This window comes from Mchenga conophoros, linkage group LG13 (assembly GCF_057382185.1).
Source record: "Mchenga conophoros isolate Kocher_MC1m ecotype Shallow Benthic linkage group LG13, M_conophoros_male_GT1.1, whole genome shotgun sequence".
NCBI lineage: Eukaryota > Metazoa > Chordata > Actinopteri > Cichliformes > Cichlidae > Mchenga > Mchenga conophoros.
Window position 1 is genome coordinate 12,697,981 of NC_140538.1, and position 500,414 is coordinate 13,198,394.

At 39.6% G+C, this 500,414-nt stretch overlaps 12 protein-coding genes across 39 annotated transcripts; 5 read left to right on the forward strand and 7 right to left on the reverse strand.

Moving 5' to 3' along the window:
* The first annotated feature begins 26,308 nt into the window (after nucleotides 1–26,308).
* Nucleotides 26,309–106,229, forward strand: chrm3a (cholinergic receptor, muscarinic 3a). Its single transcript, XM_085296511.1, has 3 exons — nucleotides 26,309–26,504; nucleotides 51,092–51,206; nucleotides 103,103–106,229. Exon 3 carries the CDS (start codon nucleotides 103,122–103,124, stop codon nucleotides 105,063–105,065), a length of 1,944 nt encoding a protein of 647 aa, XP_085152637.1. The 5' UTR covers nucleotides 26,309–26,504; nucleotides 51,092–51,206; nucleotides 103,103–103,121; the 3' UTR covers nucleotides 105,066–106,229.
* Nucleotides 106,230–109,206: 2,977 nt separating this feature from the next.
* On the forward strand, nucleotides 109,207–149,456 carry fmn2a (formin 2a). Its single transcript, XM_085296512.1, has 18 exons — nucleotides 109,207–109,573; nucleotides 111,350–113,602; nucleotides 115,609–115,772; nucleotides 119,003–119,155; nucleotides 120,259–121,100; nucleotides 121,617–121,758; nucleotides 126,299–126,386; nucleotides 131,178–131,239; nucleotides 135,908–135,999; nucleotides 136,091–136,220; nucleotides 136,320–136,466; nucleotides 137,068–137,127; nucleotides 137,800–137,920; nucleotides 141,135–141,227; nucleotides 145,984–146,035; nucleotides 146,971–147,120; nucleotides 148,130–148,211; nucleotides 148,454–149,456. The coding sequence occupies exons 2-18, from the start codon at nucleotides 111,382–111,384 to the stop codon at nucleotides 148,478–148,480; spliced, it is 4,626 nt and encodes a 1,541-aa protein (XP_085152638.1). The 5' UTR covers nucleotides 109,207–109,573; nucleotides 111,350–111,381; the 3' UTR covers nucleotides 148,481–149,456.
* A 63-nt stretch (nucleotides 149,457–149,519) lies between these two features.
* Nucleotides 149,520–156,293, reverse strand: grem2a (gremlin 2, DAN family BMP antagonist a). Its single transcript, XM_085296513.1, has 2 exons — nucleotides 155,944–156,293; nucleotides 149,520–150,914 (listed from the first exon to the last, which is right to left on the reverse strand). Exon 2 carries the CDS (start codon nucleotides 150,911–150,913, stop codon nucleotides 150,335–150,337), a length of 579 nt encoding a protein of 192 aa, XP_085152639.1. The 5' UTR covers nucleotide 150,914; nucleotides 155,944–156,293; the 3' UTR covers nucleotides 149,520–150,334.
* A 920-nt stretch (nucleotides 156,294–157,213) lies between these two features.
* On the reverse strand, nucleotides 157,214–212,316 carry rgs7a (regulator of G protein signaling 7a). Of its 2 annotated transcripts, none has more exons than XM_085296515.1 (18): nucleotides 212,101–212,316; nucleotides 211,080–211,198; nucleotides 186,178–186,274; nucleotides 176,546–176,596; nucleotides 169,756–169,862; nucleotides 167,931–167,982; nucleotides 166,849–166,913; nucleotides 166,444–166,520; nucleotides 166,142–166,223; nucleotides 164,334–164,408; nucleotides 164,080–164,178; nucleotides 163,792–163,853; nucleotides 163,299–163,409; nucleotides 163,072–163,197; nucleotides 159,903–160,089; nucleotides 159,504–159,593; nucleotides 158,327–158,363; nucleotides 157,214–158,078 (listed from the first exon to the last, which is right to left on the reverse strand). In XM_085296515.1, exons 2-17 carry the CDS (start codon nucleotides 211,155–211,157, stop codon nucleotides 158,343–158,345), a joined length of 1,380 nt encoding a protein of 459 aa, XP_085152641.1. In that variant the 5' UTR covers nucleotides 211,158–211,198; nucleotides 212,101–212,316; the 3' UTR covers nucleotides 157,214–158,078; nucleotides 158,327–158,342. The 2 variants fall into 2 exon arrangements, with proteins under 2 accessions (XP_085152641.1, XP_085152640.1); XM_085296514.1 differs by having other exon boundaries at nucleotides 157,214–158,083.
* On the reverse strand, nucleotides 181,558–183,586 carry LOC146560921 (uncharacterized). The gene is made up of 3 exons (XM_085243194.1): nucleotides 182,984–183,586; nucleotides 182,522–182,838; nucleotides 181,558–182,313 (listed from the first exon to the last, which is right to left on the reverse strand). The coding sequence occupies exons 1-3, from the start codon at nucleotides 183,538–183,540 to the stop codon at nucleotides 181,958–181,960; spliced, it is 1,230 nt and encodes a 409-aa protein (XP_085099320.1). The 5' UTR covers nucleotides 183,541–183,586; the 3' UTR covers nucleotides 181,558–181,957.
* A 2,801-nt stretch (nucleotides 212,317–215,117) lies between the features above and the next one.
* On the forward strand, nucleotides 215,118–221,869 carry LOC146560922 (ubiquitin-conjugating enzyme E2 D4-like). Its single transcript, XM_085296516.1, has 7 exons — nucleotides 215,118–215,296; nucleotides 215,858–215,921; nucleotides 216,039–216,070; nucleotides 216,812–216,889; nucleotides 217,113–217,218; nucleotides 220,679–220,772; nucleotides 220,852–221,869. Exons 1-7 carry the CDS (start codon nucleotides 215,273–215,275, stop codon nucleotides 220,895–220,897), a joined length of 444 nt encoding a protein of 147 aa, XP_085152642.1. The 5' UTR covers nucleotides 215,118–215,272; the 3' UTR covers nucleotides 220,898–221,869.
* A 1,349-nt stretch (nucleotides 221,870–223,218) lies between these two features.
* Nucleotides 223,219–280,192, forward strand: bicc1a (BicC family RNA binding protein 1a). Its single transcript, XM_085296517.1, has 21 exons — nucleotides 223,219–223,691; nucleotides 239,101–239,147; nucleotides 248,479–248,548; nucleotides 252,082–252,161; nucleotides 253,204–253,362; nucleotides 254,649–254,702; nucleotides 259,203–259,385; nucleotides 262,706–262,957; nucleotides 264,521–264,652; nucleotides 268,045–268,249; nucleotides 269,867–270,028; nucleotides 270,252–270,424; nucleotides 270,528–270,669; nucleotides 272,453–272,606; nucleotides 273,774–273,933; nucleotides 274,039–274,078; nucleotides 274,302–274,456; nucleotides 274,646–274,808; nucleotides 275,125–275,288; nucleotides 275,610–275,709; nucleotides 277,025–280,192. The coding sequence occupies exons 1-21, from the start codon at nucleotides 223,499–223,501 to the stop codon at nucleotides 277,150–277,152; spliced, it is 2,916 nt and encodes a 971-aa protein (XP_085152643.1). The 5' UTR covers nucleotides 223,219–223,498; the 3' UTR covers nucleotides 277,153–280,192.
* A 5,426-nt stretch (nucleotides 280,193–285,618) lies between these two features.
* On the forward strand, nucleotides 285,619–302,303 carry LOC146560924 (phytanoyl-CoA hydroxylase-interacting protein-like). The gene is made up of 5 exons (XM_085296522.1): nucleotides 285,619–286,417; nucleotides 294,150–294,346; nucleotides 295,741–295,915; nucleotides 297,885–298,002; nucleotides 299,440–302,303. Exons 1-5 carry the CDS (start codon nucleotides 286,312–286,314, stop codon nucleotides 299,981–299,983), a joined length of 1,140 nt encoding a protein of 379 aa, XP_085152648.1. The 5' UTR covers nucleotides 285,619–286,311; the 3' UTR covers nucleotides 299,984–302,303.
* LOC146560925 (protein FAM13A-like) lies at nucleotides 301,687–320,527 on the reverse strand. Of its 3 annotated transcripts, none has more exons than XM_085296519.1 (21): nucleotides 320,244–320,527; nucleotides 319,279–319,480; nucleotides 318,934–319,143; nucleotides 317,889–318,069; nucleotides 315,155–315,320; nucleotides 314,578–314,696; nucleotides 310,726–310,764; nucleotides 309,574–309,795; nucleotides 309,148–309,262; nucleotides 308,915–309,000; nucleotides 308,154–308,211; nucleotides 305,812–306,004; nucleotides 304,951–305,200; nucleotides 304,566–304,698; nucleotides 304,245–304,326; nucleotides 303,544–303,743; nucleotides 303,353–303,436; nucleotides 303,120–303,221; nucleotides 302,615–302,829; nucleotides 302,346–302,447; nucleotides 301,687–301,885 (listed from the first exon to the last, which is right to left on the reverse strand). In XM_085296519.1, exons 1-21 carry the CDS (start codon nucleotides 320,271–320,273, stop codon nucleotides 301,759–301,761), a joined length of 2,916 nt encoding a protein of 971 aa, XP_085152645.1. In that variant the 5' UTR covers nucleotides 320,274–320,527; the 3' UTR covers nucleotides 301,687–301,758. The 3 variants fall into 3 exon arrangements, with proteins under 3 accessions (XP_085152645.1, XP_085152644.1, XP_085152647.1); XM_085296518.1 differs by having other exon boundaries at nucleotides 308,154–308,226; XM_085296521.1 differs by lacking the exon at nucleotides 310,726–310,764 and having other exon boundaries at nucleotides 308,154–308,226.
* Nucleotides 320,528–320,838: 311 nt separating this feature from the next.
* LOC146560926 (monocarboxylate transporter 9-like) lies at nucleotides 320,839–327,973 on the reverse strand. Of its 2 annotated transcripts, none has more exons than XM_085296524.1 (6): nucleotides 327,712–327,973; nucleotides 326,744–326,993; nucleotides 324,841–324,984; nucleotides 323,816–323,911; nucleotides 322,489–323,367; nucleotides 320,839–322,304 (listed from the first exon to the last, which is right to left on the reverse strand). In XM_085296524.1, the coding sequence occupies exons 2-6, from the start codon at nucleotides 326,934–326,936 to the stop codon at nucleotides 322,120–322,122; spliced, it is 1,497 nt and encodes a 498-aa protein (XP_085152650.1). In that variant the 5' UTR covers nucleotides 326,937–326,993; nucleotides 327,712–327,973; the 3' UTR covers nucleotides 320,839–322,119. The 2 variants fall into 2 exon arrangements, with proteins under 2 accessions (XP_085152650.1, XP_085152649.1); XM_085296523.1 differs by lacking the exon at nucleotides 327,712–327,973 and adding an exon at nucleotides 327,114–327,699.
* Nucleotides 327,974–332,251: 4,278 nt separating this feature from the next.
* LOC146560927 (coiled-coil domain-containing protein 6-like) lies at nucleotides 332,252–350,054 on the reverse strand. Its single transcript, XM_085296525.1, has 9 exons — nucleotides 349,701–350,054; nucleotides 348,454–348,603; nucleotides 346,440–346,568; nucleotides 345,753–345,856; nucleotides 344,432–344,592; nucleotides 340,337–340,493; nucleotides 338,224–338,324; nucleotides 336,909–337,030; nucleotides 332,252–333,505 (listed from the first exon to the last, which is right to left on the reverse strand). The coding sequence occupies exons 1-9, from the start codon at nucleotides 349,953–349,955 to the stop codon at nucleotides 333,302–333,304; spliced, it is 1,383 nt and encodes a 460-aa protein (XP_085152651.1). The 5' UTR covers nucleotides 349,956–350,054; the 3' UTR covers nucleotides 332,252–333,301.
* A 2,394-nt stretch (nucleotides 350,055–352,448) lies between these two features.
* On the reverse strand, nucleotides 352,449–473,771 carry LOC146560928 (ankyrin-3-like). Of its 24 annotated transcripts, none has more exons than XM_085296529.1 (51): nucleotides 473,401–473,771; nucleotides 472,809–473,238; nucleotides 412,570–412,671; nucleotides 412,202–412,300; nucleotides 409,916–410,014; nucleotides 409,422–409,520; nucleotides 407,915–408,100; nucleotides 407,443–407,466; nucleotides 405,822–405,920; nucleotides 404,446–404,544; nucleotides 404,176–404,274; nucleotides 403,398–403,595; nucleotides 402,769–402,867; nucleotides 402,498–402,596; nucleotides 402,317–402,415; nucleotides 402,022–402,219; nucleotides 400,726–400,824; nucleotides 399,011–399,109; nucleotides 397,155–397,352; nucleotides 396,807–396,905; nucleotides 396,062–396,160; nucleotides 395,846–395,944; nucleotides 395,639–395,734; nucleotides 393,977–394,049; nucleotides 393,783–393,839; nucleotides 389,971–390,094; nucleotides 388,671–388,682; nucleotides 386,467–386,554; nucleotides 385,621–385,671; nucleotides 384,973–385,082; nucleotides 383,013–383,237; nucleotides 382,743–382,897; nucleotides 381,841–382,052; nucleotides 381,433–381,640; nucleotides 380,136–380,232; nucleotides 378,915–379,143; nucleotides 378,677–378,802; nucleotides 377,542–377,664; nucleotides 376,978–377,004; nucleotides 375,138–375,219; nucleotides 366,614–373,867; nucleotides 365,726–365,800; nucleotides 365,218–365,349; nucleotides 364,661–364,804; nucleotides 359,062–360,493; nucleotides 358,795–358,957; nucleotides 358,414–358,491; nucleotides 357,982–358,065; nucleotides 357,755–357,868; nucleotides 356,742–356,833; nucleotides 352,449–354,537 (listed from the first exon to the last, which is right to left on the reverse strand). In XM_085296529.1, exons 2-50 carry the CDS (start codon nucleotides 472,875–472,877, stop codon nucleotides 356,762–356,764), a joined length of 14,004 nt encoding a protein of 4,667 aa, XP_085152655.1. In that variant the 5' UTR covers nucleotides 472,878–473,238; nucleotides 473,401–473,771; the 3' UTR covers nucleotides 352,449–354,537; nucleotides 356,742–356,761. The 24 variants fall into 24 exon arrangements, with proteins under 24 accessions (XP_085152655.1, XP_085152678.1, XP_085152668.1 ...); XM_085296552.1 differs by lacking the exons at nucleotides 472,809–473,238; nucleotides 473,401–473,771 and adding exons at nucleotides 384,114–384,146; nucleotides 441,521–444,005 and having other exon boundaries at nucleotides 359,062–359,149; nucleotides 368,069–373,867; nucleotides 386,467–386,569; XM_085296542.1 differs by lacking the exons at nucleotides 472,809–473,238; nucleotides 473,401–473,771 and adding exons at nucleotides 384,114–384,146; nucleotides 441,521–444,000 and having other exon boundaries at nucleotides 364,724–364,804; nucleotides 368,069–373,867; nucleotides 386,467–386,569.
* Nucleotides 473,772–500,414: the final 26,643 nt, after the last annotated feature.

Sequence of the window (500,414 nt, forward strand, 5' to 3'; positions counted from 1 at the left end):
ACTGGCGATATAACATTGATATATTAAACAATGCTTACTGCTTACAAGAGTCTGTTTAAACCTGTAATTTGGTGCATCTCGATGGCGTGTTGTAATGTTTGACAAATATATGATAGAAGCAGAAGATCTGATTTTGAAGAAGAGTGAACTGTACAGGGTAAGAATTCTAATCTTGAATTTTTCAAGCAGCTGATAACGTGTTGGTATTTTAAACATAAAGAAAACGTTCTCGATTGCCAGCCCTGGAAAAAGGAAGCCCTAACACATCTGAATGTGACATGTTCATTAGCCAGGATTTCCAAAAGAACAAACCTGTTTGAATCCATGTTTGATTCAGACACATCCATGGTGTAAATGCTCATGGCATTGGCTAAGTCATCCCCGTCAAGATATGTCTTCTAGCAGCACATGCAAACACCACACTGACATTTCAACAAGGTGAGGGGGGTCTTTAAGATCGTGTCACTTCTACACTACAGGAAGACTGTACTTATTTAATCTGTTGCCACATTAGCCAAAGACCAGAGGTCGAGGAATGTGGAAAAAACCACTAATCAAAAGCTTATTTAATTTGGAAAGATACAGTCTTCTAGTGAGTATAAAAATCAATCATGCCGTCTAAACACCAAACCCACAGACATCCAACTCCTCTTTCACGCCACAGATTTGCAGGAGACATGAGGTCCAATTTCATAAGAAACCTTCCAACAGTTGATTTACTAGTACACCGTGTACTTGAAGGAGGGAGTCTGATTCCATCAAAACAACGCAAATTAAACATACTGTTTATTGTATAATTGCCACATATGCCTGATTAAAAGATATTGTGGATAAGATTGATGTTTTTTTTGGAGCTGCCAAGCTTCCCCTTCTAGTCTTTAATCTTTCCATCCTGTGGTTGAGTAATGCCAGGTCTTTCAGGTCTGGATGCAGTTTAGGTTATGGAGCATCATTTAGAGTCTACATTGAATGAACAGTAGTATACTAATCCTGTGGCATGACATGACAAAACTCAGGTACTTAACTGAGAATGAACTTGAAACTAACTTGATAAAGTTGGGTTACCCATGCAGATACAAAACTGAATTATCATTTTTGTATGAAAATGGTAATACATGGTAATAACCAGATGAACACTAGCTGAATGTCATGTCGTGAAAAAATCCAGCAAAGACCTGACATAGAGATGCATCTGACCCTTCAGTTGATCAGAAATGGTCTCAGTGGAAGGGTGGCTGTTGAGATGCCTTTCTATAGGACGGGTAATGGGGACAAAAGACTAAGGTATGTCAAATTGTACAAGAACTAGACTGAAAATTAGATGCAATAGGTTTTATGCAGTGGTGAATCTAAATTTGAAATTTCTAGTTCAGATTGTTGTCAGAATTTCTGGATGAGGCAACCAATATCCAAAGACGAGCTGTGGATTTCCTTCAATTATTCCTGTAGACTACTTAAATAAATTACAGGAAAGCTTGCCTAAGTATGCTCAGGCTGTGTTAAACGGTGGATACCAAATATTGTCTTTTGAGCTGTTTTTGCCTCATATAATGTTTTTGCATTTTAATTGGCTCCATAAGTATTTGGACAGGGACAACTTTTTTCCCCTCATATTGGTTCTGTACATTACCACAATGAATTTTAAATGAAAAAACAAACAAACCAAACAACCTTACAAATGCAAGCAATATCCAATTTAAATATTGTTACCCCCAAATGAAAGGTGATGGTCTACACATTACTTCCATATCCATTCTATAACTATAATTGGAATATATTTCAGTAAACGGTAAAGAAAAAACTTTTGTCAGTGTCCAAATATATATGGACTTAACTGTATGTTTGCACATGCCGCTGCACCTATTTCCCATTTTACTAGCAAGATATAAAGGAAATGAGGGGTAGCTTGAGACTTTTGCAAAGCATTGAATACCAGACAGTTACACACACTTTTTGAGATTCATGTCATGCACCAGGGAAAGACATTTCCTTTCCACAATAGTTTTTTTTTTTTTAATTTGAAAGTGCAAACTGAAACTTTTTGGTAACTTCATGAATTTCTGTCAGACCAAAATGTGCCGGCAGTAAAAGAGTTGTTACTTTTTTTTATTCAGAACATAACAGAGTTGAAGCAGCTTCTACCTGCAGAGGGGACAACTTGCTCAGTTATGTCTTTTCCTGCTAATATTACATTTGCATTTTTTTTAACATGTTGCTTGTAACTGTTTACATATGCTTGAGTATATACAGTAAGCTGAGCCTTAAGTGCATGAATTGTCTTCCTATGTTCAATCAACCTTTTGTTACATCTACATTTTTGCTGCATAATAAAAATTGAAAGCAGCTGTCGCTGGTGTCATACAGCACATAACAAAGCCAATGGGTCTGTCAGTGACATAGAAATAATATTAATATTAATCTGACCTCATGACATTTTTAGGAAGAATTTAGGGCATGAAATCAATGGTATGGATCTATTATTCATAGCCTTCAGGTTTGCATAATTCAAACACATTCTGGTTCAGTATGTACAGCCAACAGTAAGGAGTCTCCTGACCAGATGGTTTAAGGTTGGCATGCAACAAAAATGTATTCATAAAACATTGTAAAATGATATGATATGAATCTGAGGTACGAGGCTGGATTATTCTGAATGTTGCCTCAGATACTGGTTTGGGATGTGGTGCCTCTGCACCCAGATATATCATGGAGATGTAATCTGAGAGTTATAAATCAATAAAAGATGACAAGAGAAAAGAAAGTGGGGGAGAGAATGGAGCTGTGAATTTACTCATACCTGAGGCCAAGAACCCTGAATTAAATATGAGATGCGACTCTTTTTTTGTGTGTGTGTTACTGCCTCTGATTTCATTTTTGGAGCTCTTATCTGCAACTGTTTCACACACAGCAATGTGTGTTGCAATTCTCTTTTTTATCGTAATACACGGCAGTCCTCTTATTTTTTTTTTTTTTACATGTTTATTTAGAGTCCTAAAACTCTAAATACGTTTATGTAGAGTTTTAGGACCAAATCTGTTGTATTTGTTTAAATTGCATATTTTTGAGGTACAAACAGCCAGTTTCATCCTCTCAAATAAATCTTATGCGACGACTGTTCGATGTTTATCTGAGAGCTTTTTAGATAAACATAAGCTATTATATATTTTTTTATGCTGACATCACTAGACACTCTTCCATAGTGGCTTTCTTTGTTCAGTCCCTTTTTAGTTTGGAAATCACTTGATGCCTGGCTGCTGCTGTGCTGTGGATGAGGGCTTCTTAGGGAGAAGCAAGGGTTGAGTTTGGGCCATGCATAAACAATAATGGTAGTTTTTTTTCGTTTTTCTTTTAGGGATAGAGACTTTAGATAAGCACAGCTCTTATAGACTAACCCGGTATTATCGGATATTTTCTTCTTTACAATTTTTCCCCATGCCAGTGCTGTCACACCAATTTGTGTCTCATTATCACTAATATCTGCTATTCACAGAATCTTGACTCTATGAAATAACTTCAAATAAATATTTACAGCTATTTGAAGTCATCAAGACAACCTCTGATCTGAAAAGTGCTGCACCAGAACTCAGCCTAATGGCACATGTTGACTCACTCAGGTTTTTGTTAATTAAACCACCAGGTTGTGTAACTGTAGCCAAACAAACTTGTGCATATCCAAAAACGATCCAATGATATCTTTCAGATAAAATGGGGATTTTGAAACAACTTGTCTTTGTTAAAAAACACACACAGATGTTGCATTTGGATAGCTCTGTAAACTTGATTGTTATGAGGGAAGCCAACAATAGTGAGGATCTTACAAAACCTAACTTTGTCTGAAGTGGCATTTCTGGCACATGTAATTGAATGCAGCCTCATAAATGCCTTAAGTAAAACCACTAAGCTACAGTACTAGTGGCTGCATTAAATTCAATTCTGATGGTGGCAGATTAAGTACCTGCTACAACAATTTTGTGCATCAGGAAAATTATTTGCCCTTCTGGTCATATGCAACTCCATTAGTGCGTTTTCAGGCTTTGGAGCATTATTAAAGTGCCATTTACTCACAGAATTAGTTCTTAAATTGACCAGAAAAATAACCTACAGCAGCATAATACACTACAAAGCATGCACCTCCGTTTTTGGACTTTTTTCTTTCTTTCCAGATTTCCATCCTTAAATATACTTCTTAAGGTAAAGATTAAAAAAATGTAGACCTTGCAAGGTTGTGAAACCAGAAATAACGAAGGAAATGAGATGATTGAAGATTATGTTCTCAGATGTCTGTGCCTTTGAAAATTTTAAGGATGATCTGCTATGCATTTTCTCAACAGAGACATTTGACCTGCTGTATATGCAGGTATATATTCAAGTTGCCCTAATTGGCAGTTTATTAAACTCACTGTAATGAATGCATTAAAGCTACATAAGGTATAAATTAAACACTAGGATATTGCATGAAAATAACATGATTTGAAAGGAAATCTTTTTGTCTATGCTCATTTTTAGTCCAGTGCATAGATTTATTGCCACGCTTCACTCCATTAGTTTTGATTTAAATTTAAGGAGGACTCATTTTTATCCCAGCATCTGTTTGGAGCGAGGCAGGGAACCGTCTCGGACAGGTCGCATCCATCAGAGCTAATACAAAGAGAATGGAAATTTATACTCCTGGACGCTTTGGAGACTTCAGTAAAACTGCTTTGCACATGTTTGGAGTGTGGACTAACACCAAAAGCGCTTAAGGAAAATTCAGGTAAACGTGTAGACGGCACTGACTGCACTTCACTGATAAAATGAAAAATGAGTAGATATTTTAGTTTAGTTGGGATATCTGTCTTGGATTACAGCTGCGGTGCCTTAGGCTGTGTGTGGTTTATCACATGAAGTGCTCCAGACCAGATTGTCAGTTTTGAAATGCATTGTCTCCTGACAGAAAGACAGATCCCTGCCTTCTCATTACAACTCTAATTTTCGTATTAGCTGTCCTCCAGTAAACAAGCATTGCCACTGACAAGAGGCGGGCCTTCCAAATTACCATTTAGATTGGACAACTTCATGCCAAGAAAAAGCCAATTACTGAAAACAGTTTAGTAAGGCAAAGGGACAGAGAAGGGCTGGTGATGAGTGTATTTCATGGCGCATGAGGTTTGCGTCACTCCCCTCTGAATCCCGTATCACACCAACATCTTATTTCATTCCAGCGACTTTACTTTAAAATGTGGACGCAGCGTAGATTTTTTGTCTCTGCAGTGCCGTTCGCACAGTGATCTGAGCCACTGAAATTTGAAAAGAGACAGGTGCTGCCTTTAATAATTGAAACTGGCAAATTGGCTCACTCAAAGGTAAGCTCAGGCGGTTGGGGAAATGGCCCATTTTCCAGCCAAGTGGAATTATGTGCATTTTGAAAACTGAACTTTGAGGAGCACTTGTGTATTGGCAGGACTTACAAGGAAATTTAGATCACTTATAAATAGGAAGACTAACCTGAAGCCAATTATTAACGATTCACTTTCTAAAGACTTTAATGGAGAGTCTCAAGGCTGGCTTGGTTTGAAAGAAAGAGTTGTTAAAACTGTTTTTGTGTTCACAGCTGTCTGGACATCTGCCTGCTCAGCTGTTTTGTTAGCTTATATGCAAGTGTGTAGTGTGGGAGTGTGTCTTCCCTAATGAAAACACACTCACATGGACTCGCATCTCAATTTTTGCCTAGGAAAAAAAAGCCTAGGAAACTGTTCGTTTTAATTAGTTATTTGTAATAATGACTATAATTGCTCTGACTATATTACAAATAAGTTTCTCCCATGTATCCACTATGAATACTTTAATTGAGAAAAATCTTTTCTGTGTGATGCATGTTACAGATTGCCTGTTTGTGTTAAAGCACTGGATCACTGGGTATCTCATGTTAGCTGACCTACATCGTAACTCATTTCAAGCTGTATTTTGGGCAGTTGAAAAATAAAATATGCACGCTCATAAAATACCAGCCACACAACACATAATATGCACAGTGTCTTATAGTTTTTCCTCTTTGGTCAGCTATTATTCATTCAGTACTATATATCTGCTTGTTCTTCTTCACTGGCTTTAATTTCCTTTTACCTTTTTGCCAAAACTAATCTCATAATATTGGCTTTCCTTTTTGCAAAGCTAACACTATATTGGATTCTGGTTGAAATAGTCTTTCGGGGTTCCTTGTGGTTTGGTGATATTGTGATTTTTCTGTGATGTATTTTAAATAAGTTACAACATGACTTCTGAATGTGATTTTTTGCTAATTAATTTTTTATCAAATGACTAATAGCTTCATTTTAACTCCTTAAAACCACAGGATGAGCACATTCTGTACTGCCTATGATCAATTTTTTTTTTATCTTATTTTCTATTTTCTCTAGTGTTTTATCCACAATCCTGCATCCCAGTTCATATTCTCATACCAGATACAGTAATAAACCTGACAACAAAATGAGCCATCTGAAAAAATCCTCTTTTTTCACACTGGAAACCTCATTCATTGATTACATTGATTCATTGAACAACATATCATAAAAAGAAAAAACATAAAGACCTTCAGCACCAGTGAACCCAGGTTGGTTTAAGAAGTCTTTTAAATGTAATACATGGGCTCCTGCCTGATAACACAACATCCATGCAGAAGACAGCTCCAGGACTTCCATTTTGCTTAGAAATGTCACAACCCCTATTCAGAACATATGATTTCTCACAGCCTGGAAATAAATGATAACTGCACCAATTCTGCCCTACCTGGGCATGGCATGGTACTTGGTGGCAGATGGCTTTGGCCGCCTTTTATGGCAGCTGAATGAAGGGAAATATGAGTGTGAGAGGACTGACTGCTGGCAACTGGACATGTTTCTTGTCTCCTTAAATGAACTAAATGTTGCCAAGGGAAGCCCGCATGTGCACACAGTCATCATTAGTTTAGCAGCAAACTATACCCACATGCACAGATTTCATCCTTAAGTTTGCATGCACCAGGTACATGTCCAGTAAATGACTGATATTGATTCATGTGACATATTGTCGATGGCAATAACAAACCTTTCATAAGCCAGAATAATTAATACTAAACGTGCAAAATCCTTCTGTGAAAGTGCCGAGCAGTGTTGATATCTGCATGCCAGCATAGTTCCTCAGTTTTCTTTCATCATGTTGATGTTGGCTGCACATACCTGCCATGGTTGTTTGCCGTAAGAGAAATCAGAAAGAAAACAATCTTATAGTCTCTTGCATGCAGTCACAAAGACAAGTATGCTTCTGTGTCAATATCGCAGAGAAATCCTTTTGCATGCCAGGAGAAGTGGCTGGTGGGGGATTTTCTTGGAGATGTTATCAGTGATCCCAAACAGACGTGAATTGGTTACTGCGTGACACTAATCTTCAATGATTTCCTCAGGGGTGAGAGTTCAGACTCATTTCAATGAGATGTTGCATTTGATTTGTAGTTGTCACCTCCAGAAAATCCAGCAGGTATATAAGATTTATATTTCTCTGGTTTGTTTACTTTTACTTTGTTTCCTTCTAATCTAATTGAGCAGTATCTGTCTAAATACTGTGTAAGTTTATATTATATGATGGGTCACTAATTGCACTAATATTAGCCTAATTTCACGGTGATCAGTTACTGCATTACAGCTGAACGTTTTTACGCTGATCTCATATGAAAAGAAATCAATGCTTCATCAGCCCCTCCAAACACGTGTGACCACTTATATAACTAAACAACTAAAGTCACATTTCATAAGTTCAAATCATTGTCGTGGTTGATATCATCTGAACACTTTTGCCCCTTGATTAGGCCGTGTGTGTGTGTGTGTGGCCTGTAGAGACTCCTGGCTTTAAACTCATTGTTTTGCCTTGTGATTTGGATGGATGGATGCTACTGCTGTGTGCCCTTCCTGCTGTTATTTGCTGTTGTTATCATCTAGCTGTATTGTTTTTATACTGGGCCAAAATAATGGACATAACTGATCCTGTACAGCTTTATGTTTCACTTTTGCATTAATTTAATGACATGTTGTTTGGTCTTCCCCTCAAATCTCAGCCATACAGCCCTAGAGTAGGTCAGCAACCTACAGGCAACTTCTGGTCACTAGTGAAAAATGTGTGTTTCACAGCAGTTGGTAAGTGGTTGCTCGAGGTTGCTCAGCAAAAGCTGCTGCACAAAAATCTTGCTCTAGTAGATTGCCGTGGTTACCCATAGTTTTCTTCTTTCATTCAGCATAGTGTATCTCTTTATGATCGATTTCACCTAGCAGGTGTCACTCGATAGCTGACAAATACACAGTTGAGGGGTGGCCGACCATATGGGCCAGTGTGACTGGGACTTTATTTCACTGAGTAATGCTCAGTTAATATAAGAATGTGCCAGTTGGCATTTTTTCATTGTGGCTATGTCGTACTGTAGTATTACCAAGGATTCATAAAAATTCTTTAAAAGTAAAATGCTAAATTATAATCATCTAAGACAGCGGTCTCCAACCTTTTTTGCGCCACGGACCATTTATGTCCGACAATATTTTCACAGACCGGCCTTTAAGGTGTCGCGGATAAATACAACAAAACAAAACCAGTACCGGTACCAAAAAACGAAAATTTATTCATAACACCGGGAAAAGACCCAGGGAAACCGAATTAGTTAGTTAGTTACTTGTTAGTCAGCAAGATTCATAATGACATAAAGAAGTAAATGATCAATGTCAGGTAGGATCGATTGAAATTGGAAACTTTTATAAAGATAGCGCTCAATGTGCAGCAGCTTTGTTTTCAATACCACCACATTTAGGCCAAGATTAATATTATAAATGAGAAAATAAAATGTTAGGGTTGACCTTTGATAGCAGTATATCTGACAGGAACAGTGACTTAGACATCTTTGTATATAATATGTGGTATTTAGTGTACCAAGCATCCCTTGGTAGAATAGATATCAGCACAATGAAAAATATATCCAAAACTAGTTGCAATAGAATAATTTAGTCATTTAATTACGCAACTAAAATGTATAATTTATAATTTAGCAAGAGAGGCAGTTTATGTGAAAACATAATGGTTGCAGTAGAAATGATACAACACCTAAGAGAATGAAAAGACTAGATGTTTTATCAAAGCAGCATTTAAAATTGACTGTAATGAGCAACTTGTATGCTTGTTTATGTTCCTTTTCAGTATGCTAAGATCACAGATTGTCAGTGTAATTTTCTGACACTGGCATTTCTGTGGAACAAATTGAAATAAAATGTTCACTCTTCCTTATTAGAGCCTTGCTTTAATATAATGTAAGTGTGCAAATCACCATCTACTTCGAAGGCAGAGCGTTTCCCAAATGAAACTGACCCTTGCAAATTGCATGAACCTTGATAAATCCAGCAGAATCACCCACAATTATAGATGGTAATTTTTTGCATTTGAGTCTCACTTAAATGCATGTAGATTAAAGGGAAGAGTGCACTTGTTGTTAGCATGCAAGGCACAAGTCAGAGTGTCTGTACCGTTTGATAATAACCAAAACATTTCTGAGCATGGGATCTGTGTGATACAAAATACTAAAGCGTTTGCAAATTTGCTTCAGTAAAATGTATTTGAGCGCTTGAGACGCTACCTTCCTGTGATCCAAACTACCACATGTACTTGTAACATTGTGGACTCTCATGAGGTACAGTGACAGAAACTGTATTTCAGTGTTTCAGACCAGCAACCTCAGTGTTTAAGCAATTGCCTAAAGCTATTCCTTTTTCAATATTTGTCCTTCTAGGGGGGATTTATGGTTATGAAGAGTAAGACTCTGAAGGTCCACAATACTAATAGAGTTTGGAAAGAGGATGGTAGCAATTTCTGTTTTTTGCCCCGAGGTCCTTTTCAGGGATATTATGTGTAAAACTCCAAGAACATTGTGTGACTATAATAAAAATGTGTTGTCATCATTGGACTCACTGTATTCAGAGAGTTGTAGCTGCTAGCTTAGTCTGTCTCTTCCTGCCAGTTAGGTAGTCTGTCTGTCTCTATCCACTCCGCATGAGAAATGAGGAATGAGGTGTTGCCTACGGTCAGAGAAGGAGAGAAAGAGTGTGTCAGACAGATAGACTGAGTGGAACAGTCTGTGAATATGTCAGGTTAAAATGCTGGGACATTGCTCCCCTGTAATCCCTTTGGCTCCGTAGATTAGGAGAGACATGCTGTAGTGCCAGCTGCCAAATTTGTATTCTGGTCATCTCCCTTTCTTTCTGCAAGAGTCGACTTTTTGCCATATTTAGTCCAGGAAAATAAAATGCTAATTTCCCCCTTTGGTTTCAACTAGAAATCAAGCCAAAGAGGGACTTATCTTGCTTTTTGAACATGCAGAGCTTAGTCCTGAATTGACCTCTGGAAGTCCAGCCGCAGGCAGAGATGTATTCAGATTTAGTCTGCTTGTTTTCTTTACAAAAATCCTGTGTGGTATAACCTATTCATTCATCAAAGTCAGAAAAAGAAAACAATTCATTTTGCTGGGAGGGAAGGGAGAGAGCCACAATCATTATTGTTTGGACGATAACAATGATTAAAGTCGAAGATCTTGTTTTTTTACTTTTTCTTTTTTTTAACATTCGCTAAAACACACGCAAACACACACAAACACATGCAGCAAACAGCAAACAACACTGCAATAAAAGAACATAAGGAAACTGTGCCGTGACATTAAACAAAACTTCGGGGGGCTTATGGAGGAAAATCTCACCTCAGTATGTAATATCAGCAAACGCAGAAGCAGAGAGTAAATAGAGTACTGAAGGTACAGTATTCGAATACACACACTCAATTTCACTGTAAGGTGCTTAAGTTAAATCCTCCTAAATGTCTGGAGTCTAAAGCCATCAGTCTGGTTCAGTAAGACTGTGTTTTGTGCTTTGAGCTAAACAGGCAGCATGCTGACAATGACAGTTCAATATGTTGTTAGCAGGGAAAATGTGTACCAGGGTCACATCTTTCATATGCCAGCTGAAAGCTGTATCGCTGAAGTAGACTGTATAGAAAAGGACGTAGCATCAACTATTAGATTGTGGACTCCTGGGTTAAAGCTCAGAGCTGAGCTTTTTGTCTGTCATTATCTTGGTGTTGATGCACACTCATACAGTCACGACTAAAGCAAGCACTGCTTTATTAGCTTATCTTGAAATTCTTTCCAATACCAAAGGATGGCTCCTTTGGTATTGGAAAGAATGCTATTTGACACTGGCTTCACTCTTCAAACCCAGGCGGTGTGTATGTCTTTTATACATAGTCTATAGTCATTATATTGTTATTTATTTAATTCAATCCAATTTTATTTATGTAGCTCCAAATCACAACAACAGTCACCTCAAGGCATTTAATATTGTCAGGTAAAACCCTTCCAATAATACAGAGAAACTCCCAACAAGCAAGCACTTTGGTGACAGTGGGTCCCTTTTCAAGAGAAGAAATCTCTGGTAGCACCAGGTTTAGGGAGGGGCAGGCATCTGTCGTGACTGGTTGGGTCAGATGGCTACAAAGCACTATACAGGGAGTGCAGAATTATTAGGCAAATGAGTATTTTGTCCACATCATCCTCTTCATGCATGTTGTCTTACTCCAAGCTGTATAGGCTCGAAAGCCTACTACCAATTAAGCATATTAGATGATGTGCATCTCTGTAATGAGAAGGGGTGTGGTCTAATGACATCAACACCCTATATCAGGTGTGCATAATTATTAGGCAACGTCCTTTCCTTTGGCAAAATGGGTCAAAAGAAGGACTTGACAGGCTCAGAAAAGTCAAAAATAGTGAGATATCTTGCAGAGGGATGCAGCAGTCTCAAAATTGCAAAGCTTCTGAAGCGTGATCATCGAACAATCAAGCGTTTCATTCAAAATAGTCAACAGGGTCGCAAGAAGCGTGTGGAAAAGCCAAGGCGCAAAATAACTGCTCATGAACTGAGAAAAGTCAAGCGTGCAGCTGCCAAGATGCCACTTGCCACCAGTTTGGCCATATTTCAGAGCTGCAACATCACTGGAGTGCCCAAAAGCACAAGGTGTGCAATACTCAGAGACATGGCCAAGGTAAGAAAGGCTGAAAGACGACCACCACTGAACAAGACACACAAGCTGAAACGTCAAGACTGGGCCAAGAAATATCTCAAGACTGATTTTTCTAAGGTTTTCTGGACTGATGAAATGAGAGTGAGTCTTGATGGGCCAGATGGATGGGCCCGTGGCTGGATTGGTAAAGGGCAGAGAGCTCCAGTCCGACTCAGACACCAGCAAGGTGGAGGTGGAGTACTGGTTTGGGCTGGTATCATCAAAGATGAGCTTGTGGGGCCTTTTCGGGTTGAGGATGGAGTCAAGCTCAACTCCCAGTCCTACTGCCAGTTTCTGGAAGACACCTTCTTCAAGCAGTGGTACAGGAAGAAGTCTGCATCCTTCAAGAAAAACATGATTTCCATGCAGGACAATGCTCCATCACACGCATCCAAGTACTCCACAGCGTGGCTGGCAAGAAAGGGTATAAAAGAAGAAAAACTAATGACATGGCCTCCTTGTTCACCTGATCTGGACCCCATTGAGAACCTGTGGTCCATCATCAAATGTGAGATTTACAAGGAGGGAAAACAGTACACCTCTCTGAACAGTGTCTGGGAGGCTGTGGTTGCTGCTGCACGCAATGTTGATGGTGAACAGATCAAAACACTGACAGAATCCATGGATGGCAGGCTTTTGAGTGTCCTTGCAAAGAAAGGTGGCTATATTGGTCGCTGATTTGTTTTTGTTTTGTTTTTGAATGTCAGAAATGTATATTTGTGAATGTGGAGATGTTATATTGGTGTCACTGGTAAAAATAAGTAATTGAAATGGGTATATATTTGTTTTTTGTTAAGTTGCCTAATAATTATGCACAGTAATAGTCACCTGCACACACAGATATCCCCCTAAAATAGCTCAAACTAAAAACAAACTAAAAACTACTTCCAAAAACATTCAGCTTTGATATTAATGAGTTTTTTGGGTTCATTGAGAACATGGTTGTTGTTCAATAATAAAATTATTCCTCAAAAATACAACTTGCCTAATAATTCTGCACTCCCTGTACAGACTGCAGTTTTTTCCCGTTGGTGGTGAAAGAACCAGAGAACCACCAAGTAATAAGAGGAGGGCAAACATGCTTGTGTCTAATTTCTTTGTCAATCCATCAATCAAAGAGTAGTTCAAATCCACCACAGCAAAACGAACCCCAAGTAAGTAGGTACATAGCCCTGGCCACAATATCAGACCCTAGCTTTCTTCTAGCAAAGCATGGAAAATGTAAGCCAAAGTTTCAAAATTGTAAACATTTATTTTGCCATACAGACAAAGAGGAGCTGCATTTTCAAGAAGTGCCTGAAGATTGGTAGTCACACAGTGGTAGGTCCAGTTAGCGGTGTTGTCTTTTCTGATAGGAGTTCTTTATCTGACTGTGGCTCTTCCACACCAGCATTCAGACGTTTATTGATTCCTGTTATTATCTGTTCTAAACACTTGCTTTTCATTGTCAGCTTTCCTTTCTAATAGGATCTATTCCCTTCCGGCTCCATACCTTTATCACTTCTACAAACTCTCTTTCTTTCACCTGCACACTCCCTCATGGACATGCACAAACACACTTCACTCTGTCTCTTATCTAGGTCCTTTGTACGGCGTAAATAAGCTTCAGAGTAGGTAGACAGACACTTACTTTGTCATTGGGATTGTTCAGTTACCTTGACCTGCAGCTGCTCATCTCCAATTCAACTTTTCTGGACCCAATTGTAGTTCCCTCAACTGTGTTCCCCCCCCCTCTGCTTTTGCTCCTTTTGCTCCTCTGTCTGTGTAAGTGGATGGTGCAAGGATTCATATCACAGGGAGTGACTGAGATAAAGTTTTATTCATTTGATTTCTCTCTTTCTGAAAAAGCAAAACAAAAAACAAAGACACATATCGTCATCAACACTTGAAACTCTGAATAGAAACAAAGGGAGGAGGGGGAGGGGGGCAAACCTAGTTTCTGATTTTAGTTCTTTTAATTGTCTCCATAAATTTGGCTTAATCTGTCAACTGAAATTGCATTATGATGATTGGCACAGGAGGGTAGGGGGATTTTAACTGTTCTACGGAGCACTAATTAGTTCCTCACCTGGCCCAATTTAGAGCGAGCAGCCAACACGTCACAACCCTTCATCGTCTTTTCTAACAAGCAACACAAACATTTCATCCTGCCTGTTCATGCTGTTCTGTTTACTTAAGGCGCGCACACACACAGACTCACAGAAGGGTGCGCACACAACTATTTGAGAGTCGTTCAATTAGGTAGCTTTATAATTTGATGTTTTTGAAACTTGGCTCAGTGGTGTTTACAGTAGTGGGAAATTAATTTTAATCCCATGCATGAGCTGTTTGTTAAAGAGGGAGCAATAATAATAAGAACGGTTTTGCTCATGCAGTTCAACATTAAAGCCAACTTTTTATGTGAAGTCGACCCCAGACAAACTACAAAGCGCACCACATTTTTTTCAAGTGCAGTTCTCAACAATGACACTTGGACAATATTTGGTGACCAAAGATAACAGCTGTTTTTAAGACCAGAATTTATGGTGGCGTTTTATTGGACTGAATTATGTTTAAGCTCAAATATTTGTTGTACTATCATTCCATCATTTTATAAATGTGTTATGGATTAAAATATCCGTTTTAAGAAGTAGTTTATGACTGAAGCTCATCATATAAAATCGAATAATAGATGTTATTTGGGACTTTGGGATTTGAAGGCTGAGTATGAATCTTTAAACTTAAGAGGCTAAAGTGCCGTGAAAGGTAAACTTAATTATGTGTGTGGGAAAAGGTTTCATTAGCATGCATAAGCGGTGCGCAGCTATAAGTATTCAGAAGTGGCCATTTGAACTTAATTTAAATATCTGTGCACTGGTCTGTTTCTATTTAAAGTATTAAAGAAGAGAAATTAAATTGATTTTGAAGTGATATCACAAATACAGGACCGCTGTGAATTCATGCATGATTGTGTGGGCAACTGAACCTATTTCTGTCTCGTCCTCTGTTTGCCTTTCTTGCCGTCTCTCCTTGTGGGCACTCGTCCTCCCAGATGTTATTTGCACCTGCGCTACATGCTGTGTAAGTCTTCTCAGTGGCGGCAGCATCTTGGCAGTGCTCGATGCGGAACCAATAACACAGAGGTGTGATCATATACACATCAGGATCATGGCACAGTGGCAAAATGGTATTTAAGAACACACACCCAGACCAATGCACACACGCAACCCTTCATATGAGTACTTTTTTGGTACATTTTTAGTCATTGCTGACTTGCTGGAGTCCCCACCAAGAGATAAAAACACGCACACAGAAACACATTTAACGTCACTTTGTGATGCAGGATTTTTGTAAGAAAGGTGCAGCCAAAGGGAAAGTTTGTTTACCTGAGAGATGTGAAAAGTATCAGTACTTAATTGAAGTCCAGCTCAGAAGATGCGCGTGGAGCAAACGCCGATTGAAGGCAGATATGTCTGCTTAGAACATTTTACATCTCGTCTACTTCCTTAATTAATTTTGGTTGGAGCTTTTCAAATCTTTTTTTTTTTCAGATCTCTGTATCTTAAGTAAAGCGCGCATGAAATGCTTGATACTTATTTTCAAATATTGAAGGAGGGAGACATCTGATGGCATTTAAAATGTTCAAATGGGTCAAAACATGAAAAGTGAATATTTGAGTTTCCATACACTAGCAAGAAATAAAGTTCAAGCGTGCTAGTGTGTAGATTAAGAATAGCTTATTTTGTTTCCTCTTGTTTTCCACTCTGTTATGTTACTCTGGGGGATATGACAAATAGTCTCTATTTTAATGTCAAAAACTTACAGGTTTGTTTATGTTGCCTGTGATGCCTAAGTAAAAACAGGTATGAGATATATTTTTGTTGCATTTCATATTACTCACCCACTACTAAAAGCAAAATCGTCCAAATGTATGGATTTGTGCAAACAGTTGTCTAGTGAAATGTATGTATCCCCATGACTTTGGCAATTTGCTGAATCTTTCTTTTGTGCCACAGTTCCTGGCCTGCCAAGCTAAACTGTAATAAAATTGATGATCCCCTAACTTTTCTTCTAGGGCATGTTCATCCAAACCCAGTATGAACATGCAGTTATACAACAAGCAATAAGAATCATGGCCGTCTCCCAACATCCCCACTTCTCTGAATATGAATCTTTGCCATCAGAAAACCCAGGGTGCCAAAGTGCAAAACAAACAGCCTGAAGCCATCATTTGTCCCAGCCATTAAACTGCTGAAAACCATAATTAAAGACTAGTAGAACAGAGCAATGCATAATACTTTAACCCGTTTTAAATCCTTAGAAAATCATTTCTGGATGATTAAAAGTGATTAGATGGTCTAATGCTCTTTCTAATATATGTTTTTAGTATGTTTACAGTCCTGTGAAAAACTAAATACACCGTAACTGCTCTGTAGGAAATAAGTGGGTAAGCTGCTAATCAAATGCACTTGATTAACAGATCCTCAGCAAGTATGAGCACCTCTATAAAAGCAAAAAATTTAGCAGTTTAGTTTTGTCAGGCCATACAAAAAACCCAAGAGCTATATCTCAGACTCTACTGGCCTCTCTTAGCATGTTAAATGTTGAAGTTCATGTCAGTACAATTAGAAAAAGTCTGAGGAAGTAGGTGACTCCTAATTTAGTTGTTTTCTCTAGGTTTATTGTATTTTTGCAGCCTGATGATAACTTCCTTAAGTTGCATTGACATGCCATCTTTTGGGCCCCATATTGAAAGTTCCAGTGAACAACAACCAAATGCAAATTCAACACTTTGAATTAATTCCAGATATTTTAACTGGCCATAAAACTCCATGCCAGTCAATTGTCAAATTACTTTTGAGTCTTTGAGTGTGTAAAATGTTTGTTATTCCTAAACAGTTATTGCAATACTGCTGTTAAAGCCATTTACTGAAAACTGAATGTTTGCACAACTTATGCGTCTAACTGCATCATGTCACATTTTAGCATTATTTTTTGCCTCATATTCCTATTTCTGTGCAAATAACTGAAACTAATATAGTGATACTGTCTTGGTTGCATGTAAACTTACTATGTAAAAAGTGCTTAACGCCAACTAGCCTGGGTTAATAGCTCACTATGAAAATGTTACCATGCTGAGGGTAAAATTTAGCTCAAATAATCAATGTTTGAAAGTACAACACCCCCACAGCTGCTAGTTGAGCTGTTATTATCTCGTATATCAAAAGTGTCACATCTCACCTCTTGTAGATTTTAGTTCGAATAAATCATGTGTGCAAATATCCCCTCATGAGGTAAAGAGACATTATGAACTGGTAGAACTCTTTCTCCCAGTCAATCAAAACAGTGTGATCCAGTATTATCCTGCAAGCCTGACTGGGATGGCTCTGATTAGTCCTGCATGAGGAGCTAATATGAGTCTAACAACCAGGACCAGATGTGCTCTTTGTTCAGAAGGTTGGTGCGAATGGGGATATTTATCAGCACTTAGCCTGATTGTATAAGTGCAAAGAGATAGAAAGAGTAAATCTGGGGTGCTCAAAGGTAGACATGCAGGCAGGCATGCGCTGTATATATGGCCAGGCAGCATGCGTACTAATTCGTCATAGCATTCATCCCTTTATTCGCCTTTGCTTATCTTGATTATTTCTCCCATCCCTTAGATCTCTTTGGGATTTTTAACATCTGGACGTCTGGATGTCCAATTCAGAATAAGTAGTCAAGCCAAGAATCTGCTCGAAAGACAAAAAGGACGAGCTCAGTTACTTTGGCCTTTGAGATTCAGCTGTTATCCAGTACATATAAGGGTTCAAAAAGCAGAAATTGTGCTCCATGAAAATTCATTCATTCATTTCTTGTTTTTCTATCATTTGTTTTTTTCGTTGTTACACTCTCATTCCTTATCACGCAGACACACACGCCCCATGAGTGCTCGGATTTTGAACTGTAAAACCCCGATTGAATTTCTTTCTTTTATGAATATTGGGAGATCAGTATTTGACTAGCCAGGTGCACAGTTGGTAAATCACAGAAAATGAGAAGAGCTGGGACTTTGGGAGGACAGACAAAGCGGCATATGGTGAGCAAGTGGTTGGTCTATTGCATACTGATACAAACAAGTGATTCATGCACTTTGGCATTGTATTGTTGGATGTGGGGAAAGCCCTGTAGAGGCTCAAGGAGGAATTAGTCCAACTGGGTCTGTCGAAGCTCCGAGCCATGCTGTTAAGTTATCTCAAGCATGGAAAAGCTTCAGTCTATCCCTGGTGTGCTTGTGAGACACAGAATGGGAATAAATACGATTCAATGTAAAACTCTGCTGTGATTTTGACTTTCAGCTGCATTTTGTAGTGTGTTGACAGTATACTTACTGACGGGCTTACTGAGGAAAAAGAGAAAGGGGTCAAAAGATTAATAATTACATTCGGGTTCTTTATCTAAAGGGATGTTCCATACCAGTAATAGCGATAATTAATTAGCTTACTCCTTTGGGGTAATTAAAACCCTCGATAATCTGACTTTGTTCTGACAGAGTGGCTTCTGACTGCTGATAGATGGGACATGGAGAAACAAGGCGAAACAGGAAAGTCTAGGGTGACACAATGTGTTAACTTGCAGAGTCATTTGTTTACGCTGCGTCTCACTGATGTTTGTTGAAGCTCCTCGGTTCACTCTAGCAGTCATTTAAAATTTCATATAATAGCGTTGGAGAATATGAGGGATTTTGTGAAGGACACTGTGTAACATGCATTACAATGATACAATGCTGACAGCTTCTTCACCTTGAGCCTGACACTGACAAAACATGCAGTTGAAGCAGAAGCAATCTCACTGTTGCTTGAATTTTAAAGAGGCTTTACTAATCTTACACGTGAAGATAAATTTCTTTGTTATAGGAGGCACCACTTAGTTTATAACATATTCTGGGGTTCTGCACAAACTTTCTTTAGTCTGAAAGAAAGACTTTGATAATATGACTGCGATCCCACTAAGGTTATACTAATTTTTTGTATAAAATGTACTTATTTGTGAAGCAAAACTTGAAGTGAAAGATGGTAATCAAGCTGGATTATGTGAAGGGTCACGCAGTCAGTATGACTTGCCCTCTGCTGCTTCCATTTTCATATTCTTTTGCAAACCAAAGCTTTATAGATGTGCAATACTACATCACTAAAGCTTAGCTTTGATACGATGGGGCGGATATGTCAGTGAATGGTGTGGATATGTTTAAGAAGTGCACCTGGCTATAAATGGGAATGGAAAATAGAAGTTCTGATGTATTATGGCACGGTAAAATATTTACTTTGAAGGAAAACTGTTCTTTAATAGCAGTACTTCTCCAGGCTTTCTGAAGGTCTTTCAGAGTGTTTCTTTGGACAATGAATACTTTTGCTCTCATTTTTCAGTCCAGCCCTTGTACCCGATCATATTCACGAGGAGTGCTTTTTTATTTGTTTGTTGAGCCATTTAACACTGACATATGAATCATTCGAGAATGAAAAAGGCACTTAACTCAAGGGATGAACAAGTGTTGTGTCTACACATAACAGAAAATACACACCCAACAGAAAACATACACAGAAAGAACCGATTTTAAATGGTATCTTTGTTGCTAGCAACGTGTCCAATTTCTGTGGTTGAACCTATAAAAAAATGCCAAGCATAACTGTTTGACGGGGAAAAAATAGAATTTGTGACCAACAATGTTAAAAGAATTAGCCAGGCAGTTGCCACAACTCAACACGGTGTACAGTGTGTTATTAAAAAATTATGAGGGATCTGACAGAAAAATCTGAAGATGTGGCAGTGAAACAAACTATTTACAGTAGATGAACAGTATCTGAAAGCCATCTTCTAAGAAAAAACAAGAAATCCAGCCAAGACCTGACATTGAACCTGGTAGATGCAACTAGCCTTTCAGCGATCCAGCTTCTGTTCACTAAAGCCTCTGCAGAAATGGTCTCAGTTGAAGGGTGGCTGTCGGAGAAACAGGGAGAAAAGTCTGAGATGTGCCAAATTACACAAGACCTGGGCTAAACATCAGTGGCAAAATCTGTGGGGATCTTGTCGAAATTGTTGGAATTGTGAACACAGAAAGATTTTGATCATTCAGTACCTTCTTTAAAGTGTGTGAGCGGCAACAGCTTCATTGCCAATGCAGTAAAAGCAAACCTAGACAGAAAAACCCCCACTTTCAATTATGGATTGGCCTCCCCCAGAGCCCGGACATTAAACTTTACTGAAGCAGTGTGGGATCATCTTAACAGAGCATGGAACAACAACACAGCTAACAATAAAGGAAATAAATAGGAATAAAGGAAAGCATACCAAAGACTGAAATTCAAGCTGATTAGAATTGTGTAAACTCGGTTTTTGCCTCATGTATTGTATTTCGACTTATATTTGCATATCTTTCAATAAATCATTGCTTTTATTCCAAATGTTCCTGGCAAAATATAAAGAAACGAGGAACGACTCTTTTGCATAGTGCTCTATTTATTATTATGTATTTTCATTAGTAGTATATGTATTATTATTATGTTTCAACAAATACAATCAAAATTATAATCAGCTTTATGCTAAAGTAAAAGAGAAATTTTATTTTTTCAATGGATCCAGTGAAGATGCTACTTTATACCAAGTCAGCTGGATGAAATAAGGAACTATTTTTTTTTATCTTAAATATTAGTCAGTTTTTAAGTGGTGATTCTGGTGGTAATCACATTTTTTTCTGTGTTTTATCTCAGACAACTGTTCTGATAGTGTCTCCAACTTTGGTGCCAGGTTGAATCTAACCTAACCGACTACTAAATCAGAGCTGAGTGTAATGATGATTGACTCCAGCCTTTAGTCAGCATGTGTCACCCCTCTAGTCTGAAAGAAGCACTTTCTATCTACTAAGCTCGACTGGATTTTGATTACGCTTTGTCAGAAGATGACACAAGCTCTAACCACAGGCTGTTGACCTCTGAGTGATTACTGGCTGATTGCCCTCTCCATGGTTTCCTTTATAACGGAATCATTCAGGCTGAAATTCAAACCTTTGGATGCACAGCAATTGCTGGTTAAGTTTGGAATAAATTTCTGATCGTCTGAGATTGCACAAAGGGTTTTAAAGTACGCATAGCTTGGTAATGAGGAATATCTAGCAAGATATTTTGCCTAACCATCTTTACTTTGAAGAGCTTCTGTGGCTCCTTTATTTTGTTTACTGTTTCTCACTGCTCATCTTTTCTGTCAGTGCCCTCCTCTCACCCAAGCAGTCGGGGCAGATGGTCTCCCTCCTCTGGTTCTCCCAGAGGTTTTTGCCCTTTTAAAAGGGAGAAATTTTCTCCCTACTGTCGTCAAATCCTTGCTCAAAGGGTATGTTAGGTTTGTCTTGATTGTTAGATCTTTGGCATGGGATGGCGTGTTGTGAAATACATTCTGCAGGGAGACAGAGAGAGACTGGGCTTACTTACATATTCTGCTGACAACTTGTTAAAGGACAAGGGTGACAGCAGAGATGACAAGTCGTGGTATGATTAAGGTTACTGCTAAAATTCCAAGAAAAATACTGAATTCTTTGGGCAGAGGGAGAGGATTAGACTTTTTATTCATGTGAAGAGAGGGATGTCAAGATGCCTATAAAAGGGAAAATGCTGGACTGAATGTGTCCAAAAACCTAAACAAAAGTTGAAGTTGGAGAGGAGAGGAGAGAAAAGAGGGGGATCATTGTGAAGCTGGGATTGGTGGATAATTCAACACTTCATTTGTATTCTGATGCCAGAATCTCATTGCACATGTCATGAAAGGACATGGTTACATATACACAGAAACCACACACAGAAAAATCATCCCCGGGCTGTTAGCTTCTAATTATTTCCCCCCCCCCAAAAAACATGCATTCTAAATCAAAAAGCCCTCCAGTAAATCAAAGACTTGTGTTATTCATCACATCATCACCACCAGCGCCCAGCATCAAAATATGGGAATGCATAGTAATCAGTTTTCTTTCTGTACATGCTGCTTGTTTACATATTCAAAGAAACTGTATGGGAAAAAATGTTGAGATAATTATCTCTTAGAGGTGGTAATTTGTTTATGTGTTTTCCAGAAATATTTGCCAACATGAGGTTTTAAACCTTTATATCAGTTTGTCTGAGCTGTAATCATTAGTGGAAATTACTCATGCTGTGAAATTAGAAACGTAAGATCAGACAGGCAATATTTTGTGCCGAGTATCACCGAGAATAACTCCAAGCGTGGATCCTGAAACACTTTGTGATTTGAAGCAGTGATGCATGCTGTTTTCATGCTGTGACATTGTTCTAATTTTTATCTACGAGGCCCCGAAAGACAAATTATTAAAATGAAAGTGATTCTACCCATTCCGTCCCAAGCCCCCTTTTTTTGTCCATTTAAACGCGATCGTGGCTCAAGAGTTGGGAGTTCGCCTTGTAATCAGAAGGTTGCCAGTTCGAGCCCCGGCTTAGACAGTCTCGGTCGTTGTGTCCTTGGGCAAGACACTTCACCCGTTGCCTACTGGTGGTGGTCAGAGGACCCTGTGGCGCCAGTGTTCGGCAGCCTCGCCTCTATCAGTGCGCCCCAGGGTGGCTGTGGCTACAATGTAGCTTGCCATCACCAGTGTGTGAATGGGTGGATGACTGGATGTGTAAAGCGCTTTGGGGTCCTTAGGGACTAGTAAAAGCGCTATACAAATACAGGCCAAATACAGGCCATTTAACTGCTTTTTTTCTGTTTTTGCCGACTCAGACTATGACTATGAACACACATGAAATAATTCTTCATCTGTTTTCCATATGAAGCATAACTTTGTTTTAGCCACCCAAACTTTTAATTATGATCCAGATTTGTATTATTATCTTTGCTTTTCCCATTCTATAAAGGATTTTTGCAATTATAGAGACTGCAGTTTGTTCATTTTGATGACCGGGCCTTTGGAGTACAGCAAACTCACTGTCATGGTCAAGAAACCAAACCAGTTTGAGACGATTTGAGCTTTGTGACAGTGACAGTTATGGGTACCCTGTCTCATAAAGAGATGGTCAGGGTCAGCAAAATGAACTCAGGTAGGCTGTGGCCCTGAAAAAATGCAATCCAGTTTTATTTATATGGCGCCAAATCACAAAAACGTTCACCTCAAGGTTGCTTTATCCATCCTAAGGTAAAGCCCCTACAATAATACTACCAGCTAAGGGACCAAAAGTGTACCGAGATTCATTACACCACTAAAATCAGCCTAAACTACTGATACAAGGCAGGATGGATCCATGCTTTCTTCTCGGTTACACCACATTCTGAGCCTACCATCTGAATATTGCAGCAGAAATCTTGACTCATCAGATCAGGCAACAGTTTTTCAAATCGTATGTTGTCCACTTTTAGTGAGCCCTCCTGTTTCCTGTTCTTAGTGGCACCGTTTGTGGTCTTTTGCTGCTAGGTCTTCTACTTCAAATGTCTGTCTGAGATCCTCTTCTGCATAACTTGATTATAACAAGTGGTTATTTCAGTTAGTCCTAACTTTCTAACACAAAATAACTCCTGCTCACTGGATATTTTCTCTTTTTCATTCTTTGTAAACCTAGAGATGACGGGGTGGGAAACTAGATCAACAATTTCTGAAATACTCAGAATGTTAGACTAGCACGGGAATACTCTGACCAGAGATGTTGAAGTTTAGTATATGAGCAAAACTCTTGACCTTGACTGTTAAGGCGGCTTCTTTCACATAAAAAGACATGACTGGATAGGTCGAATGTAGAGTTACCTGAGATTTGTGAAATGGATGAATTGGTTTAGTTTTGATTGATTAGTTTTGAGCTTGAATTAACACTAACACACACTTTTCATTTAGGGGCATTGAGTGTTGAGATTACTACCCCTAAGGTCTTTCTCTTGTTGTGAGAATGGTTTCATCATTCACATTGATTTTTTTGAGTTATTTTCATACTTTAGTTATCACTCTGGGTGTAACCTTTTTTGTGCAGAAAGCTCTGAGCGTTTTCTGTCTCAGTACCCATCAATGAAGAAATTAGATTTGCTTCTAGGCAGGCAGCTATGTTTCAATATTATTTTGTTAAAGAAAATCTATGAAAATCTAAATCCAGCTTGTCATCAATTTGTGTTTGCAGACGGTTACTGAATGCGATGCATATTTATTTGCATTATTCATCCAAACAGGATTTTTTTTAACAATTTAGATTTGAATTTTATTTCTGAAAAATAAACCACAAGTATTTGTAGTAACCTCACCATATATTTTTTACAGGTTCATTGTGCAGTCACAAACAAAAACACTTTTGTTTTTTTCTGAATACACCTTGCAGTTTTTACCACTTTTTACCCTGCAGTGAACTTTGTTGGCAAACCTTTTCAGTCCGTTTTCTCCATATTTTATTCACTTCCCCTCAGACATTTTTTTGCCTAACCTTTGCATACAGAACCTTGCTTTTTCAGTAAAAGCTATAGATTTGTTCAGTTACCATGCAGGTAAAAATGTATTTCCCTATTATTTCTGAGTACTCGGGGATTTTGTTGATACCTTTGACTTGAATGAAAGAGACCATTATGAAGTGAAAACTGTGTCTGTAGACCAGTGGCCTACAGTAACTTTGTTATCAGTGTGCTCATGCAGTTCTTGAGGAATCAGACAGTGTGAAATTGCACGATGGTGAATGTTGAGGCTCAGCTTAGAGTTTGTGTTTATCAAAACTCTTATGCTAGATGTACTGGACTAGAACCACAGACTGGCATCTCTTTACTTTTATTATTATTATTATTATTATTATTATTATTATTATTATTATTATTATGTATGACTTGGAAAAAAAATTATGACACAAGACCAAATATGAATTTTACCTGGGGAGTTCTGACACTTTTTTTCTATTACATGCTTTTTACACTTTAGGTAAGTAATCTATGCAGTGATCATTGCGGTGTAGGTTATTCCCAATGTCCCAGATGTAATTTGCAACCTTCATTTGAAATGTTTGCTCCTTTGGCCTGGTGTAGACAATACTGAAATAAAATCTTTTCCATCAATATTTGTCCCTATTCTAACTTCATTATATAGCTTTTGGTTTTCTGCTTTGAATCTCTATAAATTATCCAAGATTCTTTTAATACCCACAGATTAACCAGTCTGTGAGGTCACAGGCGAGTACACGGCACATCCAACGTGAACACCACCACAGGCTTACTACATCAGCAGCTGTCTAAGCCATCCCTTGCATCTCCTTACAACAGACACAACATTATGTAAGCCGTTACACACATATACGCCAGCATCCAGATTGAAAGAATTGGTTCGGCACTCGCAGGGTGCAAACGAGGTGCTGATGGGAAAGCACACGCAGACAGTGTCATATAGCCTACAAGGCATTAGGATGATGAGAGAACTGTAACATGTTGGAGGTATCCAGCACAATATCCTATTCATCTCTCTACCCATTCTATATTTTCATAGAAATATTGCCCGCGCACTGGGAACAGGAAATGTGGGCCGAGAGTCTGCAGTGAGTCTGAGCAGGAAGCTCTGAGGTTTCATTCCACAAGTCCCTGCAGCCAGGCGTAATTGGCTTCCACATTCCTCCAAGGATTACCACTCACTTCTTATTTGTGTTTATATATAAAAAAATTAAAACATTTGCTTTGGCTCCCTTAATTACGCTCAGTGTCAAAACAGACACTGTTTCCACTTGCCTTGTTTTTTTTCTTACATTGGGTGAAATAATAAACAAGTGAGTGGACATTTCAGCTCTTATTGAACACATCCAAAGGTTTTCTATCTGTTTTTATGTGTAAGCATCGATGGAAGGCTACAATAAACAACCTGGAGATATTTTTATTTGTATATTTTATTTACAAAAATAAGACCAAAAAGAATGTATATCATTGCTCGTAATATAGGAAATATGAAATATTTTGTGTGAACTCAAAAACTTGAAGCTTTGGCCATGACACCGTCTGCAGTTGGGCAAACGTAGCTGAAGCAGTGAGAAACCTGACTGTGTGGAATCGGGTATGACTTTTACAGATTTGTCAGTCTAATCTGCCGCTGTGTGCAATGACTTCCTCCGGCTCCCCAGAGCTATTGTCTATGAATGAATATGGACTTCTTTTATTCCACGGGTGTGCCACCTGGCGGTGCGTCACGGCTCCTCTGACCAATCCCGCCGCAGTGACTCTCCGTGCGCCCTTGGAGATCCCGCGGTGCTCCTGACATCGCCGCCCAATCCACGTCTCGGTGACAGTAGAAGGTGCCGAGCCCCATTAGCTTAGTACCGTTAGCGCTTCAGATGTGATTAGATTGGACTGCCGTACTGCTGATATGCCAAACATGGACGCGTGACAAGTTTCCCTGGATTGTCTTTTCCTCATCTACTTCTGCCGCTTTTGACCGCGCACGCATCCGCAAACGATGTGAGGTAGGTGTGCATAAGACAAAAAGCGAAAGTTTGGGAAATATTTTGTCAAGAAAAGTATATTTTTACACCCCCACAAACGATTTACAGCTGCTTTATTGTGCCGCGTTTTTCGTCCCAAAACGCTTCACTTTGAAGTTCCGGAAAATCTGAATAAAATTACATGCGCTTGTTTCCAAAGCGAACACATTATATACAGGATAGCAATGCGGGTTCGATTGAGATCTGCTTTTGTTTTGATGCAAGTTTGAGAAAACAAGTGCCACTGCCGTCCGCCGGCTCAGCATCCATGCCCAACCCTTCGCGCTCTTCACGTCTGTCCTGTAAAAAGACGACGTGGCTTCTGAAGCGTTATGCTTTAGTAAAGTTGAAAATCATAAATTCCTATCATGAGCAAAATCTTGAATTACCAGAAGTTCGACAAAAATCTCCAAAAAGAAGCACATTTTCACCAAAAGAGGTCGTCCTTAATGCGCAGCGTGTTCTTCGTCTTGTGGCACATTCACATTATTTGCTTTCCTAATATAAAGAATTTGTTTCTGTATTGCTGTGGTCCGGGAAGCAAATTAATAGCATTATTATATGGCAATTGGAAGGCATTTATTAACTCGAATGACTGTTTATTTATGATGTCCATAGATGGCAATGTGAAGGAATGTTCCCTCTCAGTGAGGGAACATTTGACTTTACACTGGATAATGAGTAAGAACAGAGGCAATGGCATCTGTGCCATAGTGCAAATATTTTTCTTTTAGTCCACTGCAGCAGTTATTCATCACACAAACCAGAATGTGAGTTTGACAACACAGTAGCTGTAAAGAAATGACAGACTCCTATACACTCTGTGATTCCTTTACAGTTTTTGTAAACCTCGATAGTTTTAATACGTTGCACATATCAACACTACCAGCATGTTTTTTATATCTATATATCAACAAAACCATTGTTAGGGAACAGTGCGTCAGGTTCCGTATTGTGCTGAATGCTGGGTCGGTGACAAGTCTGTTAAAGGGTGAACAGGAATGTGTTGCGATGATTATGACTTTCCATTGCCTCCTTTGTTGAGAAATGCAGCGAGGACATTCACAAAAGAGAAAAAAGACACATGAGAGAGAAGGTGAACAGCAATAGAGCTTTCACTGTGTGATGTATTGTTTGCGGCCCGGTCAATATTGGTTGACTAATATTTTTTTCAGGCTTTCCTCTCTTGATCGATGATTTTGTTGTGGACGGTGCTACTGTTGTATTGATCATCATTATGACTTTTCCAAATAGGCTGTGGGTGGAGGACAGTACTACTGATCCTGGCGACAGGTCTAGATGGCTCTAAAGAACATGAAAATGTCTTAGCTTTTATCTTCTACTCCTGTTGTTCTGCTCATACCGTAGGTTCCAAACTTGTTGATATCTACTGATATAAAAAATAAGATGTGAGGTATTACAAGTATTTATAGGACTGATGTGAGGTGATAGTCTTCTATCGTTGGTAAGCAAAAGTCAAACTGTTTCCCTCCACTAAGTTTGATCATTAGAAGGAGTGGCTTGGATTTACTTTTTGAGAGTTTAATGATAAAATCAATGCTTCGTTTATGCCTGTTTGGCAATACCTCAAGCGTAGAATCAACACGGGAAACAGTAACCCAGGCTGCGACTTCCTGTAACAAAACTGTAAATATGCTGCACAAATCCATACAACAAAAGCGGCAGATTTCTACACAAATCCCCATCTAATCCATTTCAGTTGTTCATTAAAGTGTGCCAGATGTTTTAAGCAATGACTGGCACAGACAGTGGTGCATATGTATTAAAAAATGACAGGCTGCATGAAAAACAAGTCAAATCAAGTCAAGTCAAGTTGGCTTTATTGTCACTTCAACCATATACAATTTAACAGTACACAGTGAGGTGAAACAACGTTCCTCCAAACAAACAAACACAAGAATGCAGAATACTAGATGAAATAAATAATTTATGATTCAGACAAAGGCATCAGTACAAGAGTAAAACCCTGAGGCTGCAGTGTACTTTGACTGGCACCACCAGGCTACTTTTAGAGCAGAAAATAGGAGACAGTGATGGGTATTTTACAGGAATCAGCTGGCCAAACAGACTGGCTAACTCCCCCATTGGGTTTCATTAGAGCTCGTCTTGATGTTAAAGCCTGTTTAATCCACTTTCACAGCCACACAGACCACAACAGAGCAAAGAACAGTGTCTATCTTTAGACAGCACATGGGCAGAAACTTTTCCATCTCAGTTCAATTATTAAAACAATAACACAAATTCCTTGTAGCTGGCCTTTAAATGTCTCAGTTTGAGAGGCTCCCTGGGCAAAACTGTGTGCTTCTGGTAATCACTGAAACCGATGGGACCGGCGTTTTCAGCTTCAGATAGAAGGGTGTCAATCAGTGCATGCTCAGTTATCTTATCCATAAACAGCTTTGCACTCCTTCTTGCATCCCCCCTTGTTCCTCCTGTGGGTAGATGGGCTGCTGCAGGGTGTGATTACGGTAAAGCCTTATGAGGTGAGTGCTTTGCCTGTTTGTCTTTGTCTCTGCTCTCTCTGGGCAGCTACTGTTGTTGTCCCAGGTTCATAGCGCCTGTTTTGCTTCAGAGACTCAATGCTGGGAAGACACTGGCTTCAGATACCTAACAGGCAGCTTGACATCTTTGACATTTAAAGCAGAAATATATATATATATATATATATATATATATATATATATATATATATATATATATATATATATATATATATATATGTGTGTGTGTGTGTGTGTGTATATATATATATATATATATATATATATATATATATATATATATATATATATATATATATATATATATGTATATATATTTATTTATTTTAGGGCTGCGCTGCAGTTATATTGGCACCTAATGCAAAAAGCATATTTTTAACCTAGCGTTTATTTGACAGCTCTTTATAGTTGGTGGCAATAAAGTGCCTCACTTAAGGCCTGGCAAAAATGCTGCTGTATGTTTACCTTAGGATATTGTGCATGTTCAGCACACAACTATACACACCTAACTCAGGATAATGCAGGTGAGGAATAGTTCAAGTGTCGGGCATTAGCCAGGAAAAGAAGAGTGGTTTATAGAGCTAGAGTGCAGATAGTTTGTGTTGTCTTTAGGTTTACAGGTGAATGTGTCAGCTGTAAATATTGCTCTGAGAGTCACTTGGTAGTTGTGCGGTACAGTAGAGTGTTTTCATACTTGTTTGCAAATGTTTGCAAACGTGCTATGATGCACTCAACTTTTCTCTGAATTTTTCGTTTACTTCCTCTGTAATATGTCACTGCCTCTTTTATACCCTCTGACTCTCTTCACAAAGCAAAACCTCACTTGAGGGAATTCATATTCATGACTAATTGCTCTCTTATGTCTGCTTTCTGCCAGTTCCTGTCAGATAAGTCAATAACTAGTTATCCTCCATCATTTTCTGGGGAGGTCCTGCGGGATACATTCAAGGCAAAGGATCGCTTTACTGTACGCATAGGGAGTGAGAACAATAGATTAGGAACACGACAACAGCCAGTAATAGAGTGCCAGAGCGATGTGTACGCTGTGAGTCAAAAGCTGCAAACAACAAGTGGCCCAGTTCAAATGTTGGAGAGTTGTGACTGGTACAGAAAAGGAGAAATTCTGACAATGACGGATGTTTGAATTCACACGGACTCAAACTCTCATCACATGTCCCTTTGTTCCAATTAATGTTGTTGCCATTGAGGCCTTGTTTATTATTCTGAGTTAATATGCTTTCACATGGTATTGATTACAGTAAAAATTGCTTTGTAAATGAAACTCTAACATACAGCGGTCTTTCGTTTCCTCACTGCAGAACGGTTTTGCAGTAGCTCGTGAACATTGAAGTATACGCAGACCGAATCAACAATACGCTCCCTATGCTCATTTGAGCTGATGTGAGCCCAATGGTTAGTCATCCTATTAAAGTCTGGTTTGCCAACTAATAAAATTTTATGTGGGGATTGGTATTTCCATTTTCAAGTGTTAATAAGATGGCAATTGTCCTCTGTTTACACATTTGTTTTAGCTTCAGTTTCATAATGCTCAACAGCTAATAACTCTGAGATAAACAAATGCAAGACTCATTTAGAGAGCAGATTCGTGATACGTGTGATTTTGGGTGAAATGCTTTGATGTATGAGGAGTACGTGTCAGTTAGAAGAATGAAAGGAAAAAATGTGAAATGCTTAAACTTTGAGGAACACAACAAAACTCAGAGATAGTGTATTCAATAATCGTAAGAGACAGTGCATTTTTCTATTACACAAAAGAGTGCCTGGATGTTTTAAAGGTAGCTTTCTTTGATCGTTTCTCTTTTGTTCCCCACACCGCTGGATTTTTCAAAGACCACGCCCTCTCGCATTTTCCAGACAATGCAGCACTCATTGTCTATTTTTTATCAAAAGATCTAAAAAACCTACATATGATGGTGTAAATTGTCAAAATTACCACCTTAAATGTTCAGGCTTATCAAACATATTGTCTGACATGCCGAAGAACGCTACTTCTCATCATTAAGGCGGCACTATGTACTACACAGCTTGCTGTTATGGAGTATGATTACAAAGTGACAATGATTTCTGTCAGCAGGGTATTTTATACAATTTTTCAGACTGCGGGAATACCACTCACTGTGTCACAATCCAGTGCTTTTCCTACTTTAATTGCAATTGCTTTTATTTTGTTGTTCTTTACAGATAAAAACGGAGTTTGACTGTGCTCTCAGAGGCAAAAGACCGTAGGAAGTTGGACACTTTTATTTCCTTTCTCATAAACGTACAAATATTTGTCCTGTAGAGCCAAAAGGGTCATCTGCTAATGGACCGGGCAGTTCTAGCTTCCCGTCCCTCAGCAGTTTTTACTGCACTTATAGTACAGTAACATCAAGTTTCTCTGCACTTATCTGTCTGCTCCACCCTGCTGCACCATGCACAAACACGGCGCAAAAGACACAATCACACAGTTGTAGCACAACACATGAAAAAAAATTAGAGTAAAATTGACTTTTTGCAGACATTTTGACTTGTCACACTAGAGAAAACACAGGTGAATTGCTGCTTTACCTGTCCCATCGCTTACTGAGACAGATAATGGAACTGAGTCACCTGTGCTTTTCCTACTGTGACAAGTCCAAATGTCTGCTGTGAAAAAGTAAAACTCATGCTGGGCTGGAATGAAACAAGTGCATTTGAATGCACCAACACGACCACTTCTTCTATCATTCCCCTATCGTTACCTTAAGACCACCCCCCCACGACAATGATAAGCTACTAATGGCATGCTGGGGTTGAAGTAATGCTATTATACATAATAATAAGCGGATGATTTACACATGCTATTAAAACACTTATGTAATAAGGCTAATCTATATGATTCAGTGTGAATATTTTTTTTTTGTGAGAGATGTAAGTAAAGAGAAACATGTGGTACAACAAAAAATGCCTTATTAATTCTTCTAGTCTTATATATCACGTAATATGCTCAGGCACTCGTATTTCTGGAAATTGTAATGATGCCTTTTCATTATCAGAGATGATGTCAGAGAAAGCACAACATGTCACAACATGGATCTCCTAATTTAAAAGTAGATGGAGAGCGTTTAAAGTCTAATCATTCCAACACAAAGTTAGATGAGACCATGCTTTGTGATTTGGTTCCTGTCAAGATGAGTTTGTCAGACTTTATCAGTAAGTAAGTTCTTTTTAGGATTTCACCATGAAATGTTTTAGCACATTACAACTGAAAAAATGCCTGCTGCACTTTTTCATTTGTGTTTTATCCAGTTGTTTGTCTCTGTCAGTCTCTCTCTTGCTTTTGTAATCCAGCTCTTGAGGCTCATATTAAGTGAATCAAATTTTTTGCAAGGCACTCAGCTTGAATGCTTTTTCAGGGAAGACCTTGCATATTTCAGCAAGACAATGCTAAACTATATACTGCATCTACTACACCATGTGGCTTTGTAGTAGATGAGGTGCTGAATTGGTCTGCCTTCATTTCATATCTTTCACCAGCTGAAAACATTTGGCACATTATAAAACAAAACATAATACAAGAAAGACACAAGGCTGTTGAGCCCTTATCAGACAATTTCCAAACATCGCCAACTGGTCTCTTCAGTTCCCAGATGTTTACAGATGGATGTTAAATGAAGAAGGGATGCTACACAGTGGTAAATGTGGCCCTGTCAAAACTTTTTTTTCTTTAAGTTCAAAATGACCATTTTTCTTTCTGAAAATGGAACATTTAAAACATCTGATATGTTTTCCATGTCTATTGTGCAAAATATATGGGTTTATTGGATTTGCATATCATTGCATTATGTTTTGATTTACATTTTACACAGTGTCAGAACTTTTTTGAAATTGGGGTTGTAACTCAGATGTGTTTCATCTTCATTCATCCATCAGAATGTGTCTTAAGCTGCTTTACATCTATGATGTACCTTGGTTTTTCTCTTTCATTTAACACCTGTTGTGCAATTAAAACAAGGCGGATGATCTTCTACCAAAGTTGAACTCATAAAAACTACTCAAGGAGCAACATGTGGCATAAAAACAGACAGTGGCAAAAAAAAGTTTTAAAAAGGTCACACGGTGATCAACAGCATTTCTTAAAATCCTGCACCTGTGTTCATCTTGATGTTGTGATTTTTAAGAGTAGTGTCAATTTGAATAGACTTTCTAACTCTGGTTGATTTTTGTATAGTTTTGATTGCATAGATATGATACTATGGGCTATTAAACAATTTTCTAGAAAAAGAAGAAGAAGAATGTGTTAATAGTTTTCCTCAAACTGAGTGTTGAACTTCTGTTCTGTTTATGCAGCTTGTCATGAAATCATCTGTTCTTCTCCATCCATCAAGAATTTGAGCAGATGCTGCAGTCATGCTTTATGGATCAAATGTTGTGTTACGGTTATTACATAGTGTTACACACCAGTTTTTGTTACTCATTATTTTGCCCTTTTTTAACTGCACTTCAGCTGATGATTATGTTGCCTCTGGTGTAGCTTTACACCCGTCTCAGTATTATCATTCGCTGGAGTTTGCACCAAACGTTAAAGTTAAAAATGTTGTGCTCAAAGTCAAGTCAAATGAAACGCTCTTCATGACACTTCTTTATGTTTCCCCTAAAGCAGGTCTAAGAGTGGCAATTTATGCCATTTTTGAAAGGCGCTTGATCCAGTGCCTGTCTTTGAATCTACCTTTTTCGTCTGGTTGATTGGCATTTAAATAAGAAACAGTCAGTTGCAGAACTTGTTCGAGGGTAGGGCAAAATGTATAGCATGCCCTTGGGCTAAACTCTGTAGAGGGGAATTAATTGAAGCCAACAAGGCCCTCAGCCTTCAGGCATTTTGGCATTTGACTCCAAAGCAACAAAAGCGTATTTGTATTTGTTTCCTTAGACTTTTGCCAATTTGTTTTACTGTCAGCGAGCTGCTTAAGAAGTGTTTGGTTCGATACTTTATTATTTTGTACTCCATGGTGAGTTATTCTTATTGGACAAGTTGAAAGCTGAAGCTGGAATTAGAGAAGAGGGACACAGATGTGCAATGCTTTATGGGGATTTCACCTTCTTCTTAATGGAAAGTAGCGCACATCCTTTCCTGAAGCGAGGGAAGTCAAATAAGCCTAAAAGTTAATGCAAATGATTCCTACAAGTGCTTCCACTTTAGTTGATTACAGAGTCAGCGTTGGAACAAACTGTGCTACTGCGCCCTTTGTCTGCAATATTAGGATAATATGGCACTGAAATGAGTACTATATATTGCTTTCAGAATGGTAAAAAAAAGCATGTTTCAAAAGTAGAAAGACAGGGATTTATCCAGCAGCAAGATAATGACCTTTGGAAGAAACGACTTGTGGTGAGTTTAAATGATCAAACACCAACATAGTCTGTGGGCGTTCAACCCCATCCTGCTGGCTATGAGCTGGAAAGGACAAAAGCAAAACAGACTAAAAGTGCAATAGGGTAGGAAGTATTGGTTTAACTTTTCGGTGAGTCATTTATATTGGAGATGTTTTTTCTAAACTTTCCCCCCATTAATGACAAGTTTTGATACCTCAATATATATCTTTAAAGACATGGTTTGACTATTAGAATGGTAAAAGAAAAAAACTTCTGATGCAAACCTTGTCAGAAAAGAGCTTCAAGGGTTACTACAGGGTGACCCTAATTTTTTTAAAAAAAGGAAAAGCAATACATTTTCTTTTAGTATCATAAGACATTGCATTGCATGAATTTCAGTAGCCCCAACAGATTTTTCTTGAATGCACAGCCACTAAAGTTTAGTGAAAAAATAAAAATGTAAGCTTTACCTTTGTGTTTTTTTTTCTTCAGAAGGTAATAGAGAGCAACAGTACTGATTTAGTGTGGATCAGGGAAAGCCTACTTGCCCTTGCTGGTATTTTCACTCCTCTACCTTTTGTGGATGGTGCAGTATAACTCTTTAACATCTACCTGGGGATTACTTCCACTTAGCAAAGTGATAATAATCTCAAGGCCATTGCAGGAATGTGTGTAACTTGGCATGACATGAAAGCTTTGTTGGAGAAGTGCAATGACATGAATCACTGGACAAGGCTTTAGGAGCAGTCGTCTGTTTTTTTGGGCCTTTATCAGCTGTGGACACCCTTGGCAATAGCAAACACTGGGCACACACCTTATCAAACATTTTTGCCACAGAAGAGTTGGAACATTATTTGTGTAGCCTTGGATCTAATTTCAAGTTCCACAGATTCTAGAGGTCTTACAGAAATGAAGTGATGTGAGGGAGCGCCAGACAGCCATAGTACATTAAATTTAGTGGTGTCTTTAGGATGATGAGCAGGCCAGGAACAACAGAGGATTGATGGAACTGCAGAGCGAGTCTCCATACAAGTTTTTTGGCAGGGTAATGTTGGTATTAAAAAAGGAAACTGTTTATTGGCTTGGTACCCTCTGTGTTTCTATGAAATGTAATCATAACCTAGGGCGAACATATTTATTGCATACAGAGGCAACACAGTGGACTTGCAGGAGTTGATTATTTATCAATATTCTGTCAGCTAAAAAATAGTGTAAACATGAAAATTCAATGGTTGAATCACGGTTGATTTATACATCTGGATTCCTGGCATGAGTTCAGTTTAAATCTCTTCAAATGAAAGAGGCAACAGAGAAGACAAAGGACACTATGGGCTTGTGTAGCGGTGTAGCGGGGCTGGCAAAAGCACAAAGGAAGGCGCCATCTTTGGTTTTAGTTTGGGAATTTTGCTGCTTCAAACAAACCTGTTTGCGCTGAGCAGGATGAAGGAGCACAGCTGATGTTGTGTTCATATAGATTAGGAGGCACAGTGCAGATTTGCCGTTGCCTTTTTGGCATGACATTGCATCTCAGCCATTCTTTATTACAGCCAAATATTTGCTCTCATATAGATGAACTTTTCTCACATTCAAAACAAATCGCACATATCTTCACACGTATCATGCTGCCTCCGTCTCAACTGCGTGACTGAAGCTGGTCGAAAACACGAAGGGCAGGCAACGTTACCTTTGGATGAGTTAGCAAGCTATCAAACAGCACGTTTAAAAGTCAATCCAAAAAATGTTGGCTTACATCTTCCTTCATTTGAAGTTTGTTTCACTGGTTTCCCCCCTTCTGTTTTCTGTTTACACACTACCAGTGGAGCGGAGGAGATGCTGTCCTGCTGCTGATTGCGATCACAACACTGTGAATGTGTGTTTGTTTGTTGTGATTAACGCAAAAGATTCAGGACTTGTATGATCGTTTAATTCATATTTATATTTTGGAAGAAATGCAGCAGACTTTATTGTAGCAAGTGTTACTTTGGCAGATACAGACAACTATAGGAGTAGGAGTTGCTCTGTGCGCTTACTGAGATCTACTGACTTAAACAATTATGTTTACACTGGCACTGTTTATTTTTTCTGCAAATAAATTATTCTGCCATACAGCAATTTGTTAAATACTATTAATTAAAATATAATTGTGCACGTAGCTTTGAATAATAATAAAATAATAAACTATTGGAAGCGCGATAACAGAAGGCATTCTGCTGGTAGGGTGAGTTGTTGCAGTTCTTCTTTCGAGAGTTCACATATTTCATTAAAACGGCGACATATTGTCGATGACCCCGAGCACTCCTGAAGTTTTCTTCCAGGCGGAGCCACCTTTTTGTTCTTTCTTGCTGTTCATGTTTACTTAACAGCTCTTTTTTATCCAGATTAGTCTCACTAAAGCTCTTTAAAATAATCTCATTAAATCTCATTTTCAACTGAGCCACGAAGGGGGCAGTTAAGAGTTTGCAGTCATCTTTTTCCTAAAGCTCCTGTCGTTACATCAGTCGCATCCTGCTTAATCCTTAATCTCCAGGGGAGATGGATACCCCTGTGACCTCTTTGCTGTCTCTCTGTTTATTATTTGTACTTTGGCTATCAGGATCTGAGGTGATATAATAAGTTAACAATGATTGACCGTTCTTTGGAGCGCAAGTGAAACACAGTCTGAGTAATTTCCCTGGTTTGGTAATGACCCCGTTTATTGTGTCTCAGCTTTGGACAGGAGTTTGAGCAGAGTGCTTTGCTTTCCATATATCATAATCAGGATGTGGCAGAGGTTATTTACATTGTTCACAATCCAGTGTTTGGGCTCCTTCTTAATTCCGAGTTTCACTTCCAAGAACTATCCTGTGCTAATGTGAAGAAAGTTAATCACATTACTGCCAGACCTATGTGTTTTAATTGCTAGTGGCTGGGTACAATTGGGATTTAAACCACTTGGCCTGTGCTGTAATGCTTTGTTAGTGAACAGTAACATTAACAATGCAGGAATACTGAGAGCTTGAGACTCTGTAGACAATTGAAATTCCTCATGTGTTTTGACTCTTTCAGTCTTTGTAGCACCAGGTGTCTAAAGCAAGATTTATTTGTCTCACCGCTGAATGTGTCTAAGAGCAGCCGAAGGGTGAAATGCGAAATCTGTCAAAATGCTTAAAACAAAGTTGTGTTCTAATCAGGTTATTTATGTGAAACAGATTGTCCGGGCAGATGTTTTGGATGCTCCGGTTTACAGAATAATTATCTTAGTACAGGAAAATGTGCAGCCCTGCAACTTTTGAGAGCATGTGCTGATTCAAGCAGTATTAAACTTTAATGCATCTTGTAGAGATCTGTCACACAGTGTATCAACTTCTCGACTCTCCTGCACAAGGCTGTAGTGTGTACTTTTATTAATGCGTGTCTGCAGAGTACAGTGCAAGTGCTTGACGGGACTAAAATGGCCTAACCAAACAAATTCATTGAATCTTACTTTATTTGGGTGTAAGAGAGAGTGAGAGCTTCAAGAAGAATTCCCTTTGTGTCCTTATGGTTCAAAGAGCCATGGAAAAAATGAAATGACAATTCATGGGGCAGATGTTTGCATCCAAGGCAAGACATTCTTCCCCTGGAGCTGCAGTCACTTTTCTTTGTTTTGCAGAACAAATTTGAAAACATGACTGCTGCCAAAGCATAAACATTTTCTGTTAAGTTATGTAAGTTTGTTATCATTACTTCCCCGCCACTGGAATGGCAACAATGTAATACCTCAAAAGAAATAATTACTATGTTTCTGTCTCTGCTTTTGAGCTAACAATATGCCACGGGTGATAAAAGTAGTAAGTGTCCGGCGAGTCAGAAAAGAAAGTTTTAGTGTGTCGTAGCGTTGCTGAGTCACTGCTTTGAGAGTGTGCACTTATTAGGAAATTTTTGGGGCTGTTTTTAATAAATCTCTTGCTTAGCTCTTCGTTATTTTATTTACCTCTGTTGTGCTATCTTTAGTCTTTGGAGATCTTCGTGTCACAGTATTTTTTCATAGTTGCATAATTCAGAGGAATTTAGGGAGTGGAATAAAAACCCCTCATCTCTTAATAATCACTGAATTTATTTACTCCTAGAGTGCTACTGGGGGCATCCTTTTCCTGGCTTATTTTTCTGGTTCACAGACTTACAGCATGTACTTCTTCTTCTTATCTTTCATGCACATTTCACATTGATCCCCACTCTTCCCAGTTCCTCTGTGCAAAGGCACCATCCCTCAGCACCACTAGCAGGTCTTGCTGCTGTAATGGTATGAGCGTGTTCACACTCAATGAAAGCAACAGTGCAAGGGACAGGATGTGGCCCAACTTAACACAACACTTGTCTGAGCAGCAGGGTCATTTGATCTCTGCTTGTGCTTCATCCATCAGAATGACACATGCAAATAGCCTGGTGTACATCCATAAGACCTCTACACATCACTGGCTCCTGGTCATAAGTCTTGCCTGAATGTGGCTGTGTATTTTTAAACTTTTTGCCCCCGGAGTTGTGAAAGATTGAAAGAGCTACCGTCATGTGCCACCCTTTATATTAAGCTATTTAGAATACATAAGGAAAAAAAAGATGGTATGGTGTACTGGAGATTTACATTTTCCCATTTGATAACTCACACATGCTCTTTTTTGGATCATGGCAGAGATTGTATTGTATTGTGTTGTATCTTTATTTCAGACATATACAGAAAAAAACAATATATACACAAGTACACATACTTGCATTTATAAATACGAATATATATGTAAGTAAAAGGTACAAGGAATAGAAGATATAATATTTGTGAACTCTCCTTGAAGTAGCAACTAGAATAGATGGACTCTAATCTGCGATGCCTGGCTGAATTTCACCCTGAGGTGATCCGTGGACACAGGAGATTAAGAGTTTTGTAGTCTCATGTGTGTGAACCTAAAAAGAGCTTCTGTATTATAATCGTGTGATAGAAACAAACTGATCCCAAAACACATCAGTAAAACCAGCAGCGTGTCTCTTAATGGGATTTGCATGTACAACACGTTCTGCAATTGTGCAATTTTCTTTCTATTAATCCCAAGCTAGCAAAATATTTTTGACATGGTCTATCAAAATTTAATGACACCCTTTCCAAAACCAGCCATCCCACAGTGCCAACAGCGTCTTAACTTTTTTTTTTTTTTACTTGATCTTGCACCTCTGAACACATGGCAAGTGCAAGGTGTCATGTTGATTCAAGCGACTGCCCTGAATGAAAAGAAAGTGGAAAATTCATTTAGCTCAAGTTTGAGTGAGCAATGTATCACATTTATGATGAATGATTATGAGTGTTTGAGTTTTTCTTTAGGTTTCAGATTTCTTCAGAAGTAGCTTTCCGCATGTGCTTTGAAAAAGTCCCGCGGTTTCACAAACCAGTGCTGCTTTTAAATTCTTCTTCATGAGTGTCTGACTGTTTTGGAATACTTGAAGAGATGTCATGGTTGGCGTCGGATGTGTGCGCAAATCCATTTTGCTCCATCACTGGCTCGCCATTTGCTTACACTGAGTATAACGAACCATTAATTCGCCGCTGTCACTTGCCGCTCACAGTCGCTCAAAGCAAAATTAACTCTTGATCCAGCAGAGCGAGGAAGGAACAAACGCCGCTGTCATTCTAAACAGCAAACTGTGAATCAGTTTGTGTTGCGTTAATAAGGTTGTTACGCTGTTCTCTCTAATGCGTTTTGTTTTGATTGTATTTTGCATTTTTGTAATTTTATTGCCTCTCATTATTCCCAACATTGTATTTATCTGTGCTGCAGGTATTTTCAGACTTTGAACAACAAACGATTCTCTCTCCTGGTGGGTGATAGTGCTTCATTTTTATTTACCTATTTTTTAAACAAAGCATTCCCTAAAACACCGAACACCCTACATGTTATAGAGCAGCTACCACATAGATATTTGTATCTAAGAGATTACTTCTATTTGTGTTTGGGGGTAAGAGGGTTTTTGTGCCTCAGCGAAGTCAAAAGAAAATCAAGATTTGAATTCTATTTTTGCAACTAAGACAAAGAATGCAGAAACGTGTGAACAATTACTTAAAAAATTGAAACTATAATTCAAATAACTGAAAGTAATTGATAAATGGCTAAAATGCTTAGCTTTTGCTAAAGCAGGATAAGCAGAGGTGAAAAATTCAAAATGGTAAAAATCTGCAGCTGACTCCAAAAACAAGTCAAGACTGCGATGTAAACCATCATGTTTACAGCCTGGAACAATGTTAGTTTCTATAGCTAATTTATCCTCTTTAATAAACTGTACAGTGGGGGATATTTTTAATGACTTGCCCATTCAAATTCATTAAGGGCTCCAGTTTTTAATATTAGCATTTTAAAGCCTGAATCATGAAATAATTTAAAATCCTTTGTGCACTTTATTTAGTTTTTTTTTTTTTTTTTTTGGTGGAGGGGTGGGGAAAGAAGTCATGGTATTGGCCATATATTAACTATAATACATTTAGCTTTGAAGGGTTAGAGATGTGGTCACTTTGATTGATAGATGGATTCCAGCATGGGTGGTTGTAGCCTGCAGCTGTGCCTCGTGCTTTGCCTTAGCTAATTCAAGTCACTGAAATAGACTTCTCTGTGGTGTTGGTGCTTTCTGGAAAATTTCTAATGCAGTTATCTGGCAAATAATTGCTCCTGCCTGTCGTTAATTGTATTGTATTGCATTTGCGCAACAGCTTTTATTAGTGACATTCTAGTATTTAATTAGTATGTTACATAGCACCATTTAGTAGTTATATTTGTCCTGTGTGATGCACTCATATGGTCAGTGTGTAGTTTGTTAACCACATTAGTTGATAACTTGAGCGGGTAGAGCTCTACCCTCTCATCCATATATGGTCACTTGTAGCTCCAAAAATTCAACATTACAGAGCCAAGTTTTTATCATCCGGCCTTTAAAATCGGACTGGTAATGTCATGTTTGCTTTATACAGTCTATGGTTTAGCCAAACCAACTGCGTAAAGAATAAATCCAGATTTGTACAAACTGCACATCAAAGACAGAAATATCCAGATTAGCTGTTAATCAAATGCCACTGGATCAAAAAAAGTGTCTTTATCAAAATAATCTGATTGATATTTTTTCCTTTGAGACTGCCTGACTGGAGCACTGGAGCAAAATCATTACCTGTCCATCTATGGAGAAGTTTTGGCTGTCATAACTAGAGACGCAATGGTCAGCCGATCATGCTCACGTATGTCTCGTTATGAGCCGGTCCCTTTCAGTGGTGCAGGTGCAGCCACAAGCCAACAGCCTCAGTAGGAGCCTCGTTATGAGCAGTCAAGAAAAAGAGGACAAAGTTGTTGTTCTGTTATCTGGTGATGTCATAAACATACTAGAAAATAATGCCATGCCTTTTACTATTCAGGACTATTATAAAGTTGTGTTTTACAGTTTATTACATTTTTATTACCTTTTTTATTCCGTTTCTTATTTTATTTTAAGTCCTCTCTTTCTCCCTCTGCACAGCATTTTATTGGATCTTCACTTTAAACGCTCCGAAAATAAAGCTCAGATCTCTTTTCTGTTATAGCTCAATTTCACTATGAAGATCTTGGGGGTCCCCATTACTGTTTATGACTTACTGTTTGTGCAGCATTAAAAGGTCAAACTGGACAAATAACTTGTGAAAAAACAAACAAATGGCCTAAAGATGCTTTTTTCCCATGATTTCTAAATGCAAGGTAAACATATCATTCTCTCTGAAGTGACTTCTTGCACACACAAACACTTCTCGGCATTATACATGCTTAGTTATGGCCTAACATATTAAAAAGTCACCCAGTAAGTCTCACAGATGTATGAGAACAGAGTATATTTTTTTGTGTGTGTGCTTGTGGGAGACACTGAGTGCGCTCTGATTAAACGGATCAAGGGGGCCAGATTTAACAGTGTGTTTCTCCTGATGTTGTGGCACCGGCCTCTTAACCACATTTTTCACCTCTTTCCTTTATTTAGGTATTTATTTATTTATTTATTTCATGACACTCCACAGGAAGTATTTCATGACTATCACTGGTACAGAAAGATGAATATTAGAAATAGCCTTTGTCTGATGGATGACCATCTTCATTTGAAATCCTAGAATATCCTTTTGTTGGTACTGGCGATGGAACAATGCAGTTAAATTCCTTTGTGCATGAATAATTCTTTTTGTGCCTTTCGGGACATTGTAATATAGCCCTCTTTCTCAAACAGTTGTGAGCTAAATGGAATTGGAATGAAGCACAGTGTTTGGGAGTCAGTGTTCTCCCATTTCTGATGACCGATGGCAGAAGAGAGATGAAAAGCCTAATGTAAAAAGCCGTGCCTCTGCTTCTTTTCCTCCCCACCTCCTCTACTCTCTGCTTTCCTCCCTTCTCACCTAAGCTGCAGTGGATCTTTTCAGTGTCATAAAAGAATGCAGATGGGTCTGCCAGTCCTGTTCATATACACAGCAAATAGATGGGGAAAACATGCAGCCACATATTCCGCCTCTTCTTCTCCCTGCCATTCATTCCATCCTCATCCTTATTTCCATTCCCTCTTTTTTCCCACCTTCTTTCTAAGTTATGGTAGTGTACTTCATCAGGGAAGTACCAACAACCCACACAGTTTTGGCTGATTGAGCATGCTAAGAGCTTTGCGCTTTGGGGATTCTGAATTCTTTTATGCTTTATCTTTGTGGTATTTGTGATGATGAAGCCCTGGATGGTGGCTGGATGAATGGGTTTAAGAATTTCACTCTGTGCAGCAAGGATACCCATCATTTGTCAAGCAAGCTGCATTCCGCTATCCATCAAAGGCAATGCTATCCATTAACTTGAATGTCGGTGAAAAGTTTACTTGTACACCAGCTGGATGCTATACATTCTGAGTCAGTCATAAACAGAAAATTGGTTTGTTCTTTGGACATTTTGCTACCAAACTCTAGGATTTTCTTTTTTCCTTCTCTGTAGTTAAATTGACCAGATTTTATATTTTAAAAAAATCGACTTTTTAGGTCTGTGTTGCTCAGTTAGTGGTCCCATTTGGACTAATAGTTACATTTATTTTTTCCCTGTATCCTTCACACCTCTGTGCCTCACGCCTCCTCTTATGCTGTCAGCACACATTCACAGTATTTCTAATTGAGTTTTTGGACAGCCTGCCCGGTCTCAAACGCTCCACGAGAGATAAAAGAAATTTTGCATTACAACATCAAAGGGTCACCCCCCCCCCCTCCCCATCACATAGACACACAGCCTCATCCCATTCCACTCCGACACTCACCAAAACATGTTAAGATCAAATGAACATCTAAGGTCATAGCAGCTACTAAGGGTTAATGATGTGGAGACCGGGATTGGATTTTTTAATTCACACTCTGGGCAGATAAATACCCTCAACCCATGCGAGTCCCATCCTTCCACTGATGACTCATACACTTTGCAAACAGCCTGTTTATTTAAAGTGCTTAATATGAATACATTTGCCTGTAATTTGACTTGGCTTGGGTTAGACCTGTCATTATCTGACACTGTCTACATCGCCAGGATCAATAGGCTGTTAATAGGAGCACATCTAAATTCATGGCATAATGGCATGAATTATCCTCTAGTACAGAGGCTTAGTTCAAGTTAGAGGTAATTCACAGTGAAGTGGCACATTCCTGAAATAATTTTATTTTTTTTCTCCTTTTTATCAGTTCTAAATCTCTTAATGTAGTAGGATTTTTCTTTACTTGGTATAACTCTTACATGGGTTTTCTTCAGTATGCTGCTTTATAACTTATATAGAGAGCCAGAGGTTTTAATCCACTGACCCTGAATGATAGAATTCATCTAAATAAACACTTGAAAGTGCAGGTTTCTCTGTGTATTTGTTAGTTTCAGTTCAAAGGGATAGTCATTAATGGTTTTTTTCTGTATTAGACTTGCCATTCAGCATAGAAGCTTTATCAGCCCAGCAGGTATTTCAGGGTATTTCAAAACCTATTTACTGCATGTGAAATCAGCTATGGTTTCAGTATATGTAACTTTGCTGAAAAACCTGTCTCAAAAGCAAAGGCCAAAGAAAATTCCAAGTACCCTGTGGAGTAAACAAACATACATTGTTATTCATCAAAACGTTTGTTTGTGTATTCACTATCGCCACTGCAGAGCTGATTGTTTGTGCATTTTAAACACAAACACAATGTATGTCTCTTTTGCTTGCTACGACCACAAGCCAGTACTAAGCCTGTAAAAACAAGGAGGGGCCTGCTCGAGATCTGGTGATTTTAAAAATTAGATCGATCAGCTGATTCTTTTTCTTCTTTCAAACACACAAAACATAAACAGATTTTCCTAGCATTATTTTTGTTTTATTGTCAGTAGAGCCCAATATGTTGGCCGATATTAGCTATTAGGGCTGCACGATTTTGCATAAAATGAGAATCATGATTTTTTTGGCTTAGAATTGAGATCACGATTCTCTCACGATTTTCTTTTCCAATATAAATATTTATTGCACTTATTAACTGCACATCAACTTCGTAACAGTTGCGACAGAACATAAAAACAATAAATAAACATAACAAAACAATAAATGTCTCACATTTTGTCCTTGAAGCAAAATGTTGTACTGCTTGTAATTCCACCTCCACCGTTGCTCGACACTGCGTGTATAGAACAGGTAGTGCAACATTTGAAAAATAGTTGCGGGATGGCACTGTGTAGCGTTTGTCTAGGGCAGGGGTGCCCAATCCCGGTCCTCGAGAGCTACCGTCCTGCAGCTTTTAGATGCATCCCTACTCCAACACAGCTGAATCAAATGGTTTGATTACCTCTTCAGCATGCCATCGTGTTTGGCAAAGGCCTGATAACAAGCCATTCATTTGATTCAGCTGTGTTGGAGTAGGGATGCATCTAAAAGCTGCAGGATAGTAGCTCTCGAGGACTGGGATTGGGCAGCCCTGGTCTAGGGTGTTGACCGCAGTATCATTTTCATACATCCCTCGCTTTGCACAGTGTTGATGGGAGCCATATCTTTGGTCAGGTGATAAGTGATAGCCTCTGTAATTTCTTTGTGCCTGCGGGAGTTCGACGGGTATAGGGAAGCGCTGTTCCCGTTATTGATGTTTGGGTGGTTGACCGGGACGGATTTTCTCCTGTCACTTTCTTGGCCTTACAGCTTCGTCTCTCCGTTTTTTCCCCTGCCAGCTGGCTTCTGTATCACGTGGTATAAGGCTCCGCCCTTGTCATTTGCTGAGCAGGAAGAGTGAGCGCTTGTTTTCATGCAGATTATGTCCCGGATCAAAATGCGGTACAATCGTCATCTTTTTTTCTTTAAAAAAAAAAAAAAAATCGTTGTCATTTGGAAATGAGATCACACATAAGTATGAATTGAGATCGCGATTTTCTAACGATTAATTGTGCAGCCCTATTAGCTATGCACTGCTATATCAGTATCGGCATTTATAAAAGCCCACAAATTAAAATTTAAAAAGTAGAGACAGGAGAAACACCCTTCAACTGTGTTATGAGTGTTGATGTTGGATAATTTGTCCACTAGAGGGCACTCTCCAACTTCACTGTTGGCAATATGAGTTTGGAACGTTACAAACACAACAACCAGCTGATATATAAGCAAATAATCCGCAATATATTTCTTAAGGAAATCTGTTTGTGTTGTTTGGGACTGACAGAAACAATTATTGGCAGATATATCAAAATATCGGCATTGATAATAAAAATCCTTTATCGGTCGTAACAGTAACTCATGGCAAGTCGCAGATTACCCCTTTATGCTGGTTGTTGTGTTTATACATGTAGCATTAAATGATATGCATTATGCTGTTATTATGCTGATCCCAATGTATTGACATATAGTTAATACTGGCATAGTGGTGAAATTCGCAGTGGTTTTTTTTTTTTACTTTACTTTTTATTATTCTTAAAGCGAAAATGTGCCAGTCCAAACATCACAAATGCTTAAGTCTTGTTGTCTTTTGACATGAGAGTGTGTGGCAGCTTTCCTTTTGAGATTTCGTGGTACTGACCTTTGAGTTTATATTTGGATCACAGATTGTGCCTCTAAAGAGCTTAACTGTCTCACATTCATGCGGTTTTTTGGAAGGTCGCAAAGACCTGTTCTGCCATCACTGCTGATTAATCTGAAAACAAAAATTGAATGACTCTTAAATCAGTCTAAAAATTGGCTCTGACGGTGTAGATATTGTCTCGGTGTGGACCACTTCAGAGAGAAGAAGATTTAACAAACGTGCGAGAGTGAGAATGCCTTGGCAAATTTTCAAGGCCTTGTTCAATGTCTTGTTTCCTGGAAGCAATACACAGCAAATATCTATCATGCAGACAATTTGCAATATTTTTAACTTCACGAAGCAGATCACATGCAATGTGTTCAAAATGTGTCACTGACAGAAAAGCAAACGCCACAGTTGAAAGTTTTACTTTTTGCTCTCAGTGAATGAAGTGAAACCAATTTAGATCTCAGGTTTAAGTTCTCTGATTTCAACGTGGAATCTCTTTATTCTCTTCCAAGCTTTTAAAAGTTATGTCCCGTAGTTCATTTTATCTGCCCTTTATTTCATGCTGTTTGCTCTCAGTTCTCAGTCTCTCTGCCTCATTTTCATTTCCAACCCTCAACTCTTTCCTTCCTTTAAAGCCTCATGGGCTTTATAGTGGCTGCTTCTCTTCCATCTGTTTCCCAATCAATTTGTTCTCATTTCCTGCCAATTGGTCCACCTCCATGGGCTAAGGCTCATTTAACAGGAAGCATCGCATGTTGAGATCATCAGCTGTAGTTATGGTGATCAGCCTGTGGACCTTTTGCCGTCAGGGAAGCTTGCCTGGATTTTAGCCATTTGTTTGAAGTTTTGAATGTAGCCCTTTACAAGACCACTGTATGTGTTCGCGTGAGGACATGACAGTGTTTAAGCAGATGGTTCACAATTTCACTCATTTTAACAGTGTGAAATTTTAATGAAGAAAACATTGTGCCTGTGGTCAGGCTGCTGTCAAGGTTTCTGTGGTTTGACATAGGAACCTTTTTGCTTGTTAGCCCGATTTAACAATCTGTTATTTGTTTGATGTGTCATGGAAAGACAACTGACAGAAGACTGCCAATCATATTTATGTTCAGCGTGTGTAAAACAAAACTTCCTCACAGTGCTGTGAATTTGACTCCCTATTAGTTTATTGCAGCTTTCTTAAACGCGGATATCTATTATCACTATCATGCATTTTTTTTAAAGACTGCCACAACGGCGCCTCTCTAATCTCTTTAGGCATTAATGTCTCACCCATACAGTATTACTGTTGGGGCTGCTGCTGTCCTTCACAAAGCCAATCTGGAATTCGTGTGCTTCTCTGAGCACAGAAAACAGAAGGCTTACAAAAAAATCCTCATTGTCCTCACTGATATGTCAGAAAGATTTTCTTTTTCTTCCCCTCTCATAAATTTTAAAGCAAGCTTTAGCTCACAAAGTGGTGACTGAGTGTTGATCGGGAGAAGGCAGAGCAGCTCTGCTGGCCAGCCAGCTGCACACATATTAAACTTGTAACTATGAGTTTCAGAAGACACTGAGGAAAAGTGTGTGGAATGTGTGCAGTCTGCATAGTCCAGTTAAGGTCTTATTATTTTGGTTAAGCCGTTTTCAGCCGTCTTTGATGGCCTACAAATTAGTTTTCCAGTTCATATGCATAAACCAATTAACAGATGATCCGTGTCCACCTTTGTGGCATGACAGCTCTTTTAACTTAGGAGTATTGTCCTTGCAGTAGCTCATCTACCCCACATTTAAATCCCAGTGCATTTTAAATATTATAAAGTGGACTTTTTAGGAAGATAAACATCTATACTATGCTTATACTAGCACACACTATATACCATGTGTATGTTGTCTATCATCTTTATGGCAAGCTAAGACAACCTTAATGTGGTTTAATGACATTACCGCTGTATATAATACACAATACAGAGCTGTAGTGTCTGTCTGCTGCTCATGAAGTAGCCAGTCTTATCAGTGGGAGCAGATGGAGAGCGTCCAAGTGAGAGGCTCAGTCTGGCTCCATGTATGTCATAAGTAAGAGGATGACCTTGGCTGAATCTCAACTGCAGTTCAACCATAAGAAACAGACTGTTTCTTTCTGTCTTTCTGTGGATGTCTATGTTTCTGCCACTCTCACAGGCACATTCATACAAACTGCTTTGCTCCTACACATTCCCATATGCAGTGTTACAGCTGAAGACAATATATACTCCTCCATACATTTATAACACGCTCACTGAGGCTCTTGCAGACCCTTGCATGCAGAAACTGAGTCATTTGTAGCATTTATCGCAGTAGAGTAAACATTTTTTTTTCTTTAGTGAAGTTTGAACCCTATTTTCTATCATGCCCCAGCAAAACTTGAGGCTCTTGAATTAACCCAACACTGACTATTTGACTTAAATATAAATCCTAAAACACATTAATCAAGGGCAGTTTTACTAGGGCCTGTGCAGTTGTTCTCACTTTTCTGCTCTCATAGTTTAGGATAAACATTCAGTGAAAAGTGATATGAATGGATTTTTGGCCAATAAAATTGAAGAGGGCTGCTTGTAGATTTATATTGGACCAAAGCTGGGTGAGATAAGAGGCTCAGTTTTGGAAAAAGAGAGATATGAGACTTTGAGGGGGGGGCTGCTACTATAGGTATTAACCTAACCCAACTACTGCATGTCTTTGTACTGTGGGAGGAAGTAACTAAGTAACTGAAAAGAATGGTGGAGTTCAGCGAAATTCAGGACTTTCTTGCTGCGAGGCAACAGTGCTAAACACCACCCCAAACACTTATCTGCTGGCTAAAATCACAGCTCTGATACTGTAGCATGGACATATAGTACTGATACTATAGTACTCTAATACTTGGGAGATAAAAATGAATTGACATGTCTGGGTTTGTAATTACATTTTCTCACATAATTTTTTGGACAATATGCGGTGAACTTTTGATTGCTGACTGCTGCACATGTTTTCTTGCAACTGTTTAACGAAATGCACGTCAACTTTGTATTTTCAAGCTCATATATTTCTCGTGTTTGAATCGTGAACTAATGCTAAGTCGGTTACATTTTTTTTTTAACCAGCTGGAGCAACACAACAAGACCAGAGAGCAGAGATCAGGAAAAATGTTGTCAGGTTTTTTTATTCTATTTGGCGATTAATGCCTGCGCCTGGTGTATGAATGCTCAATCTCCAATACAACATGAGCTTCTTTTCAAAGGGCCCACAGTTGCATTTTGAACATGAACGATTCAGTTTCCTCCTTCAGAACAGTTTTAATTCAAACTATGAACTAAAACTTATATAATTACTTGACCTTTTATCTGTTACTTTAAAGCAGTGCCCTTCACATGTACCGTATAAAACATCTCTGTAACAGAGTACTAATGAGCTATTGTACGTCGACATTCTCATATCTGGATAATTACCATTTCACATTATTGTGGGAAAAGCCCCCTCATTCATTGGGTATTTCTTATAAACTGAGACTCAGATCAAGTCTTGTTACAGATTTAAAGTGGAAACTTGAAAATGGTAATTGTCTCGTTCGGTCTCACTTGAGAATGCCTCTGCAGACTCTGCTAAACTGTGAAGCAGATAGGCCAAGCACGGTCATTGGTATTAGGATGAAATACTCCATGTTGTTAAAATGTCTCATTTTAAATCCTACAAAACAGTTGTTCATTTGTATTTAAATTTGCCTGTTTTCACTTTAGTGCTCATGCAGCCACTGAAAATGTCAGTGTTACTAAAAAAAGAAGTCACTGTAGAGAGTCGTCCTTGCTTAGAAATGTCATGCAACTTCCCATTAGAAAGGAAATATTTCCTCGATTGACCTTTGAGGTGTAATTTGTATGTAACACGAAAATGAGACCGGTATGCTCATTTATTTCACAATGCTGGAGGTGTTTGTGAATTGTTTGAATATTAGTATCAAGCCCGTGCCTTGGCCTTCTTCCTCTCCGTAACCCTTTTTCATTTACTCATCCAAGCCAGCTATGACTTCCGTTTTTAATAAATGTTTTTTCAGTGTGGGAACCGCTCCATTACTTCTGATTATTTGTAATGGCAAGCTCATTCTTTTATAGTACATTCACTTGAAGACTGTTTTAATGAGCTCTCAGAAGGTCTGCTTCCTTAGCCTGTGGCTAGATCCAGTTATGTACAGCAAGCAACTCTACTAGACCAAGACTATATAAGGCATGAACACTTCCCTAGACATGAAGACATGCCATTCTTCCCTTTGACAGATATTATCCAGTGGGGAATGGTAGCCACACGATTTGAGTAGATCCTTGATTGTAACATATTGCATAAATAAAACATAAAGAAATATTTTAGCATTGCAGGGGATGTCAAGCTATTTTGGAGGGCAATATGAGCTATTTGGCTGCGTTATATGCTTAGTTACAGAATAAAGACATTTGGCTTTATTTTTAAAGCTGAAATGTTTAATTTCTGGAGACAAATACTGGTCATTTGTGACCGAACTGAAATTAATATTACAGACTATCCACCTGTTAATGATTGACCTTCAGATGAAAAGCTACAAGACGTGCTATACGTGTTTCACTTCCTAATTTGGACACGTGTGTTTTTAACACATTATCTTGTTTCCTGTCCTTATTTCTGCCCCCTGCTCCCTGTCTGCCTTCCAGACGCCATGATCCGGCTGGAGGAGGATAATCGTGCACCCCCAGTACACAGCATGGACACCAAAAGGCACTCTGCTGAAAGGTGACCTCCAGGAATTTCACCTCCACAAATTATTTGGTGAGTTAAAAGTGAGAGAATCTCCTGTTGGCCCATGACACCATCTTCCCCCCGTGTTAGCTGACCTGCTGCTTAATGCAAAAGTTTGTTTTAGATATTTAAATGAAGTCCTCTAAAACAGAAGACATAAAAAAAATTGTACAGTTTTATATTTACTACCTTTTTAGGAAAAAAGCTCAGCATGGATTTATGGGTTTTTTGTTGATTTTTTTTCTAGCACCATAAAGCGCTGATTGAATGAGCTATGCTTACAATTGTTCCTTTTGGTCTGCAAAAAAGGTTTAAGTGCAAAAAAAATGTCATTTCCCAATTAAAATTGTATATTTTTCTTTTATGACTAAATCTGTTTTTTCTTTTAGTATCATTTAGAAAAAGAGACACAATGCAGGTTGTATTAGTGTGTGTGAGCACTCCTCCTGCAGCTCTTTCCTCCCCCTGAGCGTTTTAAGTCCTTCTGAGCAAATGGGCATAGCCATATGGCTTATACTTATTCTTTTGGCAGCCCTCTACTCAACCCATTTCACCAGTGGTCTCACTTCCTGTGTGAACTTATTATACAGTTAGGTCTATAATTTGTTGAACAGAGACAGAATTTTTGTAGTTTTGCCTCTGTACACTAGTGTTTAGCCGTTAGCTTTAATTCAGGGGGTTTTACAAAAAAGACCTGCATTCACTGTTTATTCATTAGAGCCACTTTATGCATAGTCTCCTGTTTTTAGAGGCTCAAAACTAACTAACTGTCACTATGCTTTGGGTCATTATCACTATTTGCACTGTGAAATGCTGTCTGATCAGTTTTGCAACATTTGTCTGAATCTGAGGAGAGAGTATAGCCCTCTACACTCCAAGATTCATCCTGCTGCTTCTATCAATAGTAACAGCATTAATAGACACTAGTGACCCGCTTCCACTGGCAGCCATACATGCCCATGCCATAACATTGCCTCGATTATGTTTGACAGATATTGTGGTATGCTTTGGATCACAAGCAGTTTGTGTCTTCCTCGATCTCTTCCCTTCATTCTGGTACAAGTTAATCTGCCCAGAGATTTCTTTTCAGAAATGTCTTTCTTTTCCTTGAGTATAACCAGTGGTTTGCTGCTTGTTGTAAACTCTGTATTTACATTCACGAAGGTGCCTCTTTATTGCTCACTTTGACAAGGACGTTCCTACTTCCCCTGGAGTTCCCCTTCCCTTTGACTTGATTAGATGTTGTAAATTTGTTTTACTTAACCATAAAATAATTCTGTTATTTTCTACTGTGGTTGCCTTCTTTGGTTTTTTGGGCTTTTTGGTATTGCGGAGTTGGCCAGTGCGTTCATTCTTTTTAAGAATTTACCAAGTTATTGATTTGGCTATGCCTAAAATTTTTGGTATTTATCTGATTTGTTTAAATTTGTTGTCGTTTTTTTTCTTTCAGCCTAATGAAGGCCTTCCTCACTTGCACCAACATCTACTTGGGACTCATATTTAAAATTGTAGTGATAAAATATAAAAGGCAATTCTGAAAATGGGCCACTATGTACAGGGAGTGCAGAATTATTAGGCAAGTTGTATTTTTGAGGAATAATTTTATTATTGAACAACAACCATGTTCTCAATGAACCCAAAAAACTCATTAATATCAAAGCTGAATGTTTTTGGAAGTAGTTTTTAGTTTGGTTTTTAGTTTTAGCTATTTTAGGGGGATATCTGTGTGTGCAGGTGACTAATATTGTGCATAATTATTAGGCAACTTAACAAAAAACAAATATAGGTTCAAGGTTCAAGGTTCTTTATTTGTCACATGCATAGTTATACAAGTATAACACACAGTGAAATGTAGCCTGACACGCTCCTTGACATGTGCAAAAAAATTGGTGTGTGTGTATATATATATGTATATGTATTAGTGCTGTCAATAGATTAAAAAAAATTAACTAACTAATCTCACAATTTTCTGTTATTAATTGCGATTAATCTCAATTACTTTATTAATAGCCTGGCTCCAATTACATTTTTTTATTCTTTATATTTTAAGTAATTATCGTTGTTCACCGAAGTCCAGTGGTCTCCGGTGAGAGCGACATTCCTTACTTGCACAAGCTTGCTGGACTGCTGAGCCCTCTGGTCCCCATACAAAGTGTGCAGTCTCGACACAATGGTTCCTCTCGAGGGCAGATTGTAACACTCATCTCCTGATGCAGCACGAATGACTTCTCTCAGTCCATCATCTTCTACTATGCTAACTGGTCGGCAGTTTTTAGCTATCCAAACAACCAAGGAATTGGTTACCTTTTCTCTCACATTTTTTGTTATTCGTCCACAAGCACCATACTCCTGAAGCGTAGACTGGCGAGGTCCCGTAGAGGTGGATTCAGTTGGGTGTTTTGCTCTCAGGTGATACGCCAGTGATGAACTGCTTCTGTGGTACTTGAATTCAGCGTTGCAAATTGTGCATCTTACTCTCGTTTTGTCCAACAAGCCATCAGGCAACTTCTTAAAGAGAAACTTTCCACCCAAAATTCCGCCCTCGTCCATGCTTGCGTGTGTTAGCTAGTGTTAGCTAGATAGTAGCATGGTGTCACTTCTTCTTCTTCTTCTAATCATTTCTGTCAGGCCAAACGCCAGCATAGCACACTGTTGCCCCCTCCTCCAGAGGTGCTCATGAATTTAAAAGTCTTAGATTACAGGAAATTAATAAAAAAACAAAATCAGCGTTAAATTTTTTTAATGCATTAAACATTTCGCGTTGATCTTAACAATTAACGCGATAATTTTGACAGCACTAATATATATATATATATATATATATATATATATATATATATATATATATATATATATATATATATATTATATACATTGGGTGAATGTGCAGTAGTAGCAGCAAGCAGGTGAATTCTGTGAGAGGGCGGGTGTGTGTGTTTAGGGCACGGATGGCTTGGGGATAGAAGCTCCTCTTGAGTCTCTCTGTCCTTGCCTGGAAGATGCGGAACCTTCTACCAGATTGCAGAAGTTGGAACAGTTTGTTGCCAGGATGGGACGGGTCCTTCAGTATCTGCGCTGCTCTAGTCCGGCATCTCCTGGTGTAGGTGTCCTGAAGCGGGGGGAGAGCAATCCTGCAGCAGCGTTCTGCTGTACGGATCACTCTCTGGAGAGCTTTTTGGTCCTTCACACAGCTGTTCCCAAACCACGATGTCATGTTCTGTGTGAGGATGCTCTCCACAGCGCCTGTATAGAAAATCCTGAGGATCTTTGGAGAGACCCTGAACTTCCTCAGTTGTCGTAGGTGATACAGGCGCTGCCTAGCCTTATATATACCCATTTCAATTATTTATTTTTACCAGTGAAACCAATATAACATCTCCACATTCACAAATATACATTTCTGACATTCAAAAACAAAACAAAAACAAATCAGCGACCAATATAGCCACCTTTCTTTGCAAGGACACTCAAAAGCCTGCCATCCATGGATTCTGTCAGTGTTTTGATCTGTTCACCATCAACATTGCGTGCAGCAGCAACCACAGCCTCCCAGACACTGTTCAGAGAGGTGTACTGTTTTCCCTCCTTGTAAATCTCACATTTGATGATGGACCACAGGTTCTCAATGGGGTTCAGATCAGGTGAACAAGGAGGCCATGTCATTAGTTTTTCTTCTTTTATACCCTTTCTTGCCAGCCACACTGTGGAGTACTTGGACGCGTGTGATGGAGCATTGTCCTGCATGAAAATCATGTTTTTCTTGAAGGATGCAGACTTCTTCCTGTACCACTGCTTGAAGAAGGTGTCTTCCAGAAACTGGCAGTAGGACTGGGAGTTGAGCTCCAGTACTCCACCTCCACCTTGCTGGTGTCTGAGTCGGACTGGAGCTCTCTGCCCTTTACCAATCCAGCCACGGGCCCATCCATCTGGCCCATCAAGACTCACTCTCATTTCATCAGTCCATAAAACCTTAGAAAAACCAGTCTTGAGATATTTCTTGGCCCAGTCTTGACATTTCAGCTTGTGTGTCTTGTTCAGTGGTGGTCGTCTTTCAGCCTTTCTTACTTTGGCTCCAGTGATGTTGCAGCTCTGAAATATGGTCAAACTGGTGGCAAGTGGCATCTTGGCAGCTGCACGCTTGACTTTTCTCAGTTCATGGGCAGTTATTTTGCACCTTGGTTTTTCCACACGCTTCTTGCGATGCTGTTGACTATTTTGAATGAAACGCTTAATTGTTCGATGATCACGCTTCAGAAGCTTTGCAATTCTGAGACTGCTGCATCCCTCTGCAAGATATCTCACTATTTTTGACTTTTCTGAGCCTGTCAAGTCCTTCTTTTGACCCATTTTGCCAAAGGAAAGGACATTGCCTAATAATTATGCACACCTGATATAGGGTGTTGATGTCATTAGACCACACCCCTTCTCATTACAGAGATGCACATCACCTAATATGCTTAATTGGTAGTAGGCTTTCGAGCCTATACAGCTTGGAGTAAGACAACATGCATGAAGAGGATGATGTGGACAAAATACTCATTTGCCTAATAATTCTGCACTCCCTGTATAACATTTTTTCCAATTCCTAAACAGCTGCAGAAGTTTTGTAAAACATCTTGAATTAAAGCTGGAAGGTTGCACTTCAATCACATCTTAGTGGTTTGATTTAAAACCCATGTGTGGTGGTGTACAGAGGCTCATAGCTGACTATGAGAATGTTACAGTACCATGCTGATGGTAGAATTTAGCTCAAAGCATCATTTCCACAAAGTACAGCCCCCCACATCTGCTACTTGAGTTCTTATTTTCTAGTTTATCAAAAGTGTCACCTCTTGTAGATTTTAGTTAAAAGAAATCATGTGTGCAGATGACTTCTCATGAGGTAAAGGGGTATAATGAAGTGGTAGGAGAACTCTTTCTTCCAGTCAATCAAAACAGCATGATCCGGTATTATCCTGCAAGCCTGCCTGGGAAGGCTCTGATTAGTCCTGCCTGAGGAGCTACATTAATATGAGTCTAATAGCCATGGATAAAACTGACTTTAATTCCTGAACAGTTAATAAAAATGCAATTAAAACACTTTGAATAAAAGCTGAAAGTCGTCACTTCGATCACATCTGGATTGTGTGCGATTTAAAGTCAACTGTTGTGGCGTACAAAGGCGGAACTACAAAAACCGAGCCTTTCCTGGGTAAATTATTATTCATGCACTCAGCTAATTCAATCTGAAAAGACCTGTGATTGGCTGAAGTCTCCTGTCACAGCCTAGACCTTCAAAAACCTGAAAGCCGATCCCATTATCTTTCTCAGACCAACTGCATTGCAATACAATATAAGGTCATAATGAATTTTTAAATCCTAGTGACACCAAATTTTATTACCAACCAGTTACTAACAATCATGCAATTCATTAAAACATTTAAACTTACCAGCTTTGTTGCTAAATGTTTTCAGCTGCTGATTAAAACACAGTTGGTGCTTGTTAATAGGATCAATATATTTTTGGTTTTGGCATTTTTGTGGGCTATTATAACAACTATGACAAGATGATTATTCAAAACTATTTGTCCAAATTTGAAAAAATATATCTAATCGTTGAAATCTCTGTAGACTACTAAATTTAAACTACCCATCTAAAAATGATGGTGAAGTGCGCTTGATCTTAATTTAGATGCACAATCAAGACACTTTGCTTTTGTGAAGGCCCATGTAGGGTAGCAGTCCTCAGTGGCAGTTGCTCAACATCTGTAAGTTATTATCTGCAAAAACAAAATATCAGCACACACAAGACAGTAAAAAATAATCAGCTGTAATAATAATGACATTTAGCAGATGACAACAACCACAATGCAAAAACACAAATGCTGCTACCAATACTTAGATGTACAATAATAAATGTGATGCTTAATAATGTGCAATGTGAATAGGCAGCATTGCTTGGGAAAAGCAGTATGCGTGTGATTTAATTGGATCAAGATTTGCTTTTAAAAAAAGAACCCCAAAAATATTGTTAAAGGCAAAGTACAAGTGTCACAAAGAGGGCGACAGGCTGTCACTTGACAAATGAAATGAATATTTGTGTTGGATTCATAAGTGGAGAGGCTGGTATTTCGGTTGTGTGGTCTCAAGTTACATTAGTGATAATTATTTCTGTTATTTATTCTTTGCTAATAGCAAACACTTCTGCAAAAAAATGCTAAGGAAGTAGCATTTTAGGTAGGTCGCATTATAATAATAAGCTTGTTCGGTCTTCATGTTGAAGTATCAGTAGTGCGAGATATTGATCCCCAAGTTGCTCCTGGTGTGTGTGTGTGTCACAATAAAAAAGTGCTGTATAAAAGTGTAAACGGGGGTTGTAGTCGAAAGCCTATTGCTCAGAGTAAAAAAAGTGCTATATAAGTACCAGTTCCTTTATCATCAGTGTATTATTTTAACTATGTATGTGCTGCTTTAACTATTCACTGACTTCAAACTGGTGATAAAACCTTTGAATTACAGTAGCTTGTGACCTGACATTAGAAAAGATCTTGAGTAAGTCTTGTTGTTTTGTAAATAAAGACAAAAAATTAAAAAAGAATATGATAAAAAAACTATAAAAGTAATGAAGTCCAACCCCTGAGTATAAATTACATAGGGATGATAGGTTGTGATAATATTATTTATTTGGTGCATAGTGCTGCAGAACTTTTTCTGATAAAATATAACCTCATCTTCTCCTGAAAAGTTTGCATCAAATGATGTAGCCTTGGGTGAGGTTGACTCTTAATGGAAATCTGGTCTCTCACTGAAGCAATGATTGATATCAGACTTGCATTCATTTGACAGTAGATACCTCAGGCTACAATCCATGCAATCGCTATAAGTGAAATAAACACAGACAAAAAACACCCCAAAAAACATGAAAAATCAAGCAAACATTAAAAAAAGCATTAATTGGCCAAAGGCAAGGCTCATTTATCACCAATGAAATGGTGCATGCATGCAGTGTAAATGCTATGAAGAGTTCAGTGGGTTTACAGTGGGTTTGTCACCAAGCAGCACATCTGTGAGGGTGGTTCCAACAGCAAATGTGGTTAAAAGCACTCAAGCACTGGATAGGATTCAGTCAGCGTGCATTTAATTTGGGTTTGGAGTAACAGGAGGCATGGACGTGGTTATACAAGAGATATGGACAAACACATTTGTGACTGTGTAGGAAGGCACAGATAAACCATTTCTGTCACCTCATTTCTTAGAATATCATTACCTGTCTAAAGTAATGTGTTTGTCTCAGTTTGTTTCATTTCATCCATCTCAGCCATTTGTCTCTTTGTTAGATTTTATTGGACATGCACAATCTATGGTGGCAGATTGTAATCACTATGGTTTAAAGTGCTTTGAGTTTTGTTTATCCAAAACTAGTAATTTAAAAGGTCACTGGGGGATTAAAAAAAAAAAAGCTTCATTGAAATTCAAGAAAGCTTCAGATATGTACCCTATACTAACTGGTCACCTGACAAAATCAGTTTTCTAGCAAAAGAATTTACAAAAGTTGGATTGTTTCATTGTTTTTAACTTTATTCGCAGGCAATGTCCTTTGTCATAAGACCTGAGCAGTAATTATTGCTTCACCAATATATGCTCTACAAGAAATCCTTAAGATAAATGACAGAACATATTAAATAATTAATTCGTAATTATTTAATATGTAATAAATGAATTATTTGGTTATTTCTGTTTGTTGTATAGCATATCAATCAATTATCTTTACGAAAATGTACCATTGATTCCATTTTTGAAGCCACACTATATATATTTATTTCGTTTCTGGCGTAATCTATCCACCATGTGTTGTTGCATATCCTAACTTGATCTGGGGAACTGATGAAGCATTTGTGAGAACAAAAGGTGAATTATAGTTAGGGAAACCATTCCATTGGGACTTCATTAGCTAGTGGGCTCTGTACTACAATACTTCAAACATTATAAAAACCTATTTGGTATTCAGCTGCAGTTCTCAGGGGCTCGTATTTGCAATTAAATAATAATCTCTCACTAAGTTAAGAGTTAGGAAATCTCTAATAACACACACACACACACACACACACACACACACACACACACACACACACACACACACACACACACACACACACACACTGTGCTAAACTCTGTCCACACAAAGATTTGATGATACTTGGCGACAGTAGGATTAGGGCATTTTGAAACACTGTAGTGATTGTTGTTTTCACTTTGCTTGAAAACTCTTTATCTCTGGCAAATGAGGAGCCCATTTTTCCTTAACAGTGTATCTGTGTATATAAATGCAAATGATGCCATCCAAGTGGATGGAATTCAATTTAAATAATGATCCGATACATTTCAAAGTGCTGTTTTTGAAATTGGCTCTCTTGGGACCGGACAGCTTGGAAAGGACTTCTTTTTTTTGGATGCATGTGATGTTTTTTTTTTATCTCCTATTATGTTTATTGCCTAACCCTAACCCAGTAACTCATCCACTGAGGTTTTAGTCAATTATGGCACCTAGCATGGTTTCCAGCCATATTGCATAACCCTTTAGCCAAGTCCCATTCCTGCACTTTACCACTTCATTCACTGATTGCTTTGTCCAAATCCAGCTTTGGCTCCAATTACTGCCTCTTTCTGTCAATATGTTTGCCCCACAGAGATTTGTGATTTCAGTGTAGTGTTTTTTTTCTATTTCAAAAAGATCTCAAGTCTTATGCCTTCAATAATCTTGTAAACCTGTTTAGAAGCTGTTTGGCTGGTTATTATGATTTTCAGGCACTTTTTCCATTAGATAAAAAGATTTCATTATCACCTTCTTGTTACCCTAAGCCTTATATTACTTGTCTTACAGCTATACTCTCGCTCAGTACATTTGATGGAGGTACAGTAGTGTGCAAAAAGGCTCGAGCCACCTCTAATTTCTTTGCCTTCTGGCTTCCAAATAGCCAGATATTCTTGTGTTTCTCGGACGGTCTTTTGAAGTTTCTCTTTAGACATCGGGTGCTTTTTCAGTTAATTTCTATTCAGTCCTTCTACGTGACCTTTTTCAGAAGAATGCTGTTTTTAACTGTTTTTGTTGAGCCACTTATCAGTGGTCATTAAGAACACACAACACCGTCCATTCGAGTATAAAAAAAGACATAACTCAAGATATGGACCAGTGGTGAGTCTGCACGTAACATGCAGCATTTTTTACTGAGAGTATAAAATGTGTTCTAAAATTAAAAGAGCATTCTCAAAGATGAAAATGGCATATTTCAGCATGGTGTATATTGGCAAGTGAAGAACAAAAGAAGAAGGACCAGGCCTAGAAACTAGAACTTTTAGTAGCAGGTGAACAGTATTTGAAAGTTATGTCCTTCATAAAAAAAATACAAAAGACCTGCCACAGGACCTAAGAGATCCATCTGAGCCCTCTATTGATCGATCAACTGTTAGCCAAAGCCTCCACGGAAATGGTCTCAGTGCAAGGATGACTGTCAAGAACTCTTTCTTCAGAAAGGGAAACTGAGAGAAAATGCCGAGGATGGCCAAATTACACAAGAAGTGGACTGGAAATCAGTGGCAATGGATCTTATAAAGTAATGAATCCAAATTAGAAATTTTTGTTCAAACCTTTGTACAGTGGAGGTGAGGAGAGAGATACAACAGTAAGTCTCTACAGCCATCTGTAAAACACAGTGGAAGCTCTGTAATGGTTTTGGCTGAATTTCAGCCAGTGGTGTTGGGAATCATTTCAAGATACCAGGAATGATTAACACAGAAAAATACAGTCATATTTTAAACCAACGGGCAATACCATCTGGAAAGCATCTGATTGGCAACAGCTTCATTTATCAGCTTGACAATGATACTAAACACACTGTCATTGCAGTAAATCAAGACTGGATAAAAAACACACACACAATCAAACACTATTTGTCATGGACTGGCCTCCCAAGAGCCTGGACCTAAACATTATCTAGGAAATTTAAGGATAATTTTGACTGAGAAAGGAAAAAAGGGCAGCCAACATCCAAAGAAGAGCGTCCTTCAAGTATGAAGTTTAATACAAAGTGTCACAGCTGTCCTCACAGTTTTCCTTTCCAATACCCACCAGCTTTCTGTGAAAGTCTGAGCTATTTTATGTGCGTCTTTTACTTTTTGAAAAATGTTTCTTATCTCCTGTACTGACTAGACTAGAAAAGGAAACATACCAAAACGACACTTTTATCTGAACATGCCTGTGAAGGTTCTCAGTCATCCAGGTCATCGTAGTCAAAGGAGCTTGCAAAGAAAAGCGTCTGGACTTCTTTAAGTTACTTGAAGACGTTTCACCTCTCATCCGAGAAGCTTCTTCAGTTCTAAGGTCAAATGGTGGAGAGTCCCAGATATAAACCTAGTGGGAGTATCCCCCCACAGAGGGACAAAAGGACCCCCTGATGATCCTCTAATCGCCTGAGCCAAGGTGTGAAACTGGGCGTGGGTCCCAATCAGCCAGAGTTTCGGGTGTGTTCATTGTGAAACCTGGCCCCACCTTATCATGCGAATTCCTGAGATCAGATGGCCCAGGATGTGAGTGGGCGTTAAGGCGTCTGGGAAGGGATCTCAAAACTGGATTATAGATGGCAGAGAGTTGGTGTCGTAAACCACCGCCTCTGTTCAAAGATGGTCGCTCACAGTGGACATAGATGGCTTCTTTCACTCCTCTTTCAAACCATCTGTCCTCTCTGTCCAAAATGTGAACATTGGCATCCTCGAAAGAGTGTCCTTTATCCTTAAGATGCAGATGGACTGCTGAGTCTTGTCCTGTGGAGGTGGCTCTTCTATGTTGTGCCATGCGCTTGTGAAGTGGCTGTTTGGTCTCTCCAGTGTAGAGGTCTGAGCATTCCTCGCTGCACTGTACAGCATACACCACATTTATATCTGAGACTCTCCACCATTTGACCTTAGAACTGAAGAAGCTTTTCGGATGAGAGGTGAAACGTCTTCAAGTAACTTAAAGAAGTCCAGACGCTTTTCTTTGCAAGCTCCTTTGACTTTTATCTGAACAATCTTGAACTTTAGTGTGGAAGAAATGTCCCTTGCATGCTCCTAGTATTTGGTCAGCTGTAGTTATTTGTTACTGCAGCACATGTAGTTTGTAATAAAATAATGGATATAATATATTAAAAAGTCTGAGGATCAGTTTTAAGAAGGTTTTCATCAGTATTTAAATACCTTTTTGTGAGGTATATAAGTTTTGGTTAATTGACAGCAGCACAGCTGTCCTCTTTTCTTTTGTCATATCCACCCACTCTTTTTTCTGCCCATTCTGTCAAAATTAAAGGGGAAACAGTACAAGTATTATCAAACTGAATGAAACTTGAGAAATTTTTTATAAGGTGATTTCTTTTTCAGAAACTCCTTGTCCTGTTTTCCCCTTGTTCTCTTTACACAAAGCTTAAAGCCTTTATGATTCTTCCCATTTCAGTAGCCAGAGCACACAGACTCCCGTACCTACTGGAGACAGTGTCCAGATGTATCTCTCTATCATTTCTCCTGTGGCACAAGTATATTTTTATGCACACACAGCAACCATTTTAAAAGCAGTTTAAAGGGCACTTGTACTGGGTGAGAATTACTTCATTCACATTGGAAGTGGTTTTAACAGTAAAAACTACTCAGTGGACCAGGGCAATACAGTTTGTTGATGCACACTGCCGGAATGTATTTGGGAGACGAAAAAGGTGAGTTTCTGAGTTTCAATTAGATTTTCCTTCTTAATCAATTTGGATTATTTTTTCTAACCAAGTGTTTATCTTCATTAATATCAGAAGTCAAAGTGGAATCTGGCAGATAGGTGAATCCAATCCAATGTAGCAGTGCAGCGTGCAGAAAATATTAACCTTACCTAAGCTTTAAATTTCCCAGTTACCATATGTAAGTTAGCTGTCAATACCTTTGAAAATAATCTCTCATCTTCCTCTTTTGTCTTTCATATTTTTCTCTCTGTCTTTGTGAGTGAACTTGTCACACTTGTCATTGGTACAGAGGCTGCATTTCTATCTTGTAAACTGCACAGAAACCAATTGTGTTTAGTGTTAAGCTGTTTGAAACATTTGAAACATTACCTGGCAATTGCAAATTACAAATGCTACGCAGAACCCTGAACTAGATGGTCTAAAATTCCATTACCACAATTTTATTGGCATCTGTAGCATGAACACACCACTGTGATGAAAATAAAATAAAGGTTGTGTTGATGGTACCGTATAAGCCCAGCTGTGGGATGACATTATTTTCTTAGTACTGAGTAAGCTTCTCCGTGACGTCAGCTGGAAGCAACACCAGACTGCAACATAAGAGAGATTAACTCACTTGACAATATTAAGCATTACACTTTGTCCTCTGTTTCCCTAATTATAGTGATGGTCTTTACAGATGCTATGCCTGCTGGGATGTGTACAGTATGTGACCTGGTGATGTATGTTTGATCATGTCTTAGATTTCTGCTGCTAGATCAGTACAACTGCCAAGTAAGCATAAGTGTTATTACCAGCAACACAACAGCATGGAATCACACCTACTTAAACAACCTGACCTTTTGGTTGGTTATTCAACCATTTCAGTCCAGATATTTTTCATCTCCCAGCATGCTCTCATCCCAGGGTGACAAATACTGCTATTTTGTCGTATGCTGCTGGTATCAAAGAGATATGCACATCCATTTGTGTTGGTGCCTTGAAACACTGGCAATGTAAGACGCCAAGGATAATGATCATCTTCGAGCGAGCAAGTCCAAATTAGGAGGCTGTAGCAGCAGCAGTGAAGTAAGTTACAGGTTTGTCATCCAGGACACTTGTGGTTCATGTCGTGTTTTTGAGCTTTATGTTTCTCACTAGGCTGTCTAGGCAGTAAAATCTACAAATATGGGACTTCGGATCATTAAAAGTGCAAAAATGCAGCTTTTTAAATGGGATGCAAAGGAGTCTTTTGCCAAGATCTCTTTGTGATAGTTTTGGAGTGAAACTCCCTGTTGCCTTAAACCAGGCACCAGCGACTGTGATAACAACAGTGTTTGACTCAATGTGAATGGAAATGGGCTGCTGTGTGTAAGCTACGCATAAATGAAAAAAGTAGGATCCATAATTTATATTTGTGCTTGAGTTTATATTTCTTTGTAATCCACTTGTCTTCATAACTTTTTTGGCAAAAAAAGAAGGAAATAACTGAGCAGGTTTCAAACAGCAATGTTTCTTATCGGTCCAAATATGAACTTCCAGCATCTCTGAAATTACTAATTAAGGGTAAATAGAATTGTCAAAATGAGCACTTTTTTTCTTCCCTTTTCTCTTTTGAACTTGTGTCTTAGGAGTTTAGTTATTTGGTTTACACAACCCCTTAGGAATGTTTCCTCTTCTCATCAGTGATAGAAATCTAGGTATGCATTGTAGCGCCATGGTGATGAATCAGTAAACCTTACCCTGTTTCCTTCCCGGCTTTGTATCATTATGATGAGGAATTATTTCATCTTCCACATTATCTAAGCCGATAGATGGAAAAAGTTGAAACTTCTGAGCAAAATATTTTGAGTGCCAATTTGGCACCTTTTCCATTAGCACTTAACTCCTTGTCAAATGCTCAACAGACTTAAACTAATACCAGTGAAGAAGGAAGAAGGAAAGAAGCAGTGTTCATATGCCAAATTTTATTTAAAATTAAATTAAATTAAATTTTATTATGTCTCCCACACATTTTAACATGGTGTGTTACAGCCATGGTATGTCTGGAAGTTCATATTTCCCAATGTTTAAAAAAAACGTCACTTAAATAAAGAAATAATCCGATTTTAGGGGTCAGAGGTCATGGTCACTACTGCCTCACAAAAATCTGTCACTTCATAATTTTTATGAAGTGACAAGGTCAAAGGTCAACTTTATTGTGACATAATATTCTGCAGGAACATTGTCTGACCATTATTAAATGTCATAACTGAGGAACAGAAGGGGAGGTTGACTAGCTGGCAGAACATAGCACTGCGATTGTCAAAGGTTTCAAAGAGAAATCCAAACCGAACACAAGGAATGCCATCTGTTTGTCATTTAAGTCTCAGAGTCAAAGCCGATATAGCACCTTCATCATTCGAAGGTGCCATATCAGCCTGTTCATTGTTCTGTTCAGCTGTTAAGGAAATTCAGCTTTGATTTTGCTTAGTTTACTCTTGGTATTCTTGAGTTAAGCAGAGGTCTGAAAATAAAATTTATATTCTGCAAATCTAAAAACCCAGCACTGTTTTCATTTGGAACTTCCTAACTTTTTCCTTGGATTGAATTTTTCTGTTTCTGTTCCCCTTACACTCCCTTTATTTCTGTTTTGCCAGGCCATCCATTTTATGAAGGGTATCGTTAACAATCTAGTTCTGTTTTATGCATTTTGTGCGGTATAATTCCCAGTATCGGAATTGCTGCCGCACCAAATTATGACTTCTGTTTGATAATGACTGCCTATAGAACAAGGGACCTTCATTCCTGTTGAGCAGTCTTTTTCTCCACCTCTGTGCTGCTCTAAGCTGAAATTTACCATCTGTTGAAAACTCACAGGGGCAAAAGCATATTAAAAAAATGTTTAATTCCCCTTTTTCCTTGACAGGACAGAAGCTAAGAATCTTTTTATTTTATGTGATGAGGGCACATTGTCACCTTTAACTTTGAAGTTGTTATTCTCTATATTTTTATACCACTAAAACATCCAATTCCTTGTGTGCTTTTCTTTTATCCTCCATTTATTCACTTTCCGATGCTAACGTTTGATTTGTTTCCAACCTCAGCCTCACTTGGAACCAAACCTCTCTTCCATTTTTAGGGGTCAAGGTGTCTGAAGATCTGAATTGATGATTCTGGCTTTAATTAGTATAGCCTGTTTTAGTGATATCAGCAATTCTTTACAGGCTATGCTAATCTGTGCCAGAATCAGCAATGCAATTGGGACGGATGCATTTCTCCATGACGTACATTTAGGCCATTTATTGTACTGCTGTCATTCTCTTAGTTTCTCTTTTTTATTTATTGCTGGTTTTGAGTCAATGCTTTGAAATATAACAGAGCAAAAAAAAAAAAAAGCTCCTTGAGAGGGATGGATACTGGCAAATGCCTTCAGTCAAGGGGCATATCTGCTGATAAGATATAATTTGTAATAACGCGAATGAAAAAGAAAATACTGTTTGGCCTATATGTCATATGTGCTGAAATTAAGTGGCCTTTGCTGTGATCCATTGGGCAACAAGTTGATGAGTGTAAATGTCAAATATTGTGTCAGTATCTCAATCTTCTTATTGGAAAAGGAGGTTCACTGGTGTGAAAAAGTGCAGATAACTCTGACTCCAGTAGCTGCTTCGTTGTGCTGATGTTTTTTCCATTAACCTTGTATGTTAGAGGTGCCTTACCTGCGGTCACTTAATTTAACAAAATGTCTGCCCTTTAAAAAAGCCATTTTCCCTGCAGAGTCTCAATTGACCTCTATAATGATAAATGTATAATACTATATCTATTTTTGAATACATACTTGAAGAAAACACTATCTGGAAAGATTTGATAGCATTTATCTGCAATATCACTGTCTGGTTTTTTGTTTTGTTTTTTTCATTTTAAATTATTTGTACTAATCATTTCAAAGTTACAGTCATTCATTTATGTAAAGCTCTCTTAAGGTTCCACCACAACATTACAGTCTGGAGTTTGGCTGAGCTATTGTAAATCTTTCATTAGCCATTCTGCTGTGGTGTGCTTGGGATCATTGTCCTGTTGCATGACATGAAGCAGGACAATGATCAGGACTATCAAGTTCTATCCAGGTGCAAAGCAAGCCCACACCATCATCCCTCCACCACTGTGCTTGACAGTTGATGTGAGGTGAGATGATTGTGCTGTGTTTAGATTTTGACAAATGTGAGCCACATTGTGACCAAACATTTCCTCTTTGAACTTTCCTAAGGACATTGTTCTAAAAGTCTTGGGACTTCTTCAGATGTAAATTGGCAAACCTAAGTTGTGCTGCTATATTGATTTTAGATAGAAGAAGCTTTCTCCTGACAACTCTTCCAAGCAACTCATACTTATTGAGTCTTTTTCTAAGTGTACCGTTGCGAAGTGTAACGTTTGCCTTGCTAACTGAGGCCTATAGAGTTTAAAATGTAGCTTTTGGAGTTTTTGCATTTTCTCTGACCATTGCATGTTCTGACCTTGAGGTGAATTTTCTGCAATCTCCACTTGTGGGAAGGTTATGGCATTGTCTTCACATACATCCGAATGCTCCAGACCAGAAAACTGCCAAAACCTTTTGGATTTATTGAGGCTGTAACACTTGCTGAAAGACAGTTAATCAATTGCATTTGATTTGCAGGACCTGTCTACTAGTTATCCTACTAGTACCTAAGGTGTACTGGATTTTTGACTGCAAAAACTTTCTTTTTTCACATCACTGTGTAATCCTGTCTTCATATCAAGCCCATTTTCAGTACTAGTTTTGGCTTGTATCTTCTCACTTGAGCAGTATATATAAACTTAACAGTTACCGCTCTGTACTGTATTCTAGCTCATAATGTCACTGATGCATTTCGACATTTCTAAACTGTATTCAAATGCCAATCTCTTGCACAGGAAAGAGTATGTGTTTATAGTAGGTAAAATGTGGAAGACAATGATCAACAACAATGTCTATGCTCACAAGCAATGTGTCCTGTGACATATTTCAAGACCAAACAGAATAGGTGCTTATAGTATTTTTCTGTCCTTGCCTCCCTGTGGAAAAAAAAATTCCCTTCATGTCAATTTTCTGCCACAGGGGTAGAGCATATTGCACATTCCAGTAATAGTGGCATACAGGTAAACTGCCTGTAAATCAGGTCTCTGAGGAACTGCCATTCTGCAGTGGCCTTTGATTGTCAGGGGAGCAAATGGCACCAGCATCTGCAGGCACTTGGATCTCACCCTGATGAAAAATGCACACACAGACAGAGAAACGTTCGGATAAACACACGAGCACAGGCACTTGCGCACATACACACTGAGTGCAACTGGCCTCACATTAACCCTCCAGCCCTCTTTGTTTTGACTGGCTCTGAGCAGGAATATCAATCCACCTGTGTTGGCTTTACTTTGAAGCATCTGAGAAAGGAAATCTGCTCTCATTAACATAATCACCCTGAGAGATTTTCTCATGTACGACCTATTAGGCTTAATGTTTTAAGTAATTTGCCATTACTCATTATTTAGCTTTTGTGAGGGACATGATTAAGTTCCAGTTTTTCCCTCTGTCTCTCACACACACAATTTAATCTGAAATTTGCTACATGCTTGAGACTCAGGGTGATTGATCTTGGTAAATTAGTCTGCTGCCCACTGTGTCATGTTATCTACATCTATGTTGATGAATCACCTGTCTTTCTGGCTCACAGCAATTAACTTGCATGTTTAACTTTCCATCCATCTTGTCAAGCTGTGTTTAAAACCTTAATGCGACTCTTTAAAGTGACTTACAAAGCTTTGATTTTACAGAAAGACAGTCCCTTGCATGATTATGTACCTTACAAAGTTAATGCTTCCAGCTATCTATTCCCCTGCCAGGCAGTTGTCCATCATTTCTGAAGTGGATAAAATGCTCTAAATTTTCTGGGTAATTGTGTGTGCCTTTAAAAAAAAATCTATACATTTTTAACACCACACATTGATCTTTAACTTGAGAAAATCTAATTTGCATTTGTATTTTTTTTTTTTAATTGTGTCTCTTTAAACTTGTTGATAAAATCCCAGTTAAATCTTCTCCATCATCAGGGTGAGTCAAAAGAGTAAAATGCTGGGGCCCATGAGGTCACCTCTCCACAGTTTTATACACCAGAGCACCAGGCCCCTCCATTTAGTAAAGTAATTCAACTCATTACCTCTCTCTCCAAACTGTATGCATGGAAAGTGTTATGCCTGAGCTCCCATAGGCTCTTAAGCTGCCTTGGTTTATGAGGCATCCGCTAGTGTGTGGGTGCACAAGCGATTGCACACGCTGAGTGTCTCTCCCCATGTCTCCAAACATTGATAAAGCAACAGAGGGAGAATTTCTCTATTTTGCCTGAAGCCGAATAAATAAATAAACTATAATGCATGTCCAATTTTCACTTTTCATTTGCAAAGAATTTTGTAAGTAATTGGAATTCCAGTAATTTGACAGTGCGAGAGAGAAACTAAACTTGAGTTAGTGAAGATGGATGGGCTGGGTTCTGCAGTATGCAACGTATTTTATCCTGCTGTATTTGTATATGTTTTTTCCTTTTTTATTAGTATTTTGTTAAAAATGTATTAAATTAGGATCTGCAAGGATTCTCTTTGCTGATCATTAGATCATTAGATCATTAGAAAACATTAGAGCACTTGTGCAAATATGTGATGTCTTGATAAATCGAGCAGATATTTGAAGTTTACACAGCACCATTCTTAAATTCTTCAAAATATCTTAAAAGTTTATTTTGTGACCCAGAAAGAGTAATATTTCAAACTCCGCCATTCTGTGTTACTCCGCCACTGTCTCGTTTGAGCTTTGGACGAAATGGATTCTGGGATGTTGCATTTCGTCTTTCGAGCTGATTGGAGACGAAAACAGCCAATCAGATTTTTTTGCATCCAAGTCTGTGATTGGCTGGTTTTGTGGCACAAATATAACGGTGTACAGAAAGAGTTGAGCGCGCACGGGCAGAAATGTTGAGAGCGCAAGCAACACGTTGCGAGCGAGCGCAAATGCAAAAACTGAGCAAGAAGGGCTGCTATTGTGTGTGTGTGTGTGGATAATAGCAAACACTGAAATACATTTTTTGCATGCAGCAATGAGTTTTGTTCCCACAAATTTAGCTTTTCTTCGCTCGAATTAAATTTCTCCTCAAAATGCAACACTTGCACCTGCAAAAAAAAATGTAATTTTTTTTTTTTTACTTACGCTCAAATTTCTTTTACTTGTGCTCAGAATAGTGGCACAAAAATAATGCCATAGAATACCTGCCTATGGATTCCACAAACAAATCAAAGTTATCAGAGGAAAATGGAAACTTTAAAAGCGCCTGAATAGATTTGCTGTCATCGCCATCACTGCTGGGTTACTGGTATGCTTGATCTGTGGCTAGACTAGAAACTGGCTTTTTAAATGTTTAATTATTCATGAAAATCATCTACTTGGAATATTCATTTGCACAAACACACGGCTCAAGTATAGCTGTACATATTATTACATATTTCTTCCTTTTTTTATTTAGATCTATTAGTGATGTTAATGGGTTCATTACAGCTCCATACACATTTTCCAGGTCAAAAATGCCTCAATTGGCTGTTTTCATGCTAAATGTCGCCAACCCCTCTCCATGATTGTTCCATATCTATTGAAAATAGGTTGTCTGATAGGATTTATTATTTGTTACTCTTAGTTAGATTTTAGTTAGATTTTCTTTATCTTATGCCATAATAAATTTGTGGTTGGTTATAATTGAACAGTCCACATAATAATCCAGAAACTAATCAACACAGTCAGTAATAACAATAATTGCTATGATTGTTATGCCAACCACCAGTTGTGAAAACTAAGCACATCTTTCCTCCTTATTTTTGTTGGCCAATATGCTATTCAATGCTTTAACAGTGTCAGTCGCATTGTGCTGTCATCATTCTGCCTTTGTTTATGTGAACTACAGAAGGTGGGTGTGGGACAAGGGCACTCGTCAGTTTTTTGACCAGCTTTAAACAGTGTGACTTTAATTGACCTTCACTCCCTATGTACAGTCTCTTGTTCAGTTCTTAGGAACATTCAGGCACGGCTGCTCCTGTCTATCAGCTGAGATAACTGCCAGTGTGATTTGTGCGGTGCCGTAATGCTCACAGCCATTTCCCTTACGAATTATTGGAGCCAAGAATACCACCCTGTCATGGAATTAATGACACTTCGTTGATTCAACCCATTCCCCATAGGCAGTAAAAAAGAAAAAAAATCTCTCTCTTTCCTGAGGGTCCTATGTTAGTCACAGATTTCTTTAGCTTAATTCTTTTAGTTTCAAATTTTCTCTGGGGACATAGCTAACAGAGCTCCACCAATATATTAACCTTAAAAGACCTCAAATCAAAAGTCTACTCAGCATTAGAATTGTCGGCAAGTGCTTCCCCGCTTTATTTGCAAAAGCTAACGTTGTGTTAAAGTGGATTTTTATGCCCAGTCAAACACATCTGCTTTTCAGCATTTCACTTCTCACCCAGTGAGACTGAGGTCAGTTCAAGCTGGATAGGGTCTGAATATTCATGAACAGTTTAAAGTACTGTTGCGCTGAAAAAAAGAAAGGAAGAACAAAACCCTTATCCTTCCAGAATTCTGCTAATTTAATATGATTTAATTTGAAATCTAAGATGTAAACAGTAGTATGGATTACTTCTCATTCCAACCTCAAGTTATGTCCCCCAATTATCATCATGCTTCACCAGCTCTTGGTGTCACTCTCTCTCTCTAGCTGAGCTCATTACTGTTTCCTCTCTGTTTTTCTTCCTCCTTCCTGCCTATACAGAGCGTACGGCACACCCTGTTTAGTTAGAAATAACCCTACGGATGCACTTGCATCAACACTCACAAATTCACATGGCTGGCAGATGGCACAGAAAGCCTTCCATCAGCATTATAGGCCTAGGAAGTGTGCTTTTGCTCAGCATCCAATAAGGGCATGGAATCCTGCAGTTTAATGCTGATGTGGAGGCTGTTGAGAGGAAAGAGTTCTCAAATGGATGCAAGCTGATAAAGTGAAGATCCAGTGGAGACTGTTGAGTAGCATGCAGTTCATCTATAAAGTTGCTAAGTTACCAAAATCATTGGCTGGTGTATGAGAGATTTACCCTGAATGAACCCCAAATAGATTTTCTTCACCCCCGTGACCTTTATGATGAGTCCTTCTATGCATACTGTGAGAGGATATGATTGCACAAGTCTCATGGAGCTATAAAATGTAAAGGAAAAAAGATTTTGCATGTTACAGCTGATGCTATTTTCCACACTGGTGATTTGTTTTTCATAAAATTTGACTGTATTATCAGTGTAACAGTGTTCCACAACACTGAAAATATGCTACGTTATGCTTCCCCTTCAGCACATCTCTGAAAGAAATTTTAGAAAACAATGTATTTCATTTTCAGTGGTCACTTTAGAACGTGTTACATTGCTATCATAAAAACTGCATTATTAGCCTCCCCCTTGAACAGCTACAACAGTTTATGTATGACTTTCAACAAGGTCTGATTCAGTTGCTCGAAGATTGAGGAAAAATAGCTGTTATTTTATGTGTTTTTTATTATTATTATTGCTTATTTTATGTTATGTATATGTAAATAATAGTTATGAAACTTGAGTAAAAATAAATAGACAAATTGTATTTTATTTTTTAGAGACAGTTTCAGAAAAAATAGAAGCCTAGTCTGTCAAGGAAGGATGAAAATTAGATTTGTAACTGAGACTGATGAGTCACTTCTCACGGCTCAGAAACTCGCTGAAACTGCTCGTCTGCTGAGTTTTCCTGTTTTTTTTGGCCCTTTAGGAAATGAAAACCTTGTTGATAATGCGATCTTCTTTACAAAACAGGTCAGAGTTTGCCTTAATTTCCTCAAGCTTAATTTGTTGACCTTTTGCACTTTTTATCTGCAGTGATAAATAGCGTGTTGGTCTTTTCAAGTGTAAGTGAAAGTGAAAAGTCCTTCCTTGCTTGTACGTGCTTGAAAAAGAATTCGTTATAGCTCAGCAGCAAGACTTTGCCTTACAATGATATATTCACTTTAGTGAAGCCTGCAATATCAAAAGTAAATTCCCTGGCAAAATGCAATCAGTCTAACTTATTATCAGTGAAACAACCTGCACAGCTAACAGACTAATGGATTTCTGTCATGATTTCTTGGTTGCACTGGTTTGCTGTGCATTTACCCTGCTTTCCCTGCAATGTGTCACTCCACAAAATTGAACGCAATAAGACAGAAAAACTCTTTTTCAGCAAGATCTGCAGCGGTGAATAGCGCGTAGCTGATGCTGCAGCTGCACCTCCGCCGACACAAAAGCAGAGACAATGAGCTTTGATCTGATGTGAAATCTGATAGGTCTGTGTGTAGCCATTGTCACAGACACCTCCTAGTGACATGATGTTAATGACTTGACTAGGACAACAAAGGGCAGTGTCTTAGAGTGCCCACTGAACCATGCTTACAAATTTGTGCTTGGGAAAACACAGAGATAGGCATGAATGGCAAATACTTCTCAGTATTTAACACTCTGGCTGTGCTGATTTACTGAATGGTAATTCATATATACAGCATATCATATTTCTCTAATTAAACCCAGATTAATTTACAGTGATAGAAGAGTCACAAGTACTAAAAAGTTTTCCCCAGAAGTGCAAACTCACTTTTGCATTATTATCATATCAAAATATCTGAAATCAGATGCACTTATCCTAACATGCTCCCAATATAGGTACGTCTTTTGTTCTACTGTGATGGATCACACTTCAACTGTCAGCGTAACTACAGAGAAGTGCAAACATACAAAACCAAAAAGTCATTAAAAGCTGTGATATTTCACTAGTCTGTGCAGAAATGGAAGAGTAACAGGCACAGACAGAATGGGGTTGGTTGGTGGAAAAGCAGGGGGCAGATCAAGAGAGAACTGAGGATGAGAGATTGAGATTGATGACGCTAAAAGAAAGAAAGCGAAAAAGGAAGATGTATATAAAGGAAGTGTGGGTTCATTGGAAGACAGCTAAGAGGGGGGAAAATGAGAATGTGGTATTGCTGGAAGAGATGCAGCTGTCCTCTGTCCAAGTGACTGTTGCAGAGAAAGACTAATTGATAAAGTATGCATAGTTAATAAAATCTACAGCCATCTGTCTTTGAGTTTTTGTCATTTTGTGACAAAAGCACTGAGACATGGTGGGTGAACAATGACACTAAAAATGGAATTCTATTTAGCAACTGCGGTTCTGACAGAATTAATTGGACTCGAGCAGATAGTTGCAGCTCGATAGTTTGACGTGCCTGTTTCAGTGACACAGTAACAGCCTCGCTTCCTCCTCTCCCCCCTTCTTGAGGGTTGATCCTCTATGTCTTACACAGCCTGTATTACTACCAAAATTCAAATGGGATTCAAACATCAACAAATCTGACCTGTTAGCTTGTTGTTGGTTTACTTTGTGTCTTGCAAACAGCAGTGGATTGGTCTTTTGCAAATAATGCAATCCTTAATAAGCATTTTTCACAGTTTTTAGCAACATAGATTTAAATTTTTACTGTTTATTATTTTATCACTCTCACAGGAATGCAACAGAAGCCACATTTTTACTCTCTGTCTGGGTGGTCAGAGCTTGGCATAGTTCAGATATGAGTACGCCAAAGAGACATCTTTCACAGCAAACTGAGGTTTGCTACGAGCAGTAAATGGCTCTGTTGTGTGCACACGCTCTGATCCTTTACATAGCAAAGTCACTCAGTGTGCTAACACAATCACAACACCAGGACACCAGTGTAACCGATACCTGACCTAGTAGCCAAAAATAGCTTGCCATTTGTTTGTTAGCAAACTTAATACAGATCGCATGCGCTGTGTAATATCACCGAATTCAGTTCCCAAGTGGGCAAGCGGAGGAGAAGGCTATAAAATATGCCCTTATTCTCTCAGGCCGGCCGGAAATCTGACTTCCAAATGGCTCCAAGGATAATTTAAGGTTTGCAGCAATAAATGTGTCACTTGGGAGTATTTCATTAGTCGAGGTGCTTGGGTTATAAAATGCTTACTTGATTCTGTTGTCTCACCTCCCACAGCCAGAACTCTATTTCATCCCTCGTATGAAACGTTATCTAAGCCCGTCCTCGACACCTTAAATACATGTTCACCTCACACTGATTTTATTATACTAAATGTGCAAAAAGACTTACATAGCAACCACCAGCTGACAAACGGTGATAGCCTCTGATAGTCAGCATGAAAGAGTCATAATATAACCTGTATAATGGTCTTAAGTTGTAGTCTACTGACTCTCTGTAGCTCTGCCTCGCATGACTGCTGAGTTCTCAAAGGAAGTCTAGCTGTCTTAATGGATTTTCTCTTTCATAAAAGTAGCTTCTATCTAGTGCTTTAGAAAGGTCTCAGTCTGAATTTGAAGTTATAGCATGCTGTGAAGGCTGGCTCACTTTTAGGGAAGTCCTGCCTTGTTCTAGCTGAGTGACTGGGAGTGCTGAAACGTGACGCAGTATTGTGGTGTTCACTACTTAGCTGTCACTCCCAGCTAAGTAGACTAGCTGCATGCCCAAGTCTTGAAGACAGTTAAAAAGTTTTCTGTCACAGAAGTGTCTGCAGGTAGATGGTTGTATCGCTGCGCTGCTTGTAAGCGTGTCTCCTGATTAAACTGCTCCCTGTGTTCGAAAAGGATGCTCTTAGATTTATTGGCATATGCCTCCTCTGATAGATGCCTGTGGTAGCTACAGTTGGAAAGCTTCATGCCTGTCATTTTTCATTTATATTGTCTCTTCTGCCTGTTGTGCGTTATTCTCAGAGGATTACAGAACGAGGCTTGCTTGAGGCATATACTTTATGCTGTAAATTGTAACTGACAAAGCGATTTAGACAGATTATGAAGTATGCGATATACATGTACTTGTCTCATTAAATTAGAGCTTTTGCTACATTTTAAAAGGCTGTCAGCTGTCACTGTTTTAATCGGTATACTCAGTCATAACTGTCAAGATTTATAATAAGTGATTATTATTTTGAAGTGCTTGCCAAAGCCTCTGTAATGTCACGCAAATCTTCGCCATGCATTTTGATGTGGATCACTTGTCATTCACTTCAGGTGGCAGGGGTTTATAGACTACAGAAATGAACACCTCTTGCTAATGAGCCCACAAAAGACAGGGTAATTCTGGGTATCGTCCCCTGTCGTGCAATTAGGCTTAAAGTCTGAAAATAATAAGCTATTGTAATGACTAATTATTTTTCACCATATTTGTAGATGCAAATGTGTGCCACAATTTCTCACTTACTGGCTGGTTGGCTCTGTATTTTCTCAGTTCAACCTTTCTGAATCTGTTTACGAGCATAAACATGACGACAGAGCTGGTGATTTTTTTTTTGTCACTGCTGTTTTTCTTTATCCTCAGCACTTCAAAGACATCACCTTTTTACACCAATGGAGATGACTTTTCTCTCTCTTCTAATGATTTTCTTTTTCTAAAGATATTTTGAATGACTCTGAATGACAGGTTTAAAATGAGTTTCAGGGATAATGATGAAGTAAAAGTTGAAGGTAAAACTCTGTTGCTTGAAGACGTGAGACTCACAGTTCTATTATTCAGGTTCTGTCTCCTTCATTATTTTGAACGAAAAAGAAAGGAGCATTCCTTTTAATAAATCCAGAAGTCAGGGACATTCATTAAGACACATCTTAGGAGCTGTTCTGCTACATCTCAAGGATATTTTAAAGGAAACTGCTGATGTTTGACAAAGGGTCGGCTATCAGAACACGCTTATGCTCACAAAGTGATAGATAATGATTTTCATTGAAAGAAATTACCGGATCACGTTATAGCGGTGGGAGGTTTATTGAAGTGACAGCTTGCTAAGGCCAATTGCTGTACTGACAAGATATTTATTGTTAGACAGCCCCCAAGTAGTCAACAGTCTGACATCATGAAAACCCATGTAATATTGACTTAGTGTCTGGGGGCAAGGGCCAATGTTTCAGGATTTCCATTACATTTAGCAGATAATGGATAACTGACATCAGAGCTGAGATTTCCTGTTGTGCTTCCTGGTCATTGTGGGCTTAAAATGGGCTGAAAATAAATGCAACCCCCACCCCCCGGGTCTAAGCTTAAAAAAAAACATAAATAAGTCTGCCCTGCAGGAGTAGTTGATCACGGATGTATTGCAGCACAGGGTCAGTTAGTCCATCCATGATCATTTCAAGATCATTTATTCTATTATTACACACCGTTGTTCTTCTTAAAACTTGTAGATGTTTCAAAGGCTTTGAGGATAAGGACTAACCTGTATGTGTGCCAAATATAAAAATGTTTTTGGATAACTGTGTTAGCAGGAATCACTGTATTGTAAACTTTCCCAAATTGGCAGAAGAGCGGGATAGAGCTGCTACACAGAGGATGTGCTATTTTGAGCTGTAAATCCAAAGAAGGTAGTATATATATTGTTAAATAAATGACAGGAAAAGCAATGATTTTAGGGTAGCAGTTGTTGCTGCCAATCAATTTGGGAAGTCTGTCAACCTACAGTAAGAAAGATAATTCACAACTGGAAAAAGGGGAAGACGCCAATCGTTCCAGGAGTGAACTAAAGCTACAGCAATTAAAGTGACCTTCGATGTTCTATGTGTGCACCAGAGTAAAGTCAGTCCTTATTAAGACAGGAAAGGCTTGACTGACAAGACTCCTGGGACAATGTCCTTTGGACAGATGGGACAAAAGTGGAGATATTTGATCAGAATACAGACATAGCAAACAAAAACCAAACTCAGCATCTCAGCACAAAGACTTCATAGCAACTGTCAAGCACATTGATTTGGGCTTGTTTTGCAACCAAAGATTTGGGCACATTACAGTCAGTGAGTTAAATATGAACTCCTCTGTATACTAAATTATTCTTGTGTCAAATGGGAGGCTGTCTGTCTGACAGCCAAAACTGGGACTTGCAACGGGACAATAATTCCAAACACAGCAGAGGAAAAGAAACATGGTGTTGCACTGACCCAGTCAAAGCCCAGACCTTAACTCGACTGACATGCGGTCGATGCTAAAAACGCTCTGGATAAATGAAAGCCTGCAAACCTCAATGAGCTGAGCCAATTTTGTAAAGAAGAGTGGCTTATAAAGTCATACAGAAAAGGAATTCTTCAACGTGTTGAATCATGTGGTGTACTTCTGCTTCTGCCTTTTAGATTTAGGTAATTTCAGTTCAGTTTTGTTTATATAGCGCCAAATTGCAACTACAGTGGGGCAAAAAAGTATTTAGTCAGCCACCGATTGTGCAAGTTCCCCCACTTAAAATGATGACAGAGGTCAGTAATTTGCACCAGAGGTACACTTCAACTGTGAGAGACAGAATGTGAAAAAAAAATCCATGAATGCACATGGTAGGATTTGTAAAGAATTTATTCGTAAATTAGGGTGGAAAATAAGTATTTGGTCACCTCAAACAAGGAAAATCTCTGGCTCTCACAGACCTGTAACGTCTTCTGTAAGAAGCTTTTCTGTCCCCCACTCGTTACCTGTATGAATGGCACCTGTTTGAACTCATCATCTGTATAAAAGACACCTGTCCACAGCCTCAAACAGTCAGACTCCAAACTCCGCCATGGCCAAGACCAAAGAGCTTTCGAAGGACACCAGGAAAAGTATTGTAGACCTGCACCAGACTGGGAAGAGTGAATCTACAATAGGCAAGCAGCTTGGTGTGAAAAAATCAACTGTGGGAGCAATCATCAGTAAATGGAAGACATACAAGACCACTGATAATCTCCCTCGATCTGGGGCTCCACGCAAGATCTCATCCCGTGGGGTCAAAATGATCATGAGAACGGTGAGCAAAGATCCCAGAACCACACGGGGGGACCTGGTGAATGACCTGCAGAGAGCTGGGACCAAAGTAACAAAGGTCACCATCAGTAACACACTACAACGGCAGGGAATCAAATCCCGCAGTGCCAGACGTGTTCCGCTGCTGAAGCCAGTGCATGTCCAGGCCCGTCTGAAGTTTGCCAGAGAGCACATGGATGATACAGCAGAGGATTGGGAGAATGTCATGTGGTCAGATGAAACCAAAGTAGAACTTTTTGGTATAAACTCAACTCGTCGTGTTTGGAGGAAGAAGAATACTGAGTTGCATCCCAAGAACACCATACCTACTGTGAAGCATGGGGGTGGAAACATCATGCTATGGGGCTGTTTTTCTGCCAAGGCGACAGGACGACTGATCCGTGTTAAGGACAGAATGAATGGGGCCATGTATCGTGAGATTTTGAGCCAAAACCTCCTTCCATCAGTGAGAACTTTGAAGATGAAACGAGGCTGGGTCTTCCAACATGACAATGATCTAAAACACACCGCCCGGGCAACAAAGGAGTGGCTCCGTAAGAAGCATTTGAAAGTCCTGGAGTGGCCTAGCCAGTCTCCAGACCTCAACCCCATAGAAAATCTGTGGCGGGAGTTGAAAGTCCGTGTTGCTCGGCGACAGCCCCAAAACATCACTGCTCTTGAGAAGATCTGCATGGAGGAATGGGCCAAAATACCAGCTACTGTGTGTGCAAACCTGGTAAAGACCTATGGTAAACGTTTGACCTCTGTTATTGCCAACAAAGGTTATGTTACAAAGTATTGAGTTGTATTTTTGTTATTGACCAAATACTTATTTTCCACCCTGATTTACGAATAAATTCTTTACAAATCCTACCATGTGGATTCATGGATTTTTTTCTTCACATTCTGTCTCTCACAGTTGAAGTGTACCTCTGGTGCAAATTACTGAACTCTGTCATCATTTTAAGTGGGGGAACTTGCACAATCGGTGGCTGACTAAATACTTTTTTGCCCCACTGTATGTATCAAACAATACAATTTTTTTATTTATTTTATCAACTTTCCTTCTGACAATGCTGTCTGTGTTGAGCGCTCAGTGGATCTGCGTTCGACTACTCTGCCTAGGCTGCACACACACACACACACACACACACACACACACACACACATATATATATATATATATATATATATATATATATATATATATATATATATATATATATATATATATATCTTGGCTATAGCTTACCATCACTCTGCTCTGAAGAGGACAGAATGGTGTAGCCAGGTGGAACCGGCTGTAATTAGACCATAGAGAGAAATGATGGACACGCAAAGCAGTCACACACAATTTACCCCAGAAGAGATGATACATTGCCTTCCTTTTCCACCTCAACACACTATCCTGCACTTCAGCTCCCACAACTCCACCTGCCTTGTCAAATGTTACAACCACATAATCACCTCAGTCCATTATAGGTCATAACTACTTTTTATGTACTGATATTTTTCCTCTTACCTTGACCTCCCTTTTTTTGCCTCTCACATCCTAATGTCACGCCTCGTTATCTGCTTGTATTTTCACTGGCATCCTCTATTTCCTAATATTTCTGTCTTCAGCTGCTGCAACCTGTTTGCACTTTTGCTTTTTTTGTCTGTTTATCTCTTCCCTCTACGTTCGGTTAAACAGATTCTGTTTACACATAGTTTGTGTATTATATGTTTGTGTCACACACTGTGCTCTGTGATTTTGTTTGTTTTTTTCACTCTCTGTGTTATCATTGTTATCACCCTGGGCAACATAGTTTTAAATCACCTATTTCCCTGAAGATTATTTTTCATGATAATGGGCACTTTCATATGGGCAAAATGCCTTCTGGCAAACACTATGGCGCTGAATTGTCTCCTTCCAAACTGTGCCTTTTCACATTTTAACAGCATGGCTATCCATCATGGATTCTGTGTTGCATATGTCTCTAGGGTAGTGGTGATTTATTATCTGACTAGAAATTACTGTGCTGATTTTGCCATTTGGTTAAAAAGAAAACACCCTACTGTGAAACTCTGGAAAGAGAAACAGAGAATACCTATATTTTTCCCATTGCTTGTCTGCACAATCTAATGCAGTTATTTAATAAGACCTACTTAACTGAGATTCTTTTTTATGTATGACACTCTCAGCTAATGACAATCATGGATACTTTCCTCTCTGCCTTAATTTGACTCCAGTTACCCCCATGTAGTTTGCTAAAACCTCTTAGAAATTGCATCCAACTTGCATCATCTTGAAAGCATCATCAAATTAGTTTTTGCTAACTTATCCTTTAATTCTACTTCTGCTGTTCAGTTTTCACACCCACTATTAGCTTTCACTTATTATTAAAAGAGACAAGCCTTGCTGCTTTCACTCAGTAACAAGCCAGCATGCATTATCCTCAATTAAGGGATATTTGAAGTTTTCCAGGAGATTAAATGCTAATATAGAGCACTTAGCGTCTCAGCAAAGTCCACTAGAAAAAGAATTTCAAAGTCCAATTTCAGGTAGAGGAAAAAATCAACAACAATTATTCCTCCCAAACAGAAAATATTTAGTAAACAACATTTGCTCTCACCACATGAAGTCTACAGCCATCACAGTAATGTGTTTCTCCTAAAGGACAAGAACATAGCTGTCATCAAGTGGCTATTAATGGACTTTGCACCACATGTGAGGGTTAATGACTTATGCCCACATGTGATGCAAATCTCTTGAAATAAAACAGTAAATTTGCAAAATGTAACTATCCAAAAACAATAAATAAATAACGGGATTTGTTTCCAGAGTGCACATAATCTGCTAATCTTTCTAAGAAACGTGCATTAACCTGTAGTTCAGTTACCTAAAATAATACAGAAGAGGTGAACAGTGTCCTAAGTGGGAGTACTCAAACTGTTTCTTCTAGAAAAGGCACAGAATCATATGTTAGTTAGTGTATGTTTCAAAAAATGCTCATTATTTATTGAAGTCATTTTCCTTTAGTGAATAATATAAAGATTTTTTTTTATCTCATGCATAAACTGTGGTAACTGTGGAAGATTAGGATGTTTGGTCAATTTGTCTCTCAAGCTGTACCACTGGTGGTCTGAGATGAAATCTAGAATCAGTACATGCTTCAAATACCTGCTGAGCTAATGACATTCCTGTAAACCTCAGCTTTACTTTTTGTTTTGGGCCAATCAGCAAATAGTACACACTGAACTATCACAGTGGCTATAGAACACAGTTTACCTGCATCAGCATCGTGGGATGCTGACATTAGTATTTAACTATTAAATAATCTTCAAGCAGCTTTCTGTGCACGTATTGAAATGTTCTTTTACAGTTTGTAAAATGTTATGTTGCCATTTGTACCCTTTTTGATAAGCAAAGGAGATGTTAGAATTGTATGTGATGTTCTTTCCACGTCAGTCGGAAGAGCAACACTTTGACAATACTTACATATGGTGAACTGGGGCAAACACACAGACAAACATTTTCCTGTGTTTATCTAGCCGAACTCATTCGGTCGAGGTCACTGGATTACAACCTTTGGATCACCATCTGCTGAAATGAACGTGTAACATACAGTATAGAACTTGTTGTGCTTTTTTTTTTTCACAAACTGGCCTTAAAGTATCTTGATTTAGTGCTAAAGTCATTTTGAATTAGCTTCTACAAGAGAGCTGTGGAAGATCATTTTCAATATTGAAAAAAAAAACCATTATTTTGATTGTTATCCCAGAATTTTGACTTACTAACTCAAAATTTTAAGTTATTTTCTCAATTTCCTGTTAGTAAGTCGAATTAGTGAGTCAGAATTCTGAGATAATAGCCCAGAATTTTGACTTGTGCTTCCATAGAAATCTGCTTGATTAGCACTGTCTTCTCTTTCACTAAGTTATAGGTGATGAGTAGAGCTGAGGTCAGTCAAAGGTGAAGTGTGTTGAACAGCCCTGGAACTGTGGTCTACCGAGCATTTGTCTTACTTTGTTTTTATCATATAATTTTTGTCTTAAAGGAATGAATTTTGTTAAGATGATTTCATCACCGTCCCACGGAATTAGAATTAGTAGCCTTTTTTTCATTATACAGTCTATAATGAAAGTGCTGAGCAGCTAAACCTTCAGATGCAAAAACAAGGAACAAACACTGCCATTTATACAATACTGTAAATACAGGATGTGCTAGAAAGACCTCCTGCATCTCATGCCTTGGATATCTTTATGCTCTGTGATGGCAGGGAATCAAACCTGGCTCAGCTGCCTAGAAGGCAGTTCACCACTATCCCAATACCACTATATTTATTTACTGTTTATCATTCATTGCACTGGGGATTCAAACTCACAACGTCACCATCACTTACCCTGGTGAACAAATTGGTGTGGCTTTGTGGAGATATACTTTTTAAACTTCAAATGCATTAAAGTGCACATAAATGAAGTGTCATTTATGTGCACATTAATAAATGCTTAGAAATAAGATATCTATAGTACAAATATAAAAGACTTGAGGGTAAAGAATGTGTAGTTTATGGCTAACATATAATATCATTTCGAGTGCTTTGAAACTAGTTACAGCGATTAAAGTGACCTTTTTAGTTCTTTGTGTGGACTCGAGTAAAGTCAGTCTGTATCAAGACAGGAAATATCATTTGTACCAACCAAACACACAGTGTGATTGACATTTGGATACAGGGTTTGTTTTTTTTCTTGCAAACAAAAAGCACTCAATACATACTGAAATCCTGAAACAATCATTTTCGAGGTGTTGAATAGTGTTCAGTGTCTGCACAAATGGCATTTAAGATCATTCTTTTCTGACTGGGTCTCAGCTCGTAACCCAAACACTGTGCAGACGGCTTGTGATAATGGAGGAGGTGAGGGAGAGTCTTTAAGAATGTGATATGCAATATTAGACGGCTTGATGCTGCCCACAGCCAAACCACGAACCCAATCACAAGAATCCACTATAGTAGCCTGTGTCTGATCAATGAAATCTCATCCAGCCTGGTCCCTTTGTCATTTAAGCCTCCGAGTAGCCCAGTGATATCTGTGCAACAAATCCCTAAACTACTGAAGGCAACAAAGAAATGGAGTGTCAGAGTCTGAAGAGGGAGACAGGAAAAGGGTGATTGAAGGATGAGCTAGAGTAAAGCTTTAAGGGGACTGAAGAAAGTGTACAATGAATATGTGCGAGAGGTGTGCGTTTTCTACTGAGCTATGGTGTTACCAACTGGATTTCCTTTAAAAGAAGCAGAGCACAGAGGATGACTAAACTTAGAAGAAGAACTGTAAGAAAAAAAAGGAAAGAATCAAAGTCACTGGGATTATTCATTATTTGTTTTTATCATTGACGATTATTAAAGAACTTTTTCATTTTTTATTTTGCAAGCTGAGCCAACAGCTCGGTAGAAGCGTGAAAATATTGTACTATAATAACAGACAATTTTCCAGCCACAGCTTAGTAAGTCAATATGAATGTTTTATTTGACATGTTTTACTACATTTCCAGTGTGACTGACATGTTTGTTCAAGCCGTGGACTATATATACTGTGCAGCGCAGGATCTAAACAAAAGTAAAGAGGAAGTGAAAGCCTTGGAAAAAAAATAACTACTTGCCATCTTTTCATTAGTACTGGAAGATATGACAGCTTCAACACTGTTGAAGTCAATTTTCTCTAAGCACTGAACTGTTGCATGGTAACTCTCTAAGCAGGCCTGAAGGAGGATGGCAAGCGAATAGCTGATGTGCAGTACTTCAGGAATGCTGTGCTAATTAAACAATAGATCAGTTTAATTTGTTAGGAATTGTTAGTGGTCGTTATGTCAAGTAGTATGTGATTGACATAATATATTAAATCACAACTATTTGAATTTATAGTATTTATTTTTAGTTGGATAAATATTTAGTCCATTATTAAAGAAACTCTGAATACATGCAGTCTGACTCCTCCATCAAATTTTGCAGGCTTTGCTGTTCCATCGGGATAATAATTTCTGAAATATGTTTTGTTAATATTATTACAATTTCCATCAATTTTCCCCAAATGAGGTACTGCAGGATTTATCTGAGAACTCAGGGACATCAAATTGCATTTTTGCCTGCTGAAATTGGTACAGATCTTTTTTCTGACTTACTGTTAGAGAATTTGTGCTTTTAAAGGTGTTCATTTCTGACAGCCAATTAAAATTGATAGCAAAGCTGATACACAGAAGTGGAGTCATATCTCAGCAAGACTTTGATATATTCAATCTACATTTTGTCAGATTATTGGACTCTTGTCCTTGGTAGAAATCTGTGCTTTCAGAATCCATATCAACAAAGTCTTGCACTATATGTACTTGGGGAAAAGGTAAGTTTAAAAACATGAAATAATAGTATCGATTATGATCAGCTTGCTCGCTCTCAGGTAGAAAACGAGTAAGGAGATAAAAAAAATTCCCCATCGACTTTAACTTGCAGTGCAACATGTACTCAGCCAGTGTTAGTTTAAGTGTACACTGACATCAGGTTAGGTCATGCTCAACAACACGCAAAACATAATTTGAAGTTCTAGTTTAAGTTTTCTATTTTTGTGACAAGGACTATAGCAGATGACTACCTAAAGGGTGAAGTAGTTCGACCTCTAATTACATAAAATCCTACAAGTCTACTGTGGGTTCCATCAACCCCTTAGTGTGTTCATATTTCAGTGGTAACTTCACATCAGCTGTAATGCATCTTGCTCATGGGCTAATATAATGCCTGTATGATGGATGAGTCTTCATCCTCTGGGAACAAGAGAGTCTTTTATAGTACCACAATATTCTGGAAATAGTCCAAGAAAAGCTACACTACAAAATGCCTGATCTCTGCATTACAGTTCTTTGGAGCAGGCTTCTGTATGTGGAAAAAAATTATATAGCAGATTGAAGAGCAGCATCATAAATGTATCTCTCGCCATTAACGTAATGAATTTAAGTTAGATGGATCAAATGAGAAGTGATGCTTCATCTCCGAGGCCCCCCCCCAAAAAAGTTGTGAGTTAAAGCACACGTCGACACTCACACTAGAAGATTATTAATACTTCAAAGTTTGTCACATTTATCTCTAACTTTCACTGCATTGCACATCTTTCCACTGATATGTCACTAATACTGTTTACGATTCATGTGAAATGATTCGTGCATAAACTTGACAATTTTTGTTGTTTCTCCGATTGCAGTTAACGAATTTGGTGTTTAAAATGATGCGAGCACCAGGCATGGCGGCATATCTTCAGTGCATAACATGAAAGCAGTTATCACGCAGCAATTTTTAAAAAAGACATTCACAAGGAAAGTTAACTGTAAACTCGCAGACTGTGACTTGTATCCTTGCCAGTCAGTGGTGTATTTAGAGGTGACGGATTCACACATAAAACAGAGAAACACCAGAGGTGGTGGTTAATTGTCACAGGCGTTCTTGTACTAAGTGTGCCTCTCTGAAGGCAGCTTCTGAGCATTTATTACTGTATGCTCACAACATGCAGAAATACAGGGATTTTGTTTAGAAAAAAGCATTCTGATTGCTTTTGTGGTTATTTCTCAGTAAGTTAGCACATACTTGGGTCATGCTGCTGTCTGAGCATGCTTAGCACCATCTGAATAATACCCAAAAAAGGTTACTTTTGAGAAACAAATTCCCTCCTGAGTGATAATTACATATTTCAGATGTTGCATGTCAAAATTCCCAACAATTTGAACAAAAAAAAAAGGCACTTATCTTAAGTCTAATTATTATATGCATGCCTAAGTGAGGGAGAGATGTGAGAAAGTGTAAATATCGGCAGTATTGTCATTTCACACCAGCCTACGTTTCTTTTGTTGTCCACTAAGGCAAGCTGTCAGCGTTCCCCTTTTGATTCCACGCAGTCTAGGGAGCTTTTTCTACTGCATTACTGTTTGACAAATTAATTAAGAAAATGGTGCTGATACATTAAAACTTAAGGATGCCAAATGCAGATTTTGACTTCAAATACTCTCTCTCGTCCACATAAAATGAAACCACAGTAGAAGGTACATTGTGTTCCTTGCTTACTAAAATTAAAGTGTCTTTGGTCATATCTCCACACCAGCATTGTCGTTGTATTATAGTGGTATAAAGTTTAATGTTTAATCTCCAAAATGCCAGTTTTATAACTTGGCAATATAAAGCAATACAGAACACACCGTCAAATAACTACAGCAAGTCTTATTGTGCATGTAAGCCACACAAGTATCGCCTTAACTAATAGTTGGGTTGTATGTAGAGTGCTTGCATATCAGCACAGACAGTTATACTGTAAGTATGTATTTTGCAGCATCTATTAGCTGCACACATACACATGGCTTAATGATACGGTTGGGCTCAAAAAAGCCGCTACTGACTAAAAACCTCTTGGGTTCAGAATAGACTGCATGCATACAGGTGGCAAATCAGAGCTTTACTTTCAATGTGGATGCAGCATGCGTCAGCCAGCAATATTGCATTTCCGAAATACCCTCATTCTGTCCACCCACAGAGACAGAAAGGGAGAGTGCTTCTTTAAAAGTATTCATTAAATGTCCACAAAGCTGACAGACACAAGGAGCCAAATATGGTATTTTTGGTTAGGCTCTAAATTTAACTCCACCATAACAGTGAAAAGTGAATCTGCCAATTTGTTTAATGGAAAAGAAAAAACAAAAGTAAATAGCACAGTTGAAAAATAGTAGACCTTCTCATTAGTGGAAAGTCATGACACGCTATGAATCATTCTCACCGAAATAATGAATAAAGAAACGTATTCTAAAAGAAACACACTATTCTGTGGTTGAAAACTTTCGCAATTTATGCAGATATTTGTTTGGCCAAGGATAAAGTTTGTCCATGTGTAGAAGACAAGGCAAAGATAATAAAACTCATTTTTTAAAGCAAAGACTTGAATGTTGACCCTGACCTACACGTTCTCTGGCAGCTCTTACAGTGAAAGTGTGCTTGCTTTTAGGTTACAGGATGAATCTTGAAACAAATTTACTGCTCAAGTGAGTAGGAGGTCAAATGGTCAGTGATGTAAGCTGAGCACAGGCCTCATTTGGCTTTACAAAACTGTTAGATCTTAAAATCAATTTGAAATTTCAGGGGAAGCTGTTGCAGGGAAGCTTGTCTTATTTTATGTGGTATTGCCTTTGGGCTGGCAGAGCTTGAGCAGCGAAAAAAGTGAGCAGCAATAATTCGTGCATGATGAAATAAAGGCACGGATTACTGCACAACAGAGCAGAAGAGTTTGTAGGTGAGAAAAAAAGCACCATTTATTTGCGAGGTATATTGTATCATAAGTTTGAGCCGTGTTTACACAGTGTTGCCCTCGATAAACGAGGCATGAAAAGAGTAGCATTGTGTCACGTAGATAAACAAGTCAGTGGGCCAATATGCATCCATTACAATGACAGGTCCCGGATGTGGATTTAAATTGTGATTCCTGGTTTAACGTCTCTGTGTCCATAACAACCAAGCAATAAAGTGTACTGTTTTCTAACACCAAAGCTTTTATTGATGTTGCTGTACAGCAGTTCACTCACACAGCAGCATAATAGTTAATCAGCATGAAGGAACCTGTTTCAAGTTTGAACACTTTAAAATCGACCTCAATCAAACTTTATTCTACCCAAGTTATTCTCCAAAAAATCACACTTTGACCCTCCCAATTTTTTTGCGTGCGTGTGTGAACGAGATAAAAGTCTTCTTATTTGAGGTTGTTGTTAGCACGTGTAGCAGTTCACTGTGAGTTTTCAGTGTGAGTGAATGATTCTGGCCATTTTGGGACATGAAAGAAGAATAGATGAAGTAAGTCAGTGAAGCGTAGTGTTTGTTCAGGCAGGACGTGTACTCCAACTCATGTGCACCCAGCAGCTGATCGTCAGCTGATCCAATGAACAATGCTAATGACGTTCATTGGTTCAAACAAAGGTGACTGTCAGCCGCTCATTCACAAATTATTCAATCACCCCTTCATTTTTGCAATTTCTTACTTTAACTTAATTATTAATTATATTATTTATTATTATTATTTATATAATTGCTTTAAATATTATTACCTTAAATGTTTGAATATCACAGTAGTTATCTGGCGTTTCTATTTGACTAATTATTCAAAAGATTCTGACTCAAAGCCATGCAGCAAGTTTGACGTCAGTTTACTGAGAAGACTACGTATGATGGATTCATCTCAGCTCCTGTGTGTCAACAAGTTGATGTTTAATGTAGGTGTTTTGCTAGTGTTTTCCCACATTCATTCATTGACCTGCATCTTCAGCAAGCCAAGACTTTATTACAGTTTTGTGCTTTCATTTGTAGAAGAATCATAGCCATATACTAAAGTATTTAGAAATGCCTGCAGGAAATACATGTTGTAGATGACCCTTAAATCTAAAATTCATTAGATACATGTTGCTGTTTATGGATGATCACCAAGTCAGACTTTTTTTTGCAGAGTACAAACTTTTTCTTGCGCGCCTCATTCTAGAAATGGGAAACATTCATGCCCCAGATCCAACAATTCAATCATTAACACTGTATAAGGATGTGAGTTGAATGTTATAAAGTTTGACATGGTTGTCTAAGGTTGTCTATGCCCCACCTGCAGCAGCTCTGTGGCCCACTGGTGGGGCTTCCGTCACAGCTTGTGAAGCTCAACTACAAGATAACATAACAGAAAAACAGAAAGAGATATAGTGAATTATATCAGTCGAATCCAGGCCACTGTGGGATTTTCCTTCCTGCTGTATCTTTCTGAGCTCCTGCTTTTTATATGTCTAACTTCTTCTCTCTGAGCCCTTCTGTCTTTCTAGTTTTCTCCCTCTAAACACTTATAATTGAAAAGCAGGAGATAAAGTTGTTAGCCTACAGGAAGAAATTCTGTACAGAGGATTAGATAATGAGAGAGAATGTACACCAGTGGGGCTCTTCTGATTGGTATGAGTATATATATTAAAGTTTAAGGCTAAAAAAGTGGCTACAACCTTTGTATCATAGTTCTCGGAAATTACCAAGACACTGGAGTGGTTATGGTGTTTATCTTCTGCCACTAACCAGAGCACTGAGTAATATACTTGCTCTCAGCACTGTTTAAATAAGTTTAAGGGCCTCTGAGCCTCATTCTTTGGGGTTGACATCTGCAAAGATACACACAAGAGCCTAACGGTTGAGAAAAATGGTCCAGCTGATTAAAAAAGAGGAAGTTCAAAAGAGAAAACCCAGCAAACTTCATTATTGCTATTGCAGCAAGGAAGAGTTGACTTAACATTATTGTATGGCTGCACATGTACTGGGAAAAAATTTGACTTCTTTCACAGGGGTAATAAACGAATTTAACAGAAATTTAAAAACCCCATTGTTCAGCAAGGTTTTCTGCAGAACGTCAGCAGAGTTACTGATGTTTCGCTGATTTTAGTGCGTATTCTGATGAGTCCAGCAGCGGAGTATCAATAAACATTGTGATTTACACAGCAAGCACTCTGGCAAAGAGTATTTGGAATTTCACTGCAACACTGCAGGTGTAATGTCATCATGACAAATGACACTCCTCAAGTCATGCCTAATTTTTTGAAGCATACCAGAGGGTTGCTGTTCGGAAAAAGGATGATTTGTTATGTCATTGCATGCACAGTATAAGTGATTTTATACACAGTATCTAGTATCTAAGCCTTAAGATTTGGGTTTCTAGACAGTATTATAAAACACATGAAGGCACCCGAAGAAGCAAAACGAGATCAGGAAAATATCTTCTCAGATATCATTTTATTATCGCCTGAGTATGATTTTTATGGCTCAGCCACTTATATAATATTGTGTTGTGGTCTGTCTTGTGTCTCACAGTGAGGGCTCCCACTCATATTAGCTGTGTTGTAAGTGCAAAAGGAGTCAAAGAGAGTCTTTTTCCTCTCAGCATGGCTCCATACAGTACTGGAGGCTTATGAGGATCTCATCACTCTCCATCCTCATAATGTTTCTGTCAGTATGCCGGATGGGAACTATTACATCCCACAGATCATCATTCACTAGATGCAGGGCCCCCCATAAATGCTAGCAGTTTTATTGTTCAAGATATTAGTCCATATGTGCATTAGCACAGTAGCTTGCCTCATTATGCTAATTTCAGAATGTGTCTCATGTGCTACGTAGTTGGTTCTGAGAATCCGAGAAGACAAGAAGCCCTTGTTAAATTGATTATCCGACTCGAATATATTTGCTAGTCCATCACTGTTCGATCTCTGGCTTCTTTTTAAACCAACCCTATTGTTATACTTGCCACATAACACTTTTGAATACACTATTTCACGTGTCTCCCTCTTGTTGTTGGATGTTTTCTGACAGACCAATAATTGGAAGCCTCGGTGGCAAAAGCCAGCTGTCTCTGTGGCCGGTCCATCTCTTGTCTGTCACTATTAGCATTCATGGTTCATTAGCCAGCAAGCACTCAATATAAAGCATAATTGTAGGCTATAATCTTTGTTGTGACACTCGGCCAATAGCACGCAGTGAGGATGTTTCAGAGTTAAAGCTCTCAAGGTGTCTCTGTCCTCAGTATGTGAGTTTATCATATTATGGAACAACTGTAAACCTTGTATGGTGCTGTATTGTCTTTTTTGTCTTCCTTTCCCTTTTCTGACTAGAGATTGCACAGGGCCGCATACTTTTTTTTATCTAAATATAGTACAGTTTTATAACATTGACTAGTGCGTCTATAATAGATATGTGGCTTAGGACTGACGTTGCAACAGAAGCACTCTTGTTTATTTCTTTATGGTGATTTCATGTTCAGTTTTTGTTCCTTTTTTTTTTTTTTGCTTTACTGCACAGTTGCAGTCTGTGCTTATCTGGCCCATGCAGCCATCTATTACTTCTCTTGTGTCTCGTGTGACATCTTAGGCTGACTGCTTTGCAGAACTTACCAAGGACAGCTTTTTCTGCGATCATCTTCCAGGCCGCTGCTTTTAAATTTCCTTGCTTGTTTATGAATGTGTGTCTAACAGCTTCACATTTCAATTATTTATAATTTACATGGATATGCCTCTAATGCTTTTTTACACTAGCTAGAGTGAATTTGCACTTGTTTCATGTGCACCCACAACTTAAGAGGGACTTTGTATAGAATCCTCCACTGTCTAAAACTGTTTTTTTCATTTCATATACACATATACATTCATCTAACCTATTTTTTTTCTTTGACATTAAATGATGAATTTATGTAATACCTTTGTTTCTTCTTATCAGACACTCAAAAGAGCTTTAGACAACCCACCATATTCACACATTCAAGCACACGTTCATATAACCCTGTCAATGCACATTCACACAATGATGAGAAATCAGGGGCTGAAGGAGGTGATCAAACTTCTGATTGTGGAAGTGGAGGGTTAGTTACAGTATGCTGAAAAGTAAATGGACTACATTAATACTGTCTTTTCAAAAGACATACTGTGGACACAGACACATACTTTCTTAATAAGTGTATTTTGTCGTAAGTCCTTTCCTTACACATGGCTGCTATTGGGCCAACTTGAGGTTCATCATCTTGCCCACCTTGGAGATTGAATAGGGATGAACCACAGATCTTCAGATTCTCACACTCAAATGACTGCCAATTAATTTCTTTAACTGATCAAAGAATCTCTATGTGTGTGTCTGTCCTTTGCATATATCGATAAGTGTTCATCCAATGTCCTGAAAGCAAATTGTGTGGTTTTCATATTTTGGATAGAGGTTGTTTTCTCTTCCCGGTCTTTTGAGTGTTTCTCCTATTTGACTGCTGTTCTCCATTTTGTGAGTATGGGGAAGAATGACTAACAGATACAGTGAAGCAGAGAAGCAACAACAACAACAACTAAAAAAAAAAAAACACTTTTCATTTTCAGTGCTATCTTTGCGAGGGCATTTATTGACACAGTGCATTCCATCCATAGCTAAACCTTAACTATGTAAACTAAGTGCTTAACCTTAAACCTTACCTAAACCTTAATGTTAACCTTGACACCAAGCTATGGTATGTAAATACAATCTCAATGATGGATTTCTTGCATGAGACACGTTTAGGGGCATTTGTAAATTGTAGGGGGAAAAAACCCAACCAAATGTACAAAACTACCCATGATGCTTGTGTGTATTTATTTGAGAGTTTTTTGTGTTTGTTTGTTGTTTTTTTTAATCAAGTCTGTCTCTCCAGATATACACATCGGGTTTGGTTTCATCTGCAAGAGGTTAACAAAGAAATAGGCTTTTGATACTGAGAGACAGCTGAGACTACTGTGACTTCCCTAGAGAATTTAAGGAATCAAATTTAAAAGCTATTTCAGGCACCAGTGCCAGGTACAGTCATGTCACCTGGGTTGATATTATTGAATGAAATAGGATACACCCACTGTCAAGTGTGTGGAAAGAAACAGGCAGAGAGGGCGGGAAGGGGTGAGGAGGCTGGGTCTGCAATGTTTAAGTGAATGAGGCAGAGGAGCAACAGAGACATGAGATTGTGTGCGTGTGTGCCTGTATGTATGTGTGTGTGTGTGTCCACATCCCTGTGAGTGTTCATGTTTGTAATACGTTTAGTGCTTTGTTAACTGTCTGTGCAAGCCTGTCTACATCCGCCAGCAGAAGTGTTTGTACTGTATTATAACCAGTCCTGTCAGCAGCACACCTCTTTGTGCCGATACAGTACTTGGATCATTTTCAAGATATCCTTGTAATCACCTTGTTGACTCAGTGGCCCCTCAAGTGTTTGAGCATTGCCAACTGACAATGCTTGTGTTTGTATGCCTATAAGTAGTTTGGTGAAAGTGAAACACAGTGAGTGATAGAGTCAACGGTTCTTTGGGTGTGCTTCTGTCATGCACGCATGTCTGCAAAGAAAGAGTGCAGATCCGTGAGTTTTGTGTGGCGTAACAAGATGCATGCAGTGCACCCTCCTTCCAAAGGCTTTCATGTGTCTGTAACAGCACTTGCACTACTTCCTCCTTTAAGCCATATACTTAACGGACATAATTATTTAATCCCATGTTGGGTTTTTTTCAACTGAAAAAGGTGATGGGTCTCTATCATCTGACATCCAGCCACCCTGAATTGGGAGCTGTCTTTTGTTCTGCCTCTGCCGCATAATATCCCACTTCTTTCCAACTTGCACTCGCTAGGAGGTGTGACTACTTAACATCTCCTTGCACATTGCAAGGCCCTTTCACCTCCCCTTCTTGTACCCCTGCACAACCCAAAATTTCTGCCTTCAGCATTTAAAGACCCCTCTCTTCCTGCTAAAGCATGTTTACATAGAGGAGAGTGTGTGCTTTTTCTCCCTCTCTGTCTCTTTCAAGTGCCTGTTCAATAGGCAGATGGTTGCACTTCCTTTTAAGGAGTGTTCGCAATAGCCTATTAGTTACATGTGTATAGCATCTGTGTAGGGTTGCACTGAAGTGCAGGCTTGAGGTGTGAGGCAGTGGGTCAGGCTTGGTATCAGCCTTGCAAAAAAACAAAGCGAGGTACTTCATAGTTTAGATTGCGGGAATTGTTAGGAGCTAGCTGTCACTGTGGCAAATTTAATGCACAAGCAAATTTTTTTCCAGTGTCCCACTCCAAAATCTTCCATAAAACTCACCCTAATTTCAGTGACGGTATCTTTACTTTTGTTTTTAAAACACACAAAAGGTATGCTTTGGCTCTCATCCAGTTTTAGATTTATGACAACAATGAAAGAAAGGTTAACTTACAGCATTCCCCCTGCAGTCATCCTGAAGCCCTTTGGTTTGACATATTCCGGAGCTGTTCTTCTACTGTCTGTAGTTTGCCTTTCTACATTGTTCCTGCCTCTTGCTTTCACATACACACATACTACGCAAGCATGTCCAAGTGTCTAAGAGTGCCATGTCTAAAGAGTTCCAGCAGCTTGTTACAGAGGCTGTCAAAAAGCAACAGAGACCCACCGCAGAGGTGAGGATGTGTGTGAAATCCCATGAGCCTGTAGCACAGGTCAGGAGCATAACAACATCCAGCCTCTCTTTCCACGTGGAGATTTTTCTCCTCACACAGATACTCTCATACAACAGCTGAGGAATATAACAACAAAAATGACTTCCTTCATTCATTTAATGCATTCAGTAAGACTGCATATCCAAACAGTTTTGGCTTTTACAATTTTGTAACCATTAGTTTCTTAAAAGGACAAAATCGACTGTGTGGTTGCTATCTACAACAACACCTTTATTTTCAGTACTTTCTAATCCTGTCTCTGTCAAAAGGATATTTTCACTAATTAGTGTCCTCTGAAACTTACAAATCAGTAAAAGAAATCACTCCTTTTTAAACTGGCTTTAGTTAAAGTTTGGGTGGTTTGATCACACAAATGACGGGTCAGATATGGGAAATATCATAATTTCTAGTGAAGTTCGTATTGAGGCAGTTTCCTTATTATTTCTGCATATTTGCACAATATAAGATGTAAAGCATCAAGAACATACTGTATGTAGCCTGTCTTTTTTGATTGACACCACCCACAGTTTTTCACTGGTTTCACAAGGAACAAGTAGCCCACGGATCTTCTTATCAGTCAGACTTTCTAAGCCATGTTTAACACTGAGTGATTGATTTTTCAACCAGCCCCAACTGGTCACTGCTGATGGCCACACCTCTGTGAACCTGGTTTTGTCAGAGGTTTCTTTCTGTTAAAAGGGAGTTTTTCCTTTCCACTGTCGCTAAAGTGCTTGCTCATACAGCATCATCTGATTTTTAGGGGTTTCCCAGGGGTTTTTGTTGGGTCTTTACTTTAATATAGAAACCGTCTTGAGGCAGTTGTTGTTGTGATTTGACACTATATAAATAAGATTGAATTGAATATCCTGTTATAATGGCACTATGCAAAACCACTCACACAATTATTTCACTTCCTCACGTTATTATTTTATCAGGATAAGCTCCTGTCAAACTGCAATCTGTTTATGGCTTGTGGTGCCAGTGTAAGCAGAACTCAGACACTGTTGTGCAGTAATCTGGATTTCGGCAAAAAAACCCAACAACAACAAAAAAACACCTCAATAAAAGCAGATCTCCTGGCTGCCCACAGTCATAAAGGAGACTAAACAAGGTTAGGGCAGAACAATTATGCTGAGCTGCTTCCTGGTGTTAGGAAACTGACAGGATTTCTTCAGTTGTACAGACACTCCTGGTTTTCTGTTATGCAGTCAGGAGTTTACACTGATAACATTAGTATTTACATTTTTCACTTGAAGAGCAAGATTTGCACTTAATGACTAAAACGCTTAGACTTCTGCTAATGTACAAACAATTATTCAATTAAAAACTCTCTTCCTTCTATGGGCTGGGCTACATGCTGGAAAATGTGCAATATAAGTAGACTCAAGAGTGCTTTGCTCAGCTAGAACCTGATGTACTCTGGTGCTTTTTAGCTACGATCAGGAGTTTTAGGATAACAAAGCGTGGAAATGCTTGTCTGCTGCGCTGACACTTTGGTCCAGACTGAAACATATATCACCATTAAGTGGTTTGCCATTAAAGTTTCTACAAATGTCTTTGTGCAAATGGCTGCACAAAGACATTTTACAAATATTATATGATGTTTTTAAACACATAAAAATATAAAGACAATACATCCAAAGGTGAAATAATTTGATGGAAAACATTTAAAAAAAACTTGAAGCAGAGACCTGTTAACTCTTCTTTTGATAGCACAGTTGTAGTTTTAGGGCAACATGTTGCTTACTTTATCTTAGATACCTGGTTTACATGGTTTGGCATTATCTTACTGAAAAATGTGATGCTTTTCCTGCAAAATAGGTATTTGCTCCAAAACGTAAACATACACAACATCTATAAATTGAAAAAGGGTCTATACAAAATTTTACATTGTCAGACCACTTGGCAGTATTTCACCTTTTTTCGATCTATCTTAATGAGCCTGAGCTTAGAGAAAGGTTCTTTGTGTATTTCTCCTTACATGGTAGAGGTTTAACCTGCATTTATTAAACTAATGAAGTGTTTTCACAAACTGGGATTTTTAGAAGCTTCACTCAGCCCATGAATGCCCACGATATGATGTCCAGATATGTCTCCCAAAGTAAAATGTAGCACATGTAACCTAAATAACTGATACTATTGAAAGGGTCTGGTAATCCTTCAATAAACTCTACATTCATTTTCATCCTTTTTAATTTATCTTATCTCCCCTGCACATTCATAATGTTTGCTACTCGGGTGCGAGGAATCTCTCACATGTGATAAGGAATGAATAGCTTGCCGCTTATGAGAGGGATATTTCTTGTCGTAAAAGATTTACAGTATAAACAGTGTTTCTTGTCACGTGCCTCCAATAAATTACAGAAACATTTGTGAAATCGAGCGTGTCCTTATCTGACTCACAGCTCCTGAGAAAAGGCACACAGCACTGGCAGAGTGTCTGACACTCTCATAGTAAATAATGTGCATAATATTATTAAATCCAGAAACACATATTTGCTTTAAAAAACAGCTGGAGGGATCAACATGTCTGAGATACTCAAAAGATATTAGCAGCCTAGAAGCTGGGAGGCTTTGTCAGTCAGCAGTTTCATATATCTTAACAAACAAAGCACACAAGCAGTAGGAAATATTCACTGATGCTGAGGTCAATAAGAGGTAACTGCATTTTCTTTTGTCACTAAATCTAAATCCTTGTCAACAGATTTACTGAGATGTACAGATTTAAAGCACTTAAAGTAAATATATTTTTTTTGGGTGTGAGTATTGTGAGAAGTCTCCAGACTACAGCTCCAAGGTATCACAAGGTGAAGGTGGTGTGTCATGGTGAAGGAAAAACCATGCCCGATTAAAATCAGGTAGGGCAGAACCTGTGGAGGAGGACGTGTAATTTGTTGCTGAAACTGTACCTGTCCACAGGTACAGTTTCAGCAACAGTTCGAAGCTATTTAACAGATTAAAGATATGCCAGACTAAAAATCTGTGAACTTCAGAGTTGACTTGAGAGTATTGCTCATGGACTCCCAGCAAGTCTGTTTGTTGCCAAGGAAGCACTAAATGCTTCTTTTTGTCAGCAGTGAGTACCTGACAGATGGCCTTGCGCTGTTTCTCAACCCTAGCCACCATCTTCTGGCAGCAACCCCCTGCTCTCCAGCTTGTGATGGCTTTAGCTCATCCTGTGCCACCACAACATCCCTTTTCAGGAGGAACAAGGCCAGTTTCCACTGTTGTTCCATGCCAAAACACAATTATATATAAATAAAATAATACAATTATATTGTTATTTTCTATTTAGCTTAGTACAGTTACTCAATTTAACAGGAAACATGCCATTTACTATCACAAAAACATTCTGTGTGATTTATTAGTGTCTGTTATGTCTGAATGTATTAAATTAAGTTTTTTACATCAAGCCTTGGCTTAATACTTTTCATGAACAACGGTGCTATTGAGCTTTGTTTGAAATTATAATTAATAGATGACTGTCTTTCTTAAAAACTAAGAAAGTAAATGCTTCCCCTATAATGTCGTTGGAAAATTGGGTGTTTATGTCAGAGTGCCTCTGATGTTTCACCATATCTGAGGTGGTGAAGAATAACAGACTTGTGCTTTGTATACAGCGAAAGTAACTTCATGTGTGGAAAAAAATGCTTCAGGTTCACTTTTAGAGATATATGGAGCACTCGTATTTAATTGTGCTGCATGGCACAATATCCTTGCAGAGGTGAGCGTATTCCCAAGTTATCTGATTACTACTTGGGTTACCAAAAGTCAGAGTCTTTTGTGGGTTGTATGACCCATACTGTAAATGTTGTTCACAATATCTCCAAGGAAACCATTGATCTCTATAGGTATGTAAGACCATTACATGTTTCCCATATGTGGTAGTGACTGTGAGCATCTCAGTGTGACTCATCAAGCTGAGATTTGGTCTACACATGCACAGTAGAGCAAACTATAGACCATAGTAACTACAGACTGCATTGTAGAGCTAACTTTTTTTTTGTCAATGCCAAAACATTTAGAATTTTGGCATATGTTTGAGATGCTCCTTTCTTTAATTCTAATTTTAGGAAATGGAGCTGTGAATTGTTATTGTTAGGTGAAGCAATATCAAGTGTAAAATACTATATTTGTGTGACAATATTCTAGTCTTTATTCACAAGTTTACTGCACCATATACGATAGTTAAAATTCACAGAGCAGTTAGTTTTTGGACACTACTTACCATCATGTTCTCGTTATGTAATATCTCACAATCCCACTTTGTGGGACAGCACAATTTTTTTTTAATGATTTAGGAATTGTTCTCAAAATGAAACAGCCTCATGAGATTTAATTGAAGTTGTGGCTTTTAGTACATGGTTAATGTGTCTCTGCAGTGGTAGCAGTGATGTCTCACAGCAACAAGGTTTTGGGTTTGAACCTGCTGGCTTGCTGCTGCCTTTCTGTGTGGACTTTTCATGTTCTCCTTGTCCGTGTGTCAGGTCCCTGCAGGTACCCTGACTCCCAACACTCACGCACTTAGTCCAAACACATGTGTCTTAGGTTATCTTGTGATCCAAATTGTCTATAGGTTCAAATGTGTGTGTGTGTGTGTGTGGTTGTCTGTCTCTCTGTGCTTGTCCTGTGATAGACTGGCAGCCAGTCCAGACCCTTTCTCATCTCCAGTGAGAGCCCCCTACAGCCATGAATTTGGACAAGCGGTTAAGATAATTGATGAATACTGTATCTGTGTTTGAAGTTCTGAGTCGCTCTTGATGTCTGCCTTCTTCTTCACAAGGCAGAAATCTGCAAACTATATGACAATGCAGTGCTGCCCAGCCAGTGATTGTTATCACAAAACTATTGGTTACTGCTGTCGGGCTGGCTGAATATGTATGCATTTTGACTGTAGTGGCTCTGTTAAAATTGAAATGTGTGACAGCTTGAGTAATCTTGGTTTTCTTTGCCAGTGTCTCTTTTATTTTGAAGAAGAGGTTGTGTCTGGTTCTGCTTTGTTTGTCAGTATTTTATTTGCATTTTTGTGGTGTGTGTTCAAGTTATTAAAGTTAAAAATCTAGGCACTTCTGGGGCCAGAGTGACCAAAATTCAAATTACAGCAGCTTTAACCTTCATTAAAAGTGCTTGTCAGTGTGACTCATCCTTGGTGGAAATAGTTTTTGGCCATATCACTACTATGCTAAAAATAGTAAGCTGAAATGGCCGTATATTAGTCATCCAATCATTTAGATGGATTCTTGGACCCAACTTGGATTGCGCTGTCAAACCCTGCTGGGACAAATGCCTGAAAATGTCAGGGAACAAGTTGTGTTGCACCTCAGTAAACGAGTATCGATCTTCCTTTGTACCTGAAGCTATCACACCTACGTGCCCTGGAGTCAAACTTAAGACATAGAGCTTAATGTTGACTTGGAGAAAACAAGACAAATACAGTATAATGGCTTCTCTGTAATGGCAGCTGTTGGCAGAGTTTTAGCCCACCTATGTTGGAAAAGGATACTGTCGTCTGGCTCATACATTTTTCATTTGAAGAGGGGTGATTATATTTTTTGAGAGGAAAACAAACATAAAAACCACTCTCACTTATTTTGCTCCCAGCAGAATGTAGATGTAAATTTGTGGTAAATAACTAATGCAATCGGAGGCAACAACAAAACATAATTGTTCCGTTCATAATTATGTTTGTTCTGTAAGACAATTGCCTGATATCAGACAGAATTATCATCTGAACACTGGTTTATTGTTGCACAGGAAAGCTGAGTATTAATAAACACACAATACTCTCTCTCTCTGATATATATATATATATATATATATATATATATATATATATATATATATATATATATATATATATATATATACACACACTGTACACATCTATGCTGTATAATTGACTGCATATCCAATTAGATAGCCATAAATTTCTCCTATTAGTGTGATTGAAGGATTATGTACACTGTTGTGTCAGTGTGACGAGGGGCTTGCAGACCCATCAGTGCCAACACTGATTTATTGTGTAACTCTCAAAAAGAGACATGGACAGGTACAGCAATTCTGACATTTGGCCTGTTCCCATAGGATCCAGCCTTTTCTCTCTTCCTATGTCTGCATTACACCAAACAGTATACTATTTATTTATTTGAGTAATAATGCTGATTTTGTTTGAGTATTGTGTTCAGATATTGATATTTTTTAAAAAGAAAGTGAACAATGTGTATATATAATGACATAAAAATAGAAACAGAAATTTAGTCAATATATTGCTGTGATCGCCAAACAAACACATTTTGCACTGGTAAGTAAAGTTAAATGTTATTTATTTTGCATTAGTAACACATTGCATACATGCCCAGTACAATTTAATTTGTAAAATGTTAAAAGTTTGCCAACTCTAGGAAAGTTTTTTTCCCCCCTCAAAGGCATTGTTGTTTTTGTATTTGGCTGCTTTTGCTTTTCATATAGCCTGCTGTAATTTATTACATTGCTAAATTTAATGTGTGAATCTGTGCATACTGCAAATTTCTATGCAAATATGGTGCACACGATGCCTTTCGGTGAAAATGATATGCCCTGCACTGTCACGTAAAGCGTATATGAGTGAAACATGACGGCATTCTATCCATGGATGAGCATGGATGAAGTGATGCGTGTCCACAGCAAAGACAGCAGGGAGCTTTTTCATAATAGTAGTAGCGGTGTGCGGCTCTCGGTGTCACAAATGGCTATGAGACGCTGTTGGCTACTGGGGTTCTTTAACAGCTCTGTGGGAGGTCTGAGATTCTGTGTAGGCACAGGTACAGCACTCGGCTTCAAATACCTTTCCCTGTGGGATGAATACTGTGTGCACGATTGTCACTTTAAACATTATACAACTGCTATATTCGTGCTTATATATTTGTGTACATAGTGTCTATAGGCATGTGGATTTGGTGGTAAGGGGTAATATGTTTTTCCTTGTTGAAACATTGTTGTAAATGTCAGCAGAAGAAAACACTACTCCCATGGCTTTCACAATAAAAAGCAAGCGGGGGTAATGTCCGGCACTCTGTATAATCACAGCTGTGTACTGAGTATTGATTACTACACATGTCAGGCAACAAAAAGCTACAGTTTTCATATGTGCTATTTGATGTTTGTATCATCAGACACATGTGTAAACTATCTGAATCCCTAGCTGTAAGTCCAAACTGATTTGCCAGTAATTTAAAAAGCATGCATCTAAATCCATTCACCTCAGCAGTTGTGCGTTATTGCTCAGCGAAACTCGAAGAGAATAGAACATGCTGGTTTAGAAATTGGAGGTCTTCATCTCGTTATCCAATTATCAGTAACTGCTTTGACAAAAACAGCAGGATCTTTCATTTAATGTTTGCCCTTTTATTGCAAAGTCATCTTGAATTGAACTAAAAACAGTGCATATTCACATATTCTTTGTGACTACGGCGGCATTAGCTCCTCTGGTGCTCTTTTCTCCATGTTTCACCATTAGGTTTTGTCTGTTGATAGCTTTATCTATCTAGGATCTATCTTTTCTTTCTTAGAGGGCTTTTGGAAGACCAGATCAATGCTGATGTCTAATTAGCGAGCAGGAAAAAAAATCGCTGCTCAGACAGGGAAAAGGTGCCAGAATATCTCCTAAAGTTCATTCCTCCTGCTTTATTCAAACCCCTACTTGTTATAACTTTTACCAGACTTAAATATAAAATTGCCATTATCACAAAACGGTTTCCCTTTGTAGACTAGCGACATATATGAGTGTTAAATTTTGAATGTAACCACTGTGCTAACTCCATTTATGGTCTGTAAGCAGAAAACCATCAGGTACAAGGGTCTAATGTGATGTAGTGTTTAGTTTTAACACAGTCCTTATAGACTAGGCAACAACGTGAAAATGCATTACCCGTGTCTAAGTTAAATATATCTGCAATTTTATTGGGTCTCATAAGAAACAGCTCTGATTGCACTCTTACTATCATTGTTGACCATCTACCTATGTTAATTCAGCATCAAGGTATAATTTGATATGTATTGCTTGTAGCATTTAAAGTGTACACAAAGATTGTGCGCAAATAAAATTAAGGGTGACTGTTTTAAAGGAAACATCCAAACATCTTTGGCTATCCAAACACCCAGTTTTGTAGAATGGGTTTGTAGCCTCACCTAGTGGATATGAATAGGAATATCAGCTACCTTCTCAAATTTTGTTCTTTCTGCCACTCTTTTCTTTTACACTTGTCTATTTTCCCTTTTGTGCCCCTTTCCCCTCCTCTCTATGTCCCTTCCTACCTCCCTTTACTATCTTTCTCTTTAGAATATGCCAGAACATAACAATGAGCTCCAACAGCACAGATCCTGGTCTTTTCCTGACTGCCAGCACTCTACCACCATTGGCTGCAGCCTACTCACAGTCCAATGCACCCTATCAAGGAGGAACTGGAGGAACGCCCGTGGTTTATCATGCTATGGATGATAATTCCTCTTCTATCAGCAAGCTCTTAAACTCCACATTAGAACCCCAAAATGGGACTGCAACGGCAGCCCCTGATCCCTTGGGTGGCCACGCTGTGTGGCAGGTTGTCCTCATTGTCTTATTGACTGGCATGCTGTCACTGGTCACGGTCATTGGGAACATCCTGGTAGTAGTATCCTTCAAGGTTAATCGCCAACTAAAGACAGTCAACAACTATTTCCTGTTGAGCTTAGCTGTGGCTGACCTCATCATAGGGGTCATCTCCATGAACCTCTACACAGCTTATCTTGTGATGGGCTACTGGGCCATGGGCAACTGGGCATGCGACCTGTGGCTGGCTATAGACTACGTGGCAAGCAATGCATCTGTTATGAACCTACTGGTCATCAGCTTTGACCGCTACTTTTCAATTACTAGGCCTTTGACCTACCGGGCCAAACGGACCACAAGGCGAGCTGGGATCATGATAGGCTTAGCCTGGTTTGTTTCTCTTGTCCTGTGGGCTCCGGCCATCCTGCTATGGCAGTTTCTTGAGGGTAAAAGGACAGTGCCCTCAGGGGAATGCTACATTCAGTTCCTTTCACAGCCTATTATAACCTTCTGCACAGCCATGGCGGCATTCTACCTACCTGTGACAATAATGAGTGTTCTCTACTGGCGCATTTACAAGGAGACCCAGAATCGTTCAAAAGAGCTAGCTGGGTTGCAGGGCTCGGGTGGAATAGGAGCAAGAGGTGTAAACGGTGGGGGCGAAAGAGCCCGTTTTGTCCATCAGACAGGAAGTTCTAGAAGCTGCAGCAGCTATGAGTTGACCAGGCTCTCTAGGAGAAAGAGCACATGTCGGGAACTGGTAGGCCGCTTCCACTGCTGGCCCGGTGTTCGCTCTTGGAGACCTGGTAGTATGCGACAGGGAGATGGTGATCCAGATCAGAGTAGCAGTGACAGCTGGAACAACAATGATGCTGCAGTCTCTTTGGACCAGTCTGGGTCTTCAGAAGATGAGGACTGTGGAGGTAGAGATATGATTCCACAAAGTCATGCTATTTTCTCCATTGTTCTTAGCCTTCCTGGCATAAAAGCTGCTGTTAACTCCCAGCTAACCTCATGTGAGGATCTGGATGGAGCCTCAGAGGAGGATCCCCTTAGAGCAGCAGAGTATAATCGAGACAGTCTTTCATCAGTAGCTCCAAACACAATAGCCACTGTTACTCCGGAAGGGCAAAACAGTTCAGAAAATAGCTACCACCAACGCTTCTGCTCACGCAAAATTCAATCATTGTCTTCCATCCAGGCTACTTCTAACCATAGGTCTCTGGATGGTACCCCAGTAACCACTACCACTGCCTCTGACAGTACTACTACCAGCACAACCACTAAGTCCCCCTCAGGTCCAATGTCCTTCAAGGAGGCAGCTCTGGCAAAGCGTTTCGCTGCCCGAGCCCGCACTCAGATCACCAAAAGGAAGCGGATGTCCTTGGTAAAAGAGAAGAAGGCAGCTCAAACTCTCAGTGCCATCCTCTTTGCATTCATCATCACATGGACACCTTACAACATCATGGTGCTCATCAATGCTTTCTGTAAAACTTGCATCCCAGAAACTCTGTGGGCAGTAGGTTACTGGCTATGCTACGTCAACAGCACAGTCAACCCCATGTGTTACGCCCTGTGCAACAAGACTTTTCGTACAACATTTAAGATGATACTGTTGTGCCGCTGGGACCAGAAAAAAAGGAGGAAGCAGCAGTTTCAGCAAAGGCATTCTTCAGTGGTCTTTCACAGGAGAATTCCCAGGGAGTCTACGTAAAGGACGGAAAGTTAAGATTGCTTGTAACAGAAATCAAAAATGTAACACAGAAAGAAAAGAAAGAAACATACATTTAATTGTTTCTGTGGAGTTTCTTTATCTAGAGATCTTTAATGTTTTATTCTGCTATGTCAAACACAGCAACCCGATGTGGTGGTTTTGCAGTATGTGCTTGTGTTGGTGCATCCATTAAGCAAAGCCGTATATGTGTGAAGGTTTGCGTAAGGTGAGGTTCAGACATGAAGGTTGTGACTGTCCTTGAAGAACTTTTTATCATTTCATGCAAGTACAGCAGCAAGAAAGTGAAGTGAGTGGACAATACTCGAAAAGGGCTTAAAAAACAAATTGCAGGAGAAATACTGAAGTGCAATTGATGCAAATAGAGAGGATGTTGTCACAGAGTTGGGGATTACACTTTTCTGATCATTTCTCTCTGTGGGTAGTTTGCTCTGTAACATTCAGAGTGGATTTGCATTTTAAATAAAACTATATATATATATTAAAAAAAATGTTCACAGGCTTCTACATTTTATTAATTTGCCCAGCCATCTTTTTGACTGGTATGCAGTTTTATTAAAGGTTCGGCACATTGCGTTTCTACATGTGCTCCTTTGTCAGTGTCTTTAATGAAATATAAAAAGTTCTTAAATTTTGTCCATACAGTCGACAGAAAACTGTTATTTTTGTGATTTTGGTTTTTGGTTTTCTAGAGATTTTGAGCCAGTCTGAAAATGATCCTTTTGACGAACTGAGTTGTGAATATTTTGTGTGGCACCACAGTCAGTGAACTGCTGTTGTGTTCAATGTGATTGTTGTGGTTTGTATGGTGGAGATAATAAGTACAATGGTTGTATTTTATGTACTTGCAATTTTCTGTCAAGTAATGATTATACAGTAATTATATTCCGTTTGTGTACATTTGGATATTTCTGAATATGATACACAAAGATTGCACACACACAAACACACTCACACACAAATATGTCCATTTGTTTAAAAAAGTGTGTTTTGATCTTACGTTATCTTTTGAATTTCCACAAAATTTCACATCTAACAACTCTTTTGTAAAAGGATGGCAATCTTTGATATAGTGGAACAATGGCGACCTCTAGTGGTGTACAAAAAGATCTGTTGCTCAAGCTGTTAACAGTTTAACTTCCACACTGCAGTATCAAAATCTGAAATATATATATATATATATATATATATATATATATATATATATATATATATATATATATATATATATATATATATATATTAATTCAATCTAAAAAAATTTATCTAAATTTTAAATGAAAACAGGTGACAAATTCAAGAAAAGCTACACTGAGGTGTTTAGATTCACTTGTACTTTAGAGGGAAGGTTCAATGCGGAGCAGTATAAAGTTGTTCTGAGTACAAATAATCATCATAAAATAATTTTAATATGGTAAAAAGAAATGTGCTACAACAACTAGCATACAAATTAATGGCTAGATCGTATTATATTGGAAATGATGACATGACTTTGGCTTATTTGCTGTATGCAAAGAAATGTTTAAAAAAAATCCTGTACCTGCCATCGGTGAATATTTCATTCGTTTTCAGCACAATGCTATAATACAGAAAGCTACTTTTGGCTGCTCCCTTATTCACAAGGGGTCACCACAAGGGGTGGCTCTTTGTATTTGATCTGGTAGATTTTTATGCTGAATGCCCTTTCTGATGCAGCCCCTGAGGAATTTGTATCTTCTTCCAGAAACAAACTGGGGATCTTTTGCTTATTAGTGTAAACCACTACAGTGTGGAGCCACGGTACAGGGTCAGAATACATTCTTCATCGATAAATGAGGGATTTTTTGTACTGTATTGGGAATGTAAACTGCCAACATTGTGAACACAACAGTTTGTTACATTTTAAGTATGCCAATCATACTCATATTTTAAGCCAATAAAAAATAAAAAAAACCTTTTGTCTATAATTACTTTATTTGTTTTGATTTTTTGTCTTTTTGCCACTGTGTAATTTAGGGTGTTTCACCTTTGTTACATAGAATAGTTTCACTTAAAATGAATCATTTGTTGAGTGTTGCTCTGCCTCACGTTCATATTTAACACATTTTCAATAATGCAGTTTCTTAACATCCAACCAGATCAGTTTAAAGCAATATATAATGTGGGTTGCATGAATTTATCCATAATATTCTGTAATCAGAGCTAAAAAAAAAAAAAATACAGTTACAATATAATTGGTGCTATAATACTATAATCACTAGCCACTACATTAGGGACATCTGCTTGGTAATGCAAAGATCAAGTCAGCCAACTCTGTGCATTTAAAGATGTTAAAGATGACCCGCTAAAGCTCAAACTGAGCAACAGAATGGGGAAGAAAGGTAACTAAAGGGACTTCATGGTTGTTGGTGCCAGATTGGTGGGTTTGAGTATTTGATCCAGATGCAGGTTTGATCCAGGGATTTTCACACACAAGCATCTGTTGGAGTTGGAGGTGAATGGTCCAAAAAAAATGATGACATCCAGTGACCAGCAGTTCTCTAAGTGACAATAACGTATTTTTGTCAGAGGTAAGAGAAGAATGCCCAGAATACTTATAGCTGACAGGAATGCAACAGAAACTCAATTCACCTCTCATTAGAACCAAGGTATCCAGAAAAGAATATCTGAATGCACATCAAACTCAAAAGACAACTCCTCTCAACTAAGAACAGGAAACTGACGCTACAATTTGTAAGACCTCACCAAAATTAGCCAAAATAGAATATTGTAAGACTGTCACCTGGTCTGATGAACCTCGATTGCAGTTGCAACATTTGGATGACCTGGTCGGATTTTGGATTAGCCCTGCCTGTTATCAGCAGTTCAGCTGCTGACTATGTCCATCTTTTTATGGCCACTCAATTTCAGACTGGCTTCTTGAAGATGACAATAACTTCACTGTACTCAAATGCCCTGCACAGTCACAAGATGTGATTCCAAGATGTGAGCACCTTTGGGATTTGGTGGAACAGTACAGTTCATATCATAGACAAGAAATCTGCAGGAACTGTGCAATGCTGTCATGTCATGCCAACCTGGTAGTTTAAAATATCCAGTTTATTTTTTCCCTTTTAACCAACAAAATTTCCACAAGTTGTAAAGCACAGCCTTACCAATGAACAGTCATTTTGTTGTATTTTTCCCAACAAACGTTGCTACAACCTGTATGCTATCATGTCTAAGTATTTGAACATTTTGTTTTTATATGGCCACTGTCATTTGTTTAGGTTGGTTAGGTTTATTCCTTGCTATTTTAAACTTCAGATGACCTTAAATAAAATGTTTTGTAGCATTCCTCAATACTTAAAAATGTCCAGAAAACTGAATAAAACAGCTACTCTCAATGAGGAAGTGGATGGCATAACCCTCGGCTGCCTGTTTAGTGCAGGAAGGGACTTAAACGACAAGCAAGATGGAATGTGAGTACCTCCCTGGATATGTAGTCAAGCTAAAGTGGCACTGCTCAGAAAAGTTTGGTTACTAATCCCAACAAGTATGACCAAAAGTGAAAGCTCAAAGAAGCAGACAGGGTTTAGAGAGTCTGTGAAAATTCCTGGTATTACTCTTGAACACTGCAAAAAGTTTGTAGCATAGAACGAAGAAATACTGTTATATAACTTTTTTTTTTTGCTCCAACTTGTAAGTAAAACTGCATCAAATCAATAATTTCTTTTCTTTTTTAGAAGTAACATTTTGACAGCTGTACATCCCTACAGACATGGCACTGAGTTAACTTTTGTACGAACTATCTGGCACATTTTTGGCTTACTGTGGATCTGATGCAAAAGTGGAATATGCATGTTCTTTTATCTTTTGAGGCAGAATTATACGCAGTGATTTTGAGAGTTTTATTCCTCTACCAACCCTTGAAAATGTATTTATATTATTCTGTATTTAGCTCTAATCTTCCAGCTTTTTAAAACTCAATTATAATATTAATTATTTGTTATCATAGGAAACATGTTGTCTCAGTTAGGATTGAGGTCACTGACCTGTCTGGTAACAGCTTATGTAGGGAGAAAACAGCTGAAGCTCATTTGCTAAATGAGGGCATAGACTTAAAAGTGGCACCACAGTGCATCAGCCAAGACTAACAGCTACTGATCGACTCAACTGAATGTGTGTGTTTTTATTCTAATTTGCCATTAAAATGGAGTCTTGTATTGCTGTCTGAAATGAAGTTGAGATTAGCATTGAGTGTCTAACTTCAGATTTATTTTAATATAATAGTGTTATTTAACTGTTACATAGCTGTGTGTGTTCCCATCATGAGTCCTGATGAAGTTAGTAAGGAGAGTCTCCACAGAGCTAATGAGAGATGGCCACAGTGACTAGACATGTGATGAGGAAAATACAGACTTCATGTGACCCATGGCTAAGGAGCGGCTCATAGAAGAAGACAAACACCCATTTGTGTTGTTTTCTTCAGTCAGTACTAAACCACCAAGGAGAATCCACCAGTCAGGCAAGTATGACATCTTTCATATTTGAAAATCTTTATAAAAGTCATAGCATTTATCTTGTTTTTTCATTTTACACTGTTTCATTTTGCCTAAACGGAATGTTGTAAGTTGAAACCTTGTTCTAATTTTTATCTTTTATGGTTAGAAAAGGGATCTTTATAATTGGTGCTAGAAGGATAAATGTTAAATTTACTACACATAGAGGTTAATCAGTCTTCAGGCATGTGTTGATACAAGCTAATGAACAAACAAGAAGAATCCATTTGGACATAAAAATGTGGACACAATAACTTGCCTGTAACTGCACAGGCAATATTTATCACCAATCAATCATAAGCTTGTAAGTTGTGGACAAACCACCATATACCTACACTTTGACTTAATCCATAATAAGTGTCTGATTTTAATTTATTTTCTTGATCGGTAGATGTGGGATTTTTTTTTAGCCATACACTGCCAAAAAGTGACAAAAAAATCCAACACCAATGCATTCAGTTAAACAGTAAATATTTGGATTTGAGAAAGCTAAAATCATAATCTTTTCACCAGATATTCTCCAACATGTAGATAATTTCCCGTAACTCGGCAGCCACATTAAACTGACTCTTTGATTAACTACTTCCACTGGGATGCGCAGTATGACATGAGTATTTAGCTGTTTGTTATACAGTATATCTGTGTGTGGGGAAAATTGGAGATCTCGAGTGACCTGTCTGATCTACAATACTGTGCAAAAGTCTTGAGAGCCCACATTTCTCTGTGTTTTGCTAGGAAGATGATAAATTCATGCAGCAATTAAAAATTGATAAGTCAAAAACCAGAGACTGCCTAACAAGCTTGAAAATGAATATTTGGTCTGATTTTTATTCTTCAATGAAGTCTGAGCTGTCTTAGGCAAGCCTTCTTTTAATTGATCCAAGTTAGGTGTGTTTGAATGATTGATAAGTTGTTGTAAAGTGGCTTAACAGAGTAAAAACACATTCATCTTAAAACGGTCAGGTAAAATTACTGGACTGAAAACGAGTGAAAAAGCAACCAATACCCTATGAAAGACCCCCAGAAAGAACTGTTGCTCAAGAACACTTTGAAAAATTCTAAGAGAGTCTGATTCATTGAAAGCAAAATCAAAAGAAATGAGTTGTGGTTCAAGCCTGGAAAGAAAAAAAGACTAGGTTTCTTTACATTTCTTGAAGATGACAAATCTGGGACTCCACTGATTGGTCTTAGAACTGAAGAAGCTCCTCAGACGAGAGGTGAAACATCTTCAAGAAACTTAACGAATTCTAGTTGCTTTTTTTCCCCCCAAGCTCCTTAGATTATCATAGCTGTACCTTGAAATGGAAATTAGAGAAAATAATTGAGGTGATTATATACAAAATTGTCAGCATCTCATGAAAACAATAGACTTAAGTTGTATCTGTTCAACTTGGATGTTCACTGCCCTTTGATTTGTTCAGTCAAAATGACCCAGTGATGCTTCAATCATGTTGAGGTTCAGGATCTAGGGAGGTCAGTCCATGACTAGTAATAGTCCACTGTTTTGTTTTGGGTTTTTTTATGTTTACTTGTTTTGTTGTTGTTGTTTGTTTGTTTTTTAATCTAGGCAGGCCTTTACTGCATTGGTGGTGTGTTTGGCATAATTTTCATGCTGAAAAATTAAGCTGTTGCCAATCAGGCATTATGACTCATCTCAGAGCATATTGCCTCCCTTTTGCTATTTTTAAGCTAAGCGTAAATATACAGTAAATCAGTGTGAATTTGTTCTTCTCCCTTTGTAGACAGGCGTTCTCTTGGATGAAACCAAAGCGAGCAGGATGCAAACCATAAAGACGGTGGAGACCCAAGTCCCCTTTCTAAAAGAGAGTTTCTTCACTACCACGTTCAAAGGCCGGCGGAAGAGCAGTGTTACCAATATCCTCCGTAAACAGCAACACTCTCTTCTTAATCAACAGCAGTGTATTTTAGAGCATCAGCCACACAGTCCTAAGCTCTTTCATTCTCCTCCAGTTGAAAATGGACCGGGGCAGCAAACCCCCCAGCATCACCGACTTGCTCGCTCAACCAGCAGCCCGTTATGCAAGGCAGCTGAGAATGCAGAAGCAGATGGGGATAGAAAGGAGGAGCAAAAAGAGAGAAAGGCTCAGAATGTGAGAGAGGCTGAGCTGGAAAGGGGGGGAGAGGGAGCAGTGAGTGGTAGTGAGCCCGTGGCTGTCACTGCCAGTCTCCTCCTCCTTTCATCATCAGCCTCAGCAGTGCTGGGGGAGCCAGCATCATCCTCACAGCTGCCGTTAACTGTGGTGGGCAGACAGCAGGGATTAGCTGGCTCTGAAAGGGCTCTGACCAACAGAGGACCGGCGGCAGCAGAAGCTCATGAGGAAACCGAGCATGCCCAATCTCGACCCCAGCATCATGGCCTATTAGCCAAAGGTGTTCGTCTACTCAGGAACATGGGGAACCAGGAAGCAAAGCAGAAGAAAGGAGGAGCCAGCGGTGGACCAACAGGGGATGTTTCTTGTGATGGTGAGGCAGAGGAGCGAGAAGTGGACAAAAAATCCAAAAAGTCCTACAATAAAACAAATAAAGGAGCAGGAGAACATGGTGGTAAGAAGAAATCAAAGTCTGAGTCAAAGGGTTCTGTGTTTTCTGGAATGAAGATCAGGAAGAGTTTATCCAAGGTGAAAGGGTTGTCTAAGGATGATATGTTGGAAGATGGGAGATCAGCACATGTTGGCAAAGCAGGGGTCGAGTCTGGTGCAGAGAAAAGCCTGTCAGCTGATGAGATGGGCATGCTGTCAGATGTTGAGGGGGATCTAACCCATTTAACTGCAGACAGCCACGAATCTATGGGCGATGAGACTGGCCGGAAGACAAGTTCAGGGTCAGATGCTGAACTCTACAGTTTTCACTCAGCGACTGAAAGTGAAGACCTGCTCTCTGATATCCAGCAGGCCATGAGAGACCAAGGTGTTGCCAGTGAAATTGTTACCAGACACTTATCTGAAGTGTCTGGTAACAATATGTCAACTTTGGAGGGGAGCAAAGTTCCTGAGACTGGAATATCTCACCAACTATTTAATCTGGATGAAGACTGTTTCTCCCCACCTCTTGTTAGTGAAAGTGTACCTCAAGAACTGAATGATAAGTGTAAGAGACTGGAGAATGAAAGGAGTGACATATCTATATCAAGAATTTCATCTGGTCCAGGGTCTCTGAGTGAGAGTGGTCCTTCATCTTCTGCTCCAGACACAGAGAGAAGCAGTGGCAGCCTTTTTCCAAAAACTAACAGCACTTATAGCTTTCAAGACACTACAGCCACCACCACCTCATATGAAAGTGCTGAGGAGCCCCAGGATGAACTGGAGAGCCTGTTTTTGACTCCACATCAGGGTCAAGGTAGTCAGGCTGTACTTGGCAAAAACACATCATGTGACCATTTAGATTCCATAATGGTAGGGACAGGGCCAACTGGTACTCAAAAAAGTGCAAGCAGCATGGACCTGTCTGTTGAGAGGGAGGATGAAGAAAGTGGTGGGCGGGACTTTCTGTCTCTAGAAAGGAGAAAAAATAGTCTGTCTATTAGCCACCTGATAATAGACAGTCCCCCTGTTTTTCAGCCTAGACGAAGATCATCCAACTCCCCCTCCACTGTCAAATTCTACCCACCTGTCCACCCTTCCTATATTAAGACCACCACCAGGCAGCTCACCTCTCCAGTTGGCTCCCCCATTACCAGCCCTCACGTGCCTCGGAAAACAGATCCCATCAGTGGATCACTGGAATCCAACAAGGTCCAAGGGTTTAGGAGACGCAAGCAGAGGTCCTGCTCCATAGCTGGGCCGCACAGTGTGTCTGCAGACTGGTCGTCTGAGGTTGATGAGCTTAGTGTAAGACATGATGATGGGGCCAAATTTCCAGATCAGGAGACCACAGAGAAGAGTTACACAGGTGGGACTTACTGGACGCTGGGCTCTAGGAGAGCACACTATGGAAAGCAGACGTCTGCTGCTCCAGTACCCTACCTGGATGTCTTCTCTGGTGAGTGATATATTAAACAACTGAAGTGAGCAATCAAAACAGGTTTCAAAAAAAACTTTAAAAGAAGGTAAAGAGAGAATAATAACCTTCCTCCCAAAACATAGGTGCCAATTTAGTGTAGCTGTCTTCTCTTTTAAATGCCCCATAATCTATTAGCCTCACTGCACTCATTCTGAATGGCATTTCTCAGAGAGACCTGTGTGAAAGTGAGCTACAAGACAATTTGATTAATGTCAGTTTTTTTTTGTTTGCATCTACAATCTAAATCAATGCCACAAAGGGATGAACTACATGTTTTGCAATACAAAGAAAAAGTAAAGAAAAACATAGAGAAAAACACAGAATATCAATAGCTTGACTTTTTAATTCTATTCGTTTTGTGATTATTCTGCTATCACATTGGCACCAAAGTATCAGGAAGACAATAATGAAGCATTTCATTTAAATATTTTAGTTATTTCATAATTTATTCCTACTGAAGAAGTCTTAATGGATTGGATGCCACTCCTATTTGTTTGGCTCATACCCTATTGGAGATTAGGCCATTACACAACCAATGATTATAGTAATTGCCTAGTAAGTTTAATTACTTACAAATTGCACTTTATATAAGTAAGTACACTAGAAATACTAAGGTTATTATTTTAAAATACAATACTTAATGAAAACCATAATAAAACCATGGGGTGTCTTTGAGATGCGTTGTCTCACTCTAATAAAACAATGCCACTCTGTCCTCCTCACTATTGTGGAGCCTTTCAAGAGCTTAGCTGTTGTCTCCTGTCTTTGCCTGTGCTCGTAAATCAGAGGACCGAATGACAATGCTGCCACCCACCCACGGCTATGTCATCCTCTGATTCCACTGGCTTAGATAAGAAGCACACGCATATACAAACACAGTGGATGTTAAACTCATGTGACAGTTTTTCTGCAAGACAAAAATAAGTCATGATGTTAAATCAATTTCTGTTTGCGTCAGGTGAACTCGCTCCAAACAACAGAAGTACATAATGATCTGAATCCATATAAAATGAACATTTTTGTGCCTGTGTGGCACTTTTTTGTCCCGTTTATGCTCACAAATACTCAGTCTCTAACTAGTTTACCATTGCATGTGATACCAATCAGTGCAGCGAGGTTTACAGGTCACATGTACCCTTAAGAAGGAGTGGAAGCAATGAGAACAAAGATGGGAAACCACAGAAAACTCCAGCTTAATGTTTGAACAAGTGACGACAAATTCCCACTGACGGATAAAAACAAATCTACAGGAGCATGAGTCATGTCATGGCTTTTAATTGATTTGACACTGTCCCCTGTATCACATGGTTAAAAGAAATCACCCTGTTTTAGAATTGGTCTTCCTGCTGTAGCTGCGTGTTGTTTTGGGCTCAACAGTCCTCTGCTGTCACATTGTTGATATCCCCCACCACCCTTCAAACTCCACATAATTCCTGACATTAATTTCATTTTCAAGAAAATATGTCATTCCTTATGAAGTATAGAGATTTTGATACATTACTACATTTCTCACAGGTCAAACTTACTTTACAAACATGCGGACAGCCTACTTTATTTTCTGTATTTTATTCAAGAAGTAGAATTTATACATTTTGTAACCATGCTGTCGGCTTTAGCCCACCTTTTAGATTTTTTTTTTCAAGCTATTCCAAAACTTTTCTTTTTCTGCAATTTGATAGTTCTTTGCACTTCACAATCAGCACCACCTCTCTTTTCACCCACGTGTAAATGGTGTGAATAGAGTTTACAAGTGTAGGTGTTTAATTATCACATCCTAAAATGAAAAATGTCTTTTACATTCTTTGGTCAGACTGACATGAGGTGTCTAACTACACAATTTTTCTCAACTTACCAAATATATATCTAAAAATAAATTTTAAAAATGTGTCTGTTCAAATTCATCTGAGCATCCTCCTCTAGTCTTGAAAACGGAGCTCTGTATCCCTCTGTTTTGTTCTTGCAGTGTCTGTCTTTTCTTTTCTCAGGTCGCGCTCTTTTGGACAGGCTGTGTATGCATCAAGGAGATGGGTCCTCTGAAGAGGATGTGAAAGAACTGTGTCAACGAATGCTTGTCCAGGGTCTCCTGCACCCCTTCAGCAACGGGCGTGCAGAGCTCCTTGGTGACAGTACTGTGTCACCAGTTTTTAATGTAAGACCTTTCTCTTCACTTACACTTAGTACTTATTCTAAAAACTGACCACATATTCAGGGGTAGGTTCATTTTTAAACAAATATATAGTTTAGCTTTAAAACACTTTACACTTTAAAATGCTCGATCCACATTAGAATAGCTCTAAAATAATTAGACTTAGGGTTTTTGTGGGGACGGAAATAACCCCTCAAAGCTGGGCAGCTGTGTTTCATATTTCTAACTTTTCTACTTTCATAACAAACCACTGTCTAAAGATAGTATAACATGGGCTGGGATGCATATAAAAAGCATGTGTTAATGAGATAAATCACTGAGTTACTCTTATGTGCAGTAGAGAGAATGAATGCATGGTGTGTGTTTCTGTATTTATTGTCTGACTATGATTCATCTGAGAGATTTCATTACCTGAAGAGCAGTGGTGTATGTAGAGAGGGTGACTATGCGGAAGTTGATTTCATGAATCTTTTATTTTCCACTCCAGTAAAGCTTTGCTCAGACCTAATTGCACATGCCTGCAGATTTTATCACAGCTACTGCTGGAGCCATTTCTGTCATGACTCCTTGCAGCTCCTTGCATGCAAATGAAGCTGTAAAATACGTGTAACTTGATGTACAATTTAAACTGCAACATATTTATCAGCACATCAGGTCTTTGAAAATATAGGCCTGTTCAGTGTCTTTATGTTGCTACAAAATGACAATCATAAAATAAGTCATCAAGTCATCCACTGATAAACACTCTGATGACTTAAAAAGAAAAAGATTTTTTTAAACCTCGCTAACTGTGCAGCTTCATGGATATCACATTGAGTTGTTCAGCATAATGTATACAGACATTTATGCCTCAGTCTTATGTCATGGCAGGGAATGAACTCCACTGGCTTTGCTGAGCCTCTAGTGACGCCATGAGGTTGGCTCTTTCAGTGACATTTCCCAACAACCAGTGGATGGATTGCTGTTAAATTTTCTACATATATTCACCCGAGAAGATTAATTTTAATGGTGTTAATTCTCCTGACTATTGCTATCCAGATTTTTCACTTCCAGTGTAACATCTTATCATCTATGACATAGCTAGACCATTTTAATTGTAATTTTTTTTAAATTTATATAAAAAATAATTTAATTTGATTTAATAATTTTCAAAATTTATATTTTCAGCTCAAAGCACTGCTGTATGAGCACATAATAACAAAGCAAATATAGTTGATGTAAATTCTTGGTCTTTTTTTATCTGTCTAAAAACAAACAGTCAGGTCAGATTAGCTTTGGATTTTGCGCATTGGAACATCTCCTGCTGATGCACATGTGTGGACATATGTTGTATTTACTCATACGCACATAAAGGTTCAGTAGACTTCCACACAGACAAAAGCAAGATTACTCGCCTGACAGTGCAAGCTCTTAAGCTGATTTATTAACATAAATGCAAATCTCTGGAATACAAACTGTCATCTGTTTGCATGCTGCATGGTCAAAGTAGGCCACAAACAAACAGACCTTTTCTTTTTTTTTCTTTTTAATCTTCAAACAATTCACTGTTGCATCAGTATGTTAAAGACACTTGTGGACACATACAAAAGGACAGCATGAGACATCCACGCTAAGGCTTTTCCTTGCATAGCTGGATTATTATTGCCTCTGACATTCATTCAGTCCCACAAATGCACATAAATGTGCGCACACATACATTTGTGCTTGTGTAGACCATCTGCTGACCGTGTTATGTAACAACTCCACGTGCCTTGGGCTCAGGCTGCTCTTCCTGAGCAAAAAGCTCACCATGTCAGGATTGGACAGAATTGTCCCTGCTCTGCATACTTCTTCAGTCTGAGGCTTGGCCTGGAGTCATGTATTATTCAGCCTGACCATGAATAACCTTTGTTGTTGTCATTCAGAGTGCAGATTTCATTTTTTAGGGCTTTCTATCTTAAAGCTAATCTCCTTTTGAAATTAAATCATCAGTCTGTCTTTGCTGTTCTGGAACCTTTTCACTTAAGCCCCTTAATATATCAGACCATTATGCTCTTTCCCTTTTAAAGTTGCTCTTCATCTTGAAATCAGTTATTTACTGCACCGACTTTGTTTTTTTTCTTTCTACACCTCTCTTTCCTTTTACTTCATTCTTTCATCTCCTGTTTGCCCTCCACCGTTCTACCTAAATATGGCATTGCATCCAATTTGGTGGAGACAGCAAATGTATCACTTTTGTGTTTCTTGTTCAGCATATGCCCTGAATTATATACTCCAATCAGCCTCATTCATCACAAAAATGGGGCTTGATAATAATGAGTGTCTAAGAACTCTGAACATATGCTGTCCTTTGTGCTTGGCAAAACATTGCTTAGTTGATAAATTTCTGTTGTCGTTGCAAGAGTTTACATCGATCTCGCTCTGCAGGTCAGGTTACCACAGTGACCAGCTAATGCTGACATACAATATTAATATACTGCAGTATAGGGGCACTTCTGAAAAGAGTTGCCATTTATGCTCTCATAAGATTGGCAAAAAAAAAGTAGAGTGCGATCTATCTGTTCATAGCCTTGCTATTTCACTTATACTAGTATGAAAAATAGAGTTGTGGTAGGTTTTGTAATGATACATACTTGGAATGAGAAAATGGAAAGCACCTGAATGCTCTAAAATATCAAACTTTTAAAAAAAGAAAAGGAAAAAGTGGAATAATTTGTACAACTCCATGTTTGCAAGGCAGAAAGCAAGCACTTGACTCATATTTACCCTCACATTGTTGAGTACCTTTAATCTGAGCCTCTTTAAGAGTTGTTTTAGGGTAGCCATCATTGTGTTGGGTGTTGACTGAAGAGTCATTGAAATAAATACTGTTAAATAATATAAATACAAATGTATTTAATTTCAGTAGCCTCCAGCTGCTCTTTGTCTAAAGTGATTAAATATATTTATGGAGCATGCCTTGTTGTACATTTAGAGGATTAAGCATTTTCACCATGACCAGAAACCATATTTGAACAGTAAGAGAGTCAATTGTAGCTTAGCGTTTTTATTTGCCATGGAGACTGACAAACTACCGGCAGCTGTGACTAGACTGAGAGCTTTTTTGACATTTAACAGGAATATTAAGAAACATGTTTCCTAGATGTTCAACAGTAGTGCTTTTAATACTTCTGTGTTTACTGACCTTTTATCTTTTACCTTACTGACCTTGTGTCTGATATTATAAACTTTCTGCATTTATAACTTGTGTTCAGGAAGAGCAGCTGTACACCTGGGCATCTGTAGGCTTGCCAGTGTCTCCTTACCTTTGGGAACTCTATGGAGGGGCAACCACAGGCAGGGTACAGAGCTTGAGATCCTCTTTCCATCAATCATCAGCCAAAACACCAGGTGCTCCACACGTTCAGGTTGGTTAAGTCTTCTCTTTAGTGTTAAATATCTGACAACTGTTTTTCATCCTGCCTGCACAGAAAGGAAAGTGTATGCTCTGAAAACATAAACTTAACATCTTTATTAGATTAAATTCAAATGTCTCCTCTTTACAAAGTCGAAGTTTGTTTCTTGCTGACTGATATATTCACTGCATATGCGTGTGTCTGAAAGGTAACATTTACCCAATATAGCCTTTTTAAAAATTGCCATTGTAATATCATTCATGATTATAAACCAAACGCACACAAAAGACTTGAAAATGGTGCACACAGTTGAGTAAAAATCTAGAAGAGACTAAGCTTGATTATAATATTTTGCTGTTCCTTCTTGAATTTCTATTTTCTGTATTTAACACCTTTGGTACAAAAACATATATACAGGATGTGTTAAACTGCTTTAAAAATGAACAATGGAAAAATTGAATTTTAGTGTGCAAAACAGCAAAGAAATGAATACCGAGGGATAGAAACCCGTTTAGTCTGTGCAGGAGTGACAAACATGGAAAGATATAATTACTGAACTTTGTATCTGATACATATATATTTGACCTGTATTTTAAATCTGTAATATTATTACCCACATGAATTTAGCTGTGAGTTTTTCCTTGGCCACCAGAGGTCAGGCTTGTGTTGAAAGTACTGTGAAACAAACACACGAATCCTCCCCGTTTCCTAGAAAAGTAAAAAATAAATAAATAAATAGAGGACCATACTGTCTAAATATTCTCCTCGCAATTCAACAAGGCGACTACAACTGGAGAATGTGTACTAGCAGACAAAACCCTCCTCATGTGAGGCCTACTGAGACTCACTGTCTCTGGGGTCAAATCTCTGGTATCCCCTCATCCCTATTCTAACCAATGTGGAGCCAGAGGTCTGACAGAGTCTAGACATGAGGGACTTGGTTGACCCTTCTTAACCTCATAATTCTGTCACTAAGCTGCTTGAGTTGTGACACTTTTTTTTCCCTCACTGTTTATGTAATTGAATGATAATGTGCCTAAGATTTAATAATATATTAATAATATATTATATTTATGCAATTTATTTATGTATGTGTTTATTTGGTTCACTGACAGACAGAATGCAGCAAGTTGAAGTCAGGTCAGTCATCCTCTGAGGATGAAAGCAGTCTCATCCCACTGCTGGAGAGGACCATTGATGACCTGCGGATTAAGATAGCTGTGTTGCAAGGCCAGCAGGCCTCCCTGGCAAAGGGCATCAGGGATAATATGGGAGCTCTGGGCAATGGTCACCACAAGGCCTCACAGATAAAAGAAGGACGATTGGGTAAGATGAGCCAGGAGGTGTCTATCCAGACCTCGCCTGTGGAAGAGGGATTTAAGTTTGATGTGCCTTTGAATGGACGGACTAGCAGCACGCCGTCCTCCATTTCACCCTCCATCGTCAAATCTTCAGAAGGCTTTGCCTGCACTTGCCAGCAGAGGCAGCAGAGCAGCATCCAGTCAGGTCTTCCTCCCCCTACAGTCTCTGGGGTTATGTCCCAACCACCACCTCCTCCACCACCACCACCTTTACCAGGGGGTTCCACTGCTCCTCCACCGCCACCTCCACCACCACCCCCACCCTTACCCGGGCTTGGACCTTGTTTCCCACCCCCACCACCACCGCCCCTTCCATCAGGTACCGGAGCTCCACCACCTCCTCCACCCCTGCCTGGTTTCGGACCTCCACCCCCACCACCACCTCCACCACCAGGCATGGGCCCTCCCCCACCACCCCCTCCTCCAGGAATGGGCCCCCCTCCTCCACCCCCACCTCCTGGCTTTGGGCCCCCACCACCACCAGGCCCCATGCCTTCCATGATGATCCAGGAAGCTGACCCTGCCAAGGCTATGATAGAACCCCCCAAGCCAATGAAGCCACTCTACTGGACCCGCATACAGCTGCATGCTAAAAAGTAAGGATATGCTGTAGAAAGTGAAGATAGATATGGATCATTTGCACAAAGGTATTCTCTGAACAGTAGAGATTTGAGAGGAAGCTTGTCCACTTAAGATAAAGATCGACCACATGCTGTGACTGCAATAGACATGCTAGCTTTGTGGAAAATGAAAGTGATGCAAGCCAGGCATTGTGGTCAGCAGAGAAATGACTTGAACCAGGTTTTCTTTCCTTATTAAGGCTTGGAAAACTGTGGTGGAACAAACCTCTAGAAATGGAGAGCTTGCTTTATGAGCAAGTGAGGAACTCAACCCAGAATTATAAATGCCATTTGGTGGCTAATGATTTTGGCGGTAATTGATTTTGGATTTTTATTCTCCAAAAAATAACAAATTAGTACTTGTAGAACTGCAGAGGGCAAAAACATGCCTTTAAAAAACACAAATTACACTATGAAGTTCTACTTTGCTGTCAATCAAAAAAATGGCTCTCCTACTTACACTGTAAATAATTCCTCCCCCTCCATCTTTAGACATACTGTCTCACTGGTGTGGGAGAAAATTGAGGAACCAACTGTGGATTTTGAAGAATTTGTGGAGCTATTTTCCAAAAGCACTGTCAAGGAGAAGAAGAAGCCAATTTCAGACACAATCAGCAAGTCGAAGGCCAAGCAGGTATGATATGTTGTGTTATGCTCATGTGTTTGCATATATACTGATATATTTGCTTAGGCAAGTGTGTGTGTATTTGTATATTTATGCATGCATGTTTTTGCTTCTCCCCCTTGGGGTCACTACGTTTGGCTTTCTTCAGGGCTTTCCTGTTCGCACTTTTACTCCAGTGATGGCTGTTCCTTTCCATTTCTCATCACTGTTGTCTCCCATTTACTTTGAGTGACAGAAGGAAATGCAACAGCCAGACAGTTATTATGTGGTGTGAGCTCTGGCTCCCACCCGACTCCCCTTGTGACCATCCAGTGGCATCAAGCCAATGTCTCGCGTGCGGTGAGGAAACCTCACGACGGTGATGACTGCTCGGAGAGAGAGGGAGTGGGAAGGGGAGAGGGGAAAACGGGAGGGAGTGAGAAGCGTGGGAGTTGTATTTCATGATGTGGTTCCTCCCATTGTGCTTTCTGTATGACTGAGTTTAATAGTCAGACTGTTTCCCTCCCAAGTGTCCTTTATGTCACTCCATCAATCAGCAAGGCAAACATTTGATCTACAATTTAAGGCTCTTTTGGTTAAGAGTTTTATGATAATGTACTATTCAGCTAAATTATGTATCTAAAACACAAATAATGTTGCACAGGGGAAGGAAGTTTCACCCCTCTAATTGAGGCCCTGTAGAATCACCAGGCAGTTTCTGCTGAAATGATATGTTGGTCCCAAGCATAGACACTGGCGGGAAATATTCTTAAGTTATGGGAAGGGATCAATTGGAATTTGACACCAAAATCTAAAACTTTCTTCCAAAAGGTTTCTAGTTGATTGAAAGTACAACTAGAACAAATGTTGAACAGCTTTACTCTTGACAAAAAGCTTCTTCTTCTACGGTTTATATTTCCCCATCTTGGTTTTCATCATTTCAAATTTGAATCTTCAAAGTCCATAGGAAGTACTGTCTAACTGTAGAGTACTCCATAATTACACAGCTATAGATTTTATATTTACATCAAAAGTGTGTCTGTCTCACAGAAGTAGTCATGAATGTTGCTGTAGCAGAATAAATGTGAACTTTCACGCTAAAGTACTGTATGGTGTAGCTTAGATCCAGCAGAGCAACGGTCTCGCAACTGAAGAAGTCAGTTGGATGACTTCTTCGTTTCTCTCACTCAAAACGCTGTGTGCAGATGAACAGAATCGACCTTTTGGGAGCACTGATTAATGGTGAGACTTCTTTGACAGCCTTGTATGAATAGGATCTAACTTGGAAAGAGCAGTTATTACAGGTGTTGTGTGTAATGATACATCTGTAGGACACCTGTTAATATTTTTTCCTTGAATAGTTAAAATTTTAGTTATAAATAAGTCCAGCAAGTCATTGCTAGATGTACTATTACTGTTACTGTAGCATTACTACGACACTCTAATTGACACCGCTCTGGATATGTTTATTACCACATTATGAAATATCTCTTTTTTTTCCCCCTAATTGTGACGGGAAACAAACTTACTTAGGTGTGTGTCGAATTCCCCCAATCATCTCTGTGGATGATCTCCAACACAGCCATGGTGATTCAGCAACAGCAAAAACATAGAACTGTGACTGAACCAAAATTGCAGTTAACCTTCAACATATTACATCTCCTACTGGTTCAGCTATTTGCATCCCCCTGTGTGTTGTGAGTGCAACTATTTTGCTGATGAGAGGGGACAAGCATCCTCCTCAGGACTACCACTAGAGAGCAGCTTTGACGTCAGTACTCCTCTGCTGGCATAAGTATTACAGTAGATGGGAAGATTTACTGCTATTACACAGTGTCAACTGTTAACCTTTGTACCTGCAGAGAGGTTTCAGAGGGAGCAGCCTTGCTTCTGACCTTTTTATATGATGTACTAGAGATATGGAGTGAAAGTTATGAATATGAATTATAATATGTGGTTTACATCTGTTTAAGACTGAAGATGATGAACTGCATGTTTCCAATGCTCTGTTTTTCATCTTAAGAGATTTGAAGTCTAGGGTAGAGAAAATAAAAATATATATAAATTATTGATATATGACATTTATGAAAAAAGTGTTTATCTTATTAACATTTAACAACCAAAAACTATTTTGTTTTGTTAACAAGAGATCAACTCCAAGATTTTTTTTATTTAAAAAAGTTAAACGTCGTTAGAAATGAAAATGAACAATATTTAAAAAATTGAAACCTATCTTTATTTAAACATTATGATACACGCTGAGGCGTTTATGCTTCTGTAAGTTAACTTTTAGAGCAGCATTACCTTCCAAACAACTGGTATGTGACCCTACCCCGACCTCTATTTTGGTCAGTATCATAGATACTTCTATGGGCATCTTTTCTCATTTCTCACACACTAAGCTCTGGGACCCTCCGACACACACACACACACACACACACACACACACACACACACACACACACACTTCACCCTCATAAATCTCCACTGGCTCCTGGTCAAGTCACGCATTACTTATAAGATCCATCTTCTCACTTACAAATCCCTCAACTCTTTGGCCCCTCAGTACCTGTCTGGCCTGCTGCAACAATACACACGGTCTCTAATGCTACGGTCCTCAGCCACGGGTCCACTTTCTGTCCCCCACATCAACCTAGGTACATTTGGGAAAAGAGGCTTCACTTTGGCAGCCCTCATCCTCTTTAACTTTCTCCAATCTGAGCTTCACAATGCCCCATCACTGGAGTCTTTTAAGAATTTATCAAAACTCACTTCTTTTAACAAAGCCCTCCACCTTTAGCCTTTTGTCTATTTTTATACTTTTGCTTATTTGCATCCTAGGGTTTCTTGAAAGGGACTATACAAAGTTGATATTATTGTTATTATTATTATCATTTATATTTGAGAACGATGAGAAGTTTAAAAGCAACATTTTCCATTATTTCTTGGAGGAAAGAATTGGGCTGGAGTTATTTTCTCAGTGCTGATTTTTAAAAATAGATATTTATTTATTTATTTGTTTGTTTTATTTTATTTATTTATTTTTTTGTTGGTCACCAGAAAATCTTGAGCTTTGAGTATCAAGATTACTTTTTTATTTAATATAATAATTGTAAGATAGGAAATTGCCAATGGCAGAGGATGTGGCGTGGGGTTCAAGTTGTAAGATGGAGTAGGTTAGCAGAAGATCAGCGAGCAAATTAATGTCGGTCAAAACACAGGTGCAACACTAATCAGAGCCGCCACAATGCTCTTGATATCATCTACAGGTGATTGCTTCTTACATGGGTTATTAATGGTATCAGAGTCTGAGGACTCTGATTAGATGTTGAAAGCATCATATCTGATTAATATTTCAGTTTATTAAGTATACCTAATATACCAAATATACCTGAGGCTCTGTTGTATATTTCAGCATATAAGGCTTTACTGATGACTTATTCACTGCAATGACGCTGTTACCTTACACTAAAATATCACAGACTTACTGTGAAAGTCACTCAGCATCATATCTCGATCGGCATGTTTCTCAAAGCTGTGGTTGGGCTGGGGAACACAGACAGTTGGGGCTTGGTGATATAACTTCCTGTGTGTTTAAGAGGTCTGTGGTCTGTGTGATCTGGTTTAGATGGAAGCATTCTGTCTGGATCACAGTAGGCTACGGGTTTCCTGTCCTGTCCCTTCACCACTTTGCAACCCAGTGCACACTTCTGCTTACTCAGGAGAGCTGTGGCTTATAATGGTCCCCTTGGATGCAGTTTTTATGCGTAATAACAACACTGGCTTGATATTTAACTCCTGACTGTTTGTCGGAGGCAGACTATTATTAAACTGTTAACGTTTGCAGCTTTTTGAGCAGTTTTAATCTCCATGGCATTGTGCAGATAATACTTTCTAAACTTTACCTTTTAGCCCCCTTAAAAAATGTGTAATTTAAACAAAAAGTCAGTTTTCTGTTTCATCAGTTGCACTACTTGAGTCAGAATAATAAGCCTTTTGTGTTTTTACTGATCTGTAAGGTTTTGATTGTGTAACTGGATGACAGTGTATGTGGAGACTTGAAAAAAATCTGTCAACACAATGTAACTCCATAGCTATAATTTTCTCAGTGTGTGCTGATCAATAATGATGAAGTTTTCCTCCCACAGAAGGAAAATGATAGAGAACAGATTATTTCTATTAAAATATTGTCTTTGTAATTCAAAAGCCCTTTATTAGTATATAGTTTTAACAAATAATATATATTTATACAATATACATGAACTGTGCACGTCTCTCACTGTCCCTCAGGTTGACATGTTAATATTATAGACAGCAAGATTTACCTTCTAGTGTTTTTGAAAGGTCGTTAATCATCTTCAAGCCTAATTATGGCGTTTAGCTCATTTCAAATTGACCCCTATGGTTAAATTAAAATCTACATATTACATTGCAGGAGGATCTTTCTCTCCACCTCACCTGTCAAACAGAAACCACCGTTCTGTTATGTTCTGTTTGTAATGAAGTTTATGGTTAATGAGCCTGTACGATGTTAAGATTTTTTTTTTCTCTTCATGTCATTATCTTCTAGGTGGTGAAGCTCTTAAGCAACAAGCGTTCACAGGCTGTAGGTATCCTCATGTCTAGCATTCATCTTGATATGAAGGACATAGAGAATGGTAAGTCTTGTCACATGTTCATGACGAGTGCTTTAGCTGGTATAGAGGTGTAGCACTTTTGTTATCATCTGTCACAAAGTTTCTTCAGATGGCAAAACTGTGAAAGCAATTTGTGTCTCAACAATGAAGAATATGTAGCAGTTTCTGAAAAGGTGGTACTGCTAACATTTTCCAAAACATACACAGTTGCACATTCGGTGTGCCGCTGTTTTGCGCATATGAAGGCATGCTATTGATCTTTTTAATAGCCATGGTCTGTTTTACTCCAGGGATGGGAAATCTCATTCATTTGCCTGTCATTCAGTCATTTAATTCACAACTTAATTTTAGCTGACACTTTTTAAATTAGCTGGTATCTTGTGCAGGTTAATTCCATGGATTTTGGTGATGTCTTGACTTTTGCTGTAGTTCTATTTTTAACGTCTGTGATTTTGGGTGACATGGCTAAACAACTTTTATTAAATTTGATACATTCACTACACAGTAAGTACTGGGTCGGACACTCTTTTGCTTTCAGGACTGCCTTAATTCTTTGTGGCATAGATTCAACTAGGTGCTGGAAACACTCCTTAGAGATTTTGGTCCATTTTGATAAGATGGCACTACACAATGATGTGACTCTCTCGTTCCACAACATCCCAGAAGTACTCTATTGGATTCAAAGCTGGTTACTCAGGATGCTATTTAAGTACAGCGAGATCGCTTTTATGTTCAAGAAGCCATTTTTAGGTGATTTGAGCGTTAGAGCACATTATCTTGATGAAAGTAACCAGGAGAAGATGGGTACACTATGGTCATAAAGGAGTGGACATGCTTAGCAACAAAGTAGGTTGTAGCATTTAAATCATGTACACTGGGTACTAAGAGGCCCCGTGTGTCTGAAAAAAAACATCCTCCAGAGCATTACACCACCAATAACAAGCTGAATTGTTAACACAAGGCAGGATGGATCCATGTTTTCACGTTTTTTTATGACAAATTTTGACCATACTCATCACGAGACGATCTTTTTTTCCCCCAATTTTGGTGAGCCTATGCAAAATGTAGGTTCAGTTTCCTGTTCTTAGCTGAATGGTACCCAGTGTGGTTTCTGGTTCTGTAGTCCATCTGCTTCAAGGTTCAGCATGGTCAGAATGTAGAGATGCTTTTGCCTTCTGATACTAGTATCTAGCATACTAGTATCTTCTAGGTAACTGAGACTTGACACAACTTCATAATTCCCTGCAATTTTACAGATGGTTGTACGTGTAGAATCCCAGTATATCAGCAATTTCTGAAATACTAAGACCACTCCATCTGGTAACAACAATGATACCATATTAAATCACCTTTCTTCCCGATTCTGATGCGTGATTTGTACTTCAGCGAGCTATCTTGACCACGCCTACATGTATAAATGCACATGAGTTGCTGCCATGTGTTTGGCTCATTAGACAACTACATTAACGAGCAGTTGTAAAAGTTGCCAGTGAAACATTTTTGAACCTCATTCTTCTGACAACATCAAACCAGAATTATAAAACATCCACTACTTCTGATCATGACCAGATACTTTTATAACCCATCAGGTTGTGTCTTTGTGTTAATTGGCAAATGTTAGTATGGTAAGGATCTAGTCAACATGCTATTTGTCTCTGTTTTTATTATACAGCACATTTAAAAAAAAAACAAAAACAAAAAAAAACAACAGGAGCGTACCCCATGTAATTTCTAGTGAAAACAGATTAATGAATGAAAGTAAAATACTGCATAGCATATAACTTTTGTTTTTACATAAAAACTACTGTGGGGGTTAAACACCTGTTAAGAAATTGTTTAAAGAAACAAGATTAAAAAGATAAACAGACAGCACAGTCAAATAAAAGTAATAAAATCAAAGTAAAAATAATAAGAAATGTGGTAAACTTTTCACCTGCTGAACATTATTGTGTTTGTAGTGTTGTAAATACTACTTGCTGATATTGGCTTTGAGCTTAAAACACCACTGTGCCTGAGAGCAGCCAGAGATGCTTTTATTTATGTGCCACGAGGATGGTTCCTTCCTCTGTTTGAAGGTAGTACACAGTCATCCCCAGGTGTGTTGGGAAGATGCTAACTTCCAAACAAAAGTGAATTTCTATCAAAAGCGTACAAAAGCAGCATTTTGATACCATATCATCTCTAAAAAAGAAATAATTCTGCACACTGAACATAAGCAAACCCCATTGTATAGATCTTTTCTCTTTTTTAGTCTGCCGTGAAGTTAGAATGTTATTGGATTTGTTTTTACCAAAGCTATTCCAGTGTTTGGTGTTATCACAAGTTATACTGCTGAAAGGCATCTCTCTTCTCATCTGTTTCTTTTCTCTTTCATTTTGCATATTCTCTCCCCATCTAACATGCACATCGTGTTTCACAGAGACACTCTGTCGGATGAGTTGTCACCATCTTGTCTAAGCGGCTTTGTTAAAGTGAAGTCATTTTGGAGATGATGATGGCTACAGATGGTCTTCCTGTTTTAGTTACTCTCTGATTGCTCTCCAGTCTTTGCTCATCTGTGTCTAAACACTTCTCGTCATCTCCCCATCCTATTCAATCTTCTCTCAGTAAAGCATTTATGTTAGCTTCAAACCTTAACTCCTCACGAACAAGACATATGGTTAGGTTACATCAAAATAAATGTGTGCCACACAAACCAGCAATGTAGCAATAAACAGTTGCTCTCTGGGAGCGTTTTATCTGCAGCATCTTTAAAGAATCTGGTGGAACTAAATGTTGTTCTGCATTTCTGGTCTCGATGTTAGTCTTTGGTGCATCCATTTTAGGTAAGATTGGAAGGGCAAGAGAGGGCCACGCTCATCAGTACTGGTATTTATCTCCTATGTTAGGACAGTTTTGCACTACTACATAATTAGCACTGATTGGAAACTTCACTATGTCACTAGGAGATGAGAGAAAGGACATCTCAGTGATTTGGTGGACTACTTTCAAGTATTATCTACTTGTTCTGACATAACAGTGGGCCATCTTCTGTGCAGAAAGAAAATAATCCTGAATGTGTTTTTGAGCGTATATATGTGCTGTGTTATACAATGTGTTTGACTGATTTTTAGGTCTGAATAATTATAATAATTATAGCCTTAAAATACTCAATTTCCCTTAAATAACAAACCCCCAAAGTCTGTATAATAACTATGCTAATGTTTTCCCATTCCGGACATGATCTAATGTTCCCTTGTGCTATTAGAGGTTTAAGATAATTAAAGAATCAAAGGACGATTTGTTTACCAAAGAGAGATTAATTTGCCCAAACTTTGTAATTGTTCCTGTCAGTGTAATGAATTAGTTTCGTTTCCTGTTGGTTTCGTGATTTTGGTCAATGACTAGCAAAGTCTTTGTAAATCTGAGATCTCTGACATGAAGAAAAACAACTTCTGAGTCATTGATTTAGATTGTGTCAGTTTTATGACGGCGCAATTGCTCAGTGAGAAGTCTAGACATTTTTTTGTTTTTTCCTCACAGCTGTTGTTGTTTGTTTTCAGACTTGGCCCACACTCTGCATTTTTCATAGGACACTTCCGTGCACTGTCGGCGTTTTAGACCACCAGCCTCCGTCAGAGATGGCGGTTACCGGCGCCATGTTTGGGTCAAATGTGATAGTCAGGATAGACCTGGGCAGATGGGTCTGGATTTCAGTTAGAAGAGGTCCTGTGTCACCGTGACGATATGGTTTTCTCCTAAAAAAAAACAGTCTCCAGTCAAATAAGCCAGCCAGACTGGTTTGGATAGTAATGAAAACCAAATGGTTAAAAGAAACGAGTGGGAGAAATGGAAAAGGGCAGTTTCTTTGTGGCGGGTTTGGAAGAAACAGTGTGTGAAGAGGTCAGGAAGTGACAGCGAAGAACTAAAAAAAAAAAAGGAGTTGATTTGCACTTGTAGAAGAAGAGTGACGAGATTAAAAAGGCAACAGAACTGCCTACAGAGAGAAAGTGATATCAGACTATTTCCACATGCTTGACCATCCTTTAGTTTTATATTTGTTATCATTTTTCTTTGATCTTATTTTTCAGCTGTGCTGTAAAAGCCTTAAAACATCCTTCTGTATTCATTATCTAAGCAAACTCTCTGATTCAAAGTTGCTTTAGCCTCTGTGACCCTAGCCTTCACCCCTGTACCTCAGCAGCAATCAACAGATCAAAATATTGTGAGTGATTTTGGGCCCCTGCAGCATGGTGAAATACACATATAGGTGTCAAGCACTGCACTGGGTGATTGTGCGTACAGCAACACCTCAGCCTCAACACCACAGACCCCCGGGCTCTGTTTGTCTTTAAACATTTACTTTCAAAGGATTAATGCTCGAGGGCGCCAGGTCCTCGCGCCGAGACAAAAAGGCGACACCAGGAATTCAAACACAGGAGTTCAAACACAGATCTTTGTACCTTTGACAGGTTTCTAAGACCTCCATATTTATGTTTTAGTTTATGGCTCCTTGCATGCTATCGTCATGAGAACTGATAACTGTGCAGCTTAAAGCATACGACGTGTCACTTTTTGTGGGCATGAGATCATTTTTGTCCTTGTTTCATGGCACCTTCAGCCCCGGCAGGAAATGGTATTCTACCTTTGTTTGTAGTTGTTGTTTCAAAAAAAGAACCACTGTATAAACTAGAGATTATGAAATTGTCAGTCTGTTTGTGTTAGTTTGATTTCTGACTTGTTAATGGTGTTCATTCAAGGTAAAAGAATGTCATGATATGCTTTAGTGTTAACATTAACATTAACCATGTCACCCTCTCTTTCCATCCACAGCCGTTCTAAATATGGACAATACTGTTGTTGATCTGGAGACTCTGCAAGCCCTCTATGAAAATGTGAGTATAACAACAAAGACTTTGGAATCAAAGCTATTTTATATGGTCACAAAAATAATATAATAACATTTTTCTTTGCAAATGTTTTTACTTTAAAGGAAGGATGATAAAGGATCATGCGGACAGTGGTTTTCAATGAGTCAATAGACTAGTGAAAAGGCAATTTCCCAAGCTGAAATACATTTGGGAACTTTCCTGCCAATCCAGAATCGCATAAATACACAATGTTGAGCAACCAGCCCAGGAAAATTATACAAAGCAACTCCACCGACAGCTCAGGCTGATGTTGATGGCAGCATTCGCACAGGGAAAACCTTGATCTTTTTTCTTTTCCTGTGTGGTTTGCAGTAAAAGTATGAGTTTGGAACAGCTTGCTAGTGACAAATAGAATGATTTATTGTTGCACATTTCATGCCATATATCAATAACAAGCAATCATTCCATTATAGAATGAAACCCAAGAAGACTCATAAAGCAGTGATATCAACAAAATGGCAAAAAAGAAATCATCACATGTTAGTGTTGTTTTATTTTTCACTTGACTGAGGGTAAACCACAAAACACCAAATGTCATTCATCAAAATATATCTTTCCAACATTATCAAAGGCTGAACTTTTGTTTAAATTGTAGGGGTGAAAAAAAATCTGTAATTACATTATTGTGTAGCAACATTTCAGAGATGCCACTTTACTGCGAACGTATTTCTCTATCTAAGTCTTATTCCATGTTCCACTTGAAAGGGGTGAACTGAGGAAATGTGCATTAGATACTAAAACAAACAGGCAAGCCACAAACTGTACTGGTATGTGTGCTGTTTGGCGACAGCGTCAGTCATGTGTAGGTCTGTCTGCTGCCCTGGAAGGGAACCAAAGCTTTTACGTAGTAAACATGTTTTCTACACTCTGGATCTGATTGACTCAACTTTTGTAATGCCCATGTGCAAAGGAAATGATAGATGAGAAACTCCAGGATTTGTGTCAGAGCTTCGATGTGGTTTTAAAAAAGAGCCGACTACAGTGAGCTTTGCCAAGGTAAATCATATAATATTAGCAAAGAATTACAGAACTGTCATCAGTACTTCCCAATATGTCTCCATTTTGGCTGTGAAGACTTCCATTTATAGAGTAAATACATATTCATCAAGCTCGTCTGATAGGAAATCTCCCCAGCCCCAGTAGAAATGGTTCAGGGACCATTCGAAGTCGGGTCAGTAAATAATAGAACATGAAAATGAGTATGTTTTCCACATTTCAACTGTGATACATTTTTAAGATGCTGTGAAATTCCTGTGAATTACTTTTTGGCACAACTACACAGGAGAGGCCTAGACCTTTGGCTGCCAGAGGCATATTAATAATGTTGATCATGGGAATGAGACTGTGGCTTGAGACAAGCTGTAGTTATGAACCAATGTGTCATAACTCAGGATCAAAAGTCTTCTAACCTCTCCAGTCACCCCAAGACTTCAAGCCCTCTCCCTCTGCTTCTCCCCCTTATGGCCTAAGGCTATGTTATTGAGTCGCAGAGCCAAATTGTTTCTCTTTTGTATTGCGAGACTCCATCCTGTCTGTGGGTCTCCAGCCCCCTAAACCACAGTTGGCAGCACAGTCAGCCTGTCTTTAGGAATGTGAGGGGCTTCTAATGGTTACACCCTCACTCACTGTGCTAGGAGCTAGATCAGCCTTCTCTGCCTCACTCTCTGTTTCTCTCACCCACACAAACATGCTCACAAACAAACATGTTGACCCACACAAATTTGCACGTAGTGTACAGTATGAGGATAAAGACAGATGCACACAGAGTCGCTAAGTCTATGAGCTCCAGATTATAGCCACTCCTGTTCTTTGAACAAAAAGCCAGTGTCATTAAAGGGGTCACAGTGATAGCGGGACACTGCTCCCTACCCTCTAATATCAAGCCATAATCTGGCCCCAGACTAGTTGTCTCAAGTTCAGACTTCTTTCAGCTGGTAGTAGATAACAGAGAGGTCAGTGAGTCAGACTCTCCTAAACTTTTAAACAAGATATGATCACCTCAAACCCCATTTTGCATGGTATTGCTCTGAAAAAAGACTAGATATAGTTTACATATCATTACACAATGTAACTTGTCATTTGGGGTCGATTATTTGGCAGCTCAAGGTACAAAGTATCTCATAAATGTAGTTTCATTGAAAACTGAGTGACATAAATAGTGATTAAGGCCTGTCTGGCTCTGTTTAGCCCTGTACTAGAAACTTGCGTAATGAATACCATTTGGCTACCTCTAGTATTCTGGCATCACAAATATCATCCTACTGTACTTTGCATTTGATATTCCACATGGGACTGTATTTCTCATGCTAACCACCACCACAACATGCCCTAGCAATTCAAAGATCACACGCTAATGCCTACTTGTCCCCAATTACACCAAACACTGCTGGGCTCCACTGCTGCCCTTTGAAAAGGATCTGCTTTGTGTTAAATATATTTACACTTGAAAACATCTCGAGAGAAGGCGAAGGAGAGCTTGCCCTCACCGACAGAAGGCAGCGGTGTGCAGAATACTAATCTGGCCCTTCGTGCGTTTGATGCTGGTGTTTGATGTTTTCCAAGGATCCATGCCGAGGCCAAACCCCAGAGTAGGATGGAGAGAAACAGAGGATGAGGCCAGATTGCTGAGACTCAGACTTTGGGGGTCTAAGGGCTCTGGAGGGACTAAGAGAGAGTTTACATTTTCTTCCTGGAGATGGTTTTATTGTTTTGCCCCTCTGCGTCAGACACATTAAGATCTATTGTCTTTGCCTCTTGTGAAATGAAGGGGCATTTTTGGCTTGCTTTTTTTTAAACCACCTTGTATAAAACTGTGGTCCAGAGCCTGGCAGCAGGATAATAGTCAGGAATGTAGTCTGGCTGAAGGCAATACTTTTAGCATTTGTGAAACCTATACTGTATAGGCTGGCATATGGTTGAGTTTATGTACAAAACATAATTTGAGAATTCTTTTACACTTGAGATAAAGCTTCCAGACATCAAAAGGGAAGAAAATTAGGGAGGGTAGGGGGTTGTGAATGGCCTAAGACACGCAAATAAAGACCAATCCAACTGAAATGTTGCAGGGTTTGAAGTGCAAGAAAACCTCTAAACACCTTGCAACAAATTTTTGCATGGATGAGCATTCAAAAGTTTCAGTGAGCTGATATCAGAGACAAATGGGGGGGGGGGGAATGAAAAAACACCAGTACAATTATTTTTGCAAAACTACGTCTAAGAAGCATCTATTGATATTTTTGTTCAAAAATCATTCAACATTCACATGCTGTTTTGGGAACATGTCCAAGTATAACTCCTTCTAATGTGTATTTTTTCAGCTATTACAAAAAGGCTCACTATTTCCAAGGGATGGACTTTAATTTGAATGTATGTTTTCACCACTTTGGAGTGCTGGGTGTGACTCAGAGGATAAAAGTGATTCAAGTAATATCCAAACAAATTATTTTATAAAGCACTTAATACTGTTTCCTGTGCTGTCAGTGTCCCACCCATTTCTCTTACAGATGTGGTTTTTCACAGATTTTCTTCTTTAGTTTTTTTCTTTAAATTTTGGTTTCCTGACTGTGACACCGCTACCCTTGATCCTTACCAAAATAAAGGAAATACATACACAGATATGTTTCAGCAATATCCATGCATGTTCTCTTGTAATCAAGCTGTGCAAAAGTCTTGAGTCGACCCTCATTTGTTTATATTTTCCTTCCAGTGAGCCACTTTAAAAACAAACAAACAAAAAAACAACAACTAACGGCTTAGACAAAAACTAATTGTTCTCACTTCTTTAGTTGAATCTACAGTAATGCCAATGTTAACACAGTTTGAAACCAGCATTTCTAAAAATTTTCTACCAACAACTTGATTCACAAAGTAGTATTAGCTTACAAATTTAAAAGTTCAGGACACAAAAGTGGCAGGTCTAAAGAAACAGGCCTGAAAAAAAAAACTCTAGAGCAGATAAACTTCATCTGAAAGTCATCTAATTAAGAAACAGTCAAAATAAATATTCGCCAAAGACTTGACACAGGATCTGAGAAACTGATCTGGAACTTCAGTTGATGCATCTACTTTTCTGAAGCCTCATCAGAAATGGTCTCAGTCTGGTTGTCAAGAAGCCATTCTTAGGAAAGAGAAACAGGGAGAAAAGGCTGAGGTATGCAAACTGCACAAGAGCTGACAACAGGTCTCATGGAGTGACGAATCAAAATTGAAAATTTTGGTTAAAATCATCAAAATGTTTGAATAAGGTCAGGAGAGTACAACACTGAAGAAAACATGGTGCTGTCATGGTTTAGGGCTGCATTACAGCTAGCACTGTTGAAGATCTTGTCAAAATTTATGAAATTATGAACACTGATAATTACCCTCAGATTTTGATCCATCATACGATGCCATCTGGAAAGCATGTGATTGACAACAGCTTCAATTTTCAGCAATGACAATGATCCTAAAGATGGTGCCAGTGCATTTTCCTGTCACAGTATCAAGAAATGAGTGATGACTCGAGGCTTTTGTAGAGGCACTTTGTGTTTTGGCTAGCTTAGTTTAGGTTTAAGTAAAATAAAATAACCTTTTGTCAGCGTCATAACTGTAACCAATTTCTATTTCAACTTAATGTGTACTTTCTTTTGACAGAGAGCTCAAGATGATGAGATGGACAGCATTAAAAAGCACATTAAATCTGCCAAAGGCAAGGAAGATGCCAAACCACTAGACAAGCCAGAACAGTAAGAACTAAATACACCCTCTAAACTAAGTCTGTTCAATGTCTTGCTATTAAATATATGGTTTAAGTTGACTGGTCTTGTCCTTCGTCAGGTTTCTGTTCCAGCTATCACAAATCTCCAATTTCTCAGAAAGGGTGTTCTGCATCCTTTTTCAGTCAACCTTCCATGAATGTATCACTTCAATCCTCCGCAAAATTGAAATCCTTCAGAAAGTGTGCAAGGTGAGCCACTGGCCTTCTTCTCAGTTTGTTTTATTTCATGTCACTCGGTTTAGCCTTCATATCTTCATCTTGCGTGTCTGTGTGGTGTGTTCACCTCAGACTCTCCAGAGTAGTGAGGCCGTATTGCAGGTGCTCGGCCTGGTGCTGGCTTTTGGCAATTTTATGAACGGAGGAAATCGGTCTCGAGGGCAGGCTGACGGCTTCACCTTGGACATTCTGCCAAAACTGAAGGACGTTAAAAGCAGTGTGAGTACTGGAGTAAAAGCAAACATCACTTACTTTGCAACTGCAGATGTGTAATTCACAACAAACCTGGAAAGGACTGGATTAGAAGTGGGGGAGAAAAAAAATGTATAGAAGAGAGGTCTGTCTAGCTTTGTTTAATTCACATTATGCAGTAAAATATAAATAGGAAAATAATAGTTTTAAAATGGGACACAGGGTTTCAAAGGTATTCTCTCCAAGGGGTCAAGCCTTATGACCATAGCTGGGCAGATTTTGAGGAGAAGCAATCGTGTTTGCTCTGATTCAATATCACAGCAGACTCGGAGTGCCCTTGGCACTGCCATATAAGGACGCAATGGTTTGTGTTTTTGTAGTGGCGGACAGAGTAAGGTATCCATAAAGAACATCAAACTTTCCACCAACTCTTAAGTTATGACGGCCAGCCAAGCACAGTTGTTTTGTTGTAGTACTCTTCCAATGTCATGATTTATTCCTAACTTCTAAGGCTGCTGTCTCCATTCTTGTTTGCCCTGCAGAAATTAAAACGTCCTGCTCCAAAATGATTAAATTAATAAATAAAGGGATCTTGGTTTATTTATTTGGATCTTTCTCTTTCTTTCAGGATAACTCCCAGAGTCTTTTGTCCTACATTGTTGCTTACTATTTAAGGCACTTTGATGAGGTATGTTTTGGTTCCTGTTTATTCGAATCACTTTTCTGTTTTAGTCTGATTTGCTTAGAAATCCTTCCAGAGCTCTCTTTTCATCTCCTCTCTTGCCAGAGGATACCATGGCTTATCCTTTATCAAATTATTTATTTTCCCTTTCCTCATTTACGGCAGAAACAAATCTCTCTCTACCTCTCCCTCCCTCTCTTGCTTTCCCGGGCTCTCTCTTATACTTCTCTTTCTGTCTTTCACTCTTCATCTCCCGCTCCTACTCTGCTTTGGTCTGGCTTCGTTCAAACCTGCAGTCTGTTCATTGGCACAGCATCCAAAGCAGCGCTAGTGTAAATAATTAGGTTCTCCAGATGAGATGAACTCAGTAATGCAGCTTGCCAAAATCAACCTGCATGACATAGCTGTAGCACTCATTATGACCTGTCACTAATGCTGATGAGGAGAATTGACATGTGCTTTGTGACCCCGGCTTAATGGTCATTATCTGCTGTAGTTTTAGACATCTTCTCTGGCATGTCTGAACTGCTGATAAGTACATGTCGGTCCCTCAAGACATTTATTTAAATCTTGCCTTGTGTGTAAAGTATAGAGAGGCCCTCTTCCATTTGAGAAAGATTGATTTTGACATTGCAGTGTGTGTGTTTTTGCACATGTATGTGTGTTGTCTTTAACCAGGATGCTGGCAAAGAGACATGCGTCTACCCTCTGCCTGAGCCCCTGGACCTTTTCCAGGCTTCCCAGATGAAGTTTGAGGACTTTCAAAGAGATCTCCGCAAGTTGAGGAAAGACCTTAATGGTACAGTGATAAACTTACATTCCATAGTTTTCCTTCTTGTGGGCACATCCTAAACACAGTATTTACAAAATGCTTACAAGGTTGTAAACTTGGTTGTTCTGTAATTACTGCAAGTCTTATAGCATGTTTAAAATGACACTGCATTGATATTTATGCAACATGATAAAAAAAATGTATGAATTTAAGTGTTGCTTGCATAATGCAAAATAATTTTCCAGACCTGACCAGCTATGGTCATGTGTGGATTGCACAGGCCAGTCAACATTGAGATAGCATCTGTTTGTTGTACAGACAAGCTAACTGGAAGCAGATGTTACTTGTCAGATGTAGACTCATGTTGGACCTGGCGTACCTTTATTGTCGTCATGAACGAGAAAGAGAAATATAGACAGGGAAAGGTCAAGGAACTTCTACTACTGAGAGAGTCTGTTCAGGCTCTCCTCATTGTCCTGGAACTCAAAAATACAAATATGAGACTATTCAGAAGATAACTGCAGCTATTCATAATCACGTTTCCAAAAAAGTTGGACCACTGTGTAAAACATAAAATAAAAACACAATGAAATGATGTGCAAGTCATTTAAATCCTGCGTTAAACTGAAAACAATAGAAAGACAAATGTTATTTTAGGAATATGTGCTCATTTTAAATTTGTTACTCGTGACATGTTTTAAGAGATGGGGTGGTGTGGGTTGTTCGACAACTAGTTGAAGAACCCACTGTTAATTAGAGTAATAACATAGCTGGCTATATAAAAGGCATACTAGTAAGTTTTTCAGATGCAAAGACATAAAGGGATTATTACTCTGTGATACACTGCATGGATAAATAGTTAAGCCATTTAGGAATTAAATTTCTTAACTTAAAAAGAACAGTAAGACTGTTTTAGGAAGACTTAAACAAGTATTGAAAAAAAGTCAGATACTCTGGCCTCACTGGATTAAATACAGCCTCAATTCTATAGTGGAAATCAGCACACCAGCTCAAAATCACTTACAAAATATATTGTCAATAAACACAGTTAACTAAAACCACCATACAAGGAAAAAACATTTTTAAACATGATGATGAATCACTGGTGCCAACTCTTTACCCAAACATTTTAAATTGGACTCAGGCAATGTGGAAAACTGTCCTGTGACTCATAATCAACTGAAAATTATAGATGCTGGTCTTCAGGACTCAAGTGTCAGGGGACTGCCTAGCTTCGTCTCAGTGCATAGCTCAAAAGCAAGCTTTTGTGATACTGTAGGGGTGCATTAGTGAACATGGTATGGATACTTCTCTGATCTGCAAAGATTTGATTAAGGCTGATTAATATATACCGTATTAGGAGAAACATTAACCATCCAGATGACCCATTTTTCAGGAAAGAACTTACTTGTTTCAGCGACCCAACCACATTCTGCATGCATTACAATAGTAAAAGAATCTGGATGCAACTGGGGAAACTACATGTAACATGGTTAGTAATGACCTTTATTAACCATGTTTTTCACACAGGGTCAGCATTTAATCCTCAACAATAGTGTTTTGGTGACACAAATTATTATTATTATTATTATTATTATTATTATTATTAGACCTAGAAGTTGCTAAGAGTTGGAATGCTAATTTATCAGCTAAGGCTAGCTACCCTTGTTAGCAAGCTGTATTCATAAACTGCATAGGTGCAACCACATTGGCTGATTAGTGCTAAGTGAAAAAAACACCAGAATTTCACTCACCTAAGCCTTAGTGTTTAGATAATACATTAAAAATGCTCCACATGCACCAGATACACACAGTGAAGAAGTCCAGCTTAATCTCGAGCTGTTTGTGAGAGGCCTGTCAGTCAAAAAGGTCATGCCCCTGATTAAGAAGTCGAGGTGGAAGAAAAATATTCACCCTATTTCATGTTGTTATCAGTAAAACTGGTCTAGAATATGCTTTTTGGTGCAGTAAAGAGTCACGTTTTTGTTTTTTGTTTGTTTGTTTCCCCCCCCCCACTTTGCCTTGGCTTCATTTACCAGCTCTGGATCTTGTCCTTTAGTTTTGCTTTTTATATTTAAAATTTAAAAAGTCAGCACAGAATGAACTTGAATCAAGAAAAAGGGGGTTATGTGATAATTCCACAAACCATGGAGTTTGTGGAACAATAACTCTTAAGTGGGAACGCAAAAACACAAAGTAAAATAGGATAATGGAGAACTGTATTAATGTTATGTCACTACACATTAAGATCACAGGAAAAGGTTTGGATATTTGATAATGACAAGCCAAACTCACTGGCTGAGTGAAAAACATCTTAATTTATGCAGCATTTAGAAAATGCTCATTTTCATTATTCTTGCTCTAGAGGTGATTTTTTTATTTTTATTTTTTTTAAAGTGTATCTTTGAGCAAAATGATGCACGTGAGTGTGTACTTGCAGCCTGATCGACTATTCCCTAAACCTGGTCTGTTCTCTATCATGTTTTATGTGTTTTTGCTGCTAAACCAATCAGACGCCTAAAACGTATTGCCAAATATTGTTTTTTCTCTGCTGTAATGATTCTTTAGGCTGTTCATTATTTGCAATTCATAAAGATGGAGTTGCTCACAGGGGAAACTGACTTTCGACCCCAGTGGCTGTGGCACATACTGGCCATACATAAATACATCATCACATGCTATACCTGCAGACCTCTTCATTACCTAGCAGAGGTAGCTGAGTGCTCTAGCAGACATGGGCTTCGATGACAGTTCCCAGAGGGGTTTTCCGATAGGTAGGCGGCGTAGAAATGGCCTTGGCTGGCCCAAAGGACATCAGCAAGTAATGCAGTGGAGAGAGAGCTTGCTTTGCCTTTTTGGCTGAGGCACCATATGGTCGATGAATTACCACTTGCCCAGTCCCGACCTCGTTGTTCCCTTAAGCGTCTCATGGCCTCTCCACCTCTAAGGCCTTGAGCTGAGCTTGTGTATCTGTTATGCTTGCAGATCGAGCGTAACAATAAGTTTCTCCTGGGATCAGACCGCAGGCCTTCCTGGTTGCTAGGGCTAACTTATTAGTCATTATGGGTTATTATGTCTTTGCAGACACTTATTCAGCAAAAATTCAGTAGAGATTTATTAAAGCAAGCTCAGCTAGGTTAAAGAGCACTGCAGATAATTAAAGCGCCAATGGTGGATAAAATATTTCTGTTCTGGAAAGACTCCCCCACCCCCCTTATCTTCTAATCTTTTGTTATTTCAGCATGCTCTGCTGAAACGGAGAAAGTTTGCAAATTGTCCTCTGAAGAGAACCTGCAACCATTCAAGGACAAGATGGATGAATTTCTCAATCGAGGTGAGAAAACAACTGAATATGATTTTGTCTACAGTCTATTTGACTCGACTGTCAGTGAATTCCATTTAAATATTAAACTCAACAATGAACTGCAATGTTTGGCTCTTTGTATCAAAAGCTTGATGTATCTTTGTATCTGTACCATAGCCGTCTATTACTGACAATCCACACCACTGCACTAATATGTTCCTTCATTACTTTAAACTAGGGCTGAACGATATATCGTATTTGCGATAATATCGCGACATGATCAAGTGCAATTTTCTAACCGCAAAGGCTGCGATTATACTCTGCACATGTCCAAATTCATGGGCTGCATCCTCCTGAGGCCGCATTTGTAGACCGATTACGTCACAGCGACGAGCCGAAGGCTGTCCAAATTCGTAGACTCCTCCGAATGCAGCCGACAAATGAGTCCTCCTTTTCCCCGAATTTGAAGGATGGGTTGGGTGTGTCCTTCATGGCCTACCATATCCCAGAATTCATAGCGCGGCCCAGCCAAACTCCAGTTTCCAACAATGGCGGCCGCTACTAAGTTTTAAAATTACTCTTACTAATCTTTCTGGGTCACAAAATAAACTTTTAACATATTTTCAGGCGAGAAAGTAGCTGTGTAAACATCAAATATCTGCTCGGTTTATCAAGATATCGCATATTTGCAAAAGTGCTTCGACGTTTTCGGAGACGTCTGCTACCCACCAGCTCGACAGCTAGCCGGGAGCTCGAGGGTTACTGATGCGGCCGAGAACGGCACAACTCCCGGCACATCATTTTCAGATCACCGCGGAGTTTCGCTGCTCGGGTTAAACGTAATATATAAGTCACTTAGACAACCTAAAAATGTTATTGTTGGGCTTTTTTCAGTGTTTTGTTTGTTCGTGAGTAAATCGGTTTGGCTGAGATTAAAGTTATTAGATTAGATAAAATAAAACTTTATTAATCCCCCGGGTGGGTTCCTCCTTGGTTTTCACACAGCTGACTAAACGTCAAACAGAAAACTTATTAAACAGAAGTATGAGACAGTCGAGAATTTACACCAGTGTCTGGTTATATTTTAGATAGCAAGAAGCAGACGGCCGAGTTTATTAAACTCCACCGAGACAGCGGTGACGCTAATCAGAACTAGACAGTCCAATTTCACGCCTTTAAATTTTAAAGGCGTGTTTGTGTGTGTGTTTATACAATTGCTATTATGTTTGCACTTTATGTGTAATGTTACTGACTGCAGAGATCAGTAAGATGTGTGTATTTTGTATTTATTAGTTTTATTTATTTAATATTATTTTTTAATTGAATGACTGTCTAGTAGTTCACAGATGTCGAAAAACTGAGTGTGGTAAAGCCACTGATTTTTTTTATGTATATTTCTGCAATCTGCACATTGTACTGACTTTCATTTTAATGTTTACACCAGGGTTCCTTGTCAGCACTTTATGCTCAGATGTTTGTAAGCTAAAAATAAACTATTGTGTATGTTCAAATATACTGTTGTGATTGAAGAAGTTAAATAAAAATGTCAGTCATCAATTCATGCATCACCTCATGTCATCATAACAGAGGTCTGTCTTCCAGGAAAGAACAGTTTAAAATTAATGTAATATAGTATTGGCCATACTATATGATGTATTGCTTGTCTTTGTTTAATAATACAGAAGACAAAGACCTTAAAAAATAATCGCATATCGCATCGCAATCGCAATATTGGGGCAAAAAATCGCAATTAGATTATTTTCCATAATCGTTCAGCCCTACTTTAAACATAGTCACTGTAGTGTATTTGGAGTTCCATAAACACTGTTCTTCTGCTGAAAATCCTTGCCAGATCTGCAGCTGAATTTGCATGTTAAGTATCAGACCTTTCCATAGAAATAATTTACTACTTTAAGAGTGCATGCTTTAATTTAATGATTTGTGTGAGCCTATGTGACGCAGCTCATCCATCAGAATGATGCAAGTTGTCCATGCCTGCAAACACATTTAAGATCTGTTTCATACCGTTTTACAGTTGCTATACACACACAAAGACTCAGTCAGTGTAGTTTCCATAGGGACCTCTGTTTATTTCAGGGTGTATTGAATAATTCACTGATGTTGTTTCAAGTTTGCCTATCTGTTTTGAAAGATCATGACTGCACTTGGAGTCAGTTTAGGTTTTTTTTTAATCGTGATCTCTGCCTAATAAAATGAAGCACTCTTGCTCTGACTCAAAGGGGGGAAAAAAATCTAAATTTGAACTTGTCATGTAGCTTCTTGCTGTAAATTGACTGCCAAGAGGAGAACTGTATAATGTGGCGTAAAACAGACTTTGGAAAATTATCTTTTTCATTAAGTAGACTTTGAATATTACTTGGTCTTTATTTGTGCACTCAGATGTAGAGGAATTTGACTGGAATAATGATACTTTGCCCTAGAGGTATTTGGATGAAAACAACAAAGGGTTTGGCCTCTGAGTACCGTGGCTGTGATAATAAAATTTGTGAGCTGCAAATTTTCAGTCAACAGGAAAAAGCTACCGCATTTTTGTTTAAATAGCATCAAAATCTACCCAAAATATAATCGTGTTTATTTGTCATATTCACCAGATGTCATGAAGTTGAGCTTTTATCTGTAATCTAACATCTGCATGCAGCAATATTAGATTATTGCAGTCTACTTCAAATGTGTAAGACTTACTGGATTTTTTTTTTTTAAACACTTGTTTTAGAAAAACAAACCAATAGTCATTATTTATGTAGCACTGGCTTTGACCCTGGGTACATTCAGTTGACTGTGACCAATCTTCCTGAAGGACCCAACTTGCAGGCCTCTTTCCAACTGCTTTTGTATTCAAATGAGAGTCTAATACATAGCATATGTGCTTCAGCAGTAATGCTCACTGTCCATTTTAAAGGAAGTCTGCAGATGAAAGCATCTCTCCCATTTCCACCTCTCCCCATCTCCGTTCCTCTCTCTGTGCGTTTGAGAGAAATATGGGGGCTCTCTCTTTGATGCAAATGATGAGGTTTTTCCTCTGAGACCAGAATGTAAGCACTGTAACATGGACATGTGACTCACAAGGCTCCAGACGGGATTCTTGAGGTTCTTCCACTGCAGCAGTGAAAAAAGAAACAACAGCCAAATGTCTTATTTTTGTTATTTCTGTAATTTCTAAAAAGCCTGGGGTTAAACCGTTTCTGGCTCCACAGTTTAAACCGCTTTTGTTTATTTTCTGACCATGCAACTAACCACAGAATAACAGTGGGAGCGGACTTGTTGGAGCTTGGCTGTTTGGTCTAGCTCCATTTTCTCCACTCACTTCACAAATTCTCATGCATGCAGGCCTTTGATGGAGTCAATATGACTAGCAAGAGAGCACCGGCCATGTGATAATCTGTTTCTGATGAATGTAAAGATTACTAGTATGACTGATGGCATACTCTTGCTACATTTTCTACTAACTGCAACCTAAGAAATCAAAGCAAATAAGCCAAGAATGTTAAATAAACTTTTAAATATCAATGCATAGCACATTATGGAAAAAAGAAATATTGACTTTAGATAGACATGTTGATGTTGTGCAACAATGCTGATGTTTTATATCTTTAAATAACCTTTTTTTTAAGTTTTCCTCTTTTGTTTGATTCTCTCCCATAATATCACAATATCTTAACAACATCACAATAAGATTATTAGAAAAGAGCAAACTATATAGACTTGATACTAAATCATTCGGCATGATAAAGGTTATTTAACAGTCTATTATATATTATATTTTATATTAATTTTTTTAAAATGTTGTCGCATAACTTCATATTTCTCATCAATTTGTTATCATTTTTGATGGACAATCTGCAGTGACGGGCAAGATTGTAGGCTGCAGAGTGATTTAGCACTTTAGAATGATAATGCATAGAGCTCCTCTCAGCAGGTTTGTCTGAGATCTTTAGATGTGGTTCTGGCTTCAATTACACAAAGCAAGCAGATATTCAACTGGGTAAAAGCAGCACACGGGTTTGTGCCAGGAAAGATTCTCTGTTCCATCTACTGTCATCTGTCTCACAAAGCTATTTGCAGGCCATAGGTCATTTCTGATCATTTGACAGTTTAAGACAGCAGGTTACACATTACTGACCTTGAGGGAAAAGAGATGTTATCTGGGCAAGAATTTAATGCCTAGCCTTTTGACAGTTATACAGCACCATAGTGAAGATATAGACCAACAAAACACAGCTGGATCGACTCTACAACTGCTGATATATTGAAAAAAATGAGATGAAAAATCAGCCCTTGGATCTGAAATTTGATGAGTACTAACCTGCGATGCTTGTCTAACCAAGGCTGTCACATTTGACTGCTTTTCGTTCATATCATAATTTATAACGCAGTCAAAATGATCCCGATGGCACCCCAAGATAAGTGTTGTGGTCTGCTGGAACTGCTTGCTAATGTGCACCATGATGTCCAACTACTCCCTCACACCTCACACAAACGTGAACACAGTCATCTGTCTCCATTTGAAGTAATATTACACAAAGAAGCACTTGTTCTGCAATCTCCACTACTCATTTGTCAGTTGTGCAACAGCATACAATCCAACACTCAATAATGTCATGGCTCGATGTTGACCCTGAGCAGGACTTTTGAGTTAAGTAATGGTGACATCTTGAATCTCCTGGTATATACAAATCACACTATAAATGAAAGAGCTGTCTTTTAAGGGAAATGCAAAATCCGTCTATTTGCAAATGCATAATTTTTTTTTCTTACTCTTTCACAGCCAAAACTGAACTGGAAATGCAGGAGAACCAGCTAGCAGAAACTCAGAAGATGTAAGAAGAGTAGTGTGTGTGTGTGTGTGTGTGTGTGTGTGTGTGTGTGTGTGTTTAAAAACCTTTTCCTACATATCTTTGCTCAAAAAATAAATGTTACTTTGCATTTTATTTCCTGGATTTACATTTGGTCGTCTTTTAAGTTTCAAAGCAGTGATTGTAGTTGTGAATTTGAAAGTAAGGTATAATGCAATCCAACACAGTTTAAAGTGATATACTCTCGCTGCAGTGAAGAAATATAATCTTGCAGCTTTGTCAATATTTATGACTCCTGGTTCCTTCAATTACATGGAAGGTGCAGGCCGTCATGCCAGGCCTTCAGTAGACGGGAGGCCCCCTATGCAGTGTCTATGTTGTTTATCTAAGTGGAGCGAGAGTAGACAGCCATGGCTCCAGGCTTCTGTTACTGCTGGCTTGGAATGTGTTCCTATAGCACACTCCAAACAAAGAGACCCCAACCTGTCCACGATATTAATCCACTCAAAATTGCTGCCACATTTAACACCTTAGTGTATGTCATCCGCTGCTCTATGCACACTTTCTTTTTGCAAGATCTGTCTTTGGCTCCTTTGTCTTTCATCACTCATGCTTACACACCAATAGAGTATGTGCATGTATGTATACACAAACATACAAAAGAGGTTCATATGGATAAGGAAAAGGAGCGATACAGCAAAATTCATCATTTTGGTTAAGTCAGATTTTCTTGCTTTTGCAGCACTAATAGCATTTTTTTTTTTCGTTGAAATGCACGGTCATTATTGTTTTTATTCTTTACTATTAAATCTCCAAAAAGCACATTATTCCAAGATTAGCTATCATATTTTGCATATCTGCGTAGGACTGCCAAGTTTCACAATAATTGGTATAGTTTTCTGTAATCTCGTGTTGTAATGTTTTGGTCTTGAAGTAATGTTTTTCTTCTCTGTCCTCAGTTTCTTGGAGTTGAGTGTATCCTTCTCAGTCAAACCGAAGGCAGGAGAGAAAGAAGTCTCTCCCCACACATTCTTCTCCATTTGGCATGAGTTTTCCACAGATTTTAAAGACCAGTGGAAGAAGCAGAATAAGCTGATCTTACAAGAGCGGTGAGCCATATGAAGATTCCTGTTCCACACAATGTGACATTTTCCATGATACGGATAAATCCCTCTGATAGGACGCTTAAAACTTTTGACTAAAAATGGAGTATTGCTGAGATATCAGTCCATTTTTTTTCTTATTTTCTCTGATTGGGAGCCTTAAAATGTGATAACAGATGTGCCTAGTGCTCCTTCATTTTGAATTTTCCCCAAGCTTGAGTTTCCAAACCATTAATAACATGCAGTGCATCTCATGTTCACTGAAGATCCTATCAGATTCATTCAAATTCATGAAGGGAAAGAGGGCAAATGACCCAAATCTTTGTCCTTACCCCAGCAACGAAAAAAAAACACATGCATCATCCAGTTAGCTTCCAGTGGTTTGATAAATATGAAGATATAGCTGCATATGTCAACAAAAAGCAAATTGGTCCATTATTTCCAATGAAGATTGACTTGTGATAGTATTTGTAAGCGAGGTCCAATGTCATAGTCTTTGCTTGTTCAGTAGGAAAGAATAAAAACTAATTTGAAAGCATTAACTCTTTGTCCTTTGCCATATGTGGAACAGTAGATGGTAATCCTCACTTCTGCCTGTATGGGCATGCAAAGATGCAGCACTACCATGCATTGAACATGTAATGGGTAGAGACAACAGGCGAGTCTGCTAGTATAAACTGCTCTACTCACTCAATGCCAGCATGTTAATCATTTTTCTTTTTAAAGAGCAAATGAGTAGTGACATTTCTGGCCCTCTCCTTGCTATAGTAAACTAGAGTGAATCATTTCAGAGTAGAAGGTCTGGCCTCCTGTCAAACCAAAATCCTTGTGTTTAAATGCCCCATGACCACAACTTGGATGGTATAAACCTGAAATCTTTAGCACTATACTACATTTTTCTTTTTTGATGGTGTAATGGTGAATTTTAGTGACTCTGTGTAGCTCTATGCAGCTAATTAATTGCTCTTAACATCTTTATCACATGATTGGCATTTATTTCTCCTTTTTTTTTTAGGGTCAAAATGGCAGAGGAGTCTTTTAAACAGGCCAGGCAGAAGGCTTCCTACAATGTGACACCCAAACATGCAACTGGAATAGTATGCATAACATTTTACTTTTTCTTATTACTGTATGGAGTCATCTGTTTTCTATTTATTTACTGTAATTCTAGCAGTACCTGCCTTTTTCTTTCACCTAACAGACCCAATTGCTCGCAAATGCTTGTCAGTGTTTTAAGAAACAACAATCCTGGCTCTTATAGTAACATTTTAGAGCGGAGCGCCAGTGCTTCCAGCTGTAAATAACTCACACTTTTTTCTTGTCTTTTTTTTTTCCACAGAAAGCAAAGTTGGGTAAGAAGATCTGAAGCAGACAATGGAAAATTATCATCACCTAGCCTATTGCACAAGCTGTGTTTGTACAATCTGACACGAGTCATCAGTCATTTTTAGCGTTTATTTGCTCCCAGTATTTGTTTTCAATTGGTTTAGGGCTGTCGAGTGTGAGCTGGTTCAAAGTGTATCGTTTAAACTTGGGATTAAAGCTAATGTCCTTACCCACCATTTCACAAAATGAAACGAGTCTGTGTTATAAAAAGGCATCCCTAAGCTGATTACTGAATTCAAGTTGCATGAAAATTTGCTATAAATACTTGGTGTTCTTTTTCTGTTTTGTTTTTTGGTGACACTATGTTCAAGCTTTATCAGTATACATAATATGTAGCCATTTTTTATTGCCGTTTCCAACCCTCAGTTTCTAGAAAAACCATTAACACGTTGTTCACATCTCCCTTGATGGTGAAAAGCACAGGATTTTATAATATTTCTACATGGTGCCTTATTGCATAGTGGAGACTTTAAATGAGTTGAACAAAGCTTATTTTTGAGATGCATCAATTGTGATTCAATGATACCTACAAGGAAGAAAAGTCTGTTTACATGGCCTGAAAAATAACTAATTTACTCCTTTCAAGATTTTCATCTGGTGCGTTTCAACTGCGAATTCTACGTGTTTTACATACAGCACCTCATCTTTTAGTGTTTTTTATTTAAATGGTCATGTCTTTCTAAGTCATGTGATCTGATAAATCCCCACTATTGTTCTTTTCAACATTAATGTAAATATGCTTTCTTTCAAGCAAAATCCTATGCAGATAGTTTTACCTTTTGTGTTATGTGAAAGAGTGTGAATATCCATTGGCTAAATCAGCAGTAGAATCATGTGATGTGGTTTTAATGTACAATACCAGCACTGTGTTTTGACTGAATACATCTGACCATTAAAAATAATATAAATATATATTTATTGAATAAAAGACATTACCCTGATTTTTGTGATAAAAATTCTGTTATTGGTGATCAATTTCTGTTTATCATATGGCAAATTATATGCACACTACACATCACTTTGTTTTATATGAAATAGATTTAATATATTTTTACATACTTAAAACACACGTGTATATATTGTATACATTGCATTGCAACTCCATTACACATGCTGCAGTTTTTTTTTCTTTATTTTTTGTCTCCTGGCTAGTATATTTGTGGAAAATGTACAGTATACAATCAGGTTTGTATCCAAGCAGGTGGATGGTGTGAATTGTTTCATCTTTTCTTTGACATCATCATGTTAATACAAAACAAAAAGGGTAACAGAATACTTGTGAAACACGACAACAAAAAAGATACTGACAAGCTGTCTAAGATTGTAGAACCACCTATAGATACACATTTTACAAAGACTGTTTTAATTGGTTGCACTAATTATACAGTTGGACATTACTTTAATGCACTTCCTTTTGCTTGGCCATCCTCAGTGTCCATAATGTTCTGTCATTTTTAAGAGGTACTTTCTTGACTCCTTTAGGTAGATGTGATATTTTTGAAATGCTACAACTAAAAAAATGTCCATTGTTAAACACCAACAGCTTTATTATCACTGTCTCTACACAGCCACTTGATTTATTCTTTTTTTTTTTCCTTTTTAACCGCACTGGCATATGAACATGGCTGCTACTCTCTAATTAAATCATTGTTGAGCTTTTGTGTATTTCTAGTTCCATCTTTCATTTTGTTGCAAGACAAGCCATTCTTTGTACAACACGATGCAGAACAGTTCCTCTTGAAGCCAGTCCTTGTTTGGCTAAGTTTGTGAATTTCTGCCTCTGACAGCACATAAATGATGTCATTCCAAATTCGAAAGACCTTTAAGTCCCCCTTCACAGTTTCCCATGGCCGCTCACATCCACAGACATGCAGCGACACTGTTTGACTCTCTGCACCTTGCGGTGTCTGAAAGGGGGCTGCAGGTCTGGGCAGTCTAGCTGCACTGTGAGCTGTGTGATGCGATGTGGCCTACAGAAGGAGCAGGACTGAAATGGCTCCTGGGCTTTGTTGTGGTTTTTTCTTCCCGAGCCTGAGGTTTGGCCTCGACTCTGTCCCTGACTCGAGCTTGGACCCATATGCCGTGGTATGTAGAATGAGTTACACTGGCCATAGCAAAAACGGTTGACCACAGTGCGGCTGCGGCAGCCCTCCTCACTGATTGTCTGACGAAGAGGTTGGGTCTTGCACCAGTCTCTGCGGAGGTAACGGCGCTCTGTCACAACCAAGGCTTCCCGGCTAGAGGATAGCACCTCTGGTTTCTGCTGAAGCAATCGATGGTGACGGTCCGCAGACAGGTTTCCTTTGGACTTGTATGGAGATGGGATGGCTCCCTGAGGACGGGACTTTTTGGTCTCTGCAGTGATGCAGAGCACCCCAGCCAGTATGACAGGGATAGTTATTCTCCACAGCATTCTGCAAAGAGAGATACATTACTATACAATGTAGCGAATAGACGGAGAAAGACATCTGCACAAACAGAATCTGGACATTTACACTAAAGCTGGTGTAACACGTTTAGGTAGTATGAGATGAAACATGACAGTCACACAAATGCTTACATGATACTAATGTTGCCAATTATGCTTGCAACTGTGAGAATGCTCATTCCTGTTGAGCCACCTTTGCAGTTTAGCCTTCCAGGCATCATTGAGGAAATGAATCCATCACCAGGGCCCCCATTTGTCAGCATCTCTGTGTCATTACTTCTATTTGCTTTCCTCTCGGCTACGCAACTCTTCCAAAAATAAATAAAGCCCTGCCATCAAAGGATACACTTAAACACCCATAACGAGAAGGGGAAGTTGATTTTATTGGTCCCGTCGCTGGGTAAAATAATTAGGGCTTTGCTTACTTTAGTCATGAACTATGCCGCAGATATGTAAACAGGCATTAGAGAGGCCCATCTGCATGTTATTAGGGAAAGAGTCGGAGAGCCGTACAGTTCACTCATCTACTCTTTGGTGATATACGTGAAGAAAACTAAAGTGAGAGTGATTATGGGCCTATATTGTCCATAATCACCAGTGCCTTTTGTACAATGCCAGCACCATAGAGATGGTATGATCTGGAGAAATGATTCCTCTTTGAGTCAAAACGGAGTACGCGCCCGTGTGCAAGCTGTCAGTATTTGCGCCAGCACATTTTTGACCATCACTCAAGCATCTTTTCAGCAGATGTTGCTCTTGACAAGCATTGCATGACACCAACTTAGAAATTCTGACAGAGAACCAAACGGCCTCAAGGCCATTGGCTGCTACTATTCGCAGACTCTTCTTTGCTCTGCTCGTATGTTCTCTTTGTTCCTTTCCTGAACCTGCAACTCACTCTGACATGGAACAAATTACTTTATCATAATCCACTTTGTTTTTTGCCTTGTTTTTTTCTGCCCTTGACCCTGAGGTCATGGCAGCTCTGTCTGAGCAGCATGAGCACTCGAGTCTGTATATCACTGTCCCAGCAGCACTTGCCATAAGCTAGACAGCAGCTGTTAGTCCATCTACCAGATATAAAGTATGAATTTTTTTTTTTTATTAAAAAATAAATAAAGCCATACGTTGCAGTTAGTTAAGCACAGAAAATGGAGTGTACTGTTAATTTTTTTCTTGTTCAAATCTAATCTGATGAATTTTTTAAAGGGTTTTTTTTTTGTTATAGTTTGGTTTTGCTTTGCTTTTTTCTTAAGACATCTGTGTACAGTCTGCTAAGGAACTAGATCAATTATATGGCTGAAGTAACAATGTGTGTCCAGATGACACACATTTAAGCCAGTTCTTACACAGGAAATTATGATTTTGGCACCTAAATCATATCCAAATCGGGAACTGGACATCCAAATAATGTCTGTGGTTCTTCTAGAGATGTACATTTTTGCACACATACAGACCATATATATACTCCCCTACGCTCACCCACCATAAGGTTAGAATAACTAAAGTAAACAATCCCACTGTCTTTCCCCCACCTGCTCTATCAGAGAATATTGACCCCACTTCATCTTTTAGTGAACTACCTTCCACTTAAGGACAGTCTCATTTGTCTTTACCTGCTCCATCTTATTCCTGCTGACTGGGAGTTGAAGTGCACAAACCCCTGATCAGGGTCACATGCTCTGCTTTTGTGTCCAGGCTCTTGTTTTCCCATTTTCCCTCTATCAGTCTCTTATGTAGCGCCATGTGACTCCGGTGATCTACAGTCTGGATAGCTCTTGGGGCTGGGGAGGGATGACCTGACTGACTGTGTACACAGGGCATGACAAATGACCTATACAGTCAGCAACTGCGCTTCCTCTCCACCCCCAAACTCAGCTGGTGTTAGAGTAGTGGCCCTGCTGAGCTATACCCATCAATCTCTCTGCAAGACAAATTGTGGTTTTGGGGTAACGATTCAGGGGCTTTTGGGGGAGTCTGAGGTAGATGGTTAGTGGTTGGGGATAGAAGATGGGGGGGGGAAAGAGGGGGTTGCAGACTCGTTGGGGTTTCTGGACTCATGACACACCGGGAAACAAAACCAACACTACTTGGGGTTCATGAAAAATATAACTTCATCCCTCCTTGTGAGCTTTTTCTTTCTTTTTTTGTCACTCTTGTGATTTTTATTCTTGGACACACAGCACCGATCATCACACAGTCCTAGAGGCAGGAGGCGACTGTGGTTTTGAGTGTTAATGCTGGGACAGAACTGAGCACAATCTTTGTGTCTGCTAAACACTAATATTGTCCACAAACACAGCTTTATGTTTTACCAGAACCACAAATACTTTGAATATGCTTCACTGAACTGTGGCAGACCTTGGTTCCAAAATTCAAACCTCTAATGAAATTACAAATGCCAGACACAAATACCAGAGAGACTGCTGAGCTAGACACAAGCTTTTTGGAAAACAGCTATTATCATCAGTGGGAACTTGTTATGTTTTGTTTTTCAGAATGGCATGATAATACCATGGTAATGTTTTCTGTCTGGATAACAATGGGCCTTTTTTTTCAAATCTTGAAGTCAAATGAAAAACAAAATTATTCATGAAAATCGCCAGCCTGGCAGCTAAATATCTGAAGATTTCAAATATCCAGTTGTTAAATAATTGAATAAAGAAAGGAGAATCCTTTCCAAGGCTTTCAAATTTGTACACACAGATGTACTTCCACTAAACCATGCGAAACATCTTCCCAGCACGTCTTCAAAGGCAGGTTAAAACAAACAAAACCTGATGCCTCAATTATTGGTGCGTCAGAAAGTCTCATACATAGACTGGTAAGTGCAGTTAATTACAGTAGAACTGCATTTAATTCACCGTGCAGCTCAAACCTCAAACACACACGGGTAGCCACACACGCACACGCGCACGCATATGCACCCATGTGTGGCCACACATGTGTGTGTAATCACACACACAGAGACACACATACAGAGTCAAACGCACATACACAGGATGCAAAGAGAGAGAGAGAAAAAGGGAAAGAGAGGTAAATTAAATGTTTTCACTCGGAGCCAATTACACAAAGAGGAACCATGTCATTATCTGCATTTGCGGATTGCATTTTCCCAAACTACGCTTCACTGTTGGTTCATTAACAGCTGGGGGTTGGGGGGCTCTTTTTAGGGGCTTTGCTGTGTAAATGTGTCTAACGCCAACATCGCCAGGAAGCCGCTTTAGGCAGTTCGGGTAGCCATTTGTCACCACAATCCGTCTTGATAATGACTAGCAGCCCAGATATAATGCTTTCCAAGCTAAGTACTGGCAAGAATGTAAGACAACTTCTTCGCCTCAGCAACATAAAGTGCTTTAGTGGGGATGAAGGCCAATTAGAAATCCTGTGATAGTACACTAGTTGTCACTGCAGACGTTATAAGCTACAGCGATTAACACCACCTTCCATTTACACTTAAACAAAATGTTTTTCTCCTTTTGTTTCCTCTTTAATAGCTTTGTTTCACATTCTTACATTTATAATCTGTGTCAGCTTGTTTAAGGTATTTCAAGCTGGAAAACTTTATTATATTTTTATGATATATGAAATAAAAGTATTCTTTATCCAATGAGCACCACTTTAGGATCTTCACTAGGATGTAAGTTCTCTGACTTTGAGCAATGTTTGGTGAGTTACTGTGGCCTGCTACACCAGAAGGCCACTGTGTAATAGGATGGTTACTCTTGAAGACTCTCATGATTTGTTGGCATATCAAAGTTTGCTTTCAACTGAAAAATGTGCCACAACAGGCCAAAACTGCAGTTTTACTCCACAGTTTTAATTCACGTTCCTCAGCATCAGCGGGAAGTTCCTGTTTACATATAATAAGTGCAAACTTGACACGTTAACCGTGTTACTAAAGTTTGCTATCAAATGCCAGTGCTACTATCTCCAGAGACTCACAATGACGTGGTTTCTGTTGCTTAAGAAATTACAATGTGTCTGTGTGCTAAATCCTCTTTGACATCAGAGCAGATTGTACAAGGTGGTGCAGTCACCAGAGCCGTAAGCAGGATCAGAAGGCAAACTCCCCACCATTCCCCGCACGCATACTGTAGGGACACGCACACACATGCACACATATGTTCTCAAACCAACTTGGAGAGGTATCAGCGCACACAACACAAAGAGAACACGTAAGGGAATATAAACTTGTGCAACTGAACAGGGAGGAAAAGAAAAGAGTAGAGATTATTCAGCACCCACAGGCTATTGTAGTAACATAAATGGTCTTACTACACATAGTGTTCATTAAGATCATTATGTCTCAGTCTCATATTCACTGGAAAGGCTAAACTGCCTCTTAAGCTCACTAAGAAGAAAAGTACAACAGGCTGTCATCACTCACTAATTCTCTCACTCACAACACTAATTACTTGGAACCTCCAGCCACTAATTATAGTAATTTAGCAGACACTTTTATCCAGAACACCTTTCAACGCCTTGAAGGTGTATATTTTTACAATGGGTGGCCCCAGTGGGAATCAAACCATCAGTGCTGGGACATTATACTAAATAGCTGTACAACTACCGCCGTTCCAATTACATGGTTCTGCACTTAGTCACTCAGAGACGCACTGAGTCAGTCAGTCAGAAACTCACGTGGGATATGATGAACCAGCACTCAGACAGTTTCTCTTCTCTCTGGGAAATCCAAACGCTAGACTACATGGCGCGTTCACGTACACGGTCACATTTCCTCTTATGTGCTGCAAAGCTGTGCGCCTTTAAATAACGTATCATTATATTTCCGTGTAAAACGGACATTACAATGGGATACCATAGCTGCCCGTGTGTATTATCTAATATCGAAAACTTTCTTGAACTTAATGTTAATAATTTCAAATTAGTGCAAGCCATGCGTTATGAAAGATTATATGTAAAATCATCTGCTGAAGCGCTTTTTTGAGTCTTGAGGCATTCAATATGGTATAAAGTCAGTGCTATCGAAATGTAATGTATGGTTCGCATACCTTTTTATGTGTGCAGCGGGACAGTGATGTGTCGACGATGCATTCAAGGGAGATCGTCCACCTTCAGTGGTCCTTGCGTCCGCTTCCAAGTTTCGGTTTCCATGGCAACATAATCTGCGGTATCCTCAGGCTTGTTCTTGCTCCTCTTCTTCCCTTCTTAAAGTTTGGGACGTGCTCAGTTTCCCATCCTCTTGGGCAACGTCTTTCTCTCTGAGTCTAATGTTCTCTTTTTGGCTTTTAGATTAAGAAAATAAGCTCCAGACTGCAGTCACAGTAAGCCCATATCTTAGTGTCGTGGAGACTGTCTGCAGTCTGTCTTTGAGCGTGTTTGAGTCACTGTAAAGCCTGCCTTAGTTTGAATCCCCACCACCCCTTTCCCTCCTCAAGAATGGGAGGGTTTTTCCTATTGGTCCTTGCTATTGTGTGAATCAAATCAAGCTTCATTTCTTTCACTTACATCTAGGAGAGACAGGCTGTTTATTTCTGTCTGCCCTTTAATATTCTGAATATATATATATATATATATATATATATTTATATATGAATCCCTACTCATCCATAATAGGCAAATCTAAGATGACAGATTTTGCCTTATCTTATTTTTCCATCGTAAGTTTTCATTTCCTCACCTTGAATTTGACAGTTAATGGCACTTTACTTTTAAGGAAGTGGATGAGATTTGGAAAGTGGATAAGAGAAACAATGGTTGCCTAAAACCCCCTAAATTATCCTTTCTTATTGGCAAATCACCACATCAAAACGAAACCCGTAACCTCCAATCCATAAATCATCTGTGCATGCACTAACAGCATGCTTTGAAAAAAAAAATGCCACGGTTCACATTCCTTGATGCAACCGAGACAATGATGTTTGTCTCTTTTGCGGCTCTGACTATGCTGACCACTGGGCACAAAGACTGAAAACTCTGACTGTCACTTCTGCCATCAAAGAGCTGAAACATCAACAGACCGTGCAAAACCTCAGATGGGCAGAGTTTGAACAATAACCCTTTCAGCAAACCGGAGGATGATGACACTTTTGCATGACAAAACTCCATTTGTCTGCAGAGTACCGTAGCTCATTTTGCTGATCTGTGTTGAAAACTGTTTTTTTTAACCGATGGGAAATAGTTTACCCCCATCTAGTGGCAGAAAACAAAAGTGCATAAACCCGTTGGATTATATTAAAACTGATGAATATTTGAATGAATGAATATTTAATTCTAAAATTGTGTGTATACAGGAAAAGAAAAAATCAGACCTAGGCCATATTAACAGATAGAGGGCCAACTTTAATAATACAAGTAAGTAAAAGTGTCTTTAAATATGGTATAAAAATAAATGCAGGAGAGAATAACAAAGAATTATGTTCTACGCAAGACAGGAGACAGCATTTTTTTATGTAAATCTGAATGTGACTTTACAGGAGCAATGAAAATCATATGTGCTAGTTATTTGTAGTGCAATAAAATAATGCAAAGCAAAAATAAATGCACCATAAATAATAATATTAATCATAATATATATATGTATATATATATTGTATATTCATTCTGCACAACACTTCCCATAGCGTGACAAAGTATCTGTGATCTCAGATCATGTAAAGCAATGACATTGGTTAGATTTATCAGTTTAAGCTGTCATTTTATATTTTTCTACATTTTTTTCTTTTGTTTTTTGTTTTTTTTTCTCTCTGACATCATTTGTTTCAGCTGGAAGTGAGAGACAGGAGGGAGGTTCCGATCCAGCATTTATGATGGAAAGAACTGGAACACTGGGTATAACTTTCTTCAGTGTCATTTTTTTATTTTTTCATCTTGACTGTCTGTCAGTGTCCCCTCAAGTCCAGCAGTGCCTCCTTTCTGAGAATACTGGAAATATATCAGGTATTGAAAGTGGAGAGAGAAGAAGGAACATCCCCTCCATGGACATGCAACATCCTGTGGACAACAGATGAACAGAAGGCTTGGCTCATCATCCGGCTGGGCCAAGAGCAGATGACAGACAATGAGGATGAAGAGATGAAATGGTTCCCCTCTCCATGTCCCAGAGAGAGAGAGAGAGAGAGAGTTGGCATTGATTTTAGCATGATGGCACACAACTGGTCAACCTCTTGGATGCCAGTGGTTTCCCCTGCGCTGGGAGAAGAGATAAGAAGACAGAAAAGAATGAAAATAGGGAATAAGGTGGAAGAAGGGAAGAAGAAATACACAGTATTTTAACAACACACTTAGTGCAGGAATTGCACATTTTGTATTACATTCAATGGTAGAATTTAGCACAACATTTAAGTAGAGTAGCAATCACAACATGCTGACAAGAATTAAATAACAACAACCAAATGTAGTACATGAAGATGATATGGTATCATTGGACATTACCTGGGAGTAAGACCCTTCAGAATAAGTTCTTACTTTTCTGTTGAGACAAAAAAAAACACATATTTGAGGTGACTTTAGTTTGTGGATTCATAGGTCACTAAACAAATCACACATATGTAAGAATCGCTAGATCAACAAAATATGCAGGCTTCGTTTAATTTTAGCTGGCATAAAAAAGAATATTCTGCCATCATGTAAAACATACTACTTTCACATCATAGTCAATCAAAAAGAAGAACTAACACAACATACGCCCCAAAATTGATGTAGGTTTAACAGTTTTTTCTTTAAAAAAAAAAAAACATTAATACAATACTGAAATTTTATTTGCCAGATAGATGGGCTGATAAAGAGTAGGAGGTGTGAGACAGGGTAGGTTTTTAACCACGTGGATGCGCTTGTGTAATGCTGAAATATTCTGCATGGTATGACATCCCATTTTTCTGTATTCATAAGAGTTTCTACAAGCCTGACAAGAGTCCTGATCAGCTCCTCCATCAAATACACCTGAAAGAGACTCCATTAATATATTGTACAAATCCGCTTTGCCTGTTATTGTTTGCAGCGGTCCGATTTTATTTGCAACTTTTTTTGGTTTGAACTGGTTTGCACTTTGGTTTGGGAGACATAGACTTAACAACTGAATTTAACATCATTTTGTCTAAAAACAAATATGTAATTTGAAGAAGCTACTTGGAGTCTGAAATGCACCAGGCTGCTAAAGCAATAAGGCATGGGAAATCCAAATCCACTGTGATTCCTGTATTGTTCCAAATCTGTCTGCTGCTGAGTTAACTTTACTGTGATAAGTCAATAACAATATAATTGTCAATTTCTTGATTTTTGTCCCTTAGTGAACAAATAAATATCAACATTACTCCTGTAGCAGAATACACTGTATGATACTACAGGTAAGTGTAAAAGCAAGTTGCAGACTTGTTTTTATGCAAGGGGATTACTGGGAATGGGATAAAATGTAATTTAACAGACTTTGAAAAGGTGTGACTTTGGTTGCTAGAAGGGCTTATTTCAGCATCAGCAAGTCAGCAGAGTCAGTTCAAATCCAAATAGAGTGTCACGTAATGTCATCTACATGTACTTCTCTCATCTTATTTTCTCACTAACTAATTTATCAAATGTTTTTAGCCAAGCTTTATGGTTTATTTGATTTTGTTACCTTCTTCTTGGCCTGTAGTAATTCCTGGTAGGCACTGGAACGGATGAAACGGCTGTAAGAATCACTCTTCATCAACTTGTAGATGTGTTCCTGGTGAAGAAACACATAATGTGAGAATGATGAACAAAAGCACGAGTATGAAGTCAGACACAAATAACACTTGTACTAAAACCAAATCAAAAAAAATCTTTCACTGATCCCCAAGACTGTGGTTTGTAAACTGCTAAGAGTAAATATCTCATTGGTCTGTCAGGTACACTCAGCACTAGTTTGATCACTGTCCAAGTCCCAGTGACAGGCTGAATGTTCCTATTCCTCTCTACATTGTGCAACACAAACTAAACAGCCGTGGCTATTATTTAACATCTCTTCATCATTTCCTTTTGGGCAACCATTCACCTGTGCATCCTCGAAGGCGTAGCGTCCAGGATCTTTGACATTCTGGGTGGTTTTGTCGTAGCTCTTTGAATCCACATTGATGGCACTGGGTGCCCCTGGGGCCAAAAACTCTTGCCAGATCTCCTGGACTCTGGTTGGAACTTCTCTAATTGGACGCTTCTTTAGTTCCTGGACTGCTAGCCAGAATCTGCAAACCAAAGTCACAACTACTTCAAACCAATGAAGGGATAATTACTCGCAGTCCACATCAATTCCACAATGGACTAATTTTGCATGCTGTCCGTTGTGACCGCGGACAACTGAGCCTGGTCAACTAATTTTGTTTTATTGGACTATTGGCAGATATTAGCTTGTGATAGATCGGTTTGTATCAGTGTGTATTTCGTCAGATATGCAGTGACAATTTTTTACTTATTTGTTTGCTTTTTTTTAAAGTATTACTGAGTTATGAATTAAGGAATACAGGGCAAGAAATCATCCTTGGGGTAATTTAAAAATGTGTCATTGGACCGTCTCAGAAAGTCATTGTTTGCAATAGAAGCAGATGAGTATGCAACTCAGCTGACCAAATGCTCATGTGGAGTCAAATGGTATTTTAACTCAAGACCCTAATTTGGCGTAATGTGCACTAGGTTGTCAGATGATTAAAACCATGACATCTGCAGCTTTTGGTATCTAGGCATTAGTTTAAAAAAATCATCTTCAATAATAAGTTGGTAATTCCTTTGAGGGCACCCCTTTTCCAGTTTTTACCTTTTATATTAATGAATTTGCTCCATCATTCTGTCATCACACAAAAGAAAGAAAATGTAACACGTGTTAAGGAATGTGACTGGACTATAATGGATTTCTGAACTTTCCGGGGAGACTTCAACAGAGACAGATTGTAAAAGTGGAAATTATATCAGCAGGAAACTATTTTAATTTAAAAACCCCAGGTGGATAGAGGTTAAAATATTTATGAATGACAGTGCTTGCGTGCTTGCTAGTGGTGGACGTGTTAATTTCCAGGAGAGTAAAAACTGAGAGTTTAATTAAACTGACCTAATTATTAACTTTGGGCAGCAACAAATCAAGCATGTAGGGAGCAAAGGAGCCACTCTGCACACAATTACACTACATTTAGCTGCTTGTACGTGGCTCTGATATTCTGCCCACTGTGACAGTGTGCATATTTTAAGTGATGCACCCACCAGCTATCCCTGCTTTGAAAACATTACCATTACTATACACATTTTATAATTACTCTCCAAAATGCCTTGCACAGGGGAAGAAGTATTGACTCCAGTAATAGCAATCACAGTAACAACATGTTGCTGCTGATATGAAAATGCACCTATTATTATGAGTCATTTGTACACCTAGTAAAAAGCCACTCAAGTCATTATTGATCATGTCTACCATCAAAGAAAGATTCATCTCAGGATAATCATATTGACATGTACTTTGTGATTCCTGTGTTTCATATTGCTTTTAATGTATGTGCAGCTAGAGAAGGAGAGCATTCTCAACCGTCACTCATGGCAGCAAATTTATTCATATATTCCCATTGTATGGAGTGGGATCATGAGTTCAGACTAGGCCCAACCTACATGTTTTACCTTTACAGCTGGCTTAACAGTTTGTGGCACAGATTCAACACAGTGCTGACAACATATCTCAGAGATTTTGGTCTATATTGACATGATAGCATCAAAACATTCCTACAGATTTGTCGGCTGCACATTCATGACGTGAATCTCCCATTCAGTCACATCCCAAAGGTGCTCTGTTGAATTGTGACCTGGTGACTCAGGAGGCTGACTGAGTTCAAGAAACCACTTTGAGGTCATTTTAGTTTTGTCACATGGTGCGTTATCCTGCTGGCAGCAGCCATCAGAAGATGGGTGTGCTGTGGTCATAAAGGGATGGCCATGACAGTCAGGTCAGCTGTAGTTTTAAACAATGATCAATTGATACTAAGGGGGCCAAAGTGTGCCAAGAAAATACTCCCGCAACACAGCGTGCAGTGAATTCATCCTACAAGGCAGGATGAATTCACACTTTCATGTTGTTTACACCTTATTCTTATCAAACCAGAGAATATTTTTCCAATCTTCTACTGTGCAATTTTGGTCAGCCTGTTTGATATGTAATCTCAGTTTCCTGTTCTTAGCTGACAGGAAGGGCAGCCGGTGTGGTCCTCTGATGTTGCTGCCCATTTGCTGCGTAATTTGGTTATAACAAGTGAGTATTTGAGTTACTGTTCCTTTCTTTTTCTGTGGAATCAGTGTGGCCATTCTCCCCAGACCTGTGGCATCAACAAACAAATCTTAACCTTTGGCTCACTGGATTTTTTTTCTTTTTCAGGCCACTCTTCGTAAACCCTACAGATGGCTGTGCAGGAAAATCAACAGTTTGTGAAATACTCAGACCAGCCTGTCTGGTCCCAACAACCACACCACCTTCAAAGGCACTTAAATCACATATTTTTCTGAATTCCAATCAGCAGTGTGTACATACCTTAAGTTGTTGTCTTGTGAATGGCTCATCACATGTTTGAGTTTATGAGCGCTTAAGCGATTAGGTTATACCTACTAAAGTGTGTTTTTGAGGTATTATTATTTTTATACTAGGTTACACTGCAGAGTCAAAACATTTCTTTTCACAGAAGTAGTTTCTGGTTGCTTTGGAGATTTAGACTCAATATCAAGCACCGGTTCATTTTATAAATTATAACAAACTTTGATTAAATTCCAAATGATATATTTTTATCATTGTTAAAATAAAATCTATCTCAACCAGCTACACTGATCTGCTGATGCATTATTATCTTTTTGTATTTTCTTAGTACTCCTTCCACAACTGTTGATCTTTAAGTAAAGTAGCTGCCCTTGGATGACAACCATATCTAAATTTTGGATAGTTATAGACAGATGCTATAAATGTTTCACTGAATGCAGAGCAACGGTGGTAAAGCAGCTGTTTAATATTTTTTACTCATGGTTGGCTGTGATACAAAGTGCTTTAACATCCAGTCAAACATGTTAATATATTTTATATTTATATTAATATTTCAGCTAAGATGAGGACATTTCTAATGTAATATGGTAGACAGTGCAATACTGGTATAATGCATGTACTGTATATGGGCATGCTGCTCTATAGAAAGAACTTTTTCATGATGTACCTGAGATTCTCTGAGCTGAACTCAGACTCCAGGAACTTTAGGAACTGCTCTCTCCCAACAGGATCTTTGAGAACCTCGTCAATGCCAAAAGCCCACCTCTTTACCCTCTGCTGGCCTGGCTCCTTACTGGAGGAGGACACAAAAAGTACAACACGTTTTCACAGATCAATATGTGCTATAGAAACACTTGGGAATAACGTTTAGCATTTGTGGTTTTCTGTACCCACCTGGCTTCAAGCTCCCAGAGTGTGGCGTCATCTGAGATCCAAGGGTTAGATGGGTCTGGTGGCGTGAGGAAGGGGTCGTATTCAAGATACTGCTCCGTATAGCCCAACAAACTGTTTTTTAAAACAAGAATGGGTGGTTTATTTGTTAGCTTTACCTGACAGAAAGAGAAGGTAAATTCCCTTGGGAGCAAATACTATAAATGAAATGAAATGTAGAGTTTGACAAGAGGGATTGGCTCACTACTTGGACACAAGGATTTAGAAGTCTTTCCTGAACATATCTCTCTTTTTAGAAAGGAATGACAAACAGACACTTTGTACAGGATCAGGTATCTGGATCTCTGTACGCTGATGACAGCTGAAGGCATTGTCTGGGCTTAAACACTGCTCAAGGTCATCTTAGTTCTTAATTCCCAGCTGTGTTAGGCTGTTTAAAGGCTCAATAAACAGATCGATGGCTAAACTGAATAAAGACACAAAGAACATCGCTCACCTCTCTGCCACTTTGGACATTTTCAGTCGATGCCTGTCTAATTGCAATTGCCAAAAGGTGATCTGAAACCACAGCGGGGAACAATGAGTAGACAGCAGTCTCCATGAATTCATTCATTCATTTTCAGTCATACTGATATGACATTTCAAGTTATGCTTTATATTTAAAAGGTGCTCAGTGCAATTAACTGGATACAGAAATAATATGGCTGTAGTAAAATACCAAGTCCAATTGAAGCACTATCATTGACAAAATCACAAATCCTCTACTGCCACCTGTAGGTCTAACCTGTTCCTGCAGTTCTTCTTCTGTAGGCTGCTTGGCCTCTGGAGCTGGGGTGTGGGTTGGGCTGTGGGTACGGATATCATTCTGCAGCCCATACACAGACTAATAAAATAAAAACGTAAGCATCAATATAAGTAGCCTTAATGCTGCAAACAAGCAAAGCATGGCAATATGAAACTGTTTGCATTCATACTTGTAATATATACATACAAATAAGTAACATTATAATCAGGTAAGAGTAGAAAGCTCTTAAGTACCTTTCTAGTTTTGTGGGGATTTTTCATTCTTGAGGACTTCTTTATGTCAACTTCTGTTGTATTGACACATCCAGGCTGTGAAAAAAATGAAAATCAGGAAATCATGAGAAATCCAGCTTGTGATTACATTTTTAGCTGATTATACTCTTCCTTGAGCTTAGACTCTTAGAACACAGTTATGTACTCTATATCACAGTGTACTCTAGCTCGATGCCACAATTAGTAAAGGTGTCGGTACTGTGCAAAAGTTTTAGGCAGGTGTGAAACAGAGACAGAAATATAAATGATTGTTTATTGGCCCCAAATGTGTCCTGCAGCAGGACAACGACCCCAAACTACAGCCAAATATTTTCAAAAGGAAAAAGAAGTGGTGGAAGTGATGGTATGGCCCCCACAGAGCCCTGATCTCAACTTCATCAAGCGTGTCTGGGATTACATGAAGAGACAGAAGGATGTGAAGAAGCCTACATCCACAGAAAATCTGTGGTTAGTTCTCCGAAAGTTTTGGAACAACCTGCTTTCTTCTTCTGTTTTCTTTCGAAAACTGTGTGAAGAACTGTTTTGAAGGCAAAGGGTGGCCACACCAAATATTGATTTGATTTACCTTTCTCTTTTGTTCATGATGATTAAAATAAATGATTAACACTTCCATTTTTGAAAGCATTCTTTGTTTACAGCATTTTTTCTCACCTACCTAAAACTTTTGCTCAGTACTGTGTCATTTTTCAAATACGCTTAGCCAACAAATTCTCCCCAGTTCCCATTACAAATCTTTCACATCTGCAGCAAGCTTCGTTTCTTTGCCAAGGTTACATAGTCCACAATAGAGACAACACCAACAGAGGACATTTGCCTGCAGTCTCATGTCATCTAACTCAGACAGGGGCAACTTAAAATCTCACCAAGTACCCCGCACTTTGAAAATGATGCTAAAGGATACTATGTGCGTTAAAATGTGATGCCTGCGGGTCCTGACCAAGCATCAGTATGTGACAAGTTGGAAGTGAGAATGAGCTGGATTTGCTGGAAGTCTCAAGGACAATGTGTCAGATGCTGGTTAATTAAACATGGAATGTGCCAATTCTAGGAAAACATGGAAACCAGCAGGAAATTAGAATCTTAGAGTGCAAATACTGGCTGATTGAGCAAGTAGTCTAATCTAGGTTTCTTCCAGAAGAACAGAGCTTGATGGTGTCACTGTGAAATTTGAATTAATATTGATTATGTTGCTCCGAGGACGCATAAATTGAACTTGTTATTTCCCAATTAACCGTGGAGCAGTGGCTTTCAGGAATACAGCAGAGGAGACCCTTAAACCTCAAGGGGAAACTAAATGCTAATGCTAAGCAAGTGTGCAGGAACAAGGTAAAGAGCAGCGGTGAAGCTGATGTGTTGTGACAGTTATTGATGTGGCATTTCATGTGTATGGCCAAGGCAAATACACGCCGGGGTATTTGCAGAGCGTTCAGCTATTTACACTCTTTAAATGTTACAGGAACCATATAAAGCTCATATATAAATTCTGTCATCTATTAAGTGCTTAAAGCTTATAATTGCATAACATTTATGAAACAATTTATTAATCACAGTGTTATGTGATATCTATAAAAAAGACAATACATAACTCACAAAAACTAAATGTACCATTCTGGGTAATTGTTCATTTAGACTGTGGTCATTGTGAAATAATTATTTCAGCATTATTCACTTTTACGAGAACTAGTAGGATGATGCTAGTAAAGTCAGCAAAACAATGCTATTAGTAACAGCAGAGGTGATTATGACAATACCATCATAATTTTACTCACCACTGGTCTGTGCACGTCCCAGAATGCTCTTTCCTGACTGTCAAGAATTTTTCTCTCAATTTTGTCTCTTTTCTTGTCCACTCTGGGAGGGAAAAGATAGAATTCAGGGAACAGTTCTGACAGAGTGTGTAGATTAATCTAAAACATTTATGAGCCATTTACTTCATCACATGTTTAATGTGCAATCCATCTGTGAAGTTGTGCACTGGTAATTACAGGGACGTTTAATCACGACATAACGAGTCTGTAAGAGAACTCACTTATAATGGCTCAATGCGTGTGTGGTTCTTATAGAAACCTACTTTGCTTGTGCTTCTGCTTGCATAAAAATGAACTCCCATTTCCTGGCGAAAGCTCTCTGTAGCCTTGCTAAGCTCTCCTGTAAGTAAAACAAAGAAGAAGCAGGAAAACTAAGCTTTGTAGGAATCCAGGCTGATTATGTTTATCGCGCATGCTGTGTACAGTGCACAACTGGATACAATCTTTAATGACTCCTGCTCTGATATGAAAGAAAAAGACGCAGATAATGACTAAACCAGTGATTCATTTAATAGCTTTGTTGAAAGAGAGCTGCAAATTATACAATGACACATGGAAAAACAAATGTTGTTACTGTCAGTATGAACCAAAAGGTAAGAAAGCAGTGCTAATACAGGAAGAGCACAGATAGAAAGGAGTGCTGACACTAAAAGACCTTCTTCACTTACCGCTTCATAGTCTGCAAGCTCCAGACGTGCTTTATTTTGCATTGTTCTTTTGCAGAGGTAAACAGCTGAGAGAGACAAAGAGAATGGTAATAAAGGGAGAACAGGATCTCAGCTTCGTTTTAACAGCCTTAAGTGGCCCTGCGTTGATTCAGTTAATCCTCCCAACTGCACATTTAGACTGGACTGCAAATCACAAAGGTCATTTACTATGATGTGTGTGTGTGTGTGTGTGTGTGTGTGTGTGTGTGTGTGTGTGTGTGTGTGTGTGTGTGTGTGTGTGTGTGTGTGTGCCTGCAACTGCTGGTGCTTGTGTGTTTGAAGGTGTGTGCACGCCTGACTTTTGATGTCTTCCTGTACTATCATCATCCCTTCATCTCTTTGTTAACTGACCATAATGTGCAAGCTTCATTATGCCATTAGAGTGTTTTCATTAAGGGGCATCATTCAAGTGAATCAGTTGCTGCATCTGAGACACTGACTTCCTCTAACACTCCCAGGATTATTCCCACTGTGAGCATTAGCCCCTTTCCCCTTCTACAATTCAAACAACAAATGAACGACCTGCAAGGATGCAGCTATTCAGCAACCCATTTTTGGCATTATGAAAGCTTTATCTCCACTCTGCTTGGCTGTAACAATGAAAAGCTCATCCCTGTATCACCATTAAAATGCTCAGCCAACTGTGCACAACAGGTGCATGCATATCAAGGCATTCCTGTTTTCCTTCACAGTAATCAGACTGCCTCAGTCAGAGTATGACTGAGGTAGACACAATTAACTTTAGTTGGAAAACACTGAAAAAAATAAATGTGTAAAATAGAAAGCATTACCTGATTCTAACTGTTGGCCAAGCGTTAGTGTAAAAACTAAATCTGATCCTTTTTATCACATCTAACATGGAGACACTGTTGCAACACTTGCGTTTCATCTTTTTAACCTCTGTAAAAATCAGCATTAATAACATGTCAGCTACAGTTTATGCAATATACAAACAGCCTGTCTCATTAGTCTTCTCTATACACACACGAACACGCACATACACAGTGGAAGTTCAAATATGACTACAACAGAATGGCTCTCACCATAGTCTGTGTTTTCTGGTTCCCAGCAGTTTGATGGCCAAAAGTACGGAGTCTGAAGGGAAAAACGAGTCATTAAGAAACAAAACTTTAAAAAAAGACCTTGCAGCTTTGATAATGTACAACTAACCACATGGTGTTTCGAAATCAAAGTGTACTGCTATGTTACTTTGGGTGGGCATGTGGTCCCAGCCCTGCATCTGTCACAATAAAATATTTTGTTGTATAATGGGTTTGGCATAATGTCTAAAGCACATAAGCTTCTTTCAGAGAGTGCTTAGAGCAGACCAGCATGAGAGCGCGCCCTCCTTGGGCAGCATTGTATGGACTGGCACCAGATGAAAAGTGATTACATACAAAAGGCAAAGTAAAGGGTACTAACACAAACAACCTTAGGCATTGATTTACTCTTGTTAGTTGCTGTGCAGCACACTTGGGGGAACTCACTTGGTGGAAAATCAGTAAAACTGTCAGTCTGTGTATTAATGTTTGGAGTACTAGTTCATGAATGGAGCACTCCCCTCCCCATTCATGAACTAGTATGAATTGTGTTCAGGACCTCCTGGTTTACTTACTTCATATGTAATTGAACTAAGTATACTTCATACTTCATATGGGAATGAACATTTTATTTCAACTCCAATAGATGATTTGAAATATCATTTGAAACAATTTTGTCCATTTTTTCGTTCTTTTGCTGCCATCCTGCATAAATGTTATCATTTAACATGACTTTTTTATTAAAACGATCTGCGTGTAGCACTGTGCAAGCCTCTTAGCCACCCCTCATTTTTTATATTCTTCTAGGAAAACGAGTGCAGTGGTTTAGCAAAATGAGAAAACATACATGGAAATACAGTATAGCAAGAAAAAATATTTTTGTACAGTGCTAATGAGCTTAAATTCAGTATTTGGTGTGGCATTTATCCTTTAAAACAGCTTAAACTCTTATAGGCAAGCACTCTTGTAATTTATTTGAGTAGTCTTCAGGAATAGGTTTCCAGACTTCTTGAAGGATATTCAAAGCTCTTTGGATCTTGGCTTCCTTTTGTTATGTTCTCTGTGAAGATGATTCCACACTGCTTCACTAATCTTGCGGTCCGGGCTATGAAGAGGCCAATCCATGACTGATAGTGTTCCATTGTGTGTGTTTTTTATCCAGATATTCTTTTACTCTATTGGGACTGTGTAGTTAGGATCACTGTCATGCTAAATAACATAGTCAAAGTCAAAGCTTCTTTCCAGACCGATAAAATCTGAAAGTACTTTTCTGCGTTCATAATTCCATCAATTTCGACAAGATCTCCAACACCACTCTCTGAAATGCAAATATGGATTCACATGTTGCCAGTGATTTTTAGTTCTTGTGTAATTTGGCATGCATCCATCTTTTTCTCTGTCTCCTTTCCTTAAAATTGCTTCTTGACAGCCACATGCATCTCCCAGGTTCTGTGTCCAGCCTTTGTTGGATTTTTTTCCCTATTTCTTAAAGACGAACATGATGACTTTCAAATACTTTTCATCTGCAGTGAATATTTTCCACCCTGCCACTTCTTTTGTCCAGTTTCCTCATTTTTAATTAATTAATGAATTGCAACACCTTATGTTCACAGTATTTGATGGCCCTAATCAAAAAGTGGATGAAAAGAAAGAACAGAATAATCTATTGACTCTAAAAGTCCTTGACTCTAGCAAACTTAAAATGTTAAATATTTAAAAAATAGGATTAAATATTCCCTTGATTAAGCAATGCTGACAGAGTCGGACAGATGTATAATAAAAATAAAATCATTCAATATAATGAGGAATTAAACGTTAACATTCTTACCTGAAACCTATAGAAAGTGCCATCGTCTTTGAGAGTGAGGACGTGGTCAGAGATGGGGAAGAAGTAACCATGTGCAGCCATCAGAGTTCCCAGATGAAGAGCCTCCACTGGGAGAAAACACAGATAAAAAGACTATTTACATCTTGATGCGCTCCTTTTTTCCAGTTTTTTTCCCAGTAGTACCAGATACCAGCACATGTTAATGTGCTTTCATGCACATAAAACATACACACTAGTAGCAGCATGTTTTTGCCAAGAAATGCAGTAATGAGATTGTGTTTCTAAACAAAGAGCATCATAGCAAGCTTCACAACACTGTTGAGATGCCTGTTAAGATTTCTGTGAAGGAAACAAGATATAATTTTCTTTCCTTTGGGTAGACGATATGAGACAGTCACACAACAGCCAAATAGTAGCGTCAAATAAAAAAACAACAAGATCTTTTTTTTTATTGTTCAAATCATAAAAAATTCACATATACATTGTTTGCACATTTTGTCCAAAGACATAACAGACTAATACATGATAGTAAATGTACTGTGTGAGTTTTAAATACACTGCTGGTTGAGCTTAACAATGGATAAGGATGGGCTAGATGTGTCTCTATTTAGTGGGTCTCACACTAAACTAAGCTATCCAGCTGTTGGTTTTAGCCTTCCATTTAAGTTGCTAGAAAAACACATTTTTAAAAATGTCAAATGCTTGCTTTAATTTAAATTCTAATTTATTTGCTTTATTTAATTATACAGAGACATTAAAGGTAAACCTGCTTGGAGATCTTAGTTTTTCATTAAAAAGAAGATTCCCTGATTACGCTGCAATCAATACCTCCTCATCACAGATATTGGCCCAGCATGTGTTTTTCTTTTTATTTGTATCCCCAGCTAATTAACGTTATTCACCGTTCATCCCAAGGTGCAAATTCATCCTTCACAATATTGCTAAAATGAACATAAACTAGGAGCAGTTGCTTTACTACACTCTGCACTGCTATCACACAGAGATAGAAAGACCTCCATTGCATCCAAACAGCTCTGCAGGAGGTCTCACTGATTAGCCCACCTTAAGCTTGAGAAGTGTAACTCATCAGTCAAATCAATGTTGTGCTTAGCTGGAGTGAAAACCTGCTTACCTCTGGCACTCCACAGCACATGGCTGACTGTCCCTGATTTAAAGCCATCAGATAATGAAAACATGTAATCAACATCAAGTGTGTATCATCTGCTATCAGTTCCTCCCTGCTGTTCTAAACCTGAAAGTCCTTTGTGGTGTCGACATCTATCAGTCACAGTTTGTGTTTTGGGCTGATGGCTTTCTTTTGATACTGCCATATTTGGTTCATTATGAATAGTTTTTCATACAGTGTTGCCCTTGACTGTTTCTGCCAAGTAAGCTGTCCTACCACACGGATAAAGTGAGAGATGAAAAGATAGAAATGTTTAACATTGTCTAAATTGCCAGAGCTACGAACGCTACAGCAGGAGCTTACTGTATGCACCATAAAATATGCACATGTCTGCTTTCTCACTCTAACACACACACTGGGTGTTTGTGAGTGAGTGATAAATATAGATTGGCTTTTTCTTTGTCACTGAGGTGGCTGTCACCGCTTTCAGAGGTCAGGATGTTTATGTGTATGCATGTGTTTGTCTGTGACTGGGCTCCTTTTATTAATAAATTATGACTCATAAGTTATTTAAACCTGTTTACTTATAAACAAATCCCTCCCTCTGTATCGGCTATATATAAACTCTAAAGGAGATAGTGACATATTTAACATAATAGCGGTATTAACATTTACTACATGGAAAAATCAAGTTATTCCTGAATTTCTTTACTTAACCTTTATACAGAATGTTTGTTTGGGTATTTATCTAAGACAGAATGAATGTCAGATGGCAATAAGGTCAGCACAGCATGAAAAATGACCTCGTGGACATGCAATTAGAGCTTGATGTCTCTTATATTTCAGCAACTGAGTTAATTTGTTCTCATTTGAGTCTGTTGAAAAATCCACACAAAGGTGAAAATGCACACAAAATACATGTGCGGTGCAGATTTATTTCATCTAAGCATTTGCAAACAGTGTGCAGTGTTATTAGGAAAAAAGAATAAATCTGAAAATGTCAGTTCAATCAAATGAAGGTTTTTCATGCATTAAAACATAACCAATCTTATTTATTTCTAGTTTTTCTGACAGGATTCTACTGTATAAAGTTAAGTCCCGGCAGCAAGGGAGCTTCTGGCTTCCTTTTAACATAACATAAGCTTTATAGGTGACTAAACCTTGGATTAGAATTAGTCAAACTGTCAAAAAAGGCCAGGCTTACAGTCCAGAGAGAAAACACCCTTTGATTTCATCATATTACCAGTTATGTGCCAAAACCCCACTAGTTTGGAGCCCTGCCATGTGGAGTGTGGGAGTACTTTTCCACCTGAGCTTTATCTAAAGACAAACACAGAGATTTTGTATTTGTGGCTTATAACGTATGAGCTGCTGAAGTGAAACAGTGTCTCTCTTAGAAATTGTGGAAGGAAAGTAAATAATTCTCAGAAAAGGCTCTTATTTGGCTTCATTAAAATTAAAACTATTTAATATTTCATAGGAAAAACAAAGATTATAAAAGTCTAAGATCTGAATAAAGAATTTATTTTTAATCTAAGTTACTCAAATGTGCTTAAATACATAGTGTCAGGAGGCTCAGCCCCGAAAGCAGTGAACTAAAAGACTAGCACACCAAAGTGCTTTTACATAAAGTCAATTTCAATTAAAGTAAATATGTATTTTAAGTCAATTAAATACACACTTTCAATCATTCGAGGAGGAGCACTCAATGGATTCATGCACAACTGAACTAATACAAGGATTAGTAAAATAACACTGTCCCACAAACAATGGAGGTATAAACTGTATTCATGTGTATGTCAGCACAGAAGTGTGCAAATGGGTGATTTCAGTAGGCTGAAAAACTTGACTCTAGTGCTCTACTGCAGGAGTGACTCTTGAGCCTGATGAGAAGGAGGTTTGAAGAAGGTTGACAGAGAAGACCAGGATCTTTAATCAGAACCTTAGGCACCCTCTTCCCGCTGTTCTGATGAGCCACATGTCCTCCCTCAGAGGTCACTTTACTGTTCCCTGTTCCACTGAGCAGATTAGATGCTCCTTCATATGTAATTCACACCTTTAATAACACGCAGGTGCACACTCCCTGACAACTTGACTGATTTGTCTTGATGCTCTGTTGTGGTCTGGTGACTGTGATGTGTGTATTTATATGGTTAGATGATCCCCACAGTGACCTACTAAACAAGATTAATTTATACAGTGTATATTGTGATCAATTGTTTGTCATTGTATTTATACGTGTTTTTTATTTTCATTTTAATGTATTAGATAATTAATCTACAGTTTATAGACTTTATGTATATTTAAAAGCTTTATAGAGTCATATAATTCATTTCAGCTACAACACAAGTCTATTTTATTTGACCACACTCAAGGCCTGTTTAATGCCATTAATGATTCATTCATAAGCAGGTCAGAGGTCAGAAGAGCAGCAGACCACACTCACTGGAGCTGATTACATTTTTGTGACCCTTATGACCTAATCAAAAGGATAATATAGCAAAGTTAAGTCATAGCACAGAGTGTATCAATAGTACCAACAGGGAATATGTCGTTTCATAAATACTCTCCCTTGATTCTCTTCCCCCCTTTGGGATGAATTTATTTTGAGATTTTCCCAGCATGGTTCCCATTATGCTTTTGGCAATTTTGAACATAACAAACAATGTGGGGTTCATCTCCGTGAGCTGTAGGATATAACAAAACTTAATTTTTAAAACTGTGCACTTATCAGCCACAATACTGAAACCACTGACAGGTGACGTGTGTAGCATTGATCATTTCGTTCCAGTACAAAAAAACCATTGGGCCCTGGTATTTACATGTTGTCACTTTAATATGCACAATCCACGGAAGCATTGTTGCATACCCACAGCAACAAAGAGCCCAAAGTGTGCAACCACCTCCACCCTCCCTGACCAGACCCTCATCATGAACAAGTGGGATTCAAGGAGGCCCTGCCTGCCCAGGTCTGTTTCAGAGGTGTTTTGGCAGCAATATTGGATGTTTTAAATGACATTTTAGTGAATTTCACTTACACTGAATTTGCTGCAGGCTGTTTGTGTTTTCTCTTTTACCACAGATGTACAGCCAGCAAGCAAGTGGATTACTTTTGAACCTGTAATCAAAGTGGGTCAAAGCATTAAAAACCCTTTGCTATAAATTTAATATAGTGTGGAAAATCCATTGCAGTCAAGCACTGCCTCAAGTCTTTTGACCCATAGGCATCAGCAGATGCTTTGTATCCTCTCCGGGGACTATAACCATGTTTAGCTGGTGCTTTGATCTATGATCTTTCTGCCTTTAGTCTGCTTTCAGAAAATGATTGACCTACAAAATGTTAAGGTTGCTGATCATGTCAGCCAGTGGCGCCTCGTTCACATTTTTTCCCTTATACGTCCAGTCCCCTTCATGAGCAGAACTGCAGAATATGACAAACGTGGTAAGCAATTACTGCCAGCAGTTCATATGCTAAACAAATCAATAGTTTTCTAAAACTCAGCGAATGATGATGCAAAGTATAATCACTGTGCTATTGTCAGGAGCTTCTTGTGCAATACCTTATGCTGAGACATCAAAAACTTTTGTCAAGAACTTTTGAGGCAAGGATTTCTCTTATCTAATCCAATGCCAAATTGAATCAAAATAAGACTGGAGACTATAGACACGGCCAAATAGGATGATAATGAGTTCTTCTGGGCTGCAGCAGTATATTATCTGTGGCGTTCATTTAGCAAAAGAGCTCTACAGCCTCAGTCAACTTTGATACAAGCTCTTTTACATAATAAACTTGCTGCTATCATGCTGTGAGCCAAATTAATTGCATTTCACTTTGCTGTTTGTCAGCCCCACAAGGAGTTGCTCTGTGCTAAAGTCATTTAGTTATACACAACACTGTGTTTACCACAGGGCAAATAACAGCACCTGTGCTGCAAAAAGCAAAATGGGCAGATTAAAAAAAGTTGTCCTAGATGACAAAAACATCTGTCGACACATGTTTTTAGACTCTTCCTTGTTAAAAATAAATAAATAAATAAAAACCCAGTTTTGGATAAATTTCATCAAAATGAATCTCACAACAAAGTATTTTGAGTATTGTAGATGTAATGACATAAAAACTATTGCCAGATTTTTGTCACAATCCAACAGAGTGGATATTTGTTCCAATGCATCGCATTAAGCATTCTTAAGCATATTACAGATGCCTTAGATGCAATGCAGAAATAATAACGCAGTCGTAATCTTTTTTGAGCCAATATAAAAACTCAGAGACTGGTATTTTCCTCGGCATAATTAAAACGAAAATGGAAATGAAAAAAAAAAAATCACACAAGGACAAACTGTCCACTTGTCTCAAAACTCTTTCATTATGCACATGAAATCATAAATATGCTGCATCAACCGTCGCCCCACCACCCACACACCAGTTTAAATACATGCATAACAACCTTTATGATATCAACATGCACAGCTCATAAAACAGGTAGATCCTTACATACACACAGAGGAACTGTGAGTTGATGAGTCACAATTACTGTATGAACTGATTGTACAATACTGAGGCAACCACTAGAGTAGACTGAAATGTACACCCACGCACATAACCAGTCCAATATCCAAGTAGAAACACCTACATTGCACAGACACGATCAGATACACAAGAAACTCTCAAAAGACACTTGGTTTTAACTTCCCATATTTGTCACAGTTCATCCTGCCCACTTTTGAGTCATATTATGTGCAATGAGAGGCTCGACTAATCATTCGGCAGCTCTTTCAAGGCAGTCCAGTTCTACATTTTTATACTGCGCTAAAATCAAACCAGCTGAAGGACACAAAAAGACTAGATTAAAAAAGAAAACAAACTGACTTTTACCTACTGTAATATGATATGGTACATAGGTTTCAAAATGGCAAGTAAGTGAAGTGTTACTCCTTATTTTAGAGCTAAGTGACAACACATCTGGATTCAAGTTATTCAGCATCTAACCAGCACTTGTCCTCTCATTTACGCCACCATCAAACACGAGGAATGGTATAAACAGTTGTAATGATGCCATCCTGAAATTTCGTATTTTTAGTATTAATTGGGCCATTTGAGAAAACTGATGTTTGGGAAATGAAAATGGAAGTGCATTAGTGGCTGTATTTATTTAGATTTTAGCAAAGTGGCTCCAGTAAAAATATGCCACAATTTTGTTAGTAACAATATTTTAATCTTGTTCTTTTAATTCAGTGCATTTGCAAAACCTCTCAGTTAATCCAGTGTCCTTTCAGTCCTTTCTTTCTTCCTTTAAGCTTGCTTTCTTCTGATTGGCTCTGCTTTACAAAGAAAATATATGAACAGCACGTCTGTGTGTGTTCACATTAGGGATATCATACAGAGCAAAGAGCAGAAACAGCTTTGCGAAACTGAGCGCTGGATTATTGGGGTTACTTGAGGTTACATACACTCAATGTTTTCCAATAATACAATGTTACAGTGTCTATATATAAAGCACAATAGGTCAACTTTAATATTGGCACAAATTGTGGAAAACATGTGATAAATTGCTTTCACAAGCTGTCCACTACTGCCGATCTATTTGCTGACCCTGATGTCAAAAGGGCAACTTCGGTGTTATACATACACCAGTAATAAGCATTTCAGTGTTTGGCTTTTACCTTGATCTTCAATGTCCAGATTCTTCATCATCCACTGTACAATATCAGAACCTAAAATAGAAAAAAGCATATACATATGACTCACTTACATATCTAATATGCTCACGCTGTGCTGGAGCACATTTTGCAGGAGATGCAAATGAAAGGGAAAACAATGAAACTCTTAACCCTAGTCAACCCTCCTCATCATCACAGTGCATACCAATTCCTCTCACCTTAAGATAAGATAAGATAAGATAGAACTTTATTAATCCCTCGGGTGGGTTCCTCTGGGAAATTCGACAACCTTGCACCATGTAGGTGGGTAAAAGGTGATCCATTACCATTTTTTTTTCTGTGTACCTCTCCAAGCTGGCTCTTTTTGTGTGACGTCCATAAATATAAATGACCAGAGAGAGATACAATTGGATAATGACGCCTATATTTTGTAGTATATTAAAATAATCTATCTGACTTGAAGCGTCTTATACAGATTGTGACATGCGTGGCAGGATCTAAAATGAGAACAGATCAGAATATTGTCTAAACAGTGAAAGAGGGTTTAAACGAGAGCACAAAAGCAAAAACCTGAGAAGAATTAGGAGGAAGATGCTGTGGCCCTATTTTAAACAAACTATCATCAACAACTGAAACATCTGAGTAATGCTTGTGGTTTGCAGATGATTTGTGTATTCCTTTTGCCATTTTTCTGGAATGGAGAAACATTTTACATGATGGATGCTATTTAGCCTCTTCTCCACCTGAAAATGAATCACATTCAAATCTTAGAACAGCATCCTCCGTCCCCAGGCATTTTCACACCACTGCGCACCATGTGACTTTGGCACTTTGGTTAAATATATATTTTGCAAGCTATTATTACTGTCTGTCATACTGACAGGTGAAGGTGTGTGTGTGCAGACGAAAGCCACAGACGGCAGGGAAAAAAAGGTGTGAAATGGAGACATGAGGGAATTCATGCAGGGAGACATTCGAGCCCCGTGGCTGTATCTCTGTCCATCGAGCTCCCTCTCAGTCTGTCTTCATTTTGTCTTGCACCCCTTTGCGTTTTGGAGCCCCATAACCAGATGAGATTTTCCATGGATTAACATCATTAATACAACCTCATTTTCACACTACCAACTCTGACCCACTTTCAAAGAGAGAGCTTAAATGAGATGTGTAAGATAATCCTCTGACAAGGCTGTTCTCTGAATTAATTAACATCATGACCATAGATTGGTCTGTACTCTTCTGTGTGTGTGTGTGTGTGTGTGTGTGTGTGTGTGTGTGTGTGTGTGTGTGTGTGTGTGTGTGTGGGTACAAATGCATGCATGCCTCAGAATAAGTCAATAACATGAAAAACCAGCAAAAGCTGAAGTTGTCTATTGTCAATCACCATGTTATTCTTAAAATAAATTATATATGAAGTATTGTTTAAATACTACAGCACACAGTTGCATTAACAGCTGACCATTAATGCTTATACATAATAGAAAGAAAATCTATCTTAATTTCATATACAGTATGAAACTGTACTATTGTATTGTGTTATTATTATTATTATTATTATTATTATTATTATTATTATTAAAAGCTGTAAAAATAATTTTACACTGTAATGTAAAGGAAAATATCTTCTACACAAAATAAAATCATAAAATCAACATAAAGCTGATACTTAAATAAAGAATAAACAATAATAATAACAATAATATTAATAATAATAACAATTAAGGATAAATAAAGGACAAAATTATACTCAGGCTTTTGAATGAACTGTAAATGGTTCATGCCATAACATCGCTTTGAAAAAAAAAACAGAAATATGAAGTGTTTATTGACCTCTGTGATATGACATTTCTGAGCATCTATAGAAATATTTTCACCAGCAGCCAGACATTTTGTAAGCCATGGCTCTGTTGCTCACTTAAAAATATAAATGCAATACAGCAAAAACACACTGAAAACACACACACACACACACACACACACACACACAGACCTCTTGTATCACAGACATATCAAGCATCTTGGTATGAAATAGTGGCACAATCTATTGGAGTAGGTATCATGCACAACACAGAAAAATGGGGGGAAATGCCAGTAAAAACAGAAAACATTGATTTTTAGGTCCTGAAAACTTTCTTTATGTATCATTGTTGTGTAAGTGTTTGATAGAAAAAGTCCTGTGTGGATGTATACATCAAGGGGTGAATTTTTGGCTTGCGGTATAAAAGACTTTGAATTGTCTGTGATGCTATAAAAATGCAATCGATTTACCTTTTCACCCTTCTATGAAAGCCTGCATGGGCAAATAGTTCAACAATACAAGGACTGCATTTTTCAACATAAAGAAACACTTTGAGGATTTCATTTTATTATCCAATCACAAGAATCAGAAAATCCACAGACATCCCTGTAAGGGACAAGGTCAAAAAACAGTAGTGAATTGCTTTGATCTTCTGGTCCTCAGGCATCAATGCATTAAAAACTCAAGCAGTAACTATAAAAACTACAGTCTGGAGTCTTCAGTGGAGACACTTGCAGGATATGGATAAAAGAATCAGGGGATACGGTGATAAATATGCCCCTGTTCAGCATTAAAACTGAACATACAAATGTTTTAGCTTCAATATTCAAAATGTTATTATCGTATTATTTTTGTTGCCATATCACTGACAAAATAATATTATTTTGTTTTATTGACTTAGAAATAATTTAATCCTGTTTTTGTTTACATTTTACACATTGTGCTGGGGTGTGGTTTGTAGCTCATCTGCAGGAGAGCAGTGATGGCGATGCATCGAGAGCAGGCAGCGGTGCATCACCGTCGATTGGAACAGCTGTGGGACCAGTCTGGACACCAGACAAAAGTGTTGCAGAGAGTTGCCTGAGCTGGTTCCTCACCAGCACCGGCCACAGTGACGTCCTTTCACAGCATGGGGGAGGGAGATGACCCCTTCGACAAGGTCTTTCAGGCCACAGCGGAGGCATGTTTCTGGCTAAAGGAGGAGTGGGTGATGAGGTTGCTCCAGGTGCTTTCTTGCAAAACCCCGGCAGCAGTTCTCAGCTTGACTGCAGCAGCGAGGAACAGCTTCAAAGATGTCTGCCAGGTGGTAGTCAACCACTGGGATTCCCACCTGGGAATTATAAGGACCAACCTTTCACCTATGCCATCGTTCATGTCTCGCACACTAAAAGAGCCATATGAATTACTGGACATTAAACCTGTTTGGACCAGCACCTACCACCCTCAGACTGAAGGGCTGGTGGAGTGACTGAATAAGACTTAATAAGACTGAATAAGACCTGATTAAAGAAAACTGGCATGAATGTCCATGCCCAGCTAAGATTCAATACGCTCTAGACCTAAGAGCTGAGCTATACACACTGGGGAGGTTATCACAAGAGAATATGCCCCAAGCCCAAGAAACCACTTCTCTGGTGAGCCTGGTTAAATACAGAGATGAGGATTGAGGGGCCAAATTCCACCATTCCTGCCTACCCGATTATGATAACCATTTCACACAGGCCCAGAGAGCAGATGTTGCTGCATTGCAACAGTGATTTGAAGATGTGTTCTCTCCCCTGCCCAGTCATACCCTTCTCACAGAGCACCATTTTGAAATGCACTCTGGCATGACGGTGCATTCACAGCCCTGCAGGTTACCTGCACATAAGAGGCAAATTGTTCAGGGGGAATTTGCTGAAATGGTATAACTGGGAGTATGAGAAGACAGAGTGCGTGGAGTAGCCCCATAGTTCTTGTGGTGAAGAAAGGTGGTTCTATACAGTTCTCTGTTGATACCGCAAGGTGAATGAAGTGTTTGATACCTACCCAATCCCACAGGTTGCTCCTGGACCGGTTAGACAATGCTCATTTTTTTCACAACACTGGATTTAACCAGGGGTACTGGCAGATTCCCTTGTCTGCAGAGTCCAAGGAAAAAAAACGCCCTTCTCCACTCCATATGGTTTGTACCAATATGAGACACTTCTGCTCAATTTGTTCTGAGCCCCACCCACCTTCCAGTGCCTCATGGACCGGGTGCTGCTCCTACTTGGATGATGTCATCATCCACAGTGACACCTAGGCGGAGCATGTGCAGCGTGTGGCCACGGTACTGGAGTCCGTGAGGCAGGCGGGGTTCACGGCAAACCAGAAGGAGTGTATGGTTGGACAGAGGGAGGTACAGTATCTGGGGTACCATTTGGGAGGCGGGCAGGTGTGTCAACATATGGGTAAAACGACTCCTATCGCATCCTGCCTGCATCTCAAGACCAAAAAACAGGTGAGGCGGTTCTTGGGGCTGGTTTATCCACTTTACCACGCCCAGTTTTGTGTCCAGCTTCACAGACCTGACCAGCCCCTTGACTGATCTCACCCAAAAGGGTGTTCCAGATTTGGAGCAGTGCCAGGCAGCATTCTTGCAGGTAAAGAATTCTTGCTCTACACTCCTAACTTTTCCCTCCCTGGGCTGGGGCTGGGGGCAGCTTTGTCCCAGGAGATAAGGGGGGATTGACCGCCCTGCTCTATACATCAGCACGATTTGTCAGAGCAGGAGGCCAGGTACAGTACAGTAGAAAAAGAGTGAGCTGTTGACTCTCTTCGCTATTACCTCCTGGACTGCCATTTCAGCCTCTGTTCGGATCACGCCCGGCTACAGTGGCTCCATCGCATGAAGGATGCCAACGTCTAGATCACCCGGTGGTATCTGGCTCTCCAGCCTTTTGTTCAAGGTGGTCCGTAGTCATGGCTGACTTCCTCTCTCACTTGCAAGGTGTGGATTCAGAGGAGGCTGACCAGAACAGCTGATGACCATTGTCTAATCATGCTTTCCCTATTTGAGTAGGACGCCAGGACCTGACGGGGGAGCTGTGTGTGGTTTGCAGAGCACAGGGACGCAGCTGGAAAGCTGCACAGAGATGTGGGATACACTGTAAATAAATACCTTACAACATGCAACACTGTGTGCGTGGGTCCTTTATCCTGTCACCAGAGGTGGAAAGAGTACTCAAAATTTGTACTCAAGTACAAGTACTGTTACACTGGTTAAATTGTACTCAATTACAAGTAAAAGTACTGGTGTTAAAAAAATACTTGAGTAAAAGTACAAAGTACTGTTCTCAAAAACTACTCAGAGTATTAATTACTTTTTAACAGACTGATGTTTTATTCTGTTGTCAATAGCAGGCATTCAACTCGATTCACCAGTATAAATATTTATGTTCAAAGCACATTTTTCAGATGAACAAGGTATAGAAAGGTAACTTGTTTTGTAAATAAATGTAGATATAAAAGGAGGAATTTTGTTTGTTAAAACAATGACAAAAATGTTTCTGAACATGCGTAGAACCATTTAAACTTTTCCCCATACACTGAACAACAGGCAGGTAAGTGTCTTAAAGTCTTAGCATTTCTTTCACACTTTACTTTCTGAACCTTTTGTTCAGTTTCAGCAAGAGCTGGTTTTCTAAATTAACAGAGGCAATCCGACTTCGTTTGGCAGTGAAGAGTAGACCAGCACAGCTAAAAAGTCGTTCACACGCAGCAGAAGCAGGCAGAGCTGTGTTCAGTTTAAGAGAGAGGTTTTTGATGGCTGAGAAGGAGTGCAGCAGCTCCATGGTGTCTGTGGCACAAGCAAGATAACCATCAAGCTCAACTGCACTTTGCAGCCTTCTGGAGATTGGTCTGGAGAAGAATTCATCTTCATCAGATGACTCTCTTTGCTGATCCTCACTCTCATGCTCTGTCGTTTCAAGATGTTGTTTGATGTATGTCAAGGCTGTAATTGCAAGTAGATAACACAATTTTGTTATTTAAATTTCAGTGATTATTCCTGAACACAAATTTAAAATCGGCAAATTCTCAAAAAGGATTGTTTAGTATTCGGGACAGACCATCAATAACTTACAATGTATTAGGTGAAATACTCACTTAAGCATGTGTTCAAATGTAAAAATACACAAAAATGGGATCACATGAATCCTTACCAGCCTCTGTTACATCTGCTCTGTCAGTCCAGGAAGTCTTGAACTTGGGTAAGAGGACTGCAGCTGCAGCCAACTCTGGATCCTCCATCATCGCTCCAAAACGCTTTTGAAGGCCATTTTGCAGGGCTCTGATGAGTGGCACGCATGTCTTGCTTGATGTCTCCAGCCTGCTAAGTTTGGACAGTAGTTGTTGGATTACTGGCAGGAGCCATCCCATAAAGGAAGTGGACTCAGACTGAAGGATGTTTGAAGCTTTCACCAGTGGCTTCATGGTGGTACAGTACTCCCTTAGGAATGCAACTTCTGCAGGACTCAACCTGTAAGACACAACAACAAAACCCACCATGACTATAATAGGGATCTTCTGATTTAATATTAAGAGTCTGCTCACGTTTTTAACCATCCATTAAGGAAAATTCACAAAATTTGAAACCATATTGGTAGGTGTCCAATTTTACTCACATTTTCACCTTGAACTCCTCACAAATGCTCCTGATGGCATCTTCCCCCTTCTCATCAATGATGCGTATTATCCTTTCAATGGCAAGGTAGGTTGAATTCCATCGTGTTGCATTGGGACGAATGATCTGTAGCTCACACTTGTCCTCTACCACTTCATTAGCCAAATGAGATCGGCCAGTTTTGTTCCAAATGGCCTGGCATTTTGCAAAGGTTGCACGGGAGAGCCTCTTGTAGGTTTCATTCATGCTCTCTGCTAGGGCAGCATCAGTTGTTGCCACAAGGTTTAGCAGGTGACATGCACATCGCTGATGAGGCGGAAGTTGATACTCCAAACCAGAGTCTTCATCAAGAATTGCACTTGCCTCATGGTAGTCCCTATGGTCAGTCAGGTCAATAGTTTCTGGGTCTGCTTCATCTTCATCTTCATCTGCATCATTTTGTGCCCCAAACATGTGGAAGGCCTTGACAAAGTTGGATCCACTATCAGTTGTGGTTCTTACAACTTTGCCTCTAATCTTGTATTGGCAATGGATATCATCAAGCGCACCAGCAAGCATGTCAAATGTGTGAGACCCTCTCAATCTTTTGCATGCTAGTGCTGCAGATCTTCTTTCCAGGGATGCTTCCTCTATCCAATGGCATGTGACTCCAAGGTAACTTTTCTGATGAGCTGACCAACAATCAGTAGTGGTAGCAACAAATTTGACTTTATCCAATTCTGCAACCAAAGTCATCTTCATGTGATCAGCAGCTTCACAGATTCTGGCACGGACAGTGGGTCTGGAGATGACTTTGGCTTGAGGTTGTAATGTGGTAACCAATTCTTTGAAAGATGGCTGTTCTACCACTGCAAATGGCTGTAGACCCTCACATATGAAATTGATGACAAGCTTGTCAACAGTTGCTTGTGGAACATGTTTGTTTGCAGCTCTCAACATCAGGTCTGGTAACTTGGCTTGTGTATTTGCTGAGAGCTTGTTTGGTGTGGCTGTGGTCTTTCGCTGTCGAGATGTTGATGCCACAGTGATATTGTACTGCTCAGTCTTCGATGGATGTTTCCTCTGTAGAGATAAATATTATCATACGTCAGGTTCATACATTACTTCATAACATCACTGTGATTAACACTAAAAGAAAACACATTTTTAAAACATTATTCAACTAGACTTGAGCTAATCTTTGATTGTTGAGCATAGTATAAAAGAGTGGTGAATTGGTCAAATCTTGCAGATATATTGCTGTATTTATTCACAAGTGTAAACCAATTTTGAACGATCATTGCAAAAAACATGAATTTCTGTATACATTCTAAGTTCTGTAATATGTATACTATCTGTAAAAAGAGTATCGACCAATGTATCAGTATCTAAATTTTTAAGTCCTTTTTATCAGTATCACCCTAAAGTTTTCAGTATTAGTCAGGTCCTAAAAATACTAAGAGAGCAAAATATGTGTATCTAGCAAATCTAATTTAAGAAAAGGGATCACATACACAAAAATGCTGCCCATACAGCTAACAAATAAAACCAATCCACATTATGTTCTTTAAAAAAAGATATCATATTGGGAAACATATAACCCTACTGATTAAGAGCCATGTCACTATGATAGACCTATATCAGGCCAATGATCCTGATCAACTGATCCATCAATCGGGCTCTGGTACATGTCAGCTGAGAGCTGGAAGATTAATTTGAGATGCAGCTCAGCACTGTGTTCAAGTTTGTTTGTTTTTTTGTTTGTTTGTTTTTTTAAATAGGCCAGCTGATTGTAGGCCTGTGAGTTTTAAATGACTACAAGTTTAATTTATTGTAATGACGGTGGTTATCCAAATAATAAGCTAAAACATTCCTACGAATTGTAGCTCAGTTATGCATGCACACACGCACATTAGCTAGCTCCGTCTTATTTTAATATCAGGCTAACCAATGACGGTGACAATATCTTAGCCAAACTAGTAACCTTAACACACATGAAAAATAAGAAAGCAATATCATACACGTATAGTTGTAAAACCTCTTACCTCAATGTGTTTTTTTAGATTAGATGCTGAAGTCTTGTAAGCTGAAATGACTGTAGAGGTCAAACAAAGTTTGCACTGCATCTGGACGCTGTCTCCTTTTCTTCCTCTGTACACGAAAAATTCCTCCAGGTATGGCCACGGGCACGCGTCCTCCGTCTTTTCTACGTCGTTTTCATGGTTGACAGTGTTGTCCTCTGTCTCCATTTTGGCTTCTTTGTCTCCAAATCTTTCGTCTATAAAGTAGTTTATACGCCACCATTTAGCACCTCCAGACACCTGTGCCTGCTGCTGCAGCGGAGTTTATTCTTTGCTTACGTCTTAAATTGGCGCGGTTGCGATTGCACGGCCTTATTGGCTGCAAAAATGCAGACGAAAGGTTTGAATATTAATTCAAATTGTGGGCGTACTCAGTAGTGACTTTTGATTTTATAAGTAGCGAAGTAGATTACATGGTGTAAGTTGTACTCAAGTATGAGTAAAATTACACACTTGAAAAATTACTCGTAAAAGTACAAGTACCCAAAAAATGTACTTAATTACAGTAACGTGAGTATTTGTAATTCGTTACTTCCACCCCTGCCTGTCACACACATTATCCCACATTTATTGAAAATCAGGTTGTATGCAATCATGCAGAGCAACAGAACTTGTCACCATATGTTGCAGTTCTGTTCCATTCCTGCAGATGTAACTGGTAAAGCTGCTTGCTAGCTGTGCTGTTTGCATATTTTATACAGAATTATGCAATTATATAGGCCAGATCTAAAATTAATCAATACAGCTGCATGCTCTGTATGGAAGACTTGTCATGTGATGACTGCTAGTTCCTTTTTTCAAGCCCGAAATATCCATTGATATTTCAGGTGTTTCTTGCTTAAGTTAGCGATTTAAATTTATGTGCTTGTGTTCATTTATTTCTGCCCACTGTTAAAACATTTTTTAGATCTCTTCACATGTCACTGTTGGTTGTATGCACAAAACCTCTGAGACTTCTAGCAAAACCAAACAGTGCATTCAGATCACAAAAACAGCCAGTGTTAATGAAAACATTTTTAAGCAATAGTTATATTGCTTATCGCATCTTGCCTGCATCTCAAGACCAAAAAACAGGTGAGTCTGAGTCAATAAATGGAAAAGAAAAGAAGAGAAGAGAAGAGAAGAGAAAACTCACCTGAAAAAACACTGGGAATCTTGGTTAGAAAACTTTTCACTGTTCTGATGGGGATGCCATTTTTCTCATCCTGCATGCGTGCTATTACCTCCTCCATCTGCACAAGACAGGGACAGTGGAAGAGAAGGGAGAGTGAGTACTTTCTGTGAACTTGTATAAGTAAGTGGAGGTTGTGTGTGTGCAAGAGAGAAAGAGGTACAACAGATACAAACATGTTTCTGTGTGGTTCAGCCACGTCTCCAGGGGACAGAGAGTAAGGCGAGAAAGTTAGTGACTAACCATCACAGCTGTCAGATTTCTGCCTCTCCTTTGACAAATCTCTCTGATGTGTGTCATTTGTCACATAAAAGCACCAGTAAGCTGCACTTATTGGATTCTGCAGTCTCTATTGAATTTTGGAGTTCTAGCAGTGAATTTTTATTATTATTATCCATTGCATTATATTTATATACTCAAACCACCACATACATGAACTGGGCAGAACAGAGACAAACATTAGAAATAGTATCAGTACTGTAAAATATATTGTATTGTCTTCGGCATTAACATTAAGTTAAAATGACAAAAACAGGTGTACAGCCACATACTGGCACACATGCAAACACACAAACATTTGCACACATGGCAAAGATGGAAATGCACTGGGAGTCGTCTCGAGGGCCTGGCAGGGCAACACAAGGCAGACATGTTTCCAAGAACACCCAGAAGGGAGCAAAGCAGAGCAGAGCATAGTGCTGACGCGTCACCACAATTGGATGCCAAGCTACCTCCCTAAACTCTTCCCTCAGTGTAAAAATATACACATGGAAAATATGTACGTAGAAATCAACACATTTTATTTGGTCCACCCACCACACAAACCTCAGTTGTAGTGATTCTATCAAGGTTTGTCCACTTTAACTCTACTATTTAATAATGGCATTATTTGTAAAATGTATGAATAGTGTGATTGCATTAAAAAGCTGCGACTTTTTTCAACCTCTCTCGACTACCATGACATGGATGACTGCAAACCTATATTGTAACTATATCGCAGTAATACTGCAAACAGGAAGATATGCAGCGTACATGACTTTTTTTTTACCGATAACGTTTTAGATTTTAATTAAGAATTTTGCATTTTAATAAATGATGGACTTAATTTTTTATAAAAAGTTTATTTTAATCAAGCAGTAGACTTCCAAGCTGAACAGTCAAGCCAGAAGCACCAAAAACTGCTAATTTTCTAGTCGTTGAGCCAATAGTCATAGACTCCTGTTGGTATGCACGCAGGTGTACACACGGGTATTCACAGACGCAGACTACAGCTTTCTTGGCTGCTGCCTCAAAGCACATTGTGCGCTGTCTATCTTGCGTGCTGCACAATATCGTTTATTATTTAGTATCTACTGATATCTACTGCTAGCTAGTTTATTGTGATGGTGCTGTTTTTTTTATTATGTTGCTCTTTGTTGTTTGCTTTCTCTTCTGTTTTTTTTCTCCATACAGGTGACCCAGGTGTTTTGTTTTTTTGTTTGTTTGTTTTTTTCTTTCTTCCCCCCCCTTCTCACCGTCTCTTCTCCCCTTTGGTTTTCTTTCTCTCCCTCTCTTTCCTTCATTCTTTCTCCCTGTCCTATCCCCCAGTCATGTCTGTCCCGTTTGTAGCAACTGAAAATAAAATAAATTCATAATTATAATAAAGGTCAATCAAATGGACCAATATGGCAAGGCCATGATGATCCACTTGGTAAAATAAATCCGCTTGGCATCTTTCTTGGCCTTAAGACAACAATTCTGATGGCTAAAGATCCAAACGGGACACAAAAAAAAAAAAAAAAAGTCATAGACTCCTGTTAAAATATCCAACTTTACAGGATCAAAATGCATGGTTCAGCATGGTAAAAAAATGCTTTCACATTTATAGGTCATGAAATTCATTAATCATTAAATTGCACCTCTTCACTATGTGTGTGCTCTATGTGTCTAATTTAGTGGATTATCTGATTAATATTATGGCTTGTTTTGTTGTACAGACTGTCCAAGATGTTTGTTTAGAATTAAACAATTAAACTAGAATTGAATTCTAGTATCATCTTAGCCCAGTAGTTAGCACTAACTGGCCAATAAGTGTGTCTTTGCAAAAGCACCCCTATTCAGTTTATGAATATGGTTCACTTCTGGCTCCAAAAAACAAAAAAACTGCATGGAGGCATCAAAAAAGCTAAAATGCTACTGTTAAACGCATGTTTTATACTGTTGTGATTCTTACCGTTGTCTTTTTTGCTTCTAACTTACCCGCCCACACAGGCACAGGTAGTGAAAACACCAGTTGTTTATGCATATCCTATGAGATGACGTTGTCCTTCTCAGTGGATATGAAGGAGTACCTTAAGTTAAATATATTTTGCTGCTATTGTCTTTTTCCCAAAAACTATGCGGCAAGTGAAAGCTCCAAAGTGCTATGTTTCGTACAGGTGTTTCACTGTAATTTATTTTCAGTGGGTTTTTTTGTATTCAAGCAAATCTAACTTTGTGTTTGGTGTTTTGACATGACAATAACTGTGCGCTACACTGAAGGGTTGTGTTGTTCTTGCAGGTCTGACTTCATCGCTCATCTCCTTCAATTTAATTTCCTCTCCATCTTTTATATAACACACATACAGTATGACTTATCAGCTCAGCTCATGAGGGAAATTCAACACAATATGAATAAATACAACTGCATTTCATATAGATGTGGGTTTTGTTTAGGTGAAAATGAATTTCTTGGCCATATCAGTGAGAAAGAAACTGTTTTGATTATGCACAAGCTATGTTAACGACTTTTTTGTTTGACAGTTCACGAGCCGGCTGTGAATGTATAATTATACGATAAAGACCCATGGCTAAAATTCTGAAGATGAAAATGATCAAAATTAGTGATTACAAGCGAACTGAGAATGACAGAGCACGTGCAAATATTAAAGAGCTGACAGATTAGTCTGGACCTAGACACCTAGAAATGGAAATAAAAATAAAAACCGGGTGAAATGCATATTTTTGTCTATTTTGTTAATCTCTTGCTCCCACAGTACCATGTGAATTACCTGTAGCACTAAAATACAGTTCTAAAAACATCTTTAATCTCTCACACATTAACAAGATCTTAGCTTTAATTTTTAAAAAAAGCTCTACCTGAACTGCTTCTGGCAATCCTCCTTGAATTTCTGTTGTTTGTTGTTGGATTTTAGTTATTCTCACATGTGAATAATATCTGGGACACCAGACGAGTTTGTATAAATAGCAATGTTACACCAATTGCATGCCGATCTTCTCCCCTAAAGGAGTCCACAGTCCAATACCCCACATTCTAATCTGAGAAATAATATTTTATTTTAATGGTCAATGCTGCAATCAGTAACTTTCACTACTTGTATTCCTCTTTCATGACTACTGGTTATTTGGAAATTTAAGGATGTGAATGTCTAAATCAAAAACAGGTAAAGTAAACTGATAGAAATGGTGGAAGCTCTAGCTGACTAAGAAAAATTGGAGACTTTATTGAATTTATTTTTAACATTCAGAGACTGGAGCAGTCACTACATCACTATTTGTGTAGTAATTACACAATAGTAACAATGTCAGTATTTCTGTCAAATCTAGGAGCTTGTGGCTGGACTATGAATGCAAACAAACTACGATGGAGTTACAATTTTCACAATTTTATCAATAAATTTATAAACAGTTAATTTTTTATTATGACACATATATTTCATGTAACTGCTATCTTGACCCCATTCGGTCATAAACTAATAGCGGACTGACTCCATGTTACATCGAGATGTCGCCGCCTTGATGCAACAAATTCGCTTTGAAGACAGCAACTGACTGCGAGTGGTTACAGACTTGCTCCCTGTCTCCAAAGCAACCATTTCAAAGGCAAGAAGATTGCAAGTATATTGCACATATAGTTGCAATAATTTTGGTCATGTCTAGTGGGACTGTAGAATAACAAAATGCTCAATGTCATTCTCTGTGCTTTTAAGTAGATTTTAAGTAGATTTGGTACAATGTTCAGGCTTGATTTAGAAAATCTTTCTAAATTAATCCAAAATGCATTTAGTTCATCCCTTTGGAACAATTGTACTTTACAGTGGCAACCTGTCTCAGTCTACCTTTCTCTAAAAGTTGGATGGTACTGTGAGCCACAGAGCAAACAAGGACAACAGCAACATTGATCAATACTTCACACACTCTCCCTCCTATCTCTGCAAACCGCCTACACATGGTAAAATGCCACCAGCGTGAATATTCAGGATCTAAAGCTCTTGGAGTCGGGATGCTCTCAGGCTTCATGTTGCGATGTTGCGAGGAAGAGACGGAAGTCGTTTCCACAAGAGAGAAGGAGGGGGAGCAAGAGCCTCTCTATCTCTCTCTTTCTTTGTCCCCCACCCATCCACCCACCCAGAGCTGTCTGACTGTGTCTCTGCAGCCTCTTAACAGATAAGAGTGAGTGTTTTGGCTGCACAGTGTGAATCATTGAATAATGATGGCACAGGACTCAGTACGTATGAAGTGACTAACAAAGCTCCGGATATAAGCACATACTGAGCTTCAGCACAGGGCTTCAAGCACTTCAAAGACTATCACGGAGGGTACTCAGGGTGCAATCAGAATGTTTTGAAGCACCATTTTCAGCAAAAAACATTTCAAACTAGGTTTGTAAATCAATGCTGCCCTCTTAGATTTCTTTTAGCCTCTCTTAAATGCAGCAAGCGCACTTATGAGATGGGCTATTCCTAAGAATAGCAAGTAAATAAAAGAATCATTGATTAAAAAGGTTATATAGTAAGCACATCAGCAAGGTGTCCATTAAGCTATGTTATTGAATGTCTTAAGAAATTTTTAAAAAGCTGTTTTGCTGTCGTGATGGGGAATGTTCACCGTTCATTTATAGAAACAGCAACAGCAACAACTTTTACAACAAGGTTTATCAAGTGAACCTTGGAATTCTTACCTACATGTAACTGTAAAACAATTTGGTCTAGGTGTTTTGAACCGTTTTACAGTTCAGTGACTGGATGCATTTTGGAGGGATGAGGTACCCCTGTGGGAATTAACAAACACGGCTTGAAAATTGCTGTCAGCAACTATCATCTTAACATTTGAAGCAAATTTTCCAAATATGAGTCACAGTTCACTCATTTTTGGATTATTGTACAACCTATAGGCTGCAAGAAGTGGTTTCACACTTTAACACATGATTGCTATTCATCTAGAGGTTGACCTAGATCTAAACCTCTGCACTCAATGAACTTATTTTTGAGACATTCTTAATGGGAACATTATTACCCATATAAACTTTACATTAAACAATAAAATTACTAGCTTCCTAGCTGTGCTGCTGAGGACATTAAAACCACTCCTATTCTTCTTTTTCTCCTCTTGGTCTTGCTGTCCCTGTTGTGATGGGTGACTCTTGCTGCACCAGTTGCACGAGTTGAATAGTATTATCTTGACAGTGTTATCTGAGGACAAGGAACGATTCCTCTGAAGTACATCACTTTCACATCATGAGACGTTGCATTCGTACACACTGCACAGGCATTCTCATCATTACATGTCACACAGCGCACACAACAATTATCAATCATATTGCAAGACCGTATGCTCACAGAGAATTCAGAGATATGCACAACAGACATTATTAAAGCTTATGAACACAGAAGTTGGGGATTATTTTATTTTAAGCGCAGCATCAAAACAGGTGGATTACCCAGTCAGAGTCTGGCTGCCTAAGGCGGCAGGAGAGCAGACTGAAATGAACCTGTGGCTATATAGCATGACAGGTCTACTAGATAAAACAATCTCTGCAGTTGGTTGATCTCATTTCCTTCTGAACTGAAGTCCTTTGATCCATGAATGAGGCAGAACCTGTGGTGGAGGCTCAGAGATAACAGTTCTATTTTTTCCCTCCACAAGCAGCAGTAGTTTACAAAAACTCCAACATGTAACAATACAGTAGGTCCAAGGTCAAAAGGCATTATCTTAATGATTTTATCACTTGGAACCAAAATGCTCACGTTCACATTTTCTTTCCTTTTATTTATTTTTTTGGATTTTTTTTTAAATAAGCTCAGTATTTCACAAAGAAAAACCTCTCAAAGTTGTCAATAGAAACGGATCAACTCTCCTGGACAGGTTGATGCATTTATACACCGAATGAATGTACAAATCCCATGTGGAGGATAAGAACATGCAGGCAGTGTGCTGTAAACAGTTTCTCAAAGACAAGTGAAACTTTTTTAAGATTACAAAAAATAGCAATGGGAAGCATCAACTGACAAGGACAAAACATTGTTGTGGTTCAATGCAAACAAAGTTAGTAAAAAGCTTTACACTGCAGCAGCAGCAGCACACCATTTGGGCATTCAAAAAACAAAAAAGACCCAGCAGATAGGTGAGGAAAGTTATTGAGCTGGTGCTGCCAAGGTTGTTGAATAGATGCAATGAATCTTAAGTTTCTCTGAGGTTACCATATGAGTTACCACAGCAACACAGTCTGGGACCGCTATCACAAAGACAACTTTGGCGCACTGCCACCACTCATTCAGAGAGAAAGAAAGACGGAGGATGGGGAAAGAGTGCATGTGGTGGACAAAGGCGAATGCACTTTGCATGAAACATTGCAGTTATGTCTTTGTTGTTATTTGTAATTCCACAGCTTTTTTGGCGGTATGGTAAATTGTTGTTTTATTATTGCTTACAAAACTGTTAACGTCATTATAAACTTATATACAACGTCCTCAGTTATTCATTCGAGGTAAATGTTTGCCCGCTTACCAGCAGAGCTGTTGAGTAATATGGTGGCAACCACTGAGTTTTTGTATTTATTTTATTTTTTGACCAACAAAACAAAACAGTTTATACTGCCTTAAAATAGAGAAATCAAAAAATCGTCATTGTGGTTTACTCATCACTGTGTTATGAACATGTACAATAAAAACACCGCAAAGGACTGCCTAAAATGCAATACAAAAGAACAGCCATTGCATTGATACCCACTATTCACTCATATTAATGTGTGGACAGTTCAGTAAAAGCATGATCAATAAAACATGTCCAAAATAATAGATTTTATTTATTCGGTGCACATAGGCAATTTAACATTTTTGTATTTATTAAAGCAGAAAGGCTCGGGAATTGTCTCGCTAATATGCAGAATTCAATATTTGTTTACTAGCATTGCAGTGTTACTACACATCATCAATGAATAATTTTGCTTAAGAAAAGAGACCACAGAAATGATTGATATTTTTTTCGCTAACTGTCTAAATGGAGTAATTATTCTAGCACTATGTGCCACCCACAGAGAAAAAGATCACATCGATCATCAAACACTTAGGGTTATAAAGTGGAAAAGCCCTAATATGTAATCCAAGAAAAACAGGGAGACACCCCAACAAAGCTAAATTCTCTGCACTGGTAACAGATGGTCATGTTGGGTTTGCTTTGCTCACTCTAATCTTGCATAAAGCAGCCTGATTTGAATTTCATTCAGTTTTAAATATTTTCTCAGCCCTTGTCTTAGGTTTCTTTCTAATGCCTATTTTACATTTTTATTTTCCCTTGCCTATCTTTCTTTATTCAGTCATCCCTTCAATTTTCATAGGCGTGTTGATGGGAGATTTCACATGGAGCATGAACAACAGTCTGTTTCACAGCAGGCCAAGATCACATAGCATGAGGAACAGATGCCCAGGTGAGAACACTGCCTGGGGTGAAGGCAATTAATCCGAGCTGAAGGTAAATTTCTGTTCTCTGTAAGGCAGATTCTGCAAATCACTGATTAGTCATTTAACAACATCTGGAGTTTGGTGCTTGATAAGCTTTGCTTTCGGTTGTATTCATCAATACAGCTCTGTCTCTGTGTACACAATCAGGCTCCATTGAGCCATCAGTCATATGTGAGCATCTGTTTCCTCAAATGTCCCTTCACTCCTTCCCACTTTCGAATGTTCTCTAGCGCTGAACATTTGTTTCCTCTGCCTTCTTTATTCTTCGCTGTGTATTATCGGCAATAAAATCAGCAGAACACACAATGCAGAGAAGTGGAGGATGCCAAGCTCAGAGCAAAATGCATTGCCATTTGCTGTTGCAGTGTTTATGAAATGAAATGAGAATTATTCCTGCTCGGTTTCTGTTGTCACTTCTAATATTAATGTGTATCAAAATGTGCCATTTGGTGGTGTACAGCTTTGTCCATTTTTTTCCATTATGAGAACCGTGATAAGAAAAACCTCGGGCCATTGTGAAAGCTCGTCTTTACAGCGGCAGTATTATCATGAGCAAACCCTGGTCGACAGTGACGCACAGACAGCTTTCTTAAAACATACTTTGATTTGTTTGGGTGTTTACAAATGGTTGTTGTACACAAAGATTTCACCTGAGTATTGAAATGCTCCTTGGGGTGCGACAGGGAGCCTTTTAACGGCTTGATCTGATTTAGTTTGATTTGCTAATGGATGAAAGTGAGACTGTTGTTTGCAAGCAAACAAGCAGATCTTTGATTCCCTATGTGGTGTTATCGACTTAAGGCTACCTGAGTGGCGTGCTGTGATGGCTTCTGTGTGCTTAAATATAGTACCTTTTCTGTTCAGAGCACTAGTAGTAAGCCAAATTTTGTTTAAAAGGATAACACTGTGAATAATTCATTATGACTCAGTGGATTGAACTAAATCAAATCACTTGAATTCTGCATTGTGCCATGCTTAAATGTGCCCTGCAGAGTGATCTTGAGTGCAGAGTGAAAGCAAAATGTGTGCATGTGTTTGGGTACTTAAAGTTTAATAAGCGTGTTGAACTCTGCAGGTCCATATTTACTATATAGGTTGGTTTTTTGTTTTTTTTTTACTATTGTTTACAAGGTTACTAACTAGCTGCCTTCCTCTTCTGTGTCTTGCAGGTGCATTGTCGTATGCAAGCATGTTACCACCACCTGCACATCAGCATAACCATGTGAAACCACAGGCAGGACGTCCCTGTTCGCAGAAACACATTTGAATATGCAGTAACAGAAAAGGTCAAAACTAAAGAAACTTTACCGCACAGTCAACTTTTCTAATGTTTCTCTCTAATGTTATATTTGCATATCAATTAAAAACAACTGTGAGGAATTTCATTTGCACTGATAATGTTGCTTTGGGTAATGAAAAGTGAAAAAAGAAAAGCCAACTGTTTAAAATAAATGAAAAATGAAAGCTAGGATAAAAGGTATTTTCTGATTTTCTTTTTTTTCCCTCACAACTACCCAAGTGGTGAATTATGCCATGAAGTGGGAGTGAATTGAATTGTCAATTACAGAAGTTTACAGATAATGGGTGACACAGACACCCACTATGCGACACAGGGGGGCGAGCAAAGGGAGGGGGGCGTTCTGGCACGATCCAGCCATTTGACATGCATCAGACAGTGCATAAATCCTGCTTTAATCCATTCAAGGAGTGACTGCAAGTCCACTTTGTATGATTTATTTCATGTTCTAAATGACAAACATCTTCTCAGCAAACCTTCGAGTTTGTTTTAAAATAGCTTAAATCACTTTTTTCTTGACAAGACTGGAAAACGTGCAAAAAGAAAATAGCATGTTTTAGGACCACTTTAGTGTCACACCCACAACTTAAGCAATCAAGCCATTATTATTTATATGTCTTGCCATCATGATGACATCTACACACAATGGTTAACATGTGAGGGGTGTACTACAAATCAATTTTAATATAGCCTTTTTCTTATAGTTGGCTTCCAAAACTCCAATAAAAGGTGCTTTTGAGGTGTCATTTCATTCTTTTTACTCACAAAATGAACAAGTGTTGCTTACATCATGTATCCCTTTGCTTATCCACCTTGGGTGGCAGGTGGCTGGAGCACATCTCAGCATTAGATGACAGGTAGGGGTACTCCCAGGACAGGCTGCCAGTCCAAAGTCAGGCTCACATACAGAGACAAACAAACACTCATGCTGACATCCACACCTACAGCTAATTTAGAATCACCAATTAACCTAACACGTCTTTGAAGTGTGGGAGGAAACTGGAGCAACTGGAGAGAACTCATGCAGGCACAGGAAGAAAATGCCACCGCCAAGAACCCACGTCCCAAAGCACTCGACCCAAGGGAAACACTGTAGGATACTCAGAAACCAACTTCAGTAGATATTCCCAGGTTTAAATAACATCACAGTAAGTGGTGCTTTCCTCTAATCAGGTGTAGGAGGTCTTTGAGTGAAAGAGAGAATTGCGAATCGCATGGTGTACGCTGTAACCTTTTTGTTATTTGTCAAGCTAATCTATCCATGGCCACACTAAGCAAAGTAAAAGTGTGGATAATTTTAAAAAGTAATAATATGCATAATTTTGGAGGGTTAAGAAATTTGGTCTACCTGTTAAAGTTGCCATTCCATGAAACTAAAGTAGCACAGGCATTTTGTTTAATAAAAGCATGACCATCTGTCTATATCATCAAATCTATTTAATGTACTACTTCTTCACTCTTTCCTTCCTTACTGGAAGTGTAAAACTCATAGCCAAAGCATTCCTATACAGCAACAGAAGCACCCGTTTCTGTTTTGTCATCTGGTTTGATGGACAGATGGTATTATCAAGATTTAAATTTGAATGCTTTCCAGATGGTTGCCAGCTGACACTTGCATCCATAATTCCCTTCTGCAAAGTATTTTCATTTACTTCTACAGTGTTTTACTTCTTACTTCTGTGTGTTTACAAGTCATGGCCTCTTTCCTTCCCAAAAACTGTCTCTTGCATATGGCTATAGAAAGATCTTTAGTATTTTCCTTGACTCCTCAACATCTCCCTCCCGAAGCGACGACCATCTACTAGAGAGAAAGAGATGCACATTGAATGAGGGATAAGAGACAAGCAGCCAGTGATGCCTTTCTTCCTTTGACATTGCTACACTTAATGCAGTCCTTTGTCCGCCAGCAGGGTTTCTGCCATCTCATGCTTTAAGTAAACAGAGCACATTTTTAGAATAATGTAAAATTCCAGAAAGACCACAATACATACTTAGGTTTCAGGGCACACTAAAGTTCCATGTCATGACTTTTTCACAATGAAATATAAATTTTTAATTTTACCATTGCTGTAACTGATGCTTGAAGGATGTGACTGTTGTTGATTTTAAGGTTGTTAGCTTAAAATCAAATAATTCAGAAGTTATTACAGTATCTAAGCATAAAACCATACAAGGAACTTTACCAATATTTCTAATGATGTGTTATTATTATAACTGTCTCTACTTATCTGTCACAGTTAAATAAACATATTTATATTAAAGGAGTTCAAATCAGTATAAACATCAGACGATTATCAGCTGTGCAGCTCAGTGTTTTAGCATTACTACCTGCAAATTTGCTGTTTTTGGCTAATATCCTTCATGTAGACATCAGTATACTTCTAAACTGAGAAAGTTGGGAAGTTATGCTACAGTACCTTCACTAATTGTCCGTTAAAATAACATTTAATGCAATAAAAAGCTACAAAGTGATTCCCTGTATCTTGTTTTTTTGCTGTAGTAGTGAATAAAGTTACACTGGCAGCCACACTGGCAGCAGTAATTATAGCAGCATGCTAATTTTAGCATTAGTGGTAGTATTGATTTTGTTGTAGGCTGGCGTAACATCTCGGTCAGTTAGTGGCGACCTTACTATAAAACAGCTTGCACTTTTATTTGCTCATAAGCGACAAACTTAAGCTTCAGCATTTTTCCAGTAGAACTGACCCCAGGGTTACACACCAGTGCAGTATTACTTCAGTTTTTACTCTAGTTAATGTTTTCCTTAATCTCATCACTGTTATGCGTTGCTTTTGAGTTATTAGCTCAACCGTCTTCACTTTTCTGTACTATTCAGTTTACTCAGTTTTCTTTCTGTTTGTCTCTGAATCTACTACAACACGGTGTTCCTGGATGGTGGTGGGATAGTGTTCCGGGGCAAGGCCTCGCTCTCTCTCTAACTCGCACTCTTACTGTCTCTCTCTCACTCTCATCTTCTTAGTGGGCGGGCAGTGGGCGCGATGACTAAGCCAAGGTTAGGCATGTGCTAGAACATAATCCACTGAAACCCAATATCCCTCCTGCCCACCTACCATGATTTCATCACTTAAACAGCAACTGTGTGCTATCATAAATTAGCAGATAAATGAAGAAGAAAGCTGCATTACTTTCAGATTGACTGTGCAAAAGTTTTCCAAGACTAAAGCATTACTGATCAGCCTAACACAATTACATATACAAAGCTATGTTTTGGTAAAATAATAACAATAGCTTTTAAATTGGTTTACAATAGGTTTTACTAGACGTTGCTGTGATTCCAGCACTTCTTTGTGGTAAAAAATTAGCAATTCTTGGCAATAAGAAAATTCATACTTAGGTGCATTTAATAATCTTGCTTTTAATTTTGACGATTAAACAGGACGGTCTGGCCATGAGAATTTGGTAGTGTTAAATGAAATCGCCCCTTCTTCATCAAGGAAAGCCATTAACAGGGTCCACTTATGGAGTCTGAGCTCCAGGGATCATGTTTAGACTAAACAGAAGGACAAGGGGAAAAAAAGAGGAAAGGGATGAGAGAAAAACAGAGAAGGGGAAGCAGGAAGGGAGGCTGGGTATGGAAACAGAACTGCGCTGGGAATAGAAAAGAAGGGAGGATGCTTTCTATTTTTAGGTCTAGATAACATGAGAGAGAAGAGGCATCACCCCCTCTCCCTCTATCCCCTCATTTCCCACATTCCTCCTTGGCACGTGCAACAGACACTCAGGACGGCTCTATGTGCCTCGAATACCAATAAGAGAGAAGCAGCTGGATACTGGCAGGCTGACATTCTTCTGCCTTCTCCTGTCTGCAGAACAGAGACAAGACAAGGGCTGGGTGTCTGACAGGACACACACATCCACACTTCAGAGGACACACCAGTCAGGATAGGCAATAAACCAATAAGGGCAGACTGTTTGACGCAAGCAACACTTGAACTATTAAGCAATGAAGATTGTAGATGATAGGCTTTGTTGAGGATTTCAAACTATCATCAGGTACAAACCATTAGTGTGGACAGGCAGAAAGAGATATGCTGTGGAACCTAAACGAATCCAAAGAAATCAAAGAATCAAAATGAGGTAACATTAAAACTTTACCACTGCCAGGTAATGTATGAGAATTGGCGTTGATGTAGTCAAGTTTTCAGATAAGTGCACGAAAAGGGATGCTGCAAACAAGAACACAGAAAAAAATGCCTCAGTTGATACATTCATGCAGGACAGCTGCCTTAATGCCAAACCTTGTCATCCACACCCTGACATATCCTCTCACTTGTTCCAATACCAGCTTATTCATGTACACACTAGGCTCCAGTGGCACAGGCTAAGGCAAGCTAAACATCAACAAATCAAGTCAGTCCAGTGCAAGGAACAGTTCCCTTGATATCCAAATGCCTTGTTAAATCTGACCTGGTCTTTTTTCCTTCCGCTTAAAGTTATAATAAAAAAAATTCTCTTTTGTCCAGCACAGACATTGTTATGTCAATATGTAAACACTGATTCACAGACTGTGTGAAAAAGAGAAAATATGATATACGCTGTGTTCTGTTATCAGTAAAGGAGAAAGGATGCTGTTATTGCTGCTTTTATCAAGAAAAAGTAGCAATAACAGCATGCAATAGATCTTTTTAAAATACATGCGACCGCCAGTGCTACCTATCAGCCTCCTAGTAATCACACCTATGGTACCAGTGAAAAAGTCCTACATTGTCTTGTTTTCATTTATCACATTCACAAGATTTTCAGAAAACGTAACCTCTGACCTCTGACCTTAACATCAAGGTCACTGAGATTCAAATTCATTCACGATTTTAGTAAATTGAAAATCCTAGATGACGTCCTTCTTGAGTTATCACATTCACAAGATTTTTAGAAAATGCGACCTCTGACCTTGAGATTAAGGTCACTGGGATTCAAACGAGTTAGAGATTTTTAGTAGCTGTTCTTATGGTATCAATTTCAAACTCTTCCATTGCCTTATTCATGGCTTGTCATCAACATGTACATGATAACGTGGTCCAATGTGTAGCGTGTGTGAAGGAGAGCGAGAGAACGCCTGAGATAAAGGCCAGTCCAAATCATTAATTGAATCAAGCAATCTGACTGGTTATTAGCTGTGACATAATAACCATACACATCTAAATCTAATTCCTTTACAACCGTGGTCTCAAGTGGGGACCTGAAAGGAGCTGGAGCTAATATTCTAGAGGTTTGCAAAATATATTGCCATTAGTCAATGCATATGTACAAAATAAGCATAATGCATCTATTATTACTTTCAAGTTATTAGTTGGTGAACAGAAATCCGTGTTATTGTGAGACGTCAATTTGTTATGAAATCACTCACGTCTGTTGGGGGCAAATAACAGTTCTGCATCATAAGATTGTGACAGGGCTTTGGTGAATAGTTATTGTTGCTAAGTGTAAATGATCTTCACTTATATTGACTTAACTGCTTTTGTGTAGCTAGTAAATTGTTTGCTTAACATGTAAATTAGTTTGTTACCACATGGTGCATATAAAATTACACGTTTAACCTAAAGACTGAAAGATGACATGCAGAGATACATAAAATAAAGGCTGACACACATAAAAAAGCTGAATGAAAAACACTAAATGCACTGTCTTCTTTTAAAGAAAAATCAAAAAAGCTACCAAATTACATGGCAATCGCCTTGCTCCATGTGCAGGCAGTCAGCAGGATCTATTTCTTTATAAAAACACTGATTTCTGAACATATGTTAAAAAGAAAAACAGCGTAAATTGAGCTGAATTGCTGTTATATTTAGGTGCATTGTATGGCCCTTAGCTGCCATGAACTTTACAATTACATAACTGCATGGACAGATTTTGGGCTAAATGTAATCCAGTAAAACACAAGTTATAATATTTACTACAGAAATGTAGCAGAGTTTTAACTAAAAGTGGCAGAAAATAAAAGTATACTAGTCATGCTCTTGAAAAAAATGTACTCAGTTGCGTCTATTGTCCCCCTTTTATTCATGTACTCACAAAAGGAAAGGATTTTGGTGAAAAATGCAGCTGATACACAAACAACACTGCAGGCTTTCATGGACTGTGCAGGACTCTAAAAGTGTATGAATGTTTTGCCCGTACACGTGGACTGGCAAAGGCACCGAAAAGCAAACATACACACACATACAAACTCATGTCCTGTCACTTTGCGGTGGACACATTGTTGAAGTGCTCGAGATAATAGCATTTGACAGACTGCTGGTGTGGTTGTCATGGGGATCTGATCTGAACAGCCACTAGCTACCACAGCAGAAACAAAACAGAGGGCAGGAGAAAGCACATCAATTCCCAGAGCATTGTCCAGGAACGTCATCTCAATTAGCAGATGAGACACTGTTAGGGGTCAGTGTCTAAGAATCAAATTATTAAAATGATGATGATCCAGATAGGAATGCCTAATGGAAGAAATTGGGTGTTGGTTAGTAAGTTTGTTCTTTCTACACCTTATATTACCAACTAAGTGTGAACCTGTGCTTTAACCCAGATGCTATCAGCACACTAGCAGACACTATTTGACAACTAAACACAGGTAGATCAGTGAGGGTAAACCTGAATTTAATGAAAACATCATTATTTTTTGCTCAAAATTTAATGTCATCCATTAAATAGTTATTAAGAAATTTCACTGAGTATGTGGTAGACCTTCAGACCACCACTGACAACCAGAAATTCATTCTGCTTGGCTAAAATAGCTCAAATAAAAGGTAAATCGAAATGTGCACATTCATATGCATTTCAATCGGCAGCACTCTTAGAATTTCTTAGATTATTATTGTTTACATTACTGTTATTAGAAAATATGCTGTTATTACAAAACTAATAGGGGCAATTTTCTTGCATGTAGATTGTAATTTGCCGCCTAATATTTTGTAGCTGGATAATTACTTGAAGTGCATCTACAATTTGATAAAATATGTATGGCCAGTAGGCTAAGTTTATTAAACCTCACATATAACTACATAATGCTAGGAAAGCTGAGGACTGAGCAAAGTATTGGTGTGTCACATGATGGCAGTTGTGATATGTTGGCTATAAGGTAAAAGTTTAAAATACACAACACAGATGCAAATCATTAGTTGGTTACTTTTTACAGAAATGTAAAAAAAAAACCAAAAAACATCAGCAGCTTGAGTCAAGATGGCGCCGGAGCTTTGTAGACTAGGCTGTGCTGTGGATAACTGTGCCTGCTAAGCTGAACTAATGATGTGACGCTGGAAGCATCACGAGGTTGCAGGTGGACGCTTCTCAGCGTGCAAACACCTGCGAGCTTAGGGAGTGTGTGTGTGTCTGATGAGCTCAGATCTGCGCAGCTTTAAACTAAGGTGTGTTCCTGTCTGTTAGGCGAATTAAAATGTATGTCTCAAATATATGACTATGTACCCTTTGGAACAATTGCTGCTTGACTTTTATTATTGGATTTGCGCACTGGCACTCAGTCATAGCAAGCTAATCACTGAGACATGACCGCTTCTGGGAGAACGACTCCTTATTGTTGAGAGGGGCACCAAGCTGCAGGGGGACAATCAGACCGGCACTCTCAGTTACAGTTCCAGTCAATTTGGATGAAAATGCCACATCCAATGGTTGTTTGTTTAGAGAGAGTTCCCAATAAAGCTATGAGTCACGAGTGAATCACTTCACACAGGAGGAGCGATGACTGTGCTCCACCAGGGTCTAAATACATTTCTCTCTTTTTCTCTTTGTGAGGATAAAAGCTGACTGGATTGGCTTGGGCTCTGACTAGGGTTCAGATGACTTCAAAGAGAGGCGAGGGATGTAAGAGAAGGGGACAGAGAGGCAGAGGTGGAGGGATGTTTTACGTGCGGTGCTGTCGGTGGACAAGGGGTGAGAGTGCACATGTGTGTCAGGGACCGTATGAGAAAGACAAAGATAGAAACTTAGTTTGAAATGGTGGAGTATATGAGAAACATCAAAGACCTGAATCTGAACAAAAGAGGGCATGAGAGTGGGAGGGGAGACAGAAGGGGGAGATGGGAATGAAAGAAACAGAAATGAGAGGGCAAAGTGTGAACACCAGAGCCAGAGATGGAAACTGGGATATAAAAAAAAAAAAGTTGGGACTGAGAGAAATGTTTTCACAAGTTTACACAGACAGAGAAGACAGAGAAAGTGCAAGAATATTTTTGAAGACCGCCTTCACTTTGACTTCAAGCTGCCAAAATACACAGTAGAGAAGTAAGGTAATACAGAAAATATGTTCTTGTTTCTGTTTACTTTTTAACTCTCTTGATGAGCAAATATGATTTTTGCTTTGGCAATGATTTGAGGCTGCTATGAAGTATATACTGTTTGAAAATAGCATTCCTCACATGATTTTATTATGTTTCTGCTGAATACTTTAGTGGGTGATTTGGGACACAATGACATTTACAAAAAAAGCAGCTAAGAGTAATTAGTTAATGGTGTTCCGGTTCAAGTATCACATAATAAATATGATGTCCAGAAAAATGATAAAGTCCCAAAACTATATCCAAACCACAAAAAATAAACTAGCATATTATAAAACAACTACTCTGTGTTATCTGTCGTTTAAAACAACAGGAAATAAAGAAAATGCAGTAGCCCTGCCCTTAATCGGTTGATAATGAATCATCAAGTATTGTACACTAAATGCATCTCACAGTTAAGAGATTTTAGAGCAAAATATATAACCAGCTTTTATACATCAGAGATGCAATCTGGGAATTTATACATAGTAGACGGTGAGTGGGAAGGAGTGAGCCTTCAGCAGAAACAACCGGTGAGTGCGTTAGAAGTAGAGACTGCATGGAAACCGTTTACAGATGGTGTTTGTAGCGATGGAGGGTCGAGAGAGGAGGGGCACAAATACAAACAAGAAGAAAGGACGGACATGCAGAGGTTTCAGATGGACAGACAGACACACTGTGACTGTAGCGAAATCAAAGAATTCAGATGTCAGCTTCATTGTTATGTCCTACATTTTAGCCTTCTGTTTTTATTTTCTCTCTGGCCCCATTAAACCCATCACACCAGAGATGGCAGTGAATTAATTTACAATTCTGGGGCACTCCTGTAATCTGTATCTAAATGTTGAGCTGGAATTAAATGACGAGACAGAAGCACTGCCTGAGTCAACCGCTATCTTAATGCCCAGGCTTCCTTGGACCATTATATAACCCTAACAGACAGGCCTAAAGACTCCAGCTGTGGCAGACGTATACAGAGAGGACCGCTTAGAGCAAGATGGGCCTAAGTTTCTGCTCACTGATCTTTGCAGTGCTTTAAAAACCATCACCTCGCATCAAATTAAATGTTAGGTAGCAAATACAGCTTTGTGATTGCAATAATATCTTTTTTAATTTATATGTGATAGCTATTCATGCTGACTAGCAGCCTTTCTCTACAGTGCCAAAAACTCTGATTTGGATGGTTTAAGGTTGTAAGAAATATAGACCTTTGATATTGGACACCCAGGAACATTCTGTGCCCTCAGCCAGGTCACCTACACCAAAAGCAAAAGTTTCTTTGTTGCCAAAGTAAAATGAGAAGATTGATTTTCTGGAAAAGATTGGCTTTCTTTAGCTGAGATTGTAAAGATTGTAAAAATCTAACATCCTCACTCTAAATCCTCCCAGAAAAGTGAGTTTGTGCATTTCACACAGTGTACCCAGTCTCATTTTTTATTACTGACATTTTTTTGCTTTTAGTGTTTTGTTTATTAGAACAGGCAAGTACAAAGCTTAAACCCAGTATTACTTTATATTGCAAAGCAATTTCATGATTTCAAAAAAGCCTTAGTTTGTAGCTTTGACTAAAACAAAGTACGTCATTCAAGAGGCATCACACGCTACTTTTTAACTCTAAATGATATGACATTGATACAATTCATAAATATCATCATTTCATGCTTTGAAATGACTTGTTATGAGCCTCACAAAGCCACTGCTGACACAGAGTCAAATATTTCATTACATTTACATTAAATATTTATATGAAAATAAATCTCCATGTCCACTAATCACAATTAGGCACCCTACCAGCCTAAAAAATTAAACTCTTCATTAGTTTACATTGCTTATTTTTCAATTTTGCCACAATGGTGTGAATTTGTGCTATCGACCAGCTATGGAAGCACCACTGAACTTAAATCTTTCCCTCCAGAGCCTCGTATAATTTGGCTCAGCAATGGTTCCAAATGGTACGATGGTCCTTCAGCTTATTTGGCTTCTCTCTTACACTTACATTGCCTCTGAGCTCTGGTTGTGGGCAATACTGGGGCTGGAGCCAACAGCTTGAACTCACAAGGCTTGGGACCATCATGGTCTCTACCAGATTAATGTCTGCTTCAGGGGATTCTGGAGGGTGGGAAAGTCCACCACCTTGAGAGTCCTCTGTTGTAGAGGTGCCTATGTGATTCTGTGTCACTCTCTGTTCGAGGATGTTATCAAACAGCTTCTGCCTCACAAATCCATCCATCCTTCCTCAGTTCTTTCCCATTCCTCTTTGCCATTTATCCTTTTCAAGCCTTTTCAGGATTTTTTCATTATCAACATTATTATATGGACCAGTTTAATAACTAAAAATGTTGACCAGTTGCAAAGAACTTTTATGAGAACTCGTATGGCATAAGAGACAAAATACAAGCCGTGATATTGCCACCAATATGGATATATATCCTCTGTGCGCCTTTGTGATTATTTATGACACGTCTCCTTAACAAACAAAAGTTTGCTTAGGGAGAATGAACTATTCACATAATCCAGCAGTTACTTCTGGTGTTTGTTGGATGTACAGTAGGAGGTTTCACCATCCACAACATGGCTTTGTGGATTAGCTTCCGGTTGGACAATAAGATAATAAAACTACTCTACCACCAACTGTAGCAACTGCCAGCACCTGTAATTACCTTTTATTTACAGACTTCAGCAAATACAGGAGAATTGATTAGTTTGATATACAAAGCCATAAATGTCATTTCTCCCCCCTAAAGTGGGGGCCAAACACCCACACGTTTCCTAAACAATTTTTGGAAAAAAGAACATGTGTTTTCAAACACAGGAAGAGAAATTGCCTGGTTGGCAAGCTGACATACGAAGAGCCCTACTTCACACACAAAGATTTCTCTCTGATCTGGCAATTATAGATCATCCCACCTCACCCCCCCCACCCCCACCCCCCCTTCGCTCGTTCCCCGGTCTTAGTGATCTTTTGATTGCAGCCTGAGAGAGACAGGCAGTATAAGAACCCTTCAATCTAGCTCTTAAGTGAGAAAATGCTGAAAATGTATTCAGTTCCCTCTGCTTTATGACTCATGAACAATGTAGGATGGTTGGGAAATTGTATTGATAACAGGGCATGCTGATATAGGGCAGGTTTAACACATGCAGCTTAGAATGAAATTGAAAAATGCGTTCCAGGCAGGAAATGAATTTTCAGCCATCTAAACCAAATTTTAATATGTATGCCTTTGTTTGTTACCTGGCACTCTGGGTTATAATTTTGAAGAAATCAGATAGACCTGATAAAACACACCTATTGTTGAAAAAAAAATCTAAATGTGTTTTACATGTAGTATTTGAAATTATCCAAAGCATCATGCATACTCATCAGTCACTTTGTTGGATATTATGCTCCTGATTTTGTTCCTGTTCGACACATCTGAGACACCAGTAACATAAAAACAGTGGCCAACACCTCGAGAGGGTTAATAATGGATGCAGTTCTGCATCATGTAACACTGCTCTATTACTATTGTGGTGCTGTGATGCAGAACAGAAGGATTGTCTTGTTCTTGCAAAATGATCTCTCGTATACAAGCACTTAATCAATTGACAAATCGATAGCACGCACTAATATCTTTGCCCTATTTGTCATTTCTGTTTGTTCTTTACTTCACCACCGAGGCTCACTAAGTGCAGTGCGGCATCAACGCGCTATCGCAAAGTGTAAATGACAGAAATCTCTGAAGCATAAAACAGTGAGAAAGTGCATAAATACACTTGTAAAGAAATATTCACAATAATTTTTGATGTAACTATTATTTGACAAGAAAAGCAATTTTATCATCTGTTATAGGCTAACGCTATTTTGGAAGTGGTCTAAAACAGAAAAGCACAGTTTGGTATTTGCTACATAAATGTTGATCAAAAATATAACCGTGACACATCATGTGGTATTTGGTTATGTGATATGAAACCAGTGGTATGACTCTGTTGTGTGATGATCTGAACTATACATAAAACAGAACGCAGATAAGCATCCAACGGATGTTCTTGGAGCCCAATATAAAAGTCCTTTTACTGTGTTGCAGTAACCTTGCAAAAACCACCACGTTTTACTAAATGCTAATTACTTTTTAAGTGACACAGTCTTAACATAGGCAGAGACACAGGCAGCAGAGTATAAAATTTATCGGCTAAAGGTTAAAAAAAGTGAGAGCTGCATGTGCTTAATGTTAGAAAAAAGACAGAAAAATACAGTAGAGACTTGGCAGCTCTGCACAGCAATAGAAGCCAAACTGGCTGCTGGAAGAACAATTACTGGATACCCATCGGCAGCTTAGATGTAAATAAGAGTGAGCTGGTGCCTCAGCTGTCAGATACAGCACAACAGAGACAAGATCAGGCTTCAGTATACTGCAAAACTTATGTAATATTAACCATTTATTTCATTTCACCCTCAGTTGATAGATAGATAGATAGATAGATAGATAGATAGATAGATAGATAGATAGATAGATAGATAGATAGATAGATAGATAGATAGATAGATAGATAGATAGATAGATAGATAGATAGATAGATAGATAGATAGATAGATAGATAGATAGATAGATAGATAGATAGATAGAGATTTCACATACATAGTCACACACACATACGAAGACACAAACACACACAAAGCTCGAGCTGATGAGAGATAATGTTCCCTCCTCATACCGAGTGGCTGTGAACCAGAGCTGTTTTAGGCTCGCATAAAAAATTCAGAACTCTCTCTTAGCAACATTTGCCCTACATAAAGAATACACACATGCTCACACACACATCAGAGTATCATTTATGTCGTGCACATGTGAGCAGAAATGAAAATACACATATTGAGAAAACCCAGGAACACTTCATGATATTGGCCTCGATTGTTTTATGTTTGAGCAGCAAGACATTAAAGAGGCTATTATACGCAAGGTTCCACACATAGCATTAATTTATTATTTATTGACTCTATTGATTAAACATTTCATTGGCATTTCTGATAAACTGGGGACATTTTACGTAGTGTTAGCTTTACATGCAAGCAGTGGTTGTGTAAAATTTCAGAGTTGCTGTTGCCAATAAATCAGTTTATCAAAAAGCCAGCTGCACGTGTTTGTGCTTGTATTTCTGCAAGTATTTCTGTGTGCATGTTTTTCAATTTTCAGCACATCCATGCATGCATCTAAGCAAGGCGTTTAAGTGCATGCGTCCTTGAAGAAAACAGGCATCTCTGCACACATCTCCACAATGAGCAGGTCAACACCTCGGCTCAACCATCCATTTTCATTAGATGCTAATGACAGGAGTGGAGGGGCGGATGTGCCAGAGAGAAAGATTCAGAGAATAAAAAAGGATATAGTTATGCTCCCTGTGGACTGACTATCAAACCACTATCTCCTGTCATCAAGCATAAAACTCCCTCTGCTCAATTACATAATCATTCCACATACACTACTAGCAACTGTCAAGCAGACGTGGCCAGTTGCTTACAATCAAGATTTTATTAAGAGTTTTTATTATGTATTTATGAGATGGATGTAGAAGAAGTCTGCGGAGGAAAATGGAGAATAAAATGTTTTCCACTTGAGAATTTAGCTCATCTCAGTGTTGCCCTCTCAGTGTGGGTTGCAACACCTCTGCCAAGTCATCTCCATCTGAAAAGCATTTAGGGCGCCTGTTCATCCTGGCATTATCCGCATGTCTATACAGACAGTGCTCCTCCAGTTCCAGTTTGTGTTAAACCCACTCTAGAAACAGGACTTTGTCCTTCCTGGCTTCACCACAGCCTTTCATTCTGCAGAGTATCTAGGTCAGTTGATGTACAAAAGCAAACTGTGACCATGTGTGGTCAAGTGGTGTGAAGTGAAGAAGCTTTATGACTAAGATATCGGTCTGGCCAAAATAAATAAATAAAACAGAGTGGTCTGAAATTAGTCTTCCCTCATTATGTTGAAAAAAAAAGAGATAGTTCTAAAAAACACAAAGTTTAGTTGCTGAATTTATAGTAAAAGGTCCCAAGTGAAGACACACACTAAGGTTGCCTATGTCACAGAAACATCAGAGTATAATCAAAGAAACAGATCAATATCAAGAGAACTGAAACAACATCACATGGAACTAAATAGATGGAAAGACCTCAAATCAATCAATATTTGATGCACAAATCAGGATGTGGCTAGTTTTCCATGCATTGGCATATTGTGATACTCTGCCATGTTGAAATGAAATTTAATGACAGACTTCTTCCCCTGTCGCCACAGACTGAACTGACAAAACTAGACGCATGCACCCATCCATCTCAATTGCCCTCAATATTTGGCCTGTTTAATGAACAATCTAGCTTCTGAGTCTGTCATCTTACTTTGGGAAGTTCTTAAATAACAAAGCGCTCCTTCCTGCTGCAAACATCGCACCACATCCAGCAAGTCTTCACCCACACTGGCAGTAATATTGCCTTGCACGCTGTGAGTGCTATAAAAGACCGTCAATCCATGACACCATGCTAAGCGTATCCTTTCCATGGTGTGCAGAGGCTATTGCAGATAGAACAGCATTTGCTGATGGGTGAATAGAATGAAATAAAGACATTCACTCCATGGTTGAGTCATCCACAAGTAAGATGAGAAAATTATCACTTCACTGCTGCATCTGAGAGAGCAAAGTGAAACAAGCCACTGTTGTTGTATATGTTTAATCAATTTGCAGGTCACTGTGAGTTAAAATCCAGCAGCACTTACATATTAAGCATTGGATTTTGCTTACATATACAGCAATGTTTAGCAGAAAAACATCAGAAAAATCCAGCTATTAGGCAATGGCAGTGCCACCAGGGAACAGAATCCTCTCCTGGTGGTAGCAAAAGCAATTTTCTAAATGGCTTATTTGTAGGTTAATCTTATATCTAGCCTTACTGTTTCTGTTCAAAGCAAAGGAAACATTGTATCTAAATCAGTGCACCCAAGGAGCAGTGCACATAACCTTTCATATTTGTGTGATGCAATATAATATAAGTGTCAGAGTTTCTCTAAGAAACTGTAACTCAATTCTCAAAACAAACATGTTACCTTGCCTGCAGATTATTATGATTTCATGTAACTGTTTAATGGCTAAGCAGTGCTGGATCAAGATGTCTCAACAGTGTGACAGTTCACTCCAAACCCTCTCCCAAGTGTTGACTGTAGTAGCACAATGAGTAGGGAAATACACCAGTGCTGCGGATTAAAACCCTGGGCTTCCTTTTTTCTTTTTCTTTTTTAAATGAATGTAAGTTTGTTTAAAAAAAAAAGAAAAAAGAAAAAGCTCCAGTGTGTATGCAATAACAAGTATTATTGTACACTTGACTTCATGTATGTTGTGAGAGAATAACTGAATGAACTCTCAGTGTTCTCATTAAGCATTTGTAACATCTCAATCCTAGACCAGCCATACCACAAAAACATTGCCTTGCCATTAGTGCTAGCAACTGCCACTGCATGGCTCGTCGTTGAGTAAATTGATGCAAGAGAGACACACATGCTTACGATCTCCCTCACACATGCAGACTAAAAATAGCAGCTGCCTTACCTTTCTGTACACTATCATGTTGGGGGACTCATCTGCTACCCCATTGGTCCCCTGCCCACTGCTGTTGGTCTGTGCCATGATCCAGCTAGTAAATCTGCCAGAGGAAATGTCAGGTGCTCCTGTTGTGGACAGAATGGATATTTTGGCACGTCAGAAGAACAATGAAGCCTAAACGTGACTTTGCCAAAAGAGAGCAATTTACACGCCTGTGGTCTGCATCATGTTTCAGTGTATTTGATACTTCAAAAGGGAACAGATGTTCATTGCTCCAGTTTGGCTACGTGTTTTGACATTTCACAAGGTCTTGACAAGGACATTTTTAAGAAAAAGGCGGTTGCTTTAACACAAAGTGTGGCTACTGGTACAGTACACATTCCTACTGAATGGGACAAAAGTTCAACTTGAAAAGCAATGATAGGTAAATGGAAGGACTAGCCTACTGTCACTCTTGCCTCAGATGAATTCGCTGTGCAGCACAGTCTAAAACGGCAATCACCTTTGACCGTTTGTTTACATCGGAGAGTTCTCTCACGCCCTACATGGCACATACTACGGATGCATCCTAAGGTTGCAATAGCAAGATAAGGTGAATTATAGACCTTGGCAGTGGTAAATGCAGTAAAACAACACACGGTCCCTGGAGGAGGCAGTCTACTCTACAATGCAGCCTGGATACGTGCATTCGGATGTAGTAGCCATAGTCAAAATGTGCAAGACTGTGCAAATGTAATGGATATGGTATGCACATTACAGCTTCATCATTCTTTCTTCCCTTTACGACACCCACACGACATCCTTGGGAGGTTTAGACTGCAACACGAACAGCGAAGTCATGTAACACGCTCTTAACATGAAGCCGTTGGCTTTACTATATCGGGCTTTTCTTACCACAAGCCACTGCCCGTTTAAGCACCTTGGACAGCTACTGCTAAACGCCCGCGTCCCTTATCTTCTTGGACGCCGCTTAAATACACAGAAAACACAGCGACGTCGGTCACGGGAGGAGAAGGGGGGCGCTTACCTGAAAAAACACGCAGCCCGCTGTAGGACTCCTGAATCCTTGCAGGGATGGAAGCCTTGTCCTTTGCTTTCAGTATGTCAACTGGCAGACATAGGAATGCGAGGGGTATTCATTGGCAACGTGAGGAGGCAGACATTCGGCGGACACTTGGTGTGGTACAGCTCTCTGTCTCAGTCTCTCATCTCCTCTTTTCCAAGCGGTGCTCAGAATCACGGGCGCGCCACCCCGGAGCGTCGAGAGCGCGCATCGATCTATGACCAATCGCGTGTGAGGAATAAATTACAACCCGTTTTGGAGACATACAGCTATTATTTTTTCAAGCTAAGATTGTACTGCTATGCACTGCAGCGAAATCCAGGACAAGGCATCTTAAACCGATAGCTTATTAATATTGATACAACTGCAATCTATAGCAAAGGTCATGAGAGGACACTACAATTTTCTGTGCCATAAGAAGAAACTCGTTTAGCTGTTGTCCCAACTGAATATGAACAACTGAACAAATACCATTTAGCCCTGCAGTAAACACAAGAATTATACAGCGCTGACGTAGTAATATGCCTTATGATACATCACAAGTGTACCATGAAGCGTTGTTGTGAGGTAAATGAAACCATCCTGAATTACGTTACATTTATATTAAAGTCTCACTACTTATATTCCAATACCAAATAAATAGTCTAACTACTTTCTCTTTATACTGTCACTTTTACTGGCAATAAACAATACACTTGGACTACTAAAGAACATTTTAAGTCTTTAGGTAACGCCTACGTTTTTGTTGACATTTTAAAGTTCATACAGTATAAAAATAAACTGAAAGACGAGCTGGCGAAACCAAAAGTCAAACAAATCTTGAACAAATCTTGTGCTTGTTTGGGGAGAATGATGTATACGCAAACGTTGAGGTCAGCTTAATTTTAGGCCAACATTCATTTTTACAATACCTTTGGAAATCTGTTTGTTCTGCCCAAAGAAGCGGATGAGTATTTCTCTCACCAAAACGAATAGCTGAGGGTATGCAGTACGGCTTTAAACGATAATAAGATATAGCGTTTCAGTCAAATTCACCGTTTGTATTTTATAACACTGCAAGTGTAAGAACTGGGATATACCGGCAATAAATTTATATGACTGGGCATGTCCAGTGCTGCAGTGATAATGAATAAATAAATGCACTCTGTGGCTTTGTGGTATGCAACAATCCAGGCGTGAAAGATGACAGATGTGCCCTTTCTCCTAGTGTATGTAACTGTATGCTTATCTCTCTACAGTCCTTCCTTCTTTGCTCTCGTAGGAATCAACCACTCTACAAGGTTGGCCAAACATCCAGTCCATTCCCTGTTTTCCTGTGAGCTGCAGATTTGTGAAAAATGTGCTACAGTCATCGGTATGCTGCTATAGCAACTTTGTAGAGGTAACAGGCGCCTCCAGGTGACTGTTGCTGTGAATTGGATGCTATGTAAGTAAAACTGAATCTAAAATTGAATTGAATAACGGGTTTTCAAACCTGATAATGAGGTAAGTGATGTCATATTTTCTCATGGCTTTGCGTTTCTTTAATTGCTTCTTTATAATCTTTCATGGACCCTAGATTTATATATATAATTTTTTCCCCTGGGTTGGGTGGGGGTTCAGTTACAATTTTGGCTCCGACTTGCCCTTAGTGTCATTTTGCACTTTTTTAGTCTTACTGACCAGTTAAAGTACTTTAAACTACAAATCACTTTCATCTTATTAGTGATTTAGGGGGAAAAAAGTCACTAAGCCTTGAACCCCAGGACTACAGTAAGTGTTAGAAATGTAGGTGTCATAATAAGCTGATAATTACATCTTTTTTTGTTTTGTTTATAACAATAATAAGATAATAAGATGTGATTGAAGTGCAGACTTTTACTGTTATGGCATGTGTCAGCTCGACAGGTCACTAGTGTTTATTTATGATGTGACTGATAATAGAAGAAGCAGGGTGTATAGTAAAGTGTACAGTGCTATACTTTCTGCTCAGATCCAGCCAAATGTTGCAAAACTGATTGGACAGTGCTTCAGAGTGCAAACAGTAACAGCAATGGGCTTTTAAAAAAACAGAAAATTATGTTAGTTTTTCTAATTTATTTTTAATCTCTGTAGTATGTAAACTATGTATACATCCTATATAGATTACCATGTATCAAAATGGTTGTATTTTCAAAAATATTTTTCATAAAATCCTTTGAAGTAAAGCAGAAAGTCTGCTCCACATCGTGATTGTTTGATAATATCTTCTGCTATTTTGTTACTTTCCTATTCTATGTTATACAAATAAGTTTTATGTTTTAATATTCTATGATTTAATACTATCTAATTCGTAAAAAAAACAAAAACAAAAAAAACAATACAAATATCTTGATGTGCAAGGTTTTAATAGAACAATATGTCATGCTACTGATTATATAATTTATTTCCCTGATCAACACTCCAATGCTTTATTGTTTGGTTGTAATCAACAGAGTCCCAAGATATCCTTAAGTGTTCAGTGAAACTTACATCATAGTGAGTTCTGACTAGCTCCAAATAGGTTTGTGTGTGTTCAGTTTCAAACATGTTCCCCAAAAATCAGACATTAAGTTGTAATATCAAGGTAATTTTCAAAAAGAAAGAACCCCACTTGCAGTAAATGACATACTTAAGCACCTTCATGTCAAACATATCCTTTAACAACAAACTAGCAAGCTGTTTATTTGTCAAGTTAGACACCAAAAGCATCAGAATACTTTATTAATCTCATCTGAAATTATGTACAGTTAAAAAATATGAAAGCATGTAAAGTTTTATTTTTTTAACTGTATTAAAATACGTAATCAGTTGTTATAAACCGCTGCATAATATCAGTAAAGAAAGAATACATAAGGTGTAGTAGTAAGTTTGCTAAGTTAATTGTTCACTAATTTCTTGGAAGAGTCAATTTTAAAGGATGATTTGTTCCTCGGTGAACGGTCCCTTTAAGTGGCTTGACTAAAAACTCCAACCCCCACAATGCACCGGTCCGTTCTTCAACAAAAACGCGGAAACAATAGAGGCAATCAGTTTGTCAAAACAGATAACACCGAGTCGGCAGAAAGTGAGCGTAGTTGGTGCTGACAGCTGTCAAAGTTAATATCTATCGTCTGTCAAACGATCTAAAAGACTAGCCATGGCTCTGAAGAGAATACAGAAGGTAAAGAAAATAATCGTTTTTTTACATAATTTGTTTGATGTACGGTGTACAGGTCGGAGCGATGCGGAAACATAGCTTTAACGGTAGCGAGTCAGTTGTCTTACAGCATATTTGCTAGCGTTATCAGTGTTTTATAATGTTTTTAAATTCGCAATGAACAATTGTCAGTATTTCTTTTTTACCGTCTGCAAGTCATTTGAGCCAATACAGGTACAGAAATGGAATAACAATCCTTCTGTTTTTTTCAGCCAGGCTTTTCTTTTGTGATATTTAAGTTATGCTATTGTTGGGTGTATGCCTGTCGCCGTGTTGAAGAGACTGATAAACCTCTTTAGGATCAAGTATTTGAGAAAGGGCCGGGGCTTTATCGTGTGACATGTTGTGCATTTTTGCAGGTTTATTAGCCTAAATCCAAACCCGCTGCCGGTTGTAGTCGTGGTTTTGTTAGATTTAGAGGGTAGTTTGCCCACATTAATATACAGTCTAACAAAATGTAACGCTTGTGTTGCTTCTTAATCAGTGCACACGCTGACAAACTCTAAAACTGTTGATTTTTTTCAGGAGTTAAATGACCTACAGAGGGACCCTCCAGCTTCATGTTCTGCTGGACCTGTTGGGGAAGACAGTAAGTGTGACTTTTGGTTAATTTTGCTACTTTTTAGTCATGTCTCAAAGTTTAGTTGTGTCTTTTGGGACTGTGTTGTATGCTCACATGCTGTTTCTTTATCGTTGTTTTCTTTAGTGTTTCACTGGCAAGCTACCATCACAGGACCGGTGAGCTTTTTCTGGATATGATTCCTGGACATTTTCTTTTTAAACCAAGCTGCTTCTGGATCTCTAGACAATAGTGTTTTATGTGGAGTTTACAGCCCTTTCTGTTCTTTATGGCCAGCACAGACTGGCACACTCTATCCTGATGCTATTCACTGAAGGCCAGGTCATTATTGAGGCCATATATTGTATCTCTCATGCAACACATTATCGATACACTGATGGCAAGTGTCGAAATTCTTTTGAAACATGTAGTCACTTTAAAGTGCATCCTCATGTGAGTTTGAGTCGATAGAGTCACTATTTCATAGTTGTTGTTGTTTTAAATGGAGAGACTTTTTAAAATACCAAGGGTGAAGGAAGCAAAAGTTGAATAGCTTCTTGTGACAAAACTCTCTGGGGGCATAAATCAGTAAACAGGGATAGAAAATTGAAGGCTTTCCAGTTTTATCAATCCATTCTCTTCCAATTATCCTTATCAGGATCACATGGGAATGGAGCCTATCCCCGCTATCATAGGACGAGAGGCAGGGGAACCCCCTGACACTAGTCTGCTCCAACTAGTTTTGCCGATATATACACAATGCCTGCTTTTTGCTCTTATAATTGTTTGATCATCAAGGATCATGACATTACTGTGATATTGTGGTAAGATATAGTGATAGTATCACCGGTGACTATATCCCTGTAATTAAGAAAGAAGTGTTGGGTATGACTTTAAACCAGTTTTCTACTTTATTTCAGAATGATAGCCCATATCATGGAGGAGTTTTCTTCCTTTCTGTGCATTTCCCCACTGACTATCCCTTTAAACCACCAAAGGTAAGTGTATTTGTTCTTGAGACTAATATACACTATACTATACCGATAACACTATTTTTGTCACTGTATAGAGTAAATGATTAATGAATATTGTATATTGTTATTAGATCCAGTTGTATTCAGAAAATGAATGGTATCTTTTAAATAAAAATACTGTTATTACAGTATTTGTTTTTTAAATTATAGCTAATTTTGCACATTTGTGCTTTGCTTTTATTTACAGGTTGCCTTTACTACGAAAATCTATCACCCAAACATAAACAGCAATGGTAGCATTTGCCTTGACATCTTGAGGTCACAGTGGTCACCTGCACTTACAGTATCAAAAGGTAACCAAATCCATGTCCACATTCATTTTATGGACATGGATTTATGATTCGTTGTATTTGATACATTTACTTGTACTCTGGTTTTTAAGGACCCCTAAAACTGAGAGATTTGGATTAACTGTTCATCCTGTTTTGTGTTTTAGCATGGACAAGCAGTTTTAGTTTAGAAATTCATGTGCACTCAGGATATCTGCTCTTGCTCTTATAACTGGATTCCAGCATTATTATCTTCACTTGTGCTTATATTACACCCAGTAGCTGGAGTCTGCACGTTACTTAACAGCATCTCAGCGCATACATCGGATTCAGTGAAAAGGGGTATACGCCTACCTTTACCATATGACTAATACAAATTCAGCAAGGCAATTCCTGATGCCAAGCAACAATGCCATGTTTAAATTATTTAAAGATGGTCTACCTGTTTGATACGAGCAATGACAGTATAAGTCTTAATCATTCTGACACTTACATGCTTTTTTTAAGAGAGATGTCCTCCTGTATGCCAAGGTTTTCTTGGCCGTTTAAAACACATGCTCCTCCCGAGCCACTCATCACTACCTGTGACCTTGTGCTCTAGCTGAAGTAAGGACAGCAGCTACTTACTACCTGTCCTGCCCTAATTCGTCATCCTCCTTCGCATGAAAAAAAATGGTGTAAAAGATGGCTGTAGTTTCCAGTTCTAAAAACTGAACAACTCCAAAGCGCCTTAAACTTGCATTTAAGGCACTTTTAATCCACAAAAAAACAGCCCTCAGTTCCCATGCTTTGCTATACAATACTTTGCAGTTTTCAGGTTATACTATATAAATAAAACATAAAAGTTGTTTTTTTAAATTTTGGTAAATATAAAGATTTATAAAGGAGGATAAACCAGGGTTTTCTCATTGGCATGTAGTTAGTCAGATCCACCTTTCTGCAACAACAAAAACATTCATCTTGTAGCTTCACAAAGGAACTTGATTAACCTGTCGATGACTTCATGGCGATCCCGACTCTTATGCAGTCTAGAGAAGGAAACAAAGACGTCTATTGATTACTAGTAGTTAGCATGGATAACTAATCATAGTCAAATCAAATCAAATCACTTTTTATTGTCACATCACATGTGCAGGTACATTGGTACAGCACATGTGAGTGAAATTCTTGTGTGCGAGCTTCACAAGCAACAGAGTTGTGCAAAATACAATAATGTAAACAAGCAAAATACAAGAATGGCTACATCTGAAACTAATAAATATATGTACAATATATAATAGTATATGCATTTCTGGATGTGTATACTAAATATTTTTCTACGTGTGTGTGTGTGTGTGTGTGTGTGTGTGTGTGTGTGTGTGTGTGTGTGTGTGTGTGTGTGTGTGTGTGTGTGTACACATATTTTACAAATTAAATAGAGTAAACAATGAATAGAATATATAAAATAAATAAAATAAAATATACAGAGTGAGACATGTGCAAAACAGTGGCATTACTGTACAGTATGGAGTGCATAATGTTAAAGTTCCAGTAGTGAAGCTGAGGTGTCTATGAAGTGTTCAGCAGTCTGATGGCCTGATGGAAAAAGCTGTCTCTCAGTCTGCTGGTACGGGACCGGATGCTGCAGAGCCTCCTTCCTGATGGAAGCAGTCTGAACAGTTTATGGCTGGGGTGACTGGAGTCCTTGATGATCCTCCCCGCTTTCCTCAGGCACCGCTTCCTGTAGATGTCTTGGAGGGAGGGAAGCTCACCTCCAATTATCCGTTCAGAGCACCGAACTACTCGCTGGAGAGCTTTGCAGTTGTAGGCGGTGCTGTTGCCATACCAGGTGGTGATGCATCCAGTGAGGATGCTCTCAATGGCACAGTGATAGAAGGTCCTGAGGATGCGGGGGCTCATGCCGAATCTTTTCAGTCTCCTGAGAAAGAAGAGGCGCTGCTGCGCCTTCTTCACTGTTTTGTTTGTGTGTACTGACCACGTAAGATCCTCAGCCAGATGTACACCAAGGAACCGGAAGCTGCTCACTCTCTCCACAGCAGCGCCGTTGATGGTGATGGGGGTGTGTACTTCTCTGCACCTCCGGAAGTCCACTATCAACTCCTTTGTCTTTGCGACGTTGAGGGTGAGATGGTTGTCTTGACACCAGTGGGTCAGGGCGCTGACCTCCTCCCTGTAAGCCGTCTCATCACTGTTGGTGATAAGATCCACCACTGTAGTGTTGTCCGCAAACTTCACAATGATGTTGGAGTTGTTAGTGGCCGTGCAGTCGTAGGTGTAGAGTGAGTACAGGAGAGGGCTCAGTACACACCCCTGTGGAGCACCAGTGTTCAGTGTGATGGGGGATGAGGTGATGCTGCCCAGTCTGACCACTTGGCGTCTGTCAGACAGGAAGCTAAGGATCCAGCTGCAGAGGGAGCTGCTCAGTCCTAGATCCTGCAGTTTCCTGTCCAGCTTCGAGGGAACGATGGTATTGAATGCTGAGCTGTAATCTACAAACAGCATTCTCACATATGTGTCTCTCTTCTCCAGGTGTGACAGGGCAGTGTGTAGTGTCAGGGCTATGGCATCATCAGTGGACCTGTTGTGGCGGTATGCGAACTGTAGAGGGTCCAGTGAGTCGGGTAGTGCAGAGCAGATGAAGTCCCTGACCAGCTTCTCGAAGCATTTGCTTACGATGGGGGTCAGGGCTACAGGTCGCCAGTCGTTCAATGAGGAGATGGTGGAGGATTTGGGTACAGGGACGATGGTGGCCGTCAGTACTGACCCTGTTGTCTATGCTAGTAAATGTTGTGCAATTAAATATAGGATTTTTTTTCATGCCACTGCTGTCTCCATACAGATGTGCCTTATCAGATATAAACAATGGTAACGAGTTTGCAGCAGTGTTATTTGAAAATGTAAATGTATCAGTGTGGATGGATAAATTACAGCAGTGCCATGTCAGATCTGTATCTGTTTTGCATCCGTTTTATTTTGAAATCACAGGAAATGAAACTTTTTAAATAAATCAATATAATTAACAGTTAATTGAAATGCTGGGTAAAACATAACATGAGGTGGGAATTTCAAAGATGAGCATAATGCATTATAATGCACACAGTTTGCATTGAAGCAATCCGCTGTCTTGTCACGAAGTCTGGAGTCTTCCAAGTGAATGATTTCTAGCCCTTAGGAAAATGGGTAATAGGATTTTTTTAGGGTTGATTATCCAGAAATGTGACCTCTGCACTCTGTGCACTTCTGTCAGAAAAATATCAAATGCATGTTTTATGTTTAAATACACTTACTAAAGACCTACACTAACAGGATTTTGATGTCAGTGTACATCAAATCAAAGCTCATTTATTTGTATTTCAAATTTAGAGTTATTCTTGTGTATATGAGGAGCTTGAAAAAATAAAAATAAACTTTCTTAAAGTGACCATGGTGATTTAATTAAATTAAATTAATCCATTTATTTTCTTATGTGTCTTTGTTTCAACAGTTTTATTATCCATATGCTCACTGCTTTGTGACCCAAATCCAGATGATCCCCTAGTCCCTGACATCGCGCATATTTATAAATCAGACAGACAAAAGTAAGTACAAAGCCGATTGTTAAGAAAACACAATTACACAAGTGCACAGTTCTCTTAACATGATTTTCTTTCTCTTTAGGTACAACAAAATTGCCAGGGAATGGACCCAAAGGTATGCAATGTGAAGGACTGATGTTCCAGCTGCAAAGACGCATCCCTCAACACCTCAGAATATGACTGTTTAATTGCTTTATCCTCACTGGTTCTAATTGAGGTGTTTGACATGCTTGAAGCACTTTCTCTACCCAGACCTTACTTGACTTAACTGCTTTTAGTGTTTATTTTATTTTATTCTCTTAAATTGGCATTATTATTATTATTATTATTATTATTATTATTATTAGATATGAGATGGAAGTTTGGGGAGGTTCTTTTACATTTTTGCTGTATGGAATGATACTGAATTTATTTTTCATGATTTTTTTGCATTAAAATATTATGCAAAAAGTGAATTTATAATTGTTTCTCAGGAGTACTCACAACTAAACTGAAAATGGTTCAGTGATAACTCTTCATTTCTACAACCAAGTCTTGGTGTCATAAACCTGACCACTAGGTGGCAGTCTTTACTTTTTACTTGCCAAACATTTCTGGTGGATAATTTAATATTCGTGTTTGTGTTACATTTAATTCAGGCCCATTTGCTAAATGGTTAATTGTGTGGATAGTGGCTATTATGGAGTGTTGCTCTGGCTATGAACTGAAAATGAGGCCTGTTCTGTCAATTGAAATCAGACCACCCATTACCATCACCTCTGCTCCTTCCTTTGTGCTGATGAAGCTCGTGTCTCCATATAAGTGGAGCACTTCCTGTTTAAAATCGAACTCAAGCATGTTTGCCCAGCTGTTATTACACTATTTTATAACCACTGCTTTCACAAAATGGCTTCAATTTGCAAACCACTTAGAAGTTTTATCATAAAGTGTGAGCCTCTCTGTCAATGATTTAAATCTTGCTGCATTTTAAAATAAAGCAATTTTTGCCAATGGATCAAGAGAGAAAAGCACAGTTTGTGCATATGTCAGTAACTATAATGATATAAATGGCTTTCTTTGTGCATTTTTACTTTATTTACCATAAACATATTCTGCATGGATGATGTAGTCTGGTTTTAGTCTGCAGTAAATACAACATTCCTCCAATGAAAAATAATTCAGACTTTGTTTTCTCATTTTGTATTGTTCTGGATGTTAAAGGTTGTTTTTAAGAAAACCTAATAGTTGCACAGTAAGCTGATAAAACATCAAAGCAATATTTGATGTGACTTTTTCAGACTATTGGATTTACTAATAGTCTAAAGAAGACTACTCGTACTGTTGTCTCACACTAACAACGTCCTGTGCTTGAATCCAGTGAAACTGGCTGTAGGTGTGAATGGTTGTCTGTCTCTGTGTTAGAGAGGCTCCAGCCCCCCACCCACCTTCAACCCTCCACAACCCTGAACTGGATTGTCTTGGTCTTAATAACTCTTACAGCCTGCCAAGAAACAAGCATCCTAGTGTTTTTTTTCCTGACCATTTAAATAAGCATGTAGGACATTCAGGTGGTTGCTTTACCCTTGACAGAATTTTTTGAAAGTTTAGCTCAAGGGAACAGATGTCAAAGCTCATCTGCATTTTTAGAAATGCAGTTAAAACTTCTCTCATAAGACTAAAATTAAATTGTCAGGTACTTAATAATTACCACTTTTAATCCCAGATCTCAGGAAGAAGTTGGAAAACGAATTAGGCCAAGAACCGTGGTCCTGCGGCTACATGATTAGTTTGCAGTGTGATAAAAGCTCCATCTGCCACATTAGGGTTGTTAACATGGAGGTTTGTTATGTCTGAATTGGCTGGCAAGCACAGCGTTAAGTGGCACCTTACATTTAAATCAAAATAAAGATTAGCAATGCTGTTCCTGTTGTAGAGGACAAACCTCTGAGATCAGTGAATATGAATAACTCTGGATGTCCATAGCTGGCATTACTGAGTGACCTCTACACTCCCTTTTGTTTTGTTTTCTCTTTCCTGTATTACTTCCCTTTCCCACTCTAGTGTTTCCTCTATAAACCAATAGATAGTTTGCCTAGGGCTGTTTGGAGGGGGAAAAGTCACAGCAAAATTGGTTTATACACACGTCAAAGCTGTCTTTGTGTCTAATTATTTATAGAGACTTGATTGTCACGTCTGCTGGTAATTTAGTATAATTTTGGACTCATAATAACTATGATTTCCGTGGCTATAAATGGCAATATAATCCCTCAACAGTTTCCCATAAATGAGACATACAAGTTGTGCCCTTACGAGCATAAACACAAATCAAAACCAAAAACTCTCACATATTCAAGTTTGGGGAACTTCTCAGGAACCCAGGGGGAGGTATAGATCCTCGAGAAAAGTTTCTGGGAGGAGTCCCGCTTTTTTTGCTGGATGACACGTGAAACTTTCCTGAGGAGTTGCTTGGTATGTTTGGTGCGTGTACTGTAGCCGTCCGTTAACTCGCCAGACAACCTATAGCGAGTGGTTCCGTGTGCGCCTGCCTATTTTTAGAAGCCTGCCTAATGGGGGGAAACGAAGGAGCTTAAAGAAAACTGCAGAGGAAGGTCACAACTGCGTTGAGATGAGCTTCCACAACGACTCGAAGTGACGGAATAAAAAGTAGCAGAAGTAACGGCGCTTTCCTGCTACTCGACTTAACTTTGAGTTAAACGCAGTGGCCGCTGGAGAAGTTTCCGTGCAGCACAATGGCTGCCCAGTGCGACGCTTTAAGCGGATACTTGCAGCAGTCGGACCAGGGCTCCAACAGCGAGCGCAGCGCAGACTCTCCTCTGCCGGGCTCAGAGGAAGATCTCAGCGGCCCTCACTCGCTGCCAGACCCGGAGTGGACTGAGGAGAGGTTTCGGGTGGACCGTAAAAAGCTGGAAGTCATGTTATTAGGTAATAAAATTAGCCATGTGCAAAGTTAGATAGTTTAAACATTTAAACGAACAATGCCTTGCATCCCGAAGCAGCTTTCGCCCGGCCCTTTGTTTATTTTAGACTCATATAATCAAACTTTTTCGAAGTTGTTTAAATTTCAGGCCTCTTATTCGGGGAATTTGAGCGTGTCATTTGCTTAATCCGAGAAAAATCAATTAAGTCAAATGGGCCGCGCCAATTAGCTATTGACTTCCAATTAATGGCGTGGACATAAGAAAACAGCGTAATAGCTAACCACTCAGAAGCTGTGGGCAGCCCTGGAAAAATGGACGTCCACATTTCTTAATTTTTGCACCTTAACAAACAGAAGGTCGAAGAAGTCGGTTAACCATCATTGGAGGTATTTTTTTTGGGTAGTTGCGTGCTCCAGCCACAGGCTGTCGCTGCAGCAACTACTGCAGTCTGCATTTGTTTGTAGAGTAAACTGAGTGTCTGGCTCTTTGCAAAATAGTCTGCATGATGCAAAACCTTTGCTTGACTTTTAGAAAATAATAAACTGGAAGTTGATTAGTTACCATAAGCCGTTAAACAAATCCAGTAGCAACAGCTGTAATTGCATCACACTGTGTGATCCATATACAACAGAATCCTGATGAAAAGTTAAAAGTGGGATCTCTCCTAATGACGTGCAAGTGACAATGAACACTTAAACAAGCGATGACAGGCTTGTAAAGAGAGGCCCAGTCAGACTCAGTTAAGAGTTAAGAGGTCCCTGGAAACTCAAAAGGTTGATGTAATTTATCACAGATTTCAAAACGCTGGAGTGTGGAATATTAGAGCATTACATAAGTGGGCTGGATTCTTTATCATTTCCACAGGAAGGCAGTGACTTGGATCTGATGAGCAGCCAAACAAGACTTTAGGAGGAATATTATCAGTCATAATCATGTTGAAACGCTGTCAAGGACACTATATCGTGTGTGTTGACAGCAGTAATGACTATTGCTTAATATTTTTTTAAGACTTTAACTTGGGGAATGCGGTTCATCGGTTTAGTCTGAGCTGTCCTAACTGGAACTAGGCTCTGAAAAGAGGCAGGTTTTGAAGTCCATCCCTTATACTAAAAACACAGACATACACATGCACACACGTAGTTCCCTCTTGAGAAAGTCCTTGCTGCTGCCTAACTGCTCTGTACATTCCTCAGTGCTCCATGTCATCCCCAACTCTTCCAGGAAAACAACTTTGCTAGAGGCTGGCCCTAAATCCGAGTGTTCCGGACACACCGCACGCCACGTCATGCAGTGTGTCTGCGTGTGCGTATGCCATATGTAATCTGTACAGTTTGTCAGATTTTTATCTTTGCCAACCTCTTGTTTCCCAGTTGCTCTTTTATGACATCATGGCTGACGCTGCACATGTTGACATTGCAGCTAGGATGCAGAGTAGGAAAGGCTGTTGGGATCCACTCTTGATCTTTATAGTCAGCTGTAGGTGCAGGTTTAAATACCACAGTGCTTTAACAGTTATTTTCACTGGTTTTGATCTGAAGCCGAGATCTGAGGTCTCCTCATAGCTACCTTGGTTATCTTGCAGTAAACATTTTGCAATCCAAGCGTGTGCAGAACATTGCAGACGATTCATTAGGATAGAAAAAGTTCAAAAGTTTGTTTAAGCCTACATGATCATATATTCTCATTTTTTAAAAATTATTATTATTTATTTATTTGCTCAGTAGGTGTAAATTCACATCCCCTTTGTCGTCATCCCGTTTGGTCAGAGCATTCTAACATCTGGCTGTGTTTTGATTGGATAGACTGTAGATTTTGATGTGGTACATCATGTTCTGTAGGCCAGAGTTTTGGAGCATAGTGAAATCATTTTATGGGAGCTCCAGTGTATTTTTACCCAGTGTTTTATTGTCTGTGAGGTATCTCTGGCTTCTCTTTCTTGGAAAATTAAGTGTTTTTGACCCCAGAGAAAGAGCTGTGGGTCAAATCATGCAATAACCTATTCTTTTTTCTTTTTTTTCTTTTTTTTTTTGCCAGATTCAGGTAATGTTCCTGCACTGTTTGCATTTTTGCTTTGTTAAAATACAGATTATATGTAAGCAGCTGGCATACATTTTATTTTATTTCATTTCTTTGAAGACATGGAAAACTTTTACAGTACTGCTTGGAAACTGCATTCACAACTAATCTTCAGGGAAACTGATGGGAGGATTTGAGGCAGATGAGAGATGACCACTTGCCTGCGTACCATGTGGTTAAATATTCATCATGTTTAATTCAAAGATTCCAGTCTGAAACAGCAATGAATAATATATATAGTAAGCTTTCATACGGTACATTTAATCTATTGTTTCAACTCCAAGCATTTTATTCACCGGTATGGGATATGACCCTCTGTAGCTTTATATTACAAGTGCATTTGCTTTTATTGGCTTCCAAATGATTTCTCAGTATGAAACCTAGCTTTATTTAGAACATACAGGTAAGGGGTCAGAGAAGGACATCAACCTACTGAGAGCCCTTTAGTCAGGGGTTGCATAAATTCTGGTGAATAAAAGTGACCCAGTAGCCCTCTGTGCCCATTAAAAGATGTTGGTGAGTCACCAGCACGTCTCCACGACTTTGCACTGAAACAGAATCCCATGATACACACTTAACCTGCTGTTCGAATCAGCCGCATTTTACTATCCCCCTGTTCTGGCACAGTTTGCTTCAGGAGAAAATGGAAATTATTAACGGCTTTTCAATTACAAATTTACTGTCTCTCGCATTGGCAGGGACACAGGTTCCTGGGCTTAGATCAGTAAATAGAGTGTAAAGTGACAACAAAATCTCACCCTAACAGCTATCTGGATTTACTGTTGTACTCTTGGCACCCGCAAATAGAACTCCCAAGTTAATGGCTTGGAGACATTAACAGAGGGATGGTCTTGTGTGGGCAGGGAACAGTGTAAGAGAACTTTTGTGCCTATTACATCGCTATTCAAACTCACGAAACTAAGAAACTGGGGGCAAGTGTGGGAAAGAGGTAACATTTGTTTCCAACTCCAATTATCAAAATTGAATGCATCTGTAAGTGCAACATGATTTTCCGTGAGTTTTCACACATGTATTTCCTATGTGCTCTAATATGCATGGCTCAACTGTAAGAGCTCTGGATCATTTAGACTACTAATGATTAGAGTTAAGCTGTGTTTGTGAGTGAATTTTGGCTCCTGGTGGGCCACTGTTTATACACATCCTAACAACATGTTTGCTGAGTAACTGCGACAGCAGCCTGCAATTAGACTAAGTGAATCATTTTCGTCACTGAACTAATTTGTTTTCCTGCTTCTAAACCACACACTATTGGTTAGGCTTATTTCTAAATGGAAAAACCGCTGCATATGACACTGAGAGAATTTTCAATTATTTTCAGCATTATAATGAAGTTATTTTAGACACTAGGGGATCTGAAGATACTGGTACTAGTTCACAATTTTTGAATTTGTGGGACGGAATGAAAACGTTTTATTTTTAAGCAGTGTAGAAATTCTAAATGGTAGAATAGACATTTAGTGGCTTGTTTCTATATCTAAATGATGAGGTGTAGGTTTGTGTGTCTGTGTGTGTGTGGGCGGGCGCTTAACCTCCTCTTCCTCCTGGATGCTGGGTAAGACTCGCAGGCAGGAAGTGAGTGTCTTTTGGGGAATGTGCTGCAGGCTTTCTCTTGTTCTCCCCTTTTATTGCTCCCTCTTGAGTATTCAAACAGTGCTCTGGTGTTGCAGCTTCCATCACATCCACTGTAGAGTTGTTGGACTTTCCCCAAGTCTTTATCTCATACTAAGACACGATCCTCACTTTAACCTTCAAACCCAACCAAACGCAGGCAAATCACACATCAGAAACTCTATAGTTTAGCTGCATGATTCATTTAAAATAACTGAACTTTGATAATCTAAGGCATGACATTAGCTGTTTGCAACACTTTGCCTCACTCGTCCACCCAAAATTGCACAGCGGTGCAGTCCAAAGATGTCACCTGCTGTCGGGAACAACTTCAGTTCAGCATCTTGCTAAGGGCGTCTCACGATGTGGAAGAGCCAGGGACTGAATTGCTAGCCATTAAGCACCACAATATTTACCTAGTCTAAAGTGAAAGTAAAGATGGAGAAGCCTTACACAGTCCAACTTTTGAAAACATTTCAGTCATGAATGGAAAATATGTGCAGGGCCAGCGCAAGAGAAGGAAAATCCCATATGTCTGAATGTAAAAATCCTTCTTTTTTTGCTCTGATGAGTTAGTCATCTGTTTCTCAGAGCTATTGTGATCTTTAAAACAGATTTTGAATGTAATTCAATAAAAATGTGTTATACTTGTAAATGTGCCAGCAGAATAGATGTACTCTTCTCTCTATTGGAATCGGTTTTGCCTTATTAGACCTAAAAAGACTTCACTATGATTGAAGTTTGAGTTATGAGAGAGTTTAAATCCCCAGTGATCAACTGATGGAAGAACTGAGATGACCGTTTTTGTTCATATAAATACTTTTTATGTACTGTCACACTGCAAAAACAATGGAGAAGGATGGGATGGGTGCTGGCTGTTGTCCCAACAACAGTTTGCTAAAAGGGCAATCAATGATGATTTTCAACCATTTTCTAAGAAGTTGGAGAATTTTTAGGCTATAAATGGAAAGATTGTAAGAAATGATCAAAAATAGTTTTTTAAGAAGAATTCATGACACTAAAATTGTAAATCGCCAGATATGGAGAGGAGTATACAGGCAATACTGTATGTTTCATGTCTGAAAATGCACCACTAAACACTACACGATATGTTCTGTGCAGCAAAAGTTGCCTGACTTATTAAAAAGAAGACATGCACTGAAAGAATATGTGTATATTGCATTTTTAGAGCACTTTAATCACTGAATCATTTATTGTATTCAAACACACATCAGCAAATACAGTTCAGCAGTATAAATGATTAAGTTCATTTGCCTGCTGGTTTTACTCTTGACTGGATATTGCCTGGTTGCAGTTTGCCACATTTCCTCTCTCCCGTTTTCTCCTGGGTTTTGCAGATTTTACTGAAACATGCTGATACAATTAAACAATTCTATTCGACTTTGCTTACGCGTTGAATTCCTTCATCCTGGGCATGATGAGGCTTTCAGGAGCTGTAATATAATTGAGCTTCAGTCGGTGGAAAAACCTGTAATTCATTACTCAAGAAAATAAAACCAGGAGTCTTATTTCAACAGTCCAAGTGGAGCTGGAGTGCTGTGACCCAATTCTATGCTCCTGGAACTGTAAATGGGCTGAAATGAATACCTGTTTTTCTTCGTCCCTCAAACCTCTCTTTCTTCAACTCTTTTCAAAGTGCAGATTTACATTCTGTCTGGTTTGCGGTTGCTATTTTAGAAATGTTTCATGTGGGGCACCCCCGACTTATCCTGCACTCATGTGCGCTCACCACACTCGCATAAATGTGCACGCACGCGCACCCCACCCAGCCCTTAACCACTCCCCCTAGAGCTTTCATTGTTTATCTATGGAGAACCTTGGGTTTTGGCTTGTTGTTCTCTCTCCTCATTCAACATCCAGTACAGCCTGCCTTTTCTCCACTTGCCTTGATTGGGGGGAAAACTTTTTTTTAAAATTAATTTTAATAAGGGCACCTTTTCGATCTGGTTCTTCCCTTTGCCAGAATACTCATTGCATGAACAAAAGAGAATAGCTGGGGGGGAGCAGTCCTTCTCCCTTTATTTTAAGGTTAGCCAATGTCATTGATTTCATTATGTTTTTCTTTGAACTGTTTAATAATGCGCACACTATTCTGATTGATCGCATTAGCCTAGATAACACAGAAAATGTGAAGAATTGTTGCATGCATGCATCTAAGGATTTTCTGCATCTATACAAGGAAAAAATGTGCTTTTCTACGGTTGCAATGCTGATGAACAGGACATGTCAAGCGATTTCTTAACAGTCCAGTGTAATGTTTACAGAGGAGCTCTCAGCCTGTTAAATGAGAATAACTCCCTATGCTCCATGGGGGATCTAACACAGTAGATACCAGGCACCAGGAATGTACAGCATTATGTAATCACTTGGCAGTATTCACACAAGGGAGGTCATAACGCAGACATGTTATCGAGAACAGCTTGATACTGGACTGGTTGACCCTACTACCCAGGATGCTTGAGTGTAAATAAATCTCGCTGCTAATATGATGTAGAAATAGTCTAGGTGTTTATGGATAGATATATATTTTTAATTGTATTTATTTTTTAAAGGTGCTTTAAGGCTGTTCTGAAAATTTTCTGTGCTGTCCATTCTTGTGCCCCTGGGGTCAGTGAGTAGTCTTTCTCCAATAGGCTTTTATCATTGTCAGACAGCGACATCTGGCACTTAGCGGGTGTATTTGATAGCATAGTTGCTTGGCAACCCAGTAGGAGTTGAGCTGTTTTGAGAGACTGAGAGTGACGACTTCTCACCGTAGGAATACAATAACAGGTGTTCAGCTTTGTGGATATTGATGGTGTTTTTTCAAAGCTATAAATGTAACAGCGCTATAAAAGCATCAAGACAGACTTCTTGATTTTGAGTAATGGTTGATTACTGCTTTGTCATTGTTATCACAATACCTAGAATTATGCAATCCTCAACCCAAATCAAGGGAAATCTATAGTGTTGATTGTTTTGTGCTCAAAGCTAATGTTGGACTTTAGATGACAGAGCATGAAATCTCAGTTGACAGCTGTTTTCACAGGTCACTTCCCAAGTAAATCCCTAAATGAATATCCACACACAAATGTGCAATATTTGTATGCAAAGGACAATAGTTTGAGCATTGGACACATTATGGTTTCCATCATGTTTGAACAGGTTTTGGTTGTATGCAGGTAAACTGTGTGTGGAACACAAGTGGGAACAATTTTCTCATTTCAGCTGCTTTTGTAAGCAATGGCCTGTACCAGAACAGTCTTGAACCCGATATCTGATAGACTGTCTTAGCTACACCGGATGCACCAAAATGCTGGTTGTTGCCCCCAGTGGCAAAATTGGCAAAGTTTAGCAGATGGAATCCCAAATTGCTTTCCAAGTAGCCCTAACAAATGTGAACTAAATTTTCAAAAAGTGTCTGTTAGGTTAACAGTTATCCTCGTACGATCAGTAAATGGCAGAACTGATTCGTTCTAAAAGGAGGATTGCAGTAGGAAGCATAATTGTCTCTAACTAAACAGATTCTGTCTTCCAGGGCTTTTTTTTAAATTGTATTTTTATTTTACAAATGTCCATGTTAAAAGCTGAGAATGCTTCTCTGTCAGTTTAGATAAGCTCACATAAAACAAAACCCTTGGCTCTGTTGTATTCTTACAGTTTCCTAATCCTGAAATGGTAATCAGATACTGTTGTTGCCTTGGAGAAACAGATGAAATGAGTCTCAGGTGCTATGTAGATGCCATCTTGCCAAAAATATTCCAGAGCAGTTTACAGGGAGACTCGAGTGTTGGGTTTTGTCTGTTTTCATTTAAATCTCTCAACCTTTTACTGCCAGGTACTTGTCAGCTGTGTGGTATTACACTTGTAGAAACTGGCTTTCATGCAAGATATTCAGACTTGCTGGTTGTGAGCAGCTCTTATTGATTGTGTTATTTATCATTTAACTACTTTGGAGGGGATTTAAATTATAGTGTGTAACAGAGTCTCGCATCAGTTTGTGTAATGATCACAGTGTAGATTGATGAGTCGTGTCTCTGAGCATGGCTTATCATCAGTGTGGTCTCATCTGTGCTGACTTGTGTCCATTTACATGAAATTAATATTTTCAACTTTTAAAAAAGGGGGAAAAAACAAAGTCAACATTTGGGGCTAAAGGAGTTCATGGTAGATCAAATAGGTCAGCTCACAACCCAAGATCAATTTATACATATCACAGACTTTCTCATGTAATTTGCATTATTTTTAAATATGATATAATTAAAATGTCACCTTCTTAAGTCAAAGTATTAACGACTAAGATATTCTATGAAGTGGTATTAAAGTTTTTAAACCATGCAGTCCTAGCCAGGCCTGAAGAAATTCTCTATAATGCTTAAAAAATACACGTGTTCATGTGTTAACAAGCATTGCACGTGCATTTGTGGTTTGCAATAGCTTTCTCAGGCCCTCTCATTAGCTCCATGTTAAATCAGCTGAGAACTGCCGCTCTGACTGTGGGGAGGGACATTAGAAAGCTGCTGTAAAAACATCCTCGTTTTCATAAAATGTGGGAATTGTAGTTTTTGCAAGCTTGTTGTTTTCCTGCGAGCATGGAACGGTTTATAAATCTGGCTTTCATATTAATCCATGTCTTTAGTTTTGGTATGCTAAGATGTCAAACCTTTCCTAGGTTTGACTTGTTGTTATGAAGTTCACCACGTCTTTTCTTAGCTTAATGCTAACGTAGACTTTTCTGCAAATGTTCCAAGTTTCACCTTAAGTCCTCTGTGGTTAGTGCCAGTACAATACCTACAGAGGTTTCTAAGCAGCCCTGCAGTTTAGAGATTTAGGTGGTGCCTCTCTTTGATTTTTGCAATTTAAAAAGATTTTGTCTTCAAAGAAATCCTTTCACATTAAGGCCTTTGATTGCTAAATCTTGCACAGTGCAAATACCAGAGACCAGAGGCAAAGTGCCGTGTGTAGTTTCATGACTAAAACTGTGTGTTTTAGTCAGACAACCATGAAAGCAGAAAAGCAAATGTGCACATGTCAGATTTTAGAAAAGCATGTATATGCATGATCCTCTTTGTAAATCCCAGTGATCTTGTACTTAGTTTGAGAAATTTGCACTCCTATTTATGGCAAATGAAACCACATTAAAGAATAGTAGTGGCGGTAGCACTGTTTTTGCACCAACATCATCTTATAAAAGCACTGTATGATTTAAATTTCACATTAGTAATTTGCAATGTATTTCCACAAAACCTAAAGTATGCATATAATATGAGATCAAGTTGCCTAGCAACCACCTATCAACATACAAACAAAAGCCTGGGCATAATAAGAAGACTCTTATAATATGTCTCAGCTAATTTTTCATCTGCATCTTATCAAGCTTGACATTCTTAAGAAAATGTGTACACGTGGTTCAAAGAACACATGCAGTCCGCACATGCTTATGTCACATTTAGTTTATGTGTCGGGGGAAAATGTAAACAAATAGTTTTTATCCATACAAATTGTTTAGATAGCGAGCCCCAGGTGTACAAACTCCTGCTTTATTTAGTTGGTATTAAATAATTGATTTTGACACATTCAGCCTAAATGGATAATTACTTTAATCCTTGCCATGAAATTTTTGTACTCTAGTTATTGGGAGAGTTGTGACTTGGCTTTAACAAAAAACACAAAAAAAGAACTTGAGCTCATGTCTCAGATTTTCCGTTAAACCAGTGTAGCATAAAACTGAAACTGTCCAAGGGTGAAAATATTAACGTCAAAAATATATTTTTATTTGATTTATTGAGCCCTATGTCTCTATTGTTTGCTTGATTGTTGTGTGTGGAATGAAGCCAGAACTGTAGAAATCAACACTGTTTACATTCCTTCAACGTCAAAACAGCGGAATCTCCCAGAAAGTTTCTCTTTCCACAAAATAATGGATACCAGACCTTACTCCATCTGCCCGCTATTAGGCCTGTATAGTTTTTTTTTTTGTTGGTGCAATGACAGTGATTAGTTATATTAAATAATTATACAGAAAGCGTTGGAGAGTGTGGATCTGATTAACTACAACTATTATGTCTATTTTCTCAAATTAATACAATCGAGTTTGTTGCTTTAAGTTAGTGTCACATTATTTGTACCATATTTTCAAAAATACATCAGAGGACATAATCCATTGCAAAATGTGAACTGTGCTCAGGGCCTTTGGCTCATTTTTCAGCTGTGATGGCTTTACAGTACACATTGCTGGGAAGGAGGAGCATTGCATTGTCCTTGTGTAACCTGGGTAGGAACAAAACTGGAATTGTATATACTGGTAAAATGTATTTTAAAATCTGGATATATTCTGTTTTTCAGCTCTCATGCAAATATTCATTTAATTTGTCCAAAGGAAAGCTGATAATTTAAATTGGTTTTCTCTGTTGGTGAAAATAACAGGCTTCTTGGTTATCTAAGTACAGAGGCATGAGTTCTGCAGTTTTGTTTTGTGTGTGTCTGTGTGTGTGTGTGTGTGTGTGTGTGTGTGTGTGTGGTGAAAGGCCTGTCAGTTCTTTGAAAAACAGGGCAAAGCTAAATCCAAAGGATCTCTCTGGTCATTATTTTCCCTTCTAATTTTATATTATTGGCAAATCATCACATGATTGTTTTGAAGCTGAGAGGGTGAATTTATTGGTTTTCTGAATTTTAAGTCTCAAACTCAACAATAATGAGTGCAAATTCCATTCACTGCATTAAAACAGAGAAAATAATCCCGGTCTTTCATAGGGCAGTAGAGAGGCAGCCTTTCAGTCACTTAACTTAATGTTCATGTGAGCAATTTTTTTTTTTTTTTTTTTTTTTTTGATGAGGCTGGTATTTTATTCTAATCAGCAGTGATTGATTAAAAAAAAAAAAAAGTACATTCCTTTTGACCATCTTTGACGCAGTACCTAAAGATAACAACAAAAACATTGATGCATGTAATGTTCTTCCAAAAAACAATACTTCACTGGGATTCTTTAACTAGGCCACCCTGTGTTTCTTCTTCTTTTTTAAGCACATCCTTGGTGGATTTACTCCTGAGCTAAGGATTATTACCCCATTGATATTTCCGCTGCATGTTCGGCTTCAAACAGATGTCTTCACATTTTTCTTCAAGTAATGTTTTATATGAATTCAAAGTTGACTCAGCCCTCTATCTACGAGGCTGCAAGACAACCTAAACCATAACATTTAGGCTTCCGTGCTTCACAGCTAGTATGAAAAGACTTCTTTGATGTTCACCAAACATATGGCTGTTGCCTTTTTATTTATATGGCACATTTAATTACACATTAGCTCTTTTTCCTTAACATAAAAGATAAAAACATAAAAATCTATGTAGGTCTACTGTGCCTTAAGGCAAAACAAGAAAAACACGTATAATGTTATTGTAGCCAAGCAATCCTTTGATTCTTCTGTGTAGAGCCCATCACTCCAAAAAGCTGTGGCTTTTGCTTTTGTGGTCGCCGACCAAAAATAAATTTGCTTTATTGTTCTTTTTGGACTTTTGGACAGCAAATTCTTTTTTCCTGTTACACATCCCATTCAGGTCAAAGTTGTGCTATCGGTTTGTAGACACACAAACACACAAACAAACTGTTTTTATCATTTACGGAATATTTCTAAACTCAGACTAATGGTATCAAAGCTTGAACTTGAGATGATTATTCATGCTTTTATTTCTTCTCGTTTAGACTACTGTAATGGCCTTTTTACTTGTTTTAACAAATCAACCTTAAATAGTCTTCAGACTGTGCAGAATGCTGCAGCACGTCTCTTAACAGGCACCAAGAGAAGATCGCATATCACTCCAATCTTGGCCTCCCTTCACTGGTTACCTGTAAATTTTAGGTTTCATTTTAAAATTTTAGTTCTAACCTTTAGGGCCCTACATGGTCAAGCTCCTCAATATTTATCTGACCTGTTGAAACCACATTCATCTTCTCGGGCTTTAAGGTCATTAGATCAGACACTGCTGGTGGTACCGCACACTCGTTTTAAAACTCGTGGTGATCTTTTTCAGCTTTGATTTGAGTTGTTGATCAATGGTCATGAGAATTTGCATATTAATGATCTCCCAGCCCATCGTTCCTTCAGTGTTGCTAGTTTCTGTCATTATGCAAATGTACTGTTTGTAAGATTGGGAAAACCTGCAGTCAGCTCTCACTGGAAAACAATACGTCCAGATTAACAGAATAATAGAACCAACTTTTGGGGATTTGCTTACCTGGATGATTGAGCATGATCAAGACGTTACCTGCAGATCCTGGGATCTAATTTGCTTTACATTTGCAAAGAGCTCTCAAGACCCAAGGCACCCTTTTCCCGAATCCCACCTCCAAAGCTGCTATAATTACTTTTTTTTTTTTTTTCTTTTTCTCAAACAAGTTATAAAAAATTATATACACTGGAACTCATCAAACAGTCTGTCTCTGCCTTGGATTCTCCCACGGCCAGTTTACACATATGGCAACAGGATGTTTTGCTTTTTGCACATGGCTCGTGTTTTCAATCTTGTCCCATACCAAATTCCATTTAGCTCCTCATTTATGCCAAAGATGGAGTTGGAGTCTTTGCTTTTGCGAGTTATCAGTGAAATAAATGTAATTTTCCTCACTTCAGTTTAGTTTGTGTACTGCTAATTCATAACAGTGGCTTCAAGGCACCACGGCAACTTCTTCACATTTTTTTTTCCCCATTTGGTTCATTCATTTAAAAATGCATTGTCTTATTTGAATATGTGAAAATGTATGTGAAAATGTCATACAGCTGACCAAGAGTTTGACTTGTTTAAAATCAGTGAGTGGATAGGTATTTGATGTTTTCCTGCTTCTTCAAGCATTTTGTGCAACTTTACCACCTTATTTGGCTATATGGAGCCAAATATAATCACATCATCTCCTTGACTACAGTTGGGTTACAACACAGATTCCAACATAGAAAATTATTACCAAGTAGAATAATATTGTAAGTTACCTTTTGGTTGGCTTAACCTGTACTTGTGTCACTATTTTGTCACATATAGGCAAGATAAGAGGAGATGAGATGATAAAAGAACAGCTGGTCTACTCTGATAGACAGTGTGTTGCTTTTATTTTTCAGTAGACATGGGGGAAAACCGACGCTGCTGTTTTCCTTTTGGTTTGTCTTAGTTCTTACAGGAAGTGACACGGTAGCGGGGTCTTTCATAATCTTGGAACTTCAGACCACCTACAAAACTGAGCTTTCAAGTCGGAGCAGTTCTATACTAAAGCAAATACTGGATGAAAACACTTAAACCTACATTCACTGAGATAAACTAAATATGCTGGGAGTTCTGTGAATACGGAACACGTTGTTTTGTATTTGGTAGCCGCATAGTTGTAACTGTAGCTCAAATTGACACTCATGACATTTTATGCTTTATCAGTTGTTTGTCATGGGGGGAGAAATCCTATGGGGTATACCCTGGGTAGGTCACTGGTTTATCGCAAGGATAACACAGAGAGGGAAAAACACCAACCATTTACATCTCAATTTAGAATTGCCAATTATCCTAACCCATGCATGCCTTTGAGAGCTAACCACACAAGGAAAAAACAGCAACTGGCTGGCAGGATTTAAACCCAGGACTTTCTTTGTGTGAGGAACGATGCTAATCACTATACCACCACAGTGCCCGTCTTAAAATTCCCGCCTAGGATGCATGACAGTCACGAAAATAAAGTATATGATGTGAGATAAAGTAAAGCAAAAACAATTTTGCATTTGGCAAGCAGCGGCCAAGTATTTTGTGTGTTTTACCTGACAAATACCTTATCTAAAGAATCAAATACTGATTTGTAAAATATTTGCATTCCCAAAATTAATACAAATTACAAGAGAAATTACATCAATGCAAAACAGCTTTTAGTCCATACCAGTGTTTACAGCTCGTCACAGCCCCCCGCCATCCTGTTCACCCTTATTAGTCTCGTCTGTTATCAGATTAAGCACAGCAGAATGCTGACGCTGTCATTATGAGCATCCGCTATCAGAGGCTCTTAACGCAGCTGAAGAGACATCCAGCATTGATTCAACAAGATGTTTATTTTCCCTTTCGTGACAGTTGTTAATGTTGTTGTTGCATAAGAGTGTTAACAGATGGAATTTTTTTCCGATCGGTTTCCAAAGCAGGAAGAATGGTCGTGGACATAAGCTCGCTTAAATCAGACTCTCCAGATTCAGACTCACAAGTTTCTAATCCACTTTTTTGTGCTTTTGGATGCAATGATGAGCTAATATTCATGTTATCAGTGTATTGGGGTGGTGAAAAGGATGCAGTGCTTAGTGAATTTTAATTATCTGTCTTTTAAAATGTGGTGTGGATAGGAAAGCTTCAACAATCCTTTCCACACCCTAATTTCACAGTGGGATTATCATCATATAATACTGTTTGCACCGTGTACAATCTGTAATGGGCTTTTTTCTTTTGTTTTTTTTAATGGGCCAGCTTTTATAGGTTTGAGGAAATTTTACATAAAACTCAACGGGGCTCAGAGGGCATTCACCATATGGTTGCTTGCTTTTCTTTTTTGACGTAATAGGTTTAGAGCTCCATTTAGTTGCAGTTACGTTCTTGATTCATTATAACTCATCATAAATGATTACCATTATGGTTTTCTAAAGCCCAACAGTCCAGACAGCGATATTTACTGTGCGATAAGTTTACCATACATTTTTTTTAGTTATTCAATTTGGTTCTAATGTTCAAAACTGCAAAGTCACTTTTTGAATACATTATACTTCAGCTGTCCATTCAGAAATAAATGTTGAAATGTTTCGGACACTTTTGTCGTCATTGCACCGAGGTCAGCGTTTTTGACTGAACTGTAAGTCACGGCAACTCTACCGCTGCAGATGTTTCTGACCCAGATTTACACAGACTGCAGCAGATCCATCTTGAGAACGTTGACCGAAATGCATCATTAAACTCTCCCTGTATTCCCAAATGACAGGAACATGAGAATTCTCCTTGGATAGGAGATATGTATTTTGCATTAACAGAACTTGCCACAGCTTGGAGGACTTGCAGATGTGCTGGAGAGACTTCAGGCCTGACTTGCTCTGGTGGTTGGCTCTGTGCTTCTCTCCTGCTTACTGTATCAGCTAAGGGAGTTTCTTGGCATTTTCACCTGCTTGGAAATTTACTTTAAGTCAAACACCACTGCTTCTCTAAGTCCTTAGTCTGTTTACACCCAATGTTTGGGAATTTTAAAGTTGTCATGTACCATTTCCAAGGCCAGGCATTTACAGTATGCTAACAGACAAAAGTCGTAAGTGTGAATGTTATTTTAAGAAGTGCAAAACCAACATCAGTCAATCCAAGTGTGGTATGAAATGCTCCATTAATGGCTACTGTAAAATGCCCAAATATTTTCACTGTATCCATCAATTTGTTACACGGAAGCTGTGTCCAATCTCTAGGATTATAGAAAATTGCTTGGAACATTTTTATACCATTCTTGCAAATCAGCAGTATCGCTATGCATGCCAAACGCAATATGCAAAGAAATGGAGATCCACCATAAACACTTTACTGAGTGCAGATACGGTAACATTTTGAGGACTGGATAATCTGTGTGTGATTTGGCTGTGTTAGGCTGGATTGTACATTTAAAAACTGAGTGACTGTGTGGTTTTGATGAATTTATATTTCTCTTTCCTCTGTCTCACTCTAGCTGCCTCTGAGGGGAGAGTCAACGGTGGGGAGGATTTCTTTCAGAAGGTGAGTGTGTAGTCTGCACTTGGATAATGTGTGCTTTGTCTCTGGGTTGTTTTCAAGCCCACTGAGCAGCACTTCACTCATTGGTAATGGAGCAGATGCTCAGGTGCTCCTTCAGTCAGTCCTAATTACAAATGTAAACAAATAAAAACAATGGAACTACACTGACGTTAAACCACTCCAGGGCTCTGATACTATAACACAGCTGACACAACACTGGGTGGGGGGGGGGGGCTTTCTCAGTTACATAATGTACCATAATATACCAGCTTATCTAAAGTTTAGAAACCCTAATCCGGCCAAGCAGTGCATCACTGACTTTTCTGTGTGAGCAATTTAATGAAATGTCCTCAAGCTTCACTACATTCAATGAAACGAGGATTTGGCTCAGTGAGTTTAAATATTTCTGAATGGGTGACAACTTGCTCACATTCTCGTACTGGTACTTGGGGAACAGTCAAGTATGACACTGTGGCTGTATAGCTCAGTTCTTTATTAATTGATGCTCTTTCATACCAGTACAATTGTTTATTAATTGCAAACTCTCAAGTGAAACCATTTCTGACTATTCAGTAATGTGACTTTCTCCTGGTTTTATTTCTGGAACGTATCCTGACAAGGGCTTGGCAATGCAAACTTGATCACCATGAAAAATTAACAAAAGACTAATCAAAGTAGACTGAGTTGGTTGAGTTACTGAGATACAGTATGGTGCAAAAGTTTTGAGCCACCCCTAATTTCAGACTTTCTTGCACTCTGTTAGCAGTAGAACCACGAAGGGGGTCATTTTCACTCCGTGGCATTTAAAGAAAATATCGAAATTGGTTAAAATATAGCAAATAGTGAATTTTAGGATGTGTGAAATAAAAATGAAAAAATAATAAATAAATAAACATAACCGTTTATACCTAGAACAAATGAGGAGGTAATTTAGACCCAATAGAAATTAATGTAAAACAATATTGTACATGCCAGGTTGCCTAGCAACATTTACTATTTATACACTTTTTGATATGATGCCTGCTGTAGTGCAGAGTAGTAGTTACTGCAGGGCCAAACGTGTCATGTATGGGAGTTTGAGCTGAAGCAGAGCCACTCAGAGCACGGAGTGTGTGACCGAACGTGTGGAGAACCGGGTGAGTTGTTGGCTTTATAGAGCAGCAGGGGAACTGCAGAGAGTCCAGAGTGTGGGGAACAAATTGCGCAAATAAAGAGTGAAATCAAGAGCAGAAAAGTTTTGGAGCTGCGGAGGTGAATATCTACAGACTGAGGCGAAGCAGTGAGGATGCTGGACGACAGGCTGCAGGACCGGTGATTAGAGGCAGTTGTGGATGAGATGTTAAACTTTCACTGTTAACTGTTGATAATGTGTTCACGCATCAACAAATCACACCAACACTTGCCTCTAGCGGCTTTGTGATATTTAATGAAATTATCTAAATCATTTATAAAACCAACAAAATCTCTTAAATCTTTTTACAGTCAGATCTTACTTAATTTTCAACTAATTTATCTAATTTTAGCAGCATAACATCTTCAAGAAATGACATTGCCTTTGCTGCTGTTGTTTCAGGACGAGGTCACCTTTGCGGTGGTTTTAGGGAGTCTGGTCTTGGCTTTCTGAAGGCCTTAACCTTTTTTTTCTTTTTTTTTTGACGTTGGCTGCTTTTTCACTCATTTTCAGTCCAGTATTTGAACCTGAGAATTTATAGTGGAATCTTCTTTTATTCAGGCTTTACAGGGGATTTATGATTCTCTGGTCTCCCCGTTCTCTCCGGGTACCCCAGCTTTCTCCCACAGTCCAAAGACATGCAGTTAGTTGGGTTAGGTATCTAACAGTGATCTGTCCAGAGTGTACCCAGCTCTCGACCTATGGTAGCTGGGATAGGCTACAGCGACCCTGACAAGGATAAGCAGAAGAGAATGGCTATATGGATGTTAAATCTACACAGTGGCTACATTCTAACCACAAACCCGTAGGAAACTCTACACCATAACCTATGATGCAACTGTAAACTCCCTGGAAAATTAACTAGATTGGGCGTTGACACAGCCCACAATTATTGTCACTGCTGCTTTTTGTCCTGCAGTTTTTGATTATCAGTGAGAGAGTAATAATCATAGCCTCAATATAAGGACTCACAGATGTCAGCTAATTCCTGGAGGGAGATTGCCCAAACTATTGGAATGACACAGAAAAACGTGAGGGACACATGTGTTTGCTTCCAAAAAAATGAAAGACCACAACAAAGACTGGGGACACTAACATATAACGAGCAACTTAGCAAAGAACCAATTTTAAATTGCATCTTCGGGCATTTTGTTACTAGCAGCCTCTCACAAAAACATGTAAATTGTTCCCACTTCTTCAGCTGAATTTATGAAAAATGCTAAAGATAAGGTGATTCCCAACAAGCAATCATCCACAAACTTGGCATATCTCTGCACTGTATTGTTAATTAAAGATGAGGGAACTGGACAAGTGAAGGACAATGATACATGATACAGGACCTGATGGATGCATGTGGACCTTCAGTAGATAAATCTAATATTTGTTGAAGCCCTATCAGAAATGTCTCAACAAATGGGTGGTTGTCAAAAAGGAAGAGAAATGGTGATAAAGCTGCTACATACCACGTTATCTTAGAACATTACAGAAGCAGTGTAGGATTATCCTGATAGCGATTGGGGGGGGAAGGCAGCCAACATCCAAAAAAGAGCTTTGAACGTCCTTTAATAAGCCCAGAAAACTTTTTGTTAAGACTCTTTGCATAAATTATTAGAAAGCTTACCTAAACCAAAGGCGATCATACCCAATATTGACTTTAAAGCTGATTGATTTACTCTTTGTCCCCCTCATATTAAGAATTATGTAAAATGATATTAAAAGTAATTAAAATAAAACAAAATTCTATTGATCAACAATTCACAATACTAAAACTTCAGCTTACGGCTTAAATTTATAGATTTTCCACAACCTGTCTGCATGCATATGTCACAAGAGAAAAGACTGTGCAGATGCTGACTAAGATCACAACATTGTGTCGGGCAGAGCTATGTTTCAACTCATGTTTTGGGAGTAAAAATTGTCTGTCATCAGACCCTAAAACAAGAGTCATTGCGACAAAGCATTTATAGCTTTTTATTTTTCTAAAAAAAAAAAATGTTGGGTTATGTCTTTTCCGTCTGTGCTTCAGTTCTAAAAGCAGCAGATCAACAGTCTTGCATGTAGAGATCTGATGTCCCTAAGGTCTTGGCAGAGTGGTGCCTTTGGCTTTGAAGTGAATGCAACTTTTCCAAAGGGGTATTTTAGCAACTTGAAGTGCAAGACTGAGTAGACCTGTATAAGTTCAAGCATTAAATTACACAATGACGTTTTATGTAAGCAAGTTGGAAAGAAAAAAAAAATTAACCGAGACTCTGACTGTATTAAAACGTACTTTGCAAAGTTAACACCTGAAGCATCATCTGCAGATACAGAGGTTGCACTTCTCAGTTATTAGACACATTGCATGAAATGAATAACGAGGCTTCTGCAACACATTGTATCATTACTGTGTGTTATAGTCAGCTGTTGTTAAAAAAAAAAAAAAAACACCAAATGCTGTACATAACTATGATTAATGGAGTGGTATGTCGATTTGTGCAGCATTTGAGTCGGTATATAAAAGAAACTGTCTCAAACGTAATCGAGATTGGTCATTGCATACAGTCTAATCACACTGACAACAGTTGACCCAAATTGTAAGATCTGACATGAAAATTCAAAGTGTATATTGAAGTATATTGTGGTTTCCTTAATTTATCTCAAGTGGATTGATTTTTGTTTAAAACTCAGCTTCCTCATTATATTAAATCTCCCTCTATACTATGTTAATGGGCTGTAATGAAATAAATGATGGACAGCGGTCTGCTTTAGCATTCCTCCTTTGTCTATTTTCCGTATTTGGTTTTGGAGGTTAGGAATCAGAGTTAAATGTCAAAGAAGGAGGCAATTTAACTGTCCCTGAAGCAGTTTTCAAAAACCAAGTAATGCAAACCAGGCGCCTTAAGATTTCCCTCGTCGGAATTTTAACAAGGACTCTCGATATAATGCACTCTAGTTCTTCCTTCACTTCTTTTGGCTTGGATAGAACGGCAGTGTTTAGGATATGCAGTCTAGATGTCTACCTCAAAGCAGGTCTGGCAAAATACGCCTGGTGGTGTATTGACTTTGCCAGCCATGACTTTAAAAGTCCTTGACTTGAATATTGTCACAGCTTGTTCAAAGAAACAGTGGTTACTAGAGGTTAAATTGACAATTAAAAATTAGTATGCAGCTGTTTGAGTTGGCAGTCTGGTAAGAAGCAGTAAAGTGCTAAAGTCATGTTTTTATTGTAGAATTTCCATTTGGACAGCTCTGTATAGTTTCCCCTCTGATAGCGTGATCACCATACATGCCCAATTTGAGTTGGGAAAATAAACACACGGTGTAACTGTGGATTGTTGAAAGAAAATGGATGAGGTGTGTGAAATACCTTGAAGTTGATGAAAATGGAAACTCTTAGTTGGACCGCTTCCTGCCCTTCCAACACACCCATGAACCACACACACTCAGTGGGACTAATAAGGCACATACGAAGAAAGTCTCTCTCACACATAAGAAAGCATATAGTCATTTTTGACGCACACATTCTTACACTTTGGGTGTTGGGAATTAGATTTTGTAGTTGCCTCAGCAGTTGAGATTTTTAGAGTTCAGTCTCTGGCAAGAGCAGCACAAAATGATCCACCCCCGCACTTTCTTCCCAAGCCTGCCTGCTGCAGTTGATCAAACCCTCTTACTCACTGTCTGCTGGACTTCCTTTGAGCTCAGAGCAACTTTTTGTCATAGAGTCCAAAACAGTCCACCCTCTTCATGTTGTCAGTAAAATAGTAGAGAAGATGGCAGACAATGTTGGACAACAGGAGGGTGCGCCAGCTGTGAAGTTAGCCATGTGAAGTTCCCTGCAGCTCCTGTGAGGGAATCTTACCAGCTATGTCCCTTTTCTCTTTTCAGCCTGTTTTTGGCATCACTCACTCATGTTTTTCCCCTCTCGCACGTCTCTTTCTGCCTCTTCCCTGCTGTTGTTCCAATGTTATTAGGTCTTTGCACTCTATTAATCCATTAATGTTTCCTTGTTATCATTCTGGTGTAAGCAGGGGATTTCTCTCCAAATAATATACTTGATTGTTTAACAGAAAGCGTGCGTCAGTGAACAGTTTATCATATTGTTATGCAGTAAAAACTTTTACGCTGTAAACTGTTGGAAGTGTTGCATCACTCTAAGCTCTATGGAGAGGTGTGTAGAGGTTTAGTCGTGGGGCAACAAAAGACGATAACGCCACGCACCACAGAAGAGCTTTGAGTGGATTTGAGTCAAGAGAAGCCTTTTGAACCTCTATCCAGTTCCTCCCCAGTCCTGCTTCTGTCTCCATCCCAGAGGTTGTGGTTCTCTAAATAATGCCAAGCAGGATATTTAAGTGCCAGTGTTCTCTACATCTGATGCCAGATGTAATTCATTTCATTTACACTGACGCATTTTGTATTCCGCTGCGCTGACAAGGAAAAAACCTGAAAAATTAAGACTGTCAGGGTGAAATATTTGGTTGGCATACGTCTGTGAGACGTTGAAATAACTAGGTCAGTATGAGTGGCATCAAAACATACATAAACAAATGTTTGTGTTCAGTCAAGCAGTTTGAATTATCATGCGTCATCCATTAAAGTGTGTGTGTGTCTGCGTGTGTATGTGTTGCCCAGAGGAGTTACGGTGCTGCAACTTAGCACTCTGTTAACATGAACTCAGCTATGACTGTTGAGCCTCACGGGAACGGTTCAGTCAGTGCTGTCATCTTCGAGCTCTGCTGTTTTCTCAGTCTCGTAACTCTGACACCTCCCCCCAGAAACCCTCTGTCATCCCCGCAAACACACACACAATCGCACATATTCCAGCTGAATCAACAGCTGCACCATTGCAGCGAGATCCAGGAAACATGCCTCTACACTGTCGACTGCTGCTGTGCAATACATACTAACGCAGTCACGTGTTTTAAATGGATGTGCCATCTTTGAGGACATTTACTTAATGATATCCTGTGTTATGTTACGCACACATCTGCACGCACAGCTGCAAACCACTAAGAGCTGATCATGTCAAGGTCGTGCCATGAAATGTTGTTGGAGCCACAGTCATTTTTGTATTGATTTCAGAAAGGCTAGGGTGGCAGAATAGAGTGGCTGGAATGGTAAATATATAGGTTACTTAAATTTGTGCAAATATCTTCACCCATTTGAGAGGCATTTGCTAGCCCCTTCATAAATAAACACCATCCACCCTTTAAAATGGTGTGTGGTCTGCCAGAAATCAGTCCCATCTGCAGGACCCTGCCAAGAACAGCAACGCTGGACAGGAAACAGTTTTCTCTGAACAAAGCCCTTTTTACAGAAAAAGTTAGGGTATAAGCCATAATGTCTTTTGTTTTTTTTAAATCGTAAGCCTTCTACTTTGCTTATTTTCTGTGCTCCATTGTAGTTTCTGTGTAGCTTTAAGAGAGTGAAAAGTACATTTCCATTTACAGTGTCATTTTACTCGCTATCAGTCATCTGGCTTTAGTTCCACCATTGCCACTGCAGTTTCTGTTACCTCTGGGAGCTTGCTGCAGTCTTATGTTTCTTTCATATGTGCTTTTAAATTAAAGGCCTTCATGACAAATCCAGACATGCGTGTCATTGCCACAGGAGAGTGATTTGTAAGAGCAGAAGTTACAAAAAAAACTTTTAAAATTAAAGGAAAAAGTTAAGGGAGAATTTGTCTTTATCGCCGGGAACAGAATGTCCTTTAATGCTGCTTGTGATGCATCCAGCTGGTGTGAGCATGTGATTCAGACTGCGAAGAAAAGTTTGCATTCAGCTACAGGGGTGTTTGTGATTTATTGTCCTTTCTCACATATACCAGACGTCAGTGGGTGGGTGTCATGTTGTAGATTAGCTGCTTGTGCCCGAGGCTAGTTTGAAACTCACTAACATAAAACTTGTCAGATTTTAGTTTCAGGCTTGACTTACAATCTGTGTAAAACCATTTTGAGTGAATACATGGATAATGTTGTTGCAGCACTTGTAAAAAATCCTGCATCAAAGAGGAATGGGGAGGTCTCCAGTAAGACAGTAATGGGTGATCATTAGCAGCACGCTAAAGGCCGGATCTGTTTCCAGCTTAGTCCCTTTAATGATACCAGAATAAATTCCTTACAGAAATAGTTGAGCAAGATTATCTGAGAAGAATTTGCCTTTATTTTCATTGCACAACATGTACATTTCACTCAGTAGACACTGCAAGTAATCGCAGAACCACGAGACGGATAAATCACAAGGAGGACTGAAAGCTTAATTTTTTTACCCTTAGATGATGATAATTCTAAAAAGATATGCAACTTGGGTCAAGAGTTTAAGAGGGAGGGAAGAATATAACAATACATCAGTAAGTTTTTATTGAGTTTGTTTTGTTTTTCTGGAGGAATGCAGACACTTGTGAGAGGAAATTTACTTACCTTTAAAAGGAGCCTATAAAATAAACCCATAGATGCCATTGCTTAATAAAAGTTAAAATTCTGACTTCAGGGTACTAGGTTTTTACATTTTTATGTGTGAAGGTGTAGGAAATCAGTGAGGCCTGAAAGGGGCCGTCAACCCTCATCAGCTTAGAATATACAGCTCAGCTGTAGCGTAAAGTGAAACGCACATCAGGCCTGTGGAAGCTGGCTCTGTTTTACAGGTGTGTGTGACTGGCTGTGGATAAGCTGTCAAACTATGTTGTTGATGATTTCAAGAAAAACCCTTCAACATGTAGAAAAGCAGACAGGAGTTTATGAGCTTCCCTTTCTGATTTGTGCCTCAGTTAGCAATACAAGCTGTACTTTTGTCTTTTTAAAAAAAAAAAAAAGAACTGGCAGATATAATTTAATAATCTTTGAGGGGACAATGAAAGCTGTGAATAGTTGTAGCAGTACTAATAAGCCTAACATCTAATTTGACTAGGGAGCACTGATGGATCTTAATGCACCCTTTCTCCCATTTGAATTACAATATGTGGCTTATGGCTTAATGCACTGGACCACTAAGGAATATTAAGTGGCAGCCCCTGCTCATGTAATGTGTTGAAGCGGGCCTCTGGTGCTTGATCACGTAGCTGAAAAAGGGAATTTCATATCTTCTCCATCCCGAAAACACAAACCCCTGGAAAGTATTAAAACAAACATAAGACCACAGGACATTTCTGAAAACAAGGATGGAGCACATTGAGGACAAAGCCATTAGGAGACACATCTGATTTTCTTTCTTTTTTTTTCTTTTTTTCCCCCTCCATTAATATCAAGTACTTCTCACGACTGGCAGTTCAAAAGGCAGCCGTTATAGATTTGTAGGCAGGAGGCCAAGCAAGGTAACTTCCTCCTGGTGGAGAAAAAAAATAGGAGTGAATGCTGGCAGCCTCTTGACAGCTCATTGTACTTTCTTTTGCTACCTGCTGTCCCCCCTTGTCCAGTGATAGATAGATAGATAGATAGATAGATAGATAGAGATATATAGATAGATATAGATAGATAGATAGATAGATATATATCGATCATCATACATTGATATTGCCTATTTTCCACGCTTGCTGCCAAAACAGCCTTCATCCATTGATGCATGGATATAATCAGGGACTTTTGAGGGTATCCTAGTGCTGTCTGCCACCACAACATTAGCAGAGGATTTTTATGCTTTATTGGCATGTTCCTAAGGAGTTTCTATGGAGTCGTAGGATGCATTAGCCTGCTTTGTCTATTTGTCTGCTAGGTGCATGTCAAAGTAGCATTCATTTGAATGCCATGACCAAAGGATTGCTAGGCATGTTATGCATTGCAAAGCTAAGTGACCTATAAGTTTAATCCTGTGTGTGTGTGTGTGTGTGTGTGTGTGGGTGTGGGTGTTGATCAGAATCTGAGCAGTTTTTAATTGAACGCAGTCACAACTCCTCGTGTTTTCAAAGTCACCCAAATTAGTGCTTGCTAATACAGCTGATCTAATTAAAATCTCCAAAAATCCACATAGTGTCTCACAGTGATCTATATAATAGTATAATTAGAAATAAATCTGAAAAACACATTTACAAACTTAGAAGTTTAGTTCAGTATGTTGCTGTAAAACTATTGTAATTACTGCCAAGACAGAAGTCTCAAAGTTCTAATTTAGTAGGTTTTTTTGTCTGCTAATACACAACCAGTACTGATATCTGTGAAAATCTAATGCCAGCTCTCCTTCATTCTGTTTCAGATCATGGATGAGACCCAAACGCAGATTGCCTGGCCTTCTAAACTGAAAATTGGAGCAAAGTCAAAAAAAGGTGAGGTTTCCCCGCTTTTTATACCAAACTCTTCCTATACTGTTGCTTGTGTGTAACTTACTTTTGGGGGGCTTAATGTTGAGCCTATAGGATGTATGGATATGACGAGCTCTATATGTTAACTTTGTTTTGGTTTTCCATCTGAAAAAACTAATAAAAAAAGGTTAATGGTTATGAGTCAGTTTGTTGTAACCAGAAAAATGTTCTTTGCAAACTCGGTGGGGTCGGATGGACAAAAAGGGGAGTATTTCAAGATTGCACTAGCATTGGTTATTAAAAATTTAATTGAAAAGATGAAAGCATTGCATGTTTTCTGTCCCTCGCAAGGCAGTAACCTCATCTTCATGGAGGAATTTTTTTCAGATTTTTGCTGCGGAGGTGGAGGGGTGGGAGTTGGTTGCCCACGCATTTATTGCCCAAGTTGTTCCAGTGCTCTGTTACCAATAAAACATTATCACGGTTATTTAAGGCTCTTCCGGGAGGGAGTGAGGCCAGGATTGAGGAGAGGGGAGGGTGAGGAGTTGGTGTAGCGATGCCCACTTTAGCAGTTCTCCTGAGGAAAACAATGCGCATCTTCAAGCCAGATGTGCAATCCAGTGACATTATGTAACTTCCTCACTCATTCTTTATGGATAAAAAGTTGATGCAAACACATCAGAATATTAAACACTTTTTCCTCTGGCTGTTTAATCAGCTGTAGGTTCTACGCAGTTCATTCGCACACAACTATCCATTCACCCCAAGTATTAGTTCATTCAGAAAACCTGCCTTTGACGGCACCTGGGAATGATGATGTGTACAAAAAAAATGTACGTTTTTGACGCATGATGTTAGATTTTCCCCCGGTGTTGCGTAAACCGAAAGCAGCAGAGGGTAAGAGTGTTATATAATCACTTGGTTATCTTATGCATTTTTTGGGGGGGGGGTTGAAACTGCCCATCTGCTTTAACCACCTGGATCCTGGAATTGAGGGAAGAGGAAGGGACAACACAGCAAAATAGAGTTCATTTCACTTACCACATCAGCCATTCTGTAAACTTCAGGAAACGAAGAAACACAGATTTTATCCACCTTTTATTGAACACAAAATTAGTCCAACACAAAACTCACCTGCTCTGCTCTTGACAGAAGATGACGGAGCAGATTATGTTCCGTTATTTTTATCTAAAATCACACTCTTTAATAGCATTAGCTTTCCTTGTTTCCCTGGAATTTTCATGTGCAGTCTGGAATTGATTACACTCGGTGGGATAGCAGCAGATGTGAGGGGATCTGTATGTTTTGTAACCTCTGCGTATGGCGAGCCGCACTTCATCAAAATGCCAGCTCTGCTGTTTCATTCATCACCTGCAACTAGCCATCTCTACCGCCTGCATAGGTGCGATAAGGCAAGTTGGTAGCCTCTGGGACAAGCCGTCATCAGCACCTAGCCTGCAGTTTATCATAATGAGGAGCCATATCGCTCATGCACAAGACACGTACGTGTAGCAATTTAAGGACACCGGAGTGGTCAGTGTTGGTTTATTGGCGTCTCAGAAAGTATCATTTTTTTGTGTTTTTTTTTCCATTACGGATAATTGTTTTAAAGCTACTTCCAGTTGCCAGTTGTGTTTCACTGTTTCCGCAGATGTTTTGAATGAGGAACGCTAAGTCAACAGGATTTTAATTCTCTTCATTTGTGTGGTATTTTCTAATGCAGTCCTTCGCTGGAAAAATGCTTCAGCTTTGCCAGGCCAGAGCTCTGGGTCAAAAGGTTTCTTCTCTGTCAAGTGGAACAATAAAAATCTGTGTGACTGAAAACATTCACCTTTCGCAGCTACAGGTCTACTCTTGTTTTTGTTTGTTTTCATAGGTGTTGTGCGTGCCAAATTAGGACTTAAGGTGTTTTGTTTTTTTTATATATATATTTTCAACAATCATTCATCAAATACAAAATGGGGGGGGTGGAGAAAAAGCACAGAGCACACACCACTTCAAAAATGCGGGGGTGTTCTGCATCACGACTGCGGCACTCATTTAGGCTGGCTAATGTTTGCCAGATGTGCTGTGCAGGTTGGAGTGGGGACACTGAAAGGGCCATACTCCCTCTAACGGTTACAGGAGGAAGTTGAGTGATTTCTGTTGTTCACGACAGCAGAATGATGGGAAAATTCCCTGGAACAGTGCTGAGGCTGTGATAGATCTCTGACCACTCTTTGTGCTTGTTTTTTTTTTTTTTTTTTTTTCTCTGTTTTGTTTTCCTGTCTGACTTCAGCTTTTTTTTTTTGTGAGTTCTTAACCCGCAAACAATCTGTGAGCTGTTGTTCCTCCCTCCTGTGATACAGCATCTTTTGGAGTCTTGAGGTTGTCCGACCCTTTTGGCGCTCTCAACAAGATCTGTGCTTGTTTGTTGATGCATATCAAACTAATAACATTTGCTTCCTTTGTAAATACAAAAAAGAAACTACCCTGACTGTTTTCTTTTCTATGCTTCTCATATCTGACCCATGCAGGACTTTTCACTCCTAAGCTCCTTGGAAGACTAAACACACTAGTACGAGTTTCTCTAAGGTCCCGGTGACTTTGTAACAATAAATCTGCTTCAACAAGTCCTGTCTGAGGACTACGCTGTACATCTGTGATCCTGTGTTTGTGTGTGCATGGTTAGGAGTGTTCCTGGAAGGGGGCTTTGTGGACTTCCTGCTGCTCGGTACAGTTAACACGTGGGCGATGGACCGTGGACGTGTAGTACATGAATGTGTGCACGTGAACACACACGCACATATTTGTGTTTTTGCGTTTGCATTCTCCAGGGGTCCTGCATGCAGCAGTGCCAGATGTATTCTTACCCAATGCTGCGCAGACAAAACCATTAGCTGTGAAAAGTTTAGCTATGCAGTGTTTGTGCTGAGAAGCTGAGGAGGCACAGTTTATTCACTGCTTGGATATTTCTTGCGCGATCCTTTTGTGGTTGCTGAGTGTATTTACTCAGAAATTTTAAATGCTTCAAAGTGGTGCGTTTATCACTAGTTTGCATTTGGGTAAACACTACTGGGTCTTGGAGTGACTGCTAATAAACACCAGAATACAGTCAGTGATCTTTAGCAGTATTTGAGAAAGAAGCTGAAGGAGGTTGACAGAATGAGGTTCAGAAAAGAGAAGGTGAGGGTGTCTGTCTTCTATTTAGGCAAAATTGCAGCTCAAGATTTGTTTTTTTTTTTGTTTTTAACAGCTCACAGTTTTTTGAGATTGCCTGAATGTAATTCCAGAGGTGCTCCTCTTCCCCAATCACCACATGGCATTTGCTTGCCAATAAAAATGAGACTCGGCAGATATAAAAGCAGTAATTACTGTCACACAGCTTTTGTCTGACGCACTGTAATTTGTTGACAAGTGGAGACTTTTTGTGTCATATTTGGATTGAACTTGTCGCATTCTGCCTCTGCTCATTGTCAGCACCAAGTCACGCACGCACATAGCATACTTCTACAGACGTTAAACACATGCCGTCCGCCTCGTTTTTAACGTCTGCCCGTCTCTTCTTTCCTTGCCAGATCCACACATCAAGGTGTGCGGGAAGAGGGAGAATGTAAGGGAAGCCAAAGACCGAATAATGTCTGTCCTCGATACAAAGGTAAAGAAAACACCTTCATCACAGTGATTAAAAAACGTCCTTTGTGTGTAAACGGGCAGCTCTCAGTCTTCTGTTTCCTGCTGAAGGTGTTTTTCACTCAGGTTTATTTCACCTGAACTCTCCCACTGACAGCAATCAACTTTCCACTAATCAATCCCAACACTCAAGTCTTGAGTTTCTCAGTTTTGCAGTGTGTGCATGCAGGCTCCGTTGCCATGACAGCAAAAGAATTCACATAGTTGGGTGACTGGGCTCTAGCACACCCTAGGGGCAAGAGGTCGCTTGTGCACTTTGTACAGCAACCCACACGGAAGAGCTGCACCCAACTGGCATTGTTTATAGCATTTTATATGGTTTTGTCACGAAAAGGCCTTTTTTCCCCCCCCCCCCTGGAATACACAGAATTATTTCAGAATTTTTATTTGCTTTATTCATTTTTTTTAATAAACAGCATATTTTGTTGCTTTGATTCTGTTCTAAATGAGTGCAGCATGTGAGTGTGTTTTTTAAAGAGTGGAAAATTGTAAAAGTAATGACTTTGTGACTGTTTAGATGGCGTAAAGGGGGACACATGTTCAACAGGCCTTTCAGTGAACCAGGATTTACAATCAGAGAAATAGCAGGGGAATCAGGGAATCTTGGACCTCTTTGTTGTTTAATATTGTAAGGTATTTACTTTACAGTGTCTTAAAATGCCTCGAATATTGCTGGTAATTGGCAATCTATAAATACAACTAAAAGAAATTAAAACATCACCAAAAAAGCGAGAGGTCTATTAGCTTGTTTGTTTTTTGTTGAACACACAGTTGTAGCTCGGGGAGACTATAAACTCCACAGTATGTACCAGATGGTTGCTTTACCCATGGGCCGGATGGGTGTATTTACTAGAAATATCTTCATTAGTTCAAAGCTGTAAATGCAGTTTTGTTTTGCTTTTTTCCTTTAGTTTATGTACAATGTTCTGTACTTTTCTCACCTCACTGATATTTTTCAAGGGTTATCAGTCATCTTCTCAACCACTATCACTCTTTCTTCTCATTAGAGTAACAGGGTGACTCTGAAGATGGATGTTTCCCACACAGAGCATTCACACGTTATTGGCAAAGGAGGCAACAACATCAAGAGGGTGATGGAGGAGACGGGGTGTCACATCCATTTCCCAGACTCTAACAGGAACAACCAGGCAGAGAAAAGCAACCAGGTTTGAACCTTTTCTTTAATGTCTTGGATCACTGCTTTGCATTCTGCTGCCCAGAGTGTTTCCTACCATCATCCCTTAAAAACAGATTTTCTTAGGTTTCAGGTTCTAAATAACTCTTTGATCTGTGTATGCAGCCCTCCAATCCATTTACTAGCTGTCACGGGGTCTCAGTCTGGACAGGTTGCAGAGAGTTGGTTCACTCGGGTGTTTTGATTGGCCAGCTCAGAGGAAGCTAGTATGTTTTGGCTGGCCTCACTAGAATAGCACTAGGATCCTGCTGTAATTACCATTAAAGTATAGTAAGAGGAGTTGAGGAGAGGTCCAAGCATTAGATATCTGCTCTACACCTGTGTATGAAAGAACTGACAAGTTCTTTATTTTCAAAGGTCTACTCACCTTACTCTTACGGTTTCTCTGTGGGCTTTGCATAAAACAGTTTGCACTTATTCCAGATGTAGATGGTTAAGCTACTCCCCTCAGAACTCTGTATTTTGTGCATTGCTCAATCCCCTCCAGTCTGATGATGCAAGTATGGGCTGATAAGCAGCAACACTCTCCTTTTAGGCCCTTTAAGCTGTGTCTGTTCTCCAGTATCAAAAGCTTTCAGTCTGCATCAGAGCCTTTGAGAGGGCAGGCATATTGACAGTACAGTTTTATTGATGAGCACATGGTACATTACTGTAAAACTCAATGAAGGGGCTACTTTTGATTCTCAGTAAAGCTGATGAGCTTCAGGATATTGTTGAATCACACTTAAGCAAAGCTTTTTTATGTTAAAATCTACAGTGCAAGTGTATATTTGAAGATTTTCTTCATGTAGCAGAGGTGAATTAGAGTGACCTGCTTTGTGTTGATTTAATTTTTTCTTTTGACAGCAACACTTAAACTTTATATTTGTTTTGGCACTGTAGCTGTGTACCGTGCTTAAGGTCTTTCATGGATAGCGCTGCTGAATCGTCTTTAGAGTGAGGAACGAGGATCAGAACAGAAAAAGCTAATGAGATCATTTATCACCCTTTTCATTAGTCTTTAAATTTAGTTAATCTGGCCTCTCTTTTTGGTGGTTATGCTTAAAAATTACTTGGTTAAATTTGCACGGTTGTTTTTACATTCACAGTGAATTGCATCATTGAGTCGAGCAGATTCATGACACGGTTCAAAACATTGCCTGCAAAGATGTCACAATTACATGAAACCGTATGCAAAGTACCTTAGTCTTGTATTTATCTTGGAGTGCGGGGGAACTGGATGACTGATTTACATCATTTACTTTTTATTATGAACAGGTGTCCATCGCAGGGCAGCCAGGCGGGGTGGAGGCAGCTCGAGTAAAAATAAGGGTAAGTTGGAATTCAGCCACGTTTGTCTTTGAGGGATACTCCACCCATAATTTTGAGTATCAAAGGCACATTCCCTGCAGACTGTTAAATTTGCACTTTTAACCTCCGTGGAGCAGACCGACTGTGCTCAGTTTACATTTCTGAAAGTTGCCGCTGATTTTAGTGCTGACCAATTTCTTTAAGAATAGATTTCAGTGTTATTTTGTAGTGCAGAGTTCAGCCAGATTGGACTGTTTTTAACAGAAAATCACAAGGCTGCCTAATCCATCCCACTTGACTATAGGATTGAGTTGTTGATTGGGAAATGTTGATTTCTCATGATGTAAAAAACAATGGTGAGAATGAAGGATTTTGCTCAGCCGTACTAAGTAACAGCAACTGCAAGTACGAGTGTGTGTTTGAAACGATGTATAACAAATAATAAGAGTATTGCCCTAAATTTACCTCCACCTATGCCGTTTCCTGTTTTCCTTTGCCTTTGGCTGCTCCACCGGAGTACATTTGACCAGGCAAAATTTCAGCTGGACTGCAGTATCCAAGTGTCCATGTCTTGATCCTCTGGTCAACTTGGTCTCTCCAGCTTGTGTCATCTGAAATACTGTGCTTACCAGCACCAGCATGTCCAGTACTATTCGATAATTACTTGACATGAAGTTAAAATAATTAAGGACAAAAGTTTAAGACAAGAAATAGTCACATAAACTAGATTTTAAAGAATATTCTAAAGGACATTTGAAAATGTGTAAATCATGACCATGCTCAAGAAAATGTCAAAATTAGGACAGTCGAGTCAAGTCGCGCACCTAATCCTTCAGTGGAAAAGCTCCAACCTTTACAGTAGGTAAATATGTGGCCCAGGCATAGTTTCAACACTTCGTCTAAGCCACAAGCACCATTCCCTACTTATTCCCAGTCCACTTCCCAAGAACAATTGTAAAATAAAAGCATGAGCAACGCTCCCTCTGGCAAGTCTATCTCAAACCCATTTTCTAGCATTTTTTTCCATCTTCAGTTTCATTCTGACGGGAAGCCCAACCTTCAGCTTCATCTCTGAGAGCAAAAAGACCTCGTGTGCTTGTGTGACCTACTACATCTTTAGACTTTTACTGTATTTCAACACCACAGCAGTTGTCTAAAGTGAGCACATTCCTCTGCTATGAACTGACCAAAACTAACATGGCGATGTGTGCTTTTGAGAAAGACAGAGTGAGTGTGTGCTGGAGGGAAAAGACAGGAAGACAAGGTCACGCTGGATGTTGTTGCAGTGCGTACTGGCAAATGTCTGCATGCATGTACCCATATCTCTCCATGTTTAATGGGTGTTTTCATAAGCAACAAATCAAATCCCAGATCATCTGCTTTCTTTGCTATGGATGAGGGGAAAAGAATAATCAAACCGAACCATACCAGTGTTGTACAAAGAACCACAAAGAGTTTTGTGTCCTCGAGAGAAGACTCAGTCAGCGGACAAGTGAGCTGAATAATAAGAGTTTCCTCTCCTGTCTGTCAGCTTGGTGTCTTTCAGTGGAAACCTTGATACTTACCTAGTCCTGGAATAGCCAAACATATTGTATGTGCTGTCAACAGTGTTATAAATTTGACATCCAGTTTAAGGCAGCTGTCGATGAAGGAGTGTTATAGTTTGTGCTCGGGCATGATTAGCGATCAGGCTACATGCGCCCACTTCTTAAAGCAGATTAGGGCACGGTTCGCTTGACTGCACCGTGGCAGAGCAGTCACGCTACTCAAACAGCCGGGCACAGTACAGATCGCCTAACATTGTATACATTTCATCTGGTCAGCGTTAGCTTCACACTGAAAATGTCAACATACTTTAGATGTTTACGTGGTATACCTGCGTCCTGTAGTCATCACCGACTTGGATTCCATCTCACCAAACAGAATATTTATACAAAGCCTTGGACGTGCCATCAGAAGCTGTATCCCTGTTTGCCTGGAGACAAATCAATGGCTTGATTTAGTTTTGTTGACATCTTTTATAATGTGTTAAACTGCTACTGTAGTAACTTTATCTTGAGGTGGAGTTTTTCCCCTCTCAACACCTCGCCCTGTCCCGCCTCTTATCCCCTCTGAAAATATCTCGAAGTGTCTACATTTTAATTTAGTTTTAGTCATTTGACTTTTTATATTGTTTATATTTTCATAATCTCCTCCCCGGTGCTCCTGTGGTTCATTTTTCCATTTCCAGCTCTGACAGTCTGCCATACTTCTTTCACTTGGTCAGAAAGTTGGATCAATATTTAAAAAAAAAAAATCACAGTAGAGAGGGGGAAAAGGGGGGAAAAACGAACCATGATTAAGTTTTTCTGGTATCAAGTATTTTTGTTGCACCAGTGTTTATCTTTTCAGTTTCACATCAGTAATTCTGGCTTGGATTAAACTCAAAAGTCAGAAGGTCCAGACAAAACAAGCCAGGTGTGTAAACACACTCAGACTGATTATTGAAGGGCTAATCTTTTTCTTTTTTTTTTTTCTTTCCCTACATTTGGTGTGAAGTCAGCAGATAATTCATCACCCTGGATCTGTTAAAATATAAAGGAAAACTGTCCTCCACGTTTTCTAAAGCCCACTAAGTGCCAGAGCTTGTCTAATTTCTTAAAAGTTAATTGTTAAGATAACCTAAGATGCATTTCTGGGCTCACCCTCATCATCTAGTGCATGCCGAGTGGCATCGATCTTGAGGGAGGGGGAAAAAAGTGGACTCGACGGTTATTTCGAATCTTTTTCTTTTTTAAGTTGTGTTGAAATTGAAAAATTCCACAGTAAAATGCATGAGGTTAGAGAGTTTACCTCAGTTTCTTGTCCTCCTACATAACTCCTACAGTTATGGTTGCTAGTTAGACAGAGTACTATCTTCTGGGTGGGCATTAGACCACATCCTCCCCAGTCGTCTTCTAAAACCAGAAGTGGCTGGTTTGTTCCTGCATTAGCAATGCAGCTAAGGGAGAATCATGTCCCTTAATCATTCAGACACACCGCAGTGGACCTACAAGGTCTGCCGTACTTCTGATGCCTTCTTGGGTGGAGATCTGTTTGACTCTGTAACAAGCCAGTTGTTGAGGTGATGGATTCTTGGGGGATTTAATGTGGCTTTCGGAGATGGAGCTGGCAGGTAGGTGATGAAAGGTCTAGCTAGTTGCGTTACCTCAAAGATATTTTCATTTTTCTTCATCCCTCACCCTTATGTCAGGACAAGTGAGGCCTTTGAACAGCACTTTCTGTTTGAATACATGTGAAACCCATATTTGCCAAGCTGTCCTTTTTGAAAAAAGCTGAACTCAGCTCCGCCGTGAAAATCAGCCTATTCTTCATTCAGTTCTCGACTCCTGCTGGTCTGCTTGTCCTCCCTTGCATTTCCCTCAGTGCTGACCTAAATTTCTCGAACCCTCGGAGAGCGAGTGCTGAAACGTGATATAAATGTAAGGCCAAGCGCATATGGGACTGATCAGGGATGCATTTCTTTGGTCAGAGCAATTCATGCTGCTTGCCCTTCACTGGCAGCCAAAACCATAGTGGCGCTCTGCCCAAGAGTCAGTGTTTGGATAAGTGTGTGCGTGTGTGTGTTCATTGTCTTTATGAGTGTGTATATGTGCATTCCCTTCAGTTTTTCTGTATAAGGGTGTGCCTGTGTGATTTATCTCTCTTGTGTGTGTGTGTATATATAAGCATGTGTATGCATAAAGTAAAGTTGTCAGCATCTATTCTCTTTGAATGAAGGCTGTGACACAAATGACAGGAACTGTTATCTGTTGCTGGTCCTGTGGTTTAATTCAGTGACTTGATGTATGAGAATTAATGTATGAGAGTGAACAGGCCATGGACCACTAATGTTTTAAATTTTAAACCATAGTTGGATGTTTTCGTGTAGCCATAATGATAAAATGATGAAGAATTTTATTTCTTTTTTTTTTATGTTTTTTTTTTTTTTTTTTTTTTTTTTTGACCCTGTAGCATTTTGCTGCTTGCAGACGTTGTCTTTTTTTCTATTCTTTTTTTTTTTTTTTTTTTTTTTTTCCTTCTTTTTGCTGCCGGTGCTACTCCACTTCATTTTGACTACCTTCCCCAGATTTATTTATTTGGCCTGACAGATTTACATACCAAGTGTTGCCACCTTCTGTTAAATGAAGGATTGTTATGGCTGTGTGTCAATTCACATAAGTCTTCAGTATGTGAAGAAATCCCCCTTTTCCTTATGCGTTTTTACTTAATCGGTGTAAGTCACTAATGTTTTGACACCGGCTGTTATGTTCTTTCTGTCATAATTTTTTTTGAAGAGGGGGGAAAAAAATCTGGTTCCACATGTTTTATATTTTTTCCTACAGAAGCCATAACAGTTTAATAATAAGCTCCAACACTCTGCAGCATTTCAGCCACCATCACTATGCTTCCACATGTTCAAAGACGATGGTTGTCGCTTACTGTTAATACCTTCCCTTCCTCTGTCCTCCTCCTCCTTCCACCTGTCCCGTCACGTTACAGGAGCTGCTACCTCTTGTGCTGTCTTTCGAGCTCCCTGCAATCATGCAGTCTGACCCCAGCTCGCCCACTGTGCAGCACATCTCGCAGACCTACAACCTCACAGTCTCCTTCAAGCCCCCGACACGTCTCTATAGAGCCACAGGTGTTGTTCGCGGCTCACAGAATAATGCCAACGCACTCAAGGTAAGAAGGATCTCACGGTTTAGAAGTGACGAATGGTCTGTGGCATTTGAGGGTTGTGTGAAACAGATGGTCAAGGCTTTTTGTTACTAATTAATAAGAAAATTATGGAGTAAAAAATGCACATTACAACTTTCCACAGACTAAAGCGATAAAAAAGTACGACATTGTAAAACATGAAATGCATGAAACCAGCAAATGCTTACATTTTATAGCCAGGAACCAGTGAATATTTAGCTGTTGACTCATTAGTCTGTTTTAAGCATTTCCTAATACTGCACCAGCTGTATTAATAATTTAAACTCTGTAACGTCACCTTTTTACTTTGTGGCAAAATTATGGAAAGGCCAAACAGCCCTTGTGTGTCCTGTAAAATATGCTTGAACTCTGACCTCTGTACTCCTTCTCAGTCATTTCAGTTCTGTAATATTTTAGCGAATCCATTTACATGTTGAACCACGCGCCCAAAAAAAGGGTTTCCTGAGCCACGCGTTAAGGCCCACCAACACTTTCGGCATGCCTCACTTTTCTCATATAAACTGCTTCATTACATTCGGCACCACAGGGGCAAGAGAGTGCTGAGAGATTTTTGGTCACTCAAACTGGACGGCTGCTAGTTTAGCTCTCCACTGCAGGGGAGACTGTGTCCCACTACTGTATCAGCAAGTCCACAAGCTCCCCTCAAATGAAACTGTACTTTAAATTAGTCTCTGAGTTTCTTGCAGTTTTTTTCTGCTGCTTGTGTATGTTCGTAATCATACTGTATGTTTCCTATATATAAACATACAGAGATGTATTTCCTCAACAGGCATCTGGCTTAGGATAGTGCCAGGAAGGTTTCTCATAAATCTCTGCCAAACAAATCATAGCCACCATTCCCCCACCCCACTACCAAGCTTTAGTTAACAACGTGGAGTTAATTTTAGTTTGCCAACAGTTGCGTTTTGCATATGTGCATTTCTGCGTTCATTTATTCATCAGTGCCAGTGCACTTTTATTTGGATTTGTATGCTTGTGTGCATTTGTGTGTTCCTATGTACAGCACATGTGTTCATATGCAGAAACATTGCCCCTGAGTTTGCGGTAGGTCTGAGGGGTCAGTCAGGACTGGGAAGAATGCCAGATGAAAGCTGTATGCTATGTTGTGTGGTGGCGTGAGACCCTTAGTGGTTTTGGCAATTCTTAAAGGTGCTCTATGGATTGTTGTCTTATGTTGGCCACAGTGTGCAGATTCCTGTAGAAGAGGGGAAATGACATACTTTACAAGGCCAAGTGATGGCTTGCAGAGACTGCAAAGAATGAGACTGTTAAGATGGCCAGCACAGTTTAAAAAAAAAAAAAAAAAGCAATAATTTTCATTGGTTATATAGAAAACACTGGTGCTTTCTCTGAGAAAGCACCAGCTTTGCTTTACTGCTCTGTGAAACAATTACTTTGTAATCTGGCCTGGATACTGCTTAAAATGAAATGTTGTTTTAGCCTCTTGTTCGCTTATCTTTTTTCTTTTCAAGACTAACAATTCATCACATCTTTACTTTATTTAATATGCACTGTTTTATATTCATATTTAAAAAATGCAAATTGCTAGTTATAGTCTTGTATTCTTGGCAAAAATATTGTTCTCTTGCAACGAGTATGCATCCAAAATGAGATGCATTATTTAATATTCCTGCCTGAAAAGTTAAATCGATGAATGGATTTGCGTTTATTTAGAAGTTATCAAAGGCCACAGTCAAACATTTATTGGCGGTTCCTCATGAGAGGATTCATGGCTTCGCTAAGTGTCTTTGTATTATGGATTGAATACTAAACAGTAATTTGATAACTTGCTATCATAGACAGAATAGTTGTTTTTTTGTTTTTTTTTGTAATGACTGCACTTAATATACACAAATGTTTCTGTAAATAAGCTAATAGCACCAAGGCACACACAAAATCCAAGTGGTGCTTAACATCAACACATTAACACATGCTGAACAAGTTGAACAAGTTGGCTGCTTGGTTCATTGAGACTGTGGATGCCAACACTATGAAATGTACATTATTGAAGTATTAGTATAACCTATGAATTGCTCTGTATAATTTCACAGGTTGTCTCTGATCTAAATCTTATGTGACTCCTTAATTTGTAACTACCATATTTGTTTAAACACAGATGTTCCAATGATGCCACGTGTGTGTGTGTGTGTGTGTGTGTGTGTGTGTGTGTGTGTGTGTGTGTGTGTGTGTGTGTTCCTCACCTTTCCTGCATGAGAAATAGGGAGGGCTGGATTGGCAACTACAAAGGAAAGTCAAGACAGCATTTTGGGTGCAATTTCAGGAGGACTCAAGTAGAAAGAGGAGCCATTCATAGGAAGACTAAGATGAAATCCATTAAAAGAGCTAAATCTCAAAGAATGATCAGATGGCTATCATGCATAACAATTTACAGCAGGGAACATTTTTCTGTTTTTCAGTTGCCTTAGCAGTCATGCGAAGAGTTTTCACGGGACAATGTCCCGTACAATGCTCAAAGAAATTGCAAAATACCCAAGAGCTACATCTGAGACGACGTGCCTCAGTTAGCATGTTAAAGTTCATGACAGTCCAATTAGGAAAAACGCTGAACAAGTATGGCTTATTTGGGAGGCTTGCCAAGAGAAAGCCTTTTCTCTTTAAAGAAAACATGGCAGTGCAGCTTAGGTTTGCAGCATTTCATCTGAACAAACAACAAGACTTCTGGAAGAATGTTCTTTGGACAGATGAGACGTGATCTCCAAAGTGGACATGTCTAACTAAAATGCAGAGCGCCACGTTTGATCAAAACCGGCTGGTCAACACAAACACGCCATACCGTCTGTCAAGGATTGTGGTGGAGGGGTGACGATTTGGGCTGGTTTTGCAGCTACAGGAACTGGGCACATTGCAGTCATCGAGTCAACCATGAACTCCCCTGTACAGCAGAGTATTCTAGGGTCAAATGTGAGGCCATCTGTCTAACGGCTAAAGCTTGGCTGAAATTGGGTCGCGCAACAGAGCAGTTATTCCAAGTACACCAAAAAATCTATATCAGAATGTCTGACATGCTGTGGCAGGACCTTTTAAGAAGGCTGTGAGTTAAAGAATATCTGCAAGCTGTGAACTGAAAAAGCACTGTAAAGAAGAGTGGGGCAAAACTCTTTGTTATTGTGTAAAGCATGGGATTTGCTTATTTTTGCACACGACTGCAGAGAATCCTGTGAAAAATGGTTTGTTTTTTGTGTTTTTACTTTTAAATCTAATTGGTGATTATCCTGTGAGATAAAATATGCTAAAATATGTTTTCTTTTGTAATCCCTGTTCAGAGAGGTACAGCTCTGCTACTGGAGCACCTGGCCGGTAGCCTGGCTAGCACTATCTCATTGACCACCCACCTGGACATCGCACCGCAGCACCACCTCTTCATGAAGGGACGCAATGGCAGCAACATCAAGCACATCACCCAAAGGACGGGAGCTCAGATCCACTTCCCTGATCCCAACAGCCCCCAGAAGAAATCTACAGTCTACATTCAGGGCACCATCGAATCTGTGTGCTTGGCACGGCAGTACCTCATGGTATTCATCTTCAGTGTGTGTTTAATTTATTGACAACTGAAAAAAAGAATGCTAAACTGCTAAGCCAGCCCCTTCCAACTTTGTTTTTGTGGTTAAGAGATGGCATTTGCGTTATATTCTTACATGTACAGATTCCACATACTGTGTGGTAGCTAGAATGGATGCCACTGTTTCATCAGTATCATCATGGTATGTGTGAATGATGCATGGGTTTTCAGATGTGAGTTAGGAAGTAAACCACGATTGCCTTGAGGGTTTTGAATAGCCTTGGGAGAGATTTGCTTGGCTCTAGTCGAGCTGCTGAAATGTCTGTCAGATAAACAAGAATCTGTAACCGACTCAAGGTTAGCACACATGGTTCATAGCTGCTACATACCTGCATGTAAGATGGACACAATTAGTTTGGCTTGACTTCTTTATGTCCTTTCTATGCCTTAAAAAAAGAAGAAGATCCTCATGGTAATGGGTTGACATGCTTTCTGTGGTAGATTCTAGTGGACTGGATATCAACCTGACTGTAATTCAAAGATTACGTTAAAGTTTGGACCAAAGATAGCACTTCATATTTAAATTTCACTTGGTTAAAATGCTCAGCGGTCATTCTTGTCTTGTTTCCCATGACCGCTGAGGCTACCCGAATCTTAAATTACTTAGGAGTATAATCAGAGGTCTGTTTCAGATATGTGTAAAAGTGATGGCTGTTTAATTACTGTTGGCTTCGGCTGAGCTGGTGTGTATATGACATCTCAGCTGTAAACAGCTTTGGCTTTCTGTTTGGACATCCATAATGTGGGGCAGTAATTCTGCAAGAGCTGCCTTCTCTTTGTCTGCGGTCTCCCAGTTGGCCCCAAAGACATTTAGCAAATGCCAGAGTTGTTTCAGTGACCAAACATGACTTTCTTTTGGAATTGAAATGGGACACACAAGAAGGAGCTTCTTAAGTGTCTTACACTGGTGAAGAGTAAAGAATTAAAAAAAAAAAAAAGATTAATAAGAGATGAGATGGAGAAGAGAGGAGAAACAAAAAGCAATGAGTGGGAGAGGATCGTAGAAATGAACAAAGGGCATAAAAAGGGCTAGGTGAGGTGCTGTAAACTAGATGCAGAATAGGCATACAGGAGTGGGAGAGGCCTCCTCGCGGTAGTGAACTGTGTGATTTGGCTTCTCATAGCCAGACTATAGATTATAGCTCCAATCTCAAGCCCCGTCAGAGCCAGTCTGGCTCTGCTCTCTGCTGCTAATTACACCCACTCACAATAGGAGCACTGTCCAGCTCTCAGCCCAAAATATAGATGTCTGTGGTGCTTGTGGTGGTGATCATGCAAAACAGATTGCTGTTGGCGGAATTTCCCAAACTCAGTGTGGGATGAATCCAGCACTGAATCTTGTATTTATTGGTATGACCAACTTGCTCTACAAATGGTATACTACTATTGAGAAACGGCTTATATTACTGGAGCACCAGTGCAAACTTGAAAGCTTTTCAAAGAGATTGGTGTGCAGCTGACATAAGAAAATGAACGTTTATTACAAATATGTATTTATTTTGTCTTTGCTCCACAGGGCTGTTTGCCTCTGGTATTAATGTTTGACATTAAAGAGGATATTGAGGTGGAGCCCCAGTGTATCACAGCGCTAATGGAGCAGCTGGATGTCTTCATCAGTATCAAACCAAAGCCAAAACAGCCCAGCAAGGTATGACTTCAAGCCCACACTCACACGGCACGGAAAGTTGGGATTTCAGGCACTGGTACTGACTTGGCTTTGAGAAAGGCAATTTAGTCTTTAAGCTACAGCTACTTCTATCCAAACCAAAATATTTTAACTGTTTCAATGGATTGTCACAAAGTGCTGAAACCTAATGACCTTAGTAAACCCCTGATCTTGCCTTGAGCATCATCATGTGGTTAATCTCTGTGGTTTCATGGCAGCAAATCCAAAGAATGGTTTTAAACCCATTCTTTGGTTTTTTAGAGGATGCATATTGTGTGTACATTGTGTTTTTTAAATTGATCGCGATGAGCCATTTTTGTTTTGTTTGGTTTTTTTTGGGGGGGGGGGACGACTCTTTGTATCCTCTATAGTCATATTAACAGTATAGTGTTATCGCACCATAAAGAACATAGAAACAGTTCCAAATGCTGCATCATCTATGGCTTATTAAGCTGGCTTTAGTCCATTTAGCTCACAGTCCACTTTTCTAGATGTGCTTTCAAAATAAACAAAGACCCACATCAAAATCAAGAATATTGTTATTATCAGATTTACTTCGAATGTAGTGGCAGTTAGCAAATGTTTGCATGCAAACACATCATTTTTATTATAAGCTTAAATGAGAAGCTCCTAGTGTTGTTTAAATTAAATAGTTATTTGTTTCCTTTTTTTTAACTAGGAGAGATTGTGTATCCAGGATCATGCTTCAACATTTCCAGTGGCATTAAAAATCATATTTCTAGAGGATATATTTACACACACATTCATACAAGCAAGTTATTCTATGTGCTTTCTATCGCATTCACACTCTGACGGCTGCATCGGGAGCAACCTTCCAATTAGGAGATGAACTGAACCACAGCAGCTCCTTAAATATATCCCTTCACAGTTTTGACTGTTGCATGTAAAAAGAGCATAACAAGACACTGGCTAAAAAGTGATCAGTGGCTGGATAAAGTACAAGAAATGCTCATTTTTTGAGGACTAAAACAGGCACCCATAGGAAACTGGACCACATTTCTATAATATTATGAACATCGTAGACTAAAGAAAGTGCCCCGTGTTATTACAGTGTATTTATTCTGCTGTCAACTTTTAGTTACCAGGTTTTATACTTCTCAATTTTTCTTCTTCTCAAAGAAAAAATAGGTTTGGGGGGTTCTTTTTGTTTTTAAAAGGAGCTAATTTTTCTTCTTTATGCATTTTACACTTGGGACTGTAATATGTACTTGACCGAGTAATGATTACTTTAGGAGGCAGCGTACAGACACAGTGTTGAGTGTCCTCCTCTGTAACACTAGCTGTGCACTGGTATTGACCGTTACAGAGCTCCTACCAGGCAAAATAACCAAATAAGAGTAATGTATTTACTTAACTAAAGAGAGGAAATATTCCATCCCAGCTGTTTGCTGCTCATATAGTTGCACACAGAGTAGATGTAGATTCTGAAAATGAAGCACACAGAAAAGAACCACTTGCTTACATGAATAAATGTTACACAGTGCCAGCATGTTACAGCAATGATAAAAAATTATAGCAAGAACGTTCTGAGTTTCGATCTCCCGGTTTGTTGGACTCTTTGTGTGGAGTTTGCGTGTTCTCGCAGTGCCTGCGTGGGTTTCCTCCAGGTGCTCTGGTTTCCGTGCACAGTTCAAAGACACGCTTGTTAAATTAACTTGTTTTTCTAAGGTGGCCGTAGGTATTCGTGTGAGCGTGTGGGGTTGTGATGGACTGGCAACCTGTACAGGGTGTAACTCATGCCTTGCCCTGCGGCAGCTTCAATGCACTCTACACCCCCCCACCCCCCACCCACTGCAAACCTGAACTAATTGAACGAGTAACAAAGTGGATGAATGCCTTAACCTTCAGCCAGTCTCATAATTGATTCAAGCATCTGGCATATACTACACTCAGTTTCCACAGTGGTCTTATCTTAAGAAATCACAACATGTATAATAGACTACATTAAAAAAAGCCAAACATCCAGTAAACATTAAAGTTTCGATGAAAATGTGTCCTTTTCTCCCATAGAAAAAGACAGCTGCTGTCCTACTTGTTCAAATGCAGCGTCAGAGAAGGGGAAAAAAACGACTGCTCGAGAAACAAATAAGCCACTGTTCCATTTCAGTTACTTTCCATCAAATGACAGCATGACATTGAAGTAAATTATGGATTGCCTTGTCATATTTCATCACTGCTAAAACTTAGAAAGGGAAAAACTGGATCCCTGTACCAACACAGTGAAGGGTTTTGGCAAGTCGGCATCTGCCACAGTGGGGAATCGCAGTCTCTCCTCTGCACAGCCTGCCATGCATGTTTCATCTGCTGGACAGGGCCACTCTGTTTTTTTTTTTTTTAGTAGGAAAAGCTGAAGCATAACAAAAAGTAAGTGGCTTCATTCTTGGTAAATTAGGTAGAAATTTGGAGTTAAGCTCAATGACCTTTAATTAAATGTAGCTTCTATTAGTGAAATCTGTTACTCAATCTTTGGCACGCCTTTTTTGTATATACAATTGATCTAATGTTTATAATAGTCTGCTGTTGTACACGTAGTATTCCTAGTCATATTTCACTGTTTGGCCTCAACCTGACCTGCTCATCAAGGTGCCTACGTCCCACCCTGAGTCAGGGCTCAATGCCCAAACCAGACGGGCCTGCGGGGACCGGTGTGGAAGTGCCAGTATAAACACCGACCCAGCCCAGATCCTCTTAAGAACCCTTCACTTAAACATTTTAATGAGGTGACAGAAATAATCCAAAAGGCCGGTCCAAATGGGTGCCACAGCCTGTCTGCTTCAATCACTTTGGCAGTCCTGTAGAGGAGGGTGTGCACGTGTGTCAGGGATATTCACCGCTGATTGAAAAAAAAAAATTCAGAAGCTCAATTTTGGCAAAATGCAAAAAGTCAGCACTTTGATTTATATTTGATGTTTGGTAAGATCGAATAAAGCAAGGTTTCCAGTCATTTCTTTCAATGATTCCAAATCTGATTGTGAATTTTGTGTTTTTCTGTTCTTTTTACAGTCTCTTATTTTCTTCTCTCATATCAGACAGATATGTTGATCAAGAAACACTCTCTCTCACTGTCGTTCCTCCCCCGTCTCCTTCTCTCTCCCACACTGCCTCAATGTTTATCCTTCTAATCTACCCTTAATTCCCTCTTCCTTCCTCACATTTTATGTTTGTCTTCTCCCTCAGCCTCCCTTTCACTCCCTATCTATGGTACCAACATTCCCTACCCTATCTCTCCCTTGCTCCTCCTCTTGCTTTTCTCTTCTGCCTCCTAGTTTCCTGTTTATTTCCATGTCCATCCCACTTGTTCCCGTTTTCACCGGTTTCTCATCGCCTCTTCCTTCTCTCTCGATCTCTCCCAGTCTGTGATAGTCAAGAGTGTGGAGAGGAATGCAGTCAACATGTACGAAGCCCGAAAATTCCTCTTGGGTCTCGAGAGCAATGGAGTGGTGTCTTCCTCACCCCCTGTGGCACTGAATGCTGGCACTAATGGTCCATCCCCATCTCTCATCTGCCCTGTTGGCCTGGACATCCTGGCCTCAGCTGGCCTGGGGCTGAGTAATCTTGGTAATGACAATGTTTAACTTGCTAAGAAATAATGCTAAAGAATATCTTTCTCTATGATTGGGGGAGGGTGAATAAGATGTTACCTTTTTATTTCGTGCACAAAATGCAACAGATTCAATTGTATCATGATAGAAGAACTAATATCTTCATGAATCAGTGTCATTCCCAAGCGTGTAACACAAAGTAGTCTCTTTTAGAATTTTCATTGGTTTACTGAATTGAAAAACACAATCCCCCTTTACATAAATCACAGCTGGTGACTCACTGCATCTCTATATGACCTTTACAGCAGGAGCTGTGTGGACGCAAGTCCAAATCTGCACATCTTTGATCAGTCAACCATCAGAAAATAACCTCGGTACACATGTAGTTGCAGCACTTTGAATAATTTATGAGTTTATGAATCACAGGATGATGAACGGTTCTTATCGCGTAGGAGTTTGTCTGCAGCGCTGACCTCAACATCTGAGCCCAACAGAGTCCAGAACTGTTGAGATTAGGGGACATTTTTGTTTCCATGGATGACTTTCAATTGGTTGTAAGAGTGCGTGCAGTGTATAACAAATCTTTAGTCACAGTTATCAGATTTTTGCATTCTTCTCATAAAAAAATTTGGAGATTCAGTCTGTTTAAAAAACAAACAAAAAAAAACATGGAATTTAGGACATGATTTATATATCAGAGGCAGTCGGAAAGGCAGATAGGATAAGCTGACAGGAAGTGGCTCATTCCTGTAAGCACTAGCTGGCAGTAGATCTGTTATCTGTTAGAAATTTAAATATAAATGCAGTATGTCATCAAATGGTAACCACAGCAAATCTGCATTACATTACTGGAATGTGTTTATTTTCTCCTACCACTGACTTGGACCATATGTGATAGTCAAGATGTTGAGTATGTATTTGTGCTGAGAATTTTCTGAGATAATGGGTTTATTTTTGTTATAATTTTGGAAAACCTAGCACAAATGTTTTAGCATATCTTCTGTTAGTTTTGATGAGCATGTGTTCAGTTTATGATCGGATTGTCCCCCCTAGAAAATGAGATTAAAGATTGGCTGCAAAAAAGCTCAGTGTGCCAGGAGAGTGCCCGTACAGTAGAAATCTTTTTTTGCTGTTTCATTTAAACTCAGGGGCCCCGGGTGAAGCTGTGGACGGCCACATCCTGGCCTTTAGTAATTGCTACATGCTTTTCTTCTTCAGATTACAGACCAGTGTGCCAGAAGAATCCCTGGCCTTATTCCTGGAGCCAAAGTAGCCCCTTGTTAAAGCCACAGACCTGCTTCTTTCTGTTTTCATACACTGCGTTTGGGTTAAGACACCAAGCACCACATTGTTGGTGTTCTCGATACCATAGTTTTATTGGGTATGAGGACACACTAGACGTGTACTTATGCATCCATGACCTTGTAGAAATTTAAGAAATTCTTGCTCTCATTTGCTGTTGGGTTGATGGCAGTTTGATGGAATTCCAGTTAAATAGCTGGAAGACCAAGATTTTTTTTTTCTTAGTGCAACTTATGATTAGCTTAAAAAATGCACTTTGACAGGACCACCACTGATCTATTCATATACTGTCTTCTCCTTTCTTTCCTAATTTCTTTTGGTTACCCTTTAGCCTTCCTGGGTGCAACAGCATCACACTCTCTCCCCAATTCTGCTGCCCCAAACGCTGTGCTGAACAGCTTGAACTCCTCCATGAGCCCTCTGCAGACCCCAAGCCCCAGTAACCCCACTCCTTCCCCCTCCCTCTGGCCAAGTTCACTCACCAGCACCCAAGGTTTGTATATAGTACTGCCAGTAGCTCTTATGGTAAATCTGTATTTAATTAATTTATTTTTTATTCACAAATTATGTGTCTTGATGCATGCTTGACGTGAAAGAGTAAAATCCTTACAAATGTCTCAATCTTTATTTTAATTTTTGGTAATTCAGGTAATGTATTACATGACAAAAAGCCCTGTAACATTTTTCTTATTACTTTGATATTTTGGAAACTTAAGGCTTCTCGTCTCAGCTGATGCTGCATCCTGCCACTCAGGCCACCCTGAGCAGCATCCTGCTGTCCGGTGTGCCAAGTTATACACCGAACACACCATCTCCTCCACCTGGCCTCGCCCCCATAGACAAGCAGCCCAACGGGGTCCCTGAGTGCACCCTGAATGGACATGTCAAGGTTGGGCCCTTACCAACTTTATATTGTATCACCTCGCTCTACGTTTTGAATGACTGTGATAATAATTATTTTTTATTTTTTGTGTGGGCATGCACATGTATAGCACTCTGGCTCAGTGTATGGGAGGATAACAACGGCGTCAATTGCAGAAAATGTCTTGAGTCCAGCTCCATGTGACTCAGTCCAGGAAGCCAGTGGCCACAGTCCATCAGAACCACGGTCAAGCAAGTCCAGCCCGGACGAAGGTATTCCTCAAATCATTGCAGTGTCCTTGTCACTGAACACATGTGATTTGTGGCTGGATCCATGCTTTCACATTTACACCTAACTCAGACATTACAGTCTTAATACTGCAGCAGATATTGAGTCTCATCAGAGCAGGCAAAGTTTTTCCAATTACATATTGTCCAATTTTGGTGTTACTGTTTGTTTCGGATCAGATCCAAGCACTCCTGGCCATTTTCCTCTGGCATCATTAAGACATTTTCACCCAGTGATCTGCTGCTTATTGTTTATTTCCTCTCTCAGACTATTCTCAATAAACACTTGAGATGGAGTAAGTAACACATCATTAGAGTCACATTTCTTCACCATTGTTTAAACAGTTTGAACTTCTTAAGGTCCTTTTGACCATGTGTACCTAAATGCATTGAGTTGCGGTTATGTGATACAAGTAACAAGCAACTGAAGAGGTGTACCTAACAAAGTGGTGTATGACTGTGTACTATATAAAATGGCTATTGAGAATAATATAAGATTAATTCTCTCTGCCAAGGAGGTCATGTGATTGGTTTGGTTTGTCTCAAGTTAACGCCCCTCTCCCCTCCCTGAGCCTGGTTCTTCCAGGGGTTTCTTCCTGTTAAAGGGGAGTTTTTCCTTCCCACTGTCACTAAGTGCTTGCTCAAAGGCGGCCACCTGGGTTTTCTTAATGTAAAGGCCTGGAGGTGATGTACAGATTTTTATGAACGTTTTTCATTCGTATCTTCACCGTTTTTAATTAAAACATTTAACTTGGCTAAAAAGTCATTTTGAAAGTGTGCACTTATTCACAACTGGGCACTTTTTGTGGTGAGTCATTTATAATAAACAAAGTCTTATGATTTATGTGTTGTTACAGCCTTGGACTGACAAAATGTTTGAGCTGTTAAAACTTTCAGCTCAGGTTTGTTGGACCTTAGCTTTGCAGACTTAACATAAATGTCCAAATCAGGATTTTCCACTTGAGATTTATGCAACCCTTAAACCCACTTTGAGGAAAATACCTTTATTGTACCCACGTTTTACTTCTCTATACTGTCCTCCTAACCTCATACGCTTTCTGACTACATTCACTGGAGCGGAGACAGATTAACTGCTGGTCTCCTCGCGGTTCAGAAAGGCCCTCGTTTCCTCTGTGTCTTACACTCGCGGTTTTCCCCTCAAACCTTCACTCTCACGCGTCTCGTTTTTCCCCGCTGTTTTTAAAGTTTGTCCTCCCCCGACGCGGTGTGTCCAGTTAAGTTTTCCTCTCCCTCCCTTACCACCTCCTGTGTCCCAGAATGTGTTTGCGCTGGCTTGCCTCGTACAGCTTAACTCCGCTGTGTCAGTTGAAGGTGTCTGGGGATATTGTTCAAACATTAAACCCCAGAGAACTTCGTTTAAGTGGCTGACATCATATTATTTTACAGTATGCGACCCATGTATACTCACACGTGCACATCCTGTTGCACAGAGCAGGTCCTTGTCGGGTTAAAAGCAGAGAAGCGGATGAAAAAGCACTATAATCACAGCTGGTGTGTTTTTAATTAATCTAGAATTCAAGTGAGACCTGTCACACTTGAATGCATGCACACATGCAGTACATATGCTCACAAGCTAAACATACTCATTCATACTGAATGACCCAGTCACTTCTGAGTGCAGGCTGTGTTATGGTATAAATTGAAATTGATGAAACCTAAGGTATTACAGCTATTGTTGTCATTATGTGTATTTTGTCTGCACAGAAAAAAGAGAATATTCACCATTTGTCCGTGTTTATTCCTTCAGGCTCTGACACATTTGTAGAAGTGGGCATGCCCAGAAGCCCCTCGCACTCCGCTAATGGAAGTGAGTTGAAACAGATGCTGGCGTCATGTAAGACATCATCAGGAAAACGACAGGCTGTGGAGCTCCTGCAGGGCACCAAGAACTCTCATCTACAGTATGTCTGAATCATTTATGACTTCTGTTGTTACTTTTTAGCATCTCTTTTACAGATCATGCTCCTAAAGTTTGATAGTATTCTTTAAATATTGATCTTTACAGACATTAAGATAAGCCCAGAAACAATGGGATCATTTTTATTTTTAAACAATAATAATGCATAAAGTCACAGACTATCCCAAACTGGAGCAACCAGCTGTGGTACGTTATACACATTATACTGGACAGCATTGTTATTATGATGGCTAACTCTATGTTTATAATAATCCCAGTACGTCAGCTGTTTTTGAAATGGTGCAGTGGGATCCATCAACTTTCCCTTGTTTTTTTCCATATAGATGCTCTGACAGTTGTGATGTTAATATCAAACATGGCCAAAGTTTGAAATAATGAGGTCTGCAAATGTGCAAGTAATCCCCTTTGAGCTGAAAGCTCAGGCTTCAGACTGTTTTAACTGCTTAGCTGTTTAGCGGTTTGGCTCTGTTTGATGTCAGTCAGAAGAGATATCTTTAACATGGTTATCTCAAGTGCGCAGCTCTGGCTGTGTGAGCACAGAAACCCCACCCAGCTGATCTTCATATTTTTTGTTTGAGAGAGACAGCCAGTCAGAAGAAAGTTGCATGAAAGGGAGCATTGTGTGTTGAATTGTGATTCATGCAAAATTACTAGAGTCCAAAAACTGTACTCTGCTGCTACAAATTCGAATATACATCAGCATTCATGAGAGCGAGCACTTTTCCACGAGTAGCTGCTAGACACGACTCAGCTTTACTCGGTTTCAGTCGTTTTCTATTAGAATTGAGTCAGGCACCTTATGTGACTCAGGTTGTAATAGCAAAGTCACATGATGTCATTGGTATGCGACACAAACGTAATAGAATAACGGAGGCCGTTAAGGCTCAGCCGCTTTTTGTTAAACCGCTGTGTTGTTGGGTTTTTTTGTACTTAGAACCCCGGCTGAGTAAGTACTAAAAAAGTACCTGGTGCCAAAAATGGAAAATCCTTAAAACCGAGGCAAGTCGAGCTGAGTAGATACTAGTGGAAAAGGGATAATGGAGATGCTAGTTACTAAAGGCCCTCTTTAACTGCCTGAGTGATCACGTCAGCAAAGGATGAGCTGAAGAAAGGTTATTTACTGATACAGTGCCTGTTTTAATTCCAACAGTTCTGACTGTCTCCTCTCGGACACGGAGTCCAGCTCATCAGACAGTCCTGTGGCAGATAAGAGGGCACCGGGGAGTGAGCGGGCAGCTGAAAGGGCAGCACAACTGAACGAGAGGGAGAGAATCCGATTGGCACCTCAGACCTCCTTTGCCAACATGCAGGTACACACACACACACACACACACACACACACACACACACACACAGCTAACATGGAAAGAGAGGCCATGGTTTTATTGGCTTTAACCATCTGTTGAATTTTACAGGCTTTTGACTATGAACAGAAAAAGCTACTGGCAACTAAAGGTGAGTTGACATTTTTGTGCCATCAAATAGTGCAATCAGTGTCATTAGCAGTGTGACATATAATTTAGTCCCCTTAAAAAAAATTACATTTATTTCTTTAGCCACAAAAACATCTTCACACTAAATATTATATAATTATATAATATTTAGTGTTTCTATAAAAGAATTATATAATTCTTTTATAGAAACATATTTGCATCACTGCTTTTCTGTATTCGCACAGCTATGTTGAAGAAGCCAGTAGTGACTGAGGTGCGCACTCCGACCAACACCTGGAGTGGTCTGGGCTTCTCAAAGTCCATGCCAGCTGAGACTATCAAGGAGCTAAGGAGAGCCAATCACGTCTCATACAAACCCAGCATGAGCACGACATACGAGGTCAGACAGAAATGAAAGTGTTTAACTTTCATTATCGTGATCAATATGTTCAATATCTTAGCATGTACTGATGTTGTGTATATTATAAGAAACATTATTTGCCTGACTGTTGTTTTAGTAGACAGACGTTTGTGTTCTGTATTGGGATGTACAGAATTCAGTCTGAACTTGTTTCTTTTTGGTCCTCAGGGTTCCCCACTGTCGTTGTCTCGATCCAGCAGCCGGGAAGGCGTGGGGAACGGGAGTGACTCTGACAACTGGCGTGAGAGGAACGCCACCAGCAACGGCCTAGCAAGCCACACAGAGTTCGCCTCAGCCGTCAGCAGTCCAAAGAGGAAACAGAACAAATCTGGTCAGTAAATTTTTGTTGTTTTTGTCTTCAAATAATGATGCTGATTAACAATGAAATGAAAGAGAACAAAATAAAGATTTAAAATGTCATTGTGAGCACTCTTGCCTCTGAATTTGATGGTTTTGCTTGTAAGAGTAATATACTCAATATAGCACTCAGGGTTGGCACGTTAAAGTCTAGTGAAGCTGCCAGTCTAGTTAATCTGCAGAACAGATGGTCTCAGTCAAAATGGTCCAAATTTTCATCTCTTTAAGTTAAACATTGTTTCATTACCTGACTGAATGAAAGAAATGTCTCTTTTTAAACTGTCTTGTAGCTGCAGAACATTTCCTCAGCAGCAGCAACTACATGGACTCTATTTCATCAGTAACGGGCACAAACGGCTGCAGCCTGAATTCGTCTCTGAAAGGCTCAGACCTGCCCGAGCTTTTCAGCAAACTGGGCTTGGGGAAGTACACGGACGTCTTCCAGCAACAAGAGGTAATCCTGATTCTGAACCAAGTTTTTATCGCACAAGCTTTCATCGTCTTCCCTGGTTTAACTGTAGGGGTGGACGTGTGGGTGTGCCAGACCATTACTTCTGTCCAAAGTGAAATATCCCTGTCATTATTTGTTGTTGCTATGTTACATTCATAGTTTAATTAATTTTTCCTTAACAAGCTGTAGAATTGCATTCGTACATCAAATATTACTGCTTGCATGGCAGGGAGGATATTATGTACATGACCATTAGTCTTGACATTTATGTTTGAAGATCTTTTCTAGATTAAGGTTGTTAAACTGGCTCGTTGCTGCTTCTAGATTGACCTCCAGACATTCCTGACACTCACAGACCAGGACCTGAAGGAACTGGGAATCACCACCTTTGGTGCCCGTAGGAAAATGCTGCTCGCTATCTCGGGTATGGAAAAAAAAAAATTCAGAAAGAGCATTCTCTTGTTGCATTTTATCTTTCTCTGTGCTGTCAGCTGCATGACACTGCAAATAAAACATTTGCATAACAACGCAGAGATACCCACGTTGGTCTTTTCCTGTGCCGATAATCACTCGTACCAGCACGAGCTTCATTCTGCCAGCTCACCTTTGCTGAAGGCAGTTTCATTAATGGTTTTTTTTTTTATGTTTATTGTTTTGTCTGAGTGGATCCCAGCAGTCCAAAAGATAAATAATAAGTTCATATCTCAAAGTTCATAGGTGGTTCTTGTTGTCAGCAAGCCAGAATAGAAGTTAAACTGGTCAGATTTCTGAGAGGACATGCTGCAGTAATTTGCAGCAGCAGCAATAAATGGGATTCAAGCAAATTCTTCTCTGATGAGTGTTTCGGTATTTTCCCAGCTGCTCCAGCTGCCTGTCTCATGCTGATGCAGACTCTTCCCTGTTGTTACACTTGATCTAATGTGAATGTGGTGGGTGTCACACTTCATTACTGACATTATAATAGCCTGCACGAGTTAATCATGTCTGTGTTGGGATCATGAGCTTCCTGTCATGGTTATTGTTTAAATGTTCAGTTCACAAACGTCTGACCAGAGTCAGGGTTGACAGCGAGGGCAATGAGGGGAAATGTGGAGGTCAGCACTATGATTATTAAGGAAGCAGAGGGATCCAAGGCCAGGATCGGTTTTGCTGCCTGTCGCCTCAGCCAAGTCGAGGTCAACTTTCATCTCCGCTGACCGACTCTAGAGCTTGAAAACTGCATATTGCGCATCTCTGTCTGTCTTTCTGTGTTTTTGCTTCTCATAAAAAGATAGAATACCAGTCAAGGCAATCCAGGTTTTAACTTCCTGCTGGTGTGCCAGTAAAAAGAGCTGCTGGAGCGAGCTGCCTGCCTCCAGTAATCATACTGAAGGTTTATGCTGGCACCGACAGACTGCGGCTATCATATGAATAACTGAGAGATGCCAGGGTGTTCTTGAGACATTTTTATGAAATCATTTTGTCCAAACTGCTGTGTAAAAACAGATGGACACAAAGAGGGGTTTTGTTGATCTGAGCAATTCTGTAGTGCTTTGAATCCAATTTTCTTGTCACTGTAGATCAGTGAAGGCTGCAGAGACATGGCAACATTCTCCACGGTTTTATTTATTTTTACTTTGATTTGCTGCAATTCCCATCGCAACAATGGAAGTTACCCCACATTAAACACTATGTTTGTATCACCTTTGCTGCTCCTGATGTTTTGCGGTTATCTTTTTTTTTTTTTTTCCTGCCCACAGAACTAAACAAGAACCGGAGGAAACTATTTGAGCCACCCATCAGGTCCTCCTTCCTGGAAGGGGGGGCAAGCGGCCGCCTCTCCCGCCAATTTCACGCTGAGATGGCCAGTGTCAGTGGGCGATGGTAGGCGCCTCCAGAGCTCCAGTCATCGGAGAACCGTCCATAAAGAAGACCAGAGTCCAGCATCTTAGAGTGACGTCTAGGTTTCAGTGGTTGTTTACCCTTTTTCAGCTTCAGCTGAATTGAGACTGTTCGCAAAGTTGCATTGCCATATAGCGCATTTATAAATACTTTTTTTTTAAAAGCCATAGTTTTACCTGAAGTGCCAACAACAACAAAAAAAGGGATTTCTCAGATACATGAAGTTCAGTGTTATTGCCTTATAAATCCACTAGTCTCTTGTTGAGCATTTATATATGAAGGGTGTGGTTTTGGTTCTGTCCAGTATTTCTGTCCACTTTTTGTTCAAGGGAACAGGCAGAATGATTAGTACATCATTTTACACATTGGTACTACCTGCATTTGTATTATGCTCTTGTATCAGTGACATGCACTTTAATAATACTAGATTTTTGCCTGTGAGAGCCTTATTCCTTAGATTGAAATGAAACTATGCATTTTTTTATTGACTTAAAGCACAGATGCATTTCTACCAAGCCAAAAGTAAGCACTTAACCAGTGACATTAGCACAGCACCAAATGAAGTAATAATAGGTCAGCGCACCTAAGCGGTGACTTGATCAACTTTAACACATAACCAAAGTAAATCTCATTGTGACCTTTGACTCCTTCAGTGTTTCGATTGGTGGACATTCCTCCGAGATCAGTGTTTGTGTTGAGCATCAGTTTCTCTTTCTAGACGAGACAAAAATAAGTATTTTGTATTCATTTTGCATTATGATTTTATTTTTTAGTTTTTATTACCATCTTAGGCAAATGAGTGGAATGTTTATTGGTAATCGGTTTACATATGTATTTTTTTATATTTTCATGAATGAGTGTCTATGATTATTTTGTTTTGTTTTTTGTAATTAGTTTGCTTGTAAGTTTTAGTTTTATTTCCTGCCCTTTAGTCTCTGGAGCCATAACATGGCTGTGCCATTAGACAGCAGCAGAGATGTGAGACAGTTAGGCAAAGCTTTGTAGGCCTCTTTGATTGTGTCAACAGGCAATTTTCTGTGGTTTTTCTTCTGTGTTTATAGTACTTGGTCTTTTGTTTTATCTTTTTTGCCAGTCATGGCCTCTCTGTGGCCCCTTCCATGTGCCTTAAATCTCCCAATCTGGTCTACTGTGTATCTGAAACTTTTTTTTATCTTTCTGTTAGCTTAGAGTTTCAGCTAGAGCAAGGAGAGGAGGCCTGTTAACAGAACAAGGCCTTGCCTTTAATAGTGAAACGTGCCAATATCCATAACTCATTTTTTTTCAGCAGGAAGAAATTTCGTTAAGAACACTAATATTTTGTTCTGACCTTACTTTCCAGATAGGAAGTGCCATCACAGAAAGAACCAGTTTTCCCACAGCCAACATGGTCTCATATTAATAGTTCTGCGAGACACAAATAGAGAACTAAGGTCACCAGAAGTACTGCGAGATCTAAGATGAAAACAAATAAAAATCTGGTATTTTCTACTATCAGTCATGTAATCTAATATCCCCAAAACCTGGTTAAGCAGTGTTTAATAAAGTAACAGAATTATGCATGCAGCGGCAGTGTTTATCACCAGAGCTTGTGTTTGCTCTGTAGCCCTGGATTATGTTCAGTCATGTGTTTTTTGAAAAGGAAAACATCCTTTTTTCCAGCAGTTCATTAACTTTGGATAACTCAAATGTTTTTTTGTGTAATGTTCTTAAAATATGTCTGAGCATTTAAACTACAAGAACATCCATCTTCCAATGATGAGAGCGTTTTTCAAGTGCAATTCAAAGCCTCTTTGTGAAGTCATTTTTCCTTTTTGTTTATATTTGCAGTACAGTAGGTTTAAAAGCTAAGACTGAGTAATATTCTTAGTTTAAATGAACAAGACCTGTATAAACTCTTAAAGTATGTACAAGACACTTCTGAAAAATTATCACTGCAAGTGCGTAAACGTTTATCTCAGCAGATTTAATTATGACAGACAGCAGCAGCAATCCTCGTATCGTTTCAAAGTAGTTGATCATTTATCACTTTTTTGTTTTAATTTACAGCGATTTAAAACCCTCATTTTTAACCACTTTTCCGTCCTATCTCGCATCCTATCCTATCTGACTTGAGCCATTCTCAATGTGGTTGTCAAGTTAGTAACACTACACTAAGTGATATTCTGACATGGTTGCTTATGCAAACCAGGTAAATTCTTGTTTTTGTTTTGTTTTTTATTGTTTTTGTTTTGTTTTTTTGAAGTCTTAAAGAAGATGAAGAAGGCTAAAGCTTAATGTAGAAAGGGATTCTTTATTCTACAAGGAAACCCGGAGCTGCTTTTGCTCCACATGGTACTACATTTAAAAAGAAAATAGATAAATAATGTTGAGCACTGATTCTCCCAGTGCTGTGACTCGTGTTCCTGCCTAGCAGACATTTGTTTTCATCCTTCACTTTTTTTTGGATGTGTTTGCTCGGAGGGCAATAGAGGTTCTTGTCTCATCAAGTGAATGTTTCAAATTTATATATATTGCCTTGATGATGCATGTTATTGCAGCTTGATCACAGATCAGTAAAGGGACTCACCAAGTCAAAAGGTTTACTGCTAGCTTGCCTAGTCTTTGCCCTTGATTGAATAGTTTCACAATTATGTCTTTGATTTGTTGTATTAGTCATATTAATATTCCCAAAGGGATTTATTTGAAGGAATCTTTGTACTGCAATCAAATGGTACATTTATAATGTAAATGTAAACCACTAAGGAAATGATGTATAACATAACTTTTGTACAACTTTTCATTTTTACAGTCATTGTTTTTGCGTGAGAAACGTACAATTCTGCACCATATTCCTAAGATGGATTCGTGCATAAACATTGCCATGTGGTCAACGCTCTGTTCACTGTGGCATCTGTTGATGCTGTTGTTATTCTAACTGTATTGTAGTACAGATATAAACTTTTCAGAGAATCTGTCAAGCAGGCAAAAAAATGTTTGTTCGAACATTCAAATGATATTATGAAGGTAATAAATGTATGCAAACAAAAGCGCCTTTTGGTTTTGTTTCCCACATAACACAGAAATGTCGAGTTTTGAAACTTTCTCAAGTCTGAAGCTACCAGGCTGTCCAGGCGCACAGTATCAGTGCAGTATTTCTAGAAAAGGGCTGTTAAACGTGGAGCCCGAGGGCCAGAATCGACCTTGCAAAGACTCCAATCCAGCACACTGGAAGGCTTTGGGGAAAATTTTTCTTCCTTATAAAGAAAGATAAAGAAATTGCACTTCTTTATCTTGTATTAAGAGATTTATGTTGACAAAAAGGAGTTTTACTCATCCGCCTTGGATACATACTTTATTTGTAATTTTGACCAGCAGAAGTTAGTTAAAATTAGGCTAAAAAAAGTTAGGCCTGGTTTAGGTGACGCTGAACCCTCAGGTTATGCTGCATTAGTCTAGGCCCATTGGGGCTTCCCATCGTGCATCAAGTCTTTCTTCTTTGATCAGCTCTTTTCACTCTGTTTATCCACCACTTTGCATTACATCATTAATTATTCTCTGGCTCTCTTCCACACAGTCTCCCACTCCTCACACCCAGCATGACAGATGGCTGCCCTTCCCTGAGCCTGGTTCTGCTCAAGTTATTTTTCCTTCACACTGTCACCAAGTGCTTTCACTGAAGTGACTGTTGTTGTGATTTGGAGCTATATAAATTGAATTGAAGGTAATCCTTCTGCACTATTCTGCAATCACTTGGTGTGTCTGTTTAAAGACACATTCAAAAACACATTTGCATACTGCAGTTTGAGGGTAATGTGCTTACATGATGTCTAACCTGCACAGCATCTGCTTAATCCAACAAAATGAATCTATGACCAATGAGGATTTGCAGTACAAGACACACTTGAGAAGAAATTTAAAGTTGTCTTCTCTCCTTATAAACAGGCTACTGTAGTATGGGGAGAGAATTTATTTTCTTTGTTTTGCATGAAAGTACTGCAAATAATACATTTCTGCACGACTAACTGCCAGAAAACTGTTCACATCCGTGAAATAAAATATGGGTTTTTGTGAGATCTCGGTCACAAATTCAGCAGTGATGATGCTTCTTGGTTAATATGAGAAGATTAGAAAAACTGTTTTTGCTTTGCAGAGGGAAAACCTCAAGGGGGCAGTATTGTCACTGAAAATGACATTTCCCAAGTAAAGCGTGGAAAATGGTTACTCAGCAACAGATTATAAAATGTAAAGAAATGATAAAAATAGCATTTTATTCGTGAGAGACTCTTTGCAGCACAGCACATTGTCATTCGCCACCTCTAATACATATCATAGCTGTAATTTTGAAGTTAGTTTGGAAAATGTTCAAACTTGAAAGAAAATGATGCGTTTGCCTGTGGCTGTTTGCATATTCCCAAAGTGCTGTATTTTACCTGACATATGGAAAGTGATTCGGTTTTCAGTCGTTTTTATTTTATTGCTCAAAAAAAAAAACCATCTCCAGGCCTCTCTTCTGATTATGGCAGCAAATTAATGTTCAGCTGTTTGCCACATAGACAGAGGGAGTCACTCATCCATCTCAAATGAGCCCTTTAACAGGTGGTGCCACTGAACTATGGTCTGTAAAGCACCTGTGGTTTCTATAACATCACAATATTGAATGGGATGTAAATACTGGTATGTACAAGTGAGAAACTCACGGGGTAATGTGTAGGAAGGATGTTATGAAAACATTCCTTTTGCTGTCTGCTGCCAATTGCTGACATGACAAACGGATCACACCTATAATTAAATCTAGGTCTTATCTAAGAAAATGGTCCCATCATGAAGAGAATGTATCTGGATTCGGCAGAAACAAATTCACCTACATTTAATCTCATAAAGGATATTAGAGCTCTAGAGAAAAGCTAGTAGTTGCAAAATTTCAGTCTTTTCAATTGCACTATGGGTAGTTGTGTGTGCAGCACAGTCGGCAATCATTCCCTTTGCCCAGCGTGGCTAATTTCAATTTCATGTGCTATTGTGAGAGACAGGGTGAGAGAGGGACAGCTAAATTGCAGAGAAAGAAGTATTTTTTTTTTTTGTTATCACTAACCAACCCTGCATTTATTCAGCATCCTGGCAGCATCCCCGTCAAAAGACCAGAGTCCACAGCTTCACATATTGTTCTCATGGGCAGCTTGCCTCTGCAGGAAAGGTGTAAATTAGAGTAGCTGTGACTCGGTTGCTATCTCACCATACCTGGCTCTTATCCAGTGGACATTATGCTCACGGTGCCTGATAAGTCTAGCTCTTTTTCTGTGAGCTCATTCTCCATCATATAAAGTGACCCGTATGTCAGAGCATCTGCATCACCGATGTTGAAAACGGTCACAAGAACATTTCTTTCTACTTTGCTTTAAGAAGCCAGACTAAATTGTATTTTTTGAAGTGGTCTTGAGCAACAGGTCTCCAGGATTTTTGAAGGTCTGTCAAAGTTTTCCTGTTTTTCACCAATTTAAAAAATCTATTTTTGAACATTTTAAGTTTTTAGTATTTTGTTGTAAAGCATTTTGTGATATTAGTCTTGAAAGGTCCTATACAAATATCATTTCTGTTATGTTTTTTTAGTTTGGTTCACTTAAAGGTTGTAAACTGTCATTCCTGGAAAGCATTGATAACAAAGCACAACCAACCCACTTGGCAGCACCTCAGTAAACAACACATTTATGCTCATTTGTTTACGCTTTATTCCATACAAACAGAAATAAAAAGACAACTAACAAGCTGAAACATTGGCATAATAATGTGAAAGTCAAAAAACAATCATGCCTTGAAATATGGGCATAGTTGGTTAAATTAACAAAATAATATGACTGCATTTGTGAGCATTATAGACGATGATAGGTGGGTTTTTCTTTCTTCAGTCAGAGGGAGGAAAGCTGCTCCTCCCTGTTTCCAGTCTTTGTGTTAAGCTATAGTTAATGAGCCTCTAGCTCTGCAGCTATACATGTTTATCCTCCTCATGCGAAGCTCTCCAGCAAAACAAATAAGCTTATTTTCCTTCATGCTTATCCTGCATTGCACACCCAATTAATTCATTTTATTAATAACATTTGGACCCGGCTTTTAATTGGTCTCCCCTGATTTCATTGTGGCCTTTCGGCGTATAAATGAACTTCATTTGAATTTCATATAATCTTAGATAAAGTGGAATTGAACTGGGCCCCCGGAGAAAACGCATAAGCACAGATCCATTATCAATCAAGCTGCAGCTACACCGAGGCCAGACTTCACACTGTAAATCAATGACATGCTTCATTTGCTGCCCTGAAACGCCAGATAAATGTCTTTGTGGTATGATGTGACACACACACACACACACAGTGGTGACTTGGTATTGTTTTCTGCAAATGTAAAATGGTCTGCCCATGCACTCCATATTCTGCCTCTTAACTGACCTCTGAGACTGTGTGTATGCGGCTGTGTAAGAGATGCCGAAAGATGCAGAGGCATTAAATATAATTATAGAGACGTCTGCATATGGGTCGCTCCGCCTTCTTTATCACTTCAAAATCTTCACACCTATTTGATCTGTTTTCTCACTGCACCTTTCTCCCCGCTATTTCTCCATCTGCCACTGTGTGTTCACTTGGCCTCTAAACACAGCAGAGGGAGCAAATGAGAGTGGACTGCCAATACAGTGTACACTATGGCCTATAGTGTGCACACACAAACATACACTGCATGGCACTGCAAGATTTGGAGTGGAGCAGAAAAATGAGAAAACAAATGAGAGGAAAAAATGGTAGACAATTGACAAAGTAGAACTGAAGAGGCAAAAGTATTAAAGGAAGAATGTTAGTAAAGGAACAAGAAAGGGGAAAAGATTTGGCTGTGTGTGTGTGTGTGTGTGTGTGTGTGTGTGTGTGTGTGTGTGTGTGTGTGTGTGTGTGTGTGTGTGTGTGTGTGTGTGTGTTACACTGCCTTCTTTCATCCTCCTGCAGCTCTACTGGAAACACTGATGCTAACACAGGACGACTCACCCTGTAGGGGATATTGGTGGGTGGAGAGATGGCGTGGCGGAAAGGATGGATGGAGGTAGAATGAGAAGGAATCCTCCAGAACTGGTCAGCCTCATCCCTCCCCCTCCCCATCCTGCTCCTCCTCTCTCAAAGCAGATCAGCACAGCAGGCAGTGGAGGGACATAAGAGGTGTGGGGGGAGGGAGACAGGGCAACAAAGGGAAATTGATGATGACATATAGCAATTAGGCTTTTTGAAGCTTGTGCATTTAGGGCTATTAGGTGTGCTCTACTTGTTTTTGTTTATGATTTAGTCACTGCACATGGACTTTCAATGATCTGGTTTCTGAAACCAGTGGGGTGTGGGGGGCATTTAAACAAATGCAGTGTTGTTAATCCATGGATGTCACTGTAATGCTCTTTACACAGCTGGGGGGCAACTGTCAAGTCATGTCATATAGCAAATATATAATGTTACGCATGGCTTTCATCCACTTAAAGGCATACTAAAAATAACTCCAATTTAAATTTTTAAGGTGAATGTGGCAGCATCTTCTCCCCAGAACACTGCAGTGTGTTTGCAGGGAGTGATCAGGATGCTGACCTTTACCTTAAATGCACTGTGTATCCCTGGCAGGAAATGTGAGCCTTAGTGGAATCCAAGCGTGGAATATGTTCAAGGCTTTAGTGGTGCGCCTTATATGTTTCCTACTGAATCTGAATGCCATAGTGATTATGAGCTTATCAGGACTTTAATTTGCCTGCCCGCCACAACCCCATTTTTTTAATCCTTCAAGCTGCATGAAAACGCAAGCCAATTACTTTCCTGCAGGCAAATCAAACATTATTATTATTTCCCCCTTTTTAGTTTTGTTAATCTACAATTTTTCTTGTCTGTCTCAACTTCAGAGATGATGATGATGATGCTGTGACAGTGTGTTTCCCCAGAAGAGTTAGGGTGACTCTCCTCTATACGGTTCACTGCACTCCCTCCCTCTTTTTGTGGTTTTAAGCACCATGACTCAAGAGGGGGAATAGACGCAGCTGCAGAATCCGTTGTCCGCTGACTAGATAAGCACTCTGGCCTCTCCTCCGGGCTTCTTGTATAACACTTGAACAAAAACAAATAGAAAGTGACACCTCCTCAGTCTGATGCTCCCATGTGGAGCATGGAGACGAGGGAAGACTGCTTTAGGAGATATAAGAATGAGAATGACTCCATGATGATGAGCCACAACTTCTGTATAATCAAATGCTGTTATTAAAGGCAGCCTGAAGCCTTGCTTAGCCACAGTGTGGTCTACGCCTGCACTTGACCTTCCTGTTCCTGGGAGGCACTGATAAAAAAGGGTGTAGAGGTCTAATGGAGATAATTACACACCCACACCCAGTATAAAGTGTGGTTTTCTGGCTATGATATGTTATTATGCGCCAACATGTCTAAAGAGCGAGAGGATTCGTCACCTAAATGGAAAAGCAGAGGTAAGCCTGGTCATTCGTTATGTCCTGCAGCATGTCAGAGTCGTCCCACTGCTCATTACCGCCTGGACCACTTGCACCTGCGCTCCTGCACAAAAAGGGGACTACACCTCACCAAATAAGGACATGTGAGAGCCTCGTTGGGGATGACGTTAAACGTGAAATGGGGACGAACGGGAGCGCGTGGACCGTTTAGATGAGGGACCTAACGTGGAAAAGGAACGCCGAGCTAATCTGGTTACATAAGAAGCCATTGTATTTCCAGAACGTCTCTGCGCTAATCTGCTGAACTATTCATGCTCAACTGTCCCGCGGCGGCGTAACATACAGGACGGGCGCGCGCACACTTGTGGCTCTGAAGGCTCAGAAGCTTCTTCTGCTTTTGGCAGCGTGTGAAACAAGATAAATACATACAGTGATATACGTTCACGGATCCCCGCAAAAGCTGCCATGCCTCATTTTGCAACTGGCGGCGTGTGCTGCTCGCGCCCGTGACGATTCCGCTGACGCGCCAATAGCCGCACCACCCCAGAGAGACAGAGGAGAGCTGCGAGCGACTGACTGGACACCAGTCTCTCTTTCTCTTTCTTTTCCCACCCCTTAACGACCGCGGACGGACGCCTTCTGCTGTGCAAAACCCGTGGACGAAATTTAAACTACTAACATCATCCAGGCTCTTCTGCAGAGATGGAGGTACCAGGTTTGGCGCACAACATCAGCAGTCCATTAAGTCCCTGCGAGGGGATGATCAAGGACCTAAGCTTGGACGCCATACAGTTATGCGAACGAGATGGTAAGGGGGGATTGTCTGCTTCTCACTGGGGTGCTGACATATCTCCGCATAACGCCAGTGCATTAGGCCGCTTTGTTAGTTTCGGAGTCGCTGCAGGCATGCAGTCAGTTTGTCAGTGTTTGTCTCTGCGTGCTGTATGTACCCTTATTGTGTGGCAGTAATAGGGGCAGCTGGCTCCGCTGGTTCCTCGGATGGATGAATGGATGGTGCGCTTGTGCGTGCTCGGAATAGCTGAGCGTCTTTACAGTGGCAATAAGGTCTTGGCTCAAAATGAATGTGTACTGCTTAACTTGGAGGCAGGAATCTTAGTCTAAATGATGAGTGTCTTGATTTCAGCACCACAGACATGGACAGAGGCCGGCTGCCACCCCGCCTTTAATCGCTAATTCTCTTCCATCTTCCAAAGGAGCTGCCTTTTCCCATGTATGCTCACTTACTGCATGTCATCCTGCAAATTTTATAATTACAAACGAGACGCTCTTTAGTTGCTATCCCACCCCCAGTTCCCATAAAAGTCTCCCCTGCGCTCACGTTTATAATTCATCAAGTCTTCCAGCTGCGCCCGCGCTGTGTGTTGTCTGTGGCTCACTTCTTCGAATCAAAAGTTTTCCGAATATTTATCATTAAACGAAGAGCTGAAACTATTCCCATCATAGAAAACGAGGCTTCATAAACCAGGCTTGTAATGCGAAAATTGACAAGTAGCTGCACGAAGAGGCTTAACCCCGACGCGAATTGAATGGTGGGGAAAGAAAAAAGGCAAGTCATCATCAGGAGAGAATGAGAGGCAGAAACATGGCTGCACCCACATGTGTTCTCAGGCGGTGCAGCCCTACACACCCATCAGTGCAATTACACAGCGCTAATTCCACATCTGCGTCAAGACTCCTGCTCACAGAGGTGCCTCTTAATTAAGATTGGAAATTAATTCACATGAAATATGATCACACCTTTTCATTGTGTAATTGGGTTCATTTTTTTTCTTCATAAGTTTCTATGCCAGATTGATTTGTATGTGTACACAGGCTGGTTAGGGCATCCAAGGTGTCAGTGATGTATCTTTATTAAGTCTCCTCGGTCACTGTAAAATCTTTTAGCTGCCAGAGTGTATACCCCTTAGAGCTGATTCTAAACGGTATATACGCGATGCTGCCCGTTTCAAATGATCACTGTGCTAGCCTTTGTGCTTTCTGTGCTGCAGGTTTACTGCTGAGCCAAAACAGCCACTTTCTTAGTTTCCAAGAAGGCTACTCAGTGTAAATATTATCTGTGTGTGTCCTTGAGACACCCACATACTCTGTTTATGAAGCAACACAGTGACAATGTCCACCTTCTGTGCGAATTCTTCAGGACAAGTAGTTGTTCTTGTACAAGTATTGTCAATGGGTTAGTTGAAACTGTTTATAATGTGTCTGATAGGAACAAACGCCCCGAGTACTGTGGACAAAACTTGAACTTCATGAAGAGATTAGGAAAAAACAATTTATGTATGGATTTTTGTGCAGATTATCTTCATACTCCCATAAATATTTAGTGTTGCCACATTAAGGTGGAGCACATCTGTAAAACTACAGATTTCAGCTTGTTTGGATAACTTTCTTTCTTTTTTAAGAATGGTTTGTAGATTTTTCCCAGTCTCTGAATTTTATCACCTGAGCCTCATATTATATTATATTATATTATATTATATTATATTATATTATATTATATTATATTATATTATATTATATTATATTATATTATATTATATTATATTATATTATATAGTTTGCACTGTCCCAGCCACACCCTTTCTAAAAGACTGGATCACTCGCTCTTACCTTTCCTGGAAATGGATTGTTATCTTATCCAATCAATGCGTACATTTTTCTCAAGGTCCGCATTCATTTCACTGTTCCACAGCTTTCTAAATTTATCTTCCAAATCATTAATATTTTATTATCAGATGAGAGGCTTCTATGCCTATGCTGACCCAGCAGATGGGTGCATATAGCTTCAGTAGGCTTACTGTCTGTGGGAAAGGGCACTCTCCAACACAGTGAAGACTGTTTGGGAATTTCAGTGCACAAAAGGAATGGTCGGACACAAGTCGTTTCTGTGTGTCCAGTTTTAGACGGGGTGTTAATGGTTCAGTTTAGTGATGGGGCTGTGACATGAGTAGGTGGGTGTGGGGCAAGTTTTGCTGAGAATGAAGAGTAGTACAAGTCACAGCATCAGCTCATGTGAGCAGAGTTTGTCTGCTGGTGTTCTCCATAGTCTATGGATCGCTCCCCCGATGCTGTGCTGGATAAATTTGTCACCAACCCCTGTAAGGCTGACAAGGACCACCATTTTGATTTTATATCCACAGTTAATACGCATTTGCAGAACGTAATCAAATCCACGCTGCATGTCTCACATGGCCTTTGTGCCGTACCCGCTGATGTGATGAAGTTGCCATGATGGATGGCTGCTATTAATGCAACTAAGCAGTGTGACTGTGCTCTTTGAAATCTCTCTGAAACAGCGGTAACATACTAGCATGCGCATTTCCAGAATGGACAGGTGCACTGATAAGTCAATACATGGATGCATTTTTAATCCCTTGACAGTGGACCTGAGAACATCATGAAATTGTTCTGAGATCAAGCTGGCAGTGAAGGACTGAAAGTCTTTATAAAGATAGCTGTTGTCCTCCTAAATCAAGCAATTTCTTTTTTTTTTCTAGCTCAATCAACTGAATTTTTTTTCTTATTCCAACAGCTGACAAACCCTTTTTGAAATTACTGACATTATCACCAGTCACGTGTTTACTGCTAACAGTAAATTTCAGAATGCTAAAATGATCAATTGAAAATAGGAACAAAGATATAAAGTTTCATTATGTTCATTTTTTATTAGCTCAAACATGCTGTGTCACAGTCGAGCAGGGCTGGAGTCAATGAGTGAAAGTAGCGATGCTCCTTGTGGTCATACAGACATATTCTTGGAATCACAGCTACATCCACTAACAATTTCTATCCAAAACACTTCTGCAGAGCCATTTCTCTATGGCCTTTTCTCCTACACACACTCACTCGAACGGTGCAGCCATCCATTTAAATTAATTTTGGTGCGTGGCTCCAGTCATTCACATCTGCGAAAATGGCTATAGACTCCTGTGATTAAAAAATACTCTGTGGACACACGGAAAAGCCTATCCAGTATGTATCAACATGATACAACAGCAGGTCTGCCTTATGTCATACAGCGTCATCTGAGTAAGCTGGCATTTTAGTTTGGCTGTGTTCACTGTGAGCAGTTGTGTCTCATGACTGTGCTGGCAAGAGTTGGAGGTACATATTATGCAGTCACTTATTGACCGTGTAACATATTCACTTGCACTTGACCGCTCTACGAGATGCTTCAAAGCATCATTGATAACAGTGGCGTCTGACCTTGAAAAGCCACTGCAAACTTGCTTATTTTTCTTTCTTTTTTCACTGCTGGTATACAAAAATCCCTCGCTGCAGAAACTCAAAACATGAAATGTAAAAAAACACAAGTCTGAGATTTGGAGATTCATATTTTGTGCAAATGAGCACTGATGATTCATTCTGGTCTCTGAAAAGTCTTTAAAAAACCCCTCTGTATTGATTTTGTTGATTTTGAACCTACTTAACTAAAGACTGCATTATTAAATTATCGTTACTCATCTTTGTTTGGTGTTCGGGGGCTTACTGATGTCTAAAAGGTGGAACATAGACTGCGTAACCTGATGAACGGGGCATTGTTTAACTCACTCTGAGAGAAAGATGTTTTTCCGTTGGCGGCTTCTCTCACTCCCAGCATGATCTCTGTCCCGGTCTAGCCTGTGCATTGAGAAGAACAAAGGCGTGATTTTTTTTTCTTTTCTTTTTTTTTGCAAGCATCTATGCCTAGTGTCTGTTGTGTTGCTCATGTCTGCAGATCAATTTTACATCGAGCACTGCAACTTAAAATGTAGGAGGCTTGTCTGTCTGAGTACCTACTTGTGCACTCAGAAACAATAATCCGACATACAGTGCTCAGAAATGTGTTGTTGTTTTTTTTATCATTAAACTTGATTGAAAGTTTATTTGTTTTGAATTCAAGAAGTTTCAAATGGAAGCATAATGTAGTCTCACATCATGGAAACTCCAACCACCAAGAGAGTTCATTTACATTGCTTAAATGGTCTAAATGGAAATCAAATCACTTTCCTCTTGCTGGTAAAGAGTGCCAACAAGTAATTTATAATTTGGAGGCAGGTGTGACTGGAACAAATCCCACCATAAAGAGCCATTAGGATGGCTCCATGTATGCATGTTAACAAGATTTATATTGATCCTTCTGCACTATTGCTTTTCCCTGTGGCGTTAGACTGTTTGCACAGTAAAAGGGCAATAACCAATATGGTCCATTTCTTAAACTCGTCTGAGGCTTTTCATCTTTTAAGATTGTTTTTGTTTTTTCTATAGGGCCGATATTTCCGTGGCCTGCTCTTTGGTGCTCTGCTGTGCATCTACAGATCTTGCATGTTATTTTGAACTCCCGGTGCATATGTGCACAGCATGAGTAATCTGTGCTCATAAGCTCTCAAGCATTTGCTCCAAAACAGACTCTTGTCTTGCTTGATAAAGATCAAGCAAAATTTCGCCCCCTCCTAATAAACAGCATAAGGAAATGGAGTAAATCGACAGAAAATAACAGCGGCTTATTACAGTATATTGTGTTAAAAATTATGATTCAGCAAAATGAACACTGGCGTCAAACATAGCACGTTAATTTAAAAAGGAGGGAGGTTTTAGTCTTCCTGAGCAAAGCCATGAAAGGTTCTGCTTTCTCCCTTACCGCCTGACCTTCATCCCGTTTGGTGTTCTTCATCATTCGTCTTGTGCTCTTGCAGCCCCAGAGGATTCAGACCTGAGCTTAACACTGGCTCTGACAAAGCTGGTGAACACAAGATTAGCTAGATTAGCTGGTATCAGTTAGATATCATTTATTCATTTTAGCCTCTTTTGGGTTTTTTTGTTTTTGTATATTTTGCACACGTCACTCTTCAACCTAACCAATTCAAAGCCAAACTTCACCTCTTTCTCCTTTTAACCTGTCAATTGTCTGTATATATGTCTATAGCTCTTCACATTAGTACCATTTCCTTTTCCCTTCAGCTTTCAGAGCTTGTTTTCCCTAATAGCACAACCTTTACTGTGACTGAGTTGCCTCAATAGTGTTCTGTAGGTGATTTCTGACTGCATTTGGAAAGCTTCACTGCCTCAGTGTAATGCTCTTCATCTGCAGGTTAATTAGGAGAGCATTAGAGTAAACGAGGTAAATGAGTATTGTGGAGTTGCAGAGAGATGGGAGGGCAAAGACCTGCATGGGGTCTAGTTTTTAGTGAAAACATCAATGTTGACATTAACAATTTAGGGAGCAGAGGACAAGCAACCTACTCCGCACAACACAGCGAGTGAGCTAGCAGGTTTTCCATCTTTGATGTTTGATGTCGGTTAATGTTTACAGTTGTATACTGAAGGTGGCCAGAATTAGAGAATTGTTTATTTGCACAGTATTTTTATAAGCAGGCTTCATTTTACATTTGAAAATCTATAAGAAATCCTTGCCATTGTTTCACTTCCTTTGGGGTATATTTCATCTTTTGCTGACATGAATGTCAGAGAATGACAACAGGCCTGGTAGTTTTCTTGAATCTGTTAAAGGTCAGCAAACAAAGTCTCAGGTGGGACTTTATGTAAGCTTCATGTGCTTACATCACTGTCTGCTCTGTGCTGACTCGGTGGAGCGTTTTCTGTCAAAGGTCCGCGTCGTCACGTCTTCCGTTCACTCTCTCTGTCTGGTCTGAGCCAAACCTATCAGCTCAGTGTGTTTAAGTATAATGAGATGGACTTTAAAAGCAATAGGATGAGGTGGTTTCACAAATCAAAGAAGCGCAGTAGGGCCAAGCATGATCGTACAGTCAGTCATGCTGGATCGGGTTATGATTTAACATCTGGTATCTTTACATATTTACATATGCAGGATCCTTTTCCCATAGGTCCCAAAAAAGTCCGGGTCATGACATGTTGGTAGAGATAATAAATGTTATGTCCAAATGCAATAACTTAGTCATGCAAAGGTCCTTGCACTAAAGTCCACAACATGTGTTACGTTTTAATTAAAATGAGCAACAGTTTTGCCCAAGTGTGTAACAGGAGGTCTTTTTAAATCGAAGATGATGGTAATCAGCTAGTTGTGATTAGAAACTAGTGATTAGGACAAAAGTAAGTAGGGGGTCTGGTCTGGTGTGATTTAATGTGGTGATGAAGGACATAAATGTGCCTCCTAATGGATTTTTTTTTTTCTAAATTGGTCAGAAGTCATGATTTTAGAAGGTAAAAAAGGTTCTTAAAATGAATCAGTCTACCGATGCTCTACTGCTAGTGTTGTATGGAGGTGAGGCAGGAGTGTCCACACTACCAATTATAGGATTAGTCTTTTATCTCGCTCCCTCTCATTTGATGAACAGAGATAGTTTTTTATGCTTCACTGGTTCTGCCATTGTTGACACTGTATTGAATCCAACCATGTTTCGAATCACTCCCAAACACCGCATTCTTGAATTTTACTCACTCTTGTTTAGACCCCAGAGCATACACAGAAAACACATTGTTGCCGTGCCAAGTGGGCGTCCCATAGTGTGACGCAAAGTCTATATTCATCCTAATCTTACAAAGCTCTTATTCAACCCGGTTTTGACATTTCATTAGCCTCTCTGTGCACTTTGGGTAGAAAGCCTTTGCTACATGTTACAGTGGCCTATAGTGCGTGACATCTATGCAGCTCAGATAAAATTGAGATTTATTCATTTCTTTGAATGAGAGCAATGGAAGCTTTTTGTCTTAGTCAAATACACTAGGTACTGGGTATGAAAATGTAGCATGTAGCTTAAACCAGAATTGCATTTTCCTTATTTCCCAGAGCACAGAAGCCACACCCACCTGCTGGAATCTTTTGTTTCCAAAGGGGCAGCCAGTCAGAAAAACAAAGATGGATAAATAAGATATTTAAGGATCGCTTTTAGTCATGTAAAGTGAGTCTAATAGTGCACAAGATAACAAACATAGATTTGGAAATTGACATAATGGGCCTCCGTTAAAGAAGAAAGAGGAAAGAAAAAAGCTCCTCTGACATTCAGTGGCATTTTAAATGTTATGGTTCTGGGCTTATGTGCAGGGCCTGCACTGTGACAGCTGTGTTTTATCCTTAAAACTGATCATAAACAGACCAATCTGTGCCAAGACGAGAGGGGATTCAAGCATTTAAAATATTTAATGGCGCATATGTTCTGGAGAGCTGATAGGTGTACATGTGTAGAGGGACTGATGTGTTGCCATGGAAACACACTGTATATGGCAGTCAGTAACGCAGCAGGTTTTTGTGTGTGACTGTGACATGGTGGCTATATTACCCAGTGTGCTGCCAGTGGAATAATTCCTGCTATATGTTTAGGTATAGCGGGAGTAAGTTAGGTTTAAAGGTGTACTGATGACTTGATGCGGTTATAATGATGATTTGTCACTGGTCAATGTGTCTTCAGACATAGATCATCAAATAATTTAAGTGCTAGGAGACACAACTATTATTGTATAAAATGTAAACCAGAACCTGATGTTTATTCAGAGGATTTCTAGACTAAATTTGAACCACATCGTTTCATTATGGTGTCTTTTTTTTCCTCTCCTGGACTGTGCAGGAAGTAAATCCCAGGACGGCAGCATCTCTGAGATGGAGGAGCTCCCAGTTCCTCAGAACATCAAGATTAGCAACATCACCTGTGACTCTTTCAAGATCTGCTGGGACATGGAGGCACGCAGCAAGGAGCGCATCACGCACTATTTCATTGACCTGAACAAGAAGGAGAACAAAAACTCAAACAAGTTCAAACACAAGGTAATGCTCAAGTAAGGGAGGCGCATAAATACCATTTAAAGATTTCAGTGCTATTGTTATAGCAAAGGCAGCAAATATTGAATTTCAGCAGAAAGGGAAAAACTCCAGGCACAGCACAGCCATCTGCTACGACCGGCTGAGGGATGAGGGGGAAAGAGAAGAGAGCAAAGAGAGTATCTTTAACCAAATGATTTTAAAAAAAGCAATTTTACATTTTATTATTTAACCAGCTAATCGTTTCCTTTCGGTTGAATCCTTTTTTAAAAGCAGGTCTCCGGGCCAGAGGTGTGCAACAGCAACTATGAGCAATATAAGACAGCTGTTACACATGTTGCACAAAAGCAGTATATTCATATTTTTGCCAGCACAAAGGAAAGCAACAGCTGTATAGTTCTGCATGAATACAGGCAATACTTTGCACAACAGTTATTAAAATATATTAAACCACTGCTGTACATTTCCATTATTATTCTTGTTTAATAATTATACTCTATAATCTGCCATAAACCTAAATCTATTCATATTTTATGAACAGTTAATTAAATTATAGTATTAAATTCAAATTTTCTGAGAAACCTGTGGCTTAGAAAAAAAACTCTGCTCAATTTGATGTTTTTGATGAAACTTCAGTTAATTCTACATTTCTTCTACTTCTGACAGAAGAATGAGCTTTTCACCTTAATTATCATACTGTCAGTAGTGCTTTAGATAGATGTTGCCGTGCTCTAAACATCTAGTGTAATGCTAATTATTGATCTTTGTAAACAGAAATGATTAGTGTTGACACTGTTTTACCTCAAGACGACCTTACCTTTTCATGCTTGAGGCAAGATGAACTCATTTCAAGGTGGTTTTGTTCAAAGAATCCACGGTCAGCTGTCACTTTGAGCTCTGAAAGGCTAGTACCGCTCTCACAGCCTTCTCTGCCAGCTCGTTCGCGACGCAGTCAAGAGTCTGGTTTGATAATCTTACCGACTTGTGTCATCAGCCTCCTCACACTGCTGGGGCTGTGTCACTGAGTGTTTCTCCTTTCTGCTCTGGAGTAGCAGGCGACCCCATACTAATGTTTTGATTTTGGCGCAGGAGCAGTGTCGGTGGGTTGATGGGCTGACTCTGTTGCTAGGCAGGGGCTCTTGGTCCAATCAATGAGCTGCTATGGCCCACCGATTTTTGGGTTGTGGGGGGTTGTTGTTGGGGGTGAAGTGTATAGTTTACATTTACACAAATGAGAAGCCGTGGCTGCTACCTGCAGCCAGTAACATAGGGTAATATATCTATGTGTGTGGCTACAAGTGTCTTTATAAGGAGTTTCTTTCTGACTAATTCCTTCCTGCCAACACTCACTCACTTTTTCCATTCCACTCTGTCCTCTTTTACTCCTTCCATCCCTCCAGGATGTTCCTACCAAACTGGTGGCCAAGGCAGTACCCCTGCCCATGACGGTCCGGGGCCACTGGTTCCTGAGCCCACGCACAGAGTACACAGTGGCTGTCCAGACTGCATCAAAACAGGCTGATGGGGACTACTCCGTGTCTGAGTGGAGCGAAATTATTGAATTCTGCACTGCTGGTGAGGAATATGGTGCTTTGATGAATGCATGCACTTCTAGGATATGTGACATCAGTCTTGGCTTTAATTTTGGGTGAGCCTGAGTTAATTATAGAGAACGATAATGGAAGAGAGAAGAGTACAATGGAGTAAAGGCTAGAGCATTAATGAGGGAGAAGGTAAGAGGGAAGCTAATATACGGAGTGGAAGGAAAGGATTATAACAAAGAAGGGCTGAGAGGAGCTGTGCTGTTTATCTCCTGATGCAGAGGTCTCGGAGTTCAACGTCATTGTCTGGGGACCAGGATGGGGGAAGGGAGGTATGGCATGGGTGGATGAGGAGGGACATCACTGGGGTTAATGATGTCCAATTCCAGTTTAGGGTGATTGTTGCATCTCACTTTCTCTACACTTTGAAGTGCCAAATAACTTGAGCGTCAACACTCATGATAGCAGAGCAGAGTTATTTATTATAGTTTTTTTATTTTCTAATTAGTCTTTATTTTTATCTCCTTGTGACTTTTTGTTTTTAATCCATACTAAAATAATACTTACTAAAAAAGTAGGGCACTAGACCTAATTTCCTCTGCATTTTTATTTTACTTTAATTAGTTGTCAAAGTTCACAAAATTGTTAGTTTACATTTTTTTCAAAAGTTTTTAGTTTTTTCTAGTTTTTATTTTTTATTTAACTAAAATGTGTTTTCACTTCTAGTTTTCATTCTTAGTGTAGTTTTAGTTTATTTTTATTTATTTGTTTTTATTTTATTTAGGACAGTGCATGTTAATGAACATACATGTAAAAAAAAAAATTACATGAATGTAAACATATCAGATTAAAGCCAAGGGCTAATTTCCATCTGTTGTCCATAAAACATAAAAAAATAGACATAATTCATAAAAAATTCATAATTCATTCATAATAAAAACTCCATCACCAAACTCACACATACACACCATTCTATTCCCAAATAAAACATTAAAACTATACAACTTATTCATGATCACACACTTGATTTGTCCATAACCAGTTTAGTATATGTAATCAAAGTATTGGACAAAGAGATATTATAACCTGATGATGGGAAAATATAAAACATAACATTCTGTAAAGTCCATCAAAAATCCAATCTTAAAAAATTAATAGAATTACTAAAATTAGTAAGCTTTATCTTCTGGCAACTGTAATATCAAGACATTATTTTAGGACAATCTATCTAACAGCTGAAATATTTCAGTCTGGACCAAACAGGTGGACTATCAGTGCCTGTAGAACAGCTATACAATCAAATAAAATAGATGAGGAGAGGCAGTTTAAATCTGAAGAAGAATGACAGGCAAGTGAAGAGTGTGAGCTGTGTCACAGTAAGAAGCTGAAGAAGGAGAATGCTAAATGAAGCTGTTGAGCCCGGCACGAGATGCACGTCCTGTCACCAAAACCAGTCGAACATGTGTTTTGACAAGTTCGATGTCAAATGCATTTTTCCTCTGCACGTAGAAAGCTGCGGCTTTGTGCTCCATCAATCTATATAAAAGTCAGCCTTTTTGACATTAAACATTTACAGTGTCAGGATAAAGCGGATGTCTTCTTTCATTTTCATTCAAGGTACTGAGAATTTTAACCGGTTACCTGTGGTGATGTGTTTGGTGCCTGTGGGAAAATAGCCATGGGGAAAATGCATTCATGATTTTTTTTATATGCTTTGGAGAAAGTCCACTCCCCGTTGAGTACATCCATTTATCGAAAATGTTTTTGGGCTTCATGCTGAGTCATATCTAAATGGAAAAGTTAAAGATGGAAAAATGCCAGGATCCTTAATGCATGGTTCATATTTCATCCTAACCGGTGCTTCTAGTGGGTCTCGTTTTGTTTTTTTAATGTTTACATTTACTAATACTAATGGCATTAATGACAAAATGCTGATAGCATGTATACAGATTTCTAATCTGCTTTTGTAGAAATCATTTTTACAAAAATGTTTCTTTCTCCAGATTACTCCACAGTGCATCTAAACCAGCTGCTGGAGAAGGCGGAGGTCATTGCTGGGCGGATGCTGCCTTTCTCTGTCTTCTACAGAAACCAGAATAAAGAGTACTTTGATCATGCCAGGTGGGCATAACTTTATGATTTTCTTCTTTATTACATTACAAAGAAAGAAGTTAAAGCCTGGACCTAACTGAGCTTCCATGTCATTCTGTATCTAAAGAGTTGGCTGTTATATTGTTGGGTTAACACATCTGCCAACTTGCATGGCTCACTGCAACACACATTTCTAGCAAACTTCTCCGGCTCACTCCTTTCTGGTCATGTTTTATACAATACAGTTTACAAGCATGTGGGTAACATGGTATCAGAAAAATGTGTTGCTCTTCAGCTGCTAAAGCAAAACAAAACCAGATTCAGCTGCATTGGTTTCATGAATCTGCAGAAATAAGTACTCGAGCAGCCAGCCATTTTTCCCCCCAGTAAACAATGCTACGCATGCACATCAAACGAAAAGCCAGGTCTTTCTTCTACACTTTGATTTGTTTGAAAGCTCCATGTAGCTGACAGACAATAGCTGGCAGTTGTTCGGGAATGTAGTCAAAAGAAAAACAAAAATAACACGAGTATGACAGGAAAAGAAGGGATATCTCTGGAGTGGTCTACTACTGTTTACTGAAGCATTGTGCAGCTAGAGTGAACTGATTTTTATCTCGTTTCATGTGAGTGAATTTTCTTCCACTTTTGGCCTCTTTTCTCCTCCTTTTAACGGAGTGACTGTTTTCTCTCCTATCACCCTGTCCCTCAGAGGTAATGCTCACAGCTTAACAAAGCACAGTCTCTGTACTAAAGCCACAGCTTGTGGGCAGTCTTTTGTTGGTGCTACACAGCATGATGTCATCTGGATAGTCATCTCCCTTTTGCTGAGTTGTAGCTGCTACAGTGTACCGTGCGCCTGTTAAACTGCGTCATCATGTGGCGAGTAAGAGTACTGACAGTACCGCTCACATGAGGCTCTTAACACTTGTGGTTGGAGCTGAATAGTCCATAAAGCCCATGACAAAGCTTGAAATATGGATATAATAAGAACCTCTGGAGTGATAGCTGTATGAATTGCCGTAATAATTACGGTTCCATTATTGGGACTTTGCTGCTCAGATTCCCTCTGTGGAGAAGAAAGTGTACGCAGCTGCCACAGATGCTTTGAATGTTCAGTTGTTAATCTGAAAGCTGCTTTTGTTTTATAGCAGTTTGTCATAATGAAAAAAACCAAACAGCTCATTGGAATATTTTCACCCCCGGGATTCCAATGACACAAACTGGACTAAGCTAAATGTGATTACTATAAAACTTTTTGTATTATGAGGCTCAGTATTCAAGATGTTTTGCATCTTACGCATTCAGTTTATTTCCCATGTGTTACAAATTCCAGAAAATTGCTCTTTCATTTCCAAATTAAAACCTGGTGCCACTCTCTCCAGTATTTACAAAAACTACTTTGATTGCCAGAGAAATGCAAAAACAGAATAAAACAGATTTCATTCCTTTGTTTGCAAACTTCAGGGAGGCACAAGAAAACCGGATGCTGCCCTCTATTAAAGACAACAGTGGCAGCCATGGCTCTCCCATCAGTGGTAAGCTGGAGGGCATCTTTTTCAGCTGCAACACAGAGTTCAACACTGGCAAGCCCCCGCAGGATTCCCCGTATGGTCGCCATCGCTTTGAGGTGCGGGCTGATGCGCTCTTCAACCCTGACACCAACCTGTACTTTGGAGACTTCTACTGTATGTATACAGCCTACCACTATGTGATTCTGGTTCTAGCACCGAAAGGCTCAAGGGGTGATGAGTTTTGTAAGCAGAGGCTTCCTTTGCTCGACATTACCAACAACCGTTTCCTTACCTGCAAGCAGGTTGAAGAGGGTGATGGTGGTTTGGTGTTTCACCACGCCCAAGATGTCATCTTGGAGGTGATCTACACAGAGCCTGTAGACCTATCCTTGGGCACAGTGGCAGAGATCAGTGGGCACCAGCTGATGAGTCTCTCCACAGTAAATGCCAAGAAGGATCCCAGCTGCAAGACCTGCAACATCAGCGTGGGACGCTAGGGGAAACAGCAGAATGTTTAAAAGGAAAAAGAGCGTAGGAGGGGGGGGGGAGTAACTGACCTCTACTCACACAAAGGAAGTCCACATGTACTGATGAAGCAGACCAACACATGCATGAAGCAGATTTAGTAGGCTAACACCAACATATCTCTGACACTGCTCTGTACTCTCAAAAGACCATCATTCCCAAAGAAGAGTGGAGAAAAAGACGAAGGTACACCACTCTGACACCTGCACCATTGTCTACTCATCTGAGGGTGGGTTATCCTAATGTTGAAAACAGAAACACATAAAGATATCTTAGGAGTCAGCAGACTGAAATATGTAAACCTGGGACACCGACGACACAGATCCATCTACTCATCCGGCAAGTCACACTTACAAAACCCTTTAACTGTACTAACAAACATGGGCTGCTTCATTTCAATTTCCTGTTGTTTCTCAAATCAGTTGTCCCATACTTTATTGGCCTATGCCTTGCTCTTATAGATATACTGTTAACTGCCCACTGTGTGTGTGGACAATTTCTTTTTTCTGATTACATTGTCTTATTTTATTGTCATTTTTTACGATGTTTGATTGTCATTGAACAGTTGACAAATTGTTTTTACCTCCTCCTAGTGGCATGGACTGGTACTACAATTTTCTAGGGCTGCAGCATCGATAGTCATCTTGATTTATACCAAAGGTATTAAAAACCAGACATAAAACCGCTGTGGAATCTTAACCGTACTAATGCAACAGCCTCTGAAATGTGTATTCACCGAGTCTTTGATGACCAAGAGTGAACTATTTGTTTTTAAAAAAAAAAAAAGAAAAAAGAAAAGCATGATGCAGTTCTGTGCAGCATGAGTTTGAAAGCTGTCAGTACCTCTGTCATAGCAACCTTTTCTGCAACAGTCATTCTTATTTCGTTGTAGTTAGTGCAAAGAAAGAAAGTGGAACCTTAAACTGTGTTTATTAGAATAAATGTGAAAAAATATTTATTTTTATTGATACATTCATATATTATATATAGATATATAGAAAACTATATAAACCAGAAGTGCACAATGTTAAAAGCTCTGATCATTGTCAACAACGGCATTTAGGGGGGATAAACTTCATATAGGCAAAAATGGGGGTAAACACAAATTCGACAGCAGGTACTGTATAACTTGCACTATGATGTTCACCAAAATTCACATTTTTCCAAGGTGAACACGCAAATTCAAAAGTTACAATATAGCTCAACTATGTAATTCTTAATACATATCATAGCACAATGTAGGACTAAAAACGGACATGCACAAACACTGCAGGATTGTCTCATTGACTGCATTTAAGCTTACGCGTTTCTGCCAACACAGCACTTTTAAATGCATTTTCCACATTAACCCTGGACACAGGTGTCAAATAGTGTTTTGGCAAGGGGGAAAAAGTGAATAACAAAAAGTGCCATATAATACATAATCTTAAAATGACTCCAGTGTAACTAACATCAAGTTATTACAGCGCTTCATTCTTGACATAGATTTGTGCTACATAACATAAGCTTGCTACATCAGGTTTATAATAAGATGGGTCATGAATAATAAGGGATGTCTTCTTGGGACTGCAGTGACCCCGCATTTTAGATTGTCACCAATTTCCATCACTTTTTCCTTCATGTAAAGTGCATCTACATAATGAGCATGGCATGAAACAAGACCAGAACCACCGGCTTCACGACCTGATTTATTTCAGAAATGATCGAGTCCTGTTAAGTTAGAGAAAAAGGTCCCACTGTGAGTAACTCAACTTGTCTTGGTTGAGTCCTGTTGTTTACTAAGCAGGGCTTCCAGTAGACGGAGCTTCGCTTTAAGGTTCTTATACTGGCAGTACTCCTCCGCCATTGGTCCACGGTCCTCCTTCTGACATGCCCTGTTAATGATATACGGAGGATGGAAGATGCAAATGAAAAGCAAACTTTAGTTTGTAGTTTCCAAACAACTTGCAGCAGCTTCCATAACTGGTTGATGGTCCCTATGTTGCCTTACTCAGATAGCTTTGTACAGTGTGTATTGTAATTAGAAAAAAAAAAAAAAGACTTACTGCATTAACTTTGGAGGACTAACATGTACAGTACTGTGTACAATTCAGAGCAAACATCTGTCTTTCCTGAGCTCTGTGTGCTGGATTAATGTTACATGAGTGTGCATTACACTGTCGTACCATAACAATGGAATTTCTTTTGTGGATGTTTTTCTTTCTTTCTTTTTTTTTTTTTTTCACAAGGCATTGTTGAAAACCAAATGTTCCAAGTTTAGTAAAAGACAAAATAAAATTCAAAAGCCAAGTACTCTTGATGTGTTACGTACGTATGTGCTTCATGGTGTGTTACCTGCCAGTCTGTGCATAGAATTGGTCCTCAAACTCTCGAAGCGCTTGGTGAACTCTCCGCTTTTCTGATCGAGTCAGCCTGAGGTGATCGAGTAATTCTGGTCTGCATTAAGAAAGAACCAATTCATCAACTTTTTATATCATCTGGATTGTGTTTAAATAAATAAACCACAACTAAAGACAAGCTGATCAAAGAAAAACAAATGCGAACCATCTTTATCTTTCTTTAAAACATGACTGAGCAAATCGGGTTTTTTTTTTTTTTTTTACCTGGAAGCTTCATGTAGTGTTGCCATAGTGATAATCTGCGGGTGGAGAACCTTCACTTCTTCCAGCGGCGATACCAGAGGCGATTCAGACATTTCTAGGGAGGGCGGACACTGCAACTCCTCTAAAGACACGCACATGGAGGGTTTTAACCACAGCGGCTGCTGCCTGGGGCTTCTCTGTTTGGGATGCTCTTCATCAGAGCCCTCCTCTTCCTCCTGTGCAGATAAAGAAGAAAGAGAAAGGTAAAGAGAGAGGTAAATCCAACGATTTTCAATGGTCCAGTTCTGAAAGTTAAGAGATGGATAGATAAAACCAGCTGACTTTCTATAAATCATTATTATTGTTTATATCTCTTAATATTATAAAGAGAAGTTTCATAATATTATTGTGCAGCTGTTCTATTCAGCCAGATGTAGTCTGAGTTTAACCTTTCTTCTTAAAAATTCAGCATCATTGGTATTATCTCTCTTTCAACAAACAAAAAATCAACTGAATGTTGACTCACAATGGTTGTAATGTTTACTGTGGCTGAGGAAGAAATCAGCTGTTTGAGAAGACGGTAGCGATCGTAGAAAGGTTTCATCAAAGTTCGCTCCTGCTTGGTGCTCTGACAACAGAGATGAAGAAAGAAAAACGTTAAGATAGATTTTCACCAGACTAGAAAGATATTTATAAAAATAAATAAAACTACTTCTCAAAAGAATCAAAACAAAGAGCATTCATCCAAGCTTGTCTTACCGGCCGTCCGTGAAGACTCTCGAAGTACAACAAACACTTCTGCATGCTGGTCTTCTCCATACTCATCTGGAAAGGGGACATCTCCTGTACATACGGGAGTAGTGAAAACTAATAAACTCTTAGAACATCTAACGTCCAAACTTGTATTGCTATATTTGTGTTAATGGTACAAACAATTCTGCAAAATCAACCTTAATGCTGTCGGGCAGGCCCAGCTCTTGCCGTCTTTCCTTCAGCCTGTTTGTTATAATGTTCACCGTTTCCTCTACGTTTGGCTTGGCGTTGCTGTTGTTGTTCAGCTGCTGGAGCTCAGTTCCTGTCGGTACTGCCTCCTGTTTGTCTGTATTGCCCCTGCATGTTTCAGCTTCTTTTGACTGCCTTAGCTTCAGCTCTACAGGAAAGAGCAGGAATTTAAACAAATATCCTCATATGTGGTTCTCATTTTTCTTAGAAACAAAAATTAAGTTAAAAAAAATCTGGTGATTCTTTGTTTTTACATTCATCAGCTCCCAATATGCCCAAATATCAAAGAGAAATAAAAAATGCAGGCAATGGAAGAGTTCGGGTCTTAGGAGGTTAAAGATAATAATTTCTCTGCTACCATTTCATTTTAAAATGACATTTCAGCCTACTAATTTCTATAAACATCTCTCTTTTCATTTCAGTTAATTAATTATTACATATGGGTTATCTCCTACATTACTGACATTTACATTCATGGTATATGCAACATTTAAGTCAACGTTTCAAAATTAGTTGTTTAGCTTACAGGTACATATTTTCAGCTCAGGCTTCAATGTAGCTCCGATAATCGAACCACTTACGAAACTTCTTTCCCCGCTGCAGTTTTTAAAATAATTTACTTGCGAATGTTTTTGGTTATATAACTGACCTTTAAGCTGCTTGCGACACCTGATGAGCTCCTTCATCAGTCTGGCCACCTCTGGATGTGCTGTCTTGTCATTGTGTGCTGGCTGGAAAAAAAAACAACAGAAAACGATATCTCACATAACAGTGGCCAGTCTGTTGCACTGGATACCAAGTAAGTGTTTTTTCAAAGTAATCATTATCACCAGCTTGTTCCTCATTGTCTAACAAACCATTATGCTACCAATGTTCCAGCAGAGGGAGTAATTCATCCTTAGCAGCAACAGTTTAGAACTTAAATATCTTTACAGCACCCTGATGAAGCAAGTCTGATTCACTGCCAAACCTTATAATGCTTCTCCTGTTCAAAACACTCCTCAAAATGCCTGATCCTCTTCCTCAGCGTGTGGATGTGCCTGTTGAGAGCTGAGATGGACACGGTGCCCTCGTCTCGCTCTGTAAGGACACTGCAGCGAGCCCTTGAGACAAGAAGAACATATGCCCAATTTAACTCTACATCTGCACATTGGTCCACGCAATAAGGACTCAAAGGGTGTAGTTAAATATCACAAAATATAACAGCCAGTATGATTTTGTAAGGTATTAGCATTAATTATGAATAACAAAAAACATTTCCAAATTGCTTTTCATTTTTAACCTACAGCAAGAGCATAACATGAGAGGATTCCATTTATGAGCTACAAATGTCAGCGGCAAAGAAGTCGTCTTACATGCGTATGTGCTGTGAGCAGGGTGGAGATGGAGCTGTGTCGGGGTCTAGATTGTAGCGTTGGCTGTGGCTGAGGTTGGGGCAACGTGGCGAGGGAACTGGACAGTCAGTCATCGTAAAACGGGAAAGGAGTGGGCTGGCGTGAGGGCCTGATGGGCTCGGTAGTGTATCCTCTCCAGAAAGTTCCTCTAAATAAGCAGAAGTGGAATGGACAGGACTGGAATCTGACAGCTGCGGGGACGGGGTGTGTGCTGTAGGAGAGAGCAAGAGTGAAGTAAAATGATAATTTTATGTTTATTAAAATTAAAGCTAGGCTAAAATCCTATCTTAATTTGCAAAATCTTAATTTATCTGTTTGTGACAAATCAGTAAAACAAGATTATTCGTGTAGCTGTTATAATCTTTATGCGAAAAGAAAATAAATACATGTTTTTAACAATGTTTAGCCCAAACAAAAGGATGAAAATAACAGAAATAAAAAACCACGGACACCAGCAGCTGTAGAGTGATGCAACAATATTACCTTAGTTACCTAACTTACCAAGGAAAGATACACCCAGCTCTAAATAATCAAGCTCATACTTTGTGGCCAACAATTATTGACAGCAACATTACAACAGCTTTAATGAGCAAAATAAATGAAAGAAAACTGAGACTGAATTATATACCATAGGTAGAGCTGCAAGTTTAGTACATATAAAATAAAACCCATTATCTCACAAAGCTGAAACTTTAAAGTTTTTTTAATGTTTACAAATCATGTCAGCTTTGCTCTTCAGTGCCAGTGCAGTGTTTATACTGGAAGCTAAAAAATCATTATTACTATTTCATTGTAACAGCATCGTCATTGTTCTTGTCTTACCAGGCGGTGATGAGTCGACTGTCTGCTGTTCCTGAGAAGGCGCTAATGGCAGGCTGTGGGTCAAATTCAGCCTTTGCGATTCATTAGACAGAGGCTGTTGCTGAGCAGGTAAGTTATCCTGAGGTTCAGGGTCTCCTGATGCTAAGGGAGGTCCCAAGTCAGCCTCCAGGGCTTGCAGCTTTAGAGAGGGGCTCTGGAAGCAGAAGCAAAACATAGCTTCAAGGATGCAGGTAGGACAGGATAGAGAAAAAGAAGCGTTTCACATCATGCTCAGGAATCTTGAGCAGTCCTTTCAAAATCTCTTCACTCTCTTCTGGTCCAGAGTGTGGCTCGGTAAAGATTTGCAAGATGAGGTGAGAAGAGTGGTTTTGTCGTCTTCCTGAAAAAGGTATGAGTCAAAACGCAGAATACAGCTTTATAAGCAGGCTGCTTGTTTGACGTACGAGGAACAGAACACAAGTCTTTAGATTTCCTTGTAGTTATGAAAGGTTACTGCAAATAATCGCTACAAGAAACACATTTAAGAGAAGAAAAAATATCGAATTCCCACTGCGGTCACCCCCCTCAGCTCTGTGAGCAACTACAAGCTTGTCAGCAGTCAACCCGCAAGATACGAATCCCTTTGTCAGTCAGATTCCTAATATGCACCAGCATACAGCGTGGGATCTCTGATGAGCAATACACAGTAATTCCATTAACTGTGTCACCGTGATTCCCAGATCACCTGATCCGCCTGTTTGTGGGCAGTGTATGATAATATGGCAAGCCCCCAGAAAAGATATCACATCCCTAAATCCACATGGTTTTCCTTCAAACCGGCATTCCCAACACTTCTGCTGCTGATCTGCCTCCACATGGATTATTCATCATGCACGGAAGAATAGGGGTGGCAGGAATACCTCTTCAGTCATTGCGTGCGATGTGGGGGCGTGTGTGCAAGAAAAGAGAGCGGTTCAATATATGACGAGGTGTTTCCACAGCAACGTCAAGCCGAAGCAAGGAGTCTGTTTAATGGAGCTGCGGGGAGTCACGAAGCCGTTTGCCTCGGTGAGTGTGTGCAAGTGGGTGCATACGCAGTGAATTCTGATGCTGATATGCAGAGTGAAAAAAAATAATAGATTTGTAACTGCACCACCCCCATCATCAATATCATTAACAGCAGCAGATACAGGATTGGCTTCTTATTTCTACACCTCCTTGGTTGTTCATTCATAAAACAAAATTTGAAAAAATTAAATACAAGGCTTTGTGCGTCACAGAGGAGGTGGAAGGATGTAAGGGAGGGGCAGAAGTGAGGCTATCATTACTAAACCAGAGAACCCACAGTCACGAAACCTTGCTCCTATGTATGTATGTATGTATGTATGTATATATATATGTGTATATATATATATATATATATCCATCCATCCATCCTCTTCCACATACATACACACAAGCACAATCGATTGCAGCATCACTCATCCTGGTGACATAAGTAGTGTTGACTTATGTATCTATAAAGACCATGAGGGAGGAGAACTTGCGTCATTTCTTGTGTTTCTCCCTCTGCAATCATGATGCCTGTCAGGAGAACCGTTACATCCTCCTCCTCCTTTTCCCCTCTGAAGGAACAAAGAGCTTAACCAATGTTAATATCCCCTTCCCAAAGCCTACTTACTGACACATATCAATGTGGGCAACCACACACTTACCGATGTGGAAAATTTTCAATTATAATGATACATAATAGAGACATAAAAAATAGCTCTCCAGTTATTTTTGATCACCACACAGACTTATTTCATTAATAGTTTGAATAGTTTCTGTGAAAAAAGTTAAGATGACTTTGTAATCAAAAATTTTAACAGATTTTAACAGATAGCAATTGCAAAACTGTAATCACCATCATCCAGCTGTGTGACCTCCAAATCTAAAAAGGGGCATTGTGAGGGTATTCAGTATTTAGCTACTGCTCAGATGACTACGTTAACTACTTTGGGTGCTTCCCTTCATATTTATCTGGTATGAGAGATCACTTTTACAGTTTGATTTTGATCTAAAATCTTAGACAATCCACCTGAACTTCAAGGCTTTCTCTCATTCGTTCCTTCTTTCTCTGTCTCTCTCTCGTTTTTTTAGTGCACTACATTAAGCTAGCCTTCAGCCCAGGGCTTCCCTTTTTCTAGCTTTGTAAATCACTCTGGATGTTCTAAACGTGCATTATAAATATATTCACTTTTGTGCAGACTGGCCTAGCTGTCACAGAACAGTCGTACTAGTGTAAAAAAAAAAAGAGTTTAAAGGAGAATGTGGAAATTATTTGGAGAGGGTAGCTATAATGTTTAAAGAGCCATATTTACCTTCCATTCAGACACTGTGGTTTTGTCTTCTGCCTTGGTGAAACAGGTGAAAGAGACGCTGCAAAAGAAAATTCTGTCAACAAAAGGCAAATACAACTGAAATAAATACATGAAATAAATACATGGCCGCCAATTTAATGCTTTGTCTGTTATAATCAATACAGATCTGCTGCTCTGTGGCCAGAGGGTTAGCTGGCAATGCCATTAGGGCCATGGGTTATTCATGTCTGACATCAGTGGGACATAACAGCAATGACCTATCTGTAAACAAAAATTCAGCTTGCCACTATAGTAGGTCAGTCACATCCAGCTAGACGGTCTGTTCCACGTGAGCCCCTGTGGCGTGTCAGTGTTATTTAGACTGGAATCATATCAAAACCATGACTGTGAGCAGGACACTGTTCCCATAACCCATTTCTAAACTGACTGCAGAGCTTGGAGATGAGCTGAGCTAAGACGAACCAAGGAGCAGTACAAAGGGGAAAAAACTATTATAGAATCATGTAACATTAACGATCACACAAAGACTACTAATGTAAATCTTATTTCTCTCTGATTTTTAGAATAATGTTAAAATTCGATTGGGAGGAGTCTGAAATTTGCAGTTTCACTTTGACTTAAATGTTTTTGCCATCTGCCATGCCTCATAATCAAACAGGGCTATAAGGCATACAAAGCAAATAAAAAAATAAATAAATGAATACCACAGCTGGAAAAAAAAATCATCTTCTGTTATGTGCATGAAGAAACCTTCCTCTCACCTCTCTGTGGGCTGCTTCAGTGTTTGGGCATTGCTCTGTGTTTCATTCTCTGAAATAGATGACAGGTGGCCTGTGTCTGCAGAAGCCTGAAATGCAGTTTAGTCCAAGTCATGCAACGTTATAGACACCTAGTGAGCTTTTATAATGCTGTTACTAAACAGTAGAAATCAATAAAAAAGGAGAAATAAAGCAAACTTGTGATAAAATGTGAAAAAAAACAAAACAATACACACCGCAGAACAGTCATCATTGAGAGATGAGGAAAGGACCTTTCCATCTTTGACCATGTCTACTTCATACATGTCTTCTTTCTTCGCTATGGAGGACACCTCCACCTGTGATAAGGTTCTGTTGATAAAGAGAAATGGTTGAGAAGGCTGATGGGAGAAACTAAATATATTTTTTTTTATCTTCTTGTGATAATATGACCAGACATAATGTTGATGTGACCTTGTCAAATAGTCCTCAGGCAAGATACTGAACTCCAAATTGCCCTTGATACATTAATCAGAGTGCACTTTGTTGTGGCTCTGAATGAATAAATGTGGTGAATGTGGCCTGTAAAAAGCGCTTCGAATCCTCTGTTAAAGTTAGAGTAGAAGAGTGCTATATAAGCACCATAATCTCTGGGTAGAAAATGGGTAGACAGATATACTCACCCCAGGGTGGTACACTCCATCTCTGGCAGCTCCCCCTGTGTGCTTTGAGATGGTCTGTTCGGTGGATGTTGCCCTGGCCCTGGGTCAGTGGGGCAGGAGAGCACACCGCCTGCCTCCACACTTTCACTCTTCTGCTCCAGAACCTCCTGGTCTGCAATCAGCTTCTGAATGTCAGTGCTGACGTCAAAGCTGTTTTCACAGCCCTGCACCGGTGTGTCAGTACTATGAAGAGACAGAGAGAAGAGTTCACACGAAGAGAAGATGAGGCGAGACAGAAAACACTTTCTAATGAGGCACCCTATTTAAAGTGTTAATACATTTTAAGTAATGATTTCATGAAGAAGCAACAAGAGCAGATATTTTGGAGCTAGAAACCTTGATGAAGTTAAAATACAGAATTTTTTACCAAAGGCTTGGTGAACATTTTCATCTAAAATGGTACTAACAGAACAATCCGCTGTAGAAGAACAAATGGTCTAGCTAAAAAAACACAATGCAAATGTTCCCGTAGAGAAGGAATAACTAAATTGATAGCAGGCATTTTTACAGGAAGGCAACTTTTAATAATTTTTCTCATGGTTAATTTCTTATCTAGGCAATAGTAAAAGATATATTAACAATGTGCCAATTTTCAGTCTAGCACATTAAAATGCAGGGACTCTTTAATACACTTAAAGACAGCAAAGAACAAATAAAAAAAAAATCTGTAGGGTACAAAATAAAATAAAACGCATTGTTAAATCAAGGAAAAATAAACTAAAGTATATCATTTTGCATTCACAGGAGTAAAATCGAAAAAACAAACGACATGTCTCATAAAACTCTGATGAGCTGCCCTCAGCAAAAACAAGCACAACTGATTTACCCAAATGAATTATGCTTCAAGTTTCCCTTTTTTAAACATCCACTATATTAACAGAAGCTAGTGAACAGCAGAAACAACAGCTATCAGAAAACTGCAGACAACACCAAATCACCAAATAATGTTAACAAAACCCTAAAACACACAAATTCGTCAGGTTATCTGTGACTAGACTTCTGCTTTGAGTGATACCAGCAGCCTCATAACCTTTTTATGGATGAATGATCGCTGCTGCAAAGCAAATACATCTGTCCACTGGCTCTAAAGCTACCTTGCATGAACTCACTCACTTGCAGAAGACTGTAGATCCATGGTTGTTGTCCCTGATGCTGAAGCAGATGAGACAAGAAAACATATTCTGCCAAAGCCGATTAACTTACAACATTATGCAGTTTACCTATGACAGTAAACAGTTTGCTGCTTTGGGTGGATGGAGAAAGTCAAAGACATAAAGAAAAGAGAGCACAGATGATGGGTGCTAAATGATAAAAAAGTAGCACCCAGAGCCAGAGAACTGACCCATCATGGGTACCCAGGCTCATACACACAAACAAGAATGCATACACACAAACACACCTCAGCATTCAGCTGTGCACAGACAGAAATTTGAGCTCCCAGACAGAAACACTTGGTCATATTCAGGGTCAGCAGTGCCAGTTCTGGCACAGCAGTGGGTGGAAGTAGGCCAGAGATGCTAAGAGCCGAAAGGCAACACAAACTAACAAAAATAGATACAAGGTCGCAAATGGGGGGTATTTAAAATCATGCCTAAACACATCAATTACACAATAAATATTTAACAAAAAAAAAAAAAAAAACATGACTCAATAAGGAAGATAATTCATTGGCCAATAAAAATCCTATTACACAAAAAAACCTTGAAACTTGAACCTGAAAATGAGAGTTTTATGAGAATTTTATGAGTTCCTTATCTATGTCATGGGTGCCCTGCAAGGACCTGTTCAGGTGGGAATTTTATTTTCCCCTCAGTTTGCTGCCTGTACTTTGGAGTTTTTCCCAGTAGATGAGAGGGTTTTTCCCCTGCGCCGTCAGGTCGGGCCTCTGGCAGCCTTTGAGATGGTCTGTTTGGGGGATGCTATCTTATGTGCTGAATGACAGTTTAGAATACCTGGCCTTCTTGGAGTCCCTGGGTGGGACGTTTGAGCGTGCCCCACCTAGGGACTCCATCGCCTTACCAGAAAACTTAAATAGTCATGTGGGCAATGACATTGAAACCTGGAGGGGTCATTATTGGGAGGAACGGCCTACCAGATCTAAACCCAAGCGGTATTCTGTTATTGAACTTCTGTACAAACCACAGTTTATCCACACCATGTTCAAACACAGGGATGTCGATACATTAAGATGGTTCCCATCTTTAAGAAGGGGGACCAGAGGGTGTGCTCCAACTAGGCCATGTTCTTTAGCTGGAAAAGGATGGAGTGTCCCCTCCAGGTCAGAGATGAGTTACTACCCCAAGTGGAAGAGTTTAAGTATCTCGGGCCCTTGTTCACAAATAAAGGGGAGAGGGGAGCAAGAGATCGAGAGATGAATTGGTGCTGCGGCTGAAGTGATCCGAATTCTGTACTGGTCCATCGTGGTGAAGAGAGAGCTAAGCGTAAAAGCAAAGTGCTCAATTTACCAGTCAGTCTACATCCCTACCCTCACCTATGGTCACGAGCTAGAGTAGTGACCGAAAGAACAAGATTGTGGATACAAGTGGTGGAAATTAGCTTTCTCAGAAAGGTGGCTGGCCTCTCCCTTAGAGATAGGGTGAGGAGTTCGGCCATCCAGGAGTGGTTTGGAGTAGAGCCACTACACCTCCACATCGAAGGGAGACAGTTGAGGAGGTTCAGGCATCTGACATCTCCTGGGTGCCTACTGGATGAGTTGTTCTCGGCATGTCCCACGGGAAGGAGGCCCAGGGGCAGACCCAGGACACACTGGAGAGAGCCCCTTTGTGCTCCCCCAGACAAGCTGGAGGTGGCCAAGGACAGTGAGCTCTGGGCTTCTCTCCTTAGGCCGCTTCCCCTGCAACTGGGCCTCGGATAAGCGGAAGAAAATGGATGAAAGACTGAAAAATATGACTGCAATGCGCTGACTTAAAGACATGATACTTTTTCTTAGAATCATTCAGTATATTTATAATATCATCTTATGTAATTGGAAAAAGTCAGAATGGACACCTGTTTTGAAATGAAACCCTTTGGAGATATAATTAGAGCGGGACTGCACCAAGGTCAAGACATGGCAAGACAGCACAGCAGGCAAATGCCAGGCATCTCTCCCAGCGACAGATACCAGTCTGGCATGTGCAGATGCAAAAAATAAATATGATCCCTTCTTGTTTATGCATGCAAAACAAAAATTAGGCATTTCTGAAACGAGGAGAAATGGAGGAGACAATGTGCTGCTACTCTTAAGTTAGGAAACAAATAAATGAGCTAAACACAGTTTCACTTCTTGTTACCGTATTGTAGATATTTAACCCGACTCCTATTTACCTACAGAAATGAAACTAATAAAAAGATAATGCTGTGTACCTTTGATTTCAATATATTTAAACTAGAAAGACAGTTGGAATGATTCAACATTTCTGCCTGAAGAACAGATGAGAGTGGGAAGCTGTTGATGAAAAATTATTGATATTTGTTTGCCCTATTAGAGCTAAACAAACACTCAGATGCAGCGAGAACACATAAAACTGTCTTGGAAGCTTTGACAATCTTCTCGAAGCTTGTTGGTGACAGATCTTGCAGCTCTGAATCAGTAGATGATTATATAAAATTATGAGATAACAAATAAACACAGGGTGGTTGATTCTTAGATAAGAACTCCACATTGAATCTACATTATATATACAATGTCGGTGTCAATTTTATTTATGTAGCACATTTCACTGCATGTGCTTATCATAAAAGATAAAAACATAAACAAAACTATATATCCCTACAATGTCTTAAGGCAATAAAAACAACACAGTTATTAGATGTAACCTGTGAGAATAAAAAGGTTTTGAGTCTGATTTTGAAAGCAGGCATATTTGTTACCGACCTCAGGTCAACAGGCAGCTTGTTTTGAAGACCTTGGCCACAGTAACTAAAACCCTCAGAACCCTTAGATCTAATTCTGGAAACAGTTAAAAGATCTATACCTGGTGATTTGAGAGGTCTAACTGGGTTATAGGCACCCAGCAAATCAGCAATTTAGTGGTGGGGCTAAACCACTGAGACCTTTATGAACTAACAGAACGATTTTTAAGGTAATTCTGTGTTGAACTGTGAGTCAATAAAGTGAGGCTTCTGCATTCTGAACAAGCTAAAAGGTGCCCTAGTGAAATTTGAATAATTTAGCAAACAGAGTAGAGTCTAATCTGATTGAAATGAATGCATGGACCAATATCTCAGACAAGTTCAGCTTATTCTGTCTTAAGGTAAATAAAACAAATCTTAATAAAACATATCGGCAGCTAGACAGGCATGACTTTTGTGCATCAACATGAGTTGTGGAAATGGACTGAGGTCTTTGCTACCAACTCCTCTACATCCAACCTGAAAATGACACGTACAAAAAATGTATATTTCATGCCTCGTACTGTAGCTGCCCAGCTACTGATGCCTGCTTTTTAAATTGACACAAGTTGGTAATGTAAGAACAATCTGATCATTTTGATATATGGCTGTGATCTTGATGTAATATTGAATTTTTCCTTTAGTCGTCATGAGCCTGATGTCATCTGATAACATCGTTGCTTCATCACAGGGTAAACAGCTACTAGCATTTATGCCTAAAATGGCAAGAACAAAATGTGCTTCAAACAGAACTTCCATTTACAAGCTTGCAGCAACAAACATTCACAACTGAAAAAGAAATATGTAGAGTCTCTCTGGGAGAAAATAAATTTGGTACTATTTTTACTGTCCATTAGACTGAAAGGTCAAATGGGTCAAGCTGGACAAGTAACAGAACACAAATATTGGTTGACAAAGTTACTGTAAGAAGGTGCTGCTCTGAAGCTCACAGGTTTCTTGCCTTAAAAAGACCTAAAGGGAAATCTATCTATCTATCTATCTATCTATCTATCTATCTATCTATCTATCTATCTATAAAATTTCAAATACATTAGTGCTAGGGGACAGTACCTTTTGAGGTGAGTCTGCAGCCGTACTGTCTGGTTAGCAGGACTGGTTGATGACACGGCATTCTCCACCCCAAACCTGGGGACGCTGCTGTGGTCTGAGTAACAGCTGCTGGGTCGGACCTAGCAAGGACATCAACAGTAAACACACAAACACACCACTAGAGACAGACTACAAACCATTGAAGGAATCTTCTGCATTTACTACACAAGATTCTGCAGTTTTAACTGCTTCCAAGTCAGCTGAAACGTCACAACAAAGGTTTTACTGTAATAGAGCGGCAATAAATCCTACTTTCAGTTTAATGCATAACATACAATAAATAATATATGATAAAAACGGATGAATAATGTTACTGCCTATGGCCCACAAAATGTATTAAAAATATCTGTAAAATTAAAGAACGTCTTCTGAAGAAACAGACAGACTATTCATAATGTGACACACACTGAATATCATGAGCTAAAAGGCTGGTAATAACTAACACTACCATGTAAAACTGCTATATTTGATGGAAAGAGCTATAACATTAATTCAAAATAGATGCATACATCTAGTTTTAAAAAAAAACTGGATTCACCTCAAAGTGTGAAAGAGCAGAGAGGACAGGAGGAGGAGGTGAGGTTGAGGCAATTGAGGAGCCCACGGCTGGGGCTGGAAGGAGAGCCTTTGCATGCCTGAGGAGATGGAGCAACAGGGCATTGCATACACTTTGCTCCTCCAGCATCCTGGGTCCTTCTGCAACACTGGAAAACAAAAAAGAGAAAAGGGAACAAGATCACAACGCAATACATACATACTGTATGATGCACTGTGAATTGTAAATGTCTTTCATTACATGTTGTAAACATATTGGAAATGGGCCCCATCTAGTGGTGGAAATTAGCATCAGTAAACTGAGATAAATTGAGTGCATAAGGGGGCTCTATGCACCCAGCATTGACATTGCCCAGTGACAAAAACAACATCAGTAAACAACTATGAAATTTCACTTTGGCTTTGGAAACATCTGCTTAAATTACATTTCAGATAATCCTGTACAGTGTGGAAACCCCACTTGAGAATAAAATAGAATGTCTTGACATGTTTACATTATGCTGCAATTGCATTTCAGTGTTATTGTTGACAGCTACATTTCAGTTTTTCTTCAGTGTAAACAACAGCAAAAAGTTCATCCCGTATGAAGTGAGTGTGAAAATTTGGCTATGTAATAATAGACGTAAGTCCACATGGCCTATATGGGAACAAGATCACAATGCAATACATACATTGCTTCGTCTCCCCAAGCTCCGCCTACTGCTTGCCGTTTTACTTTATGTATGCTTCCCGGATGTTTTTGCACTAATTTCCTATGATCGTCAAACTCTTTTGAATCTTCGACCATTGAACCATCAAACGCTGGATATACACTTTCTCATTCTGCCAGAAACCTCGGAGTGCTTATGGATATTTCTTTTAAATTAAAAAGAGTATCTACTGTGCTAAAAACCAGCTTTTATCAATTACGCCAAATTTCCAAAGCTAAGCCCTATTTACCACATAAAGAACTCAAAAAACGTATCCATGCCTTCATCACTTGTAGATTGGACTATTGCAACTCTCTTTACCTGGGCCTCCAACTCTCCCTCCTTCAGTACCTGCAATTAGTCCAAAATGCGGCAGCACGCCTCTTAACCGGCACTAGAAAGCATGAGCACATCACCCCTGTCCTTGCTAACCTACACTGGCTTCCCGTCAAATATCGAATTGATTTCAAAATCCTTCTGCTCACTTTTAAAATTCTAAATAACCTGGCCCCTAGCTACTTAACTGATCTCCTTGAGCTGTACAAATGGTAAATAGCCTGTATTGGTATAGCGCTTTACTAGTCCCTAAGGACCCCAAAGCGCTTTACACATTCAGTCATCCACCCATTCACACAGACATTCACACACTGGTGATGGCAAGCTACACCCAAAGAGAGCACTAAGATCCAGCCAACTGCTCCTAATGCAACCAAGGTCTCATTTAAAAACCAGAGGGGACCGTGCATTTGCCATCGCTGCCCCTAGGCTCTGGAATAATCTCCCAGTCGAAACCCATACTTCGGAATCAATTCAATAGTTCAAATCCCGTTTAAAAACACACTTGTTTAACTTAGCTTTTAAAACAAATTAGTTTGGCTTTCATTCGGCAAATGCAATTTTAAGTATAATTGTACTATTTGTTCTTTGTTCTGCCCACACTGCGGTTTTATTGTGAAGCACTTTGATGTACACTAGTCTTTTAAATGTGCTATATAAATAAACTTTGACTTGAGTCGATGGCTGATAGGTCAGCATGGAAGAAGTATGTCAGACACATTACATAACTGACACCTCCAAGGAAAGGAACAGGTTTAAATGACATATATAAAAGTTAAAGTGGCAGGCGCTCATAATAATGCATGTCAGTCAAAACCAAGAAACAATCAAAAACCAGAAGCTACTTTTTTTAACAAAGTAATCACTTTTGAACATCTTTTTGCAGTCTTTCATCCCCTAATGTTTTTCATTCAATCCACTCCTCTCAGATCTCAGGTCAGAAGCAAAACAGCACCGAACATTTTGCAGCTCTCCAAGACTACCAACCATTTCAAACCCGCCTCCATATTTTTTTTCCAAACCACTGCTGCCAACTCCACACACCCTAACCAACTCTTTGTACTCAGCCTATAATCACCAGATATTTTCCCCACAAATCCAGAACTTTATGACTAACACCACATTCCACTGACATGACGTTAATTGTTACAGCAGAAAAAAGGCAAAACTGTGAGTTTAAAGGATGGAGGAACTGTTTAAAAGATGCTGACCAATTATAATTGCGATGAAAACTCAAGCAAGAAAAGTCTAACTTTACACTTTTGCTCCCTAGAGTTTGTGCTTGTTTACAGTGATGGCTGACTTCTGTAAACAGGAAGGGAGAAACAACCGGCAAAATCCTGATGACCCCTGTCTGTATCTTTATGTGACATATTCTGCATTATTAACCCCAGTTCACACCCATTTCCTTAAAGGGACCAACCCAGCTCCATGCAAAAGACACATAAAGCCACTGAGGCATCTGAACTGCTGCTGACATGTTGTAGGTTGCCATCATGACAAAAAGCCAGTGTTTTGTGAAAATGAAGAGAAACTAGAACCACAAACCTCTTCAAAACGAAATGTTAAAACCAAAACTTTTAGGCATGGCAGAACATACAATTTTGAGTCACTAAACTCTCTGCTTAAGTGTTTATGTCACGCTGTAGCTTTGGTGAGGATTTGAATGTGGCATTAATAACTGCAACTTACTGAAACATACAAGGTCCAAAGATGGTTGCCAGATTTTCCACAGGCATGTGGTTTGACTGGCTGTGAGTGGCCACTCTGGATAGAAAGCAGATGAGGTAAGACAAAATATTGAAGTTGTCATCAGGGATTTGGGATAGTTTTTCTCTCAGACTTTGGTTCATCTCCTCCTCATCTGTGTATCCTAAAAATAAGAAAAACACAAAATACAATAACATGTACATTTCAGACTTAAAGAGTTTATATCTTATAAACATATATAAATTTGCATGAGAATTCATACTGAATAGTTTTTTAACATCACTTGTGTCTCTAGTTCTTTGGCATAGGCACTGTTAACAGGGGTGTCATTTTACCGAGTAAATAATTAATTTCTTACTCAGAGTACAATAGCCACCAACAGCTTGAAGTGCTGATACAAAGCAGAATGAATCTACATAAATATAAGATAGATTAAGATAGTTTTACCTAGCAGTTTATAGATAAAGTTTCCAAAGTGCATTTGCATATACATGTTTTGGTACTTAATGGTGAGGTTTTTGCACTGTTTTCTCTGGATTTAAAAGCATCATAGCTGCTCATGTTTTTTCACATGTTCCCAGGCTGACTTTTAAGATCAGGCCACTGATCTGGTACAGGTACATTAGTTCCATCGCTAGTTACTCTGCTGTATATTTGGATTTGTTATCATGCTTCAGTATAATGTAGGTCACGGTACAAAATCTAAAGAAAAAAAAACTTCTAGAACATGCTTTCCTTGTATGTCATACTCCAATTTTGTGTGAAATTTAAACTTTTTTTGTAGAATATTTTAAAAGGATATTTCAGTGAGGCTTGATAGCAGCAGGTAGCTTCTCAGCCACGCCAAATTTCCTTTCCAGCTTTTTAAAGAAAGCTTGATGTGTTAAAATGGGATCAAGATGCGCATTAACATATTGACTGAGCTCAGCCTTGCTTGCATCAGGACTAACAATAATACTACCAATTTCAATGCAACCATATTTTACCTTAGAGTTAATAAAATGTGATACCACCTAATTGGCATTACCTGTTATGAACAGAACCAGCTGTTTGCGCTGAGGCTCAGGAATGAGAGGAACAGGGAGCTCCCGAAGGAAGAGTTTTAGTAGAGATGCTACAGTAGGGACATCTGCCTCATGGTCCAGGTCAACCCTCTCACCACTGTCCCACCGCTGCCTCAGCTGCCTGGTTCGCACCACTGACCCACACAGACGGAACAGACCTCTATGCTGTATTCCTGCAATGAGGAAAGAGAGTTAGTTAAGTGCACATTCAGGTGATGTTGCAAGAAAAAGCAAGGAAGAAATGAGGAATAAGGTGAGACTGAAAAGGGGGTGTGTGTGTGTGTGTGGGGGGGGGGTAGAGCAATTACCATTCCTATCCAAGTAATCCACCATGTCTCTTAACACAAGGGGTATTCCACAGACCATCTGCCCTTCCTCTCTCAGTGTTTCCAAAGCAACACCAAACACACACCTGGGTGCCTCTTCAGGCTCCGTAACCAGGGTGGGAATGAAGGGCTCTGGACTGATCTTGGCGCTGGGCCTCACAATTCTCACTGAAGACACGTCGCTCTGCATGACAAGAGGAGGCACAATGCAGCTGACTCAGTCAAAGTTTTTTATTATAGTCAATAACCACAGTTGGGGGTTTTCTCTCTGTATTTTCTTTTCTCTTTTGACCCTTTAAAACCTGAACCATGAAATAACTACCCGAATCTTTAATTTTTTGATATTGGTGTGTTTGTTGACCCTTTAGACAAAATATATAAAAATATATCAAATTTTAATCTGCATTTATATATATATAGATATATGAGTTTTAATTTGTATCACATTTTATCACATTTGCTACATAAGCCATATTTTTGCAATTTAGTCATTAAAAATGTGTCATGCAATTTATATCATTTTTTGAAGATTAAAAAAAAGTCGCGCTAATGATGTAGAAGTCTCAAAAACTCACAAAAACATATGTATCAAATCCGACACGCTGGGCTTTAAAGGGTTAAGAGTAGCCAGGTCCTGCGGACATCCTGAAAACTTCCCCATCTCTGCTTCATTACCTGTGAGTTGTTTGACTAGGTTGCGAAAACGCTAGCTGTTTAGCATTAAAACTGCACACTCTCTCGGGAGAAAATGCCATTTTTCCTGGATATAACGAGACCTCCAGGAATAAACGTTAACTTAGATATATCGGTTAACATTAACTAAATGTTTCCAGGTTATAAGAAGTTTTGTGTGGAGGTACATATATTGAACTTCGAGTGTTTCTCGGACTAACAACGAACATGTCGAGAATACCGAAAAGTGGAATAAGACCTCAGGCGAAACTTACACAGAGCGATAATGAAGCACTGGCTCCCATTTTCAGCTCAGCGAACCGGGGCAGTTCTCCTTTTTTGAAATGTAGACAGGTTTTTCCCTCCTCGACATGATGATCCGCTCTCTGAAACTATCTGAAAGCCCGACGTACGAAGACTAATTACTGCCATGGCCCTCACATCCCAGTGTGCGAGGTGTACAACGGATGGGGAATGCTGTTGTTAAAATTGAGTAGTTAGCGTACTTCTTCTCACCGTTACGTTAGCTCCCCCCTGGAAAATATTGTTTAGGTTGCTAGTCACGTGACACAAGTGTAACCATGGTGACGTGTGGTAAGGAGAAGTCGAGCCCTTCAGGACCAGGATGCTGTAGCTTACTTTACTGTAGGTTAGATGCTCGGTGTCGGAATTGTATCCCAAATTGCCACCAGATCATTTTATTTGTAGAGGAGCTTAAGTGGAAAAATATATATCAAGATGTTTTATTATGTTATTATTTATTTTTACCTTAAGTGTTCCAGGCAAATGCAGAAAAACATGACCAAGGACATGTTTACTTTGTACTAGGGATTAAAGTTATTTCGACAAAAATGTAAAGACTCAATACCATTAATCTGAATTTTTTTATTGACACTTTTAAATTAAAAATTCTGTTTAAATGAACAGAAATAAAGACATAAACAAACAACATAAATAGTATAATAATGGAATAAAAAAATAATAATAATAGTGGCCAAATCTTACAGTCTCATCCATATAAACAGGACCTAACCCATGCTCTATGAGTACCCTCTACAAATATAAAAGGCAAATTAAGCAAACCCTAGTCCCAACTTACTGTTAAGAAACATCAAGACATCAAGGGCATTTGTAGTGATCTATTCACCAACATTCAAGTGACCAAAAAAAGCCTATTGCAATGTATTCATTACAATTATGATGACATCAAATTAAGCAAAAACATTTTTACAGCTCTATGGCTGATTTGTGCATATAAATGGCACACGCACAAAGGACAAACCTGCTGTATTACAAAAAAACAAGGTCAAATAATACAAACACACAACCTGTGTTCATGTACAAACATGCCTGTGTGAACACTGACAGACAGAATGTACACATAAACATAGACAGACAAAACATGAAAATGAAAAGGACCAGCCTGGTCAGACGAATATGCCAGCAGAGTTCATAATAATCACACCAGAAAGAGAATCAACATGCTGCTATTGTTGGAAAAACAATGGGATCTCCTTCTTGTGCTTACATATTTTTGAATCAGAATGACTTCGTCTACTTCTGTCTGATTCAGAAAAAAAGAGGTATGTGTATAAATTAAGTGAATGCACTTTAAAAATCATGTAAAACAAAGGCTTTATCATTGTTCCAACAGGCATTATGTGTTGACAGGTATTGACTATTACGGATGCTTTGGTAAGATATAACAGTATTATAGTTAAGTAATCATGAAAAAAAAAAGTTATATATGTTTGTCATCACGCTAAAATAACACAGAACAAATTTACAAAGATTTGTTTTACCAGCGTTATGAATGGCACCTTGTCTTTATTTTTCAGACTAACAATAAAGTGAGTATCAGTGTTTCAAATTTGAACAATGTTGTTCAGTTTACCTCGTAAAATGAGGCAGTAATAAAAGTCGACACAGGCATCAGAATCAAATCTTCAAAAGAGATCTGCAGTGTGTGATTTAACCTGAGAAACTGGGCCAAGCACAGAGAAATGGCCTCTATTTAATAATTTTGGTGTATTAATATCTGGCACCAGAAATAAGTGGGTGACCCCTGTACAGTCAAAACAAAAATATTCTTCTAGGAGTTCAAAGAAAGTTGCTGAATAATATCTGAAATCTTGTGAAAGGTGTTCAGACTCAGGCTACTGAAGCAACTTTGTCACAGCTGCTGCTATAAAGGACCTCCGGTTTGTCATTCTCGGGGTGCTTCCCGTTACAGCAGGGAAGGGTGAGCAGAGTGAGAAGGAATGCTCCCAGCAACACAAAGCTCCCACTAAAGTAGAACGCCAGGTCATATGACTGTGTCCAGTCAAAGAACCACCCTAGAAAGTGATGAGAAAAACAGAAACTGTGAGCAGAGAGGGATTCCTTGCAGACACAGCAGTGAGTCATTTCCTGAAGTTAACAGGCCTTTTGCAATTCCCTGTAAGATTTTGATTTTTGAAACGTCTCTAAAAGCTACATCAGGTTTTTATATTAGCACAAAATAGAATAATTACAACTTACCTACAACAGGGGGCCCAAGTATGATCCCAAATCCTCCAAAGAACATGACGATGCCGTGGGCTTGTGTCAGCTTTTCCAAGCCAACAATCCTAGTGGTAATGTAGGAGGTGAGAGACCAGTTTCCATTGGCGAAACCCACAATGGCAGACAGGATCTGCAGTCCTACATAACTGTTAGTGAGAGGAATAATGAGCAGTGCCACACCTCCTGCAAACATGGTGAAGGCATAGAGATAGATGCTGTTGATCCACCTGATGTCCACCAGGATACCTAGCCCTAGTTTACCTACGCAAGCTGCAATGGCCCCTATTGATACCAAAGGAATTAGACTAACTTCTTCAATGAGTCCTTGACTCTGTGCCACATCCTCAATGAAGAGCGCAGGTGGGAATGCACCTAAACTAAACATGAAGACACCGATACAGAAAGCCACCATCACTTGGTCCTGCAGGATCTCAGACATGGAGTGGATGTACTTGGAGTAAGCCTGCCGTTTCTCTTTGATGACCTTTATGATATCAAACCCAGAAAAGAAGCTGCCTTTTTTCTTCATAGTCTGAATGGCCAAGTCCTTGGCATCAATGGTAATGAGCAATTCCTTCACACCCAGTGTTTTCTCTGGAGTAGCTGTAGTAGAACCTGCAGTCATCTTCAGGTCTCCCAATTGGGGCTTTTCAAAAATCTGCTCTTCTGTGTTGCGCTCGAGGGCGGCCTTCTGTTTGAGGTAGTACCCAGGCATATTGAGGGGCCTCATGAAGCCAGCACAAGCCATGAGGTTTAGTGCTAAAGCTCCAATGATAAGGAGGCAACCATGCAAGCCATACAACATGATGAGCTCATTCTGAGCAGTGGCGTAGATGAATGCTCCAACGCTTGTGCCTGGGTGAGAAAAGGAGAAATGGAATGAGTAATACAATAACACATCAATCGATACAACTTAAAGCCATTGCGCCTTATCATCCACTAACTTTAAAGTGTAACTGACAACCAGAACGACGGCTCTGTGTTGAGATGGCTCTGTAGTTCTAAATCATTGCTAGACTCACTTTAAAAATAAGACTTGGATGTTACTAATAATCTTTAAAATGTAACTATGTCAAGTAGTTTCACAACATTTTGTTCAACTATTTACCAGTTTCGACTGCCAAACCACATCTGGTTGCTGGTCATCAGTCCTCTTCCCTACCCCACAGACCACTCTGACTTTGCTACTCTACTGATGTTTACCTCAGCTTCCTAAGGTTCCCAGCAGCGCAAACATGAAAGAAGTGAGCTTGGAGACCTGGTTTGCACCCATAGCCCTCAGGTCAGAGGAAGGCAGCAGTACCTGTGGTGACAATGCCAAGGGCGAGGCCGCGTCTCTTGTCAAAATACTGACAGGTGATTGTCAAGGTGGCTGCATAGACCAGACCACAACCCAGGCCTATGGTAAGAGAAAGAAGAAAACGCAAATGTCACGTAAAACATGAAAAATAAACAAGAATGGGGATGCAATGGCACATGAATACGACTGCTTAATGAGTAGAGAACAACTACATTTTAATCACAATTTTTAAAGTATGTTTTGTAGATTTTAGTTAAACAATATTGCTGTAAACTTGAACTCACTGCTTTATACAAGCAGCATGAAGCCTTAAGTTCAGAGGACACTGTGCATCAGATATCCTCAGCAAAACAAAGGATACAGTGAGCAGTAAACCGCTTTTACAGCTACAGTCAGCATTCTAAGGACCACTCTAAAAATAAATGACTGCTTTCAAAGATGCATGGCCTCTGACCTCTAGCGCTGACTCGCTAAAGGAACTATTTAATCCTGCGATGGATACCCAGGATTAAGTATAGCGGGGCTGTCACTTGAGGTGCAATAACAGGTGGTGTTGGGCACAAGTGCATACTGATGAGGCCACAAAGGCAGTAAAAGGTCATACAGGAATGTGGCTAACCTATAATGTTGTTTTTCTGTCAACAAGCAATATCAAACAACTCTTACGTCACACTACTGTATGTCTTGTCCACTAATTCTCAGTGCCAGTGATAATCATTAATACCCAACTGATCATCAGCATTTAATGGTGCGAAACAGTTCAACAAGGCCATGTGCCCCTGTTTGCTCCAAATGATTATATAATGTGTTACAGGATTTTCATATGTTAGAAGAAAACAAGCTTAGTCTACATCAATGATCGAAGAAACATAAAAAACGTTTTGCGCACTGACAAGACTGAACTCCATAGCCGACTGTCTTAACGACGGTCAGGTGAATAAATCTCAGGTGTTCTTGAAGCACTGCCAAGTATAGCATAAAACACAAAAGAGGATGTCATTCAGTGTGATTATAAAGTGTTTCCTTACCGACCACAATCCCATAGGAAAACATAAGGAATTCAACATTTGGAGCAAAGGCACTGAGCATCAGGCCGCCAGCCACCATTACACCACTGAAGATGGTCACAGGGCGAGCGCCAAAGTTGTCCACGCAGGCGCTGCAGATAGGACCTGAAGGAGCAATGGCAGAAAGAGACACAGAGGCAGAAAAAAAGTGATGGTCAGAAATCTCATCTCACTCACAAAGCATGACACTGACACATCACATTAGGTTTAAACTGGCAACCTGCCTGAAGGATTCTCACATCTCTCACAAAGTTCATCACTTAGTTTAGTTCCAGTTTTATTTAATCCCAACCTTATTGCAATTTTACCTGGCTAATATTTAACATGTATTTTTAATCACCTTTTACAAATAGAGCAACAAACTGTTTATACTATACTGAGAGCAATTCTGAAATTTAGTACACAGTGATTTTTTTTCACTCTGCCATACCCATTCAGACTGCTTTACTTATGTACAATTTGCTGATTGCTTCTCTAAGCAGGAGGAAGACTTGGCCATTGTACAGCAGAAACTGCAGTGCTGAAACAGGCTGACGGCTGGGACATGTGTCCAGAGATTGGCCACCCTTTGGGGTAGATCCAGGCATGATTTTTACCTCATTCCTTAGAAAAAGACAGCAAGAAGCAAGGCTGGAAGATAAGCTTTGGTTTATACAACAATGTCAACCAAGGCCTATATCACTAATTCTTTTGCTTAACTGCTGTGGAGCATACTTTGTACTCTATATATGATATCTTTCAGAAATGACTGAAAGGCTAAGGAGGATGAATATATTTTGTATTCATATTTTACATTCATACTCCAGTGGCCATGGTCGTTTACTTTCAGGCACCTTTGCTTCTCTCTTTTTATATGTGGGTTCAATAAAGCTTATATATATATATAGTATCTGTATTTTCGCCTCAACTTATCTTTGTTTTCCTTTGTCTTTGGTCAGATTAAGAAGCAAGTGATCCCATTCCATTACATCACATCAAATCTGCTCCAAGTAAAAGTAAAATGTTACTTTTTTAGTTTCCTGTTTTATTGTGAAAGTCTGTGTCTTATGCCAGTGTATTCAGTTTGCGTTTCCCCTCTCGTCTTGTCAATCACGATCAGCTGTGCCTCCCTCCTGTGTGTAGTTTCCTCGTTCCCTTCTGTGTATTTATAGTGTGTGTTCACTCATGTCCGTTGCTAGTCGTTGCTGTGTTTCTTCCCTGCTTTTCTCCAGAGTCGTCAGTTCAGGTTCGTTTTGTTAGCCATTCCCAGTTTAGGTCACCTTTAGGTTTTATTTTGTTCACCGTGTTTCTGTTTGTGCCTCCACTGTATGTTAATAGAGCTCGCCACATCTAAGCCAATGCCAGCGTCTGGGTCCTCCCTCACACTCACCACACGTCTGCCCCCCGCAGCCGTGACAACTGGCTTAATCCTTCATATAAATACGTTTTTATATTAAAAACTGGCACATCCAATATACCCCATTCTTACTTTAGTTCAATTGCCCCCTTACATAATTCAGCCTTCAGACTTTGAGCAGGTGTTATGTCTCATTTGTTATCAGGGACATCTTATGGTACATAACTGGGAAGGAAATTGTAGGAAGACAGGTATAAAGGTGAGGATTTAGTGCTTTACATTTACCACAAATCACATATGATATCTTAACCTCTCTAACTCAGAGAGGTTAAGATACTGTTAACAGCAAGTAAAAATATCCAAATGTTATGGTAACATCAATTTACTGCTTACCAATAAATCATCAGATAATGAAAATCAACCTCGGACTGAGAAATCTCTGCTAATGAGTTTACTTCTTCTACCCCAATATGAAGTATATTAAAGTATACTGAAGTATAGTATGCCATTACAATGTGTGTTACTCACTGGCTATTAGTCCCACTCCAGAAACAAGGGAGCCCACCCAGGCAGTCAAGCCCTTGCCTTGCTGGTATGTATGGAGCCACTCAGGGTAGAGTACACCCACAGACTGGGGTGATCCATAAGCAAGGAACTGGGCCATGAAGGAAGCCGCAACAATCACCCATCCCCAGCCTCCATCGAGCACTTTTGAAGCCATGATGCTGATGTTATTGCTGCGCTCTGGGATCTGTTATGGCTTCTGGAGGTGGTGTTCCTGGTAAGAACATAGAAACAAACAATACAATTAAATTTTTACAGCAAAATTGAAACAAAAAAAAAAAGAGTGCTCATCCCTGGATGATATTTTTAGACCTGACCTACAAAAACCACTTACTTCAAGCCTTAATCTGGGGAAGGCTGTTGCGGCACCTGGCCTGGCCAAACAGGGAGGCCACCTGTGTCAGGTCTTAAACACAGACTGACTGCAACTTACTCAGAGTCAACTGGCCCTTTTGAGCCTTTCTCTTTAACCACACCTCGAAGGAGGAGAAAGAAAGAAAGAAAAAAGCATTTCACCTTCAACCTTCCCTTCAACTCAGCTCAGATGGCTATAGAAGAGGTTTCTCTTCTGTTCTTACCCAAGATTTTAAGACCGCTGATCATAACTACCGCACTTTATTTTTGCGTCACTAAGGGGAAAGTTAGTGCGAAGCTTCAGATATGTCAGATCTGTATGTTTACAAAGCATGTATTTACATGTTTACAGTAAATACAATTCAGCCAAAGAAGGCATCTTTAATATAAATGTAAAGCAAATAGGAACCAAAAAAGCTGCTTACAGTTTATGGATATAGCCATACGCTAACACTGCCATTGACCAACACTTGTGAAAATAAAAAAGTGACGACGTTTTGTAGCCATATATCTTTGATTCACTGCAAAAAGACACGCGTTTTTTAATGTTGTTAAAAAACAATACATGCGGCACTCACCTCAGCATATACAAATACAGCTGCAGGCGCCTGCCTAACTGCGCGCTCTGCGGGAACTTTCCATGTTAGGATGTTTTCCTTGTTAAAAAAAAAAATAAAACACCTCGTATCGCTACAAAGCAAATAAAAATGAAGGCATCGCACACTCTTTCTGTTTTTTGAGCTGGACTATAGGGGTTCCTTCACCAGAAAACGCACTGCATCAACAGTGTTTCATTGTGCATCCTGCTTTGCAGCCGGCGACCAAACCGGTTCAAAGCTGTTCTTGCTGGTCCAGCGGCAGCTTGAACGCATCTACAACAGAAAAAGCGCTGCTTTCGCTTGCGCGCCTGGAGCGCAGAAGACAGACAGAACGGCTCTTAGCGATGCGGCGGATGTGGTTTGTGGTTCAGACGTGTATGTTTTTCTCCTGCTTCGTGTAAAACAAGCAAGTATTCAAAATGCACATGCACAAAGCTGTTTACCTGGAAGCTCTCCGGGTCATAGGGGACAAATGAAGGATCTGTTTTTGTAAAGCTGGTCTTTGAAGCAATGAGAAAGCGTAATAATGACGATAACTAACGGTAGCTATAAAATAACAATATAAACACGTAGAAAGAAATATACTGCTTTCATCTGAGTCTGACTGATCAAGCTGAAAGTTTGGGGTTCTTGTACTAACAAATCGGTCTGAGAGTATGGTTTCTTTCCCTCTGGTGTCATCATTAATATTTCCATCAGTCCAGTCCGAACCGGTTGCATCAGCAGGACGCGAGTGGAGTCATCTTCCCGGTGAGCGCAGGTTAAAGCAATGCATGTACAAAACTTGAGCCAAATCATAATCTGTCACCACATCGCTGGAAATAACTGGAGTCTGTTTAAAATCATAACGAATACTAGTAAAAACGAGCTGCATCATAGAGAGCACCATGCAGGTAACATGGTATCATGGTATCCGAGGGTATCCAACACACTAAAGAGAATCTCTTTATTAGGTTTAAATGAAGCCGGAGAAAAACATACATGTGTGAACCACAAACCACTCATATGCATGAGATTGTAGTGCTAGTGATTTTGTTTATGGTAATCAAGGGAACAACGAATATTAGCAGCATCCCCACTGATTTATAAAGAGAAGACACAATATCAGAGTTTGGGATTTACTTGAAAAAAAAAAGTTTCACTTTATAAAAAAAGTGTGTTTATAAAAAAATAAAAAAATAAGAGCTTATATAGGCTTTATCTCCCCTAAATCTTGTTCTATCCCCAAAACAAAAGAAAACAACAACAACAACAACAACAACCAGACATTTTTTTAAACATAGGGTGTCTCAGGAAATTTTGACTTTTAATTTAATCCATACATTACATACATACATAGAAGGACAGCAAGGAGATTAATTGCTATAATCATTCTTTTGTAGCATCATAAAGTTATATCATCCATGTTGTTTGTCCCCATTCTTAACCTCAGGTCAGTAACATTGTGAAACCAAGTCACCAATGAATAGTGGGCGTGATGGTGGGAAGCAGAGTAGAATGGGAGAGGAGAGGAAGAAAGGAGAGGTAAAACAGGTTTGCACACTGAATGAACTCAAAATTCTTGAGGATCTTTGATGCTTTTCCCAGAGCTGAGGTCTGCTGCCAAAAGGGGTCTTACTGAAAAGATTTAGGCTCCATAATCCCCTTCTGCCTGAAAAACTAAGTGTAAAAAAGAAAAAGGGAGACAGAATTAATTGTACTTTACAGTCACATTACACTGACATGTTGCTCCAAACCAGTTTCAACTAGATGTAGTGCATGTCACAGACAGAGCTAGGAATTTGAGGTTGTTTGGGGAGTGGATTACAGAGTGGCTATGACACACTTTAAGCACTACTGACTGAAACTAGAATTGATGTTGATGCATTCAAACATTCCCAGGTTCCATATATGGACTATTAATTCCACTGGGTTAAAATCCATCTAAGATCCACCGATCTTAAATTTTAAGCTTTATGTTTTGCAAACTTCAAATAGCAGTAAAGTAAGTTTGGTTTTCAATACTTGTTTGATGCCGCAGTAATAATGAGAGTGAAATTTGCATAAATCTTCACATGATTGTTATATGCTTGAAGCTTTGCAAACATGTTTAATCTTGCAACTTCATGTACAACATCAAAGATAACAGTTCAGCCAACCTGAGATCACAGAGCATATAAATTTATTTGTAAAAACTACTAGAGAAAATCACCTGCGTCTACGCCCAGGTGTTTAGTAATTCCTCAGTTTGGAGGTTGACCTGAATAATTACAGGCCTATTTTCCTCGTCTGTAATCCAAGGTATTTCACACTGCGGATCATTATGTTTGATAAGCTCCATGTGTGTTTTGACTTATAACTTGCTGTTAGACCTTAAATGCCTCGACTAGCATTGCAAAATCAATGCTAAGCCTAAAATAAACAGTTGTGCCTTTTGCGATCCCTAATTGTTGCTCCACACGGTAAAATAACATTTCTTCACCAACTAAATTTGAGACACATGCCATGTAAGGTTTGAAATTAGGATTAAACACAATTTCAGCTGCTTTAAAAAAAAAAAAATCATTTTATACTTCAGCTGTCACTCCAGACATAAAAAATTATTAACACTGAGATCTGTGGATTAACCCCAAACACTGTGTGTGGGCTTGAGCAATCATTTTGTTCTTTACAAGTAATGTCTTGTAATGTATATCCCATATTCAAATATAAAGAAATGTATTTTGAAAATAGTCTCATTGAGACATTATGCTCACATTACTCACCCAAAGCTCATTTAGTATACTCACACGTTCCCGTGAGATTTATGTGTGCTGACTTTAGTTTAATAGCTTGTCTTTTTATCTAACACTTTTATGACACCTGAGATTCAGCGGCCCGCTGTGCCTTTCCGTAAGAGGCTTGGCAGGTGTAAGCACACAGCGCCACCCCGCAGTCTGGATAAATCTTGGGTGGTTTGGCCATCCTAGCTCCATAAAGCTGCAGAGGTTAAAGGCCACTTTAACACCCAGCATTGCCACCCTGAGCTTCCAGTACGGATTCATGCTTGGATTAGTTCAGGTTGCTGGCTTTAGCAGTAAGTGAGAACACCGCACCACAGTAGAAAAACACAGGATCCACTTTAGTTGTGCCAGAACTCTCAGCAAGCCTTCAAATAAAGATATACTTATGTCACTCTTAGGATGAGATGTGTATTTTGATTTTGGTGAGATTAAGCTGAGTGTATGTGCGAACAGGAACAGTTACATGCGGAGACCTAATGGAAGTCTAATGTGTTTTGCAGGCTGTCATCCTTGTCCTGTTCTCTTCCCACGCCAGGTTATTGCACCCACATTACAAAGGTCTACCGTGTTAAATGATCCTGGAATGACTGATTTATGGAAACCACTCCTCCGGTCTCCATCCAGTTGAAACCGGTTAGAACCATGTGTAGTAGGAAATGAAAATCAGACACTGGCGCAGTGGAGTGTCAGCAGATCTATACAAGAGGACATCACATGATGTGGTTGTTGCAACAGATTAACATCTTAGGATAAAAGATCTTTATTTCAATTTGTAGTTAGCAGCATGGCTGGCCACGCAAATTGCTGATCTACCAACCATTTTAATATCAGACTGAAATAGCAGTTAAAATTTGAACATATTTAACAGGTAGATTTAGAAGTTCATTTTTTATCAATTTGATATCATGTTCACAAGTTCAGTCCTCTAAAGATCACTATAAATAATCCCGATAAGCACAGAGTTTAAGAGCATCATATCAGAGGGAGTGTCGTTTTAGCAGAATAGCAAAGTTGTCAGAGGACCACAGCAGTCTTTAGGATTTATTATTCTGCCGTTAAACATAAATAGCCATGTTTATCCACGCATTTCTCTGGGGACATTTCAAGAGTCACCCTCATAGTGACACACTTTAGAGGAAGTTGGGGAATCACCAGTCATTATATCCTCTAGGAACTATAAGTGTACCGTAAATCCACTGTGGGAGACTGAGTAAGTGGCAGCTGACCTGCTGGTGTCTGTAGAGGGGGGAACAATGTCAGCCTTTGCAAACTTTTACAGCAATCTATCATATTCACTGAGCCATTTTTGGTAAGACATTAACCCTTAGCAGTCTTACCTGTGTTGAAGTGTACCTACCTGTGCTCATAAACGCATACTGCCCTATAATGTTAAATGGTGAATATAAAAAATATATAAAAATGTTTCTACTGTTCCAGGTTGTGAGCTTTGTTGGTGCAGTTTATTTAAGGCACAAACATTTTCCATCAACTACTTCAGAGATTTGTCAGACTCTCATAACTACCACAGTGAAACATTCCAGTGAAGTTAAATACACAAAAAGATGATGCATTTTTGAGCCTGTTGAAATGTTTTGTTAAATTAAGCAAGTGCATCAAATCGCAGGTGTGAAAGTGAAAAAGAAAAAAAAAAGAAAAAAGATTGTCTTCCAGGTTTGCTTATCAGTTTTACACCCACAGTTATTACATTACAACGGAGTATCAAACGATATTCATAAAATTCACAATTAAAACAGAAGTTGTCATCTCAAGAGCTTTAATCATACATAGAAATTTAGTTCAACAGTACCATTCATTTAGAATGTTTTCGCAGTATGTATATTTAGTGTAAAGAGCATTGTTTTTTTTTTCTGATGGGAATATCCATAAGGATGACAGAAGCTTTCAGAAATACACCAGAGAGAGAAGATCAGAGAAGAGACTGAGTACATGACTAAGTTGTAACACCTCAGACTATATTTTCAAACACCTCAAAAGGCGACATTTATCTGTGGTTTACGTGTCCATCCTCGTTTATGCTTTTTTTCCTTTTCATTTTAACATAGGAGCAGCAGATCTTTGAATGCTTACACAAACTAAAATACCTGTGCTGCAAGCACCGTTTGATCAATGCCCTATTATAATGGAGAAACTCCTAGCACTCTTCTATGACACCGTTTTGTTGACCTAATCAAAGCCACGTTAAACTTGGGGTTGTGGTGAACTGTTTTACACTGCTTTAATGACAGAGGGTGATCTGGAGTGGAGGACATTACTGCAATCAAGTGTCATATTATAGGCATGAAAATAACTGACCACATCCATCTATTTAGCCATCCAACTCTCTAGCCATACATCCATCCATCGATCGATCGAAACATCCAACCTATCGTAAAACATAACCATGAAACATACTGTATGTGCTGTTTGTGCTATCTTAGAAGCGCCACAACAACAATTCCAACCAGCTAAAGTCCCAAGCAAAGAAAAAAAAAAACATGTACAAGACAAAAGGTGGAACAGATAATTATCCTACAAATCCCAGAAGTGATTATTTTTCAATTATCCATTCCTTTTAAGAGAAGTTAAGTAACGCCACATGAAGATTTGGCAGGCAGATAGCCTCACTGAAGGCGAGTAGCTATCTTGTTTCTTTTCCCTCCAAAACTTTTGAAGCTGCGTCTTTTGTTGAGTTGGTACAGAGTAAGAAACTTCACTTCCAGAGCTGGTAATGATGGAAGCTGCTGCATTAGCATCGTGGCATTCAGTGGGCGCGCTCACGCGCAAAGACAGAGACTGTGTGTGTGGCTTTAAGGCTGGGAGGGAGGCTGCTGCTGCGCTGTTGATGCGTGCTGTGACATGGCTGCCGGGGAGGACATGGATTGGACCATGGGTTGAGCTGGCGGGGGTAGCGGAGGCTGAGCCTGTTGGGCCCCTGAGTGTGTGTTGGGGGAGGGTGGGGGTGTTGGACGTTTGAATTTGTCAGGGCTGGTGCTTCTTCTTGGGGAAGGCCGCTGTTTGACAAAAGGAGAAAGAAACGAATAAACACAGATTGCTTGTAAATCACAACCAGATGACAGAATTCTAAAAATGTCATGCAGAAAATAGAGTTTATGGCAAACAGACATTCGGAGAAATTTTGTTTTATCAATACATTTTTAAAAAGTTTATGCGTTTAATTGTTCCCAGACATAGCCAAGGAGGGTAATTGTGAAAATATCAACTCTTTTTGTGGGACTGTGCTCCCAGAGTTACAAACGACTGCAGGAAAAAGATCATGAATGCCAAGATTACATGTTTCCCCTACTGAGCTGTTCATCAAGACCTGATAACAGCAATTCTAAACTGACAAATGGAATAAACGGAAAAAAAGTAATCTTTTCGAGGTTCTGATTTCCCAGCCAGTCATTTCCCTAAAAATTCTTGTAGGGGCTAAATGGAGACAGTGGTTTGTAACATCCACATAGAAGAACAGAAAGTAAATTCATTTAGGTTATGAAACAGGGAGATTGCTAGGAGAGAGGTATAAATGAGATCCAACAATCAGGAGGAAAGTTTAATAAAAAAAAAAAAAGACGCCCCCTACATACATTTTTAATCCAGGTAATAACTATAACACTGTACCAGCATGGCACAACCCTTCTCAGAGCAGTCTCACTCAGTCTTATGCCTCCCTGCCTGTTCCTCAGAAGGATTTAAGTCTAAACCATCCCATTATGCCAAACTTTAATGCCCGTTGCAATAGTCAGACAGTCTGGGGAGACATCTCAGGCATGTTATTCTGAGGACCAGGGTTACGCAAGTAACCCAAAACTATCATTCCTAGCATTTTACTTCTCACTTTGAAATATGGAGGCTCCCATATTGCCAGAAGAGCTTATCTCCAACAATCTTAAAAAGTTCAAGCGAAGACCAAGAACTGAGTATTACCTGAGCTGCTTTCCAGTTTTTAATCCCATTTTGTAAACTGGAAGTTTATAAAACAGGACAAATGTGAAGGGCAGAGCATAAGCCTGCAAGTGCGTGGATTTTCTTGATTGAAACCTACTTCACACCTGAGTAACAGACCCCATGTGGAATTAGCTTGCAGGTCCACTGGAAAACACAGACCCTGACCTGGACAGGATAAACCAAATGCCTTCATAATCCAGTGTGAGAGCTGTAGGTTTGTAATAACGTACCCTAGAAAATGAAAAGTTGATCACTTCTCCATAAACTCTTAGTTCTGCATAAATTTGTCAAGCATAAACAGGATGCAACATGTGCTGCTGCTGTTCTTCAGATGAAGAAAAAGCCAGTGGAGAAAATACCATCAATACAATGGGCAAGCATGAACTCTGACATGCCCTGGGGCAAACAGTGCATGAATGACTGAAGATGCCTTTTCTCTTTAAGTGATCCGCATCTACTCCATAATAGCCCAATCTTTGTAATGAGCATGCCTGGACAGCAGATCTGCCCAGATGTGATGTAGTGGTCTGTGTTACTAATTAAGGCTAGTCTGGAAGAAGCATATTTGCAAATAGCCTGGATATTCTTTCTGGGAGCAGGGCAGCCTGGGAATCAACTGGTCCCAGCTGTGAATTTCATCTGGCGCCAGTATGTGATTCAGTGTCCACCACACCGAACTATGTCTCCACTGTCTGCCAGCAGTTTTCTGTAGTCAAATAAGCTCAGCGTACTGCATCCCAGTCTCTTGATGGTGAGACTGGCAGACTGCGTGTATTAAACGGGGGCTTCGACTGGGAATGTCCAGCCTAAGGTAGGAAGGGCAGACCTGTTGTGTGCCACTGCTCGAGACTACTCTCCCTCACATCTCCTCTTGTGTGAGGTAGAGTATTATGTATCATCATTAGCTTAAGTCCTAAAAATAAACCACACAAACATGCACAATGCTAACTCCATACTTAATACAACAACTGGTACATAGCGTGTGTGTGTGTGTGTGTGTACGGCAGACAATGTTTACAATCATCGAGGGGATTGTTGATGGCAATTTTGTATCATCATTGTGTTCTCGAGGTCAAATATCACTACTGAATCAACACGGTGGCTGAACTTAATTCGAGTACTTTTTTGTAAACAGACATACAAACCTAACAGTAATCATTCACTTTGTGAGCAGTCTGTCACAATTTACACACCCCAGCTCATTTCCCACTTTAGTTGATAAGGATTATGACATCCGTTTGTTTATGTAACAACTCTATATACACACACATTACTACTATCAGAACAGCGCTGTGTGCACCACACATTATTACCCCAAACCGAATCCACATTTCTTCTTACTTTCACTTTTAAATTATGAAATGATTCTGCTTTAAATAAAACTTCCACAGTATAACTACTATAGCAGTATTATAGTTAATGATATTTTCATCAAAACCAGCCTTGCCAAGGTAATGTCAGGGGAAACACTGGTGAGATATTTATATATTTTATGACTTTGTGATGCTCTTTTGGATAGGAGGCATAATAGAAACAGGTTCAAACCATGCCCCTGGTGTAAAATATTACTAAACATATCTATATCTTATTAATAAATATAAATAGATAAGTCAGTGTTGTTTTAGTTATCAGTGTGCTGAAGAGATGGACACACAGCTAATTGGAACTTAGGACATTTACGAGTTATGCTAAGTAAGTTCTAGTATTGATGCCAACAATACAAACAATGTTTGCAGAAGCCAGTATTCTTTGAGAGTCAAAATCTAGACTCCTCTACTGAGTGAATACTGGTGGACACACACAGTTTTATTCCTCCTACTTATACTCATTTTAAGGACTGTAATATCTGAAAGTCATGACATGGGAGTGTAAACAGGTTAGACCTTTAAATAACCACTGAAAAGTGACAGTTAACGTCATAGTCGTTGTTGCATTAAAGATCCACCATGCTGAAGAGTACTGTATTATCAATAGAGCTAGCCTTGACATTAAAAAATATAGACAGGGCAGTAAATTTAACAAAACAACAGGCAGTACATGTCTCCACGTGGGTGTCCTCATTTAAGGTTCATTTAATGGACGCAGCTCACTGATTAAATATAGTTCAAAGATCATGCTGACTCAGAGCAAACTGCTGCTCTTATGAAGTCACAATTAACACAACTTTTAATCATTAAACTTGTTGATCATTTCTATGTACTTGAACTGGAAAACATCTTTATACCCCCATAAAACTGAAATAATTTTATAATACGAAAGGTTATACACCTATTATTTTTATTGTCAATTGTTTACTCCTTTACAGAGCAACTAGTTTTGAGTTTATTGGTCAGAAATTTTGTTTGATGATTAATTGAGAAACCTGCCGGAAATCTGGTTTAAAAAATAAATAAATATATAAAATAAAACAAAAACGTGTGAATTCTCAATAATTTTCTAAAAGATGATGTGGGTGGTGTCACTTACTGCTACGGCATGAGAGGAGCCTCCGTGGACGTGCAGGGCGGGGGTGTTGTAGTGGGAAATGGCAGCTCTGGACAGTGTAGCTGGAGGAGTGAAGCCAACTGTGTGGGTGCCATATGAGAGACCTGTAAGCAAATGAGACAGCCAGAGGGAGAAAGACATTTTATTAAAAGTTAACATCAATTCTAGACACTTTCATTTTCCTCCTCAATACTCACTCCAAGATTACGTCGATATAAGAGGGAAGTTCTTTGTGGCTGGCAGTGTCCCGGCACAGGATGACTGTTTTATCATTGACCAAATATTTACTTTGATATCATACCTTATTGTATCATAAACTAGTACGCAGACCAGAAATGAATGTTAATTTTTTTCTGCACTATTTTTAGCATTAGGTCTGTGCCTAAAGAGAGTAAGGGTGACTGAAATATGATGGTGCTCTCCCTTTTATTATACTAACAATTATTATTTTATTCTTCTATTTTTTCCTGTACTTTTTATACTTTTGCAAATGGTCATTTATCCAATAATAATCTTTACTAAATTACCTATAGTGCCAAGATCAGTAGGCTAGGAGCGTATCCACCAGTGTTAAATTTGAGAGCAGATTTTGACTTCATTTCAGTTTTCTGACATTTAGTTTAAGTCTCATTTTAGTCGACAAAATAGGATTGTAGTAGACAAAATCTAAATTTGATTAAGTTTAATAAAATAAAGTGTAGGATGAGAATGTTTGTGTTTTTAGCTGCTCCACATGTTCACTAAGAGTCTTATTTTCATTGACATCAAATGTGAAATGTGTCTATACGTCTTGCTCTTTTCTTTCTCCCAAACATTGACATTTTATCACATTTTCAAAACAAACAAAACCAAAAAAAGCTGTACTCTTTCCCAGGGCAGGGCAAATGTGCTTGTCTGACTTTCTAGACCATTTAGCTCTGCTTGGATCTCGTCTCTCCAGAATATTTTCATTTTCAAGGCTTCAATACATGTCATTATGATTTTAGTCTTTATTTATCATCTTTTTTTCATCAGGGGGAAAAAAACAAAAACGAAAGCTCTGCGGACTTCTAGATAGTATTCAGTGTAAACCCCACATCATGGCCTGTCAGGCTCACAGTGAGCAGCAAAGTTCTACCTGAGCACGAAGCTTATATAAAATGCAGTGTGACAATTAAGCTGTAATTGTGTGGTCTTGATTTGACAGAGTACCTACAAGATTTTAAGATAAAAGCTGGAACAAAGATAAAGCTTGCTGTCTGGCAAAAAGTTGTATTAATCGCTATCAAAGGCCGTTTATTGTTGTGTTTTTACCTACCTGGTGATATTGGTCGGCTGGAGCTGGGAGAGGGAGTGTAAGGGATGGGACTGGACACGGTCCTGGCTCGCAGACCCTGTGCAGACATCTCATTGAAGTACCTAAAAGTACGACATATTTTTGTAATGCAAAAAGCAATCCAAGCATATTGTAATGTGTTAAACAGGCAAAAAGTGCTACATCAATGATGACAGTTACTCCTTGAGATGCAATGTGAAAAGCTTCTGTATGGCTACTCAAAGTGGGCTTCTGAAAGTGCTCAATTTGGCTTATTTTGTATGGGAGAAAAACACGATACATTTTCAAGTTCCTAAGGAGAAGATACTGATGTCGACGTCTGAGTGTGATCAAAGGAGCATCCTGTGCATGCAGAAAAAAGCTTTTTCCTAAAATTAACAAAAGTTTTTACTGATAATCAGGAAGATTTAATATAAACTGAGATTTTACTGCCATATGCTGCTTCTTTGAAATGGCCATATACTAAAGCTATTTAGAGCCCTGTTTTCTTCTTCCTCCTCAGCTTTTGTATGCAACAACTAACATTCAGAGGTACTGGAAGCACATCAGTTATTACAATTTTGTGTTTTCAAATTAGATTTTATTTTTTATTTAGTTCTGACCCTTATTTTTCATTTGGTTTAGTTTCTCTAGGTTTGCTCATTTCAGTTTAGCTTTTAATTTTTTGAAAATGTATATTTTTTATTAGTTTCAGAGTGAGTTTGAATCTTTTAAAGTATTACCTCGTGTAGGGCATATGCAAGGATATTTGCTCTATAAATATTTTTTAAGTTATAATTATTTTCTCTCTTTTTTTTGTTTTGTTTTTAGTTACACTTTAATAACATTAAAGTGTAACTAACTTTAAAAAAAAGTTAGCTGTGTGATCCTTGCACTCCGACTTGAAAGATGAGTGACACCCATGCATCTGATACAGAGGCCTGAACCAGGTACACAACAATAAAGAAACTTGAACTGGATAGTGTTTTACATACATTTGTTTTTCTTAAACATTACAATTTCTAGTTCTGGGAAAATGGTGGGGGTTTGTTTTACACCATCTTGCCACTGCGGAAGGAGACAAAATGCAGAAAGTTGATTTAATGTTGTAAACAACTTTGTCTTTCAACATGCTACTAAACTGATTTAACTGAAAGCATTAAACCAGTGGAATCTGTATTTGGTTATGTTTAATCATACACAATGAGCCAATTTGATCAGCAATAGTAGGAAGAGTTGGTATGTTTAAAAAACAAAAATCTGGTGGATGACCCCATACTCAGTGAAGTGCAACAGTGTTTGTTTTGTTTTAGTAAACATAAACCTTGAAGCCACCCCAAACTACTTGGTCTTGTTTTCACTTCTGAATAAAAAGAAGGACCATGTGGTACAACTTGTGTCTGAGGGTTAATTGGTCCCAGGAGTAGAAAGGATTGCACAAAGTTCAAATGGACCATTCACTCACAAACAGAAGGAAGTCTGTAAGGACCATTTAAGCCAAAATTTGGTTTCTTTTAAGTTTCATCAAGAAAGCGCAGGTCTTTCCAAACCAAACAAAGCTACTGCTAATTATTTTGACTTTTCTACATGTATCAGAAGTAAACGTGGCAGCGATAGCATGACCTGAATCTGCAGGTCAATGTTAAACATTCATTAGGAAAAAAAAAGAAGCATTTTTTTACAATTAAGATGAAACACCAAGGAATGCGGAACTGATTTAAGCTCTGTGTTTTTTGTGTCTGACAGCCAGCCAAAAAGTTACCAGACACCATGTTGTCACCTTGCTTTATCACAAGCAGGCCTTTTTAACAGCAACAATGACTGCCTACTGGAAGACCAATTGTTGTGTGCCGTTGTGGCAAACACGCCTTTTGTCATTTGCATTTGCCCTACTTTTGTGCCCTCATCTTTTGATTCTCACAGGTCCCTTTATCCAGCTGGCTATGTCAGCAGTATAAATGCCCAGTGAAGCCAAATGCCTCTAAGAAACATCGAGCTCCAGTGTATAGTTCAATCCATTTAACTCTTTTCCCATTTTCTCTTTATTTGCTGGTATGTATGACTTTGTGTATTATTGTGAACTTTTTGATCATCTTTCTATGTTTGTTGCACCTACCTCTCATCATCCATCTCCAGACTGGATTCACTCTCCGACAGTTGTCTACACAGGGCCTCCCTGCGCTCCATTTCTCTCTGAAGCTTTCTCTGCAGCCGGATGTTCTCCTCCCTCATGTGTCGCTCCTCCTCTATATACTGGGCACGTTTCTCTGTATCTGAAAGTGAACATTGGGATTTAAACTTGACAGAATCGCACTATTACTATACAATAACACAAATTACACCTGCACTACTCCTAGCATAACATAATACCCTCTCTTTAAGAGCTGTGAATGTAACCTGGTTTTCTTGTGTAATACATTGTTGTCATTTTAGGAAAAAAGTGAAAGTAGGTCCAAAACAATCTCAACTAAGAGTAATGCAAGCAACAAGCTTCAGTATTTCTGGTGTCTTGTCACTTGGCTTAGCTTTGGGAGCACGTGTTTAAGGCTGGTCTGACATCCCCACCTAGTGGCAAAATCAAACCATAGCCACAATAATGATCAATCTTTATCACTTCTTGCTTTCTGAAAAACAAAAAAAAAAAAAAATATGGAAAACCTGGGCTTTCAGTCTCATTGCTACAGGTGTATAGAAATCAAATGTCTAACTGTAAGTGGTGTTATAATAAAGCGGAAGTGTTTAAGAACCACAGCGACTCGGGCTCAAAGCGGCAGACCAAGTAAAGTTGTACAATGTCACCAAATACTGAAGCACACAGAACCTAAAGGCTCCCAAAGCTCTGCTGACTCAACAGCAGAGGTCCAAACCTCCTCTGGCATTAACTAGAGCTGGGCGATAGAACGATAACAATATGTATTGCGAAATAACTTTTTCTCGATAGAAAAATGACACTATTGCGATAGACCTCATCTCTCTCTCTCTCTCTCTCTCTCTCTTCCTCTTATAAAAAAAAAACAAAAAAAAATGAATAGCCAATAAGAAAAGCGGCGCAGAGCCGAACCAATCACAGCCGCAGCGTCACGTCACGTGACTTGTTACGTACAGCTCAAGTGCCAAGGCACACATGTGTATTTGTTTGGGAAGCATCCAGCCGCCGTGCCGGCCGGGTAATGGAGGAAATGAGCGTGCCGACTAGAGAAAAATCAACCGAGAGCTTGGGTGACCAGGTTACCGAAGAGAACACAGATGACGGTTGCAATGCCGGAGAGATTGTCGAAAGGAAAGGCCAGAGAAGTTCTGTAGTGTGGAGGTATTTCGGCTATCTGAAGTCTGACAAAAAAAACAGAGTAACGCGCACTGTAAATTGTGCCGAAAGCATGTTCCCACAAAGTCTGGAAATACAGCAAACCTTTTTTATCACCTGAAGCAGTGCCACCCACTAGGAGCACGCTCAATCTCTGACTGAAAGCGCTAATTCGTCATCAAAAACAACCAGGGGAATCCCTGTGAAGCAGCAACAGTCAATTGAGTCGGCTTTCTCCAGCGTCAAAAAAGCTAAGAGACATAGCAACATAACGAATGCCATAGCTTACTGTCTTGCTAAAGACATGCTACCAATAAACACGGTCAACAATGAAGGATTCAAGCAGCTAATTAAGGTAATGGAACCTCGTTACCAACTCCCTGGACATAAACATGTCTCTCAGACAGCGCTTCCAAAGCAATATTATATAAGTTAGTCAATTTTGTCTCTTCTTCTGTAAAATAAACTAAGATTTATTTTTAGAATTAATATTTTGTTTCTAAGTGGAACTGACAATTTAGTAGTCTGTTTTGTTTGTTCTACTTTGAAACTTAAACGCTTTAGCAGCTACCTTTTGTGTAGTTTGTAATATTTGCCTTTATTTATCTGAAACTGGAGCCTCATTTTATGTACATCTGCCCTGTTGAACTTATTATGGGAAATAAATATTTAAATCAAAACAAGCTGCTGATTATTTCACATTTTACTTGTGAGCAACGGCACATTTAAATCTTACAAATATAGTTATTTGGCTTATATCGTGATATATATCGTTATCGCCTGAAATGAAAAAAAACATATCGTGATATGAAAAAAATCTTATATCGCATGTAGTGTTGGTACTTTTTAAATAAGCCGTAAAACAAGCTGTTATCAATGTCTGCAACCAAATGCAGTGCTCTAGTATTACTCCACATCCTAGGAAAAAAAAAAATAAATCAAATGCTCTAATGCCCAAGGCTGCCTCTATTAAACCACCAGATCACTCCAGCCACAAGCAGTTATGTATAAAGAAGAAAATAACAATCCACAAGATCATTTTGTGTGAGACAAGATCCGAAGTCTGGTTGCATTTTTACATGCATCATTTGGATTGTGATTAACTGCTCACAGTTTTCCTACTGCTCCCCTATTAGGGCTGGGCTATATCATACCGTTCACAGTAATACCGGTGTAATGTTGGGCAACAATAAGAAAATGAAATATCGCGATAGAATATGGGTAAAACGCGCATGCGCAGTGCCTTTGTTTACATACGCACGTGGCGGCGACGCAGAATGAGAAGAGCGAAAGTGGATCGTTGAATGAAACGGATGAACCAGAATTGTTTTGTAAAAATACTGCAACTTCTGTGGTGTGGAACTGGTTTGGCTTTCGTCCGTCAGATACACAACAAAGCACTATTTTTGGTAGCGCATGCTAGCGGGCCGTCGTTATTACCATGTGTTTTGGAAAATACGGCACACTTAAAATCAATCCTTTGATTTTTCTGAAAATCGACAGTGCCCCTTATAATCCCGTGTGCCTTATGTATGAATTCTGGTTGTGTTTACTGACCTGGAAACGATTTTATGTGGTACACAGTGCTCGAAAATCTGTCAAATGTTTCAGTACGACTTTGCTAAACTACGAAGCCGCACTGCTTGATGGATTGTCGGAGCATTACGGCTATCGTAGACAGGAGCCTCGCGGAGTGATACGTACTGTGCTTCAACATAATATTACCGTATTGTGTGTGTATAACCTCTTTTTAAGTTTTGTGGATATTATACATGGTTATGCTGAGGATATGTCGGCCAATTTCCACTGGAAATGCCTTTTGGTTAAACTGTCAGCAAGGAATTTGCATTTGTTAATTTTTTATATAACTTTAATGCACATAAAAAAGCTGCTTGTTTAAGTGAAAATACATTGATGGCTTTTTGCACTAATAAAGTTGAGGAGTTGTAAAGTATTTTGTCTAGTGCCAATTATATCGTCAGTTATATCGTTATTGCAAATTTTCAAATGTATATCGTGATAAATATTTTTGGTCATATCGCCCTGCTCTACTCCCTATAATTATAAACTAAGTGATAATGACGATATCACGAGTCAGCAGTTAGTCATGGAATTCGACAGGGTTCTGTGATGGGACCAATACTTTTCACAGTATACATACAGACAAAAACCCTCTCTAAATTTGAGCGAGATCCAAAACCTTCCTCTTTGATAAAGCTTTCCGTGAAGGCTGGGTCAGATCACCGTGAACCATAACCAAGTAATCCAGTGATCATATTTTTTGGGTGTGACCGGAACACTAACTCTATGGCTTCAAAATGTGGCATCTGGAAAACATCCATCCATTAAACATGTTCATGGTAATATTCTGACAGGTTGTCAGTCACCAATATTTTCTTTTTCTTTTAATAAAAGGAAGGGCACATGTAAGCACTTGTAACACTGCTTCCTTTTGGGGCAAAATAACGAGAGTCAACTAGATTAAGAACAGAGTTCAGGTTAACCATTTCAAAAGAAGGAATCGATTATGGATTACAACCTTTCTTAGTGTCTTGCATTTCGTTGCCCTGTACCTATGACATGTGCAATGACAATAAAGTTGAATTTTTTTTTTTGTTTTCTAACAGTGTACAGCTCCATTCCTTTCTTTTTCTGCTTTCCATCCAGTGTAATATGACCAGTAAATAATGATGTAACATGACTGTATATTGCATTAGAACATATCTACAGAAATATGAGTATGGAGGCACCAGGCTAGAGAGGATCCTGTTTTTTCCAAGTGAACACGCACAAGCACTTATCCGAGAATCAATTTTACCAACCACTTCCTTAATCAACACTTGAGGGCATCTCTCCCTTCAGACTGACTTTCCTTCTGATCATGTGACAAGTTGAGTGGCCACTTACGCTGCAGCTCAGTGGTGCGCAAGCTCTTCTTAAGCCTCTCCACCTCATTCTTCAGGAAGCGGATATGCCGCATCATGTTCTCTGGTGAGTCGATTTCCATGGAAACATCTCTTGGAGATGGTGGAGCCGACACAGGCTGGTCCAGCTTCTCCTGAAGGATTCTAGTTTGGAAAATTGGAAAAACAAAACAAAACACAGGATTATTATTATTATTCAAAATGTTCTATTTATTATTATTTGTATTAAAAAAAAAACGAAATTAGATGTATAACCTTTAAGTTAATTTTGCATAAATGCCCAATTACATATATAAACAGATAATTAATAGTTCAGCTTACTGTTATTTTTCATAAAACTGCAATTTAAAAGAAAGGTTACTTATTGCTGTTTATTTGATTTTAATGTTTAAGTTAAAATTAATAAACTAATTACTTTTTTGTGTTACACAGACAAGCAATGAATATAAAAGGTACACTGGCACATTTTTATGCTAACTATAAAATAAAACAATGCAAACAAATATATTTCTTTCATATAACAAGTACTTAACCCATTAGTAAATGTATAAATTAATTTAGTCAAAAATGAAAAGTAAAAGTCTTTTTCCCTCCATTTAATACTATCATTTCAGTTTGTAGTTGGCCTTTTCTTTTTAAAGATATTGGGCTAAAACCATCAAGTTCATGGCATATTTAGCGTACCTTACCATTTTGGCAGTTTTTCCAAAAGAAAAGTCTTGAAATTTTTTAAAAACAAACAATTGGAAAAAGAAACACGCAACTGTTATGACTTAGTGACATTTCACCCACACGTTTATGCTCACTGGTCGGTTAACTCAATCATCATTGTATGTAAACAACGTTTCTCGTGATTCTACATTTGTTTCTGTTCATGCTGGAAATGGAAAATAAACTTGCTTGTGTCGCTCTCTCTCTTGACACTCTCCTCTCACCAACAGCAGAAGAGCAAGAGAAGAGCTGTGTGCTTTTAAAAAAAAGAAAAGTGTCATGTGCTACAAGGCACTTTCTGGAAAAGAGTTGCAACTAAGTTGGCAACAATAAAGTAAACTGAAGCATTCGTTTACTGTCAGGAAAGAGCAAAGGAAACTCATCTGCCCGCTGAATAGAAGACCATATAAAGAAATCCAAGATAAGCCGATGTTAGCTTGTCATAAAAGATGAAAAACTTTGGAAGCTTCTTTTGGAAGTATTCAGCTGAGTCAGTTTTAAAATGTTTACCTCATCATTTTGAACTTTGGCCACAATTAATCTAATCATTATGTATATGGCCAAAGAAAAAGCAGCACAGTATGTCTCATCACCTTTTCTCAGCCTCCAGTTTGTCCATTCGCTTCCACAGTCGGTTGACCAAAGCTTCTTGTTCCTGCTCTAATGTGTTCTCAAGGTCGATCTTCTCCCGCCTCAACTGAAAAACGAAAGAAAGCAGAGTGTGGCAGAAAGAGAAACCTTGAAGTTGAAATGCATTCACAAGCATTCAGGATTGTGTACAAAAACACTGTATCGCAAATCCAAGATCTCAGTTCAGAGTTTGTATTCTAAAACTTAGAAGCATATGGCATTATGACATATCATAATGATTTTTTAAAGTAGTTTAAGAACATAAATATTTGTATTTTATTGCTAAGATTGGTGTCTTTAAGAAGCTGAGGCAGATTTTAAGGTGAAATAACTTTTGGTTCTATTTGTATCTGGCCAAGATGCACAGTGGCATCGCACTGCATCAATCTGACACGTTAATAAGCGAGTACCAACAACGAATGCCTGCACATCTCCTGTCAGGGCATGGAGACATTATGCGGTGGCTTCAGCAGGTTTGACCCAGCCACAGACCAAAATGTTCTTTCCACTTAAAATTCAGTGGGAAGAAAAACGACGTTGAGATTTTTTGCATCTCACTCTACCATGGCGACTGAACAAATGGAAGTTTAAGGATAGGCTGCACTGCACTGGATGAGCAATTCTTTCCCATTTTACCATAATAAGCATACCTGTTCCAGGGTTAGCTGCTTTGAAATGGTTTCGTTCTCCATTTTCTTGATCTTTTTCATGAGCTTGTTAACCTGGAACTCCTGCTCCTGCTCCAAATGCTGCTCCAACTCAGCCTTCTCATGCTGGAGCTAAAATTTAAAAGGAGAGAGCAGTGCATTGACAGATGAAGAGAAGAAACAGATGAGTAAAAAGGGAGCGGAGAAAAACAAACTCACAATGAGACATGTAAAAGCTGTTTGATGACCACAGAGATGACCACGGCTTATACAATGAAATAATAATAAAAGACAGCGTCATTAGACAATTCCACTGGTTTCAGGGTAAACTCCCCAGAAGAACAGACAATATAAAATAATGTTTTGGCAACCCAAGTAATCACTTTTGGCAGTTCACCAGCATGAAAAAGGGTGCGGCTCAGTGCTGATTCAAAATGGGACAGCTCTGTGATGAATTATATAACTGATTACTCATTATGGGGAAAGAGATGCAAATTCACTTAAAGGAAAAAAATGGAGAGGGAAATATAACCATTTCCATCATGCTGTTGAGAAAAATAACTAGAAAACCTCAAAACATCAGTCTGTTTAAACTTACAATGACTCCATTCATGGAGAGTCGAGTGCTCTGCAGTATCCTGGATGCAAAACCAGGTTACCAAGTTGTGCCCCACCCAAAGTGCAGGCATTTTTTCCTAATTAAAACTAACCATTTTGTTTTAATAAGGTGCCTTGCTTCAGTTAACACTAGAAACTATTTTATTAAAGCAATCCAACCCTTTATACTGTGTGAACATTATAAACAGACTCAAGAATAAATGCCAGACTATGAAGTCCTTGGAGAGAGATTATATTCTACTAGGCTCTTCTGTAAGCAGAGGCTCTTTCTGACTGGCACCAGAACAAAGGCAATGTTGGATGGGACTCTGTTTAGTATCATGTGCACTAATAATAAGTATTAGAGGAAAATAGAGAGTTTCATCGGCTTCCTTTAAAATAGGTAATGTTGTTTTCAGTACCATCAACAAAAATGAAGAGGGTGGGATATTAGGAGTATGCAGCCCAGTACACCTTTAAGGTCTCAATTTTACATTATCAGGGGTGTTTTTTGGTGTATTTACAAGATAATAGATAATATTCAGCACAGCCTATTGTCATGTGAATGTTTAATATACAAGGCACAAGTTTAAAATCAGGGCTGGGGTGCTTGTGTTGTTGGGTTATTCAAATACAGACAATGCAGCTAAAAAGTGGAGCAAAACTAATGGCTGGGAAAACCCAAATAAAACAAAATTTGTCCCAAAAATGCTTCTGCGTAGAGTCATTTGCATGCTCAGTATTATAAGTTTTGATATTCAGTTGATTTTTCCATCTGTCGCCCCAATTTTTAAGCAACTAATCTACCGACATAAGTAGATACAAGTCTGTTGCATGTTAAATTCTAAGATAGGAATATAAAAAAAGCCCAAATAAGTAGATCTGTATGACCTTAAGCGGGTTTTGCTAAGACATTTGCATGCATCTCTTTCACAGCCCTACTTCTTTAGATATCAACAAACCATTAGTCACCCTACAGCTATCTATTCAAAATATGAGAGCGAGTGCTATATGCTCTGTAGTTGGGAAAATACGATGTGGAAAACAGACTGAACCAAATAACCGACAACAGGAGGAGAGTAATTTGAGAGTCATTTAGACGTGCTAGCAGCTGCAGTGAAGTCATCTTGAGCTTTTCCAGGCTTCAGGCAAGTAGAATTGCAGTTGATGATAATGCACTAGCTGCTGTGTGCATAGACAAGCACCCCGCACATCGTGAACAAGAGCAACAATACTTAAGAAATTTGCATAACACAGCATGAAGAAACGATATACCACACTGACGTTTGTGATCAGTAAGATAACAGGGGAAAACTTTAAACTAATGTTACACTATTCTCCACTCTGTGTGGCGTAAAGAACTCCAAAATGTGCGTTAAAAGTGTGCACCTCCCCATCCAATCTTGTTTCTATCACTCACTTGCATGAGTTTCCTTGACAGTTCATTGGTGAGGAATTCTTCCTCCTTCTCATAGTTGACTGCCAAAGTTTCCTTCTCCTTCTGAAGAGCCTGGATTTTCTTGAACAAGGTGTTACTGATAAATTCTTCCTCCTGTTCGGCTCTCGCTTGCTGTGGGACAGAAAACACAAAAAGACACAGCGACAGAAGAGATATCAGTGACATAAACTCTTGCTTCTGGCACATCACACTGTTTTCACCTTTATCCTGATTAAACTATAACTTACTGACAGTGAGGGGAAACATGCACCAATCAACTAAAGACTGCTGCAGTGATGCTTGCCAGCCAAAGAGGAAGCATAATTCTTTCAAATGACTCAAGAGATATTGCAGCAATGGGTGACTGAGAGAAACATGGGCTGGGGGGGCGGATAAAGAAATGTGTTGGGACAGCTAGCATTACACTGCTTGTGATACATGCGTCCTTGCCACTCTCAAATTCACCCATCCCTTATCTCTCCTGACCTCAAAAATAAATTCTGCTTCGTTGGCCGTTATGAAAAACAGCGCGGATTATAAAAGCCAAACAGCTAGTTAAGCTTCACAAATTTACACAGAGGGTGGACAGTGTGAAAGTGTGGTTGGGTTTGCAGACATTTAGAGCGTGGCATTTAGCTAGCTCGCTAAGTTTGGCCTACATATTTCCCCATCTATCAAGCAGATCGGTTACACATTTTTATGAAGCTAGGACTGATTAACCGAGCATGAAGAAATATGACGCATCAGTCGGTGCCAAGGCTTCTGGTGGGCTATTTATTTTCACTCAGTTACCATATCCATGTTGGCCATAGCGTGGTGACAATGCCGAGCAGTGAGTAATCAGCTGACCACACATCTACAATCAATCTGTTAACTCGCATCGTGAGGTGCCCACCCAATTTTTTGACGTTTTTTTCTGGTTGACGTTAGCAGTTCATCTAACGTTAGCCACGATTAGCAACACAAAATAACACAAAGCAAAGTAGCAAGATATCGCAGCTCGACCATCTAGCAGACGTTGTCCCGCTGGCTAAATTAGCAGGTAGCTAATGTTAATAGGGCTAACATAACAGCAAAGAATTAGGGCCGAATTCAGGTAACATTTCCACGTAGCACTCATTCAGCTTTTATCAAACAACACTCGCTAGCGCTAACTTACTCTGTCAAATGCAAAACAGCAAACGGGGTGGGGATAGCATCTCGCTAGTTAGCTAGCTAACATTACTCACAATGGTGACGCTAGCTTTGCGGAGGTCCCGATTCTCCTCCTGCAGGGCTTTGCACTTGAGTTTAAATGTTTCCAGCTCAATTTTAAGAACTTTATTCTCCTGCTGTAACGAGGCCAGTCGGTTGGTCAGTTCCTCCAAACGAAACTGTGAAATGACTATGCTCGGTTTCCCCGAATTTGAAGCGGAGGACGACATCGGGGTGGCGGAGCTGCTCCCCGCTCCATCGGTGTCGCTCTCGCTTGCGCTGTCCGCCATGGCTGTGCGACGGTGTGTGTGGTGGAGAAGAGAAGACGACGGCAGCTGCAGCGTTTGAGGAGCGCAGACAGCAGAATGGTACACTGCGTGACCTTGCACCCGCCTAACGGTATAGCACCCCCAGCAGGATGTCTCCAGTACTACCTAATACACCCATAACATGAAATGCATCTTTGGAAACCCAATCCGAGACAGGATTGCCAGCAAAATGGGAAACTTAAGACACAACACCGCACCCTAAACCACGTTTTATGCCTAACACGACAACATCCTTCAAGTAAACACTGTATAACCCTACTTATACAGTGTTTACTTGTCAGCTGTTGTGTTGACAATATGACATTATGCTCATTTTATACAATACTGTGAAATAATATTTCCCGGCCTTCTGGATGTCTTTCTTTTTGTATATTTTTCACTCTTACATGTTTCAGATAATCAAATATGCTTTAATATTAGACAAAGATAACCAGAGTAGTGCCGAAGTATCTCGATCAGATTTAATTCCAGATTTTGACTAGGCTGCTCCAAAACTCTCATTGTGTTTTTTGGAGCCATTAAGAGGTGGACTTGCTGGTGTATTTTGGATCATTGTTCTTCTGTATAACCCAAGTGCATGTGCAAGTGCATGGACTGATGGCCAGACATTCTCCTTCTGGATTTTCTGGTAGAGTTGTAATGAGATACAGACCTTCCAGAAGTTCCTTAGGTGTTGTTCTGGTTCTTTTATGATGACATGGTTGAGTCATCGATTCGGCAAATTCTGGTAATTTGCCCAATTCCTGGGAAGATGCACTACTGTCCCAAGTTTTCTCTATCTGTGGATGTCAGCTCTCACTGTGGTTCAATGGAGTCCCAAACCTTAGAAATGGCATTGTGAACATTTCCAGACTGATAGATGGCAATGACTTTGTTTTGCCTGCGTCTTTGAGTTTCTGTAGCTCCTTAATAAATGAAATCATCGTTTAATAACTGCATTTTGTGTTCACTCAGGTTATCTTTTTAACATTAAAATCTGTTTGATTTTCTGAAACACTTAAGTGTGAGGATTGTGCAAAAAGATAAGAATTCAGGAATGGGGCAAAGATTTTTTCACAGCACCGTATACATCTTTTTATGTTCAGGCTTTCAGAAAATGGTCCATACAGACCAATCATGCCTTACATTGTCAGTGTTGCTCATGTTTATTTTAAGGGAAAATTGCCAAGCCAACACTACAAACTAAAACGAACCTGTTATGCCCATTCTACAGATACACACAGCAAAGCGGAGACCCACGTCCTCCCACCAGCCAAAATGCCCTCACACAATAAGTCCATGGTGAGAGTTAGTCAACTCAGATAGTGAACAAAAATTTAAAAATTTAAATGTAAGGTGAAGGTCATTTTTTCCAATGAGAGAATTTGCTATATTCTGCAATGGAAATCCTCCATTGTGGATCCATCGCTGAAGATCCAGAGAAGAATTAGCCAGTATGCAGTGGACGAGAGACCTAATTGTACCCAAACAGGTTTTTATAAAGCCCCCCCCCCCAAAAAAGGCGAATGTCATCCCAGATACATGGAAGCTCCAGGTTCTGTGTCACATTTCATTACAAAGAGGGGGGTTGATTTTTCAGCTTGCTCCACAGCAGTGGTGTCTAATGTAATCTGTGGATTATTTTAAACAATGCTCATCTTTAAATCAAAGAAGCATAAAGTAGGTGTAGCAGGTTGTGCGTTTTCTTGGGATAATCTTGCAACTGTAGTCATGGTCACAGGATGATGTGGGAAGAACTGCTTTAAACACTAATGAATCAGTAGGCGGCACAGTGTTTTTCTTTTGTGTTCCACCACGTATTAAAGATGATCATGCTTACTGGACAAACTCACTGGCATTTATGTCTTTTAGCAACAACATTAAAACCATCTGCCTACGAATGTGTGGTTTCCTCACATGCCAAAACAGGTCTGTCCAAACAGGGTACTGACAAAGAACCTCTGGGCTTGCAGGTTTTTTGCTGTGGCCATTACCTTCAGGGACTGGGATGTGCCCGGTCTTCAACAGCATTTAGCCAAGTGGTACATCAAACTAAATATTGTTACAAAGTAAGATCCATATGAATTGCACTGTAAGAAAATCATCAGTGTTACTCATTTTACCTTTATTGTGTTTTAATGTAGGAACTAACATGTGTTAATGTTATTGCTACTGCATTATCTTACCATCTTTGGCATCCAATATTGAACTTGAGCTTTATTATGTTAAAAAAAATCATAAGGCTAAGGCATGAGAGATGGTGCTATGAAATGTCTACGGTATAGTTTACATTTTTTCCATCAGCTGGAAGTGTTGCTGCCTGGCGCTCAAGGACACTTAGGTGAGGAGAAACACATAATTTTGGCAGTAACTCCCACGACATCACTACTGATCACTGCCATTGTGCAACTTACATAATAATAATAATTAAAGAAAAAACATTCAAGGACACAAAGATAAGAAGAGAAACAACTGTACTGCAAAATCACTGCATTTTATTGTATTTTTTTTTTTGGAGTTTTTAGGTTGATTTTTTTTAAAGACGTTTGAAACATTTGTGATGGCATCATTGCTGTTATAGCCTCTAAAAGACCTTGAATAACCAAAGTGCTAGAATAGTTATATTTCAATGGCTTCACTCTGTTAGTAAGAATTGTACATCAAAAAATCTGCTCAGGTGAAAACACATATCAAAGAAAATTAACAAAATTGATACTTCAACCATATCAAAGTATCCTCTACCCCCTGATTGACATAGTAGTACAAGGGGATGTGGTACAGCACCCTATCTGACTTCCTTTAATACTCCCACCCAAAAAAACTGAAAAAAACAAAGTTACATAGTTTTCATGTCCACAGCATAGACATCAGCATACTGAGCCATCGCAGCAGTAGAACACCACACTTTAACTACATGGGCATCTAATGAAAACTGATACATAAATTCCTAATGTCATGTAAAGTGTGTAAAATAAAACTTTGTCAGTGAGCTAGTGAAAACAATTCTATTCGACACTGCATATACAGACTCTCAAGCCTAAAGAGATCACACAGTTTCAGAGTTAAAACACAATTTATTTAATGCTTAAATAACTGGTTCTGACCATCCAGTGTTTTGTCATACAATATGCTATTTGGAGCTACAATCAAACAATGTCTTTATGTGTCCTTAATGTGAGTAGGTTTTAAATTAAGGAAATACTTCACCAAAGAATCCAAAGTGAAATGCCCCAGTTTTCCTTTAATACCACAGCAGCCATTAGAAAACCAAACTGAAACACTGCTAAATGTTTACAAACAGTCTTACAGTGTACAGAGACTCCTAAACCTTATAGCCAATATGCACAATACAAGTATAATTTTACAGCGAGCCAGCCTACTAGCATTTACATTCTGATTACTTCGTTCCTGTAGCAGAAGCTGCCCTCCAGTTTTACACAGACAGACAAGACATCACATCCTCAAGAAGCTAGAGATTTTTTTTCATCCTCACCCCAACATGATAAAAGCTTTAATGGTATCCTTTTTCAATTTGAAATATAAAATCGGTGACAAACGTCAGGGCTATATGTGTATAGTGATAAAGGGATTCATTTGAATACAGTGTTTTGCAAACCTGTAAAAATTGTAATTAAAATAATGTGAACAGCATGCATGAAAATATGAGTACTCTGAAAGGCTCCTTTTTTTTGCAGGATTAGATCCATTCCCACTTTGGGAATTACAGAAATTAGATTTTTTTCTGGAAATTTCTTCTGTTAAAATCAAACCAGCTTTTTCATGTACAAACATTATACCTGTTCTAGTAATTAATTATACAAGAACCCGTGAAGTTACACTCAAATCTTTAAAAGTGAAATCGTTTCAGTAAATTTTGAAAGCACTTGAAAAGGTCACTCTCCTCAGTGCGTTCGCAACCAGCAACTTGTCCATTCGATTTAAAAGAATTATACACATTAGAATTTTATATACAGGAAAAAAAAGCTTTTGTGTTAGTTGTGTTTAAGTTTTAAAAAGGAAGGAAAAAAACCTCCAAACAATTTACATCCTGACAACAATGGGTTCAAGAAAAAACTATAAGGCGAGTGTTGAAGTTGGATTAGAAGTGTCCATTCGATTTTTCTTGTGTGTGTTATTGTAACTACCTCATTCTTTTCACCCACCATGTGCATTGAGCTCTTGTGCCATCTTTGGTCACAGTTGCACCTGTGTGGTTGTCAGTAATGGAGTCTCTGTCGTTTTTCGCAACAAACGACGCTCCTCCAAAAAGCTCTCACAACACCAGTGGACCGATGGCACGTATTGTTTCACACAAAACAGGAAGCAGGATCATTGTCCACTGGTCCACCACAGTCAGAAAGTGAGAACTTCTTGGTCCTTTAATTGACAGGGAGTGAGTTTTTCATGCTCATGCGCAAGTCAGAAGGGTTGACTCCTTTCATGTGAAAGCCATTTATTTAGAGCAGATAGTGGCACACTGGACCTTGCTTTAAGTCCTCGAACCTGAAGTCTTAGCCCTCTGAACACTTGTTCCCAGGAAACGTTGAACTTGGTTCCTCTGTATCTGGAAGACAAAACAGTACGTTGCATATTGCAGCACATTTACTGTCACCCTCTTGAAGCTCATACAATACATTACAACTGACAGTGCATTGCCTAATATTGAGTATTAAACTGAATTCAAAGGGTGTAACGTGTACAATGTTTTTCTTAAGTGTTTCATTCCTTTGTATGACAAAATGACAACACATTAACAAGACCTGATGGTACGTGGGTTGTTATGGTGACCTCTGTTACCATAGAAACTCTTTGGCAGACTTCATGGCAGTGCCATCCCATTTCTGCGCAGATGGAATGATTCACCGCAAACATACGGGTGAGCAGCAGTAGGGATTAACAGTCTGGCCAGTGGGATAACAAACTCTTTTTGGATGGGACAAAGCTGTTGTGAGTTGGGGATTTAGTGGACAAAGAAAAGGCGTGGAGGGTTTTAGCGGGGCAATATAATGCTGAGGTGTGTAGTGACCCTCAACCCTGTTCCCTTTGTAAATGTTTTCTATTCATTCACACTGAGGGAACGCAGAGGACAGAAAATCTGCCAGGGGATAACCAAGCTCATGCCAGTTTCTTCTTTGCTTTGAGTTTGAACTATCTGACTAAATTGATGATTTCATTTACTTTAATACTGTGGATACAGGCATCTCATGTGCAGCACTGTGCAAACGTTTGAGCAGCTTCAGAGGTTCCCAAATGTGATGCTGTAGAGCAGGGGTGCTCACACTTTTTCCGCATGTGAGCTACTTATAAAATGACCAAGTCAAAATGATCTACCCACTACAAAAATCCAAAACATATACTTATTTATAAATATATTGAGGATTCTTTATATCTACAATGTATATACATGCATAACCGCAATATCCAATATTTCACAACACAATTAACTATGTAAATTTTTTGTCATTACCTGAGTTTACTCTGATGACTTGCACTGAATTGAATCAGCCAGGGATGCATAGTCCGGACAGTAGCTGCTGACGGCCAGGTTTAAGAGAAAAAACCGAGAGCTAAAAATTGGAGTTAACTCGCTGACTAGCTTGTCAGTTTTACTACACTTCGCGCCGCTGTTTGCGCATGCGCAGCGACCTAAGCGTCAGAAAAAATCTGCTGTCATCTGACTGGCTTCCCTGTATCAATCAAGTGACGGGATGGATGATAGGCTGGCATCTATTTTTTTAATGCCATGCGATCTACCAATATTACCTTTGCGATCGACTGGTCGATCGCGATCGACGTATTGAGCACCCCTGCTGTAGAGTATGTAAAGTATAATATTTATTGAGAGTATGTAAAAAAAAAAATTGCTAGTTTTCTTCAGGATCATTCTCCTTTTGCATGATTTGAGCCAAGCTTTTGACTCTAGGGTATACAGAGACTCTGGTATACAGAGTTCATGGTCAACCCAATGACAGTAAGGTGCCCAGGCCCTGTGCCTGCAAAACAAATCCAAATCACCCCCCTTCCGCTTTGACAGCTGGTATCAAGCGTTAGTACTGATGTGCTGCTTTTGATTTTTGCCAAATATGGGTCTGTGCAATACAACCAAACATCTCCACTTTGGTCTTGACTGTCCAAAGGACATTGCACATTAAGTCTTTCTGGTTTCTTCAGATGCAACAACCTAAACTGTGGTGTCTTGTTCTGTTTAGACAAGACAGGCTTTCTCTTAACGGCACATCCAACTTACTTATGATCAGTTGATCAACTGCATTTGATTAGCAGCAACTGGCTGCTATTTACCTTCTTCCTTCTTTCAAAAGCAGTACAGGTGTACTTTGTTTTTCACAGGACTGTATCTCTCGACAAGACATCTTTATAGTTAACTATTAAAAAAGAAACAAACAAAATCTGCTATTTACTAGCTTAATAGTAAAACGTGGTTACACTGAACACGACTGATTACTTTGTACTACATTTATTAATAAATAAAAGGTATACCGGTAGGTTAATTGAGAGGTAGGTTACTTTTGGTGCCTAAAATGATAGTTTGCTCTGTTCAAAGTTTAAAATCTGTAAAGCCTAGAAATAAAAACACAGAATACACTAATACAAAAGTGAAGGCATTAGGTGGTACTAGGTGCTATTCAATGCACCTGACTTCAGTTAGTGGGAAGTCAGTGAACAACAACGGATATGTACAACATGTACAGTAGTTAAAGCCTGGGGACTATGATGACTGTGTTAAGGTGAGAAAGTAAACTACTGTACCTGGAAGAGAGTAACCATCCCTATGAGTGGTGCTTTTTATCCCCTGATCTTCTATCATCTTTCCGCCTGCTATTCCTTGACCCCTCTCCCTGCTGGAAAACACACATAGAAGTATACGTAAGACATGGTATTCTTATCTTCTGATAGAAAAAGACACCAAAAAAACCTCACTGCAACCAAAAACACACCTGAAACATCAAAATAAGAGAAAGAAGAAGCAAAACTCAAATGTTAGTAATAGCATCATCGCAAGAGTTATAATTAGGACTTAAACCACACACCAAGTAGACACCTGGAAAAAGAATAATTATGCCATTATGGACAGAGCTGGAAACAAAAGGAGCTGATTGAGTTTCCTTAGCACTCATTAGTCATACTCTTGACTAATTGGCTAAATGCTTTAAAAGACCATTATAAAAGACCATTAGCACCACACAGTCAGGAGAACTGCAGTCAGCATCTTCTTTGTTATGCAAACAAAACAGACACCACACACTGTTAAAACACAACATGCAAGGTTGCAGTTCATATGATATTTGTATATATTTGCCCACTATGGAGATAATAGTCATCTCAAACCAGTTAATCCAGTGTTAACAGGAATTAACTTCACTGAATTCACTGGAGTAAAAGATGATTAAATCTAATTGACTCCCTCCCTCTTTGACTTAAAGCTGCACCTTTTACCACGTGTTACTTTCTTAATCTCAATTTTGCTCTTTTCACTTCACTTAAATAATCTTTAAGGTTCAGAAGAGCCTTTAATTTTTAAAGTGAGACTCAGAATTGTGGCCCGTGACTGCAAATTTCTTATTTAGATGAGTTATAATGTTATTTTCTTTTGTTTCAGACCCACTGTGATTCACTGTCAAATGCAGCTTTAAGCCTAAAAATTGTTTTTGCTGTTAACCTCCCACCCAAGTAGTTCTTAGACTGATGTCTTGTGACAGGAGAATAACAGCATATCAAAGGAAACCCATCTAGATGGTAGATTAATTGGATCTTCATGCGACCTCTGATGCATCTTCTTGCAGAATGGGACTGTGGTGAAGGTCTTTGTGCCACCTGTCACCTCCTTGGTTTTCTGGTGTGGGAGTAGACACCCGGCGAATAACCTTCCTTATGACCTGCTCAAGGCAGAAGAAAAGATCTGATGGTGCCTGATTGTATAAAAACACCATCCCTATGATGGGTATTATTTCAGAGCTGGATAGGAAATGGGAATTAAAGTATACATTACTTTTCTACTGATGAGGTTACCATCTTGGTCCATATAGTGTTCCTCTGTCATGGTCTCACCTGGGATATTCTTTGCTTCTTCTCCCTGTAGGTATTTGTGGTTAGCACGTGAATAAAAGCTTGCCAACTTCCTGAGCACTTCACACACGATTAAAAATAATCCATCACCATCACCACACTGAAACAAAACACCAGTGAGAATAATAACCCTGACAGAAAGAGGATGGATTAGTTTTCATTTATGAACTGTGACAGGGTCAGTAGAGCTTGTAAACAAACATATGCACAGTCATATCTAGACACACACATACACACAAATAGAATAAACCACCATTATACCAAGCAAGACTATTACGTATCACAGCAGACTGACCAGTCTAAACCAAACCAAACCACGACCCAGCTCAGCACCTGCTTCAGGCTTTCAGTGTACCTTTAAAATTAGACGGCGTCTGAAGATTCTGGTGGTTACTGTCTGTTCTTCCTCTGAACCGGAATCTACACTAACTCGCTGTGGAGGGAGGTTTTATACAAACGTTACACAACAGAGGGAGTCAAGTGGAAAAAAGAAGCACATGTGTAGGACAGTTACAGGTTGAAACATTTTTGTTGTTGTCCTTTATGCACCTCAACTCCATAGTTGGCTGAATCAGGAAAGACAACTTTAGAATAATAGAGAAGTTTAGTTTTCTTTAGCGTAAGATGTGCTATGTATTTCTCCTGTAGAATTAGAAGGCAGTATAGGACTTTAGTACAGAAAATAAACAAAGATTTCATCCCTCATTGTTACAGGTACAACAGTCTTTAGTATTACCTGGACTTTTTTCTCTGACATTAGTGTTCCCTCCTCTTTTCTGCCATTTGATGATTCAGATGAGCCGTCCTGAGGTGAGTGCTTTGAGTTGTCGCCGTTCTGTCGGGACCTCCCTGATTCTCCTCTAGATGAGGAGGTGATGGAGTCACTAGAGTTCTCTTGGCTGTTGGAAAAACAAACAAAACAACACACCAAATAAGTGGTCTGAGAGATTGTTATTTTGTGATTCTATTTGAGCATTGTACTTAAAAAAAAAAAAGATTTTACCTTTCTCGTCTGTCGAGCAAGTCTGAGCTGACACTGCGTCCTGGCGTTGGTGGTTCCACATTGACACTGGATGAATCGCTGTGCCAACCTGAAAGTGAACAAAGGTCTTGTTCTGCATGTTCAACGTGATCACAAAGCTCCTGAATCCTGGACTTGGTCATCTCTTCGTTCTCCTCCTTTTCCTCTGAGCCACCTTTGTTCTTCACCTCCTCCAACAAAGACCCTAATGCTTCTTCTTTGATCTCTTTATCCTCCTCCTCCTCCTCATCTTCTTCATTGGGCTGAAGTTCCTCAAGTGCCTCATCCCAGGCCTGAGGGGAGAGGCGGACTACAGTCTGGTCCTCGGCGTCCTGTTGTGATGTACTGCAAATATCCTTTTCACTGCCACACAACGTCGAATCCTTAAACTGCATATCTTCATGTGTATCATCTATTCTATCACCCTTACAGAAAACTTTCTCAGCGTCTCCATCAACTTTTCTGCTATCTGCTTCAAATGTGGCACAAGCTTTTTCCATTTCATGCTCATTTCCTGGCAGGTCATACTGCTCGTTTAACAGCTGTACATCTCTCACCACTTCCATAACATAGGCTGTCCCCTCATTCCTGTCATGAATATTATCCTGCTGGTTACTCACTAAATCTTCCTCTTCCTCTTCAAACCCCTCTTTCTGTTCCACCAAATTTTCCTCTGTTAGTTTAGACCTATCTTTTGTTATCATCTCACATTTTCTTTCCACATTTTCAATTAAGTCTCGCTCTACCCACTTTTCCACTAATGCACTTCCCTCTTCCAACTCTGCTGCAGCCACTTCAACAACCTTCCCTAATTCTTCTGTCACTTCCTTTTCACCTCTTTTCAAACAAACATCCTGTTTTACCCCATTAAAGGGATCCAGCTGCACTCTTCCATCTCCAATTTGTGCTCTCTCTGGTGATGAAGGGGTTATCGATGAAATTGATGATAATGAAGGGGAAGATGTGGTGTATGCCATATCAACATCTAATTCACACATCGTGGGAAAGGACCGTGACCTGGGCCTGTGGATCGGCTCCATTTCTTGAAAAGATCGGTCCTCCTCCTCGCTCAATAGCAGCTGATCATTCAGGGCAATGTGGGGCTTTCTTGGCTTATAGGGAATAGGATCAGGAAGTTCAAATACTGGGACAGATAGGGTGAGCTCACAGGGTCTAGGGGGGCTCCTAGGGGGGCTTTCTGGCTCTCTGTTACTGGGCTCTAACTCTGAACTCCAAGGCAAGGGCTGAGGCTGGGTGTCAGCAAGCAAAGGTGTGTCTGGTTCTGGGTAATGGTGCTGTTGTTGGTGGTGTGCAAGGGAAGGATTGGGAGTGACGGGGAGGTCAGACTCCAGGAAGTAGGGATCAGAGTGCAGTGTGGCGGGGGACTGCAGCTCCACTAGAATGCTCTGATAATCTGTAGGTGACAGGATGAAAAATGTACAGACATACACACACCAAAGCATAACACAAACAATTTAACACCCGAAAACACACCATAACACCACATGACATGGACAATAGCACAGAGAATGAAATGTAAAGCATGTATCCAGACAACCGTTACCTAGGATAAGGATACATTTAACCCTTTAAAGCCTGAAGCATGAACTAATTGCCAGAATTTTTTTTTAATGGAGCATTTATTGAACCTTCTAACAATTTAAAAATTGTCAGAAGGTTTGTGTTTTTTTATTTTCATGACTATTTAAATTATAGATTCTCACTGAAGGCATCAACACTATGAATGAACACACATGGACTTATGCAGTAAACAAAAAAAGTGTGAAATAACTCAAAACATGTTTTATATTTTAGATTCTTCAAAATAGCCACCCTTTGCACAGATTACTGCTTTGCACGCTCTTGGGATTCTCTCGATGAGCTTCATGAGGTAGTCACCTGAAATGGTTTTCAAACAGTCTTGAAGGAGTTCCCAGAGATCATCAGTCCATTTCATCCCAAACCATCTCGACTGAGTTTAGGTCAAGTGACTGTAGAGGCCAGGCCATCTGTTGCAGTGCTCCATCACTCTCCTTCTTGGTCAAATACCTTTAAACAGCCTGAAGGTGTGTTTGGGATCATTGTCCTGTTGAAAAATAAATGATGGTCCAACTAAACGCAAACCGGATGGGATGGCATCTCGCTGAAGGATGCTGTGGTAGCCATGCTGGTTCAGTGTGCCTTCAATTTTGAATAGGTCTCCAACAATGCCACCAGCAAAGCACCCCCACACCATTACACCTCCTTGTCCATGCTTCACAGTTGGAACCATGCATGCAGAGACCATCCGTTCACCTTTTCTGTGCCGCACCAAGACACGGCACATAGAACCAAAGATTTCAAATCTGGACTCATCAGACCAAAGCACAGATTTCCACTGGTCTAATGTCCATTCCTTGTGTTTCTTGGCCCAAACAAATCTCTTCTGATTGTTGCTTTTTAGTAGTGGTTTCTTAGCAGCTATTTGACCATAAAGGCCTGATTCACGAAGTCACCTCTGAACAGCTGATGTATGGTACAGATGTGTCTGCTACTGGAACTCTGTGTGCTATATATCTGAGCTCCAATCTCAGGTGCTGTTAACTTCCAATTTCTGAGGTTGGTGACATGGATGAATTTATCCTCAGCAGCAGAGGTGACTCTTGGTCTTCCTTACCTGGGGCAGTCCTCATGTGAGCCACTTTTGTCGTAGCACTTGATGGTTTTTGCAACTGGACTTGGGGACAGATACATTTTAGCAATTTTTCAGACTGCCTGACCTTTAGTTCTTAAAGTAATGATGAACTGTTGTTTCTCTTTACTTAGCTAATTGGGTCTTTCCATAATATGAATTCTAACAGGTGTCAAATAGGGCTGTCAGGTGTACCAACCTGACTTCTGCATAACAAAACTGATGTTCCCAAACCCATTAAGAAGATAAGAAATCCCACAAATGAAACCTAACAAGGCAGACCTGTGAAGTGAAAACCATTTCAGGTGACTACATCATGAAGCTCACTGAGAGAAGGCCAAGGGTTTGCAGCGCTGTCAACAAAGGGGGGCTACTTTGAGGAATCTAAAATATAAGACATATTTAGGCTTAATTATCAATTTCTTCTTTGCTACATAATTTCATATATATTGCTTCATATATTTGTCTTCAGTATGTATCTACAATGTAGGAATTAGCAAAAATAATGAGAAACCATTAAATGAGAGATGTCATATTTGTAATATCCAGTGTGCGTGTTTGTATAAGATGGAAGATGGTAGGATGGCTGGATACTAGATAAATAAAATAAAATGAATGCATACATTTAACTGTACCAGATCAGCCACAACATTAAAAGTATTGTGAGAGGTGAAGTCAATATTCTACTGGAAAATATTAATCTAAAGGTTGATATGAACTTCAAAATTAACAAAACTACATCAGTGAGATGCCCTGGAAAAAGTCCAATCTGGACAGAACAAGACACTAATACAGGCTTCATGTTGATCTCCTGATGGTTTAGAGCTGTCTGATTGTAATACTGGGACCTCCACAATATTAGTCAGGTGGTTTTGATGTTATGGCTGATTAGGTTAATATTAAACCTACTATATATAAAGAAGTATTTTATAAGTAGTAATCACAAATGCTGGTCGAAGTTGCTCTTATTTGAAAGATTTTGTCAGTGAGGTAAGATATTAAAAGTGGGAACTATTACTGACATGAGGCCTTATAGTGTGTGATGTGGCTAATATTTACCAAGGTGGTCTGTTACATGCTCACATGGGATAGACGACAGATGAGAGTTTTTAGTAGGAAGAAGCATGGAGTGGAAGGAGAACAAGATAAAGGATAGCAAATGCTAAAGGTATATTTCCATATTAGAAGGATCGATGCGGGTTTGAGTGGGAGGTGGATTGACTGAGGGTGCACAAGTACACTGACAAACAGGACAGGGAGACAATGAGCGGAGAGGCGGGGAAGAAGGACTTGGGCTAGGACAACGTGATCCTGAAGGAGAGATGGGAGGGAGGGTAGACATGGAAAGTGGGGACACTGGGCGGAAAGAGGAGGCCAGCTGGGTCACTAGGGACTCTTTGCTTGAGGAGGCAGTGACAGAAGGAGGGACTGTGCCTGGGGCTGTAGAGTGGATGGCTGACACAGGTATGGTGATAGGCTGAGAATGGCTAGGAGACATAGCGCAGGGTGCAAGGGTGAGGTTGGGCGGAGTTGTTGTAGGTTTGAAGGTATCACCAGTTTGACAAGTGACTGATAGTGCTTGCAAAAGGTCCAGAGTAGGTATGCTGAGTCTGGGGGAAGCTGGAGCAGATGTGGGAGATGTTGGGACAGATATAGCAGAAGAAAGAAAGGGTGATGGTGAATGAGGAGCAGGTGAAGAAGGTAAAGGTGAGGTAATAAGAGGGATTGGGGAAGAAGTAAGGGGAGAGAAAGGAAAGGCCGGGAATTGACGAGGGTCAGTATTGGGACACTGAGGGATGGGACATGCATGGGGAGAGGTGAAAACGTCGAACTCTGCCGGCTGAAATGGAGCTGAAGGTGCCAAGTCTTTGAGCAAAATGGACGACTCATAACTTGGCGAGCGGCGTGGAGGGAAGGGGTGACAGTAAAGCGCTGCTGAAGGTGTAAGGGGAGTGGGTGGAGGTGTTGGGGTTGGTGTTGGAAAGAAAGGACTGGGTGTTTGCAGGATGAAAGCTGCTTCAGGGCCTCCGGAAGTTAAGGGGATAATTATGCAAACTATGGGAAAGGAATAAGGTAAGATACAAAATAAGAGAGATAAAAAGAAACAAAAACTACATTAAACCCAGTGAAACATGCTTGCACAACAGGACAACGAGTGAATAATATGGGTGGATAAGGAGCAGGCATATGAGGATTTTGCCAACACATGACTTTACATTTGTTAAGAGCAGTTATGTGCTGTTATCAGCAGTGGATACTGCTGGTGGGAGTTGATGGGAGGCAGGAGGAACAGAAGGAGGAGGAAGAGGCAGTCTGGTTTCACAGAGGAAGACATTCTCTCATCTATCCAAGGAAGGCTCTGAGGAACTGGAGGAGAACTAGGAGAGCTAAACTAAGTCAGCAGAGAAAAGCAAACTATAGGGTTATATTATTTCTGTATAAGTCACACACTGAAAAACATTCAAAGCAATAGTTAACATGCAGCATGCACTTGAAGTGGAAATTAACAATGTATATTAATCTTCTGTGACAACTGGATACAGCAGTGATTTGCAGAGTATTTACCCTGAGCGTAATCTAATTTTAATGAGAGTTAATTTAACAGAAGCCAATTAAAATCAGTGCAAGTAATAAAGTGCTATATAAAAAAGTTTTCATTTAAACTAAATATTAAAATGAAATTGAAATGTAAAGCAGAAATTTCAGTGTCAAATATATTGTAGAATCAAAAGGAACGTCTTTGAGGAATGGTAAGACCCAGCTGTTCACACAAATTCTAAATCCGAGTGTAAATCACCACTTGTGGTTTTGGTTTCACTAGTATGATACATATGTGATCCATGCATTGCCACAAGAAAAAGAAGGTAGCAGGGAGAGGTAAGAGGTCAGCTAGACAAAGCTAAACTTTACCATCAGCCTGATCCCGGAAAACAGCGTTATCATCGGCAAAACATCTTGTGCCTGAAATGTTACCATAGTCAAATATTGGCCCCTCCAGCAAAGTCACAATATCCATCCGATTGACTTTGGTCAGCACTGCAGTTAAGGCATCCGCTGAGGAAGAAGAGACATTAAAACAGTAAAACAGGAATTTGAGCAAATGTAATTATGCAGACGTTTGGATTAGTCATAGCGAAACCAATTTTTAAGCAAATATATTTTAGAGCATCTGGATGATTTTTCAAAAGAAAAGAGAAAAGAATAGCAAAAAAGAAAGCAGAAAACCTCAGTGAGGGGCGATAATAAGGATTGACAATATATGACTTTACCAGACAATATAAAGTACCCTGAGGCAACTATTGTTGTGATTTGGTGCTATATAAAAAAAACTGAATTGAAGTGAATTGAATTGAAAAATTGAAAAGAACTTTCAGGAGTAAATCAACAGCAGAATGACTGAAAAAGAATGGAAACAAAAACAAGAGTAAGTAAAAAGAAAGATGTATAGACATAAAAAATAATCTTACTTGTGGCGTTTTTCCCTTCCCGACTGACCCATTTCTTAAGAAGCATGAAGCTCTGTGCTGTCAGAGAGTTCGGGTTCTCTAGTCTAATGTGATTGATCTCATCCACTGTGAAGTTCATCTCCCGAGCCAGCTCTGTTCAGACACAAAAACCAGGTCTAACATGAATACTCAAACTTCAGTGTTTTTCTTTTGCACTATCCATAAACAAATTGTCCATCATTTTATGTACAGTGGAAACATAAATACAAATACACAATAAAAATGATTAAAAAAATCCTGTTGTTTAAAAAAAAAAAAAAAAAAAAAAAGTTTTTAGCATTAACTGATCCATCACTTTATTTAAAATTATTTAAAATTCCTCTCCTTTTTAAGGCTTTTAAACCTGGTATCTTAACGCTACATTATAACAGCGTATAGTATCAGAGGCTCTGGGTGACAGTCAGCCTGAAGGTGGCAGTAAATAACAAGGCTCGGGGGCTTGAGAAATAAATAAAGCAGTGGTTATAACCTGTCCAACTGAGTCCCAAGTGATCTGCAACTATAGCCATGCGCAAGTCCGTTCGCTCACAAGGACTTTGGGGACCTGGCAAGATAGAAGACATTGATTCATTAATACCAATAACATTTTTCTACACTTACACGCTAATGTAAAAGAAAAATACATGTGTATAATTTTCCTTTCCTGGCCACTTATTAGTCATGATTATCAGCATTAGTTACAGCTGTGATACAAATATTTTGATTACTATGGCTACCATATTACTGGAATCATTTCCACAAGATGGCAAGGAAAGGATATTTCATACTAGAGACGCTATGGGGAACATAAATGTGTCTACATAGTAAGTGGTTCTCTGTGACAAAACAAAGCATAACATGACTCTCAACAACAGACTTCTAAAAATCTACAGTGGAAAGGTCTATGTTAGAATCTAAAATGTTAACATGCGAAGACGCTTTTGTGTGTTCTTTGCCAACACTAGTTAGTTTAAATGACAGCTGCATGAAATAGTCTGTAAAAACAAACTACCACAATAACTCAGTAACAACCCTGCACAGACAGACAGACAGAGACAGACCAGGATTTGTAAAACAAGTGACTGGTTGTGCCAGTGACCAGTCACTACTACTGGCATGCTGACTCTAACTATGGAAGGTAAACGGGGTCAAAAGAGGAGAACAGAAGAAAGAGAATATTGCGACACGGACAATACAGTACACAGTACATCAATGAAAAAGAAATTTAAATGACATCTACTATTCTGAAGGGAATATGTAAACACGCCACAGGCATTCCAGTCAATCCATTAAACAATCACAACGATGTCATGCAACTACAAGTGAAATATAGAAATATATAGATGTATTTTAAACATAGTGTGAAAATTTTACAAACTAGGCTTGATCTCCGCGATGGGAGGCGTTCGAGACCCTGTGAGTCCCTGACTGCCCTCCTTCCTCCCACCAGTCCGCCTACTCCTCCTGCTCCTCTCACTGCCGGAGGCCCTGTCCGTCGTCGCCACCTTTGCCCTTACGGACGCGGCCCCGGCCTCAGCCCTCGAACCTCTACCAGACCTGGATGAGCGGGAGGGCTGGGAGGGCTGGGAAGGCTGGGAGGCGTCCGACAGAGAGGTGCTCCGGGAGGTGCTGTCTTCCTCCGACTGCTCTGTCTGCGTCTTTTTCTCCTCGTCTGACAGGCGGTCCACCAACTTTAGCGTCTCCCCGCTAATGTCTTTAAAGTATTCGATGGTGCGCTTACAAAGCTCACTAGGGTTTTCCTGTCTGTCTGGTCTACATACTCCCTCAATTGCGACACTGCTGATCTGATGCCTGTCCTTCAGTGGAAGCCTTGAGGGCAACTGTATGGCTGCTCTCTCTGTGGCCAGTGCCCTCGTTGGCTGTGAGGTAACCCGAACTGAAACAACTGAGCTAGCTGTAGTAGCAGGGCTGCTCTTTTTAACATCCTTTATTGGTATCCTAGACCTGGGCTCTACTTTGGCTATGGCTGGCTCGCCTCTTTTTTTAACCTCAACTTTCACTGCTTGTTTCGGCTTCTGTTTACCTATGGCTGTTCCCTGCGTGTGAAATGACCACCCTGATGCTTTAACTGGAAGTCTTGACTTGGGCTGCTTTACTTCATTTTCTTTAACTGTTTCATTTTTCTCGTCCTGCACCTGACTACTGCTGTGTACTTCCACTCTTTCTTCTAATTCCCTACAGCAAAGCGTTTCTATCCGACTAGCTTTTTGGAGGGTGGGTTCAGAAGAGGACTGCAAATTAAACACCACACTGCCACACTGTATGTAGTTGGCCTGTACATTGGAGGACTCAAGGTTATTATTGTTGTTGCAGTTTTCAGAGGGGTAATCTCTTCTTTCTAATCTGGGCGAAGTGCGGCTGCTAGACTTGCTGTCTGTAGACTGCCCCTCTATACTAATGTATTCTGGCACCAGCTGGCCCTCAGATATCTCAGCTTTACAATCAGTGAGATCCCCTGAGTCTTTTTTCACAGTTATAGAGGCAGCTATGCCCATCTTAATAGGAGTACGTAATTTCGAATCAACCTTAGAGGCTGTGATTGTGCAAGACGAGGCAGTTTCAGCTATGGCTTCACAGATGGGGGCATCAGTACCAGCATAGCCAGTGTCACTGCGAGGCTGTGCAGGACTGCATTTTGCTGTAGTTGCTGCTGGTGTTGTTGGTGTAGTGCTGCTGTCTGTGGTAGTATCTATAACCTTCACCTTTCCATCTACAGTGGCCCTCTCCCCTGTTTTTGATTGAGAGGAAAGTACCCCCAGGATCTTGCCCCCTCGCCCCTTTTCCCCTGTTTTAGGGTCAGAGGAATGCTCACCAATCTGGAAAAACTGAAGCCTCTCTTCAACAAAGTCCCGCTTGCTCATGTCAATAGCACCACTGCGGGTCATCTCAAACATCTTCCCTTCGTGGAAAGGGAAAGGGTTAGGCTCACTAGTCGGTGTGCTCTCATCAGTTGGTGTTCGAGCAGGGGTTGTGTCAGGAGTTGTAGCCTGTGAGTCCTCCACTGATAAGCCGTAGGGTTTTGGGTCATCATCTTTTGATTTGGACTCAAAAACCCCTTCATTATCAACCCCTTTTGTGGACCAGGGGTCAAAGTCCAGACCTTTGGTGGCCACTGTTTTAAAGGGTGAATTCAGCTCCTCTTCAAGTTGATAGCCAAAGTAGTTTTCTCCAAAGCCCTGTCTATCTGGATGTCTTCCTTCAAGGGTGTAATCTTTTTCATCCCCACTACTTTGCAGAGAAGATGCACTGATTTTAGTCTTTCCATCTCCCCCTTCCTCACATTTCTCTTCCTCTATCACTTCAAGCTTGGACTGGCTAAATGCACCCGCTGTTTTTCCATCATTAGACAGACTAGATGTTTTTGGATCTTCACTCAGTCCATCATCCTCATCCTGAAGGTCATACCCATCTAAAGAGTCAATTTCAGTTGCATCTGTGTCATGAGAGAACTCAGCAGTGGTCGCTATTGAGCAGTCAGTGATTGACTGATCATTGCCATTTTGCTCAAAATCAGCCTCCTCTCCCTTTACTACACCATTAATCCCAGAGTCCTTATCTCCATTTTTCTCAGATTTTTTGGGTTTTGGACGTTTCTCTCCTTCTTCCTTCATTTTAAATGTATACTTTTTGAGTGGGATGGGATGAAACACGGACTCATCATCGCTAGAGTCACTGTTATCAGCTCCAGGGGGAATAGGGGATGGAGGCTGGACCCTGATGACTGGCTCAGCTAAGAGGTGTCTATCATGTTCCTCTTGCAGGTTAACCTCCATCATCTCTGTCTCTGAGGAAGAAGCACATGAACCCCTTTTCTCTGGATTGGACTGTTCTGCTTCTATAGGAGGAGGTGGTGGAAACTCTATATAAGCCACTCTTTTGTCCTTTGACCTTTGTCTCTCTCCATCCTGCTTTTTATTCTCTGGGGAAGCTGGCTTAGGTTTTTCCTTTGAGGGCTCTTTGTAGATGAAGGTCTTTCCTTCTTCCTCCTCAGACTCCTCTGGGATAGGACTTGGCATGCCAGGCATGAAGCCTATCACAGAGTCTGGCGTTCTGGAGGTCAGGCTCATTTCCTCTGAGCTGGGAGTCTCAGGGGTAACAGGACTTTTCCCAGAGCTTTCCATGAAAGTCACTTGTTCTAGAGTGTCATCTTCTGGACTTCCTTGAGGCGATGGCAACTGCTTTTGTTTGACAGAGTAAAATGCACCCCTGGTTTCATGCACTGTCCTACTCTCATGGCTTACTATCTTTTTGTATGTTCCCAGCTGACCCGAAGCTGTCTCTTTCTCATACTGCTTTCCTACTTGGATGCTGACATAAACAGGCAAGGGCTTAATATCTTTAAAACCCTCAGTTACAACTACAGGAGTTACTTGATCCAAATATTCTACTTGGTCACTATCAACACCATTACACACTACATTTGACTGGCTACCCTCTGATGAATCTGTGGATTTTCCTAATGATGATCCACGGGTAGACTTGTTGGATTCAGAGCTACTGTGTACTCGATTTCGAGCTGAACTATGAGACCCTGCCCTCTCAAATGGTTCAATAGGGGTATCAGATTTTAAAGGGGGAGATTTCTGATTTTCTGAGAAATTAGATGGCTTTCTTACAGGAATTTGTGATTCCGAGTTTTTTTTTAGACTATCGTTGCTGGTTGGACTTTCTCGGACAACAAATTCTGTGTAGATTATTTTTTTTGTTGTTTCTTGTCTTTGGGAATCACTATTATTGCTGCCTTTCATAGAATCATGGATTAATGAATTAGATAGTTTGGGAGATTGAGGTTTATAGTTTCCATACCCCTGGTTCTCCCATGTTCTGAATAACTTGCTCTCTTCTTGATTTTTTCCACTAGTCTCATGCTTGGGTGAGAACTTATTTGTTTCACTCTCTTGACAACTCCTCTGATTTCCCACACCATCTCCTGTTTTTGGGACACCTGAACCAGCAAATACCTGGTAAACAGGAAGCTTACTTTCCTGGAGCTTTCTGATAGGGGGATTTGAATTCTGGACACCCTGAGGATTCCGATCTTGCCTTTGAGCCTCTTGCTCAAACTTTAGCCTCACTGCACTGACTTTGGAGGAAGACATCTGAAAAGGTTTAGGGCTTTCACCTGTAGTTACCTGTGATTTACCATCACCTTGTCTTCTTGAGTCGGAATCACAATACTGTAACAATACTCTCCTTTCTGGACTGCTTGGTAAACTGGCACATTTCCTGTCACTGGAGGTGAACCTGCCTCGAAGCCTTTCCCTGCTCCACTCTTCCCCACTACTCCCACTCCTATAAGCTGATCTTTCTGGACTGCTGTGTGTAGAGCTGGGCCCTGACCGTGATTCTCTGAAGTCTGGTCTACGAGATTTCTTCTCTGGAGATGACAACTCATCATTGAGCTGTTCTGTTTTATCACGGAAGAACTGAGACACCTCACTTAGCTTTTCCTCTGCCTCTTTTACAGTTCTGTCCACCCTGTCCTCATATATAAGCTGTTCTCTCTCTTTATTCTGCGTGTCATCTGACACACGCATCCAAACAGACTGCTTGGGGCTACCAGGCTCAGATGAATATTGCAAAAGTGTCAGTTTGTCAAAGTTGTCATCAACATTGGCCATCCGTCCAGATTTATCAAAGACGTTTCTTGTTGACCTAAAGACATACTCTGTCCTTGGCCCAACTGATCTACCCTCACTGTGACTGCTTCTATCTGGTGAGCAGAAGCGAGACCTATCTCTCAAATACTCTTCTGTGTCAGAATGAGATTGGTCAAATTTCTCAGAGAGTAGCATTTTCTCTGCAAAATTGTAAGACTCCCCTCTAAGCTCTGATGACTCATCCTCATTGTACTCAACAGACTGTTGGCTAAGTAGCTTTAGAGTTTTGTAAGAGTCATCTGTCATGAGCTGGGCTGAATTAGGGCGACTGTCTTCTTCCTGGGACATGGGTGTGTTCACTCTTGGGGAGTCAAGGTACACTGGGAGAGACTCCTCGGTCTCTTCCTCATCTTGTCTATTCCCTGGATAGTAGTACATTTCCTTCTCTGCATGGTTTTTTGTCTCTCTGATGATGACTTCTGTTGGTTCTGTTTTATTGCCCTTTTCAATATGAACCTCAATTATTCTTTCAACTTTAGGCTTGGAGTTGAGATCCTCGAGGACTCTCTGAGATGTTTCCTCATTGTTTGACTTGTGTTCAAACAGTCCAGCCAGCTCTCTAGAAGGGTCTTTGCCTGACTGAAATGCCTTCATTATGTCATGCACAGACATCGTCTCCTCACACCTCTCAGATGCTGATTCTTTGCCAGGTGGTTTGTGGTACACCATCCTGGTGGTGGTAGTGATATGAGTTTCCTCCTTTACCCTCATCCCTTTCCCCATGGGATCTTCGTCAGGGCTGACTTTAATTGAATAGCATTTATTCTGGTCTGCAGTTGACGTAGTTTGATTTTGATGCCCTTTAGCATCTGAATCAATATATCTTACTGGGTGAGCATCCTCCATTGCAGGTTGTTTGTTGTCCTCTGGAGACTCATAACTCCTGATGACATGGACAACCTCAGTTCTAGTCTCAGTGATCACTGGTGGAACTGGGATATCCTGAAAAAGGGCTTTGGGGCCCATGCCTTCGGCACTTTGAGGGGCAGAGGGTGTTCTTTCACTTCTGGTCTCAAAGCCACTGTCTGAGAGAGGGCTTTTATCTTGTTCATGTGAGATATCATCAGGGGATTCTAGCACAGTATCTGCTCCAAAAAGCGTATCAGCTATTTTACTGATCTCCTTGTCAGAAGAAGAAGACCTCATGTTTGTTGGAGGCATTTTGAGCTTATGCTCCTGAACTGCTATGGTGGGTTTTAAAACACGTTTCTGCTTCTCTTTCCCATCTTCTTCTCTTTTGCCCTCATCTGCTTTATGCTTTGTATCATACATTTTGGAGAAAGAGCTGCTGCCCACATCAGTGGCCAGGTAGTCAACCACTTTGGACAGATTGAAATCTCGATCAGGAATTGTTTTCGATTTGGCTTGAGGGACCACTGTCTCATATCTTGGAGGATAGCTCCAGTTGCTTGGCGGTTGTTCAACTTGTACTTTCGAGAAATGTATGTCATCCAATGAATCCCTGGTCAGGGAAACCCTACCATCCTTCACACCATCTTTAGTGAGGATTTCACTGACTTTTACCAAGTCTTGCTTTACTTTCTCCACAATCCGATATGGCTCCTCATCTTCTATCTTAGCCTCTCTGGGAGAATCAGACTGAAATCCTTTATTTGCTATGGAATTTGGGTCTGTCTGCAAAATGGCTGACATTCGAATCAAGTCCTCCTTCATTTCAGCTACGTCCTTCAGAATCTCTTGACTAGATGACAGTGGTGATGTGGTATTTGACTTGAGGCCAGCAGAAAAGGGAGCTTTGATAGGGGAAAGCGTTTTGGCAAAGGAAGACTGCAACTGAGCATTTACCTCAACTGGCACAGTCTTCCTTGGGGATAGAAGAGCAGCAGCTGACTTTGACACCTCAGGTAACTTTTTAAACTGGTGTTCTGGCAGCACATTAATAACAGAGTACACTGGAACAGTCATTGTACTAGACGTTACAGCAGTGGTAACATTAGTGGGGGATCTTAGTGAGGGATACAGGGAATTAGAAGCTGATGATCTAATGGACTGATATGAGGAAGACGCAGAAGAAGACATGGACTTCAGGGTGCCATAGCCTGCAGAGCAAGAATTGAATGTTTTTTCAACTTCATCAAATGCTGCATTGACACTTGTGGTTGCAGCATTGGTGGTTGCTTGTATCCTTTCTTGCAGACTGCTGGAGAGAAGAGATGTTGGGGATGAAGAACGGTACTGTGTGGGCGAGACACTTCCATTAATCAAAGCTGCAGCACTTGGGGAGGAGTTGGATTTCAGTGGTGATGAAAGGGACGAAAACAGGTTTCTTGCAGGGCTTGTGACATCAGAGGCAAAGGAACGCACAGAAGAGAGACCAGGTACAGTTTTTATAGGTGATGAGGATGATGCAGTGCCACTAGATCCTCCCATAACAGTCTTATATGGCAGGGATGAACTGAACATACTCAGAGAAGATTTGGGAGAGCTTGGTGGGGTCATGCCCATAGATGATCTTTCAAGAAGAGTGCTCCCTCTTTCAGGGACAGTTAAAGGGGAGGTTCTAGCAGACAATGCTGCCAATCCTTTCATAGACAGAGGATCTGGGGCACTTTTGCCCGGTGAAGAAAGGGGACTGGGGCTGACCTGGACGGGGTACTGGGCTTGCTGGACTACCGTTTTTATAGGAGAGGAGATGGTTCTGTAAGATCGGATGGGAGAGGCTATGTCACTAACTGACTTTACAGAAGAGGCAGGTGATCCAGGGATGTTTGTCTTGATGGGGGAGGCAGAGTTGATGGACCAGACAGACTTTAATGGAGAGGCAGAGGGCGTGTTGGATGACGAACTGGAGAGGGAGCCAAACCCAGACTTGGCTTGGCCAGGGACGGCGACAGGAACAGGCGACCACGCCTGATAAGGTCTCGTTGAAAAGACAGGTTTGTGAGGGTAGCTAGAAGGCTGTGTTCTCGGCGAGCTTCGATCAGTTGTTTCTTCAACAGTAATTTAAACCAAAAGCAATAAGGAAGTAAAAATAAAATCCAACATAAAATAATTTGAAATAAAACATAAAAACCAGAAAGAGAAATTTGAGTCAGTCAGAAAGGGCATTACTCTCAAAGGCATAATTTTACACTTGAAATGTAAAAGGCCCATATTACAATGATGATGAGCAATGAGAATAAATACACTCAAAAGAGAATGGATCTTGGAAAAAATAAACAAAACAAACAAAAAACAAAAACAAAAATGCTTGATATGATAGATGTGACAAAAAGGTCATGATAACCAAAAATATGCAATTCCATTGACTTTTGATATGCTTAATCTATTTGCTCCTAACAACACTGCCTTTTACTGTGTATCTTTGATTAAAAGGTCTTTCTCTTTTCATTTAGTACATTTTCAATGCCAGGTGACCCCACAAGTGTATATTATTAATAAAAAAAATATCACCTTAATATTTTGGTCACAACTTAAAATAAAATATGAGGTTGCACTTTACAAAAAAATGTGACCTGCAATGAAAGATTTATTTAAATGGTCACAATTTTATCTCTAGCTAAGTATACTATTAAATAATCCTAACACTTTTCACAAAATTGTCAGAAAGACAAGTTTAGACATATTAAAATAAAGCAAAGATAGTGGATCGAGAAGAAAGAGCTCCGGCCCTAAAACATAATATCTGTGAGAAAAGGTATTCCAAGATTTAATTAAAGGAAAAAAAATTGTTTTTAAATCAAATCTTGTGCTCTAAAAGAGTCACTGTGGGGGGAAGAAAGTTCATGTAAAGTGCAACCTATTTCATGTTAATATACACAGCCGCACGCAATCATAAAGCCAATAAAAGAGTGAAATGGCTGCTGAAAGAATGAGAACAATTCAAAATAATATTTTTATTCAACATGAATTAAAACATTTCTGTTCAAATGATACACGAACAGACATTGACACCAGTGACAATAACATAGCAGTCAAAACAGGGAGACATTTTGTCAACATGGGGTGGGTAAGCAAAGCATGACACACAGGAAACCATGCAAATGTTTGCAGAATGAAAGATGATAAAAGAGTATGTGTTGGGTGGTAGGAATAAATGCTCGATGGACATGTTTTGTCAGGGTTCTATATTATATGTAAATGAGAGGTAGAAATATGTAAACTATATCATGGGACCTTTCAGACACTAAAACTGATTAAAATAACATAAATATCTGAAACCAATTAAAAATTTCACGTAGGTAAAAATGGGAAACTCACTCGCTGCTGGGTCGGTCAAATAGCTGTAGCGCTTACGCAAAGCTAAGGAGGCAAAGGTATGACGTCGCTCTGGCTTTTCAGTCTGAAACAAACAAAAAAGAACAAAAGATGCTTCAACATAAAAATGAAGTAAAATGTGCTTGAAACTAACAGAAATAAATATTTTTGTTAACTTGTTAATTTAGAAGTTATAGTGCAAGGAAATAAACCTGCTTTTTTAGTCTACCAGTGCATGCTGTTAGTACTTGCACAGGGAGGCACTACAGTTATGTGTCTTCAAAAAACTGTAAACGATATATGATTTGCATGTAATCCCTGCACTAGTAATTGGTGCAACTTACAGTTAAGTATGGTATATTGAATAAATTTCTTCTCATCTTCACATCATGGTAAATCTTAAAACGTCAATAATAATAACTGTGTCAGTGTTGGTATCAATAGGTTCTCCAAATGTTCATATTTAACAAATATGCATTTCATGATTTAAAATCTAATCTGATGCCAATTTTTAGTGTAAAAGCAATAACTAGTGTGAAATGTAGCCTTTGTAAAGAGTTGGGTAACTCACAAAAGTGAGTGCAGTGTGTTTATTCTTTGCAGACAAACAGCCTAAGTTTTTGAAACTATGACTACAGTTTTTTGCAAATCCTAATGAACTTGTTTGCCGAACCTTAACTATTCCAATATCACACTCTTGTTGAAATAAACGTTTATTGTTGGAATCCTCTTCCATAAATGTTTTGCCATGCAATGGAGAGAGTTAGTACTATTGTTACAGAAAAGCCAAGGAAAAGGACAAAAAATACGAGAAACCCCAATACAAAAAACCAACGACTAAGGCTACGTCCACACGTACCCGGGTATTTTTGAAAACTGAGATTTTTCTATGCGTTTGCACCTTTCGTCCACATGTAAACGGCGTTTTCGGTCACTGAAAACGGAGATTTTTAAAAACGCCTGCCAGGGTGGATATTTTTGAAAACTCCGTTTTTGCATTTACGTGTGGATGAGGAAAACGGAGAAAATGCAGCGTCAAAGGTGTGCGCCTTTCTTGATGTCACACTGTGCGCCACGTTAATGTTTCGGTGAAATGAATTTCTACAATGGAGGTAGACTGTTACTGTTAATTTTACTGTCTGCAGTGTTTAAATGCTTACACATACACACACAGTTATTGTCCCTCCACACATACGACTCGGTTCTGCTTCTATGCCCCAGCTTTGTTTACCATCTCCCACCGAGGCTTCTAGACTTCTGATTGGCCAACATTTCTACACAGTTAGGAATATATCGCCACCTGTTGCTTTGGCATGTTCCTAGCAGCATTTTCCATCATTTTTTCGTTTACGTGTGGACGGGATTATTTTATAAAAGGAAAACGGAAAATCTCCGTTTTCAAAAATGCCCGTGTACGTGTGGACGTAGCCTAAGTGGACAAATAATAAAAGTTAGGGTTACATGTCTGGCTGACAAAATATACCAAAGTCTCTATATGTTTATAGTAATGACGAAGTCCTGTTTAACATGTATGAAAAATAAGATAGTGATGAAAAACAAGCCGAGATGTTATACAGCAACTGGCTCCACTGGACTTGGGATGGAGACAACGATAAATAAATCCTTGCAGATTAAAACAATTGCCATTTCCACTCATGCACTGCAGGGTCAGGATTGACACGGCTGTGTAAAAACGTGCGCTCAGAAGCATCTTCCACATTTAGGTACAGAACTGAGGTAAGGTATTTGCAAAACGCATATTTACAACGTTCTCTGCAGTAAAGCCAACAGAAAGGACGACAAAGAAGAAGCGGCTTCGTGTGATGATGAAGAATTTGTTTACCTCATCATCAGGATCAGACTCCATATCCTGTGGTATTCCAAGATGCATTGCAGGAGAGGAGAGAGATGACACAATGGAGAGCAGGGACGTTATAGTGAGCGGGAGGTGAAAATAAAACTCAGGGGATGAAAATGGAGCAGCAAAAACAACAAAAAGCATCAAAAATCTATGGGATTAATAAATACACACAGCAAAATAAACAAAAGCAAAAGCAAAGGAAATACAGTTTCTTGTGATCAATCAACACCACAACAAACAAACAAAGTATTGTTTTGTTGTTTTTTTGGCATAATTTTTATGTACCCACAGAGAGCCAGGCACTAAAGCAAAGCATGATGTGCATGTGTGGCTGCAATGTGTACGTTGTGGGGTCTTATGACTGGCACAGGCTTTAACATTAATAAAAGACACAAGGAGCAGGCAGTCACTTCTAGACCAGGTGAGCTTCAAAGATTTCTCTTGGTCTCGGGAGGACAGTGTTTGTTGTTCTTCAACTGGTTCATTTACATGTAGATGATATGACGTGGCCTAAAACAATCAACAGTTTAATCATGGAAATCGTACCTTCTTGTGGGTTGGCAGTGTGATATTCAAATTGCATATGGCAGTCTGTGGAAGGCCTTTTGTGGTTTTTGGCTCTCTCAGGAAGGAGAGGCGCCCACATGGTTCTTGGCCCATGTCTCTGATCTGCAGAAGACAGTAAACACTTGTTCAACAAAACCTAATGTCAATAAAAAAAATGCATTTCTTCTTAATTCCAGGAGTAATTATCATTGCACCTTAACCTAGGGCTGTGCGATATGACCAAAATCTCATATCCCGATATTAAGACATCTATCGTCCGATAACGATATAAATCACAAAAATGTAACATTTTCTGTAAATTCTGTGAATCTCGGGCAGCTCGACTTGCGTGAAGTGTTTCCAGCTGGGCATTGTGTACCTGGAGTCGCGTGTTTTAACCGATGCATGAAACTATACATTTTAGACATAAGTTGTAACGGCCACCGTTTTCTTTGTGAGTATTTATTACACGGCGTGCTGCGGGGAAAAGCCTGTTCTAACATTTGAGTCTAAGGTTTATTTTTTAGCACCTGACGGCTCTTTTTTGCTTCTCATCCGTAAACACTCTGCATCTTTCACGTGATTCCGTTTATTTTGAAAAGTCTCAACAGGATCTTGAGCTTTATTGTGAAAGGTTTATGTGGAACAAGCGGACACACGGTGGTTTTACCGTCGTTGTTGCTAACGACAACGCATAAAAACAAACGCTTGTCTGTCTGTAGTGTGGTTATATTAAATGTAAGAGAAAGAGAGAACTTTAAGAAATTAATATAGCCACCACAGTGACCATCAAAACGATGAAAAAATATTGCAGTAAACAGTTTATTTTGCAACACCACGAAACAAACGATAGCATAAAATGAAACGATAGACGTTTTTATATCGTCATCCAATATATATCGTTATATCGAACAGCCCTACCTCAACCTATTGCAGTGTTTTTATATACAAGTAAAGATATAACAGGGAAAAATATAATCCACTTATAAGCATGTACATGTACATAAGCATGTGCAGAACATGAGATAATTAATGCAGACTCAAGGAAAGGAGAGCTGTTACTGAAATGCACCTGTATAAAGGAGGCTACAGTAAATGCTAACAGAGAGTGTGACAGGAAGAACACATCCTATACCTTTACGTTGAAAGGAAGTCTGTTTTCCTTGAAGGAGAAGAAGTTAAATACCAGCTGCTGCCCGCTTTTGGCAAGAGGGGAAAGATTGCCATAACAATCCACGTAGATCGGTTTGCCCTCAAGAACCTACAGAAATCCATTATCCAAAAATATAGAATCACAGCACATTGTTTTATTTTATCTGTCAGTGCAGTTTTTATTAGACTCTCTTACTGCAGAACATTTGTTTGCATCCCACCTCAATATCTTTGCTGCGGGCCACCTCCTCAAAGTTCTCCTGCTGCTCGAGGGTCTTGTCCACTTTGTCGTCCGTCATGCAGAAGCAGCGCAGCCGAGCCTCAACAGCATCATTCATCTTGGCGAACACCACAAATTTGGCCAGGTACGGCACGCAGATCAGCTCCCGGTATAACTGAGACGCTAGACTCACCGTCTCAGGAATCTGGTGACAGTCTGCGAGCCAAAACCTGAGGGGGAAAGATCCGAGGCGACACAAAAAGTAAATAAATAAAGCAATTTTGTATGAATCTTCTCACAGGTGTATAACAGTCATTCTAAATAATAATCTAAGTGATCAAACAAATGTGGCTATTTCTCTGAAGGATGCAAAAAGACACATGATATTTGTGCAGTAATCTAATTATAGAGTACCAAAGGGTGCTCTGTTAGTATCAGGCTACACACTCACCGCATGATTTAAATCAAGTTAGGATGGAAAATCATGACTTTGCGTGATGTAACTGAAAGGTTCACTTGCTGAGGTCAGTTTAACAGCATACCTCAACAATCTGTGGTTTACTGACTTTGCACCACACAGTTAAATGTGTAACTGAGTGTAACTCTATCAGAGGGGAACTCGGGATTCTGTCAACTAACTGGTTGCATTTTTGAGCTTTTATCTCGTGGTATATTTGGGCATTCACTGCCGACTTCTGCAAATACACTGTCAATATTTTGAAGCTCACAACAATGTTTTCTGGAAGAGAGTTAAACTCTCTTGGGTTACTTGTTGGGACTTCCACTGAGGTGAGACTAGACCTGCAACTAACTGCTTTTATTATCAAGGTCTCCAGAAAATATAAAATATACACTGATATTTGATATTGATAAATATACACTGAACCAACCATACTTTAACCTACTACCTTTATTATTGATACATCTAGTCATTATTATTTATTATTAATAAAGAAAGTTACACCTGTTTCTAGGGCTCAATGTACTATATTCTCCCTCCACAAATGTAACAGTTTCACTCCATAATTAGTCCAATTAATCAAAATTTAGAGATTTAGATCATTCAAGTCAGAGGTATAACACGGGCGCCATTTGTTTGTCTGTCTGTTTGTCAGCAAGATCATTTCATGACGATTGACTGACAGCTTGGGCATCGGTATATTTATATATGCAGTGGTCCAGTTCTGATTTGCCGTGTGTATAACATACGAGTGTGTCTCACCTGGCCGAAACATTTGTGGTGAAGGAAACGCAGTCAGTTACAAAGGACAGTGGTGTGGTTCCTGTGATGTCCTCCCACTGCGCAGGGGAGGTTCCTCCTGCATTAAAAACAGGGACAAAAATTTAGCTCACTGCCTTTTCAGCATGGGCAGTTTTTAGCTTACGTAATCGCTGTTCTTTTATCTTCTTAGCTCTGCATTTTTTTACTATCATAGTAGAACTGATCAGACTATTCGACTCATAATGATTTGTACAGTGCTGTGCAAAAGTCTAAAGCTACTCCTTATGTTTATTATTTCATTTTGTATATATTCCTCGAAAAATGGAAAATAGGTGTACTGACATGTGAAAACGTAAATGGAAACAAAGTAGATAAGGCAAAAACAGAGTTTTCACAATTCTAATAAGCTTGAAAGTCAGTATTTGTTATGAACACCTTTATTCTTCTTTAATTAGCTTTCAGGAAAAGTTCTCCAGGATCCTTGAAGGACATTCAAAGCTCTTCGTTGGATGCTGGCTGCTCTTTGTTCCAATAATCACACACTGCTTCAACAATGTTGTGGTCCTGGCTCTGGGGAGACCCATCCATGACTGAGAGGGTTCCACTGTGTGTTTGTCTAATCAGGTATGATTTTACTGCATTGGTGATGTGTTTAAGATCAATCTCATGCTCCCAAAAAGATGGTATCGCATAGTGAATCTATCTGCATTCATAATTCCATCAATTTTGACAGGATTCCCAACACCACTGGCTGAAATACAGCCCCAATCCATGACAAAGCCTCCACTAGGTTTTACAAATAGCCATAAACACTCACTGTTGAATCTCTCTCCTCATTTTGTCTGTACATATTGAGTACTGTGAATGAGTGCTTGACATTTTTTAGGCCTGCCAAGTGCCTTTTCTCTACTTAAATGATTCATATTTAGGGCAGTGTTAAGTGGCTTGACAAACACAACACATCCTCAGAAAATGCCAAGGTAAACGGACTGGACTGAAAACTAATTAAAATATAGCCAATTTCCAAAGAAAAACTTCAAAATTGAGAATTGTTGCTCAAGACACTTTAAAAAAGTCTGTTTTTTGGAAGCAAAACAGAATTGATGATGGGTGGCTCAAGACTTTTGCACAGTGCTATATAATAGTAAAAACATTTTAAAACAAAAATAAGAAATGTAATGACTGTCAAGATATCTTTTAAGGAATCTTGGAAATAAATGTTAATTCTGCAAAAGCTGTTTGCATAGAGGTACCACAAGAGTATTGTCATGCTCTACTAATACACAGGTCGGCTTGCCTGTGATGCTGCAGAGGAGACGCAGGCAGGGTGCCGATTCGCCTCGATGGCCGATGGGATGGCCTTCTGCCGATCTAGGTGGGACAGGGATCGTCATAGTGATCGGCTTGTGGAATTTTCTTCTCCTCGGCTCTACAGTGACAATGGGGCTGAAGGTGGCTCTGTTGCCAAGGACTGCCCTCACCATGTCATCTGGCACAGGCTGGGCCTAAACAGAAGGCCAGGAAGATGTACAGAAAAAAATATTTGGCCATTAAACTCAGATTACTGCCAAATCAGGCAATTTTAAAATATTCTAACAAATTAAGGGATCTAAGCAGTTAAAATGAATGGTAAGGTAAAGAAACAAATTAGTGCACCGTCATCATACAGACCAAACTTAAGTGGGCATTAGGAGTCCTACTGTACCTGCAGGCCAACACGGATCTTCTTGGTGAGAGCTCCTGGGGGGAATGAGGCCTGGACCATGGGAACAGTACTGCTAGAAAGTACCCCTCCATCAGGACCCATATGATTAGATTCCTGCTTAATCCGCGACACCACAGCAAAATACTGTGGAAAATCTCCAGTGACGATGCGGCAAATACGCTTCTTCTCCAACTCGGCAGGACTATCCATCTCTGCAAGATGAGAAGAAGAATTTCACACACACACACACACACACATAAATATATATTTATATATGTGTTTGTGTACTTTTGCACTCATAAACAGATATTTGCAACAGATATGCAGTATATCTGTTTGTGTAATTTCCATTTGTAGTTTGAGTTGATCAATGGTATTTCTGCAGGCTTTGTCAGCTTACAGGTAATCAGCCCATAAAAAAGCAAAAATAGGACTGGGCTGAAATGCACCAAATCATCTGTGATCATTAGATTTTTATGAGCTCTTTCAATTAATCTCCATTGGCAAACAAAGACAGGAACGCAGAAAGTTTTATGCCGTAGTAATCAGATGATAGCTGTTCACTGTACATGGAACTCAATGCATCCAAAAGCAATTTGCTTTTCAAATAAATATCTATCCATCTTCTGCTCATCCACTTCCGGGTTCTGTCATAGGTTGAGAGGCAGGCAAGACCAAGGACAGGCTAACACAGACAGTCAGAAAGCCATTCACACTCACATTCATGCCTACATCCAATTCAGAATCACCAATTAACCTAACTCCACTAACTGCATGTCTTGAGACTCCAGGAGGAAGCCAGAGTACCCAGAGAGAACCCATGCAGAACATGCAAACTCCACACAAAAAAGCCCAACGATGGTTGATAAAATGTGGAGCACACCAAATAACCTTCCTGTTACCTTCATCCATTCCAGAAAGCAGCTCTGTGAGGTCTTCTGGTCTAATGTCAGACTGGTGCTCCTTCCACGTGTCACCATTATCACTCCTCAACACGATCAACTCCCTCTCTTTCCCCCGCATTGAACCAAAATGAGGGATCTCCACAATCACAGGACTTTGAGGAAACAGAGCATAAGAATCTTCGTTAAATTGGTGCACAATCTAAGAAAGAAAGAAGAAAAAACCTTTGATTTGTCTCCTAGCCTACTACAAAAAAACCCAAAACCTACCCAAGGAACTGAGCCCCAGCAGGTCCGACCTCCACCAGTCGGCTGACCAGCCCCTCACCCTCTACCATGGGTGGAGGATAGGCCAGTTTGTGTCTTTTAGCCAGGCGACAAGTAATACGTGTGGGTGCCGTGCATTTCCTGGGAGGGATGATGATGCGCATGCCATTGTGGCGGCTGCCCCTCATGGAACCACCACGAGCATCCACCATGAAACTGACCAAGAACCTGCCAGATGAAGAAGAACATTTCAGAGTAGGAAACAAAACAACGACAAAAGAGAAAGATAGACTAAAGCTACGGACACAAGTGGGGAGGACGATTCCCATGCTGTGATCACCGTACACCAAAATAAAGTGAAGGAAAAGACAGAAAGTAACAAAAACAGAGAAAGAGGAAGAGACAGGACGATAGAGAGGAGAAAAACGATGCTTTGAGTTCTGAAACTTGGCTGTTCTCACCTTCACCTGCCTCAGTTTAGGGAACTAAACACTGTGTGAAACTAAACTGGTTGCTAATGAAGTTGTAGAAAGTTTAGTTTCCAGGACTGAGGCTGTAAGTGAGCACGTGCCAAAGATTCAGCCCCTGTAAAGCAGCATTAAGTGGTCAAATATTAAACACCAGAACTAATGTTTCAACTTGGGTCGATACGATCGGTATTCTTCAAATCAAGAGCACGTTGTGGCGTCCCACAAATACACCAAATTACACAAATAAGAAGACGGAGTAAGTTTTGGGTAGGCATACAAACCTGCCTGTGCAGCTTTAATTTAAAGCCACACATTGAATTTTCTCCCCATAAGTGTTGCTTGCTAAGCATGTTGCAAACAGTAAAATCCCTGTATATTTTGTCAGAAGACTGAGGTGTTATTTTTTATGTGTAATGAGAGAGTAAGGAATAGCACAATAAAGAAGGAGTCCCAAACATGTCGACTACAAACTTCTAAGATCTAAGCAGTGCAAATGAAACACCAGACCACACAGATGACAAAGGCACAGACGGGAGAGGGAAGAGACAGTGACGAGATGAGAGGGAGACAGAGGTGGAGGAGCGAGTGACATCACTGCGCCATCATGGGTGAGAGCAGCAAACTCAGTCATCACCTGGAGTCATACTGAGGGAGCGGGGAGGAGAAGCTGCAAAATAAACACATGGGAGACAATGCAGGAGGCAAACCCCCAGAACCTAGTTTTAGTAGCAGTTCCATAATCACTGGTGGGATCTCTAATGACTACTCGAGATGAAAGAAGACTAAAAAGGTGAAAAAACAAGGGATGCAGTAAAAATAAGGACAAAAAAATGAGGACAAAATGACAATGAACACAGTAATATTTAAATAAACAGGCACGCTTTGAAGGTAAAATAATGTGTCATAAATAGAAAGAAAGATCCAAAACTTAAAATGATAGATCCCACTATTTAAATTCTCAGTAACACCAAAGATATTTTCAGTTATGTGCAAGTTCTGTGCAAAGACAGCACGCTCTATTCTGAGCAGATCTTAACACTTTATGAGGTCGTATATTCAAAGTATGTAAAAGACGCATCGGTTTATCTAAGTGAAACACATGAGCCACTGTACCATGAGCTCACAAAGTATGCGGTTTGTTTCCGTAATGATAAAAATAGAATGACGGCAGTGAACATGGGGGAACTCAAGAGTTTTAGAGGGTGAAGTGTGTCTTGTTGCTTTAATGTAATGTGTACAGTAGCAGCACTGCAGAAATCCCACAGCCCTGCACCATGTCTGCATCAGTGCTGCAGAGTTTGCTGAATATTGACTCTTTGGGGGAGAGCAAAAGACAGTGAAACATTTGCGTGCAGTAAGCATATAAAATGTGTGATTTCTGCAAATAGTTATATGAATGCACATGCAGTATGTGTGTCGTTTCACATGTACTGTAAGTGTATGCATGCTGGGAAACATCTTCCCAGGCTGGATGAGAGTGCAGCTGTTCTTACCCAGAGTGAATTGGACTAGACACAGTGTTGTGGCTGTGATCCATAGTGTCAGGAGTCCAGCTGTAGCGTCTCATACACTCCGAACTGTAATCTCTGGTCACAGCAAGGTGCTGGTTGAGGAAGATCCAAAGACACGGAAAAGAGCACAGAAAGTAAAGAATGGGTTAAGAAGAAAAAGGATGACAAAGAAAACTGACAGCAGATTTGCAAAACTGACTAATGGATCCAGACAAAAGGAACAAGGTGCAAGATGACAAAAAGTGAACAAATTATCACTCACTGCAATGATAGATATGGGCTGATTACATTTACAGCTTCTATTTCACCAATGTTTTCCATCACTGTCCATGGTCTTACAACAGCCAGGACACAAAGGCACTTGAGGCGCATAAATAAAAGATGATACTATATAATTATGATGACTGAGAAACTTGAAACTAAAGATCAGCTTTAATAAAAGAAGAAGGATGTGAACACGGAATCTTGGAACTCTCGTACACTGAAAGGAGCATGGGAATGACTTATGGCAAAGACCCAAAACAAACAAATATACGGAAAAGCAAAACTTGAGAGAAATGGAAGCTGAACCACTGCGAATGAAAAATAACAAAACCGACGAATGAGTCAGACATCCAACGACATTTATACCTTATTGAGTGGGTCAACCAAGTAGGAAATGTCTTTACAGACACTCTGAAGCTTAGGGAAGAAGAAAAACAGTTCAGCAGTCGCATTATAGGTACTAGATGGCCCACACAAATTAATTTATGGTGCCGTGCTTCACTGCAGGATTTGTGCTCCACTGAGGAAAACAATTTTGACTCCTTGAATACATCTTGATTCTAGCATCTACATTCAATAGGTGACTGTAACTGAAACTTCACTCATCAAAACGCAGATAATTCAAAGCAAACATAATCTCATATACATAATATTTACAGGTTAATACAGCACCAATTTACCAGGAAGCTCTCTGACATAAGACAGTAAAGTAGTGTTGTTAAATAGTCAAATGATTTCCAAAACATCTGCTTTTCTAATTCAAGACAACTACAAAATATCGTTAAGTTTTGTTTGGGATCTTGGGTGATGCTGAAACAAATATTAACAATAATTTCAGGAAAAGAGTTACAGGTTCTTTTATTGCTACAGACCAACATAAACAACGTAATGACAGATGAGCGCTGCAGAGCACTGCAGTTTTCCCTCAGGAAGCTGGAGGTGGGGGGCTCAAAGCTCATGGGTTTGAATAAAGCTTTCATCAAGGTGCTATATGCTCACTCTCAGCACTTTGGCAAAAGCAGGCATGGCATTAACACTTCTTCTGTTATGACCCTTGTGCAAGATGAATGAAGCTACTCTGATTCTGCCTTTAATCTATCCAATTTGTGTTTTAATCAGGAAAGACAACAATTACAACAAAAAGCAAAGAAGAAAATGTGGATAGAAGGTGACAGAAGGCTTGGAAATAATGTCGAAAGAAAGGAAACTTACCGTGTCTTTTGTAGGAGCCAGAATCTCTTCAATCATCATACTGTCTCGTGCAAAGGAGCTCCGGTTGAGCGTGTTGGACCTATCCGAACTGAAGGAGCGGAGGCTACATGTTACCATGCAACCCAGTGCCGCGGGCAACAACAAGTGACGGGCAGGGGGACACGGCATAAAACAAAAAGCAAGGAATCCATTACTACATGTAACCTCCAGGGGTTTCACTTACTGGACAGAGAGTCCAAAAGTAATATGGGGAAAATAGAGAAGCAGAAGAGTCTGCATTTGAACAGGGATAAGATATTGCAGCACGTTATTCAGAGATGGAAATGAGAGTGAGGTCAGTTTTTTGCATTAAGAGATAGAGGGAAAGAGGAAGAGGAGAAGTAGGCGGCCTGAAAGGAAAAAAGACAGCTCTGTCTATACGTCTGTCATGAGCACTAGTGTAACTACGTCTGCCTGAATGATGACGTATGACAGAATAGCAGACTGTACTTATATGCACCTGGTTGGCAGATAAGAGCTTAAAGTGTTCAATTCTGTGCAGACGTCATCAATGACAGGAAAAGGAACAAGATTCACTCAAAGATATTTCAACTTTTAAATCCGACTCAAGCTCAAAAGCTCACCTTCCTTTATTCTAAGATTAGCTGACCTAGACCTGTTTCAAAGGAGCAAAATACAAGAAGGGAAGCAGGTCTTTTCTATCTATCTTGCTGCAGTCTGCTTTATGGCTGTGTGTGGTGATGTGTGCCTATTTTTGCTGCCTCTTCGGCTCAGTGCAGTGCTGCAGATTCATTTCGGGCTTCTTTCTTGTGCTCCTTTTACAGCGATTTGATCATTGCAGAAGATGTGAAATATTCATTTGATGTGCGGTGACTAAACGCTTACCTAAAACATATATTTTTGTGTGTGTGCGAAGAAGCACTTAAATATCATACGTGAAAGGTGCGTTGTTGTTGTTGTTGTTGTTGTTTGTGTAGGATACGCAGCTTCAGCTGTGAACAAAGCTGAAAACTCTGCCTTCGTTTCTCAGAGGGTATACTGTATGTGTGTATTGATGCGCCGTGCGTGAGTGCAAAAGGGGGAGAGTGGGTGAGTGAGGGGGAGAAAATGCAGAGCTCAGCGTGTTTGAGTGGGCACGCTATTCAGCACAGAGAGAAGCCCTTTATTCAGCAGAGCCTGCCTACCCCGGCATCGAAGTTACCAAGCAACTCTGTGCGGGCTGAATGGACTCGCTGGCAAGGCAGCGCCGCGCTATCCCCCCCCTACTCTGTTCTCACCCCGAACATGTTTGTTTTTTACAGCTTCCTCCTCTTTCTCATTCTCCCCCCAAAAACATCAGCGCTTCTTCTTTTCCTTCTGTGTTTTCATTCTTGCTCATTCCCTTTTATGTCCTCCCTGTAGTCAGCTTTTCACTTCTGCGTGTCATCCTTCTCCATAATGATCTCCTTCTCTCTCTGCTTTCTCATTTCCTGAGTCACGATGCTTTAACAATACTGTGAAGTTTATCAGTTCATCCACTCAACTAAAGACTTTTAAGCACTGAGTCGAAGGGATTTTTGTGGACTCAGAGAGGCAACTGTAGGCAACTGAGTCATAGTATATCCACGTGAGTGCTGCTGTGTTCGAATGCAAAGTTTCCATCTCTGCAAACCAGAATTGAACAGCAGGAATCATGCCGAATACTTGTGGGACACCTCCAATTATGTCAACAAATTATTAATCCAATGATGTGTCTGATCCCTGGAAGTTACACTCAGAGACACTCCAAAAAAACATAAGGTGCCACATAAGAAGAAGCCACATCAAAACATTAGTAGATTACTCCACACAACTCAAAACTGAAAGATCCGCAAAACAGCTGCTTATATTTTCTTATGTCCAGCAAAACTGTCTCTTTTGCACACCTACATCAAAACAATAGACACAGATTTCACTAAGAGGTATGATTTAAAAAGTGGAGGGATGATGATGATGATCTAAAAATACAACACGTAACAGCAAATGGGTCAAATACGCTACCACGAACAGAGAAACACCAACACTGGATGACACCAATGTCCAATGAATGACTGGTGGTTTGAGTTAGAGTCTTATGAGTGTTGGATTGGGGTTAAAAAGTAGTTCACAGGGTCACAGGGAAGAGACACCATTCACAGATCTTTTACCTACTACTACTGGTACCACAACTACTACTCTTTTCTTACCTGATTCTAGGGCTAGAATGAGAGACAGGATGCAAGAAAACAAGAAAAAAAGAACAAAATAGCAGAGTGAAAAGCAAAGCATTTTGAAGACGTTCAAGCGTGATGTGACATTGATGCTGTGCTTTTGGTGGCACACTACGACAAGGTTGAGCGAATTTTTCCCGTTTTACATGAGAAGGTGTTTGCGTGTATCCAGCCCACTCAAAAAGCAGACCATGCAATGTCAATGTCATAAATGAAAAGGTAAGGGAAAGAAAAGAACTTGCTCAGCATCACACATTCACTGATCAATACATTATTTTATACATTTCCGCACTCCTGCAAAAACAGTCAGCTTAACAAAGTGTATGTGCAATGTATGTATATGTATATGCAGATTTTAGTATATGTGTCTGTAGTTTACAGAGGAAGAAAGTTCTATGGAAACTATGGAAGGACTTGATCATTTGTAAGGAGAAGTCAGTGTAATAATAATGTAATAAAACTCTGAAATAGAAAGGTGAGCACAGCTTTTAAGCTTGCATGTGCTCCTCGCTGTATCATTGTACAAAATAGTTCTTTCAAACTAACATTTTGCATAATTCAACGTATTATCTCTCTGTCAAAACTTTTTCCAGGATCAGCCCATCAAAACAAAGTCGTTCACGTGGAATCCCTCCAGTGTTTCCCTTGTTTGCCTTGCCCTGCTGATGTTAGCAGCTTCCTGTCACAGTCAGTGTGACGTTGTTTTTATCAATCCAGCCATCACAGTGCCATCTGCCATCTGTCAGTGCGGTTACAATACACACTGTGGGGCTGCACAACACACCACCGGAGTGTTTTCATTGGCGCCTGCCATTTTTCCACGACATCCTTTGTCCACTATGTGAAAGTGTAGCTACACCGACACGCAGCTGTTCGCCCAGAGCATCAAAGGTATCAAAGCTTGCTAGCTCTTTGTACATTTTTTTTTGCCCGAGTTTCAAACAGGGTCACGCAAAACGCTGAATCATTTAGTCAGGTTGAATCATTAGATGGCAACTTCCCAGCTGCGCTTTCTGGTGACTTCCATTATGCTGTGTTATTGTGTGTGAGCCTATATGTGTTTATGTTGCATATGTATGCATGTGTGTGTGCTCGGTGGAGGGGGCTGTGCATTAAACTATTCAAGAGCAACAAGAACAATATATGTCATATCAACTATGGCATTATAAATCTGTGGATTTAGGGTGACCACTGCAAATATCGCAAAGATGATGTCACACTGTGAAGTACATCATTAGTTTTAATGTGCATATATATAAAAATGGCAGGTGCCTACCTGGCTGAGCGGGCTCCTATGCTGAAACCCATGTACCCCTCATGAGGGAGAGAGTCATCCCCCAACTCTTTGAGGTCCTGAGGCCGCAGGTATTTGTCTGTATCCCCAGTCATTGCATCCTCACCTAGTGAAGGGACGAAATCAGAAAACCCTCCTGTTAACTTCAAAAGCTAATCAGGGCAAGAGAGACGATGCGGCACCCAGCAAAGAAAAACAAGCCGACACCAGCCTCTTTTTTATTTGATTAGACTACTTAGAGAGGGCCTTGGCTAATTATCAGCATCCCTCTGCCGTTAAATCAACCCAGACTATCTCACTGCAACTTTTCTTTCTTTCAGTCTATTCTTTTCATTTGTGGCACACCAACAATATGAAGCTGGAACACTCAGCAGCGCCTATGCTGGACTTTAGAGGTGAGACTAATATTAAAAGAGAAAGAGGCAGCAGCAAAGACACTTTGCGGTATATCTAGAGCTCTCCTGTAAAATCAAACGCAGCTCGTTTCAGAAGAGTCAAAGCAGAAGGTTTTATAGCTACCAAAGCCTCAGCACAATAAGCAAAGAATAAGGAGAAAGTGCATAACCGCACCGCACCTCGATCGGCGGACCGGTGAACGATGACACGCCGGTCAATGAAGCCGCCGGGGCGGCTACAGTGTTTCCCCTTCTCCCTCATGTCCGGCTCTGTCCTGCCTGCAACACTCTGCTCCTTCACCGCAGCCCCTCCCCCTACCTTCAATACTGCCGCACTCCGATCACACACCACCACCAGTGTCAAGCAAGAGGACAAGGGATGGCAGCGTTTCCGGTGTCAGATTTCAAAATAAAACCAGTGGTGGAAGGGTTATAAATGAAATTATCTTTAGTCAAAACTAAAGACAAAGAAAAAAATTAAACCTGTTTACTCCCTATGTTTACACTTCATAAATTACAATTATAATGTTCATCAGCTACTCTTACAAAGAATACTGTGAACATGTTCTCTCAGGTGAAGCAAGGAAATTGATAAAAGATGCAAGATTTTCGAAGACATATCGCAATATTTTAATTATACTAAAGAAATATTTTAACTAATAAATAATCTCTGTGTATTTAGTATAATTTTGAAATCTTGTGCACCTTAATTTTAAAACACTGGGACAGAGAAATATCGATTATAATATCGCTTCCTGTCTGTTTCCAAATCTCAATAAAAATGAAAGCGAAATATGCATATCTTATGATGTGGATGTAGCATATGAAGTGTTATTGAACGCATAACGATATCTTTTATTGTTGTGGCAGAGCGGATAATCCGACTTCCTGCGTTTCACAGATATTTCTGTCTGACTTCACAGACCTGGAAAGGGATCGACTGCTCGCTGTTAAGAATAAAGTGTGGCAGTCCCATTCAAGCTCAGTTTTCCACCACTTACACCCCGACACACACACACAAACACCCTCCTGTTCTAGCCTATATTTTAAAGCATATTCTGAATCCCCCCGCCCAAAAAAACCCCCCAAAAAAAACAAAGCCTGCCTTTTCCGTCCCTCTAAGAAGAAGAAAAAACAAAAATTGTTCACAAATATAAAAAGGATGTTGATTATAATTCACACAATAAAAACTACGTAAAATCAGTAAAAACGGAAAAAATAATAACCACATGTTATAGTGACAATTTCACATTGGCGCTCAGTAACTCTCACTTTCTTACTTTCTGTCTCTCGATCAATTCTCTGTGGCTTAGTAATTGCACCGGCTATTGAAACTTCTTTTAAACCCCCCGAGCGACTTACCTTTGTCCACCGCAGCCATATCGATTACAGCTCTGTTCGTGTTTCGGCGGTAATTTCTGTTTCTCTAAAACGCCACAAAACGCCCACGGTGTAAAAACTGCAGAAAGTTTAAGACTATCAAGAAGTCCATTCAATGCTTCTGGTGCTGGTGGAAAAAGCTGCCCTCTCGTCACCTCAAACACTTAACTCCACTCCAACCAACTTGCGTGTTTCTTTGCCCGTGCGCACATCCCTGCTGCTTTCGTTGCGAAAATAATGTAGATTAGAACCTCTCCAAGTTTTGCGTCTCCTTGTTGCACAAAAAGGACACGAGGAAACATAAAACAGCCTAAGTCTAAGCCACCTGACATCGGTGGCCACACCGGGGTTAAATCTCTTGCAGGCGGCTCAAAAAAAAGCTCATCTCATTGGATTTAAAGCGAGAGAGAGACAGTGCGTCTCTGGCTCAGCAGCATCCACAACAAACTCCAGTTGAAGAGTGTCAACAGGGGCCGCGGTGGAAGTGTTTACCGCTCTGTGGAGAGCACAGTCAGCTGACAGGTCGTTTGAGCAAATGCCTGGGAACGTCAGCATTTGAAACTTTCACTGAGGTTTTATTCTTCCTCTGTGATGGAAATCCTAGAGGGAGTTTGGCTGTGTGTCAAAGTGGGAGTGGGGCTACAATAATGACGAAATAACCACATAATTTTGCAATTTTTAATCTTTTGAGCAACATTTCTCTGTCTAGCTCTTCTGTCTCTGTGTTGCACACAGTGACTACAACTTGCACAAGAGTAAGAGAATGCAAGCAAAGCAGCAACGGTTAACTGCAGTAATGAAACTATTGCAGGCCAATGCCATAGGAATTATAGAAATCTATACTATGACGCTAACAGAGAAAATCAAAGATTTAAGTTATTCTCTATAGATTAGTGGCTGTAGTCATGTATAGAAGTCATAAGGCAGGTCACAATAACACACAAGAAAACACACACACACACAACAGCAACCACGGGGAGCTGTTAGAGTCACTCCAGCCTGCAGCTTAATAGGATTGGCTTCCCTCATGTAGGATTAAAACAAGTTGAAGAAAGTCTCCATTTACTCCTGCTACTTCTTTAACACAAACCCACATAGAGCAAAACAACAGCATCCTATAGAAAATGAAGGAGTGCAGACCTGAATACAACTGCTGTCTGAAGCCAGTCTGGTGGTGCTATTGGGCAAAGTGATTATCAAGGCCACAGAAGTACAACGCTGATGAAATACATGCATGGTATAAACCGTTTATGTGGGGGACATTAAGTCATGGGCACTATATTTCCTATGTGAGGATCTTCAGAACAAACTCATCCCCTAAAACCTGATATGCGTGTATACTTGTTGATTCTAGCTGTATCGCCTCACACAGAAACTCCACACCCCTTGACCAACATCCCCCGAGCAACAGCCTGTGAACGAGCTCATCAATTTTGCAAGAATCTTGGCTGTGTAGTTCCAAAACAAAGGACAGAGGACTGAGTGGACGGTCCTCTGTACCATAAACTTGGCAGAACATTGGCCTGCAGTCCTGAAGCAGCTACTCTGCTGCAAACTATGAAATTTGAATTTTACATACATTGAAAAATGATTTGACACGATGTATGCCGGCCTCTTCATATTCCAACTCTGCATTTTGATGTGTGTCACATTGATTTTGCTTTCATTTTTTCACAGCTACACAATTTTGTGTCAAATAAAATGGCTACAGCTGGACTTTATTGTTTGTCTGCATGATTAAAGACTAAGGAAAGATAATAAATACAATAAAACAGTATATATGCACAACCCATGGAGCCTTAACAACATAATAACTAAAGAATAACCACAGCATTTAGTTTGAGTGGACAGTGTGTATTCTGGTCAGTGAGTAAGTTCCTTTGAAAACGTTCCCATTACCATGAACAGCAAAGCAGAACAGCAGTACAGCAAAGGCAACACTGTTAGTTCTAGGCAAGGCAGCTCCGTTGTATTAAAGGAAAAGAAGCAAAAAATAGAAGAGAGGATTCAAACCGATACCTTCGTCAACATCTGACAAAGACTCCTCACTGAGAGTTTCTGGCACATTGGCCTGGACTGTGTTTTGGATACACATACAGTGAAACATGCACGTTAATGAGAATGACATCACATAGCACACAGTATATGGGAATTATGCACTTTCATTGATTTTAGGCCTCAGTGATAAAATTTAAAAACATTTTTTTACATACCTTCATCATCTGACATATCAAGGAATTCATTCATGGTCTCAGGGACATTGATTTTATGCTTTTCGGATGCACTCTGGAAATTCAAAAAAAATACATATATTATATATTCCTCACCTGTTTTTTTAAGCAGTTACAAATGGATTTTCTTAAATTATGATATGTCACATAATCACTTGAAATCACTGCCTTTCACATTGCTACATATTAAAAGAAAGTACTGATAGTGACATTGTTGTTGATATTTTGAAAGTCAGTTTATGCGTGACAGCAAAGGGAACATAAGAAAAGATGATCTTGATTATTACCCACTCTTTAAATATTTTATCAGCTGAAGCTCTGATAAATGTAGTCAGCTGGTGTCAACTTCAGGATATAAGTTGCAAATAAAGTGAAAGCTTCACATATATTTCCTTATTTGGGCCTTAGACTGGGCTCCAGGCCCTGTCATAGCAAGAAGTAGCCATACTGTATTTCTGAAGGCCATCTTGACCCAGATAAGCGATCAGCAAATGTTCCAAAGGCTGCAGATGTAGGCTTAAGAGCAACATAAAACAACAGCAGAGGTCTGTGTATGGTGAATAATAGATCAGGCACACTGAGGTGTGAGGAGATGACCTTGATCTTTTATTCACACTCCTGTGGTTTGAAGCATTTATGACGAATACACTTTCCTGCTGACTGTGCTGGATCCTCAATGACCCCTTTTCCTGGCTCTTCACTCACTGTCCCCCTCACACGCTTGTCACTTCTTCATCACTGCCTGTCTTTCTGTACCTCACTCATCTGATCATTAGGGTCAGCTGTTAGTATTGCTGTTAGTAACGTTGGCTATACGAGGGGAATCCTTAAGCTCCAATCTGAGCCGTCCCTTTCTCTTAAGCAGGACAACTTCACACATGTGACACAGCGTGACAGACTGACTTGCAAGCTCATTTGCAGTATTCACACCTTAACTCCACTTACAGTGTGCTGCTGGCTGTCCACGGCCACGGTTTATTTTTGGCAATGAGCTAGCTGCTCGGTAAGAAAACACTAGTAGTTTCACAGACAAATAAAAAACCTTATTTCTAATGTTCGCTTTTAAGCAAAAAACAACCTTCCTAATCCAACAAACAACCAAAGTGATACTATTTCTAATGCACTGTACAACTTTTAGTTCCGATATTCTTGTTTTTCCTGATGTCAGAGCCCAAAAAGCATTGGAATCAACTCTGAAATCTTACATATCAGAAAATCCTTTAATGCACCAACAATTAAAACCAGAAACTGCATGAAAATGTAAAGTATCACAGAGTGACAAAGCTGATTTCCACATAGTTAATACCCTAATAAAAATAAATGGCTGCTAAGAAAATAAAACATAGAAGTTTACCCTTCAGTGTCTGGAAAATGAGATTTGCTCATGTTAATTTGCTAAAATGTGATAGCTGTCAGTTTATTATTTAAACTAATGAAGCTGAATCATCAATAAAAATCACACAGTCTCACACACCCAAAAAAAGAAAACATATATTAAAACCTTTCAATAAGAAGCACAGAATCTTTGCCCAGCTGTCAAGTTACACAAAATATCCATCAGTTGATGTATGAAGTAATTATATGTCTTAAGATTGTATGTCTTAAAGCATGTGAGATGGCATTGACAAGAAGTCAGTGTCTTACCATAGTGGCCAAGTTTTCATCAGTCACAGGCCTCAGAGTGTCAACAACAGAGATGTAACCAAGACGGCGGGCAATGGATAGGGCAGTGTTCCCATTCTTACCAGTGACAAAAACACACAGAGGAAGTTACACACAGAAAGGAAAAAAGCATTCAGTATTTCCTCAAACTTAAGCTCTGCTGTCTAGCCCGTGTGTTTGCGTACTAACCACAGTGAGTTCGTTGGCCGAGGCCCCGTTCTGAAGCAGCAGGTTGATGATGTGGGTGTGGCCCTGCTGAGCAGCTTGGTGTAGAGGAGTGTACCCGTTCTAAGCACAGCCAGACAAACACAATCAGTTTGTCCAGGAAAGATGCAAATACACTGCAGGATTGCAGGAAGGTCTTCAGCGATACAAGACTGTATGTGTGTGATTCTGTGTGTCTACCTTGGTTTTGCCATTGACTCTGGCATGGTTGTGCAGCAGGAAGTTTGCCATCTTTGCATTTCCATAGTGGCAAGCTACATGCAGCGGAGTGTAACCCATCTGGAATGACAAATGATGGCAGAAGAGGCACAGACAATTCAATTAAAACAGGACGGAAAATTACTCACAAGTGCCTACTGCAGACTATAATTTGTTACATCACAGCTTACTAGAGAGCTGGCCTGAATTTTGGAAAGTTTATATTTTAAGTGTAAAATTTACCAGGCAAATATATAAATCCTCTCACATAATGGGATTTCTCTAAATCCTAAATTAAAACTGCATCGTATTTCATCTGCTCTATGAATTATGTATTTGTGTATCATGGAGATCAGTGGGTGAATAACCTCTTTGCTGTAAACAACTGTCCTGTCAGCACAAACACACCACAAATAACCTTGTGTTAGCCCAACCTTTAGCTACTGCAGCTCTTAGTGAACGTGATTATGTGCATGAATGTGTTTGCTGCATCCATAACAACGTGATCACCTTCTACTCAGGTAACAATCCTTTATTTATGCAGCAACTGAGATGTCGGCAGACAAGTGAGTGTATGAGCGTGTTAAGCTAAAGAGGAAAATCAGGATAAGCACATAAAGCAAATTAACTGATGGAAGTTAAAAAAGTATAAATATGCAGCAAACCTGCCTACTCAAGTATTTACAGTTTTCCCATGTGTGCAAGAAGTCATCTGAGAAAGCTGTACCTTTGTTTGTGGGTTGACATCAGCCCCATGATTGAGAAGGACTTCAGCAACATTGACCTTGTCCTCCTGAGCTGCTAAGTGGAGTGGTGTTAGTCCGCTCTGTATATGAAAAAAGGAGAAAAACATGCAAATCCACAATTACATTTATTAGGGTGGGTGTGCAGAAGAAGAATGAAAAGTAGGGTGTTTTTCAGAAAACTTGTTTGAGAAGTCTAATGTGTTATGGCAAAAATCATGACAAGTGTTTGTCTACTGGGTAAGAAGGATTGTGGGCCATATACATGTGTAAGCTTAATTACATTTGTAGTAGTTCCTGTATAAATACTAGAGCTATGTGACAGATTCTACCTTGTTGCACACGTTGACATTAGCGTTCTTGGTCAGCAGCAGTGACACCAGATCCACGTTGCCCTCCTGTGCTGCAAGGTGAATTGGGCTGATGCCTTGCCGCGTCACTGCATTGGTGTCTGCACCGTACTCCAGCAGTGTGGTCCCAATTTCCATTTGGTTCTTCTTGGCAGCGATATGAAGGGGCATGTAGCCGTTCTAAGGTCCGCAAGAGAGGCGTAGAGGTTAGGAGGCTGAACCGAGCTCTTCTATGGTTGTAAAACTTAAACTATGGGCAGGGCTGAAGGGTGTGTCTAAAAGTAATTTTCATTTTATCTACAAAACTAAAGATCTATTACATGATAGATGCAGCTGAAAATCAGGATACAGCTTTGATTAAAAATGTTGTAATTTTGCATCAGGACGTATAATCCAGTTTGTCATGAAAACAAACTTACAGCACAAGGGTCTTTCAACTTATTGACAGTCATGAGGCTAGTGTGGCCAGCCTAACGTATCACAGGTAAAACTGATGGGAAAACCTCAGACAGAAGGTTGACCTCAGCTGTTACACACATTCACAACAGTGAAAGTGCTAGAGACAAAGTGTAGAAACAGGAGTGCAACTTAAACGTGAACAGTCACCACCCTGGCTTCCTCCTTTTTGCTACTGTGGAGGAGAGGACCTGAGAGAAAACATTACAAAGTAGCAGGAGGGCTACATTCAAACCTCTGGGTAGCCTTGAGGTCTGCAAGGGAGAAGGTAATTCTAGCTCAAATGAGAGTGAGTAAAAGGATAAGGTGAGTCTGGAAGAGGGAAGAGCCTCTATTTACAGAGCCTAACTTGGCTTCCTTCTTTGATTTAATTTACTACACTGTGTAAAGCAAGACTTATACTTCAAGTCAAAATCCATTTTTTTCTATCTCCATCACTAAGTAGAAAAACATCACACACGGAGCACAGATTATGGTACTGCAGGGAACTATTGCAGCAATAACTGCAATAGTAACCCTACTCGTGTATCTGTGTTAGCGCCTCTATACAACTCCTCTTGTACACACTGATTGATTTGTTTCCAAAAGCACTTAAATTAGATCAAGCACACTAACTTTAGAACCCAGCCAAATGAAAAACAATTTGAGAAAGAAAGAGAGAAAGGAAGAAGGCAGGACAGAATGAGTGTGGGAAGGCGACAAGAAAGGCAAAGGAATAAATTTAGACAGACGCAGATTAAGGGAGAGAAAGAGAGCTAGGATGGACCAAAGTGGCTTTGCAAGCTTTGGTCTCCCTTTGTGGCATGTCACTTGACAGTCCAGGCAAAACAGGCATTTCCTGCCACATTTTTGGTTGGTTCTGGCTTTTTGCTCACACTCGCTCTGCGGTTTCGACAGACTCTTAAAGCCTGGCAGGAGACAAACCATGACTTGACCACTTATGTTTGTCTGTCTAACTTAACAGGTTTTTTTTTTAGGTTTTATTGGTAATACATCATTTTCTCAACTCTTGAACAGACAAAAAAAAAAGGAAATTTTAGTGGTTTGGCACTATTACTGACTCTGGAGTAATTACATTTCTTCTTTTTAGGAGAAACACAGTATATTGCTTGCAATATGTAGCAAACCAGCAACTCAAATCTGCTGACAGCATGACCTCATTTCAGGCTGGTCAGGTGGTTTGTAAGACTTGACTGAGCACAAAATAAAACTCACACTTTCACTGATAAATGACGAAACGGATGGAGGAAATGGGCGAGCATTAGATCCACATTCACACGGATGAATATTACACATAAATCATTATTAATGGGATGTTACGTAAGTGATAAGCCAGGTGAGTTCCTCTTAACACGTGTATTGATATGTGTCTGTGTGGATACCTTGGCGGCAGCGTGTGGGGAAGCTCCCTGATCCAGCAGCAGCAGTGCCACTCTCTGATTATCGTAGTGAGCAGCTACATGCAGAGGAGTTAGCCCACTCTAAAACACCCACACACACACACACACACACACGTACAAATGCAGAGACACATCCACACACACACAGGAACACATACACACAGGCATGCAACACAACACGGGATTAGAAGATCACCGACCACACCCAAGCACAGACACGCTGACAAGTAAAATGAAAGAGCCAAATTAAAACTGTGTTAAGAAATTTTTAGAGATGGGCATCGAACCGATGAAAGATACAAAGTATAGGAGACGGTTAGAGCTCTAACTTCATGCGCTAAAGGTAGATGGCATTATTAGGAAACTGAGTGAGAGAATTTTCCTGCTGGCCTGCTGATAGATTTCAATGTATCTTCAAAATGTTGACTTTGCAGCACTTATCTACAACGGCTACAGTATTTTGATTTGGAATTCAATAGCCATGTCAAAACATGCTAAAGTCATCTCAAGTGTGCAAAAGCACCAAAACTGAAGATACACACTTTTCACTGGCCAGCAAAGATGTGACTAAAGCATTATTTTTATAGCAGCAGAAGAAGGATTAGTATTAGTTTACCAACAGCAGAAGCAGCAAGGTCTAGTTATTATTTTAAAATGTGATCAGAAAACTGAATCTAATAATTTTTTTTAACCAAAAGCATGTGCTTATCTGCCACTAGTTGTTCAAATTATATATTTTGAGACAAGATTTCTCAGTGTATCCATCGACACAAGTGGGAGATTAAAGGGTCTGCATCACTCATGTTAAACCCCAAAACCGTGCTCGCAATTACTCTTTCATAGGACGTGTCCCACAGAAGGTGAATGCCCAACCAGGCCTCCACACAGTGTGGCTCACTAACAACAACCTTCCATAAAGAGAGTTTCAAGGTCATGTCATTGTCTTAATACTTTCTATAAGAGTTAGATGATGGAGGCATTATGTAAATAATGGTCTGTATATATGGAGTACCTTATAATCTTAGGCTCTAAAAGTGTTTTACAATGTTTTCTCATCAAAACGCACACGCAGAGTGATCAAACAGGGCGGCATATGATGTGACATACTCATTATTTCTACCAAAAGATATAAAAAAAACCATATAATATCTTAAAGTCTTTATTTTCATCTTGATATAAAATGTATTATAATAATAACGACCTGATTTTCTTCTTTGTGTATCTGACACTGAGGCAGATTTTAGCATGACACCACCAGACACTGTGGAAGTTTCATTATCATATCTGACAGTCTTTATGTTAAACGCTTTCAGATGGTGGCAAAGATGCACATACGACTAGTGCCAGCAGGTCTCAGCTATTTAAGTCTCTCTCAGTGGAATAAAAGAAATCTGCCTACAAGGTTTTTGCAACAGGACAAGCATCTGTTTGATGTGTCGCACTGTGATCAGACCTCAGCTTGCTTCCACCACACTACTACCTCCCAGCATCTGGGCCAGCTGCAGCTCAGAAAACACAACACAGCCCTGCTGACTATCTTAGAGATGAGGACATGAAATTAGGAATTTCAGGTTTATACTGCACTTTTGCTGTCTGTCATTTCCTTGCTGAACCTGCCTGCTCGTCTTAAACAGGTCATCTTTTTCTGTTTCTTAAATTTATACTCAAGAAACTCTCCGCCTTTTCAGACATCTCACCTTTCCAGCAGCATCAGGTGCAGCTCCCTTCTGTAGGAGCAAACTGGCTACCTCCATCTTGCCATACTTTGCTGCCACATGGAGGGGACTGAATCCTTTCTGTTGGGCCAAAAAAGGGAGAGCAGGGAGTAGTGAGGGTATTTAAACAGGAAGTGAATATTTGCATTATTTTAGGTCCCACTTGGCTGGTGTGGGATCGAGCTTTTCCTTAAGCAACATAGTTTCTCACTGTCTTTCAGTGCTCAAGTCACAAATGAAAACAAAACAGCAGCAGCAAAGATTTTGTGTTATTCAGACTGAACAAAACAGAAAGTTTGATCTTAAGAGTAACATCTCTTTCCTTCATAAGACACAGGACACCGAACATTGCAGTCCAAATAGGTTAAAAAGTTCAACATTGTGAAAACATTTTCAATAAAGTTATATTTTAGCCATATTTAAATTAGGATGGATTCACTTTATTAACAAGACTCAAATGCAAAATAACTTACAAATGAGTATTGTCTGTGCATGAGTAATTTTCTCTCCATAGGGGTTCATTACACTGAGAAAGTAAGGCAAAGGTCTTTACTATCTCTTGAGGCAAATGCATGTCTATTACACGTTTTGCTGTGATGCTGGGTTTGATTTGCCAGTGTGATCACTTGGCTTCCTTCCTGTGTGTCTGCAAAGATATTTAAAGACATTAGATCATATTTTCCAGAGGAATGTGGGACTCCACAGATTCCCATTTTCTCTGAAACACTTGACCTCATTTGTGGGATAGCTAGTAATCGTGCCAGTTTTTAAATTTCTATTCATTTAATCTGCTTTATAAACACCTAAAAGGGGTCAATTAATCTGCTCGATGGCACAAATTTTCTGTTTTCACACAGATATGATATCATTTGCTTGAAAAGCCGACTAAGGTAAAGTCCCAAAAGATGCTATATGTGTGTGTGTGAGGAAGTAAGAGCCCACCATGGGGTTTACCCTTCATTAATCTGCTCTGCTAACAGAAGTCACCTTCAAAGACAGTCCACAGAAACATATCACACTCACATCTTCCACACCCATTTTATACTTTGAGCAATGCACTTTTATGCAATTAGTCAGATCTGTGTGTCAGTTTAGTCAGTTTAGTATGCTTAGACTATGAATTCTTTTGCTGGGAGAAGGACGTATTTAGGCATTTATTTCATATGACAAGAACCTTGGAGGCCACTCGAAACAAAACCATGCCTACTAGTGGAGATACTGGAAAATGGGAACATTATCTACATTGCAATATAATGCTTAATCTTCCACAAGACATACCTTTGTTGCAGATGAGAGTGAGGCACCATTGTCCAGGAGCATGGCAGCAACATCATGGTGTCCTTCGCGGGCAGCCAGGTGAAGGGGGGTGTAGCCTGAGGTGGTGGCAGCATTGGCAGACGCACCGCAATGCAGCAGCTGCTGGACAATGTCGACCTTCCCCAGCCGACTGGATATGTGCAGCGCTGTCTGGTCATCCTGCAAAGAGAGGGGAAGTGACTTTTTGGCCCAGTTCTGTATCCCTTTTTGTTTTCTCCTTGACACAGTGATTGATAATGACGCTCTGTGTTCTAACCTTGGACTTGGTCTCCACCTTGGCTCCGTTCTTTAGCAGGTATCGGACTACGTCTGCCTGGCCTGCCCTGGCTGCCATGTGGAGAGCTGTCTCTCCTCGCTGGAAGATACAAAGGTTGTTGGCAAAAGGGAGATTTTCTAATCTGTATCGACATGTAGTACATTAAAATTAGTCTACTTACCACATTGGTGGTGTTGGGCGAAGCTCCGTGGTGCGTCAGCGCATGGACAATGTTTTCATGGCCCATAAAGGCTGCCACATGAATGGGCGTCAAGCCGGACTGCAGATAATAGATACGATGATCAACATGAAACATTAAAACACTAAAGACCAAATCAGCAACCAAGTTTTATCCTGAACATCAAAACCAAACAACAATAAGATCAATTCCAAGTAATTATTATGTATTAAATGGTACAGAAGAGTAAAGGTGTTCCAGTATGCTCTATTACCTCTGTGACAGCCTGGATAGACGCTCCATGTTTAAGCAACAGCTCCATCACCTTGACTCTGTTCTTCTTGCAGGCGATATGAAGCGGAGTGAAACCATTCTGCATGAAGAGAAAGTGTAAAGCTAAGGCTGGTATTCCAGTACGATCACTGAGAAACTCCCCACAGCCTCTAAACATGTGCAAATGAGTGAATGCTGAGATGTGCCAGGATGCAAATGTGTGGTAAAGAAAAGGTAAATATGAGGAATAAACCTGTTTTCAGTCCTGTTTTAAACATTCGTATCAGCACATATCTATTTATTTCACACAAAAATAGTCCATATCATTAAAAAACAACAACAACAACAACAACAAAATATCCAACACAGACAAAACTATCAGAAAATAGACAGACACAGTAAAACTTTATATTATAGTGCTAAGACTTCTGCACTGTAAAGCTACCCAAACCAAACCATTTATTTTTTCTATGAGTATAATATTAATCATAAAAGCAAAACTTTTGGTGACTAACACCTACCAACATCAACATTTCAGTATTTCTTGAACGTGATTTTTTTGTCACGATCACGTGACTTTTCTGTTTTGCACCCCCATTCTTAACACCCCTTGTACGGCTTTATCCCTACCAGAGCCTTGGCATTTGGGTTGGCCTTCTTGTCCACAATGAGCTTGGCCACCTTATAGTGACCGCAGTGGGCAGCAACGTGCAGCGCCGTAAGGTAGTCATTGGTGACGTCATCCACGGGCACGTCGTGCTGGAGCAGGAGCTGGACGCAGTTCAGGTGGTCCCCCTGAGTGGCCATGTGGAGAGGCGATAGGCCGTTCTATAGAGGGCCGAGACAGGGAAAGAAAGAGAGAAAAGGGGAGAGAAAGAGAGAGCCAGACAAAGAAAGAGAGCGACAAACACACACGCAGACGGACACATAGACAGATGGACAGACAGACACAGTAAGTTAGGACGCGGCCATGCGCTGCACAGAAAGACTGCGAAGGAAGTTGCTGAGAAGGTTACAGAAGCATTGTTATAACGAGGCCATTACAACAATGTCTATTTTGTTACACTGGTCGTCCTGCGCGGTCAAACTGTAGGGCTGCGAAGGCAGCGGAGACAGGCTGTTCTGGAGAGGTCGCACAGATGTTATGGAGACAATGCGACAACACTACAGCAACAACAACAGACCTGCTATGTGAGTGGATGACAATTATTTAAATAGCTCCGAGTGGTTAGGAGAGCTGATTTTGAAAACAAAGGTATTCCAGTGTTATTAACATCGTGTATAGTGATCTATTCTGGTCTGTTTTATATTTAACTTAATGAAAAAGATGTCATGTGTTTGTGAACTTTCTTTCCTTCCCTATTCTGAGCTTAGCAGCATCTCCTGAATTGATCATCCAAGTAACTACCTTGGTCTTGGACAGTATAGGAGCTCCTCTGTCCAGAAGAATTTCTACCACCTGCTCGTGTCCGCTCCGTGCCCCACAATGAAGAGGTGTCAGACCGTCCTTAAAAGAACAAAATGAAACACTTTTTTAAATTTGCATTTTACTGTAAAATAATTTTAATAAACTTCCGTTTGTGCAAAATCAAATACTGCTACAGACAAAAACTTCTGTAAGTCTAAAAAACATATATTTCAGCCTCAAGTGCCTTTCTAATTGTGAAAAAAGTCTTACCTTGGTCTTTGCATCAATTTTGGCCCCTCTGTCCAGCAGCAACTTTACCATATTGCTGTTGCCCCTTTTTGCGGCCACATGAAGCGGTGTGATGTCATTCTAAGTGAAAAAGTGGAAAACTCTTAGACGCTTCTGCTCTCACATTATGCATTTAAACATATCTACAATTAGACAGAATTAATTCATTAGAAACTCGTCATGAAATTGACTAGTCTGCAACAAACTGTAATGCTTTGTTGCTCTCAAGCAAACAGCTGTAAGCCAGCTCCATTGTTTAACCATCCACCACTGCTGGTGGATAATTTTCTGGACCTTACCTGTAATCAGTATAAAAGCAGCACAAACATAAACACTGCTTCACACACTAGCTGATTCAATTATAGGCCACTGATCACTCTGATTAGTAAACATCTAATATGGAAACCCATTTTCTAAGACAACATCACTGAGATTACTCTGTATATGTCACATAAAATCTCTTCCAGGTCTTTATATTTAATCATATCTCAAAAAAATATGAATTCAGTCTGAGAATAACATAACAGATACATATATAACAAATGTCCCATTGTTCTAAAAAAATCTCCCATTTCATGAGGGTCTTTATTAATCCAGGAATCTCTTTCTCTTTACCACTGAATACCTATATATTTATGGGAATGAACACAAATACATTAGGCTTCATCGTACCAACATTACTTCCAATACTTGCACTATTCTGTATGTGTACTATTGTATTTATTTATATTCATTCTCATTATTTTCTATTCATTCATTCTCTTCTATTCAAGTCCAGTACTGTTGTATTTATTCTTAGTTTATCTTATTTCTGTATAGTTGTATAAATGCATATTTGAATTTATTTCATTTTGATTTTTACATTTTGACCTTTGATCCAAGAGGATGATATTTCGTCCCACTGTATACTTGAGTGTATATTGTTGGGTTGACAATAAAACTCTACTTGACTTGACATTAAAGTTTGTGTGTGGGTGGTTTGGGTTTCACTGTTGTTTTTTTCCCTTGAGTAAACAAAATATGCATTCGCCTATCAATGAAAAGTCCACAAACAGAATTCATGTAAAAAAAAAAAAACCCACATTTGACACCAATATTTTCAGTCCATCCTATTTTGCTGAAGGGTTTACATGCAAAATATAAGTTTATTCTTTGCTTTTGCTTTCAAGGAGCATAAATGTGACAGATGTTTGGGAAATCAAAGTGATTTTCCTCTGCCATAAAAGCTAAGCTATACCTTTGTTTTACCGTTTCATAGTTTTTTTTTAATCCATTAAATATACCCGTATACCATATTCATATTTATTGTGTGTAATGGTTACACCTTTCCCAACCAGCAGAGGGCAGTAGAAACTCACCCGAGCCATGAAGTCCACAGCAGCCCCGCGGTTCAGCAAAAGCGTGGCCACATTAATGTTGCCATAATGTGCTGCGATGTGGAGGGGGGTGAAACCACTCTGAGGATTGAAGAAATGCAACAACACACGTGCAGACAGACAAATAGACACACCATGTTAAAAAAACAGTGGAGCAACATTCACACAAGATCAAACATCTGGCTTTACAAAGTCCCACTACATCAAACAAGGACACACTGGTTGCACACTGCTACACTGACACCTGACTTTTCTAACAGTTGCAGAAAAAGTCTATTTTTTCTAAAACTGTTAGAATCAAACATGGGCCCAACTAAAATATAACAATTTTACATTTAACTGACAAAAAACTAATTACAAAGATATGAATGTAATATACAACTTGATTTGAAAGCTCAAGAGCTAACTGGTGTAAATCTGTTTAATTCTATTTACAGCATTCTGATATTTTTAGCTGCAAATAATCACCCTGCAAATGAACTTAATCTCCATTTGTTAACATCTTCAATGAGAGATGTATCCTGATATAACTCCTGGATTAGCTGTCGGAGCAACTAAAAGACACTGGAAAATATCTGTGACCTTATGTCTTACATTAAACAATCCAACTGCTGGAATTTTAATTTCAAAGAGCCAAAAGTCAATCAGTAATTCAGACACGTGTCCCCACCGATATCCTGAACTGAGAAATCGTACCACAAAGTTCACCAAAATTAAAATGATTTATATCTGCCTTGAAAAAACACACTATTCATATAAAACAGATTACAGTGTCTTTCTTCTATCTGAGTACACATTTGTTTAACGCAATGCATAAGTCTGAAATCAAAGCCATTTTTGGATGAATCATATCAGAGCCTGCCAAAACCACAGACAATGCCAACCAAAACAGGCACGCACAGAAGGTGGCCACCTGGCTTTGGTTTAAAAAAGGGGCCAATGTTACCACAGACGCAGTGTCACACTAGCTTGTTACTTTGGTCCCATGCAAAATGCTTTAGGTGTGAGTGTTGAATATTGGATGTACTAGAGCTCAATAAAGGATACACCAGTAAACAAATTAGAGAGCCTGACTAATGCTAGAATGCAGGGGTTCTTTAGAGTGTAAAGGGAATTAGACTGCCATGCAAGTTATGGACAAACTGCTGGTTTCAAATGAATGATAACCATTTTTCATGCGTACACTGGTTATCATGCTAATCAGTTTCATGGAGGGACTTAGTCAGGACACATTAAGACAACATATTTTAAACAGTGACAAGGGATTTCCAAAAATAAGACACTTCAGCTTTGGACACCATGAAACCATTAGAATCAAGGAAAACCTTGATACCCAAGCCTTTAGCCTCAGATTTATTAAATCAGTATTTGTGAAGCATGCGCTTTAGCTCTGATTTTCTCAATGACCAGATATATCCACTAGATTGATGAAGCAATGAAAAGGAAGAAGGCAGTACTGAGCTAAAATGGAAAAGGGGGAGTGACAGAGGGCTGCAGAAACACTACTGCATCAAGTCAGGGGCACTGAAGTGATTGTCGTTGTTGTTTTCAGAGTTTTTATGAATAGGATGAACACTACATAATGTACAGAGTAGAGGTGTACCTCTGTTGTTCTATTCACCATCATCTACAGAGTCAGCCAAGAGAGGAGAGAACGGGCAATTAGTGAGAAAAAAAAAACAAATTAAAAAGGGCCTTCACTCACATGAAGTGGAGGAGCAGAAGAGGGAGAGGCAGCTCAGTGAAAAATAATCTACGGCAGAAAAGTTTCGGTGTGCAGACTGCGCTCTTACTTGAAGTTTGATTTTAAGAATGAGAAGGATATTCTCAAACTCAAATCTTTTCAGAGATAAAACTGGCCAAAAAACAAACATGAATGTACTTCTGCTTCTTTTCCGAAAGAAAGAGCATCAACAACAAATTCAAACAATAAAGAGAAAAGGCAGCAGGAAAAAAAAGACAATCAAGAAAACCAAAGAAATCAGTGTTAAAAACAAATAATCAAATAGGCAAAAAGAAAGAGATCAACTGATCATTCACTACCAAAGATGGGCTGCATCAGCGTTTTTGCTCACCTTGGACTCGACGTCTGCGTTGTGGTCGTTCTGCAGGAGCAGGGCCGCGGCCTTGGTGTCATCCTTGCGTGCAGCAATGTGCAGGGCAGGCAGGCGCACCTTGCCCTTTGTATCGTTCTCCAATAGCAGGGAGACCACCTGGTCATGGCCCTGCTGGAGGGCCACTGCCAGAGGGGTAAAGCCATCCTGCGAAGGAGGGGAAGAAATGAGTAACCAATGCTGGATGGCGTGGATGATGAGAGCAAATTAAACGCAGCTTATAAAAAGCAAAATGATTTTTAATAGTTTTATAGGCAATGATGAATCTAGGCTGCTCACATTATTTGAAGGTATTAATTATTATAATAAGCAACTAGGTTAACTATGTCAATAACAGTGATGTGTTTTCATAAAAATATAGAGGCAGCTTGACCTAGAGGAGCATTTAGAATTAATTATAACTTCATATAATGTAGAAGTTACTGTACATTTCCAGCTCACATCTTCAGCATTTCCCACTCACATTGCTCTTATGATACATAATTCAGCCAAAAGCTCTGCCATTTTATTTTACTGTGTTTTTGATACTGCATGTCTCAGTATGTGTGGGCAGAAGTGTGCGCACACACACACACACACACACACACACACACATATATATACACACATTTTTTTCCTGTCCTGATAAGCCTCTTTCAAGATGAGGGGTGACTCAGCCCAGCTGAACACTGATGGGAGGTTATAGACTGACAGTGCAGTGCTCTCCATCGCCATCATCAAAATACTAAACAAGGGACTATTTAATTGGAAAATTGGGTTTGAACCCTCCTGGGGGAAGTGCTAAGGCACTTCCTTTAATTTGTCACCAGCCTGTATATTACCTTATATCATGTTTGAGTAGATACTGTGCATGCGTGCCCATAAATGTAAACTTGCAGACGACAGGGTACACTGGGTATTGTATCATCTGCGTATGTGCACGTGTGTTTGTGTGAACGTGCTGTGACTGGAAAGTGTACGTGTGTTCCACAGACTAAGCAACGTTAATCAGAGCAGTAACAGCAGCTGTAGAGAGGAGGCAGGGAGCAGAGCAGACCTCATCAGTGACCCACTCAAGGTCACTCTACCTCCTCCGTACACTACCAATCAATGAAGTTCTGCCTAGTCCCTCATAAAGAGATGAGGAAGGAGGAGAGGAGGTGGGGCAGGCAGAGGAGAATAGGGGAAAGATAAGAGAGGGATCATGTGAGACAAAAAAGATGAGAAATAGACAGAAACAGGAAAGTGAAAAAGGAGACAAAAAGATGAAGACACCGATGGAGACTGAGGCAAAATGGGGGGGTGGGGGGTGGAGGAAAAAGGGAGGAAGGGAAGGAAACAAAGGAGGAGAGGAGATGGAGGTGGTTAGTACAACAGATAAAAAAACCTTAGATACGACAGTAGCATAGAAAATGCACGGATACATACTACAGAGAAATGGACACACATGTGAGCACAAGAAACACACACACACACACATGTACAGTACCTCAGTGGCGATACTCTGGCTGGCGCTGTTCTCCAGAAGGAACCGCACCACCTCCAGGTGATTCTCCTGGGCTGCCATGTACAGAGGAGTGAAGCCATTCTGCACACAACATGAACCAAAAGACACACAATCTTTTACACACTGAGTATATCTTAACAAAACATGTTCCAGTGGTCTGAAGGTAAAGAGTTTTTCCTCTGCTTGCTTTTTTATTTTGGACATTATCAGAGAGAAAGAAGCTGGCTGAATATTTTCTCTCGCTTCGATCTAATAGAGTTAAATGTGAAATGCAAGGACAAGCAGTTTCCTGAAGAGGCAGAGGCCTAGTTGGCATTATGCCAGTTTCTGTCAGTGAGGATTTCTCCCTGTATGTCAGCGACTATCTGATATAGATCATCTCAACAGCAGTGTAATTATACCTAACCTAAAGCCAGACCACCAAGACCTTGCTGTCATTTTGACATTGACTTGCAGGCATTTCGAGTATATCCCACCTGAGATTGTGCGTTGACATTGGCTCCATTAGTGACCAGCTCTTTGACGACTTCCGTTTGGCCAGCCAGCGACGCTATGTGCAGAGCAGTGTTTCCTTTCTGGATTACACGGAACAACCAAAGGAATGCGTGTTAAGCTCTGGCCCACCTGTCCCACTGTTTTGCTTGTGTGTATGTGTGCGTGTGTGAATGTGACTGATTGCCACTATGCTCTTCATATATCCACGTCAGTATCTACGTGCACCTGTGAATCCCCTTACACAGATCACATGCTTGTACTGCTGGCATTCCAGCTCTGGCATCCCCCTGCATGCAGTGCCAACAATGTGTCACTTCCTATCCCGCCGGTAAATAAAACTAGTGGAGACTTTTTAAGAACCTGTGCAGTTCCTTGTGAGGGCAGAGTCGACCCTCAGCCTGATTCATGGCCACATGATCCTGATGCTAGTTGATCACAAGGTTCTTTTGCACAATAGCGATCAGTCACGTATAGCGCATACAGGAGCAGGGAAATCTGATAGCCATGGCTCCTAACAAACAGACAAGTTTCTTTTTGTTTATTACACCACCACTCAAAGCTGCCAAAGATGCCAAATTACAGTTATTTGCAAGCACTGCTGAATACAAAAATTAGTTTAATGGTTGAAACTCTGATTTCTTCTATTTCACTATGATTTTTTTTGACAGATTTATAAAATATCTGTGTTTTGATACGCTGTCACTTTATTTTAATATTCATTTAGTCACCTTATTATTGTTGACAGGCTAATTGTACTTATGTTTATACCTTTATTACATGCTGTAATGGCCTTTTTTTGGAGCATTTCAACTTGCTATACATCAAAATATAAGTAATTAGGCCATAGTAACAAAATAAATCACAAGAAATGCAGTAAAAGAAATTGAAAAGCTTCTTTCTACGCACTAGATATAGAAATGTCATAGCTATATCCATCAAAATTGTAAATGAAAAAAAAGTTGCACAAATATATAGAGATATATTTATATATAGGGAGAAGAGATATTTATATATTCATATGTGTCTAACGAGACACAACATTAGTACAATACTACATGTTTGAGGCCAAACGTTTCAGCTTTTGTTTGGAATCGTGTTCATTCAGATCTATCGTAGCCTTTATGAGTGGTAACACTTAAACAGCAGTGTTAAAGAAGTGCTGGCTGCACTATTTGAAGCTAACTGACAAGTTACATTATTTAGCTTTGCAAAAATACCAACTCCTGTGCTTGAAAAAATGTGCCAATGTTTTCACAGTGTACATTTGAGCACTGAAAACACACAGATAAAGGCAGGTGAAGATCTTGGCCTTATTTAAAAAAATGATTAGAAAAATACTCCTTAAATTCCTTCATGCTGAGAACCCTCAAATATTTTTGGCTAAACAAACACTATGAATACCATTTTAAAGACACGTATTTAAGTTCATGTAATCCAGTGCAGCGATGCCACTACAGCTCAAAAGATCAGTTATTGTATCACTGACTATTAGTGAACACAGGACTTCTTGTTTAACTCTCCCACAGTGAGAGGAGCACTGTTGGAGGGGCTAATGAACAATAACTAGAATCAAACAGAGACGCTGTTGCTAAACAAGAATCCTCGATAGCGTTGCCTCCTCTGGCTGCTTAAAGAGGAAACTGATCGGCATTAGGATGCAAGCAGACACAGGCATATCAAACTAATCCTCGAGCATCCTCCAGGTCACAATACAGAAATATTTTAATTGGGAAGATTTTTTCCTTGATCTTGAATATTTTATTGTGTCTTATGTTTATGTCAGCACTAGGCATGTGGCCTGGGGCCCAGAGGCTGAGCCAGACCACTAAATGGCAGTAAAAGGCTTCAGGGGAGAAATATGGAAAACATTTTCAGTGGCTCTTCCTCTGAACTCCTTTTAGATCAGAATTGAGATGCGTCCATAGCAAAAACCTGTCTTATTAAAATATATGCATGTTTTTACAATACATAAAATAACACTACAACTGGTTTTACTTATCTATATGTTTAATACATACAATTCTTGCAACACACTCTTTTGCTTCATTCTAGCACACATTCTATTATTTTCGTATGGCTAATTACCTTGTCTGCTTCCAGCAGTAGTCCCCATAGACGTCATTAAATATTGATCCAGTATCAAACACTAACAAAGGCTGCACACTTCGTCGTACTGATTCTGCATACTGTTTAATCCTACAGAGATGCCATGATCCGCGCTCGGTCCAAATATAGTCTTCCATTATACCTGATGGAGTTGGTCTTACCTTTGTGGCTGCGTCCACAGTGGCTCCGAGCTTCAGCAGCTCAGCAACAACCTCTACATGTCCCTCCTTGGAGGCCAGATGAAGAGCATTTAGACCATTCTAGGAAGGAAACATTTATAGGAGTTAGGGGTCTTATGCATGATGAGATAATATGAGATTACGTTTGATTGTCAATGATACGTTGGCTAAAATCATCTATGTTTTATTTATGGTAAGATAGTGTTTATTAAGTTATACATGAATCTTGTAGTCCTCTTAAATTTAGCTTGGGAAGCATTGCAGCTTAATGCGTACCCTAACATGCTTCTTTAATTCTAAAATCGATGAGCATGCATAAGGACATGACAGTTTAAATGGTAAAAACTTACTTGATTGCAAATGTTAATCTCAACCCCAGACTTGAGGTAGTCAAGGACTTTTTCGAGGTTCCCTGCCCGGGCAGCTCGTAGGTAACTGGCATTGCTATCAGACTTAAGAGGAGGAGGAAACAAAGAGAGCGAAAGAGGGCACGAGAGGCAGATGAGAGAGAGAGCAAGAACAAAGAGAGACGAATTAAGCACTGTCTTGATTTAAACATAACACATCTTTAAGCCCACAGTAGAACAAAGCATGTGCATTACTGTACCAGGTAGAACTCTGTCATAATTTCTCAGACATCCAAAAACATCTTATCTTGGCAAAAAAACAAAGCTAATATCCACAGATGCAATGTGTTCATTTTTACACTGCGAACAAAAAAAAGTCTACTTGTGCTTCAAAGCGAGAAAACACAAACATTTCAAGAAGTAAATCCATGAGAAATGAGAGAGCCCAAGCATATCTTCCCGACAATTCACATCATCCTTCATCATCCATCAGATCCCACCGAAATGTTATTGCAGCTTTGTTAAATCCAAATGTCCATGATTCCCCAGTGAAAGAAGTTCAGTGACCGGGTGGTCGTTACAGCTGCCACAGAGACCTCCTCTTTTCCTCTGAGATGTTTTCTGTCCACCAGCAAAGCAGTTATGACTCTACGTTGCCGTGCTATGAGAAGCAGAGCATCCGCTGTTCTGCTCAGCTGTCCTTTATTTCACTACAGAAATAGGGCTTTGCACACCAAAATATAATGATGAGGCAAGCATTTTTTTTTTTTTGCCCCATAACAAATGTGGTGAGCATGTGCGTGTAGAGAAGAAAAGAAAGGGAGGGAGCGAGATGGAAAGGAGGAAGAGAGAAGAAAGAAAAAGAGAAGAAGGAGAAAGCTAAAAAAAAAAAAGAGAATAGAAGAGACGAAGGTAGTTTCTTTTCTGTGTTCATGTTACCTCAGAGGACATTAGGTCTGACATAAAATGACACACAGCAAACTCTGCACATTTTGTCTCCCTTCTTCGCAGCAGCCTTGCAAAGAGCATTTTGTAAAACTCAGCACTGGTGCTGCTGAGAGCAGGAGGGAGAGATGCTGTGATATGCTGCTTCATAACAGGGGCACAAAACCAAATTCCCCTGATTTATCAAAAGCCCAGACTTGCTAAATTTAGCTTGCATCCAGAGACATGTAGGATAAACGCAGCAGGGCAACGGTACAAGTGGTTATCCAATGTTGTATTCTCTGCCTCCCCCTCCACTGTGCTTGTCCAGAAATAACTCTGACGAGCATAGAGGGATCTGACCCTTTGCCAAAATGTGAGGGAACAAGACACCAGTATTAGATTGTTCCACTAGTCTGTATAAAAGTTTGAGAGGAAAATATTTCTGTTTGTGCTCTTGCACACATGTGTGGACAAACAAATTAAATACAAATGAGGCAGTGTTAACTGGAACCCGAGTCATTTCCTGATTACAAGATTACAAGAAACCATTAAGCTAAAACTTATATATCTGCAGCCACATCTAGAGATTTCTCCTTCCTTTTTCCATAGCCCCAACCCTCTGAGGAATGTGTGATAGCACTGAATCACTAATGATATTTCTGCTCTTGTGGCCTTGAGAAAAAGTCATGCGTGGTACCGAACCAGCATGATAAGTAAACAGCAAAAATGAGCCATGCACCGAGAACAATTAAAGAAAAATTCAGCGCTTAACTTTATCAAATGCATGTGCAGAGGTAATATTATAAATGTCTCAAAGGTCTAAAGAGGCATAATAAAAGCTTGAGATTCTTTCTTAAGATTGATGCTCTATCAGTGTGTGTGGCTGTGATTATCTTAGCATTACTTAGCATTAGCACTGCTGAATTGTACCGGGCTGTGATACTGAAAGCCTTTAAACATCTAGTGCTATGCTCTGGATCTTCTTCAGAGAAATACCTCCAAATAGCTTTATAAACAACGTGATGTAATGTAAACAATCTCCACAGCAATTAACTTAAAATTAAGCATAACCTTTACTTAAAATTCAGCATAATACAGTGAGTAGATCTTTCATGATAACCTGTGGCCCAGCCACAGTCAGCAGCCACCCTCTTTCTTGTCATCATTTTTATTTTCTGTCTTCTGTTAGGTCTACGTTTCATTTGTTTTCAACCTTCTTTACAGTGAGAAGTGCTGGCTATGCAGGAATGGTGAGAAAATATTGATATTAAATATTGAAGGGGGGCTGTAAAAATAAAAAAAGCAACACCATGATGTCATTTTCCCCTCCAAAAAACATCATACACATTTTTCCGCTGCAGAATTAAACACAGCATAAATTCAGGCAGGCCTTGAAGTCGAGCACATTCCACAATCCTGTAGATCATCTGTCTTCAGTTCCAGATTACATCAACTTGCTCATCAGACACTCTTTTATGCATCCTATGGGTAGTTCTCATAGAGTTCATACTATTTAAGATGCTTTAAAGCTGCTCTTTGCAACTCACTTCCAACCCAACTCGTCCTTTCATGCTGTTTCTGTCTTAATCAGCGTCATGTCTGTTATCACTATACACTTAAAGGGTGGCATGTCACATCACAAAGTGGAAATTACTGCATATGGAAATAATCTAATTTTAACTATAGTGGTTCTGAACAATATCGAAGATGGGAAGGAAACATATAAAATGTTTATTTGCCAAAACTTAAATGGGTATTGCCTTTTTATTGATTTACTGAAGTCTCTCCACATACTATAATATCTGTGCAGCATATGTTTGTGTTTCCCACCAACTAAGATGTTTCCTACTAACTGCCATGTGTCCTCACTGTGAAGCATGCTCTGCAATGTCTGACCCATGTATGAGCTCTTGAGTGCAACCAAATGCGTGACCGCTCTGAAACCCCCTGACATGGAAATGCAAAGGTCACACTGCTGTGGAAAGACAGCATGCACCAATACTGCTGCTTGATTTACACCATCAAATATTACCTAGGTCGAACATGATATCTAATGCAGCCTTTAATCGTTTAATACAGATATTAAATGAGGGATGACTGGTTGGCAGCAGATGAGACAGAAAAAATATATAAACTTCATTACAGAAAAGTTACTTTATTAAGAGCTTTTACGTGTTTCTATGACAACTTGCATAGTCTTTTAAATATCACATGGTGCTCTTTGCTTCTCGCAACAGATTAAGTAGTCCACATCCATATCTACATTATTACTGATTTCAGTTTATCCCTTAATACAGTGACCAAAACGTCCAGCCCCACAGCCATCCCCATCTATGTCTAACATGAGGGATCTTGGAGTCTTTGTGAATGAAGTATTACACACGACTGGGTATGAGATTAGTAAGAGAAATATTATTAAGCCTCCACAGATCAGAGGTTCAAAGAAAATGGGGCCATTAAAGACTAGGTTAAGCCTGAAGGAAAGCATTAATCTCATGTTAGATAGAAAGTAGAGGACGAGAGCGAAATCTGGCACACAAGTGCTAACGAAAAAAGCCTGAAATTATGCCATCACTCCAAATTAACATCTGAAAGAGTCAAAAATTGAGCTAACTTTCAGGTAAGATGCTATAAAAATGAGAATTAACCATATGGGTTAAAAATTAATAGAGCCCTGTCGCCACTGCCTGCAGATGCTCTTTAAAATGAAGAAAAAGAAATGTGAATAAAAAGCAGCTAGACCTTTGTGCTGGCATTTGATGAACCAAAATGCATGTGTTTGATAACACTACAGCACCTGTTTCATACAGTGGATACGCTCTTTGAAGAAGAACAAACCCTTAAAGGTTCAATCTGCCTCTTCAAAAAAGGGAAGCATGGGAACAAAGCACAATCCCTACTGAAATTTTGATAGTACAGATTTCAAATATCTAGTAAACATTCCCTGTTTTTGCTCACATGATATATACTGTAAGCTGGTAACAATGCATGTGTGGTGTCAACAAATGCTACTCTCCCACAATAAACTTGGAAAATGAGAATCTACTCACAGTAACATTTTTGGATAAAGAAAATAGATCTGTTTTCTTTTTTTTGTTGTTCTTGGAGTTTTCTTTCCTTCCAAAGGCAAATCTGATATCCAGCTATTAGAATAAAATTAGCATTACAGTATGACACAAAAGGATGAAATTAAGTTCAATTCAATTCAATTCAATTTTATTTATATAGCGCCAAATCACAACAAAAGTCGCCTCAAGACGCTAGTAAAGGCATAACGGTCAGATTTTGGGTGGGTCACATCATTCACTTCTTGAATTTGAACTTCACGACCCGTTGCTGCTGCTGTTTGTTTTCATTTTTGCTGAATCTGTAATTGGCACCTTTTCGCTTCATGACATCAACGCAGTGATAGTCTATCTGGATAGAAGGTACTTAGTATAAAGAACTGATATCCTGTCTTTCCAGACTACAATGATGTCAGCTTGGCACTATATACCAAGCTCACAACAAAGCAGAAGCTCGCACACTGAGTGGAACAGCATTTATATAGCACTTTTCTAATCTTACTGACCATCCAAAGCACTTTAGACTACAAGCCGCATTTAACCACGCATTCATATAGCGCTTTATTATATACACTTTAAATACCAGTCATCCGAAGTCAATTTAGAATCACTAATGAGCCTAACATGCATGTTTTTGGACTGTGGAGTCTAAAAACACGCATGTACCTGAAACAAACCCAAGTGGGCATGTGCAAATTCCACAAAGCAGGACCCCAGCTGTGCTTCAAATCAGGACCTTTCATAGCATGAGGGGACAGAACTAACCGCTGCACCACAGATAAAAACAATGTAGACACACACGCGTTGATGTCATCGCTGTAGGCGCTGTGTGAACTGAGGGAGCTTAGAAGAGGAGAGCCAGACCAGCAGCAGCTGTATTGTTTGATTTTATCCCCTGCTCTCCTGACAACACAAAACTCACAGAGCTCTACAAGCAGAGAGTCAAGGGCATTGAGTAACAGGCCACATCTTCTATGAGTGCCAAAGAACCTCATCTCAGCAACCACAACATCCATTCCTCTCAGCTCTAAATAGCCAAACTTCCCAAATCCCCAGCCTTGCTTATTTCCCCATGGAAACTTGACTTCTTTCTTTTTCTCCATGCAAAATACAGAAAAGCTGCTGCTGATTAATCCATCATTTCACTGTCAACAAGCTCACACCAGAAAATCTTAATTAAACCTTTTAGAGACATGGATGTTAAGTGATAACATGATATCTATATGAAGAGATGTGACATTTTTTTAATCTTCTCTGATTTTAAATGTAAGAGTTGCATGTACCATCAGCCATCAGCACATGGCGCAGACAAGTGGTTCTAATAAAGCTTTTAGGCTAAGCGGCAGTGAGACACTGTGTGACTTAGAAAGCAAAAGAATGAATGAATGAATGAATGAGCAAGTAACTAAAGTAAATCACTTTGGAAAAAATTCATTAATCCAGAGCGTTCAACAATGAAACAGCTTTACTGAGAATATTATCACACTACAGTAATTCAATAAAAGTTTCAGCTGAACTCACATATTTACTTACCTACATTTTGGATGTGTACAATTTGTATGGGCAAATATCAGTCCAGTCAAAAACATGATCTAGTATTGCCATGCAGGATCAAACAATCACACAGTCACTTCAAGCTCTGTTCATTAAGATCAGTTGACTTTCCATGTTCATACGCAGCCACAGCCTAGTACAAATGAATGACATGAGACCAGTACCATTCTAATGGTTCACAAAATGGTTCTAAATTCACAATATTAACCTCTGAGTGAGTCAATAAACAAAACTGCAAAATAAATCAAATTAATCCAGGCAGAAATTCTAGCACTACTCACTTGGGTTAGGAAGACAGCACCCTCCTCCACCGCCATGATCACTTTATTTCCCTCTTTCTCTCTCTCCTCAGAATGACAAGCAGTGAAACCTGAGCTCAGAGTGGCCAGCCAGCCAAGCAGTCATTTGCTAAGTCAGTCCGTTAGTTAGTCCTGCCCTTATCTCAGCCTCCTGACCATCCATCCTATCCACTCAGAGGAAAGAGCAAGGTGCAACTTGTTCAGTTAACAAAGGATTTTTTTTTAAACTAAGAAGTGCTAGCATAGGAGTAATTGGAGGCAGCCCCTTCTTCTGCCTGGTTGATGCCCCACACACCAGACAAAGGGATGGAGGGAAGCTGAAGACGTATTGCAGAGGGTAAAGGAAATTGATGTCAGGAGGAAAAACTAGAGAGGAGGTCTACACAGCACTGCTGTAGCGAGTAAACAAAGCACTGAACATCTCGTAGTCTTTCACGCTGTAGAAAGGACACATGCCAAATCCCCTCTGCTGCCTCTCTCCCTCCCTGTCCCCTCTTGGTGTCTTTTTTATCAAATGTCAACAAGAGTAAATCCCTGCTGCCTCACAGAAGCTGCCCCCTGCCCCAGAAAGCACCTTCAAATCAGGGAGTGTGCAGGAAGAGCACCCTGACTTACCATAATAGCTGAGGCTTCTCCCTCCCTCTCTGCCTCCTTCCTTTTCTTTCTCACCTTCATTTACTCTCAGGGTAGGTAGGTGGGGGTTGCTACCGTTATCTTGATATCCAAGGTTGGGTAGTCAATGATGGACATGGGCCAAACTGAAAATAGCAGCTGAAACAAATACTTTCGCTAAAATGCCACCCCCCCTCAACCCCTCTTGTTATCCCACCCACTTGCCCTCTTTCCCTCCCACTCATTCTCTCTGGTTCACTCTCCCTGCCTCACACAGGGTCTGCCAGCACACGGCTTTTTATTGTCATCCTGCTTATCAGCTATTTTCCCCTAACAAAAGACCAGTTTGAGTGTTGTGAGTTAATGTCCCGGCTGGGGCGGCTCTACCTAGTTGTGTAAAATGAGCCAGGGGGATCTGAGAACATGGGAGCTAGCAGCAGTGAGACTTTGCGTGCCTACTGGGGGTGGTTTATGGGGTTTATAATTCCAATAACAACAGACAACAACAACAATAACACCACACACTATCCTAGGGGCAGGTGGATCCGAGGGGCACCCCCAACGGTCAATGGGGATATTTTAACAGAGGATTAGGAGCTTTTCCGTCAGTATTAGGGACACCCTCTGTCTCTCCACCTCTCACCCCTCAGCAGGCACGCCCCACTTCTCCTCGCAGATTCTGCTGGATAATCCCCCCACACAGTAAGACAGCAACCAAGTGAACTCACTGCTCTACATGAAGAGCTGGATCTGATCACTATCTGTATGAGCAAGTTAAGCATAACATCCAGCATAACTAGTGAGGTGTATATTTTATCCAGGATTATTGCACCTGTGGGTGGCATGCAATCTGATCATTCATCTTCCAAGACCACCCGCTGCTGTTATGCTTTCACATAGCTTTCAGTTGCATGTTTATAAAGCTAAAAGATTGGTCCATTGCTCCAACTGCACATTTGCAGTCGATAAAGCAGAAAGACAATGTGATAATAGCCATTATAACACTACATATCAACATGTATCTTTTTAATGTCAACAAACAGCATGAAAAGACCCCAAAACACCATTGATTAGGTGGTTTTTATCTCTCTCTCTCTTTTTCTTCTTAGCCCTTTTGTCCCATTTCCTGTGCTACACTGTGCACTGTAGCCCCGAACCTCTCACTGACACTACCTGATACAGCTGTACGTGAAAATGCAAATGTCTAGATCAGTCAGATTGGACATTAAACTAACTTCACTCTGCCAGCTCCTTGGTATAAAATCCAACTGCACCCATGTGGGAATAATGCAGGGAAATGTCCAGGAAATTCAAAGTGAGTGGGCATCTTGTGTCATCCCTCATATAGATAAAATAGAGTATTTCCTTTAATGAGAATGAAGCTTCTTTTGTGTACATAGTATAGAAAGAAAATCATCAAGTAAAAAAAATTTAAAGTGGGAATGCAGGGCCATGGCATGGGGAAAATGAGATACACAACCGGTTAACTACACAGGAAACGAAGGGCGAAAAGACCGTGGTTATAGAAATTTAAAGTGCTTTGAGATCAGTGCTGTTGTTAAAAGATGCTATAAAAGTAAAATAAACACATCTGAACTGAAGCTCAAAAGTAAAACAAAATAATGTTTTTATGCTTTTAGAAAATCCAGCATGAGCATAAAACCCCCCCAAAATACATATTACTAATACTATTTTCAGTGGAAGATAATCTAATCCAAAGATTATCTAAATAAATACTGTGGTTAAATGCCAGCATATGGAAAATCCCTAATACGTTGCATGTAAGATTTTGACAATAAATTGTTATTTTCTTACTGGGGACTCTCCTGGCAGCAGAGAGTATCACAGACACTGATGTAAACACAGACAGAATAGTCAGTCACATGCACTCCATCTCTCAGCAAAGGCCAGTGCATTCTGTTACTATTCCGGATGAATAACACCACTGCATTCTGGGTATTTTCCAGCTCTATAAACTGCCAGACGACAGATAAAGAGAGTTGGGGACAATCAGCGGGAGTCAGGGAAATTTAAATGCAGAGAGAGAGAGAGGGAGACTAGTGCACGTGAGAAGTGGCAGAGGGAGTGACAGATGCTCTGGACCAGAAGTGGCGAGCTGAACATGTGATTGGTGGATCACAGGTCCCTTCACAGTAACGCTGCAATAAGCAGCCTTCCTTGGAAAAGGCATGGTTACCATGGTTACGGGGGAGGTCACAACAGAAGGGGAAGAGAGTCAGGCCTACTTATGGAAAATTATCTTTTCTGGCACTCACGACTGGTAGCGGCTGCCAGCAATCACAGCCACTGGTTTAGTCCTGGTTTAGTATTTTACTTGGAAAAAAACAAACTATATATATATATATATATATATATATATATATATATATATATATACACATATACACACATATTTAATATTCTGGTGGCATTTGTGTGGTATTTTAGTGTGTGTTATTTTAAATCGTATTCTTTGAAATAAAAAATAACATAAATTAATTGCAAGAAACAGAGAACCAATATGTCTTCCACCATTTATTCACCTTCACACACACACATAGTGACGTCAGGGTTTTTCCTTGTATAGTGCAGAACCATACGTCACGGCAAAAAAAGGATGATCAGAATCTATTTTATTTACTTTATTTTAATTTAAATTCACAGTATTGTTAATCTGTAAATTTTTCAACCTTTCTTTCACTTACTTAAAATCTAAACAGGACGTAAACACGTTACTTTAATCAGAGATAAAAGTTTTGGGAGGAAAAATATTCTGCCACCCTGCAGTAATAACATGGCAGTGCATTTTCTGAAAATCCAATTGACAAACTATTTTCAAATAAAATTACCAGCATGATATACAGCTCAGCACACTGTACTCGAACAGTTCTTGGAGGTTTTTGTCGTACTAGAAAATAAACGTCTTTGCAAATTGTTGCCCAGCTTTCCTTTCCAGTTTACAAACACTTACGAGAACTGAGCTACCTCACAGAGGCTATAAAATATCACACTTTCATTATTCCAGGGTGTATGCTTAAAAGTCTTTTGAAAATTTACATCTCACACACCCCCACAAGCACACACACGCGCACATACACAGATATTTAATGCTCCTGCTGCGTGAAGCGTGCTCAAGGGCACAGCTCCCCTGTGTCACCTGGGACATGAAACCATTAGGGAGGGAGGTTAGGAGGGGAAGTGAGGGAGAAAGCTGGGAAGGCAGCAAGGAGGGGGAGAAAGGAGAGTAGGAGAAGGAAAGGAGAACATGGAAAGTAGGTGAACCACTCAATAAGTAAGCTTCAACTACAACTATGCAGCGTGGCTAATATAATCTAGCTTTTAAAAACTAGTACAGACCGGAGTAAATCATCTTAAAAATATCTGATTAATACATTTAATATTTGACTTAATACATTTTATAATCAAGTGTCAGTATTTCCTTTGATTCTGCTGCAGCCGTGTGTAGGTAATTAAAACATTTCTATCACCTATTATCATGTTACTGTTAGTACTACTGTTGCACATGACATGAAATGTCCTGTCTCCCTGCTGTCTAGGGCCAGTAACGCTGACACTGACATGGGTGACATCATAATGTCGCATTGGATTTCACCTGTATAGCTAAATCTACACACAAGTGCACCATACTCGATCGATAGCTGTCGCGCCAAAAAGTCATCCTAAAACAGGCTCCAGAAGATCGATGGTCACACGGTGCTGCGCACAGGCACGAGGAGGAAACAGACTTTGGGCAGATAAAAAGGGCTCTGGGCTAAAAGGGCAAAGAAAATTAAACAACATATCAGAGTCTGGCTTTAATTCAGAGACAACTCCTCTTTTTCCCTCAGCTCACCATCTCTAACCTCAGTGTGACCTGCAGAAGACTCTGCTGAGCAGTCAAACACTGGACTCTGGTGGGCAGTCTCCTGCATGACAACTGTGCAAAGAATCGCAAACCTCACTGTGGAATTAGCTAAGCATCGTCAACACCAACAGTGTTTTGGTGGATAGAATACACATCCAGAAGAAGGACAAGTTAAAATGTAGAAATGCATTCGTAAATTCATTTAGATTCCTTGTTTGTGTTGTTCAGTTAGAGAACAATGCATCAGTCAGAGATTTTGTTTGGAGTGAACTGTGACAAGATGCTTCCCCATTGATACACTATTCTGGCGTTGAGAAATGTTTTTAACCAGGAATTAGAAGTCTCGAGCTTTGCAGCACTGCGCAGATTTAGACCCAAGACCTCCTTACTCTGAGGTAAGGCTGCTACTAACCACTGAGTGATTTTGCTGCTCACAAGGACTAATGATTTTTGGACTCATCACTGCATGTTTTCAACACGTTAATTTCAATAACCTATCATGTGCACTTGGTGAGAAGTTAAGCAATTTGAAAGAAACAATAAACCCATAACCACTTTAACAGACCTTTTGTGTTTAAAAAGGGGCAGTCCTCTACAGTCACATTTTCATGTGAGTGAGTTTCCTTTCTTTGTGACATAAAAATGTGACATAAAAATGCAAATGACTAACCGGTAGATGGACTGTAATGAGTGTAAGACCCAGTCCTGGCTGAACAGCAGGTAATGAGCTGTGGGAGCTGAAACTGCAATAACTTTTAGTGTGTGCATCTGTGTGTGTCTTTATATGGACTAGAGAAAAAGGTACATGTGACTTATAAATAAATACATTTGAAAGTGTGTGTGGGGGTAACACATGAAAGAAGCTCGGCTGTAAAAGACCTGAAAAAGACAAAAGCTTACAGTCCCAAATGTGATGACTCACAAAACGCTCAAAAAGAAAGATCTGAGGAGAAAATGTAAATGAGAAACATGCATATATAAAATTGAGCAGCCTGAACTGACATGATTAGTCTGAATAGAGAATTGGCTTTTTTTCCTCTGTGTCAGTTTATAAGGACTGTTTAAGCTACTACCAATGATCTGGAGGAAAAGGAAGATGAACAGAGGCTCCTGATCTCACTTCATCAACTGCACACATCATTAGTGAAAATCTTTACTCCCTTGCTTCACTGAGCTTCCTCAATTTCATTCTTGAGGTCAAAAAGGGAATGAGCTTCTTTGGTTTACAATCCTAGCCTTAGTATGTAAGCAGCAAGCTAACTATAGCATCTATGCACCTTGTAAATTCCACATTAGCTCAACTAGCCCAGCACCACAGCTCTGCTACAATAACTGAAAGTACTCTGGATAGTGTCAGACACTAAATGCCCATCTGGCATCTAGTCCTAAATTTAACAGGACACGGTGAAACTGAATTCAAGATGACATTCAGAGTTATGTAATCAAGTTTTAAGGTAGTATGATTTGTTGCCAGTTTTTTTTGTGCATTTATCTTTCCAACATCCTGTTTGTTTAAAGCCTCTGACTTTAGAAAACGCTTTAGGCCTTTAATGTTTCTTTGTCTCAGTCTTCATGGGTTATGATGTTCAAGTGGTCTTCAAAAACATTGGAATTAGCTGATCTTGTTAACAAATTGAAGTACTATAGGTAAGTATGAAAAATATCTTTATGTTTTCGTGTGCAGCCAGTGTGTCTCTGTATAAGATGTATTTATGTTATACGTCTCCAAGGCCCCTGCAGAAGACCAAGAGGGTCTTTCCAAGGCTTTAAATAGGAAAAGAGGAAAAGCCAAGTATAAAAACTCCCCATCCCCATTATCACAAATGGCTATGATGGCTGAGAAAGATCAATAAGATGTGAATTGTCCATCACTGAGCAAAATGCACAGCTGGTATGTTAACGTGTACTCATTGGCATGGTAAACCTTTTGCATAACTTTTATCATTTAAAAATCTTTTCTTGCTCATTTTCTTGCTTGCACTGTGGCAAACAGCTGTTATTTCAAAGTCAAATAATACAGCGTGTAAAAAAGGGGGGTACGGTCTGATGCAGGACACACTTAGTCAAGATGTCTTTGAACTAAGAAAACCCAGCAGAGCAAATTCAGAAATCCCCCTGATAAATTATTAAAGTCTTAGAGTCTGGAAGATGGAATACAAACACGTGCCAGTCAAAAAGTATGCTACAGTCTTCCAGCTAAACATTTACCACATTAAAGAGCCACAGAAGAAAATCATGCGTTCATTGTCTGACACTGAGGTACAACAAAATCTGCTGTAAATGTCATTTCTGTAGTTTTGACCGTAACATTATGAGAGCTCATAAAGCTATCTATAAAACAGGAAGAATAAAAAGTCCTGCTTTTCCCCTGTCGGTGCAGGGCTGAAAAAAACAGAGTGCTGTACCTGTTTTTGCCTGATCTTTGGCAGACAGAGAGCACCAGACGAGAACAGACCATGAGCCATCTGTCCCCTCTGAGCCCCCCCAGTCTCCACACAGTGCGCACACAAACAAGCATGCAGTTAGACAGTCGCACATGTGCAAACAAGCACTTAAACTAAACACATACACGAGCATGAATTGCTCAGTAGAAATTGTCAAAATTACGGGACTATAATCTAATTCTCCATGATCGCCCCTTTGACACGAGGCCAAGGATTTCTGACCGAGGAGAAGAGGAAAGAAACAAAGTGATGTGAAAAAATATGAGCGTGAACATGGATTTACACTGGATTTGCCCATCATCCTGCTCACCAATACAACTGATTATCCTTCATTTATCCTTTTAAATATCTACTCTTTTCTGCAAATACAGAAGCTGTAACACATTCTGTTTCTTACACTGGAATAATATCCTGGCATTTCTTTCTGGCAAACAGAAGGCTATTAGGTGCTGAAACAGCCAGCTGCCCCTCAGGCAACACAAAGTAATAGGCTGTTGAATGGTAAGGCCCAAATCCTTAATAGCAGTGCTCCCTGAACATGGCAACAAGACAGGCAATGTGAGTGTGTTGTGTAGAGAAATTCACCTGTGTTTTGTTACCCTGAAGTGGTCCATTTCTCAAAGGACACACTAATACACAGAAACGTCTTGATTTCTTTAAGAGCAAAAAGCATTTTAAACAATTTGCACACTCTAAATTATATTTAGTTTTATTTAAAACTCATCACAATAATAGTAAAGGCTAATCCTGGAAACCAAAAGACTGTAAAGGCTTTGACAAGTGGACCGAGCGCTGGAATAGCAATCCAAGCGTCACTGCATAGAGCAACTGATTTAAATTAATAACACCAGCAGATGTCAGTGCACACAAACAATGCCATGTAAAGACATATCATGTGACCTTCAAAAAAAACCCCAAATGTAAAATCTCTCTCTCTGATGCTGTCTGCTATTTAATGCTGGCTATGCTTATGAGCAGAGTCTCTAACATCTGTGCTGTTTAGCACGGGACATTCGATGCATTTCAGCATCTCAGAGTTCCTAAACTCACATTTATTCAGTCCATTAAATAAGACTGGCTTTAGATCAGTTATGTCCAATCTGATTCTATACAACATCCAAAACACAGTTCACCGTCAGAGCAAGCTACAAGTGGAACAGTGGTAAATTATACTAAATTAAATATCTAATCAACCGGCACAGCATCGATTTTGGAACAAGCTCTGAACTAAACTACCACACTGATCTTGGGCCCTCAGAGGATTAAAATGTGTATGAAAATTGTAATTCTGATGAGTAATATAATATTGTATATTTCCATTATATGTGGTTAGACCCATGGATTGTACTATGTACTATGTACTAAGTACTGCCAAGCTTTGCATTTTTTCAGATATTAGAATACCAAATACACAAGAAAGACATAAATAAAAAAGTGTAAAAGTGTTGTGGTTTTGTGGGAGTGTATGTGCCAGACTATTTTATGGCACGTAAACTCCTGGATTATTTCTTTAAATCCACAAAAATGAGTCTAATAGGTGTGTTAGAATTTGATGATATAGCCAGTTGTGGTCTGCGTGTCTCAGTGTAACTGTCAGAATGGGAAAAGAAAAGCAACCAGTAAATGTCTGTTGGCAGTTAGAACACAAGCTATTGTCCTGCACAGCAGACATTTTTTTTTTATTGTGGGTGGCAGCACTTTTACTTTAGACCAGCATCAGTCCTGTAGCACTAAATCTGTGAGTGACATCCATTCCCTGCCCCCCGCATATGGGTGTGTTAGCTAACCCTCTGTGACCCCGTGTGTCCACTCATCTATCACACGGATAGCCAGAACTCAGTGCTCATCAAGGCTGCAGCCTAGGTACACATACATAAACAACACTTAGAGACACACACACACACAGCTTTTTGACTACTATGGTGTATATACATGCTCCTGCAGGTACCGCCAAGGTCACAGCTGAGCAGAGAGACTAATGACCTATAATAAGACATAACCTTGACTGATAGGGACAGTCAGCATTGCTGTAGCAGCCAACAGAGCAGTATACACGTTCACTCTTACTCTCTCTACAACACACACACACACACACACACACACACACACACACACAGAGTGAGTCGAGAGTCCTCCTGCTCTCTGCAACATCGTTCTGTCCCTGGTGGATTCAGATCTGCTATGCTTAATTTTACTTCATTTTTTTCAGCACCCTTGTCTTATCTCTCCTTTTGTACTGTTTCTGTTTTATAATCTGTTAACTCAGGCTAGCAGAGATGTCCTGTTCTTGTCCAGAAAAAAAAAGTTTAATAACTCTGAAAGTGTCCAGAGCATCAGTATCTGTGGATTTGATTCAAGTCTTAAAAAAGCTCAACTTTCCACATTGTTCTTAATCAACAAAAACAAAACCATTCCATGTCAGGAAACAACACAAAATAAACAAAGCAACTTAAAAAAAAAACCCTTAAGATTTCACACAACTGCAAGTACTACTACCCTGACAGAACATCACAAACTGGCTCTAACTAGAGAGAGACGTTGGTGTGCAAAACTAAGCAGCAGGTAAAGTACATCAAAGTCATGAGGTAGAGAAACACCTCACAGGTGCCTATCTGGCAGCTTGATTACAAATGGTACCCAAAAAACACCAGTTTCAACATCAGCAGTGGAGAGGCAGCTGAATGTTGGATATCTGGGCTGAGTTACAAACACAAACACAAACCTGAGACTGGCCAATAAAAGGAAAAGAAACAAATTTGAAGTGTTTCAAACAAGCTGAAATACTAAACTTCCATTTGCGAGCGTTTACGTAAGTAACTGAGGTTATTTCAGTTAAGGATATGTTTGCAACTCCCTACATGTTGGCTGACTGTTTGGACTCCTTAATCCATTCCTAGAGTCGTAGCAGACAAATTGATGTTCACTAGGTTAAGTGTCGTATGTGCTCCTATGAGGAGAATGCAACTGAGCAGTCTCCACCCATAACTCAGCTCACTATGAAGTGTCTCCTCTTTGTAACATAAATCAGCAGTTCTCAAACAAACAGAAGGTATTGCTAATTCTATAATAGAATAATAGAATACACACAAAAAAATCCATATTTTTTAAAAACTGAGATGCATAAACATGCTTCTCTACTCTTCACCAATTCAATCATCCATTTGCGGGACAGCTTCCCGCTGCACCAATTGTAAAATGGCCTGCGCCTGACTCATAACATTATTAGAGTCACGGTGAGATTGAATCAAAGTGTTTAATCTTAATTCTGCCAAAACGTAATGTGATGACAGACTCTGCGCAGCTGTTTTACTCTTTACTAGTTTACTGTCAACAGACTAATCAATAACAGCTAAAAGAGCTTTAAATCAAATTTAAATCAACACGTTGTAGGATATAATCAAGTTGGGCTTAAAAATTACACGTTTCACATGCTGACCCTTTAAAAGGAAGAACAAGCACAGCTTTTTTCCTGTTGTTCTCTAGACTGTGTCATTCCTGCTTAGTTCCAACACTTCTTATAATTGGTCACTTCAGCAACTTGTGTGTGAATGTGTGTGTATGTGTGTGTATGTGTGCGTGCCCTTCTTCAGCTGAGGTGGACATTTGGGCATCAAGAGGGAAGGTCCCAAAAAAAAGTTAAAAGTGCACTGTAGGTGTCGAGATGGCTGACACACAGCTGACAGCATCCCAGTCAGCAACACACACACACACACACACACACACACACACACACACACACACACACACACAAATGCACATGGTGACAGCAACCTAGTCAGCAGCACCACTAACAGCAAACTGACGCGTACTGCTCCGTCTCAGTGTATCAGATCAAGCCTTCAGTCTGTCAGATAGCAAACTGCAATTATATAAACAGGACAATGATTTAGCACTTCCCTTTTTCAAATTCTGCGATATATGATTCCTTAAAATAACCTGTGGATATTTTTTATAGTTGATTAATCTGTTGATTAGGTTTTGATGAACTGAACAATCATTCTTGATATATAAATCACCAGAAGAATGATCATGCTCCTCCATGCTGACCGAAGTTATGACTAATTGCACCTCATCGGGTGTAGCCTTTAAGCCCAGACAACACAAAAAGAGCTTCGCACTGCCACTGCAAGAAGTGTTGCAGAGGGGCAGAACACCTCCCGCCTTAAAATGGTTCCTCGAGGAGCCCTAAATAAATTTAGAAAAGGCCCCTCTAGAGTCTCTTCTAGTGCTTCATCTCCCTCACCTAAAAAACGAATGTGGAAATCAAGAAAAAAAAGTGTGGCATGCAGCAGCTGCAAATCAAGTTACTTCAAAAGTCCAATGTGAATGTGACCAACTGAAGCAAAAGGAAACCTTACAAACAAGCTTGAGCCACCAAAGTACAGCATACACAGTCTGACAGCAAATATCTGACCTTTCTGCTTAACTTACTGGTTTAGCACAACAGTGATGGCAGGATGATGAAAGTTCACAGTTGAAGTTGTACTTTCAGAATAACAATAAGAGTACTTTATTAATTCCAGATGAAATTATATTGTCATAGTAACTAACTAAATGAAATTAAATAATACAGTATATTAAAAAGTTATAAAATATAACAAAATATTTCTAATAAAAACAAAAAGTTCTACATATAAATGCCCCAGTACGTTTGTTCTAAAACAGTAACAATGTGACAAAGCTCTGGGTAATGCTTTTCACTGTCCTTCAGGTAGGAGACTACTGGGTGGGCTCACAGATGACACACAGTGCATACAGAACTTGGGTTGTCTGTGACTCAAGCTGCATTTGAAATAACAACTAGAAACACAACCAAAAATATCTGATGTGAGACTGTCAACGCGGCAATACACATCATCAAGGGAGATTGCTAGAAGTTGCTGTAGGGCTGATCTATTTTCAACACGCAGGGTGTTTGTGAAAGGAGCTGTAGTGAAACGAAGGAGAAAGGACCACCAGCAGAGGAGGAAGAAGAGGGTGAGAGTTAAAATAACATGCTAGCTATGCAATCGGAAATTGTAAAGCAAACTGATTTCAAACGCAATGAATTCGAGACACTGCATTGACTCAGTTATGTCTGGAATAGGGCGGCTCACGTGTTGGTAATGAAATGATTGCATGAGGTGAAAGGTGATACAACAGAGATGAAGTTCCATCGTCATCATCAGTTCAAGAACAGTCTTCATTACTGCTTTAGGTTTAACATCTCTTTCAGGTTGGAGCTGAGTTATTTTCATTACTACAACACTTATGGAATATTTTCTTGATAACTTGATAAACTGTATAAGATGACAGACATGGGGGACCACTTGTCCTAAACACAATTCAATTTAGTTTAAGAAAAAGGGAATTAAATCACCCATATATACTGACATTTGTGAATCTATAACCATGGATTCTTTTTTATAGGTTAGTAATTTATTACTGCTCTTGTTTCAATGTTCTACTCTTCTCATTTCCTGTTTTAGCCCTGGCTGTACAGTGTTAGCGATAGATCTGTAGTAGGCTGATGGATTTGAAAGACACACAGAGACAGAGCACAGCATCAGTCCTGGAGACACACAAGTAAATCTACATCACAACGTGTACAGACAATGCCCCTTGGAGCACCAATTTTCTAACTATCCTAGTAAAACACCATTTAAGGCAGCATACTAATTCTTTCAAAGGGCCTTTAAAAACAGGGATGTGTAAGTCCATATAATAATTTTAAATAAAGGACTTTTGTGATGCTCAAGCTGATCTTAAATGTAAGCCCACTTTAATAAAAGCTATAAACTAGAATATGCCCTCCTGCTCTATAACTATAATGTACTACACCTTAAAAGATAAGTCCAAAGCAAATCCTATTGTAAATATTGAAAGTCTGGCCCAAACTAATTTTTTAAACATTTATGAATGACTTAAACGCATAATTTATGAGAATATAGTTCCGCAATGATGACCAATATGTTAGCTCAGATAGGAGGTCATAACAGAGCCAGACTTTTTTGCTTACAACTGCCACCCAGGCATTGATTCCCTTCTCTGGTTACCTACAGGAACAACCAGGGAAAGGACGAGAAGGGAGGACAGGAGGACAGAGAAAAAATATGAAAGAGAGGGGAAAAAAATCAGTAGACTCTGGGCTTGAAATTGAGGACATTTGGGGGAGGGCGAGCACAAATATAGGCATGATATGAATCCACTCTTTTTGCGATCTGTTCCAGCCACATCCTTGAATTTCAGACATAGTACAACTGGGTACAACTTGGATTCTGTGTAACCTTCTCTGACCTTTCTAAAGCTGTCGTTTAGGTATTCTATGGCAAAATCCAGTGCTTTTATTAGTTAGAATTTGTGCTGCCTTAGTCATCTTTCAGAGCAGATAGTCTTCGTGGGGATGATAAATCACATATCCAATCTGCAATATGCTGGGAGTCTTCACTGATAACAGAGTGCAAACATGTTTGGCAAAGCTGCCTGTGAATAATTCACTATCAAAATTAAGTAGACAGAATGCTTTGCCTCTATCCTGGCTGTGCACACAACTGTTAATAAAAACATGCAGCCAAAGACTTCTGTGTGTGTTTATGTGTAATGCTCCCTGTCTAAAGGTCTGTTTTTCCAGTGATCTGGCACATAACCAGTAAAAGAAAACCAATCCCAGCTTGGAGCTACAATGAACCTTTTCCCATCAGCTGTCATTATGCTGGATTACAATTTGCACAAGGTTGTTTTAAAACCAAGAGATGACAAAAGTGATCATTTAACTGCTTCTTTTATATCTCACTATACTGCACAGTACACTCGAGACCACATACACTGTGTGAAAATTCAGAATCCCCATGCTAAGATCACACTGCAACCTTTTCACACTAAATTACCTGATTTAAGGTGGAATGGAGTCTTTCCCTCAGCGCTAAAAGTACACAAAAATGCCGCGTCTATACTGTGACAAAGTGGTTTTAAGAGCCAGTGTTGAAGTTGAGTCTCTTAGTTAGACATCGCAGGACTGTTTTACTGTTCTACAGAGGGCAATATTACACATTTCAAAGACGAAATACAGCACACCACCACCAGAGCAGCTTAGGTATGTACAGCAAAATCAGCTTGCTAAAACAATTCAATCAGTGAGGTTGGAGCTTGTTCAGAAAGTAGGCTGCATGCATGTTTGGGAGTTGGAATGGGTGGAGGGGATAGGGGTGGGGTGGATATTTTTTCACTAATCATGAATCAAGGCGTTTTTCTGTTCCCAAAGGGACCCTTGATACACCCCTAACCTCCTGCTTTCCCTTTTTACCCCTACCCCCTTTTCTCCCTCTCTCCCTACTCCATGTGAGAGACCTAACTGTGTGGAGGTGTGATTACCATCGATCTGTCCTAACACAGCCCATTTCCTCCAGCCAGGACCACATGCTCCTGTCCTTGGCCAGGTGCAGATGTTTTTAGGGGTAGAAAATGTAAAAAGACTGGATGACGCATCCAGGACTATTGATAAGATATGAGATTAGGGTATTAATTAGGGTAGCCTTTTCTTTGTGTGGGGGGAGGGGAGGGGGGTTCTCAGTATTATCTCTGCTGAGCTTGGCTTGACTCATAAAATCAAGCCAGACAACAAAAGTGATGGTCGCATGATTCCAGTTATCTCTGCATGTTATGGTGGAGTGGCAGGTGGTTAAGTAGAGGACAGGGGAACAGGGTGGTGGTGCAGGTGGGGGCGAGCAAATGAAAGTAATTATCAAGCCATACAGGCGTGAGTCCCAAGGGTAAATAGCGTTTGTGTGAGTGTGCGTGTGTGCGTGTGTGGGTGTTTGCAAGACATGTAGGAAATCTAGACAGCACTACGGGTAAGCTTTATCAGCGAATGTATGAGGAGCACCTGCTATACATGCACAAACGCACACATGACACACCATTTGGCGCATTTAAGAGCTGATGGAGGAGGTCTGGCACTGACGCACAGCAGGGGTTTAATAAGTGTGATGTTGTAAGAGTGGGGGCGTCATTTCTTTCCCTCTTCCCCCTCTTCGACTCACACACACTCATGCACAATAGTGCTTCAGTGAACAGTAAGCTGCAAGTGACCCCGAGACAGACATATACATCAAATGGATGAAAAAAGAGCTAGAGCCTGCAGGTAGCATCATGCTTTTTAAAAGCAATACACTATCAGTAGCTGAAAGACAAGGAGATCTAATCAGTCACTGTCAGATTATGTGTGCACACTGTTTGAGTTCTCTCCTCCCTTTCAAACACCAACTCTAATTCATCCACTTATCCCTGATCTTTTTTCTCTTATAGCCAGCTTCAGGTTGCCCCCTTCTCTCTTTTCTCTCTTTATCGCCACAAACACCTGCTCCCCCTCTCTTTATGTCGCTCTCTGTCCTTACGTTATCAAGCCTCTGCTCTCTTTTCTTTTCTCTTTACCCCTCCTCCCTTTACATACCATTCAGCACTGTAACTACAATCGCCAGCCACTTTGTCAAGCATATCTGTTCGATTGCTTGTTAAAACAAATATCTCATCAGCCAATCACAAGGCAGCAACTCAACGCATTTAGACATTTAGATATGGTCAAGATGACCTGCTGAAGAAAGGTGTTTTACATGACTCAGAAACTCAAATAATCACTTGTTGCAAGCATAAGTATACAGGCGAGCATCTCTGGATGTCAAACTGAATGTCAATCCTGGAAGCAGATGGGCTACAGCAACAGAAAAGCACACTGGGTGCACCTCTTTTTTAACATCAGGAGATTGGAAAACACTGCCTGACCTGATGAGTCTCAGAATTTGGCATAGATATATCCTGCTTAGTATCAATACTTTAGGCTGGTGGTGTGTGGGATAGTTTCAAGGCACACTTTGGACCCCTTTGCACCAACTGAGAATGGTTTAAACAGCACAGCCTGTCTGTTTATTGTTGCTAATCATGTCCAACCCTGTACAACCAGCAAATCTGATCTCAGACAGGCATGCACATTTTCACACTTCTCTCTTGTTTAAACACTCTCAGAGTTAAAAACTTTGTAGGAAAAAAAAGTCCAGTATTATAGAATGAAACCAAAGGCGCCCGTTGTTCCCTTTAGATGTTGCAAAACGTTTAGTCGACATTGTTGTGTTTGTCACATACAGTACAGTACAGCACTTCAGTGTCACACTGCTAGCATTCGAAGATTTATGTAAATTTGACAAGCTGAACGCATTCTGTACTGGACAGGAGACACAGCACGAGATTGATTGACAGTGGTCTACAGCCAATCAGGATGCAGAACACAATGCGCTGTAAAAAAAAAAAAAAAAAAAAAACAGCTTGAAAAATTGCTCCAAAAAAACCCATCCGCGAACCAGCGAGGCCGCGAAAACTGAACCGCATTTTAGCGAGGGATCACTGTAATGCAGAGTCCGTGCCCCAATAGAACAAAACTGTTCTGACTGCACTAGGGTGACCTGCACAATATTAAATAGGTTTTTAATATTGTGACCAACTGATGTATAAAAAAACCAACAAAAATTGTCCTTAACGCAGAAATTTCTTTCATTTCTAAATACAATTAACCACTTTCTTATTCTCTAAAACCATATATTGCATGATATAACATAAGCAGTTCTCTTTTGGGGAACCCACAAGCCTCCGTATTATGAGATTTTCACATACATGGAGTGGAAGAGTGGCAAAAAAGACAACAATGACCTTCAAATGACCTTTAGGCTTATGATCACGCTCCCTCTCTATCATTTCTCACTCCTTGCCTCTCTAATTCTCTCCATTTCTCCTAATCTCTTGCGCTCCTTTCCATCACACCCGCTTACTCTCATTTGATCTATTAGTCCTTATCTCTACCACTCTTCTTCTACCTCTATAACCCCTGCTGGTGATTTTTTCCTCTATGATTCTTCATAGACAAACACTCTTCTTCTACACACACACACACACACACACACCATGGTCAGCATCCACCTGGCTTTTACAAGCATGTCATCATTTTTGATCTTCCATAAAAACCAAATCACCTGCTGCACATAAAACAAAAAGACACTTAGGAGTTATACACAGACACAACTAGAAAACATGATTTTTTTTCTCCCCTGTTGGCAGGACAAACAAATTCCCACATACACTGGTTTCCCATTACAAGCGCTCCCTAACAAACCCCTTCACCACCACTCTCTCTCTTACATGTGGACACACAATCACGCACACACACCCCATCCCCCAGCAGCTGTTTTCAGTGAGGACCCTCAGAGTGGTGGATCAATAATTAGAACAATCCTTATTACATGCTCTCATTTTCCCTTAGAGACTCAAGCTAATGTAGAACAATAGCAGGATACAGTAGAGTAAGAACGCCGCGTTGAATGCTGGAGGAATCCATCACGTTTCCGGACATGTGAAACGCAGGAGTGAGGATTACAGTGTACTGATGGAACTCTATGCTACTATACTAGGATCTACATGTGAATGCATAACATCACACAGCCACACTGTCAAGATTCAGGAAATGTTGTTCCTTCTCACATCTGAATGAAATTTGATTTGATGTAGAAAGACATCAGACTGGTTAAGCGGACCAGAGTATGCCCTACTGCAAACTGTATTTATCAAAGAAGTAGACAGCTGGTAGAAAAAGCTAAATTGTTGGTATGCTTATTGATAAAACTGCAGTGAATATCAAACAGCGTTAGTGCAACTTTTCCGTGAACAATCAGAAACCAGCACAGGAATTCAACTCACCTACCTCCAGCTAAATCAACTATACAAAGAGGTACTAAATAAATATGATTCATCAAGTCCCAGCAAACAGATTTTCTAGTTTTTTTAAAAGTATCTTTTATGGTTTTTTCTTATTTTCATGCCAGCAGAGACAACGTAGGAATCTCATATCAAAAGGCACAGCTTTTACAGAATTTCAAGGTATTTAGTGAAAGTCTCACTGAACTATGTCTGTCCCTTTCAGAGTGTCAGTGCATATAAGCTACTATATATATATATGTACGTGTACAGTCAAGAGTAGGGATGGGTACCGGTGCACCGGTTCTGACATAAACGGTAGTAACCAGACCAAAAAGCAGCGCACATTTCGGTGCTTTATTTCGGTGCTTTTTTTTCCTGAGCTGTGATACACTTCTAGCCAATCATTTTACGTTTCCGATGATAGTAGGCGGGTCCAGGTACGTGCGTTCTTTTAGAGCAGAGCTACAGATTAAAAATGCCCAATGCGAAGCGGTCAAAAGTCTGGCTGTACTTCACAGCAAAAGATGCAAACTCAGCAGCCTGCAACAAGTGCTTTAAGCTGATACTGTGATACTGTCAAAGGAGGTAACACCTCAAATCCGATGAAACACCCGGCGACGCATAGCGTTTGTTTTTAAAGCCCAGAAATGCGCCGTATGATAGCTTGCTGCGAGACCTCACACCGAGCACATCTACTGCGGGTGTGGTGCCTGTTATGCAACATCCCCCAAAAACACGAAGAGGAGAGTCCTGGCCCCTAGCCCTGCCAGTGTAGCAGAAATGATGACGGATGATGGTGGCAGCAGCAGCCGTTCTTCTCTGCGTGAGTAGCTTAATGTTGTCCGTGTGTAATTTACGTTGAGTAGGCTAACCACGTTATTACATTAATGCATGTAAGGTGAACTAGCAAACATCATCATAGCTACATGCGGCTGTCTTCTTGTTTGATGGCAGATACTCCCTTCACCCTGGCCAAAAAGGCTAAAATGACCAAAGAAAAAGTGGAAAACAGTTAAACATGAGAGGTTTTGGACAAAGTTTGTGTTTTTTCCATTGTTTAAGCACTGCTTCCAGCCAAGAGTGATACCATATATGCCCCATAGCTGCAGAAAAGGCTAACATTGTTATCTTTTTACAAAAAACCAGCTGAACATGAGAGGTTTTTGGACCAATTTTGTGTTCTCCATTCTTTAAGCACCGGTTTGAGCACCGTTTGAGCACTGGCACCATTTCAAAAGTACCGATTTGGCACCGGTATCGGATAAAACCTAAACGATACCCATCCCTAGTCAAGAGCGTGATGTTTCGTTCAATATAAATATTGGACATTAAGACCAGGTGACCACTGCCTCTCTGAGACAAGCACACATGCACACACACTCATGCAATGTGTCCTGCAAACAGTGTAGTACTTATACTACAAACTAAAAAAAAAAACAGATTTCGTGATAAACATAGTTGCACATAATACATTATATTACTGAAGCTTAGCAGCCTTTCCTAAATCCAGGTCTGTCAATTGTCCAGTCGATGGCCATCTTGATGGTGAAAACGTTTTGTAATACTGGGAGGAGTTCCCAATGCCAGTGCAATTAGCTGAGGCATGCATGGGCGCTGAATTCATTAACCTCCATCTTTCAGGGGATGGTGGGGAGAGGAGGAGGGGAAGGAGAAGGCGAGCAATACGCGTGTCGGCTTTGTTTCATCCAAAGCGATGGCAGGGACGTTATACAATAAAGTAGGAAAGAAAAAATAGAGAAAACGAAGAGATAAATTTGTCTTAATTTCCACCAATATTACGTTCCCCTGAGGATTTTTTTTACGCCGTTGTTTATTTTTGCTCCAGGGGCTGGACAGAATCATGCCTTGCCACTGTTGCCATGAGCTTGCACTGAAGCACAGGGCTGGAATCCAATTTCAGCACTCCAACTTACCCTCAGGCTCTCATCCCATAGCCCTTATTTAGATTCATCACTCTTATTATCGAGATTTATACCTCCTAATGAACAGTGATGATAGTGATGAATCACAAACTTTACCTCCGATGTGGAGGACAGACTTAAGTGGATCAAAGAGTAAAAGCATTCTCAATGTAACAGACACAATGGTGCAGTACGAGGCTTCAACGACACACAGTCAAAGCACAAAGGCACAAAACTATAAAATAGGCACAACACTTCAACTGAAGGTGAAGCATTATCAAAACAGGACCAAGTGACCCAAATAAACCTTGGAAGAAGAATAACAAGTACCATACCAATGCATATTCTGGGTACTGGAATGGTGTGCAAAACTGGGACAGTAAGAAACCCATGCTTTGCTTAGCTCTCTCCCTTTCTCTCTCTGGGAATCCATTGGGGGCTCCTGGCTCTAGATAATGTCATTAGAAGTACAGCAGCTTGAAGCATTTCTGTAACACCGTAATGGGGGTTTCCCATTAAAGTGACCACTGCAGCGACCAAGTTTTCACCGATTCCACTGAAACTGTCACACAACACATGAAAATTAAGCTCTTATGCAAACACACACGTAACATCTCACTAGAAACTCCATCTCCTCCATCCTCCCATGATGCTTTCCTGGCGATTTACATAACTAACACAAGTTAAGATGGCTTAAGTGATAAGGCATATGCAACAATGACCTTTCCGCAACAATCCAGTTGCATTTTGCAGGTGACGAAATGAGAATTGCTTAGCTCAAATCAACACAAATGAATAATTAATACATGTCCAAAAGCTTAGTTTACTGGGTGCATTTAGGAAGTAGTGATCAAATGAACAAAGAAGTGGTTAAGGGCACAGCCTATGCTTGAATGAACTTCACACTGGGTTATAATACGACATTACTTCAAACAAGACAGGAAACCCCAGCAATCACAGTAAGTGGTATGAGAATGCAACTTGAAAAGTTAATAAATATCGATGCAACATAAATTAAGTATGAATTTCAAAACATTCTGCTGCATTTCATGACACATACAGTCATCCACCTGCTTGGTGACTAATGCAAAAAAAAGCGAAGCATCCACTCTGCATTTAAAAGTGTTTTGTACTTGCTCTGCTAACTAAATATAGCATTGGTAGGGCTGGGAAAGGAGTGACTCAAAACACTCTGTTGCACAATTTGCGCCTAAGCAAGCACATATGCGTTTACTACAATATGATGCAGACAGAAATAAAGGGTTTTCAGGCAGAATAATAAAGAGAAAATAACAACATAACTTTGAAATGATGCGAGATTTCTTGAGTTGGGCTCCATGGCTTCTAAAAAAGTTCAATTACAACATTAACAACATTAAAGGGATGGAAAAAATTCAAATACATTGTGCGCAAATTATCACGGTTTTAATTTTCTTCTCTGTTATTCTTTCTCATTTTTGTCTCTGACTGTAATGCCCTTTTATCACATTTTTCTGAATGTGTCACTCTTTTGTTATGTCTGTCTGTGACTCTGATAACTCCTGGTCTATATTATGAGACACAGCGAGAGTTGGAAGGCCACCAACAAGACTAACCAATGCACAAGCAAGGGCAGCCATGGAGTAAAGCCATAGGAATGAAAACATAAGAGCACCCGGTGTGTGTATTTTGAAATGCAGCTACTGTGTAAAGTGTGGGAGAGCGAGCGACTGACAGCAGCGGCCCACAGTTCACCATCTGACAAACAAATTAACTTTAGTGTTTGACTTTGTTTTGTCACAGAGTATTATTAAAAGCTAGCAGTGTGAGCCAAACAACAAATAATAAAAAAGTCACAGAGCCATACGTGATTGGACAGGATGATGTGAATAAGAGAGACCAAGCCAAAAAGGGAGAAGACAAAAGACAAACACGCAAAAAAAAAGCCCTACAAAGGAACACAGAGTGACAGACAGAGAAATGAAGAGTAGATCGGTGTGAGGACAGAGAGAAGGACGCAGGGCAGGCCGAGAAGAAAAAGCTGATTACTCTCATGGATGGTGCTGTGCACAATCCAATCAATACAACCCTCTCCTCTTCTCTCCTCTCCATCTCTGTCTCTTGTTCTCTTCTAAGAAACATGACCCTTCATAAGGACCATAAAACCTCCAATACAGATCAGCATTGCAGACACATATAAGTTTGCCACACAAACACAGGAGAAAGTAAAAAAAGCGCTCCAACAGACATGAGCACAGTCTTAAAACACATTTGGCTCCAAAGAACTCCACCAACTCACTTGAACTCAAGAATCTTTGTTTTGTTGTTTGTTTAGAGAAGATTGGGCCATGCTAGCTCACTTCTTGTTTATGCTAAGGTCAAATAACGTTGCCAGCAGCATAATTCAAAACCAGGCACCCATGGGCGCAAAGTACAGTAAATGTCACTGTTATTGAATTGATCTCTCACGGTCAAATCTCCTGGCATTAATACGCAGAATGAAAATACATGCTTTCTCTAAACTCTGTTCTGGTCAGACAGACAGAGAATTCATTGCTGATTTTGTGTTTTTTTTCTCAACAGAAGCAGCTCATAAGTTCCTTGTGTTCTCCTTATTTTTGCATGAGTGTCTCCAAAGTAAAGAACTTAACATGTACGAGAGGAGGAAGAGGAGGGAGACCCCACGTGCATTTCTGTTCCTCCTCTCTCAAATGAAAAGCTTTGTCATCAATAAATCAGATATGTATGCATTATACATGGCTGTCTGTGCATCCAAATACAAACACAGACATGCACATGCAAGAACCTAAAAAACTCACTAAAGTAATCATTTATATTTACAATACAGTGGTCAAGTGCATCTATGTGAGAGGTTTGCACCTTGGCCTGGGTTTGCTCCATTTAATAGCATTTTTTTTTAAAAACATGCAATCATCACCTCATGCTCCTTGAAACTTAATTTGATAGAAATAAAAAAGTCTCAACAACCTGACTCTGCATAATGCCCGTTCTTCACTAAAACGAGGAAGGATGGATATGGAATTGTTTAAAGGAGCCTTGTGTGGTGTAGTTTTACTAAAGACAGACAATATGACTCATAAAGAGTTGGAATGGGATAAGAAAACAAAAGGCACAAGTCCATGGTGAGTTTACCTCATTCAGAGGCAGGTAGCTAAGATCATAATCGCAAGCAGGTGTAATTATCTTTGACTTTCCGCTGTCATGTATGCCCACATACTCAGATACACTTTAGAATGCATAGAGGCAATAAACACTGACTCCATCACACATGCATTTAAAGTACAGAGTTACAGATGCTGTTTGAATTGGACAGCACGACCAGAGTAAAGAGATACAGCAAGAGAATCTCCACATCTGGATTTATATGAACACGTGAATGAATGAATGAATGAATGAATGTATGCGAGACCTCCAAGCTCATTTAATCAGTCAAGCTGAGGTAAACGTCCACATCTACTTGCTCATACACACAGAGTCACGGTCCAGCGACGCTAGTGGAGCAAAGCAGATGAAGCCACCAGCCAGCCAAGCCAGCCCTCGTCTCTTTTACCTTTCTCTTTTGTTCCCGGGATGCTGTTCTCCTGCTCTTCCTCCGCTTCTCCTTCTCGTCCTCTATTGCATTCACATCCACTTCCCCCCGATTCTTCTTCAATTGGGAGGCCGCGTGAGCCATGATAGGTAATAAAAAAAAAAACGAAGAAGCACCACACACTACACACGCGTGCCTCACCTGAAATCCCAGAGAAGTTCAGGGGCTATAATTTGACAAAACCAGGATCTCAGAGGAAAAAATCGGGGTAGAAAAGGAAAGGGGGGGAAAGGGAAGAAAAATGCCCTCCTTGAAAAGGAGAATGGAGAAGAGTAGGGTTTCTTTTTCTTTTGTATGTATGTATATATATCCTATGTGTCCTTTCTTTTGGTTGTTGCTCTGGTCTGGTCTCTCTTTCTTTCTTTCTTTTTTTTAAAGTGATGGAAAGCTGGGAGAAAAGAGACAGCAGCTTCTCCTCGTCACCTCTTCCTCCTCCTCCTCCTCGTGTGTCATCCGTTGGCAGTGTGAGAGGAGCACGTCCAGGAGAGGTGAGGACGAACCGGATGGAGAGAAAAGAGACACGAGCATCACCAGCACAGAGGTGGAGGGAGGGAGGAGAAAGGAGAGAGAGAGAGCGAGAGAGAGAATGGAAGTGGAGGGAGGGTGTGTGTGTGGGGGGGTGGGGGTTACCATGGTAACCGCACTCTTTTTTTTTTTAATGGTTTCTTTTAAATCTTTCCTTCTTTTTTTCTGTCCCTTTTTCTTTCACTTTCTTTCTCTGTCTCTGTGCTCTGGTTCCTGCTGTTGTACAGTACCTCAACTGGTGCTCCACCACAGGGCGCTTGTGTGTGTGTCTGTGTGTGCGCAACAGAGATAAACTGTGTGTGAGTAGATATGAGTGCATGAATGAAGCAAAGACATTGGCTAGGAAAGGAGAGGAGAGGAAATGGTGGCAGGAAGCAACAGCAGAATGGGTGAGTGTGTATTTATATAGATATATCTATATACGTACGTGTGTGTGTGTGTGTGTGTGTGTGTGTGTGTGTGTGTATGCGCGTGTGTGTTTAAACAGCATTTATCTACTATCACACATATATACATGCATTACCAGTTGGAGGTGATCAAGTAATGGATGGTAGAACATGCAGAGGACACACGTAGAGCCAATGCAGGAGGGAGGAGAGAGTAAATGACTGATGCTCACACACTTCAACCCCCACGCTCATGCAACCACACAACCATACACATGTATGCACAAGGAAGACTGTAACAATGTTCTTGACTGACACAAAATTGCAAGAAATAATAATCCAGTCATCCATTAAGTAAATTAACTAATCTGCACAAAATTATAAATGATTTAGTAAATGAATGAATAATTTAATAAATGCACACATCCAAAATCTAACAAGTAAGTGCCTGCTTCCAAGATTTATGAGTCCTCAATCCTGTGCTTCCCTAACTTCTGTGTGGTCAACCCATCTGGGATCATTGACATCATGATGGAGAGGTCAAACAGGACCAGGGGAGCTTTTGTTTCACCAAATCTCTCGGGTCTTTGTTGAAAACAGAGAGGAGGAGGAGGACAGAGCGACAGTAAAGAAGATCTGCATAGAAAAAGAAAAAAAAGACCCTGTTTGATTTTGGTGACTGAAGAATGGGGAAAAAACGTCTTGTTTAGAATGTCCTTCACAACCACCACGCTCACGTCACACATGGCATCGTGGAGGCAGATGGAGCATGCGGCAGCCATCTTTGTATTTCTTTCCCTTCCTGCCTGCGTGTCAGAGGCAATCATGAGTCTGGTTGGGTCCTGTCGACACCAAGAGGATGCCTTATCACATGCCTGTCTGCTTTCAACAAATTCTGTGTTCATTCACAGCTCTAACTGTATGGACTGAACATGGAACCATATGGGGAAAAGTGGGGGATAGGAAAGGAGATGATCGGGCGCCGCTGTTAGTGAAAGAGGAGAACAACCCTCCTGGGAGACACAGCGGGTTTAGCTGGTGGACACCAGTCATGTAACGATATGAGCGTGAAATTCCCTTTTCTTTCCCGCAGAAATCTATTCATCCTCACCACTTCATTTTTCTTTCTTTTCAACCACAAACGCCAGCCAACAGCAAAAAGGGGGGCTGAAGCTGACTTACAGCCCCCATAATGCATCAGGGGGTGTCACATTATGCCAAATTATCATGCGGTTGCTAGGTGAGGGCCAATGGGATGGCTCAGGGGAGGACAGGATGGATGGATAAGGAGCGTGGAGAGGTAAGACGAGGGATTAGAAAAGGAGGGAGCAAGCGGGTGGGTACATGTGTGCATGTGTATGTATGGAGGCATATGTGCACATGATATACAAATCACCCGAGTGGAAAGAAAAGAAAATCCTTTGTCCAAAGAGAAATGTAAAATTAAAAAAAATTAACTGTGTAAAAAAATACATTTAGTACCTGCCAGTTCTAAAACCCCTTTTTTTCCACAATTCATTCATCAATAATACCCTAATCGCACTTTAATAGCCAAGAGAAGAGTGCACTCTCCCACAGTTGTACTTGTAGTAAAAGCTACTGCCAAGGTGTCCTATATTTCAGACACCAGCATTTTGGAGGCAAAGGGAAATAACAACTACTACAATAGAGTGGAGTTGGCTGGTGGCCGGTGAACTCTAGAAGTGGACGATTATTGGACGTTTTCCACTGTTCTTCAGGCACCATGCCATAAACATAAAGCCAGGCCAAATAAAAAAAAGACCACTAGAGTGATAAATCACACACAAAATGAAGAATACACTGCATACAAAATGTTTAAGCATGCTACAGAAGACATAAACGTTAAATTAGTCCATTATTATGGTGGTAATTTTAAATTGGTGGCTATTAGGAGAGCTGCAAGTTCATGAATTGGCACAATGGAGACACAGTACTTAAACATTCCTGAAATGCTAATGGTCTAATCCAGTTTCAGAGAGAAATGTTAATATTGTGTGCTCATCTAAGTCTTTTATCAGAATAAAGCAAATTTATTTGTGTCTGTGCTGTTGATTGACAAAGGTCTTTGTGAAGGAATACTTTGGAATAAATATCATTCTTAATTAACATTATTCTTCGCATTATTGTAGTATCATTCTACAAGCAGCAATAGTAACCGGTATTCTTCAGATATTCCTGAAAGCATGTTGTTATATCCGGGGTAGGCTGCCTTGTCCTGAGCCTCTGTATCCTATGCAGCTCCCAAGCTGAATACAGCTTGTCCAATCACAGCGTGACTCCCAGTGGCCTCTTTGATCTCTCCAGTGACAACAGTGCACCCTAACACATAAACAAAAACAGGCAGAAGCCCAGACAGGATCCAGAGTATCTCAGCTGGAGAAGTCACATTGAGGTTACAGAATAGATAATTACACCGACACAATAAAAGAGGGAGGAAGGTGACGCTTTCTCCAGCCACATGAATGGTTTTACTGCCCCTTTTAACCAGGCCGTGTAATAGGTAATTACTTGTGACCCAAATATAAATTAAGTGTTTCTTTGCACTGGTGATTTTATACTTATTTTACACGCCATTTTTCATATATATTCGTCAGACTGACTAAACCAATTCGCACGTGATGTATGATCTGCATCCGATTGGAGGTTTTGGAAAAAAGAAAAAAAAAATGTATGAGCTTATTTTGACCAGTCAGACTGCACACATACATTGTACTCTGCTGCCATCTAGTGGTCAACTGCATTAACAGTTCATCAGGCAGTACAGGACATTTTAAAAATGAGTTTTTGTTTAGAAAACATAGGCAATGCAAATTTGACATCATAAAAATTTGATAAGATTGAAAAGCACCCACATATTCAGGGATATATAAAGAAATCACTATAGCTGCCTACTATTTACAACACATGAACAAATTTCACCTGTTCTCTCAATCCACCGCAGCCATTAAAGATTTAAGATTTTGCCTCTGTGCTTAAGACTTTTACATATAAAATAACAGAACCTTATTCAGCTCATATAAGACCATAACATCCATCTGTGCAAAATACTCTTCCCTGTGCTGTGCTCCAGCTGGGAAGAAATCATTGTTTGTTGGTCTGGAAATGCCTCCAGGAATAAGAAAAAGGGCAGAGGAAAAGAATGCAAGGTCAAATGGCAAGTGGCACAGACTGACAAGAAATAGATCTACCCACACAGAGAAATACCACCTACACTTGGCCTGAAGGCTAACATGGGGGGGGAAGTACTGAGTAGAGGTGGTGGGGATTGAAAAGAAGGTATTGTGTTTTAAAACGCCATGACATAAAACCACAGAACAGAAATAAAGGAAAAATAATGGATGAAGTAACAGTCTACAAGAACAGAGAGGTGAAAAAACACCAAAATGCAGGGATGGAAACAAGTACAACCAAAGGAAAAATCATCAATTCCTTCAGGATATGTAGAACGTAAACAAATTACTCAAGTCTCACTTTATATCCAGCGGTATTGCAGTCATACTTAAGTGGGTGTATTTACGGCCATAGCTGAAGGCGATTTGTAGTTGTTTTGGTGAGTTTTATTTTTTTAACCCTCATCATTTGCATGTCAACACAAAACTAGGTTTTACTCACACACACATATATGCACAAGCTTTTTTGCATACCATCTATTTTTCTCCCTCCCCTTAATACCTTTCTCGTTCCGCTATTCTGTCATCTAAATTATTCTAATGTCTCCCCTCCGGATAAGCAAATGTGCCATGAGACACGCGCTTTAACCCAGTTAGCTACCAATAACCTACCTAAATGTGTGTCACGACCAAGCAGTCCCCTTCAAACCAGACCAAAATGTTATTGCATGGTTTCCCCACTGAGGGGCAGACAGACATTCAGAGCGGAGGTGATAGGCATGCTAACACACGCTGTGTTTGCACACACACAGAGGCTTTGAGGTGGGGGTCTTAAATCGTTAAATTACATTAAAAGGAGGGAGGTATGTCTTTCAAACTGTGGAATTTTTTGATTCATATTCAGTGACAGGTAGAAAGACAAGAAACAAGGGAGCTGTGCACTAAATTAATTTACAAATGCAGATAATGTCAGTCATGTTAACAGGTTACAGTCACATTACAAATGAATCAACAACAAAAAAAAACACTGATATTATGCTCACAATGCAAAAGTAGATCCTCACAAAAAAATGTTTAAAAAAAAAAGAGGATTCATGCAGGCAGTGTATCTGCTGTCCACTGGATTACACACGCTCTTTGCTTCTCCAGCACAAAAAAAGATGAAAGGAGGTGATGTGGAACATCATGTCACCCCAGGATAAACCACTCGGGGAAGTGGAAATTTCACACAAACAAAAGTGAGTGCATTTATGTTTCTATTACACTAGCGGCAGCAGTGTGCATTCAAAGCCCATCAGTTATAGGTCTCCAGATTACACATGACTCTGTAGAGCAGCAAAGCATTTGAAAACCAAAGCAGCTACCCGAGAACAATGTGAAAATACTGGAAAAACGGCTTACATCCATGCTACTTAATCTACATTCCACCATGAAGGAAGTGCTGTGGAGTAAACACATGTCAGTATGAGGAGAAGGGAGAAAAATTAATAAATCATTTCAATAGTTTTTCTTTCTCAAGCTCCAGGCTATTGCAATAATTTTTAGACGGGTATGTAAATAACAAGACGAGCAAACACAGTTGACTGTTTGATTAGGAATTTCCGTCAGTCAATGGGGAGTTAATTTCTTGGCCGAAACAAGTGGTGGTCTGACTGTGACAGTTGTGCAGCAGGGGGAAGTGAACCCCTCTCTGTTTTACACAGGAATGGCAGCAGAAGAATAAACAATTTCACGGTCTGCTGGTAAGAGTAATACACTTGCGCAATCACGTTCAGTGTATTCTTATTCAAAGGTGGCGTTTTCATCAGCATATTGTACAACAATATGTAATTTCACCAAGGCACAAGGCCATCGGGCAGCTTTTTAATCGTATGCAACGTGAACTGGACTGGTTGCCTTTGCACAAACAGTAATACAAACTATGCAAGGCACTGATTTAAAAGTCACGATATTTCTAAAAAGAAAAAGAAAAGAAAAAAAGAAAGTAACATTTTTCCCAGCACGTGTTTCTATTCCATTAATTCTAAAAGCTTTATTGCATATTTACAGTAAGCCTCACTGTATTTCGTTGTCCTGGAAATCTGTTGTGGGCAGAATGATTATGTTTGTGGTTACGCAGAAATTTCAATTAGGGCATTAATAAAACACCATTTCCTGTTGGCAGCCATTATAATCCAGCCTGAGTGGTTTTTAATTGTAAGCATTAGCGATATATTGTCCAGCTTTTATTTTCATATCCTGAACATAACGGAAGAACAATGGAAAAAAGGAAAGGCAACAAAAATGAAGGTGTTATTTGCTGACAGTTTCTTTCCCCTGACTTACTCTGACAAAGAGAAGCAGGTGAAAACAGTTACAAAGTTAGCGGGCCTGCTGGTTTAGAGGAAAGCTTTTCTTCCTTCTGTAAACCCCCTTTATTTTTTTTCATTTTTGCCATTATTTTTAATGGAGCAACAAAGGACTGACCCTTTTGGCATGGCAGACAGCTCTAAATGCTACAACACCCATGGGCCTCATAAGCTGTTGCCACTCAGGAGAAGCCAGTCAAGTGCAAATCAAAGCAGGATTGAGTTTAGAGTTCTTTACCGCTTTAGTGTTGAAGTCAAGCAAAATGCATCACATGTGAGCACAGTTTTCAAACTTTATTGATACTTCATTTTTTACTCCCAAAGATTTATGCGCAATTTGACACACGCCACCACGCAGGCTGCATAAACATTTTAAAACATGTTAAATGTTTACATAGGAAAAATGATGGCTCAGTGGTTAGCACTGGTGCCTTTTAATAAGAGGGTCATTGTTCTCCACTGCTTCTGATTTTCAGAATGGGTCAAATGCAAACACTGAGTGCTGATAAAGAACAGCTAATCATTTATGCTGCAAAGCTGTAAAATTCTCCTCTCTGTTAAATTAAATGAGACTTTAAATGTATCCACCGGTGGCAACCTCTTGATGGCTGGATATAGAGGAAAATGGTCCAGTGGGTCATGACCTTGTTTCTCCAGTTGATCACATATAAGATTAGGGGAAATAGCTTCTAGTCCTTGAACAGTTATAGTCAGAAATCCTCAGGAAGTCTCTGGTGGGCGAAGTGGTGGGATATTCCAGGGGCTTCACACACAAAAGAAACATCTAAAAAACAAAAGCTGCCATGGTAACTGGAGGTTGACGTTGCTGACGAGAACTAGGAGGATATTAAAGAATGAAACAGTTTCCTTTAAAAATGTAACAGCTAATGTTGTAGTGAAAGCAAATATGGTTTATACAGAAGTATTCTAGGCAGAATAGATTTTTGAGAGGATGTGTTGTTTTCTCTCACTGTGTAGTGCAATTATGACTCTGAAATTCAGCCTTTATATGACTGTTATTGTAATGCTCAGATATAAATAGTAAACAGGCTGGTACTTAAAGTGTTTTTCTAATCTAACTGAGCATTGAAAATACTTTTTACAACACGCCTCATTCACACACATTCATACAGATAGATGCATAGGGAGCAATATAGGGTCTTGCCTAAGGACATTTAGGCATGCAGGGAGGAGCCAGGGATCAAACCATCAACCTTTTGAATGGAAGCCAACCAGCAATACCCCCTGAGCTACAGCTGCTGCCAGTGTGCTATATGTGGATCAGATGTTTTTGGTCCAGAATACAAATTTACAACTGCAGACACACTTCTCATCAACAACATAAAGAGATAAAAATATGTATTACAATGATATTACACTATCAGATGAAACAATAACAAATATATCCCTAAAATTAAAAAAAATTGTTACAAATTAACAAAATGTGGAACACATCTATAGTTTTAGTGTATAGGTTTACACACAATTAACTTTTCTATGAGACATCTGTGCTTTTTGTGCAATTTGACAAGTTTGTAAAAGAACTACAAATTATACAGGAAGACAGTACAATACCATGAAAACTTTTGAAATTTTCTTAATATAACCTGGGATTGTGAACTCATAAAGAAAGGGAGAAGGGAAGAAGGCATTATTATATATATACTTTTAAATAATGAGGTAAAATGATGCAACCCAAACATAGCTTTTTTTTGGAGCTGTACTTTATGTGCTGTTCTCTGTTATTTGGAGTCTGATCAAAGGCGAGCACAGTGCCTTCCTCTCATGTGAAGTGGCAGAAGCCACCAGCACCATATGTGTGTGCCCATCAGTGGGTCTACATGCCATATGCCTGAAAGTGCTGGTGTAATGCCTTCTCTGTGCCAATCATCTCACTGTCCGCTCAGCAATGGGAGTGTTCATTAGAGCAATCCTAGGGCGACTCTGCAAATGTACCTATACGCACATGCACGCACATACACATGTACAGGGCATGTCTAAATATCGTTTGCATGGCATCTGCGTGCAGTTTTGGATACTTCTATACGCAGGATTCTGTGCTGAAGTGGCAAAGATCAGGAGTGTGTTAAGCCCTGCGTGTTTGTGCAGGCGTAACCTCACCAGACCCTGTTACTGGAACTGCAGGAGTGTGTTTGTGCTGCCTTGTAACTCCCCGAGCTGCTAGGCAGTGGAATATCTTCCCCAGTGTCGAGTTTCCCTGTCATGATGGGATCATAGAGATGTCCCGAGAAGCGCTGTGCCTGGGGAGCCTCGCTCACTCTCACGCAGTACGCCGAACCCATATCAAAGTATCACCACACATACACACACAAACACACAAAGCAACCACCTGGAAAGAACTGGCGGACCTAGCAAACCCCAAAGTCTTGTCTTGCTGTGTGAGTGCACACAGGGCCAAGCACAGACAAATACATTTGCACACTCTGGTCCTGTTGCTTGTCTTTTCAAAAGAAAGGTCAACTACAACTTGAATGTTTACAGCCTTAAGTTACTGTATTTTTCCACCTTTGATATATTTACTGCAAATTACTAGTGTCACAATAAAGAATTAAATACATAATAATAAAATAAACCAGAAATGAATCCAAGTGTATCTTGCAACGACGACGGTTTTGCAGTGATAATGAAACTGCAATGTCAATGCAGCTTTTCGATAGGTAGTATATACTCTTCAAGGCTATCAGACAGAGCCACCAGCATTTTCACTGTCACTGTTCTATTTAATTAGAGCTACTTTCTGGACATGTTTCTTATCAAAATATACACATGTAGGGTGAAAAGAGAAATAAAGTCTACTGGAACAAACTGGAAGTATGCCCAGACTTTCCAGTAGTACCCTCTGCCCTAGTAACAGCTAAGGCGTTTTATCACTTGCAGGCTTCATTTTCAGTCACTGGAAAGAAGAGGCTAACTCTAAGCCAGAGATGTTTGCTATCCAGACAGTAATGGAAATATAGCTCCCCTACACTCCTTGTATTAGTGATGCCAAAAGGTCGACACGCTGTCTGATATTGTATCTGGAAATTAGACAGCATGGAAAGGTTATGGACAGAGCTTATTGAAGTTTTAATTGGATGTAAATCAGCTAATTGTGTTTGCCAAGTGAAAGCCGAGCAGCAAACTCAGCACGTTACATGTGCAAGCATACTTAGCAGTACATACAACACAAACAAAGTCTACATCCAATCACCTCATCTTCCTCACACTTTAGCAATGATCACGATGCATAAACACACGCAAGCACTCCCTGGATGGTTGGGATCCTAAGGACGGGACAAGACAGAGGCAGTGTAAATGTCATGTCCTTTCACAAAGCATATGATAACGTTCACTTCTAACCAATCAACCAGAGCGCCAGGTTTCAATGTGGTTTCATTCATGTGGATCTGAAAGCAAGCATCATTTATCTCATCTTAGGTAGCTGAACACAAAACCAGTGTCATTCTGCGAGATGAGTCTTGTGCTGCCAACACAAAAGAGAGGCTATCATTCGCTCTATCACTGAAAGCAATAACGCACAAAGACGGAGAAAGAAAGGAAGACAGAAACGTATCAGCGTTCTCTCCCATAAGCCATAAAGCTGCAAAATCTTGCCAAGTCTGATAAGCAACATCCAACTCCGCTCTCTCCCCTACTCATTTCGCCCCACCCAACCCGTCCTCGCTGCTCCGACATGACAGCTGGGGCCCCAGTGCCACATCAGTGGAAATTTCCTGAACTGTCACTTCAGTAGATGGTCTGAGTGATTGCACAGTGTGGGGAGTGTTGCTGCAAAAACCATACACAGAGATACAATTCTCCCTCAGCCCATTGTCCCCAGTCCCCACACGATGGCTGTCACCTCAACTTCATGGCTTGCAAGCCAAATTTGTCTGGCCATGCGTGTATCTTTCTGTCTCAAAACCCCCACTGTGACTCGCTTCCCCCAACCCCCTTTATATTTTGTCCTCACCTTTTGGTTCCTATAGTCCAACCTGTCATAGTAGCTCAGTGTGGGTCCAGAATGAAAAGGTGATAGGTCAAAGGGGAAAATGGATCCTCTATCAATCTGTATCTTAAAGGTTAATAATATACTACAATAGGAAGCTGTGTTCAGTATAAATACTTCTGAAAACCGACTGTGTGTTGTTTAATTAAGAACAACAATAAAGCTGAAAATGTCAAGCTCCCGGTGGCACAGGAGACTTCACAGCACTCCAACTGATGCGATGTTTTAGCTTAGACTTTAAGAAGTATGCAAACTAATAATCCCAACATACTGCTGGGCAAAAATAAAGGACAAATAAAAGTAAAGGGAGACTATGACAATGCATTTTTACAAGGCTGTGGGCAAGATCCAAACTGAGTCATCCAACTAGCAGATAAATTGGTAAGCACTGTACTTCAATTAGTTAATCAACAGCTCTGTCAGCTCTGGTGTTAGACACGCTGTTGTTTGGTAAGTAGGCCAGCCTTCATGAAGACAATTACTGACATGTAGGTAAACACACAAACCCATGTGACTGTTATTAAACTCACCCTTCCAGCTCTGTGCATCTTCAGTTAATCCCTCTGCCTGACATTGCAAGTTCACCAGGTGCGAAAGAGGTGAAAGCAAATGGGAGGCTACGAAACGACCAGAGAGGGGACAGTAACAGCGCGAAGCTTTGCCCAACTCACTTGAGCGACAAGCGGCAGCAGGGGTTACAGGGAGTTAATCAGACAAATGCTAATCTAGTTAAGAGATCAACAAATGAGCTCCTCAGTGCTGAAAAGGAGGACACAAGCCCACAGACAATAGAACAGGTCAATGCCATTGTGCAAGAGAACAGAAAGGATAGAAAGTTATTGTCATAATTCAGATGAAAATGAGGGTCGAGTGTGCAGCAGTATCACTGAGCAGTGGGAATTTTCATTGGATTAATTGTTCAAGCAGCATCTTTGTCTCAGAGAATCCTATTTAAAGTCTGAACATGACAAATTGTGACTTAACAGTATAATATTTGCTAGTTTAGATGTTTTAAATCCTAAAAAATATCACTGTGGCCACTAAATATGGGGGTTAACCGAAACAATCACCCGTTCTTTCTAACAAGCATCGTCTAGTAATCATTTGCAAAGAAGCTGCGCACGAAGGGCTATTAAAGGTGAGAGGCAGTGGCTGGCAGCACGTATGACAAAGCCAGAGACCACAGAAGGGTTTCAGGATTCTCCACACCTCTTTTGGTCTCCATGGAAACAAGGAGCGAAACGTTCAGACACAAGGGAGCTGCGAAGAGACTGTCACAAGGAGAAAAACATGCGTCTGGAACATGCTACTGGAATTTCAGAGATTTTCACACCCACCAAAATCAAAGCGCTATTTATACGCTACAAATTCTGAGTAGAACATCTCAGTGTACACCTGGTGCCTCCTGCTGTTCTTGTTTGTCTGTAATTATGCCTTAAAAGCAAACATAGAGAACTCGGGCTTTTGCCTGGATAAAAAAATATGTCAGATGTAACAGCATCTGGCATATTTATCTACTTTAAGGCTGTGCTGCCTGCCATTATAATCCCGTTTTAAGCCTACAGAAATTTGTTTTAGAAAGATGCTTCACATTATAACCCACTTAAATACATTTTGGCCTTAATTACACATAGGCTGTCCTCATGACTGTTATAGCTCCCATAAAGAAACTGTTACACTTCGACAAAGAGCGTCTGTAAACTGCTATAAACACACAAAGACAGTGTTTATTAAACTTTGCAGCCACAAAAGCGAGAAATGGCTTGCTGTCAAGCAAATGCAAACAGTGGCTGTACTGTGACGTTCATTAAAAAAAAATTTGTAAGCAAGGAAATGACAGGCCATATATCTAAACCACACATTTTAGTTCAAATATTAGTGAATTTGAATCCATTTTGTGTTTTGTTTCATGTTTCATGCTGCTGTTATAGGGACACATGGAGATGAATGCTTTGCAGATGATAAAGTATCAGCAACTGACCCAGACAGTGAAGGTGAGCGAATGAGACAGCGACACAGAGAGCCAGAAAGAGCTCTTTCCTCAGCAACAGCAGGAAACGCCATCCTTTTAATCTGAACTGCACCATTGTTGTTAATGTTATTTCTTAGCATTTAGCAATGCAACATTAGAAGCTGTAGTATTACATGCTTGAGCCTATTGAAATCCAGATGGATTTTCTATAAGACACATTCGGTAACAAGCATATACCGGTCAGCAGCAACATTAAAACCATTATTCTTTGTTCCAGAAGAGCTGTGATCCTTTGTGGTGTGGACACAGGACTTATGAATGCATACTCTGTGGTATCTGGCATGGGAACATTTGCAGCTGATTCTGTGAATCTTTGGTGATGTGGTTCAGGATCTATACAGACCAGGCTCTGGACACCATATCAACAAATTGGGCACTTTGGGCACCTTGTCCTGCAGGGAGTGGCTGATGCTTAAGTTGGGGTATACACACACAGTCACACAGGGGTCCTTGTTAAAGTGTGGTCACATTTCTGTGACACCATTTTCAAGCTCAGACAGACAGATGATCCACAGTGATGGACCTATCTGCCTGCCTGTTACCACTGATCTGTCTGATTCACATTTTCTCTCCAACCTTATGTTGCTCACCTCATCTTCTGCCTCTGCCTTGCTATCCTTCCTGCCCAGAGATGTGGCTTATCAGCTGGCAGAGAATGACAAGAGCTTTGATGCCAAGACAGTGCGTCTGTCTGTGTGTGTGTTATTTGAGTTCTTAGTCAAAATTTCTACCTTGCTTCCGGTTTTCCCAGTTCATTCCAGCCCCTATGAACCAGCTGCAATAAACAAGCACACTGACAGAAATGGAGGAAACTGAAGAGGGAAGAGTGAGGAAACAGGTACAACAGGAGGTAGAAAGTGTGAGAAGAAAAGGAGGTCAGACAGCTGATAATGTTTTATTGCACCGAGTCAGAGAATGCATCAAGGTTGAAGGTTCTCCTTTGATCTGAGAGATGACAAATCATGGATGGGTGGGTGAACGGGCAGATGAATATTGATTAAAGCAGGCAAGATAATAAATGAACTGATTAAAAGTTCTATACAGAACTTACTGTTAAAATTTGGTCACTTAAAGCTTCTTCTGCTTGAAGATATCACAATAAAATGTCATAGTCTGCTCCTTGGATCTGCAAGGTTTAATCAAAAATCTTAGCCTTTTCTTTAGCAGCAAAACTAAAGCTTCCCAAACTGTTCAAAGACAAGTCAAGAGAGCCCAGGAGAATTCTCGAATTACCAATCAATTTCATTACACTTTCTGTCAGACAAACTGCTACTGGGTTTGCCCTTTTCACTTGCTAGCTGCATAATTCTTTTCATTCTCTCTGCCAAATGTACTAACACACACACACACACACACACACACACACACACACACACACACACACTCACTCATCCTTTAATCATCTCTCTTAGAAATGTTGAGTTTGTGCAGTTCCTTTTTGAATGGCATACTCGAATACAGATTATCAGCATCTTGACAGCTCCAATTAGCCGCTATTGTAAGGTAAAGTATCACTGTTGAACACAGATCCTTCACCTTCTCCTGTCTTATCCCAGATGAAATTAGAGAAAATCCCTGCAAGCGAGATAAAACATCCCCAAAAGGATATAATATATCCAAAAGAGCCACAAGAAGGACATCTCTCTGTCTTGGTCTAAATTTTCTTTTTCTTTTTCTTTTTGGTGATTTATCATTTATTTCCTAGTGCTGATTTTCAAAGTGGAGCAGAAGTCATGTTAACTTTATTTGGCCCTGTCTACAGCACTGGCCGCCACATTTCTGCAGCACTTCCCAGTCACAGGCTTATATAGAATCAATGCTAATGCTGTCTCTATACTATTCTAACTGTGACTCTGCTGGTAAAGAAGACAATTAGCTGTCATATTCAGTTAGGAAATGATATTTTCTCTGAAATGTATTGGACGTTTTAGAACACCCTCTGTAGATGGTCTCATACTGGAGAATTACAGCGGTGCTAATCATTTGGATGGTGACATTTTGGGATTTAAAAAAAGACTTCCTGCAGCGTATTCTCATTGCCTACGGTAATACAGAGGATCAGCTGATATGATATGTTGATAATTAAAATCCGCAGCTTAAAATGTCTCTTTGGCCACACTTTTTGGGTAAGTAATACATTTTTAAAATTTTTTGCCATCTGGACGAATGAAGTAGGGCGCACAGGGAACCCTAGAGACTCGCTTCAGATGTCAGTTGCTTAAGAGGATGCGTCAAGCTTCATGTTTTACATACAGGGATGTAATCCAGCACTGTAAGTCAAGTTCCTGACTAGCTGATGACTGAGTCAAGCAAAAGAGCCTATAGATGGCAGGTGCGAGAACAACCACCCTACATGGCATGTCACACTGTGGAGGAGAGTCCTAATAAAGTCCTAATTCAGTCTGTGTCAGACATACCAGATGGTGCAATTAATGCATAGTAAATCGCACTGCACGATGTAAATATAAAGGAGAGACGTGTTAACTAACATCATAGATTTGCATCTCTTTGACCTTTGAAAACTTTGAAAAATAATTAAGCTTTGGTCACAGTGATGATACTTCTATATTTCCAAAATAATCAAACGAGGAAGAAGACCCCAAAATGGGGTAATGAAAAATGGGAATGGCAATTTTATTTATGTAGCACAGCTGATTACAAGTACCCTCATTGTACTTAAATTATATAAAAGATGCCTAGTGTTGGTTTTGTATCTAGCTGTATTATAATCTGTCTTTTCCATGTTGCATTTTTATTATTGGGCCTTAACAGCCATAAGTAGACTGTTTTTTGATTTAAGGTTTCTAAGGCAGGCTGTCTCCAAATCAGCCATCTGTGCATAAAATACAGACTAAGAGCACTATGACCCACCACCAAAGATTTCAGCTTTTTCTACAAATTGATTCCTCTTTTAGCATCCTGCTACATTTTGATGGTCGGCATTGATACAGTTTTACCAGAAAATAAAGTAACATCTTCTACAAATATGAAAGCGTCACTGCTTTCGTACACTAAGGAAAGTCCCACCTAATTATGCCTTTTTTTATTTGATTTTAAACCTAACCCACTTCTTTCTCCTCCTACGTGTTACAAAGTAGATTTACTGTACACTGAAATTCAGTTTCTTCTTGGGCCAGTTATATTTTTAGTGAAGCACTACTTCTGGTTAAGTTAGCTTAAAGAAAGGTGCATTGGCAAATAAAGTATATATAAAACCTAAAAGAGAGATTTGTGTCTACATAAAGCCCAGAACTTGAAGCAGAAGTAAAATAGCGTTGAATGTTAAGTGAATGATCCTGGATTGCATGTTTGCGTTAAATTTGGATTTGTGTATGTTAAGGATGGTGTCAGTTACCAGAGACAAAGGCTTTAGTGACAAACTCCTTCCTCTACAGAAAAAAAACACGTTGTGTCTTTCACACATCCCTGTAAACAAGAAACACACAGACACACACAATCCATAATGATTCTCCACAGTCACAGCCATTGTGGAACATAGGTCTTACCAGACTTACTCAGTCCCTTACTGTCCTGGCCAGCGAGGAGGATGTCTCCATTGTTTAATGACAGTGAGGCAGGAAATGGTTCCTTTTCTTCCCTTACAACTCCATTACTGTGTATGGGTGTGCGGTACTGTACTGAGCTGACAAGACTTCATCATTTGAGTAATTTTGACTCAGTTTTTTTGGGCCCTGATCTCGTCTTCCCACTCGCTTTTACATAACACCCTCCTCTGCGACTGCATCAAAGAAGGCAGTGATTTTTAGAAAGGTACTACGTTTTTAAGATTCAGGTACACATAATGGATCCATTGTAATTTCTAAACAAGACTTTAATTTCTACATCTATTGTCCTTCAAACATTTTTTTTCTGTTTATGCAGGTAATATTAAACAGTGGGGGATGCCCACACTGTTTCCTTTCATACTTCACTTGAGCTGGGTAATTGATGATGGATGAAGCAATCATAAGAAATCCCCAGCTGGTAAATTACGACTTGGCTTATTCTCTGTGGGTAAACTAGGCCATCTGGGATGAGCTATAACTATGAAAGGATACTGGTCTACACTGGGCTAGACAGCAAGGAGATCTCAGCAGTGATTTATTCATGACGGAGCCCTCCTCTCCACTCCCTACTCCCTCAGCATCCTCTTTCCCTCACATCATCCTCACATTCTTAGTCTGTATCTTCACCATACTGTCCACTTTCCTCCTCCCCTCCCTTCATTTACTGCCTACTTAAATTAATCACATTAAATCAATGAGAGACAGGGGCAATTCATTTTCACTCCCTGTGCATGGATATGGAAAGAGGCTATTTCAGTGGGATCATCACATCAAACTGATGGATTTAAAATATGTACATATATATGTTCAATTTTTTTTCAAAACTGATTTTCCCAAAAAAAATTAAAAGAAAAAGAAAGAAAGAGTTGTAGGAAATAACTTTAAAGGAAAAGTGTGACATTTTATGCTCATTTAGTTATCAATGTGCTACATCAGCGGTCCCCAACCCCCGGGCTTCGGACTGGTACTGGTCCGTGAGTCGTTTGGTACCAGGCCGCGAGAGTTGAGGCTCAGGGCCCTGTTTCAGGAAGCCGGTTTAGTGGAAAAACTGAGTAAGTATACCCTGAGTTAACGAAAACTCTGGGTTTTCGGTTTCACAAAGCGAGTTCAGATGAAGCCTCAGTGAGTCACTATGACGACACACTCCGTGAAGCTAACCTGCCCCCTAGCAGGTTTACTACAACTAACCCTGACTGTCTCCGCCCCTTTGTCGGAAACCTGACAGTAGGAAGTGTCGGACATGGCGTGCCCCTTCCTTGAAGAGCCAGTAGATCGTGAAGCCCAAATTCTCCGCAGAGCTCTCCGCCGGGAGAGAGTGATCAGAGCGCGTTTGGACATTTTATCATTTCCTGATGATTTTCTGTGTGAACGTTACCGTTTCTCAGCACAATCTATAAGTTATTTGAATAACATCCTCAGGCCATATATTACGCATGTGACACATCGTGGACATCCTCTCAGTTCTGTACATATTATTTGTATTGCACTTCGGTTTTTTGCAAACGGGAGCTTTCTGTATAATATTGGTGACGCTGAGCACGTTTCCAAGGCTACCGTCTGTCGGGCAGTCAGGAATGTTACAGTTGCACTGAAACGTCTCCTGTACTCGTTTGTGTTCCCCGGTCATAGACCCACAAGATTTATCAAAGAGGGATGCCACAAAATTGCAGGTATCAGGATGACCAAAACTTAATTTATGATGTGGTGATACTTGGACTACTACTTAAATTTTACATTTATTTTCACGGTTCCCAGGCGTGATTGGCTGTACAGATGGCACTCACATTCCAATCATTGCTCCTTCAGTAAATGAAGGAGACTATGTGAACAGGAAGTCTTTCCACAGCATTAATGTGCAGGTACATAGTTCCCTGTACCATTTCAAACTAACAAATTATTTCATTATAGTAATGGATGCTAATTTGTGTTCTCTGCACTGTGAAGATCATATGTGATGCTGCCAACATTATCACAAATGTGGAAGCCAAGCGGCCAGGCTCTGTCCATGACTCACAAATATTCCGTGAATGTACACTGAGCACAAAATTTGGACATGGTGAGTTGAGAATACTTTAAAATATATAAAGACCAATTGCTTCAGGGACATTTGAACTGAAGTGTATCTATCTGTCTTAGGAGAGTTCACTGGCTACTTGCTTGGTGATAGGGGGTATCCATGTTTACCCTATTTGCTTACCCCTTACCCTGACCCTGAACCGGGCCCACAGCAGCGATATAATCTGGCTAATTGCAGGACAAGAGCCAGAATTGAAATGACTATCGGAATGCTTAAGGCCCGGTTCCAGTGCCTGCAAAGACTCAGGGTCACCCCAGAAAGGGCATGTGACATTATTGTGGCATGTGTGATTCTTCACAACATTGCCACAATTAGAGGAGAACACTGTCCTTCTGAACCAAACATCAGCAGTGATCCAAACCATGAACATCCTGACCCTCCCACGGACATACAAGATGGAAGCGCAGTCAGAGACACCATATGTCACAATCATTTCCTTTGACCCATCACCTCAACATGTTGAAAGAAGAATAAACAGATTTTTTGTTCAACTGGCTTTATTGGTCGCCTGTGTTTCCTGTACACAAAGTATTAAAAGATGTAAACCTCATAAAGTGTCTCTGTTGCTTCCTCCTCTGTAACAGCTGTCAATGTTTCTTCATTATTTTCCTGTAGTAAAGAAATAGACAACATTGCTGTTCTACTGTAAACTCATATAATCTGTGGAGTATTACTCACAACTGCATGTTGGTCTGGCTCAACAGGAGGCTGCACCAGATGCAGTACACCACCACCATCAACTGATAGAATATGAGGTTTATACAGGTCACTTATAACTTACAAGGGACCAAATGGCAATTAACAAACATGCCAATCACCTTACACTTCATTGTCATTATGCTCTCAAAGACAACCAAGACTGAGGGAAGGCAAAATCAGTAGGAAAATAACTTCACTACAAAATAATCCATTATGGTAAAGAGTTTATCAAATGAATGAGTAGCACTGCAAAGGTGACTGTGAAGAAAGGATGTATGCACATCATGTATTATTTTGAATTTACCCCCTATGTAGGCACTTGTGTCTTGCGGGGTTATTGCCTCAGAGGATGTCCCCGCAGAGATGCCTTCGGCCACAGGGCGCCCACTGTTTTGGCTGAGGGCCAACTGCTCAGCCTCTGTGAGTGGTGGTGGTGGAGGACCCCCACCTGTTTTTCGGGCCTCCGCTTTTTTTCTGTTGGCTATAACGGGCCACATTTGAGCATACAGAGTAAGCAAATATGTACTTGTAATGTGCTCAGATAATTTCAATAAGTGCTTACAGAAAGAAAATTAATGTAGCCTCTAACTGCAATTGATTTACATGGGACAAACAGACCAAGCACTATGGCTCATAATACAATTACACCTTACCTGTTTGGACTATATTTTTATATTTCATTTTTACTTGCTGCCAGGCACGTTTGGGGCCTGTTGGGTTGCACCTGCGCTCACATCACGTCACAAAATAAAATGTATAAAATAACAAATAAAATAACATATGATAAAATAACGTGTTAAATGGGTGGAAATCCCTAGATCAATGTTTATATTAACACTCACGCATTGACTCTGTCGGCTATGTTTTGCCATGCATGCTCCCTTTGTTTTGCAGCTGAGGCTGTGTTACTTTTTTTCTGAGAAATTTGCATGTTATCGGCATATGCTGCCATCAGAATTTCGGCCTCAAGCGCTGTGAAATACATTGACCGCGCCTTCTTTCCCTCCGTCTCCATGGTGACTCGCTTAATCTGTGCTCCGCTTATCAGGGCTTTATGTATCCTCGTCCGCGCGCTTCACTTGGGGTTAAAGCAACTCCGCGTTGATTGAACTAATTGTTATCAGCCTTTCTGAAACCGAATATTCCGAGTTGGACAGTTCGGGGTTACTCAACCCTGCGTATCATTTTTAACTCTGAGTTTTCTAAACCGGCTTCCTGAAACAGGGCCCAGGTGTGAAATGTATGGTTTTCAGGGTTTTTATTGGTTTTCAGCGTTATTTTGTTAGCGTTTTTATCGTTAACTCGGCTTTCCTGGGTCTTTTCACGTGTGTTATGAATAAATCTTCTTTTTTTCGGTACCGGTACTAGTTTTATTTTGTTGTATTTATCCGCGACACCTTAAAGGCCGGTCCGTGAAAATATTGTCGGGCATAAACCGGTCCGTGGCGCAAAAAAGGTTGGGGACCGCTGCTCTACATGACCAGAAATTCATTGAGTTTCACCTGCAGCTTTGCTTATATTTGTACAAATCCATCCCAGTTAGGGCTAGCTCCTGGTGATAGCTTCCTAATTACTGAATACAATAATGGTTTCCATCTGGGGATAAAAATATTCACAAGAAAACATATATTTCCTACCAATATCTTGCACATGCTGTAATAACAGCAATAATAAAAAAAAAAGTATTCTTCTTGAGCTTTAATTATGACTTTTTCTGTATTATGTTATTACAACAGTTCTTATTTCCACAGCCTAACTGAGAACCAGGATTAAATGTATTCTTCCAATGGCACCTTTCCGAAAAGGTTCATGAGATTAATCTTTATGGGTTTTGTTTTATCGAGCTTGCAGACAAACAGCACTGACACATATTCCCCAGCCTCAGCTCTCACCTTGGAGGAGGAATAATGTATGTGCATCATTATTATTGTGATGTGGCAGCAAATGACAAAATGATCTCTGTAGCGCTTCATGTAAGATGTCGATGGTTGTTGTTCTGGTTATTCCACTAACAAATAAATGCACACACACACAAAGATCTACACAGGCAGGTCGAAAGGGTATCTCATTAGCAGACTCACACCCTCACAGCTGGAGGTTGTCACATTGTGTGTGTGCTGACACTGACCACAGGGCAGGAGAAACCCTGTCACTGTTAGCAATAAACAACTCACCCATCAACCTTCTGCAACCACTGGGGCAACAAACACACAAAGCAATACTGAAAGGTATAAAAATCACGTGTTATCACTGTACGACTCCCACGTGCTTCATCAAAGCCTTAGGCAATGCTACTTTTCGTGCCTCAGCTTACTGCAAGTCAGGTAAACACATTTCAGCTACTGTATGTGTATACAACAATGACAACTGTGTCTAGAAGGCACTTTTCACTGTGGCTATAATCAATGCCCAATTTCAAAATCTATAATTTCCTCTCTCTTCCAGGTAACCATCCATTTTAAAGCGATGCCTTGCAGGGGAGAAAACTGAAATTTAAAGCATACCCAGAGAAGAAAACACCTCACATTAAATAGAGAAAGAAAGCGAAGCTTTTAAGGCACTCTGATATACTTGTCAGTGTGCATAGCAGCAATAGTTTGAACCCAACTTTCTGACAAAGTTCTTGATGTCAGGAATTGTTGTTTGGCAGTTATCAGGAAGCTATTATCGCCTTCAGTCAATTCATTATTAAAGGTTCATGCAAATCATCTGACAGTACTTTCAAAAATGTGGCGATGATAGCCTTCAGCCATCATACAGACTTGATGGCTTGGAAGAAAATATGAGACACGCCCAATGGCACGCAGCTTTTTAATGTAATGGGCCTTTGCCTCACGGCTGTTTGTAAAAAACGGCAATAACATCTTAGGAGGTGTGTTTTTGTGAGTGTTTTGGAATGTGGCGAAGCGCATATAACCATTGCCGGCTTCTCGTTAAAGTCACTGATGTGGAAAATTTATGATGCAATGGATGGATGCAGTAAGAGATACACTGAAGGCTGTCAGCGTAACAATTTTCTCATTATTAATAACTTAATAATGTCTGTTTGCATCAGCAAAAGATTAGATCACAAAATCCAAAGTCAAAAGGAAAAGTCCAAAAAGAAATGGTCAAAAGCTGAGCCAGACTAATAAAAAAAAGAAAAAACAGGCATTTGCTGCATCCCTTAAGCACAGAACATCAGCAACTCAAAATAAGATTGGTCTGTTCTTCAACAGACCAATAACTGAGTTATCAATAAAAATATGTAGCCAATTCCATGTGTCTGACCCCTCAGCTCTATAGCAGTATGAGAAACAGAGAGCAGAAGGCAGAGTTGGAGAATAGATGAGGTTAACATTTTTGTTCCTGCACTGAAAGCTGACAAATGTCACAGTTTTACTACAGAAGAGAGGGGATGATTTCTTGGGTTACATAATACTGTAAAAGAGAAAACTCTGTGGCGCCATCTCTGTCACTGAAGCCCCTGGAAATGTAGATCTCATACATGCCTGTAGGTGTTTATTTTAGGTGTACATGTGTACATCCGCTTATAAACATTTATAACCCTGTGCACTTCTCCTACAGGTTCCTTCCTTTGCTCAACATCACAGAATTCCCTTTTGGTTTCACCTGTCGTGAATCTCTACGCCTCACTCTTTTTTAAAAATGTCATTTTCCTGATCCTCTACTGCCTCTCATTCTGCATATTCTTCCACCTTCTCTGTTTCTGTCTGCCTAATCTTGCCTTCCAATGCTATCGAGCCATCTGGCTCAGGTGGTGTTGCTTTGGGCTCACATTTTGCTGCTGTCAATCCTGACCTGAAATCTAAAAATGGGCGCATTTAACATGGTCTCTCTCCCCCCAGTTGGCATACCTCAGTCCACCCCCGCACCTCCTCCCTATGCCGATCCAAGAGCCCACCAGACAGCATGGGAAAACCATAAAATTATGAATAAGGGAATTGTAGCATTATGGAATCCCCACTGAAGGCTGATGAAAATCCCACTGCTCCTGCAAAATTTACCACCAGAGGTTTAATGACAAATGTTATTCAAAATTTCATTGACCCTGAAAAGAAAATTACTGTTTCTCAGCAGGATGGGTGCTTGACAAGAAGTCCAGAACAATGGCTCACTATTTTAAGTAAATTAAACCTTTCAAGGCAACATGTTATCTCACTATGATTCTGATTAATTTCAACAAAGCTCTTCTCTCAGACCCAGAAAAACCACGTCACCTTAATATTCAGAAAGTCAACAGTGACATGAAGTGTGAGGCACATTCTCACTTTAAAGGAAACCAAAATCTTTTCTTAACCTCAAACAAAGTGTGTTTGCTCACTAATCATAAGCACCGAAGGACTCAGGCTGTGAACTCCCGAGGGAAAGTGTTGCACTTTCTGCACTCGCCATCCCTCTCAGCCGCCTCTTTTCAACTTTGATGCGGTACAGGACATTGCACTTTGCTCCTAGAATAAAATGCATCATAATTGAGCCAGCAATTATATATCTATCAAAGAGTAACAAAACAACCAGCAACATTTATAGAAGCCAGAATAGCCTAAAACATGCTACTAAAAACACTAATGCTACACCATGAAAATCATCTGTAATAACACAGAAAGAAGTCTCTAGACGTCTCTCTCACCTGGATTTCCAAACAGCTTAGCATGAATAGTGCTAAACTGGCAATCTGCTCTACATTTGAAAACACAGCCTCTGTTTTGTGGCTATCTGTCAGACATTTGAATTTCAGTGGAAGCCAGATCCTGCTGTTAAGTGCAACTTCAAGCAGAGAGACAGCAGAAGGGTCCTGGCACATGACAGTTTTAAGAGAGTCTGCAGCTATCTGCTCACATTTCCCTTTTCATTTCCTTTACCTATTTTATTCACCAGCAAGCTGTCATTTTCCATCCCACGGAGGAAGCATGGGTGAGCCATCTGGCTTGCCTCCACTGTGGATGTATTCCTGATCCTAGAATACATCATCCGATTTAAATAAACAACACCTGAGAACCAAAGGAACGGAGAGGTACGCAGACCCCTACTTCTCCCGTTTCATTAAATTGTGTTTAATAAGTCCTTTCACTTACAAACACTGTACTGTAACTGTCAACGGCACCGTCCAGGTCACGGTGGGGCCACTGCTCTGAAATCTGAAACTAAAATCTGTTTGCACCCACGACAGCTTGCTATGCGAATAAACACAATCAGTCTGCACATCAAATAATAAACAGGAATTTACATCACATGACACTTTTCCCTGCTGCTTCACTGTGGGAATTAGTGTGGGAATAGTGTGATCTTTGTCAGTCGTTATTCCCTGCATCATGACCAAAACCCTATTAACAACTCATACATCAGTTTCGGTAGTGCAATTTTTTTTCTGTGCAGAACAATTAACAACCAGAGAATCTGTGACTCACGTCTTTTAAATATGGACTAAAAATAAAGTCGAGGGACTTTAATCTGTTTTCATTCAGTGCCATAGTAAAAACCACTGATGTCAAATAACTGAGAAAAAAGGTGGGAGAATGAAGCGGTCACTACAGGGTCGGCAGACAATACCGTGAGCATAAACCACTGTTATTGCTTTTGGTATGGAACAAAAGCTTTTGTTATCCCGTGCTGTTGCATTTAACAGTTGCCATGGCAACACTGGGCCAGGAGAGGCTTAAGGAGGATCCCGAACTTGATAAAAGAGGTGTCTAAATCTGACAGTGAAACTCTGCATTCAACCATCTTTTTCCTCTGCTGTTTTCCACGACTGACTCGTATTGTGGAGCCTTTTGAAGGAGACAGAAAAGACGGGAAAGAGGAATGGAAGGAGCACAACTGAGTAAGATGTAAAGAGCCTTCCGGACGGAGCTGTGGGGAACGGAATTGGCTCCGGAGTTCAGGGAACTGTGACTGCCAGCAGAGGAAAATACCAGTAGAGTGGATATGAAAACATGTATTATTGCACTGTCTACGTCTGAAAGCAACTGCAGTCTGGGTCACCAAGCAGCCCAGGTTCAAAATGTTGGGTGTTTTTACATTCAAATTTTGCTGCAAGTCATTATTTTTGCTGTCTTTTGATTAAAAGCACACCCCAAAGAATATTCAGAGATCTGAAGTTTAATTTTCTGACTAAGGGCTGGTTGTTTTTTAATAATTACAGCCAGGTTTTCACATGTGTGTAATAAGAAGTGCTCCGATATGAGATTACAGCACAACACGGGCTCTTGCTATTTCTTGCGGGAAGAGAAACTCTTTTAAAATTGCACTGAGCACTCACTGATATTGATTCACTCTCGCTGACAGACGTAAAAAAAAAAAAATAACGAGGGCATTTTTTCAAATTGCTTGCTTTTGTTGATGGAGGAGGGGTGATGAGAGAGGTTTGTGTGGGGGACGGATACACAGAGTGAAAAGTGGCAAGCTCTTGTAAGTCCCTTTTTTGTTAATTGGGTCTGGTTCAGCAGCCTTGCTACCTGGCCAAGGCCATCTGTATCCGTAGTCTGTGTGTGTGTGTGCTGTTTTTGCATGTACTTAGGTCAGTTTAAGCATTTCTTTGACACTGACAGCTGCCTCAGAAAGCTGACTTATGATTATGTGATTAAAACTGTAGTCATACAACTGGTCAGCCTTTTAAACAGTCAGTGACTCAACCAAATAAACAGCAAATCACATATTTATGCTGGATTCATAAGGGCTAAGCTATGCTAAACTTTGTTCAGCTTGTTAATCGTGGTTAAAGACAAAGATAGATTCCAATAGGCCAGATCTGAAGTTATAACAGGTGAGGAGATGACAACAAACATTAAATCATTTAAAAAAGGGGGGTAATGAAAAAAGTCTTCCTGAACGTCTCTATTTAAACGCATATTCTCACCTTCACCCACCTGTGCCATCGCTGTAATGTGGGCGCGATTGTTTTGCTTTCCTTATGCTTATGAATATATTTTTCACATCTACTTGAGACAGTGGAAAACTGTGGTGGTAGACACTTTGTGAAGCTTGATTATTGGACAACTACTCCTGATATAACATAATGCCCTTTCAAACCTCCGGCGAAGCAGTTTGGGGATTAAGGGAGTGCTCCAGAACAATGGACTGACAGAGGAGCATGCCTCCTCCGTACTTCCTTATCCCTTTCCTTTCCATCTTTTCCTCTGTCACTCCATCTGCTCACACCTCACTCTCACTTCTATTTCACCATCTCCTCTATCCTCAATAGCTGCCCTCTTTCATGGTTTTGCTCTCTTTTCCTCCACATCCTTTTCTTCTTCCCTCAATGGAAACAGAGGACCAGAGACAGCACATCTGAAAGTGATGGAACTCTGACAGGCTGATCCCACTGTCCTCTCCCCAGGGCGCACAGCTGTGCCCGGGCTCTGTGACGCCTACCTAACCAAACACACATTCACACAGAAATGGTAGGAATACACCCACCTACACACATGCATGCATACATTTATAAAGCTACCGAGGGACCACACATGCGCACACCTCCACAGTCCAACAGCACGTGTGTTTGTGTGTGTGTGGTTTTATATATAAGTCATCACATTTCTATGCTGCACCTAGAATATACAGCAAAAGCAAGGAATGCCAAGGAGGTGAAGTGATGAAGAACCTCATGTTTTTTGGCCCAATACCAATATCAATATTCAGGTTCAGTAGATTTTTCTTGGGTTTTCTGTGTGTGCGCCACTGAAAAACCTTTTGGAACAAACATAATATAATACTTCAGCAAAACTGAATATAATTCAACATTCAGTCTTAGCTATATTTTTGATATGCAAGTCATTTTGGCATTGGCTGTTTTGTGATTAATCTAATAATTATTAATAAAATGCTAGTAGGCAGTAAATTATCTCTGTTAGAATGAACTCCAGTGTCACGTCTTTTCAGTATTTTTCTATTCATACCATCCAAAAGCCAAATTCTGACCCTAAACATTCAGTTTAGGGTCTAATTATGTGTGACAGAAACAGCAAATCTTCCCATAGGTGCAGAGCAGGGAAAGGACAATCATTGGCTTTTTGTTTAGATATGACTAAGTGACTAATTCATAATCCAAAAATGAACCAGCTCACCTCTATTTACAGAAGCATTATACAGTATTTACTTGTATTTCCTCTAAATTTTCACCACATACTTTCTCCCAAACCCACGAAGCATAACCTTCACCTCTTTAAGGATTTTATCTGTGCCAAGTCCATTAGTGTAATCTGAAAAACAAAAGCAGCACTTTGTTTGCTCTCTGTTAGTCTCCACACACACACACACACACACACACACACACACACACACACACACACGCACACGCACACGCGCTTCACATCTTCCATCAGCACATTCACCAGTGCTCTGCTGTTATCTGGGGGATGTGATGTGCAATTTCTCTTTGAAGGCACTGTCACAGAACGGCTTATTTCACCAGTCCTCCAGACGCGGGGCTCTCTGTCTCTGGCAGGGTTTTTCCATCCAAGACAAAGAACAGAGCTGCCCGAGCTTTGCTGCCTGGCCGACTGGCTCTCTCATTAGAAACAAGACAACAGAGGCGAGACAAAAGGGGGATGTTTGCAGCCCAGTGCAAAGTGGAAGGATGGTAGAAATTGAGCTGAAGTCATCATTACTTTTTCTATATCACAACGAAAGCTTCAGCTACAGCCCTAAAAGCTTTCATTTCAAAAAGATATAGCAACAAGTGAATGAACTCTTACTGCCACTTGTGGTTGCGTTGTGAGAATGAAATACACAGCGAGGAGCAGAGACAGAATATACTGACAGTGGGGAAATTTGATCAACAGCAGCGGCTTGTTTGTGACAAAATTTTGTGTTTCGGTGATACCGATACCTTCTCAGCTGTCTCCACTTGTCAGCATGTTGGACTGTCAGAAGCTTTGACAGGAGCAGCTCTCCTTAGGTTTTTTCTGACAGAAACACCATGGATCCTTACACAATCATCAGGAAGTGTAAACACAGAGTACATCTTGCAGTTAAGGCAGTTTATTTTTGGATGGTATAACCCCATACTGTGGTGCTTCTTCAGTTCAGCGTGAACATTTCTTATGTAATGTTATGTTTACTTTTCTGAGGAGATTTATATGGAGAAGCCACTGCTGTGGGCAAAATGCACAGATATCCTTAGCACCCCTGCTTTAATTCATAAACTGCAAAACATCTGAATTTTAACTGCGAACCACACCAGTTCCTTAAGTAACCTGTACAAAGTCTGTGCCTAAAAAATCTGATTAAAAAGGGTATTTTCATCATTTTCTTTCTTTCTTTTTTTAATTTTATTGAGTTTAGTTTTAGTTTTTTTAGGATTCTGAAAGGGACATACTTCTATATAAGTCCTCTGGGGTCTTTTTTATCTCACAGCAAATCTTTCTTCCTTATTTCCTGCATAAGAAAATCCTTCTATGTGTAGTTTAAGCAGCTAAACTAACTACACGATAACTCAACACAGCGCTTCAAACCAGATGTCCAATTACGAGCGTGTGCGTGCACATGTGCACGCCCGCCGTGCGCGCATACACCCAGCAGCTTCCTTGTGCTGGAAATGTTTGCCACTGAATTCCTTTTAATACTGTGTGTGCTTATGTTATGTAAACCTCATTATCTCTATCACTACATCGAATTCTTATCATTAAGCCTCTCTGAGATCATAGAGCACTTGGAGGAACATCAAAGTGCTACACTAACATGCTGACAAATATTCAGCGCACACACCAGACATGCTACACTTAAACACACACCCACATACACCCAGATAAGTAAAAACAATCAGGGGGGAAAAAGCCCCTAAACACCACACTGAATCTGGGGTTGATTCACGACTCCTGTCATAATCAGTATAAGTCGGGGGACCTTGAGTCAAAAGATGTTTGATTGTATCCTTGAGCTTCACCCGTCACAGCAGCTGCCTCATGAAAAATAAATTCTGTTCTGGCCACCAAGTTCACCAGTCCACCCCCTCTTCACTCACTCTCCTCGCTCCTCTCCCTCTGCTCTCACCCTCGACATCTTTTGCTTAGAAGAGAGACTGGTTGCCATGGCTACAATCATTAACACATCTGGCATATTTATCTGGCGTTCGCATGCTCACGCAGAGAAACGCACAGCCAACGAACACACACTTGCACACGTGCTCGCAGAACGACTAAACAGCATACATATGTAAAAAGCATTAATATGCATTCTTCTTTTGGTGTGCAGTTTTCAGCTGCATGGCTGCAGTCTGGAGCTTGTGTGAGAGAGATAATGGACTGAGTCTTGTTGGGGAAAATATGTCAACAGAGAACTTAAGGCCTCGCTCATAATCCTATTGGTGAATTTAACCAAACGCGCTTTATCTTAATCCGTTGTGAAATGGAGTTGGAGATGGAGACTCTTCCTTATATTTGCATATTCCAAACTGATATTTACGATTTTGCTTAAAATCACAATTTCTCCGTGTGAAGAAGAAGAGTGTAGCCCATCATGTATTTGTGAGGCTCATTTGAATAACTGATATTCTTGAACTTATTCAGCTGAGACACAGTTTCTATGTAATATAAATGATGTATTCTGTATGTATCTGGTGATATTAAAAGCAAAACCCTCATTTGCAACATTACTGATGATAGTGATCCTCTTGCCCTCCAGAAAATGTCATGGGAGGGTGTTTGACAATATAATCACTAATGTTTCCTTAGACCTTGTGGCACACTACTGAGACACAACATTTAACTATTTGCCTAATATTTTGTATCTTCTCTTTTTGCCACCAAAGCAGCTTTGATGTGCTAGGACATCAACATGTTCGAACATGTAGTGTCTGACCCCCAGACACAGGAAGCAGGTACTTTGGGTCCTGGTGGGGCCTCCATAGACATGGCCTGTTCCAGCACATCCGGTTGATGTTTAATTGGATTGGAATCTGAAGTTTGAAGGCCAGGTCAAAGCCTTGGGCTCCTGTTGTGTTTCTCCAGCCGATCCTCAACAGTTTTTGCAGTGTGGTGGGGCAGAGTCTCCTGTTGAGGCAGGCCACTGCCGTCAGGGAATGCCATTGCCATTGGCAGGGGGATGGGGAGTCGGGTGGTCTTGTGATACTGTCAAATTAACATCTGCATGAATGCTAGGCCTCATCTTTCCCAGCAGAATGTAACGTTTTGCTTCCATAAGAACGAATAGAATTATCATTTTAGCCCTCGTGAAGATGTATTACCATATGTAATTCAAATTTGTAACCATTAAACCATACACGATTTTATAGATAAATGCCATTTCTCTACATTCAACACTACTGTATTTACTGAAGTCTGCAATTTGAAAATTGTGTCTCTCGCTATTCATGAGTAGCCAGACTGACAGCTTTACCACTGAGGGTGGTACATATTACAGCAGCTATAAATTATTTAATGAGAAGCACAGAATACATTTCTTCTCAACAACAGGCACGCTCACTGTGTAAAACGTATAGCTAAAATCTGCTGTAGCTCTTCTCTGTTACATCCCTGATCTTGGGGGCTACCTCAGATCTTGTATTAGCTCTGAAGCAGCTCAAACAATCTGGAAAACAATTTGTGTGTTTGGTGCCCCGAAGTGTGTATTCTGCACTGATCACTTGCTTTCAGTGCCAGAACATATTCATCATAGGCTACTAACATTAACACACCAGCATGGGAAGCAAAGAAGAGAGAAGTGTTTTAATAATGGTTCCACCACCAACAGACACACTGAAGATATTTAACTGCCAACCACAAGCGGAAAATCAAAGATAAGTATACACATGTGCGCAAACAAACTTACCGACATTTCATAAGTCACGACCTGTTTCTGTGGTGAACACCTTCAATCAAAAACCATAATAGCTACTTCAGCGGATCATAACAGGATGACTACGTAGATGTCTCTCAGATAAACACACATTCACACGGTAACACAAAGACACGCACATACACAGCTGTGAAGGAGTTTGGCTTTACGACAGATGCCTGTGCAATCCGTGCATTATACTGCCCCCACCCTAACCCCTGAGGACATCCCCTTTCTTCCATAACACACATTCTCTCTGCACTTTACATACAACTGTTCCCTCAGCCACAGCAAAACAACCAGACAGACCAGTTGCAACGTCAGGGTTATAACCAATGACTGACAGGCGCATTTCAGTTGGCTTTGGAAGCATTCCAGGTAAGGCTAAACAAACATTTCTCTCTCGTGACAGAGTCGTAGACAGTAGAAAAATAAATAAATCTGTGAGCACTTCATGGGAGAATTAACATAATATTCAGTCTTAAACATCTGAAAAAATCTGCTCTAGAAAAAAGATCGTTTTCAACAACGTGGTTAGACACACCTTTACTTTCCGTTTGCAATTGGTTCATGAACCTCACCCATAATCTCACCTCATCCAGCCACCTTTTACTTCCACATGAAAAAATTAGCTAAGCCTAAAGCAAATGATCCAGTGACAAGCCAGGCACACCAAGACAAAGAAACCGCTTCCTCTCTCATACCTTTTTGCCTTTCTTCTTGCGATGGGCTCCTTTCCCGCCGCCTGCTTTCTCCTTAGCTTCCTCACTCATATTCAGAGATCTCCCACTGTTCTTCCCCTCTCTTCACTTTTTTTAATCCAGCATGTAGGAGCTCATGGAGTAGAGTGGCAGCAGCTGCTGTCTTCACTGCTTAAAAGCTGCCACAGAAATGTCCATTTAGAAGCAGTGAAAGAAGGACTGTTCCATGCAAAGTGGGAGTGTGCGTGAAGCGAGGAGAGACTGGGAGGACTGTGCTGATGCTCACTCCCTCCTCCTCCCCCCCCTCTTCTTCTTCTCTCCTCTTCCTCTCCACGTTCACAAACACTCGCACACACTTGCAAGCACGTTCACTGAGGTCCACTCCCACTTGCTGCCTTCTCTGTGCGCAATTGGCGACTCTCTCCAACGCGCTCTGAGGCAGGGTGTGGAGGCAGGAGGAAAGTGGAGAAATAGAGATGGAGAAGGAAGATGAAGAGGTGGAGGATGTTGATATATGTGATGCAAGAAGAAAGAAAAGATAGATAGAGAAGTAGACTGAAGGAGTGTATTCCTGACTTGGTGTTGTGCTGCCTACCTGAGCGTGGAGTCTAGAGGCACACTTTCAGAAAGAGGCAAAGACACACAAAAATGCTATATGGGAAGAGAGACAGAAAAAGAAAAGACAAAAAAAAACAGTGATTAAGGCGTAAAGTAGGAGAAAGACGAGAGTAAAAAAAGTGTGAGAAAGAGAGAGAGAGCAATAGGTTGAAAAGGGGGTGTGATCCACTTCACTCTGCCGGCTGGATGATCTCTGCTGTCGCTCCCTGCCCAGACGTTGTAATATGAAATGAGACTCTCCTCGAACAGGCCAGCAGAGAGACGGGGAGAGAGAGAGAGAGGGAGAAAGAAATAGGGTGGAAGAGAGAGAGGATCATTAACACGATGCATCAGGTCCTTCCAGAAAAGGAAGTCTCCCACTAGCCTTTGCCAACAGGATCAGCTTACTGGAAACTGGAACAGAACAGAACTGTACCAAGCCCTGACTGTCTGACAGACTGACTGGTTGAGTTAAGGTGTGCGCATAAAAATGTGTGCACGAGACAGGAAAAACAAGTATACAGATATGCACGCAAGCTTGACATAATCCAAAAAATATTCAACCAGTAACCACTGAAATAGCCGTGTAACGATTCGGCATAGACAGACTTCAAAAAGACATGAAGACCACGCCTTTTTCGGCTTCAACAAGCTACAGCGCTCCACCAATGAAGCATCCAGCTAATGAGGCAGGGGGAGAGAAAGTGAATCACAGAAAAGGGGAGAAAATGGGAACAAAAAACCCTGGGTGTCACAGAATGAGAGATCAGAAGGAGGGGTGGGGTGAGTGGAGGGTGAGACGCAGAGAGGAGAGAGAAACTGACAGTGGGAAATGAGGAAGGTAGGGAGGGTGAAAAAACAATGTGATATCAGAGGAACAGTGAAACCAGGGAGGCATAGAAAGAATGAAAGAACAAATGAAAAAGCAAATGAGCAGCCGACAGAGGCACAGAGAGGCAGGGATTGCTACGATTGCCCCCTAAACAACAGGTTCTTTATTCTGGGGTGTATATTGCTGTTAACCAGCTCTTTCTCTCTCCTGTTCCTGACAAGCACAATCACGCTGTTCACCAACAGTGAAACCATGTAAAAACATGACTCAGTTGAAAACACACACACACACACACACACACACACACACACACACACACACACACACACACACACACACACACACACACACACACACTATATTTTTATATTTATATATACAGTCAAATATCTTGAATTTTAAATATATAAACACAACATAGAAAAAGATCAGCTGTTCCTAATTGCTATTCTTTTCAGTACAGGTCAGGCTATAATAACATCACAGAGTTAGAGGGCAATCTCTGAGTTGCTGATTATTAAGCCATTAATATCATTAAGTCTAATTTAAGTTTATTTAAATTTCAGTCTAATTGAAAGAAAATGAATGTGCTATTCATCAATTATCTTACTTAGTACTGTGGAAATGTCTTGATATATTGATCGTGAATTTCTCAAACATGTACAAACATACATGTTCAGTAAAAAGCTACAAACTGTTCAGTTCGCTTATTTGCCAGATGTGTCTGGGGTGGAAGCATCAAAAGTAAATACAGGAAGAAGGTACTGTGTTCTAGACAATAGGAAAACACTGAGAATTGACTCTTATTTCACATGTAGTTGCTAGCTTGTAGTGACCTTTGCCCATCTGCTGCATCCCAGAATGGAGAGCACACATGGCTAAGGGAAGGTGTTTAGCTCAGTAATGTCACAAACCACTCCGGAGTTTGTTTGGAACTGGACTGAGATCATCATCCAAAGGTTGTGTTGGTTTGCATCCCAAGTGAGTCTCACCAAGTGGGAAAATGACCCACAGTTTAAGTTAAATGGACTAAACGTTGCAGGTGTGAAAACCTTAGGACCTGTAAGCGTTCTTGTAGTTTCTTTAAATAGTCTTCAGGAATAGTTCTCCAAGCTTCTTGAAGGACATTCAAAGCTTTTCTTTCTAGCTATCTTTTCTATCCATCGTGGATCAAAATCTTATGATACTTTTCTCCATTTGTAATTTCATCAATTTTGAAAAGATCCACAACACCACTGGGTGAAATTCAGCTCCAAACTGTAAGGACTTACTGTTGTACTGCTCTCATGACCTCCTTCATACATACTGATGATGGTTTTAGCCAAAAATTTCAAATTTGGACTCCATAAGATATGGTGCCACTGATTTTCAGTCCAGTTCTTGTGTACTTTGGCATACAGACAGTACACCACGCTGATATAAGCTCTCTGAGAATCACCTTTTTGCTGCCAAAATTCTATTTTATACCTATCGAAATAAAATGTCTTATCCTTGGCAATTTTCATAAATTCAACTAAAGAAATGGGACCAAATAAGATGTTTTTACGACAGGCTGCTAGTAGCAAAAAGCCTCAAAATAGGTTATTTGCTAAGCTGTCTGTCTTCTGTAGACATAACACTGACTCATCCTTTAAGTTAGGGGCCTTTATTATGCTTGAATGATTCATAGTTGTCAAGTGTCTTTAAAAAATCCTCTGAAGGTGGCCAGATACAAATGAAAAAAATAGTGGAAAAAGCAGCCAATGTCAGATTAAATTTTATCAAAAAGAGCTGTGAATTTTTTTTCCTGGAGTCTTTGCAATATTTGGACTGAATCTTGAATAAGGAGTCACTTTCAATAAAGATATCCTAAATGCCACAGAGAGAGCTCACACTGGATTATTTGCTTTCTCACCAGTGACATATGATGTCCTCAAGTCAAGACCATCCTCCTCCTCTCTGTCATCCTTTTATCACTCTAGCATCCCCCATGTACAACTTCCAGTCCTCGGAGTGAGAGGAGAGAAGGATTACACAGCGCTTCACACTTTAATCTGTAGCCGGGTATGTTCTCTTCACTCTAACCTCACTTTAATGTGTATATGTAATAAAGCTGATGGGAATGTGAGCACATGTGGATGCTTACAGCAGAAGCATTTGTCTGCTGGTCTGTGTGCATGCGTGTGTGTTGCAGGGCGTGGTTCCACTGACTGTCTGCCAGCAGAGGTTATTATTGATTGCCAGGAGGCAGCCCCATCAGCAAGGGATTTATTACGATTTATAAGCTCCACAGATTGCACTGGGAAACACTACAAATTCATACAGAAATGGTAAATTATTTACATCTTTTTCTCTGTCTTAAAAGCAGGATATAGACACCACACTGGAAAAATACTCAGTTTCACAATAAAATAAAACAATAAAATTCATATAAGAACATCACAGTAAAATGACAAGCCTAGATCTTATATATATAATGTTTTTAATTTTTGTTTTTTAAGCTTTTTGCTTATATATTGCCATATGTCAGCCTGACAAATCTTGGAAATTGATTTAAGGACACACTTAGCTCAGCTTCTTTAGTGCCTGTAACTGCTGATGTAACTTCTAAACATATGCACAATTCCTGCTGTGCTTTTTAGGCATGGAGTAATACGAGTTTGGAGGGGATGTGTGATTTCCATATCAAAAGACATATTCCTCTCCTTGCAGTAATCAACTAAATAAGTCACATCCTCCCCAAATGTCTCAAAACATCCCCAGTACACTGTCTGGAAAGAGAGGCAGGAGAAGTAAAGAGAGGAAGAGATACAGCTTGTAATATAACCAGCTGATGACAGAAGGTGGTCCTTTTCTCCCCATGTTCACTAATCAACACCATTTGTTTTAGCATGCACTTATTGCATTTATCCACCTCTGTTACCTTGTGGAGCAATTATTCTTTATATACTCCTAGTCAGATGTGTGTATCTGAATACGTGCATGGTCCAAGCGCACGCAGGTTATCACTGTAAGGACACTCACTAGGTTATCTCTACTATAGTAAGTAGGTTATCTCTAGGGCTATCAATCACAGTCATCTTGATTACCAATCCATATTAAACTGTTTATAGTCACCATGTTGTTGTAAAACCCTAATGAGCTGCTAGCAACTAGAAAGTGAAGAAAACAGTGAGTATATAGAAAATAATACTAGTAATATTTAGGGAATGGAGGACTGTGCAGTATAATATTCAGCAACTTTTTTTTTTAATTTAGTTTTTGCATTTTTGGGGTATGGATCTTCACCCTTGCAATGCAGACAAATGGAAATTTGTTGGAGTTTTGCAATATATAATTAATCCTGTCAAAGAGTTTATTTCAAACTAAGCCAGATATATGTCTTGCATTAATATATGCATAAATATGTCATGCATAAACCAGAACAAGATGTTTTGATGCCTAAATCTACTAAACAGAAAACAGTGTGAAAATGGTACAAAGAGGCAACGATTACCACACAGCAACTGCAAAAACCTAAACAGTAAATGCAACACTGAATACAAAACTAAGTCTAAAAAAATGTTAATAACACTGGTACGACTATATCTTCCCTGTGGAGCAATAATACATATTTTGCTGTGAGACTGGTGTAGCAGATTTCACTATTCCATACTAATATCATAATCTGCACTAATAAAAAAGGATTATGTGACAGTTATTTGGAGAAAAAAAGTGTTTGTTTATGCATTATAAGACAATATGCTTCAGCCTTTTTTTAAAAAAAATATGGCTCTAACAATATTTACTGGGCAATTAACAATCTACCGATCACATCTGTGTCCTGTCCTTGAGGCAAAGTGCAGACAATGTCACAGACTGTGATCTTTTGGCTGCAGTTAGATTTGTCATTACTGTGACTTTGATCTTACACATACAGTGAACACATGAAGTGATGCCAGGAAATCTAATTTTGCTCTTATTGCTTTGAGACATCTGAAGTGAGAGATGCAGAAATACTAGGATGTTTCAACATCATGGCAATGCGGAGAAACTGAAACAAAAGCTACAAAACAGTTATGAAAATATAAACACATATAGCTTTGGGAACTGTATCTTGGTGTAAAGGGAGCGATTCCCAGCAACGTGGCACCCAGTGACCGCGCAGTTATTAAACTGTTCCTGGAAAGAGCAGATGTTACAGTTATACCCTAATTTTGGCCCCTTGGGTAGATGAAGTGCCCAAATGTTGCTGACATTTTTTTTCATTAGGGTAAAAAGACAAACAAACAAACAAACCTGCATGGGTCTTGAATTAAATTTTTCTCAACTTTGCATTGAGCAACTGAAGCAGCTACCAGTGACAGCAAAGAATATAAATATATTAAATGGTTACCTAAGCAACTGGTGTCAGTAGGCAGCAGCAAAGCAATGCGTAGAGAGGAAAATGCTTCCTGTTTGAATGTCCCTTTAGTATGTCTGTGAAGGTTCTGAGTCACCACAGTCTAAGGAGCTTGGAAACAAAAGCGTCTGGACTTCTTTAGGTTTCTTGAAGACGTTTCACTTCTCATCCAAGAAGCTTCTTCAGTTCTAAGAGCAATTGAGAGTCTCAGATTTTAAGCCCTGTGGGAGTGTCCCCAAGAGGGTCATGGACCCCCTATTGATCCTCTACCTGATCACACTAGCCAAGGTGTGAAAACGGGTATGGGTCGCAATCAGCCAAGATTTCAGGTGAACCCACTGAGAAACCTGCAGACCCTATCATGTGATTTACTGAGGTCAAATGGCCCAGAATGTGAGTGGGCATTAAAGCGTCTGGGAAGAGATCTCAAAACTGGTTTATGGATGGCACAGTTGGTGTCGTAAGCAGTGTTGGTCAAGTTACTTGAAAAAAGTAATCAGTAACTAATTACTGATTACTTCCCCCAAAAAGTAATCCCGTTACTTTGAAAGTGAAATACAGCAGAAAATAAATAAAATCAAAGACTCAGAGGTCCTGTTGCTCTATTTTCACCTGTATAGCAGGCGGAGGTTTGCCCTGGTGCAGGTGTGCTGCGGCGGTCATTGGAAGAATCCGCAAGTTTGTCTGTGAATTTCCCATTCCGTGGCAGCGCACTCGGTCCTTGCTCGGAAGTTAAGGGGTTTTTTTGCTGTAAAAATAAGTTTTCTTCCCACGCAGTGAACAGCGGACGCTAATGTTTTTGTCACTTTTTACGGAATCAAACTCAAAGTAAGGTCAGTACTTCCACGCTTTAAACGCTGCACGCTCATACTCTCTCCCGCACTCGATATATTATCCATTCTTGATCTGCACACAGCTGTTGCCACGGACGTCGCACTCGCTTACGTCATTGTCATGAGACACTCTTGCAAAAAAATCATGGTTTTAGTAACGCAGTAATGCAGCGTGCTTACGGGAAAGTAACAGTAATCTAATTACCTTTTTTGCAATAGTAATCCCTTACTTTACTCGTTACTTAAAAAAGTAATCGGAATACAGTAACGTGTTACTTGTAACGCATTACTGCCCATCTCTGGTCGTAAGCCACCGCCTCTGTTCAAAGATGGTCGTTCACAGTGGACATAGATGGCTTCTTTCACTCCTCATTCAAACCATCTGTCTTTTCTGTCCAAAATGTGAACATTGCCATCCTCAAAAGAGTGACCATTGTCCTTTAGATGCAGATGGACAGCCGAGTCCCATCGATGTGGCTCTTCTATGTTGTGCCATGCGTTTATGAAGTGACTGTTTGATCTCTCCAATGCAGAGGTCTGAGCATTCGTCACTGCACTGTACAGCATACACTACGTTGATAAGTTCGTGTTTGGGAGTTTTGTCTTTGGGATGAACCAGTTTTTGTCTGAGTGTATGGCTGTGTCTGAAGTCCCTTTAGTATCTATAGAGTTTACAGCTATGCTAGTGGCCCTGTGGGAAAGTTTAAGAATCTAAACACTAAAACTGCATCCACACACAAAACAAATCTCTTGTATCGCTTCGGCAGCTGTCTATGTTCATGCTTGATTGTTACCTAAAATTCCAGGCTACAGTTGCCAAGGTAATAACAGAATATACTTACTATGCTGTCATGTGTCAATCAATCAGTCATGTCCTGAGCTGTCAATGGTAGTTCCTTTAGTCACTTGCCTTGAAGTTGAGAAAAGATTATTGAGTTTCTACGTCACCACATTACTGCAATTAATTTTCCTGTGTGATTGCAAAAAGACAAGTAGACCAGGATTCTACGCAAATATTGCCCTTAGCCACTTTAATTAAACAAAAAGTGGATACTGGAGACTCTTGGGAATCCCATCAATTTTAGTACACAGCGATAAATCCATGGAGATCTCTGGAGACATCATGATTGACCAGAAGCATTGGCTTTCCATCAAATAGCTTTTAAGACATTTCATATAAATTTAAAAACAGAAAATTAATGGTGGCAAGTAGTGTCAGGTGTTCATCACAGTGAACATAATTCATCCTCCGGGGACCATGAATGCTTACGAACAATTTATAGCAATCTACCCAAAAGCTATAGGGATATTTCAGCTGGAACAGAGGGGCTGAATGGACGACAGGCTAACATTGCAGCATTTACCCAACCATTGCTTGAGCCACTGACATGGCTTAGGCTCTGTTATTGACCATGCATCTCTCAGGCATAAGCTTGACCACAGCAGTAATTCAGACATGTAAGCTACTGAAATGTAACTACGCTGCAAGCAACTGCATTTAAGTGTCTTCTCAAATCCATCATGCTTTGAATTGAACGTCACTGATCGATGTGCTGTATGCAGAGGCCAGATAGGGCCTGACAGACAGCTCTACAGGGGGTTCCTATCCCAGGCTCACAAAGAGAAGAGCTCCATACAAATTAAGCAATGCTTCGCAAAAAATCAATCATTACGTTTGCTGCTGGTTGCTGCTCCTTCCATGAAAACAAGCCTCCAATGTATAGCGTCATGTTTAGTATCCATTCATTTATGACCCCGTCTATATCATCTCAACTCACATTTCAGTATGAGAAACCAATATCTTGAATTAAGGTTAACATTATGACAATAACTTTTAAGCTCTTGTCCTTTTGCAGCAAACTGTGCCTGCAGCACAAAAAATCTTTTTCAAGACCTTAACAACACCTATACCAAGACCTTAAAAGCTAATTTTTAAATCTGTTTTGTCAGTTAATCACCATAGAAGCATATTGTTATTATGTTATTATCTGGGCTATGTTTCCTTTCTGGCAGCTAGTTCCTTGTCTGGTGCTTGTGGGAACTACCTCAAAAAACTAACAGAGGACTGTTCTAAGAACTAGAAAGGAGCAGCCCAGATATTGCATTTTTAAATTAGTCAGTCAATTAGATATAAATGATCTAAATCAATACCAGCAAGCTAGTTGTGGTCTATAACAAACTTGTCAAACATCAACACATCTCACACACACCAACATGGATAAAGTGTTTAATGGGCACCTAGGTGTACATACACATGCATCTACTTCAACGAATAAGCACCCTACAATAACTCCAGTCAAGTTCTACGGTTTAAACAAAGCAAATATTCAACCTATCTACAAAACTGTCCACATGTCGTCTCTTTCAAAGACAAGAATATAGGTGCCAGAAACTGTATCCAAGCTGTAGACGGAAGAGTGAGGGGCTCGTTTTTACTTTTGTCCTTTCGGGTAGTCTGACAACAATGAGTGTTAAATTCAGACCTACTTTCCTCAGTAATCAGGTCAGGTCCAGACAGGTGCACCCTGACTGATAAAGAGGTGTGGGGATTGAGGGCTCCTCTTTTACTGGTGGTTATAATGTTTGTGGTGTGAATTGCATTACTAAATAATGTAAATAAACAAGTGAGCAGAGCAAGCAACTGGATTGTCTTTAGCAGAGCTACAACTTAGTGAACCTTTCATTTATTTATAATTTATAAGGATTTATTGTGATTTGAGAAGAGAATGAGAAGGGAGCAGAGGAAAGGGGAACAATTTGGTCACTTTTTTCACCAAATTTAGGCAACATACTGTTTCATTATCATTTTTGCTTTTCGCGTTTTGCTGTTGTCACAATTCAATCGCAGACATTGTGGGAGGAATCAGGTCAAGACATTGTCCAGAGTGGATTTTACTTAACATGTAGCACCCAACAGACAGTAGTCCACATCGGAAACTATCTAAAAATCCTCAGTTTGGTTTATGTGGTTGAGCTCCCCAAATAGACACGCGGGACGAATGATGCCTATAATTATTTTAGTTTATAGTGATATTTATCACCTGGAAATATGCATATGTTTTTAGGAGAAATTCACATTCGGCGTAATTATTTCTAACATTTTGGAAAAGTTTCTCTTGTTGGAGGTGTATTCAAATGAACTGCCTTCTCATAGTCATTTAATCCAGTCTGCAAACACCGCAGAGCTCATAGAAACCTATGATTGTAGAGTAAATAAATATGACGTCTTTTAATTGGCAGAGACTCATTGTGCTTTCAGCTTGCCGTATTCAAGGAAAAACCATCAATGATGTTGTATTGTATTTTTCATTATAGTGTTTTTCATGCCAAACACTCCCATCACAGGTGGCTGCCTTCTGTGAAAATTAATGCTGCCTGCAATGCAAACATGACAAAGAGGCCGCTATTGATTTTAGCATTTTGATTTTCCTCTTGAGGTGTCTTGCACTTTTATAGCCGGGCTGCAGAGACAGGCTTTCCCCGTGTCTCTGCATACATTTATATGCCGCATATGCAAATGAAAATATCTGTATTCATCTTCCCTTTCTCTATGTGTATCAGTGAGAGAGAAGGCTTATGAGAAAATTGTGTATCCATCTTGGCCTATATCTAGCAAGCACAGTGTGAATGGTAGATATGCTGAGAGTCTACACTTGCCTCGCTGTTGCTGACACAGCAATGTCCAGAGGTTGCCCGATCTCTCCAGTCAATCCAGTCTCAGTGTGCTGAGGTTGCTATGGAGGAGCAGAGCAAAAGAAGGGAGTTACTTAAAGTACAAAAACAGGCAGACGGTAGAATTCTTCTATTCTTCTGCCATGACAGGAACTATAATCGTGATAAAGTGGCCATTCCCAGAGCAAAGCAATAACAGTGCAATTATTACAGGTGAGGTTCAACATGTATTTTTTGTCTGTGTTTTGTTTTTGACTGCAAAAAAAATCAAATTCCTTTCATTTCAGCTCTTTCTGACGTATGATGAAACCTGAAGAAACTTGTACTCTAGGTCAGGAATCCCCTTAAAACAGCCACGGAGCACTGAAATGTTAACTACTGCCAGAGGGCTTTGACAAAAAAAACAAGTGCCTCTGTGATCGCGATAGCGTGTCTGTGCTCAAGTATGACTGATGATGTCTCTCAAAAGAAAAACTACTCAGGCTGATATGGAAGTCAGGTTTACTTTAAACTTCAAGTGTTGATATGTTTTTGTCTTGCATTCATGTAATTAAGGTTAGCGTGGAAAGTATCTATAATTCAAACTGTCATCGCTCTCCTTCTTTGGCCTGTAATTGTGTTTATCTTCCACGTCAGCTCTACTCAGTTTCACAAAAATACCAAAAGTAACACTTTGTACCTTGAAAATAAAAAATAATCAAGTAATTAAGGTGCCGTAGTTGTGATGAGGGATTTACTTTGCCAAGTTCCCATTGTTCCAGATGACCTTTCTTCTTTGACCCAGTTTCTCAGCTGTTCATCTTTGTTGTCTATGTAGTGAAACAAAAGGTTAGATCAAGCTGTGCTTGGAGTTCTGACTAAACTACAAAAACACCTCATTAAATGGAGGATTTACAGTGTTGAGACTAAACATTTATCTGAAAACCACCAGTAAATCTTTAATAACATTATTTTTGTTTGTATTTCTTACGTTCTTGTCAAAAATAAATTACCCCATAGCTCACAGAAAATCGCTATGCAATGAAAAAGAAACCCACAAGGCCAAAATTGGCACAACTTAATTATAGTTATTAGATTTATTGTTATTAGATGGATGTATCTGCTGATTTATAGCTTTAATCTGCTGTCACATGAATGATCAGTTGTGGTTCAAAACAAAGCTGATAATCAGTGCTGCTCTGTGGTTCGTTTTACTCGACCATAATAACAGCTGAGTCATGGCAAGCTCAAACTACATTAGGATCGGAGCATTGTACGCTTATCTCTATGACTCAGCACGCAGCGGCATTACATGCCATTACAGCTTTAGACAGTGTAACTTTGTTTGAATCAGCATGAAATTACATTTACCTGCTTAAATGGTCCATTAATGTCTGGATGGCCTTCCCAGGAGATGGACAACTGGATGGAAAGTGCTCTCATTTCCAAGGAGGGCACAGAGAGTGAAAACAAATGTAGCACTTATAGTGAGGTGATGAGAGGATAAAAGTGAGCTAGCCCTCGCACAAAAAGATGTCACTCCTAGGTTGAAATAAAGACCAAAGTACAACTTGTAACTCATATCTTTGCTAATGACTGCTGTTTAGGTGTTATAAACATGAGACACGAATTTTAATGTACATTAAAGTATAATCTGTTTCCCCCTGAGGCCACTACAGCAGTATGTTCCACATTGAACTGGGCTGTTCAGAAATCTGTTTATACTAGAAGTCTGTTACCCCTCCAGCTGGAAACGTCAGTCATTGTTTCCTTGGTTAGTATCATCATAATTTATTCTGCTGTGTTCCCTCGCTCAGCGGCCCTTTGGCAAGTTGTGTTGCTGTGCTAAGAACTCTACACATGCTCACTTTGGCAAACAGGGAGTTAGAGGCTCAACAGAGTCAAAGTAACTGCTTCTGTAATAACAACTCACTTATAGTATGTGGTAAGAATCTTTAAACATGATTTTAGTTTTAAAAACACTGGTGCAACTACATACGTTTCGCATCACAAACAGGACCATTTAAATCAATATCAAAATACGGATTGTATTGTATTAGGTTTTTTTCCTTTTATTGTTTTGAGCTTCATTTGTCACTATGGTGATATCAGTCTGCAGTAGTGGGCACAATGAGTGTGGTTTCACATTACCTACCTGGTCACTCCCTGGCATGCAGGGGAGAGGGTGAGTAGGGCTCAAATATTTTCTGTTTACTATCTCATCACTCTTGCTTCATGACTACTGTCATTCCTGTTTGCTTTAATAAAATCAGCATTCACAAAGGAAGGTTGATTTCAGAATCTCAGTAAAGTGCCCAACTTGGCATCTCAGTGGCTTCATTAATAGAAGTACTCACAGTGTATATCCTAAACTAACTGAAAAATGATATTGTTTTTGAGTTAGAACAAAATTAATTTGAAGGTGAGTAAATTAAGCAGTCTAACATCATTATTGTGTTTAATGATGTGTGACTTCATATCCCATTTCATACGTGGGATATGAGTATCCCATGTATATGAAATGGTTTATTTATCATGCAAACATTATATCTTAATTTCAGAAACCTAGATAAGTATTAGTATTGAGAAACCTAAATATATGGAAACTGGGCTGTTCTTGCATGCCTGCAACTATTTGAATGCCCAAAGATTGTAATGCCTTTGAGCTAATTAAACCTTTTCTCCCCCTTTTTTTGTTAATCACACACACACATACAATATTCAAGTCTGTTAAAGTAGTAGTTAAATGTCTACTATTTACTTTATGCTACTAGCAGTTATTCTATCTGTAGGCATTTTGAAAATGTAGTGAATACAAAATTATCTAGAGTTAGCATTAGCATAGATTTACAACTGAGACACTGCTGCAATTTACAGCACTAAGGCTTTTGTTTCTCAATAGATTAACAACAGCGAAACAAAACACTAGCATTCACAGGACTAGCCTATTATCTGCCAACACTGTGACCACAAACTACCCTGCACTTCTGACTAATGCTAATTATTATAAGGCTTACTTATAGCTCATCCTGGCAATTTCCCATGTGTCATTCAGCCTCTCTTTGAACATATTTGGCATCACTTTTGTCAAATAAAACTCAAAAACTCAAAAAAAGACGTTAAAGTTTTTTTTTAAAAAGATGTAAAAAATTAAATAGATATATCCTACTTACAATGCAACACTCCTTTCAAGTGTCATGCTCAGTCTGTTACCTGGTGGGCTTGTATATTTTCTCCAGCCTGCATGGTACTTTCTATTTCTCTGTTAAGCACAGTTTTCTCTGTTAAACTTGTACTTTTCATTTGTCTTGAGTCCATTAATACACAGTCTTGACAGTGCATATACCTCATGACCACAGGGGACGTTGTAAAAATGTGTTATCCATCTTGGCACTATCACACTGATTTATTGAAAATAAAAACACTGCATCTGAGTTACAAATGTGCAGAATCCCCCTTCTACCTGCAGGCCAGCATCTGCTTTTATTAACTTGGGTTAAGTTGGTCGAAGTGATAATATTAGCAAATACGAACATGCATCCATACAGGTCAAAACACTATAAATGGAACCAAGTGGTCTCTTGTTTTGTTTTTTGTTTTTTTACCTGCCATCTCACTTGCTTTGGTGGACCTCTTTCCCCCTGCACTGCACATCCAAATGTGAAACTCTATCTTAACTTTATCTTACCCACAATTTTTAATGGATTGTCTTCAAACCACACAACAATATATTAGGTCTCAGGAGGGTTACCAAGGTGTCCTTAAAAAAAAAAACTTCGGAAAACCACCGTTACAACGTCACAATGATGCCTTAACAAACAGATGTCATCATATTGTAATAAAAACATCAAAAAACATCAAAGTTAGCATAGCCCTTGCCCTTCCGTGAGAGTTGCATGCTCTGAGTGTTCTCTTTTGCTTTCAGAAAGCAAACAGATTTACATATTTTAACAATAAAGCTGCAAATCTGAAGGCGCTTCACCATAATGTAACATTTCGTGCATATATAACTCAAGATGTGAAATGCAAAAACGATGGAACGCAGAAGTAACATTTATGTTACAGATATTCGTGCTATTAACCAGTTTCTCCATTTTCATTTGCAAATGAAAGCCATTCACTTGTGTCCCATAAACATGCACCAAACAATGACTAACCACTCTTCCCCTCACTGTCCTCCTCCGCTCCACACAAAATTTCCATTAACATCTCTCTATAACAATGGCATATTAAGCTTTGAGCTTAATTTTAGTTAGATGGGTTCACAGTAGGTCACCAAAACAGTGTTTTCAGTGTCAAAGCCTGTGCCGCTTTTAATGTTGACTCACCAGCTACGTTGTGCAACTACATCATCATCACTGTCATCACTCCAACTCTGAGTTCAATGGCGAACTTATGGCATGTGATATTTACATAATTAGTGGTTTAGAGTTCAGATGAGAAATTACTTTAGCCACATGCAAAGTCTTGATTCCACCTTTTCTATAGGCTGGTCTGAACACTATTATTAACTGTCCCAACTTAATCAGTGTGTCTACCAATATTCAATTTAAAGGAGATGAAAGATGAGGCCAAACCTTTTCTTTTCTTGGCATTTCATTTGAGAGCCATTCTGTAAGTGTGTCTTTTTTACGCGTTGCTATCTATAATCTGAAAATGTGAGAATATCTGTGTCAGATGAAGTTGGTTGCACTCTCTGCTTGTCATAACCTGTACTGTCAATCACATCTGAGCATGGCACTGCTTATCAATACAAGCTGCTTGTCTTTTACCTCGGATTTGAAGCATCATGATCCTCTAAATGCTACAGAAAAAAAGCCACCTTGGCACGTAGTGCTAGACAATAAAATTACCCTTCTTTTGAAAAGAAAAAAAAATCTAATCTGTCTGTTTGTCTCCTGTATACCACACATCCACACACAAACACACATTGTAACACATGGTTGATTCGGTACTGCTGTTCTGCCAGCAACATCATCACTCTCCTTCCTACCCTTGTCTCCATGGAGACAAGCTTCCAGAGCTGGCTGGCTCCAGACCGTTGTGAATCAGCACAGACTAAAAACGGAAGATGGGGAGGGGGTCTCTTTGTGTTTAAACATGACTGAAAGAACACTGTGAGCTCTGTGTTATCGTAGTCCCAACAGTGACGTGATCACAGTGTCCGAGTACTCCTGCAGACAGATGTGAAAAAGGGACCAGCAATACTCTGAAAAAAATGTCTAATTTTGAGATTTCATGCTTGTAGTGTATTAAATATTAAAAAATTTTAAAGCTACGTTTCATTCAGCCATGACTTGACAATATTATTACTATTTACATTTTGGTTTATTTCAGTTTTACATTAAAAATAATAATCCCTTTATTTCACTCGCCCAAAAAGATCAGATCTCATAAAAGCAGTGACTGGATTTTAAAATTTGCAATGGTAATAAGAAGTGGGACAACTATGGGCATCCCATTAAAGAAAATTTAGTCTATACTGTACTTTGTTTTTCAGTTATGCTAGTGGCATGGCTCCAGCAACTGCATTGTCATCCTGTGGGTTGGTCAAACTGCATATGCATATGCAAAATACCCTGCATATGTTGCTGAAGGAGCGAAAACTGAAGTTAGTAATGAAACTCATTGCACTTCAGCTACACATCTATGTGAATATTTGTGTATTTCATGTTTTTTGTTTTGTTTTGTGATGTACTTGTCAATCTATTTCATAAGTTTCACATTTTTCCAGCACCACCTGGAGGGTCTGAGTTTACACGATCAGCACAGTCCAGTCTTTGCACACACTGTGTTTGTTCATTGTGACAAGAGCATCAAGACGCTCAGCAAACAGTCGTGTGAAAAATAGAGTACGCCGTCTCTCAATTTTAAGCTTCCTACTAGAGATGGACCGATCCGATATTACGTATCGGTATCGGTCCGATACTGACCTAAATTACTGGATCGGATATCGGAGAAAAATAAAAAATGTAATCGATCCATTAAATATCACGAAAGCACCTCACAAAACTTGCAACACGCAGTAACTCACCTCAGAACGTTAGCACGTCAGAGCAGTATGCATCACGTGATAGAGCGGCTGTGGCATGCGGGACCTGTCGGTGGTCTGGATAGCATTTGGAGCTTCGCTAGCAACCCAGCATTTCATCTCCGACAAAGTTATCCCGAGAGAAGTAAAGCAAGTGTGTAAGTCCATCTCTGAATGTAAAGCATTCCTGCGTTAAGCTTAACAAGCGATATATGGAGCGACTGCCTCTCCTGCTGCTACTTCAATCATGAAACTGCTTAACGATCAGCTGATCGGCTTTTCTGTCGCGAGTCTGTCTCTCTAGTTTGTTTTTGGCCCACTTTGCACCAGAAAGAGTAAACCAGCGGCTGAACAACAGCAGCACGTTTAAGCTTGATCAGCTGTTGTTAGAATTTATTTATTATTACTTTCTACTCCAGGATCTTTTTCTACGTAGCTGACGCTGGTAACTGTGCAGGGGCGGATCTAGCAAAGTTTAGCCAGGGGGGCCGATAGGGCATTAACAGGGAAAAGGGGGCACAAAGACATACTTTTCTTTCTTATTCTCATTTAAAATGTCGAGCTTTTAATAAATAATTATCTGACACCCAAAGTTTTAATTTGATGTAAAATGAATAGAAGTCAATTACTGTATATAGTAACTATTAAGTCTAATATATATACCCTAGTAAGCTATAGTACTTTTTCCCTTTGGGAAGGTACCATCTGTGCAGTCTGCAATTTTGTTGAAGAAAGATGTTGAATCTATTTAATATTTCTTGAAAAATAATTGATTTCTGTGCATTTTTTTTCACACTGCATCAAATTAAGGTTGATTACGTTGATTAAGCATCATGAGGTGGAGCGTGAGGGGTGGGTCCCTATTTTTTATTTTTTTATTTTTGTTGTTGCTGGGAGTTGGAACCCTATTAGTTAGGTTGCTTAATATTTATGCTAAGTACTCTTTAAAATACCAGAATAGGGAGGATGGTGTAGGTTTAAGTTTATTAGATTGATCAGTATTGCTGAACTATGAAATATTTTTTTTTGCATACAGGTATAACAGAATAGCTTTAGTGTAGTTGTTGTTTTAAACTTGAGTATGAACTTATACAAAATGCAGCAAGATATTTAAAAAACAGTTTTGTTGATTAAAAAACACTATATCGGATTCATATCGGTATCGGCAGATATCCAAATTTATGATATCGGTATCGGTATCGGACATAAAAAAGTGGTATCGTGCCATCTCTACTTCCTACACTTAATAAAAATATTATCTGGTCCTCATCAGGCTCTAAAACCACATATTACATTATTAAACAAAAAACTAGGCCAAAATACAGTTGCTTCGGTTCACTGAGGTTTATGGGCATTCATGCACAGCTCTCTTAAGGTCCCACCATAGCACTGATTGAGGTCTGGACTGACTATGACAATGCAAAACCCAGATTCTCTTTCAGTTGTTTCTGTGGTAGTTTCAGTTTCTATGAGCATTACCTGATCTGACCTTTTCTGGGACATCCACTCCTGAAAAGATTGGTAAATGTCTTGAATGTTCCACCTCTATGTAATCTTTGCCATCCTAGAATGACTGACTTTAAATTGTTTGCAAACTCGCACACTGATGGGCAGCAAAAATGTCTTCTGTAAGATTACTGCTAATGTCTTTCCTTCTTGATACAGTATCAACACACACCTGAATGGTCCAGGCCAGCAAACTGCCAAAACTTGTACCTTTATAGAGGTGCTTACATTTGTGATGATCACCTAATCAAGTGGATTTGATTAGCAGCACCTGGCTGCTACTTACCCTTGTAATTACTGTGAAAGCATTGAGGATGTACTCAGTTTTCCACACACTGCTATGCCATGTGTTGCTGTCCATCTGTGGTTGGAATGACCTAATTTTAAGATCTTGTAAGGACCTGAGGGCGTACTTTCGTTATCACCTGCACTTTATCCTGAAATGTGATGTATAAGGTTTCATGTGAATTACATGACTAAAATTAGTTTGATCAAGAGATTTCAGACCCTCTTCCATGTTTTGCTTGAAATTTTTACTTCTATCATCTGATTTCCTGTAACATAGGTCAACAATATTTTTATGCCCTGAAGGTAGAGCTGCTGCAGGCTGCACTGACTTAAGCATGATGGTGGCAGCATGAATTTCCAATTAGCACTACTTAGAAAGACTGATGGAGCACAAACACAGGTAGGTTTAAGTAATGAGTAGGCAGAAAACACATGAGAGAGTAGAAGGAGAGAGGTTTGCTGAGATGGCCTCACCGATTGCTGTTCAGTCAAGAGAACATCTTCCTGCTGTTTATTAGTTGTGCAGAAAGAAACCAGGATCAGCTCTAAGCTTCCATGATAAATGAACTGACAGCTGAACGTTTCCACAGTCAGGACAATGTTGGAACTGTTTAGTGAAGTTGGTTTTAGACCGGATGTAATGGATCTGCTGTGTTTGTGTATGAGTTTACTGAGAGAAGCAGCGGAAAAGAAAGCTTTCATCAGCTTAACACCTTCACCTTAACTACAAGCATGAATGGGAACTTTGTGTTCATCATATTTATAGACACACACGCACACGTACACACAAGCATGCACTCATGCACAGATGCATAAAAATAAATGCACTCACGCAGGAAGCATGCCTTCATGCCATACCTTGTGTGTGTACAATTACAGAGGAAGTGAACCTAACTAAAGGTCAGAGGACACCAAGAGATTCCTGGGAGTGTATTCAGTGCTGTGCAGGGGCACTGAAAGAGCAAGGTATAGTTTATAAATTAGCAAGAGAGTACCACACAGTGTTTCCATGCTGGTCAACATCCAGCAAATGTTAGATTTATTGAGCGTGTCTGTGGTGTATTAGAAATTCATTGTGGGTAAAATTAGAGCTGGGCGATATGAGATTTTTTCATATCACGATATGTTTTTTTCATTTCAGGCGATAACGATATCTATCACGATATAAGCCAAATAACTATATTTGTAAGATTTAAATGTGCCGTTGCTCACAAGTAAAATGTGAAATAATCAGCAGCTTGTTTTTATTTAAATATTTATTCCCCATAATAAGTTCAACAGGGTAGATGTACTTAAGGAACATGAGACTTTTTCAGATAAATAAAGGCAAATATTGCAAACTACACAAAAGGCAGCCGCTAAAGCGTTTAAGTTTCAAAATAGAACAAACGAAACAGACTAAATTGTCAATTCCACTTAGAAACAAAATATTAATTCTAAAAATAAATCTTAGTTTGTTTTACAGAAGAACAGACAAAACTGACTAACTTTTGTCAATATCAAATAAACTGAGAACTAAAAGGAAATTCTCAATCTCTCCTTGTTGTATAGCTTAGCTTTTCAAACAGTTTTAACAGTTACTTTAGTCTGACAAAAGCCGAATGACGAATTAGCGCTTCCAGTCAGAGACTGAGGCTACGTACACGGGTATTTTTGAAAACGGAGATTTTCCGTTTTCGTTTTAAAAAATAATCCCGTCCACACATAAAGGCAGAAATGAAGGAAAACGCTGCTATGAACATGCCAAAGCAGCAGGTGGCGCTAGATTCCTAACCGTGCCGAAATGCTGGCCAATCAGAAGTCTAGAAGCCTCGGTGGGAAAAAGTAAACAAAGCTGGGGCATAGAAGCAGAACAGAGTCGTATGTGTGGAGGGACAGTAACTGTGTGTATATGTAAGCATTTAAACACTGCAGAGAGTAGAATTAACAGTAACAGTATTGTAGAAATTCATTTCACCGAAACAATAACGTGGCGCACAGTGTGACGCATGCACCAGTTTATTGTATTTCCAGACTTGCTTTCGGCACAATTTGCAGTGCACGCTACTCTGTTTTTTGTCAGACTTGAAATAGCCGAAATACCTTCACACTACGGAACTTCTATGGCTCTTCCGTTCAACAATCTCTCCGGCATTGGAACCATCATCTGTTTTCTTTTCGGTCACGCTCGGTTGATTTTTCTAGTCGGCACACTCATTTCCTCCATTACGCGCTGGCTCCATTACCCGCTGGCTGCTTCCCAAACAAACACACGTGCGGCTTGGCACTTGTGCTATACGGTAACAAGTCACGCGACGTGACGCTGCGGCTGTGATTGGTTCGGCTCTGCGCTACTTAATTTGGATTGGCTGACCTTTTTTTTTTTTTTTTTTTTTTTGAGGACAAGAGCGGCGAGGTCTATCGCGATAGCTTAATTTCTCTATCGAGTAAAAGTTATATCGCGATACATATCGTTATCGTTCTATCGCCCAGCTCTAGGTAAAATATAGTGAAAAGAAATAACAGAAAAAGCTCCGAATTTTTAGACGACACTGTGTAGGACAGTTGCATTTTCAGGTGGTGGGGGGAAAAAAACCTAAAAGCTAATTCTGATGCATCCATTTATTCTCGTAGCCACTCATCCAATTTATTGTAATGGGGAGTGAATCCCAGCAATCACTGGATGAGAGATGGTTTACACCTTGCATAGGCTGCCAGTCTATCATAGGGCCAACATAAAGACAGACAACCACTTATATTCACAGCTATGGCCAATATACAATCACCACTTAACCAAATGGTGGTGTAATCAAGGTTTGCATGTTCTCCCTGTGCCTGCATGTATTTTTCTCCACCAGTTTAAAAACACGCATGGTTGTAATATGAATTTTCCTGCACATGTTTATCTAGGTGTCACCTCAAATTAATCTCCTCCCTGTCACACTATAAAAAGGGGAGATGATCATGCCTTCAGCAAAACACAAATGCTGTTCATCTGCCCCAGAGGAAGGACGAAACTTGTAGACATGAATAAGAATAAGCTCGATTCAGTGAAAGCTGCTAGTCACATGTGACTGAAGACAGAGTAAATGGTGTAAATGGTGTTTTTTACTGGTTTTTTGTATCCCATGGTTGCAAATTACTGGATTTTGTGGGGTTTCTTATAATTGGGCTTGGTCAGGTCCAGGTGCAGCTGTACTGAGCGATGTCAACAAACCAAAGCAAAAGAAAAAAGGGGGGGAAAAAGTTGCACAACAACAAGCTGTCATCATGGCTAGAAGATGAAAAACAGGTCGAACAAAACCACAGATTCCAATGTGAACCTAGCCGAGCCCTAATGATTAAAGAAGATTGCTTTTCTTTTGACGTAACCAAAACAAGCACAGACTAAACAGACCATAAGTGGCACACAGGACCAAGCACACAATGAAAGTGAAATGCCAAACCTCTGAATAGCCTGCAGGCAGGTACACAGTTGTGCCCCATTAACTATGAAGTTTCCAAAAAAAAAAAAAAAAAAGACTAGAGCAGAACATCAGTGGCCTTTGCCGCTCACTCTCTGCCCTAGGAATGAGATGAGAACAATCTCACATGTGGTGCGCGGAGCACTCAAGTGCGTACATGCAGGCAGACATACACGAGTACGTGCAGTACTGCTGCAAAGACACATCAAGCAGCAAGTGCACAAGACATGGTCAGTGTTTTTTGTTAGAGGGAAACAAGCAAATAAATGATGTCATTATCTCAAAGCGCATAAGCTTGAATATTATTACCATATTAGTGGGAGACATTTGGCATTCTTGCCTTCCATAATGATGGACTGGCAAGTGGGAAAGAAAAAGAGACAGCATTGTTCTGTATAACATTACACTCATACAGCTGATATTTCATATTTTAGTTATGAGACATGCAAAGTCACAGTGAGACACTTCCATCCCCCCAACCTCCCTTTTTTTTTTAGCTTCATCTTAAACAACGTCAGGGATACCTGGGCGTGTTTCTGCAGAAGGCGCTCCCTCAGGGCACTTCCCTGTGCATGTCTGTTAAAGCATTAGCCTACAGGAGGCATACAAATGATCGTGCAGAAACATGAAGAGAGCAGGCAGCGGGCTGTAATACGGGGTCCCCATGGCAACCACACAAAACGGCATGCACTCACCATGGCAACAGAACGGAGACATCGGTAGAGCTGGTGATGGCCTCTGGGTGTTTGAAGTGATACACGCGGGCCATCAGCAACCAATTCAGTCACGCCGAAACATAAACGCTAACACATTACGTTAGTGGGTAAACAATGCCCTTTCTCCCCATAAATAAATTAATTTGAACTGGATGAATCCAGTAATTAAAAAAATGGGTCAGGTTGCTCTCCTACACAGCTTTATTGCGTGTGTGTGTGTGTGTGTGTTTTATATTAATTTTTCACTTCTACAAAGTGACGTTAGCTATTTTCCTGCAGAAGCCTGGTCACTGTTTGTTTGTTGTTGTTTTTATTTTTTAACAAAAATAGGATTTATTAGGTCTAAAACTAGGCATTACTTTTACATTACTGTCAAACCCATTTTAGGTCATGGATCACATATAACATAACCTGATCTCCAGTGGGGCTGACCTGTGAAACTGCTGGATTATTAAGTAGCTCTGAATTGTTCATTGTTCAAGTGTGAATGAGAACAAGTGTATTCTGAATTAATTTAGACAACGTGACAAAATGCCTGAGGTGTCTTGAGGAAAAAGAAATAGTAAAGTATGTCTCAGTTTCAGTTTTACACATTCAATCTGTCTGTCATTACAGAACTATGCTGCTGTCCTAAATCAAAGAAACACATCAGCACAGCTTTGCCGAAGCAACCTGCTTCAGTGTGGTATGGCAGGCTTTGGGTAATGTCTTTGTCATGAAGACCCTAAATTGAATTGAATTATATTATCAGTTCGAACAACTATTTATATCTCTTGTAACCACATAATGCTTTCTGATGTAAAAATGTAGAAAAAATAGACCCTCTATCTTTGCTTTTTACAGTTTCCAAAGCTATGTAGTGACACAAATTGGATCACTCTTCTTTCAATGACTCCCTTTAGGAGTCACCACACCAGATCTGCTGCCTCCATCTCACCCCATCCCTAGTGTCCTCCTCTCTCTCCTCATTCACTACCAGAGATGGGCAGTAACGCGTTACTTGTAACACGTTACTGTAATCTGATTACTTTTTCCAAGTAACGAGTAAAGTAAGGGATTACTATTGCAAAAACGGTAATTAGATTACCGTTACTTCCCGTAGGAACGCTGCGTTACTGCGTTACTAAACCATGATTTTTTTTGCGAGAACGTCTCACGACAGTGACGTAAGCGAGTGCGCCGTTAGTGACAACAGCTGTGTGCAGATCAACAATGGATCACATATCGATTGTGGGAGAGAGTATGAGCGTGCAGCGTTTAAAGCATGGAAGTACTGACCTTACTTTGAGTTTGATTCCATAAAAAGTGACAAAAACATTAGTGTCCGCTGTGCGTGGGAAGAAAACTTCTTTTTACAGCGAAAAAAACCCCCTAAACTTCCAAGCAAGCACCGAGTGCGCAACGACGTAATGCGCAACTGACCGCGGCACACCTGCACCAAGGTAAACCTCCGCCTACCGCAGTCCTGCTTTACAGGTGAAAATAGAGCAAAAGGACCGCTGAGTCTTTGACTTTATTTATTTTCTGCTGTGTTTTACTTGCATCTATTTGAAAGAGTGAGTGTAAACACAAAAAATATTTTATTTTATGTGCTGGAATGTGTAGAAAATAGGTTTAAATGTTAAACTAATTTATTCAAGTCAGAGAATGTTGCATATAATTAAATTTTTGCTTGATGCATAAAGTTAAAAGATTAAAACTGATAAAACAAGTTTTAAAAAGAGACTTTTCCATTTGATTACATTTTGTATGATGGATTATGCAGAAAAAGTAGAATTGGGCTGAAAGCTCTATCGCTTTATCACCTCTTCAGGTTGTAAATCGTGTTTTTAAAAAGTAACTAAGTAACTAAGTAATTAATTACTTTTGAAAATAAGTAATCAGTAAAGTAACGGGATTACTTTTTGGGGGAAGTAATCAGTAATTAGTTACTGATTACTTTTTTCAAGTAACTTGACCAATACTGTTCACTACACCCATGAATATTGTCTGTGGTCTTCCTCTTCCTGTCTGGCAGCTCCATAGTCAAAATCCTTTCCCCAGTATATCTACTATCCTTCCTCTGCAAAACAAACAATCTTACTAACTTCATTTTTGAACAACTTAACCTGGCCATCCCTCTATACTTATTTCTAATCCCGTCCATTCTGGTTGATCACACTGAAAATCAACTCTGCCACCTCCAGCATGGCCTCCTGTTTCTTTGTTAATGCCATCGTCTCCAAATCATACATCCTAGCAGGTCTCACTACCATCTTGTGAACCTTTGCTTTAATTCTTGCTGCCATCCTTCTGTCACAAATCACCCCTGGCACTCATCTCCACCCACTCCACCCTGCCTTTCACCTCTCTCTAACACTGTCCATTGCTTTAAATGGTTTGCCCCCGGTATTTAAACTCTTCTAACTTCACTACCTCTACCCCTTGCAGTTTCAATGATACACCTTTCTCCCTCTCATTCACACATAAAACTGTATTCTGTTTTGCTTCAACAGACTTTCATTCCTTTTCTCTCCAGAGCATACCTCCACATTTCCAGGGTCTCTTCCACCTGCTCCATACTCTCATTTTAAGTCACAATGTCATCTTCAAACATCATTGTTTTTATTTACTCAGTGGAGGTGGCAGCACTTTCAGTCTTTCTTTGTTTTAGCTACTAAACCAACAGAGTAAAGAGTGGTATCAATGTTCTCATTCAACTCTAACAAGGCAATCAATGCATTTAACTCTATGTCTGTATCCCAATGCTTATTGCAATTTACCTGAAAAGCTAATCTGCACCAATAACCAACTAAAACTTGCAGCTGCAGTTGCAGTAACACAAGGACACAGCTGACTCTGCTCCTATTACAGCCTATCATAAAGTTAAAGTATATCATGATGTACAATAGAGTAGGCATTGTTTAACAGAGTCACAGGCAGCTTAACTGAAATGACAAATATCCCCACACAACTGCTGATGCTTCAAGGTCACAGTCAGCTGTACTATAAATGGTAGTGGTTTTCCTGCCAGACAAGGAGAAACCCCCTGAATGTAGCTATGATCTACGTCATCTTTCTGTTACTATTGCTGCTGATCTTCCTGGCTAAAAGCGGGGTTTTTAATATAAACATATGAGATCAAAGCAAAAAAAAAAAAAAAATCTCCCAAAACTCCAGATTATAAACAATGCGTGATTAATGTTGTGCATTAAATGGGCATTTCACAAAAGGATCTCCATAATGAGGCTGGTTGTCCGTGAAGTTTTGTTTCTTATTAATCATTGTCTTTAATTAAACCTCAGTAGCACAAAGAGATCTCAATCACTGAGGTTTAAGCAGCTTTTCAATTCAGGAGCCATTAAAAGTCGCACCGCTTGACTGGTTTATATATATCAGCTGAGGCTGAATAAAACTGTGTCACTGTGAGCTCAGGAGGTCTTTCGGGTTTTTTGTTTTGTTTTGTGGTTTTTTTAAATGGCATCTCTACAATATTTCTGATGGGATTTCAAGTCCAATAAACGTGTGGTGAGAAATTTAGGTGGCCCAAAGTATAATCTGTCCTTTATTTTTATTTATTTATTTTAGTTATTAGTTGATGAACTGTGTGATTTTAAAACTCTTTGGTGTGAAGACGTGCATATTTTCTTTGCATTGATATTCAGTCACCCTGGAGCGAGCCTGTCTGCTGGAGCTGTCTACTTAATGGGAGCGGGTGGGTGTGGCAGAGAACTAACTGGCAATAACAACACCACGGGTCTGACTCGATGTCTCCATCTAGTGATCAAATGAAGCTTATCATGGGGAGGTACATTAAAAAAAATCAATAACAGCAATTATGACCACCTTTAAAAAAGAATAAACGTTTTTGAATTGCGTATTGTTAGATTGCAGTTGAATGATTTTAAGTAATATCTGCTGCAGTCACTTTGGGGGTTTCCTATTGAGCATCTAGCTAAGTGATATATATTGATCTTCATTAAAAAAAAATAAAAGCTATGTACAGTTACAGCACAGTTGCTCTAATATGCACAAAAGGATAGAAATCTTAACCCTGAATTTTGATCTTTATAAATCACATTATTTCTGCTTTAGCTTGTAATGTATAATGGCTTATATTTTGCAAACCACTCATGCATGCCTCCCTTAATTCTCTTTTGTTCCTTTTGCTTTTTGTGCTACTAAAAAAAAGAAACTGATACCTCAAGAGGAAGTGAAATTACAAACTCAAAACAGTGAAAATAAATACGAGGTTTTGTTTTTTTTAGCAGATAACTGAGCCCATGTATCATCTTGGCAAAAGGCTGTCATCATGTGTTAAAAAGTAGCATTATTACCTAATAGCAATCCACTGTTAAGCCCACAATAAATGCATAATGTATGCTTTCTGGCCACTTTGTCCACCTGTTCAGCTACTCATTGATGGAAATATGTAATCGGCCTTTTAGGGACATAGACATGTTCAGAAAAGCCTGATGAATGTGGCATACAGTTTCAATTTCACTCTATTTTAGAAACAACTGAGCCACTGGGATCATTCCACACAATCATGTCTAGGGATTACAGAGAATGGTGCGACAATTGTTACATAGATTAAATTGTTATAATGTGGGTTATATGGGTTAAAAATGGTTTAATGACTCCAACAAACCAAACTAAACACTTAAATGTCATTTTAGGATTAATGTTTCGTCAACTTATGACTCGTTTTAAACACAGGCTTGTTTTATTTTTATTTTTTAAAGGTAAATACTCATCACCATAACACATAATTCCATCATCAAGTTGATTTATTTGACAGACCAAACATGATTCATTACAGTCCATCAAAAAGTTGACCATGCAACAATTCTGTCATCACATCCATATATTTTTAAATCACTCTCCAAAAATACAAACACAAATGACTCTTCTCAGTGGTCATATATTATCAATATTATTATGCACAAAATATAAAACTAGCATCCATCTTTGAAATCGATATACTGCTGATGCAGTATTACTTCTCTTGCATGTATATTTATATACACAAAATTAGTGACTATGCAACACATAGTCGCCTTAAACCTCTCGCCATGATATTGCATAATAAATATGAACCGACTTCTAAGACTTAGTTTGAATTAGACAGATGTGCTGGCAGCGAGAAAAAAAAAGAAGACTCAGTTAAGACACAATAAATAACCCTTCAATGTGTTTGTGCATACAAGAGCATGAAATAAAGAAACAAAAATGGTCAAGGGCATGAAACATGACCTCCTTGAAGGCCTTCTGTGTGTCTGTGTAGGTGCACTCGCATGTGATTGAGATTATGTCATTAACAGAAAAGTCTCCTCAGGGACCCTGAGATAGCCCATGTAGCCAGCAAACAGC

Coding starts and splice junctions, on each gene's coding strand:
- LOC146560928 (XM_085296526.1), bottom strand. CDS start 441,643: ATGGCTCACGCGGCCTCCCAATTGAAGAAGAATCGGGGGGAAGTGGAT. Junction 412,672..441,520: donor CCCGGGAACAAAAGAGAAAG/GTAAAAGAGACG, acceptor CCTCCTCTTAAG/TCTGATAGCAATGCCAGTTA. Junction 377,665..378,676: donor GACTTCCTTTCAACGTAAAG/GTATAGGATGTG, acceptor TGTCTTCTGCAG/ATCAGAGACATGGGCCAAGA.
- LOC146560922 (XM_085296516.1), top strand. CDS start 215,273: ATGGCTCTGAAGAGAATACAGAAG. Junction 215,922..216,038: donor TGGACCTGTTGGGGAAGACA/GTAAGTGTGACT, acceptor TGTTTTCTTTAG/TGTTTCACTGGCAAGCTACC. Junction 220,773..220,851: donor TATAAATCAGACAGACAAAA/GTAAGTACAAAG, acceptor CTTTCTCTTTAG/GTACAACAAAATTGCCAGGG.
- chrm3a (XM_085296511.1), top strand. CDS start 103,122: ATGAGCTCCAACAGCACAGATCCTGGTCTTTTCCTGACTGCCAGCACT.
- LOC146560926 (XM_085296524.1), bottom strand. CDS start 326,936: ATGGCTTCAAAAGTGCTCGATGGAGGCTGGGGATGGGTGATTGTTGCG. Junction 323,912..324,840: donor TTCCTATGGGATTGTGGTCG/GTAAGGAAACAC, acceptor CTCTTACCATAG/GCCTGGGTTGTGGTCTGGTC. Junction 322,305..322,488: donor ACTTGGGCCCCCTGTTGTAG/GTAAGTTGTAAT, acceptor ATCACTTTCTAG/GGTGGTTCTTTGACTGGACA.
- LOC146560924 (XM_085296522.1), top strand. CDS start 286,312: ATGGAGGTACCAGGTTTGGCGCACAACATCAGCAGTCCATTAAGTCCC. Junction 286,418..294,149: donor ACAGTTATGCGAACGAGATG/GTAAGGGGGGAT, acceptor TGGACTGTGCAG/GAAGTAAATCCCAGGACGGC. Junction 295,916..297,884: donor TATTGAATTCTGCACTGCTG/GTGAGGAATATG, acceptor TTCTTTCTCCAG/ATTACTCCACAGTGCATCTA.
- grem2a (XM_085296513.1), bottom strand. CDS start 150,913: ATGCTGTGGAGAATAACTATCCCTGTCATACTGGCTGGGGTGCTCTGC.
- bicc1a (XM_085296517.1), top strand. CDS start 223,499: ATGGCTGCCCAGTGCGACGCTTTAAGCGGATACTTGCAGCAGTCGGAC. Junction 239,148..248,478: donor GGGAGGATTTCTTTCAGAAG/GTGAGTGTGTAG, acceptor ATTCTGTTTCAG/ATCATGGATGAGACCCAAAC. Junction 274,079..274,301: donor AAAGCTACTGGCAACTAAAG/GTGAGTTGACAT, acceptor GTATTCGCACAG/CTATGTTGAAGAAGCCAGTA.
- fmn2a (XM_085296512.1), top strand. CDS start 111,382: ATGCAAACCATAAAGACGGTGGAGACCCAAGTCCCCTTTCTAAAAGAG. Junction 137,921..141,134: donor GTTGAGGAAAGACCTTAATG/GTACAGTGATAA, acceptor TTGTTATTTCAG/CATGCTCTGCTGAAACGGAG. Junction 141,228..145,983: donor GGATGAATTTCTCAATCGAG/GTGAGAAAACAA, acceptor ACTCTTTCACAG/CCAAAACTGAACTGGAAATG.
- LOC146560925 (XM_085296518.1), bottom strand. CDS start 320,273: ATGGGAGCCAGTGCTTCATTATCGCTCTGT. Junction 319,481..320,243: donor GTGCTTCATTATCGCTCTGT/GTAAGTTTCGCC, acceptor CTTGTCATGCAG/AGCGACGTGTCTTCAGTGAG. Junction 305,201..305,811: donor AGTCGACTCATCACCGCCTG/GTAAGACAAGAA, acceptor TCTCTCCTACAG/CACACACCCCGTCCCCGCAG.
- rgs7a (XM_085296515.1), bottom strand. CDS start 211,157: ATGGCACAGACCAACAGCAGTGGGCAGGGGACCAATGGGGTAGCAGAT. Junction 169,863..176,545: donor TCTGGACATTGAAGATCAAG/GTAAAAGCCAAA, acceptor GTTTTCTCCCAG/TGGAGGCTCTTCATCTGGGA. Junction 163,854..164,079: donor AAGAAGAACTGCAGGAACAG/GTTAGACCTACA, acceptor CTGTGGTTTCAG/ATCACCTTTTGGCAATTGCA.
- LOC146560927 (XM_085296525.1), bottom strand. CDS start 349,955: ATGGCGGACAGCGCAAGCGAGAGCGACACCGATGGAGCGGGGAGCAGC. Junction 348,604..349,700: donor GCAAAGCTAGCGTCACCATT/GTGAGTAATGTT, acceptor TCTGTCCCACAG/CAAGCGAGAGCCGAACAGGA. Junction 340,494..344,431: donor GCGCACCACTGAGCTGCAGC/GTAAGTGGCCAC, acceptor GTTCACTTTCAG/ATACAGAGAAACGTGCCCAG.
- LOC146560921 (XM_085243194.1), bottom strand. CDS start 183,540: ATGCTTGCTGGTGCGCTTGATGATATCCATTGCCAATACAAGATTAGA. Junction 182,839..182,983: donor GAGGAGTTCAAGGTGAAAAT/GTGAGTAAAATT, acceptor TGTGTCTTACAG/GTTGAGTCCTGCAGAAGTTG. Junction 182,314..182,521: donor AGCAGATGTAACAGAGGCTG/GTAAGGATTCAT, acceptor TTGCAATTACAG/CCTTGACATACATCAAACAA.